Source organism: Alligator mississippiensis, chromosome 3, assembly GCF_030867095.1.
Source record: "Alligator mississippiensis isolate rAllMis1 chromosome 3, rAllMis1, whole genome shotgun sequence".
NCBI lineage: Eukaryota > Metazoa > Chordata > Crocodylia > Alligatoridae > Alligator > Alligator mississippiensis.
Window position 1 is genome coordinate 1,370,102 of NC_081826.1, and position 539,144 is coordinate 1,909,245.

At 62.0% G+C, this 539,144-nt stretch overlaps 31 protein-coding genes, 1 long non-coding RNA gene and 1 other non-coding gene across 60 annotated transcripts in view; 14 read left to right on the top strand and 19 right to left on the bottom strand.

The window, feature by feature from the left end:
• Nucleotides 1-2,760: 2,760 nt before the first annotated feature.
• On the top strand, nt 2,761-45,693 carry LOC102567583 (casein kinase II subunit alpha). 5 transcript variants are annotated; one of them, XM_059723633.1, is made up of 13 exons: nt 2,841-2,930; nt 30,018-30,153; nt 35,768-35,879; nt 36,768-36,869; nt 37,192-37,242; nt 38,452-38,511; nt 39,064-39,147; nt 41,172-41,282; nt 41,747-41,848; nt 42,613-42,713; nt 43,316-43,464; nt 43,910-43,999; nt 45,163-45,693. In XM_059723633.1, the coding sequence occupies exons 2-13, from the start codon at nt 30,053-30,055 to the stop codon at nt 45,276-45,278; spliced, it is 1,179 nt and encodes a 392-aa protein (XP_059579616.1). In that variant the 5' UTR covers nt 2,841-2,930; nt 30,018-30,052; the 3' UTR covers nt 45,279-45,693. The 5 variants fall into 5 exon arrangements, with proteins under 5 accessions (XP_059579614.1, XP_059579615.1, XP_059579616.1 ...); XM_059723635.1 differs by lacking the exon at nt 2,841-2,930 and adding an exon at nt 3,959-3,980; XM_059723634.1 differs by lacking the exon at nt 2,841-2,930 and adding an exon at nt 10,740-10,992.
• A 9,688-nt stretch (nt 45,694-55,381) lies between these two features.
• DGAT1 (diacylglycerol O-acyltransferase 1) lies at nt 55,382-67,540 on the bottom strand. The gene is made up of 17 exons (XM_059723636.1): nt 67,389-67,540; nt 67,183-67,270; nt 62,064-62,104; nt 61,653-61,738; nt 61,093-61,145; nt 60,519-60,624; nt 60,170-60,328; nt 59,960-60,034; nt 59,010-59,113; nt 58,634-58,672; nt 58,337-58,378; nt 58,132-58,176; nt 57,913-58,025; nt 57,074-57,139; nt 56,802-56,889; nt 56,462-56,524; nt 55,382-56,353 (listed from the first exon to the last, which is right to left on the bottom strand). The coding sequence occupies exons 1-17, from the start codon at nt 67,523-67,525 to the stop codon at nt 56,207-56,209; spliced, it is 1,452 nt and encodes a 483-aa protein (XP_059579619.1). The 5' UTR covers nt 67,526-67,540; the 3' UTR covers nt 55,382-56,206.
• Nucleotides 67,541-70,304: 2,764 nt separating this feature from the next.
• LOC132249209 (uncharacterized) lies at nt 70,305-73,009 on the bottom strand. The gene is made up of 2 exons (XR_009460602.1): nt 72,314-73,009; nt 70,305-70,789 (listed from the first exon to the last, which is right to left on the bottom strand). It is a non-coding gene; the product is annotated as an uncharacterized LOC132249209 (long non-coding RNA).
• Nucleotides 73,010-73,170: 161 nt separating this feature from the next.
• Nucleotides 73,171-76,524, top strand: LOC102575966 (TBC1 domain family member 20). Its single transcript, XM_059723639.1, has 8 exons — nt 73,171-73,249; nt 74,072-74,260; nt 74,341-74,421; nt 74,498-74,684; nt 75,131-75,232; nt 75,421-75,562; nt 75,656-75,840; nt 76,008-76,524. The coding sequence occupies exons 1-8, from the start codon at nt 73,195-73,197 to the stop codon at nt 76,249-76,251; spliced, it is 1,185 nt and encodes a 394-aa protein (XP_059579622.1). The 5' UTR covers nt 73,171-73,194; the 3' UTR covers nt 76,252-76,524.
• Nucleotides 76,525-76,720: 196 nt separating this feature from the next.
• Nucleotides 76,721-80,389, bottom strand: LOC106739827 (cytochrome P450 11B, mitochondrial). Its single transcript, XM_059723637.1, has 9 exons — nt 80,112-80,389; nt 79,691-79,846; nt 79,374-79,573; nt 78,968-79,171; nt 78,496-78,650; nt 78,051-78,217; nt 77,732-77,810; nt 77,266-77,457; nt 76,721-77,009 (listed from the first exon to the last, which is right to left on the bottom strand). The coding sequence occupies exons 1-9, from the start codon at nt 80,372-80,374 to the stop codon at nt 76,896-76,898; spliced, it is 1,530 nt and encodes a 509-aa protein (XP_059579620.1). The 5' UTR covers nt 80,375-80,389; the 3' UTR covers nt 76,721-76,895.
• A 1,308-nt stretch (nt 80,390-81,697) lies between these two features.
• On the top strand, nt 81,698-87,719 carry LOC109286224 (uncharacterized). 2 transcript variants are annotated; one of them, XR_009460603.1, is made up of 3 exons: nt 81,698-83,566; nt 85,687-85,762; nt 87,630-87,719. XR_009460603.1 is itself a non-coding variant. In XM_059723640.1 (3 exons), the coding sequence occupies exon 2, from the start codon at nt 84,462-84,464 to the stop codon at nt 85,575-85,577; it is 1,116 nt and encodes a 371-aa protein (XP_059579623.1). In that variant the 5' UTR covers nt 81,698-82,094; nt 83,443-84,461; the 3' UTR covers nt 85,578-85,762; nt 87,630-87,719. The 2 variants fall into 2 exon arrangements, 1 of the variants encoding a protein (XP_059579623.1); XM_059723640.1 differs by having other exon boundaries at nt 81,698-82,094; nt 83,443-85,762.
• A 1,489-nt stretch (nt 87,720-89,208) lies between these two features.
• On the bottom strand, nt 89,209-91,800 carry SCRT1 (scratch family transcriptional repressor 1). The gene is made up of 3 exons (XM_059723641.1): nt 91,608-91,800; nt 90,614-91,318; nt 89,209-89,689 (listed from the first exon to the last, which is right to left on the bottom strand). Exons 1-3 carry the CDS (start codon nt 91,720-91,722, stop codon nt 89,520-89,522), a joined length of 990 nt encoding a protein of 329 aa, XP_059579624.1. The 5' UTR covers nt 91,723-91,800; the 3' UTR covers nt 89,209-89,519.
• A 15,657-nt stretch (nt 91,801-107,457) lies between these two features.
• Nucleotides 107,458-108,946, bottom strand: TMEM249 (transmembrane protein 249). The gene is made up of 5 exons (XM_019499764.2): nt 108,832-108,946; nt 108,373-108,470; nt 108,077-108,269; nt 107,914-107,999; nt 107,458-107,640 (listed from the first exon to the last, which is right to left on the bottom strand). Exons 1-5 carry the CDS (start codon nt 108,944-108,946, stop codon nt 107,458-107,460), a joined length of 675 nt encoding a protein of 224 aa, XP_019355309.1.
• A 311-nt stretch (nt 108,947-109,257) lies between these two features.
• FBXL6 (F-box and leucine rich repeat protein 6) lies at nt 109,258-114,552 on the bottom strand. Its single transcript, XM_059723642.1, has 10 exons — nt 114,453-114,552; nt 113,177-113,554; nt 112,896-113,054; nt 112,746-112,809; nt 112,471-112,602; nt 112,065-112,172; nt 111,616-111,729; nt 111,243-111,474; nt 109,926-110,160; nt 109,258-109,592 (listed from the first exon to the last, which is right to left on the bottom strand). The coding sequence occupies exons 2-10, from the start codon at nt 113,536-113,538 to the stop codon at nt 109,421-109,423; spliced, it is 1,578 nt and encodes a 525-aa protein (XP_059579625.1). The 5' UTR covers nt 113,539-113,554; nt 114,453-114,552; the 3' UTR covers nt 109,258-109,420.
• SLC52A2 (solute carrier family 52 member 2) lies at nt 114,441-121,356 on the top strand. Of its 9 annotated transcripts, none has more exons than XM_059723647.1 (8): nt 114,441-114,531; nt 114,767-114,903; nt 115,912-116,060; nt 116,558-116,672; nt 117,134-117,279; nt 118,784-119,615; nt 120,010-120,133; nt 120,515-121,356. In XM_059723647.1, the coding sequence occupies exons 5-8, from the start codon at nt 117,150-117,152 to the stop codon at nt 120,725-120,727; spliced, it is 1,299 nt and encodes a 432-aa protein (XP_059579630.1). In that variant the 5' UTR covers nt 114,441-114,531; nt 114,767-114,903; nt 115,912-116,060; nt 116,558-116,672; nt 117,134-117,149; the 3' UTR covers nt 120,728-121,356. The 9 variants fall into 9 exon arrangements, with proteins under 9 accessions (XP_059579630.1, XP_059579632.1, XP_059579629.1 ...); XM_059723649.1 differs by having other exon boundaries at nt 115,932-116,060; XM_059723646.1 differs by lacking the exon at nt 115,912-116,060.
• Nucleotides 121,357-121,426: 70 nt separating this feature from the next.
• LOC109280179 (riboflavin transporter 2) lies at nt 121,427-126,241 on the top strand. Of its 2 annotated transcripts, XM_019478759.2 has the most exons (4): nt 121,427-122,754; nt 124,260-125,176; nt 125,296-125,419; nt 125,496-126,241. In XM_019478759.2, the coding sequence occupies exons 2-4, from the start codon at nt 124,275-124,277 to the stop codon at nt 125,706-125,708; spliced, it is 1,239 nt and encodes a 412-aa protein (XP_019334304.1). In that variant the 5' UTR covers nt 121,427-122,754; nt 124,260-124,274; the 3' UTR covers nt 125,709-126,241. The 2 variants fall into 2 exon arrangements, with proteins under 2 accessions (XP_019334304.1, XP_019334302.1); XM_019478757.2 differs by lacking the exon at nt 121,427-122,754 and having other exon boundaries at nt 122,787-125,176.
• A 466-nt stretch (nt 126,242-126,707) lies between these two features.
• On the top strand, nt 126,708-131,791 carry ADCK5 (aarF domain containing kinase 5). Its single transcript, XM_014596969.3, has 13 exons — nt 126,708-127,199; nt 127,281-127,356; nt 127,437-127,637; nt 127,712-127,852; nt 127,941-128,054; nt 128,139-128,270; nt 128,412-128,495; nt 129,332-129,413; nt 129,571-129,649; nt 129,773-129,864; nt 130,961-131,213; nt 131,363-131,479; nt 131,559-131,791. Exons 1-13 carry the CDS (start codon nt 126,820-126,822, stop codon nt 131,662-131,664), a joined length of 1,857 nt encoding a protein of 618 aa, XP_014452455.2. The 5' UTR covers nt 126,708-126,819; the 3' UTR covers nt 131,665-131,791.
• A 240-nt stretch (nt 131,792-132,031) lies between these two features.
• Nucleotides 132,032-159,442, bottom strand: CPSF1 (cleavage and polyadenylation specific factor 1). 2 transcript variants are annotated; one of them, XM_059723655.1, is made up of 38 exons: nt 159,338-159,442; nt 157,484-157,653; nt 156,199-156,226; nt 155,221-155,354; nt 154,603-154,683; nt 153,673-153,824; nt 152,560-152,706; nt 152,005-152,144; nt 150,906-151,016; nt 150,298-150,391; nt 149,536-149,623; nt 148,832-148,957; nt 148,015-148,066; nt 147,525-147,619; nt 146,951-147,025; nt 146,528-146,608; nt 144,876-144,965; nt 144,536-144,646; nt 144,265-144,406; nt 143,924-144,102; nt 143,615-143,751; nt 143,051-143,225; nt 141,983-142,189; nt 140,386-140,475; nt 139,826-139,969; nt 139,242-139,394; nt 138,895-139,011; nt 137,335-137,425; nt 136,953-137,037; nt 136,521-136,662; nt 135,329-135,481; nt 134,772-134,948; nt 134,549-134,615; nt 134,309-134,356; nt 133,652-133,807; nt 133,227-133,356; nt 132,716-132,854; nt 132,032-132,248 (listed from the first exon to the last, which is right to left on the bottom strand). In XM_059723655.1, the coding sequence occupies exons 2-38, from the start codon at nt 157,625-157,627 to the stop codon at nt 132,201-132,203; spliced, it is 4,329 nt and encodes a 1,442-aa protein (XP_059579638.1). In that variant the 5' UTR covers nt 157,628-157,653; nt 159,338-159,442; the 3' UTR covers nt 132,032-132,200. The 2 variants fall into 2 exon arrangements, with proteins under 2 accessions (XP_059579638.1, XP_059579637.1); XM_059723654.1 differs by having other exon boundaries at nt 147,525-147,622; nt 159,338-159,441.
• A 1,025-nt stretch (nt 159,443-160,467) lies between these two features.
• On the bottom strand, nt 160,468-173,333 carry SLC39A4 (solute carrier family 39 member 4). The gene is made up of 13 exons (XM_059723461.1): nt 173,308-173,333; nt 171,413-172,415; nt 166,577-166,861; nt 165,394-165,598; nt 164,800-165,173; nt 164,521-164,701; nt 164,133-164,305; nt 163,125-163,283; nt 162,805-162,909; nt 162,490-162,544; nt 161,920-162,072; nt 161,275-161,462; nt 160,468-161,037 (listed from the first exon to the last, which is right to left on the bottom strand). The coding sequence occupies exons 1-13, from the start codon at nt 173,331-173,333 to the stop codon at nt 160,909-160,911; spliced, it is 3,036 nt and encodes a 1,011-aa protein (XP_059579444.1). The 3' UTR covers nt 160,468-160,908.
• Nucleotides 173,334-175,830: 2,497 nt separating this feature from the next.
• On the top strand, nt 175,831-175,903 carry TRNAR-CCG (transfer RNA arginine (anticodon CCG)). The gene has a single exon. It is a non-coding gene; the product is annotated as a tRNA-Arg (tRNA).
• Nucleotides 175,904-190,968: 15,065 nt separating this feature from the next.
• Nucleotides 190,969-199,871, top strand: VPS28 (VPS28 subunit of ESCRT-I). Its single transcript, XM_006260615.4, has 10 exons — nt 190,969-191,076; nt 194,256-194,350; nt 196,615-196,643; nt 197,035-197,072; nt 197,469-197,558; nt 197,891-197,996; nt 198,279-198,380; nt 198,574-198,627; nt 199,001-199,092; nt 199,402-199,871. The coding sequence occupies exons 2-10, from the start codon at nt 194,317-194,319 to the stop codon at nt 199,517-199,519; spliced, it is 663 nt and encodes a 220-aa protein (XP_006260677.1). The 5' UTR covers nt 190,969-191,076; nt 194,256-194,316; the 3' UTR covers nt 199,520-199,871.
• Nucleotides 199,872-201,478: 1,607 nt separating this feature from the next.
• Nucleotides 201,479-221,047, bottom strand: TONSL (tonsoku like, DNA repair protein). Of its 3 annotated transcripts, none has more exons than XM_059723658.1 (26): nt 220,950-221,047; nt 220,420-220,515; nt 219,949-220,091; nt 219,670-219,853; nt 219,165-219,294; nt 217,282-217,453; nt 216,904-217,018; nt 216,338-216,483; nt 215,677-215,829; nt 215,182-215,307; nt 214,559-214,727; nt 214,300-214,364; nt 214,051-214,140; nt 213,034-213,106; nt 212,791-212,954; nt 212,582-212,705; nt 210,942-211,759; nt 210,696-210,769; nt 207,530-207,686; nt 207,181-207,259; nt 206,597-206,898; nt 204,396-204,567; nt 204,133-204,305; nt 203,837-203,910; nt 203,417-203,550; nt 201,479-202,432 (listed from the first exon to the last, which is right to left on the bottom strand). In XM_059723658.1, exons 1-26 carry the CDS (start codon nt 220,972-220,974, stop codon nt 202,155-202,157), a joined length of 4,236 nt encoding a protein of 1,411 aa, XP_059579641.1. In that variant the 5' UTR covers nt 220,975-221,047; the 3' UTR covers nt 201,479-202,154. The 3 variants fall into 3 exon arrangements, with proteins under 3 accessions (XP_059579641.1, XP_059579640.1, XP_059579639.1); XM_059723657.1 differs by having other exon boundaries at nt 210,957-211,759; nt 219,165-219,330; XM_059723656.1 differs by having other exon boundaries at nt 219,165-219,330.
• A 14,398-nt stretch (nt 221,048-235,445) lies between these two features.
• ZFTRAF1 (zinc finger TRAF-type containing 1) lies at nt 235,446-272,854 on the bottom strand. Of its 2 annotated transcripts, none has more exons than XM_059723663.1 (4): nt 272,469-272,854; nt 249,083-249,321; nt 246,196-246,407; nt 235,446-242,623 (listed from the first exon to the last, which is right to left on the bottom strand). In XM_059723663.1, the coding sequence occupies exons 1-4, from the start codon at nt 272,784-272,786 to the stop codon at nt 242,232-242,234; spliced, it is 1,161 nt and encodes a 386-aa protein (XP_059579646.1). In that variant the 5' UTR covers nt 272,787-272,854; the 3' UTR covers nt 235,446-242,231. The 2 variants fall into 2 exon arrangements, 1 of the variants encoding a protein (XP_059579646.1); XR_009460604.1 differs by lacking the exon at nt 235,446-242,623 and adding an exon at nt 243,571-244,063 and having other exon boundaries at nt 245,674-246,407; nt 272,469-272,849.
• A 5,976-nt stretch (nt 272,855-278,830) lies between these two features.
• On the bottom strand, nt 278,831-282,944 carry TMEM276 (transmembrane protein 276). Of its 2 annotated transcripts, none has more exons than XM_059723665.1 (5): nt 282,877-282,944; nt 282,219-282,493; nt 281,222-281,479; nt 280,523-280,634; nt 278,831-279,988 (listed from the first exon to the last, which is right to left on the bottom strand). In XM_059723665.1, the coding sequence occupies exons 4-5, from the start codon at nt 280,610-280,612 to the stop codon at nt 279,455-279,457; spliced, it is 624 nt and encodes a 207-aa protein (XP_059579648.1). In that variant the 5' UTR covers nt 280,613-280,634; nt 281,222-281,479; nt 282,219-282,493; nt 282,877-282,944; the 3' UTR covers nt 278,831-279,454. The 2 variants fall into 2 exon arrangements, with proteins under 2 accessions (XP_059579648.1, XP_019341395.1); XM_019485850.2 differs by lacking the exon at nt 282,877-282,944 and adding an exon at nt 282,680-282,768.
• A 103-nt stretch (nt 282,945-283,047) lies between these two features.
• LOC109286522 (flap endonuclease 1) lies at nt 283,048-285,300 on the top strand. The gene is made up of 7 exons (XM_059723664.1): nt 283,048-283,425; nt 283,529-283,619; nt 283,902-284,004; nt 284,161-284,206; nt 284,419-284,504; nt 284,720-284,856; nt 285,047-285,300. The coding sequence occupies exons 1-7, from the start codon at nt 283,344-283,346 to the stop codon at nt 285,288-285,290; spliced, it is 789 nt and encodes a 262-aa protein (XP_059579647.1). The 5' UTR covers nt 283,048-283,343; the 3' UTR covers nt 285,291-285,300.
• A 773-nt stretch (nt 285,301-286,073) lies between these two features.
• Nucleotides 286,074-301,103, top strand: KIFC2 (kinesin family member C2). Its single transcript, XM_059723462.1, has 20 exons — nt 286,074-286,372; nt 286,520-289,013; nt 290,022-290,115; nt 290,228-290,394; nt 290,622-290,877; nt 291,522-291,709; nt 291,991-292,056; nt 292,364-292,501; nt 292,894-293,091; nt 293,925-294,098; nt 295,001-295,148; nt 295,230-295,360; nt 295,468-295,579; nt 296,071-296,252; nt 298,132-298,236; nt 298,389-298,519; nt 299,307-299,430; nt 299,718-299,847; nt 300,032-300,261; nt 300,486-301,103. Exons 2-20 carry the CDS (start codon nt 288,339-288,341, stop codon nt 300,609-300,611), a joined length of 3,375 nt encoding a protein of 1,124 aa, XP_059579445.1. The 5' UTR covers nt 286,074-286,372; nt 286,520-288,338; the 3' UTR covers nt 300,612-301,103.
• A 129-nt stretch (nt 301,104-301,232) lies between these two features.
• On the bottom strand, nt 301,233-303,561 carry LOC109282099 (forkhead box protein H1). Its single transcript, XM_059723463.1, has 3 exons — nt 303,388-303,561; nt 302,467-302,571; nt 301,233-302,273 (listed from the first exon to the last, which is right to left on the bottom strand). Exons 1-3 carry the CDS (start codon nt 303,559-303,561, stop codon nt 301,515-301,517), a joined length of 1,038 nt encoding a protein of 345 aa, XP_059579446.1. The 3' UTR covers nt 301,233-301,514.
• Nucleotides 303,562-308,967: 5,406 nt separating this feature from the next.
• On the bottom strand, nt 308,968-312,218 carry LOC132249210 (forkhead box protein H1-like). Its single transcript, XM_059723662.1, has 3 exons — nt 311,586-312,218; nt 310,612-310,716; nt 308,968-310,416 (listed from the first exon to the last, which is right to left on the bottom strand). Exons 1-3 carry the CDS (start codon nt 311,817-311,819, stop codon nt 309,460-309,462), a joined length of 1,296 nt encoding a protein of 431 aa, XP_059579645.1. The 5' UTR covers nt 311,820-312,218; the 3' UTR covers nt 308,968-309,459.
• Nucleotides 312,219-315,950: 3,732 nt separating this feature from the next.
• Nucleotides 315,951-360,616, top strand: PPP1R16A (protein phosphatase 1 regulatory subunit 16A). 4 transcript variants are annotated; one of them, XM_006267337.4, is made up of 11 exons: nt 315,951-316,031; nt 323,986-325,844; nt 347,020-347,090; nt 351,528-351,673; nt 353,499-353,602; nt 354,558-354,682; nt 355,970-356,095; nt 356,627-356,702; nt 357,171-357,300; nt 357,888-358,050; nt 358,390-360,616. In XM_006267337.4, the coding sequence occupies exons 2-11, from the start codon at nt 325,592-325,594 to the stop codon at nt 358,837-358,839; spliced, it is 1,644 nt and encodes a 547-aa protein (XP_006267399.1). In that variant the 5' UTR covers nt 315,951-316,031; nt 323,986-325,591; the 3' UTR covers nt 358,840-360,616. The 4 variants fall into 4 exon arrangements, with proteins under 4 accessions (XP_006267399.1, XP_019345825.1, XP_019345824.1 ...); XM_019490280.2 differs by having other exon boundaries at nt 315,961-316,035; XM_019490279.2 differs by lacking the exon at nt 315,951-316,031 and adding an exon at nt 317,253-321,099.
• Nucleotides 360,617-362,708: 2,092 nt separating this feature from the next.
• Nucleotides 362,709-374,279, top strand: GPT (glutamic--pyruvic transaminase). 2 transcript variants are annotated; one of them, XM_059723660.1, is made up of 12 exons: nt 362,709-362,724; nt 368,155-368,380; nt 371,306-371,395; nt 371,491-371,599; nt 371,713-371,846; nt 372,128-372,371; nt 372,491-372,570; nt 372,645-372,781; nt 373,138-373,312; nt 373,398-373,553; nt 373,642-373,754; nt 373,912-374,279. In XM_059723660.1, the coding sequence occupies exons 2-12, from the start codon at nt 368,165-368,167 to the stop codon at nt 374,000-374,002; spliced, it is 1,545 nt and encodes a 514-aa protein (XP_059579643.1). In that variant the 5' UTR covers nt 362,709-362,724; nt 368,155-368,164; the 3' UTR covers nt 374,003-374,279. The 2 variants fall into 2 exon arrangements, with proteins under 2 accessions (XP_059579643.1, XP_059579642.1); XM_059723659.1 differs by lacking the exon at nt 362,709-362,724 and having other exon boundaries at nt 368,093-368,380.
• Nucleotides 374,280-381,813: 7,534 nt separating this feature from the next.
• Nucleotides 381,814-387,963, bottom strand: MFSD3 (major facilitator superfamily domain containing 3). Its single transcript, XM_006267342.4, has 6 exons — nt 387,739-387,963; nt 385,956-386,663; nt 384,477-384,624; nt 384,191-384,297; nt 382,330-382,439; nt 381,814-382,207 (listed from the first exon to the last, which is right to left on the bottom strand). The coding sequence occupies exons 2-6, from the start codon at nt 386,635-386,637 to the stop codon at nt 382,034-382,036; spliced, it is 1,221 nt and encodes a 406-aa protein (XP_006267404.3). The 5' UTR covers nt 386,638-386,663; nt 387,739-387,963; the 3' UTR covers nt 381,814-382,033.
• Nucleotides 387,964-389,108: 1,145 nt separating this feature from the next.
• RECQL4 (RecQ like helicase 4) lies at nt 389,109-416,272 on the bottom strand. Of its 3 annotated transcripts, none has more exons than XM_059723668.1 (24): nt 416,163-416,272; nt 410,698-410,731; nt 409,016-409,122; nt 408,624-408,767; nt 406,737-407,827; nt 405,997-406,096; nt 400,427-400,556; nt 399,282-399,404; nt 398,648-398,782; nt 398,183-398,275; nt 397,808-397,944; nt 397,147-397,230; nt 396,390-396,578; nt 395,903-396,085; nt 395,516-395,708; nt 394,773-395,047; nt 394,120-394,254; nt 393,791-393,917; nt 393,420-393,549; nt 392,484-392,656; nt 392,049-392,226; nt 391,463-391,637; nt 389,985-390,093; nt 389,109-389,353 (listed from the first exon to the last, which is right to left on the bottom strand). In XM_059723668.1, exons 1-24 carry the CDS (start codon nt 416,244-416,246, stop codon nt 389,232-389,234), a joined length of 4,251 nt encoding a protein of 1,416 aa, XP_059579651.1. In that variant the 5' UTR covers nt 416,247-416,272; the 3' UTR covers nt 389,109-389,231. The 3 variants fall into 3 exon arrangements, with proteins under 3 accessions (XP_059579651.1, XP_059579650.1, XP_059579652.1); XM_059723667.1 differs by having other exon boundaries at nt 398,648-398,785; XM_059723669.1 differs by lacking the exon at nt 409,016-409,122 and having other exon boundaries at nt 398,648-398,785; nt 416,163-416,212.
• A 323-nt stretch (nt 416,273-416,595) lies between these two features.
• Nucleotides 416,596-419,880, top strand: LRRC14 (leucine rich repeat containing 14). Its single transcript, XM_006267334.4, has 3 exons — nt 416,596-417,002; nt 417,878-418,519; nt 419,219-419,880. Exons 1-3 carry the CDS (start codon nt 416,680-416,682, stop codon nt 419,787-419,789), a joined length of 1,536 nt encoding a protein of 511 aa, XP_006267396.1. The 5' UTR covers nt 416,596-416,679; the 3' UTR covers nt 419,790-419,880.
• Nucleotides 419,881-423,971: 4,091 nt separating this feature from the next.
• LOC102566775 (uncharacterized) lies at nt 423,972-426,556 on the bottom strand. The gene is made up of 2 exons (XM_059723674.1): nt 426,499-426,556; nt 423,972-426,305 (listed from the first exon to the last, which is right to left on the bottom strand). Exon 2 carries the CDS (start codon nt 426,255-426,257, stop codon nt 425,115-425,117), a length of 1,143 nt encoding a protein of 380 aa, XP_059579657.1. The 5' UTR covers nt 426,258-426,305; nt 426,499-426,556; the 3' UTR covers nt 423,972-425,114.
• Nucleotides 426,557-426,558: 2 nt separating this feature from the next.
• On the top strand, nt 426,559-430,471 carry LOC132249211 (IQ domain-containing protein N-like). Its single transcript, XM_059723670.1, has one exon. The coding sequence runs from the start codon at nt 428,475-428,477 to the stop codon at nt 430,416-430,418; it is 1,944 nt and encodes a 647-aa protein (XP_059579653.1). The 5' UTR covers nt 426,559-428,474; the 3' UTR covers nt 430,419-430,471.
• A 344-nt stretch (nt 430,472-430,815) lies between these two features.
• On the bottom strand, nt 430,816-435,574 carry LRRC24 (leucine rich repeat containing 24). 2 transcript variants are annotated; one of them, XM_059723672.1, is made up of 5 exons: nt 434,596-435,574; nt 433,775-433,976; nt 433,330-433,608; nt 432,390-432,558; nt 430,816-432,110 (listed from the first exon to the last, which is right to left on the bottom strand). In XM_059723672.1, exons 2-5 carry the CDS (start codon nt 433,964-433,966, stop codon nt 431,104-431,106), a joined length of 1,647 nt encoding a protein of 548 aa, XP_059579655.1. In that variant the 5' UTR covers nt 433,967-433,976; nt 434,596-435,574; the 3' UTR covers nt 430,816-431,103. The 2 variants fall into 2 exon arrangements, with proteins under 2 accessions (XP_059579655.1, XP_059579654.1); XM_059723671.1 differs by lacking the exon at nt 434,596-435,574 and having other exon boundaries at nt 433,775-434,472.
• Nucleotides 435,575-435,662: 88 nt separating this feature from the next.
• C3H8orf82 (chromosome 3 C8orf82 homolog) lies at nt 435,663-443,880 on the bottom strand. Its single transcript, XM_059723675.1, has 3 exons — nt 443,689-443,880; nt 442,447-442,495; nt 435,663-436,484 (listed from the first exon to the last, which is right to left on the bottom strand). The coding sequence occupies exons 1-3, from the start codon at nt 443,797-443,799 to the stop codon at nt 436,051-436,053; spliced, it is 594 nt and encodes a 197-aa protein (XP_059579658.1). The 5' UTR covers nt 443,800-443,880; the 3' UTR covers nt 435,663-436,050.
• Nucleotides 443,881-447,636: 3,756 nt separating this feature from the next.
• ARHGAP39 (Rho GTPase activating protein 39) overlaps nt 447,637-539,144 on the bottom strand; it is a 167,303-nt gene continuing 75,795 nt past the window's right edge. For both annotated transcript variants that reach the window (XM_059723677.1, XM_059723676.1), the window contains 10 exons: nt 521,485-521,919; nt 496,279-496,362; nt 481,605-483,009; nt 478,239-478,800; nt 463,931-464,023; nt 460,055-460,128; nt 456,222-456,421; nt 455,849-455,940; nt 454,506-454,675; nt 447,637-454,113 (listed from right to left, as the gene is read on the bottom strand). In XM_059723677.1, the coding sequence (XP_059579660.1) occupies nt 453,919-454,113; nt 454,506-454,675; nt 455,849-455,940; nt 456,222-456,421; nt 460,055-460,128; nt 463,931-464,023; nt 478,239-478,800; nt 481,605-483,009; nt 496,279-496,362; nt 521,485-521,919 (3,310 nt within the window). In that variant the 3' untranslated portion in view covers nt 447,637-453,918. The remainder of the gene's footprint in view (nt 454,114-454,505; nt 454,676-455,848; nt 455,941-456,221; nt 456,422-460,054; nt 460,129-463,930; nt 464,024-478,238; nt 478,801-481,604; nt 483,010-496,278; nt 496,363-521,484; nt 521,920-539,144) is intronic.

Genomic DNA, 539,144 nt, shown 5'->3' on the forward strand with positions numbered 1-539,144 from the left:
CTGCACCCCATTAGGCAAGGGGGTATGAAGGCAGGGAGCCAGGCAGTGGCTTTAAATGGGGCCGGGGGGGGCACCAGGGCCAGGCCAGGCTGGCACAAGGAGCCGCCGTGCGTTCGTGCCGCTTGTACCTGAGGGCAAGAGGTGCTGAGGGCACCGGTGCAGTGCTACGGGGAGCCCCGGTTGGGCTCCTGCAGGGCCCGAGACCCCGGCCCCCCCCCCCCCTCCAGCTGCCTGGAGCCCCGCGGAGGCCACACACCAGGTCCCGTTTGGACAAGGCTGGTCCTGCCCTGGACTGGATGTGACCCCGCAGATCCCTGCCAGCCTGTGCTTAGCAGATCCAGGGCTGCCTGGGAGCTCCGTGGCACACAGGGACTGGAGGAGGGCAGGGAGGATTGGGGGAGAAACAGATCCCACGTTCCCTGCACCCTCCGCATGGGTCCCCAGGGACTCCCCGGCCGGGGCTGTAGAGGGTCGCTGCCCCGGCACAGTGGCCAGGACGGGTCTTGGTCTCTGTGTCTCCTGAGCTCCAGGGAACAGTTTTGCAACGACGCGTGTGCAGTTTGCCTGCACGCGGCCCAGCCAGAGCAGGGAGACCAGGACTTGGGCTCAGTGGACACCCGGTCCTGTCAGTCCGGACGAAGCAGGGCCAGGCCGGGCAGCACCTCGGAGGTCTCGGGAACCCCATGCCCCCTCCCCACCCATAGACTTACCTGCAGGGAGCTGCTCTCCACACTGCGGGGCTGTGTCCTCAGCCACATGCACATGTGTAGGCATGCACACTCACGTGGCACCCCCTGTGTCCCGCTTCCCCCAGCCCCAAGCAGCCCCTTGCAGGCTGGATCACTGCCCGCCTGCACGGAGAAACCCGCCGTTTCCCATGGATCCTGCACGATGCTGCAAATCTGGGACAAATGCTGTCCCGGAGCCGTGCAGCTCAGGACCGGGACTTGATGTTCCCATTCTGGGACTGTCCTGCCCAGTTAGGGACAGGGGGTCACCCTAACTCTTTGTGCTTCAATGATAAACCGACAAATCCATCTCGTGGCCCCTCACGTGTACAAGCGCCCCCGCAGAGTGGTAAAGCCCCTAGTTTCCTTTACCTGGAGGAAATGAAGCGCTGTCTTATGTGACGATTTGAGGCCATCTGCGCCGCCTTTGCAAGATCCTAGACCTGCCCATGTTAACGCGTGTTTCTAATTTGGCTCTCTAGGCTAACGAGAGGTCGCTGGGCACGCTAGGCTGAAAGCAGGGCAGAGATGCACCTTACAGACCCGCTCAATCAGGGGTGCTTAAGCTTTTGGTAGCCTGAGCTCATCTCATCAAAGGTATACAAAAAACTAGAACTCGTGGTTCCAAAATGAGACCTTTTATTAGATCAACTGGAAAATGGCAAGCAAATGATCCTTTTCTGCAAGCTTTCGGGATCAAAGTCCCTTCGTCAGGCTCTGGGAAAAGTGTAGATGGTACAAGGCGGTAAAAAGTCCCCGTAGGTAGGAAATAAACTTCATTTTTGCACAGAGGGAGTTGCAGATGGACGTCTGTCCCTCTGGGCCCACGAGAGGACACTCTACCTACGGGGACTTTTTACCATCTTGTACAACACCGCGTGTTTTTGGGAGTGACTTTTTCCATCTTCCGACAGGGCTCGCGGGTGCCCAGCCGTCGCCATTTCTTTCTGCATCCCGTTCTGTTTCAATGATAACTTTTAGAGATGGGATAACCAGTGCTGAACTGGGCATGAAGGCTCCCACTGGGGCTGGGAAGGGTCATGTCTCCTGGGCCAGGCTGGCACAGCCTTGTTTTTTCCTTCCTCTGCGGCCTGGTCCTTTCCTAGGCTATCCTAACCAACCCCTGTCCTGACGTTGCAGTGGCCAGGCCGTCGCAGGGCCCTCACATCCCCAGCTTTGACCTGTGGCACGTTGCAGGCTGTTTTGGGTTTTGTCCTTTGTAACCGAGCGGGAGAGTCCGTAGTTAGCCACATTCACGGCTTTAAGCGGTGCACTGCCGGCAGGCCCGTGTTTGCTGCCAAGGACGTTCAAACAAGACGGGCATTGCCAAAAAGGGGCTTGGGAACAACCTCTACCGTGCAATATGGGTTATTTTTTCAACATCTGATGTCTGGCTGCCAACCGGAGGGGGCTCTGGGGTGAGCTGGGGGGTTGCAGATGCCCTTGAGACGCCCCATTCCTACGGGCACCGGTGCCATTTACCCCTGACCCTGGGGGCCCGGGCACGGCCTGGAGGCCAGCCCTGAAACTGCAACAACGGGCTGGAGGGATCCAGTCCGCGCCGGGTGGGCCGTGACCGGGCATGTGCTTTCAAGATGACTTCAAAATGCGGCCAAAGTGATACAATGGGACCTTCCTGTGCGGGCGTTCCCGGATGGTCTGGTTGGGGGAGATCCCACCGCCTCTGGGATCCCCTCCCCTCCCCCCGCCCCATCTAGCTGCAACCGGGAGCGAGACAGGGCCTGCAGGCAACAGGGGCTGGTCCTCCTGGCATCTCTATGGTTCCCATGACACACCAGAGCGCCACTCCCCACTTCCCCCTTGACTCTATAGCAGCGGAACAGATGGTCCTCCTGTCCTCTATGGTTCCCATGACACACCAGAGCGTCACCTCCTCTCCACCCGCACTTCCCCTTGACTCTATGGTAGCGGAAGCGACCCCCGGCGGGAGCGCATCTCTATGCTTCCCGTGCCACACCAGAGCGCCCCGCGCTGCGCCGGCCTTCCACCCGCACTTCCCGCCGACTCTATGGTGCGCGGCGCCGGGATGCGGAAGTGGGGCGGGCGCGCCCCCTGCCGGCCCGGCGGCCCCTCCCCCCGTCCAGCGGCGCCGCCGCCAGGAGCCGCCGCCATATTGTCACCCCGCGGCCGGGGACAGGCCCCCGCCCCGACCCGCCCCCCGCCCGGAGCGGGACCGGCCCGGTGAGCGCGCGGGGAGGGGCCGGGGGCTGGCTGCGCCCCCGCGCTGGGCGGTTTGGGGGGGCCCCCTCGAGCTGGGGGGCGCTTGGGGTGTGTCCCCCGTGCTGGGGGATTGGGGGATGTCCTCCCCGGTGGGGGGAGGGGTGTCCCCCCTCGCTGGGCGGTTTAGGGGTGTATCCCCCCATGCTGGGGGTTGTGGGGGGGAGGGGTGTCCCCCTCGCTGGGCGGTTTGGGGGTGCCCCCCGTGCTGGGGGCTCTTGGGGTGTGCCCCCCCATGCTGGGGGTTGTGGGGGTGCCCCCCCGTGGGGGGTTGGGATGGGGGAGGTGCTAGAAGCATTCCTGTGCCCCCCCCCGTACGTCCGTGGTGGGGGCTCCCGTGGCTGCGGTGGTGTCCCCCCGCGTGGCAGGCCGGGGTGGGGCCGTGCACCCCCCGCGTGAGGATCGGGGTCCCGGAGCGGGGCTCTGGGGTCGTCTCGCCGCGGCTCTCCGGGGCTCTGCCCGCGCGGGTTGCGGGTTACGGGTTACAGGGCGTTTCTCCGGCGCTGGGCGCCCGCGCCGGCACGCCGCACGCGCGTCGTCTTCGGAGGAAGCGCGGGCGCCGACCTCGCGCTCCGGCCCCTGGCGCTCGGTCACGCCTGCGCCGCGCCATGCCGCACCACAAGGGGAGACCTCAGCTGCCGCCGCCGCGCCCCACCCCAGAGGTGGCTGCGTTTCGGTGCCACCCTGCTCCTGGGTCGGTGGCTGGCGAGCCCGCCTGGCTCTGCTCCCGCAAGGCACTACGGGAATGTGTGTTGTTGTTTTAGGGACAGGGCGGCGGCGTAAACGCCGGGCTCTCGGGCCTTCGCTTTTCTCCGTGCTGACGGACGGAAGCTGCGACCTGGAAGCGTGTTTCCTTTCCTCTTGAGCTGATTGCTGCCGCGAGCTCTGCCCGCAGGGTCCAGCTAGGCCTCCCCCCGCCCGCCCCGCCGGCCAGGAACGCACCCCTCGCCGTTCCCTGCCTGTCTCGGGACAGCTCAGGGCGGCATTTGGGCTACAGATTAACCAAGGTTCAAGGTAACGACCTTCTGCCGGTGGGAAATGAAACGGGCGTCAAGGGCCTGCGCTGAGTTCAGCGAAGGGACGACCTTTGCTAGGCAGCGTGGCCGTGCCAGGACGGGTCGGAGGCTAGGACCTGGCAAGCGGGGAAGGTCACGCAGGCAGGGAGCATCCCAAGGTGGGCAGCTCTCAGCACCGCTCCCTCCTGTCCCAGTCCCGGCTCCCCTCTTCCCCGCTCCCTGCCGCTTCTCTCCGTGCGGGGGAGCGGAGGACTTTGCAAGCCTCTCCTGTGCGGGAAGGGGGCGCGCAGGCCGAGGACCCCGCTGCTCCTGCCTGTCCTGGAGCCAAGCGGCTGCGGGCCTGGGTGGGACCTGGGAAGCCTGGTCCATCGCCTGCCTCGTTCCTGAAGCTGTGAACCGAGCCCGGGGGTGCGGTGATGGGCCCCGTACAGAACGGACTAGGAGGTAGATGGGGGTGGAGGGCTGCTGCGTGCGGGAGCAGTTTCTGTGGCACGTCTGTCCGTGGCCTTTGCAGCTTTGTTTCCCTGCAGAGCCAGCACAGCGACGGGTTACCTGCGGTAGCAGGAGCAGGGCTGCGAGGCCCAGGAGTCCCTGCCAGCCCCGCGTCCCCCTGGGAAGGGAGCGGCTGCTGCCTAATCAGGACGGTAGTTGCAAAGCCTCCTCGATAGGAGGACGCCTGCCCGTGGTTAGCCGTGCCCCGTGGGGCATTGTGGGGCAGGAAAGAGGCGTGAGAGAGAGAGCCCGAGTGTAAAGCACCTCCAGGACCTGGCTACACTGGGTTCCCGCGGTGATTGTTAGTATCCATACTTCTGTTTGTGTTCCTGCTCTATTGCGGCAAGCGGGCTGGACGTACGGGCTCTGTCCTGCAGGTGCGGAGAAGCTGGAGAGGGTTTTTAAGAATCTTTTTGCCCGAGAAACATCGGGTACGTGCAGGTCTGATCCCTAGCTCTTCAATGGGACTTGTGGGGCTGTTGGATCTGTACTAGAGCCACTGTTCAGGCATGAGCTTCTTAATCAGCGTTAGCATGGACAGACAGCAGCAATGAGTGAACCTCCTTTCCCAACCCCGGTTGAACTGTCCGAGTCTCTTACCAATTCCCTAGACTTTCTGGGAGAAAAAAAGATAGGTCCAAATGTCTACTTTAAGAAAAGCAGCAGGAAATGTTCACAAGGGACTTTGCTGCCTACTTGCTACCTCCTAAAATGGCAGAAAATCCTGTTTATTTTGTTGGTGGGTCACTTCTAAGTGGAGCCTGTGTTCGGGGCACTGTGACAGTCCTTTTATATTGCAGACTTGGGTGCCTTGATCTTTGGCTGAGGCTGTCGCTGTCACCGCAGCGAAGGTGCAAATCACAGCGGACAGCCCCGGCCACCCAAGGCTCTTGCACCATTCTAGAAACATCAGTTGTGACCCTCTAGAGCTCCCCTGTGAGAGAGGTCATTGTCCTTGTCCCCATTTTAGAGATGAAGGAACTGAGGTACAGGCGTGACCCTGTGACGGAGGCACGACTGCCCTTGACTCACCCCGCGTAGCCACTAATCAGCACTCCTCCCTGACCCAGGCTGGAGATCACAAGCTAATCTTTTCACTGTCACTTTTATCTGGGGAGGTAATTGAGGATTGTGTTACGTCTTGGACAAGGCTGGACCGCGGTGCCTAGCCTGGTGGAGGTGCCCGCAGGAGGCAGCGGTGCCGGTGTTGCAGCAAGCCATGCTTCCTTGTGTGAGCAGCAGTCCCTGGTGCCGCAGGAGGCCGCAGGGTCGGCTCGTGCACGTTCCCAAGCCCCAGGTTGCAGGCTCTGCTGTCAGCCACCGGTCTGATTTCCATCGCCCTGTAATCTCGCCCCACCAAACCCATGGCTTTCCTCAAGCGTCCAAGCCCTTGTGGTTCAGTCTCGTTGCTACCATGTGTTGAACTTAAAAAACGAATTTCAAACCTAGCGCTTTATGAATCGACACAACGCTCGGTTGAGGAACAGCAGAAAGGCTTGTTTTAATAACTACGAACACGTTATTAAACTAACTAAATGGCAGGAAAGGACTCTTTCCCAATATAAAATGAGCTATTAGTCCTTAGTGTTCTCTTAGCTGCACAGAGATCTGTACCCCGTGCAGGCAGGAAGCAGTTCTTGTATAGGCTCACAGCGTGGATCCTTCACTTGCGGCTGGGTGGTTTGGGGGGTTTTTTTGGAGGGGGGGTGGAAAAAGTGTGTGTGTGTGTATACACACAGCATCTAGCATAAACTTTCCACCACACACCTTAAAGCACATTAAGAAACCTTGCATCTGTTACAATAAATGCGCCTGCGCCGCCACCCCTTCCCGAACCCCACCACAATCTCTTAGTCCTAGCCCCGATTTGGGTTTACACGCTCAGTTCATTCGCTGATGGTGGGTGGTTCCGGATGGCTTCTTGATGACTTCTCTGGACTGCACACACCTGCTGGCAGCTGTCTTGCTTTGTATACTGCTTTAAAAGCATTCCTTCTTGAGAGTTGGGTAGTCAGAGTCCGAACAAAGCAGGCAAGGCCAGAATTAGCATACTACAGTGGTATCCTCTCTGTGTGTTTGTGAAGTTTGCAAGCTTTTGATCAGTTTGGAATGAAATAGGATGGGTATTGATTGCATGAGATGCCTTTAGGAAGTGGATCACAGAATCCTGTTTTTCAGTAGTTATTCTAGCAACGGAGCTGGATAAATAGGTGCATCAAATGGCTCGTGGAGATAGTGAAGATCAAGAGACCATTGGATACAGTCGGTGTGAGATTCAGGAGAATACACACTGGCCTAGCACAATCAACATTTAAAAGTTAACTGCCTGTTTGAGAAATGTGCCTTCATTAATGAATGCAAATGGGAGGTAGTGAGGATCAAAGGCCACTGGGGACAATACGTGTGAGTTGGGTTAGAGTTTGGATGCAGTCACGTAGACTGATTTCAGCATAAAACTTGAGACATATTGGATGTTTGCTTTGGGAGGTGGGTCTTTACCAAGGGGGCCTGTGCTCCCCGGGACGTATTTCCAGTCTTGTTTTCGGTGCTCCGTGGCTTTCCTTGTCTTTTTTACAGGCCTCGCTCTGAAGTGGATGTTTTAGTTCTTCTGCTTTCTTTCCTGACGCTTGGCTCAGTTGAGATGCGTATGTAGCTAGCAGGTTTTTCCCCAGGCCACCTGGCTTTCTGGCTTGCTTGCTGGGTCGTCTTATATACGTGTAATGAGTGCGTCAGGTCTCTGCCATTAATTTTAACCATCACTTTTATCTTTTTGTCTCAGATGTGGCAGAAGGTTGAGCGCTGTAATCATGACTGTTATTCCCTTATGGCATAGGTCTGGTATTGGGTACCTCAAGCACTCCCCTCTCTCTTCCGCCTAAGGAGTTGCAGCCGTTAGCAGAGTTTGATTTTCTTGTGGCAGGCTTGTTACCACAACCCAGTCTTGCCCCAGCCACTGCTTGCTTTTTTGTGCAAGAGACGCTGTCCCAGCCGCAGCCCCGTGCGTAGCTTCAGAAAATCGTGACTCAATTAGGTACTTCTTTGAGATGACTTCCCAATACCCCCTTTTCAGCCATGTGTAACTGCCTGCTGCTCCTTCCCGTTCCTCTGTCCGCCTAAGGAAATCACATTACACCCGGAGTTTTGAACCGTAGCAAGGTTTTGACGTTGGCTCTTGCGAGTGGGAAACAGCAACAGTAGATGTAAACGCCGATTATTTCTTTGCTATCTAAGCCAGGCTCGGTGCCGCTGAGGCCAGCGGGAGGAAATCGTGGCACCAGAGAATAGTTTTGTTGCGCGGCTCTCGGGGCTGTTTTCAAAGTGAAGGGTAACTCTGGTGTCAGGGACCTCTAGGCAGTCTTGGCCCTGCTCTGCTAGTCAAGGCGCATGGATTTGAGTCACAGATTGGCTGTTTTCTTACAGCAGTTTTAGGATTTTTGTCGTAGCAGAACCACTGGCACGGCTGTCTGGGCGCTCGGGGCAGGCCCCAGAGGACTGGAAAACGGCCAGTGCGGTCCCTATTTTCAAGAAGGGGAGGAAGGAGGATCCGAGTAATTACAGGCCAGTCAGTCTCACCTCCATCCTTGGAAAAGTCTTTGAAAAGATTATGACGGATCATATTTGTGGGAGTCCAGTGGGAAAAATAATGCAGCAGGGCAACTAGCATGGGTTCGTAGCAGGTGGATCACGCCTGACCAACCTGGTTTTGTTTTATGACAGGGTCACAAAACGCTTAGACACAGGAGTGGAGGTGGATGTTGTTTTCTTGGACTTTAGCAAGGCCTTTGATACAGTATCTCGTCCTATTCTCATCAATAAATGAAGAGGCTGTGACTTGGATGTTTACATGGTCCAGTGGGTGGTGAATTGGCTCGGGTCGCACCCAGAGCGTGGCAGGAGACGGGTCGGTGTCGACCTGGAAGGATGTGGGCAGTGGGGTCGTGCAGGACTCGGTCCTTGAACCTGTACTCTTCAATGTCTCCATCAGTGACTTGGATGTGGGTGTGACGTGTACTCAGTCCAAGTTTGCGGACGATACTAAATTGTGGGGTGAAGCGCACACTCCGGAGGGCAGGGAGCGATTGCAGGCAGACCTGGACTGGTTAGAAAAGTGGGCAGTGCACAACAGGATGCAGCGCAACAAGGACACATGCAGAGAGCTGCACCTAGGGCGCAAAAACGTCCAGCTCATCGACTGGCTGGGCAGTGACCCTCTCAGCAGCGCAGAAGCGGAAAGGGATCTCGGAGTCATCGTGGATCCAAGATGAACACGAGTCATCCGTGTGGCGACATCACCAGCAAAGCTAACCGCACGTTACCACGCACCAGCAGATGCACGACGGATAGATGCAAGGAGGTAACACTTCCCCTCTATGCGGCGCTGGTCAGACCGCAGGTCCAGTTCTAGGCACCACGCTTCAAGGGCATTGATAGACTCGAGAGGGTCCAGAGGAGCCCACTCGTATGGTCAAGGGCTTACAGGACAAGCCCAGCGCAGAGAGACTGAGGGACCTGGACCTCTTCAGCCTCCTCAAGAGAAGAAGGAGAGGGGACCTTGCGGCCACCTACAGATTCATCGGGGAGCGCAGCAAGGGATTGGAGATGCTCCATTCACCAGGCGCCTCTTGGGGTAACAAGGAGCAATGGTCACAGACTGACAGAGAGCAGATTTAGGCTAGATAGCAGGAAAAACTTCTTCACGGTGAGGTTCACCAAAATCTGGCCTGGGCTCCAAGGGAGGTGGTGCTCTCCCCTCCTCGGGGGTCTTTAAGAGGAGGTTGGATAGATACCTGGCTGGGTCGTCTGACCCCAGCACTCTTTCCTGCCCAGGCAGGGGGTTGGACTCGATGATCTGCTGAGGTCCCTGCCGACCCTCGCCTCTATGAAGCTATGATTTCCAGACGTGTGAGCGGACTGTGTTTCCAAGGGGAAGGTGGTGTGGTCAGGCCTCTGTCTGCTGTTTGTTTCTAATGCAGGCGACTTTCCCTGGAAAGTAGATTCCTGCTCCGACAGGGGCGAAAGTCTGGAGCTGACAGGAAGCGTGCTGGCTCGACGGGGTGATTTGTAGCCCAGGACGGTTGTGCTAATGCGCTAACCCTGGGTTTTGCCATCTCTGCTGCAGATGACGGGGGTCTGACCAGTTGTATTACAGCTGGCAACGGAGGAGAGAACCGTATCAAGTGTGTGTTTCACACTGCGCGGGAGTCCCGGCTCCGCTGGAGTCATGGCTGAGAAGCTCTTGCTTTGTAAAGAGTGACTCTTGAGCGCTCTGAAATTGTTACGCTCGCTCGTGTTTCTTGATGTTCGCTGCTGGCGAGCAGGTGGGGCTGGTTAGGGATCGAGATGGATTATTTCATCGGGGCTTCCTGAGCTGTCGGCACCCGCTTCTCCGTTTCCACCCCCAAAGCGGGATTTCCTAACACGAGCGCGCTCTGCCGACACTGCTTATACCTGAGCTCGAACTATGGCTTAGTCAGTGATTTCCAAGCAGGGTGCTGCAGCACCCCAGGGTGCCTGGAGAGCCCTTCAAGGGTGCTGCAGGGTGCCACACAATGTTAACGCTATTAGGGGTGCAGACATGATTCACAAGATAAACCCAGTGATTTAAAATAAGAATCCAGTGCTGAAGCTGTTCTGCCCTGTTGTCTTAGAGTCGTAGTCATCAAGAAGGGATCTCCAGAGGCCTAGTCCAGCCCCGCCGGGGCAGGATGCGTCCTGTCCCTGTTGTGATCCTTCTGAGTTCTCGGCAGCAGAGGACTTGCGCTGTTTTTCTCTCCATAGTTAAAAAATGAGTGAAAACTAAGAGCTGGCATTTCTGAGGGGTACCTTGGATCTGTGGAGGGGCCCTTGGAGTCTAACGAGGCGTGTTGAGAGTGTGACTCCATTGAGCTTCCCCCCCCCAGCCTGTTTGGGAGGTGATACAGAAATGTCATTATGAAGAGTTATATATATTATAAAGGCCCAAGCCCCCAAAGCTTGCAGGGGTCCTTGCACGGACAGACGAGCCAACAGGGTGTCTAATGGCCAGATTTCCCCAGAGCTCAAAGCGCGTGCTGTGACCGTGGCACCTGGGGCCTGCGCCGGCAGCGGACATTCAAGCCCTGTCCTTGGCAGCAGTTAGAGGGAGAGGCAGAGATGCTTTGCTCGGTGTGGGGGAGGAAGGGGGAAGGCATGGCTGCTCCAGGGAGCAGCTTAGGGCAGATCGTTCAGAAATGGGTGTTGAGAATTGTTACGCATTTGTATTCACCTGACACCTAGGAGCCCGTCGTGCTAGGCGCTGTACGCACAGGACCAGGAAACGGTTCCGTCGAAGAGTCAGCAAAGAGACCAGAGGTGGAGAGAGGTGAGAGTACCGTAGGAAAGACCCAGGGGACAGCACTGCCTAGCAGGAGGGCCGCGGGCTCAGCGTGCCGGCAGCCTGGTCGCTGTCCGATTTGGAAGATGGACCAGCCCAGCAGATTCTAGAGGAAGGCTCGGAGGCGGGCAGCAGCGAGTGCGAGCAGCGTGGGGAAACCTCCCAGGTATGGAGAAGAGAAGGGCAGGGTACACGTCTGGCTGGCACGCGCTCGCTGGGGAGAACACGGGGAGCTGCAGTCAGGAAGGGGCGATCGGGGATGGGAGGAGGGGGCTCACAGCAGGGGGACTGGGGGAAGGAGGGCATGGAGTCGACTGGACTGGCTGGGTCAGCCCCGGTTCTTGTCTCCCATGGATTGCCAGGAGCTGGGGCTCCAAGTGCTTCTCTCTCCTGGCTCTGGAGGGCCTTGCCCCTGCAAGATCCGAGCCCTCCTCCCTGCCCTGGGGCGCGCGGGGAGCAGGGGGGTCCACCTGAAAAGATCTCGACCTCCTTTCGCCCCGTGTGAGTCAGTATGTGGAGAAGCCCTGTCCTGCTGGCTGGGAGGCTGTGAACAGGCGTGCTGACAGGCGCGGGTGGCGAACGCGTGTGCCGGGTGCGGACGTGTATAGCAGGAGCTGTCAAATGCTGCCACCTGGGAGGGAGCCACGCATTCCCCAGATGAACGGCCCGGCGGAGCTGCTGTCACGCGGCTGTCAGTCAAGCCCGTCTCATTGAGATGGATGGACCTCTGCGGGCCTCGAGCCTGCTTGACCCCAGCAGGGCTCAGTCGTTGCCATTTGTCCCTTCGAGAGCCCGGGCAGCCCCTGCCCCCGGAAATACAATATTGCAGTTATTCGTCAAGGGAAGATGAGGCTGTCCATGTTAGCCTGGACAGGCTGCTTCTGTCCCAGCACATTGCAGTGCGCGTGTGCAGCACAGCTAGCCGACGTGACTTTTTTCCCATGGTCTGTTTGGGGGCATCAAGTGGCTCCCAGACCTGTGCTTTAGCCACTGCATCAGATCTTCACTTGGGCATGTTGTAGTGGAAGTCGGAGGATGAACCGAGGCCTTTGGAGAACATCCCCATGTCGAGGGATTTGTTATCGGGGAACATGTAGCAGAGCGCAGACCATTCAGCGGGTGCACAGAAGCCTTGTGAAAAGCAACAGCTTGCCCAGACAGGTGAACTGGGTTTGCTGCTGGGGGAATGGGGCGGTAAAAGTTCAGGGCTTGATGCGAGCGCACAGTGTGGGAAGGAAGAAGGGTTGCATGGCTCAAGTGAGGGGTGCGGCGGGGATTAGTGGGAGGGATGGGTGAGCAGGGGAGTGGGTGGGGTAGGAGGGGAGCTGCTAGCCCCATGTGTGAGGTAGGACTGGGGGCTTGCCCCTGCCCCTCCCCAGATGGGAGGCAGCATTGGCTGCCCCTGTGGGAGAGATCCAAGAGCTTCTCAGGAGCTGGGCCTGTCTCTCTTTGAGCTCGAGCCCCTCTCTCTGTCCCCTCTGAGAACCAGGACTGAGGGGAGATGGAGCTGCTCTCCCTGTCCCTACGTGGTAGGTAGGATCTGGGGGGACCTGGAGAAGAGAGACTGGGCTGGGAGGGATTTGATAGCAGCCTTCAGCTCCCTGCAGGGTGGATCCAAAGAGGATGGAGCTGGACTGGTCTCAGTGGGAGCAGATGGCAGGACAAGGAGCAATGGGCTCAAGCTGCAGCAAGGGAAGCTGAGGTTGGATATTAGGAAAAACTTTCTCCCTAGGAGGGCAGTAAAGCACTGGAATGGGTTACCCAGAGAGGTGGTGGGATCTCCATCCTTGGAGGTGTTTAAGACCCGGGTAGACAAAGCCTTGGCTTGGATGATGGAGTTGGGGCTGGTCCTGCTTGGAGCAGGGGGTCGGACTACATGTGACCTCCTGAGCTCCCTCCCAACCCTCATTGTCTGATTCCATGAAAATGTTCCCTTTGCCTCATCTCCTCATGTGGGCGAGGATCTGGGGGCAGGAGCCCCCCTGCATGATCCAGGGTCTGGGGAAGCCCTGCACTCCAGGGCAGGGGCTGAGAACTGGCTGGGAAACGCTTGCACCTTCTGCTGGCTGCAGTGGGCTCTGGGGGAACTGGGCCTGCCCCGGGTGCAGTGCAGCCTGTCTGCGCGGCTGCTGCGGGTTCCCTGTGGCACTGCTCTCTCTTGGCAGGACTTCTAGTGGCAGAAGCAGCAGGGTGTGAAAAAGGCCTGAAGTTTCTGCTGCCATCCTGTTCATAGATTCATAGATTGATAGATGTTAGGGTCAGAAGGGACCTCAATAGATCATCGAGTCCGACCCCCTGCATAGGCAGGAAAGAGTGCTGGGTCTAGATGACCCCAGCTAGATACTCATCTAACCTTCTCTTGAAGACCCCCAGGGTCGGGGAGAGCACCACCTCCCTTGGGAGCCCGTTCCAGACCTTGGCCACTCGAACTGTGAAGAAGTTCTTCCTAATGTCCAATCTAAATCTGCTCTCTGCTAGCTTGTGGCCATTGTTTCTTGTAACCCCCGGGGGTGCCTTGGTGAATAAATACCAATTCCCTTCTGTGCCCCCGTGATGAACTTATAGGCAGCCACAAGGTCGCCTCTCAACCTTCTCTTGCGGAGGCTGAAAAGGTCCAGTTTCTCTAGTCTCTCCTCGTAGGGCTTGGTCTGCAGGCCCTTGACCATACGAGTGGCCCTTCTCTGGACCCTCTCCAGGTTATCCGCATCCGTCTTGAAGTGTGGCGCCCAGAATTGCACGCAGTACTCCACCTGCGGTCTGACCAGCGCCCGATAGAGGGGAAGTATCACCTCCTTGGATCTGTTTGTCATGCATCTGCTGATGCACGATAAAGTGCCATTGGCTTTTCTGATGGCTTCGTCACACTGCCGACTCATGTTCATCTTGGAGTCTACTAGGACTCCAAGATCCCTTTCCACCTCTGTGCCACCCAGCAGGTCATTCCCTAGGCTGTAGGTGTGCTGGACATTTTTCCTCCCTAGGTGCAGCACTTTGCATTTCTCCTTGTTGAATTGCATTCTGTTCTCTTCTGCCCACTTGTCCAACCTGTCCAGGTCTGCTTGCAGCTGTTCCCTGCCCTCCGGCGTGTCTACTTCTCCCCATAGCTTTGTGTCATCCGCAAACTTGGACAGAGTACACTTCACTCCCTCGTCCAAGTCACTGATGAAGACATTGAAGAGTATCGGTCCAAGGACCGAGCCCTGCGGGACCCCACTGCCCACACCCTTCCAGGTCGAGACCGACCCATCCACCACGACTCTCTGGGTGCGACCCTCCAGCCAATTCGCCACCCACCGGACTGTGTAGTCATCCAAGTCACAGCCTCTTAACTTGTTCACCAGTATGGGGTGGGATACCGTATCGAAGGCCTTCCTGAAGTCTAAGTATACGACATCCACCCCTACTCCCACGTCCAGGCGTTTCGTAACCTGGTCATACAAAGAGACTAGATTGGTCAGGCAAGATCTACCTGCCACGAACCCGTGCTGGTTTCCCCTCAGCATAATTTGTCCTGCCGGGCTCTTGCAAATGTGAGCCTTGATAATTTTGTCGGCAGAAGAAAGTTGTCGGCAGAAGACGTGCAGGTGCTCCCAGGGTGTGTGAGAGAGGGACGGCAGCCCCCAGCAGAGACACCCCCCAGCTTGCACGTTGTGCTTTGATGGTATAGCTGCCTCCAGGAGCTGCCAGGACTGTGGGGATGCCTACGTGGGCTGGCTGGTGCTGCTGGCAGAGCTGAGGCCCCCGTGGAGAGCTGAGAACAGGCATGCTCAGCGCACAGCCCAGCCTGACGAACCCTGGCGCAGAGTTGGGGGAGGTTGCGGACCTGCACTGAGAGGAACGGAGCAGCGTCGGGCTGCTTTCTTCCTGCAGCTAGAGGAGCGAGCTGCTTCACACCTCTTCCAGCCTCTGCTGCCACCGAAGCCACAGCCAGCCCCGTGAACACGGTGGCAGCACATGCAGGTAGTTCCCACAGCCATGGCCAGCTGCAGGGGAAGGGCAGAGTTAAGGGTACATAGGCGACAGCTTTAATTCTGCACGTCCTGGTTCAGAGAAGCCGGTGGGTTGCTGAGCTGGGTGTCCTGGAAGGACCGGCAGCCACGGGGCAGCCCTGGCCTTGGGTCGCTGCCAGTTACAGGCAGCAGCAGACTCCTGTAGCAGCGTGTTTAGCACCTGGAGCAGGGCTGGGCAGTTACGTGAGTGCAGGGCCCCTTCAGGAGCTCTGGCGAGTGGTTGAGGGCCAGGGGTGCAAGGTGCTGACCTGGCCTTGGCTCCTGGCTGTTTCCACTGCCCAGCACAGTGCGGGGGAAATTCCAATTGATCCTACCTGGCCCCAAACCCATTTGCAGGGGCACCAGGTGGGCATAGTCTCCACGGAGACAGCCCGGGACCCTGTGGCCGGGCGGATGGGATGGGGCTGTGGACGAGTAGGGAGCGACGTCCAGGAGTGGGACGGGCACACAGGCCTGGGGCCAGGACCACCGGGCAACGACAGCACAGAACTGGCGTCCGTTGCAGGGACCGGATTGCGACTGCCCTGGCCCCGCGCTGTCACCGCCCCGTGATCCCAGCCCAACCTCAGCCCTGCCTGCTCGTTCTGCTCCCAGATACCACTCCCCACCCACCCGTGGCCCTGTCCCATCTGCCTGGCCAAGCGCGCCCTGCCCGCCTGCTGTCTGGTGCCCCCAGAGGTGGGTGCGGGGCACAGGGGCAGGGTGCCCAGGCAGCAGGGCCAGGTCTGGTGGTGGAGGCCCAGACACAGCCAGCAATAACCAGAAGTGTGAGGGCAGAGTTTCCTAGTAGCTAGAGTCAGGAGGGACCTGAACAGATCATCTAGCCTGACCCCCTGCCACAGGCAGGAATGGATGCTGGGCTCACAAGACCCCAGACAGGTGATCTTCCAGCCTCCTCTTGAATATGCCCAAGCTAGGGGCGAGGACCACCTACCTGGGAAGTTGGTTCCAGAGTGAGCTAACGCTGCGGAGGCCACTGGGAAGCTGAGTCCGGTTGCCGCGCTGGCCCCCATCCTGCTACCCCGTGCTGTAAACTGCAGCTGCCGGTGTGCCCGAGAGCCACGTGGGGCTAGGGCAGGCTGTGCTCCGCACTAGGCAACACCTCCATTGCCGGCAGTGGTGGGACTGGCTGCAAGCGCCGCAGCCTGGGCTGCCCCATGCACCTGGGCTGGATGGGGCTAGGGACCCGCTGTGGGCTGGATAGAATCGCTTGGTGGGCCGTATTTTGCCCACCCCTGCTCCTTGGTCCCAGGCGAGGGAGTGGGGGTGGTAAGCGTGATGTTTGGACATTGTTGAGGTATCGTCTTGGTGCCAGGCGTCTTCCAGGGTTGTGGTGGAAGAACTCCGGCCCCGTGGCTCTTTGCACCAGGTCACCAAGGGCCCTCACCTTCATTGGTCTCCAGGGTGAGGCCTTTTTGGGCTCGTGCAGGTATGGTCGCTCCTGTGGTCTCCCACCCCCAGGGCAGTCTGTGCCGTCCTTCCCAACAAAGGTGGGGGGTCAGGCTGGATGGTCGTGGCGGTGTTTCCTGCCTTGGCCTCTGCGAAGCCGACCTCTCCTGTTCATCCTCTTCCTGTGTGGGCACCAGGGCAGGGAGGGTTGCTGGCGTCGCCCCAAGCATGCTCCTAAAGCTCGCAGCTCGTGTTCAGACCTGACTTAGTCAGTCGCAGGCTGGGGTCAGACCCCCACAGCCCTTTTCCAGGTTTTCGGTACGGCCTGCCTGGGTGAAGCAGAACAGCCTGTGATCTGCCGGGGGTTCGATGGTCTGCGGCTTGGTCCTGGAGTCCAGCTTTGTGCAGCCGCGAGCCTAGACGCATGCAAATCTGACCAGCTCCTTTGTCCGGCCAGCCAGCTCCCCTCAGCCACGAGGAGCTGTACTTTCTGGTCCCCATCATGTGAGCTGCAAGGAGACTAGCCGATCGCTCTGGGGACGCGGGTTCAGTTCCCCGCTGCCCCATGGAGTTGCTTGAGCAAGACATCGAGTTGGCTTCCTTGCGGGTGTCGTGGGTCAGGCACGCTGCCACGGCAGGGCCCTGGGGGTACGTGAGAGGCGGATGCCTGCGAGGGCAGCCCCTGGCTGCACCCTGAGCCTGCGGACCCTCAGCATAACGAAACGGCAGCACTATTGCAGCCTTCCCCATGGCCCAGGCAAGACGGGGCCCCAAAAGAGCTTCCCCTCCAGGGTTTCCAGAGTGGTGCACGGAGAAGCTCCCTCGGGATGCTCGCGTGAGGAGCCTGCTTGTTGGGGTTACAGACCCAGCGTGTCCTGGGGCTGAGCCTGAGGGTGGGATGGGTCATCCTGTCCTGATGCACTGCCTGGACTTGACCCGCGAAGTCCAAGTCCCGTTCCCTTAGCACAGTAGTGCTCAGGGATGTGCCCCTGTGAGCCAGGTGAAAGGTGCAGGGCTGCTCTGCGGGCTGGATCAGGTCTCATGCCAGGTTTAGGCCTGGGGCCCTGCACCACCCCCACCCAGCCCCATTTGCAGGATTGAGCCCTGGGGCTCCTCAGTGCCCCTAGCCAGCCCCGCATGCTGGGATGGGGCACCAGGGCCCTGTGCCCTGGGATCAGGCCCTGTGCACCCAATCTAGCATGCAGATCCCAGGTCCATGGGGATGCCACGGCACCAGGGCTGGGATGCCTTAGCATGACCCCTGCAGAACCGCAGCGACGCCTGCCTTCCTCTGTGGGTTCTGGCTTTAGCACGTTTCATTTTGCTCATGATGGCGGGTTGGGGACAAAGTCAGGCGGTTCCAGGTGGCCTCGTGCCGTGCCGTGCCGTGCCCTGCCTGGGGCGCACACCTCTTCTGCCAGGAGATCGCTGTTCTGCCTGGCACATCTCGAGGCCGCGGGGTGGGAGTCTTCCGCGCTTAGACCTACATTTCCCTTCGTTCCATTTCCGTGTCTTTTCCCTCTCCTTGTGTCCCGAAGTAATGAGTGGCGAGGGGGAAGGACTGCAGGCGCAGCACATCGCGGCTACCGTCGTGTCAGGTGTTAATTACTTGGGAGTCGGGAGACTCCTGCAATGTTCCTGCCTCAGCCCTGGCACTGTCCCCTCGCCTGGGGGCCTTCACATGATTGCAGACTCCTGGTCCCCTGGGTGCAGCCCTTTCCTATTCTCTGCCACATGCCCGGCAGGCGAGGGTACAGCCGGCCTTGTCTGGACTCTTGGAATCGCATCTTTTCTCGGGCATCTCCCTCTGCTTGTGGGGGTCATCCTCCTAGCTCCGTGCTTTGACCTCAACTCGTCCCCTCCACTGGCTCTACCCGTTGCCCTCAGACCCAACACAAACGTCTGGTCTTGGCCCCCACGGCCCTGCCCAACTTGCCATTTCTCCAGTGCTGCCGGCATGCCATCTCCCACTGTCCCGCTGCCAGGGATTCAGCCTGCATCAGCCACTTGTTTTCACATCAGCCCTTTTATGCGCCCTGTCTTTGGGTGCAAGGAGCTCTCCGCACCCACTCACAGAGCTACCTCGGTGCCTCCTTCATCCCCTCTTTCCAACTCACCCCTCTTTCAAAGTTGTTGCATCCTCTTGCTTATTCTCCTCTTTTGTAGTGATTCTGCCCTCGTTTGTAAGCTGCCCCGAGCCCACCCGGTTTGGGGCCCCACTACCGAAAGGATGTGGCTGCGTTGGAGAGAGTCCAGCGGAGGGCAGTGGAAATGGTTGTGGGGCTGGGGCACATGACTGGTGAGGAGAGGCCGAGGGACCTGGGCTGACTGAGTCTGCAGAAGAGAAGACCGAGGGGATTGAATAGCAGCCTTCGGGCACTTAACACAAATGGGTCCTTGTCCCTGAAGGAGGTTCCCAGGCATGAATGCAACACAGATAATGACAGTGGATCGGAGGGGGGCGGGGGGGATGAAGCCTCGGGGGCTCCTGGATTCTCCCTCAGGTTGGTAGCATCACTGGCAAGCGATCAGTGCCTGCACTGCCCGCCGCGCACTCGGAAACGACGTCCCTTCTCCTGGGCCAGCGCAGAGATCCGTGCGTTGGTCTCCTCCCAGCTGGGCGGCGGAAGCTGAATGCAGGGGGTGGCACAGGCTCCAGCTGGTACAGAACGTACCCGTCTCTCCCATGGTCTTGACTGCCAAGAGCACCTTGGGCCTGTGCTCAGGTCCCATCACTGCCTCGTTGTCTGCTTTCATGCCAGCTTAAAGCTTTGGTCCTAATCTTCAAAGCAGGTTTTGGCTCGGACCCCAGCTATGAGCTGCCATGTCAGCTGTGCTCTGCTCTGGAGCCTTGCGGATTGCAACGCTCAGCATTGCGCATGGGTGCTGGGCACAAAGCGCTCTGGGCAAAGCGGGGCAGGTTGGGACTACCTCCTGAAGGGGCCGGGGAGCCCCGAGCGTGACCTTCTCTGGGCAGCACTGCAGAGTTGTCCGCTTTGAAAGCCCTTCCCCCAGAGTCGCATGTTGCCGCATTAATACCTCTCCTATGAAGGATCCCTGCAGGTTGCAATAAAACCAGTGCCAAGCAAATCAACCAACCCCCTCGCTATCTGAACACAAAGCACAGAATTGTAGAAAACGAGGGTTGGAGGGACCCCGGGGGGTCCCATCTAGTCCAACTCCCTGCTCCAAGCAGGACCAGCCCCAACTACATCATCCCAGCCAAGGCTTTGTCTACCCGGGTCTTCAAAACTTCCAGGGATGGAGAGTCCACCACCTCTGGTAACCTGTCCCAGTGTTTTACTGCCCCTCCTAGGTGAGAAAGGTTTTCCTAATATCCAACATCCACTTCCCTTGCTGCAGCTTGAGCCCATTGCTCCTTGTCCTGTATCTGCCCCCACTGAGACCAGCCCAGCTTCATCCTCTTTGCAGCCCCCCTGCAGGGAGGTGAAGGCTGCTGTTAAGTCCTCTTGGTCTTCTCTTCTGCAGTCTAAACCAACCCAGGTCCCTCAGCCTCTCTTCACCAGTCCTGTCCCCCAGCCACCAACCATTTTTGTTCCCCTCCATTGGTCTCTCTCCAACATGTCCACATCCTTTCTGTAGTGGGGCCCACAGCTGGACACAGGACTCCAGATGTGGCCTCCCCAATGCTGAATAGAGGGGAAGGATCACTGCCCTTGATCCACTGGCAACGCTCCTACCGATGCAAGCAGAGCTTATATGTCCAAGAGGGTAGTGCCAGTCACTTCGTGAAGCCCTCTGAAGAAGCTGGTGGACCCGACGGCGAGGGGCAGCCCAAAAGAGCTTGGAGGAGGTTTCAGACCAACCACTCCCAATCCTGTGATCTAGTGGCAATGCGTTAGGAAGGGGCAGGACGGGAAGCGCACGTGTACTTTGCTAACGTTAGTCAAAGGAGACTTTGAGAAGAGGCTTGGAGACATGCTCTCCTTCCAGCCAGGGCCCATCCAGCAGAAAGGAGCCTGCGTCCCTTCCAGAATCGTTCCCAGTCGCTGACCCGCTGAAGAGCGCGAGCCTGCAGAGACGTGGACTGTGCTCAGCGGCTCGGCCCGATGAGAGAGCACTTGTCCTTGGACTGGACACGTGCCTGACCCCCAGGTGAGGGAGGAGGCTGATTCGGGGGCACCAAGGAGCTGCACCAAGCCTCCAGGGAAGAGAGCGGGGCTGCACGTCTCAGCACTCGGCGTCTCGCTTGCTTGGGCTGCACTGCAGCTGGGAGCAAGGGTGTTCACAGACTTGGTGCGAGGTAACAGCAAGCAGCATCCGCTCTGTTTTTCCTGCCATAAAAGCCGCCAGTAAAGCCTGGTACCGCACCCTTCCAAGAAGGCAGTGCCGGGCCTGCCCTGGGCAGGTGGTGACCAGTCAGAGCGTGGGGCCTTGTGCTGCAGATGCAGAGATGGTGGAGAGCCCTGATGGATCCCATCCAGCCTGTCCCTGCCCAGCGCAGGGGTGTTGGAGAGAGCCCAGCTCTTCTGGGAAGAGCTGTAGGCAGCAGCCGCTTGCTGGAAACTCCTCCTGTCTTTTGGGAAAGGCTCCTCCACCCCCTGCCCCCTTCTCCTTTCATCCCGAGGGGTGGGCTGGCAGCTCCAGTGCTGGAGGTGCAGGCTGTCTTGGCAGTGCCGAGCTGGCTGAGCAGGCCTGCCGAGAGCCAGCGCTGGGGGCAGGCTTCCACCAGCCTCCTTTGAACCAGGCGCCGGCTTCCTTTCTGTTCAGAGCCCAGGCTTTGAAGTCGCAGGCGGAGCAGTTAATAAGCAGCTCCTGGCTTCTCTGCTTCCTGGATTTCATTTGCATCTGCTTGCCCCGTTTGTAATCTGCCTTGCCGGTTCGCTGTCTCGGGCCAGGACTGTGGGCGTGAAGCTCCTGGGCTCCACACCCACCCTCCAAGGGGCTTTTTGGGCGTTGTCACCTGAGCGGTCTTCACAAGCAGCTCTGGGGTTGCACGTTGAGATGGTGCCATAGGGGCACATTGCACTTCCCTGGCACTAGAAGGCAAGGGCCTGGCCAGAAAGAGCTTGCTTCCCTGCAGGGGCTCTGCTGCAGACCCAGTCTCGTGGGGATTCGGGAAGAGGCAGGTTTGAAAGTGGGCCGCAGCAGTGGCTTTGCTCAGGGCGACTGAAAGGAATGAAGACCCCTCTCCTATGTCTTCTCCCCTCCATCGCCACTGTCTAGGAAACCTCTCGCTGAGCCGCTTCCTGGTGTCCTGCCGCCGCTCCGAGGGAAGTGACCCGATCTCACGCCCTGGGTGTTGCAGGCTGATGGCTTCGCTGCGCCCCTCTGGCCACGATGCCAAGAAAGAGCCTGCGGGAGGGGTGGGTAGTGGGTGTAGGGGGCAGGAGGGGCTCCTCATGCCGGCACGCAGAGCACAGTCCTGGGGCCTCATTCAGCTGGCCCGGGCTTAGGACATGCTCACTCACGCTGAGAAGCAGGGGTCGTGCTAGTGCCTGTCTGCGGGCTGTGGCAGGGCGGAGGGGGCTCTCTACCCAGGCTCTGGGTAGCCGTCCAGAGGGAGGATGCTTGGCTGCAAGGAGCGCTGCAAAGACCCGGGGTTTCTGGAGCAGGTTGCTTGCTGCTGTTGAAGGTGCATGAATGTCACAGTGCAGGGAGAGGGGCCAAGTCGTGACCAGCCGACAGGCTTTGTTTGCCACCAGAGGAGACCAGGGACCTCGCTGGACTTGTGTGAAACGGGAGGGGTTTTAACTGCCTTCATCGTTCACTGGGAACAAAAGCCCACGGACACGGTGGATCCCAGTACAGAGCAAGGCTGGGCAGAGAGAAGCCGGGTGGAGGATTGCCACCCGGAACGATACCCACGGGCTGTACATCTGTTAGGGATGAGCACCTCTGTGCTTTCCTCCTGCCCCTTCTGGGTTTGGGACAGTTCTTCCTTGGAAGTGGAGGTGCATCCTGCACTCATGGTTGTGACTTGTTCGAGCCCCCAGACCTCCGTGTGCCTCACTCCCCCATCTGTAGAACGGGGATAGGGACCCCGCAAGGGGAACGACGTGTACCATTTGGTCGTCTGCACGGGGACGGGCGGGAAAGGTTTGCTCTGATCCCAAGGGCACGGAGACCTGATCTGAGGAGAGGAGAGGAGGCGTGCTGGGCCCAGCTGCCCAGCAAGTGAAGGCTGAGGGTGGGCTGTGCCGAGTGTGAGATGGTGAAGAGAAAGTTGCTAGGGATTTATTATTTGCCATCTCTTACAATGCAGGAACAGGGGTCACAGCATGGGGCGAGCAGGCCAGCAGTTTAAAATTACCACCAGGAAGGTTTTTTCCCCCCAGTGTGGCATTAAAGGGGGACTCGTGGCCCCAGGGGTGGTGGGAGCCGAGAGCTCAGCCACATGCGCCAGGGCTTGGACACGTGCGTGGAGGAAAGGGGCATCGGTGGCTCTGGGGCAGGGAGCGAGGGGCACGGTCTCGGCATCAGCCCTGCCTGGACCTCAGTGCTGGGGGCTGCAGGGAGAGGAGCAGAGGAGAACCCTGCTCGGACCAGGTTGCTCTCCCTCCAGCCTCCGCTCTCTGCCCCCGTGGGACACGGGATGGGCAGGACGGACCTGGGGTCTGCCCCAGCCTGTGGCAGTTGTGAGGAGGCTCAGGAAAGGAGAGGAGCTGTGGAAGCTAAGGGCTGTGTTGGCACCAGAACAAGCGGGGATGACCTGGGAATATCTGTGTGCTGGAAATGAGAAGGTGGTTGCCGGCGTCAGGGCAGGGAGGGCCTGGGACAGCCCCTGAGCAGGAGCAGCAGCACGAGGGTCTCAAGTGCTTTTAGGATGGAGCTTGCAGGGTTTGGGAAAGAGACTGTCCAGTGCAGGGCCCCCAGTAACTGGAGACAGGCCACAGAGGCGGGCAGGGATCCCTGCCGGTCCTGTGCTCCTTTGGGCCATCCGTGGGGCGGGGGGAGGGTTGGTGCAGTCGTGGCCCCAGGAGTGAAGGGCCCATCCTAAGGGGAGGTGAAGGCACCGGTGCCTCCCCCAGCCCCGTTGGATGGGGTCTCGCCAGCTCTCTGTGGAGCCATTGACTCCCTTGGACCCAGCACCCCGTTCCCCCTTCCTAGCAGGGGCATGTCGGGTGCGGAGACCAAACGCTGCAGCCCGCTCGTGTCTGTTAAGCTACTAATCAAACCCGCGGCAGGCTGGCCCTGCAGGTAGGAACGGAGGGCAAGACTGCCCACGGGCAGTGCCAAGAGCGCTGAGTTGCTGCCCAAGGATCAGCCTTTAATTTGGGCAGCCTTTGGGCACAGCGCACGTGGCACTGACATGCTTTCGGGAGGCCGCGTCCATTAAGGCCTTTAGAAGCAAGGGCAAAAATGCCGCTGTTAATGCAGGGGGGAGAAGGTGCTTTTTTTACCAAGCTCCTTAGGTTTAAAAAAAAAGCCAAACCTGAAACCCTGGGAAACGATGATGAGGTTTCTTACTTATTTCTCTAGATTTGCTTGTGAAATCCAAAGCGCTGGAGAACCCGCAGGAGGGAGTAAGGCTGCTGTGGCAGAGGTGGGGGTGTTAAATGGGATCAGGCCAGCAAAACACCCAGCCCGGTGTCGTGACTGCCAGCCGCCGGCCCCAGTGCTTCAGAGGAAGCTGGATGGTTATGGAGTAGCCCTCCTGGGGGAGTTTCCTCCTGAGCCCAGACAGGTAGAAGAAGGGGTCATATCCCTGCCGGTCGTGACTCCTGATAGAGCTGTGGGTTTTCCTGTGAGCCCCATGAATATCAGCAGTCTCGCGTGAGGGTGCACTAGGGTAGAAAAATATTTTGGAAGCCCGCCTGGCCATACAGCCATCGAAACTGGCCACAGGTCCCTGCCTTCATCCTGCCACGGTCTTGGCCTCGATCACATCACGTGGCAAGGAGCTCTTTAGGTGGACGGTGGCCTTTCCCTTTACCTGGCACTGCCTTTCAGTGTCATTGAGCATCGCCATTCATGTGTTAGGAGGGTAAAGAGGACCGCGCAGTTGGCCTTGTGTAGCCCAATCCTTGCTCTGTATAGGGCGATCGTTCCCTCTCCGACGCCCGTGCAGCCAGTCCCTGCTCTCCCCAGGCCTTCATTCGATTTTCTTTCCCATCTCAGTCTGCTCTGGCTGTGTTGCAGCCTTTCTGAGAGACAACTGGGTGCAAAAATTTGGACAAGGGCACCCCACTGATTTACAGAGCAGTGGGGGCTTCTGGGCTCCCAGGCCCATGCTTTGTGGTCCTTTCTGCCCTCTGCTGCACACCACTCGGAGCTTTTGTCTGCATTGTTCAGAGCAAGGCCCCCGTCTCTTCCCCGAGTCCTCACAGATGGACTCTAATAGGATTTGTGAGCTTTTGAATCTCTTTAATTAGCTGTAAAGTGCTTTGCAAAGATGAGAGGTGGCATGATCTCGTGGTCCGAGTGTGTCACAGCGAGCCGGGAGCTCTGACTCCAAGGCCGTGGCCACGTGAATAGGTAAGCCGTGAAAGGCCAAGCGTGAGGCCTGCAGCCCAGGCAAATCACATGGTAGCAACTGCGTGCAGAACAGCAGGCCAGGCGTGTTGGAGCGTGTGCTCGAGGTGGGGCTTGCCACAAGCTGCCAGGCGGGGAGGGCTGGGAGACCAGGGTCTCGGCACTACAGTGTGGGGTGCCTGGGGGAAGAGGGGCCCTGCAAGTCTCCAAGTTCAGCTTCCACCTCCCAAAATTCCCAGACCCGCCAGATAAATCCCCTCTGGGAGGAAGGTGCCGCTTTCAACGGTGTGGGCTGGGGCACGGACGCGGCCGTCTCGACCCCATTAACTCGCCTGGCTCCCACCCTCAGCGCAAAGTCCGTGCTGCCCCTCGGCCACGTCCGGGAGCGGCTGCGAGTCCTGCTGCGCCAGGCCCTGCCTTCTAGGGCTGAGACGGACGCTCTCACGCATCCTCCAGCAGACCGGCAGGACCCGCTCTCGCCGGGGGGCAGCAGCTTGGCCGAGGCCAAGGATGTCCAGGTAGTGAAGGAGGACGGCTGGCTCTGGGGCCATCTCCTGTCCCTGGCTCCACATGCAGGAAACGAGCTTGGCCTGGTGGGAGAGGGTTGTGCCCCGGACGCAGAGCGGGCTGGAGAACTGTGGAATAAGGAAGGCCCCTTCCATGGAACTCTGCGTGGAGCTGGGGTGGAGAGCCCGGTTGGCCCGGAGGCGCCCTGTGACTGCTGGGAAGTGAGTGGAAAGAGCTCCCCGAACTCTGGCCGTCCCCAACTGTCCCCATCTGTTTGAGCCACTTTGGCACGAGCAAGCCCAGCGTTGGGGCTGCCGTGCACGGCCACAGAACAGGCGATGGACGGGTTCGAGTGCACTGCCTTCCTCGCCGCGTTGGAGCCATGCATGGAGAGTGCGTTCCCATTCCCTGCCGCCCCCTCCCAGCGTTGGGCTCCCACCACGCTGCAGGGCCTGCTCAGGCCCGGGGGAGATTTAGGCAGCACAAGGGCCCAGATCAGGAGCCCTCAGCAGCTCCCCTTTGGTTCCCGGTGGGGAGAGGGAGGTTTGGTGCGTGGGCTCCAGTGGCACGGCCGTCCCCTGCGGGACCTAGGCGGTCCTTCCTGCCCGCTGCTCCCTTGTGCGGGGCGCCTGGATTGTGGGAGGCAGTGCGGGGTGGCAGTTAACCTTGCCTGTCCCGCTCCCCTCTCTAGAAGGGATGCGTTTATCAGCCTCCACGCTGGGCTGCGTGGGGTTAGCAGCGGGGCCGATGCACTGGGGCTGCCTGCCCTGGGCGGCAGTCGACCCGCTTGCACTGTTGCCGCCAGCCATGAAGCCTTTGAACCTCAAACGCGTCTTTTATTTGGGAGCTGGGGGAGACCTCTGACAGCGGGGTAGGGGCCAGCCCTGCCTGTAGGGTTGGGGAGGGCAGGCTTGCGGGGCTGAGGTCTTTGTGCAGCGTCGGGCCAAGGTGCCCGGATGACGCCGGGCAGATCCTGGGCTGGGGTGGCAGGACATCGGGCTGGCGGGGAGTTGGAAGGAGCAAAGCTTTCGTGAAGCGCCCTTCTGCTGCAGCAGAGCTGGGTGCAGGGTCCCCACGGCTCACGTACCACCGGTCCTAGCACGGGGGCAACGAGTGAAGCTCTGCCGGGGCCGGGTGACGCTGGCTGCGGGCATGGGGAGTCGGGGGTGCCGGAGGAGGCAGCGCGCTGGGCCTGGCCCCGGCTCAGCCGTCCAGACTGGGACGGTGCAGCACTGGCTGCTCTCGGGCTGGATGCTGCCCCCTGGCACAGCTGGTGTCTCCCTGGCAATACCCATGCTTTCACGTTCATAACTGGGTGGTCCTGGTCCTGGGCACCAGGGTGTCTTGGTGGCTGGCTGCCAGCTCCATGCCCACCCCTGGTGCCACTCCGTTCCCTCCTGCAGCCCTGGCTTGCTGGGCGGAGAGGTGGACTGGCTCACCCAACATCTCCACTTCTGGGCCCTCAAGACAGCAAGGTGCTCCTCCGCGGTTGTCATCTCCCCCCTTGAGGGCCAGGAGCCCAGAAGACAAGAAAGATAACAAGGGGCCTTGGTCCTGGGCTCAGTTTCTGTGGTCTCAACCTCCCCACAGTTTCTGGGGCGACACCCCCAGCCTCTCTTTCCCCATCTCGGGACCTGCTCCCGGCCCCCAAGGCTGGGAGTGTCACTCAAGCCAGCTTTGCAAAGCGCCCCTGTTGCTGCAAGGCCCAGCTCCTGTGCTGTGCCGGCTCCTGAGATGTCTGCCTCTCCTGTGTGGGCGGCTTGGGGCATGGCGCTATCGCACGGGCAGTGGGGGAGCGTGTCCGTGCTGTCTGCGAGAGAGACCCTGCCACTTCCACCACCACGCGGCTTCCCGCGGGCCTGCGGTAGTGGATGGGTGCAGGCATGCTCTGTATGGGGGGACGGGGCATGCACCAGCCTCCCCTGGCACCGCTACGGTGAGGCGGGGCCCTTCTTTCACTGCACGCGCAGGACTTGGCTGCACACGTGTCAGCTGGCGCTGCCAGGCCTGGCGCCTCTGCAGTTCTTGCTCTGGTGAGGGGAAATGTTTCTGGCTCTTTTCCTCGCCCTGGCACCCCCGGGGGCAGGTTGCTACATCGAGCCATTGGCCGCGACACAGAAATCTGCTCTGGAGTTCCCTGCACGCTGGGAGGGCGACGGGCAGAGAAACCCAGACAGCCCCAGCAGTTCGGATGCAGGTGGCAGGACGCGAGGACCCGAGGGGCACGGCCGAGTCTGTGAAACTCAGCAAGATGGACGGGGCACAGAGTGACCTGTGCCCGCAGCATGGTCCCCGGGCACAGCAGCTGAACACGTAGCTGCTGTGTCAGGGTTGACGGTAGTTTTATGAAGAGTTTAGATGAGGAGTGTGTCTGGGGTGGTTTCGACAGAGCTGATCCTGCCTCGGGCAGGGCTTGGACGGGAGGTGGTGGTCCTTTCCAGCCCCGCTGCTCTGTGATTCTGCAGCCAGAAGATCGCGTGTTGGCGTGCACACGCCGCCCGTCTCGAGAGGTACGCGTGCCTCACACTACCAGCCATGTTTGCTGCTGGTGGGGACGGCGTCGCCGGCTTGAGGCTGGCCAGGGCCTGTCTCTCCACAGGGCTAGAGCGGTGAGCGGCAGGCATCCCTGGTGATGCCAAGGGCACAGAGAAAGGTGGTGCACGTGGGCTTCCCAGGCCCTGAGGTGTCCAGCAGACAAGGATGGGGTCTGGCTACTCCCCTTTCTGGGGAGCAGAGACCCTGGGAGGAAAGACCCTGGAGCAGCAAAAGGTGCAGCCAGGTCAGAGAGGGCTGAAAGTAGCTGGAGCCAGGGAGGCTTTGCAAGGAAACAGCTTCCCGCAGTGTTTGAAAGCCCGAGACGCTTGTCCCTGATTTTCCTGCAGTGGATCTGCTGTGGGGGCAGCTTACGTCGCTTCTAGGGGCGCTTGACTTCCCACAGGTTCAGGATCCCTCCTCTGTCTCTCCGCGGCTGTGAACAACTGCCTTGGAGCGTGTGGACCTCGGTTCCCCCCCGTGCAGAGCGGGGGGCACCTGCCCCGCGGGGGGCTGGGGGCTGAGTGATGTCTGTGCAGCGCGTTGGAGAATCCAGCCCGCTCCCTGCGCGCTGAGTTGTCACTGGCGACCCTCTTTGTGTCCCCCTCTGCCCCTGCAGCGGGGCGTGCTGGAGAAGTGCCCAGGGTTGTGCGCCTGCCTGTCTGCATTCGATGCAGAGGCTGCAGCCTGGGCTGGGCTGTGCCAGTGCTCCTGCTGGCACCGACCCCGCAGGGTCCTGGCTGGAGGGTCTTGCCCCTGCACTGGGGCTCAGCCCCACGCTGCACTGGGGCAGGGAGGGACTTTCCCCCTTGGTCAGATTGGTCTGGATGGAGGAGTTGCCTCCCGCTGCAGTGCAGGGGGCATGGCCTCTGCCTGGGGTCTCTCAAGCGCATATTAACACCCTTGGCAGCGGCTGGATGTTGGCTGCCGTGTGCCCCCTGCTTTCCCTGTGGTGGGTCAGGTGTAACGTCTGGGCTTTTCCAGTTGCTGATAGTTTTGCTAAGGGGTTAGGTGATGGATCTAGGGTACTTGGAAGTGACTCCCTGGGCGGTGAATGATCCAAAGCCGCTCGTAGCACGGTGACGGTCTCGCCCTGCACTCCTCTCTGCTACAGCAGCCTGCGCTGGGCTTGGGGAGAGCGCGCTGCGCTGCCTGCCTGCTGGGAGCTGTAGTTCCTGTGGCGCATCATCCTTGTGCCTCGGTGGCGGCCAGCTTTTCTATTTCCTGCTGTTTACGAGCACTCCCGAGTTGCCTGGAGCGTTAGGTGCATCACGAGGCTGGGGGGGGTCCCATCCCGCTGCCTCTGGGCCTCGCTGTTAGCACTGTGGGAGCGCGGCCTTGTCTTCCCAGACAGCGGTTCTTCACCTGCACCCCTCCGGGAGCCAGTTAGGCCAGCACCCCTTGCCACGCGCCAGTGCTGCCTTCATTGCCCCCACATGCTTGCTGAAGGCTGCAAGATCTGCACGGGGAGCCTGGAGGGAGGTGGGTCGTGGCTGGAAGGAGTCGCCTGCCCTAAGGACGGGGTGCGACCTGCGCGGGCGTTGTCTGTCTGGAGGAGAGCGTCGCTCCTGCCTGGCACCGGAGGATGGAGCTGAGGTCCTTGGTGGCAGAGCCCTGGTGCCTAGGGGATAAGAGCGTGGTAGCTCTGGGCTGCCGGGATGCGTCTGCAGGCTCTTGGCTCGCAGGGAGGCGATGGCTGTGACCTCTCCAGTGCAGCCATGGCTGGTTTGCTGGACAGCAGGTCGCCAGGCTGGGATGGCGCCGATCCTTCCCAGCATTGACAGTTCTCAGCCCCATCCCTTGCGGGCCGGCAGCTTCCAGGCGGCAGCAACCGGCTCCGGGAGGCCTTGGCAATGCTGGCTCCTAATTGCTATGGAGCGCTTGAAACTGGAGACTGGCAGAGGGAGGGCCCTGTTCTCGAGTTAATTGGTCCCATGGGTGCCCAGTGCATGCAACCTGGAGCGGGCAGGGGCGGGCTGCACACTCATAGGCCGGAGAGGGCCGTCAGTTGTGCTGCTGAGCTGCCTTCAAGCAGAGGCCTGGCCTGAGGCCAGCAGCTGTCCTTCATTCCCCTGCACGCACACTGCAGTGCCGCTGACCCGCAGCCACGGGCAGAGGCCCGGGAGGCTCTGGGCAAAGGGGGCCACCGACAGGCGAGTGTGTCCGGCCTCCCCCCGGACCCTGCTGCCCGTTCCCCCCAGAGCCGTCTGTCTGCAGCCCCCTGCCCACTTGCGCTGGCTCCTTGCCCCCCACCCCTGCCTGGCTTCTCGCCCCAGTGCTGCAGTCTGACGCCAACTCCTCTGTATTTATGTTTTAGGGTGACTGAGGGACCGACCCTCCGGCCGTGGAAGCATGTCGGGGCCCGTGCCGAGCCGAGCCAGGGTCTATGCGGACGTGAACACTCAGAGACCCCGCGAGTACTGGGACTACGAGTCGCACGTCGTGGAATGGGGGTACGAGCGGGAGCCCGAGGGAAGTGGCGCGGGGGGCTGGTTCCCAGGGCTCCCCACGGCTTTGCTCGATGTCTAGCGCTCCGGCCCGTGGTACGTCAGCTGCAGCGTGGCATCCAGGTGCACGTACTGCCACGCAGGGGCCTAAGGTTGGAGACCTGCATCTGTATGGACGAATCTGTGTAATAAAGATACGTTGCTCTTGCCGAGGGCTGTTCGCCCGCAGGTCTCGGAAGGTTTTACGAAGGAGCTGAGTGCCATTACTGCCATGTGACAGACAGGGAAATTGAGTCACAGCAGCAGAGCAGGGGATAGAGGCCAGCGTGGTGTGTGCTAGGCCATCCTGCGAGTTGGCCGCCTCCGGAGGCGCGTAGCATTGGCCGGCTTTTAAGCACCTCAGAAAAAGGGGCTGCTTTTATTGAGGGGCTTTAGAGCTGGGTGTGGGCGCCTGCCTCGGGTCCACACCCGAGCGCCTCGTGCTCAGGCCAGGATTTGGGTTCTACAGTTGGAAAAAGGCAAAGACCTAGAGAGGGAAAGGACATGTTTTCCGGGCTGGCTGTGGAGGCCCCGAGCTGCAAGCCAGGCAGGGCGTTTCCCACAGCCGCTCTGGGATGGAGCTGTAGGACAGCCAGCCAGCTGCCTCGCTTGTCGTGGCCCCGGGGCAGGTGGCCCCGCGCCCATCGCATCTACCCGCCACGGGTGCTGGCAGCCAGCGGCTTGTCTGCGTGGGGCTTCCTCGGGCTGCCGGCGCCAGCAGAGCTAGTGATGGTCACGGCAGCAGGAGGCATGGGCATGCCCCGGGGTGGTTTAGGCCTCTCAAAGACGAACCCCCAAATCTTTGGCTCAGCTCCTGTGCCGCCCTGAAGGTCATGAAGGGTCTGAAGTGAACAAGCCACAGGAGAGAGCAGCTGGTCTGGTGGTGTGGGGTTGGGGGTGGGTTACGGGCAAAATAAACTCGGGTTGAATCGGCGTGAGCTGCTCCCCAGGCCCAGAGCAAGCCCCGCTGTGCCGCGAGCGACAGCTCCATGCTGTGGTGTCACAGCGCCGTAAGGGACAGGATGAGGCCCCCCACTCCGTCCACCCCCACAAACACACCCAGAACTTGCTTTGTGAGCCCTGGCGGGTCCCCGTGACCTGGAAAGGGACTTGAGCCGTTTCCCAATCCGCTGAGCCAGCCAGACCCCCGGGGAGCCTAATCCACGGTCCTGAATCTCTTCCGCGATGATAATTCTGCATCCTGCCTTGGCAGCCTGCTCCTCCCTCGTGCTGCTCTTGGAATTACTGACCCCGAGTTTTCCCACGCGGCGGGTCCCCCATGCCCTCCAGCACCCAGCCCACCCCGCTTGCCTCTCCCACTATTTGCTGAGCATAAAACTAGCAAACAGAAAGGAGCTGCCTGGCGCGGTGGGTCTGCGCAGCTCCTGCGGCCCCTCTGCCTGTCTCTGGGATTCAGCAGCTTGCCAAGCTGCACTTTCTCGCCTGCCGTTCCCTCCCCTCGTTTACCCGTCCCGGATCTGCGGGGGCTCTCCGCCTTCCTCCCCGACGTAGCAGAAATAATTGCCCATGCTTTTGCTGCTTCCCCTCGGCCTGTCAGGGGAATTTCATCAGGCCGCGGTGATCTGCGTGCGTGCACATTCTCCGGGTGATACTTATCCCACTCTTTCCGGATCTCCCCTCGTTAGGAAGATTATTTTTGCAGTGCCGCAGGTGCTTACGGCCCCTTCTAGACAAATGAAAACCGACAGGTCCCTGGCCGGAGGAGTGGGCTGTTTAAGCGTTAGATCAGCCTCTGCCTGGGGGAGGGCTGGACTTGCCATCGCTGGAGGGGTTCAAGAAGAGGCTGGACAGCCGCTGGGGCAGGGATGAGCTCGGGGCCGCGATGTCCGGAGTGCTCTGTAAAGAGCAGCCGGTGGAAGCCCAGGACTGCCCCCCGCGCCCTTATGGATGGCTGGGAGACCATGAGAAGAGCCCTGCAGCCCCGAGCAGGTGGATGTTGGAGGGGACCAGGCTCAGCAGCAGAAGGAAGCGGGGCTCCCTGACTGGCCTAGTTAGGAAGACGGTTAAAGGATGTGGGATAAGATTATGGAGGGGTACAGACGAGGGGGGTCCTGGCTGTCCCCTGAGGGGGGCTGCTGTGTGGCTGTCCCCAGGCTGCAGAGCAGAGTGGGGGGGATTTGGTTTTTCCCAGACCTCTGGGCCTTGCTGCATGGGGCCAGGAAGGAGTCCTTTCCCCTCCTCTTGCTACATGTCAGGGGTTTGGGGGGGTTTCCCCCCAACCTTTCTTAAGCAGCTCTGGGTGCTCCTGCAGCCAGGGCTGGGCTGTGCCACGGCTTCAGCTGGCACCAACCCTGCAGGGTCCTGGCTAGAGGGGCTTGCCCCCGCGCTCAGGGTCACACCAACACCATGTTTGGGGTCAGGAAGGAATGTCCCCCCTGCTCAGACTGGTCCGGACTGGGGGGGTTGCCTTCCTCTGTAGTGGGGGACACTGGGATCTCTGGAGTGCATTTTAACCCTCTCAGCAGCAGGACACTGACTGCCGTTGTCCCCCCGCTTTGCCGGGGGCAGGTCCGGGTGCCCTGCCTTGTGGTGGTGCGACAGGGTTCATCGCGTAGTATGCTAAGAGGTTGAACCACGGATTTGTTTCTGTGGGGCGGTTTGGACAGGGCTGCTCCTGCCTCAGGCCGGGGCTTGGACGAGATGCGACCTCCCGGCCAGCCCGATGTCTCCGATTCTGACTCCCCAGGCACATCCCTCTCCGCCGCTTGCAGCAGGGTGGGTAAAAATCAGTCATTTTTTAAAATTTAAATCAGATTTTTTTAATTTATTCCTATTTTTTGTTGGTTTGTTTTTTTTAAACAAACCTATATAAAGATTGTTTTAATTTAAGACATGTTAAAGCTCAAAGATATCATCATGGAATAGGGATTATTACTGCTAATTATATACCATATGAGGCAATATATTCATGTAAACTTTTTAGAAAAGTTTTATAAATAGGTCACAACAGGCCACGAACTATACTAGGGGCAAAATCTTATGGGGTTCCCAGAGGTTCCTCTAGAGATTAGTAAAGAGTAAAGAAAACTGCTCTCCCCAGTGGGACTCAGTGCTCAGTCTACTCGAGACGATCCCATTAAGCATCTCTGTGATGCTGAGTTGGTTTTAGAAAAGCTGGACGTGAACAAGTGCACGGGCTGGATGGGAGGCACCCGAGGGTGCTGAGGGAGTTGGCTGATGCCATTGCAGAGCCACTGGCCATCATCCTTGGAAACTCATGGCGATCAGGAGAGGTCCCGGATGGTTGGAAAAGGGCAAACATAGTGCCCATGGTTAAGAAAGGGAAAAAGGATCCAGGGAACGCCAGCCCAGGCAGCCTCACCTCAGTCCCTGGAGAAATCATGGAGCCGGTCTTCAGGGAATCCATTTCCAAGGACTTGGAGGGGAAGACAGTGATGAGGAAAAGTCAGCATGGATTCACCAGGGGCAAGTCCTGCCTGCCCAACCTGATGCCTTCTATGACAAGGTGACTGGCTCTGTGGATGCGGGGAGACCGGTGGATGTGATAAACCTTGATTTTAGCAAGGGTTTTGATGCGGTCTCCCACAACATTATTGCAGGCAAGCTGAGGAAGTACAGGCTGGATGAATGGACTGTAAAGTGGATCGAAAACAGGAGCATCAGGCTCAGAGAGTAGTGATCAATGGCTCCATGTCTAGTTGGCAGCTGGAGTCAAGTGGAGTGCCCCAAGGATTGGTCTTGGGACCACTTTTGTTCAGCATTTTCATCTACGACCTGGAGGATGGACTGGATGCACCCTCTGCAAGGTTGCAGATGACACCAAGCTGAGGGAGTAGATACGCTGGAGGTCGGGCTAGGACTCAGAGCGATCACGACACATTTGGGGATTGGGACAAAAGGAATCTCAGGAGGTTCAACAAGGACAAGTGCAAAGTCCTGCACTTGAGAGGGAGCAGTCCCCTGCACCAGGGCAGGCTGGGGGCGACGGGCTGGGCAGCAGCTCTGCAGAAAATGCCCTGGGGGAACGGGACAAGAAGGTGGAGATGATCTAGCAGTGTGCCCTTGGTGCCCAGAAGGCTACTGGCATCCTGGGTTGCATTGGTAGGAGCATTGCCGGCAGATCAAGGGCAGTGATTCTTCCCCCTATTCAGCGCTGGGGAGGTCACATCTGGAGTCCAGTGTCCAGCTGTGGGCCCCACTACAGAAAGGATGTGGACACACTGGAGAGAGTCCAGTGGAGGGCAGTGAAAATGGTTGTGGGGCTGGGGGACAGGACTGGTGAGGAGAGGCTGGGGGAAATGGGCTGATTTAGTCTGCAGAAGAGAAGACAGAGGGGGATTGACTAGCAGCCTTCACCTCCCTGCAGGGGGGCTGCGAAGAGGATGGAGCTGGGCTGGTCTCAGTGGGGGCAGATGGCAGGACAAGGAGCAATGGGCTCAAGCTGCAGCAAGGGAGGTTGAGGTTGGATATTAGGAAGAATTTTCTCACGAGGAGGGCAGTAAAACGCTGGAACAGGCTCCCCAGCAAGGTGGTGGAGTCTCCATCCTTGGAGATTTTGAAGACTAGTCTGGACAAAGCCTTGGCTGGGATGACATAGGTGGGACTGGTCCTGCTTGGAGCAGGGGTTGGACTAGATGTGACCTCCTGAAGTCCTTTACAACCCTCATTTTCTATGGATCTATGATTGTCAGACTGGATTTGTGTCTCCAGAGGTAACATCTGTGAGGTGAGAGATAACAGACCTGATGACCCACCCATCAGCCCTTTTGTCTCTCTGCAAGTTTGTGTGCCCAGAGTCAAGCCCTTGCCTCTCTCAAAAGAGTGCAAAGTTTCAGAAGTTAAATGAGTAAAGGATATCACACAAAAGGAATGCACTTTTTTGTAGAAAACAATGATTAAATTGAGGCTTCCTGGCCAGTGATTATATCATGATTTAAATCGATTTGGTATCAATCTAATCCACCCTGGCTTGGAGCGAATCGTCCTTTGCAACCTCCCAGAGCCGGGTTGGAGCTGGGGAAACAAGCACAGAGAGAGGGAGCGACTTGCCCAGAGCCCCCAGCAGTGCAGCTGGGGCAGAACTCGGCGTCCCGGCTTCACCCATTTCCCAAAGGCGAGCGCGCCGAGATTGTGAACTGCCAGCGGCGTTTTGCTCGGCGCAGAATGCATTTCCCCTCGGGGCTCTGGCCGGAGTCCAAATGTGTCACTGTTTTCTTCCTCCCTGAGATGGTCCTCGCATTTCATTACGGACACACGAGCGACCTTGCGAGCTGCCTGCAGACTCTCCCGTTCCAGAGCTGGCTTAATTTTGGTGACAGGGATGCATTCCCTGGTAGCTTGTGCGGTGATCTGCAAAGCTGTCTAGCTCTCCTGTAGGGAAGGAAGGGGTGCCCTGGCTGGTAGGGTTTCTTTGCCGTGCCAGCCAGCTCGTCGCCAGTCCTAGAGTATGGGGGTCAATTCCTGGAGCTCCGTAGGCTACATAACAGCCCCCCGAACCTCTTGACCTGCCCAGACGTTGGGAGAGCCGCTCTCTGGAAACGACACTGGGTTCTGACCCGGTCTCCCCCCCTTCACCTTCCCTTCTCTCCTCCTTGTGCAGCAACCAAGACGACTACCAGCTTGTGCGGAAGCTCGGGCGCGGCAAATACAGCGAAGTCTTTGAAGCCATTAACATCACCAACAATGAGAAAGTTGTGGTGAAAATCCTCAAGGTGGGTGCGTCGGGCTGTTCCCCGGGCCTTCGCGGGGTGCCGCTGACCACTGCGGGGCGGCTGCTGGGCTGGGGATGGGTGGAGTCGTGGGCAGCTTTTCGTTGCCTCTCCTCCCTCCCCCCAACCCTGGCAGAGACCTGCTGTGATGAGCGGAGCAGGCGGAAGGAGGTTCCATGCATTGAGACCCCGTGTGCCCTTGTCTGCGTCTCATTTACTCTGCACTCACTGCCATGGCTTTTGTAGCTGGGGGGGTCTGTTTCCACTCAGCTTCTGCCCTGCCAGGGGGTGTGGAGGGGCCGGTCCCTTGCACAGGGCTGCGTGTGCCATCCAAAGGCCAGGGCTCGGCTCCTGCTGAGATCCAGGGTGGGTGGCCGTGATACGCTTGGCCAGAGCGACTTCTGTTCTCCCCGTGGTGCTGCCCTCCGCTCTCACGCTTGCTGCCTCCCTCTGGTATCGCATGGGCGTTCGTGGGGACTTTGGGAGGTCAGAGACATTCCCCCTCCCGTCCCTCCATCCCTCAAGCAGTGCAGCAACCCCAGTAGTTGGGACCCAGGGGCTTGAAGCCCCTGGGCCAGTAGCAGTGCAGGGCCCCACCTCCAAGAGGAGCCTCAGCCACCCCCCAGGGTGAGCCAGCACAGCACCCAGCAGAGCAGTCTCATGTCCAGTCATTGCTCCCGTGGCCCCAGAAGGCATGAGTTACTGCAGCTGCCTTCCTAGGGGAGAGCGCAGACCGATCGGGGTGCCCCAGCTCTGAGCAACGCCTGGTTCACCATGAATCCTTGTGACCCATCTCCCTCCTTGGCTGAGTTCCCGTCCCCTGCCCAGGCCATGCGGGCAGGGGGCCAGAGAGGCCTGACTGCTGCTCACTCCTCCTCTTTCTCTCTGTAGCCAGTAAAGAAGAAGAAAATCAAGCGAGAAATCAAGATCCTGGAGAATCTGCGCGGAGGCCCCAATATCATCAGCTTGCTAGATATCGTCAAAGACCCCGTGGTGAGGCACAGGCACGGCTGAGGGCTGCAGCGGGTGGGCAGTGGCAGCAGCCCCGGGGAGCGATGGACCAAGCTAGGCCAGCGAAGTGGACGTGTGCATGCAGTGCACGCAGAGCCCAGCACGCGGGCCTAGACGGTTCCCCTCCAGTTTCCCGCCTGGTGAAACTCCCAGGGCCCCTTTGGGTGGGAAGCCCCAGAGGTGGGCGCTGGCTGTGGGGCGAGGAGCTGCTGCGTGGGGGCCTGTCACCGAGCCCCGGCGGCTCTGCGACCCGCCTGCAGGACTAACCTGCTTCCTTTCCTCCCCGTGCCTCGGCACCCTGCAGTCTCGCACGCCTGCCCTCGTCTTCGAGCACGTCAACAACACGGACTTCAAGGTGAGCGGCACCAGCCTGCTGCAGGTCGCCCTTGTGATTTCGGGTAGATGTGGAGAGCAGTCCCAGCACCCCCCAGCATGGGAGGGCATGTGCTGTGGAAACGGAAGCTTGTTGGGGGCTTCCCGCCCAGGATTCAACTTGTGTCCAGCCCCACGCAGCCTCGGGTAGGGATGGATGGGTCCTAGCCAGCCGGGGCCTAGCCCAGCCCAGAGCACGTGGTGACTGGGACCTTCCCACTGTCACCGGCTCCCTCGTGGGTCATTGCTGTGAACTGGGGGATGTTACATTTTGAGGGGCGATCTGTAGGATTCGCTGCCTCGTGGGGTCCCAGCAGCCCGGCCTGCCTGTCGCTCAGACGCCGGCCCAGCCAGGGTTGCGCCTGCGTCTGACGGTGGCCGTGTGCGCAAGCGTCACTGCAGATCTGCTGACACCTCAGCTGGTTGAGTGCTGCCTTGTGAGCCTCTGGTGGCCGAGTGCACGGGGAGGCTGTTAGCAGGGCTTGGTCGCTGGGCCTCTCCACCCTGGGTTCCTGGTGCTCCCCACGAGTTTTGTTTTCACTGTTGTTTGCACACTTGTCTCCTTGATGCTACCCTGAGACCTCCTCTCGTGAGGACTGTCCCAGCGGTGCCATCCTGCCCTCTCCGGGTCTGGCAGGAGTCGTCCTGTAGCTTTTTCCCATCCTCCCTCCACATCCTGGGTCTGATCCCACCCTATTCTGGGTCTGGGGCATTTTGGGCCATGTTCCATGGCCACTTCATGGTGGGGTGAGGAGGTGTGGCTGGCTTGTGGGTTCAGCTCCTCTTGTGGGTCACTGATGGTTCCTGGTCAGTCTCTCCTGGGGCACACAGCCGTCACTGTGGTCTTTTGGAGGGAGGATACAACCTTGCAGAGCCTGGACTGACCCGGATCTAGTCCTCTGAGAGAATATGTCTCTCCTTGGGACCCACCAGTGGATATCCCCAGTGGGCTGGGCAGTCCTAGAGGGCCGGGACCTGAGGTCTCACTACAGAAGCTGTGTGTGAGAGAGGGGGAGAGACTGCAATTACAGTGGGGGCTAGTGGGGCACCTGACTTTCCCGTGTGCCCGATGGGCCATGGTGCTGCTGTCCCTGGCTGTGACAGCAGGGCCCCGTCTCAACGAGCCAGTGTAGTGCCACACGCCGAGTGCCTGTAGCATTTCACTGACCGCCCCTGCGATCCCTCCCCACAGCAATTGTACCAGACGCTCTCGGACTTTGACATCCGGTTCTACATGTACGAAATCCTCAAGGTAAGCTCCCCTGGGGACAGGAGTCCTCGCCCACCCTCCTGGGACCTCCCTGCTCCTCACGTGAAGGCAGTGGGGTGGGAATGGCAGCTGCTTGACCCCCGAGCCCCTCCTTGCAGCAGCGGGGGAAGGCGCCGTCGAGCTCCATGCTCACATTGCGTAGGACATGCAGGTCCCAGAGTCGCTGCTTCCCTTTCCGCGCCCCTCGGTGCTGACCTGCTTGCTGGCTCCTCTTGGCTTTCCATGCAAGCAGCTGGCATGGGGAGCCGTGATGGAGCAGCGGGTCTTCTCAGACACTTGGAGGGGGAAATCAGTGCTAGCGCGAGGCATTGTCTGTCCAGCCATGGCTGGCCAGGGCCCCCTTCAGCACTCCCTGTCCCAGGGGCCACGGGTGGGGGCTTGTGCCCAACACGGGTGGGGAGAAGCGTGTAGAGCCCTCAGGCCTCACTGCAGTGGCTGATTCCCCCACGAGCTCTGGGTCTTTCCCCCTCCAGCCACCTCGTGCTTGGCTCCATGTGCAGCTGGGGTCTGACCGCGCCTCTGTCCTGTCCGCAGGCCCTGGATTACTGTCACAGTATGGGCGTCATGCATCGAGACGTCAAGCCACACAACGTCATGATCGACCACGAGCACAGAAAGGTACAGTGGGGGCTGCCCCCTCTGAGCGTCCCCAGCCGGATGCGCCCTCTCCTCCAGCCGGTGCCCACGGGTGCTGCTAGTCACGCTGCTGGGCAGCACCAGGGAACAACCACGGTTTAGATCCTTGCTGCTGAGCGGGTTGAGTTGGAGCGGAGGCAGCCCGCCCTCCTGCAACATCCATGAGAAGCAGCGGGGAGGCTTCCGCCCACACAGGACACGATCCAGCTACCAGCCAGGTCTGTTAGGGGCCCTCGTGGCTACTCCTGCACACTCGCTCACAAGAGCATTAGCAGGGCCACGCTGGGTCAGACCCGTGGTCCATCTCACCCAGTGTCCTGTCCCTGACCGTGGCAGGGGTGGATGCTATAGAGGGGGGGCACTGAACAGGATCTCGAGTGATCCGTCCCCTATTCGGTACCTTCTCTGGCATCCACCATCGTCGGGTTCTCAATGCCAGAGGAAACATCTCCCCCCCACAGGCTGTTCAACGGGCGCTGATGGGTCTATGAGCCATGGATTTATCCAGTCCCTTGTTGAGCCTGGCTCTGCTCCCTGCCTTCATCCCCGCCTGGACCAGTGAATCCCACACAGTCACTGCACGTTGCTTCACAAAAGTCCTGTCTCTTAGTGTTAAACCTGCCTCCTGCTCGTTTCAGTGGGTGCCCCGTGGGTCGAGTGCTCTGGGAACAGTTCCCTGTTCCCTTGATCCACGGCCTTCCTGATTATATAGAGCTCGGTCCTCTCCCGCCTCAGCCTTTTCCTTTTCAAATGGAAGTCTGAGCCTTTTCATTCTGCTACGTCCTTTTGGAGATGTGGGGACTGGCACCACTCACGTGTCTCCTCATCCGCCTGGGGCTTGTGCTCACCTCACCTGTCCTGATTATAAATGGAGCAGCCGCTTGGTCATCTGGGCTCCGCTAGCTCGGCTGCAAACCTGCACCTTGTTGCCTTAACGCCTCTCCAAGCCTCCCCATCCTCAAGGGGCTAGGAGGTTCACAGCCCTTTCTCCGGTACTGCCTTGGCACCTCCGTGTTCACATCAGGTCCCTCTTCCTCCCACAAGCGACACAGCCACAGTTGGAAGCTCCCAGGGCTGGTCTGACACAGGCAGCGAGCGCAGGGCCAGAAACAGCCCTGCCTTTGCTGGCGCGGGTTCCCCGCAGACGCCGGCCAGGGCGGGGGTGTGGATTTGCAGCTGTGCCCTGTTTGTTTGGGGATGCAGGTGCCCATAAAACCCACACCTGCCTCTCGTAAACCACCTTTTATTTGTCACCTGTTTGTTAGGAACCCCGGGCTTGTAAATGGAGCGTTAGATTGCTCTCAGGGCCTTTGTAGTGACCCGCCGCCTGGGACCCGAACGCACCGGACTTCAAAGCCCCCCTGGGCAGAGCCACTTCCAAGGGCTGTAGGCTGCCCCGGCAGGATTGGCGGGAGCGTTGACCCTGTCCTGGACCCCAGGCTTTCCGGCTCCTCCCCTCCCTCCTGCCGGGGCTGGGAAATTCACCCGCCCAGACTCACCACTTTTCTACCCGCTTCCTTCAGTGTCCACTGCCCCCAGCTGGCTGCATGGGCTTGGCCAGATCCTTTTCCCCACTGCCTGTATCTGTTCGCTGAGTGCTCCCCTGCATTGCAGGCTTGTCAGCACAGTTTACAGCGGTGGGGCTAGACGGGAACTCAGCTCATCCAGGCTGTCCCCTGCTCGGGGCAGGAACATCCCTGTCTGAACAAGCCCATACGTTGAGCGCGCTCGGGCGCAGTGGTCTGTCCTGACCCTGGCAGACGTCACCAACACGTGGTGGCTAAAGGTCCCTGCCCTGGGCTGAGAGCTAAAGCCCTCAGCTGTGACCAAGTGTTGCGAGCAGCGAAGTGATTAGGATTCTTAATGCAGACACTTTGTTGTCACCCTACCCCCAAAAATCACCAGATCTGGTGGCAATATCACTAAGCAAGCAGCAGCGCCGGGACCCCTGTGCTACAGTGGGCTGTAATGGTGCATGCCCTCACTCTCTCCTTCTGTCCCCGCAGCTCCGCCTGATAGACTGGGGGCTGGCTGAGTTTTACCACCCGGGGCAGGAGTACAACGTTCGGGTAGCCTCCAGATACTTCAAGGGACCAGAGCTCTTGGTAGACTACCAGGTACGTCACGCAGCAGAGCAGTCCTGTGCGTGCGAATGCAGATGACGCGCTTGCCAAAGGGAGACCAGACACCCAGCGAGGTGTTGAGACAGTCCAGCTGGGTGAGGCCCTGCCAAAGGCCTAAGTGAGGGGGAAGTGGAGCGTGTACGTGGGTGCAACACAGCTGGAAGGGCCCCCCCGGATGCAGGGATGGGAGGGCTGTGCAGCATGCCTGGCTGGCTGTCTCCTGCTCCTGGCAATCTGTGGGCTGTAGAAGGGCCCGTGAGACCCAGAGCCTGGATGCCCTGGGCCCGCGGCCCCTGGAACCAGAGCCATCGGCCAAGCTGCCGGGAATCTGCTGGGAGCAGGGCCCCGGGTCCCTGGAGCTGGAGATTGGGGCATGTTCTCTCATAGGCCCGTGCCCTCTGGCCCCCGGGGCTTGGAGCTGCTGCCACCTCCCGCCTCTCTCCCCCCGGCTTTTCCAGATGTACGACTACAGCTTGGACATGTGGAGCTTAGGCTGCATGCTGGCCAGCATGATCTTTCGGAAGGAGCCCTTCTTCCACGGCCACGATAACTACGACCAGGTGAGCCGCGGGCCTCGTCCTCTGCCTCCCTCGAAATCCCGGCTCCTGCAGCGCCGCACTCAGAGGCAGGCCTAGGACAGTGGCCAGCCGTCGCAGCCAGTCTACAGCCACTGCAGAGTGGGACAGTGGTGTCACACCCCAGACATACACTTGCTGTGGGCCGTACTCCTCCACCCCAGCCTCTCCCCTCTGCCAGGGGCTTTGTGTGCCCCTCCGCCCCTGCTTGGGAGGTTGGTCAGCCTGGATGTCCATCCACCTGGCTCAGCTGGGAGCACGGGCAGGGACCAGACAGGTGCATGCTGAACCTGCAGTCCTTACCAGGGACCCCATCCCGCAGACCTCTGCATTGCTGCTTGAACCTAAGACTCAGCCATGCAGAAGGGAAGGGCTCCCCGCATCCGTCCACCCCCTCCCATTTTCCAGTCCCCCGGATCAGGGCCGAGCCCACCAGGGATTGGGATGTTCTTGAACTCGGGGGGTTGGTGGGTGGCAGCATCCTGAAGATGTGGTATCACAGGCAGACACAGGCGAGGGAACCCATCAGCTTGGGCCGCACATGCCGGTGCCCTGAGCCCTGGGTTATCCTGCCCGCAAGGGCCTGGAGGAGCAAAGGTTTCTAGTACCCAGCAGGGAAGGCGGCTGGGGTCGGCCTGCAGCAGGGAGAGGCCTGGCCTGGAGCTCCGTGCTTCCCACTTGGCAGCTGGGTCACGGGTGCTGGGCCAGCCTGGTGGGACGCGCTCAGTGCTCTGCTCTCCGCCCCCCAGCTCGTGCGGATCGCGAAAGTGCTGGGCACGGAGGACCTGTACGACTACATTGACAAGTACAACATCGAGCTGGACCCCCGCTTCAATGACATCCTCGGCAGGTGGGTGCCGGCGTGGTCAGAGACCTGGCTCTCTTCCCGGGAGGCCCCTTGGGGTGCCCAGGCCTGGCTTCTCCCTGCCGTAGTCTGGCAGTCCCGGCCGTGTCCCAGCCCGTGTCTGTGCCTCCAGCCTCCTGGCTCTCGCTGCCTGGGGTGGAGCCGTTGAACCGTGGGGGTGTATTCGGCCCCGCACACAAGGGCCCTGGCTGCTGTGTCGCTGGGGGGGTGTTGTTTTTATGCCCAGCCCAGTACAGAGGTAGGGACCCTCCCCGCTACTCGCATGGGCTCCTGGAGGCGGCTGTGGGCAGACAGGGAGGCTCTAATACCCGGGGCTGGGCACTGTCTTCCCACCAGTTGAGCCAGCTCTCACCAGCGAGCACGCGGCCCCTTCAGCCATTCGGGTTCTTGCAGTGAATTTTAGCTGGTCCCTGGCCCTGGGCAGCCTCGGTGCTCCGAGGTAAGGAGCCCGTAGCCCTGCTGTGCAGGGAGCGTCCTCCTAGCCTGGCTTCAGAAAGCAGGCTCCTGATTTGGCCCGACAGGGTAGCGGGTGCATGTCATGGGGGGGACACAGGGACGGGGGCTCAGGTTGGCTCTGCCCCTCGTAGACACTCCCGCAAGCGATGGGAGCGCTTCGTGCACAGCGAGAACCAGCACCTGGTGAGCACGGAGGCACTCGACTTCCTGGACAAGCTGCTGCGCTATGACCACCAGACACGGCTCACTGCCCGGGAGGCCATGGAGCACCCCTACTTCTGTGAGTAGGCCACGTGCCCACAGCTCCCACACCCCCCCGTGGCTCGGTCGTGGCCTCCAGCGCCCCTCTCAGTCCCCGGGCCCAGTCCCTGCCCCATTCCCCAGCTGCCTGGACACCGATGGGCCCAGAGAGGTAGCGTGTCCCAGCCCACAGGCTCCTTGGGCCGTGCCGGGGACCCTCATCCTCCAGCAAGGCCTCATCCGTGCTGCTGGGGCCCAGCTCCCTGCCTCATGGAGCACTCTGGTCACGCAGGCCGTGTAGCTGTATGGCGCAGCCTGTGCCCGGGCTCCCAGCATCCCCCCAGCCTCTCCTCTGTCCTGGCTGCTGTCTCCACCAGGACCCTGCTCCGCTGGCTGCCTGGCTCTGGAGGCTGAGAGCTGTTGTGTCCTTCCGTGGACCGGGAGCCTTGCATTTGCTGACATTTCTCTCTGCTCTTTGCTGGCAGATCCCATAGCGAAAGACCCTGCACGGATGGGCCCCTCAGCTGGCCTGGCAGCCAGCAACACGCCCGTCAGCGCCTCCAGTATGTTGGCAGGTGGGTTCCCGCCTCCCGGACCGCCTCGGCGGGTAGCAAGGAGGGCTCCGGGCACCAGGCCCCCTTTACTAGCAGGGCCAAGGCATCAGTGCCAGACAGCTGGCCTGGTGCCCTCCCCCAGGAAGGGGGAATGAGATCATAGAGAAATGGGGCTGGAGGGGACCTTCAGAGGGCATCTGGGGAACCCCCGGCATCGCTCCAGCCAGGTGGCACCTCCTTGGCAGCCTGGGGGAGCATCGGCCTTCGCAGCAGGGCTTTAGCAGCCTCTTGGGCTGGGGAAGGGACTGGGAAGCTGTGGGCAGTGTTGCAGGGTTGGAGGTCACAGCCACGCAGCACTGGGCGCCTGGCTTCCACGCGGGGGACGTTCTGGTACTTCCATCCCCAGCGGCCTGCCCATCCTCGCTCTCCTGTATGGGCACCGGGCACAGGTCGCTAAAAACATCAGCTCAGCAGCCATCGAGCAGGCAGAGACCATGTCAGGGACAGCGAAGAGGATTGTAAACAAAGCGGAAAGTGTCGCAGTACACTTTTATAAGCCCACGGGGTGTCCACACCGTGGATCCCGTGCCCAGCTCTGCGCCCTGCACCTCCAGGAGATGGGAGACCTGGGGAAGATGCAGAGGAGGGCACAAGGATGATGAGCGACATGCTTGGGGAGAGACGAGTGAGGCCAGGCCTGGGCGGTCTAGAGAAGAGATGCCTGAGGGGGGCAGGAGGACAGTTCACAACCCACTCAATGGCGAAGAGAAAGTCCCTGGGATTTATTACTGACTCTGTCACCAGACAAGGATGAGAGGTCACACATGGACCGAGCAGGCGGCAGTTTAACGCTAACACCAGGGAGGTCTTTTCCCCCCAACATGGCACTAAAGGGGGTCTCGTGGCCCCAGGGGCGGAGGGAGCCGAGCGCCCAGCCACATTCACCAGGGCTTGGACACGTGCGTGGAGGAAAGGGGCATCGGTGGCTCTGGGGCAGGGAGCGAGGGGCACGGCCTCCGCATCGGCCCTGCCTGGACCTCAGTGCTGGAGGCTGCAGGGAGAGGAACGGGGGAAAACCCTGCTCAGCCCCAGTCCCCCTCCCTGCAGCTCCGTGGGACACGGGCTGGGGAAGGACGAACCCGGGGTCTGACCCAGTAAACCTCAGCTCTTACGTTCTTACGTAGGTATTACCTCGATGTCCGCGTCCCAGCCCATGGGCAGCCTGGCCGCTTCGCCCGTCATCTCCTCTCCGAACGCTCTGGGCTCGCCAGTCCCCGCAGCTGCCGGGGTGCAGCCCTGAACTCACGTCGCAACCTCCGGCTTCTCGCACCGCTGGGCTCGCACCTGCCTTGTGCCCTCCTGCCCCGTCCCTCCGGGAGCCGACGGCCCGTGCCGCCCGCCTGCCCGCCTGCGGCCGCTGCTCCCGGAGGCGGGAAGCAGGGGAGGGGCCCTCTCTGGAATTTTATTTTTATTTCTGTTGAGTAAGAAAGAAAAGAGAAAAGAGCAAAAACTGTAGGTCCCTTTTTTCTCCCCCCCTCCCTCCTCTGTGCAGTAACAATATCACACTCTCTGGCTACGGACAAAAGCTGATCTCTGTCGTGTCTGTGTCGGGGTGAGGCGTCAGCTGCGTTCTTCTCACGAGGATCATGGTTAGTGACGCAGCTACCGTGTAGAAATTTAAAATGGAGAATAAAATTTATTTTCTATGTCCCTAACGGGGCGGCTGGGGCAGTGCCTCGTTGCTGGAAGCCAAAGGCTCGAGGGGGTGCTGCGTGTCCGTGGGCTGCGGGCACCTTTGCTCCTGCTTGCGGGGCCGTCCTCACCCGGGTAGACTGGCATCCCCCGCGGGGAGGAGAGGCAGCTGCACGGGGCTCGTCGCTGCAGCTGCCTGGTCCCGGGGCAGGACGGCAGGCGCTCGTGCTTCTGCAAGGCGCAGCCTGGGCCCTGGTTTCCAGTCCTCCAGCCAAGGCCAGCGGGGATCGTTGCCTGGCCCATCGATCAGGCTCCAGGACTCCCACCAAAGACCCTCTGCCCCTGCAGTGTAAAGCGCAGGACCCTAGGGGAGTCGGGCAGAAGGGACCTCGCGAGGGCAGCCCCTGCTCCAGGCAGGATTCTCCGTGACTGAAAAACCCCGGTGAGTTCCTGTCCCCCCTGCTGTCGGCAGCGCTCAGGCCTGGAGGTTCCCCCATGTCTGCAGGGCCTGAACCCCCTCAGGCAGCACCTCCCTCATCTCCAGCCTCAGTGTCCCCGTAAGGCCATTGCTCCTTGTCCTGGCCCCAGCAGCCACAGAGAGAAGCCCGTCTCCATCTGTACCCGCCCTGCAGGCTTCTCTCCAGACCGGAGACCCCTCGCTCTCCCACCCCTCCTCAGCACTCGGCTCCCGGCCCCCTGCTCATTCTTGTTGCCCTGCTCTGGATTCGGGGTTTCCAATCTCCCCCATCCTTGATGCGCAGGACTCCAGGGGATTTTCCTGGGGGCGACACCTGCTTCCGCCATGTCCGTGTCCTTGCTGTGCGGGCTGGATTCATAGATGTTAGGGTCGGAAGGGACCTCAATAGATCATCGAGTCCGACCCCCTGCACAGGCAGGAAAGAGTGCTGGGTCTAGATGACCCCAGCTAGATGCTCATCTAACCTCCTCTTGAAGACCCCCAGGGTAGGGGAGAGCACCACCTCCCTTGGGAGCCCGTTCCAGACCTTGGCCACTCGAACTGTGAAGAAGTTCTTCCTAATGTCCAGTCTAAATCTGCTCTCTGCTAGCTTGTGGCCATTATTTCTTGTAACCCCCGGGGGCACCTTGGTGAATAAATCTCACCAATTCCCTTCTGTGCCCCCGTGATGAACTTATAGGCAGCCACAAGGTCACCTCTCACCCTTCTCTTGCGGAGGTTGAAGAGGTCCAGGTGCTGTAGTGTCTCCTCATAGGGCTTGGTCTGCAAGCTCTTAACCATACGAGTGGCCCTTCTCTGGACCCTCTCCAGGTTATCCACATCCCTCTTGAAGTGTGGCGCCCAGAATTGCACGCAGTACTCCAACTGCGGTCTGACCAGCGCCCGATAGAGGGGAAGTATCACCTCCTTGGACCTATTCGTCATGCATCTGCTGATGCACGATAAAGTGCCATTGGCTTTTCTGATGGCTTCGTCACACTGCCGGCTCATGTTCATCTTGGAGTCCACTAGGACTCCAAGATCCCTTTCCACCTCTGTGCCACCCAGCAGGTCATTCCCTAGGCTGTAGGTGTGCTGGACATTTTTCCTCCCTAGGTGCAGCACTTTGCATTTCTCCTTGTTGAACTGCATCCTGTTGTTTTCTGCCCACTTGTCCAACCTGTCCAGGTCTGCCTGCAGCTGTTCCCTGCCCTCCGGCGTGTCCACTTCTCCCCATAGCTTTGTGTCATCTGCAAACTTGGACAGAGTACACTTCACTCCCTCGTCCAAGTCACTGATGAAGACATTGAAGAGTATCGGTCCCAGGACCGAGCCCTGTGGGACCCCACTGCCCACACCCTTCCAGGTCAAGACCGACCCATCCACCACGACTCTCTGGGTGCGACCCTCCAGCCAATTCGCCACCCACCGGACTGTGCAGTCATCCAAGTCACAGCCTCTTAACTTGTTCACCAGTATGGGGTGGGATACTGTATCAAAGGCCTTCCTGAAGTCTAAGTATACGACATCCACCCCTCCTCCTGTGTCCAGGCGTTTCGTAACCTGGTCATAGAAAGAGACTAGGTTGGTCAGGCACGATCTGCCCGCCACAAACCCGTGCTGGTTTTCCCCCTCAGCATAATTTGCCCTGTCGGGCTCTCACAAATGTGAGCCTTAATAATCTTTTCAAAGACTTTGCCAAGGATGGAGGTGAGACTGACTGGCCTATAGTTGCCTGGATCCTCCTTCCTCCCCTTCTTGAAAATGGGGACCACGTTAGCCCTTTTCCAGTCCTCCGGGACTTGGCCCGTGCGCCACGAGCGTTCGAATATTCCCGCCAGTGGCTCTGCAATGACGTCGGCCAGTGCCTTCAGCACCCTGGGATGGAGCCCATCCGAGCCTGCCGACTTAAAGGCATCCAGTTCTTCCAAGTGACTCTGCACCATCTCAGGGTCTACGCATGGCAGTCTGGCGCCTTGCTGCTGCCTCTCTACAACCCCAGTGAGAGACTTGTCGTGCCCCTCGCTTAGGGACACTGAGGCAAAGAACTCGTTGAGGAGTTCAGCCTTGTCCCCCCATCCGTCACCAATTGCTTCTGCCCATTTAGCAGGGGTCCTATTCCTCCCTGGGCCTGCCTTTTACTCCCAATGTATCTAAAAAACAATTTCTTGTTGTCTTTACTTGGGTTGCCATCCTCAGCTCCATGGTAGCCTTGGCCCGCCTAACTGCCTCCCTACAAGCACGAGTAGAGAAGGTATACTCCTCTTTAGTAATCCCTCTGTTTCCGCTGCTTATAGCCCCCCTTTTTGCCCTTAGGCTGCTCTGGATTTCTCTGGCCCCTTTCCCCCTATTTCCCTGCATCGGGATCGTCTCCCTCTGTGCCCGAAGGATCACTTCCTTGAGGCACGACCACCCTTCCTGGGCTCCCGTCTCGCCAAATCTCTTCCTCTGCAGTGCGTCATCGACTACACGCCTGAGCTCGCTGAAGTCAGCCTTCCTGAAGTCCAGCACTTCCACCCTAGTAGTTGCCTTTCCCACTCGATGCCTTATGGTGAATTCTAGTATTTGGTGGTCACCGTCCCCCAGGTGACCGTTGATCTGTAGGTCCCCTACCATGTCATCCCCTGTTGCCAGTACCAGGTCCTACCTTCCCGTGTATCTGCTACCCCCCAGCTTGGTGTCACCTGCAGACTTGCTGAGGGTGCATCCATCCCATCTCCCAGGTCGTTGATGAAGATGTTGAACAAAACGCCCCAGGACCAACCCCAGGACACTGCACTCGATACCAGCTGCCAACGAGACATGGAGCCATGGATTACTACCCTGAGCCTTCTCTGCATCCTGTCACCACGTTGCCTCCCCCTCCAGTAAGGGACCGCACTTTCCCTGCTCCTCCCCTCGTTCACAACACACTTCTGGAAACCCTTCTTGTCACCCTTCGCCTCCCTTGGCACTGCAACTCCAGCTGCGCCTTGGCCTTCCTGACTGCATCCCTGCATGCCCGAGCAACGCTCCGATATCCTCCCTGGTTGCTTGTCCAAGTTTCCACTTACAAGCTTGTTTTTTTGTGAGTTGGCTCTCTGAAGAGCTCCCTGCTGAGCCAAGCTGGTCTGCTTTTCTGAAGTGCAGGGTCCTTAACTCTGCTGCTCTCCATCCCGCCTTCCCTCAGGATCCTGAACTCAGTCGTCTCGTGGTCGGTGCTGCCCGAGTCGCCATCCACAACTGCATTGCCCGGGTCCTTCCCCAGCCGGTATTTGCATGTGCCGTTCTGCCGTCGCGTGCGGGGCTTTGCTGCGGTCCTTGTCGGATTGCATCTCGCTGCTTGTGGCCCGTTTCTCCAGCAAAGCCGGGTCCCCTGGACCCCAGCCCTGCCCTCCACAGCATCTGCAACTCCACCCAGCCTGCAAGCTTGCTGGCCGTGCATTTGGCCCCATTGTCCAAATCATTCATGACGCTATTAATCAGGACAGAGCCCTGGGGAGTCCCCCACGTGCTTCATCCTCCCAGCTGGAAATAGCCATTGAGGAGTACCAGTTGAGCCCAGTGGTCCAACCAGTTGTGTATCCGGCTTACAGGACTTTCTGCGTTTCCTTCGCCGCGACATGGGATGTCCTGGGAGAGTGCCAGAAGCCGTGCTCGAGTCGAGGTGGAGCGCATGCCCTGCTCGCCCCCGCCCAGAGCTCGCATCCGAGGGGCCATCGGGTTGCTCAGGCTGGACTTGCTCTCGGTGAGTCCATGCCGGCTCCCCCTGCGACCAGCTTGGAGCGGAGCGGAGGCCCGCGCAGGCCCGGGGCTGTTCAGCATGCTCATTAATGATGCAGTTGTTGGAATTGAGAGCTGGAGCAAGTTTGCGGATGACACAAAGCAGGGAAGGGTTGTGTGCCCGCCGCTCAGCAGGATCCCAACGGGTTGGGGCTAACGGGATGACGTTGGATACGGACAAATGCACGGGGCCCCCTCGGGCAGAACAAGCAAACGTACAGATCTGAAGGGGGGAGTCCTGGCTGGAGGGCCGCAGAGCGGAGCAGGATCCGGTAGATCCAAGGCTCATCGGGAGTCTGCAGCACGACGCAGAGGGTGGCTGCGGGTTCGGGCTGCGACTAGACAAGTGTCGGGCGCAGAGACACGGCTCGGGCCTCACCCGGATCCAGGCGCGGCTCTGGGCTCCAGTTTAACAAGGACGCGGAGACGCAAGAGGGGCCGGACACAGCAAAGATGACCGAGGGCTTGAAGGGAAGTCACAGAGGAGAAGCTGGGCAGGTTCAGCTGATAGCAAAGGGGGGACATGACAGCAGACACCCGTCTGTTTGCATCGTCCAGTGGACATGGGCTCTAAGGCCCGCAGCAAACACCTGCCGGGAAGCGGGGAAGTGCCTCGTCTTGCTGCACAGGAGGGTGCGGAGCCACGGCTGGAAGCTGCAGCGAAGCCGGTCTAGGCTGGAGATCAGGAAACACTTCACTGCCGGAGCGGGGAGGCAGCGGGAGAGGCGCCAGGGGATGGGGGACTCCCCATTGCTGGAGCTAGTCAAGAAGGTGGATAACGATTGATTAGGGATGATCGAGGTGCTCTGCCTAGGTTCCACCCCGGGTATCTATAAGCCTTGGTGGGCACATGTGGCAGCTAGCAAAACCCAGAAACCTGGGAAAACCAGACCCCTCCGCTCTGCTCGCAGCCTGGGGACCCACCCGTCACCCCTGACCACGCAGCTGGAGCGGCCCCGCCGTCCCCCTCCCCAAACTTATCCCAGCCCCTCGCATCTTCTTTCCTAACCAAGCGGGTTGAGGAGCTCTGCTTCCTTCTGCTGGTGCTGAGCCCGGTCCCCTCCAGCACCCACCTGCTGTGGCCTGCGGGGCTCCTGTGGTCGTGGACTGATGCCCCGGAAAGTCGCCCCAGGTCCTTTTCTGCAGAGCCGCTGCCCAGCCCATTGCCACCAGCCTGGCCCGGTGCATGGGAGCGCTCCCTCCCAAGTGCAGGACTTTGCACTTGTCCTTGTTGAGCCTCATGAGCTCCCCTTTTGGCCCAATCCTCCAATGCGTCACGGTGTCTCCGAATCCCTGTCCCAGCCTCCAGTGCATCTACTGCTCCCCAGCTTGGTGTCAGCTGTGGCTTGCAGCGGGTGCGCTGCGTCCCGTCTCCCAGGTCGTCGATCACGGAGTCCTTCCCCTGCTGCGATGGAGAAGCTGTTCTCACGCTCCTCGCTGGCAGCTTTTCATGCTCTCTGCTCCCCCTTCACCGCCTTCCCGCAGGCTAACCGTGTCCCGCTGTCTCGCCCCGTCCTCGTACGGCTTTGCCTTCCTCACTGCCGTTCTCAATGCCTGCCTCTGGGCCCGCTGCACTGCGCCACGTCCTCCTTGAAGTGCAGAGCCCAGAAGGGCACGCGCATCTTGTCCTGGCCGGGTGGAGACACCGTCCTCTCGCTGTTACTCGAGCTGTAGGGCTCTACGGGAACGGGCCCCCAACCCCTGCATTTATTCTTGCCTGCCCCCATCTCACGCCAGCGCTTCTCTCCCCCTCTGCCGAGACGTTCGTGTGGGGCTCGCTCACCTGCACTTCAGTCCGTGCAAGCTCTTTCTTTTTATATTTGTCCTTGAACTTTTCACTGGCTGTTTTCATCCTCCCTTCGACGGCACTTTGCTCATTAGTGGGTTTTCAGATATTTTTCTTATGGGCTCACCCATTGGTCAGGATCCTGCACTGCTTTTCAGCACCGCAGCTGACTCCAGCGGAGCATAACGAGCCGGGCACGACCAGGATTCCTCCAGGGACGCCGAGTGAAGCAGGGATCTGGCGCCGAACCAGCGCTCCTGTCGACACAGCCCAAAACTGCATTGTTTTTTATCACAGTAGTTCACGCTGCTCACTCCCATTGCCGGGGCCCGCCCTGGCTCCAGCTTTGTTTAACAACTTCATTAAACAGGACTTTTGATACGGTCTCCCACAACATCCCTGCAAGGAACTTCAGGAAGTCCAAGTTGGATGAATGGACTGTAAGGGGGATAGAAACCTGGCTGGAGCACCAGGCTCAGAGGGTAGCAATCCAGGGCTCAATGTCTAGCTGGCAGCCAGGATCAAGTGCGGTGCCCTGGGGCGGTCCTGGGGCCGGTTTTGTTCAATATTTTCATCAACGACCTGGAAAATGGGATGGATGCACCCTCAGCAAGTCTGCAGATGACACCAACTGGGGGAGTAGATACGCTGGAGGTCGGGCTAGGACTCAGAGTGACCTCGACACATGGAGGATTGGGCCACAAGGAATCTCAGGAGGTTCAACAAGGACAAGTGCAAAGTCCTGCACTGAGGAGGAGCAATCCCCCGCACCGGGGCAGGCTGGGGATGATGGGCTGGGCAGCAGCTCTGCAGACAAGGACCTGGGGGGACAGGGGACCTTTGAAGCGGGGCTGGAAGGAAGCTGCAGAGTCACATCTAGTCCAACCCCTGCCTGAGGCAGGATCAGCCCTGCGCAAACCATCCTGTACAAGCTGGACAGGAGCCAGCAGTGTGCCCTTGGTGCCAAGAAGGCAACCAGCATCCTGGGCTGCATCGGCAGGAGCGTTGCAGCAGATGAAGGGCAGTGATTCTTCCCCCCTATTCAGCACTGGGGAGGCCACATCTGGAGTCCTGTGTCCAGCTGTGCCCCCCACTACAGAAAGGATGCAGACACATTGGAGAGAGTCCAGTGGAGGGCAATAGAAACGGCTGTGGGGCTGGGGGACAGGACTGGTGAGGAGGGGCTGAGGGAACTGGGATCACTGAGTCTGCAGAAGAGAAGATGGAGGTGGACTGAACAGCAGCCTTCACCTCCCTGCAGGGGGGCTGCAAAGAGGATGGAGCTGGGCTGGTCTCAGTGGGGGCAGATGGCAGGACAAGGAGCAATGGGCTCAGGCTGCAGCAAGGGAAGTTGAGGTTGGGTATTAGAACAATCCTTCTCACAAGGAGGGTGGGGAAGCATTGGGACAGGCTCCATCCTTGGAGGTGTTTAAGACCCCAGTCGACAAAGCCTTGGCTGGGATGATGTAGCTGGGGCTGGTCCTGCTTGGAGCAGGGGTTGCACTAGCTGTGACCTCCCTTCAACCTGATTTTCTACGATTGTAATGATTGGGGGGATCTGTGGCTGACACCAAGGGTGGCATTGCAGACACTGCAGAGGGCAGGGCCGGGATCCGGCGTGACCCAGGAACGCGGGCGAAACGGTGCACGAGCCACGAGCCGAGATTCAGCCAGGACAAGGCAGGGTCCTGCACGGGAAATGAGAGACTCGCCGCCACAAACCCAGGCTGGAGCGACCAGCATGGCTGCAGCGTTGCGCAGGAGCCAGCACCGCACGCTGGCTGCAGAACAAGACGGCGGCCTGCGGGGCCGTGTGAGGAGCGGCAGCCCCTGCACGCCAAGGGCAGCGCTTCTCCGCTCTGCCCAGCCCTGCGGAGGCCTCCCGGGCCCAGTGCTCGGCCCCCGCTTCAGGAAGGACATGGACAGGAGCCCAGCGCAGGGCAACGCGTGCACCCAGGGGTGCGGCGCGGTGTGGTCCTAACCCAGTGCAGGGGGGCACGGCCGGAGCTCAGGTGCTGCAGGTCCCCAGCTTCCTGCTGCTCAAGCAGGGCCGCGGCTTGGAGCTGGGCCTGCCCAGGCTGGACCGCGCGCTCCCGTAGCGTTGCTCCTCCCGTCTGCGTGCGCGGGACGTTGGCTGCTTTGGATGATACCCAAGAGCCTCAGCAAAGCCGGGACAGCCGTCAGGGCAGCGCCGAGGCCACGCGCCTGCAAGATAAGCGAATCCTTCCATGCATCGACCTGGGCCGTGCAGCGAGGACTCCCCCTGCCAGACCCTCCCTCCCGGCCGCGCCAGACCCGTGCGGGGTCTCTCCTGCAGGCCAAACCCAGGTGAGGGTGCCTGCAGCCTGCCAGGAGCAGGGGAGACCCCGAGACTTCAGCTGAAGGCACAGGCCTGGGGTGGGTCACGGGGCCCTGGCTGCAGCCCCCAGCCAGAGGACACCAGCCCCCGGGGAAGGCGGCTGCCCCAGGGCTCTGGGGGTGCTGAAGGAGCCCTGCCCTCCCCTCGCCCGGGCTCACCTGAGACAGCAGGACCCGCGAGCCCCTCTGCGGCTGGACGGAGGCCGGCACCGACACAGCTCCGCTCTTGGGACATCAACGGCGGGAGCAAGGACCGGAGCGCGGGGCACAGGCCAGCGCCCGCTGCCCCGTGGAGGCAGCGAAGGAGCCTGTGGACGCTGGGGGGCAAAAGCATGCAGGAGCGCTGGCTGCACGGCGCGGGGGCTCGAGGGTGCCGGCGCTGGGACGGAGGAACGGGGACTGTAGCTGCCAAGCGGCGATCCAAGCTGAAGCTCCAGGACGGCTACGAGATGGGGAAGCTCAGTCCTAGCCCTGGGGAGGGGACGAGAGCTCTGCACGGGCGCACGGCGAGGAAGCCAGGAAGGCCAAGTCGCTGTTCGAGCTGCGGCTGGGCAGCGGCGTAAAAGCAACGGCACGGGCTTCTACAGGTGTCAGGAAGAGCAGACACCAGAGAGCTCAGACGAGGTCCCGGCCGACCGGACGAGGGCAGAAGCAGGGGGAAGGGGAAAACTATAGCTCTGGGGAACTGCAGACCGGCCACCCCGACCGCCATCCCTGCAACGACCAAGAAGGGGCCTGTGCTGCACCGGACGAGACTCAGCGCGGACAAGTGCCAAGTCCTGCCCTGAAGATGGGACCACGCGTGCAAACGGAGCCTGGGCCTCGAGCGACCGGCCGTGGACAAGCCGGACCGGAGCGAGCAGCAGCTTCCCGGGCCCTATGAACAGCCCCGGCACCTGCGCGCGAGGGCGGTGATTCTCCGTCCTGTTCAGGTCCGGGTCAAGGACGCAGACGAGCCGCCCGGGACAGACTGGAAGAATTCATCCGGAGAAGAGGAGCCCAAGAGGGGATTTCATCACAGCTGGAAAATTCCCGAATATAGGAGACAGGCTTTTCTCTGGACAAGGAGCAACCGCCTCAAGCTGCAGCGGGGGAAACTGAGGCTGGGGAGGGAGGCCGGAGGGCTGGGCTGCCGACCCAGAGCAACTGGGCTCCCCGGGGCGCGGGGGACAGCCCCAGGTGACCCCGAGGGCCTCCCGAGTCGCCTGCCCAGATCCCACAAGCAGCTGGAAGCCCCTGGCCCGAGAAAGCAGCTCCCGCTCGGTCCTGCAGACCGGGCCAACGGGGCCTGCAAGGCCCAGCAAGGAAGCCCCCAGCCCCACGCGGCGCAGCATCGAGGCCCAGGGGCTTTGGAAAAAGATGCTTTAATCAGTGGGTGTTTGGCAGATACAGTCTGGAGAGTGAAAAAGAGACCCGAGGTCAGACAAAGCGCCAGGGCCATACCGTTACACCCACGGGGCCAGGGCAGCCCCCCTGCCCCTGGTGGGCACCAGCCCCAGGCCGGACCCCTGCACACCCCATGAGGGTGAAGCAGTCACCAGTGGGGCACAGGCCCCAGGGCAGCATGGCGTGGGCTGCGCCAGGACGGAGGGGGCAGGGGGGAAAACACACACGTGGGACACGGGCAGGACGGACGTGTCCTACAATGCCCTTGCCGTCGCACCTCGTACCAGAGGGATGCCCACGGCCCCGGGCAGAGGCAGCAGGATGCAGCGGGGTGGAGGGAAGAGGGGTCCCAGGGTCCTTTGGAGGTGCTGGGGAAGGGAGGGCTCTGCTCCCCGCTGGCCGTGGCTGCAGCCCCATGGGGCGGGGGCAGCAGGAGGGGCTGAGCCTTTTCTAGTCCTACTGGCCCAAGCTGGAGCTCGTCTGGGAGGAGGAGGCGCTACTGAGCCGAGGCCCACGGGCCCCTGGGGGATGCTGGTTGGGGGCTCTAATGCCACGTGGAGGAGGAGGAGGAGGAGGAGGAGGGGGGCCGTGGTGCCCGAGGCCCCTCCCCAGAGCAGTGCACTGATCTGACATTCGATGTGGGGGTGCGGTCACCCCCGGCGGCGACGCGCGCAGGACGGACGCGAGGCAACTTCCCGAGAGGGCAGCGCCGGAGCCGAGACAGAGTCCGGAGGCCGAGAGCAGCGGGAGCCAGCTCCCCCCGCCCCGGGGCAGGGCAGCCCCGCGCTCACTGGCTGCCTTCGTAGTTGAGCACGTAGTAGTCGTGGACGTACATGAGGACGGCGATCGGCTGCCCGATGATCAGCGAGATCCACACGGCCGCGTTGCCGTAGTTGCCCTGGAGGAACTTGCCCACGAACCAGGCCAGCGGGAGCTGGAGCGGGAGGGGAGCAGGGCCGTGAGCGAGGGGGCACCGGCTGCCCCTGCACCCCACGACCGGTGTAGGGAGGCCGGCCCCGCTCTCACCCCCCAGCCCGCTCACCTGAGCCATCATGCCCATGAAGGCCCAGAGCCGGAACATCCTCAGGGGCACGCTCACCAGGTACTGCGGGGACAGCCGGGGTGTCAGCTCTGCCCGTGGCCCCCAACACGTGCCCCCCCTCAAACGTGGTCCCAGCACCAGCTGGGGAGAGCTGTCAGCTGTGCCCCAAGCCAGAGCCAGCGCCGAGGGTCCGCTCCCACCCCCGGGCAAGCTCCTCCTGCCCCCATGGGGTGGTGTAGACAGGCAGGGCGCTGGAGACACCCCCAAACCCCCTGCAAGGCCACGACTACACCCTCCAGTACTGCCCCCGCACCCCGCGGGGAATAGGCCAGGCGCCCACCTCGTGGAAGAAGGCCGAGAGCAGGAAGACAGCGGTGCGGGCCATCCACCGCCTGCAGCCAGAGCGGATCATGGGGACGTAGAAGTGCCTGAGCACAGCAGAAGAAGGTGGGGGGGTTACTGCCAGGCTTATTGGACCCGGGCCCCCCCAGGGCAGGAGCCAGCACCTGGCTGAGCCACGGGCAGGTGAGGGGGTCTCTCCTCCTGCTCCGGGACATTGCAAGGGGTCCGAGCCGGGCTGGGCGGCTCCGTACCCCCCTGCACCCCACGTACCGGAGGCACCACTTGTGCACGGGGATGTTCCAGTTCTGCCAGAAGTAGGTCACCGACTCCGAGTTCCTGCGGGCACAGGGACCGTCAGCAGCCGGTGCCCGGGAAATGGTTCCTTCCTCCCGGTGCCGGCCGGACCCGCGATTGCCACGCGGCCGCTGGGGCAAGGGGGCCCTGCTGCCCGCTCCGCGCCCACTCAGGCGAGGCCCGCCCGTGGCAGAGGTGGGGACAGCCCCGGGGCTCAGCTTCCCGCCCAGGGACACTGCAGGGGGCTGAACATCAGCCCTGCCCCGGAGTGGGGTGGACCCCAGGTCCATCCTGCTAGTCTCCTGTGTCACGAGGGGGAGTGACCCGTCCGAGCAGGGTTTCCCCTGTTCCTCTCGCCCCTGCAGCCCCCAGCACTGAGGTCCAGGCAGGGCGATGCAGAGCCCGTGCCCCTCGCTCCCTGCCCCAGCGCCACCCATCGATCCCCTTTCCTTCCAGCACGTGTCTGAGCCCTGGTGAGCGTGGCCGAGCTCTCAGCTCCCATCACCCCTAGGGCCACGAGTCCACCGTTTCCCCCCCAGTGTGGCACGAAGAGACCTTGCTGGTGTTAGTGTTAAACTGCAACGTGCTCAGCCCGTGCGTGACCCTCGTTCCTTTCTGGTAAGAAACAGTCACTAATAAACCCCTACCGACTCGTCACCGGTGGGAGCGTAATGCCTCCGTGGGGGGCAGACAGACCCCCCGGACTGGTACCGGCTCCACAGAGCCGTGGTAGTGAAGGGGCTCCCCCATGGCTGGGCGCACCAGCCTGGACCCCCCCACCTCTCCCGGAGACCCCGAATGAGACCCACACTCACCACCAGTCCCGGTAAAACTCACGGTCCCCGAAGCGCAGCACCTCGGCCACCGCGTTCATGGAGGAGTGGAACAACCAGTAGAAGAAGATGAGCCAGATGAAGTGGTTGGGGACCTGTGGGGAGAGAGGCAAGACCGTGAGCAGGCTGGGGGCTGCGCTGGACCCCCCTCCCGGGAGCTGGCGCTGCCCAAACACGCAGCTGCTCCAGCCCAGCACTCACCGCCAGCTTCAGGAGGCGCTCGATGATCCTGGAGTAGTCCATGTCCTGCGAAGGGAGCTGCTGTCAGAGCTGCCCAGGCTCCGGGAGGGGCAGGGAAGTACCAGACCCCCGGGCAGCGCCAAGCAGAAGCCCCTGTGGCCAGGTTGGGGCGGGGGGGGAAAAGGGGGCTCTGCACGCCCGCCCCGTGCCAGGGCCGGTCACTCACCCGAAAAGGCTTCATAGAGTTCTGGATCGTGGGGACCATCCACTGCAAGAGACGGAGCAGGACGGTCTCAGGGCCCGGTGCAACCCCTCCAGAGCATGCCCTCCCCTCCACCAAGCCGTGGCCAGGCCAGAGCGGCCCCCGGGGCAGGGCAAGGCTTTGTGCCCCCCAGAGCACAGGTCCTACCATGTCCTGGGGCAGCCCCTCAGTCTGCCCTAGCCGCGTGGCCCCACTCGCTCCCACCCTGCAGGGGTCCGGGGTCTCAGGGTTCCCACCCGCAGGGGAAGCGCGGCCACCTACCTGCTGTATCAGCCCCACGATGAGCTGGGTGAAGAAGAGCTAGGACAGAGGGCAGCGTCAGCGCCCGGTTTGTGGACCCTCGCCCCCTCCAGCCCCCGGGGGCACAGCCCAGCAACCGGCTGAGAGGAGCCTTGAGCCCCCAGGCACCCTGCAAGGGGCCTAAGCCTCAGCCATGCCAGCCTGTGGGTCCAAACCGCTCAGCACACAGGTGTCGTGCTGGCTCAGACCAGCCTAGGCAAGAGCCCCCCTCTCCTGGGCTCCTCCCAGCCAGAGCCCAGGGGCTGCTCTGGCCTGCGCTGCCCCAGCCCCGGGGAGGGGACAGGAGGAGACCCTGGAGCAGGGGGAGCAGAGCTGGCCCCAGGCACAGCCACCTCACCATCTCAATGAGCCGCCGGAGCAGGAACCGCTTGCGTATCCGGGGGGAGCGCGGGAAGTTCAGCTCGTAGCACAGCGTGGGGGCCAGGAGGAAGTAGTACAGGTCTGCAGGGCAGCGGGCGCCAGGTGAGGCCCTGCCTGGCAGGGACTGGCTGTGCAGGGGTGGGGGCATGATGGTCCCCTGGGTGACAGCCTCCCGCCCTGCCCCCAGGTCTGCGCCCTGCTGGGCAAATTGGCGTCCCCAGGGGCTGGAGCTGGGGAGAGATCTGAGGATCCCAGAGCCATGGGGCTAGCAGGAAGCTGCAGGGTCACATCCAGTCCCGAGGCAGGATCAGCCCCCGTAGACAAACCCCCATGTCTGACATTGGAGCCTTGTGACAGTCACCCCGACAGCCCCCCGCCCCCAGGATACAGGGAGGCCATGGCCACCTATGTCCTACTGCTACTGGGGGGTCGTGGGCGCTGCAGAGAGCCCAGGCCCAGGCCGTGCCCCCGCTGCAGAGGAAGGCAAAACCCCCCAGTGCAACCAGTCTGTGCAGGGGGAAATCCCTTCCTGCCCCAGTGCAGCGGGGCTGAGCCTGAGCGCAGGGGCAAAACCCTCCAGCCAGGACCCTGCAGGGTTGGTGCCAGCAGGAGCATTGGCCCAGCCCAGCCCCATCCCCAGCCCGGACTGCAGCAGCACCCAACATCTCTGGGGGAGACTTAAACCTCCCGAGACGTGCTGGAATGGGCTGTCCCCAGGACCATGGTCTCCCTGGCAGGCCTGAACACCGTGGGTACAGACTCCCTCCCGCCGCAGCCAAGGGCCAGGCCTGCCCCATGGAAAAGCTTCGAGGCTCTGGCCCAGCCACCCCCAGCCCAGGGCAGAGGCCTGGCCACATGCACCCTCCATGCATGTGGATACCAGGTCTCCTGCTCACTGTGCAGGCAGGCAGGCCGGCCCCCTAGTACCTTTGTAGCTAAGGTTGGCCGGATAGGACACGCTGCTCTCCGCCACATCCCCGTTCGCCGTCTTCTGCCCAGGTGCTGCAAAAGGAGCTGCCGTGAGGCACAGGGGACCCTTTCCCAGTCCCGGGGTGGGTTTGGGGCAGCTGCTCCCCGACTGCTGGGGCCTCTGTGCTGCACTTCGCAGGCGCTGGGGGAGTGGAGTGCCCAACTCACCCGAGTTGCGCTTCGCAGGTGCTGGGGAAGTGCCCAACTCCCCCAAGCGGGCGCTCTCGTCCTTGGCCCGCCGCTCACGGCACCATCTGTTCACATCGCGGAAGGAGAAGAGCTTGAGGAAGACGATGGTGTAGGTCAGCAGCGCGAACAGGGCCCCCACTGGGGAGAGAAGAGCCGCGGCGGGGTGGGTGCCAGCTCACGACGTGCCCTTGCCCCTCACGCCCGCCCGAGCCAGGGACCTGGATGCAACTTGCACCTACACCCCAGGCAGCCGGGATCAGCTCTGCCAGGAGCTGGGAGCCAACACCAGCCTCCAGAGAACCCCCCCGGAGGTTGCCCCATGCCCTACCTGGAGTGGCCGAGGACACGGTGAGCACTACCAGGGCGGGGAAGCACAGGACAGTCAGCAGGTTGAGGCTGTGCAGGACAGAGCCGCTGCGCTCCGAGAGGGTGCCCTGCGGGGCGAGAAGATTCGCAGGCTCCTGAGGCTTCTGCCAGGCCCCCTCCAGACAGAGCAAGCCCTGCCCTGGCCCTGGAGCAGGCCCAGCTGCAGCCGTCGCAGTCACGTGGAGCTGGGCAACTAGCCTGGGACCCAGCTGAAGTGCCCACTGCTGCTAGAGCTGGGGGCCAGCACAGCAGACCCGTCCCAGCTCCAGCGAGCACCGACACCAGCCTTGCCATCCTGGGGCTGCCTGGCCCCTAAACCCCCGCCAAGGGGGTCCCCCACACCCTGGAGCCAGGCTCCCTCCTGCGGGAGCCACAGCAGCACCTGGCAGTCTGATGGCCCTTATGAAGGTGCTCCCCCTTGCTGAGGGGTCCCTGCCTTCCCCAGGAGAGGACGCAGGGCTATTACTGGGATACCACCCCCCACCAGCCCCAGCTCCGTCCCCGGGCAAGCACAGCATGGAAGCAGGCGGGCTCACCACTGCCAGGCGCTTCTCGATGTGCAGAGCAGTCAGCACAAACACGTTGGACACTGCGGAGAGACGGGCCGTGAGCACGTGCAGGCTCCCAGGCAGCTGGGCCCCTCCGCCTGCTGCCGTGGGCACTGCTGCCCCTCCCCAGCACCAAGACCCGGGGACAGCACCAGGCGCTGGGCAGAAGGAAGCGTCTGTCTGGGCCTCTGTGCACACAGTGCCCTGCTGCCAAGGGGGAGCTTGAAGGCCCTCATGCCCCTGGGGTCAGCTGGGGCCACAGCACCATGCCTGCAGTGCCACGGAGCAGGGCTGTAGCCAGGTCCCTGCACTGGGATGTGGCAGGTGGAGCCGGCCAGGGGGCCAAGCCGCCCAGGGCCCATGCCAGCCAGCAGCTGCAGCCAGAGGCTCCGACAGACCTGCGCGCTCCTGCCACAGAAGCCCCATCACCGGGTCGCACGCGACAGCCCCACAGGGACCAGCCCAGCCAGGGACTCCAGCTGCAAGCAGCCCCGTGTCAGCTCACCCTGCTACCCTCCCACCCCCCCCAGGGCTTGCCGGAGACTCACGGATGACCAGGCACAAGGAGGGCCAGCTGTAGGGGTCCTTCAGGAACAGGGAGACCACCTGGATCGGGTCCACCAGGATGCCGTACCTGGAGGGGAAGGAGCCTCGTGAATGGGGTGCCACAAGCCGGGTCCCCCTCCAGCCACAGTCGAGCCCCACTCTCCTCCCATCCCAGAGCGCAGGGAGCGACGGAGCCACCGGCTGCAGCGGTGCACTCGTGCCACGAGGTGGCGGCCTCCTCCCAGCCATGCCCGGCAGCCCGTACGGCCCGTCCCGGGACCGGGGCCAGAGCGCTGCTGGGCTCCAGCATGCAGACACACACCAGGCCAGCTCCAGAGGGACCCGGGCCGGTGACAGCAGCTCCAGCCCATGGGTCCAGGTGGAGGAGGGTGGGGGCGAGGCTCAGCACTCACTTGATGAGGTTTTCCAGGAAGAGCCGGGCGTTGCTCAGGACCTGCAGGAGAAGCAGCCGCAGCGTTACACCGACCTCACCCAGAGGGTCCACGGCACCATCTCGGTGTCTAGAGCCACCCCTTGCCCCGGCCACACCAGCCCCAGGGAGGGGAGCATCGTGGGCCGGTGTTTGGGTGTTCTCCAGGCACCCCTCACTCCTGAGGCGTGGAGACTCCCACTGCAGCCCCTCACGGCAGGAGCACTGGAGCAGGGACCCTCCATGCGAGACGGCCACAGAGAACCAGCGAGCCCAGGGGCTGGCAGGGAGCTGCAGGGTCGTGTCCAGGCCTGAGGCAGGATTGGCCCCAACTCCACAGACAAAGCCCGTGTCTGATCTCGGAGCCACGTGACAGCCCCAGGTATTGCCCCCGACCCCAGGAAAGCAAGGGGGCCGCAGCCACCGACGTCCTGCTGCTGCCAGGAGGCAGCACGGACGCTGCAGAGAGCCCAGGCTGAGGCCGTGCCCTGGCTGCAGAGGAAGGCAAACCCCCCAGTCTGGGCCAGCCCAAGCAGGGGGGGAAATCCCGTCCTGCCCCAGTGCAGCATGGGGCTGAGCCTGAGCGCAGGGGCAAGACCCTCCAGCCAGGACCCTGCGGGGTTGGTGCTAGAGGAGCACTGGCACAGCCCAGCCCCATCCCCAGCGCCTCGGGGGGAGGCTTCAAAACCCCCTGACATTTAGCAGGAGCTCCCCCCTGCCAGGTAACCAGGTGCCGCAGGGGAGCTGCAACCCCGGGCACCGCCAAGGCCTTACTGTGCAAGCCAGAGCCCTGCACCCTGCAGCTGGGCCGGGCTGCCGGCAGGAGCCCAAGATGTGGCTGTTGCCCTGCCCTGGGGGCTGGGATCTCCAGTCCAGGGCACGAGCCTTGCACAGCCACTGCCCTTGCTCTGCCCACCCCGCACCAGGTAAAACAACCCTGCTCCAGCCAAGAGATGCAAGGTGCGAAGGGCAGCAGCCTGGAGCCCAAGGGCAGACCCAGCTGTGACCCCACAGGAGAGGGTCTGGCCCCGGGGTCACCACGGGGCACAGCCCTGAGCCCCCGGCACCTCCAAGCGCCCCATCACCAGGGCACCACTGGGGCTGGCCAGGTCATCGGTTCATAGATGTAGGGTCAGAGGGCACCTGAGCATCAAGTTTAACCCCCTGCCCTGGGCATGAATGAATACGGCTCATACGACCCCTGCTAAGTTTAAGCTCATAAGACCCCAGCTAGGAATCAGCCAGCCTCCTTTTAAAGACCCCCAGGGTAGGAGCCAGCACCACTTCCCTTGGAAGTCGGTTCCAGATCCTAGCCGCCCTGACTGCAGCAACGCCTCCCGATGTCCAGCCTGAACCTGCCCTCAGTCAACTTATAGCCGTTATTCCTCAATACTCCGGAGGTGCTCAGGGGAACAGGGTCTCATCCTTTCCCTGTTGGTCCCCTCTGACCAGTTTATAGACGGCCACTAGATCCCTCTCAACCTTCTCTTGTGGGGGCTGAACAGGTTCAGGTCCCGTCGCCTCTCCTCGTAGGGTCTGCCCTGCTGCCCCTGACCATGCGGGTGGCCTCCTCTGGCCCCTCTCCATGCTGGCCACATCCCTCCTGAAGTGTGGTGCCCAGAACTGGACGCAGTACTCCAACTGTGGCCTGACCAGTGCCGCGTAGAGGGGGAGGATCACCTCCTCGACCTGCTCGAGATGCATCTGTGGATGCATGACAAGGTGCAGTTGGCCTTCCTGACCGCGTCCCCACACTGTCGGCCCATGTTCATCTTGGCATCAGTGATAACTCCAAGATCCTTTTCTGTCTCTGCACTGGCGAGAAGGGAGTTCCCAGCCTGTAGGTCTGCTGCTGGCTCTTCCTCCCCAGGTGCAGCACCTTGCACTTGTCAGTGTTGAACCCATCCTGTTCTCATCCGCCCACCCCTGTAACCTGCCCAGGTCCAGCTGTATCCTGTCCCTCCCTTCTAGCATGCCCACCTTGTCCCAAATCTTGGTGTCAACAGCAAATTTGAACAAGGTGCTTTTCACCCCCTCGTCCAAGTCCCTAATAGAGATTGAACAGTGCGAACCCAAGGACCAAGCCCTGGGGAACCCCACTGCCCACATCCCTCCAGGTCAAAAGAGACCACCACCACCACCCTCTGGGTGCGGCCCCTCAGCCAATTTGCCACCCATCTGACTGTGTAGGCATCGATGCCACAGTCACCTAGCTTTTTGATGAGAATGGGGTGGGAGACAGTGTCGAAGGCCTTCCTGAAGTCCAAAAAGACTACGTCCGCTGCGACACCTGCGTCCAAGGATTTTGTGACCTGGGTGTAGAAGGCCACCAGGCTGGTCTGACAGGACCTGCCTCGAATGAACCCCTGCTGGTTGCTCCTGAGCATAATCTCCCCTGCTGCCCCTCGCAGATGTGCTCCTGGATAATTCTCAAAGAACTTCCCCAGGATTGAAGTAAGACTAACTGGCCTGTAGTTGCCCAGGTCCTCCCTCTTCCCTTTTTAAAGATGGGGACCACATTGTCCTTTTTCCAGTCGCCCGACATCTGGCCAGAGCACCACGAGCGCTCGTAAAGCCGTGCCAGGGGTCCCGCGCTGACCCCTGCCAATTCCCTCAGCACCCTGGGGTGGAGGTCGTCTGGACCTGCTGATTTGAACACGTCCAGCCCCTCCAGAAGTTCCCTAACTCGGTCCTCCCCAACCCTAGCCCTGGCAGTGCCTCTCCCGAGTCCATCCTGAATCCCAGTGGGGGAGAAGTCCCAGCCTCACTCAGAAAAATGGAGGCAAAGAATTTGTTAAAAAGGTCTGTCTTTTCCTCTGGTGCTACCAGCAGACTGCCCAGCGTGTCCTGCAGGGGCCCCACGTTGCCCGGTGCCTTTCTTTTATTCCCCATGTATTTAAAGAAGGGCCTTTTGTTGTCCTTGATCCTTGTTGCTAGCCTTACTTCCGTCTCTGCCTTAGCCTTCCCGACAGCCTCGAGCAGCGGAGGTGTACTCCTCTCCTTGGTGATGGCTCCTCCCTTCCACCCGGTGAACGCCTCCTTTTTGGCTTTCAGACATTCGAGCGCCTTTGGTGAGCAAGGGGGGCTTTTGGGCACTCTTGCCCCCTTTGACTCGCGTTGGGACTGTCGCTCCTTGGGCTCGGAGGATCGTCTCCTTAAGGAACGACCACTTGTCTTGGGCACCCAGTTCCCCTGCCCTCCGGGACCGCAATGCCTCTCCTACCAATCTCCTCAGCTCATCGAAGTCGGCCCTCCCGAGGGCCCTCGCCACCCTGCGCTGGATGGTGAATCCCAGCAGGCGATGATCGCTATCGCCCAGGTGGTCGAGCACCTGCAGACCCAGGTTGTCGCCCGTGGCCAGCACCAGGCCCAGGAGGGCATTTCCCCTGGCGGGGCTGTGCACCTCCTGGGTTAGGTGGAGGTCTTGTATCGCAGTAAGGAACCTATGCGAGCGGTCCGACCCGGCTGACTGCTCCTCCCAGCAGATGTCCGGGTGGTTTAGGTCACCCATGACAACCACATCCCTTAATTGCCTCTGCGAGCTGACCGGAGAACTCCCTGTCCAGCTCTTCCCCCTGGTTGGGGGGGGTCTGTAGTAGACCCCCACCGTTAAGTCCCTTTCCCCCCCTGACCGCCCGGTATCCTGACCCAGAGCACTTCAGCCTGCCCCTCCTCCGACCCCATCCTGTTAGTTGAGGACGTGTATTGCTCTTTGACATCGCGCGCCACACCCCGCCTCTCCCCCAGCCGCACAGCCTGGGGAGCTGCCCCAGGGAACCCGTGCCCAGCACGCCCCGGCACGGGCCCACGGACAGTCCCTGCAGGCATCACCCCCCTCCCTGGGGCAGGAGCAAGGCCAGGCTCTGCTCGTGCACAGCAAGTCCAGTGGCCACGCAGGTCCGTGCACACACCACGCAATCCTCAAGTTCCTGCCGCACCAGACCACACATCCAGGAAGGAGTTTCACCACCAAAGCTTTTCAACAGCTGTTTCCTTCTCACGCTCTTTCCCAACCCGGGCAGCCCTGCTGCTACGAGCCGGTGCAAGGGTCGCTACAGCTCGCGTGGGGAGATAAGGCACGGCAGGCCCCGCGCTGCACCCGGGAGGGGTGCTGGCTCAGCCAGCGCACGGCTCCAAGGGCAGGGAGAGCCAGGTCCGCCCAGGTGCCACGATGGCACCCCGTGGGCACGGCATCTCCAGTGGGAGAAGCAGCAAAGCCAGCCGAACCCCTGGATGGGCTCCAGCTGGGTCGGCTCCGAGGAGGGCACCCCAGGGCGGCTGGCAAGGGCACCCTGGGGTCCTGCCGGCAAGATGCACACGCAGCTCCTTGAGCTGGAGTGAGCCGCAGCAGGAGCCTGCTGATGAGCGACAGAGGCAGGTTGGCCTCTGGGAGCTGGGCGATACCGGGGGCAGGCGATGCACACCAGTGCCCGAGCGGGTCAGCCAGCACCGCAGCAGACCAGGGCACAGCACGTGCCGGGCACCTGGCCTGGCAGGACCCCGAGCCGCGAACCAAGCAAGGGGTCGTGGCCCAGGACAAGCACACGGGGGCCCGGACAAGCCCTGCATACACGCGGGGAAGACTCAGCTGTGGTTTGCAGGCAGTAGCGGGTTGCCCACAGGGTCCGAGCCCTGCCCCAGGGCCGACTCAGGCCAGCGGGGTCGGGGTCGGGGCCAGGACACACCACGCACACCTGGAGCAGGAGGAGGATGCACCCAGGCCCCCGTCCACTGCCCCCAGACAGCAAGGCCTGGCTCTGTGCAGCTCTTGCTCAAGTGCTGGTGCCAGGTTGCACGCTTGGCCCTGCCGGACGCAGCAGGGACTTGTGCAACACCGGCGTGAGGAGAGGACCAGGGGCAGGCGGACGCATCCTGCACCCGGCATCCCGGCAGCCCCAGGGCCAGGTCCTGCCCGGGAACAGGGTGTCCTGCCCCGAGCACACCCGCACGTCGCTGCCTGCTGTCCTTCCACAGGCTCCGCGTGGCTCTCGCCTCCCGCGGCCGGCTGCCGTGGGCTCGGCAGTGCTCGAGGCGATCCGGGGCACCCGGTGCCGCCACATGACGTCACGGCGAGCCCCCGAGGCGGGCCGGGCGTCACTCACCAGCATGATGACGCACCAGTTGAGGACGCCGCGGTAGTTGCTGTAGCCGCTGGCGGAGCTGAGCAGCGACTCCTGCACCTTGTGACACCTGCGGGCAGAGCGGAGCGGTCAGGCCCCGGGGGCCGAGGGGCTGCAGGGCCGCGCACTCGCGAGGGGCCCGGCCCGGCCCGGCCACGTGCCCGGCACGCGCGCCCCCCGCCCCCTACCTGAACTCGCCGGCGCTGTCCGGGTCGCCCTCCGCCGCCTCGGCCGGGGGGTCCCGCTCCCGCTCCCGCTCCGGCCCCGCCCCGGGCCCGGCCCGCCGCCGCCGGGGCCCCGCCGCGCCGCGCTCGCGCTCGCCCATGCCCGGCGCCCGCGACCCCGCTTCGCGGCCACCGTCCCCGCCGCCCCGCGACCTCCGCCTCCCGGCCACCGTCCGCCCTGCCTGCTATGTAGCGCCCCGCGGGGCACGCCGGGAGCGGGAGTCCGCGCGCGGAGCATGCTGGGGGCGGTAGTTCTGCCGAGGAGGGCGGGGGGGGGAAAAGGAGCGGGTAACCCTTTCTTTGCCGGGGATGGGGGGCGGTAACCCTTTCCCTGCCGGGCTGGGGGAAGGGGGGTAACACTTTCTTTGCTAAACTGGGGGTGGAAGGGGGCAGTAACCCTTTCTCTGCTGGGCTGGGTGCCCAGGCTGGGGGCGGGGGCAGTAACCCTTTCCTCCCTGGGTTGGGTGCCAGGTGCCATCCCCGGCTGGGGGGAAGGGAGGCGGTTCCTGGCTTGGGCTCTGCTGCGGGCTTCCCGCCGGGGTGGCACGAGTGTCATTCGAGGGCGCCCTCTGGGCAGCGGGAATGCCTGCGCCCCCATCTCTGCAGGGCCCCCATTGCCCCGAGGTTTAGACGGGGGGCGTGGAAGCAGCGATGGGCACCGTGGGGCTGGCAGGTCCCGGCTGCCCCTGGCCAGACGGGCAGGAGCCCCCCATCCCCTCCGTGGCCAGCCGCACGGGCCCCCCCTGCCCCCCTCGCCCTCTCTGAGGCAGGGGACCAGGGCCCGGGCGGTGCAGCCGGGCCCCCCGGCCCCGGGCAGCGGGCGATGGCAGGGACGCGGAGAACCTGGACCCGTACCTGCCTCGCGGATTTCGGTGAAGGCTCTGGCCACAGCGCAACGGAGGACGGGGCTGTGAACGGGCTCCGGTACCCTCGCTGGATCCATTCTCGGCTGGCATTTCCCACCGAGGTCTTGGGTCCGACGAGCAGGCCTCGAGCCCAAGCCAGCTGGGCTGAGACCACGGCGGGAGCTAGTCGGCGGCTATGAGGCCGAGCGGGGCTGCCATCGCAACCCCATCTGCCGCCCCAGCCCTCCTGCCATGGGTGTTCCTGGGCATGGGCGAGCACGGGGGGATCCGTGCCCAGATTGCTCCACACGGGCCGGGACACGGCACTCCCCACGTGCTCTCGTGGCGCGGCGGGGGGCTGAAGGCACTGGCTACCCGTGACAGCCAGCGCCCGTGCTGCCGGGGGCCCACGGGGCTGGTTGCCACCTGACATGGGGCCAACGGGTTCCAGGCATGGACACGGCATTGCACCAGCTCCCGGCCGCACGGGATGTTCCTGCATCGGGCCTGCCCCGGCTGGGACTGGAAGTGCCCCAAGCTGCTGCCTTGCTCCGATTGCTGCATCTTGGGGCTGGGCCGGGCCAACGCTCCTGCTGCGCCAACCCCGCAGGGTCTTGACTGGAGGGTCTTGCCCCCGCGCTGATGCTGCACTGGGGCAGGAAGGGATTTCCCCCCCGCTCAGAGTGGTGTGCACTGTGGGGTTTGCCCTCCTCCGTAGCAGGGGCACGGCCTGGGCCTGGGCTCTCTGCAGTGTCCACGACCCCCGACAGCAGCAGGGCATTGGCGACTGCGCCCCCCTGTATCCCAGGGGCAGAAGCAAGGGCAATACCTGGGGCTGTGCCGGGGTGACTGTATCATGTGCTTCCGAGGTGGGACACAGGGTTTGTCTGGGCTGGTTGGGATGGGGCTGATCCTGCCTCAGGCCGGGACGTGACCCTGCAGCTCCCAGCCAGCCCCCCGGCCCTACGACAGGCCTGGGCTGACTCCCAGCAGAGGAAGAAGAGCTGGTCGGGACCCAGACCAGGGCCCTGGCTGGGACCCAGCGTCACTGTGCAGCTCCCCACGTGCTGCACGGTAGAAATGGCAAGGGGTGCAGCACCCCGCGGCTCCCAGGACCTGCACCCTGCCGGGGGGTCACTGCCCTGGGTTAACCTGGGACCAGGCCAGTGCATGGGGCACCAAGAACATCCCAGAGCTGCAGGGGCGTTAGGCCCAGGTCCCTGCACGGAGGCAGGACGCTGCTCCTCACCCACCCTCGCCAAAGCCAATCCAGCCTCCGCCGGCGCCCACCACGAGGGAGGTGCCCCCTGCCCCGGCCAGCCCTGGTCCTGCCTCACTGTCCTAATGGGAAGGAAGTTTTTCGTAAGATTGAATCTCCATCTGCTTTGCTGCGGTTTGAAGCCGTGGCGAGGAAGAGACGTTTCTCTCCCTGCTCTCTCTGGCAACCAGTTTGAAGATGCTGTCAGGGCTCCAGGCCTCCCCCGGGACCCGCCACCATCCTTGTCCCCAGCCTCTGCACCTCTCCAGCTTCTCCTCCCTCCTTGTCCTGCGGCTGAGGGAGAGAGCAACCCTATCCCCTCCCTGCCTGACACGTAAGACTGACCCACACAGCCCAATTTTGCATTTGCTTTGCAAGGACCGGGCTAGCACGTGCCCCTCCGTCCACCACAACCACCTCTCCGCCAGCGTTTGAAGGCGAGATGGTTCCCCAGCCCCTCACGCCCTGAGCCAGAGTCTCGCTCTAGGAGTGGGCGGCACTGGAAGACGGTCAAGAGCTAATTGCACCATGCCCCGTGCAAGCCGATTACACCATTTCCTGTGGACTCTCACCATGCTCCAGGATTTCTGCAAGCCGGGCCGCACCCTCCGTCCCACGTATTAATTTTTTCTTGCTGGTTTTCAAGATACGTGTTACAGCAGGGCGTGAAAGTCACATCCGGGCAGTGCCCTGTTGTGCAGGAGGCAAAAACCATGTTTGGCAACACCCAGCACGGGGCAATCCCCACGTTTGCAGCTGGTCCTGAGGCAGACACGGTTCCCTGGGTCAACGTGATCTCTTTTATAAGAGTTGGAAAAATTGTTCTTTACAAGCTTTGGGGCACAAACACCCTTTTTCAGGCATAAGGACATGGTTCTGGGGAGTCACGTCCCAAGCGGATGCAAAAGAGCTGCACAAAGGTCTCACCGAGCTCAGTGAGCGGACAAAACCTGGGCTGATGAACTTCACCATTGACGGGTGCAAGGGAATGCTCCCGGGAAAAATAACCCGTGCTTGACTTCCTCGGCGCTGGGTCCTGACCTGGCCATTATGACTCGGGAACATTAGAGCCAGTGTCAATAGCTCTCCAACCGCGGCAGCGCAGCGACCAGACGAGCCAATAAAATGTTGCACGTCATTAAGAAGGGAATTGAAAATGAAACAGGGAACATCCTCCAGCTGCTCTGCAAATCCATGGGGTGCCCACAGCTTGAATCCTGTGCGCCGCGCTGGCCCCACGTCTTCGATAGGACGTAGTCGACCTGGAAAGGGTTCAAAGAAGGGCGAGCTAAGGGATCGGGGCCCGGAGCGGTTGCCAGACCAGGAGGGACTGAACAGGCTCGGACTCTCATTTGGGCAGGAGAAAGCTGAGGGGGAGAGGACAGAGCTCTTTTTCGGTCCCATTTCTTAACATGTATGTACACAACACGTGCCGTGTACAAGCGCCCTACAGCACCAGACGGCTGCAGACCAAGGGACCAGGCCACGGGTAGCACCAAGTCCCACGGATGCATCGCTCTGGAGATGCGGGTCGCGGCTACCCCTGCTGCTGTCGGCAACAGGATTTTTGTATTTATTTGTTTAATCTTTCAAAATCAGCCAAATCAGTTCTGAAACCTCTCGACTGAGCAACACTCAGTCGTTCAAAACACCGCAGACCACTGCTAAGTGTCCTCCACCCGACACATCACCCGGGGCTTCAGATGCTCCCAAATCCATTGGTGGGCATCCAACGTGCAGGCCCAAACCCGGAGGGCTGGGAGTTTGGATCCCCCGAGTCTCACTTGCCCTTAGCCAGGGGTCACATACTGCAGCCTAAACGAGCCTTACCTCTGCCTGGCCCAGCACCCATGACTAATTAACGGCCCGCTAACAGTCCCTGGCCCCTCTGGAGACAAGGACAGGGAGCAGGGAAGGGGCAGCCAGGGGCTGAGAGCTGGGGACCCTGCTCTGACGTGGTGCAGCAACTCAGCTCTTGGTCTAAGGGCACCTGAGGTCTGGGTTCAAAGCCCCGGCCGTGACCTTGAGCAAACTGTGCCCGGGGCACGCTCCCCCCCAGCTCTGACGGGGCCAAATCCAGGATGCAGGCGGGAACAGGGCGGTGGAGGCAGGGCCTAGCATCAGCAATTACCGCACGTTACAGCCTGTTCCAGAGATGATGCATCACATGGACATGGGGGAGCATGGTGTCCCCCACTGGAAAGGTTGCGCTATAAACAGCCCGGGGCACATCCGGTCAGGGTTGGGAGAGATGAAGCAGGAGGCAAGAGAGGGAGCTGGACAACATGGAGCCTCGCGCCGACAGCGCTGGTGCACGCATTCCCTGCGGGCCGTGGCTCCCGGGCAATGGGTATGGGCTGTGCTGAGCACGGCAGGTTGGGGTCCGCGACTAGGGGCTGGAAGCCCGGGGGTCCGGCCAAGGCGGCTCCCAACAGAGCTGACCTCCGTGAATGCCCTGACTACCTCCTGTGGTAGGGAGTTCTCCAGGTTAACGGCGCTTGGGCCAACTTCCCCTGCTCCCTCGCCTTCCTGGGCTTGGAGGAGGCGTCTTGCCCCACGCCGAGGTTTGCTGCCGGGCACGCGCACGGCACGGCTCTGCTGGGGACCCACGCGCGTGCGACTCCCCTCCGTGCACGGCCAGCGGGACAGAGGCGGGCAGGGAAGTCGGGACCCCATGGCTTCGAGCGGGGAGGTGGGCGCTGGCGGGCGCTCTCCAGCCCTGCCACCCGCACAGCAGAACCGGGCGAGCTTCAGGTGTGTCTGCTCTGCACGGGTTGCACGCTCACCCCAGGCGTCAACAGCCAGCTCCTTGCACACGCAGACCTGCCCCTGGACCTGTACACGCACACGTGCACATCTATGTATGCACATGTACACACCACACTCCTGTACGTGTGCACACACACACCTACTACACATGCATGTACATGTGCCCGCACACCTACTACATACTCATGTACGTGTGCCACGTGCACCTACCTACACATTCGTGTACATGTGCACACACCCCCACCTGTGAACATGTACAGAAACACCTACACGCACACGTGCACGGACACACAGACCTGTGCATGCACACATGCATTTCCATGCACACGTCCACACATCCATACCCACGTGCATTCTCGCACATGTACACACATGCACACAATGTATATGTACGAACCGTGTGTCACATATGTATATGCACAAGTGCACACATATGGCATATCTACACACACACATGCACACTCCCACCTGCATGCACACATATGTATGCACAGACACGCGTGTACTTGCACACGTGCATACAGTATATCCACATGCGCACATGCATACTCCCACCTACGTGCACACACACGTATGCACACAGGCACGTGCACGTACACACACGTGTGCGCACATACTCTAGCTACATGCACGCGCATGTGCTCCCACTTACATGTACATGCACACACATGCATTTCCACGTACACGTGCACACCCCCACACAAGTACGTACGTGTCCGCACCACACGCATGCGCACACGCCCCGCCCGCCCCCGCCGACTACATTTCCCGGCGCCCCCTGCGCCCCAGCCCCGCCCCTTCCCCTGCCCTGAGCGGCGGCGCCCAATGAGCAGCGAGGCCGGCGGAGGTCGGGCCAATGGGAGAGGCGGGGCGGGGCGGGGCGGGGCCGGGCGGGGCGATGAGCGGCGGCGGCGGCCGGGGGCAGCGCGGGGGCTCGGGGGCGCGGCGCGGAGGTGAGAGCGGCCGGGCACGCGCGTGTGCACGCGCACACGGGCACGCGGACGCACGGCCAGGCACATGCATGCACACGCCGGCACGCGCGCGCACATGCCAGCACGCGCAGACCTGCTTGCGCACGCGGACACGCACGCAGACGTGCACACGCAGACACGTGTGCACCCGTAAATGCATGCGCAGGCACACCAGGCACGTGCACACGCAGACGTGCACTCAGGCATGTGCACACGCAGACACGTGTGCACCTGTAAATGCATGCTCGGGCACACGTGTGCACCCGTAAATGCATATGCTCAGGCACACGTGTGCACATGCAGACACGTGTGCATCCGTAAATGCATGCGCAGGCACGTGCACATGCAGACGTGCACTCAGGCACGTGCACACGCAGACACGTGTGCACCCGTAAATGCATATGCACAGGCACACGTGTGCACATGCAGACACGTGTGCACCCGTAAATGCTTGCACAGGCACACGCAGACGCTCACCCCCCTTAGCACAGGCAGACGTGTACATGCAGATACACACATGTGTCAGCACACGCTCACAGGCCTGGCAAGGCCACGGCCCCGTTGGGGCTGCGGCGGGCGGGCGGGCAGGCGGGGACTGCCGGGTGTCCCGGGGGGAGCCCTGACCCGAGCCGGGCGCTGGCAGCCTGACGGCGGCGGCAGCGGTGACGCATGCCTGTGTCGCGGCCTTGACGCGCCGGCCCTGGAGTGGTGACGCATGGACGGGGGGGCCGGCACCGGGGTCTTCCCCCTGGGGGGGGGGTGGTGAGGCCCCGGGGCTGGCACTGACGCTGTCCCCCCGGGCAGCGCCCCCGGGGCCGTGGAGGCAGCAGAAGCTGGTGCAGATCCACGAGGCGCTGAGCAGCGACCCGGTGGGCGTGGAGCGCCTGCGCGCCGCGGCCGCCAGCCCAGGGGGGCTGCTCACGGACGAGCTGCGCCGCCGCGTCTGGCCCAAGCTGCTGGGCGTCAACGCCTACGACCTGCCCCCCAAGCCAGGTAGGGCGCGGGGTCCCCAGGGTTGGGAGGGGCCGTCCCGCCCCACGGCCCCGGGAGCCCCTCACCCTGCCCTCCCCCAGGCCGGGCCGCGTGCCGGGACCACAAGGACTACGGGCAGGTGCTGCTGGACGTGAGACGCTCCACGTGCCGCTTCCCCGCTGGTGAGTGTGTGGCAGCCGTGGCTGGGGCGGGGGGGAGCAGGGGCGCCCGGCTCTGACCTCTGCCCTCTGGCCCCAGGCATGCGGGCTGAGCAGCGGCAGGTGCTGCAGGAGCAGCTGGTGGACGTGATCGTGGCGCTGCTGAGCGCCCACCCCGAGCTGCACTACTACCAGGGCTACCACGACGTGGCCGTCACCCTGCTGCTGACCGTGGGCGCGCGCATGGGCCTGGCGCTGCTGGAGCGTCTCTCCACCCACCACCTCCGGTACCACCCCTGCCCCCGGGATGCAGGGGGGCCGCGGCTGCCAACGTCCTACTGCTGCCGGGGGGTCACGGGTGCTGCAGGGAGCCCAAGCCAAGCCGTGCCCCTGCTGAAGGGGAAGGCAACCCCCCCCCCCCCCCATGCACCAGTCTGAGCAGGGGGGAAATCCCTTCCTGCCCCAGTGCAGCGTTGAGCCTCAGCACAGTGGACAAGACCCTGCGGGGTTGGTGCCAGGAGGAGCATTGGCACAACATGGCAGGGTTCCCCGGTCCCTTCTGCCGAGGCACAGCTGCGGCCCGTGGCGTCTGGTTCCACATGGCCCTGCCACGGCGCCGGGGGCTGCGTCCCGTGGGGCTGGGAGGGCTCGTGAGACGGGTGTCACTGTCCTGCTCCCAGCATGCACCTCTCCACCCACCGTTGGGCTTGACCCTTGACCTTCTCTTCCCCAGGGACTTCATGGACCCCACCATGGACAGCACCAAGCACATTCTGAACTATCTCATGCCCCTCCTGCAGCGCGAGAGCCCTCGGCTCCACGACTTCATGCTGAGGTAGCGGCCGGTGGCGTGGGACAAGGGCTAGCCCGCGTGACCCACTTCCCCTGGCACCTGCTGGTGGGGGTGTGGGTTGGACTGGGAGACGCTGGCAGAGCCGTGGGGTGCAGCCCAGGGGCTGTGGGTGGGGGGTGAAGGGCACCGGCAGGACGGGCGCTCAGCGGCCGCTGTCTCCCCATGGACAGGGCGGAGGTGGGCACCATCTTCGCGCTGAGCTGGCTCATCACCTGGTACGGCCACGTGCTCACCGACGTGCGCCACGTCCTGCGCCTCTACGACCTCTTCCTGGCCTCGCACCCGCTCATGCCCGTCTACCTGGCTGCCGCAGTAGGTCCCATGCGTGGCGGCGGGGCTGGCACCCCTGAGGGCACAGCCTCCCCTGGGACCTTCCCCCTGGCACTGCTGCTGCTGTCCCTGCAGATTGTCCTGCACCGCGAGGAGGAGGTGCTGACTTGCTCCTGCGACATGCCCAGCGTGCACCAGCTTCTGGCCCGGCTGCCCCCCGACCTGCCCTTCGAGCGCCTCGTTGCCCGGGCCCAGGACCTTTTCCGCTGCCACCCCCACGCCGAGCTGGCCAAGCAAGCGGCTCTGCAGCACCACAAAAGGTGAGGGGGGCGCAGGCGGGTCCTCCGGGCACCCTGCCGCCTGCAGTCCCAGCCGGGCGGGGGTCTCCGCAGTACAGGAGTGGGGGGCTCTGGGGGTCCCAGCAGGCAGCAGGGCACAGTGGACGTGGCACGAGCCTCCCCCTACCACCACCAGCTGCTTCCCGCAGCATCTCCATCGGCTCCTTCTCGGCGCTGCAGCTGGCCGCATCCTGCCAGCGCCCGGACACCGTGCTACGCCAGCTGCAGCAGGACAGCAGCACCGCGCCCGGTGTCCCCATGCCTGCCGGCAGGCACCACCCCCTGGTGAAGGCGGCCGTGTGGGGGCTCTCGGCCACGCTGGGCGCTGCGGCCCTGGCCGTCACCCAGACCGCGCTGGAGTGGGCGCCCGAGTTCCTGTTGCAGCTCTTCTAGTGCCCGACTTGCCCCCTGGGGTGACACCTTGGACTGCCCAGGGGAGCACGAGGCCTTTCCTGCCCCAGGGCTGTGGCCTGCCCACCATGGGAGCCCCCAGACCCTCCTTGGGGTGCCCGTGGTGCCGCCCTCCCTCAGGCTCCCTTGGGCACCCCGAGGAGGGGTCTGGGGGCACCTGTGATGCGGCCCTCCCTCAGGCTCCTGGCCTGTCTGGCACCGGTTCAGCCCCATTGCCGGCAGCTATGAAATAAAGACCGGGTGTTTTCTAGTTAATCTGCTCTGCTTCGTGCTGGGCGCTCGTGGCGTGGAGCCTGGCCCCCGTTGGCCTGGCAGGATCTGCCCGGGGTGGGTGGGCTGGGGTGCTCAGGCCTGCTTCTGGCTGCGCCCTGCTGTGTCCTGCCACGTGCATGCAGGAGGGCACTTGCACGCGCATGTGAGCCCCCCACCCCAGCACAAACACACCAGCTGCTGCACTCAAAGTCTCTTTTTATTGCATCTGGTCCCAGCACAGCCGTCCCCTGCGCCCAGGACCCTGGGGCGGGTGCACCAGGCAGCATCCCCAGCCCCTGCGACCGCATCACGGGCCCCGCACCAGCCGGCCCGGCCCGGCCGCGCAGCCCAGCGCCCTCCTGTCCTGGGACGGCTCAGTCGAGGGGCCGGAAGGTGAGCAGCGGGGGCTTTTCAGGCATGAGGGTGAAGCCGCAGACGGTGTTGATGTCGTCCTTGGACACTGTGTCCACCTTGAAGTTGCGCAGCATCTGGAGCCGTGCAGGTGCGGGGGGTGAGCCTCTACCCCTGCCCCTCTGTGCTGGGGGTCTGGTTTCCCCCGCTCCAGAAGGGAATCCCCCTGGGAAAAGCCCTGGAGCCCGCTGGATGCCCAGGCGGAGCATCGGGTCGGACCCTGGAGACCCCCCTGCACCCCGCTCAGCCCCAAGCTGAGGGTGCAGCACAGGGAGGAGCCCAGCTCGGGCTTGCCAGGGGGGACGCGGCCTGCCCGGCCCCCGCCACACTCACATGCATGAGGAAGAGCATCATCTCAGCCTCGGCGAAGCGGCGCCCGATGCACTGGCGGGCGCCGAAGCCGAAGGCCAGTGCCTTGAAGCTGTGGTCGTCCTTGCGCAGCCAGCGCTCGGGCGCGTAGCGCAGGGGCTGCACGAACACGGCCGGGCTGCGCCCCATGGCGTACAGAGCCACCTGGCACAGCGTCTGCAGGGCAGCAGCCAATGGCAGGCACCCGCGTTTGCATGCCGACAGCCGGTTGGCTCGTCCCCCTCCCCGCCGTTTTCCTCGGCAGCCAATGGGGCTTCGAGCTCAGGCAGAGCCCTGGTGCGCGTGCTGCCTGTGCACACCCGGTGCCATGCCTGGCAGGGAGCCCGGACGCTTGGGTTTTGCCCTTAGCCGGGAGCCCGGAGGCCTGGGTTCCCACCCTGAGCAGGGGGAGGAGTGTGGGTGAGCGGGTGGAGCCGGGGCAGGGACTCACCCCCGCCGGCACGCGGTAGTTCTGGAGCACCACGTCCTTGGTGGGGTAGCGCTGCACCGTGATGCCCACGGGGTACAGCCTGCCAAGCAAATGGTGCTGTCAGTCGGCGCCGTGCCCCAGGGGGGGCCAGGCCCTGCACGCCAGCTTGGGGCTCGCCCTCCAGAGCGTGACCTCCCGCTCAGCCTGCCCCAGCCCTCGGCTCCAGCCCTGCCGCGGAGCCGGGGCCCGTCTGTGCCACCCCCGGGCTGGAAGAGCCGGCTTCACGCTCTGGCATGCTCCCGCCTGTCCGGCCACCCGCTGCCCCTGGGTTGCCCCTCACCGGAGGGTCTCTTTGATGGCGGCCTTAAGCAGCGGCAGGGAGTTGAGCAGCTTGGGGAGCTCCCGGGGGCCTTGGGCCTCGGCCGCCACAATCTCGTCCCGGAGGGCAGCCTGCACACTGGGGTTGCGCGCCAGCTCGAAGAGGGTGAAGAGCAACGGCACGGCCGTCTGGGCGCACGGGGCAGGGAACCGGGGGCAGACACAGAATTAGAGCCGCAGGGACGTGCCAAGGTCACATCCAGTCCCAGCCCTGTCCGAACCAGCCCAGACAAACCCCACGTCCGACCTCGGAGCTGCGCGGCACAGCCGCCCCCGGGATCCAGAGCGGCCGCCAACATCCTGCTGCTGCCCGCGCCCCGGCCGTGCCCCCGCTGCAGAGGAAGGCAAGCAGCCCCCCGGTGCACACCAGTCTGAGCAGGGGGGAAATGGGGGAGCCGCGTCCTTACCGTGTCCACGCCGCCGGCGGTGAACTCGGTGATGTTGGCCTTGATGGAGTCGAGCGGGAGCTCGGCCTGCAGCAGCAGCTCAGCCATGATGCCCGAGTACTTGTGCGGCTGCCCCAGGCAGAACTCCTGGTAGATGTGCTGGATGCACTTGTCGGCTGCGGGGCAGGGGCACCGTGAGCGCCCCCGGCCCCTGCACCCCGAGCCCGGCACCGAACCCAGGCATCTGGGCCCCCGACCCCACTGCAACCCCCCACCCACACGCACGCCGCCCCGAAGCGAAGGGCAGCACCCGGGCATCCAGCCCCATCTCTGGGCTCTCTCCACCGGCCCCAGGGTGGGCGTGGGGCAGATGCCCCAGCCGCGGGGTGGACGTGCTGCATGGGAGGGGTGCAGCCACGCCACGCCACGCCACGCCACGCGTGCTGCAACCACCCGGCTTCCCCCCAGGGTCAGGGTCCGGGTCCTGGCTCACCGTGCTGGAAGATGGTGTCCCAGGCGTGGATGTGCTCGCGCCACAGGCGGTGGTTGGCCCAGCGCAGCAGGCGGGTGGGCAGGAAGAGCAGGGGCAGCGTGGTCTGCAGCATGGTCTTCACGGCGCTGATGAAGCGCTGCGACTCCGCGTTGGGGCTCTCCTCCAGCAGCCCCAGCCGCTCCCCGTACAGCGCGTGGGTGCTGGCTGCGGGCACGCCACGCCGGGGCCTCAGCCTGGGCCCTCGTCCCGAGCCCCCTTCCCCGCCCCTCGTGGCTGCGCCCAGCGGCTTCAGGCCTGGCATGTCCCCGAATGCTCCCGGCTCTAACCGCTGCCCCGCGCTGCCCCCAGCAAAGGGCAGGACCCAGCCATCCGGCCCCGGCCCTCCAGACCCCCCCGTGCCACGTACCCTCCAGGGTGAAGCGGAAGAGGTCGTGGTAGAGGTCAACGGTGAGCGAGCACCGCGGGCTGCGCTGGACGCGCCGGTGCATGAGGGCGGTGAAGTCGCGGGCCACGGTGTCGAGGAGGGGCAGGAACTTGCGGGCGCCCGCGGGGCTGATCACCTCCTTGTTCAGCACCAGCCGGTCCGCGCGCCACTCCTCCCCATTCCTGCGGGCACACGTGCACCCTGCCAGCCCGGCCCCAGCCCCCCGCCCGCCCCCAGGCTGCAAGACCGAGTCTCAGGGGCAGCAGTGCCCCTGCCCCCCGCGCCCCCAGGGCACTTACAGCAGGAAGAGGCCACACTTGTGGTTGCGCAGGTGGCGGTGCGCCACCCACGCCTCGACGCCCATGCGCCGCGGGAAGATCCCCTCGGCCTGGAAGAGCTGGGCCGCGTCCTGCGGCAGCAGCACGTTCACACAGTCGTAGGTGCCCACCGTCTCCCTGCGGGCACAGCGCCGGCCTCAGCTCCGGCCTGGGGGCTCTGCCAGGGTCCCCCATCCCTGCCTCACTGACCCACGGGCACCTCTGGGTGCGGGGCTTGGGTCCCCTGTTGTCTCCCCCGGCTCTGTGCCTTGAGCCTTGTCCAGCTGGAGCTGGAGCAGGGATGGGGACGGGGCGGGGGTGCCTGGAGCTCGTCCACACTGGGGTTGGGGGAGCTGGGTTGGGGGCAGAGGGTCCGGGGCTGGGTGGGGGGCGCGGAGCTGACCGGTAGATGGGCCCGTAGCGCTGGAAGTTGCCCTGCATGATGTGGTGGAAGCGGCGGAAGCCGTCGCTCCTCCAGACGCGGTACAGGTTGAGCCAGGCACTGCGCCCGCTGCGCGGGATGGCCTCGTAGGGCAGCGTGGGCTCGGGGGTCCCCGGCGGCTCGGGGGCCGTGGGCGCCGTCAGGCTCGGGGCCGCCGAGGACGAGAGGTGCCGGCAGAGCTGGCGGGCAGCAGGGCCCCCCCACAGCCGGCTGCACGGGCCCATGGCGGCCAGGCTGGCTCCGGCTGGACCGGACTCCTTATATCCCCACCGAGGGCTCGGCCCCCTCCTGCACGCCAAGGCCGAGGGGCTGTCAGCATGGCGATGCCTCCCCCCGCCAGCACGGCCTCAGCGATGTCCTGGCTGCGGGGCTGGATGGGCCGATGCACCCCAGGAGGGGAGCGGGGGGCCGGGGCAGGAGGCGCGGGGGGTGCTGGGCAGCGGGGTCTGGGGGCTGCTGTTCCCTCCGCTCCTGCCTCCGCGACGCGTCAGGGTCTTCCAGCCGGATCTGGATCTGGGGCCCCCGGGGAACCAGAGTAGGGGGCACGGGCAGCACAGCTGGGGAGGGTCTGGGAGCTGCTGGTCAGGCACTGGGGGGCACTGGCACAGCTGGTGGGCCCCGGATGGGGAGTGAGGGGCACTGTCGAGGCCGGGGGGCAGGGGCTGCAGGTCGGGAGCGAGGGGCACCGGCAGGGCTGGGGGTGCCCAGGGCCAGGTGGGGGGGCAGGCTGGCGGCAGGCCGAGCCGGGTGTGCGAGGCCGGCCCGGCCCCCCTGCCCCCCGCTCCGTGCTGCACTCTCGACCTCTCGTTTCCACAAAAGCTAAAAATACCGGCGGCGCTGGCAGGAGCTGGAGGCCGAGGCCGAGGCCGGACGGCTCCTCTCAGCTATTCATAGTCTCCGGAGACCAGCCCCTGCTCCCCCCCCGGCCCAGGCAGGGTGGGCAGGAGCCAGGGCTGGCCCCGGGCAGCGCCCAGGGGAGCAAGGGCAGGCAGGACCCGGCTCCCCATCCCATCTGCCCTCCCATGCATGTGCAGACACACACAGGCAGAGGTACACGCCTGCACATGCACACATACCAATGCACACACACACATGCACGCCACACGCTCTCACCCTCCCCCCCCCGGCTCAGCGCCGGGCAGAAGGCCTGGGCACTGCAGCTTGGGAGCGGTGCCCGCCGCCTGCCGCCTCCCAGGCCCTGCCAGAGGAGCCGGACGCCCCGAGCCCGAGTGCGGGGTGCAGGGAGAGCAGCTTGGCCCCAGGTCAGCTGCGGCGGGGGCCACGGGGCCGTCACCGCTGCGCCAGGCCAGGCCCCTGGGCGCGGGGATACGGGCGAGGCAGGCACGAGGGGGTTAACTTGGTGCACTGCACCCTTGAGCGCCAACGTCAAGGCCCCCGTCCCTGCGATGCAGCCGGAGATAAGAGGAGCCGGGTGAGGGCCGCGGCCCCCAGATAAGGGGCTAATTATAGCCTGGCTGCAGGCGCTGACGTGTGGGGGCAGCGTGGGTTGGGGGCACCGAGGGGGGGCGCTGCCCCTGCCCGTCACACTCAGGCGCCCAGTGCACACGGGGGAGCAAAGTCTCCGGGAGTGTGGGGGGAAGCCTGAGTGCCCCTGAGCTGCTGCTCTGCTTTCTGCTCCCTGCCCTGTTCTTCCTGCTCTACCGGCTGCTCTTTTTGCTCCCATCCTCTGCTCTTTCTGCCCTGTGCTCCCTGCCCGATCTGCTGCTCTGCTTTCCGCTCCCCTCCTGGTATGTCCCTGCCATGTCCCCTCCTCACAACAGGCTGCCGGAGGTACTTGTGCTAAAACCTTGGCCAGAGTTGGCTTGAGCAGCAAACCTGGCCGTGGCCTGAGCGAGCTCCTGGCTGGAGGCGGGAGGGGAGACGCTGCGCGCGGCGTGGGACAGCACAGGACCCGCGCGACAAGGCTGGAGCAGGAACACCCAGGTCAGCACATGGAACAAGTTCACGGCCCTGCATGCTTGAAGAGTTTCCAGACACAGGAGTAATGCAAGACACCTGCACCGGACCGTGGTCATGGCCTGGGGAAGCTGCCCGACGCGGTGCTGCCTGCCTCGTTAGCACCCAGCCTGATGGACCTGGGAGGCCGTGTCCTGGCCGGGCTTGCAGACAACAAACCTGCCTGAGTCTTTGTTACCGAGCCGAGCCCGGGGACGCTCCCTAAGACCAGGGTGGTGCCGGGGTCTCCTGGCTGTGACTCCTGCCAGCCCCCCGGTCCCTGAGGATTCGGCACTGACAATGCATGGGTAGCACCCGACACGAGGCAAACAGTGACAGCGACGCTTATGGGTGCTGGCACTGTCTGTGTGCATGGCAGTGTGTGCTAGTGTGGGCCACCTGTGTGTGTGTACAGGTGTGTAGGCATGCATGAACACTTGTGCACGTGCACGAGTATATGGTGTATGTGCCAGCATGGTGCACGCATGCATGATGTGTGTGTGTTGGGTTTGCAGGCCTGCTACACACGCTTGTGCATGTGCAGGCATGCTGTGTGTGTGCATATATGGTGCATGTGCCAGCATGATGTGTGCATCCATGATGTGTGTGTGTTGGGTTTGCAGGCCTGCTACACACACTTGTGCACACACGGGCATGCTGTGTATGCATGTATGGTGTGCATGCCAGCATGGTGCATGTACGCATGTTGGATATGCAGGTCTGCTGCACACATGCATGGTGTGTACACGACACTTGTATGCGTGTTAGATACGTAGGCATGGTGCATGCACAGCATGTGCATGCCTGTGCCCACACCCCCCGCACTCTCTCCTTCCTGCCGGGCTCTGGGTGATTCCAGGATACTGCTCCTGCCCCCTCCACCCCTGTGACCCCTTCCCATGCCCCCCCCCCACTGCTTCAGGCACCTCCGCAGCACCCGGAGCAGCCAGGTAGAGCCCCCCCAGCCAGGCCAGAGACATGCAGCAGGCCTGCATCCCCGACACGCATACACCATGCACGTCAGCTGGGCCTTTGGTATAAAAAGGGCAAGAAATTAAATGCATTCTTTGCACCTGGCTTCACTGTGGCGGGTGGTGAGGAGATTCCCCCACCAGACCGCTCCTCTCCAGGGACAAGCCGGGGGGGCTGACCCAGACGGAGGTTGGAGCAGGGTGCTGGGGGGCTACTGATAAACTCATTAGTCTCAAACAGTCAATGGCATTCGCCCATTCAGCTCCTAACTGCAGCGTGCAACCCATGCCCGAACACCCGCCTCAGTGCCAGGGGCCTGGTGGATCGGGGCGATCCGGCTGACACGGTGCATTTGGACTTCCAGAAAGCCTTTGCCCAGGTCCCCCAGCAGAGATGAATGAAGGTAGGTGGTCGTGAGACTGCAGGGAACGTCCACGCGCAGGTTAGAAACTGGCTCCAGGATAGAAAGCGAAGAGGAAGCATCAACGGTAGGTTTTCAGGAAGGAAAGACGTAAACGGGGGGTTGCTGGGGGTCTGCGTGGGGACCAGGGCTGCTTAACTTAGCAATGACCTGGACAAGGGGTGAGCAGCGAGGGGGCCAGATTTGCAGGTGGCACAAAATTATTCCAAGCGGTGAAGACCGAGGTGAACAGCAAGGAGCTACAGCAGGGTCTGGCCCCTGCACACCCACATACTCCCCAGCGCGCACACGCACATGCAGGCACACACCCACACGTGCACACAGCGCCCTGCCTGCCTGCCTGCGTTCCCTGGGCCGCTGGCCCCACCTGCCGGCCGGCCCCGTCGCTGCAGCTCCGCACCAATGACCTTGACAAGGCCCAGGACTGCGCTGGGCAGCGCCCAACAGGTCTGCCCTGGGGGGGAAACAGGCCACAGGGACCCAGGGCTGAGGGGGCAGATAGGCCTGGTGCCTTGCAACCCCCGCTGCTCCGCCAGTGCCCCTCACTCCCCTGCTCCCCCCATCCCTGCTGGTGCTCCTCATTCCCAACCTGCAGCCCCCTGCCCCCCTGCCAGTCCTGCCGATGCCCCTCACCACTGACCCGCAGCCCCTGCACACACCCCTGGGCCCCCAGGCATGCCCCTACTCCTGCCCTGCTGCCCCGGCACCCTCCTGCGTGTGCACAGGTGACTCCGTCCAGTCAGACCTCGCTGCCTCCTGCCTAGAGCTCAGGCTCGGTCCAGCTCCGGCCCCAGCCCTGGTACAGCCACTGCCACCTGCACCCAGGCTGCGGCCGGCTCCTGCCCTGGCTGCCCCTCCCGGCCCAGGGGGAGCAGGGGGGATCCAGGGTCCTGTGAGCCCATCTGTCCCTGCTCCCCCCAGCCCAGGCAGGGTGAAGTGCATGCAGTTAAACATGCGTGTACATGCACTGCACGCACACACATGCACCCGCAAACATGTGCGTGCACGAGCACCCACCAATGTGCACTTGCACACCTACAGCACCTGCCCCCCCCCAACTCAGCGCCTCCTGCTGGCCCCCCCGCCCCACCCTTGTGCTGCCCTGGGGTAACAGTGAGGCCTGGCTGCCGGCTGGGCACGAAGGCAAGGCCTGGGCTGAGGCATGCGAGGCAGGGAGCGGAGCCGGGCACCACCCGTGCACACAGGCCTGGCCAGGGGCTCTGGGCTCCTCTCCCAGCCCTCCCTTGCCCCGCGCAGCCCCCGTGCACGCTGCCTGCACCCCTGGCCTGCAGGAGTCCCTCCACACCCATTCCCCCGGCTCCCTGCCCCGCGGAGACCACACAGAGCCCTTGCCTTGCCCCTTGCAGGCCGTGCCCTGCCACCTGCCCACCCCACGGCGCTGCCCCCTGCCCAGCTCAGCAGGTCCCCAGGATCAGGACACCTTCGCCCCCTCCCACCATTGCTGCACCTTCCCCTGGGCCCGTTCCCCCCCAGAGCCAGGCTGGCAGCTCTCAGGGTGGGTTTCCCTTGCCCCCAACAGCACCCTCCTTGCCTCTCGGGGCAGGGATGCTCCATGCGGGCACCCCTGGGGTCTCTGGCCCTACAGCAGCAGCTTGGAGAGGTGCAGGGAGCCCACCCCCCTGAGCCCAGATGCGTTGGCTTCAAATGCCCTCAGGATTGGGGGAAAAAGCCCCTGGGGCTACCGGCACTGGGGCAGGGGGGACAGGGCCCCGGGGGCTGAGCTGGGGGGCAGTGAGACGGGAAGCAAAGCAGCTGCGTGGCTGAGATGGCTCCAGGCTTCCCAGGACAACCCCACAGGTGCCAGGGACAGCGGGGTCGTCTCTGCCGCAGAGCGGAGACCCCCACCCCGCTCCCCGCAGAGCAGGGGCACCGAGGCCTGCGCCCAGCTGCAGCAAGGAGCCGCTGCCACCCCCAGCCTCTGCAGCCCAGCCCCACGGAGCAGGGGCAGGCTGGGAGCGGGGCCAGGCCGGCGAGGGGGGGCCCTGCAGTCTGCCAGCCTGCCGCAGCACGGCGGGCGCCGGCGATTTCTGCCTGCGGTTGCATTCGGGGCGGGTTAGATGCAGTTGGCCCACGCGTGCGGCTCTGTGTGTGTGTGTGTGTGTGTGTGTGCATGGAGAGAGAGCCAGGCTGCTGCGAAGAACAGGATGTGCCGGCTTTTCCCTTCAGGGTTGGTTAAATCGATTGCAGGAGAAAGTGCTGAAGTAGCGGTCCCGGCTCCCTCCAATGCAGAGGCTGCGCCTGGGTGAGTCACGGAGCCTGGGATGCAGGACGGAGACTGCTGACTCCAGGCGTCAGGCAGACACTTAGATCATGAGGGGAAGGGGGTGCCGCAGCGCACATGCACCGCTCACCTTGAGCCTGCTGCAGAAGGCAGGGCCCGCGCCGCCGCCCGCGAAGGGGGCACCTGCTGCAGGCAGGGGGACCCTGCAAGGAGACCAGGGCATGCTCTGCTTGACCCTGGCATGTATTACACACCCCGTGCCTCAGTTTCCCCCACTGGTTCCGGGCCAGGGCCCTGCTGGGAGGATGCAGCCCCCTCTGCAACACTGCCATGGTTGTGGGGAGCCGGGGAGCTGCTGTGGGCTCCCCTGCCACAGAAGTCCAGGAGCCACTGGAGCAGGAGACCAGCCTGTGCCCACTGTGACGCTGCCCACGGCAGCACTTTACGTAAGAAGAGGCATTAACCCAGATTTGCTGGGCAGAGGCCAACCCGCACGGCATCTCCCTCTGCCAGCATCCCGGGGCCGGCTGCCCGGCCTGCGGGAGGCTTCGCCGCGGCCTCTGCTGAGCTCTGCCGCTGGCACCCACCCCAGAGGCCGCTGCATTTCGGGGCTGGTCAAGCCCTGGGCTCCTCGCCTTGCCTGGCTGCTAGGCCTGGAGCTGGGAGAGCCAGGGGGCAGCAGCCTGGAGCACAGTGAGGGGTCACAATGACTCTCCGGCAGTGTGCTCAGCGGGGGCAAGCCCTGTCCCCCTGCCCTCTCCAGCCCAGGGGTGCTGGAGCCAGGACACAACATGGGGCCCGGGCCAAGCATCCTCTGTCGGCGCCAGCTGCAGCCTCCTGGCCAGCTTTCAAGCCGGGCAGCTGCTCTCTGCCTCCCTTGCACAGGTATTTCCCAGCCCCGAAGCAGCCTCCTGCTCCACCCCAGAGGTGGCTGCATTGCAGCACTGGGCTGCTCAGTGCCTGGAGCGGAGCGGCAGCTGGGCCATGACCCCAGGAAGAGGGGACGGCAGAGGGGGGCTGCAGGCCATGGGAAGGGGGGTCTTTCCCCTGCTTCCTGCCGTCCAGCACCTGCTCCCTGCCCCACGCAGGATGCATGGAGATGCCCCTGAGCCCCTTCCCTTGCAGGCTGCCATGCACCCTCTCCCACGTGCGCACACGGGTGTGCCCCCCACCGCCACGTGCGCCCATGCCCGACCCCAGCCGCCTCACTCCCCTCCACGCCTGACCTGTGGAGCCTGCTTCCCTTCCCACCAAGGGGGCCAAGCCCCAGGCCTGGGGGCTCCCGTCCCCACTCCACCCACCCGCGAGTGCTGGGGTCGAGGAACAATGCCAGGGCCCTTCCCAGGATCGGGCAGGCAGTGCCAGGGGGCCTGCCCGGCCTCCCCGCACACGGGGTGGGGGCAGGGGAGCTCCTTTGGGGGGAAACAAAGACAGCAGCAGGCGACGCGGGGTCGTTGCATTTTGTCTCTTTTATTGTGAAGTGCGCCGAGGCCGGTGCCCTTGTGCTTACTGGAATATCATCCAAAGACTGGCTCCGAAAAAGGGGTCCCCGGGAAAAGGCTCCAGGAACAGGGTTTAGATTCTTTACAGCTTGTAAAAATCATGTAAATTGGGGTTTTTTTGTTTTTTTGTTTTTTCTCTCCAAACGGGTATTTACAAGGCAGCGGCCACCTACGGGCTCCTTTTTTTTTTTTTTCTTCTTTTTTTTCTTTTTTTTTTCTAGTCTTAAGTTATATGCTGCATCGTATTGGTATTGTTCGTTAGCTGAAGTACAAAAACCAGAGGTCTAGCTAATACAAGGCCCTTCTACCTGAATTCTAGTAAGGTTTATTTTTTGTGGTCTTTTTTTTTGTCTTTTTTGTCTTTTTTTTTTTTGTGCTGCTTTAAGTTATTCATAAAATGGAAAGACTAAAAGAGGAAGAGGAGGAGGAAGGAGAAGAAGGAGACGAGGAAGAAAAGGAAGAAGAGGAAGAAGAAGTGCTTCATAGGTTAAAAACAGCAGGAGCATCCACATGGCCTGAAGCCGGGCCGGACCCCACCGACCCCGACCCCGCCTGACCCGATCCAGGCAGGCAGGCGGAGGGGAGGGGGGGCTTGGGAGGCTGGGGGGGGTGTGTGTGTGACACAGAGAGAGTGTGAAAGAGTGTGTTTCTCTGTGTGTGAGAGACACAGAGTGTGTTCCCCTTGTGTGTGTGTGTGTGTGTGTGTGTGTGTGAGACAGAGTGCATGTTCCTCAGTGTGTGTGTTTGTGACACAGTGTGAAAGAGTGTTTCTGTGTGTGTGTAACACAGTGTGTGTGTGTTCCTCTGTGTGTGTGTGACACAGAGTGTGAAAGAGTGTGTCCCTGTGTGTGTGTGTGTGAGACAGAGAGAGAGTTGGTGTTCCTCTGTGTGTGTGTGTGTGTGTGTCTGTGAGAGAAACAGAGTATGAGAGACTGTGGGTTCCTCTGTGTGCGTGCATGTGAGTGTGTGTGTGTGTGTGTGCATGTGAGAGTGCGTGTGTGTTCCTATGTGTGTGTATGTGTGCAAGTGCTCCTCTACGCTTGCCTGAGTGTGTTTCCACGTCAGCGTGTGCCCCTGTGTGTATGTGCCCCGTGTGCGTTTGCAGGTGTGTTTCTGTGTCTGTCTGTGAGTGTGTTTCAGTGCGTGCAAGAGAGTGTTTAAGATTGTGTTAATCTACGTGTGGGTGTGAGTGTGTTTGTGTGTCTCTGCGTTTCTCTGTGTGTGTGTCCTTGTGTCTGTGACTGTGTCCTGGCGTGCCTGTGACAGCCGCTCTATGTTTGCCTGTGTACTTCTGCGCGTGTGACACACTCACACACACAGCGGTCCTGTCTCTGTGTCCCTGTATCCATGTCCGTGGGTGCGTGCCCATGTTTCCGCATACGTGTCTGTGCCTACACGTGTGTGACTGTGTCTCTGTGTGTGTGTGTGCGCACGTGCATGTGCATCCGTGTGTGTCCATGTGCAGGTGGGCAGCGAGGACAAATCTCCAGCGACTTGTCCAGGCAAAGCCCACGGGAGACCCAGCCCAGAGCCCATGGCCCCCCTGGCCGAGGTGGATGTCCCTAGCCGGTTGGCTAGAAAAATGTAACTAAACTGCAGGCAGGTCCCGGCCTGGGGCCGCCGGCCTATCATCCCCTAAAACTACTATGACGTCAAAAGGCAGGCAGTGCATACATCAGAAGAGAAGGAAGAATCGTCATATACTCTATTCCACTACATTGGCATAGTCCCTGATATTCGTTGCTATTAAGAATATTGGATTAAAATGTACCTGATTTCTCAGTAATACCTATTTGTCTTAAAAATAACATGCATTACCTTAATTATTGCTCTAGTCAGTTCAGTCTCGGGCTCCGAAGGAGACGTATTGCCTTCAAAGATCCTACGCTAGAAGTTTGGCAAAAGAAATCCCGTCAAACCCAGGCCTCCAAAGCGGCGGAGAGGTTGGCATAGATTGAAACGCTTCTGGTTGCTTCTGTTGCTTTGTTTTCATTTGTCTGGTTCTTTTTGCATGCAAAAAAAATATATATAAGAAAGAAAAGGAAAAGAAACCCAAGGGCTGGGAGAGGCAGGAAGGAAGCGCGGCTCCGTGCTCGAGGTGGCTGGGTTTTTTTTCTGTGTGTCTTTTTTTTTTCTCTCCAAAAAAAGTGACGAAGACTTTGGCATAGTAAGGAAGGAAACTTGGCAACGAACTTGCAGAGGCGGCTGGGGAGCAAGACGACCATGCAACAGCAGGGGCCGGAGCCGGGTCCCCCCCCGGCTCCCCCCGCGGGGAATCAATGCATCCTGGGGGGGCGGTCAAGGCCGCAGTCGCCCCCTGCCCTGCCCAGGCCGGTGGGCACGGGCTTGGGGCTGTCGAAGGAACAAAAGAAGCGGCGAAAGCAACCTCGGGCGGACTTGATGCAGGCGGGAGGGCAGCGGGGGGGCCCGGGCTGGCTGGGCCCCCCTGTGGGAGAGGGGTGCGGGGGTGCGGGGGGCGTCACGTGCTTGTTCTTCATGGGTAAAAAAAAAAGGCCGAGGCCGTGGCCGGTGGAAGCCCAGCGGGCGGGGGCCGAGCCCCGCGCCCCGTCCGCCCCGGGGGCCCAGGGGGCCAAGCCGGGCCGGGGCGGCTCTGAGTCTGTTCCCGGAGGGAGCAAGGGCGGGGGGTCAGGGGCTGTGCTCTGTTCTGGAGTGGGGGGGGTCCCCGGGGAGGGGCCCCCAGGGGGCAGAGGTAGGGAGGGGCCCCGGGAGGCGAGGGGCCCTGGGGGGTTGGGGATCCCCAAGGCGGGGCTGGAAGAGGGGATCCTCAGGGCAGGGGTTTCCTGGGGGGGGGCAGGGATCCCTGGGCAAGGGCTGGAGGGGGGATTCTCCAGGGCAAGAGGGGGCAGACATCCCTGGGGTTAGGCTGGGAGGGGGATCCTCAGGGAGGTGGGGGCAGGGCCAGGAGGGGGATCCTGGGGTAGGGGGGCAGGGGGGAAAGGGGATCCCCAGGAAGGGGGGGGCAGAGATCCCCAGTGCGGGGCTGGGAGGGGGATCCCAGGGTGCAGGGGCAGGGATCCCCAAGGCCAGGGGGAAGGTAGATCCCCAAGAGGGGGAGGGGAGGATCCCTGGTGCAGGGCTGGGAGGGGGGTCCCGGGGTGGGGAGGCAGTCATCCCCAAGGCCGGGGGGGAAGGTAAATCCCCAAGGCGGAGGGGCAGGGATCCCCGGTGCAAGGCTGGGAGGGGGTGCAGGGGCAGGGATCCCCAAGGCTGTGGGAAGAGGGATCCCCAGGGTGGGGAGGGCAGGGCCGGGAGAGGGTTCCCCGAGGCGGGGGCAGGAGGTCCCCGGGGCGAGGGCAGGGCCTCCCGGGCCGCACCGGGGGTCAGGTCTCGCTGGGGCTGAGCGGGGGGCCGGCGCCCTTGAAGCAGGCGGACTCGTAGTGCTTGTTGAGATAGGACTTGAGGGCGAAGGTCTTGCTGCAGCGCTTGCACTTGAAGTGCTTGAAGGCCGAGTGAGTCTGCATGTGGGCGCGCAGGTTGGAGCGGTCGGCGAAGGCCTTCCCGCAGTGGGCGCAGCCGAAGGGCTTCTCGCCCGTGTGCGACCGCATGTGGCCCTGCAGCAGCCAGGGCCGGCTGAAGGCCTTGCCGCACACCTCGCACTTGTGCTTGAGGTCGTGCGTGAGCAGGTGCATGGCCATGGCCGGCATGGACACGTAGACCTTCCCGCACGTGGGGCACTTCTTGGCCATCTTGCTGTCCAGGCTGCGGTGCGTCTGCTTGTGGCGGCTCAGGTTGGACGAGGTGGCGTAGGTCTTCCCGCAGTCCCCGCACGTGTGGCGCTGCAGGCTGCGGGCACCGCTCACCACCTTGCGCCGCGACCGCCCGTCCGTGATGAAGAAGGCGTCCACCGCGTAGCCCTCGCTCACCGCCGCGTCCCCGTTGATGTAGCCGCCCGCCAGCCCCGAGTGCGGGCTGTCGGGCTGGTCCGAGTCCGGCGCGCCGTAGTCGCCGTGGGCGCCCGGGTAGATGGGCTCGGGCGAAGGGACCTTGATGGCGCTCTCGCTCTCGCCCTCGTAGGCGCCGGGCGGGATGTAGTCGCCGATGTAGCCGCCCGCGGCTGCCGGAGACAAGCCAGCGTTAGATGCCTCCAAGCGGCCCCCTCCCCAGCCCACCAGGCCTCAAGGTCAGCCCTCCGCGGAGCTCCTCGCGCACCCGCGCTTATGCAACGCGCTGCAGACATATTGCCACGAACAAAAGCCGGCGGAGCCAGCCCAGCCCTCCCCGGAGCAGCCGGTGCCCTTGAACTCGGACAAAAGCGGCTCCCCCCGGCCCCCTCCCGGCGCAAGATGGCTGGGGGCGGCCGCATGCCAGGGGAGGCAGCGCAGGAATGCGCCGGCCCCGCTCACCCTTGTCATGCAGCCGGGAGCCGAAGTCGTTGCGGGACCTGCCGTACGAGCCCTCCAGCTCCGCCGGGGAGAAGTCATCGAGCTTGACCTTCTTGACCAGGAAGGACCTGGGCATGGTGCCTCCGGGTGGGCGCCGGGCCGGGGCTGCGGTGCCTCCGCTCCGGGCGCTGCCCCTGCGGCGGCGGGGCCCGGCGAGGACAAAGCCGGCGCTGGCTCATAAGCCCCGGCGGGGCCGGCGCAGCCCCGAGCCGGCGTTCAGCACCGGACAGCGCCCGCCCGCGCCCGCGCCGCCGCTGTCCAGGGTACTGACGGCGCCGATCAGCTGTGGGGCTTTATAAGGCGGCGATCAGGTGGCGACGGAAATGGAAATGCTTAATTTAATCCATCACCCGAGAAAAAAAAGCAGCAGCCGAGTCTCCCGAGAGCGGCGGGGAGCGGGGGGGGCTCACTGCGCTGTTGTCCGTCGCCTCCTGCTCTGCCGGCCCCCGCGCGCCCCGGCCCGCCTGGCCCGGCCCCCGCGCCGGCTGATGGATGGGCCGGCACCAGCCCCGCCGGCCTGGGGGAGGGACTCGGCCGCCCTGCTCTACCCACTAGCCTCCCCTCCCCTCCCCTGTCAGAGCCGGGGGGAGGGACTACAGCACCCTGCTCTACCCACTAGCCTGCCCTCCCTCCCGAGCTGGGGGAGGGACTAGGGCGCCCCTGCTCTACCCACTAGCCTGCCCTCCCTCCCCTCCCCTGTCAGACCTGGGGGTGGGAACTAGAGCACCCTGCTCTACCCACTAGCCTGCCCTCCCTCCCCTCCCCTGTCAGACCTGGGGGTGGGAACTAGAGCACCCTGCTCTACCCACTAGCCTGCCCTCCCTCCCCTCCCCTGTCAGACCTGGGGGTGGGAACTAGAGCACCCTGCTCTACCCACTAGCCTGCCCTCCCCTGCCCAGCTGGGGGGGAACTACAGCACCCTGCTCTACCCATTAGCCTGCCATCCCCTCCCCTCCCCTCCCGAGCTGGGGAGGGACTAGGGCGCCCCTGCTCTACCCACTAGCCTGCCCTCCCCTGCCCAGCTGGGGGGGAACTACAGCACCCTGCTCTACCCATTAGCCTGCCATCCCCTCCCCTCCCCTCCCGAGCTGGGGAGGGACTAGGGCGCCCCTGCTCTACCCACTAGCCTGCCCTCCCCTGCCGAGCTGGGGGAAGGACTACAACATCCTGCTCTACCCACTAGCCTGTTCTTCCCTCCCGAGCTGGGGGGGAACTACATCACCCTGCTCTACCCACTAGCCTGCCCTCCCCTGCGGAGCTGGGGGCCCAGAGCAGAGCAAAGCAGAGCTGGACCATCTCTTCTCCATAAGCACGTGGGAGAAGAGGGGGGACGAGGGGGCGAGGAAGGGCCACACTCTTGCATGAGGGCAGCGAGGAGCTGTGCCTGCTCCGGGGTAGTGGTTAGAGCAGCGCGGCGGGGCAGGGCAGGGCAGAGGGCTGGGTGCAAGGGGGCAGGGTGGGAGTGTGTCTCAGTGCTCCCCTGGGGGGGGCGAGCTAGGGGGGAGAGCAGGGATGCTCTGGGGACTCCCCCAGCTCTGGGAGGGGAGGGGAGGGGAGGGGAGGGTTAGCTAGTGGGTAGAGCAGGGATGCCCTGGGAGGGGAGCGGAGCAGGCGTGAGCAGCTGCCTCCCCAGCCAGGGAGGACCAAGCCAGGGCTGCACTCCTGGCTGCTCCCCAGGGCAGGTATCCGCCCCCTCCATGGTTCTCGACACCATAATGCCCACCCGTTGCCCACCTTGGCACTGGGAGGCCCAGCTTATCCATGCTGGTGCCCAGCAAGGGCAAGGCAGCCCCAGTCTCCAGTCCCACTTATGCCATGCCCATGTAGACACACCAAGGAGTGGGGTCCAGGCCTGGGGGCTTTTCTTGGGTACCACCAGCTCAGTCCTGGCTCGGGCAGGGTTCCCAGCACACAGAGCCCGAGGAGAGGCCTGGCCAGGCTCTGCCTATGCGCGCTGATAGCCAGGGCGGCACTTGTTCGGCTCCCTGCGACCATGGCCTCTTGCTGCATGGACACTTCAGGGCCGATCCTGGGGGCAGATCATAGCCCAGGGGACTGGACATCCTCCTTGGGCTGCCTCCTCTCTTGGCCCTGATCCTGAGCCCTTGGGACTGGGGCAGGCAGGCTGAGGGAGGCCCAGGGCTCTTGAGGCACCCTCCTCTGGGCTCTTACCTCCCCAGCCTGCCCCTGCCCCTGGTCCAGGCTGCTCCCGGGCCTGCCGGGCCTCTCTCACTGCCCCACGTCCCCCTTCCCCCAGCCCCTGAGCAGCCTGGCGGGGATCCTCCAGGCCCTGGCCCTGGCTCGGATTTTCCACCCTCCCTCCTTGCCGCAGCAGATGGATGCGCCTGCAACCAAGCGAACAATCTGCAGGCGCCTGAAGTTTACAAGTCACTCTCTGACATCACGCCGGCCCAGCCAATGGCGCGGGCCTCATGGTAATGAGCAGCGCTGGAGAGCAGAAGGTCCCCCCTTCCACAATGATTCCTTTAGGAGACATATGTCCCTAATTAACAAATATCTAGGAACAGGCCTGCGCGCTATTGTTTTACACCGTGTAGTTTTTGTTCACTTCTGCAGAGAGGAGCCCGGGAGCCAGCCGAGGTGACACGGGCAGCCACGCGGCCATGGCCTCCTCCCGGCCCCCGGCTCCCCCTGCAAGCACCCCACACCACGGCACCCCAAATCTGGACCTGGGTGTGCAGTCTGCCTGCCCGTCCCCTCCCCTTGGCCCCGCTTCCATGCATGTGTTCGCATCAGTGAACAGGTCTGGGTGGCTGCAGGCACCAGCATGCCCGGGTGTGCACGTGTGTTGGGGGAAAGACAGGAGCTCATCAGACTCCTGCAGAAAAGGCACACACATGTGTGTACGCACACACACACATGCATGCACATGGAGACGTGCACATGCAGACATGCACACTTGTGTAAAGATGTGTGCACAAATGCATGCGGACATGAGCACGCATGCACACGGCCATGTGCACACATGCATGCAGGGTGCAGGGGTTTCCCAGTGCAGGGGAAGCCGATTCTCAACCCCGAAAGGAACCGGAGCCACATGGCCTGCGCGATGTTTCCTTTCGGAAGGAGCTGGGGCTGGATCCGGCTTCCTCTGCCCTCTCCCAGGCAGGCCAAGAGGCAAGTGCGTGGCCTTCCAGCCTCGGGGCAGTCCCTGGAGTGGGAATCCCCAAGACCTGGGCAGATGCGCCTGTCCCTCTCTCGGGCCCTGAACCCCCCGAGCCCCACCGGTGCACACACGTGTCGCCCAGCCCTGCAACGTGGCCGCAGGCATCACGAGCCGAAGCTGAGGGCACCGCGGGGGCAGGGAGGCCGTGGGGATACCTCCGCCAGGGAGGGGAGGGCACAGCTGTGACGAGGCGCCCACGCCAGCCACCTCCCCTCCGCGGCCTCCAGCGGCGGCTCGATTTGATCTGATTACCAGATTAAGACTTCGCTGCACAAATGTCACCCGAACCCGCGCACCGGCGGAGAGCGTGCGACGGTCTCTGGGCTAATGAGGCCTTTTCAAGCCTGCCTGTAATACCTCCACACACCAGCGCCAGCCCCAGCCCAGCCCCGCCGCGCAGGCAGCTGCCTCTGGAGAGAAAGGGAGCCCGCGGCTTGGAAAGTTTCCAGGGGAAGGGGTTTGGAGGCGAAGGCAGGGGCTGGCGGCACCTGGTGCCAAGCGAGCGAGGAGGCCGGGGGCAGCGGGGGGGCAGGAGGGGGTCGAGCGGGATGGAGCCGGCGAGCACGCGCCTCTGTGGGGAGGACCACAAACACGTCGCACAGACACAATCAGCAACACGAGCCCCAGCACAACAGGCAGGCACGTGGTGGCACCCAGCTGGGTGAGCCACAGGCACACGCGTGTGCACACACACACACCAATCAGGCATGCCCCATCAGATAAGACCCCCCCAGAGGCAATCATCAGGCACGAAGGACCCCCCCCGACGTCTCTGAGCCAGTAGCAAATCCACACGCACACAGCCAGGCTCTCTGGCACGTATGCCCTGGCACAACAACACGCAAGCACACGGCCTGTTGGGGACACACATGCACGCACACACATGCAAACCAGTTGGGGCACACCCACATACACGCCATCAGATAGGACCCCCCCACCCCAGAGCCAAACATCAAATTCACATGTGCAAATTCAGGCTCTCTGCCATGTATGCCCTGGCACAAAGACACACAAGCACAGCCACAAGCACAGACACACACACATGCACACCACTTGGGTGTACCTGCATGTACACACCATCAGATAACCCACACCCCCGCCCCGAGAGCCAAGCATCAGGCATGAAGACCCCCCCCCCCCAGAGCCAAGCACCAAATCCACGTGCACAAAGCCAGGCTCTCTGACACGTATGCCCTGGCGCAACACACAAGCACACGTACACACATGCACACCAATTGGGCACACCCACGTGTAGACACTGCCAGATCAGACCCCCCCAGAGCTAAGCATCAAATCCATGCATACGCAGCCAGGCTCTCTGCCATGTACGCCCGGGCACAAAGACACACAGGCGCACACAGAGTCAGGGACATGCACACATGCACACCAATCAGGCACACTCGCACATACATGCCATCAGATAGGACCCCCCCAGAGCCAAGCATCCAATCCACATGCACACAACCAGACTCTCTGACACACCTGCGCTGGCACAAAGACATGCAAGCACACACAATTGCACACACACGGTCGGCAGGGGCACACGCACACGCAATCAGACACGACAGCCTCCCTGTCACCCACAGCCAGGCCCTCTCACCCGGGCTGACACACTCTCCAAGGCCCACGCAAGGCTGGGGCACACAGATGCACACGCATCCTGCGGCACCGGCTGTTCAGCCCCGCTGCCATCCCACGGATGCCCCAGTAACACGGGCACCCCCAGGCAGCCCTCCCCGCCGGGCACAGGGACGCGGGCCGGCACCGACCTGGCCCAGGGGGTGCCGGGAAGCGCGGTGGGTCCCTGCCGGCTGAGCCGAAGCGGGGCCTTGGCCTGATCATTACCCAGGTAAGTGCAGTAATTGAGCGCTGGATGTTGCCAAGAAGTGCTGATTTCAGCTAAATGGGGAAGAAAGATACAAGCTCCGTTCATTTGCATAATAATAGTCTATGAGGCAAAGCAACACTGAAACGTCTTGTCTGCTGCTAAATCAAAGAGCTTCATTAGCATTTAATTCTCACTCTTACAGCGCCGCTCGCGAGCCAAGAAGGCGAGCGCTTCGCAGCCCCGGGAGCCAGGAAGCCTCCGGCCCCCGAGGAGCCCAGCGCGGCCCAGCCTGCACCCCGGACACTGCGGCCGGCACCGCCGGGCCCTGAGACCACCCCTGCTCTGCCCAGCGGGTGCGGGGCAGCTCCGGGGCGCTGGCACAGGCCCTTGGGGGCGACGAGCTCTACCGCTCCCCCTCCCTCCCCAGGCCTGCGCTTCCCTCATTGTCTTTGTCTGGGGCTGCTTCTGCCCAGGCCTGCGGCTGCCGTGCAGAGCAGCCAGGATCCGGGCCTGCTGGTGGGCCTGTGGAGGGCAGCTCCACCCCGGTGGGGTTGCACCCTGTGCCCGGGCCGCCGGGAGCCCGGTCCCCCCGGGAGGCTGGAGTGAACTTTGTCACTGCTCTAATTGCCGGATCCTGCCCCTCTCGCGGCCCCTTCCCCAGCAGGGCCCCGGTGCTTGAATATGTTATTAACTTTATTGTCAGGTCCTGCCACCGGGGTTGATCTGCATGAGCAGCCCTGGCCCTGGGGCTTTGGCGGCTCAGGCAGAAGGTGCAGCTGGGGCCAATTCGCCCGCCACCCTCCCCTCCGCACCGCAATCAGCTGCACCAGCGGGGAGGGCTGCGAGTCGAGCTGGGGCATCCGGCTGCTTTCGGGAGCTGGCACCGGGGCTTCCAGCGCTGCAAGACCCGCCTGCAGCCCCGAGCCGGCGGTGACGGGGCTCTGGGAAGCTGGTGCATGTGATTCAGTTAGTCTAGGAGGTGCAACTCTACCCGCACAGGCTGGGGCAGGCCAGGCTCGTGGTCTGCTCTCTGCCCCTCCGCCTCTTGAGTCCAGGCACCGGAGCAGGTCCTGGCCGGTCACAGAAGGGGCTGGGGGCTCCCAGCCACGCGTAGGCAGGGCACAGGGAGAGAGCCGGCCTGGGGGAGCTCACTTTGGAGGTCCCTTTCGTCGGCACTTGGGAAAGCAAACGCAGAAGCCCTGTCTGAAGTGCGTTGCCACCTGCAGAGCTCAGCTCTGGGCAGGGAGGACAGGCCGGGACCCGGATGTCGGGTGGGCCTGGTCTGCCCCCCTGTGCCCAAAGGGAGGAGGCAGGCTGGGCCAGTGGTTACAGCCCACGCCTGGGAGACCTGGCTCTGCCACAGAGATCCCCTCGGACCTTGGCCAAGTCCTTTCTGCTGCCAGTGCCAGCTGCTGCGGCCCAGTGACACCAGCCTGGAGGTCCCTGCCACCTCCCCCGGCCATGGTGGCTTCCACCCCGGCCCGGCACGTGCTGCTCCCCTCTCTGGTCTCTGCATGGTGCCAGGCCCTGAGCCAGGGGGTCCTGGAGGGCACCAGGGGGGGAGGAGCTCCAGGGCACCCGCCTGCTCTGCACCACCTCGCACCCGCTGCCTCCCCTGATCAGCCCGGGGGGGCACTGAGCCCGCAGAGCCGGGAAAGCTGCGTGACCTGGTGGCCCTGCCTTGGTGTGAACCCCTCCAGGGACAGAGCAGGAACCTGGGCTCTGCCACTGCCCCCAGGCACGGCCCTGGTCATGTCACTTCACCTCTGATGCTCCCTACACGTTCCCGCTCAGCTTGGTCTCAGCGCCGTTGCCAGGACCCATGCTGGCTCGGGAGCGGAGGCAGGGGGGGCTCTGTGCCCTCGTTTGGCCCTGCCTTGCTCCGCAACTCAGGTTCCCCGCCAGCCCCGTGCCATCCCAGGAAGGCAATGGGCACAGATGCTGCTTCCTGACTCAGCTGGGCCCCCCCGGCCCGCTCTGCAGAGCCCAGCCCAAACCGTGCGCGGCTGCCGGGCCCTGCTCCCCGGCCCCGCAGGGCCTCTGGGCTGCGGGTGGGGGCCCTGACAGCGGCTCCCTGGGGTGCAGATGGAGATGGAGACCAGGGAGATGACCCCTCTCCCCCCCACCACAGGTAGCCCCATGCAAGCCTGTCGCACCCAGAGCATCAGGCTGGGGCCTGGCTGCGGGCTGGGGAGGGGGCTCCAGGGCAGGAGCCATCAGCCGCCAACTGGGGAAGAGGACGAGGGACCCGGGATCAGGGCCAGGCTGGTGTCCCATGGGAGCCGGGTCCCCGCGCTGCCAGGCTGAGATAAAGGGGTCCCGGCCCCGGCCGCCCCCGCCCCCACGGCCCCCGGGGACTGGCTGTGACAAGTAAGATGGATGGCGCCTGCCTCGCCGCATCCTGGGCACACAAAGGGAGCAGGGACACGGGGGAGAGCCTGGCCAGGCCCGGGCCGGGGCACTGAGGGGCCTGCGGGGTGCTCACAAGTGACTGGGTGAGCGAAGCCACGTGCGTGCAGCGTGCACACGTTGCACAGCTCCACGCTTCCCAGTGTGAGTCAGCTGGAGGCCCTCATGCGTGTGCGAGCTGCACGCGTGCGTGTGCACGGACAGACATGGTAGAGGGCCCCACGTGGGCCGGGTGTCCTCGGGGTTTGGTCCCCGTGCGTCACACCCGTCTCAAGATGGGGTTGTGCATGTGACGGGCGGGGCAGACATGTGTCTTCACAGGCCCGAACACGTCCCACGCGTGCTCCCGCCGGGCAGGGTGCACACGCCTGGATGCTTGCCCCGTGTCTCCCTCTGGCCCCACCGGACCATCATCCAGCTGCTCCGACCATTGCTGGCGCTCGAGTCCAGGGGCTTTCGGGTGCAGCGTGCAGGGTTGCAGCCCCTGCGCCGGGTGCTGCACGATCGCGGACAGGCCCTGCCTCTGGAGGCAGGAGGGGTGGAGGAAGGGCTTCTTCTGCCCATTTTACAGATGGGAAGCCAGGGGCCTGGAGCACTACCACCACCCCCTGCTCTCCTGAACCCCAGGCCAGGCCTTTGACCCCTTCAGGACCCTCCGGTGCTGCACTGGCTGCACCCAGAGCCAGGGGAGGGGAGGCACGAAGTGGGGCCTGGCCATGCTGCGATCGTGCCCCCCCAGGCAGAGCCACCCCAGACCAGCTCCGGCCCGTGCTCCATCACCTCCCGATTGTCCCCACCTCCTGCCACGCGCCCCCGTCTCCGGGCACGGGGGGCAGAAGCGCAGCCTGGGAGGAAGGGGAGCGAGATGGCCCCGGTGCCGCGGGGCGGGGGAGGGGTGGGGGGCTCAGACGGGCGTCGGGGGAATCAGCCAAATTAGCATTTTTATTAGCGAGGCGCCGAGCCCAATCAGGGATGGTTCCAGCAGGCTGCACCGCCGAGACGGCCTCATCTGGGCCAGGCCCGCCTCATTACGAATGCTTAACGAGTCAGGGAGAGCCGGGCCCCGGGCTGGGGGGGCTGGCAGCAGGGAGCCCCCCTCCGGCCTGCCTGGCCTGGCCCCTCCATGCCTGCGTGGGCACGGCTCTCTGGGCACCCCGGTCCACTTCCACCCCCTGCCCCGGGCACAGCCCCCGTGCTCCTGCCTGCCCGTCCCGGAGACCCCGTGCCCATGCCCGTGCAGGCACCCCTGGCACAGGTGCCCGTGGGCCTGAGAGGGGCTGGGAGCTGATGTCCTGCGGGCAGCCGGGCACCCCCGTCCAGCTGCAGGGTGCAGGGCTCTGGCTTGCGTGGCAAGGCCTTGGCGGTGCCCGGTGGTGCAGCTCCCCTGCTACAAGACAGGAGGGTTTAAGCCTCTCCCAAAGGTGCTGGCACCAGCCCCGCAGGGTCCTGGCTGGAGGGTCTTGCCCCTGCGCTCAGCCCGGAAACGCCAGGACAAGGCTGGCAGGCCTGTGTCGGGTCCGGCTGCGGTCCTCATCCTAGCAGTGACGCCGACCTGGCCGTGCTCCCGGGGCCAGCGGGTGTGAGCATGGGCGTGCGGGGACAGGGGAGCAGCGGGGCGAGAGGAGGTCTACTCTGGGCTCCGGGGAGCTGCGGGCACGGACGGGCCGAGGAGCTGCCGGACACGGGGCTTGCAGGGCCGAGGAACAGGTCCCCCAGGTCCCCAACCTGCCAGCCTGGCCGGCCCCGATCCCGCCAGGGGTGATTGATCGCCGTCCGCATGGAGCAGATGCGTTGCTGCCCACGCCATCAACGCTCGGGGCCGGGGAGGCGGCGCCCACATGCGGCCCCCGCCGCTAATTAGCCCCCAGCCACTGCCTCCCCCCCACCCCCCCACCGGGGCTCGCGGCCTCCACAGCTGGGGCTGGGTTGGGCTGGGGGAGGGGAGCGATGGGGCTGGGAGCTGCCCCCCCCACCTATGGCACAGAAGCTGGGAGTCCCTGGCCGAGGCTCCTGCGCTCTCCTCGGGCCGGGGACCGGGGCAGCCAGGCCAGCGGTGCAAGGTGCCAGGGAGCCAGTGGCCTGGTGGTGTCCGGTGGTCCCGCGCTGCAGGGTGCACGAGACCCCACAGGGGAGCCCCAGGCTGGCCCGCAGCCCCCTGTCCCCGACCATCCTGAGCCCGGGGGGGGGGGGGGGGGGGCACAGACCCCGCGGCTGCAGCCAGATCCAGACCCTGGTGGGGTCCGGGCAGCTCCGGCTCTGGGAGAGGCTGGGCAGGGCCAAGCTGGTGTCCCCGGGACGAGGCGGGAGTGCAGGGGCTCAGGCTGCCGCAGAGGCCCCGGCTCCATCCTGCTCAGGGAAGGGCAGGAAAGAGCCCCCAGGGGCTGCTGGGGCAGGCAGAGCCGCCCGGCTCCTGTTGCTCCGTGGCCCGAGGGAGCAGGGTGGTGGCAGTGCTGGACCCCGTGGCGTGAGGTCAAGCGGGCGCCAGCCCCATCGCCCTGCGCTGCAGGGCCCAGCACCGGCACTGGCTCGAGCTGCCCCGGGCCCCGGTGCATGGGTGCCGGCGGGCAGGGGCGGCGGTTGGCTGGCAGTGGCGGGGCCGGCCGGCAGCTGGCAGCGGGGCGGCTGGCGCGGGGCACAGATGCGGCTTGGCAGGCCGGGCTGACAGGCTGCGAGCGGCCTGAATGGAACACATGGAGCACGCGGCCGCGAGCTGACAGGCAATTAATTGCAGTCCCTGCAGGTGCCGCGTGCCCGCCTCGCGCCCCCGCCCTGGCGCCGTGTGCCCGGCCCGGCTGGCTCCGGGATGCGGGGCCGCGCAGGCCTGCCCTGCACCCCGAGCCTCGCACCTCTCCGGCCCCGGGGCTCGCTGGGAGCGTCCTGTCTTCTCCATGCCCCCCTCCCCAAGGCAGGAGGAGCAGGTCCGGGCCCTGAAGGGTTAACCCCTCGCTTCGGGGATCCCTGGTGCCCCTCACTCCCGACCCGCAGCCCCCGCAGCCCTGCCGGTGCCTCTCTCTCCGACCTGAACCCTGCACAACGCCCCTCATCTCAGCGCCGGTCCTCGGGGCTGGGCTGACTCCAGGGGACCAGGACAGTCCCCATTCCATCACGGGCAGCCCGGCCGCCCCAGGGCCCCGCGCCCAGGCCCCCCCGGCCCCCCACCCCTGGCCAGGAGCTGCTGCTGGATCTCGGTGCCACCCAGCCGCTCCCCGCACCCCGCCAGCCCCAGCAGGTGCCGGGGGGTGGGGGGGCCTTTCAATAGCCGCTGATTTGCTTGGAGAGGCTCATTGTGAGGCCGCCGCCTGCCCCACCTGCTCCCCGCACAAGCCCCTCATTAGCTCGAGTGCCGCCACGAGAGGCCCCTTTGTTGGCGTGGGTTGGGGGGGCCGGGCCGGATGCCGGAGCTGCCGGCGCGGGCTGGGGCAGGGAGGGGGCACGAGCTGGCCTAGCCGGGTTGGACCCCGTCCCGGACCCCCCCGAGTCCCCCTGGGAGCTGGAGACGAGAGGGCCTGGCCCTGGGGGGCAGCTCCCGGCTGCCAGGGGGACTGGCGCTGCGGCTGGGCGGGGGGCTCGGGCACCGGAGCCCCTATCAGCCGGGCCAGCCGGGCCTGCGGGGCCCTGATAAGGCACTTGCCGCCTGCCTAAGCCTGATTAGCTGGGCGGGAGGCGAGGGGCCAGGGGGGGCCGTGCGGTGGCAACGACAGGGCCCCGCGCCTGCGCCGGGCTGATAGCAGCCAGAGCTCCCCGGGGAGCCCCCAGTCATGGCCCCCATACTGCCGGCGGCTGGCGGGGAGTCTCCCGAGAGGCTGAGTCCCGGCTGCCGGAGCTGGGGGGGGTCCAGGCCTCGAGACAGCCCGACCTGGGGCGGCAGGCCTGGGTCAGGGGTCACTGGGGTCGGGGGTCGTGGAGCGGGGGAAGCCGGTGCCTGGCACGCAGGGGTTAAGGCAGGGGCAGGCACGTGCCAGGCAGGCGGGTGGGTCCAGGTGCCAGTAATTAGCTGCTTCTGCTAATTGGCCCCTCAGAAGTCTTCTGCGTTGGGTCAGCTGGTGGGGCCGCGGCTCCGGCGCCACTAATGAGCAGCCGCCGGGCCGGCGCGGGGGAGAGCGTGTGCATGCAGGCACATGCAATGCACATGCACAGTCGCACGTGACCCACACACGCATGTGCCAGCACCTGCACCATGTACCGCAGGTGCACAGGCCATGCCTAGTACACGCGGGCATACGTGACCTGCACGCACATGGATGTCCAGGCAGGTGCACACTCCACACATGCAGGTACACATAGGTATGGCCCACACACATGTGCATGCTTGCACACACACGTGCAAACAGGTGCACGAGCCATACAGGTGTGCACATGTGCACATGTATGCATGCAGTCAGATACACATGTACACGCAGGCACATTGGTGGATGTGCCACAAACATGCATGTGCACAGGCACACATGACATGGGCCACAAGTGCACACAACACACCTGCATGTGCACGCAGGTACCCACATGATGCATGCATGCACACACAAGCATGCATAACTCCCACGTGCAGGCAGGCCCACACAGCACATGTATGTACACACATGTGCGCACACATGGGCACACACACCACCTCCTCCCAGCTGTGAGCTGTGAACACGGAGGCCCTGTGCCACCACGATGCAGCCACCTCTGGGGTGGGACAGGTGCACTCTGACCCCTGACTCCCCTGGGGCCTGCACACTCTGTGCCCATTCCCTACACCCCACATGTGTGCTCCTTTGTCCCCTGCATGGACATGGCAGCTTGCACACTGCCCCTTACACACTGCCCCTTGCAGATTCACATGCTGGCCTGTGCATGCTTGTACACCAAACCTCACACGCTCTCTCACTGCCTCTTGCACATATGCATCTGGACTCTCACATGCTTACACACTGACCCTGGCATGCTTGCACCCTGACTCTCACATGTGTGCACAGACCCACACACACCTACAAGCTGATCCTTGCACGCTTGCCTGCTGACCCCACTCTGACCGCACATGCCTGGACCCTGACCCTCACATACTAACCTTGCATGCTTGTACCCTGACCCTCACATGCTCGCACACCAACCTCACACACCCACACGCTGACCCTCACATGCCAACCTTGAACACCTGCACACTGACCCTCACATGTCAACCTTGCATGCCTGCACCCTGACCCTTGCACGCCTGCACCTTGACCCTCACACACTTGCACCACCAGTTGGGCCAGCTCAGGCCAGCTGGGCAGGGGGGCATCGCGCGGCTCTGCACCCATGGGCTGAGGGGGCCCCTGCTCTCTCTAACGAGGCCTGGTGCTAATGAGGTGCCTGCAGGGATCGTGGCCAGGTGGCAGCGGCGGGCAGCGCTGGCGGGCGGCGCTGGCCCCCTCCTCCCCCCACGCTGGCAGGGGTGGCAGCTGCTCGCGCTGCTCGTTAGCAGCTCCCCTGCACCTGGCTGCCAGCTCCCATCTCCATCACCCCGCCCGCCCCCCAACCCGTGGGCATCGGGCTGCCCGGACTCCTGGACCTGGGACCAGAGGAGAGTCTGAAGCACGGGCCTGAGAATCCCTCCCCGGCTCTGGAGGGGAGTGGGGTCCAGTGGTTAGAGCTTGGGGGTGGAGAGGGGGCACTCGGACACCTGGCTTCTCTCCTTGGCTCCTTGGTGGCACAGGACAGAACCTGGCTGGTCCGAGCATTGAAGGGAGGCTGCAGCCAGAGTGGGACCCTGCCGTGTACGTGCACACTTGCACACACACGTGTCCACACGCCTGCCCACAAGGCTGGGCCTGTGGCAGGGCAGGGCCCTTCCCTGCTGAAAGCTTTCTCGCGGGAGGGCAGGCATGCATATGCATGCATCTACCCATGTGTGTGCATGTCACTGCGGCTGTGTGCTGCTTCCAGCCATGCTGCACCAACCCTGCCAGCCCAGCTCGCTCCCATGGCTCTGGCACTGTGCGCACATATCCTGACACGTCTGTGTGTGTGACCACAGCTGCAGTGGTGCCAGTGCTGTGTGCAGAGTCCTGCCCACGCGTGTGCCAGTGCAGGTCTGCAGTGGGGGTCTGTGCAGCTCATCACTGGATCCCCTGGAAAGTGCGTGTGTGTTCTTGTACACATGTGCGCATGTACACCACCATACATGTATATGCATGGTCAAACCTCTCCCCAGCCTGAGCACCCAGGCACCCAGTTACACCTGAGCAGAAGATCAAACCGCCCCTCTGCCATGCGTGTGCAGATGAGCACACCTGGCTTTGCGCGTTACCTATGTGCAACCGCGTGTAGGTATCTCAGCCCTCGTGGTCCTTGTAACAGGAGGGGAGGGGGCTTGGCTGGGTGTTGAGGGTCTGAGTGCACTGGTGCAGAGCCGTGGCAGGTGGGGCATGCGTGTGCTGGCGTGACAGCCCATAGCGGGCAGCATGCACGACGTGGGATGGTATGTGCATGTTGTTGAAGACATGCTGGTTGGTGAAGGTGTGCTGGGGAATGTGCTGTTAGTGTGCACACACACGTGTGCATGTGTGTGTGTGTGCTGTTGGTGCATGTGCTGGGGTGTGTCCTGTGCCCAGGACTCAGGGCATGTGCATGTGCATGTGTGTGTACATATGGGCATGTGTGGGTTGATCCTATTGATGCATGTCCCAATGTACGTGATTGTGCATCCACATCAGGACTGGGCATGGGAGGGTGCTGAGGCATGTTGGCGCACACACATCTCCATGACTGCACACATGCACTTGCGTGTGTGTGGGTGTGTGTGTGTGTAGCCACCTGTTCCCCGCCATGTATCTGTGCGCACCTGTATGACGTGTGCTCACACACTAATACGGGCACATGCAGGACCCTCCACGCATGCGTGCATGTGCAGTGGCACTGCCGGGAGTGCCCCTGTGCATGTGTGCACACGCGTGGGCATGCACCTTGCTGTGGGAGTGCACGGATGTGCATGCATGGGCGTATCTCAGTGCATACGTGTGCATGCACCATGGCACATGTGCAAGGACTAGTTTGCTCACGAATCCCCCCAGCTCCCAAAGGGAAGGGGCTGCGTGTCTGAACCCATACCCCCCACCCCAGCCTGGGCTGAACTGGGCCAGACTGGGACGGGTTGGGGGGGGGGTGCCGGGGCTGAGCGCTAGGACCCTGCTCCACTCTCCCTGCCATCTGGGCAGCTCCTTGCCCCCCTGAGCCGGGGGCTTTGTGCCCCCCCCGGCCGCCGTCAGCCGCACAAATGAAGCGGTAAATAAAGAAACAGATCGCGGGTCCTGGGGGAGCCGCGATGGAGTCCGGCCCATTGTGCACTCCATCAAAGCAGCCGCGGGGCCCCCCCGAAACCCAGGAGCCGGGGGATTGGCGCCACGCGCGCCTGGCTGGGCCGAGATAAGAGCCCCCTGCTGCTAGCGGTGGGCGCGGAGGGGGTCCCGGGCCGCCCCCACACCAGCAGGGTGGTGCTGGGTGCCTGGGCCAGCTGCGGGCGAGGGGCTGTGCCTGTGGGCTGGTGGCACCGAGAGTCCCGGCCAAGCTGCCCGGCTGGAACCGGGCAGCCGGGGAGACCCGACATGGTTGGTCTTTGCCGTGGGCAAGACGGGGGGGTTGGGGGGGGGGGGTGCCATGGCTGCATGTGTCCCACCGCAGGCTGCAGGCCCGAGCTGGGGGGGATTGGGGCTGCACGGCAGGCTGGGGCCCCTTCTGGCATGTGGGCTGGGGGGGGCAGGGTCACTGTGCCAGGTTGGGCTGGGCTGGCCTGGGCTATGCTGGGCCAGATTGGCTGAATTGGGTTGGACCAGGCCGGACTGGACTGTGCTGGGCTGGACTGGACTGAACTGAGCCAGACTGGGCTAAAATATGCTGGGCTGGACTGAGTCGGACTGGACTGGGCTAAACTGGTTGGACTGTGCTGGGCTGGACTGGACTAAACTGGGCAAGAGTGGGCCATGCTGGGCTGGACTGGCCTAGTCTGGGTTATGCTGGGCCAGACTGGGCTGAACTGGATTGGACCAGGCTGGATTGGACTGTGCTGGGCTGGACTGGGCTATGCTGGGTTGGACCAGGCTGGATTGGATTATGCTGGGCTGGACTGGACTGGACTGGGCCAGACTGGGCTGAGCATTTGGAGGGCGCCTGGCTCCCCCTAGTGGGGGCCAGCGGTGCAGCAGGGCAGCTGGACCTGCCCCGGGGCTGGCTCCAGCACCAGGCAGCCGGGCTCCGCGGGGCAGGCAGCCGCACCCAGGCACAGCCCGGGGCTGCTGGGCCGCAGCTCCCCCCAGCCGGCCCCCCCGCGAGGCAGGTCAGGCCCTGGGAGCCGGCCCAACCTGCCCAGGTTGGGGGTGCCGGAGCAGGGGCACGGAGCCGGAGGGAGCATCGGGGGCTGCGCTTTACTGAGCTCACACAGGCAGGCCCTCGGCCTCGTGCCGGTCAGTCTGGTCCGCGTCCTGGGGACAGGCCTTGTTGTCGTGCAGCAGGGGCGGGGGCCAGTGCCGCACCACGTGCCGGCCCGATGCCTCTTGGCAGTCAAAGTAGTTGAGGTACAGCTTGTGCGCCAGCCTGCGGCCCAGGGCTTGCATCTGCTGCTGGGGGGCACGGGGAGGGCAGCCTGAGCCCGGCGTGAGGGGCTCCCAGAGAGGTCCCTGAACGGGGCTTGGCCCCACGGCTCGGCCCCACGCCCAGGGCAGGGTGCAGCAAAGCCCTGGGATCCTGCGTGCACTGCCAGGGGGCCCAGCGCTCCCCCACTGCCACCCACCACCCCAGCTCAAAGGGCATCGACACAAGCAGCGTGGGGGGCCTGCATTCAGGTCGCTCCCCCCCCCCACGTGGCACCAGCCCCCCCAGCCGGGGCCCACCTCGTAGTCGGTCGAGAGCCGGGCCAGCACCAGCTCCTCCAGGCGGTAGCCGCTGACCACGAGGCTGTAGAAGCTCTTGCCGTAGGCTGCGGGCGGTGAGGCACGGTGAGCTGGCGGCAAGAGGCCGGGGGCAACGGGGGGGTCGGTGTGCGGGGGTCCGTACCGTCCTGCTGCGCCGTGAGCCGCACGTAGATCTGGTGCAGGGGGCCCTGATGCCACAGCCGCTCGCGGATGTAGAGGCGGTAGAAGCCGCGGCGGTGGTTGATCACCAGGCGCCGCTTGGACGCGGAGCACAGCACCAGCCACAGCCCGGTCAGGATCCCGAAGGCGAAGAAGCCGGCATAGTCCTGGTCGCCCTGTGGCGGGGGCAGGCGAGCTGGGGGCAGCCCCGTAGCCCCCAACATGGGGCAGGGTCCTGCTTGGGCAGCTGCGACCCCATCGGGGTGGGGGGGTCCCTACCTTCTCCGTCTGGAAGTAGAGGCCGCAGCCCACGGCGGAGAGCAGGAGGAGCAGGGCCCCCTTCCACAGCGTGTCCCGATAGTACTCCACCACAAAGACTGCGGGGCGGGGGGCTCAGGCGCTGCCGGGCACAGCCCCCAGTCCCGTGTGCCAGGGCAGCCCTGGGCAAGCCACGGACCCAGCCCAGCAGCCCCTGCCCGGGGCACACGCGTGGGCAAGGTGGGATGTGCCACCTGGGGAGGTGCGTGGGAGAGGCCAAGGGGGCATGTTCTAGAGCAGGGCGGGCTGAGCGGGTTCTAGAGCAAGCTGGAGCGGCCCGGAGCAGGACAGGGGCTCCCCCCACGTGCTGGGGCAGGAGCGTGCCCTCCCCACCCCATGGGTGCTGGGGGCCTCCCCAGCTGCCCCCCCGGGACCGGCGTCCACCCCCTGGGGGCTGCAGATGCCCCTGCCCGGCCTCACCTTTGGGCTGCTGCACCTCGAAGGGGAAGTGCACGTTGTCCTGCAGGCACTGCACCAGCTTCTGCTCCGAGCGGAAGGGGTTGAAGCCCCAGAGGATGAAGGGGCCTCTCAGCATGGCGGGGGCTGCAGGGTGGGGAGGGGGGCAGGGCAGCCAACTTGAGCCCCAGGGAGGTGGCCGCAGGGGCAATGGGGCAGCTGTACCCCCCCCGGCTCCAGCCCCGAGCCCATCTCTCCGGTGGCTCGTACCCGAAGGAGCGACGGACCGCAAGGGGGCTGCTGCCATGGCAACTGGCTCTGGCAGGTTCTAGAGCAGAGGCCAGCTCTAGAACCCCGATAGGAGCTGGCGCCAAGCACCCAGCTTGGCTGCTCGAGGGCACAAGGGACCCTCGGGCTCTGCGCGCCAGGGACAGAAGCACCAGGCTCCTGGCTGGAACAGCCCTTTATTGTGCCACGTTGGGCAGTAGAAACGCTATAAAAGACACAAGGAGGCATGTACAAAAAGTGGGGGCGGGAGGAAGACGAGGAGGGCACGGCCCCAACCCCATCGGCTCTAGCAGCCACGACTCCAGTGGCTGGGGCTGGTTGTGGGTCACCGCCCCGTGTCCTGGGCAGGCTCCAGCTCGTCGGAGTGGGTCAGGAGCCCCTGCAGGCACTGGCGGATGGCAGCCGGCCCCCGGTACGCCCTCTTTGTGCCACGGGGCAAGTGGCGGCAGGACGACAGGTTGAGGTAGCTCAGGCCGGGGCAGCTGAGGATGAGGGCGCTGCGGCGGAGCAGAGAGGCAGTTATTGGAGGAGGGGGCTCAGGCTGGTGTAACCCCCCCACCTATGGAGGGCTGGGGAGGCAGGTGCTGTGCAGACCCTCAGGTGAGAGTTGACCCAGTTGCTGAGGCCAGTGAGGCTGGCCAAAGGCTCTGGCTTGGCCCTAGAGTGGGCAACAGGGCTGTCCAGCCTGCAAGAGACACGGGTGCCTGGCCTGGCACCCGCAGGACAGCTCTGGCACCAGCCCGGGGGACCCGGTGAGTAGGCAGGGGCTTGAGGAGCAGAGCTGGGCCACGGCCCCTGCAGCACTGCTGCCCGGCTGTGCCCGCACTCACCTGACGGTGCTCAGGGTGACCTTGGTGCCAGTGAGGTTGAGGGCACGTAGTGGGGCTGGGCCGCGGGCAAAGGCAGCCAGGGCCTGCTCGAGGTCGCGCTCGCTGAAGCTCTGCCCAGCCAGGTCCAGCTCCTGCAGGCTGTGCTGCCACTTCCAGGTGAGCAGGGGGCTGCCCGTGGTGGGCAGCGGCAGGGCGCTCGGGCTGCAGTACAGCCCCAGGTGCAGCTGCTCCAGGTCTGTGGGGTGCAAGGTCAGGGGGCTCAGGCAGGGGGCAATGGGGCTCAGTGCCTGGCTGGGGCTTTGTAGGGCTCCATGGTGGCTCCCAGGCCACCCTGTAGCCCCCAGGCATCCCATGTAAGAGGACCTCAATGCTGCCATGGACTGGGTCACACCCCAGGTCTGTCCTGCCTCGTCCCGTGTCCCATGGGCAGGGAGCGGAGCTGCAGGGAGAGTGGCCAGAGCTAAGTAGGGTTTTCCCCTGTTTCTCTCCCTGCAGCCTCCAGCACTGGGGTCCAGACAGGGTGATGCAGAGGCCGTGCCCCTCGCTCCCTGCCCCAGAGCCACCGATCGATGCCCCTTTCCTCCACATGTGTCCGAGCCCTGGTGAATCCAATTCAGCTCTCAGCTCCCACCACCTCTGGGGCCACGAGTCCCCCCTTTAATGCCATGTTGGGGGGAAAAGACCTCCCTGGTGTTTGTGTTAAACTGCTGCCTGCTCGGTCTGCATGTGACCCTTGTTCCGCCTGGTGACAGACAGTCAGTAATAAATCCCAGGGACTTTCTCTTCCCCATTGCGTGTGTTGTGGACCCTTCTCCTGCCCCCTCCAGCACCTCTTCTGCAGACTGCCCAGGCCTGGCCTCGTTAGTCTCCCCCTAAGGAAGCCCCTCTGTGCCGCTCAATGTCCTTGTGCGCTTCCTTGCAACTTCCCTGCCTCGGGCTGCCTGGTCCTTCCCCTCCCAGCCTTGTCTCTGCCAGCCACGTGTGCCCCACGCCAGCCCCCAGCCAGGGGGACAGCTGGCCCCTGCAGCAGCTGCTGGGCAGGAGAGCTGCTGGAGCTCCACAGCCTCTCCACCTCCGTGTTGCCCTGCTTGTTCCCCATCTCTGCGTCTGCACCTGGCTGCAGCGCTGCACACACAAGGGCCTTGCCCCATGCTCCACTGGGGGTACTCAGACGGGAAGTCTGGGAGGCAACTCCAAGGCAGCTGGAAATGCAGCTGCATCTGGGGTGATGCATTGTGCACAGGAGCCCGAGCAGCATGGGGCTCTTGGGGCCTATGCGGTGCCCACCCCGGGCCTAGACGGCCACATGCAACTCACCAGGGCAGGGCAGCTCCTGCAGCCCCTTGGGCGTCACGCGGAAGCAGCCGCGCAGGTCGAGCATGCGGAGGCGGGCAGAGGCCCACAGAAGCTGGCGCAGGACGCCGTCGGTGACGAAGGACAGCACCGTGGTGGCCAGGCACAGCTCCTCCAGCTGGGGGAAGCCCAGGGTGGCGGGGGCTGCGCGGGGGCTTGGCTTCGGGGACCAGATCACATTGAGGAGACGCAGCACCTGGATCGGACACAGGCCAAGGGGAGCCGGGAGCAGGCAGACGCTTCTGAGGCAGAGCTGCCCGTGCCCAGAGGCAGCAGGGCTGGTCCCAAGTGTGGGCAGGGGTCAGGGGGTCCGGGCAGGACAGGGGAAGGCCGGTACCTGCAGCTCCGGGCTGGCTGCCTGCAGTTGCTCCACGGGAAGCTGGAAGCGCTGGCTGCTCTGCTTGATGTCCCTGTTCACCTCCAAGAGCCGCAGCCCCGGGCAGCTCCCGGCCTGCGGAGGTCACAGCGGGCTGTTCCTGCCTGGCACGTGCAGGGCCCGGGGCACGACCTCCCCCTCCGGCCTCTAAGCTGAGTCTCTGGGGACTGGGATTCTCGGTCTTGCAGCCGCAAGGAAAACCCTCAGCTCGAGCCGGCAGAGCCTGAAACCACCGCCCGGGAGGCCGAGCTGTCCCCAGCGTCACCACGGGGCACGGGTTTTGGGTGTGGCAGGGGCAGGACCTTGTTCATCTGCTCCTCCATGCCCACCACTCGCTCCTGCACCGCTGGCCACACAGGCAGCGCAGGACCTCCCACCCCATCCCTGGCCCGCGGTCTCTGCCAGCTTACCGCGAGCGTGGTGAGGATGGCGTTCATGCGGCTGCTGTACGTCAGCCAGAGCCGCTTGAGGCGGGAGCCGGCGACCTCCAGGAAGCTCAGCACGGCCAAGGAGTCCACCTGGGCACAGAGCGAGGGGGGCGTGGAGCCAGGTGAGCCGCTGGCTGCAGCAGAGGGGTCAGGCCAGGCCAGGGGCTCGCACTCCCGGTGCGGGAAGGGGCTGGGTACTACCCCTGGGCGTGGGGGCCGTGTCTCCGAGCGCGCGCCAGGCACCCAATGCCCATGAACGCTCCCTGCGGTGAGGGGGCAGACGTGGGCAGTGCGTCCCCAGCCCTTGCCCTGGCACGCGGCTGGCAGCCGTCACCCCCACCCCGCCTTGCTCCTGGAAGGGCACAAAGGGCCTCCGTCCTGCCCCTACCTGGGAGTGCTGCAAGTCCAGGCTCTCCAGCCGGGGACAGCGCTTGGCCAGCAGGCTCAGGGGCTCGGCCTGCACCCCGCTGCAGTGCGACAGCTTGAGGGAGGTGAGGAGGGGGCAGCACTCCCCCAGGGCCTGGGAAGAGAAGGGGGAGAAGCAACGGTCCCCCCAGGCCTCGGGCGCCGCTTGGGGCCAGGGGTCGGACAGCCCCGGGGCCGCGCCCCGACTCGGTGTCGCCGTCGCGCCGAGCACAGCCCGGGGCGGGGGGTCCTCCTCACCTTCAGGACGAAGGGCACGTGGCTCTTCCAGTGGCAGAGCGCGAAGTCCCGGAGGAGGGAGAACCTGCCAGGAGGGAGCGGGCCGGAGTGAGTCCAGCGCCGCCGGCCCCTGGGGCGGTCAGTCCCCTCTCCGCGCCCGGTGGCCCCTACCTGCTGGCGGTCAGCCACTCCACCGTGCCCAGCACCCTCTTCTCCGTGGCCGGAGGCTGCTTCCTGCCCGGCTCCACCCAGCAGAAGCCGACGGACACCTGCTGCCAGAGCGCGGGGCTGGCGGCCGCCCGGTACCACAGCCGGCACACACGGGCCACCCTGCGGGGCACAGGGGACCCTCGCACTCCAGGCACCCCTTCACGTACCCCCCCCACCCCGAGAGCCACGGCTCTCCGTGGCCCCCGATGCCCGGGGACGGGGAACAGGAGCCGGCCCCGCACCTGCACAGGAAGGGCACGGCCCCCTCGCACGCCACCGACACCCGGAAGACACGCTCCAGGATCTCCAGCGGCACACGCTCGCCCCAGGCGCTCTGCGGGGCGGCGCCGGCAGCGCCCGCCGCGCCCCCCTCGGCCGGGCTCCCGCCTCCATCATCCGCTCTCCTCCGGCCCCGCGCCCGGCGCCTCCTGCCGCCGCCCGCCCTCCGGGGCGCGGCCCCCGCGCCAGCGACGAGCAGCAGCACGTCGTCCTCCGTCGCGTGCAGCCAGTAGTCTGGGGCGGCGCCACGGCGCGCTGCCTTCCTGGGGGGGCCGCGTGCCACGCCGCGCGCTCGCCGCCGCCCCGTGCCCCCCACCGCCGCCATGGCGCCGCCGCTGCGTCTGCGGAGGAGCGCGCCCCCCCGTGAGCCGGGGCCGAGCCGGGCCCCCAACAGCTCCAGGGGCCCGCGCCCCCCCGCTTTCACCCCCACGCGCTGGGGGCATTCTGGGAAGGGCACCGGGAATGGGGCGGGGGTAGGGCACAGGCGGTCTGCTGCAAAGGACTGTGGGAAGGGGCAGGGGACCCTGCTGCAAAGCATTGTGGGAAGGGGCAGGGGTGTCTGGTGCAAAGGACTGTGGGAAGGGGCAGGGGACTCTGCTGCAGGGCATTGTGGGAAGAGGTAAGGGTGCCTGGTGCAAAGGACTGTGGGAAGGGGCAGGGGATTCTGCTGCAAGGCATTGTGGGAAGAGGTAAGAGTGTCTGGTGCAAAGGACTGTGGGAAGGGGCAGGGGACTCTGCTGCAAGGCATTGTGGGAAGAGGTAAGAGTGTCTGGTGCAAAGGACTGTGGGAAGGGGCAGGGGACCCTGCTGCAGGGCATTGTGGGAAGAGGTAAGAGTGCCTGGTGCAAAGGACTGTGGGAAGGGGCAGGGGACCCTGCTGCAGGGCATTGTGGGAAGAGGTAAGAGTGCCTGGTGCAAAGGACTGTGGGAAGGGGCAGGGGACCCTGCTGCAGGGCATTGTGGGAAGGGGCAGAGGTGTCTGGAGGGGCCGGGAGGGAGTGGGGGGGGTAGTGGGAAGGGGCAGGGTTGCCTGATGCAAAGGATTATGGGAAGAGGCAAGGCTGCGTGGTGCAAAGGATTGTGGGAAGGGACAGGGGACTCTGAAGGGCCCTGCCGCGGGGCATTGTGGGAAGGGGCAGCAGTGCCCGGCGCGGGGCAAGGGGAGGGGCGGCGCCAGGCCGGGCCGGGCCGGGGGCGCCGCGCGCGCGGGGGATGCCGGGAAGGGCCGGGCGGACTCACCTGCAGCGGGAGCGGGGCCCGGGGGCGGTGCCATCTTGTCCCGCCCCTTCCGGGGCGGGGCCTGCATCTCCCGCCAGGGGTGAGCTGAGCTGCTGCGGAGCGCGTGGGGGCGGGGCAGGGCGCGGGGTGTGTGGGGGTGGGGGTTCGTGGGGTGTATGGGGGTGGGGGCAGGGGGGCTCTGGAGGGGGCAGGGCGGGTCTGGAGGGTACTGAGGGGGGTCAGGGCGGGGGGGTGCCCTGGCGTGCCCAGGCCTGGCGTGGGGGTAAGGCCGCGGGTGTCGCGTGTCTCACGGAGCCGTGCTCTGGTGCTGCCAGGATGCCCGAGGGAGCGCGGTGCGGCGCGGCAGGAGGGGCCCCTGCCCGGCCCCCGCCCCCCCTGCCCCGAGGAAGGAGCCGGCGCGCAGCAGGGCGCGGAGGCTGCCTGGAGGTGAAGCCTGGCGTGAACAAATGAGGTCTGGCCTTTCCCATGCCCCGAGCCGCGCGGCGCTGGGAGACGCAGATTGGATTAGCGGGGGCTGGCCCCCCCGGGCCCTGGGGCAGGCGGCCGTGGGAAGCCGCGGTCACTGGCGCTGTTGCAGCAGCCGTCGACTCGCCCGGGGGTGCTGCTGAGATCCCTCGACCCCCGCCCCCCCTTCCCGAAATGCCCGTTGCGCAATGTCGATTGCCCAAGGGGCGCGCTTTGGCGCAGGGGAAGAGAAACCCTTCTTCCCTGAATCGGGCAGGGCTGGTGCGAGGCTGGGCACGCTGGTTCCCGCGCCGGAAGGGGACGTGGCGAGGCCTGGAGCGATGCGCGGCGCCGGCTGAGGCCGGGCGGAGACCTGCCGGGGCGGGTTCCTGGAGCCGGCTCCACGGGGGCGGGGGCGGGAGCTGCCCTCCGGCTCCTCGTCGCCACTCCTTCCGTGCGGCAGAGGCTGTCGGCAGCTCCTCGGTCCCTTCTTGCACCTTGCAGCAGGGCTCGGCGGAGCGGCCGGCTTCCCAAGGGAGGCGCCGGCTCAGGCCTGCAGGCATCGCGCGCCCGGCTCCGGAGGTGACCAGCTCGTCGCCTTGCCCTGGTCGCCCGGCTCTGTAAGGTGGAGGGCCCGGCTGGGTGCCGGGGCAGGAGCCTGCGCGGAGCACGCTGCGGCCCGGGCACCGGGGGGTGGGAGGACAACGGGCACGCTCCCAGCGGCCCTGGCAGTGCAGAGGGGTGGCTAAGGCCCGGGCAGGTGAGGCTGCCTGGCCCAGGGGGTCTGTGCCGCGCCGAGCTCGCCTTCCCCGGGAGGCTGCAGCCCAGTCGGGCGAACGGCGCTTGCAGAGCCCTCGTGTCCAGCCTGGCTACGGGGCTCCCTTCGTGACCGGAGGGGCCGGCACAGCCCGGGGTGGCGGAGATGCCTGTTGTGCGGGGGCTGGGGCTGGCTCTGCACGTTCCTTCCCTCCGTGCTGCTGCTCCCTGCCCCGGCTGCTTTATCTCTGCCTTTCAGCCTTTGCTCCTGGCTTTCAGCCTTTGCTCCGATGCCTGCTGCAACGCGGGCTCGTGGCTTCTCTGCTTCCTTCAGCTCGCGGCGGTGGGCCGAGGTGCTGGTGCCATTCCCACCACCCCCATCCCCTTCCCCACGGCTTGGGGCCACCAGTAAGGGGGGTGCACGGAGCCTGTTGGGTGGAATTGCCCCATCACCCAGGGAGGGGGTGCTGCAGGGTGCTTTCCCCTGCCCCGTGCCTGCTCTGAGCGGCACCTGTTGCCCTGCTCCTGTGGGAGATCTGTCTGGGGCTTAGCAAGCACTGGACACTAACGTGGGGTGAGAGGTGAGTGGCCTCGTGGGGTCTGCTCGGAGCCGCCCCCGGCCGCAGATAACGAGATACTTCCCACTCGCCAGTGTCCCCCAGCCCGACCCACAGCCCTCCCCAGCGTGGGGTTTCTCCTGAGAGGGACTAAAGCCTGACTGGGAGTTGCCCAGAGCCTGCGCTGGTCCCCAGCCAGCCTGCCTAAGCCTCTTCCTGCCCAGGCTTCGTGCAGCGTCTCATGGAGCCTCCCCCCGTGGGGCGCTGACCACCTGAGCCTGGCTTGGGCCCACATCGGCATCATCCCGGCTTGCAGGATAACCCGTTGTCTGTCTCCATCTCTCCCAGCGATGGCTGGCTGCAGGGGCCCTGTCACCAACAGCGCCCGGCTCCTCGTGTCTCTCTGCCGGCTGTAGCCCGGGCTGTGGGGAGCAACTCTGTCGTAGACGCACAAGATTATCAGGTACCAGACGTGCACCTTGTTCTCTCCTCTGCCCTCTGCTTGAGCAAGGGGCCTTGTAGGGGTAACTTCACAGCGCTGTAACATTTTCCCTCCCTTGATTGTGGATGAATCTAGGTCCAAACTGGTCGAGCTTGGTTTCGAGCGACCAGAGGCTCAGCTGGAGGGTGCCCTGGGCTTGGCATGAAAGATCCCTTGCTCTAAAGCAGGCAGAGGGCAGAGAGCCCCTCCAGGGCTCGGAGGAAACGGGCTGCACGGGCCAGGTGGGAAGTCTGCCCTGGCCGGTATCTGCCCCCTCCAGCCTGCTCCCAGGATCTTGTCACTCTTCACCCCCATACACAACCGTGGAGGGCTGCCAGGGCCCACGATGGTCCCCTCATGCCAGGTCGTGGGGGCCTCAGCTGGCCGTGCTGCAGCACACGCTCCAGCAGCCGCACTGACTCGCGCCCCACTCCTCTCTGCAGCGTCCGTGCCGACAGGATGGCTGCTTGTGAGCCACGCCAGGCTGCGCTCACCCACGTGCTGGTGGCCCTCTTCGGCATGGGCTCCTGGGTCGCCGTGAACTCCCTCTGGGTGGAGCTGCCCGTGGTGGTGAAGTCACTTCCAGAAGGTGAGGAGCTGAGGAAGCTCAGGGGTGGCAGGGTTTCTCCAGGGCACAGCGGCATGGGGCACGTGTTTGGCATCTCGGTGCTGTGCTGCAACTGCCACCGGGGCCTCCCGTGCTGCTGTTCCTGCCTGAGCTGCTCTCCTTGCTCCCAGCTGCTGCATGCCCCTCAGAGCTGGGGGAAGGAGGAAGGAAGGGCTTCCCAGGGTGACTGAACAGAAGGGGAGGGGAAGACACCATCTCCCTCTCAAGGAGCACAGCCAGGGGAAGAACAAGGCCTCGCCACGCACTGGGTCAGCTCTGGCCTTGGGATGGGGGCCCGGCTGGGACCTCGTGGAGCTGTGACAGCTCTGACCCCAGAGCAGCGAGTCTCAGCAGGGGCTGGGGCTGCCAGCGCCAGTCGTGCACCCAGCTCCGCGGAGGGCCCCCAGCTGCAGCGAACCCCGGCTGGCGCAGGACAAAGGCAGGAAGGGGCAGTCCCTTCCACCCACCGCGGGGGGCAGAGGAAGCAGATGTGAGGCAGCAGCAAAGGCAGTCCGGCCTCGGGTGGGGCCCCGGCTGCGAACCGCCCGTAGAGACACCCCCCCTTGCCCCTGCTCTCCTCGTTTGCTCCCTGCCTTGGCCCCCTGGCCCAAGCATGGCTGGTTGGAGGCTCGGGGAAGGCTGCTTCCCCTCCTTGCGTGCAGGGCTGCTGCTCCAGGCAGCGTGGAGGAGCTGGAATGCACCCCGTCCCCCCTCAGACCCGGCTGGGAACAGGAGCTGGCCCGTGAGCTGCGGAGGGCTGCCTGCCTGCTCGTGCTCCGTGGGTCCTGGGGCTCCCGGGGAGTCGTCCAGGCCACGTCTGGCTCCCCGCGGCAGTTGTCCTCTCCCGTCTGCCCCGTGCGGCGCCTGCTGTGGCGGGCACAGGCTGTTCCGAGCGCCGGTGCCCGGAGAGCAGGTCACGTTTCCTTCTGCGTGTGCTTGAGCCTGCATGACTCAGCGCCTGGAGCGGGCCTGCTCCTGGCTGGAATTCCCCCGCGCCCCTCCTCGCCGTGGCCGGCCAACCTGGCCCAGGCACGTGGGGCTCGCGGGGAGAGCTGGGTCCTTCTGCATCTCCCCTCCTTGGGCCAGCTGGGGGTCGCCCCCTTAGCCTGGCCTTCCTCTGGGCAGCCCTGTGCTGTTGGCGGGGGAGACCTAATCCCTCTGCTGCCCTTCAAGGAGGGCAAAGAGCCCAGAGCAAGGGGCCGGGCCAGGCTGTCTGCAGCTGTCGTCTCGGATCACGGCGGGGAGGGGATGCAGAGGCACGCGGCAGGGCCCAGGCCCTGCAGCCAGGAAGCTCGGCCCCCTCCACCCTTGCGATAGGATAGAGGGAGCTGGAGACTGCTCCAAAGCCTGGGAGACCCTCGGTCCTGGCCCCAGGACCCAGCCAGTGCTGTGGGGTTGGGCGACCTGCCATACTGGGAAGGGGGGGGGGGGGGGGGTCCAGGGAGGCTTCTCTCTCTGTGTCTCACCCTCTTTCCCCTCCCCGCAGGCTGGAACCTGCCCGCCTACCTCTCTGTCCTCATCGCCCTGGGCAATGTGGGCCCCCTGGCCTTGGCCCTGGTGCACAAGCTGGCCCCGGGCAGGCTGGAGGAGCGCTGGGTCATCCACGGCGTCCAGGGACTGGGCCTGATCGCTGCCGTCTTCCTGGCCCTGTTCTGGGAGCGCACGGTGCTGGTGGCAGGGCAGCCCCGCAGCCTGCCCTACCTGGTGCTGGCCCTGACCCTGGCCCTGGTGTGCTGCACATCCAATGTCACCTTCCTGCCCTTCATGTACCGGCTGCCGCAGCCCTTCGTGCGCACCTTCTTCATCGGCCAGGGCCTCAGCGCCCTGTTCCCTTGCGTGCTGGCGCTGGGGCAGGGCGTGGGGCAGCTGGAGTGCCGCAACGGCACCGGCCACAACGCCTCGCAGCCGCACTACCTGGAGGAGAGCTTCTCGGCCACCACCTACTTCTGGCTGCTCTTCGCCATGCTGGCTGTCTCGGCCCTCGCCTTCCTGGGGCTGAGGCCGGCCACGCCCAAGAGCCCCTCCAAGGACAGCGTGGGCACAGAGGAGTCCTTCCCACTTCAGGACGGCACCCCTAGCCCCGCCAGCACCCCCGCGGTACCAGCACCCACCACCCTGGCACCCTCCTTTTGGAGCAGGCGCACCATCTACCTGCTGGGACTGCTGGGGCTGTCCAACGCGCTGACCAACGGGGTGCTGCCCTCGGTGCAGAGCTACTCCTGCCTGCCCTACGGCAGCCTGGCCTACCACCTGGCCGTCGTGCTCAGCAACATCGCCAACCCCGTCGCCTGCTTCCTGGCCATGTTCGTGCTGTGCAGGTGAGTGCGGGCAGCTCCCCCGCCCCACCTCCGCAGGGCAGAGGTGTCGGGGCTGGTGCCCCACCGTTAGTGCTCAAAGACCCGTGTCCTGGTTTCACGAGAGCTGGTTCCTGTCCTGCGTGCCGGCCAGCTGGCTGGGTGGAGGGAACCCCTCTTGAACGGCCCCAGCCCCCCATGAGGTCCACGGGCCCATTCAAACTGTACCTTGCACTTGGGCAGGGCATGCTAGGAGCAGACACGGGACAAGTCGAGATCCTGGGCTGCTAACTCAGGGGAAGTGACTGCCCTTGGAGTGTGTGGGCACAGGCTCAGCCCACCCTGGACTCTGTTCCCGACCTCTGGGCCCGGGCGGAGCTCGCCCGCAGCATTGTGACCCCGTCCTCTCTGCCCACAGGTCGGCGGTGGGCTTGGGCATCATCTCCGCGCTGGGAGGTGTGTTCGGAGCCTACCTGATGGTGCTGGCAGCTCTGAGCCCTTGCCCTCCGCTGGTGGGGAGCGCCGCAGGGGTCATCCTCGTGGTGAGTACCGGGGGCTGCCAGCTCTCCTGGTGCCACGTGGCATGTGCTGGGGAGGGGGTGTCTGCCCCTGCCACCTCTCCTGGGTACCACCCGCCTGGCTCTAAATGGCAGGGACTTCTCCTGGGGTAGCAGGGCCGGCCCCTGCTCCTGGCTGTGCTGAGGTTGTCTCCTGCGGCCGGGTTGGGCATCGCGAGCACACTGCCAGCACCCCCGTTTCCAGATGTGGGGCCAGGCCCAGGCACCAACCCCTAGAAGGTGGATCCACGGGAGCTGCTGGCTCTAGTTCTCTGTCCCGAGTCTGCTCTGAGCTGGGCCAAGTCCCCCGTCCCCCTGAGGAAGCCTCGGCTCACAGGCAGGGGCTGATGCAGCCTCTCCCGGCAGGTGCTGTCGTGGATCCTGTTCCTGGGCCTCTTCTCCTACGTGAAGGTGGTGATCGGCAGCCTGCTGCACGAGGTGGGGCACACCGCGCTGCTCTGGTGCGGCGCCGTCATCCAGGCCGGCTCCCTGGTGGGCGCCTTGGCCATGTTCCCCCTCGTCAGCATCTACCACCTCTTCCACAGCGGGCAGGACTGTGTGGACAACTGCGGGGCTTGAGTCCCGCCGGGCCCAGCCCCCCGCCCGCGCGCCCAGCGGACCTCGGGGTGCTGCATCGTCCCCTGCATTGGCCAGTAGTGGATGCTTTAGAGGAAAGCCTGTAGCTTTGCTGGGGGGGCTGGCCCCCTCCTGCCGGGAACACGGGGGCATGTAGGCCAGTAACGTGCAGGGCAGGCCTGGCCGGGGGGAGCAGTGAAGTGGGCTGGCCAGTGTCTGGGCCAGGAGCCAGCTGTGTGGGACCCCCCTCCTCTACTGCCACTACAAGCTAGAGCCCACGTATCCCACTGCCTTGCGCTGGAGCCTGATGCTCCCAACTTGTGTTAGCCCCTGGGGAAAGGGGCCAGTGCAGCCGGAGTCCTTGGGTTTATGCCCCTGTCCTGAGGGAGGGGAAGGGGTAGCAACCCAATTGATACCCCATCCCCGCCGGAGTGCAGAGCCATGCACCCTGGCTGGGCAGGCAGTGAGCCCTGCCAGGGGGGCCTGGATGCCCCTGGCACAGAAGGGGTCTCGGCTCAGGACATGCTATGGTACCAAAGACACCTGCCCCCGGCTGCCTTGCGTGGCCCCTCTCTGCCCCGCTGCCATCTGTAGGCGCGCGGCTGGGCCGGGAATAAAGCCTCATCTCGTGACCGCTGTCGACTCCTTGCAGGCGCCGCTGGACGGGGAAGGAGCTGTCTTGAGGTGGGGAGAGGGCTGAGGCTGGGGGGCAGCCCCTTGGCTACCTCCAGCCGGGCACGTCTCCAAGCAGGGCTGGGGGGAGAGGGCAGGGGCCGGGTCAGCCAGGCCAGGCCCCGTGGGCTGCGTCTGCTCCCGACATCTGTACCCAGGTGGGGCAGGGGGGCAACTCCAGCTGGCATCGCTCTGTCACAGGCAGCCTCTGCCCCCCAAGCTGGAAGGTGGCCCGGCCCCCACCATGCAGGCACACCTCCCTCCTGGGCCCCGTCCAGCCCCCGGGCCCGCAGGCAGCATCACGGCCCGGCTGCATGACTCTCCCAGCACAGACCCGCCTTTGTGCCCCGTGCTGGGGCCCGGCAGCAAGGGGGGTTCACCCGGGAGCAAGACCGATCATCGGGGCCTGACCCCCTGCACGGCATGTGATGGGCGCGGGGCTGCACGGCTCCCCCAGCGCCTGGGGAGCAGCTCCGGTGCCTCTGATGCGCAGCCCCGAGCGCAGCCGGGGGACAGGCTTCCAGGACACGTGCAGCCTCCCCAGGAGGTAGCGGGGCAGCCATGTGCCCAGGCCCAGGGCAGACTGAAGCCACATGGGGTGGGAGCACACGTGTGTCGGGGGCAGAGACAGCAGCCCTGGCGCCTGCCCTGGGGGTGAACTGGCTCTGGGTCTGGGTCTGGGCAGACTCGGGGGCACGTGCAGCCGTGCGCTACCTGGATGCCCCAGGGATGGGTATGCGACCCCCGGCCCGGTCCCCTCCATCCTCGTGGCACTGGCCAAGGGATTTTGTAACCGGCCTCTTGGCACCTGAGAAGGGCTCAAGGGGCAAATGCAGCCTCCTGCCCTGGCTGGGGGCAGTGAGGGCTCAGCCAGGAGCCTGGGGGGGGCCAGGGCAGGGCAGGGCAGCCACCTGTGAGGGGAGGCCTGCTCCGTCCCTGCTGCAGGAGCCCCGTCTACACTAGAGTGTCCCGCAGCTGCCTGGGGCAGGGGTTCTGCTCACAGCCCCTGGTCCCGGAGGGCCTTGTCTGGGGGGTCCTGGGCCGGCAGCAAGGCGACTCTGTCCCCCCAGCAGGGAAGCCCCAGCTCTGGCGGCGCTGGGCTTACTTTGCAGTTAGGCCCCTGGGCTCCATCAGCCGCATCCCCCCCCTCCCAGCGCCACGGCCCCTCTGCCTGTGCCTCCCACGTGGCTGCAGTCCCGTCACGGGTCATCAGTGGAGGCGTGAAGCCTCCGGCCCATGCCAGGGGCTGACAGCTCGGTCATGTGGGGCCCGCCCTGCGCTATGGGTGAACCCCGGCGCCTCCCCGGGCAGCAGGGAGTCTGTGCCAGCCCTGGGCCAGGGCAGGAGGCAGCTGCGAGGTAGGATGGGTGCCTGGTCCCTGGCATGGCTGCCCAGGGCAGAGGGGCTCCTGGCATGTTGGGGGCCATGGGGAGCGGGTGGGATGGGCTCAAGGAGAGCCGGGGGCAGGGGGTGCCTCGAGCTCGGTGCTGTGCAAGGGGGGGCATCCGCCCGCAGAGCCTGGCCTGGCTGAGAAGGGGCTCAGCTGCGGTCTTTGCTCCTATGGGGTCTGCGTGGATGGAGAGCCGGGCCCGGCAGGGGCAGAGCCAGGCCCCAGGGCTGGGACCGGGGACCAGCCCCCTCCACTGGAGCCGGGGGGACAGGACCAGGCAAGGAGCTTGTGAGCCCAGGGGCCCCGATCCTGGACCACCAGGCCTGGGGCACCAGGAGGCTTTGCACTGCAGCCTGGAGGGATTGAGGGGTGCCAGGGCAGGGCAGGGGGCAAGAGCTGGTGCTGGGGCAGGGCAGGATTTTCAGCCATCTGGCTCCTTTGCACCAGTCTGGCTCTGCCCCACTGCTGCTTCCTGCTGGCTGCCTGCGCCTGCATTGTCCTGGGACCTCCCGCCCCCCCGGGCCCTGCTCCCAGCTCCTTATCAGCGCCGCCCGCTGCCTGGGCCTTGATGCAATCCCCTTTGAAGGCGCCGGCTCCCCCCTGCCCCAGGCGGGGCTGGCCCAGAGCCAGGCAGGCTCCCCTCCACGGGGCTTGAGCTGCAGGGCTGATGCGGCCACCTCTGGGGTGCAACACGAGGCCCAGCAGTGCAGGGCTGGGGGGAAGGTGCCTTCACCCTGAGTGTGGAGAGGTACGGGGCCTGGCACTGGGTGGGAACGGGCCGGGGTCGCAGAGCCCCAGGTTGGAGCTGCCCTGCAGCCCGGGGTAGCGGGTGGGGAGGCCGGAGCCGTCGCCTCCGAGCCAGGCCTGGACTTTGCCCTCCCTGCCCCACCCGGAGCAGGAGCCAGGGACCAACATGGCCCCCGGCACGCGTGGTTGCCTGTGCATGTGGGGGTGGGTGGGCGCGTGTATCTGCACGCTCATGTGAGTGTGCCTGTGTGCATGTGTATATGTGATGGCATGTGTGAGCCTGTGCCTGTACATGTGCACTCACGAGTGTGTCCACACACACATGTATGAGTGCACATGCCTACATATATGTATGTGTGCGTATCTGTGTGCACGTGAGCGTTTACATGTGCATGCACATATATGCATGAGTGCATATGTGTACGTTTGTGCCTACGTATGTGCACGCACATGGGAGTGCATGTGTGCATATGTGTGTGCACACAAGTGGACATATGGGGGGGTGTGCGTGTGTCCATCTGTATGCATGACCACATGTGTGAGCATGTGTTTGCACAAGCGTGTGTATGCAATGCATGTGCACACAAGTGTCAGGCCAGGCAGCCACGCTGTGGCAGGGACGTTTCATCCCAGGGCGGCCAGCCCAGGAATCGCCCCTCTGTCTGCTCCCGGCCGCCGTGTGCCAGGCCGGGCCACGCCAGCACTGACCTCCTTCTGCTGCCACAGGCGCGGGCCGTGGGGATGGCGCTGGCCGTGCACCTGCTGTCCTGCCTGCTGGGCACGGGCTCGTGGGTGGCCATCAACGGGCTCTGGGTGGAGCTGCCGCTCATCGTGCCCGAGGCGCCCGAGGGCTGGGACCTGCCGGCGCACCTCACCCTGCTCATCCAGCTGGCCAACGCGGGGCCGTTGGCCGTGGCCTTGCTGCACCGGCTCCGGCCCCAGTGGCTGCATGAGCCGGGTCTCATCGGCGGGCTGGCGGGGCTGGGGGCGCTGGCCTGCCTGCTGCTGGCCTTCCTCTGGAGGGCCAGGGTGGTCGTGGGCGGCTCGCCGCGCAGCCTGGCGCTGCTGGTGCTGCTCTTCTGCCTGGCACTGGTGGACTGCACCTCCTCCGTCACCTTCCTGCCCTACATGCGGCGCTTCCCGGCGCCCTTCCTCACCTCCTACTTCGTGGGCGAGGGGCTCAGCGGGCTGCTGCCCGGGCTGGTGGCGCTGGGGCAGGGCGCCGGGGCCGTGCGCTGCGTCAATGGCACGCAGCCTGAGTACTTGCCGCCGCGCTTCTCCGTCACCCTCTTCTTCCTCTTCCTCGCCGCCATGATGGGGCTGTGCCTGGCCGCCCTCATCGGGCTGCAGCAGCTCCCGGCCGCCCGCCGCGAGCGTGCCAAGGAGCAGAGCCAGGCCCGGGCGCCCGTGGAGGAGAGGCCCATGATGGGGTCCGTGCCCAGTGCCGGGCGCCTGTCGTGGGCACGGGCGGCCGCCGTGTTCGGGCTGCTGGGCTGGGCCAACGCGCTGAGCAACGCCGTGCTGCCGGCCGTGCAGTCCTACTCCTGCCTGCCCTACGGCCGCGCCGCCTACCACCTCGCCGCCACGCTGGCCGCCCTCGCCAACCCACTGGCCTGCTTCGTGGGCATGGCGCTGCCCAGCCGGTGAGCGCGGGCGCCCGGGGAGAGGCCATGTGGCCGCGCTGTCGGGGCAGGGGTGCAGCCGGCTGGGGGGCTCCAGAGTCCTGCCTCCGTGCCCGCTGCCACCCCCCTCTCTCCCACAGGTCCCTGCTGGCGCTGGGGCTGCTGACCGCGGTGGGCTCCGGGTGCGGCTGCTACATCATGGCCATGGCGGTGCTGAGTCCCTGCCCGCCCCTGCTGCACTCTGCGGCCGGCGCCACCTTCATCGTAAGTCGCGGGGCGGGTGCAGGGTTCGAGTCCCGCGTGCCCCATCCCCGGGGGGCCTGACGCTGCTGCCCTGCAGGTGCTGAGCTGGGTGCTGTGCGTGGGCCTGCTGTCCTACGTGAAGCTGATGATCGGGCTGATGCTGCGGGACGAGGGGCACGGCGCGCTGGTGTGGTGCGGGGCCGTGGTGCAGCTGGGCTCCATGCTGGGCGCCCTCACCATGTTCCCCCTGGTCAGCGTCTACCGCCTCTTCCACGCCGGGGACCCCTGCAGCACTCGCTGCCCGGCCTGACCCGCCGCACGGGCTCGGGGCGCCCCGCCTGTGTCCTGAGCCCTGTAGTGCGAAGGAGCCAGGGGGGATTTCCCGGCCTCCCCTGCAGCTGCATCTCGGGGTCCGGGCTGACGGCCTCGGTGGACACGGCCGGGCACTGGTACCGTGCCCGCTGCTGGGGACGTGGCCACCCCGCTCGGCTCCGGCCGCTCCCATCCCGCCAGCTCCATCGCACCGGGCAGGGTCAGGTGGGGGTGACGGGAACCAGGCGTCCTGCACCCCCGCCCGTGGCCCCTGACCCCGCAGAGCTCCCCCCCCCCCCGTGAAAGCCGCCGCTCCCGGCTGAGGCACGAGGTGGCAGCAGTGCCCAGGCGGACGCCAGCCCGCGGGAGCCCCGTGGGTGCTGTCGGGTCCCGGGTCCCACGCGGCCGGGGGGGGGGGGGGCGGCCGCCCCCGCGTCCAGCGCCGCCAGCTGCTGCAGGAGCGGGCAGCCCCGAGGCGCCTCTTCCCGCTCGGCTCGCGTTTTTGGTTGGCAATAAAGTGTCCCCGCGCTGCTCCGTGTCGCCCGCCCGTTTGTCCGCGACCCGCGGGGCCACAGCCAGACCGGGGCGCTGGGGGGGGGCTGGGGGCGCAGGCGCGCTGGGATCGGGCCCCGGGCTCCCCGGGACCGGCTCGCACGTGGCGCCGGGGCAGGGGGCGTGCCCACGCGGCGGCCCCGCCCGCTCTGCCCACTCGCCGCGCGGACCAATGGCGGCGCGCAGCGCGCAGGGACGGGGCGTGGCTTGCCTCCCCCGCTTCCCACCGTGCGCGGGCCAATGGCGGCGCGTGGGCGCGGCGCGGGGCGCGGCGCAGCCAATGGGCGCGCGGGGGCGGGGCGGGGCGCGCAGGCGGCCGGGCCGGGCGGCGGTCATGGAGCTGCGGCGGGCGGTGAGCGGCGGCGCGGGGCAGGGGGTCCCGCGTGGGGGCGGGGCGGGCCGCGCGTGGGGGCCCCGCTCACCCCCCGCCCCCCCGCCCCCGCAGGCGCCGCTCTGCCGCCGCCACGCGCCGCTGCTGCTGCGGGGCCGGAGTCTCGCGTGGGCGCCCCGGTAAGCACCCCGGCCTCGCCTGGGGCCCCGCTCCCCGCTGCCGCGGCATGGCGTGGGCCGGGGCCCCCAGCCCCGCCAGTGCTCCCACCACCAGGCCCCAGAGTCCCAGTGCCCCCAGTCCCAGCCCCGCAGTGCACCGTCCCACTACTGCCCTCAGTCCCACCAGTCCCACCCCCCAGTGCGCCCAGTCCCACCAGTGCCCCATCCCACCAGTGCCCCCAGTCCCACCAGTGCCCCCAGTGCAGCGCGGCCGGCTGACGGCATCTCCCCGCAGCGGTGTCGCGGGGCGGCGCGGTGGGCGCCGGCGGCTGGTGGCGGCGCTGGGGCTGGGGCTGTCGCTGGCGGCGGGCGCCTGGTACGCGCGGGCGGAGCGGCAGGAGCGGCGCCAGCTGCGGCTCCGGCTGGACGGCGTCGGGCGCTTCGTCAGGTGGGTGCCCCCGTCGCGTCCCGGCCCCGCGCGGCCCCCTGGGCGCTCCCGGGCTCCCCCGACACGGCCCTGTGCCCGCAGGTCGCTGGCGCTGGGGCTGCGCATCTCGCTGGACTACTGGTGGACGGCGCACGTGGAGCTGCGGCGCGTGGACGAGGTAGGCGCCCCGGGGCGGGGCGGGGCGGGTGGGGCGGGGCGGGGCGGGGGTCCCCGGCTGACGCCCGCGGCCGGTCGCAGGACAGCCCGGCGCACCGCGCGGCCATGTCGGAGTGCCACCAGCGAGCGGCCGACAGCCTGGTGGGTGGCGCCATCCGCAACGGCGGGCTCTACATCAAGCTGGGCCAGGGGCTGTGCGCCTTCAACCACCTGCTGCCGCCCGAGTACATCCGCACGCTGCGCACGCTGGAGGACCGTGCGCTGCAGCGCCGCTACGGCGAGGTGAGGGCGGCACCGGGCCGGGGGCGGCCCCCGGGAGAGCCGTCGGGGGTGCCCTGACCCCTTCCCCGCCGCAGGTGGACGAGCTGTTCCTGGAGGACTTCAAGGCCCCGCCTGACGCGCTCTTCCGGGAGTTCGACTACCAGCCGGTGGCCGCGGCCAGCCTGGCCCAGGTGCACCGGGCGCGGCTGCAGGATGGCACCCCCGTGGCCGTGAAGGTGGGTGGGGGCCGGTTGCAGCCCCGGGGGTGGCAGGGCCTGGGGGGCCCCCAGGAGCCGTGCGCTCAGCCTCGGCGCTCCCCCCCAGGTGCAGTACATCGACCTGCAGGATCGGTTCGACAGCGACATCCAGACGCTGGAGCTGCTCCTGCGCATCGTGGAGTTCATGCACCCCTCCTTCGGCTTCAGCTGGGTCCTCAAGGTACCGGTGGCAGCAGCCGGGGTCTCCGGCTCCCTCCGTTGGGCTGGGCGCTTCCCACAGCCTGACCCCCCCTCCCCACCCCAGGACCTGAAGGGGACGCTGGCGCAGGAGCTGGACTTCGAGAACGAGGGCCGCAACGCGGAGCGCTGCGCCCGGGACCTGCGGCGCTTCCCCTACGTCGTCGTGCCCAAGGTGCACTGGGACAGGTGCAGCAAGGTGCGGGGCCGGGACTGTGTGTGTCTGCCCCTGCACCCACGTGTGGGCCCAGCCCCTGCCCTTGCTCCGTGGTGGCTGCTCAAGGCCCCCACCCCAAGGGAAAGGGGCAGCCCCCCCCACCGACCCCGTGCCTCCCCACAGCGGGTGCTGACGGCTGATTTCTGCGAGGGCTGCAAGATCAACAGCGTGGAGGGCATCCGGAGCCAGGGCCTGCAGCTCAAGGACGTGAGTGCGGCACCGGATCTGGGGGTGCAGGGAGCCTGGCCGACCCAGGGATGCCAGTGGGTTGCGATTGTGGCCGCAGGCCCCATCAGGAAAAGCCCCTCTGCAAGCCCCCGGGCAGGGCAGGGCAGGGCAGGGCAGGGCAGGGCAGAGCTGGGCCTGGGACTTGCAGCCAAGCAGGTTCAGGTTGGAGATCAGGAAACCCTTCAGGGAGGGAGTGGGAGAGACACCGGGGAAGTGGGGGACTCTCTTCGTTGCTGGTGGCGTCGAGGAGAGGGCAGGCAGCCACTGGTGGGGGATGATCTGGGTGCAGCGATGCCTGTGCTCTGCTGTGGGGATGTCTGAGGCTTTTGGGTTGTGCTGCTCACCCCCTTCCCCCATTTTATCTCCATGGGGCAGGGGGTTTTGAACCTTCCCCAGAGGCACTGGGTGCTGCAGCCCGGATTGGGGATAGGGCTCTGCCCTGTGACTGCGCTGGGGCGACTGTAGCTTTCCAAAGACGTTGGGCAATGGATTTGCATGGGCTGGTGCCGTCAGGCCTGATTCTGTCTCATGCTTGGACTTGCCATGGACTCCCACGGGCCCTGCATGCCTGTCTGTGCTGAGACCAGCCCGGGCAGCATCCCACCTCTCTCCAGAGGCAGCTGCAGCGATGCCAAAGGGCCCAACCCTGGGGATCACCTTGTTCCCCCTCTTCCCCCCCCGGGGCACAGGCAGCCATGTCTGCACCAGTCCTGAGGCAAAGGAGGGCCGGGAGGTGGCAGCCCCTACCCTGCCCCCTGGTGCCCACAGGTGAGTGGCAGCATCAGGGCTCACAACGGCCCCCCCAACCATTGCAGGCTGCAGAGAAGCTAATCCAGGTGTTCGCCGAGCAGATCTTCTACACGGGCTTCATCCACGCGGACCCACACCCGGGCAATGGTAGGGGGGTGTTGGGGCTTGGCCTGGGCCTGGTGCTGCTGGCTTATCATAGGGGGGGCCTTCCTGCTCCAGAGCGAGACCACCGGGAGCGGGCAGGGGGTCCGTGCTGGGCATGGGCGGTTGCGGGGGCCACGGCTCTGAGTGCTCTGTGTTGCAGTGTTGGTGCGAAAGGGCCCGGACGGGAAGGCGCAGCTGGTGCTGCTGGACCACGGCCTCTACGAGTTCCTCAGTGAGGGGTACGGCCGTGGGGAAGGGGGCTGCCTTCGCTTCTGCTGCCTGCCGGGCAGGGCTGCCCAGGGGTGGAGATCACGGGAGGGTCCTGGAGCGGTGGGCACTGATGTGGGCTCCCTCACGGGCAGGGACCGAGCGGCGCTGTGCCAGCTGTGGCAAGCCATCATCCTGCGCAACGACGCGGCCATGAAGGTGCACTCGGCTGCGCTCGGCGTCAAGGGTGAGTGGGGCTGGGCTTCCCTGCTTCGCGGCTGCAGCAGGCTCGGGGCTGGTCCCTGCTGGCTCCCCCTGCCCTGCCTGGCTCTGCTCTTCCCAGGTCCTCAAGGTGACCTGGGCTCCCTGGTTGTGGCCCCAGCTGCTCCTGGCAGTGGCGGAGGGAGTGGGAAGCCCCCAAGCTCCACGCCGAGCCCTGGGAGATGATGGAGCCGGCGGGTGCTGGAGAGGTCTGGGCTTAGCTGCAGGGGAGCGATGCAGAGCTCACCCCCGACTTGACTGGGAAGGTGACAGGCTGGGATAGGGATGGCTGGGGGAGCTTGGCTGCCCCCAGGCTGCTGGGCTGTGCGGGCTGCCACGTGGGGATATTTCCCCTTCCTGTTGCTCCATGTGTCAGGGTTTTGGTGCCTCTGGGGGAGGCTTTGGGTGCTGGCTGCAACCTGGGCTGGGGCTGGGCTGTGCCAATGCTCCTGCTAGCACCAACCCCGCAGCGTCCTGGCTGGAGGGGCTTGCGCCCCTGCGTAGGCTCAGCCCTGCGCTGCACTGAGTAGGAAGGCATTTTCCCCCTGCTCAGACTGGTCCAGACTCTTGCCTGTGCAGCAGGGGCACAGCCTCAGCCCCAGCCCAGGCTCCCTCGAGTGCATTTTCATAGAAAGCAGGGAGCTGCAGGGTCACATCCAGTCCCAGCCCTGCTCAAGGCAGAAAAACCCCATCCAAACCAGTCCGGCCAAACACCCTTCACACAGCCCTGGCGTCGCCCCAAGGATACAGGGGGGCCATGGCCACCACAATCCTGCTGCTGCCAGGGGGATCACGGGCACTGCAGCGCCCAGGATGAGGCTCTGCCCCTGCTGCAGAGGAACCAACTCCTTGTCCCCACGCTCAGTGCACACACTGGGGGTGTAGTGGGCACCCGGGGGTGTGCCTGGGTGCAATGGGCACCGCAGCAGGGGGGCCTGGCTGTGATGGTTTGAACAGGGCTGATCCTGGCTCTGGGATTGAGCTGCGACTCAGAAGCTCCCTACCAGTCTCCTGGCTCCAGGATCGAGCCCCCCTGGCTGTGCTCCTGCTCCCTGAACCCCCCCACCGCCGGCTCCCCCCAGATTACTTCCTGTTCTGCGAGCTGCTGCTGCAGCGGCCCCTGCACCCGGGGCAGCTGGCGTTATCGAACCTGCTGACGCGGGAGGAGACGGCCTACATGCAGGCCATGGCTCAGCACCACTTCGACCGCATCATGGGGGTGCTCAAGGCCCTGCCGCGGCCCATGCTGCTCGTCTTCCGCAACATCAACACTGTGCGCAGCATCAACGTGGCCCTGGGTGCCCCCGCCGACCGCTACTTCCTCATGGCCAAGAGGTAGGTGGGTGCCGGGCTCGGGGCCAGAGCCAGCTGGCTGTTCCCCGACAGAGCCTGTAGCCAGTACCCCGCAGTCCCTGGCATGGGGAGAGGGTAGGATGCTGGAGGCTTCTCCTGCAGGCCTGTACTCACCCCCTTTGTCCCTCCAGTGCCGTACGCAGCTGGAGCAGGCTGGTGGGGCAGAAGTCCTCGGGCATCCGGGGCAGCACCCTCTTCCGCTGGCTGCGGGTGACTTGGGAGAGCCTCAAGTTTGAGGTGGCCCTCAGGTAAGGGGCAGCAGTTGGGGCAAGGGCTGGGTGCCGGGGCAGAGGGTTGCCTGCTCCCCCTGCCTCCTTCTCTCCCCAGGGTGGAGACACTGTCCATGAAGCTGACGGCCTCGTTCCTGCGCCTCCTCACCTCCCTGGGCTTCTTCCCCGAGAACGAGCAGATCTACCAGTACCTGCAAGCCTAGCCAGGCCTCTGCTGTGGACTGACAGCTGGGGCAGGACCCTGGGGGACAGGGCAGCTGCTGGGGGCTTTGTCCCCCTCCCTTTGGATACCAATAAAACTCCCTGGTGCCTATGGGCATGCAAGAGCCAGCACTTCTCCAGGACTGGGCGGCGGCGAGTGGCTGCAGGGAGCATGGGAGGGATGGTAGCACTGGGGGGGCCGGGGCCAGGCAAGCACTGCCCAGAGTGAAAATGGCTCTAGGCTTCCCCCCTCCATGATTCACAACCCCCCAGCACCGTTGAGGGACAGACCTGGCACCTAAAGCCCAGCCCCTGCTGTTGACAACGTGGGGGAGAAGGGACCCAACCCCAGAACAGAGGCAGCCAGGATGGGGTTTTGCCTTTTCTTTACAAATCCTGGTCCGTACAAAGTGAAGGTGGGAAGGGGTGGCACTGCGCCCCCCTGTAGAAAAGAGCGTCCATCTGAGCAGGGCTGGGGGCTGGTGTTGTCTGCCTGCCCCCCGGGCATGGGGGGCTCAGGGCAGCTGCACAGAGTCCATCAGAAGTGAGCTGTGACACGGTCAATCTCCAGCAAGTCCTCGAGGATCTGTGGGGAGAAGCAGGGTCAGGGTCAAAACCCCCTGCTCTGTCCTGCTCCATGCGTTAGGGGGCATTTAATCTCCCCCAGAGGTGCTGGGCATGGGGCTGGGCCGTGTCAATGCACCAACCCCGCAGGGTCCTGGCTGGAGGGTCTTGCCCTTGCGCTCAGACTCAGCCCCACACTGCGCTGGGCAGGAAGGGATTTCTGCCTGCTCAGACTGGTCCAGACTGGGGGGTTTTGCCTTCCTCTGCAACAGGGCCCCCTGGCAGCAGTAGGATGTTGGCGGCTGCCACCCCTCGCTTTCCCAGGGGCAGGGAAAATGTCAGGAGCGACTGTCATACAGCTCCGAGATCAGACACGGGGGCTGGTTTGGATGGGGCTGATCCTGCCTTAGGCTGGGCCTGGACTGGATGTGACCCCCACACCTGCCTACCAGCCCCACGGCTCAGATGCTAGGATCCCGCTGCACTCACAATGTCAGGCGTGGTGCCGATCTTCTTGGCCAGCTCGCCACGCTCCATGGTGCTCAGGTAGAGGTAGCGGTTGAGCAGTTCCCCGTCCAAGATGTTGCGCACAGCGTTTTGCAGGATGCGCCGGTCCATGTGCAGTAGCCTGTGGACGGGGGATGAGGGTCAGGGCCCTGAGCCTGCTTCCTGGGGTCAGCCTGGCAGTGCCCAGAGCTGGCTGGATCCCAGCTGGCTCCCATCTCCCTCACGCTGGCTCCGCTCCTCTCCCCCTAGCATTGCTTGTGGTACCTGCTGCCCACATGCTGCCACCAGTCCCCGGGGAAAGTCACTGACTCTCCCGCTACCTGCCAGCTTCGAGGCTCTTGTGGGGAGCCTTGCAGCAGGGAGATGCGACCAGCTTGGGGGTAGAACACATCAGCCAGGCTGGCAGGCAACGTGGGGGTCTCTGGCCACGGGCAACGGGGCCAAGTCCACCTGCTGTGGGCTCAGGGTTTGACTGCCATGTGGGCCAGACTACCTGAAGGCGCGGGGGTTGAGGCCGGCGTGGTGTGGCAGCATGGTGGTGAGGGCATTCTGCAACATCAGCAGGCGCCGGTACGTCTTCTCCTGCATGGGCAGCAGTAGCCCAATGCCGCCGTCCAGCGTGGCTGCAGGGGGGGGAGAGACGGGGGGTTGGAGAAGGGGCCCCCCAGCTCCATCATGGCACAGGGAGACCTTGGTGCCAGGTGCAAGGGCTGGAGCCTCCCCCGCCTTGCTGGGTGGGCCGACCCTGAGCACAGTGGTCTCAAGGCCACTCTTCTGGCCTTGCCAAACGGGACGGGGGCGGCTGCTCCAACGGGACTGTCCTCTTGACCCCCCTCTAGGCTGGTCCCTCCCACCCCATGCTGGGAGGGGGCTGCAGGCACAGCTGTCTCTGCCCCCGCCCACTGGGCCCCGGCTTACCAAACCAGGTGATGTGCTTGTTCTCCCAGACGATGGACTTCTTGGTGGGCCCCTCAGAGGTGCCGCGGCATGGCGTGCGCCAGAAGGTGTTAACGTGGGCGCCCACGTGGAAGTCAGCCCGGCGCAGCAGCCGCATCCCCCCAAAGCTCTCCTTGGCTGCCGGAGCAAGAGGGACAAGGTGCCGGGGGCTCAGACAGAGCCGTGGGCCCAGCTTTGGATGCTCCCCCCACCCGGCGCTCCAGCAGCAGCTGCCAGCAGGGCTGCGAGCCAGGCCACGGAGCCTTCCCTGGGCGCGTCGCCAGCGTGCAGCGAGCCCGGGCTGGGTTCAAGGCCCCTCGTGCCGCGGCGGCTGTTGTTGGTCCTGCCGGCTCTGTGCCGTTGTTGACAGCACAAAACTTAGCCCCGGGCTGGCAGGGCAGCACTGGCGTGGTGCCGGCGGGGAGGGAAGGAGGGGTGCTGTGGTCACGGCCAGCACTGGCTGTCCTGTGCACATGCATTTCTGGCTCCCAAATGGTTAAAATCCAGCAAGACTGGAGGCCCCCAGGGATACAGCACTCCCAAGGCTACTCAGCGAGTCAAGGGCAGGGCTCAGGCCCAGCCTGGGAGCCCCAGCCCCAGGCCAGCTGCAGGGTGGGAGTATTGGGGGGGGTGTCTTACCTTCGGGGAGGTACATGTACACCAGCAGGTTGCGATCCCGGTCAGACACTGCAAGGCAAAGCCAAGGTCAGCAGCAGCCCAGGGGAGAGGCAGCTCCCCCAGAGGCCCCTGACTGGGTGGTCACAGGCTGGCCCAGTCCACCCAGGAGCCCCCAAGAAGGGCTCCCCTTTCTCCACTCCCTAGGTCCCTCCAGACACTACACAGTAGCCAGGGTGCTTCGGGCCTGGCCTCACAACATACCCAGGAAGCCCAGCTGGCTGCTGTCCACCATGAAGTCCACGCTGTACACCTCCAGCGGCTTGGCATCCTGGGGGAGACGGGGGTGTCACAGGGGCACTGGGACACCAAGCACAAAACCCCCAGCCCCATGGGGCAGCAGGGGGATAACGAGGGACCCAAGCCAAGCTCTGCTGTCGGTCCTCGGTCGGACGTGCCCCCCCCAGCACCCCGTGCCCTGTCGCACCCGGCTGACAAGCGAGAGGGTCTTGCTCTCCTCCTGGTAGCGCAGCAGCGAGATGCTCTTCATGACGTCGGCGGCCAGGATGAAGTTCTTGACGCTGATCATCTGGTGGATGTAGAGCTGGGTGTCGATGAAGGCCATGCCCGTCAGGTCGTTGTCCTTCAGGCTCCACAGGAAGATCTGCAGCAGGGCAGCGGCTCAGATCCGGGAGGCCACACATGGCTCCTGGCCAAGCACCTGGGGGGGATGGGGGCAGCCAGACCCCCAGGCCTGTGGCCTGCAGGGGAGCACTAGAGCAGGCAGCCCTTGATCCCACCCTGAGCAGCTCATTCCCCTGCCCTGGGGCCCGAACCAGTGCCCAAAGCTCCTGCCCTGCAGAAACCACCCTCATCTTTCCGGGCAAGGACCCAAGCCCATGGCTCCTAGGCTGTGGGCAGTGGGTGAGACTGGCGAGCCTCGTTCCTTGCCCCCTGCAAGTCCCCCTGCACAGGGCTCCTGGCCATGGTCCCAACGGTGCCCTCAAAAGGGGCATCTGGTCCCCGCCGGGGCCGCGTCCTCACCTTCTGGCCAATGGCCGACACGAGGTAACCATTGCAGTGGCACAGGGCCGTCACGGGGCCCTTCTGCTCCTTCTCGTACAGCACCTTGAACTTGTTCTTGGTCAGCGGCTGCCCTGGTTCCGGCACCACCTCGATGATGTCCATGATCAGGATCTGTGGGGGCAGGGAGCTGTGTGAGGGGTGTCCACTACCCAGGCCTCTCACCCCAACCCAAAGGGTCTGCCCAGCTGGGCCTGGCCCCATGCTGGGGACATGTGACCCTGCAATGCAAGCTTCAGCTGGGAGACTAGATAGCTTGTCTCCTCTCTGCCCCACAAGATGGAGAGAGGGAGCCCTTAGAGGTGTCAGCTCTGTGGAGCAGGGACCATGTGACAGCAGGTTCCCACACCAGCACCGGGGCAGACCAGGGTCACTGGGAAGGAGGATGCAGACACTGGGCAGAGGGCCAGAGAGCAGGGAAGGGACGTGGTTGGGATATCAGAGCTGCCATGGACTGGGGCAGACCCAGGTCTGTCCTGCCCCATTTGTCACACGGGGCAGAGAGCGGAGCTGAAGGGAGAGTGACTAGGGCCGAGCAGGGTTTTCCCCTGTTCCTCTCTCCCTGCAGCCTCCAGCACTGAGGGTCCAGACAGGTCTGATGCGAAGGCCTTGCCCCGCACTCTGCTCAATAGCTCCCAATGCCCCTTTCCTCCAAGCGTATGTCCAAGCCCTGGTCAATCTGGCTGAGCTCTCAGCTCCCCCACTTCTGCAGGCCACGAGTCCCCCCACTTTAATGCCACGCTTGGGGGAAAAGAGCTTCCTGGTGTTAGCGTTAAACTGCTGCCTGCTTGGTCCACGTGTGACCCTCGTTCCTGTCTGGTGAGACAGTCAGTAATAAATCCCGAGGCACTTTCTCTTCCCCATTCAGTGTGTTGTAAACCCTTCTCCTGCCCCTCAAGTGTCTCATTTCTAACTTGACCAGGCCTGGATCACTAGTCTCCTCCTAAGGAAGCCCCTCGTCACCCTTGCTGCCCTTCTCTGCACCTCCTCTAGTTCTTTTATCTTCTTTTGGAGGTGCAGGGACCAGAGCTAGACACCATATTTACAGTGTGGATGTCCTGGGGGCTTACAAAGGGGCATCGTAATGCTTTCAGTTTTGCTCACAATCCCCCTTCTTCCCCCATCCCCAAGGCTCCAGCGGCCCCGCACTCACCCGGCCCCGACAGGTGACCTCCTCCCCCTGCATTAGGCAGGTGCCGACAGCAATGTAGCCCTTCAGGCCTGACACTGTCTCCTCGCTCTTGAGCGACACAGTCTTCATGCATGTTACGTGCTCCCACTCCTCCAGGTCGATCCTACAGTGATGGGGGCAGGTGTGGATCAGGGACAGCCGGATGCCCATTCTGTGCCAGCTGGGCAGGATGGCCATAGGCTTGGCTGGAGCAGCCAGGAGTGCAGCTGGGCCGGGGCCCCAGAGCTGGGACCATTAGCTCTTTGCTCACCTCCTTGCCCTGCACTGTGCTGCAGTGAAGGGAGCCAAGCCCAGCCAGCACCTGCCTCTTCCCAGGCCAGGCCGTGATGCACCCCTCAGGCCTAGCACTCCCTGGTCCAGCCCTCCATAGCAGGCCCAGCTCAGTGCCCTCACCTGGTATTGGGGATGGTCTCCCAGCTCACTGGGGAGATCAGCTGGATGGAGAAGGCCTCCTGCTGCGGGTGGATGTAGCGCTCATCTGGGGAGAAGCAGCAGCATCCATCACTGAGAGGGTGGGGGGTGAGGGCAGACCCACCCCCACACATCAGCCACCCCCCCACCCCACAAACAACCTGCGGGAGCTCCCCGTGCCTGTGCCCAAAGCTGAACAGCAGGCAGGCAGGGTACGCAGCCAAGAGCCCTGGGCTGTAGCTTGCAGCGGCAAAGGCCAAAGGGGTCCTGGTTGGCAAGAGGCTGGGAGCAGAGCCAGGGATGCCAGGGGCAACTAAGGCAGGGAGCCACAACTCGAACCCGGCCTGCAGCATGGTTCGCTCACCCCGCTCGATGGTCTCGAACTCCTTCTCCTCGCCTGTCATGCGGGGGATGCGGGTGCAGAGGTTGACGATGCTGGTGGCCACTGCGTAGACCTGCCGGGGACATGCAGCTGTGACAGGCTGGGGGCTTGTTGGGGAGCACAGCAGGAAGGACCCGGGGAATCAGAGCAATGCAGAGAGCTCCCTGGCCTCCCTCAGTCCTGCCACGACACCCGAGCAACAGGACCTGATGCACACAGCGCACTCACAGAGACGGTTGTCACCTGGGGCTCGCTCTCCCCACTCATTGGAGCCACGCAGCATGTGCAAGGGAGCTGGCAGGGCATGCAGCTGCTGGAGGCTGCCAGACAGGGGCAGGGGGCATGCAGGAGAGCCAGGCAAGGGGGAAAAGGTGCCAAGTCATATACCCAGTGTGTAAAAATGCCAGGATCCACTCTGGTGAGCTCCTGCATAGCAACTGAGCTGGTGAGGTCACTACCCGCTTAAAGCAGAGCAAGCAGCTAGGAGTTTGTCAGCCAACATTAGAACTGCCATAGACTGGGGCACCCCCCAGGTCTGTCCTGCCCCGTCTCTTGTCACATGGGGGCAGAGAGCAGAGGCTGGAGGGAGAGCGACTGGGGCTGAGCAGGGTTTTCCCCTGTTCCTCTCTCCTTGCAGCCTCCAGCGTTGAAGTCTAGGCAAGTCTGATGCAGAGGCCATGCCCCTTGCTCCCTGCTCTAGAGCCATGAGTCCCCACTTTAATGCCACGCTGAGGTGGTGTTAGTGTTAAACTGCTCGCTCTGTGTGCGACTCCTCATTCCTGTCCAGTGAGAGACAGTCAGTAATAAATCCTGAGGGACTCTCTCTTCTCCACTGAGTGTCTTGTAAACCCTTGTCCTGTGCCCCCATCCAGCATCTCTTCTCTAGACTGACCAGACCTGACCTTGTGTCTCCCCTCCTGGGGAAACCTCAAAGCATCAAGACTGTCACTCACAGTGGGCAGAACAATGTGCAGAGAGAGGATGTGTGAACTGATCAGAAAGGCATTTGGGGGCAGAAAGAAAGGGCGGTTTATGGCATGGGTGTCTCTTTGCCAGCCAGGTTTTAGGACAATGCCCAATATTAAGGACTCAATTATGTAAATGGTCTGTGAGCAGCCAGCAGTCGTGGTGAGTGTGGTAGTAAAAGCAGTGAACATGCAAAGAACAAGAGGTATAAAACATCTGGGGGACAAAGGGTCGTTGGGCAACCGAACTACCGGACTGCACCCTGACTTGTCAGTCCAAGCAACCAGGAGAGGGAGCAAGACTCGTTTACAAGGCAGGGAGTGTAAGCATGAGCTGTCTGGTGAACGCACCCACCTGAGTGGAGGGGAAAGTTCTATCTCTGGAGCATTTGTTCTCTCAGTAACCCACTGATTCCCTGATCCCTGGGGTTTTGGGGCAACCAGTATGGGTCTAGCCAGCCACCCCCTGGCTGGGGGAGGGAGGACTCAGTGCTGCCCTTGGCAGTGCTGGGCCTGCTGTGCGCGGCCCTGCAGCTTGGGAGTATACCCCCCGCAGCAGCGACAGTGGAGCTCATACCTTGGACTCCACGTGGTAGGCCACATAGTGCGTGGTGCAGCGAAGCGGGATCTTCCTCACAGGCCAGGGCGCGTCATAGGACAGGTAGGCAGGCAGGACGCTGATCCGCAGCTCGCCCTGTGGCCACAGCCAGGTCAGGACCCCTCAGCTCAGATGCACCCCCAGACCCTGCCTTCCCTCCCACGGGCCACGAGCTTGTGGCCAAAGTAGAGCACCCAGTGGAGCCGTGTCTGGCAGGGCCCCCAGTCCCTGTAAGCCAAACAGCTGCCATCTGTGGTGTCACGTGCCCCCGCAGAGCTCCCAGATCAGCAGGGACACCCCCTGCTCTCTGCACCCCCATGACCCACCTGCCGGTTGAAGTAGAGGAAGCCCTTGGGGCAGTTGACATTGTGGAAGGGAGCAAAGGACTCGATGGTGCCGTCGATGGTCATGGGGTGCAGGCGCAGGGCCCCCCGGGCTGTCACCAGCAGCCAGTGTGGGGACGGCCCACAGATGAACACCTGCCGGAAGAGACATGTCACACGTCCAGGCCGTCCCACGGGGAACCAGCCAGGACAAGGTGTTTGCGGGATCTCTGTCAAATCCAAGGTCAGCACCCCCTCTCAGAGTCAACCACCCTGCTGACTTGTGAGCCCCATGCACCCCAACCCATCTGGGAAGGTCTCCGTCTGGGAGCTCTGGCAGGGTCCCAAGTCCAAGGCCTGCCCCTTCCAGCAATGGACCCGTTCTTAGCACAGCGGCTGGAGCAGCAGGGCTCAAGGTCTGGCACATGCTAACCCACAGGAATGGTGAGGGGGTTCTAGCAGTCCCCTGGGCCAGTGGGAACCCCAAACCAGCAGCAGAGGAGTCTCCATGCTGCACCTGGGGTGACAGGCTCCACTGTCCTCCCAGCTTCAGCCAGGGACCAGCAGTGGGTCTGGGCCAGGCTCACCCCTGAGTAGCTGTAGATGTCCTCAAAGTAGCGAAAGCGGGCAACCCGACCCCGGGCACCGCCCGCCTCCTCGCCCCCTGCGCTCTCCGACTTCTTCTTGGACTGCTTCAGCTTCTTCTCCCGGAAGTTGATGTTGTGGGGGACCTGGCGGAGGAGACGGGTCATGGGACCGTGCCCAGGCTGGCAAGATGCTGCCAGGAAGCGACTGGCTTGGGCAGCCCATGCCCTGCACTGGGGACCACAGGGCACCAGGGAGTAACAAGGGCAGGGATGCTCCCCAGCCTCCTCACTGTCCCTAGCTGCCCTCCAACACAACAGGGAGGCAAAGAGGCTAGGCACAGACAAGCAACACCCATGCAGTTGCTGACGTGGGGCAGACTCTGGGCAGGCTGTGCCTTCTGGACCAGCTCTGGAAGGAAGGAGCTGGCAGAGCCTATAGCCTCTCCTGGGATGGAGCAGATGTGCTACAGGCTGAGACAGAGCCCCAACCTCCTTTCCAGACTGAAACAGGGCTGCATGGATGCCTGTTAGACACCCCCCTCCCCCAGCCCAGGTATTACCTTTTTGAACCGGACCTTCAGGTTGCTCTGGCCCAGCTGAGAGTCGTGGCCAAAGGCCTCGTAAATCAGCAGCTCTTGATCCACATGGACCTGCCAATGGGGAAAGAACCGAGACCTGAGCTGCTCTCAGGTCCCTTCTGGGGTCAGGTGCCAACTGGCTCCCAGAAGCGAGCAGGGGAAGAGCAGCGGAGTCAGTGCACACCAGCGAGGCAGGAGCCGCCCACCAGCAGGATGGGGGAGGCTGAGGGAAGAACCCCCAGCACAAGGCCTGGACCAGCTGGGACATCCCAGGCAGCTGGCCCAGCTCCCACTCTCCCATACGCTTGCTATGTTAGGGGGCTGCTCCAGAGCCCCCCTGAGCAGCAGACATGCAAATGAGGCTTCTGCTGCACCCACGGCTGGGCGTGCTGTGCCCCTGGGGCATCCTGCAGACATCTTGCCACTCAGGGAGCCCACCACTGCCCCCAACCCCTGAGCCCACTACTGCCCCCTGAGCGTCTGTGGCATTGAAAGGCCCTCAGCATTAAGTCTGTTTCCCTTTGCCCCACTGCCAGCCACAGCCTCACTCACCCCCCAGGACTGAGCCCACACAGAGTCACAGCCCTGCCAGCTCTCACCCTCCACTTCAGACATGGGGCAGCAGTTGCCAACCCGGAGGGTGCTCGTCAGCAATGCCTGGACCCAGCTGGGATCCCAGGGCCAACCCTGAATGGGCTCATGCCCACTCTGACATCCCGGGCAGTGACGGCCAGGCAGGAGCTGGCATCCTGACTCAAGTTGCCAGAGCTTGAGACACTTTCTTAGTGCCCCCAGTCTGCCCAAATGTCTCTGCTCAAGGCATGACTCTGCCGATGGTCTATTTGGGATTTCCCAGCCTTCTAGGCCTTGCTGGTTGCCCTCTTTCTACTACAGGTGTCAGGGGTGGGGAGTCTTAAGCCTCTCTCAGAGGCGCTGGGTGCTGGCTGCAGCCCAGGCTGGGGATGGGGCTGGGCTGTGCCAATGCTCCTGCTGGCACCAGCCCCGCAGGGTCCTGGCTGGAGGGTCTCACCCCTGCGCCAAGGTTCAGACTGATACTGCACTGGGGCAGGAAGGAATTTCCCCCGTGCTCAGATTGGTCTGGACTGGGGTGGGGTTTGCCTTCCTCTGCAGCGGGGGCACATTGGCAGCTGCTGCCTCTCTCTATCTTGGGGGCAGGGGTATTGCCTGGGGCTGTGTCAGGGGTAACTCTGTCGTGTGGCTCCAAGGTCAGACACGGGATTAGTCTGGGCTGGTTTGGATGGGGCTGATCCTGCCTCAGGGCTGGGACTGAATGTGACCCCATAGCTCCCTCCAGCACCACGGTTCTGTGATTCACTCTCGATTTTCTGATTTCTATGCTCCCCTCCCTGCACCAGGATAACGACGGTGGCTCTCCCTGCTCCCCCAAGCAAGCGGGGAGTTTGCCCACGTTTCTCCCCAGTGAAGCCAGGCCACCTCTGCCAGCTCAGCTTGGGGGCTCTGCCACAGCTCCCCTGCCTGCGCGTGCCCAGCCCAGGGGAGCCCCATCCTGGGTCCCAGCCCTGCGACAGCAACAGCCCCAGCCCACGTGCCAACTCACCAGAAGGTAGGGCCGGGTCTGACGGTTGCCCAGAGCCACCAGCAGCACCTCCTTCACCAGGGGCATCTCCCCCTGGCGCGTCACCTCCTCCTTCTTGGCATCGCCCTGGGCCGTGGGCTGCCCGAAGGAGCTGTCCACGAGCACCCGCTGCCCCATGGGGAAGTTCTTCACCAGGAAGACCAGGCGCCACTCAGGCAGCTGATAGATCTATGTGGGGAGGAACAGGCACTGACCTGGGATGTTGGGGGGGGGGGGGGGGGTGGAGGACAGCCAGGCCTGGTGACTAGCTCAGGGTCATGACCTCTGTCCTAATGGCACTCAGTGGTTCCTGCTGGCCACACCACTATTGAGGCCTTTCCAGGCTTTGGGGGGTGGTCTCAGGGCAGCGGGTCCCGTAGGGGAACCACAGTGGACATCAGCACCTCATCCAGGCTGCAGCTGCTGCCCCAGTGGTGAGTCAAGGCCCAGTGCCTGAGCTCCAAGACTCACAGCTGCAACCCCAGGTCCCCTGGGGATGGGCATAGCCCATGTCTGGGCTCCTCTCAGCAGCCCCATGGCAGCACAGGGTTGGGGTAAGGGGGCAGAGCCATGACGCCCAGCTATGTGTCCCATGTACCCTCACAGCCTCGGCCAGGACCACCCCAGCTGAGCTCACAGAGCCGCACCCACCAGCAGCATCCAGCCCCTTGGGGCTAGGACACAGCAGCTCCTGGCCAGGATGGGCAGCAGGGAAGGAAGCCCTTGCTCAGCTGACTTCATGGGGACTGGAGGTGCCAGGGATTCCCCTGCCTCAAGACATGCCTGGGAGTCTGGAGCTCCTGTGATGCCAGCCTGGGCTTCAGCCACACGCTGCTGCCTCCCAAAGGGGCATTGCAATGCCTCCCAGCCACTTGCCACCCCCATCTCGAGTGTGATACTGGGGGCAGCAGGAACTCCTGCAGAGCCCCCATGCCCTGCTCTACAGAGTCTCTTATCCAGGCCCTGCCTCTGCTTTGCTTTGCTTTGCTTTGCTCTGATGGGGGGGGGTGTGCTGGTGCGGTGGGGGGCAGTGGTGGTGGCGCACCTCACCTCCATGGCTCCGTTCTCCCGTACCAGCACACACCAGTGTGTGGGCTCCACCTTGTACTGGTGGGGGTCCCTGTCGGTCGAGGGCAGGCTGCTCCGCCGCGGTTCCTCCTTGGTGGGGCTGAAGAGCGAGCTCGAGTCCCCATACAGCATCTCCTCCTCATCATCCACGGTGTTGCTGCGCCGGGCGGGAGTGGGAAAGCCATTACAACTGGCCCAGGCACCCGTGCCAGACTCCTTGCCATGCAGCGGGAATGGCTGGGAGGGTGGCTCCTGGGGCCAGGACTGCCTTTGAGGGTGGGAGGAGCCTGGGCATCTGGGAAGCAGTGGTGCGGAGGGGCTGCTCTGAGCAGTGACGTCAGTGCAGCGAGCATCACTTACCCCCATGGCTCCCTCAACTGCAGGTTGAAGCCACCCCCTGGGGCAAAGCCTAGTCTGGCGGACAGCCCCCAGGGGTGGCTTCAACCTGCAGTCGGGAGCTAGGAGAGGTGGCAATAAAGCCAACCCATCAGGCCAGTTTGCAAGGAAAGCCCCTCCCGCATTTCCTCCCTACCTCCTCTCACACACCTGATGTCCTGGATGACCGTCTCGGCCTCTGAGTGGCTGCGAAGGGACAGGTCATCGCGGGAGCTGGCTGCCCGGCTCTCCGTGGTGAACATGCCGCTCACGTCTCGGTACACGCACAGCGCGATCACCTTTGATTGCTATGGGGACAGGCCAGTGGTCAGCCTGGGCGAGTAGGAGGGGATGTGCCAGCTGAGCCCCATCTGCAGGCCTGCCCCAGCCCGGCTGCCCCCTGGATGGACTGCGCCAGGGTCAAGCCAACAGGTGCAGAGAAGCCTGCCCTTCCCACCCCTTCCAGCCCCCAAGACTCACAAGGTGCAGCTGTGGCTTCTGCAGGGTGAGGCGGTGCGTGCGGCCGCCATACGTGTCGCTCTTCAGCACAAACATGGTCACCTGCCCCTCAGCACTCATGATCACCACGTACGGGTCGGCCACAGCGCAGTGTACAATGGGGGAGCCCAGGTCCACAGGGATGAAGTGCAGCTGGTTCACTGCAAGGCAGAGTCAACCAGCTGCAGCCACCAGCCCTAGGAACCGGGGGTGCCCGCTGCCTGCCAGCCCCCACCCAGCTGGGCTCAGACGCACACCACGCGCCAGCCGCAGTAGCTCAGGTACAGGCTGGTGACCAGGGATCCCTCCATCTGGAAACCCACCTCCTTCCAGCAGGCGGATGCCCAGGGGCGACACCTGGACTATGTAACGGTTCTCGCCAATGTTGCCAGCAAAGACGGTAGGGCCTTGCGTGGCAAAGCCGCTCGTGTCCAGCTCCATGATCTCCTGCCCAGTCTGCAGGATCTAGGGTCCAGGCCAGAGGGGAGTCAGCACAGAAAGGAACAACCCCCCTGCAACCCTTATCCAGCAGGAAGGGACGACCCAACCTCCTGGGACAGCCAGGAACCAGGCCCTGTCTAGGGAAAGCCCTACCATAGTGGAGTCTTCGCGGCTCAGGATGAGGAAACCGTGCCGCTTGCCGTCGTCCTCAGACTCTGGCGGGCTGGGCTCCTTCTCCGTGCTCTCCCCCTTGGTGGCCTCATCCTGCAGGGAGAGGGAGGATCTGTGAATGCAGTGCCTGCCCTGGGGCTCAGCATCAACCAGCCTGGGCAGGAGACCTGGTCTCAGAGCTGGGCACCGTGTCCTCCCTTCAATCACCAGCCCAGCCCCTGTGGAAGGCAGCAGAGGTCCTGGGAGCCAAGGGAGGGGCAGATCATGGCTGGACCGGAGCCTGCCCTTCACCCTGACCCCGGCCTGCCCCACAAGGACCCACCTCCTCTTTTTTTTGGGGCGAGATCACCGTCCACATGTCGTAGCAGCCTGGGAGCTCGAAGGTCGTCACCACTTGGGGCCGGATGCTTTTCTGTCAGGAAAGGCCAAGGTAAGAGCTGCAGCCTGTGGATACCCCCCAAGCCTGGCTGCAGCCATGCCAGGACTCCCACTCGCCTCTGCAAAGGCCACTGCCAGCCTCCAAGCAAACCCAGGCTCTGCCCTGCAAGGTGCCTGGCAGCCCAGACCCTCCCATGGCATGAGCCCCGGGGCAGCCTGCAGAGACCACGTCTGCATGGGCAGCACCCAGCTTCTCCCATCAGGCTGGGCTGGAGCTGCCCTCAGCCCAAGAGCAGGGAACCCCTGGGACGTTCCCTCTAACATATTCAGATGCTCTCCCATGAACAGTATAGAAGAAGGCAGCAGTCTCTGCCCCTGGTCCTGCCCCGGGGCTGGGGATTAGAATATAAGCGCTGCCACAGACTGGGGCAGACCCCGGGTCCATCTTGTCCAGTCTCCTGTGTCGCATGGGGGCAGAGAGCAAAAGCTGAAGGGAGAGTGACTGGGGCTGAGCAGGGTTTTCCCTTGTTCCTCTCTCCCTGCAGCCTCCAGTATTGAAGGTCCAGGCAGATTTGATACAGAGGCCGTGCCCCGCACTCCCTGCTTCATAGCCATGGATGCCCCTCTCCTTCAAGCACATGTCCAGTCCCTTGGTGGCTAAACTCTCAGCTCCCACCACCTCTGCTGGACACGTGTCCTCCACCTTTAATGCCAGGCTGGGGAAACAGAACTGCCTGGTGTTAAACTGCCAGCCTGCTCAGTCCATGTGTGACCCTCATTCCTGTCTGGTGAGAGAGAGTCAGTAATAAAACCCTAACTTTTTCTTCACCGTTTAGTGTTGTAAGCCCTTCTCCTGTCTCCCCTCCAGCGTCTCTTCTCTAGACTGCCCAGGCCTGGCCTCATTAGTCTACTCCTAGCGAAACCCCTCTGGGCCACTCATCATCCTTGTGCCCTTTCTTTGGACATTCTCTAGTTCTTCTAAATCCTTTTGGAGGCGTGAGGCCAGGAGAGAAGCATCATGCCCTCCCTTCGATTACCAGCCCAGCCCCAGCCAAGGTGCAGGACAGAGTGGGAGAAGGCACTGCTCAGCGCTGGAACCTTCTCCCCACCCCCATGCTAGGCGACCATCTTCTCCCCCACTTCCCCTGCTGGGTTCTGGGGAAGCTGGGAGAAGTCCCGGGAGCCGAGGGCGAGGCAGATTAGAGCCCTCCCTGGGGACCTGCCAGGACCACAGGGCTGCAGCACTCACCTGCCGCGGGGCTGGCAGTAGCCCCAAGGAGCACTCTGCCCCCCATGTCACCCAGCAGAGTCCCAGAGCCTGTTCTCTCCTTGAAAAAGCTGGAACCCAGGGCTACAGGGACAGAAGCCCAGCACTGTCCCCCCCAAACTTTGTGCCTAGGCGTTTACTGGCTGCTCCAGTGACCTCTGAGGCAGCGCTGGTATGCCTAGGAGATGCTCTAGCACCGGTACCTGACCTGCGACATTCACCTCCCCGACGCAGGCCTTCGACAGTGCGGAGATGACCCGCGGCACGACCCCCTTGTAGGCGCCTAGCTCAGCTGGAGCCCCATATGCGCCCTCCCCTGCCAGGCTCACCTGCAGGACAGACAGGGCCCCGTTCTTGCCGTAGCCCGAACACAGCACGATCTCCAGGTCTGGCTCAGGGCTGTTCTGGAACTGCAGGGGGGAGCAGAGTGAGCAGCAGGGTCAAGGCTTGTCCTCCCCATCCCCTTCCCCACAGCCAGGCTGCCCCAAGAAGCCGGGGCAGCAGGTTGATGGTCCCAGCACCCTGTGTGAACACTGACAGCTCTGCTCCTTGCTCCTGCCTCCTTCCCCAGCAGCTCTGGGCCCTACCCCCAGGCCCATTCCCAGTTCAAAGCCCAGAGGCCAGGCAGCCCAGCTTCTCCTGCACCTCCCAACTCCTCTCAGCATGCACTGCAGCCACCCCCACAGAGCGAGACAGCCCCAAATCCCACAAGACATGGAGCACAGCTGGAGAGTGAGGGCCCAGGTACACACCTCCTCGGAGAGGAACGCAGGCTCACCCATGGCAGCGTTGGCGCAGGGGCCAATGTTGAGGATGCTGTCACACACCTGCAAGACACATGGCTCCTGCTGAGTTCCCAGTGCCGGATGGAGCTGATGGGCACAGGCAGGGGTGGGGCACAGGAGCAGCAGTTCCAGTCCCCATGAGGGGAGATGAGGCCTTGTCCTCAGGGAAGTCAGCTCCAGCCTGGGCCTGGGCTCTGGAGCTGCTGGCTGCGGCTGAGTTTCAGCCTGGCTCTTAAGCGACAAAGGTCCATATCTCAATGGCCTGGGGCCTGGTCCCCCTGCCTGAGGGTGGGGTGGCTGGACACCATGCTCCCCTCCGCCAGGGGCAGTGGAATGGGCCCATCTGGACAAGGCATGTGACCCAGGCTGGAGACTCGAGGGACTCACCCCCATGAGTCTCATGCGGATGAGAAAGCAGCAGTGCAAGGCAAGGCCTGGCTGTGGCTGCCTCTGGCTGACCCCAGCTGCTCTGTGGAAAGCCAATGGCAGCGCTCCCCGAGCCACGAGGGCATGCAGGAGGGGGAGCTGAGAAAAGTCGCACCTCAAAGGAGTAGGTGGCGAGCTGTGTGCCGGACTGGGCCTCGCTGCCATACACCTCGATTTCATCCACCTCGTCCTGTGGCGCCGACTTCCCCCCTGCTGCACAACGTCAGAGTCAGTAAGAGAACCCAGCCTCAGGCCCCTGGTGCCCACCCTCACAGCCTGAGGATTTCATAGACATTAGGGCTGGAAGGGACCTCGGAAGATTGAGTCCAACCCCCCGCCCAAGGGGCAGGAAGTCAGCTGGGGTCAAAGGATCCCAGCAAGATAAGCATCCAAATTTGAAGGCGTTCAATGTGAGTGCTTGGGGGTGAGAGCAAGTCAGATGCAGCTGCTGCAGCTGCTCCTCCTGACAAAGCTCTGCAAGCTGGAGTGGCTCCTGCCAGGGCCTGCCAAGCCTCCTTCCCGGTGGGCTAGGCCCTGATACCCAGAGGTCCAGGTTGAGCCAACTCCCCTCATCCCAACCTTGTTCCAAAGAGACGCCCACCTACCAGCCCAGGTCCCAGATGACTCCGTTCGCTTCTTCTTCATGGGGGGCTCCTCCTGGGGGAGAGGGAAAGCAGCAGCTGAGAGCAAGGAGTCTGACTCAGGCACAGCCCTGACTCCAGGTCTTGGGATGGTGTTGGGGGATGTGTTCACTGCTGGGCTCTGACCAGTGAGCAGCCAGCCTCTAGCAGGATACCCCACCTGTAGCCTCCTAGGGCCAACCCAGGGACTCACCCCCCATGCCAAGGTCTTTCTTACATGCTGAAGGGGTTGGGAAGCCAGGTAGTCCCTCATCGATCCCCACAGTCAGGGCACAGCCCCTTCCTGCCTCTCCCCCCATGGCACAGTGGGCTGCACACATGGCTCCTGGAAGAGTCTAAGATGCGTCCCTCTGACCCATAACAAGGGCACCCTCAGCTGCCTGGCAGAAGGGCTGGGAGCTCCCAGGCAGCGCATAGGGGCAGGAAGCCACTAGCAGACACAACCTCAGGAGAACCTTATGGCTGAACAGAGACAGATACTTGGGTGGAAAGGCCAAAGGGACACATATCATGGTGCTACCAGGTCTGTACATGCTGAGGGCAAGGCTGGCAGCTGGCACCCTGCCAACCTCTCCTTGGCCTGGAGCACATGCTACCAACAGCACCAAGACACAGCAGTGCCAGGAAAACCCCCTGGCCCAAGCAACGCAGCAACCACTGTTCTCAGACCCAGGGCAGGGCCTGATTTGTGTCACCCTGTGTACAGATCCAGGCTGGCATGTTCTGCAGCTGAAGCCCAACAAGGGGCTGGGCTGAATGGGAAAGGCTCCAGCCACCTCACCTGCTTATCGGCAGGGTCCTTGGCCATGTTCATGGGTGTTTCCTGCAGCTTCTCTGTGTACTTGAGCAGGAGGGAGTTTCCAAGCCGCGAGCCCAGGAACAGGTAGCCTGGCTCCATCGTGATCATCTGGGGAAGCAGAGGAGTTGAGGCACCCTTAGACTGTATGGGACTCGAGGCATTGGGACGTCAAGGGCACCAGGGCTAGGTGCCACCAGCAACCAAAGCTTCAAGGACACCCGCAGGGAGACATACAGGTCACAGTAATGACCCTGGCAGCCCCAGGAAGCACGTGCAGCCAGGATCAGGCACAGCTCAAAGCTGTGCCAGCTCTGACCCAGGTTTATCCAGGACCAGACCCACTGGCTCCCTGCAGAGTTGGCTTCTCCCACAAGCCAAACCCACCCTGTCCTCTGGGGCCTTGCTGTCCTCTGAGCCAGGGGGAATGCCTTCTTACACCCCATCTGGCCCCCAAAGGCCCCGCCAGCACTACAGGGAGATGGACTCACTGGAGACACCAGCATCAGACCCATGGCTCCAGCGTGCTGCCAAAGGTCTTTGCCCAGTAGAGGGAATCGCAGCAGCCAGAACAGGAAGCAACGAGGGCAGGGATCCCACAGGGCCCTGGATCACCCCGCAGCCCCTCCCCCAAGCCAGCTCTGAACCTCCCCAAGCCTCAGGGTGCCCAGCCCCAGCCTGCAGCTTACACAGGTGGTGAGGACACTGGCGGCTGCCTTGTCGAAGTGGAAGGACCGGACACTTCTCATCCCATCTGTGATGAGGGTCAGGACGTAGCTGAGGAGAGAGCAGCAGCCTTGTGGCCGGGGGCCTCTCTGACCTCCAGGGCCATGAGTTCCAAGCCAGGTGGGGAACTCTGCAGGCTGGCACCCAGGGAAGAGCCAGGGGACTGGGAAGTGGATGAGCTGGGGGCCTGCAGCCTGGGCAGAGGGGCAAGCTCAGACCTTCCCTGGAGCTTGGGCTGTCCCAGCGTGTCAGGGCTGTGTTGGGAAGCAAGGGCCATGCCCTAGTATGTGGGAGGCTCAATGCAGAGCCATGACAGGGCAGGTGCTCGGAGGTAACGAGCCTCAGAGCCCTGCAGGCCACCTGGCTGGCTGCTCCTGCCACTTCCTGCTGCTTGAGGACAGCAGTCCCTCTCCTGTCTGCCCCGTGCCCTTCAGGTGCTCTCCAGCCGTAAAACAGAGCAGCCTCATGCCCTGACCTCACCAGAGTGCAGAAAGGGCTTGCCCTGGGCCCCCTGGTGAAGAAAACCCAAGAGGCCCAAGTCCCAGGCTTCCATACTAGCCACTAGGCCCCCCTGCCCCCCAAAACGTGGTTTGGGGAGGACACCTCTGCTGCAGGATATGCAGTGTCTCCATCACACCCGGACCCTTATGCTCTGTGCCCTCCTCCCTCAACTCACAGCCAAAAGGTGGGGGGCTGGGCCCTCCCCAGGCTGCCCCAAACCTTACATCTCTCCTCCCTTCAGTGAGATGACCATCTTGTCATAGGAGATGAATGTGGCCTGGGCACAGTCCAGCGTGATTTTCACACTCTCCTGGACCCCTGAACGAAGTGGAGAAGAAAGGAGAGTGCAGCTCAGCAGGGAGCGCAGCAGGGGAGCGACATCCCTGCTCAGCCCAGGCAGGCACTGGACCCAGTGTCCCCATTCGTTTCACACACACCTGCCAGCATAGCACGTGTGCGAGAGGGAACAAGAAGGCCCTGTGTTTAGGTACCAACACCCAGGCCCCAATTCAAGCCACATGCTCGGTACTCAGACGGACCCAGGCACCAGAAAGCAGTCACTAACATTGTGCATGGAACTGATACCTCAAACCCAGGCCCATCTCCCCACCCTAGTGCCAGGGACCTCTCTTTCCCTGAGCCCTGCCTGCTGAACTGGAACCAGCAGGTACAGAGCCCTCTCCCAGCACACACAGCAGCCCAGAACCACAGGGCTGAGGATCAGCTGCCTCCATGTGCCTTGGGCAAGCCAAGCTGGGCCCAAGGGCAGATGGAGTGCTTGGCAGCCAGGCTGCAGTAGCCCAGGGAGCAGTGGGCAGGCATGCCGGCTTACGGAGGGGGAAGACGGTGGTGCCATTGGTGAGGCTGTTGAGGGACACGCCATAGGGGGGGACGCTCTGGTTCAGGTACAGCAGAGAGTTCACCGCAAAGATCACCACACCACCTGGAGAGAGAAACAAGCACCGGTTGGCTCCAGAGGCAACTCAGCGCAGGCTGTAGCAGGATGTCCCCTACCCCTCACCTGTTTCCCCCCTGCTCTCTGGAGGCAAAAGAGGACCTTAGCCTGTGTGGCCCATTCAGACCTGCTGTTGCCCTGCCTGTAAGCTGCCAAGCCAACCTGTTCTTAGTGACGGGGTGGGGAAGGGAAGAGGGTCCTGCCCCAGGCTGCCGACCTGAAGTCCCCAGCTGGATTGGCACATTGGCCCGTTCCTAGAGAAGCCGTGTTGAGACCGGGGCTGCGGGTTTTACTGCCGCGAGCAGCTTGGCTTCCCCCAGAAACTGGACACCCCCAGCTGGGGATGGGGGAGAGTGCAGAACTCATGGGACCTGCAAGAGTGACACTGGCAGCACAAGCCCATGGGATCCCAGGCCTGCAGCCTCCCCAGCACCAAGGGAACCAGCCTGGGCCAGGTTCATGCAGGTCAGGAAGAGATCCCTGATCCCACTCCCAGGCTCCGTGTCAGGAAAGTCACTGAACCCATCCTATACACTGGGCTGGGCCTAACCCTGGGCCTGACCCACCAGAGCAGAGCTCCCTGCCTAGCACCTATGTCTCTACCCAGCAGACTCAGGGACAGCCAGTGCCTGACAGGAGGGAGTGGGAAGCAGTAGGACAGAGCCCCATGCAGAGGTCACTGCCAGTTGCATTCACAGGCCCTTCATGGCAACCCCCCACCCAAGTTCTAAGTGGGGTGCCCCATGCAGCAGGCTCACCCTGTACAAGCAGACATCAGTACCAGGCAGCTTTCAAGATGCTTAACAAAAGTCAGGGCGTAGCTATGTCTGCTGCATGGCCCCAGAGCCATAAAAACCCACCCTGCCTCCCCCCACACCCCCAAGAGAGTAGACTCCAAGGGCAGGGAGGGACATGGGGGCAGAGATGAAGAGCCGTGCCCAAGGTCCCCCCCAAGCTAGGGGCAGTAGGGACTCACCAATGGGCTTGGGCACAGCCAGGGCCTGCGTGCAATCAAAGGGTAGGTTGCTGAGGGACCAGATGACGGGATGCACCTTCTGCATGATGTTGAGCGAGATGGCTACGATGCTGCAGGTGTCCTGTCGCACTGCCACCCGCCTGCACAGGGTGCAAGGCAACATGGGCTCACAGCCTGCCTGGCCTGGAGAGCCCCACACAAGAGCAGGCCAGAGACACCAGGACCCCATACCCCACCCGCTTCCCCTCGTTCCTATGGGCCCAGTTCTACTGCTGGTGGACTGTCCCCCCACCCCAGCCCATCCCCTCAACCTCTGCCCACCCAAGATGCTCTGAACCCTGCCTCAAAGCCGCCAAGCCCTCTTCCTGGGGGAGCTGCCCCATCACTACACAGGACCACGTACCAGCCTGAACCACACCCCACTGCAGCCCTAACCCCTCCCCACAAGGCTCCCTGCAGGCCTGGCCTAGCTGGGACCGAAGCCGTGAGTGCCCAAGGCAGGGGAAGGTGGGGCTCTGGAAGGCGCTGGGCTGGGGACTTGCTGGCTGGACCTACCCCGGCCAGGTCTGGTTGGGCTCAAAGAGGATGAGCAGCGTGGGCTCATAGTAGCCGTACAGGAACTGCATGTCGATGATATTGAGCAACTTCTCATCCAGCTCCCGCACATCGATGATGTAGCTGGGCAGGAAGCTCGACCTCTGGCTGCAGTGATCAGTAGGGGGCAGATGTCAGGTGGGGTGGTCCGGACCACCGAGCCCAGCTGTCATGCCCCCCCCACAGCTGCCTGTTGGGCACCTTCCCCACAAGCCAGACAGCCTTGAAAAGCCACATGGTCAGTGGGGAGACACACATGTGGGTTGTGAGCTGAGGCCCACACTCCTGCATGGGCGACTGGTGCCACTTTAGTCAGGGGGGGCACATGCCCCCCCCCCCAGCAACCAGTCACTGATCCGGGGGGGGGTCCCCTCCACAGCCAATCTCAGTGACCCGTCGCCTAAGCAGGGAGTGCAGCCTATCAAGGAGTGCACCAGCACGTTCAGGGGGTGCACTTTCACCCCCCATGTACTGTCACCACTGCTCTCCTCGCGGGTGTGGGAGGCCATCTCCAGCCACAGGGCACGTGGGCAAAGCTCCCTCATTTTTAGCACCAAAGGGTAGTAGGTGGGGGCCCCGGCAGGCAGCACTGGAATGTCTGCATGTGCTCTGCCAGTCTCCAACTGCCACCTCGTGCCCACCTCAGGGTACAGTTGATGCCTAGCCCCTGCTGTGCCGCAGCACAAGCCATCTCTGTTTCCTTCAGCAGTCTGGAGAGCTCTGGCTTATTGGCGTTGGACCCCCCCAGAACAAAGCAGCCAGCGCTGCTCCCCCTCACCACAGCAGAGTCAGTGGTCTCTGTGGCAGCACATTCTCCCCACCCAGCAGGACAGCCCTGCATGGCAAAGCCCTGCTGCAGCACAAATCTCCAGAGCCCTGGCACTAAGATCGCCATCTTGCTTCAACCCCACAGACTGTGGAGTCACATGGCCCAGCCGGGACACGAGGTGGGTTGAGCAGGATCCTCAGGGCAAAGGCTTGGTGCAGCAGGGAGCTGGGCACGGCACGGCCTGGGGAGCTGGTATGCGATTAGCCTGGGCTGCCTGCAGGAAGAGCCGGCAGTGGGAGCCTCACCCCTCTCCCATGACGCCCTCATGCTCGTCAGTCAGCGTGTCTCTCCGGAAGGGCAGCACCACCAGACGTGTGCCGTAGATGAGCATGACGGCGCAGCGCCCGTCCGGGTCCACCCGCACCTTGGGGATGTGCACATTTTGCACAAAGCCGTCCTGCGGGCACATGAGGCAGAGGGAGCGCATCAGGTGGGTGTCAGTGACAACAGAGCAGCAGCGGGGGAAAGGCTGAGGGGTGGTGACACAGGAGGATGGGCAGCCCATCCCATGCGCACACAGTCCCTGGGGCAGCCCTGCAACTCAGAATGGGCAGAACTCTGGGAGGCAGGAGGGTTTCTGTGCCCCCTCCCCCCTACACGCACAGCTTAGCAGGGCTGGGCACTGCTTCAGGGACTGGCAGGATGAGAGGTCAGCTCCCCTCTAGCCAAAGGAAGTGCCAAGAGGCACATGTGGGCAGGTAGGGGGCATGGATGGGAGCTCAGCTTCAGACTGGAGCGCTAGCGCCTGTGGTGATAGTGTAGGTGGGGAGGTCAGGACACCTGACCCTGTATATGGAACTGGTCCATCACACGTGGCAGGTCCCCAAGGGGCACAGATGGCGACACTGGGCAGCTCTGGATGCTATTGTCCCTTCCTTCCACAGAGATGAGGCCCTGCTCAGGGGTAAGGATCTTCTCCTTCTCCCTCTGACCATGGCAGCATCTCAGCTGGGGACCCTGGAGACCAGCCTGAGTTGGAACCAGCCACCTGCCTTCCCTCTGCTGCAGTCTGCACCTCTGGCAGCAGCAGGGAGGGGCTGCTGGGTTGGGGGAAGCACAGATCTCACAACAAGGGGCAGGGACAGAAAACCAGGTCTGTACCCTGGCACCTGCTAGTAGCTGCCTCTGTGCAGCATGGGGAACAGGAAGGCGTCAGTACCCAAGCCATGACCTACCCTCAGCTCTGGCTCCTCGAAGTAATGGAGAGAGAGGGTCTTCAAGTCATGGGTGCCAGGGTCGTACTCCACCACCGACAGCTGTGCAGGGAAGGCAGGTTACAGGGGTGCTACCTACCCCAGCCAGGGCCCGAGCTCCCTCCCTTCAGCTGGGCAGTGTCAGCTCAAAGAATCTTGCCGGAGATGTGTGGGGATCAACCCAGGACACAATTGTGTCTGTGGAGAAGGCAGCATCTCTCCAGCAGCCCTGGGTGGGACGTACCCATCCGGGAGGGGGCAGAAAGCAATGCCCCATGCTGGACCTGTGCCATCCCCCAGGCTCAGGTCAGGTCTAGTAGTAGCAGCTCCTAAGAGAGTGCCTCCCAACAGCAGCCTGTGGCACAGAGGCCCCTAGCACCAAGCTGGGGCATTGGCTTGGCACAGACAGGCTAGAGACATTGCTCCACACAGTCCCCCCATGACTGTGTGCTCCTCACCCCTGCCCTGCAGCCCCCGCCCCAGCCTGCAGAACTGAGGAAGCTTGAGGATACCGAAGCCCCAGTGAAGGCCTGGGGGAGAAGCCCCGCTGTGATGCATCCTGCTGAGACAGCTGGTCCCTCCCCACCACCTGGGAGTCACCTTGGCATCCTTGAAGCTGAGCAGCAGGGCATCCCTCTTGGCTCCTGCTAGCTGCACACTGGCCATGGACATGACATTGCCGAAGAAGGAGAAGCACGCAACCAGTTCCAGCTTCTCCTTGTGGCCTTTGCCTTCTGCAGAGACAGAGAGGGGGAGGGCCTGAATGGGGGGCAGGGACCAGAGCCCAGGCAGGGCTGGCCTGATCCCAAGGGCCTCACGACCTCTCAGATGAAACAGTGAGAGGCTGAAGGCAACAATGGGAGCCCATGTTTCTCTCTCTCCACCCCAATCTACAGCCCTCCCCAGGCAGCATGACCACCCCACCCTGCCCTGCCTGTGGCTGACTCCCTTTGTGTCCCCACAGACTCTCCCCTGCCTGCTTTAGCTGGGGCCAAGCCAAGCCAGACATGGCTATCGGCTGGAGCCCGCACTTCTCCTCTTCCTATGCTCAGGACTGCCCAACAGGGCCAGCTCAAGAACCAGCAGAGGACAGGCCCTGGGCAGAGCACTGGGAACTGCTGCACGTCAGAGGGAAAGGGGATATAGCTAAGCTCAGCACAACACTGTCCCATGGGTAGTCCCTCTGGGGAGGTGCGGTAGCAGGAGTCCTGATTGCAGGACAGCAGGGAAACAGTAAACTGCCCTGAGCCAGGAGCCCTCTCAAGGGCTGGGAAGGAGAGGAAATGCCCTGATCAGGCTGTGTCAGGGGCGCCAGCCTGTAGGCCATCTGGCTTTCTAGTGCGGCTGCAACTAAGAGACCTCCCCACCTCAAACCGAGCCAGCTGGACTCCACCCTACGGGGCAGTGAGAACCTGGGCTTTGGGCTGGGGTGCTCCTGTCACTCTTGGGTTCCACACACAGGGCTCACGCTCACCCCGTTCTGGTACTGCATCCTCCCCCAGGGAGCAGAGACCCAGGAGGCCATGGTCCCCCCCTGCCGCTGCAGCATAGCCTGCCCTGTGTTCACCGCTCACCTACCTGTGTTCCTGTCGCCTTTACTCGAGGTCTGGAAAAGAAGGAAGAGCTGCATCAGGACCTACAGGCAGCACGGGGAGCTCTGTGGTATGCTCCCCACAGCCCAGGCAGCCAGCTTTCCCCCCGGGGCAAAAAGCGGGGAGTGAAACGTCCCCAGCATGAGGGCGACTAGTTTGACCACAGAGGAGAAGGAATAGGGCTGGCTGATGGCCTTGCCGCCCCCTTCACACCAGTCTGCCCCTCGACACTCATTCACAGCCTCCCCCTATCCCCCACCAGGGCTTCTCAGTCCCAACCTGCCCCCCCGCACCTGGCCCTGAAGCCTCATGGCCTCAGCTGAACCCCTCAGGTCTGACCCACGGCTCTGCCAACGCCCCTGCCCTCAGCCCCTTGGGAACACCAAGACGTGATGCAAGTACAATGCCAGCACCTGTGAAATATTATGTCAGTCAGAGCACAAGCATCAGCCGCAGGTTCAGAGAGGTAAGCACCCCCCATGCAGCCTCGTACCACTCCCCAGGTTCATTGCGGGTGAGAGGCATATTGCTTTCTCCTTCCCTTCCCTCTCAGCAAGAGCAGCAGCCACCACCCTGACAAAAGGGAACGATGCCCTGATGCCCACAGAGGGAGAGCTCAGCGCTCAAGGGGGGGACCGAAGTGCCAGGGCTGCAGCCCTGGAGCAGAAAAGCCTTTCAGCTGCAGCAGAAGCGAGGTCCTAGAGCAGAGCTGCAGCGCTCAGCCCTCCTCCTCCCAATGAGTCCCGTCCCCATCACAGCCAGGGAAACTGCCCATCTCAGGCAGCCACCGAGGCAGAACTAGACCCCAGCAGCTCCCCTGCAGAGACTGGCAGGCAACCACAAAGGAGAAGCGGGACCATGAGCCCAGAGGTCCAGGAGAGTCCTCCAAGAATGAGGGGGCTTCCTGCTGCAGGGCAGGGCATAGCTGGGTCTCTATCGACGCTTGAATTCCTGCAGCACTTTTCAGCGCAGGCTGCGTGCAGAGTTAAGGGCACGTCTCTGGGGAGCCAGGCAGAGCCGTTCCGAGGTCCTCGAGCCGGCTCCAGCACCAGAAGCAGTGCAGCAATTCAAGCACAGCGCTGCACCAGGCTAGCCGGCTCCATTGGGGTTATGAGCCACTGCCCCCACCTGCAGACTCAGCCCCTTCAGTGCTCAAAGGTGCCTAAAAGCCACCTGCCCTGAACTGCAGCAGAGGGCTGGGTGCCCAAACAGGGCACAGGGTTAGCGCCAGGCCTCCCTAGACCCAGGGCATGGCTGCAAGCAGGGGGTACCTCAGAGTCATGGTTGAGCCTGTAGACGTAGAGCTGCGACGTCCCCGCCACCACCAGGTTGCGCTCAGTGTTGGAGAAGAAGTTGCAGTACATGGAGAACTCCAGCCCCGTGGGGGGGTGCGCCTGCTTGTACACCGCATACATCCCCGCTGGCTCCCATGCACGCCGCCCTGCAACGACACGTGGCTGTCACCTCGGCAGGTCACATCCAGTCTGACCCCTGCTCCAGGCAGACTGTCCCCGACTCGACCAGCCCAGCAAGTGTCTGCCCAAGCGGCTCTTGAAAGCTCCCAAGGACGGAGATTCCCCCATGTCTTTGGGCAGCTGAACCACCCGCAGCATCAGCGCTTTCCTCATCCCCAGCCTGTTTCCCCTGCTGCAGCTTGAAGCCATTCTCCTAGTCCCGTCCCCAACGGCCACAGAGAGAAGCCCATCCCCACCCCCAGGTATCTGAAGGTTGTGATTAAATCCCCCTCCGAGGCTTCTCTTCTCCAGACTCAATGCCCCTCGCTCTCCCAGCCCCTTCTCAGCAGTCTCGTCTCCCTTGATCGTCTTTGCGGCCCTGCTCTGGACTCTTTCCAATCTGCCCACATCCTTCTTGAAGCGCAGGGGCCCAGACCTGGACAAAAAGGCTCCAGGGGAAGCCTCCCCAGGGCTGCACAGAGTGGAGAATCGCTGCCCTTGATGTTCAGGTGTCCGTGCAGCCCAGCAGGAGCCTTGTGCCGGCCTCGTCTCCGCAGCGCCACTCCCCAGCCCGCACCTGCGCGCACAGCTATCCCACCCCAAGTCACGGCTTATGATCGCCTCCTGGATTCCTGCTAATCTCTCTTCACGCCGCCAGCTCCTCCTGATGAAGAACATTTTGCATTTGAAAGCTTGCCTGACACTATCCCAACTACCCAGCTGGGGCAACCCAAGACATCGCCTGGAAAAACCCCCTGCCTCTCACATAACGTCTGGACCATCGCTGCTACAACATCGCTCTCACGCGATCATCCTTCCTCCCGCAGCGATGTCTGCTGGCTGCTCTCTGTAACGTCTCTCATGCATTTCGCAGCCCCGCAGGCTGCCTTCAGCTCTAGCTACAAACCTGAGCTCCCGGGAGCTCGCGTTAACGCCGGTGAGCAAACAACCGGCAGCAAAGCTGCGTCAAGGTGCTCGAGGAGGCAGATTTTGCGCTACACACCTGAAGAAGGCCCCTGTTAGGTTGCGTACATTATGCAGTTAGCGGGCGATCGCACAGTACATTTCGACCGGCCACGCGTGCAAAGTAATCATGACATAAAAATGGACGTCCAGCCACAAAGTGGGCGCTTGAAAATATGTAACAATTCCCGACACTGGTTTCTACGCAGCTTCTGTTGCACGCGTAGCAGGGCTACACGACGGCGATTAGCGAAGCGCATCCGTGGGGGTGTCAATCCCTAGGGCGCCGGATGCCACACCTGGGGGGCAGCCTGGCCACACGGCCCCCGGGCGGGGAAGAGTTAGGGCCCGGCCCAGCTGGATGGTGCTAGGGGGGCCCAATCCGCGGTCCGGCTAGTGGGGGCAGGGCAGGCGGCCAGATCTGTGGGAGGGGCCGGGATCCCAGGGGCGGGGGCACCCACATAGCACCACCCCCGAGACCAGCTGCTTCACCTCAGCACCCCCCGGATCCGACCCCTGCCAACACCAGCCCCTCCCCCTGCAGGCACCAGCACCGCCACCCCCAGACCAACCCCTCCCCCACTCCAAGACTTGCCCCTCCCCCCATAACTGCCCCGCCTTCTGCCCACACCAGCCCCCCACACCCCCTCCAGCTGCCTAAACCTGCCCCTCCCCCCCGCGCGGGCAGGCCCTCCCGGGAGCACCGACCTCCGCCTCATGCACCCGCCGGAAGCCTCCAACCGGCCGCCACCGACACCCGGAAGTACCCGGCTAGAGCGGCAGCGAGCGGGGCGCAAGCCGGGGTCATAGAGCGCGCTGCGGAAGGCGGTCCTCCAGGCCTAGCCACGCCTCCCCGAGCGAGGAACTGTAACCCGGAAGTGCTGGCTAGACGGGCCGCGCCGCGCGGGTAGCGAGAGATCATAGAGGAGGGGAGTCCGCCAGATCTAGCCGCGCCCCCTAGTGGGAGGGGGAGGAGCAAGGGGCGGGGCTGGAGTGTGACGCAGCCGGGCCGGGCGCTGGGGCTGCGCTCACGTGGGGTGTGAGGGGCAGGGCCGGGACGCGGGGGTGCTCTGCCCACGTGGGGTGTGGGGCCGGGCTAGGACACTGCGGGGCTGCGCCCACGTGGGGTGGGGGTGCTGCGCTGACATGGGCTGGGGGGTCTTTCCCAGGACACTGGGGTGCTGCACCCACGGGGGCTCTGGGGGTGCTGGGCTGGGACACTGCGGAGTTGCGCCCACGTGGGCTCCGGGGACGCGGGCCAGGACACGGGTGCTGCACCCATGTGGGCACTGGGGTGCTGAGCCCACGTGGGCCCTGTGGGGTTGGGACACGGGTGCTGTGCCCACGGGGGCTGGGGGGGCCGGGCCGGGACACGGGAGCTGTGCCCACGTGGGCTGGGGGGGCCGGGCCGGGACACTGGAGAGCTGTGCCCACGGGGGCTGGGGGGCCGGGCATGACACGGGTGCTGTGCCCACGGGGGCTCTCGGATGCCGGTCCCGGACGCCCGGGGTTTCAGTGGTGGACTGTTGTGTAACCGCCGTGAGACGGGATTTCAGGGGCAAAGTAGCTCCGACTGGATCTCCCCATGCAGCCCCCACGCGCCTCTGGACCCCCCGCCCAGCCCTGGGGCCCTTCACCCCTGCCCTGCCCTGCCCTGCCCTGCCCTGCCCCTTTCTTCCGTGTCCCTGCTGGGCGCTGCGTGTCTGTCTGCTCCACACTCGTGGCCCACAGCCCCCCGCATCCTGCCCCCCGGCTCCAAGCCCCCCACAGCCCCCCACACCTCCACCGACAACCCCCCGCCCCCCTCCGCACGCACACACTTCAAAAATAGCACCTCATGATTTACAGGTCGATCTATTTTTTAAGTTTGTCTCATGATCTCTGGCACGGCGGGGTTGGCAGTACTGGCTCTGTGCCCACGTGGGCTCTGGGGGTTGGGCCCGGACGCCCGGGTTCTCCACGACAGCGTTGAGTGAAAACTCTTCATTCTCCTCGGTCGCAGGACGTGCAGCCGGTGCCCCCGCCCGTCCCCGTCCCTGTCCCTGTGCCGCGAGCCGGGCAGGACAGTGCCCACAGGGGCCGGGCGGGAGAGAGGTGTCAGGGCGGTGCTGCCACTTGCAGTGGAATAAATTAAATAAATACAGCAGGTCCCATATGCTCCGTGCACACGTGCGTGCATGCACACACATGTGCGTGTTGTCCCCTGGGTCCTGCGACGGCTCCCAGCTTGCCCGTGGCCACCACGTGGCCGTGCCGCCCCCTGCTGCCCCCGCGGGGGCTCAGAGCGTGATGTTTTCCTCGTAGAGCGAGAGCAGCAGCAGCACGGCCCAGCCGCCCACGAGCCCCACGTTGTGCAGCACGAACAGCAGCCAGGGCCGCTCGTCCTGCACGTTCATCATGGCTGGCACCTGCGAAGGGGTAGAGAGGCGTGAGAGCTGCCCCTCGCTCCCAACCTGCAGCCCCTGCCCCCCAGCCCTGCTGGTGCCCCTCACTTCCAACCCACGTCCCCTTTCCCCCCAAGCCCTGCCAGTGCCTCTCCCGACCCATGGCCTCTTCCCTGTCCTGGGCTCTCGGCTCTAAGCAGCACCCCAGGACTGAGGCTCTGTCCCTCCCCGCTGAGCCCTGGGAGCCGGGCCGCTGCTCACCATGTCACACAGGGCCACGTAGAGGAAGAGCCCGGTGGCCACGGTGAAGATCCAGGCCTCGAACTCGGCACTGGCTGTGACCGAGAGCGCGATGTAGAGGCCCAGGAAGGCAGTGAGGGCGCTGCAGAAGTTCAGCAGCAGGGCCCGTTTCACGCTCAGCCCCGCGTGCAGCAGTGCCGCAAAGTCCCCTGCACGGGCGGGGACAGGAACAGGGTTAGGGTCAGGGCCTGGCTGTGCGGCACGGGGCTGGGCAGGGTCCCAGGGTTGGGGTCTCTCGGATGGCTGCCATGGGACTTGGCAGCATGCCCAGGTGGGCTCCTGGGCTGGGTCCCGTGGGGCTGGGCGGCGTCCCTGGGTGGGCTCCCTGAGCTGGGTCCCATGGGGCTGGGTGGCGTCCCTGGGTGGGCTCCTGGGCTGCTTCCCATAGGGATGGATGGTGTCCCCGGGTGGGCTTCTGGTCTGGGTCCCATGGGGCTGGGTGGCGTCCCTGGGTGGGCTCCTGGGCTGGGTCCCATAGGGATGGATGGTGTCCCCGGGTGGGCTCCTGGGCTGGGTCCCATAGGGATGGATGAAGCCCTTGACTGAGGCTGGGGTCTCTGGGTCTCTGTCCCCACCAGGCCCCAGGGTTTCTCCCTGGCCCCTTACCCAGCTCGTGGGGCAGCTCATGGCACACCACAGCCAGCGAGGTGGCCAGCCCGGTCTTCCAGGAGGTAGAGAAGGCGGCGCCCACGGCCAGCCCGTCCGCAAAGTTGTGGATGGCGTCGCCGATGGTGATCATGTAGGGGATCATGCGCAGCTCTGCAGGGCACCGGGGTGTCAGGGCAAGGCTGGGACGTGCTTGCCCCAGTGCCCCAGCAGCTCCGTCGTCCCCTGGGGCCTAGACCCATTGCACCAGGGGCTGGGCCTTGCAAATCGCTATGTCAGCAGCCTCCCCCGCAACAAATGTGTTGGTGCCTCTGTGCGCAAGCCTGTGTGTGTGTGTGCATGCGTGAGGGTGCATGTGTGGGCATAAGTGTACGTGTGTACATGTATGTGTATGTGCAGGAGGCAGATTACGTGCATGTATTTGTGTCCAGGTACATGTACACATGTGCAAGAACGCATGTGTGTACAAGCATGGATGTGCATGTGAACGCACGTGTGTGGGTGCACGCATGTCAGCGGGCACGCGTGACCCCGAGCTGCTGCCCTCCACTACCCGGGGCCCCCACTCACCCCGACTGTACTGTTCCTTGCTGGCCTTGCCCAGACAGGCCTCCTCCGCCCGCACCTACAGGATGGAAGCATGGACAGGTGTGACGCACAAGCTGGCTGCACACGTGTGTGCCACGCTCCAAACACCCTCTGGGCACAGGGGCATTGCCCCACGGCCAAACCCGAGGGGCCAAGTCCCAGGCAGGCATCACTGAATCCATGCCCCTCTATCCACGCCCCTGCTGGCCTGACCCTGGGAGGCTCAGACCATGTCCGTGGGGGCATGCCAGACTGGGGGGCAACCCGTGCCCCTGCTCCCACCCTCCAGGGCATTACCAGGTCGGTCTGCGAGGCGCCTCTGAGTTGCTTGCGCCGCCTCATCTCATCCTGGTAGAGCTGCAGCGACATGGCGTGGTCGCACGTGTGGCCCCCGGCCGACTCCTGCGTGCAACAAGCACCCATCACCCCTGCCCCGCGCCACCCCTGCTGTGCAGCCACCAGGGGGCCTGCGGGGCACAGGGGGCACCCCCTGCTGCACCCCACCCCACAGCACTGCGCCCCCTGCTGGACCCCCCAGCACAGCGGCCCCTGCTGCCCTGTGAGCCCCGAGTTGTAGGGCGAGCCCCCCCGCCCCCCGCCATGGCCCAGCCCCGCACCTGGTGCTCCGCCTGGACCAGGAAGCTGAAGAACTTCTCGAGCAGGAAGAAGGCGTAGATGCCGCCCAGCACGGCCAGCAGCTTCCAGGTGCTGCCTGCGACTGCCGCGCCGTGCTCGTGCCCGTGGCCATCGTCCGCATGCGAGTGCAGGCCCAGGAACTGCAAAGATGGGGCAGGGGCTGGCCTCAGCACCCCTTGCACACCTGATGTGTGCCATGCCCCTCCGTCACCCCCCCGGGCACATGCATCTGCCTTGCACGCGGGCCAAATGGCAGCAAACTTACGTGTACAGGCGTCCAATTGTGTGCACTCCTCCCCCCCCCATGCAGGCTCAGCCCACTTCACACGCTGCACACACACACACATGTACAGGCACACGCAGCCCTGGGTGCAGACAGGCAGCCACATACATGCGCACAGGCAAACAGATGCACCTTCTGCTGCTCTGCGCTCACCCTCAGTCCTGCCTTGCACACTGGGTGGCAGATCACATGCCCACGTGTACACATTCCCACAGCCATGTGCAAGCACACACACACCTACGCCTGCACATGTGCCATCCTACGCATACCCCTTCCCCAGCTAGCATGCACCATGCAGCCATGTGCATATACATGCAAGCATATGTACTGTCTCACACACATAACCCCTTCGCTAGCACGCACCACACAGCCACGTGCATACATACATACACATGTGCCTTCCCATACTCTACCCCCAATCCCTGGCACACAACACACAGTCATGTGTGTTTACATGTGTGCACACATGCCATCCCACACATACACCCCCCTTCCCCAGTACACACCACACAATCATGTGCCTAAACCTGTGCATATGTGCGCCATCCCATGCACCCCCTTCCCCAGCACACACCACACAACATATACATGCATACATACGTATCATCCCACACACACATACACCCCCCTCCTCCGGCACGCACCATGCAGCACGGTGCCTATACCTGCATGCACACGTGCCACCCCACGCCCGCCCCGCGCTCACCTGGGGCACGAGGTGCAGCAGCGCGTCGCCGGTGAGCGAGCCCACGGCCAGGCTGAGGAAGGTCTGGATGACGTACTGGTAGGTGCTGATGCAGGCCGTGCACAGCAGCACGCCGATGCCCATCAGGGCACAAAGGCAGATGACCAGCGTGGCCAGCGAGCCGTAGATGTACTCTGGGGACAGCGGGCGTCAGCCACGGGGGCTGCTCCTTCTCCCCTGCCCCTGCCCCTGCCCTGGTGGGGGGTCTCCTGCCTTGGCATCTGGCCGTGTGACCAGGGACATGCAGCAGCCCCCTAACTCAGGGGCCCAGAGCAGATCAGGCCACTAGAGGCTGGATCGGGGCCCGATCCCCACCCCCAACTCCCATGCCCGGGCTCCCTGCACTCACTCTCAGCCACGCTCAGGCGCCCGTCGCGGTTGCTGCCGGAGCCCGCGGGCAGGCCAGAGCAGGCCCCGCTCAGTTGCTGCTGGAGCAGAGCCGGGCTGAGCCGAGAGAAGTCCTGGCTGGAGATTCCCGTCTGTGCGTCCAAGCCGTAGACCTCCAGGAGGTCCTGGGCGCTCAGGCAGGCCTGGGGAACACAGCCGGGGTCAGCACCAGCTGGGCTGGGCACCGGGGCCCCGGGGTGGCTCCAGCCGGGCTGGGGAGGGCAGCGACCGCCCTGCTCACCGTGTCCCACACGTGGCTGCCGTTGTCCATGTGGTCCGGCTCCGTGGCGCTGAGCCGCAGCCACCCGGGTGCATGCGGCAGCCGGGGGTCCGTGTACTCGGCGTGGTCATGCCCTGTCTGAGCATCGTGATTGTGTCCCGCATGAGTGTCATGGTCGTGCCCCACATGAGCGTCGTGATCGTGCCCCGCATGAGTGTCATGGTCGTGCCCCTCATGAGCGTCGTGGTCGTGCCCCGCGTGAGCATCATGGTCGTGCCCCACGTGGCTGTGGTCCAGGCGGGCCTCGTGGTCCGTGTGGTTGTCGTGGGGGTGGTCGTGGTCCCCGTGCTGAGCTTCGGGCCCCAGCTTCAGCTGCTCCATCAGCGCGGCCAGGCCTGGTGCAAGCCCCGAGCTCATTACACACGGCCCCCACCTGCCTGGCACCCCGCTCCGTCCCACGGCCCCAAGCTGATAGCCTGGGAGTGCCCCTGACACCCCCCCCACCCTGCCACCCCCAACCCCACAGCCCTGCAGTGGTGGGGCCTGGCTCTCATGTGGACATGGGGGTGCCATTTCCGGTGCCCCCAGTTGTGCCGGCCAGTGCCCCTGACTCACCCTCCAATGTTAGGTTCCCCGACCCATTGCCGTAGCGCTGGAAGATGTAGTCCAGGAAGTAGCTGGGTGGGGGCAGCGCGTGGAGGCAGGTCCCCTTCAGCACGTGGTACCCGGCCACGGCCAGCACCCGCCCTGCCATGTTGCGCACCACCTGGGCCGAAAGCTTGGCGCTCTCTTCCAGGATGCGGGATGCGTCCACACACGGCTGGGGGAAGAGCAGCATGTGAGACCCCCCGCTTGAACCAGCCAGCCCCGGGGCCGCAGGGATGACTGCTCTCGGCTGCGGGGGTCTGGGGGCATCCTGTGCTGGGGACAGTGTTTGCTCCGTGACCCCCGGAGCCCATGAGCAAGGGGCAGGCTCTGGGCAATGCGACCTGCTGGGAACACAGCGGGAAAGGCGTGCACATCTATGCACACGCGTGAGCTAGCTGGACGCTGCCCAAAGCCCCCGTTGTCACCCTCCCCCCCGCCCCCACTGGCTCCGCATGGGGGTGTCCTCCCTCCCTTGGGGGCTGAGCAGCAAAGCCCCCGCCGGGGGCCACTGGCTGGCCCTGGGGGGCACGTGGGGCTGGGCAGGGCAACCAGAATGGGCAGGTCAGCTTCTCACCAGCAGGGGGCAGCACACGATATAGAGACACTCATGCACACACACATGGACATGCACATGTATGTGCATGTGCACTTGTACACTTGCAGGCATGCATGCATATACACATGCATATGTGTGTGCACACTAATATGCATACCCATATACACATATGCACGCTCACATGCAAGGACATATACACATGTGTGCACATATAAACACATGCATGCACGTGCAAATCTACACACACATGCATGCACACACATACACATGCACATATATGCATACATGTGTGCACGTCTGCACATGCGTGCATACACATGCAGACACAAACACAGTGCATGCATATACAAATATGCAAACATGCAAGGAAACATGCTTATACACACATGCACACACAAATCTATGCATGCAGGCACATATACATGCAAATGTATGCACATATATGTGCACATGCACGTGCAAGTGTGGACAGGCACCTGGACACATGCATACACATGCATGCACATACACACACATGCAAATATTCACACATATGCAAGCGCACAAACTTGTGCCTGCACACACACACACACATGCAGGAGCGCGGTCTCTCACCTCATGCGTGTCTTCGGGTCTGTAATTCCTCTGCACGCCCCGCAGCAGCTCCGCCACCTTCTCAGGCACCGGCCCTGCGGTGGGGTTCCCACTGGAGAAGGCGCTGAAGAAGGCCCTGACCTGGCCTGTCCAGCGGCCGTCCCGCAGGGCTGCGCAGGTCGCGGGAGGGTCCGTCAGGTACAGCAGTATGCTGGTACCCAGCCACGGGAGCTCCGAAGCCGTCAGGTTGGCGTTGTCCGTGGCCTTCTTGCCCACGAGCGCAAAGACATTCTGTGCGGAGAGGCACTGTAGGCAGAGGGCAGGTGTCACGGCACGGCACGGCACCAGCAGCTCCAGCCTGGGAGCACAGGGACTGCCGGAGGCCACATCTGCCCGTGGCTGCCATGGGGTGAGCACGGGGACACTCTGTCCCTAAGCAGCTCAACCCGGTGGTTGTGACCCCATGAAGCAGCAGGCACTTCCCCTCCCTGACCCCATCCCTCGCGCAGGGCTGGAGGCCGCGGCTCGCTCTGCGGTGGTTGAGCTGGGACAGCGGGTGCCAGGCCCTCCCGGGATGCTCACACCCTGCCCAAGCTGCTGGCATCCCTCATTTCTGTCCGGAGGCTGGGGCCTGGCATAGCTTAAGCCACGTCCAGGGCAGCACAGACCTGACCGCCACGTGGGCACAGGCTCCACGCATGGACAGTGCCCTATCCTGCACTCGTGCCCCCACCCTGTGCTGTGGCGATGCCCCGCGGGCAGTGATGGCTCCAGGGGCTGCCCCGGGGAAGAGGCACAGGGCAGGGTGTGACAGAGCCCATGGGTGAGGACAGTGGGGCCGGGAGATCTCAGCACTGTGGGCACACAGTTAGTGTGGGCGTGCACGCAGGGACGGCTGGCATGAATGCAGCGAAGCTTGTGGGATCTGCACAGAACTGCAGGACAGGGAGGGGGCAGTCCAGGCTGCCAGGCAGGGTACCAGGCCAGTTGGTCAATCATGCCAGCATCCTGGGCCTCAGTCCTGCCCTCGAGAGTGCATGGGACTGCCAAGACGTGCCCTCATGCCTCTCCAGCCTGTTCTTGCTGCTCCTCGCTGCCCAGTCTGGGCTGGCGTGGGGAGGCTGGCTCTCAGCACCCTTGGCTCCAGCTGGCAGGAGGACGGAGCAGAGAGCTCAGGCCCCCGGACTCAGCGTGAGGGGTTATCAGCCTCTGACTTTCTGGGTGCTGGAGCCAAGGGCACATGAGGCTGCACGGCTGGGGCTTCCCCATGCTTGTACCTCCGCTCCTCCAGTCCAGCGCAGGCCACGTGCCTACCGCGGGGGTGGTTGGGGTTTTCCAGGCCCCTCGGTTGAACTGATGCAATGGGAAAGCCCCCGGTGGGGGGAAGGGGCCGCGGGCAGGATGGAGATGCCGCAGCAGTAGTGGCCTTAGGGGAGGCAAACTCGGCGACTGCCCGGGGCCCCACACTTTAAGGGGCCCAAATGACACTGAATATGTGTATTATCCATATTGTATCCGGATACTGTCATTGCAGTTCCGTGCACAGGGCAATGTGAAAATGAAATAAAAAATGTCCGACTTGCTTATAGGTCATCAGAATTAAGCCCCTAAGGGCCCCCAAATGACTCGCAGCCCAGGGCCCCAGCAACGCTATGGCCACCTCTGCTACCAGTGCCGTCTCCTCGCCAAGGGGCTGGATGTCAGGGGAGCCCCGAAGGCAGCACTGCAGTGTCCCACACAGAGGCACACACCAGTGCTCGCACACTCACGCAGGCACGTGTGCACATGCACATTGCCTTGCATGCATACACACACACCTTGCATGCACACGCACACATGCATGCACACACATGCTCTTACATGCACACATATGCACGTGCGCATGCGCACAGATGTGTACTCATACATGCATACACACACCCATATATGTACATGCACATGCTCACACATGAATGCACAAATGTATACATACACACACATGCTTACGCACGTACATACCTATAGGGAGTCACACGCACACACACTCATGCTCAGACATACACATGTACATGCTCATATATGCACACACATTCTCATACACACACAACCTGATGCCTTCTATGATGAGGTGGCTCTGTGGATGTGGGGAGACCGGTGGATGTGATAAACCTTGATTTTACCAAGGCTTTTGATACAGTCTCCCACAGCATTATCGCAGGCAAGCTAAGGAAGTATGGGCTGGATGAATGGACTGTAAGGGGGGTAGAAAACTGGCTGGAGCATCAGGCTCAGAGGGCAGTAATCAATGGCTCCATGTCTAGTTGGCAGCTGGTCTCAAGTGCAGTGCCCTGGGGTCGGTCCTGGGGCTGGTTTTGTTCAATATCTTCATCAATGACCTGGAAAATGGCACAGAGTGCACCCTCAGCAAGTCTGCAGATGGCACCAAACTGGGGGTATAGCAGATACACTGGAGGGTCAGGCTAGGATTCAGAGAGACCGCGACACGTTGGAGGGTTGGGCCAGAAGAAATATCATGAGGTTCAACAAGGACACGTGCAAAGTCCTGCACTGAGGAGGAGCAATCCCCTGCACCAGGCAGGCTGGGGGCGACGGGCTGGGCAGCAGCTCTGCAGAAAAGGACCTGGGGGGACAGGGGACGAGAACCTGGACAGGAGCCAGCAGTGTGCCCTTGGTGCCAAGAAGTCTACCGGCATCCTGGGCTGCATCGGTAGGAGCGTTGCCAGCAGATCGAGGGCAGTGATTCTTCCCTCTCTTTGGCACTGGGGAGGCCACATCTGGAGTCCTGTGTCCAGCTGTGCCCTCCACTGCAGAAAGGCTGTGGACACACTGGAGAGAGTCCAGCGGAGGGCAATGGAAATGGTTGTGGGGCTGGGGGACAGGACTGGTGAGGAGAGGCTGGGGGAACTGGGCTGATTGAGTCTGCAGAAGAGAAGACGGAGGGGATTGAATAGCAGCCTTCACCTCCCTGCAGGGGGGCTGCAAAGAGGATGGAGCTGGGCTGGTCTCAGTGGGGGCAGACGACAGGACAAGGAGCAATGGGCTCAGGCTGCAGCAAGGGAAGTTGAGGTTGGATATTAGGAAAAATGCTCATGAGGAGAATGGCGAAGCACTGGAACAGGCTATCCGGAGAGGTGGTGGAGTCTCCATCCCTGGAGGTTTTTAAGACAAAGCCATGGCTGAGATGATGTAGCTGGGGCTGGTCCTGCTTTGAGGGGGTTGGACTAGAAGTGACCTCCTGAGCTCCCTTCACACCCTCGTTGTCTATGATTCTATGATTCTCTACACGTGCACACATGCTGAAAGGTCCACACACTCTTGCATGTTCTCATATGCACACTCATGCTCACACATGCCCACACATACTCATACACTGGTGGGACCCCAGGGCATCCGTCAGCCCTGTCTCATCCCCCCTGCCCCTGCGTCACAGTCTCTGACGGCAGCAGGTTTCCAGGCCGTGGGGCCTTGCAGATGCTGTGAACCCCTCCGGGCCCAGTGCTGCCCTTGACCCCTGGCTGGCAGAGTGGGGCTGCAGGAAATGCCTCCAGGGGGGCTGGAGGGGCCGTGCAGAGCCGTGACCCACAAGCAGGCAGCAGGGGTTGGGGGGCTCTCTGCTCAGCCCTGTACGGGGAGGGCAGCTGGGGACCCCTGCTGCCCCTCGGCCTGCATGGAGCCAGCCCAACCCTGTGGTGGCCCCGGCTCAGCTCTGCTGACGCACTTGGCGTCTCTCACCTGCCCCCACCTGCCTCCCAACCCTCCCTGCCTGCAGGGCAGACGGAAGGAGGCCAAACCAGTCTGCCTGGCCCCTGCTGCCGAACAACACAGCCCTGTGCGCTGGGGTGCACGTGCACGCCCTGGGCCCCCAGACTGCACTTGCACCTGGCCTGCGTACACAAACACACACTGAGCATATATCCGCTGTGCACTTCCATTAGGTATACCTATACCATGGACACATGCACTGGGCACATAGTACATGCACACCAGGCATACATACATGGTGCACATGCACTTGGCATACCGTACACACACACTGGGCATACCTACCCCAGCATACCTACTGCATATAGTGCACACGCACCCGGCACACACACACAGTGCACACACACTGGGCATACCTACTCTGTCCATACCTACTGCATACAGTGCACACACACCCGGCACACATACACAGCGCGCACACACTGGGCATACCTACCCCGTGCATACCTACTGCATACAGTGCACACACACCTGGCACACATACACAGGGCACACACACTGGTCATACCTACCCCGTGCATACCTACTGCATACAGTGCACACACACCCAGCACACATACACAGCGCGCACACACTGGGCATACCTACCCCATGCATACCTACTGCATACAGTGCACACATACCCAGCATGCATACACAGCGTGCACACACTGGGCATCTAGTGAACATGCACTGGGCATTTAGTACACACACCCCAGCATATATACCCCATGCACACATACAAGGGACATGTGTCCTGTGCACACCCACTGCATGCAGCGCACATGCAACAGGCATACTGGCACTGGGGACACACACTGGGAATAGAGCGCCCATAATTCACATGCCCCAGGCTTACAGGCATGGTGCACGCACACTGCATACGGTGCACACGTACCGAGCATGCCTGCACCGCGCGTGCACACTGAGCGTACCGTGGCATGCACACACATGCACACCAGGCACCCCGGGCACACCGTGCATGCACCCGGGGCGTAGAGCGCTCACGCCCGCCGTGCGGGCACACGCACCACGGGCTCCCGGGCTCAGTCCGCGCTGGAGTTTGGCCGGGCCGGGCCGGGCGCAGCCGGGGCGGGGGCGGGCGGCGGCCCTTACCTTTCCACACGGCCCGGCGGGGCAGTGCGCACGGGCCGCCGCGATATTTAACAGCTCGTCCAAGTCCGCGCGGCGCACGGAGCCTTCTCCCGACGGCAGCGCGGCCCCGGCCCCGGCCCCGGCCCGCGGCACCACGGCCAGCGCCAGCAGCAGCAGCAGCGCGGCCCGCGCCGGGGGGACCATGGCACCACCTGGGGATGGCGTCGAGCGGCGGCTCTCGGCGCAGGAGTCGGAGCCGGGCAGGGGCGAGATGGAGCGGGACGCGGGCGGGGGTCCCGGGGCAGGAGCCGGGCAGGGGCGCCGGGCGGCAGCCGGAGCCGGGCACCGGCGAGATGGAGCGGGAGCACGCGGGAGCGGGCCGCGGGGGGAGCCGGGCGGGGGTCCCGGGGCGGGAGCCGGGCAGGGGCGCCGGGCGGCAGCCGGAGCGGGGCAGGGGCGCAGGGAGCCGGGGCGCGGGGAGCCGGAGCCGGGCACCGGCGAGATGGAGCGGCAGCGGGAGCACGCGGGAGCGGGCCGCGGGGGGAGCCGGGCGGGGGTCCCGGGGCGGGAGCCGGGCGAGGGCGCGGGGGGCCGGGCAGGAGCCGGAGCGGGGCAGGGGAAGCTGGAGCCGGGCTGGAGCTCCGGGGCTCGGGGCTGGCGCTGCGCGGAGCAGGGCGGGGGTTTCTCCGCGCCGCGGTGTGAGGCTGCCGGGCCCAGGTCCCTCCCGCGGGGGCAGGGCCTGAGCGCAGCACGTGGCCGGGAGCGGGCCCGGCCTGGGGCGGGGGGGCACCCGGGGGGGTCGGTGCTGGGAAGAGCGCGCCGGACGTGAGTCAGGGCAGCGGGCAGCGGCGGACGGCTCTGCCCGCGAGCCCACGTCCGCGCGGCCCCGGGCAGGAAGGGGCAGCTGCGGGGCGGGGGCCACGGCTTCGCGGCTCCTGTGTCCGCGCCCGGCTGGCACCCCAGGACGGTGTTTGCCCCTCGGCAGCCCCCGCCCGGGCAGAGTGCGGCCTCCCCGCTCCCACCCCTCGTCCCCCCAGCCCAGGAGCCCCGGCAGAAAGGTCACCACGGGGCTGGGTCACAGGGGCACGGGGCGCCAGCTGGCGCCGGGAAGAGCTGGCCGGCCCGCGGCTGATAAGGAGCCCGGCCGTGTTTGCTCAGCTCAGGCAAAGAGGGACAGACGAGTGCCCTGGCCCCTCCGCAGCGCCCGAGCCGAGCTCCTCTCTCCCAGGCAGGATCCGGCCCCGGCCCCGGCCCCGGCCCCGGCCCCGGCCCCGGCCCCGGCCCCGGCCCCGGCCCCGGCCGCCCCGTGGACCCGCAGCAGCCGGCGGAGCGCCGGGCCCGGGGCCTGGCCCAGAGCTGGAGCCCGGGAGGTGCCGTCGCGTGCAAGGACTCACAGGCAGGTTGCACATGCACACAGGTGTGCACACACACAGGCACACCCGCACACGTGCCCCCGCGCACACTCGTCTGCATGCATACACACAAACGTGCACATGCAAGCGCACACATGCTCGCATGCACACACGACACACGTGCGCACGTGCACACACGGCACATGTGCATGCACATGCACACATGCACACACCAGCTCTCCCCTTGCCCCAGCCCCCCAGTCCTGCTGGGCGCAGGGGTCAGGAGCTCCCAGGCAAAGGGGGCAGCTCAGCCCTCCCCCCCCCACTGCCCTGGGGCAACCCCCAAAGAGCCCCCTGCAGGAGAGCACCCCCTGGTGGTTGCCCCTAGCACCACCTGCCCTGTACCACCCCACCAGGCTGCAGCTCTCTCCCCCTGCAGCTGCCCCCCAGCCTGCCCTTGGCTCCGGCTGGAGCTGAAGCCTTTGATCCTCTAGGGAACCTATCCTGAGTCACCCCCGGAGCTCCAGGCACTTTCTCATAGCCCGGCCCAGCTGTCTCCCTCACATCCTGCTTTTGTCTGGGTAGGACATTGCCCCTCCCCCCCGAGTGTACAAGGCACGCATATGCTTTTGCACACACACATGTGCAAGCACTGTAGACCAGGGCATGGGTGTGTGTAGGTGAGTGTGCAGGGAAGCCCATGCCGCATCCAGCTGTGGCCGGGAGCATGGGGCGAGCGCATCTGGGAACGGGCACAGTCGAGGCGGGGTACAGACGCATTGTGGTTGCCATGTGCAGGCGTCCACATGCTTGCGGCGGGGCGCAGCGCTGGCATGTGCGTGCATCGGCATGTCCTGTGTGTGGGGCAGCGCCTTTGGTAGCTGGGGGGCGGGGGCGGGCAACCGTGGCTTGTAACCCTTCACATGCTGGTTCCCTTCCCCCCCTTAAGCCTTTGGTTCCTCGGGGACTGCAGGGTGCCCATGCGGGGTGGGGGCTGGAGGCTGTGCCTGAGCCCTGGGGCTGGGGCTGTGTCTGTCCAAGGATCCCTGACTCCCAGGATGTGCTCTAACCACTACACCCCACTCCCTCCCCAGACCTGGGGCTGGAACCCAGGAATCCCAGTGCACAGGGCCTTCCTGCCCCCCCCCCCGCCAGCGGAGCCCACTCCTATCCCTGAACCAGGGAGAACCCCCCCCCCCCCCCCCCCGTGCTGCCCTGCCTCTGCTCAGCTCTGCCCGGTGCCACCCCCCAGCTCCGAGGCCGAGGGGCCCCAGGCCTCCACACGGGCTATTTGAGCGGGGATGACACAGCTGGCGGAGCCTGCGTGCACACCCGCTCACACACGCACACAAACACGCACAGCTATCAGGAAAGCGGGGGAGCTCCGGTGCCTGGGGAGTGAATCAACTTGACGACACCGGGGCCCACTTCCAGGGGCAGCGCGGTCTAGCAGTCACTGCCAGAGGGACTCCCCCTCCCGGCTCCTCCCGGAACTTGGCACATGCCCAGGCTGGCTTCCTGTACACAGTGTGTGCCCCCCACAACCTCCAGTGTTAAAGGGGCAGCTCCTGTGTGTCCAGACCCAGTCTGCATTGATGTGTGTGCACACCCCTCCCACGTATGTCTGCGCACACACCCACGCATACACACATGCCACCCCCGGACATGCCGCCCTCACACACACACACACCCACCCACACATGCAGACACACCAACACACCCACACATATGCATGTACACCCCCCCAACACACATCCTATGACCCCAGCTGATTTCCTGCCCCTGGGGCAGGGGGCTGGACCCGGTGATCTTCCGAGGGCCCTTCCAGCGCGAATGTCTACGAAATCTATAAAATCTACAAAACATGCATGTGCACACACACACGCACGCACATTCTTACACATGCATGCACATCCCTGTCCCCTTACACATGTATACATACACACACACATGCATGAACCCCCCGACATGTACTTGCACCCCCCAACACACACACATGCACACGCGCACACACACACACTCAGTGTTGTTGCTAGGCACAAGCTTTGAGTCTGAACCTGCCCCTGCAGCATCTCTGGGCTGGACCTTCATTAAGCCCCCGGACTCCTGGGCTCTCTTCCCCGCTTGGCCAGAGCGTCCCCCTGGCTGGCCTGGGGAAAGCCTTGGGCTCCTGTGGCAGGGCCTGAGAGGCATGAGTCCCCACCAGGCACCCAGCAGGCAGGGCAGGGGCCGGGCAAAGCCAGGCCAGACCTGGCGCTGTGCCGGGGAACGTCAATGCCGCGCCCGGGGCAGGGGGCCGCGTCCTTGGAGCCTGCAATGCCTTGCGCTCCCAAACAGCACCATAAACGGGCCCGATTGACACCTGCGTGACACTGCCCTCTGTGCCACGCTGTCCTCAGGTGCTCTCAGCCCCAGCTGAACCTCAGCCCTGGCATCGGCGGTCCCTGTGCCATGCCAGGCGCCCTGCCAGCCCGGCTGCCCTTCGCTCGGGCCCGTTCATCAGCAGGGGACTTTCCTCCGGGCTGATAGGGAGGCTCGTAAACCCGCTGGCGCTGCCATGGCTTTGGCACTGAGGGCATGGACCCCACTCCAGAGCCTGCTGCTGAGACGTTTAGCCCCTTAAATCAGGAGTTGGGGTCAGGGCCATGCAGGTCTCCTGGAGGGGACTGGGCTGGGGGAGCCCCGTGCCCTCACTGCAGAGCCCAGCAGGGTCTGGGCACTGCCCGTCCAAGGCTATGTGACCCGGGGTCGGTGCAATGGTCTAGCACGTGGCACCAGGTGCAAGGGGGGCTGGAGCAGCTGAGCCCGGCCTGGAGCTGGGGGCACCGGGGGAGTTGAGCTGGGAGATGTCATTGCCCCGGTTGGGGGTGGCAGCGGTATCCTGCCTGGGCTGTGCCCCCCCGGGGGGCTGGGTCCAGACCCCACAGCCCACCCAGCCCCAATTTGCAACCAAGTCCTGGTGGTGCTGGTGGCCGGGGCTGGGCCCGAGGGGTCCCTGCCTGCTCAGGGTCTTGCACCCCTGCCCTGGCAGGGACAGCCCTAGACACCCCCATTGCCAGACAGCTGGGAAGGAAAGCATGGCAGTCAGGCCCAGTGGCCTAATGGATAAGGCATCAGCCTCCGGAGCTGGGGATTGTGGGTTCAAGTCCCACCTGGGTCGACCAGCTGCTGTCTTTTTTTCCCTTTTATTTCCATGCATTACATGGGAGGCTGGCAGCCGGGGGCACGGGCCGGGTTTGCCCAGCACCGGGCCCGGGGCAGCCAGCTCCCCGCAGCATATCCAGGGGGGCCTCGCGCCTCTCGAGCCCCTGCCCTGAGCATCCCTTAGACCCGTGGGGCCGTGCCCAGCAGAGCAGCAGCGGCGATGACCCTGAAGCCTAATGATGACCCAGTGGGCTCCTTCCCTCCAGACTGAGCCTGCCTGCTCCAGCGGGGCCCAGGCCAGCTTGGGACAGGCACTCCCAGGCCTGGCCCCATCGCTGGCAATGATTAAAGAAGTGCTGAGTCCTCCTGGGGCAGCTTTATGGCCTGCTATAAACCCCTGTTGAGATAAGCCAGGGCAGGGCGAGGTTGGGGCAGGACTGGAGCGCGCCGGTTCCCTGCCCCAGGGTGGCTGGACGTCCCCGCTGGCTGCTGGCAGCTCTGCCGGGCCCAGCCCATGTGGGCGGCTCGCCCCTTGCTCGGGACATTGTGACCCAGTTGGCATCGCCCTGTGGGTCACAAACCTGCCAGTCACCAGCCGAAGCTGACCCTGGTGTCACGGCCTGCAATGTGGCTCCGTGGCCGAGCCAGCAGCAATCCAGGGAGCGGGTGTGGGAGCCCCCCGGGTGCAACCCCTGGTCTGTTGGGGGGTGAAGGCAGGGCTGGGGGGAGTCTTCCTGCTTGGGGGGGTTGTGGGGCTCCTGGGCTCAGCCCCTGGGGATGCTGGTGCTGGGGCAGGACCGGCAGCACCAGCTGGTGCTCCATGCACGATGCGTGGGGCACAGCCGTGGTGAGGGACGCTGCCTGCTCCAGGGGACAGGTCCAGAGCTGGGACAGGGACAGCCGTGCCGGCTCCGCGGAGGTGCCTGTTGTCCATGGGCAGTCAGGCGGTGCACATGCTGCAGCCAGCCCGGAGCTGGGCAGGATGTGGCTGGGGCCGAGGGAGTCCTCGACCTGGGGGGACTCGTCCCTGGTCTCCCCCCGAGTTGGTGGAGCCAGACCAGGCCAGGGGAAGGGGCTGGAGGGAATGACCCTCTGCCCCTCCTGCCTTGTTGCCCCTGAGCTAAGCCAGGTGGGGAAACTGAGGCAGGGGAAGGGGTGCATGCCAAGCCGGGCAGCGAGGCAGCAGCAGCAGAAGTGCCCCCCCACCGCATGCTGGAGCAAAGCAGACAGACAAGCCAGGGGGTAGACATGGGACAGGGAAGTAAGGGGGGAGGCAGAAGAGCTGCCCTCAGCTCCTCCCTTCCCTGGTACATGCCCCCTGTGCAGACACCAAGCAGCCCCGGGGCAGGGACAGACTGCGGGTGGGGGCTGGGGACTGCCAGAGGCCTGGGCCGGTGCACGGTGCTGTACGATGAGCTCAGCACCAGCTTCGCCCCTTGCTCTCCACTTGTGGGTGCCGCCCCCCCAACCCCTTATGCAAGAGGGGAGCGGAGCGCTGGCATGTCCCCAGGTATGTCCCCGTCCCGGCCCCGCTATCCAGGGGTCACTCGGTTCACACGGAGCCAAAAGCTGTGCCGGGCTGGTTTCCGCTGCTGCAGCAGGGTGCAACACAGGCACTCGTGTGCTGCATACATGCGTGTGCCTGTGAGCATGAGACCAGCGTGTGCGTGTCCTAGTTCCCCCTCTGCTCCTCAGCAGGAAGGAGGCTGTCTTTCTTCTCCAGGGCTGTGCAATGCAGGGGCGGTGTGGGGTGACGACAACAGACCCTCTGTGCCAGCCTTTTCCAGGCTTTACAGGCAGTGCCTGGCACCTGCCCAGCCCAGGTGCTTCCTGCTGGCACCCATCCTGGGACAGGGCTGGGGGGAGCTGCTCCAGGCCTCTTTTCCTGATGGAAAATCCCCCCTCCTGTCTAGCCACAGGCGCCGGCACAGGGCAGCGAGTGGCAGAGCTGCCGCGCTCCGCGTGGTGATGAAGGGGGGACCCATGGGTGGAAGTTGCAGGAAAGGTGGTTTATCTTGGGGAGCAGGAGACTTCTTCGCTGTGGGGGGAAGCGGGGGACCCTCCGTCACTGATGAGGTTGAAGTCGGTTGCTTATTCCCAGTTCCTTATTCCTGGTTCCCTATTCCTTATTCCCAGTTCTTTATTCCTTATTCCCAGTTCTTTATTCCCAGTTCTTTATTCCTTATTCCCGGTTCCTTCTTCAAAGCTAATCTAGACCCAATAAAAACGTGTTATTAATGAATTACACGCCCTAAAGAGGGAGAATTTCATTAGCTATGCATATGTATTGATTACTATGTAAAATAATATCCCACATCAAGTACAGAGCCCTAAATGAAGGTCAGATGAGGATGGGATTATGGGGCAAAATACTTCTTGGGGCACCCCAATTTTCCTGTTGATGCCACTGGGGGACTGTCCCAAAGACCGCTGACTCCAGTCCTGCCTGGCCAAAGCACGGTTTGGCCGTGCCAGGCTGCCAATTGACAGCACGCCAGCCACTGCGCTAAATACATGGACCTGAATAAGGAACTGGATTTTGGGCTGGGATTATAGCTAGAAATCCTTCTCGGGCCACCCCATAACACATCTCCGTGGCACCGGGGGACTCTCCTGGACATCTCTGACCAGAAACTTGCCTGGTGCAAAGCACAGTTTGGCCGTGCCAGGCTGACGACTGACAGCCCCCCATTCCCACTGCCCTAAGTGCATAGGCTTGAATAAGGCAGGCATGGTTCTTTGGGTGAATCTGATATCTTTTATTAGACCAACTTAAATAGCGGGGAAAAAATTTTGTAAGCGAGCTTTCAGGTTTAAAAACCCTTTGTCGGGCTGAGGAAGTTTCTGCAGTCAGTGCGTGCTCTTCCTGGATGGGATGAAAAGTAAAGCAGGCCGAGGCTGGGCGGGTCTGCACGCGAGACGGGCAGGCAGAGAAGATGTAGATTGAGGAGTCGATGGGTGAGAGACCGGCTGGGGGGAGAGAAGGGGGATGAAGAGTGGAGAGGTACCTGGGGAGTCAGGTGTCAGGCAGGTTGTAGTATGTCATCAATCCAATGTCTATGTTTAGTCCATGATTTTTAGTATCCCAGCCCAAAATCCAGTTCCTTATTCAGTCCCATGTACTTAGCACAGTGTCTGGGGGGTGGTGTCAGTCGGCAGCCTGGCGTGGCTAAACTGCGTTTTAGGCCGGGCAAGTCTCTGGTCAGAGATGTCCTGGAGCGTCCCCTGGTGCCACAGAGGCATGGCATGTGGTGGCCCAAGAAGGATTTCTAGCTATAATCCCAACCCCAAATCCAGTTCCTTATTCGGGTCCAGATACTTAGCACAGTGGCAAGGGTGGCGTCAGCTGGCAGCCTGGCATGGCCAAACCGCGCTTTGTGCCGGGCAGGACCGTGGTCAGGGGTCTTTCATAGATTTCATAGATTTCATAGACATTCGGGCTGGAAGGGACCTGGAGGATCGTCGAGTCCAGCCCCCGCCCCAGGGCGGGAAGTCAGCTGGGGTCATAGGATCCCAGCAAGATAAACGTCCCAATGTGTCTTGAAGGCGTTCAAAGTGGGTGCCTGAACCACCTCCGGCGGCAGGCTATTCCAGACCTCGGGGGCTCGGACAGTGAAGAAGTTCTTTCTTATGTCCAGCCTGAAACGGCCGCGGTGGAGTTTGTGACTGTTTGACCTTGTCATCCCTTGGGGTGCTCTGGTGAACAAACGTTCCCCCAGATACTGGTGATCACCCCTGATAAACTTGTAGGTGGCCACCAGATCACCCCTGAGCCTGCGCTTTTCCAGGCTAAAGAGCGCCAGGGCTCTCAGCCTGTCGTCGTAAGGTCTGTTTTCCTGACCTCTGATCATGCGCGTGGCTCTCCTCTGCACTCTCTCAAGCTTCTCCGCATCCTTTTTGAATTGTGGAGCCCAAAACTGGACGCAGTACTGCAGCTGCGGCCTCACCAAGGCCGAGTACAAGGGGAGAATGACGTCCCGGGATTTGCTTGAGAAGCATCTATGGATGCAAGCCAGCGTTTTGGTCGCTTTACTAGCCGCAGCATCGCACTGCAGGCTCATGTTCATCTTGTGGTCAGTGATGACCCCCGAGTCTCTTTCTTCCATAGTACTAGCCAGCGTACCACTGCCGAGCCTATAAGGATGCTGCAGGGTTTTCCTCCCAACATGGAGAACCTTGCATTTTTCGGTGTTAAACACCATCAGGGTCTCATCGGCCCATTTGCTGAGCTTGTCCAGGTCAGCCTGGATCACCCTCCTGCCCTCAGGTGTGGACACTTTACCCCAAAGTTTGGTGTTGTCGGTAAACCTGGCCAGTCCACTTCTGACTCCAATGTCCGCATCATTAATGAAGATGTTAAAAAGTAAGGGCCCTAGGACAGAGCCTTGGGGGACCCCACCGGTCACAGCACACCAAAGCAATTGGCTCCCGTTGAGCACCACCATCCGGGTCTGACCACGGAGCCAAATCCCCAGCCTGCAGATCGTGGTGAGGTTAAGGCCGCAGTTAGCCAGTTTAGCCAAGAGGTGATTGTGTCAGTCCCAATGCGCACCAAGGCGGGCAGGAGTGCTAAGAAGCCCCCTTGGCTCAGTAGAGGCATCCAGGGATGCCCGAGGGCAAAAAAGGAGTCGTACAAACAGTGGAAGCAAGGGGCTATCACCGAGGAGGATCACACCTCCGTTGCTCGGGACTGCAGGGAGGCGGCTAGGATGGCCAAGGCAGAGATGGAGCCAGGGCTGGCGACCAGAATTAGGGATAACAAAAGGTCCTTTTTCAAATACAAAGGGAGTAAGAAGAAGGCACCGGGTAACGTGGGGCCCCTGCAGGACAGGCTCGGCAACCTGGTGACTGCGGCAAAGGAGAAAGTTGACCTCTTTAACGAGTTCTTTGCCTCTATATCCCTGAGCAGGGACTGGGACGTCCCCCCGACACTAGGATTGCAGGCGGGCCCAGGGGAGGCACTGCCGTGCCTAGGGCCAGGGATGACCGAGTTAATGACCTTTTGGAGGGGCTGGACGTGTTTAAATCAGCAGGTCTGGATGCTCTTCACCCAAGGGTGCAGAGGGAATTGGTGGGGGTCATAGCGGGGTCCCTGGCACGGCTTTATGAGCACTCATGGGGCTCTGGCCAGGTACCAGAGGATTGGAAAAGGGCCAATGTGGTCCCCATTTACAAGAAGGGGAGAAAGGAGGACCCAGCAATTATAGACCAGTCAGTCTTACCTCGGTCCTTGGGAAGACCTTTGAGAAAATTATCCAGGAGCACATCTACACAGGCCCAGCACGGGAGGTAATGCTCAGGGGCAACCAGCATGGGTTCATTGAGGGCAGGTCCTGCCTGCCCAACCTGGTCTCTTTTTAAGATCAGGTCACAAAGTCCCTGGATGAGGGTGTCGAGGTGGATGTCATCTTCCTGGACTTTAAGAAGGCCTTTCACATGGTTTCCAACACATCCTTTAAAAAAACCTAGGCGACTGCAGCATCAATACCTACACGGTCAGATGGGTCGCTACCTGGCTGGAGGGCCGCACCCAGGAAGGGAACTCCCTCCTTGTCAACACGGCGCAGAAAGGGATCTTAGAGTCATTGTTGATCGTGGCAAAATCTGCATATGTAAATAAGATATGTAAAACAGTGTCCCATGGGCAGGGGGTCTTCAAGAGGAGGCTGGACAGATATTTGGCTGGGGTGATATGACCCCGGCGCCCCTCCCTGGGCTCCCTGGGCTCCAGGGTACCCATTTCCTCCTGCCCTCCTGCCTGCCACCTCCCTCATCCCACCGCTTCATCCCATCAGAGAACCGGTGAAGCTGGGTTAGCAGCTGACCGCAGTCAGGGCCAGGAGTCTGCAGCTGCTTCAGGGGCGAGCCAGACCCTGCTCATGGGACACTGATTGACATATCTCATTTACATATGCAGATTTTTGCCAGGATTAAGGGATTTTCCTTTATCCACCCCCTCCACTCGCTGCATCCATTGCTGCTCATGCTGTGGGGATCTATCAGCCAGATCCTGCAGGTGCGCTACCACGCGTTAGCTGTCTTGCAATCTCTATATAGGGACTATGCGCTGACCACTAAAAGGCCACAGAAACCTGCAGAGGAAGGAGGGTGGCTGCTTCCTATGCAAAGCAAGCTGGTTGCTCCACCATCAGGTCTGATGAGGCCAGATGCTTGGCGTATTGCTTGGGGGAATACTCATTAGGTATTATTAGGAGGGTGGGAGCAGCTGTGCTTGCAAAGGATGAGAAGAAAAGTGGGTCGGAGGGGTAGTAGCTTTAGGCCACAGTGTAACTGCATCGGGTAGGGGCTGCAGGCCACAGCATGGGCACGTGGGGCAGGGGGTGTGGGCCACGGCGTGACTATCTTCACTGATCCATTGCAAGAAGGGGGGAAATCCCCAGCTTGGGGGCTCAGTGCTGGAGCCTGCAGACCCCAAAGCCGGGCAGCGATCCAATAAGGCAGCCCAGAGAAAGCAGCAACGAGGGCAGGTGAAAATAATGACTGGTTCATAGAGCTGGGAAGTAATGGGATCCCTGGGAGGAAGCACCGGGAGCCGGAAGAACAGGAACAGGCTTGCAGAGCACGTCAACCGGGCGTGTTGCACAACGTGGCCCGCAGCCACCAGCCACAGAGCATTGGGGGGGGTGGGATCCATCTTGCTGGGGTCCAGGGCACCACAGCACTGGCAGGGACAGACAGGACCAAAGCCAGACAAAAACTGAGCAGGGGCCTAGGCATCGAAAGAGCTTTAAAACTCAGCCCGTAGCTTCATCCATGCTGCAGCTCAGGGATCGTCAAGCCGGGGTGTGAAGAGACCCTGCTACAGGGTCCTCCCCGCTCCTCCATAGTGCTGTTAGGCTGTCTCCTCTGAAAGCTTCTGCCTTTCTGTACATATTAGTCTCTAAGGTGCTTCAGTGTCTGGCTTCTTCCAAGTAATGACTTGCATGATAAGCCCAAGGATTTCCAGTAGGCATCCAGAGAGTCACGCACATCCTGCCCGCCGGGGGCTGGCTGAGCTCTTTGCAACAGAAGAATGAGCTCTCTGCTAGCTTCTCTTGCGGAGGCTGAAAAGGTCCAGTTTCTCTAGTCTCTCCTCGTAGGGCTTGGTCTGCAGGCCCTTGACCATACGAGTGGCCCTTCTCTGGACCCTCTCCAGGTTATCCGCATCCTTCTTGAAGTGTGGCGCCCAGAATTGCACGCAGTACTCCAACTGCGGTCTGACCAGTGCCCGATAGAGGGGAAGTATCACCTCCCTGGACCTATTCGTCATGCATCTGCTGATGCACGATAAAGTGCCATTGGCTTTTCTGATGGCTTCGTCACACTGCCGGCTCATGTTCATCTTGGAGTCCACTAGGACTCCCAGATCCCTTTCCACCTCCGTGCCACCCAGCAGGTCATTCCCTAGGCTGTAGGTGTGCTGGACATTTCTCCTCCCTAGGTGCAGCACTTTGCATTTCTCCTTGTTGAACTGCATCCTGTTGTTTTCTGCCCACTTGTCCAACCTGTCCAGGTCTGCCTGCAGCTGTTCCCTGCCCTCCGGCGTGTCCACTTCTCCCCATAGCTTTGTGTCATCTGCAAACTTGGACAGAGTACATTTGACTCCCTCGTCCAAGTCACTGATGAAGACATTAAAGAGTATCGGTCCCAGGACCGAGCCCTGCGGGACCCCACTGCCCACACCCTTCCAGGTCGAGACCGAACTATCCACTACGACTCTCTGGGTGCGACCCTCCAGCCAATTTGCCACCCCCCGGATTGTGTAGTCATCCAAGTCACAGCCTCTTAACTTGTTCACCAGTATGGGGTGGGATACCGTATCGAAGGCCTTCCTGAAGTCTAAGTATACGACATCCACCCCTCCTCCTGTGTCCAGGCATTTCGTAACCTGGTCATAAAAAGAGACTAGACTGGTCAGGCACGATCTGCCTGCTACGAACCCGTGCTGGTTTCCCCTCGGCATAATTTGTCCTGCCGGGCTCTCGCAAATGTGAGCCTTGATAATTTTTTCAATTATTGAAAAAAGAATTGTGTTGTGGACCCTTCTCCTGCCCCCTCCAGCGTGTCTTCTCCAGACTGCCCAGGCCTCCTAGGAAAGCCCCTCCGAGCCGCTCCTCGTCCTTGCTGCCCTTCCCCAGGTCTCCGACCCCCTTGTGCAGGTGCAGGGCTCAGAGCTGGGAGCAGGATTCATGGTGTGGACGCCCCGTGGGCTTATCAAGGGGCATCGCGATACTTCAGGATGTTGTAAACCCTTCTCCTGGCCCCCTTTCATGCATCTGTTTTCTAACCTGGGCAGACCTGCCCGTAGTCTCTCCTCGGATTGCTCTAGTGCCGTGCTATAGTCACAACAGGAGTAAAAGCTAGGAGTTGGTGTTTTCCGGGGGGGCTGTAGTCTAACGAGGTTGAGAACCAGCGCTCTGGGGGAGCAGCTGGGAATCTTGTGGTCAGTAATGGCTAACGAGAGGAAGCGGAGGGGGTAGCGAGATGCATGAGGCATGCAGAGGGGTTTCGGTCAGTGTCTGGCTTCTTCCAATAATGATTTACATGATAAGCCCAAGGGTTTCCAGTAGGCATCCAGAGAGTCACGCACATCACACAGACGTACGGCTGGAAGGGACCTCAAGAGCTCGTCAGGTCCAACATGGGATTGATTTCTCCGTGCAAAGCTGGAAAGCCCTGTCGGAGCCCGATCCAGCGGGCTGAGACCAGGTCCCCCCCGGGACCCTGCAGAAGTCTCCCCTTTCTCTTTGAACTTCTGAGCCAGAAGCACCCCCTGCCCCCATGCTGCTCCGGGGCTTGGGAGACAGCAAACCTGTTCTCAGTCCTTACTCCTTGCCAGCCAGCCACTGGCATCCACCGCATACTTGTGGTGGATTAAGGTAGATGGGAACCGGTGATGAATCAGGGCAAAGGCATGTTGCAACAGGTCTCCTGCTCCTCCCTGGCTGGATGCGGGGTCTGTTGCAATGCATTTCCTTCCCACCTGAAGCTTTCACCCCCCGCCTAGCTATCTCTGCTCGGGGGACCTGGCACATCCCGCCAGGAATAGTCCCTGCTGCCCTGTATGGCCATGCAAGGCACGCGGCCTCTGGACAGTCGGGGTCGCGTGTTATTTCCCTGCCCTGGAGGGTGGGAAGCCCAGAGCCTGCCTTTTATACATAGATCAAAGGACCTGAAAGGTGCGGCCTTTTCAAAGCTAATCTGGAATGGGCATGGGCACATCTAGGATTTAAAAAAGGGGGTGCAGAGGCCAAGATGCATCATCATCACACATAACATATAGTTTTCTCCAGTTAAAAATAATCAAGACTCTATAAGATGATGCCAGGGACCAAGGGCTGCATCATTCCCTTTAGGGCGGAAGCAAAAACAAATGTCACCCCATTGCAATGAGTTCAAAGCAGGCTGCAGGGCTGTGACAGGAGCTCACAGACAGCAGCATGGCAGAGCAAAGGTTAGCCTGACTGGTGCAACATCAAGGCCCTTAAAAAAGACAAGAGGGTCGTTAGCACCTGCGGGAGGAAGAAGGGGTCAGGTGGACTTTAACGAGCTGTGAACTCGGTGGTCACTCCCCAGGGCCAGGGGAGCTCTGGAGCGCGGCCACTGGACGGTCCAGGCCAGGGCTGCTGCTCAAGCCAGGCGTCACGGGGGGCTTTCTGGAGGGGTCCTTCACTTCGGCGTCTCTGAGCTGACCTCTCCTCTCCTCCCCTCCCCTCGCGGCCCTACAGCCCCTGGACTCTCCCACGCCCTGCTTTAAAATGTTCTCCCCGATCCCATTAATACAGAGCTCGCACCCTGAGCTGCCTTGAGATCCTTTCGAGGGTGCTGCGGGATGCCAGGCACCCTTAGGTGTGCCAACACGATTCACAAGATAACTCAAGAGATCACAAACAGGCATGAAAACCGTTCTGCCCCGTTTGGTCTTTCTGAGGTCTTTGCAACCGCTGGTACTTTTCTGTAGGAGTGAAACTAAGAGCTGGCTATTTCGGGGAAGCAAAGTTGAGACCTGCTGATAGAAACCAGGAAGGGGTCGACGTGTTACCCGCGGCCTCGGAGATCTGCCTGTTTATGACAAATGGACCCGACCTGCTTTCCATCACTGGATGTGACCTGAGCCGGGCCTGCGCACAACACTTCCAATACAAACTACTGAAGACAACTGCATAGCGCAAGAGGATGGACGCTTGTGGCCGGACCGTCTGACAAGAAATAACGAGGCGTCACTTCCAGCTGACCTTACTGTCCTTATTATGACTTTAAGCAGGCTCCTATGTCTGTGGGATGTAACTGTGAAGTGTCTATCCTTGATTAATTAGCACAGCAAATATTTCTTTGCAATTAACTCACGTTTATGTGCAGGAAGAGAGATTTTCCACGTGGGCTTTGCTAGGTGTTTCCTCCTGATTTACTCTTGTTTTGCCTCAGTGGGTCCCTCGATCTCCCAAGAACGACTCCTCAAAACTTTGGGTTTTCCCAGTTGTTAATTAATGTCTTGATATGTTCCAACTTAATAGAAATGGATAACCTCTTGTTACCGAGCAAGGTCATTCAATCAGAATTGGGACTTTCTAATAACCAGTAATGAACAGTTTGATTAACGGGATTTTCCTTTTAATTGATGCTTGTGTTTCTTGATTTACACAGCTACAAGCATGCTTTGAAGATGCTGAGCTAAAGAGTATAAAAGACGAACCAAGCCGTGAACGGGGCGCACTCCAAGGATAAGAAATAATTTTGTCAAGAATTGCTACCACGCCCAGCGGGTCTTCGGGGAGCAGATCCACGCTCGGGAAGCTGACACGACTGAGACCACCTCTTTGCCTGGACTGGTGAGATATTATTGCTTTTACAGCTAAATATACTGGATTTTGCTTTCGGCAAATTTAGCAGTGATTATCTGTAGTAAATAAAGCCTTCCTGTCATTCATCAAATGAGTTGTCGTGTCAGTCTTTTATACGCTAGTCCTGAATAAATCCCATTTCATCACTTAACAAGATGCAGGAAAAGCTTTTGATAGAAGTAAGAGGGGAGATGCACCTTACAGACCAACTGAACCAGACTTCTACACGGAGAAGGAGCTTTTGACGGTCAAGTGGCAGCTCTTAAAAAAAGCCTGAGATGCTTCTGCTTTCAAGAGGCACAAGTGAAAGGTGCCCACCTCACCCCTCCTCCCGGCTATGGAGCTACAAGCATTTGCCTAGGCAGTCAGAAATAACCGAGGGGTTAACACAGGCCAAAAGGAACAGAAACTAGCCTTCAACACTGCTGTTACTTAACACGAACCCAACGGGCGCACTGACCGGACTACAAAAGGACAGCGTACAATATGAGGAAGGATGACTGCACCTAAAAGCTTGCTAAAAACTTTTTTCCCAGCGACTCGGTTGGTCTAATACAGGATATCACATCTACCCGAAGAACCGTGCCCAAACATGAAGTCTGGTCCGTTCGGGACTCCAGATTCACAACGAGAAGGCAATGGGCTCTTAGTGAAAGAGCAGGTTTAGACTGGAGATGAGGAAACACGTCTTCCCCGCTGGAGCAGGGAGGGAGTGGGGGAGACGCCGGGGAAGGGGGGACTCCCCATCACTGGAGGTGTCAAGAAGGTGGATGCTGGGCGTGGAGGATCCAGGTGCGGCAACGCCCGTGCTCTGCTGTGGGGGTTTCCCAGGCTGGACTTTGCTGTTTGCACCTATCCTCCTTCCTGCTCCATGTGTCGGGGGGGGTTCAGCCTCCCGCAGAGGCTCTGGGTGCTGCAGCCCAGGCTGGGCATGGGGCTGGGCTGTGCCAATGCTCCTGCTGGCACCGACCCCGCAGGGGCCTGGCTGGGGGGTCTTGCCCGAGCACCGACGCTGCTCTGGGGCTGGAAGGGATTTCCCCCCTGCTCAGACTGGTGTGCACCGGGGGGGTTTGCCCTCCTCTGCAGCGGGGGCACGGCCTGGCCTGGGCTCTCTGGAGGTCCAGGCAGAGAAGGGCACAGGCAGCAAGATGCACCCCTGCTCACTCCCCTCGCACTCCCCCAGCCCCGCTCCCTGCGCTCTGCTTTCTGGAGGGGACGTGGCAGCAGTCTTCAAATACCCGAACGGCTGCCAGACTAAATCAGCCCAGTTTCCTCCACCTCGCCTCGTAAATCAGCGCCCCAGCCCCATAACCAGTATAGAAGCAGGACGCTGGCTGCCGTGGCCCCCCTGCTTTCCCCGTGGTGGGGCTGGGGGTGACGTCTGTGCTGTGCCAGAGCTGGTGGTCGTTTTGCTAAGAGACTGGACAATGGATTTGTCTGGGATGGTTTGAACAAGGATGATTCTTTAACTGGGCTGATTGAGTCTGCAGAAGAGAAGACAGAGGGGGATTGAATAGCAGCCTTCACCTCCCTGCAGGGGGGCTGCAAAGAGGATGGAGCTGGGCTGTTCTCAGCGGGGGCAGATGGCAGGACAAGGAGCAATGGGCTCAGGCTGCAGCAAGGGAAGTTGAGGCTGGAGATTAGGAAAAACTCTGTCATGAGGAGGGTGGTGAATCACTGGAACAAGTTACTCAGACCCGGTTAGACAAAGCCTTGGCTGGGATGATGTAGTTGAGGGTAGTCTTATGCCAAGTTTATGGTTGTATCAGATGGTTTGGACGGAGCTGATCCTGCCTCTGGAAGGGGCTTGGACTAGATGACCTCTGGAGATCTCTTCCAGCCCTGCTTCTCCACGACTCTAGGAATTGGGGCTGGGCCTGCTTGGAGCAGGCAGTTAGACTAGATGTGACCTCCCGAGCTCCCTTCCTACCTCCATGTCCTGTGATCCTGTGACTCTGCCTCAGGCAGGCAAGGGATGGGCTAGACGTGACCTCTGGAGTCTCTTCCAGCCCCACCACCCCAGGATCCTCCGATCCATTGTACGCACAAATCCAGTGCTTTGGGGCAGAGTGCCGAAAAAACCTGAAACCTTGATTTGTAAGATGTTGGCATGCCAGGGGCGGGCAGCGAGGAAGCCGCGCGGGGCCTGATCCTTGTTGTGGCAGCACAGCCCCGGCCCCTTCCCCGCCATCTGCCCAAGATGTGCATGCCAAGCAACATGCCTTTGCGTGCCACGCTGTGGCACCCGTGCTGGGGGTTGTCGACCCCTGGTGTAACCTATTAGCAAACACTAACAGCATACGAGCTGTGCTGGGAAAACCCCGATGGCCTTGAAACCCGGGGGCCGGACCACAGCACCGCAAAGAATCACGTCTTTGTGAACAACGTGGAATTTCCTACATTGGCACCTGGATATTTGTTTTGGCCCCCGCGAAGGCTTTTACTGAGATGCTTTAAGCACTTGGCCATCCCTCATGTCTGGAAAGGGCCTTGCTCAACGGTGCGGACGTTTGGCGTTGTCTCCTGTTTTGCAGCGAACGGTCTCTCTGCTCCGTGCTCTTCCAGCAGCACCTGTAAAGGCAGGCGCCACGCCGTGCCGTGCCGTCCGCCGGTTCCTTTCTCAAGGCTGTGAAAAGGTTTCTGAGAAGAGTGACTCACCTTCCTCGCACAGCTTCTCCTTTTTGGGGTCAATTCCATGGAATCCGGCGTGGCGACTGCCGGGCTGGCGTGGCGCTGACGTGGCACTTGTTCCATGTGTCGAGCCACGGGGACGAACCAGGGCTCGACCCCCACTTGGTGACAAGTGCAGCCAACGAGCTGAGCTCTTTACGGCACCCGTCAAAGAGCTGCTATCATCTCCTCTCCCATTAATCACCTGCGCTCCCAGCCAAGCCTACCTGGTGTCCCAGCTCCGTCCGCGGGGAACCCCAAAAGCCTCAAGGGTCCCCCTGCCGTGCCGTGCCGTGCTGTGCCGTGCCGTGCCGTGCCGCGACTTGTCTCAGGCAGCAGACCCAGATTTGTCCCCGGGGCATGGAAAAGAGCATGGGGGCCCTTGCGTGTCCTGGTGTGGAGCTGGAATATCAGACGAGGCGGGCAGCAGATGACCGACAGGAAAGGGAGAGAGCGAGAAATGGGGACGGAGGGACCATCACGGGGCAGCGTCTAGGGAAATCCCTGAGGGAGGCAGCCAGACAAATGGGATGAGCAAAGGATTTATGCTTCATTAAAAAATTCACCTCATTAACAACCTCTGCCCTCTCCAAGTGTCGCACGGGGACCTCTCGCTGGGTGAATCTCCCTGGTAGGAAGGACCTGATGTGCATGGGGGGAGCTCGGGTTTGAAAAAGGGGCATCATCCCGAACAGCACGCCTCTGCGGCACCCGGTTAAAACGGAACGACTGTGCTACGGGCGGCATTATTCAGTTTAAGACTGGAGCACACGCTGCATTGCAGGCCTGAAAGCCACCTTAGCAAAACGCTTACCATAAGCAACGTCCTTGTGCTATAACTCAAGACACTAGCGACAAGCAACGCAAGCGGGCCCGTTGTGGGTGGCTGTTTCATAGCCCGTTAGCAAGAGCATTACAAGTGGATGTGGTTTCGGTGTCAGGCAACGGGATGCAGACGGCAGCCTGGCAGGATGATGACTACTTTTACAGGAGATCGGTGAGTATTTATGGCCTAACCGTGCATGGGACTTAAAAAAAAAGTATACAAAACCTAGGAAAAAACTTCAAGTTGGCGGGAAAAGAACCAAAAACTGCTGGAAACCCAGTGCCGTGATGGACACCCGGGCAGCGGATCTCGCCGTCCCTGTCGGCAGGTTTGCATAAGATTATTTGCATACGTGTAACAACGGTCGGGGCTCGCTTAGAAGCTGGGTGCTGTATGCAATGGGCGCAGGCTGCAGCCAGGCAAGCTGAGGCTGGCTGTCAGGAAGTACCCTTGGGCAGGTCGGGGACGGGGCCAACAAACCCAGCACGCCCATAATGTGGACGTGGGCCCGACAGCGTCCCAGCCTGAGGACTGATGCAGGAGAGATGCTAAGCAGTATGCAAATAAGCCGTCTTCTTGACTTTCTATTGGTCAACGCAGGTAGTCAGCCCCGCCCCCAGTGGCAGCCGCCTGCGCTGGGCTCTACCGCCCCCTGGCGGCCGAAAGGGGCACGACAAGGCGGGAAGCCGGCACGTGACCCAGCTCCGGGGGGGGGAGCCGCGCGCTGGGGGCGGGGCCGCCGTGTTGCCGGAAGTGAGCGGCCCGGAAACAGGAAGTGAGCGGAGCTGGGGCCTACGGAGGCGCGGAGGTTTCGGGCTGGAAGGGGCCCCCCGCTTCACCCCCCCCGTTCCGGTAGGACAGGTTGCTGCGCTCAAATGACCCGGGGGGGCGGTCCGGTCCCTGCTCCCAGGTGGGGGAGGGGCGGGGGGCTTGGAGCCGCCCCCCAGTCTTGGGGGGGAGGGGCAAGGTGGGACAACCCCCCAGTGAGGGGAGGGGCGGGGCCCCAGTCGGGTTGGGGGAGGGGCAAGTAGTGCCCCCCCAGTCTGGAGGGAGGGGGAAACCCCCCAGTGAGGGGGGGGAGGGGCAGGTAGTGCCCCCCGCAGTGAGGGTGGGGGGGTCTATCCCCCACCCCAGTGTAGTACCCCTGTACTAATTCACATGGAAAATAATATCCCGCATCCAGTACAGAGACCTAAAGGGAGGGGGTCAGATTAGGATGGGATTAGGGGGCAAAATGCCTCTTGGCCCCCCCCCCCCCCCCGAGCGTCCCGTCAGTGCCCCAGGGGACCGTCCCACCCCCGGCGGGGGGAGGGGGGCGCTTTAATTAGACCAGCTCTGAGAGCCACTCTAATTGGATGTATTGAGATCAACGCCCCCTGGGGTGAGGGCAGGGGCATGCCCCCCCACACGCCCCTTCCCTCCCCCCGTTCTTCCCCCGGGGCAGACTTACCAGCTGGAGGCAGCTCCACGCTGCCCGGCTCTGCCCCTCAGCCAAAACACAGTGGCATTTACTGGCCCCGTCGGGCCGATACCTGATACAGCCAGTTTTCTTTATATTGGTACCAATCCGCTATCGCACCAGCGCCCCTCTCGTTTTGGGGTGATTCCAGGAGGGTTTTGCCCCACGATCCCAGCAGAAGGGCAGCTCCTAATCGGTAGCAGTGTAAATACAGTACGCGCCGAAGGAGAGTAAGTTGGAGCCTGGCTCGGTGAAAGTGCGCTTTGGACCAGGCAAGACTCTAGTCGCAGACGTCCAGGAGAGGCCCCGGTGCCACAGAGCCATGGTGCGGGGTGGCGCAAGGAGGATTTCCAGCCATAATCCCAGCCCAAATGCCAGTTCCTTATTCGAGCCCATATACTTAGTACTGTGGGCATGAGGCGCTGCCAGTTGGCAGCCTGGGACGAACAAACCACGCTTGGGGCTGGGCAAGACTGGTCAGCGGTGTCCAGGAGAGTCCCCCAGTGCCACAGGGGCATGTGGGGTGGCCCAAGAAGGATTTCCAGACATAATCCGAGCGTAAAACCAGTTCCTTATTTGAGCCCATAGATTTACTAGTGTCTGCGGTGGGGGTGTCAGCTGGCAGCCTGGCACTACCACGTTGTGTTTTGGGCTGGGCAGAACTCCGGGCAGAGATGTCCGGGAGAGTCCTGTGGTGGTACACAGGCATGGTGTCAGGTGGCCCAGAAAGGATTTCAGTCTGTAATCTCAGCCCAAATGCCAGTTCCTTATTCAAGCATCTACACTTAGCACAGTGGGAATGGGGGGCCGCCAGCTGGCAGCCTGGCACAGCCAAACTGTACTTTGGGCCAGGCAAGTTTCTGGTCGCAGATGTCCAGGAGAGTCCCCTGGTGCCACAGAGGTGTGGTGTGGGGTGTCCCAAGACAGGTTTGCAACCATAATCCCAGCCCAAGAGCCAGCTCCTTACTCAAACCTATATATTTAGTACCGTGGCTGGGGGAGCTGTCAGTTGGCATCCTGGCAGGGCCAAACCATGAGTTGGGCCGGGCAGGCTCTGCTCAGGGATGTCTGGGGGTGTCCACCGGTGCCAGAGTCATGGTGTGGCGTGGCCCAAGAAGAGTTTCCATCGTCAATCCTAGCCCAAAACCAGTTCCTTATTCAAGCCATTATAACAGTACAGTGGCTTGGGGGGCTGTCAGTTGGCACCGTGGCACGAGAGTCCCCCGGTAGCACAGGGGTACGCCAGGGGGGCCCAAGAAGGATTTCTAGCCATACTCCCAGCCCAAAATCCAGTTCCTTATTCGGGTCCATATACTTAGCACAGTGTCTGGGGTGCTGTCAGTTGATAGCCTGGCACAGCCAAGCTGCATTTTGGGCCAGTCAAGACTGGTCAGGAGTGTCCAGGAGAGTCCTCCGTTGGCACACAGGCTTGGTGTCAGGTGGCCCAAGAAAAGATTTCCAACCATAAACTCAGCCAAAACCAGTTCCTAATTCTAGCCCATACACGTAGTACCATGGGCATGGGGGGGACTGTCAGTTGGCAGCCTGGCATGCACAAACTGAGCTTTGGGCCAGGTGAGACTTGGCCTAGCCAGAGATGTCCACGAGAGTCCCTCACTGCCACAGAGGCATGATATGGGGTGGCCCAAAACGGATTTCCAGCCATAATCTCAGACCAAAAGCCAGGTCCTTATTCAAACCATTATACTTAGTACAGTGGGCACGGGGGGCTGCCAGTTAGCAGCCTGGCACAAACCAACTGCACTCTGGCCAGGGCAAGCCTCTGATCAGAGGTGTCCAGGAGAGTCCCCCGGTGCCACAGAGGTATTGCTGTTGGGTAGCCCAAAATGGATTTCCAGCCATAATCCCAGCCCAAAAGCCAGTTCCTTATTCAAGGAACTGAAGTATTGTGCAAGGGGCATGGGGGCTGTCAGCTGGCAGCCTGGCACGGCCAAACCGTGCTTTGGGCCCGGCAGGACTGTGGTCAGAGTCTTTGGGACAGTCCCCCAGTGGCACTGACAGAGGAAGTTTGGGGTGGCCAAGAGGTATTTTGCCCCATAATCCCATCCTAATCTGACCTCTCTTTAGGTCTCTGTACTTGATGTGGGATAATACTGTACATATTAAATATGCATAGCTAATGAAATTCTCTCTTTAGGATGTGTCATTCATGAATAACAAGCTTTTACTGGATCTAGATTAGCTTTGCAAAAGGAACCAGGAACTGGGAATAAGCAACCAAATTCAGCCTCATGGGGAGGGGAGGGGAGGTGCAGGGTAGGGCAGGGGTCTGACCCCCAGGTCGGGGTGGGAGAGGGGCGGGGGCTGGCAGTACCCCCAGGGCCTGTGTCTGGCATGCTGTGAGCTGGCCTGGCTCTTGCAGGTGCCTGCCCCACTGACTTCCCCGGGTTGGGGCCCCCCTCCGACAGGATGGGTGGCCTGACCTCAAGCACTGGTGGCTGCTGGCCGCAGCCCTCTGTTGGCATGGGGGTGTGCTGGGGCGGGGAGATGGTGTCTGGAATGGACCCGCTCTCATGGAGGCGCCGTCTTCATTTGTGTCGGTTCCTTTCAGTCGTCCCCACCGGCCCTGAGCTGCGTCTGACTGGTGGCCCCCCACGGTCCAGCCCACGAGGATGTTCCACGGGATCCCTGCTCCCGGGATGGGAGGTGAGTCTGTGTGTCCAGGATACCCCTGAATGCGCTCTAGCGCCAGCTTGGACCTCCCTGCTCCCTGGATGGCAAGGGCAGGTGGAGGTGCCCTGCTGTCTTGCAGTGACCTGCCAGGGAGGGGTGATGGTCTCTGCATTGGCACACATCTCTCCGCAACTGGTGGGAATCATAGACAAGAAGGGCTGGAAGGGATCTCAGGGGGTCACATCTAGTCCAACCCCTGCTCAAAGCAGGACCAGCCCCAACTACATCATCCCAACCAAAGCTTTGTCTACCCGGGTCTTAAACACCTCCAAGGATGGAGACTCCATGACTTCTCTGGGTAACCTGTTCCAGTGATTCACCACCCTCCTTGTGAGAGAGTTTTTCCTAATATCCAACCTCAACTTCCCTTGCTGCAGCCTGAGCCCATTGCTCCTTGTCCTGTCATCTGCCCCGGCTGAGACCAGTCCAGCTCCATCCTCTTTGCAGCCCACTTGAAGGGAGAGAGAGGCTGCAACTAGATTTAGACAAACTACAAAAGTGGGCAGACGAGAATAGGACGGGGTTCAACTTAGACAAGTGCAGGGTGCTGCACCTTGGGAGAGGGAATCCACAGCACACATACAGGCTGGGGAGCTCCCTTCTTGAAAGCACAGAGGCGGAACTGGATTTTGGAGTCGTTATTGACTCCGAGATGAACATGAGCCACCAATGCCAGACCACAGCCAGCAAGGCCAACCAGACCTTGTCATGCATCCAAAGGTGCATCGCAAGCCGGTCCAGAGAGGTGATCCTCCCCCTCTATGCGACTTTGGTCAGGCTGCAGTCGGAGTACTGCGTCCAGTTCTGGGCGCCGCACTTCAGGAGGGATGTGGCCAGCCTGGAGAGGGGTCAGAGGAGGCCACCCGCTTGGTGAGAGGGCAGCAGGACAGGCCCTACGAGGGGAGACTGAAGGACCTGAACCTGTTCAGCCTCAACAAGAGGAGGCTGAGGGGGACCTGGGGGCCGCCTACAAGCTCATCAAGGGGGATTAACAGCAAATAGGCAGAGCCCTTTTCTCCCCAGCATCACCTGGGGTGACGAGGAACAATGGTTATAAGCTGATGGAGAATAGGTTTAGGTTGGAGATCAGAAGGCAATATTTTACAGTTAGGGTGGCCAAAATCTGGAACCAGCTTCCCAGGGAAGTGGTCCTTGCCCCTACCTTGGGCAAACTCAAGAGGAGGTTGGATGATCACCTGTCTGGGGTCTTGTGAACCCAGCATTCATTCCTGCCCGTGGCAGGGGGTCAGGCGAGATGATCTGTTCAGGTCCTTCCTGACCCTAGCTACTAGGAAACTATGAAACCCCCCTGCAGGGAGGTGAATACTATTCAATTCCCCTCGGTCTCCTCTTTGCCAGACTCAATCAGCCCAGGTCCCTCAGCCTCTCCTCACCAGTCCTGTCCCCCAGCCCCACAACCATTTCCATTGCCCTCTACTGGACTCTCTCCAATGTGTCCACGTCCTTTCTGCAGTGGGGGCCCACAGCTGGACACAGGACTCCAGATGTGGCCTCCCCAGTGCTGAATAGAGGGGAAGAATCACTGCCCTCGATCTGCTGGCAACGCTCCTCCTGATGTAGCCCAGGATGCCGGTAGCCTTCCTGGCACCAAGGGCGCACTGCTGGGTACTGTCCAGCTTCTTGTCCCCTGTCCCCCCAGGGCCTTTTCTGCAGGGCTGCTGCACTAGCTCCTGTTGCGCCTGTCTAGGCAGCAGACGTACAGAGTAGTCATGGGGACAGCCTTCTTGTGGGCCTGGAAGGAGATTTCCTAGTTTTTGCCATGCAAAGGCTGTTGGTCTAGTGCAGCAATGCTCAGTTGGGTGCATTGAGTTTCTGGGGCGCCACACAGCACTGGTACTGTTAGGTATGCAAACGGGATACGCAACATAAACCCAGAGATTGCAGTTGGGGATCCATAGTGTTCAAAACCTGCCCTGCTGGGGGTTTCTGAGCTCTCTGCACCAAGAGACTTGCTTTGTTGTTTCTCCGTAGTCAGCACTGGAACAAGCTGGCAGTTTCCAGTGGGGCTGGAGTCTATAACTAGGAGGGTCTTGAGCCTAAAAAGGTTGCGAACCCCTGGCCTATGTCTCTGTGCAGAGCAGGGAGCGCTGCCCCCCTGGAGCCTTTTAAGCACATTCTAGCTGCTTGTTTTTGGTTGCTCTGAGGGCCGGGTTTGCCCAGACCTGATGCCGCAGGCTGCTGCCATGTCTGTTCACAGATATCCTCTTTCTTTTTAGCCCCAGGGAATAAGCCGGAACTGTACGAGGTGAGTGACAGCTCAGCCCTTCTCACGTCCCCAGCCTGTCCTGCCCGACTCGGTCAGAGGGCCCTGTGGCATGCATCCAGAGCAAGCCTGAAGCCAGGGGGTGTGATCTGGAAGCAGATTCGTTCTCCTCAGCCTGGGGGTGGGGGGCATTTGGGGGCACAGTATCCCAAGGGGACTCCCAGGCCCATGTCATTTGTGTCCCTATTTCGTGGCACCCCCATGAATCCACCTTCGCTGCCTCTTAGCGAGGTGGCCAGAGGAGCCCGTACATGTCTTCCTCAGTGTAACTGGTCTGACAGCCCAGCTTGCCCATGCCTGTCATGCCCAGCTCAGCAGCTGCCACCTGATGCTTTTTTCTCTCTCTCTCTTTTTTTCGCTGTTGCGCTGGCAGGAGGTGAAGCTGTACAAGAATGCGCGGGAGCGCGAGAAGTGAGTCCCTGCCTGGCTGAGCTCTTTTCTCCTACATCGTGTGCGTGACCCCATGGTTGGCAGTAGATGGGACTCAGGCAGCAGCTGCCTGCAGTCATATCCTGGCACAGAGTGCTGTGAGCCTCTTCCCCGGTGTCCTGCCAAGCCAGAACAGATCTGACATCCCCCGCACTGTCCTGTCTCTGCCTCTGGCCACTGTCGGGTGCTTGGGAAGGGAAAGGGATAAGCAGGAAGATTGTCTCCAAAAGACACCAGGACTTCCCCTAGGCTCTGAAACAAGAAGCGCTGGAGACTGCACCTCTTGTGGGAGGCAATTCTGGAGGTGTCTGGGGGCAGGCCGCGGGAGGGGTGCCTGGTGGCCGTGCCCCCTCACACGTATCCGCTCGCTGCTTTCAGGTACGATAACATGGCCGAGCTCTTTGCCGTGGTGAAGACGATGCAGGCGCTGGAGAAAGCCTACATCAAGGACTGCGTCTCTCCCAACGAGTGAGTTCCCCGGCCTGGCCTTGTGGGGATGGGGGAGTGGGGCGGAGGCTCTGTCTGCTGCCCACCTTTGCCTCTTGCAGGGCTGTGTTCAACAACAGCCTGCTGAGTCCCTGCTGTCTGAGCCCCCTTGTCTCCACTGCCTGGGGCCAGCGCAAAGCCTGCAGTCCAGCCGTGCACCTTCCCCTGGGGGCTTACGCACCAAAGCCTTGGTCTTCTCCTAGAGGGGCCTGGCCTGGTTTTATACCCTCGGCCCCAGGGTCCCCGCCCCCCACCCTTTGCCGTTCGCACTTTCTGCTGTTATCCAGCACTCTGGCCTCCCTCCCACCCCCCAGGTACACTGCGGCCTGCTCCCGGCTCCTGGTCCAGTACAAAGCTGCCTTCAAGCAGGTGCAGGGCTCCGAGATCAGCTCCATCGACGAGTTCTGCCGCAAATTCCGGGTGAGTTGGGCTTGTTGGTGCTACGCTTGGAGCGATGGGGTGAGAGGCACAGCAGGACCTCTGAGCAGGGGCGTCCTGGGCCCAGCTGTGCTGTTGCTGGGCTGGGTTAGAGACTGCATTTTGGAGAGGTGGGGGAGAGATCCTGTGCCGTTCCCTGTTCCTCTGCAAGGCAAGGTCTGTTACCAGGTTGCAGCTGGAGCCTACACATCCTCCGTGGCTTGGAGGTGGTTGTGGGGGGCACTGCTCCCCCACGGCTCTCACTAAGGGCCCAATATCCTGCAGCTCGACTGCCCGCTGGCCATGGAGCGGATCAAGGAAGATCGACCCATCACCATCAAGGATGACAAAGGCAACCTGAACCGCTGCATCGCCGACATCGTTTCCGTACGTGCCCTGGCTGGGGCGGGGGGAGGTGGGAGAGCCCTCTGTGCCTGACCCAGCCCCAGGGTCTTTTTGGGCTGGTGCCCTACACCCAGCAGAAGGTTGAGGGCTCTTGGGGACCGTTCCCCTGGTCCCTCCTTTCCAGAGGGCCGTAGGAAGAGGCCTCTGCTGAGATGACCCACCCCCTCTCTTGCAGCTTTTCATCACTGTGATGGATAAGCTGCGCCTGGAAATCCGAGCCATGGACGAGGTAAGAGCAGGAGGGCCCAGCCGTGAGGCAGTGTGTGTTGGAGTTGCATTGGCCCTCAGTCCCAGCACACTCCCAGCAGTGCAGAGCCTGAGCTATGGCTCGCTTCACTGGTGTCGGGTGAAGACCAGAGACCCCTGCCCAGCAGTACAGGGCAGGGCAGATGCCTCTGCTGCACTAATGTCTGGGCGCCAGAGGCTTTGTCACTGGGACTCCGGGGATTGCACTGGGCCAAGGAAGAAGTGTCTGAACTTTGAGGTGGGGCTGGGGTTACTCTGAGCCCCGGGACATGGGGCCCGTCCCAGCCTGTCCCCAGGGTCCAGCACAGGAGGGCTCAGGTTGGGGCTGGAAGCTGAGGCTGAGTGTGCACCCCCAGATCCAGCCGGACCTGCGGGAGCTGATGGAGACGATGAACCGCATGAGCCACCTGCCTCCGGACTTCGAGGGGCGACAGAAAGTGAACCAGTGGTGAGTGCCACCCCCAGCAGGGAGCCTGGGGCACAGCGAGCTCTCCAGCAGCAGCCTCCCCGGCTCTGCTCTGACGGGGGCACAGCCCTGCTGCTGGCCAGGGCTCAGAGCCCAGGAGCAGGGGACGGCTGGCTGCTGGTTGGGGCAGGGCGGGGAGGTGTTGGGGGAGCAGGAGCGGTGCTGTCCTTGGCATGCAGTGCCAGGAGAGGCCTGCAGGCCCTGGGTGCCGTGCCCAGGCAGGGGTGTTGGTCAGGGCAGCGCCCAGAGCCGCAGCAACAGCTGCCCTGCACTGCTGCCCCCTCCCGTCAGGTTGCAGACGCTGAGCGGGATGTCGGCCTCGGACGAGCTGGACGACTCCCAGGTGCGGCAGATGCTGTTTGACCTGGAGTCGGCCTACAACGCCTTCAATCGCTTCCTGCACTCCTGAGGCGCTCGGCCCTGCGCCCCCCACAGACTGCTCTCTGCCCACACCGGTCCCCCTCTGCAAACACCCCTGGCCGGACGTGGCAGCATCCACGTTTCCAGCCTCTGCTGGGTGGCACTCCCTCTGGATGGCAACAGCGGGGCACAGGGACTCCAGACGCTCCCCCCTTGCTCTCTCTGGGAACTGGTGTGTCTTCACCCCAACCTCTGCCAGCATTTATGCTGGGGCAGGCAGCTCCTTCTCCAGAGCAGCCACGGTGCCAGACCTCGCTGGTGGCAGGTGGCAGTTTGTCACCAACCGGGAGGCTTGTACAAAGGTGTGAATCTAGACGAATAAACCCCCTTTCTTGTGACCACCCCTTGCGCGGTATCCTGTGGGCTTGGGAGCTGACTCGGAGCACTGGATCGAAGCCTGCTTTGGCACATGGGGTTAGGGTAGGGGTGGGCAATTATCTGGGGGTGAGGGCCACGTAAAGGGTTTTGATGTGTTGTGGTGGGCTGGGTGAGCATCCTCCCCCCCAATGTCTCACCCAAACTCTGTTTGGGGCTTTGTGTGGGAGTGGGGCAGGCACGCCCTGCCCTGTGGAGGGGGTGGGCTGCCTGGGAGCCAGCTGGGGATGAAGGGAGGCAGGGGTGTGTGCAGCAGCACTCCACTTGGAGCCAAGCCCAGCCCATGCTGTGCTCCTGCCCACACCCACACCCCCAACCCCGGGCCAGCATGCAGCTTCTGGCTGGGCTGTGCCCACTGTGGCTGGCCAGGCTCACATTGGCACCCAGAAGCAAAAGGACCAGAACAGCCCCACCAGAGGCTGCCAGCACTGCCTGCTGCCCCAGCTGTTCTGCTCCCCTCGCCTCCAGCTGCTAAAGTGTGAATACCTCTGCAGCGGGAGTTATAACATGGCACACTGGGTAAAAAAAGGAACAGCTCATGGCTAATACAAGTGTCACAATAATCCCCAATGGCCCCTAAACGATTCCATTTAATATCAGGCCCTGGCAACGGCCCAGGCAACCTTAGCAGTGGCCGGAGCAAGTTCCTCAGCAGCCCTGGCTGTCTGCCTGACAAGCTGAGCAGTGTCCCATGCCTTGGCAGAGGTGATGGAGGCAGCCCAGGCATTCCTCCTTGCTCTAGCCTGGGTGGCTTTGGCAGCAGCCCTGACAGCTCTCCTCCAGGCAAGTCCCTCACATGCAGCAGCCTGGGCGGAGGGAAGCCCTGAGGGCCATGTTTGCAGGAGGCCCATCACCCTCAGTCATGGGACCAGCAGCAGCCCTGCGAACACAACTCTCAGCTCTCCTCACTAAGCGAGTGGTGATGTTGGCAAGCTCCCAGGTGTGGTTGGCCTTACAGGCATCAACAGCAGCACCCTGGGCAAAGTCAGCTTCTAAGTCCTGGGCGCAGCAGCCACTGGGAAGCAAAGACTGCGTGGCAAGGCCCGGTGCAGCTGGAGGCAAGGCGAGCAGAGCTGCACCACACTGGGAACAGCCCCAGCCCCAGCTCATGCTGTACTGGCAGCTGCCAGCGGGAGCATGGTGCAGGCTGCCCCAGTGGGAGTGGGTGAGGCTCAGCCCCATGTGGAGCACCGCAAGGGCAGCCACGAGCCAGATCCGGTCCACAGGCCATATTTTGTCTACTCTTGGGCTGGAGGGGCTCCAGGCAGTCATTCCCCACCAACACCCCTGATCAACGAGGCAGCAAGGCCTGATCCCTCCACTGCTGCTCCAGGCAAGAGGGAGTATGAGAAATGAGGTAGGTTGGGGCAGGGAGCGGAGCCCGTGAAGCTGCTCAGGCAGGAGCAGGGGACAGGAAGGGCAGCACAGCAAAGGGGGCCTTGGACGGAAACAGCTCCTGTGCTGCGGGGCCAGGACAGGCTGCCCCCAGCCAGGCCTTCCAGCAGCCACAGCCCCAGCGTGCACGCAGTGCCCACCCCAGACGGGTGAAAGCAGCCCACGCCGAGTGAGGTACTTCCAGTGCCACGAGCGAAGCTGCCTTTTATTTATGCACAGCTCAGCCTGGGCACTTTTTACAGCCCTGCGCTTCCTGCTGCTGCCACCGCGTTGTGGTCTCCCTCCAGCGCCCAGGCCCGGGGGCAGCAGGGCCTGGCGAGGCGGCGCAGTGCAGCTGTGCTACTTCCCATTTCCCCGGCGATCTCCATAAAGCGCTCGTACTCTATCACGACACCGTAGGGTCGGGTCCTACCGGGCACGGCTCTGTCTTGCTCAGGCTTTGGCCACAGCCCATTCTGCCTTTGCAACCCAGTTCCCACACTTACTCCGACTGGGGACTGCAGGCGCCCTGCGAGGGGCCTCAGCCTGGAGTGTCGCCATCATGGCAGCCACTCACGACCTGAGCCGCCTGCCTTGGGCAACGGCAGGGCAACAGTCTCTGTCGCCTTGTGTCACAGCAGCTGGCCCTGGATGCAGCCAAGTGTCCGACCAACTCCCGCAGGCGCACGAGGGTGCAAGGAACTCACCTCCCATCTCCCTCAGGCAGGGGAGGTGCTGGCCGCCGGGAAGCTAAAAAGGCCCCAAGGAGCCTGGGACATCCGAGCCTGGCCTGCACCTCCCTCCCTGCAGCCCGGTGCAGGCCCCATCCCACGACCTGGAGCGTGTCCGTTCCAGGAAGACCTGATGCCGGTGGTTCAGGAAGTGGAGCTTGTCCTTGCGGGTGCTTCACCGTGGCTCCGAAGCTCCGTGGCCGGGGCCCGAAGGGGGCCGGGTCCTCCCCACAGGCTCCGGCAGAAGAGCTTGCGGTGCCTCGTGACCGTGCGCAGCGAGGTGTCGGCTGGACTGCGCCACAGCTCGCCCACGTCCTGCTGGTCGCCTCGGCTCAGGAGCCGGCTGCAGAGCCGCAGATCGCGCACGGCCGCCGAGAGCCGGCTCCACGTTGTACAGTCCAGCGGGCCACGCACGCCGCAGCCTGCCGCCGAGGAGGGGGAAGAGGCCACGTCACTACAGGGAGCCTGAGACAGGCATCCGCAGCCCAGCCCAGCCCGCCCTGCGGCTCCCCAGCCCTTTCGTCCCCAAGACACGAGCTGGGGTGGTGCTGCTTCTGGGGGTCACACGACAGCCCTGAGGGTCGGTGCGGATAACCCACCCGTGGGCACAGCCCAGCCTCTCAGACACGGCCGGATCCCCGAGGGAGGCAGGCAGAGGGGTCACATCCAGCCTCCACATTTAAACTAGGGCTCTGCCTGTGTTTTACTAGGGGCCTTTCCAGACTTCTGTGCTCTGCTGGATGTCTCCACCCCTTTCCTGCTCCATGTGTCAGGGACTTTAAGCCTCCCCAAGAGGCGCTGGGTGCTGCAGCCCAGGCTGGGGATGGGGCTGGGCTGTGCCAATGCTCCTCTGGCACCAACCTGCAGAGTCCTGGCCGGAGGGTCTTGCCCCCGCGCTCAGGCTCAGCCCCATGCTGCACTGGGCAGGAAGGGATTTCCCCCCTGCTCAGACTGGTGCGGACTGGGGGGTTTCCCCTTCCTCCGCAGCGGGGCCACAGCCTCAGCTTGGGCTCTCTGCAGCGCCCACGACCCCCCCGGCCAGCTAGATGTTGGCGGCCACGGCCCCCTGTATCCTGGGGGCAGGGGTGACTGTGTCGTGTGGCTCCAGGTCATACACAGGGCTTGTCTGGGGGGTTTGGACGTGGCTGATCCTGCCTCGGCAGGGCTAGGACTGGATGCGACACTGCAGCTCCCTGCCAGCCCCGCGACTCTGGGATTTCTACGAAGAGGAAGTTGCAGACCAGAGAGCCGGAGCAGCGACTGCCGCCCCCACCCTGAAGTGCTGTCCCGGGGCGCTGGTCCCCTGCCAGGCCCAGCACAGACCTACAAGGAGACTGCCACTCTCCTCCCGCCCGGGACAGAAGCAGGCCCCTTTGCTGGTGGCCTCCGAGCCCGTTGCTCCTCACCTGCCAGGCCCAGGTAGCGCAGCTCCCGGTCCCTCTCCCCAGTGGCTGAGAGCAGTGTCCGCAGGCCCGTGATGCTGATGCTGGGGTTTGCAGACAAATCCAGCGAGGTCAGACTTGGACAAAGAGGGAGGCACCTGTAGCCGAAGGGGGTCAAAGTGAGGCCTGGCAGTGCGCCTCCCACTCCACAGTGGCTCGCTCTGGGTCAGCCAGCAACCTCCACCTCTAAGGGAAGGGGCTGGTGCACCGCAGCCCCTCAGGCTCCTGTGGCCACTTCCAGGAGGGGTGGGGGGCACAGGGTCGCTGGGCAACTCAGCCCTGACCACCCCCGGGGCCAGGTGGCAGGGCAATTTGGAGCCTAACCAAAGCAGATGCTTGGCCTCCCACCCCATGGGGACACGTGCCGTGAGCGGTGCTGGTTACCTGGCCAGTTCTGCGACCGCCTCATCGCCCAGGTGGTTCCCAGACAGACTCAGGTGCGTCAGCACGCACCCGTCCTGGAAGGAGATGGTGACTCGCTCAGGCAGGAAATCAGGGGGGGGTTCCTAACCAGCAAGGTCCTGCCCCGGCTCCTCCCCCAGCATGGGGGGCTGAAGCACAGACCTTGTCCCCTTCGGAGCTGCAAGGACAGCCCACAGCCCCACGAGCAGTGCTGCCTGCAAGCGTGCAAGGGGCTGCTGCAGGACACTCCCCGCCTGAGCTGCCCCGGGGCCTCTCACCTGCGTCAGGTACCGGGCCACGGGGTCCACGACAGGCTGCTCCTCCATCTTGGTGACCACGGAGCTGACGTCCAGGTGGCTGAGGGTGGTGCAGGGCAGGCTCTGCAGAAGCAGCTCCAGTCCGGCGGAGCCCAGGGTGTTGTGGGAGATGACGAGGGTCTTCAAGTGCACAGCTACCAGGGCAGGGAGCGGAGACGGAGACCGGTTAACACGGGCACCTGCAGCAGAGGCCCTGAGCCGCCCCCTGCCGCGAGGACACTCACCTCTCAAGGCAGTGGCCAGCAGGGAGCGGTAGGGCTGCAGGAACGCTCTCGTGAAGTCACAGCCCTGCAGCTTGAGAGTGGTCAGCAGCGGGCAGGCTTGGACCAGCGAGGCCAGGGCCCAGGTGCTGCCATTCCCCAGGGGGTTCAGGCTGAGATCCAGCTCCTCCAGGCTCTGGAACAACAGGGAAGGAGAGGGGAGAGGTGCTGGAGGGGAGAAGTCCCTGCAGCCTGTGCCAGCCACCCCGGCCTCCAGATAGGAAGGGTACCCTATAGCTCCCAAGTGGAGCCGTCAAGCACAAGCCTCCCCTCCGGACCGTCTCGCACGCCCACTGTTTCCTGGCAGCTCTGTGCTCCCGAGGGAGCCCGGGCACCTCGCTTGCTGGACTTACAAAGGACTTTTTCTTCCCCCTCGACCTCATCTAACCAGAACTAAGCAGAAGAAAAGTTTAACAGGCATCTCAGGCCGTACATTGCCCAGTCCCAGTATGAGAGGCCTATTTAAACTTGATCGACTAAAACTCGGTCGCCAGGTTAGGGAACGCTGAGGCAAGAGACCGAGTCCGAGCGGGTACGGGCAACAGCTGAACAGTGGTTCAGGGTTCATCACAGCGTCCAGCCTGTTGGAGGCCTGACCACAAGTGCGGTTATACTTTTCCCGGGACGACTGGTGGAAATCCTCCCCACAAAGTTTATGAACACTCCAATAATCCCCTTACGGCTGTTAAAAGACTACAGTAAAATCTAAGTCTGGCTAAGCGGAAGCTTATTCACAACTGGTAAAACACAAAACCCTGATGCTGCAAGCATGGCTAAGCCATCTGAGAAGAAACAAGGTAGTATCCCATCTAGTGTATCTTCTATTCATAGTAATTTCAAGCTGGCTCCTAGGTGTCTGGTAGCTCCTTAAAACTTAATGTTTTCCCTGGTTGTTCATCAGTTTCTTGAGATGTTCCAAACCAGACAACTCCTCCGCACTGAAAAAGGGAGTTCATTTAAATGTAAACTGTTTATACAACAGGATTTTCCCTGTCAGTTATGGCTTGGGACCCTCTTGATTTACACAATTAGAAGAATGCTTTGAAGAGGCTGGACGACAGGTACAAGAAAGCTGCAAAAGCAGCAAACAGTGTGCGTCAAGAGAGAGAAATCTCCCTCACGCCTCCTTCCGTCGCCTGTTTAACCTTCAACGATCGTGCTAAAAACGTTACCTGCCAGCAAACACCCCGAGTGCCTTGGCACGCTGAGATCCCAGCTCTCGCTCCCCCTCCTTCTCTCTAGGCATAGCTTTCTGAACCTGAATTGTATTAGTTAAGCTTGAGCTACGTTTCCCCAAATACTCAATGAAACCAGGGTAATATTGTAATCGTTTTGTTGGTTTTCCTCTGCACGGCTAGTACTACTAGTGCCATCATACATTTCATAGACTTAGCAATAAATCACTTTTATAGTCAAACTGGTGGTTACCGGGTGTATTTTTCCTTCTCTGCTTTCCTTCCCCACTTGCTCTGCAGCAACGCTTCTTTTACCTAAGCCAAAGATCCCGGTGAAGCCCGAATATACTGTGGGGTCCGCTCATCAAGAGGCGACCACTTCTAGGACAGTTAGGGCAAACGATTGGGACGTGCTGAGTTTGAGACACATACGGGGATCAGCTTGCACAGGCCGATTGACCCAGTTTGGCTCAGACGTGCCCTAATGCACTGAATGCTGGCCTGTGAGGGTGTCAGCTGGATGCCCAGCCGGATTCAGAGGTCCTCTGTTCACCTGTGTGCTTGTGTCTGACCGCATTGTATTGTTACCTTAATGCACTGATTCCTGGCATATGAGGGGGCCAGCCTCCAGCCCCCAGGCTCCCTGCAGCACCCCCGGAAGTAGAGGATGTCCCTGCCAGGCCCTGGGGGCAGGCTCCATGGCAAAAGGATAGTGACTACCATAGGATGGTGGCACGAGCTGGGTCTGGCCTGGGGCAAAGCCAGCTCATTCGTGACATGGGGCCCTGCTGTGCCCATGAGAGTCCCATTGAGGCAGGGTGCACATGGCTCCTGCATGCTCAGGCAGCTGGGGCTTGACCAGTGGCAAAAACCGGGGAGCTCCCTCCAGGGGTGACATTCCAGACCACAGACCCCTCCAGAAGCCTTCACAGGCAGGCTGAACGCCATCCCCGGCCTCCTCCCCACCCATGGAAGTGCCCCCCATGCTACCTGGAAGGCCGTGGGTCCAGATGGCTCCGGGACCAGCTTGCGGAGCCCCTCGGCACCCAGCTGGTTGTCCGAGAGGTCGAGGAGGGTTAGGTGGGGCAGGGTGCCCAGTGTGGCCAGCAGCTCACCGGCCACGCTGTCATCCAAGGTGTTCCCAGAGAGCCTCAGCTGCCGCAGTGGGGTCTGCAGTTTGAGGGCGCGCAGCAGCGGGGTGAGCTGGGTCTGGCGCAGCGCAAACCCGCAGGCACCCAGCGAGGGGCCCTGCTCCTGCTGCCCCAGGACCTTCACTAGCAGCGGGTGCTCCCCTGCAGGGGGGAGATGCATCAGGCTTGGGTCTGCCGAGCCTGGTGCCGGAGACCTGCTAGCTGCTGGCCTTCAGCCCACCTCCCCGAGGTTTGGCCAGAACAGTACTTAGAGCCCCCATGCCCCGCTCACACTGCCAGGCTGCAGACCATTGCAAACTGAGCAGGGTTCATGGCACGGGAAGGGCCCACTGTGCCTCCAGCCCATCCCTGCAGCCTCTAGAGTCTCCCAGGCAAACCCTTGCCCTCCTACAGCTCCCAGACTGGCCCGGCCACGACTCTTACCCACGTCCAGGCTCTGACAGGCCTTCCGGTACCGGTCCAGGAGCGGGGGAAGGTCCCAGGATTGCACCTCCGCGAGTACCTGCAAGAGCGGAGGCACCATTGGTGCAGGAGCTGCAGCCAGATCCACACAGCACTGGGTGGCTGGGACGAGACAGGAGAGACCTAGCCCAGCCGGACCAAGGAAAGGAACCCAGGAGTCCGGCTGCCCTGGCCTTGGCCCCAAGACGTGAGGCCCAAACTTCATGGCAGGAGGCGCCAATGCACCTGGGCAACCTCCCAGGGGCGAGAGGTAGGGCCTGGCCCCAGCAGGCCCCTGCCGACACCACAGAGCTGCCCCGCACCACCTCACCTCCTCGTTGCTCTGCAGGACGTCCATGATGAGGTCCTGGGGGGCCAGCAGAGCCCCCTCCTTCTTCAGGGTGAGCCGCGGCAGTAGCCCGCATGTCTGGTAGTAGCGCTCGGCCGCCTGCCCCGCCAGCCACGACACCGGGCGGCTCTCGCTGCCGCTGGGAGGGGGATGAGGAGTCACTGAGGGGACCGCGCCACGGATCCCAGGCACCACAGCACAGCCAGCCCCTCCACCACCAGCACCCACGGGACGCACGGCAGGGCCAGAGCCAGGAGGCAACTGTGGACCCTTCAGGCTGCTACAACTCAGCCTCTCTTGCAACCACAACCGCGGGTGTCTGCCCCCACGAGGGGCTGCCTGGCCACCCAGCTGGCTAAAGCCACCAAGTCATTTAAGCAATTTGGGCTGGTTTGGACAGGGCTGATCCTGCTCAGGCAGGGTTTGGACTCGACGTGACCTCCGGAGCTCCCTGCCAGCCCCACGGCGCCGGGCTGTGCGCCAGTGGGAAGAGGATGCTCAGGAAGAGAGGAAGCACGGTGAGAAAGGTCTTCCTGGCGAGGGGCATTTGTGCCTCCAGGGCCCTAGGAAAACACCCAAGCCTGGAAACTCAGCGATGGAAACCACCTCTCAACAGCAGCAGCCACGGTTTCATAGCTGGTCAGGTCGGAAGGGACCTGGGCAGATCATCAAGTTCACCCCCCTACCCTGGCAGGGAAGAGCACTGGGGTCAAACGACCCCGGCGAGGTGCTCATCCAGCCTCCTCTTGAAGCCCCCCAGGGCAGGAGCCAGCACCACTGCTCTTGGAAGTTGGTTCCAGATCCTAGCTACCCTGACAGCGATGTAGCGCCTCCTGATGTCTAGTCTGAATCTCCCCTCTGCCAGCTTGTGACCGGTATTTCTAGTTACTCCTGGCAGTGCTCGGGGGAACAGGGACTCCCCCAATGCCTGCTGGTCCCCCTGACTAGTTTGTAAATGGCCACCAGATCCCCCTCAGCCTTCTCTTGTGGAGCTGAACAGGTTCAGGTCCCATCGCCTCTCCTCGTAGGGCCTGCCCTGCTGCTCCCTGACCATGCGGGTGGCCTCCTCTGGCCCCTCTCCATGCTGTCCACATCCCTCCTGAAGTGCGGCGCCCAGAACTGGACGCAGTACTCCACCTGCGGCCTGACCAGTGCCGCATGGGGGGGGGGGGATCACCTCCTCGGACCTGCTCGAGATGCATCTGTGGATGCACCACAAGGTGTGGTTGGCCTTCCTGACCGCGTCCCCGCACTGTCGGCCCATGTTCATTGTGGCATCAATAATGACTCCAAGATCCTTTTCTGCCTCTGCGCTGATGAGAAGGGAGTTCCCAGCCTGTCGGTCTGCTGCTGGCTCTTCCTCCCCAGGTGCAGCACCTTGCACTTGTCAGTGTTGAACCCATCCTGTTCTCATCCGCCCACCCCTGCAACCTGTCCAGGTCTGATTGCAGCCATTCCTCCCTTCTAGCGTGCCCACCTCCCCCCACATCTTAGTGTCATCTGCAAATTTGAACAAGGTGCTTTTCAACCCCTCGCCCAAGTCGCTGATGAAGATGTTGAACAGCGCGGGCCCGAGGACCGAGCCCTGGGGGACCCCACTGCCCACAGCCCTCCAGGTCGGAAATGACCCGTGCACCACCACTCTCTGGGTGCAGCCCTCCAGCCAGTTAGCGACCCCTTTCACTGTGTAGGTGTCGATGCCACAGTCCCCGAGTTTTTTAATGAGGATGGGGTGAGAGACAATGTCGAAGGCCTTCCTGAAGTCCAGAAAGACTACGTCCACTGCTACCCCAGCCTCTAAGGCTTTTGTGCCCTGGGTGTAGAAGGCACCAGGTCGGTCTGACAGGACCTGCCTCGAATGAACCCGTGCTGGTTGCCCCTGAGCATCACCTCCCCTGCTCGCCCCTTGCGGACATGCGCCAGGATAACTGTCTCAAAAAGCTTCCCCAGGACCGAGGTAAGACTAACTGGCCTGTAGTTTCCTAGGTCCTCCTTCCTCCCTTTTTTGAAAATGGGAACCACATCGGCCCTTTTCTAGTCCTCCGGCACCACACCAGAGCACCACGAGCGCTCGTAAAGCCGTGCCAGAAGACACGGCTTGACCTCTGCTCATTCCCTCAGTGCTCGGGGGTGGAGATCGTCAGGACCTGCTGACTTAAATACATCCGGTTCCTCCACAAGTTCCCTGACTAGATCCTCGCTGACCCTGGGCCTGGCTGCGCCTCCCCAAGGGCCTACGGGGGTCCCGGTGGGGGGGATGTCCCTGTGCCTGCTCAGAAAAATGGAGGCAAAGAAATTGTTAGAGGTCAGCTTTGTTGTCTGGTGCAAGTACTAGATTTCCTAGCGTGTCTTGCAGAGGCCCCACGTTACCTGGTACCTTCTTTTTGCACCCCATGTATTTAAAGAAAGACTTCTTGTTGTCCTTGATCTGGGTCACTAGTCCCAGTCCCATCTCCGCCTTGGCCTTCCTGACCGCCCCCCTGCAGCCCCGAGCACCCGCGGTGTAGTCCTCCCTGGGGATGGCCCTCGCTGCCATCGGGTGTACGCCTCCCTTTAGCTAGGAGACGTTCCCGGTGCTTCTGGTGAGCCAGGGGGGCTTTGCAAGGGCGGCAGGGAATGTAAGCGAGGGGCAAGGAACAAAGGGGATAAAACAGTTTGGGGGAAAGGGGCACCGGGCAGCGAGACGGCCGGGCAACCAGGCTGCAACCGACTGTCCCAGCGAGACCCTGCACTGTCTGGTCACCAGGACCAGCAGGACTTGGCAGCAAGGGCACGTCTGGGTATCTCAGCGCATGCTGTCTGCTGAGGAAGCTGACGGCAGCACAGTAAAATCTCCTGTCCCTGGAGCAGCCTCTCTCAACCACCCACTGATCCCCTGATCCACGTGCCTGAGGTGCCCCCCTGGGCCCTCCAAGGGCAAGACTCCAGGCTGCAGACCACCCTTGAGGCCCCCGGTCTGCAAGCTGCCATCACCTCCAAGTGCCGGTGGCAGGTCCCAGGAGCACAGGGAAGCCCCAACCCCTTTGAGGGCACCGGCCTGGGCAGGGATGGACAGAGGCCCCGTCTCCCCACCTCCAGCCCAGGCCCCGAGATGGGCATGGCCCTGCCCTTGCTGGGACAGGGGCAAGGAGCTGAGCCTGGCTCTTACCTGTGGGGCACAGGGATAAGGAAGACGTTATCCTGGACACGCACCCGCACACGGATGGGGGGTGGTGGCGGGGGCTGGCGAGGGAAAGAGAGGTGTCAAGACCCATAGGAGACCCAGGGGAGGAGGAGGGGGGGTTGATGGGACCTCCCAGCACCCCGGGGCACCCTGTCCCCCTTCCACCCACACGCAGCCCAGATGCCCTGCACCTGCCCAGGCCGTTCCCCCACAGGCTCCCCCGTGCTTCACCTGTGTGACGGTCACCTGTGGGGGTGGGCTCTCTCCACTGCCCCCCATGTCATTGGCTCTGCTGCTGCTGTCAGTCAGCCTGGGGGTGGCGGGATGGGCGGCCCCCAGGGCGCTGCCCCCACGCGAGCGGCCCAGCAGGGTCCTCTCCACGATGCGGGTGAGGCGGCTCTGCCTGACCCTCCTGGGCCGGGGGGGCGTGGGTGGGCAGGGGCCCCCGCTGTCGCTCTCGGGTCCTGTACTGTCCCCCGAGTCCCAGCGCAGCTCAGCCAGGCCCCTGCGGCTCCGCTTGCGGCCCCTGCGGCTCGCCCCCACGTCATCCTCCAGCCAGTCGTCCCCCACATACTGGTCAGTCGGGATGAGGGCCGGCCGGGCCGTGGGCTCAGGCAGACCCCACTCTGGGCTCCGGGGGCGGAGGGACTGGGCGCTGCCCAGGTTGCGGATGGCTGCTTGGTATTCGGCCTGGCCGCTCCTGGGCACCCGCGGCTCCAGCTCCTCCTGCTCAAGGAACCCGGGGGTCCGGGTCTGCTCATCCTCCAGCACCCGCGGGGCCAGGAGCCGCTGCCTCTTCTTGATAGGCCTCAGCGGGGTCATGCAGGTGTCCTGCTCCTCACCGTGCTCCAGCCAGCTCCACTGAGGCCCACGGGGCTCTGGCCCGTCCCCCCCATGCTCGCTCGGGACCCTGGATGGTGCAGGCGGCTGCTTGGAGGTTCCCCCGCTCTGGGGCCGGGTGGCGGGAGCAGAGGAGCGGGGAGTCAAAGGCTCCGAGAGCTCTGGGTCGAAGAGCTGACTGTCCTGGGACGACTGCGGGGGCTGCGTCGCTGGAAGGAAGATGCGGGAGATGCTGAGCTGGGCCCACAGCCCCCAGAACCTCCCCAGAACAGGGCTACCGTGTGTTAAGCACTTCAGAGCTGCCACGTACTGGGTCAGACCCCAGGTCCGTCCTGCCCAGTCCTGTGTCACACAGAGCAGAGAGCAGAGCTGCAGCAGGAGTGACCGGGTCTGAGCAGGGTTTCCCCTGTTCCTCTCCCTGCAGCCTCCAGCACTGGGGTCCAGGCAGGGTGATGCAAAGACCGTGCCCCTCGCTCCCTGCCCCAGAGCCACCGATGCCCCTTTCCTCCACGCACGTGTCCAAGCCCTGGTGCATGTGGCCGAGCTCTCGGCTCCCACCGCCCCCGGGGCCACAAGCCCCCCTTTAATGCCGCACCGGGGAAAAACAACTGCCTGCTCGGTCAGTCCACGTGTGACCCTCGTTCCTGTCTGGTGAGAGACAGCAATGAATCCCTATCAAGTGTGCTATAAAACCCTTCTCCTGCTCCCCTCCAGCATCTCTTTTCTACGCTGCCCAGGCCTCGCCTCGTTAGCCTCCTCCTAGGGAAACCCCTACGAGCCGCTCAGCACCCTTGTGCTCTTCCCTGCACCTTCTCTCTGTGTCCCAGGGTGAAGACAACCAGACCCCCAGGGAGACAGAGAAAAGCCCCTTGGCAGGGACTACACAGGCTCTTCCCTGGACGATGGTGGAGGGGGGCGGGGGAAGGAAGCAGCACCAGGTTAAGGGCCCTCCTGCTGCTCTTCAGTGCCCCGTGCCTCAGGCTCAGCACAGGGAGCGCTCCAGAGACTGGGGCCAGGTAGGGCACGCTCACCTCGGCCTGCCATGGCGTCCCTGAGCAGGCGCTCCATGGCACGGCAGTTCATCCATGTCTCCTGGTCCAGGTCCCGGCCATACAGGCTCACCCAGTCCTTGAGGGTATCCAGCGGGTTCAGCCCCTGCAGGGGAGATGGGGACATGAACAGTCAGGGCCAGGGGAGGCCACGGAGCCCAATGGGCCCCCGCCGAGCCCGCTGTCTTCACCTTGGCGTTCCTCAGCACCACCGACGCTCCACTCTGGATCAGCAGCTCAGCCACGTCAAAGTGGCCACAGCTGAGGGCATCGTGCAGGGGGGTGATGCCCTCGCAGCCCGGCCCCCCCGGGTCGTCGATGGCGGCCCCGTGCTCCAGCAGCAGGCGGACGATCTCTGGGGGTGGAAGCCGGAAGTCAGACTTGGATGTCCCGGACAGGGGTGACCCTTGCCCCTCTCTGCGCCCAGCACTCACCCACGTGCCCGTGGTTGCAAGCCTCGTGCAGGGGGGTCCAGCCGCAGTAATCCCGTGGGTTCAGAGGGTGACCCTGGGGCGGAGAAGGAAGAGACGTGGGCAGGGCTCGGGGTCACGCTGGGACCAAGAACGGCACAGGCAGGGAGGGGAGAGATGCGACCTGCCCCCACCCCCGTCTCCTCAGTCTGATCCTATCGGCCCCACTCCTCCCCCTCAGCCCTCACCAGCCCCTGCAACCCAGTCCTTTACGTTTCCATCCCAAAAAACTTCCTGCGCTTGCAGAGCCGTGGGGCTGACAGGGAGCTCCAGGGTCATATCCAGTCCCAGTCCTGCCTGAGGCAGGATCAGCCCCATCCAAATGCGCCACACAAACCTGTTCCCAACCTCGGAGCCACACCATATAATAATTGCTCTTGACACAGCCCCAGGCATCACCCCCGCCCCTGCTCCCGGGATACAGGGGGGCCATGGCCACCAACTTCCTGCTGCTGCCAGGGGTCGTGGGCACTGCAGAGAGCCCAGGCCCAGGCCATGCCCCCGCTGCAGAGGAAGGCAAAACCCCGCCGTGCGACCAGTCTGAGCAAGGGGGAAATCCTGTCCTGCCCCAGCACAGCGTGGGGCTGAGCCTGAGTGCAGGGGCAAGACCTTCCAGCCGGGACCTTGTAGGGTTGGTGCAGCAGGAGCGCTGGCCCAGCCCAGCCCCATCCCCAGCCTGGGCTGCAGCACCCAGCACCTCTGGGGGAGGCTTAAATCTCCTGGCACATGGAGCAGAAAATGGGGGGGCTGGAATTCCCTTCCACCCCCATACAGCAGCCACACTAAACTTTCACCCGCTGAAATGCGCCCACTTCTGGGGGGGGAAGCCCAGCAGCAAAGCAGAACAAGAAAGCCTAGCTGCGCACCATCGCCCCTCCACCTCCATCCCAACGGGGGATCCCAGGGCATCACAGGAGACCCGAGAAATGGCTGCAGGTGAGGGAGCGCCCACAGGGCTCCGTGCCTGTCGCCGCCTCCTACCTGCCCCAGGAGGAGCTGGGCACGGCGCAGGTCCCCCTCGATGCAGGCGCGGTGCAGCGGGGTCTCGCCACGTTCGTTCCGCCGGTTCCACTGCAGGGCACGGGGAGGTGAGGCCCCCAGGGCAGGCAGAGACCCCACGGTGCCCCCACCCTGCAGTGTCCAGCCCCAGCCCCTCTCCCGACCGTGAGGCAGGGGATTTGGGGACCACAACCCACAGAGAAGGAGAGACAGCCCCCCATCCCCCCGCACCTTGTTGATCCTGCGGCGGCTGGGCACACTCTTGCTGTAGCCGTCCAGGTCGTCCTCCTCCCCCTCTGGAACACACGTCCCATCAGCAGCAGGCAACAGCTGCCGTCGGGCCTTGGCCAGCCCCAGCGCCCCTCAGGACTGGGGCAGGGCTCCATACGGCATCACCCTCCTGTCCTCTTCCACCCCCACTCCTGGCTTCGCCCGCCACCTGCGCTCCTTACCCCGCTGCACCCACGCACTGCCTGGGCCCACCGCTCACCGCTCTCTGACAGCTCCAGGTCACTCTCTTCCAGGGGCTCACTGCACTCTGGCTCCTCTTCCTCCTCGGTGCTGCCCCCAGCCACGGCCTCCAGCCTGGCCAGCGTGTCGGCAGCCTCGGCACTGCCCGCCTTCTGCTGCACCGCGAGCAGGTGCTGCAGGACTTGCCGCTGCAGGGAGAAGGGATGAATCGCAATGGGAAGGGACCTCAGGGCCAGCCCCCAGGCGCAGGCTGCCACGCTGTCCTGGAGCTCCCTGCTCCTCTTCCCCATCCCAGGGCCCAGCTCTGATGTAGGGGGTTCCACGCTTCCCCCCCTTTGGCCACTTGTCAGGCCTTGTGCCCTCAGAGCCGACCCCAGACAGCAGCAGATCCCAGCCTGCAGTGATGGGAAACCAGCGGCTCCGTGGCCAGGCTGTGGCTGCTCACGTGCCAGGACGCTAGGCACCGGCACGTGTGCATGCGAGGGGGCCGAGGGCACAATCAGTGCTCAGGAGGGCCAATGGAGTCGGGACTCCTGGGTTGCAGCTCGAAGCCCGAGGAGGACCTTGGGTACAGCCCAGTTTCCCAGCCTGTCCCCGGCTCAGCTCGGACCTTGGTGCCAGCCACATGCCCGCCCCCCTCACCTGCAGCCGGGGCTCGCCGGCCCTCTCGGCACAGTCCAGCGCGCTGCGGAGACAGGACTCCAGTGCCGGGTAGGCCTCCCCAGCCTCCTCCTTGGCCAGGGCGATGTTCAGCCACGTCTTCCCTTCCTGGGATGCAGAGGGTAGGTCAGGCCCCTGGGCGAGGCAATGGGGTAGGGGTTCCCTTGCTCCCTGCCCCCCCCCCCCCCCCCCCCCCAGGTCCAGGGTCATTCAGTTCCCCAGAGGGGCAGGGGCTCAGGGGACGCTGGGAGAGGTGCAGGAGTCTGCCTTGCTGGGGCTTCTTCCTGCCTTCAACCCCAATCCCTACCTCCTGTTCCCCAACCTCACCCCAGAGCAGAGCCTGGCAATGGGGACCTGCATGCTCAGGGGAGCCAGGAAAGGCCCCCGAACCGCCCTCCCCAGACCAGCTCTGGCCACGATCTGGCCTCAGCTGGGCGGCGAGTCCGAGCCACAGCTGAGCCCGAGGCTTCGTCTCACCTCCAGTGGGATGCCCTGACGTAGAGTCAGCTCGGCCTCGTAGTGCCGCACGGCTTGCACGTGCTCCTTCAGGTCCCCGAAGGTGGCAGCCAGCGAGACATGGATCACGGCCAGCTCCTGCTCCGGCCTCTGCAGGGTCTTAGCGTATCGGAGCTGCGGAGATCGGTGACAGCACACGTGGGCTGCAGGGAGGCTCCTGGCCAGTCTCAGCCTCCCCTGCAGCCAGCTCAGCCCCTTCACCTCCTCCCCACGGACCCCAAGTGCCTCAGGGGTGAAGAGCCCAGAGGTCTTGGGGGAGAGAACGTAGAACAGAGCTGCCGCAGGTCCGTCCTGCCCAGTCCCACGTTCCACAGGGCAGAGAGCGGAGCTGCAGGGAGAGCGACCGGGTCCGAACAGGGTCTTCCCCTGTTCCTCTCTCTGCAGCCCCCAGCACTGAGGTCCAGGCAGGGCTGATGCGGAGGCCGTGCCCCTCACTCCCTGCCCCAGAGCCACCGATGCCCCTGTCCTCCCAGCACGTGTCCAAGCCCCGGTCCCAACACCGAGCCCTGGGGGAGGGGAGGGCAGCACTTGCCCACACACGATACCTGCCAACACGGCCTGTGGCCCACAGGCCCCTGCCCTGCCTGCGCCCAGAGGCAGCGGGCATCAGCCCCTGACTCACCTGCCTCTCGTAGGCCTCCACGGCGCGCCGATAGTCCCCATGCTTGGAGAACAGGTCGCCCAGCTGCTCGCACAGGCCCAGAGCTGCCTGCGGATCGCTCGTCGCCGCCTCTTCCAGGGCCTCCTGCAGGCGGCTGGCCTTCGTGGCTGCCAGAGACCAGTGGCATCAGAGCAGAGCTGGGGGCTCAGGGTGCAGCCAAGCCCTGCCCAGGCCCCCCAGACCCCTCCTGTTGCCCTGCAGGGGCTCAGGGTACTCAGGTTTGCTAACCCCCTGCACAGGACCAGACCTCACATGTCCAGTGTTACCCCAGGGACGCACTGTGCATCCCCCCAGCCTGGCTGCAGCCTTTGGGCACTGCTGGGGGCCAAGGAGGGACCATGCTGCTCCTCAGGCACCTCCCCTAGCTGGGGGAGCAGGCAGCCAGCCTGCTCGATGGAGGGGACGAGACTGAGCCCCACGACTAGAGCCAGAAGGCCGAGGCAGGAGGCTGACTGCCCCAGTGCTGCCCTCTGCCCCAGCTCGCTTTGACCCCTGCAGCGAAGGGTTGACAGCCACCCTCAACTCACCGTAGCGCAGGCTCCGGAGGATGCTCTCTCGCTGCTGGGGCTGTTGCGAGCCCAGCTGGTGGGCCTTCCGCAGCGAGCGTTTGGCTGCCACAAAGTCCCCCAGGCCGAGGAGCACCTGCAAGGCACCGGAGGGCTTGCCAGTGGGGACTGAGGTTGGGAAGAGGGGTACAATAGCCTCCTGGTATCCTGCCCCGCTCTGGTGAGGGTCCCTGGCTGCCTGACCACAGGAAGAGAAGGGACAAGCCCACCCCACCCAGCCCAGAGTCAGGGGAGACAGCAGGGCAAAGCCCCCTGCTTCGAGGGCTGCTGCCAGCTCCAGGGGTTGAAGAGAGGTCCCCCAGTGGGGAGAGGCCGGGGGCCCTGCTGCCTCGGGCTCACCTGGGCGATGCTGGCGCAGCACTCGCTCTCCAGGCCCTTCTCCTTCATGGTGCGGGCGCACTCCCGTGCCCCCTCCAGGCACCGCATGGCCTTGGAGTGCTGCTCCTCGCGCAGGTGGATGTTGCCCAGGTTGAAGTAGGCGCGGTACAGGTCCTCGAAGAGACGGCTCTGTCTGCAGAGAGGCCGGGATCAGAGCTCACAACAGCCCCTGGAGCCCCCAGGAGGGTCCCCCACCTGCCATAGCACCCCCAATGCCCTCAGCTCTGCACTGTGGGATCCTGGTCACCCACCTCAGTGCAAGGGCTAAGCTTTAGAGCCAGCGTGAAACACAGTCCCAGAGCTGCGGGGTCACGTCCAGTCCAACCCTTCCCTGAGGCAGGATCAGACAAACCCTGAGAGCCCAGACAAACCCCGTGTGTGACCTCAGAGCCACACAACAGGAGCCCTGACACAGCCCCAGGCATCGCCCCCGCCCCTGCTCTCAGGATACTGTGGGGCTGCGGCTGTGAACATCCTGCTGCCGCTGGGGGGGGGAGGTCACGGGTGCTGCAGGGACCCCAGGTCGAGGAAAGCAAAACCTCCCAGTGCGCACCAGTCTGAGGAGGGGGGAAATCCCTTCCTGCACCAGTGCAGCGTGGGGCTGAGCCTGAGCATGTGGGCAACACCCTCCAGCCAGGACCCTGTGGGGTTGGTGCCAGCAGGAGCATTGGCACAGCCCAGCCCCATCCCCAGCCTGGGATGCAGCACCCAGCGCCTCTGGGGGAGGGTTAAAACCCCCCCGACACATGGAGCAGGAAGGTGGGAGAGGCAACCAGAGTATTGCTGCACTTTTGGGCTCCATGTTTTAAAAAGGCTGTGGAGAAGTGAGAAAGGGTCCAGAAGCGGCCACAACAATCCCTACAGCAGAGCACGGGCATCGCTGCGCCTAGATCACGCCCCACCAGTGCCTGTCCAAGCCTCTCCTGCACACCTCCAGCGACGCAGTCCCCCCTTCCCAGGAGTCTCTCGCGTGGCCCCTGCTCTGACTGAGAAGAGTTTCCTGATCTCTGATCTGAATGGATTTTGCTGCAACTTCAAGCCGTGGCTCTGTGCCCTCCTCTCTGCAGCCAGAGACAAGAGAGGGGACGCTCCTTCTCTGGCCGCCCATCAGGTGTTTGCAGGCTGCTGTCGTGGCCCCTCGAAAACGCTTTTTCCATAAGCTGAATCTGCCCGGCTCCTCCAGCCTCTCCTCGTGTGACTTCCCTTCCAAGCCCTTGATCGTTTGGTGGCCACCTCTGGCGCCTCTCACTTCTTCACTGCCTTTTTAAAACGTGGAGCCCAACGCTGCATGCAGCTGCCCCGGGCGCACGGGCACGACTCTCCACATTCACGTGCACATGCACACCCCACAGCCACCACCCCCTCCCTTATGCCACAACTACCAGCCCCCTCCTCCAGCAGCTCAGCAGCCAGGTGGGCAGGCAGCAGCAGCAGCAGCAGAATAGGACTTGGGCCCCTGGTACATGTTACATTTATCACGCATTTAACTGGTGAACTGTGCAATAAACACAGACCAGTCACAGGTGCAAAGCAACGAGAGCAGAGTAAAACGCCTCTTCTGCTATAAAAAGAGCCAGGCAGCTATCAAGTGCGTGCCTGAAAGCGTGCGACAGCTCTAAAGCCGGTTTCGCCCCAGCTTTCACTTGTACGTGTAGCAGGGCCAAGGCAACTCCCGCGCCAGCCGGCCGGGGACAGCAGCACCCAGATTAGACTGCAGCGCCCACAGCAAGGGGCTCCCCGCTCCACCTGGCTCGCACACCCCGGGAAGGGAGCCAGGCCCCAGGAGGAGAGGGCGGGGGAAGCTGCCACAAGCCCCAGGAAGGGGGCAGGTGCTTGGTTCTTACTCTGAGATGAAGATGCTCTTCCTGATGTACTGGCTGCACTGGCCCTGGTCCTTCAGGCTGTCGTAGACCAGCCCCAGGTTGAGATAGAGCCGTGCCCGCATCTCGCTCCGCTCCCGCGGCGGCACCTCCCCTGCGGCACATGCGAGCTGGCCCGTTACCGCGTTACCTGGTGGGGAGCGGCACGCGGGGCGCCTGGGCAGAGCCAGGGCACCAGGGCCAGGAGAGTGGGGTGGGCACAGGCTGGACGACCACGTCCCACAGGGTGGTTCTGCCCCAGGGAAGGGCCTGGCACGCGGGGCAGGGAAGCCAGGGGAACGGTGCTGATCCTGCCCCACATGGACCCCACAAGCTGACCAGGGCTGTGTATCCCATAAGCCCTTGCTGTCACCCATGGCAGGGCCTGGGCACCATCATCCAGCTGCTATCCTGGGCATAGGGCCGGCTGGGCAGCCCCCGGTGGGGGGGGACAGGACACAGGCCAGTGGAGCAGCCCAGGGGGCCTCACCTTCCAGCCTCTCGTCCACGATGGCCAGGCTCCTCGTGAAGGCCTGCTCGGCCTCCCGCAGCGCCTCGCCCGCCTGGCTGCTGTCGGCGATGAACATGTAGGTGCGGCCGATGGTGGCCCAGGCTCTCTGCTGCTCGGCGTGGTTGGCGAGGGAGCGGGCCAGCTCCAGGTGCTGGCGCTGGTGCTGCGGGACAGGGCGGGAGTCAGCCCAGCCCTCGACGCCCGCTCCCCCTGCTCAGCAGCTCCGCAACCCCCCGCTTCCCGCGGAGCCTGGCCCACCTTGAGCGCCGCGTCGTAGCTCTCCAGCTCGGCCAGGCGCTCCCCGATCTTCCGGTGAGCCACGGCGCAGCCCAGCACGTCCCCCGCGCTCTCCAGCAGGCGCAGCTCCTGCCGGTGCTCCTCCAGCGCCTCGTGGTACCGCCCTGCCGGGAGCGAGGGCAGGTGAGCGGGGGCAGCCCCGGCGGGGAGGCTCGCGGCGGCCCCTCTCCCTGCTGCCGAGGGCAGGACGCGGGAGCTGGAGCCGGGCGAGAGCCCGGGGAGGGGATCCCACGTCCGACGGGGGCGCAGGGCCGCTCCCCCACCCATGCTGCCACGCGGCGCGCCCGGCACGGCCCGCTACGATGCGCGGGGCAGCACGGACGGGGCTGGGGTCGGACTAACCCCGCGTCCGACCTACCGGGCACGCGAGCTCCGCCCCTCGCCCTGAGACCCCAGGGGCCCTCCCCTGCTGCTGCCCCCCCCCGCACTCACCATGTCGGGCCAGCGCCTCCCCCAGCTGGTTGCAGACGGCAGCTTCCTCCTGGGGGCGCCCCCCGCGCCGCGCCCGCGCCTGCGCCTTCTGCAGCTCTGGGGGCGCAGCGGGGGGTCAGCGCCGGGCCCCGGGGGCACCAGGCCTTGCTGACCCCCCTCTGCCTGGCACTGCACCCCTGGGCTGGGCCCCGCCCCCTCCAGCCCAGGCCCCGCCCCCTTCCCTTGTACCCCTCCCCTTGCCTGATCCCCCCTCTTGGTGTCGACCCCGCCTTTTGACCAGGCCCCGCCCCCTTGCGCTCGACCCCCTTGCCTGAGTCCCCTCTTGGTGTCCAGACTCCGCCCCCTCCTTCAAGGCCTCGCCCCCTTAGTATCTAGACCCCGCCCCTCCTGCCCAAGCCCCGCCCCTTAGCTTCCAGACCAGCCCCCCCGTTTACCGGCACCCCTCTCCGTGCCAGAGCCCCGCCCCTCGGTGTCCAGACCCCGGCCCTCGCGTAGCCCCCCGGCCGCCCCCGCCGGGCCCGGGCACTCACGCCGGATCTCCCGCTCGCCGCTCATGCCGCCGCCGCTCTACGCTCTCCCGCGCTGCCTCCGGGGCAGCCCTCGCCACCCGCCCATTGGCCGCGCGCGGGGCAGCCCCGCATCCTCATAGGCGAGCGCCGCCGCCACTCAAATCCCGCTGGGCCAATCGCAGCCGAGTTCGCACCCGGGAAGGGAGGGAAAGAACGCCCGTCCTCATTGGCCGGGGGAGACTCCGGCTGCAGGACTACGAGTCCCGGCATGCCGCGCGCCCGCCCCGCCGGCACCCTCATAGGCCACTCAACCCCGCCGCGACGTCTCCTTCTCCCTGGCCTCCAGCGGCGGCTGGAAGCGTCCCGGCATGCTGCGCGGCGCTGCCGGAAGCGGATGGAACACTGAAGTGGGGCGCCATGCTGCCCCACGAGGTCCATTGGAGCCCTCGAGGATCCCCGTCACGGTTCTCCTGCTCGCCGCCACCCGGCCCTTGTTTCTCCTCCTGCCCGGTTTGCAGCCCCCGTGCCCGGGGTCCCGGGACCGCAGACCCCTCCCTGGGCCTGACGGAGGGCGGCCGCGCCCGGATGCCTGCCCGCTGAGACTCCAACGACTGGACGGCAGGAACGGCCCCGCGCTCCTGGGACCGCCCGAAGCAACACGACCGCTCGCCCCGGCTCCCGCTCGGCTGCTCCGAGGCACCCCCGGCCTCGCTGACCCACCTGTGATAGCGGCGACCGCTGCGGCGCCTGCCTTCCAGCGCCCGGGCCAAGGGCCCCCTGCAAGCGACCGAGTCGGCACGCCCCGCTGCGGGGCACTGGGCTGGCGCCATCGAGCCGTGCAAATGATAAACCTCCGGAGCGATGGCGGGGTTTTGTGCACGTCAGGTTCACCCGCAGCCACCACGATGGATCCCACCGGCCGGCGTTGACCACAGGACGGTGACGCTGCCACCTTTGTCCAGACCTTGCCCTTCAACCCATCGTGAAAACTAGGCTGTGACGAAACGGTTTAGAGCAAGACAGCTGCCAGCAAGCGGGCGCGGCGCAGGGGAAGCCGTCCTGCTCCCAGGCGCTGGTGCGGGATCCTGCGAGACCCGCTCCCGGCCTGCACGGGGTGAAGATCTCTGCGGCGGCGATCGTACGAGGGCTGACGTCTCGCTTGATATTGGGAAAGAGTCTTAGTTTTGGAGCTTGTTGGCAGTTGTTAAAACAAGCCTTTCTGCTAGTCGTCAGCCGAGCATTGTGTCACTTCATAAGACACCAGGTTAAACGTTCGGTTTCTAAGTGGAACTGCGTCTCCCCCCGGCTTCTCGGTGCAGCAGCACTTTGGGGGCTCGCTGTCCTGTCCGCTCCCCGAGACCAGGCCGATGCTTCTCCCCTCGCTGGGCTTTCCCCCACGTCCTCTGGCTCTTTACCTGCGGCTGCTGCTGGGCTTCAGTCTCCATCCCCGGTGCCCCTAGTTGAAAGCCGGGTGAGGGTCCGGCTGCACTTCTCCCTGCAGCTCATGTGTCTGAGTCTGGGACCTCCTGTCACCCTGTCTGGGCTCCAGCCAAGGTCTCCGGAGCAAGGCGGTGCAGGCCGGGGCCACCGGGGTGACCTGCGTGGCTCCAAGCAGAGCTTGTGGGCAGCATCCACCGGCTCCACTGCCTCCACGGGGCAGTGAGTGCTGGCCAGAGCTCCCTCCTTGCCCTGGGTTCATCACTCGTGCCCTGTGCTCTGGTCCTTTCCCCCTCCATTGCTGACTGGGACGCCTCAGTTGTGCCTGCCTCTCCCTCCAGAAATCCTTCCACCTTATAAGGCTTTGTCCATTTTAGTCGCACCAACTTCCTGTGTTTCCCTCCCAGCTGCCAGGTCCCACGGCACCTTGAAGCCACCAGCGGTGGGTGGGGGACGCTGGTGGAGTGCAGCGGATACGGGTGCACGGATGAAGATTTTCTTGGCTGATAGCTGATGGTTAACCAGCCACGTCGGTAGATGCCGATCTGGTGACTGGTGTCTAGTAAGAGTGCAAGGCAGTTTAACATAAATCTTTTCTGGGGGTTTGTTTTTTGAGTTTGTTTTGCAAATCTTTGTTTTGACTCAAATCTTTTTTTGGGTGTGTTTTGCATTTATCTCACACGCACACTTTTTTCCTGCAAAAATAACTATATGTATATAACTCCACCTCCAACACTGCCAAGTGGCCACTTGGCAGCTCAAAGCACACTAAAATCCCATTACACAGTTCACTCCGTGCACCCATACCCATACCCACACCCACTTCCCTCCTGAGAGGGTCTGCTCCTGAAAAAGTCAGTGCCAGACCCCTCCACCAGATCAGCTCTGACACTTCCTTCCTGTCGTCCTCTTTCATCTGCTGGTAGTACCAGTACATTTCACCGAGTCCCATTTTAATGCAGTCCTCGACTGCGGGGTCTGGGTGTCTGTCTGTGAGCAGGTTCCTGGCTTTCCACAGGGCAGACCTGAAGCAGGAGATGAGCTGGTCGAGGGTGCTGTCGCAGCCCCTTGCTGCTTGCTGGTAGAGAACCACTTCCCTTGTCAGGTCTCTGATCCCTGTCACCAGCGGGAGGAGCGCACGGACTTTCCTTCACACCTCTGCGGCGTGTGGGCAGTCCCAGACATTGGCGATGCGTAGGGGGTGCACACGGGTGAACAAGCAGCCCCTGAGATTGGCCGTGCACCCCTGGAAGCGCCAGCCGTGAAAATGGAAGTGTCCTTCCTTTTTCGCCGGTGGTGGTTCCCCAGAGTAGGGAGGCACCAGTTGCCCGTGGTCCCAGAACAGGTGGTTGATCCTTTCTGCCTGTCTCAGGCAGTTCAATGGACCTCTCTGCCCTGCGCTGTGTCTCCGTGCCCGCACGGGGGCAACAGGTCCTCGATCTTACCCAGAACTAAGCAGGTGCTCTTGCTCACGTTGAGCTTGGCCCCTGCTGCTGCTCTGTATACTTGGGTACGTTGTAGTGCTCGTTCCACTGACCCTTTGTCCCTGCACGTGATGTCCAGGTCATCCATGTACAGGAGGACTTTTGTCTCCTCCCCATTTCTCCCAGGGATTTTCACTCCCTTGATCCTGCCTGAGTCGTGCTAATGGTCCTATTACACAAATAAAGGGATCGGGGAGAGCAGGCAGCCCTGCCTGATGCCCGGCTCTACCACAACGGGGGCTGTCGGGGACCCGTTCACCAGGACCCTGCTGCTCATCGCTGGTGCACAGTGCTTTAATCCAGGTAACAAAGGTTGCAAGGACTCCCATCTTTTCCAGTGTCTCTAGTAGGAAGCGATGGGATACCCGGTCGTAGGCCTTCTCCAAGTCGAGGTTCAGCACAGCCACGCTCTGTCCCTCTCCCGCTAGTACTGGAGCGCGTCACGCTGCTGCACCAGGGCATCGTGGATCTGTCGCCCTGGCACTGCGCACGCCTGGTCCTCGTGGACCACTGCACCTACAACAGACTTAAAGTGCTCAGCCAAGACTTGGGCAATTAGTTTGTAATCAAAGTTCAGGAGTGTAATTGGGTGCCAGTCTCTCAAGTCCCACCTCTCCTGCTTCTTGTACAGAAGGGTTATGAGGCCTCCCTCCATCCCCGCTCCCAGGTGGCCCTCCCGCAAGCACTCCCTATAGACCTCCAGCAGGTCTGGACCTGTCTGGTCCCAGAAAGCAACACAGAAGTCTTTGGGCAAGTCGTCTGTGCCCAGAGCCTTATTGTTCTGGAAGCTGCAGAGCATTGCATTTATCTCCTCCAGCCTCCGCTCCCTCACCAGCCTCTGTCCCTCGTCCTTCCCAAGGACCTGCGTGAGCCTTTCCAGTCAGTCTTGCATTGCCCCGGGGTCCTCCGGTCGTGCCACGTAGAGCTCTCGGTAGAAAGCTGCCGTCGTCTCCAGCATCCCCTCGTTCAACTGGTGCTCCACTCCGGTTCTGTCTACCAGGCTGGTCTTTGCGTCTTTCTTGGTTTCCTTTATTTTGCTAAAATAAGCAGGCCACTCCTCCCCATCCTCCACCCAGGACCTGTGTCCTCTTAGCCTGCGTCCACCAGGCTGTGTTCGCAGATGAGCTGCTGCAGCAGCCTGGAAGATTTGTCCAGTCCTTTCATTTGGCCTCCACTTATTCTGTCACCCACCTCAAGGGTGCAGTTCATGTCCCCCGTGATCATCACTGACCGGCCACTGGGCACTGCTACTGTCATGTTCTTGAGGAAGGCGTGTTTTGCTGTCCTATTTGCTGGTGCATATGCATTCAGAAGCTCAAAAGTCCTTTCAACTGTTTCCAGGTGTTCTTCCATATTCTTAAGATGTCTAAGATCACAGAAGAACAGATAAGAACGTCCAAAAACATATAAACACATTTTGTAACTGCGATGCTCTTGCATGTCCCTGTGTCGTTAGATCGTTCTAAGAAGATTTCATAGATTTCATAGACATTAGGGCTGGAAGGGACCTCGGAAGATCATCGAGTCCAGCCCCCTGCCCAAAGGGCAGGAAGTCAGCTGGGGTCATAGGATCCCAGCAAGATAAGCATCCAGTTTCATCTTGAAGGTGTTCAAATAAGGCGCTTGAACCACCTCCGGCGGCAGGCTGTTCCAGACCTTGGGGGCTCGGACAGTAAAGAAATTCTTCCTTATGTCCAGCCTGAAACGATCTTGTCGTAGTTTGTGACCATTCGTCCTCGTCATCCCTTGGGGCGCTCTGGTGAACAGACGTTCCCCCAGATACTGGTGATCACCCCTGATAAACTTGTAGGTGGCCATCAGATCACCCCTGAGCCTGCGCTTTTCCAGGCTAAAGAGCCCCAGGGCTCTCAGCCTGTCATCGTAGGGTCTGCTTCCCTGACCCCTGATCATGCGCATGGCTCTTCTCTGGACTCTCTCAAGCTTCTCCACATCCTTTTTGAATTGTGGAGCCCAAAACTGGACGCAGTACTCCAGCTGCGGCCTCACTAAGGCCGAGTACAGGGGGAGAATGACGTCCCGGGATTTGCTTGAGAAAAGATGGAAGAACCTTTGTTCTGAGAGCGTACAAGAACATAGAAACCTTTCTTGTATGTTCTTTCGTGTTCCTATATGTCCTTAGACATTCCTAGATGTTTTTCCCCATGTTTTTAGACAGTCTGAGAACATATAAAACGTTCTCATTTGTTTTTCCATATTCTTATATGTTCTTCGACATTCTTCGGGTGTGTGTAGATGACACGGGAGTTAATGTAGACCGCCCAAAAAATTTTATTCGGCTTTTTCTTGGTGCGGTGCATTTTTGTTCGCACGACACGGCCTTCGTATTTGCATGAACAGCGCTTTTGCGGGAGTTAAGCCCCCGTGTGTCATTCCCCAGAGATTTCAGTAGGGGGAGTCAAATACCAATTTACCCCCTCGAATGGCAGGCGGCGGCCCCTCGTGGCGAAGGGGATGAATTACAAGTCTTCGGAGTCTGGCTGTTCGCACGAACGAGATCCACAGTTGAAGCGGCGTAACAGGAAAGTGGCGCAAACAAAACGTCTCGGAGTAGTGTTACTTTAAGGCACTAAATGGACTTTAAAGTGAAGAGAAATCCCGCCACCCCAAGTGATGGAGCCCCCCGCCATCCACTCCGCCTGGCAACGGTTTCTTCACATCTTGGACCTGCTCCCGCGCTGACTCGGGCACAGACCCCGCCCCCTGCGCCATGCCCATTGGCCCTGCATAAGTGATCCCGCATCTTCATGCATGTCACGTGGACTGCAGCTCCCGGCATGCGATGCCATGCTGCCCTCCACGCTACGACTCCCAGCCGGCTACGTGCCTGCCCGGCAAGCCCTGCATGTGGCTGCATCCTGGGCTGGGGATGGGGCTGGGCTGTGCCAATGCTGCTGGCACCAGTGCCGCAGGGTCCCAGCTGGAGGGCCTTCCCCAGCACTTGGGCTCAGCCCCACGCTGCACTGGGGCAGGAAGGGATTTCCCCCCTGCTCAGACTGGTCTGCACTGGGGGGTTTTGCCTTCCTCTACAGCGGGGGCACGGCCTGGGCCTGGGCATCCATGACCCCCCTGGCAGCAGCAGGATGTTGGTGGCCACGGCTCCACTGTATCTTGGGGGCAGGGGCGGGGACGACGCCTGGGGCTGTTGGGGGTGACTGTCATGTGACAGCAAGCAGGGAACAGCGTTTCTGTGGCCAGAAGGTCACAGCTTCTCTGGATATTTCCTCTTGGCTGCGTTGGTTGCCAGAAAACTCTGGTGCTTCTGGATGTGACGGGCAACAGCCCCGCTGGCACCTGCGGTCGCTCTCTGTCAGCCAGATGTGGAAGAAACAGGCAGGGTGAATGTCCTGGGTCGGGCCACGATGCACTGAACGGCGTCGGCCACATGAGAGCCATGTCATTGCCGTGATGGTCCAGAAATGAGCTCTTTTGCTGGCCCAACCAGCAATGTAGGTAGGAGATAGTTTCATAGATTTCATAGACATTCGGGTTGGAAGGGACCTCATACGATCACAAGAGCGTTCGAGGTGACTGAAAGATGCCACGTGCCAAGGGGACGAAGGTTGTGTGTAACTGGACTATGCGCCTTGCTGCTGCGGGGTGGCAAGCTCAAAGGGCTGCCCAAAGCCTGCGTGTGTCGGTGGCCAACAAGGGGCACAGGTGCCACAAGCAGCAGATTGGGCAGAGAGCAGAGCAGTGGGCTGGACAGGGAGCAGAGAGCAGAGCCATGGATCGGGCAGGGAGCAGAGGGCATGGGAGCAGACAGCAGAGTAGTCTGGGAGCAGAGGGCATGGGAGCAGAAAGAGCAGTAGATTGGGCTGGGAGCACAGGGCAGGGAGCAGAAAGTAGAGCAGCGGATTGGGCAGAGAGCAGCAGTCGGAGCAATGGATCAGGCTGGGGGCGGAGGGCAGGGAGCAGAAAGCAAAGCAGCAGATAGGGCTGGGAAGGTGGATGGGGGTGGCACTTGGGGAAGGCACGGGGCTAATTTGGGGCATGCTGCCCAAAGGTCCCCCCCAGGCTACTGTGTCTGTGGGCAGTGGCCCATAGGGCAGCGCCGTGGCCAGCCGGGTGCCACGGGGCCAAGGACACGGGTATCCAAAACGGGACTGGGCCGTGTGACGGGTTGCAGCCACCTCACTTTGCAGCCACATCACCATGATGCCACGCGGAGAGCAAATCTCTGCCCGCTAGCGGCTGGGCTACGGCTTTCCCCAGGGGCAGCCTGCCCCGGCTCCCGTGCCGTGCTGGGGCTCTCACGTCTCCGAGGTCCCGGCCCTGGTGGCTTCCAGAGACAGGAACTCGGCTTTGAGCTGGGACAAAACTGGGGAATCCAGCGTGGCTAAAGCGTCCTGTAACTCAGCAGGGGCAAAGCCCCGTGCTGGCTGGGCACGCGCCGGCGGGTCTGCAATGGCTGGTCACAGCCAAGAGCGCTCTGCGAGCAGCGAGGGGCATGCACGTGCGGTCCGTCCTCCCCCTAGTCAATGGGATTTCCTCTGTAGGCCGAGCTGGACACATGCTGCCCCTGGTGCAATGACAGTCCCTGCCTGGGCAGCTCACAGCGAGATGACCGGGGCGTGGAGCCGGGAATGAGGCAGCTGGTCCCCCGTCCTGGGTGCACGACAGCCCACCAGCAGCCTCCACCTGTCCGGACAGGGGTCTGAGATGCTGGGCCCCGAGTCCACCCCTCCTCATGCCAAGGGCAGAGCAGACAGATGTGGGCTGAAACACTAACGATGTTTATAAGCCCCCGTGGCTCGTTACAAGAGGCACAAGCCAGCCGGGCTTCTGTAAAGGAAAATCACGCCTCACTAGTCTACTAGACTTCTGCGAGCAGCTGAAGAGAGGTGGCAAAACGTAGGACTTGCCAGACTGCACCAAGCCCGAGGGCCGTGAACTCAAGCGTGCTCTCCCGCTGCCCCGGAGGAAAGTCCTGCAGGCCGGGAGCCAGACCAAGAGCAGGAGGAGTTCAGCTCTAGGGTAAAGGTCTGGGGAAAGCACCAGAGCGCTGCAGGACACTTGGAGCCTGGGCCCGACCTGCCCTAGCGGGTAAGAAAGGCCTGCGGGATGGCAGGACACCCGGGACGTACCTGGGAGGGCGTGGAGGGGGCTGGGACGAGCCGCACTGATGCACCAGCACCGGGCACGAGTGGTTGCGATGGGCTCGGTGTAAAGTATAAAAAGAGCAGAACAGAAACGCACTTTGGCTTTGTGCTTCCCCCTGCACGGTCCGATCGCCCGGCTGCTAGCGTGAAGACAGGCTCTGCTGTTTCCAGCCGCTGGCTCATTCGACCCGCGTGGTCCTAGCAGGTCCTGGAGGGCACCGTGTGGGGGGGATTTGGGGGGCGTCTCCGGGGCTGAGCTCAGACCCGCACGCTGGCACAAGCTGCAGCCCCAGGCAGAGACCCAGCTATGGTTCTGGGCGGTGCTTGGTGCCCCCCAATGCTGTCCGAGGTCTGGGGGGCTTCAGGGAGGGCTCTTGGGGGGTTCCCCCCTCGCCGTGAAGGGGAGCGCAGGGGTTTAGCCCGCTTCCCCCAGTTACAGAGGAGAAGGGGTTGAAGTGAGCTGCTGCGAGCCGCAGAGCACCTAGCTACACCTGGCGGTAACGATTCCTAATTACGGCTTGGAAACCCCGGTTCTGTGCACTTGCAGGTAAAGCGAATGAGGTGTTGTGATGCACTACCGCGTTTCGCCCTACATTGAAAACACATGCAAGCCGCTTTAATTAAGGTGATTTCTGCCACTTTAAAACTGCCTTAAAGTTAGTCACTTGTATTAATTGATGACCTTAGTCCGCTTTGAGTGGCAAAAATCACCATGTGTATAAATAATGTGGCACGAGACAGTTGTTCACCGAGGCCTCGATGCGCTCCCCTGATGTAGCAGTAAGCCGCTACCGCGTCCCCTCTCAGCCCGCTCTCCTGGAGGCTGAAGAGGTCCAGGTCCCCCGGCCTCTCCTGGTAGGGCTTGTCTGGCAAGTCCCTGCTCACCCGGGTGGCCCTTCTCCGGACCCTCGCAAGTTTTCCCACGTGCTTGTTGAAGTGCGGTGCCCAGACCCGGACACGGTCCTCCAGCTACGGTCTCACCAGCGCGGAGCACAGCGGGAGTATCACTGCCTCGGTTTTACACGCTGATGCACGCCAGCGTGGTGTTTGCCCTGCTGACCACTGCATCGCGCTGATGGCTCATGTTCGTGCGAGGTCCCTTTCGGTCGTGGTGCAAGTCAAATTGTTGCCACCGAGCCTGTAGGTCTGGTGGGGGTTATTTGCCCCAGATGGAGCACCTTGCACTTCTGAGTGTTGGACGAGGTCTGGTTCCGGTCTGCACGGCGCTCCAGCCTGGCCAGGTCCGTCCGTATCTGCAACCTATCATCTGGCATGGCCACGCTGCCCCATAACTGGTGTTATCCACAAACTTGGCCAGCGAGCTTTTCACTCCCCCATCCCAGATGTTGAAAAACACGGGTCCAAGCACAGACCCCCGAGGGACCTCCTGCAGCCACACGACGTGATCCAGACCCACATTGGGCGTCAGTGTCACAGAGCCGTGGGGCTGGCAGAGAGCTGCAGGGTCACATCCAGTCAACCCCTCTTGAGGCAGGACCAGCCCTGTGCAAACCGGCCCGGACAAACCATCGTCTCAAGTCTTGGTAAAACTGCCGTCACCCCCGACACGGCCCCCGGCATCACACCCCCTGCCCCCGGGAAAGCCGGGGGGCCGCGGCTGCCAGCGTCCTGCTTCCACCAAACGTTGTCAGTGGACACTCGAGAGGTGGCAGCAACTGGACGTTGGTGGTTGTGCCGCGGGGTGCCTGCCCACTCCGACACCCAGGACAGGTTTCCTCGGCGCTCGTCTCCACGGGCTCTGCTGCAGGTTGAAGCCGCTCCGTCAGAGCAAGCCGCCGGCCTTCACCAGCCCCGGATGCCCCCCGGCGCTTGCCCCGCCACGGCACCTCTCACTTGCAGCAGGTGCCGTCTGCGGTGGCTCAGGCGCCGGCTGCCGCGCAGACGGGGAATAATAGCGTGGGCTGGGTCTTCGCTGGCCACGGCCGGGCAGTCTGGGACTCCAGCTCCCCGGAGACTTTGGAGAGGCCCAAAGATTTTGGGATTCTGGGCTCACGGTCTCTGCTCTTCCATCGGGAGCAACCCGCATAATAACATGGCTTTCACCGGGGCCGGTTGCCTTTCACGGCCCACCCCAGCTCACCTCCCCTGTCCCCGCTGGCCTGTTACATCCCTGCTTCTCCCGAACCTTTGCATTTCCCCTCCTCGTACAGGCCTCTCCTTGCGTCTCCACCACGGTGGCCTTCGCCTGGCCCTGCCTTACACGGGGGTCCCACCCGGGCGGGACGGGGCTGCCCGTCGGGTACAGAACAGCGCAACTGTGGACAAATGCCATCTGTTTCTTCCCGCTGTCTTCTACCAGGTTTTCCCTTGCCGTTGCCTTCTCACCTGTCCTGTGACCCCAACTGACTTCCTGCCTTTTGGGCGGGGGGCTGGACTCGATGATCTCCCGAGGTCCCTTCCAGCCCGAATGTCTATGAAATCTATGAAATCTGTCCGTCAGTCCGGTTGCCCCGGGGTCCCGTGGCGGTGGGGGACTTCAGGTAAGGGTGGGAACTTCACTTCTCGTGTCAGCCCTGACCTCATGGCACGGGGGCTTGAGCCCAGGTCACTCTCCTAGGTGACCAGTGATGCGTTTTTAATTGTTCAGCATCAAATAACACCGGGCCTTGCCTGGGTCTCGAAGGTGATGTCAAAGGGGTACCTAAGCTGAGAGCCCCCGGGCGGGGGGGAGCAGCCCTGGTACCCACCGCAGCAACTGGAACATCTGCAACGCCCGCCCTCCCTCCCTCCCTGGATGCTGAAGTGAGTAACTACGTGGGACCGATCGAGATGTGGCGTGCCGTGATGCAGAAGTGTGTCAAACAGCTACTAAGCTGACACGGTTTGCTCTGGGTTATTCTTTGGTGCTGCTCCATCCTGTACCCTTCCCCAAGCCTACCCTCTTTAACCAATAAAGCTCTCCACTATAACAGGCATGGTGGACTCGCCGGGACAGGGATTCACGGATTGTCGAGTCGGAAGGGACCACGAAGGATCATCGTGTCCGACCCCCTGCCCCGGCAGGAAAGAGGACCGAGGTCAGACGACCCCAGCCAGGTGACTGTCTAGCCTCCTCTTGAAGGCCTCCAAGCTAGGTGACTGCACCACCTCTCCTGGCAGCCTGGTCCAGATCCTGGCCACCCTTACTGTGAAAAATGTCTTCCTAACATCTAACTAACCTGAATCTACTCTCTGCTAGTTTGTACCCATTATTCCTAGTTGCTCCTAGGGGCGCCCTGGTAAGTAGTGCATGTCCAATTCTCCACTGTCCTCCCTTGATGAACTTATAGGTGGCTACAAGGTCGCCCCACAGCCGTCTCTTGTGAAGGCTGAAGAGATCCAGATCCCTCAACCTCCCCTCGTAGGGTCTTGCACAGAGACCACTAATCATGCGGGTGGCCTCCTCCGGACCCTCTCCAGATCCTGCGTGTCCCTCTTGAAGTGCGGCGCCCAGAACTGGACGCAGTACTCCAACCGCGGCCTGAGCAGTGCTGCATAGAGGGGGAGCAGCACCTCCCTCGAGCTGTTGGTCGTGCATCCGCTAATGCACGACAAGGTGTGATTGGCCTTGTTGATGGCCTCGTTGCACTGCCGGCTCATGTTCAACTATGACTCCAAGATCCCTCTCAGCCTCTGAGCTGCTGAGGAGGTCGTTCCCCAACCTGTAGGTGTGCTGGGGTTCCTCCTTCCCAGGTGGAGTACCTTACATTTATCTTTATTAAATTGCATCCTATTTCTCTCTGCCCATTGATCCAACCTGTCCAGGTCGGCCTGTATCTGCTCCCTGCCCTCCGGTGTACTAACTTTGCCCCATAATTTGGTATCATCTGTGAAGTTGGAGAGGGTGCTCTCCACGTCTTCGTCCAAATCGCTGATGAAGATATTAAATAATACTGGTCCAAGGACCGAACCCTGTGGGACCCCACTGCCCACCTCCCTCCAAGCCAAGACTCTGGTGCGGTCCCCGAGCCAGTTGCCACCCCCCGACTGTGCAGGCGTCCACTCCACGGCCCCTTAGCTTCCCAATGAGAATAGGATGCGAAACTGTGTCGAAAGCCTTCCTAAAATCCAGGTAGACGACATCGGCCTCCGCTCCTGTGTCCAGGCAGGGTGTGACCTGGTCATAAAGGGCTGTAAGGTTTGTCAGGCAGGACCTACCTGCGACAAACCCGTGCTGGTTTCCCCTCAGCATCGTTTCCCTTGCTGGGCCTGCACAAATGCGCTCTTTGATGATTTTTTCCAGTGTTTTCCCAGGGATAGAGGTAAGACTGACTGGCCTAAAATTACCCGGCTCCTCCCTTCTCCCCTTCTTAAAAATGGGCACCACGTTGGCCCTTTTCCAGTCCTCGGGGACCTGGCCGGAGCACCACGAGAGCTCAAACAGCCGTGCCGGCGGCTCAGCAATGCCGCTGGCCAACTCCTCCAGCACCCGTGGATGGAGGTCGTCCGGGCCGGCTGACTTGTGTCCATCCAGCCCCTCCAAGTGCTCCTTGACCAAGTCAGCACTAACCTTTGGTGGTCTGGTGCCTCCCAGACATCTAATTGGGGGGCTGTCTCGGTCAGCATTAAGGAATACGGAAGCGAAGAACTCATTGAAGAGCTCTGCCTTTTTCCCCGCGACAACCACCAAGTGTCCTGATTTGTCCCGCAGGGGCCCTGTGCTACTCTGCACTTTCCTGCTGCTCGCTGTGTATCTGTAGAAGGACTTTTTATTGTCCTGGATTGTTGAAGCCAGCCTGAGCTCCAGCCCCGCCTCGGCCTGCCTGCCTGCCTGCAATAGTGCGCCGGGGCGGTGCCCGCCTCCGTGGTGGCTGCCCGCTTCCACTGCCTGTACATCTCTCTTTGCCCCCAGGCTTTTCTGGTGCTCCCTGTTCAGCCAAGGGGCTCTTTTGTCTCCTTGCCCCCTTTCCTGTGTAAGGGGATAGTCTCCTTTTGTGCCCCAAGGATCACTCCCTTGAGAAACCACCACCCCTCCTGGACCCCCCGTTGCTTGATGCTCCCGAGTTCGGCCACCTCACTGACTAGTCTTCCAAGTTTAGTAAAACCAGCCCATCTGAAGTCTAACACTTTGGCCTCGCTGGTTATTTTCCCCACCCTTCACTGCATCGTGAACTCTACCAAGTGGTGGTCACCTCTCCCAGGTCGCTGTGCACCCGTGGGTCCCCCACGAGATCATCCCCCGTTGCTGGGACCAGGGCTAGCAGGGCACTACCCTGGTGGGACGGGACACCGCCTGGGCTAGGTGGAGGTCCTGCACACGGTTTAAACCTATGTGAGTGGTTTGATTTGGCTGTCTGCCAAATTGGACACCCCTTTTTCTAGTCCCTATGCTCGGCTGGCTAAGGGAGGCTACTTTCTGTGCTTCGGGCTTATGGAAGCACCCCAAGTTCTCGCAGTGTGTCAAGCACCCTCAAGGTCTACCTGGCCTGTATCACAGGCGGCACAGGGCCCGGATGCAGACCAGACCCCTGGGTGGTGGCAGTGGTTACCCCAAGCTCTCAGCTGTGCTCCAGGAAGGGGGTCAGCCTGACGGGGGGCGCCCCCAGGGACGCACTTGGAGCTTCGTACGTGGACGGGTGCAGTGAGGTGGGTGGCTCAGCGCAGGAGTGCCCCAAGTTGTGTTCCCGTGAACCCTAATCCGAATTGAACTCCATGACGGCACCTGGGGAGGACTTACCAAGAGCTGTGATGGCTTCTCCAGCGTGGCTGATCTGTACGCAGAGACGGGAGGCTCTACCCAAGGCAGCTCTGACAGACCTCCACACACCCAAGTCCCGAAGCAGCTGTTCCCAAACCAGGGGTTGTAACCCCGAAGGGGGGTTGTGGCGCTTTTGAGTAGGGTCATGAGCCCCAGGAAGTTCAGGGCTGGCACGGGAGGTGGGGTTGTTTGCGTGGAGCGGATGCAACCCCAGACAGGAGGTCGAGCTGGTACTTCTCAGCCTTAGCAGGTCGTTCTGTCCCATGGGCATGACCTGGTGTTTGTCAGCTCTGGGCTGTCCCCCTTGCTGCGGGTCCCTCCCTCCGTCCTGTCCTCCTAGATTTGGGCTGGGAACATGCACTGTGATTGGAGACTCAGCCGCGGGGCAGTGGAGTAGAGTGGGGTGGCAGGGGCATGTCACCACATCTGAGTGCCCAGGTAGAGCTGGTCTCCAGACCATGGGGCTTCCTCTCTGACCTGCCCGCAGGGCCTGGAAAGCAGTGGGCAAACCCGTGTCCGTAGCCACGGACAGTTTAGCCACCGGGATCTGCCAGCAGACACTCAAACCCGCTGCGGTGCCGTTGACCCGTTGGAGAGCCCCTGCTGCCACCAGCCCCGCCTGCCCTCCTGGCATCAGCTCCCTACGGAGGTGTAGTGCCGCCCGGCTCTGATCTCTTCAGCAGGATGCCAGGGGACTGGGCCGAGCCCCCTGCGGTGGCCAGCTCCTGGAGAGGGGCGAGGCGGATGCTGTGGTCAAGCAGACACGGACACAGAGAGGTTGGCTCTTTTTTTTTGTTCGTTCGTTTTTACTACAGTTACATACAGAAACTATTCCAACAGAACGCAGACCACGAAAGTAACAGAAGAAACCGCTCCCGACAGCCTCCAAACCCGCCCTCGCTGTTCGCTTGCATTTCCAAAATAAAATGAACCTAAAATCTCAGTTCCCGTGAAGCAGGAGGCGGCGGCTTGCCGTGGGGGGTGAAGGCCAGGGCTATGTGGGCTTGGGTGGGCCATGCGCCCCTGCCTCGGCCTGCTGCACTCCCTGCCAGCCTGGGCCTGGGGACGCAGCAATGTCACTGGCTGGAAACAAGCTCCCCCAGACAAGCCCCAGGGCCGCCGGCCCTGCTCCATGGGCCAGTGATAGCGAAAGAACGAATGGAACAGGAACAAGAGACTCAGCCCCTTAACAGAGAGGACACACGACCCTGCAGACAAACCGTTAGTGTTTAAATTAGTTTAATTCTACATTCACTAGTTAAATAAATTACCCACAGTGAATACTGCAAGGAGGTTTGTGGTCTGCCAGTCACCAGCCCTGGCATGAAGAGACATGCTACAATCTTTATTTGTCTAGCACAGTACTAGACAGGTAAGGCTCAGCTACTGTGTATGAATTTTACAACGTCCAAGAGGAACGGGGCGACCTATGGAAAGGAGTGGAGGGGACAGGGAGAGGGGGTGGGCGGAGAGGGAGAAGCGATGCAAAAATGTCATTATTTACAATTTTTTGACCATCATCTGCCTGGCAGAGGCCAGGGGCTCCCAGACACGCGCCATGATTCAGAAAGGGCCATTTAAAACATCCAACCCAGCAGGGGCCATGGTCGCTGCCCCTGGGACCCTAAAACAACCAGACTCTTAGGAGCTGCCACGCTGGAGCTGGCAGTCTGGGTACTCACCCCTCGCCACACCGCACCTTCTCCAGCCAACGTCTCCAGCCTCCCTCCTCTGCGTGCTACCATGGCCAGGACTTTTGTACTGCTGAAGAAGGCTCCTGCCTCTTGGCTTCCAAAGACATGACAGGCCATGATCTTAGTGGGGCCAGCCGCCGAGAGTAACCGCCAGGGGAGGCTGTGCGTCCTGTCCTGACACGCTAGAGTTGTGTCCCAGGCCATGGCTGGCCACAGAGCGGCGTGGGGCAGAGGGGAAAATCAGCCTTTAACCCATGGCCTTCGCCCCACAGCAGGAGTGCCTTTCAGACGTGGGCAAAACAGGTCTGCACTGGCCAACCCCCTGCGCCGACCCAAGTGAGGGATCTGGCAGCAGGAAGGGAATGGGAAATTTCAGTGGTGACCAAACCTCTCTGCCCTCCTCAAGCCATGCCCTCCAGCCATTTCAGGGCGCTTGCGGTGCCCTAGACTTTTCCAGACAACTACCGCTGGGAACGACTAGTTCTCCGCAAGGCCTGGGAGGTGGAGGGGACTATGGCCAGCTTCTATGGGAGATCGTCTCCCCTTCCGCACAGCCGTGCTGGGAGTGATGGCAGGTATCAAAGGCACATAGCAAAGGGTATCTAAGGACTCGCACGCAGTGGAGACAGTGACACGCACCTTGGAGACGGTCCCAGTACTGCACGGCTCCCTGCCTCAGCTGGAGTTGCTGTGTGCAGCCACCGCTACAGTATGCCGGCAATGCCCGTCCACAAGCTGCCCCCGTCACGGAGATGAGAACACCTGTGTCCATTCTGTAGCCGGTTCAGGCAGAGGACTCAGGCCCTGTGCATCGTGGCGCTCAGCTGGGCAGCATGGACCCACTGGCAGGAAGAGTCTGCTGGTGCCTGGCAACTCCGTCCTACACCATTGGTGATGCTACCCACCAGCAGAGCTCAGCTGGGCACAGCTGCTGCCTGTCCTGGGCTCCAGCTGCCTGGGAGAAGAGCTACTGAACAGAGACACTTGCCTTCAGAAACCCTCCGGCACTCACGCGACACTCAGGGGAGGGAGGAACAGTCAGAGGGGAACAACAGAGATTAAGCCACGAGCAGGGTTATACCAGCCTGAAAAATCCCAGGAAGGAAACGAGAGAGAGGACATCGTAAAACCATTCTACCCTGAAAAGGTCCCAGGCTGCCCCAGTGCCTCGTGGGGCAGCCCGTTGTGCTATACAACGGTTGAGTCAGCAAGCAACCGGCGGAGAGGAGAAGCTGTCCATGAATGATACCTGCAGCAAGTGCACTGTCATCCAGAGGACACTGCCGAGCTGTAGCTGAGACAGCAGAGATGGAGCGGTATGGAGGAGCTCCCTCCTTTGTACGGGCATGTTGGGCTGGAGCAGTTCCAGCGTCCCGTTGCTCCCAATACAGCTTTGTCGCTGTCCATCCCCTGAGTATGCTCTGATGAACTGGCCTGAAGTTCTCAAGCAGGATCCCGAGGAGTCCCTACCACGGGACGACATCTCTCTGCCCTCCCATGACATGTTCCCAAGCCCCCCAGCAAAGAGGCCTCTCTTCTACCAAGACGTGCGTTGCTTTGGGGCTGGGAAGGGGGCTTCTCAGGTACAGGGAGTTCTTCTGAGGATACTCCATTTGCTTTGGGAAGCTTCTACCCGTTAGCTTCTGCCTTGGTTTGAGGAGGGAACGATGGTGACTTCAAGAGATCAAACGAATACGGAGCTTGTTTGTACGGAGGTTCTGCACCTACACCAGTCCACTCCAGGTGGCTCTGGTTCCAAGAAGGTGGATGCCCTCTGATCGATACAAAACAGAAAGCACCACTAAGCTGAACATTAACCAACACCCTGGTAAATATTCACCCTTCTGCCCTTGTGGCCGAGGAAAGGGGCATGGGTGGAAGAGAAATACCCCTGCCTGGTGCTCTGCTTTGTTTGACTAGTGGCTTTAACTAAATCTCATCCTCAGCATCATGGGGACGAATGGTCTCAACTCTTTCCAAAGAGATGTCCACGGCAGAACGGGGTGTTTTACAGCTGTGCTAGATGGAAACCTTCCTCGAGGCAGATGAGGTCTTTGCATTCGACTGTGAACCTCTTAAAACATGGCAAGACAAGGCAAGTCTGTACTTCACCAATGCCAGGGCTGGCGGTCTTGGATTCCCAAAATTCACATGCAAGATGCTTCTAGATCACTTTCGATCACCTATACTACAATGGCACTGCCTCCCCAAATACCCCACAGTAACAGCGTACTCTGCACGAGGGGCATGTGTCCATGTCATGTGGCAAGGCGAGCACTTTCACATGGACACGTGACCCATCCACGTTCCTCTTCCAGAGTGTCTGCAGAACACGGGACCCGCGCTGACCGCACAGCAGTGTCAGGGGTTTCCAGTACTCCTGGGGCCGTCTAGTCCAGTTCAAACCAGTGAATAAGTAGTAACAAGGTTCAAATGACAGAGGAAATGGTGGCCTGCACCAGCCTGCAGTACAGTCCTTGCTCCTCACAGCAAAATCCACTTTGCTCGCAGCGCGCTGTCTGGGCCAGCCCATAACTGCACAATGTGCGAAGCTTTTCTTTGCTTGCTAAACCTCTGTGTGCTTGACACCCAGAAACAACCTGCACTAACCACAGGCTAGGAACAAGGGAAGCCAACTGCAATGCCAGCTTGCTCATTGTCCTTTTCTCTCCCCTGGGAGTCAGGCAAGAGACGCCACTCCAGACTGCACTAAGCCAGGGGCTCAGATCTCAGCTCAATTGTTCCACAATGCTTCAATCCGAGTGCACCGTCTTTCCTGATCTGGCCTCAGACAGAGCCTGCAACTCACTGGATCTCAGAAGCCCACCACCAAGGAAGCCAGTGGCAGCACAGGGTACTCTATCCAGCAGCGATCTGGTTGGTGCCATCGGTACACACGACAGGGAACCCCAAGATGGCCTGTTTGGGAAAACATTACATTCATCTTCAAGAAAGCTCATTAGGACTGGACTAGGGGCTCTGTCCTGCTCCACATTCAACGCAGCCTTGGGGTAACTCTTGCACATTGGAAACCCTTGCCCAGGACAAGCGCCGGTCCTCCTGTGTGCCAGGCGAGTATGCAACCTCTGACCACAACGAAGAAGGACTCAGTGAAGGGGGAAATGGCTCTTTGGTATTTCATCAGCAGAAAGCTAAAGGAGCTTTTACTCCTCCATGATGGATGTGCCTGTGTCAGCTGACAGCTCGCTACTGCAGCTAGCCAGCACCAGGCATTGCTCGCTCACATCTAGGGCCATGGGAGTGGAGGAGGGGGAGGAGGAAGGAAGGGCCAAGCCTTATGGGAACTGGCTCTGCCACCAGCCCTCGGCCTGGGGAGGAACACCAGCAGCTCTCGCGGAGCATTTCACAAAGCTCCTTTCTCCGTCCTGGCTGAGCAGTCTGAACGAGTGGCTTGCACGTGGCAGCAAGACCTTCCCTTGGCACCATTACACTCTACGACTCTTTAGAAGACAGCACTAAGAAACCATTAAGACTACTGACTAGGCTTCATGCTCAAACCATTCTCCTATTCCAGGGGGCACAGCAGACAGGCTCGGCAAATTACCAACAAAAGGGCTCTGACTCCCACAGGCCTTTGCCTTTCGAAAGGCCCATGACAGAAAGTAAAAAAGCTTGGCTGAAAAACTGACATGATCCTGAATGAAAACCTGGAGCGGAGAAGGTGGCATGACAGCAAGTGAAACCAAGACGGCTTTGCTGAGGGCAGTGTCCGCAAGAGACGTGCCTCAGTTACGTCAGGGGTTGGCAGCCGAGAGCCTGCAGGCCGGATCCGGCTCACGGAGCCATCATAGTTTCATAGTTGGTCGGGTTGGAAGGGACCTGAGCAGATCATCAAGTCCGACCCCCTGCCGTGGCAGGAAAAAGCACTGGGGTAAAACAACCCCAGCAAAGTGTTCATCTAACCTCCTCTTAAAGACCCCCAGGGTAGGAGCCAGCACCACTTCTCTTGGAAGTTGGTTCCAGATCCTAGCCGCCCTGACTGTGAAGTAGCGCCTCCTGATGTCTAGCCTGCCTCCTGATGTCAGATCTGCCCCGGGCAGCAGAGAAGCGGGGAGAGGGGGGGAGGTCTAGAGCCAGCCCACTTGTGACCCCAGCTGGGTCACACCACCAGAGTACGCTGCCAGCCCCTGAGTTGCATCAAATCTCGTCCAGTTACCCCCTTAAAAAACAAAAACCCCTACCGCTCAGCGTGACTTCTTTGATGGGCACATCAATGAGGTGGCTGACCTTGGACATACGGTATGAATGAGTTTGTGATGCAGTTCTCACCCACCCCCCTGTAGCACCCCACATTTAAAACGTCTTAAAAACAGCATCAAATGACACATCCCTGTAGATCTCTTCACAATTTGGTGAGTGGCTGCACTATCCCTGTCCATAAACATGCGGCATATAGTCAATATATAAAAAATATTTATCACACTGTAAAATTGCATAATTGCTAGAAGAGCCTGGAACTCTTTTTTTTTTTTCTTTTCCTGTTTTGCAAGAAAATCAAGTTTTGGCAAAACCGGAAAGGGACAGAATTTCACCCTGCATTCCGAAAGGGCTGAGCGAATTTAGATTCGGTTTCTACGGAGCTCCTCTGGTCTCAGGTAAAATGTCAGCCTGCACTATATGTTGCACGCAGCTGCGGAAAGAAATGAAATGGCCTCTCGGTTATTTCTCCGTGAAGGGCAATACAAAATGAATCTGAGAGACGGCGCTCTGTCTGTATCATCCCATGATGTCACTTGTGGGGGAAGAGGACTACGAACCGTTCTGATTCACTGGCCACCAGAACAGTCCAATAAACCCACTTCTACGTTCCTAGACAGTCAAGGTATCTTTGCTTGGGAATTACCAGGAAAGCCGGCTCAGTCCAGGAGGTCTGTGTCACAACTCCAGAGGAGATCGTGCAATGTCCAGTGTAGGCCTTTTGTCATCCTCACCGTGCCTCTCCGACTCTTCCACGACAAACCATTGCAACGGTTAACGGCTGGACCCCGTGGCCAGGGGAAGGAATACTGGAATGAAGGGTTAGTTTGTACAAACTATATACAATGGGGGGTTGGGTTCTTTGGAACTTTTTCAAACGTAATGCACTACAGTAACATTGCCTCTCCCTGCCTCCACCCCTTCCCACTGGAGGGTGGAACTTCAACCGCATGGGCAGAAGCTCCCCAAACCACTGGCTGGCACCTTCTGAAAGGAAAGAAAAATAGGACTGACTGAAAAATCCCCAGGTTTTTATTCTAACTAGTAAAACAGAGAGAGACCCCACGCTGCACATCCGGTAAGAAACTCCGTGCTCCCCAGCCCTGTCTTCCAGAGAGCTGCCCCAGCACTCCCCGCCCCATAACCGAAATGGGACGCTAACAGTTATCGGGGTTCGTTCACACCAAGGGGCTGCTGGAAGGAGGAGGAGATACAGGTAAAACCACGCCCTCCACAACCCCAACGCTGCAACACCATGGCCACACACTTAACCACAACACCATCCCTCTGCTCCTCCGTGGCACAGCAGAACGGGTCGGAGCCACGGCTCCCCGACTTGCGTTCCAGAGCGCTCTTCACTCAGCCGCAACCAGGGGGCACCCGGCTGCCAGTCCCCCCCATGCCAGCCCTCCAGGAGGGGTCTGGCTCCGTTCCTGGCTGTCCCTAGTGCAGATGGGGAAAGGGGAAGGAGGAGGGAGGCGGTGACTGCTTACGCTGTTGCATACACATGCAGACGCTTTGCTTTCGTTTCCTTTTTGTTTTTTTTCAAATGATCGAATTAGTGTGAGATCACAACTGGCACAGGCAGCCATACGAGGTAACTGTGGTTCAGTGGCGCTTTCTTGGTAACTTCCAGCATAACTAAGCCTTGCCTATTTCTGTATCTGGAATATAAAAAGCCGCAAGTTGATGTTCTTGGCCGCCAGCAGTTTGTTACATTCCACGGAGTCTATGATGGGGAGCGGCACGTAATCCGTCTCATTGTTCTCATTGGTAAAGACAAAGTGATAGATCACAGGGTTGATTTTCACATCGTCGTAGGGTCCCTTGAGGAGCAGGAAGGAGCACTCCATAGGGGAGTTGATCTTGCTTTTCAGAATGAGCTGGAAGGAGAGAGTGCGCTTGCAGGACAGGTTGGGGTTGCGCTCAGAGTCATTGACGCGGGCCTTGAGCACCCAGGTCTGGTTCAGCACGGTGAACCTGGGCGTCTCGTAGTAGAGGCGCGTGATGAAGTCGTCTGTTCTGTAGGGACGGAACTGAACTTCTGCAACAGAACAAAAGAGGGCGGGGGAGAAAACACAGACAATTAACCAGAGCCGCTGGCAGCCTGACCATCATGCTCGAATTACCTGTCGCTACAGTGCAGGACCCTTCTTGACATGACGGAAGGAGACAACTGGGAGTGGATGGGCCACTGAAAGCCAATTAGTGTCAGGAGAAACATGACTTCTGGGGGTGGAACTCAATGCACTTGAATACTCCAATGAAAACGTTAATACAGGAAGCACTTTCAAGATGCATAAGACTGAGGGAAGGGGAATGGAGGGGGTTGGGAATAGAAATACACACAGCATGAGTCAAATCAACTGCATACACAACCTTCTCAATGAGAGGAATTGGACCAACGGGGCATCCAGCCTCGAGGCCCATTTCCCCAAGCCCAGATGCTGACAAGGTAGTCTGAAGAAACCCCCTGAATGCACAGCTTCAGAACCCCCTGCCCGCCCGCCAGGAAGCCCCCTCCTCATCTCCGGTGCGCGAGGTGCATCTCTCATCGAAATCTGCGTGTGAAGGGGGAAGTCGATGTTCTTGCTAACGATCCATCTCATCTCTTTTCTCAGGCTTCCTACATTCCTGGCCACAGTCCTATCTTGTGGGTGCTGAGTTTCACAAGTTGCTTAGTGGTGTCACAGAGCACATCCTTGCATCTGAATTAGCAGCTACATATCAAACTCATGTCAGCTTCTGGAGTTGGGGTGCAGCACACAGCATACGGCTGTACCAAACTAGGCGGTGGTGGAAGCAGACCTGATAAAACGTGCCATCAAGAATGGCGAGACGGAGGTGACCTCCAAATCCCTCCTGATCTGTCAGACAATGCTCAGCATGAAGAGCCCCCGAGAGTGCAGTGAATTCAGCTTTTGGAGGGGCGGTGGGTGGTCCCACCCTGAGACAGGAGTGCTTAGAAACAAGTCGAACACACAGACAGGATGCAGTTCAGATAACAACGCACGTTTTATTGGGATTATGCATACAGATCTGTCAACAAGGTCGTAAGGCACAAGTATGCATCGCCACAGCGCAACACCGAAGAATAGGGCACGTGAAATACAGACCTCGAGGTTCGGTAAGGTACAGAGAATCCCGGGTTTCGATACATAAAGACGTACGATAAATACATTGGGTAGAGAAGTTCCAAGTACGATTTTGCCAGTGCACTGTGCAAATGTAAAAGCCAACCACACCTTCCCCGGTACAGTCCGCCATCAGTCCATTTACCCCTTTCCCACCAGGGTCCATCATGCAACAGAGTTTTTCCAAATCTAGCACCTTTGAACAAGCACATTGTTGCAAGTCTTTGCTGTACAAACCATGGACTCTCACAGCATCGCTACAGGTGCAATGAACCTTTAGGTGCATTTCAGACATAGTTACAGTCTTCACTGATTCCCGAAGAGAGTTAGAAGAGCACGGCAGGCAATACCTGGACAAAGGAGGTGATCAGTTATTCAAGCTACACAACATTTGTAACCCAGTGCTTTGAGGTACACCATCATTTTACTACCGGTTCCTACAGATAAGCTCCAGAGTCCAACCATACCTCCAGGCATCAAGAAGTTTTATTGCTAACACCCGTCTCCTCCGAAGGAGAACGTTCTACTGAGGGCAAAGGGCTTCTAAGGGCAGCTCCGGTCCCCCGGACACTGCTGCACTGTGTTTGGCAACACAAAATGGGGGTCAACTACAATGTCTGCTCTGCCCCATTCTCAAAAGTGCTCACCCTGAGCTAACTTATCCCGCAAGGGCTCAGCCCCCGTACCGCCGCCACGGCCCAGCTGAGGCCGTCTTGGTCACTAGGCAGCAACCGTGTTCTGCACCCGTGCGTGAGTTCAAAGCGTGGGCGCTACCATGGTGCGAAACGGAACTTCTCTTCTCGGAGCCAACTGCTCAGCCACGTCCGTTGGCACCGACCCACGCCGTGCTGGGGAATCAGAAACTGAAGGATGGGAATCGACTACCAAGACTGTCTGGTTTTCATGACCTGGGCTCCTAGCACGCTTCACGTGACACACGCTGGCCTAGGGAACGTTCCCAAAGGACTCCGCTTCAGCGCTACAAAGCAAAGAAATGGATGCAACGGATGGGCTAGAACAACAGCGGGACACCACCTGTCTACCTCCATGGTGATAGGCAAATGGACCTGGAACAGCCTTTCATCTCAAATGTTTCTGCTTGCAGCTTCCCTCTGCCGCAGCAGAACCTCCCCTGCCCCTCGGGGCTGAGGAAGGCAGGCCAAGCCTGGGAATCTTCTCTCCAGATCAGGGAAGTATTTTGGATGAGGGAAATGTGGTTTCCCCACCCCTGCACTTCTTTCTCCCTCCACACCCTCCTGACAGAGTCTCGTCCATGTAAACGACCTCCCAGGACTTACACCAAAAACAAGCCTTGAACAGCAGTTGTAGGATGGCCAGATTTTGACATTGATGTACCAAGAAAGTAGCGAGCTTACCTGGGTTAGCCATTCAACTCTGTGTCTTACTGCACCGCTGACCCACTGATTCCCTGGTCATCCCCTTTTCTCACCACCCCACCCATCCCTCAAAGCTACTGTGATTTTAGGCAGGCACTTGAGAGCTTTCCACTAGGTTTTTCCCAGCCCCAGGAAAAAGCTGGACCTGGAGGTGCTCGAGTAGGAGAAACAACAAATGTTACGATGCCACGAACTGCTCTCCAGACACAGAGGGCAGAACAAAGAGCATGGAGATGCCTAGTGAGAGATAACACCAGCCTGGCCAACGGCTCCACTGCACAGGAGGAGTCCAAGCAGAATGTGAGGAGCCGTCATTACCGCTCGCTGGGCATGGGAAGCCTAGCGCGTGGGTCACTTTGGCTGTTGCATGTCAAGTTATTACTACCCCGGGTTCCCGGGACAAGGATGCGGCAGATGAGAGACCAGGGCTCTGTCAGCAGGACGCTGTCCCATGTCCCTTTCACTCGCGGCAAAACACACAACCGTCACAGGCAACACTGCTTTGAGATGCTTATCATTCTGGGCTGGTCCGGCAATCGGTGGATGCAACTACGGCACCTTACCTGCAGCTAGGGAGGAGGTCTTCCTCCGCGCTCGGCACCCAGACCGCTCACTGGATGAGCCATCGGGGAAGCAGCTCCAGGAGAACTGAGGTCAGCTCCTGCCCAGAGCCCACGCACAGAACCTTTGAACCAGGTCCAGTCTTCACCAGTCCAAGAACCAGGGATCTTGCATTCGCCTCCTGAATCAAAATCCCGCCTGATGCCGGGACAGTGAAATTTGCTGCTTTCGAGCCAAGGCTCAACATGCTACGCACCCCTCCATCTCCGCCCAGCACCGCGAAGAGAGCAGGGACACGAGATGCGCCCCGCTGTCAAGCAGAGAGGGATGTTCCTTGGGCCACTACTGGGACAGAAGCACTGCTGTTACTGTCGGCTCAGCACAGCCCAGCTCTTCTGATCTACAGAAACAGCCACTGCACGTTACATAAGAAAAACAGGTGTCATCAGTATGTATGTGACATGAGGGCCAAAAGGAACACACTGAAAACATTGTGTGTCTGAGCCCCCTGCCTGTGTGATTACCTGTATAGCCAATCTTCTCAAAGCTCAGCAGGCTGAAGATGCTGTTATACAGCTGCATTTCTTTTTTATGCGTTTGGTCCATTTCATCCAGAATCTCCATCAGTTCGTTCCCGGTCTTTGTTGGGTGCGTACACTCGGCTTCGTGCACAGTCAGCTCATGGTATGGCCCCTGCCATGGGCACCCGATCCGTTTGTACTTGCACTGAGTCACCCTGTGAGGAAGAGGAGGACACAAAGGGGGGGTCAATGACTGAGATCAGGAAGGGTGTGGGCCAAGGGAACAGGGTCCCAACAGGGTCCCAGAACACTACAACTAGGGGCACCCACTGAAACTAGTAGGAGTTAGATTTAAAACTAATGAGAAAGTATTTTTTATGCAAGGCATAGTTAACTTGTGGGATTCACTGATGCAGGAGGTGGTGGAGGCAGAACCAGGCTCAACAAGGGTCTGGATAAATTCACGGATGATGGATCTATTCCTAGGTGCTGAACAGAACAGAACAGAACAGAACAGAACAGAACAGAACAGAACAGAACAGAACAGGTGAAGATGTTTCCTCTAAACCAATAATGGTGGAAGCCAGGGAGGGTACTAATAGGGGACAGATCAATCTCTAGATCTAGCCAGTTCAATGCTCTCCCTCTACCATCCACTCGTACAACTGTCGGCGACAGGATATTGGGCCAGATGGCTCACTGGTCTGACTCAGTATGGCCCTGCTGATGTTCTTAACCTGAGTCCCTGCCTGGCTTGTGTGCGGGTGCTGCGCCCAGGACGGGATGCACAAGTAGCAAATGAGGCTTTGGGAATGAGAATATTTAGGGCATGATCAGCTGAGGACCCTATGAAACAAATTAAACCAGCCAGAAAGAACAGCAAGTACAACCCAGGCTACCAAAACCCTCGCTGAACCTTGGGAATGCTGACAGCCAGGGCTGCTATCCCTGCTGAACAGCTTTGTGCTTTTGCAATCTCCCTGGTTTGGCTGTAGTTATTCAAGCAGAAGGCAGGGAAGATTTGTGCGTTATAGACTAATTAAAGTAGATACGTATTTATAGAACAAGCTTTTGTGGGCTAAAGCTCACTTCTTCTTATGTCTTTCAAAACAGGGACTAAAGCTAAACTGATGTTCACAGTGACTGGCTTAACAAACCCCGTTTGCTCGGGAGTTACTCAAGCACGAAGGAACCCTGGGGCTTCTTCAGCACCTGTTGTTTTATGAGATCCCAGAGAAGTTCATGGAGGGTTTGCAGGGATCTCTTCATCCCCTGCAGAGCTATGCAGACATGAGGACAGAGCAAAGCAGCAAGTCTCCTCTACCAGCAACATGACCGAGGTGATCTGGGCTGTCAGGACTATCTGTAATCAGGACCTTAAGATGGAAGAGTGCTGACAACAGCCAAGCCTGCATACGGAGTCATGGAGCCCAGCCTCTCCCATAGATAGCCATGGCTTTCTGGACAAGGGCTAAGGCTCAAGCGGCACAAGTTAGTATGACCACAGTGCTCACCAGGCTGCTGCTTACATCCAGCAACACTGTGCTACGAATTCTTCTGCACCAAAACAGCTGTTGAGGCCCAGCCAGTTTGCTTTGAGCTATTTTAGGCTGCTTACAAGATGCACCCTGCTGGCTTCCGGCTGCTCAGAGATGCACAGTGAGGGGAGATGCAGGCTGTAAGAACCTAACAAGCCTCCTCTGAGGCCATCACATGAGTATCTACAGCCCAGCGGAAGTCTCTCTTAGAGCCCTATGGAGAGGAGCACAGCATACTGCAGCCAAGCCCCGGAGCACACTGAAATGTCTGTATTTCACCTCTTTTACATACCGTGACCTGCAGCCCCAGTCCCTTGTGAATAACCAGCATTAAAGCTGGAGTGCTTGATTCTCGGCAGTCCCATCTGTGCCATCCCCACATCATGGACCTACTCCAACTTGGTGCCTTGTCCAATGCCTCAAGAACAGACCTACAGAGTCTGGAAAGCCACTCCATGGCCTCAAACCCCTCACTCGCCCTCAAACCCCTCAATTTTCCTTGAGATGAATCTCCTGTAATTGCCTGCCTGTCCATGCTTCTAATCTTCTTTGGTCTCAATTTTTCACCCTCCCTAGGTTTCTGCAACACCTAACAACTGAAGATAATCTGTATAGAGTGCACGTATGCTGCTGCATCAGTCAGGGTGGAACGGACACCATGCTTTGTGGCATGTGAAAATGGGTGTCAGCATTCAAGCTTCCCTTGGTCAGCTCCTCAGCACGGGTCTGTTTGGAAAATCACAAGCTACAAGAGAATAAGACCCAATGTTGCTCACAGGGGTCCTTTCTGCCTTGACACTGGTCACTCAAAGGTGTGGATTCCCCCAACCTGCAGCTTACAGGCAACATTTTTCCTGCAAGGTCACTTGACGCTGGACCTACCCCTGCGCATACCTTCATGCTATAGTTGCCCATGGGCCAGTGATGGTTGGGGGTCGCTGCCCGAGGGGTTCCGCAGCTCCCCACAAAGCCTGCTGGGACCCAGGCTGACTGTTTAGCAGGAGAGCCAATTTCATCACTCCTCTGCACTACCGTATGTCTGGAAGGTCTGGACATAAATACAAGTCAGCTCCTGAGGCCTGGAGCACAGCCAGGTCCACAGATAGATAAATCCAGCTGCCCACATTCCCAGCACCTGCTGCCAGCCACGCTAACGCACGCCAGAAGCTCACTTTGGATGCTCCCATTATGCACTCACATTTCGAAGGAGACTACAAGTCGCTGTGCTCTAACTAGCCTATTTTAGAGCATGCATTCCTCTCCCCAGGACTTGTCCTGGCCCCCAAGTGACAGGCACTGATCCCCAGCCCACTAACAGACGGCAGGAGGAGTGGCATGGTGGTTCTGCTCACCTGTCCTGGCACTCCTCCTTCTGGTGTCTCTCCAGCAAGGAGCGGGGGAACTGCCGCATGCAGAAGCCACACTCTGAGGGCAGCTCGCTCACTGCCTTCTCCACAGCCAGGTTTCGGCAACACAGGCTCTTGCTGATCTCACAGCGGCAGTTGGGACAGGTGGCCTGCTCCTCCTTCAGCCGGGCATCCGCCAGCAGGTGGATGAAGCAGCCGGCACACATGAGGTGCCCGTTGGTGCACTACGGAGGAAAGGAGAGGAGCATGAGGCCTCCCGTGTTATGCTGGAACAGACACAGCAGAGGGTCACCCACTCCTTCACACAGCTCGCATCCCAGGCTCACTTGTAATCAGGGGGGAGCACGGTCCTGCTTCAAAAGCAGGTGGGGTCAGCTGGGCCCATTCACACCCTTTCTGCAGGCACTGAGCCCAGCCCATACAGTTGGGGCTGCAGGACCCTGTGGAAGGATGGTTTTACACTGCAATGTACCACAGGTGTTGGATGGATCAGACGCACTGAACCACTTAGTTTATACTGCAGCACTTAGTCTTTAAATCCAGCACAGAGGCCTGGTTTGTTTCACTGTCATCTTGAGTGAGACCTGGAAACAGCAAGTCCTTACAATTGCGACCATCTTTAGCAGTAACTGCTGGGAGACCAGACTGCAAACCTGTCAAAGCCATGCTCTTCCCTCTTTATGAGACCTGCCCTGGGCTCTGCCCCTGGAAAAGGCCAGGAAGACTGACTAAGAAGACTTCCACCTCCAACTCATCTGCACCAGCTGACCTACAGGGCAAAACCACCGGGGCAGAAATGTGAGTGAATACCATGCTAAAGTACTCACGTGTAAGCCAGGGAGCTGTTGGCTTGCTTCTCCCTAGGTGTTTTAAGAGCCAGGGACATAATTAGCCATGTTAGTCGGAAGTCAATAACAGGCAGGGTAGATTTAAAACTTATAGACTAACCAAAAGAGGTACAGAAATACACACATCCATATTTCCATACATATCTATCTAGCTACACTCTCTGTGGTGGCGGATGACAGAACAAGTTGCAGCACGGGAAGCTGAGGTTAGATATTAGGAAAACTTTCTCACTAGGAGGGTGGTGAAGCACTGGAACAGGCTCCCCAGAGAGGCTGTGGACTCTCCATCCTTGGAGGTGTTTAAGACCTGGCTGGACAAAGCTTTGGTTGGGATGATGTAGTTGGGGCTGGTCCTACTTGGAGCAGGGGGTTGGACTAGATGTGACCTCCTGAGGTCCCTTCACACTCTCACTTTCTATGATTCTATGATGCTACCTACCTACCTATCTATTTTGGCTTGTCTGTAAGGTTTAAATTACCCTGCCTTCCACTTAAGAGCAAGGGTCAGACCTTCTGGGATGTAGCACCTCAGCCACAGGGATTCCTGCCCCACACTCATGGTCAGCCATGGGACTGACAGAAAGGACCACTGCTCTAGCTTGGTTTTAATATGGATGGATTTAGACAAATTGATGAGGCAGCCACAAGTCTGGTGATAGTCCCAAGCAGTGGCCTGCAAATGAACAAGCATCTTGGATCACAGTACCTAGGAATTTCATGGCCTTGTGGCACCATGCTCTTCTCTGCCCAACAAAAGAAAATGAATCGTCTTCCGCCCAACACCCGGCATTAACTAAAGAAGGAAGGGAGGGAGGAATGCCCTCCTCCACCACTGGGGAGGATGAAAACACACCATTTTCATAGTTTCATAGTTTCTAGAGTTGGAAGGGACCTGAACAGATTATCAAGTCTGACCCCCTGCCTTGGGGAGAACGAGTGCTGGGATCATAACACCCCAGCCAGATATCTATCCAACCTCCTCCTGAAGTCCGCCAAGGTAGGGGAGAGCACCACCTCCCTCAGGAGCCCATTCCAGAGCCTGGCAGCCCTAACCATAAAGTAATGCCTCCTGATATCAAGCCTGAACCTGCTCTCAATCAATCTGTGGCTGTTATTCCTTGTTATCCCAGGTGGTGCCCAGAGGAACAGAGCCTCACCTATTTTCTGCTGGTCCCCCCTGGTGAGTTTATAGACAGCCACCAGACCCCCTCTCTTGTGGAGGCTGAATAGATTCCAGCCCTTTAGTCTATCTTCGTAGGGCCTGGCCTGCTGCCCCTTGACCATGTGAGTGGCCCTCCTCTGGACCCTCTCAATGTTAGCCACATCCCTCTTGAAGTGCGTCGCCCAGAACTGGACGCAGCACTCCAACCGCGACCTGACCAGCGCCGCATGGAGGGGAAGGATCACTTCCCTGGACCTGCTTGTGATGCATCTGTAGATGCAAGACAAGGTGCGGTTAGCCTTACTGAGGTGCGGTTAGCCTTATTTTACTTTTCCTCTCCTCTAATTCAGACTTGCAATTCAGGCAGGGGCTGGCCCTGATGATCACACTGCCGGCATGCTTCGCTAGCAAGACTTCAGGAAGCTCATAAGCACATAGGAGGAGCTCTTGAAGATCTGTCTGCCAGAACCTATGTGCTATGAATGAACCTGCAGTTCTGGGCACTGTCAAAGCCAGATCTCAGCTCGTGTTTCTTTGGACTTGCCCTCGGGCATACTGCACCCCTGACTGCCCAAGCCCTGACTGAGTACAACCACTTCAGTGCCAGGTCCCTGAACACTGGAACTGGGGCTGAACGCAATTAAACTGCTAATGTAGGCAGGACAAAGCTGCTTTAACCCCCTTGACCTGTAAATAAAATGCTATGGGCTCCTATCCCAGCAGCCAAGGAGAAATCCCTTAGCTGTCAGCAGGGGGCCAGGGATGGGCAGCAGCTCCACAAGCCAGTATCCCACACACCACAAAGCATTTCCTCCTGCAATTAGTCCCCCAGGGCAATCAGCCTGAGTCAAAGCAAGTAGATTCAACACCAGAGGTTCTCAACTGCTTTAGACTCCCGGCATCCTTCAGCAAATGCCAGCTCCCAGGTTTCACTTGTTTTTGACTACTGAGGATTTAATAGCAACCTTCAACTCCATGCAGGGTAGAGCCAAAAAGGATGGACCTGGACTGTTTTCAGTGGTGGCAGATGACAGAACAAGGAGCAATGGGCTCAAGTTACAGCAAGGGAAGTTGAGGTTGGATATTAGGAAAAACTCTCTCACTAGGAGGGTGATGAAGCACTGGGCCAGGCTCCCCAGAGAGGTGGTGCAGTCTCCATCCTTGGAGGTTTTGAAGACCTGGGTAGACAAAGCCTTGGCTGGGATGATGTAGTTGGGGCTGGTCCTGCTTGGAGCAGGGGGTCGGACTAGATGTGACCTCCTGTGGTCCCATCCAGCCCTCATTGTCTGTGATTTTACAACTGCACCCCTTACAGCGCTAGCACTACATGGCACCCCGTTGCACCCTTGGAAGGCTCTCAAGACACCCCAGCGTGCTACAGCACCTGGGTTGACAATCACCGCTCTACACAGTTGAATCAGTCTATCTGGAGCGACGCGATATCCATCACGGTGCCATAAATCGCCCAATGGGACAAGTCAAGCGTGACCGAACAACGAAAAGGCAGGTATGGACAGAGCATAGGATGTGTGCCAGAGGCTGCAGCCGATGCAGCTCAGCCTGCCGGCACTTGTTAAGTCCTGTGTTGCCTGCTCGGTACTAGAATTTCAGTATATGATCACTAACACATTCAAAGATGCCTTTTACAGTGAAGTAAATCAGAGAGTCATAGAGCCACCAGGCTGGCAAGGCTCTCAGGTCACAGCTAGTCCAGGCTCCTGCTCCGGGCAGGATCAGCCCTAAGAAGTGCTTGCCTCGACTGTTCAAACTGCACAAGCAACCCTCCTCCACAGCCACCAGGCCCAAAAGCACCAAGAACACCCTCTGACCTGCTCCAGGTAAAGCAGGAGACAAGGACACTGGTAATGTCCTGCTGCTGCAAGACAGGAAGGAGTTTGTGAAGTCCATATGTCCTAAGGAAGCCGGTGTCTGAAAACCACTCATTCAGGCTTTGAAGAGGGCAATATCCTACTCTTCAGAAGTCTCTAAATCCTAGAACAGGGTACCGTCCTACAAGCCACAAATCCAGTCAGTCACCTCGCCTTACCCGCAGTCAATCTGTAGATCAAGCTGGTGCTGTTCTTTGCAAGAGAAAGCTACCGTGCCAAATGGGCATGTGAGATTCCAAACAAGATCAGCCTGCCCTGAGCAAAGTCCATGTAATTTAGACCGTTCTAGGACAACAAGCTTCACCCGTGCACCCTCCGTCAGAGGCCTGCCTTCCAGTGTTGAGGCTCTGCCTGGGTGTCGGAAAGGAGCAGAGAAATACTGGCAGGTACTGACAAAGGCAGGCTTTTCCTAAGAGACAAGCCATGGGCACACCAGCAGGCAGAGTGGCCTCAGGTTAATCTCTAGCCCTGAAAGCCCAACAGCAAGGAGAGGTCAACATCCTTGCAATAAGGAGGCTCCTGGACTTCTGAGCCAGCCACAGATGCCAAGCTGCTTCTATCCAGCCTTGGCCTTTTATTTGCAAATTCCTTTGGGCTCTTTGCTTCCTCTCTATCTTATCAGGAATTTCTCTAGCAGCTGCTGAGAATGCTCCTCTTTGTCTTTTGTCCTCGGAGCATACAAAGGCTTGTCTGGTGTGTTCATTCAGGCACCAACCTGTGCTTGCTGTGCTACTGTCTAGGGACCCTGGGTAGCAGGACTGAAGCCAGGGTGTTTCTCTCCCATCTTTCCACCAGCCCCAGCAGGCTAATTCAGGAGAGGGAATGAAGTGTACTACACATCTTGGCTCTTCCCGAATCCATGCTGTTCATTAACAGACATCAGAGAGAAGTGGCCCTCCTGGGGGATCCCATCTGATGCTAGGGAGCAGTCCATCTAGAGGGCCATTAGATGCCCCCAGCCATCAGCAAAACTGCTTTCCCTGAACAGTGGGCAGCTCAGAACACAGCCAGGCACACAACCCGTACACAAGCTCGCCTTTGAGGCCTATCACATGGAGGCTCCATCTCACTGGCCTTTTATTCTCCCTCCCTGCTGCGCATCCAGTTTTGCTTTGCTATTTCAGCCTTTTAACCCTATTCTCTGCATGACTGTTCCTTACGGTTTCTGGCCTCTGCCTCTTCACATGCAATTTCACGCTTCCTGGCTTAGATCACGCGCAACAAAAGCTCTGTAATTGTTTGCATAAAGCTTACATGTTGAAAGTGCCTGCCGGACCCAGGTTTCTTTGTGACACAACGACGTTAACGGGGCAAATACGGAACACGATTCAGAACTGGCGAAGCCGGAGGAAGAAATCAAATCCTCTCACTTGTGTTTCTCTTGGAACATGGAGAAAGGAATAATATTACTGCACCTCCCCGGGGGTCAATTCCCCCCCTTCCTGAGCTGTTTTTTGGAGAAGTATTATTGGCGCAAGGGAAAGCTCCTCACATTGGCTGCACCACGTTCAGTCGACCTCCAGCTCAGCCAGGAACTGAGGCGCTCTGGCTGAGAGCTGTCTGGTGCGGGAGGAACAAGGAAGAGTGGGAGCAATTCTGCTTCCGGCAAAGCTGCTGTCTAGGATCTTTGTAAACTTGCTGGGCTCTTGCAAGTCATACAAGTGAGCAGCAGAGCAGCAGCCTCTCCCCACCCGCCCGCACAGCTGCCATGTTCCAGTTTCAAGAGAAAAATTCCTTTTAGTTTCCAGTCTTCAGATGGGCATCTGACACTCAGCCCTACCGCTATGGGGGGATCTCCAGTGGCCTCCAGTTCAGGTGCAGGTTCACTCTGGGATCCCAGGCCTGTTACCTTAATCACTGCAGAAAGAAAAATGGGTCCAGTGGGCACTTGTAATTGGCTGAAAGACTTTGGGCCTAGCAATGAGCAGAGCAAGAGCTAATCAAAAATCAGGAAGAGGAAAGGGCTACCACCTACAAGCAGAACAAACATATTGGTGGCTCACTTTTTTAAATGAGCAGGTTTAATCTATCTTCCTTAACTGTTGTTATATCCATGCATGCATTACAAGGAGATGGGGAAAGACAGGAGGGCAGGGGGATTAGCTAAAGCAAGGAACAGGCGATGAGCAGGCAGGGAAGGCTGGAAGGGACCTTGGAGGACAAAAGGTGTGAGACTCAAGTGAAGGAACGTAGGGGGAGCAGGTGGAAGAGAAGATTGTCCCCAAGGGAATCGGCCCCTGCCGGAGTGAGCAGTGGAGGCAGGGACTCAGGAGCATGGACATGGACCCTGGAACCAGAGGACACAGTGTTTAATTCTTGTGGCGCGTGCCAGGGGAACCACACAAGCTGGCAGGACAAAGCCGTGACGGACAGAACCAATTTCTCCTGCCGGCATGTGGCACTTACTTCAAGCAGGGAGACAGGACTGTGTTCCAGGTCTGGATGTGATGGGGATTGAGTTTCAGGACCCCTGTATCCTTATCCACCCCACACCTCCAAGTCTTCCTATCAGAATGGGGGCTGACAGGGCCCCCAGAATTCATCTGGGGATGGTGGAGAAGGGCAGCTGGGTTGGCTGGCTTTATCAATATAGATTTTAGTCTATAAAGGTGAGTATCTGCGCTGCCTTCTGACTGAGGTCGGACTAACACCGCAAGTTACCTCTCAGAGGTACCTCAGCCTCACGAGGCCTTGCAGCAGAAGGAAGCAAGCTTTGCAGCTGTACCCATTTTCCTTTAGCGAGCGCAAGGAAAGGACTGCAGCACCTTGAACTTCACTGGGGTCACTGGGCCCTGGCAAGCTCCAATCCACCTCATCACTGGGCAAGCACAGAACGCAGGCGAGCAAAGGCATGACCCGACAGACAGTTCAGGCAGCGAAGCTTCACATCAAGCTGTCGAGCATGGCCGTGGCCTTTGCTCTGCAGAAACCAATGGCTTGGCCCCTCCCCTCACCCATCCACTCAAAGATCCCTGATTTCCAGCACCAAGGGGGAGGGTTGAACCTTGTCCCTCTCCTGGCTCTTCCATCTGCCCTAGGACAGAGGGTCCCCTCTCAGGAGACTGAGGAAATCTGACTGCAGAATTACTTCTGGGAGTTGCTCTTCCTCTCTGTCCCCCATTCCTTGGGAGCAGGACCCATCACCCACTCTCAACACATGTAGCTGGCTTGTTCTAGACCTTTGTCAAGCATTCGCTCATGCTCCAGGAGACAAGCGCGTGAGTGTAACTAGGCACAGGCACTAGAGCAGCCGCCCATGACGGCAGAGGCACCCACATGCCCGAGATCATTATCTGCAGCAGAAATATGGAGCCAGCTCTCCTAAGTTTCCACGGGAGCTAAAATCTCCATCCATTCCTCCCCTTTCAATGGCATCTCCCAAGACCCAATCTGCAAGCCAAGTCCCAGGGCAGGCCCGGTTAGTTCTGCACCCAGCTCAGTCTCACCTTCCTCGCAGGACTCATGCATAAGCCTCTGCACTTCACCAAGGTGCTTTTAAACACAGGGTCCACCCCCAAGAGCTGCCTACAAATATAGGTTGTGCTTGTGGCTTCTTTAGCATCAAGGCCTAACCCAAAGCTGTTCTGCCTGTTTCTGACATTAAAAAAATCCTTGTGCTCTCTAGTCTCCCACAAAGCCCTGCAAAATGGGATGGGAATGGTCTTAGAGGATGAGCCCATGGACAATGTACTGCAAAGGCAACTCAAGTAGAGTAGACCACCCAGCCTGAGATGCCTGAATGCACGTCCTTACCTTGGGGGATACCTGAGGAAGCTCCCCTCCTCCCAGCACAACCCCACATCTTTGCTTAGCTGAGGGTAACTCAGTTCTGTGCTGTCTTTGGGAAGGGAGGTGCCAAGGATGTTGGCAAAGCAAGCAAGGAATTGGCTGGGGGGTAAGAGAGAGAACAACTCAAAAAAGTGGGGTTTGGAAAAGGTAAGATGAGAGCTTTCGTTTTCCGTCTCATCGCACACAAACAGGGGGCAGCAAATGAAACTGGAAAGGGAGTTTAATCAGGCCCCAGGACAGAAAATCCTTTTTCCACTGAAGGTGTCACTGAACTGACAAAGGAGCAATGGTGCTCACCTACGGCAGGTGGTGAGAAGCCGGCACAAAGCACCGAGACACAAACTCCCCAGCCACAGAAATGCTCATTTGTCTCTCAGCTCTCATCAGAATAGCTTCTCTATATTTAATCCTGTCTCGCACTTGCATACCAAGGTGGTAAGCGCTTTGGGATTTCAGAAGCTCCAGACAATCACAGCCTGTCTTCTCAGGCAAGAGCGGGACAGAAATGTCACAGAAACAGAAGGGCTTTGGGAGAACGGAGACAAAACCAATGAAAAAGTCTTGACATGCCACGAGACTCTAGTCTGACAGGGCACTTCCAGCAGCTCACTCAACACATAGCACTTGTGCACCGGGATGTTTTGAAAGGGGGCTGAGGCTGGACTGATTCTGGACATTTGTTCTACCTACGAACTCACAAGAAAGAGTGGCTTTGGATTCCAGGCTGCAGAGCCCATTCACACATCATCTGGAGAGGTCTCTGCGAAAGTCTGCGAGCTTCAGACAGATCCAAGTTACTAGAGGTTGGGTAGTTTTTAAAGGATTGATCTCTACCTTAGCTGGTTTTAGTGCTGAGGACCAGCAACTATCAATAGGTGCAGTATGACAAGATGCAGGAGAACATTTCCGGGCAGCCTAGGAAGCACCAGCAGAGCTGAATTTCCCCGAAAGCTGTGCGGTTCAGTGAGCCAATCCTGTTTGCTCCGTGGTGCAGCAAAGACAGAGGTAAGAGCAGGGCAGCAGTGGCAGGACTCAGAGTGAGTCCAAGGAAACCACAACACCTTCGATTCCTACTGAGGAAAGCACAAGTTAGCATCTCACCACGAGAAGACCCAAACAAGCTTGCCATTTGCTAGAGGCAGCGGTTAATTGTCTAACTGCTGTCACGAGTTACCAGGGGGAGGTCTGAGGCTCAAAACTGCACTGCAATTAAAGTAATGCCACCACTGCCCTGACAAGGGAGGGAAAATCAGACACACGGCGCACTGCACTGCTAAGCACCCACAGGCGCCAGCCTCAGATACCTCCTGTCTTCCAAACAATTAGGCCTCCCTTCTTCCCTTATAGTTGCCCTAAAGACACAGATATTCTGCACCTGGTCTGAACATCTATGTCAGGCAGTGGGCTTCCTGAACAACTCCTCCAGCGCTGCCACAGGAAATGTAAGGACAGAGGGAATGAACGTGAACAACGCTCCCATGCTAAACTGCAGGCAGCGTCTTCACAATAAGGCTTACGATGGAGCGGGTCACGGGGACACAGGCCCTTAGACTAGACTGCATACCAGTAGAAATGGTTCCCCGATAAGCCCCCCCCCCCCCCCCCCCCCCCCCCCCCCCCGAAATGACAGCCCAGCCCTTAGAAGAGAGAATTCTACGATGCTTCCTACATGTTAGGTACAATTACAAGAACAGCTCCTGTGTTTGGGAGTGAAAGAAAACCAGGCTCTTCAGAGAGCTGGAATGGCCAGGGTCAGGCTGGTGACCAGCTTCCAGCAGATACTGGGTGTCTCATGGTGCTTATATGGGGAAGTGCTGAGAGTTGTGACAGCCAGGGAGGATCCACGGGGGGTGGGGACAGCAGTGCCGCTGCTCCCCCCCGACTTTAAAACCAACTTTCCACGGAGAGGCAGTAGTGGCATTTCTATTCAGGCAGGGCCGAGGGAGGCAATTGACTTCATGGCTCATTAGAAACCTACTGTACCTGCTAATTTAATCCATTCTCTCCTTTTTTAAAGGCCTTGATGTTGCCCTTCTCCAGCTATCCTTCCTTCTGCAATTTGCTGTCTGTTAGGCATTCCTGGAAATCTCTCTCCTCCATTTCACAGCTCCTTAGTGTTTTCAGCTCTAGCTAAAAACCTTAACATGGACATGGTAATAGTAACTCAGGTGTAGAAATGACTGAAGGATTAGAGGTGCTGTCAAGATGCTCAAGACGACTAGATTTAGTTTTGAGTCGGAATCAGAAAGGTACATTAAACTCTAATGACTGCAGGACTAACAAAACAATCTCTTTTGACTATTTTGTGGCCTAGTTTGTTGTGTTTTTTTAACAGGATCTATAATCTAGCAAATTAACGCACATTCCAATTAGATTTGTTTTTGATTTGGTGTTAAACTGAGTAATATGGTGCTTGGTCTCTGGCATATTAATAGTGCTTCTAGTTTCTCTTTAACTGGAGAAAAAAATATGTGCTGTGTTATACATGAAGATAACACCACACCACCTGCACCCCCCTTTTCTAAATCCTAGATCCAACCATGGGGACAGCACAGCAATATCCCATGCACACTGAAGACCTGTGCTGTGGGCTGGACCCAGGTCTCCCTTGCAACTACAGTACTGCACCTTCCCAACACAGCTACAAAGCATCTTAAGTTGCTGCAGCAAAATGTGGGTTGTTCCAGGAGAATCTGGCCTGGGCTGACATTCACGAGGCTGACGGTAGGGTAGATTTGCACCTTTACAGGTGAACTAAATCTGAGATGTAGAGCAGGAGCATTCATAAGTACAGGGTTGGCTACATCTGGAGTCCTGTGTCCAGCTGTGGGCCCCCACTACAGAAAGGCTGTGGACGCATTGGAGAGAGTCCAGCAGAGGACAATGAAAATGGTTGTGGGGCTGAGGGACAAGACTGGTGAGGAGAGGCTGAGGGAACTGGGCTGATTGAATCTGCAGAAGAGAAGACCGAGGGGATTGAATAGCAGCCTTCACCTCCCTGCAGGGGGGCTGCAAAGAGGATGGAGCTGGGCTGGTCTCAGTGGGGGCAGATGACAGGACAAGGAGCAATGGGCTCAAGTGCAAGGGACGTTTAGGTTAGAAATTAGGAAAAATTTTCTCACCAGGATGGTAGTAAAGCACTAGAACAGGTTACCCAGAAAGGCTGTGGGATCTCCATCCTTGGAGGCTTTGAAGACCTGGATAGACAAAGCCCTGGCAGGGATGATGTAGCTGGGGCTGGTCCTGCTTTGAGCAGGAGGTTGGACTAGATGTGACCTCCTGGGGTCCCTTCCAGCCTGAATTTTCTGATTCCATCAGATGCTGTGAAGAGACTGCTGAAAGCAGCAATTAGAATATAAAAGGTAGGGAAGGGTGATCTGCTTAGAGAGGCAAGGGGAATAAGAGAGAGAAAAGTAAATCAGTTAACCCACTGATGGACGCAGGGCTTTATAAAGGCTGATCCAGGTAATGGGATAAGAATCCATAGTCTCGGTGTAGACCGTTCTTGACACAACCCAATCTGTGGATGACTTCTTGCTCAATTTCTCATTCAAGTTCATTTTTAAAGTGTTGCTGTCTAGGAACAGCCAGTGATGCATCATCCAGGGAGGTTGAAGTGTTCAGCCACAAGCCTGGCTGCCTTTCTGGTATCGATGCGAGATTGGTGTTTATTCATTTTTACATGCCAGGAGTACCCCGTGTGTCCATGGCAGACAGCAGCGTGGCACTGTAAGGAGGTGATGGCATACATGACATTGGCAGGAGTGCAGGTGAATAAACCACGGATGTTACAGTCCGTGTTCTTTGGTTGAGTGATGAGGTCTGCATTGATGAGGGGGCACAGCTGCCATCTTGGTACACAACAGGGTCTGATGCCTTGGAGAGGAGTAAGGCAGCCTGGAAAGATGCTGTTTGAGACTAGGGGGCTGGCTGGCTGTCCCCATGGCCTGTCATTTTCCAGAAGGGATTGGGGAGCACTCATGATGTCTCTGAGGTGTTGACACTGGGGGCGGTAGGTGACAACCAGGGGGATTCTGCTGTAGCAGGTCAGAGTGGGGCTGGGGCTGGGGCTGGCTCTGGTGATTTGAGCAGCTACAGTTTTACAATTGTGTCAGGGTCTCTGCTCTGGATCCTCCAGGTGTGGACCCCGGTTGGTGGGCACGTGCCAGCTATGGGACCAGACCACAAGGCATGAACTGGTGGGGCCCAGCTGGCAAACAGATGGACACCAGGAGCCATGTAGGAAGGAACCCCACCATCTGTCATGACCCGGACCCACCACTGCAGGGGATGGCAATGATAGCTCCCGGCTCGGTGGGGGGGGAGAAAGGACACACACTGCTTTACACAACCTACACTAAGCAGCCCCCAGCTGTGCAGTGTACAGGGCAGCATTTAGTGCAGGAGCCACAAGCTATGGAGGTGACCACTAACAGACCCCAGGAGCTACAGCCCTGCCAGGCAGCACGTCTGGGCAAAGGACACTTTCCTATGCTTGGTTTTCATGCTCATGCAGTTGACATACAGGCAGGGACACAGCAACTTATTCTGGATTCAAATGAAGGTGAAGGGGGCATGTGGGAATTATTGTGAGCAGGGAGGACCTGGTCCCACAGATCACTTCTGGGGCATCAGGAGAAGTTGCAAGTGAGCAAGTTTGTTCTCTGCAGGGATATCCCTGGGTTCCTGCATGTGCTGAGTGAACTCCCGTTATTCAGCAGTCTCTCATTGTACAGCAGGAAGTTGCAGTGGATTGGGACTGGCTCGTGAGAGCTACGCTCGAGACGGCCACACAAAGGATGTGTCATAACAGCAGGGGGAGCTTACAGAGCGAGGTGCAGTCGTGCTGACACTGAACAGTAACGGCAAGGAGGGGAGCTTGTTTGCCACAGGGAACTTTATTCAAAGTGGGCACACAAGCCAGCCGGGCCAGCAAGGAACGCAACATGCATCTCAGCAGGTGCAAGAGAAATGCATGTTCCTCTCCATGCTCCAGCAGCAAGGGGGTTTGCCTGAAGAAGAGGGGCTGTGGCAGACAGGGCCTTGTTCTGACTGACTGAGGTTGGACTGTACTAACCCAAGGCACTGATCTCTGGGTGAAAGCAATGGGGCTCTCTATTTCTCAAAGACTTCCCCTGGGAACAGTCTCCCCACCCTGAGCATCTCCCTCCTCCTCCAACTGCTACGTGGCAGAGAGCTTCTCCTGGAAGTTGTTCCCCTCCCTCTTCTGTTATTTCTGCTTTTCCTCTCCCTGCTCCTCATTGTAAGTGCTCCAGAAACACCTCCCCATTTTGCCTAGCACACATGTATGGCAGGACAATCACCACTGAAAAACACGGCTCCCCCTTTTCTCCTCAGGATTGCTGGAGACCCTGAGAGGTGACAATCCCCATTCAGTCTTGGAATACAAGGCCAGCTTGGAAGTCACAGGCTAGAAACTGAGGACACAGGCTTCACCTGCACCTGTAAAGAGGTGGGTGCTATTTAATTGCCACATTGCTGTATCAAAGGAAGAAGGCCACTGCAGCAGACATGGCAATTCAACACAGCACAATGCTTCAATAGCCCTTGACCCTGCACACGCAGCATCACTGTAGGGGCTCTCATGTCACTTATGACGTTCCTTAGGTATTTTTCACATGGGGGAAGGGGGATGGTGCTTGTATGTTTGCAGCTGTTACATTACTCCTGCCATCAACCAGCAGTCTGGGGGCAGAGCCCAGGAATTTTTGCTCTTGCCGAAACAGGGATGGCATGGCTAGGGAGTCCTGGTGTTCCCTGAATTCCCAACAGGCCTACAAGAGAGGTAGGGGTAGGACTGGGAGAATGAGGGAAAGAGATGGCAACTTTGACCCTTTAACTGGGCAGTGGCAGCAAAACTAGACAGCTCTTCCTCCAGTGCTTGAACTTGTACAGCTATGGGCCGAGCAAAGCTGCACACCTGCTGGGGAAGCATTAGGCCTCCTCTGCCCCCATCAACTGCACTGACGCTGCTGCAAGGTGTCTGTGATGCATCCAGTGTCACACAGATACAGCGGGTAAGGGTCAGCTCCCAGTCCTTCCCCGCTGCAACGTGGCTCTTGGAGCCTCCACCACCACTGAGGTGCAAGGCATGCTGTGGTTGCACTGGCTTGCTTTGATTCTGACTCGATAGGAGACTATATAGCATTGTGCTCTAGTTTATTAACATTGCAGACCTCGATGATCCAAAACCAGCCCATCTCAGACTAACTGGGGAGCAAGGGAACAGTCATTCAGCTGCCCCCTGCAAACTTTATTAGATGTAATTTCTGACACACAAAGCGGTAGTGGCAGGGGCATGCATACTGAAGAGGATAGATCAGCTTGGTAGGTGAGCTTGGCATAAATAAAATGTGCGCGAGTGTACAGCCAAGTGTTCCAAGATGCAAGACTTGGAGGTTCCTACAGAACAAAATCACCCTCGTAGGGAGCAACACTTAAAAATGCAGCCCCGTGCACCCAGCCCCGGGGTTGCTGCTGATACTCAGCTGCCTACGAGGTTCTTACACCGCTGTGTCCAGAAGGACAATGAGAAGTTCACTTGCCTCGGCTGGGGAATACCCAGTACAAGCTGGGAGATGGCACGACTGCTCCATGAAGCACTGAAGCCACAAGGAAAGAGGGGTCAGGGAGGAGCTGTGAGAATTGACCCCACACCCACATAACTCAGGCTCTAGGTGCTCCACCCACTTAACTGCACCAAGAAAGGGGGTTGGGGGCAACAGCTAGCTAGCAGGCCCCACCATGTAGCAAAAAAAATGTGCAGCAAGATCCACTGGCTAGAAATCACAGCTGGACTTTCTTAATTATTATTTAAAACAATGAGGGGAACCAGCCACCAGAACATACCGACGGCTGTGATGGAATCTCCATTGCTGGGAATCTTTAAATCAAGCCCAAATGATCTGTTCAGGTCAAGCGAAGATCATCCTGAAGCAGCCCCAAAGCAGGAGGTCAGACTAGGTCAGCACAAGGGTCCCTTCTTGCCTCATGACCCAAGTATGAGGCTCAAAAGAACTGCCCACACCCTAAAGCTTCTTGTACCAGGAGCAGCTTTTCCATGGGCACAGCTGAGCTGCGGTATCAAGCCTCCTGCTAGGGGAGGAAGTCCATATATTCATTTCTTTACAGACCTGCTTGTCCCTCCTGGCAATGTCCATGCACTAGTTGTTGAGCAACGTAGCTGAGGGATGGGGTTTAGTCGGTCTCCAATCCCCTCTTCTCCCAAAATTAGTGCCAGAGTTTGCCTTGAAGCAGCTGGCTGTGTCCTCAAAGGACATCTCCAATAGTCAGTTCTGACAGACTGTGATGGCAGTTGCTGTGAAGCTAGGCAGGCAGTGCTCTTTGCAGCTTATCTGCTTCCTAAACTGGGCACTGGGGAACAAGGATTTGTGCCACTGGATCCATTACAGCAGTGATCTCCCAGCCCAATAGCCTCAGGGCAGACTGGCACAGCGAGGGACCTCAACATGCATCCGAAAGAAGGGCTGCAACACTTAGGGCCACTGGAGAGCTGTGTGGGTGCAGCATAACACGTGTGTGATGAAGGCACAAGATCCAGGCAGAGCCTGATCGCTTCAGGCTGATTTCTGGTAGGAATTTTGTGAGTGAGCCCTCCAAGCACCACAAGTTCAGATGTGGGCAAGACTGTCTAGATCAGTGGTTCTCAATCTTTTCTGTACCAGGACCCATTTGTAAACACTGATGGCCAGTCCTGACCCAGTAAATAGTTTAAATGATAGAAAACAGCCCCCTGGCCCTCCTGGTAGCCCTCACTCCCAACCTGCTGCTCCCCACCCCCACGCTGTGGGGTGGGGGGATCCCAAGAAGCACCTTGCAGGCTGGAACTTTGCCAGCCTGCAAGGGAAACCCAGGTTCCCACATTTTGTTCCATTAAAGGAGAATCCATTTTTAAAGTTTGTTTGTGACCCTTTCATATATTCTTGTGACATTTCTGGGTTGCAACTCACAGGTTGAGAAATACTGGTCTAAAGCACCCATCTTCACTGGGCAGCTGGACCATGAGATTTTTTTTGGAGGGATGGGGGTGGGGTGTATGTGGTTTTAAAGAAACCCCAAGCAAAGCTTGCTCCTGACTCAAGACAGAACATCAAACCCCAAGCTCAGGTGCCTACAGCAGTGCACGAACAGGTCACCCAAGCTAAAAGGTCACTTTGGGGGAAAAAGGTAGCAGCCATGTGCAGTGCAAGGCATAAGTACAGAAAAAGTAAAAAACTAAACTGCAAGCTTTCCTGCTCAAAGCTTAGAGATAGGCATGCCAAGGCTCCTTACAGGATGCAAGAAGAGTGAAGCACTCTCATATATGCATCTACGTGCAACTAATCTCAGGTACGATAGAGCACCTGGGACCATGAAGCATCAGCATCTCAGGTCACCCCTGCTCCTTCCTCCTATGGGCTCCCCCCCCAGTGAAACACTGCCTTGGACTGCTGCCCAGGTAATGATTCCAACACGCCCAACTCCACAAGCAGACACTGAAGTATTGAGGATCTGTAGCAACTCCCTAATCCAGACTGACCAGGTCAGCTGCGGAGCCATTTGCTCCGTCAATACCCTCTGCCAAAATTCCCCTTTCTTTCTCGAGTTCTAGGATGTGCACACAGTCTGAGCCCCAAGCACATATCCATCCCAGTGGGTGACGTCTGATCAGTTAACTGTACCATGATTCTCCCTGAGGATGGAAGAAATTAGACCAGCAGCACTGCTTAGGCTGCAGTCTCCTCAAGGGCTTAGGCTGCTGGAGGCTCTGGAGACGCTAGTGAAAATGTCCCAGAGCAATCATGCTTGGCTTAGCAACCCCTGGAGTCTCTCTGGATGCCCAGAAGGAGACACTGAGGCAGACAGCTTAGGGCAGCAGCAGCTCACACCCAAGAAGTGGCTCCAAGAAGTTTTAAGCTACAGACAGTGATCGCCCTACCCTTACACCTAGGACAGAGTGATGGATTCAGAGCCACACGTGCCCAGTCACAGGCCAAACCCGTCTCCCTCCCTCCAGGGACCAAAAGAAAAGGTATTTAGGGATTTAACTTTCTGGGCCTGCAGACCTCTTACAGGCTTCAGCTCCTATTCTGAAGAGCTGCTCCACAGCTTGCAGAGAAGCTGGATTGCTGCACAGAAGAGTAGTTATCTCACTACAGGTAATTTCCAAACACCAAATGCTACTACACAAGAATGAGACAGGTCGCGTTCAGAGCCGACTAGTGTCCCATGAGCCACCAGTTCCTCTCACCTGCTGGGGATGGTTCTGGACAGGAAAGGAAGAGGAAGTGATGAGAACAATGCCAGTCCCAAGCAGTGAGCCACAGACAGGCAAATGGACCAGCCAGCAGAACTATAATAAAAAACTGCTGCCACAGCACTCTGCCTCAGAAAGCGTTTAATCTTCCCCGCTGCAACAGAGACAGAGATTAGAAAGGCCTGCCCCCCTCACGGAGAAGATCAGTGACGTGTCTGCGTCAGACATTAATTGTTCCAATCCCGAAGTGGAAGGTTCTCCCTGCTAACCTAGGAGCAAGGTAGGAGAGCAGAGAGGAGTGTTGCAGAACTTCTGCTCCAAAGACACCACCCAGGAGAAAGACACCACTATACAGAAAGAGCCAAGCAACTTTCTTCTGCAAACCCTCTTCCTTCGAGGTGGAAATCCTTTAGCTGCTCTTTGGCCAGTAGAAGTTGTGCTTTACATTAGGGACTGGACTGTTGTTGTAGCCATGCTGGTCCAGGAAGTATGCGCAAAGCAAGTTCTTTTGGGCAATCTCTCTTTTTGGACCTAATGACAAGTTGGGAGAGATGCTAGGTAAGTTTTGGGGGCAAGATCCCCTTGTTCACGTTTCTTGCTTCTTGAGATGCTTTAATCCAGCCTGGAGCAGAGGGCTGGACTAGACAGCCTCATGATGTTCCTTGGAGCTCAACTTTCCTATAATATGAAGGACAAATTTACAGCTTAGAAAGGTTCTTTGTATTTTGACCAGCTAGAACTCAAAGTCTAAATGGTGACTTCCTTGATTATAGCTGTCTAAATTGCTTTCTAGGTGTTAAGCCACCTGTAAGACATCTACTTGCATCTGAACACGTTTAGACCCAGCTTCCGTTGGGCCCACATAGTTGGATAACCAATCAGTCTGCATCGGATGCAAAGCACAATGGGAAGAGTTCAGTTGAGCATATGCAGATCTCTCCTCCCCCCATTCCCCAAAAAGGGAGAGACTAGATGGGGTTGGTCCTGCTTGGAGCAGGGGGTTGGATTAGATGTGGCCTCCTGAGGTCCCTTCCCACCCTCATTTTCTAGGATTCTAAGAGCAAGAAGACTCAAGAATCTAGGAAATTTGGCAGCCTGAGAAGCCACTAGGGCTGATAGGGCTGACCTGCCAAGGTGGGGAAGTGAAGAACTGTAAGTCCTTGCAGTTGAGCTGGTTAGTGCTTACATGTTTAACTGGTTCAGCTCTGAGCTACAAAGCTTCTTCTTATGGGAGCGTAGAGCACCGTACCAAAGAGAGCTTTAAAACAAAGTTCTTTGTAAAAGGGAGAACATTCCCCTCAAAGATTAACAAAGTAGTCACTTAAGAGACTCTCACTAGAACTCACACGTAGCCAACCCACCGCAGGACCAGAGGTGTGTTAAAGAGATGTCTGTACTTTAGGGCTTAGCTTGTAACCAATCATTTCTACAGCTCATTATCTGTCACTGCTACTGGTCTAACTACTCCACCTCATGCCTTTTAGAGACCTGTTTATGAACTCCTTGCATCCACGTGACGACACCCAACTAAACAAAGAAATATGGTGCCATCAGGTTGAGCAGGTATTATACAAGATGACTTACGCAGAGAAATAAGAGAGAGGGAACAATGTCTGCAAGGTAGCACAGCAGCTATTTCCATCTCAAGTCAAAATACTCATATTCTGATCAAGCAGGCGGAGCTTCCCCTTAGCACTGGAGTAACTTTAGGCTCCCTGGGAATACAGTGCTCATAAATGCACAGTTTAAAAAAAAAAAGTTCCCAATCCTTTAGCTTTCACCTGCCAGTAGCGCACAGCAGACTGAAGAGTCTCCGGAGCTCAGCAGCGGATCGATCCCAGCCCCATTTAGCGTTTCCTTGCAGAGCGTCAGGGAAACAGACACAGACTGGAGGCCCAAGCTCCACTTACGACAGGCCGGTGCCAGAGTGCTGCAAAGGAGCACAACCTCAGCCAGCCCGCACAGCTTGCTTCTGTTGTACTAAAAATATGACAGGGGCTAGTCAGAGCCATTTGGCAACTGAACCAAGCAGGGGGGAGCGAGAAACACTCCAGCACCCGCTGAAAATTGCATTTTCTCCGAGGCACAAGTGTATAATTACAGCTGCTCCCACCGCCTTGGCTGTCTTTCAACCCTTTACTGGAGATTTTTGTTTTAGGCCTTGGTAAGTCATCCACTGTCAGGTGACTTTTGCAGGGGGAGGGGAAGGCCATAGGGAATCAGGAAGTAACCCAGAGATGCTGGAAAACAACCTAAGGCATGACGGACGCAGCCTACAAGCAGAGCAGGCGTTTCCTTCTGTGTTCGAGGATCAGGCAGGGGAAGCGTGGGCTCCACTGGCATGATGGCAGCACTTTGAATGCCACGACGAGTCACGAGATGGCCCACAACTTTCTCATGCAGTTATCTTGTTTCAAAGCAGCCTCGCTTCCTCTGGAAGATTTATCTCCTGTGCGGTCCCTGCATGAGCCACTTTTGGCCACTTTCTGACCCATCAGGGCCCGCCTCCTCCTAGCCTCATTAACTGTATGGTCTTACTGCTGTGGCTTTCTTCCTCAGCTGAAACCTCCCACCCCTGTTACTCCACTGTCAGGAACCGTCTTGAGTTGCATTAGGGCTGTGAGAGTTGTGACCAGTTTTTACAGAAGCATGATGCTGGCTGCTGTGGTCCCTCTGCTTTACCTGTGGCAGGTTCAGAAGTGATGTCTTGTGCTGCGTCAGGGTTGACTAAGATCAGACAACGGCTTTGTCTGGGATAGTTTGGACAGTTGGTCTAGATATGACCTCTGGAAGTCCACCCAGCTCTACTTTTCTATGATTTTTTTTGGCTGGCACAGCCAGAGCCTGCCCGTGTGTCTCCACTTCCCCAAGTGCCCATAAGTTAATCAAGAGGTATTCCTGCACAGGGAATGCTCAGGTACTATGACAGAGTTACCAGCAGCTGGAATACAAAGGATAATTGCTGTTGGGTCACTTATCCACCTCTTGATCATCAGGTTCTGCTGCATCTTTGTAAATGATCAAAGACTTGTACACATGGCAAAGAAGCTCCTGGCACAAAGGTATATTATGACTAAGAGAAAATGCAGGGTGTGCACTGGTATTATATGGTATTATATCTGAACTAAAATACAGGATTACTTTCTACAGTCAAGTTTACCAGCCTAGGCCCAGAGTTTGCTTGTTCCATCCCCACCCTCACAAATCACAACTAAGATGCAACTTCTTGAAGAGGTCAGGCCAGGCAAACAGATACTGGAATGGGTAGGAGGTGATTTTTCTCCATGCTTGTTGCAGTGTTTTGCAAAGTCAAACAGAGCAATGAAGTTTTTTAAGTTTTACACTGCCACGGGCTGGCCAAAACAATATACGGACTCTTAAGGCAGGAGATAGTGCTCTCCAGACGCATCTAATCACACCCCCCATCCAGGACTCCAAAGCTCTCCAGACCCCTGTCCTCAGTAGACACTACCACTTTACAGATGGTAAGACTGTGAAATAAGCAACTCTTTCTCCAAAGTATCACAGAGCAAGTCTGCAGCACAGCAGGGACCTGGGCCCAGTACCATACCTCCCAGCCCCCTGCCTGATGCACAAAATCATCCTCTCACTCAACTGGCTGCATCTTCACTAGAAAGGTGGGCCCACAGCACCCAGTTGAGAGGCCGTGTTTCTGTCTTAGCTTACCAGAGCCCTGCAGATCTTTGTGGGGCTGCAGCCTGTTCCCCCCAGCAAGCTGGAGTACAGGCCATATTTAGCACAGTGTGTCCAGGCCCATTTATGCTGGTATGACTTACATATCTTACTGGGGTGATCTGACCCCAGTCTACTTCCTGTCCCTGGGGCAGAAGACCGGACCCAATGATCTCGTGAGGTTCCTTCTAGCCCTAATGTCTATGACATCTGTGAAACATCAGTGTGCAAACACAACGCAAGAACAGACAGAAGCCGCTGCCGACAGTTATGGCTAGTACAGAGCCTTGCCACAAGGTGGGAGAGGAGGTGATAACTTACCTACCTGGGGTAGCAAGTGGGGAGCATGGCTGTTGCTCTGCTGGTCCAGGAAACGCACAAAAAGGAAGGTGACCTGAAGAGAGCACTCTGTACCCAAAAGCTGGTCTTGCATCTCCCAACTATACAGCCAGTCCAACAAAAGATATACCCCCCTTCCCACCCAAACTCTCCCTACTCTGCCACGGGTACACTGTTACTAAACTGCAGGCACAATGCTTATGCCAGCATACTTTATACCAGTAGTTTTAACCCATTACCCCCCCCCCACACACACACATAATGCTACGTCATAGGCCTGCCAGCAGAGATGAGTGGAAGGCCAGGCTTCATGTCACAGTGTTTACTCCCCGCCCCTCCCCAGCAGTACAAGATGTCCAAGCCCTTAAATGAGGTTCGGACATCTCACAAAAGCAGCTCTGACATTCCCCACGCATGTACAAACATGCAGCTCGAGCCTCTCAGAGGCTCTCAGGATGCTGAGACGTGTGTGTCAAGGAAGTATCCGACCCCCTGCTTTGCTTTGAGCAGCCTCAGCATGAAGACTGAGGGGCTGCAGCAAGTCTGCTGGGCTGGATGGGAGTAGACCCAGCCTGGCCTATCCACAAAACCAGGGGTGCTTGCCCCCCCCTCGCAGGGCAGACTTGGCCAGTAGAGCAATGTGATACAGCTTGCGGGGCTCCCCGAGGGTCTGGAAACTTAGCAGGGGGAAAGAGTGGCAGTTAATGTGTTGCCACTGCTCCCCCAAGCCCTGCAGCCCAGACGATACAACCCTGCGCGTGAGATTCCTCCAGCACGCAGAGCACCAGGGCTAGGAAGGCAGGGCCCGGTCCGGTGTGCGGGGCTGGGGTGTGACCACAACCGGGACCACAGATGTGATGCACGTCTGGGACCGATGCCCAATGTAGCGTGCGTCTGATCAGGCCCACAGACCCACCCCACCCTCACCTGGCCCGCGGGGCCAAGAGGCTGGGCACCACTGCACGAGACCCCGTCCCTCCAAATTTACCACGGTGCCAATCTCTGGCCAGGTAGCGGATGAGACGCCCCCGAGGTCCCGCACGCACAGAACAAACTGCACGCCACGCATCTCACCCCACCCTTCCCCAACCCGTGCAAAGCTGGCCCAGACTCAAAGAGGACTGAAGAAAAGATCCGCTGGCAAGTATGCTCTTTTCTGTGGGTCTGTGCAGATGCAGACAGGCCTCTTGCTGTTCACGGCTATTTAATCCGTCACGAGGCATTTTAAGGCTCCTAATTGAATCTGCCAGGGGAATTCCACTGCTCCCAAAGAGCTGCAGACTGGTTTAAACCAGCCTGGCCAAAAATCACAAGCCTGCCTGCTTCGCTAACTCGTGAAGGCAGCGGCGATTTCATGGCAATCCAAAACCTGAAGCGCCGTCACCAATAATGAGACCATTGTCCTCCGCTGCCAAAGTTCCCCAGCCGGGGAGTCGGCCGCAGCTCTCCCTCGAGGAGGAGGAGGAGGGAGCTGAATCACAAACCGTTTCCTCGGGAAGAGAGGAAAAATACACCTTGCGCACCGTAAAGGCCGATACGGGGCCTAGGAGGGAGAGGGGCAGCACCGGCAGCACGTGACACGTCTTCCCTCCCCGGGGCTTTCCTCCCAATGAAATCCCGGAGCCGCACAAAGATGGGGCGAGGAAGGTCGTGGTGCACAAGTCCCGGCGCGAGCACAAAGCCACGACCCGCCCCGCTCTCCTGCTCCGCAAACTTTCCCTGCCTCTCCCTGCAAGCAAGCAGCCATTTTACACGATCCCCGCATCTCCCCGAGCCCGGGAAGGGAGCGCGGGCGCAGACGTGGCGGCACCGCTCACAATAAACCTCCGCCGAGGCCGTCGCCCGCTGCCGTCACGTTTAACGTGTTATCAGTGCCTGGTCGGCGACCACCGAGGCAACGACCTTTGCGTTTCGGCCCTCGGCTAATGCGGCTCTCGAGGCTTCCCGCGCCGGGCGCCAGCCCCCCGCGGTCCTCCCGAGCCGGGTCGCCGCCGTGCCACAAAATGGATGCTGGCAGGACGGGCCCGCTCGCCGCCACGCCGCGGTGCCCGGCCCGGGGCTGCCCCCTTCCCTCCCTCCCCCGCCCGGCCGGCCGGCCAGGGGCACAGGGCAGTGCGCGCACGCTCATGTCGCAGGCCCGGCTCCGGGGGTCGTGGGAGCCGGCGGGCGGGGGGGAGGGAGGCAGGGAGGTGGAGGTAAGGGGGGGCGGGGGGGTGGTTTTCCCTCTTCTTCCCAGCCCTCCATCTTCCCCGGCGGGACGCAGCCCGTCCTCCTGCGCAGAGGCCTTGCTGCGCCGAGCCCCAGGCCCGGGGGGGGGGGGGGTGCAGGGCGCTGCATGCTGCCCCCCCACAAAGAGGGATGGGGGAGGGGGTACCTGGTAGACCGAGGCCTTGGGCAGGTCGAGGCAGACGGTGCAGCAGAGCACGGAGTAGAGCCGCTCCTCCAGCTTCACGCTGCCCGCCGCGCCCTCGGCCCCGCCGCCGCCGCCCGCCGCCTTCAGCCGCTTCTTGGGCGGCGCGTCCGGGTCGACGCCGGCCTCGGCGAGCGGCAGCGGCCGCGGCTCCTCGGCGCCCCCCGCCGCCTCCCCGCCCAGCCCCGCCGCCGACGGCGCCGCGGCCGCGGAGGAGACCGAGGAGGAGGAGGAGGCGGCGGCGGCCGCGCCCCCGGGCTCCCGCTCCTCCGCGCCCGACATGGCCTCGCCTCACGCCGCCACCATCTTGGCCCGCCTCACGGCGCCGCCGCCTCCATCTTGGCCGGCCCTCGCACCGCCCCCGCCGCCGGCCCCGCCCCGGCCAATCGCCGCGCCGCACGGGGTCGGAGGGGGCGGGCGCTGCGTCCGCATGGGCCAATCGACACAAAGGGGAGGGGAGGCCCCGCCCACGCCGCTATTTTTTTTTCGTTTTTTTTATTGAAAGAATTGAAAACTTTATTGACGGCCCGCTGGGGGGAGACAGTGCGGGGGGAGGGGCCGGGGACGAGAGCAGGGGCAAGGGGGAGGGGCTAGGGGGCAAGAGGGGCTATTGGGCGGGGCTAGGGATAAGGAGGGGCCTTGGGGCAAGATGGGGGGGCTAGGGAATAGGAGGGGCAGCCGGGGGAGGGGCTATGGGGCAAGAGGGGGATGGGCTAGGGGCAAGAGGGAGAGGAGCCGGAGTCAAGAGGCTGCAAGGGGGAGGGGATGGGCAAGAGGGGGTGGGGCTAGGGGGCAAGCAGGGGTGGGGCTGTGGTCAAGACGCAGCAAGGGGGAGGGGCTGGGGGCAAGGAGGGGAAGGCGGGGGGGGTGGGTCCAGGGGGCAAGGGGAGAGGGGCTGTGGTCAAGAGGCAGCAAGGGGGTGGAGTTAGGGGCAAGAGGGGCTGGGGGGCGGGGCCAGGGCAGGCAGGGCAGGGCCATGGAGCGCTGGTGCCCGCAGGTCAGTGGCCCGTGTGTGGCCCTCAGAGCCGTGGGGGCCGCTCGGGCCCCTCCAGGCTGCCCCTGCCCGACTGGGGCAGGAGGCGCTGGCAGTGGGGCGGGAGCCGAGGGGCGAGGCCCTGGCGGAGCTCAGCAGCCTCGAAGGCCATCAGCTCTCACCCCAGCTCTGTGGGGCCGCCATCGCTGCCCCGAGCCTGGGGCCCGGGAGCCTGGCAGCGCATTTGCAGGTCCTTTCTGCTTTGTGTTAAATGAAACCAAGCCCGTGTCGGCCAGGACCTTTGCCTGCCCATCCCGTCTGCACGGTGGAGGCAGAACAGCCGTGCAAGGGGGTGCAACGTGCCAGACGTCGCTCGCTGCTCTGGCCTGGCCCCGCCGTGCCCGGCTGCTCCTGGCCATCGCAGCAGGACTGCGTTTGCTACCGTGCGGTGACCTGGGATCCAGAGCCCAGCGCCCGGGGCCGTCAGCCGGATGTCACGGGGGAGTCACGCGCCACGCTCGTGCTCGGTCACCCGCTCCTATGAGGCACCGGGAGGCAGCTCGGGGATGAACCGGGCTGTGCCCTGGAAGGGAGCGAGGGACACGGCAGGGCAAGGTGCTCCTCGTCCTCCCCCTGGCTGGGCCCTAAATACACCCCCTGGTGCAGCAGATTCTCCTGCCGGGCCCGTGTCCATGTCTGTGCTCACGCTCCTCGCGTGCCTCCAGAGTGGATCGAGCCGCCCCGTGTTCAGGACCACTGGGGGGGGCGGAGGGGAAAGGGCCTGGAGAGGCTGCATCGTGGCCCCGGGGGCAGGTTGGACAAATCTTCCCCCCAGACGGGGTCAGCCTGGAGACAAGAGCTCCAACCCCCTCCACCAGCATGTGGACTGGAAGCCTCCACTAGGGGCTGCTGGGGGCCCGTGCCCAGGCTTAATGGCAAACCCCACATTTTCTCCAGGGTCTTGGTCCCCCGTGTCCTCCCGTTTGTGGGCCCGCAAAGACCCCTGTGCAGAACTGAGCTCAACCTGGTCCTTTCGGGTGCCACGGCCCCTCGCCAAGCTCTGCCAGGAAACGGAGGTTGAAAATCAGATGGAAAAGAGCCCCAAGGACAGTCCAGGGCTGGGATGGCTGCACAGGGGGGAAGGATTCACCCTGGGGTGCTGCGTGATGGGAGACCTCGGACCCAGGCCATGGGGGATGCTCCGTCTCCGGCTGCCCTGGCATCCCAGGGCTGGACCATGCGGGGAGATGCTGTGGCCAAACCAAGCCATTGGGCTGCACCCAGGGGAGGGGGGCAAGACCGGTCCCCAGACACTGCCGGCAAAGGGGAGCAGCTGGGGACTGTCCCGGGCCTGGGCTCTACAGGTGACCTGACCACCTTGGTTGCAGGGAAGCCCATGGGGGTGCTGGGGCTGGCCCTGCGGGTCCCCAGCCTGCCCCACTGCAGTGTGCACTGAACCCCCGTCCAGGATCAGGGCCATACCTTGGTTAGGCCAGGGGTAGTGCGTGGTCCCTGCTGCAGCTGGGTCACGTCAGTGCCTTCCCCCAGCCCCTGGGCCTGGCCTTCCCTGCTCTCGCGGCTCCTTGAATCCGTCCCACAGCATCCCCTAATGCTGCTCTGACGGTCCAGGCACCGGGAGGGCTTGGCTGAGGCAGGCCTCCTGTCCAGGCTGCTGCCGAGTGGGCTGGAAACCTTTCCCAATCCAGCAAGGAGGCTTATTTAAAGGATGTCAGAGCTGCCACAGACGGGGGCAGACCCAGGTCCATCCTGCCCAGTCCCCTGTGTCCCACGGGGCAGGGAGCGGAGCTGGAGGGAGCGTGACGGGGGCCGAGCAGGGTTTTCCCGTTCCTCTCCCCCTGCAGCCTCCAGCACTGAGGTCCAGGCAGGGCTGGTGCAGAGGCCGTGCCCCTCGCTCCCTGCTCCAGAGCCACCGATGCCCCTTTCCTCCACGCACGTGTCCAAGCCCTTTCTCCCAAGGAAGGAAAGCAGAGCCCAGCAGGCCCTGGAGCAAACTCCACCCCAGCCAGCGCGGGGGCCAGGCATTTCTACCCCCCACCAGTCCCTGGAGCGGGGGGTGACATTGCTGCGAGCTGCTGGGGCTCTCAGCGCCTGCCCCAGCCACGGAGCCCTTCTCTGGAGGTGCTATGGGCTCTGCTTCTGGGAAAGGTGCGTTCCACCATGCCTGGCACACACGTGTCCACTTTCTTTCCGGGTACACGCATGTTTTCACACGTTCACTCTCCTTTGGGGGCTCCATGCTTGTCCATAAGCACTGCCTTCATGCTTGTAACAGCCATGTAGGCAGGAGAGCCATGTTTTCATGCGTGTGTGTGTATGAGGGTCATGTGTGTCATGGCTCCGTACATAAGGGCCATATGTGTGCCGGTGCACGAGGGCTGTGCGTGTGCATGTGAGGGCTTTACGTACACTGATGTGTGTAAGCAGGCAAGTCACGTGTGTGCTGGCACGTGCATGTAGGTCTGTGTGTGCACCAGTGTGTGTGAAGGAGGGCTGCATCTGTGTACCAGTGTGTGCTGGTGCGTGTGTATAAGAGCTGTATCTGTGCTGGAGGGTATGCACAAGGGCCATGCATGTGTTGTGTGTGTAGGAGGGCTCTGTGTGCACCAGCGCGTGTGATGGCGTGTATAGGAGAGCTGGTAGGCGTGCTGCAATGCTCGTGCATGTGTGGCTGGTGCAGGGAATCATCCTTCCTCGCCGGGAACTGGACAAAGACCCCAGTGCTTGAGCCAAGAGCTGCGGCAGCCCTCCTGGGCCCTGCAAACCCGGCCTGGCTGGGCGGGAGCACCTGCCCCAGAAACAGCTGCATCTGGGTAGGGCAATGCCTCTGCTACAGGCTTGCTGGACAACCTTGGCCACATCCCTTCATCTCTCTGGGCCTGTTCGCTGCACAGACCAGTGTTCCCATGGGCCAGATTCCCCAGAGCCCTGGCCCAGGGCAAGGCGAGGGCTGCTGGGACCCTAGTGCCTGCGCCTGCCCCATGGGGGGCCGGCCATGCCGGGCAAACACAGAGCAGGAGGCGCCCAGGAAACAGGCATCACACGGGGGTCACTGCATCCAGGTCATACGTGCCCCTCCCGACTTCACCATCCAGGGTACTTCCTCCTGCCGTGACTCAGTCTGCCCACCTACACAATGGGGTCAGTGACACGTACCTGCCAGGCTGGCCCAAATGAGGGTGAGGAGGGCCGTCCGCAGAGGCTCAGGTCAGGAGTGGGTGGCACAGCCTAATTGCTATTTACCTGATAGCAGGGGAGGCTGCTCCCAGCCACAGCTTTGGCTCAGGCACACGGAGCCAGATGCCTGGAGGCACTGAGTGCCCTGCACCCTGTGGCTGTGGACCCTCTCCTCGACCAGTGATGGAGAGGCCCCCCTTCCCTCCCTGCTCCATTCTCCAAGCAGCTGCCCCCAGTGCGTTCTCCAGCCCCACGTTCAGCAGAGCCAGGCACGTCCCATCGCAGGCAGGCACGCCAGGCGCAGAGCAGCACCCGAACAGGAGCCAGCAGCCCCTGGGCTGCATGAACAGCGGGGTCTCCTGCACATCCAGGGTGGCAATTCCCAGCTCGGTCCAGGCCCGGGGAGGCCTCCCCTGGAGCCCTGGGTCTGGGCTGGGCCCTGCTCGTCACTGACATGGAGAGGCTGCAGAGTCCAGAACAGGGAGGCAAAAAGGATCAGGGGCCTGGGAGACGCGACTGATGAGGACAGGCTGGAAGAGCCAGGGTATTTCGTCTGGGGAAGAGAAGCCCGGGGGTGGGATTTGAGGGTCCTGGCTGGAGGGTCTCGGCCCTGCGCTCAGGCTCAGCCCTGGGGGGGAAGGGATTTCCCCCCTGCTAAGACTGCTTTGCACTGGGCGGGGGGTGCCTTCCTCTGCAGCGGGGGCACAGCCTATGGAGAAGCTGCCCAGGAACCTCAGGGGAACAACAGGCTGGAGCCAGAGCCTGGCAAGCAGCAGCCCAGGAGGGGGGTGGGGGGACAAGCAAAGGGGGTGCAGCAAGGGCAGGACGGGCCCCTCTGCCAGTGGGAGCAGGCCTGGGCAGGCGAGGGACTGCTCCATGCCCAACCCCTGGCTCCGTCACCCCCAGGCATGGAGCAAAGGGTGGATGTGGAGGGCCTGGAGCCCACCCAGGCACACCCGCAGCTCCTACCCCAGCCCCAGTGCCTGCTCACAAGTGTGGCTCCAGGCCTGTTTCCCTGGTGTGACAAAAGGGACAGCTTTGCCCAGCTGCCAGGGCCTGCCCCTGTCGAGGCTACCATGAAGGGAATGAATGAGGTGGGGGAAATGCGGGAGCTCTTCCACGGGTGAACTATCCTGACAGCCCCCTGAAAGAGCACAGGCCCGTCACACCACCCCATACCCTAGCACCTCCCTCACCCGCAGCCGAGCGGGTTCTGTCCAGAGCCAAACTGGTCTGGGAGCTGCACGACCTGGGAAAGCCCAGTTGGGGACTGGCCCAGCTCAGCACCCAGCAGCCGGAAAGGCCTCAGCCCCAGGGGAAGGAAGCAATCCTGCCTGATGCCCGGGGAAGCCTGTGGGAACCTAGCAGGGACGCCAGCCAGAGCAGAAGGGCTATGGGGACTGTTGGGGAACAGGCAGGTTATCCCACAAAAGAAGAGGGACAGGCCCTGCCTGCAGGCAGGCACTCCTGGCCTGATGAAGCTGTTGGATGAGGCTAGCACTGGAGGTGACATGCCAGGAAGGAACCAGCTGCGCACGGGGCTGGTGCCATCCGCGATCAGGACGAGGAGCAGGGCTCGGCCCCGACAGTGCCCAGGGAGAGAGGAGTCTTGCAGCTGCAAGGCCTGATGCTGATCCCTGCCAGACGCTGCCCCAGCTCCTCCACTATGGGGAAGGAGCAACAGCCTGATCCTGCTGGGGGCACCTGGGAGCAGATTTCTGCGCTCACATTGCTCCGGGCCCCTTGGCCTCACAGCTCTGGCCACTATGGGTTTTTCACAGCAGACCCAGCTTGCCAAGCCCCAACAGAGACACCGGAGAAAGGCTGGATACCCTGGCAGCTGCCTCCCAGGGGGCATCACCACAGTGCAGCAACCCAGACACGGACATGCCCTCCAGGTCCCCCCACGAGGGTCAGGGTCCCGTGGCTTGTTCCCCATGTCCAGGTGAAGGCATTAACTAGAAACCAATATTTCTGCAACAGCATCAATGGGCAGTCGGGGCACTACCACGAGGGCTAACGCAAGGCTGTGCCCCAGTGGGAGAGGCCACACAGGGCAGAGTCCCAGGGCCTGAAGTGCTGGGGAGGGCAAAGCTGCTGCGTGCCAGGTATGAAGGTGTTTTCAGACCAGCTGAGTTGGAGGCAGCTGGAAAAAAAATCATGGGAATCCTAAATTTAATGCCTGCAAACTCTCCAGGGACTGCACCCCCCCGCTTCAAGGGTGCTTTACATCTGGGGGAGACCTGCCGACCAGAACTGCTTGGCTTGGCTGCTCCGCCCCAGCAGGCACCAGGCTCCCCAGCATTGGGGTGTGTGGATGGACTGGAGCAGTCCCGTCTCTGTGGTGGCCCTGGCTAAGGGCTGCAGGCTCCTCCGGTTCCCTCGAGTCTGGCGCTGGCCAACAGCAGCAGGCAACGACCAGCAGGCCCAATGCCCAGGTTCTCCCTGGAAGGCTGGGTCTGCATGAGAGCTCCTGGAGTTGGCTCCACAGCCCCTGCGCTGAGCCCGGAGGCCCAGGGCGACAGTCAGCACCTTTCACAGGAGCAGTACAACAATCTCCTGCCCCCCCAGGGGCAGCTGCGGGCAATCACCAGGACCTGGTCTCCGGCATCCTCCCCCCAGCATGAAGCAGGACTCCCTGAGCTTCAACCCATCACACATTGGTCCCAAATCTCGCGAGCTGCGGGGATGCGCATGTTGTAACGCCACTGTCTGCCAGCCAGGACGCAGCCTTCCACTGAGCGGAGCAGGGCTTGGTCATGTCGCAGGATGACAGCTGTGACTACCAGGCAGAGAGCAGCCTCTGAGCCTCCTGCTCCAGGTCGCGGTGCTGGGTGCGGAGAGCCTGCTGCAGGGCCAGGCTGCCTGCTGCCAAGAGGTAGCAGACAGCATCTTCCTCCGCAAGCAGCGGCAGCCCGTCCAGCCCTGCCCCAGACAGCAGGCCAGCAGCGCCCAGCGCCAGGCTGCCCAGCACCCCGCAAGCATTGGTGGTGAACACGGAGAGGATGAGGATGGTGATGGCAGTCACCAAGGCGACGGACCGGGCCACCACGGCCCTGCCCTCCTCGGTGAGGTAGCCAGAGCCGGCGGCCAGCAGCAGTGCCCCGCCCAAGAGCAGGTTGGCCGTGGAGTGGTCGCCGTTCAGCCAGTGGAAGCCGAAGGCCATGAGAGGGAGGCCAACCACCGTGGAGACCCAGGAGTTGGGTGGGGAGTCTGCCTCCAAGCTAAGCCCCAGGGACGGCCAGAGGGCACCAGCTGCTCCCAGCAGCGCTGCCAGCGCCTGGAGGAGAAACCCAGCCGCAGCGCCACGGTTCACCTGTGGGCACATGGAGGAGAAGGCTCAGAAGCAACCCATGGTGACGGGGAAGAGAGACAGCTCCGGGTGAAGCAGGGGGGGCTCTATCCCGTGGACTGCAGCATGGAGGCAGCGCAGGTGCCAGCCCTCCCAGACACCTCCCCAGCCCTCTAAAAATGCCAGCCAGAGCAGGTTCGAGCCCAGGCATCTGCCTCTGTCCCAAGCACCAGCTGTGCTGCTGGCAGTGCTGCCCCACGCACCGTGCCACCACCTCCTTTCCCACACTTGTAAACAGGCCTTTTATTTACAGCAGCTGCTGCCAAGGGATCAATCAGGGGGCCTCGTCTTCAGGCAGCCCTGTGATCCCTGGCAAAGGACCGCTCTGAATGCAATATGGGGCCACCAGATGGGACCGAGGCCAGCTGGACAGTGGACCTGGGCCAGCTGCTTTTGTGCTGGCAATGCTTCTTTAATGAGGCTAGGAACAGCTGACAGGGTCATTCCAGAGCAAATAAACCCCAAACTGTCTGCGTGTGCCCGGGGGACTGCTCTCACCTCGCTAGTCCGTACAGCCGAGCTCAGAGAGACCGCGCACAGGACGGCGTTGGAAAGAACGGAGCTCCACTCGCTGGGCTTGCCAGCCATCGAGGCACGGGATGGATGGACCCTGCAAAGCAGAGGTGGTGGCTTGGGGGTGTTCTGTAGCCCAAGGGGGTCCCAGCACTCTCCAGGGTTTCCTGAGCCAGGCTGAACCTGCACGCACAGCTCCCAGGCACCGGATCTCACGTGTCAGGGTCCAAAGTCCAACACAGGGAAAACTCCCTGCTACCAGCCTACGACTCTGGTAACTTGGAAGCAGCTGCAGCGGGCTGCCCCCAGATCCCAGACAACATGGACTATCCACCTCTCCCCTACCCCGGCCCAGATTGATTCCTCAGGGCCTGGAACTGGCGGCATCTCAGGGAAGCACCTTGACAGGCACAGCTGGCAGAGGGGCGCTCCCCAGACCAGCAGTGCCTCCAGGAGAGCACTCGTACCCCCAACGGGTCTGGCAGGTAGGACATAGACCTCAGGCCCCAAACTGCATGAGCCACGTTGCCAGCACCTCATAGCACAGTGCACCCAGCAGGCTCAGAGCACAGGACTGTGGCGGAGGCTTGGAACAACTGCAGGGAGGTGCGTGCACCTGCTCCTTGGGCTCTACAGACAGAGCCTGTAGCAGCCTCCCCCACCCCATCCCAGACCATCACTCACCCTGATGCAGGGCTGGGCTCTCTTCACACCTCACTGGCGGGTGCTTCCCCTTAAGAATAGCTGTGTGTTGAGTCAAGCACAGTGGAAAAAGCTGCTTTGGGCACAACTTGCTAATGCCACCAATTCATCTCACCAGCCAGCACCCGATCCTGGGGCTGGCAGGAGCGTCCGGACAACAGGATGTTACAGTGCAGCAGATCTGTCTGGAGCTCACATGATGCCATCCACAGATTTTTATCATACTGCGGTTGCCTTGTTCTGCAAAAGAAACCATTCAAGAGGACAGCTCTGAGCAGAGGCTGCGGGGGCCACTGCCTGAGGAGATTAAGAACACAAGAACTGCTTTTCGTGGGCCAGACCCTAGGTCCGTCTTGCCCGGTCTCCTCTCACGCAGCGGTCATTAATCGCCCCTAGTACTAACAGGGGTTTATAGTTTCCGTGGCGGGTCTGGGACCGTGAAATCCCCTGATGTGTTCAAAGTCCTATCACATAGCAACAAAGAGTGGAGGCTGGAAGGGAGAGTGACCTGGGGATGACCAGGGTTTTCTGCTAGAATCATAGAAAACGAGGGCTGAAGGGAGCTCAGGAGGTCACATCTAGGCCAAACCCCTGCTCCAAGCGGGACCAGCCCCAACTCTGTCATCCCAGCCAGGGCTTTGTCCAGCCGGGTCTTAAACACCTCCAAGGATGGAGATCCCACCACCTCTCTGGGTAACCTGTCCCAGTGCTTCATCACCCTCCTGGTGAGAGTTTTTCCTAATCTCCAACCTCAACTCCCCTTGCTGCAGCTTGAGCCCATTGCTCCTTGTCCTGCCATCTGCCCCCACTGAGACCAGCCCAGCTCCGTCCTCTCTGGATGCAGCCGGCAGCGAGGTGAAGGCTGCTATTCAATCCCCCTCAGTAAATAAATCCCCCGACTTTCTTTTCATCACTATTTTGTAAACCCGTCTCACGTCTCCCCTCAAGTGTCTCTTTTCCTAAGCTGAATAGGCCTGACCTGTTTAGAGCAGGTCCGAGTAAATCAGACGGGCGCTGCGAAGGAGAGTGGAGTCGCAGAGCCGCGGGGCTGGCGGGGACGCGAGGAGGTCCCAGCTAGCCCAGCCCCAGCTCAAGGAAGGGCCAGCCCGTCCGAACCGTCCCAGACCGGCGTGCGTCCAGCTCTGCAGCGGAGATCCCACAACGTCACCTCCGCAATCGCTCCAGGGATTAAATCTCCGACGGGCTGCAGAGGGTCTTGCTGGTCGTTCCTCCCGTCCCGTCCCGTCCCGTCCCCTGAGGACACAGCGCACACATCTGCCCTGACGCCGCCTGCAGCGCTGCAGCCGCGGGCCCGCGGGCTTCCGATGACCCAGGCGGGAAGGACCCCCGAGGGCGTCTAGCGAGACCCTGGCTCGAGGCTGGACCAGCCCTGTCCAAACCACCTGGACAACCCCGCCGTCTCCTCTCCTCTGAACCCACCTCCTCCACGGGGACGAGGCCCGGCACCACCCCACGGCCAGCGCACGGGGGCAGCTCTCCCCCACGGACAGGCTGCCCCCTCCCCTCCCCCACCCAAGACAGGCTGCCCCCACCCCAGTCTGCTGCCCCCCGCCCCCCAAAAACAGGCTGCGCCCCAGGCCAGGCCAGGCTGCCCCCCTCCCCAGGGCCCGCCCGACCTGGCCTCAGCAGCCCCCCTGGAAGCCGCACTTCCGGCAACAAAGGGCGGGGCCACCGAGACGGCAGCTAGAGCGGCGCCGGGGAGACCCACCATCGAGCCGCTCGCGGGCTAGAGCGGCGGCGGAGCCGGGTCGGGACGCCAAGGAGCGGCGCGCGGGGCAGCAAGAGAGGCGCGGGCGGCGGCCCCTGGCGGCGGGAGGGCGCTCGGCAGCGCAGCGCTGCGCGGCGCAGCGCGGGGGCAGGGCGGCCCGCTTGGGGCAGCCCCCTTGCATCCCCGCTGCAGCCTCCTTGGAGCCCTTTGCAACCCCCCTTGGAGCCCATTGCAGCCTCATAACATCCCCGCTGCAGCCCCATTGAAACCTCATTAAAGCCCCATTGCATCCCCACTGCAGCCCCCTTGGAGCCCATTGCAGCCCCATAGCATCCCCGCTCCAGCCCCCTTGGACCTCACTGCAGCCCTGCACCCATGGGCATCGCCAGGCTGGCCGAGCTGGTGCGGGAGGAAGCCCCGGACGCCGTGAGCTTGTGGCCCTTGCAACAGTACCGGGGTGAGCCCCCCGTGCCCCAGCCCGGGGCAGCGCTGGGTGCTGCAGCGGGGCGCCTGGCAGGCCTGCGCCTAGCCTGGCATGACCCGCCTGCCCGGCTCCCCAGGCCGCGCCCTGGCCCTCGACGCCTCCATCGCCTTGTGCCAGTTCCGCTCAGCCATGCCACACATCCTCAACCGGCGCGGGGAGGAGATCAGGTGAGTGCCGCCTGCCTGGGGCCTGCCCCAGCCCCCCGCCCCGCGGCGGGTGCGGGAGCTCGTCCACCCGTTCCCCCAGAGGTGCTGAGTGCTGGGGCTGGGGCTGGGCTGTGCCAATGCTGCTGCCGGCACCAACCCCGCAGGGTCCTGGCTGGAGGGTCTTGCCCCCCTGCTTGGGCTCTGCCCCACGCTGCACTGGGGCAGGAAGGGCTTTCCCCCCTGCTCAGACTGGTTGCACTGGGGGGGAGCTGGGAGCTGCAGGCTGCTGCCTGCGTGTCGCAGTCCCTTGCAGGGGCTGTTCTACCGGACGCTGCATCTGCTGGAGAGCGGCATCAAGCCGGTGTTCGTGTTCGACGGGCAGGCGCCCGCCCTCAAGCAGCCCGTGGTGCGTACAGCCGGGGAGGGATCTAGCCACTTGCTGCACCCCAGCCACAGCTGCATGGCGGGGGGGCGGGGGCAGGGCTCTGCCCCAGCCAGCGGGGGTGCTGCAGGCCCTGGGGCAGGTGTGTCCGGGTCGTAACCACCGCCCCTCTCCCTGCAGCTGGCCCGGCGGGCCGAGGCGGCCGCAGCGAGGCGAGGTGCCTCAGGTAACCGTGCAACCGCAGGGTCTCTTGCTTACCTGCCCTTGCCTTGCCTGGCACCCCCGTGCCCACTGCAGAGCCAGCTCCCCCTGCCCCCGGGCCGGGTTCTTTCCTGGTGGGTGCTGCCTGCTTGCAGCAGCTGGGGGTGCTGGGGCTCAGCTTGGGGGCAGCAGGAGCCTCCCCCCCAGCCCAGCCCCAGGTCCCTCTGCTTTGCTCAGACCCTGGCACGGCTGAAACCCAGTGGAGGCGTTTGAGGGAGGACTGCAAGACCCTGCTGGGCTACCTGGGGGTCCCGTGCGTGCAGGTAACCCAGGGGGAAGGGGCTGGGATGGGTCTGCTCTAGGGGCCCCCCCCCCCCCCGGGCAGCTGCCGTGGCCACCGGTGTCATCCGTTGCCCAGGCCTGTGCCCTCGGGAGTGGGGACAGCCCTGGGGTCTCTGGCCAGGGGGCTCTGCTGGCCATGGCCCAGCGGCGGGGCTGTCCCGGGTGCAGGCAATGCCACGCTCTGTACCTGCGCCAGGCTCCATCGGAGGCAGAAGCCACGTGTGCGGCCCTGGCTAAGTCTGGCCTGGTCTGGGCCACAGCCACGGAGGACATGGACGCCCTGGCCTTCGGGAGCCCCCGGCTGCTCCGTCATCTGCGCGTCACTGGCAGTGGGTGAGTGGGGAGGGACTGGGGGGACCAGAGCCCAGGGTAGCACCAGGGTGGGTACAGGGGGAAGGACCAGGCTGGAAGGGGGCTCTGATTGCAGGGGAGAGCCAGGGTGGGCAGGGGCCATGGTGCAGATGAGGGGGATTTGGGGAATTGGGCATGGGACTGGGGGTCGGGCTTTGCTTGGCTCTTGCAGCGAGGTGGAGGAGATCTCCCTGCCCCACGTGCTGCAGCGGCTGGACATGACCCCCGAGCAGGTTTGTACGGGGCTGCACTGGGGACATGGGGCTGGGTGCTGCATGGACCCAACAGCATCCTGGAGACGGACGGATGCATGCACAGGGGACACGTGCACAGCAGAGTCAGCGTGGGGCTCCTTTACCACCTCTCTGTGCTGGGGGGGGCTGCAGCAAGGGGATGGGGGAGGTCTGTCCTCTTAACCCCGCGCTGCTCCTGGGGCAGTTCGTGGACCTGTGCATCCTGCTGGGCTGTGACTACTGTGGGAAGGTGCGGGGCCTGGGCCCCAAGAAGGCGCTGCGTCTGCTGCGGCAGCACGGCTCCATCGAGCAGCTGCTCCAGCACCTCGATCCCCAGGTACTGCCTGGGCGTGGGGCATGGGGGGGAGGCGGGGGGGCGCAGTAGTGACTCCCATCCCAGCTGCAGCTGCTTGGGGAGGGTGACGGGGGCTGGGGCTGGTCCTTGGCGCCCACAGTGACAGCTCTCTCCGTGGCTGCCCTGTGCCGCGGGGCCTGGCTGCAGTGCCCCTGGGGTGCTCTGCTGCCTGTGGGGTGCAGCCCAACCTGAGGCCCTGGCCCTGGGGTCATTGAAAGCCCCAGGGCTGCCAGGCCCCCTCCATGCTGCTCCAGCCTAGACGTGGCTGCAGCCCTGCTGTTCTTACCCTCATGGCTGTGTGCCCTCCCCCAGAGCTGGGCGCATTTTGGCCATGGGTGGAGCTCTCTGGGAGGGACGGGGTGCTGTCACGTGCGGCTGTTGCAGAAGCACCCGCTGCCCGAGCACTGGGACCTGGCAGGAGCTCGCCGCCTCTTCCTGCAGCCCACGGTGGCCGACGTGGCCCAAGTCACGCTGGAGTGGCGGGACCCCGAGCCCGAGGCGCTGGTGCAGTTCCTGGCCCATGAGAAGCACATGAGGCAGGTGTTGCTCTGTGGAGGAGGGCAGGGCAGCATGGGGGGCTCAGCTGCCCCGGCCCGTGGTTGCCCGTGAGCAGGCCCAGGTGGCCAGAGCAGGGGCTCCTGGGGCGGGGCTGGGCTTGGGGACCCCCTGCTGCAGCCTGGCCCCTTCTACCCCGTGAGTCTGCTCGGGGGGCACGTCAGGGTCTTCCCTGCTGCCCCCAAGGGTGCCCTCTTTCTCTCGCTGCAGCGAGGTGCGGGTGCGCCGGCGGCTGGACCGGTGGCTGGAGACGCAGCGCCAGGAGGCGGAGGAGCAGCCCGAGGCCCCAGCGTGCGAGCGGCAGCCACTGCTGGGGGAGTTCTTCCCCGCCAGCAAGCGTGGGCACCCGCGGGAGGTGAGGGGAACACGGGCATCCTGTGTGGGACAGCACCAGGGTCCTGGTGGCAGCTGGGGGGCGGCAGACCCGGTGCCCCTCTTGCTGGGTGCTGCCAGCTGGTACCTTCTCCTGCCCAGCCTGACCCTGGCTGCTTTGCCCTTGCAGGGGCCCTGCACCCGGTCCAGCACGAAGCGTCAAAAGGAGATGCTGGCGGAGGAGCCCTGACCCGCAGCCCCCTGCACCGGGCAGTCCCCGGCTGGTATCCCCGGGGTGCTGGGGCTCTGCCGCCTGCATGCGGCTCCTCCGTGGGACTGGCCGTGGCTGTGGGTGAAGCAGAGAGGACTTGGTCTGAGGAGGGGCCCCAGGCACAAGAGAGAGCTGCACCCCTGGCAGGGTGTTGCGGGATAGGAGGGCAGGGGGCAGGGCAGGCAGCAGAAGGGGGTCTTCACACCTTGTTCCTGGAGACCCTCCCCTTGTGCTGAGCGACCCAGCAGGGCTGGGGGGGCAGGAGGCAGAGCACGGGGTGGGGTGGGGTGAGCAGCAGGTGCCGGGGGGCTGGCCAGGCCCCAGCTGTGACTGCTCCCAGCAGCCAGACGAGGCCAGGCTCCACAGCAAGTGCTGCCCCCAGTAGGGTCCCTGCCCCGATGGGTCCCGGTCCCGGCTGTCAGGCACTGGGAGGGTCCATGCAAGCAGGGGAGCCACAGGACGAAGCCCAGCTGTGCCCCCACAGCCCCCTGTCCCACGAGGGTGGCACCTGCCTCTGGTGCAATAAAGTCCGTGGCACCCGCACGATGCAGCGTGGCCTGAGATTCCTTCGGCCGGCCGGGGTCTATCGCCCCTGCAGCCCGGGGGCTCAGCCCTGACCCTGTAGCTGCCCCCAAGGCCCACTGGGGCCTGCAGAGCCTGGGGCCGGCTGGGGGAGCAGCCCCGGCATGGCCACGGGCTCTCGGGGAGGGGGAGCTGGAGGCATCCATCCCCAAGCTCCGGGGAGCTAGCACTGAGGGGCACTGGACTGACTGGTGGCACTGGCTGGCACGCTGAGGACTGGGCATCGGGCTGGGCAGGGCACGAGGGGGTCTAACTCATGCCAGGAGCTAGCGCCGGCTGGGCAGAGCATCCACTCCTGCCCTAACGATCCTGGCTCATCAAGCACGAGGTTGGTCGATGTGTGCACAGCCCCGGGCAGCTGCTGCAGCTCCCAGCACTGCTCACGTCAGAGGCGGGCAGCTGTGGGGCAAGACCGTCCCCAAAACAGCTACACGTGATGCCCGCCGGGAAGAGCCTTCACCCCATGATGTTCCCTCCCAGGGGGCTACGACCCGCACCAAACCCCACGTCTTGCAGGGCTCGGCCTGGCACTGCACTGGGGACGGTCCATGTCAAATACCGAGGGGTCAAATCAGCAGGGCCCAGGGAGCATCGCATCCAGGCCACCCCCAGTTCAGGGCAGCGCCGGCCTGTCTGCACCAGCCTGGACACATGTCCGTCCAGTGCCGCCAAGGACAGAGACTCCTCCGCTGCTCTGGGCAGCCTCAGAGCGAGGGCATCTGAGCGGCCCATCCCCGTTTGCCCGGCAGAGGCAGAGGGCACTTAGCCTGACCAGTCTGAGCAGGGGGAAATCCCTTCCTGCCCCAGTGCAGCCTGAGTGCAGGGGCAAGACCCTCCCGCCAGGACCCTGCGGGGTTGGTGTGAGGGGTCGTGTCGACCCGTCTGGACAGCCCTGGGCTCTGGCTGGCAGATGTCCCAGCGGGGCTGGAGGTTTGGGACGCGGCGAGGGCTACGCTAACCCCCCTGCACAGTCTAGCTGGGAGCACAGGGACTGTCCCCACCTGCTAGCTTCTCCCTGGGGACGCGGCCCCCATGCGCAGCGTGCCCAGGGTCCCGGCGACTGCTCCTTTGGGGCGGATAGGAGGAAGCCGAGGGCAGCGGAGAAGCCGGTGGGTGTGCAGGGACCCCGGCTTGCAACAGGATATCGCACCTGCCCATGCAGCGAGCCTGGCCCTTGCACCCAGACTGGGCCAGGTGTGAGGAAAGGGGGATCCACACCCTTAACTCTGCCCTTTGCACTCGCCGCTTGGATCCAGACCCCAGGGTGGGGGTTCGAGGGCAGGAATCGGGGTGTTGGAGGCTGGGGAGATGGGTACGAGCTCCCAGGCCTGTGTCCTCCCCGGCTGCTGTGAATCTGCACAGCTCCTTCACCAGACTGCGCCTGCCCCCCCCAAGCCTATCTAGGTCCCTGGCCAAGGTCTGTCCTGGGGGAGCCGGTGCTTGGTGCAGGCTGCCCAGAGGCAGCCGGGGTGCTGGGTGCCAGCGAGGTCACAGGGACCCCTCCCCGCCGCCTCCCCCACCCCGCCAGCCCTCGGCATCCTTGCTACCGCAGTGCCAGGAGGAGGGGCGGCTGCACTGGGCATGCTCCCAGCCACTGCGGAGGGACCGGCTGGCAGGATGCTGCAGCGCTAGCGGGAGGCAGCTCGAGCCCCTCTGCCCCCCTGGGTGCCAGGCCTGGGGGCTGGCTGGCGGCGGGGTCCGGGCCCCCTGCCCCGCACGCGGGCACCCCATGTATGCCTTCTACTCCCTGCTGGTCTACATCTTCTACACCCTCTTCCGCAAGGAGCCCAGCCAGGATGACGGGCAGCTCCTGGAGCCGGAGCCCCCCCAGGTACGCAGGGCACGGGCGCTGGTGATGCTCTGGCCTGACCTCCAGTCCAGTCCGGTCATCCCCAGTTAACCCCAGTCTGCCCTGGGCAGGTGTCTATGGGGAGCCCCCCCCCAAGTGGGACTGAGACCCTGGCAGCACTTGGCCACCAGCTCTACCCCACGCAGCAGGATCGGGCCCTGCTTGTGCTACCGGCCATTGGTGTCCCAGGGACGGGGCTGGGAGAAGTGTATATATGTGTGTGTGTGTGTGCGCGTGTGTGCAAGGGGGGGGGTCACAGCTTCCCCTGCGCGCAGTGCTCTTAACTCCCGACCTGCAGCCCCCGCTGTCTCAGCCTTGCCCCCCAGCCCCCTCCCCGCGGTGCTGGAGCCGAGTGCTCCCAGCTCGTGACAGCAGTGCCGACTCCGCGCCCCACCGGGCTTCCCGACACCTGTATGCACCCCGGCCCCTGGTCCGTCCCCCCGGGCTCTGCTCATGACCCCCAGGCCGGAGCGAGTGGGGGGACCCCGCAGGAGGGGGCTCGGGCTGCATCCCCCTGCAATGGCCTTTCCAAACTGCCCGTTGCCATGGAAACCGTGCATCCGCCCGTCTCCCTGGCAGCCTGTTCCCAACCTGCTCCACCCGCACGCACACGCTGCACGCAGCTGGCAGTGCCCGTCCCTCCCCATGCCCTGCCTCATTAGAGGTCATTAGCAGGACCAGGCACGTGCCCGCGAGCAGTAGTTGCTCTCCTGTGTCCGTGCCGGTCGGGGGGAGTGTAACGTGTACGTGGCCTGTCCAGCCCGCACCCCCAGCTGGTCGCAGCCCCCGGGCCCTATGGCAGGAGCCAGACCGCCCCCAGCCCATGACCCCGGCAGCACCCCCTAGACTCCCACCATGGCACAGCCGCTGGGTGGGGTCTGGGGTCCCCCCGGCTCTGCAGGAGTGATCTGGGGGTACCGGCAGCCTCTTGGGGGTAGGGGGAAGACCCCCTGTCCGCCCTGCCTGATGGGTCCCCACCCCACCCCACAGGACCGTGATGCTGCCCCTGTGGAGCTGGCCCGGAGGCCGCAGGGCAGCCGGCCGCCACGTGAAGACCTGTGGCCAGAGCTGACGGATCTGGACAGTATGTACCCCCCCTCCCACGCCGCATCCTGCCCTGCACCTGCTGGTCACGGGGCACCGGGGTGCCACGGAGCAGGGCAGGGCACCCCCACGGGCTCCTCTCTGCTCTCCAGGCAGCTCAGAGAGCAGCAGCGCTGAGGACCAGGAGGAGGAGGAGGAGGAGGATGGGGACAGCCCGGATGGAGCCGCCACCTCCCCGCTCACCGAGTTCCTGGCCCTCAAGCAGAGGATGGGGGGTGAGCAGCTTGGCCCCCTGGGGAAGGAGGCTCCCGGCGGGCAGGTGAGTCCGGGCACGCCCCCATCAGACTCTCCCTTTCCAGTGCTGGCCCCGATCCTGGGGTGCTGCTGCCCTCAGGGCCAGGCCCTGGGTTCATACAGCCGGGGCAGGGGGCTGGCTCTGCTTGGCAAAAGGACTCCACCGGGGCCCTCTGGTGAGTCGGTGGCAGAGGGAGTCTCCCGGCGGTGCTTGGGGCCAGGCTCTGACTCCATCCCTTCTCATCCGGCCAGGCGCCCGAGTCGCCGCTGCTAGCGGTGCTGTCGCACCTGCTCTCCTTCCTGGAGCACTACGGGCACCTGCAGCGGCTGCAGGAGCAGGCGGGCGCATACCGGGCGCGGCTGCGGCGGGCAGAGAGCCGGCGGCGCCAGCAGCTGCGCTCGTTCCAGCGGGCGTCCCGGCAGCGGGAGCGGGATGCGCTCAGCCTCGTCGCCAGCCTGGAGGGCGTCATCAGCGAGCAGCAGAGCACCTTGGAGACGCTGCGCGGCGGTGAGTGCCTGCGGCCCCTGGTCCCCACGCAGCCACCGGCCTCCGGCCTCACCCGCCACCTCCTCACCCGCACGTGGGTGGCACGTCCTGCCCCCCAGCCAGCATGCCCCTCCGGCCATTGTCCCTCTGCCCCCACCGCATCCATCCCTCCATCCACCCAGCCGGCTGCTGGCCTCCTGCCCATCCACCCATCCGTCCATCCCCCCACCCCACCCCCAGCTGTGTGTATGTCCGTCTAGCCATCCATCCATCCATCCATCTATCCAGCACATCCATCTGTCCATCAGCCTGTCCATCCAACCTCCATGTATCCATCCACCCCCATCCAGCTGTCTGACTGTCCATCCATCCTTCCTTCCTTCCACCCAGCCATCTATTCATTCATCCATCTCCCCATCCACCCAACACAAACATCCACCCCACTCGTCCATCCATCCACCCTGTCTCCCAACACAGCCGTGCGTGTCTGTCCATGCTCACAGCCCTCCAGGCACCACCCCGTGCGCCCCCCAGTCCCTTGCTAAGGGGCAGGGGAATTTGGTCCCCAGCAGGCTCTGCCTCGGGCTGGGACTTCCTGCCCCTGGAGGAGGAGGGGGGCTGCTGTCCCGCCACAAATCACAGCGTGCGCCCCCTCCTCACCCCAGGCATGAAGCTGCCCTCGGCCTGCTCGCCGCCCCCCGCGCCCCCGGCCGGCCTGCACCAGCTGGTGGAGTCGATCAGCGCCCTGCAGGGCGATCGTGCCCGGCTGGCGGAGGAGATCCAGGGCCTGCGGCAGGAGCTGGATGAGCGCGAGAAGGACAAGCAGCAGCTGGCCGGCAGCTTCCACCTGCAGGCGAGGCTGGGGCTGGGGTCCTGCAGGGAGGGTCCCACCAGCTGGGGGAGCTTGGGGGTCCAGCTCAGGGCCCCAGGCTGGAGCAGGGAACTGGGGGGTACCGGGGACTCTGGGGGCCCCACACACACGGAGGGACAGAGCCTGGTCACCCCTCTATGGGCAGCAGGACGGGGACCCCCAACCCCGCAGCTCCCCTGGCACACTGGGGGTGAGGCTGGATGCTGCCCTGCCATGGGTCAGGGGGCACTGAATGGGGCTGATGCCCTGTCTCCTTCCTGCAGATCCAGGAGCTGAAGCAGCAGATCGAGGAGCGCGAGGACGAGCTGGCGCGGCTGCGCACGGGCATGGTGAGGACACCCCCCTGCCCGCACCCTGCACCCCAGCCTGGCTGGCGGCTCCCTGAGACCCCTCTGGGCTGGGTCTGGATGAGGCCGGAGGGGCAGCGGCACTGCCAGGGGCCTCCATGAGTGGTGATGGAGAGAGCGGGTCCAGGGGCCCTGGCAGGGCCCAGCTGCCATAAAGGGGGGCTGGGGCATGGGGCAGCCACAGGGACCCTGCACCCTCCAGCGATGCCCCCGTGGCCCTGGGACAGAGGGGCAGAGACGGGGGAAGCCCCAGGATCCCAGGAGCCACTGACCCCTGTTCCCTGCGCAGGGGGTGACGGACTCGGAGAAGCGGATCCACAACCTGACGGTGGAGAACGAGGGGCTGAAGCAGAGTCTTGGCGTCACCCAGGGGCTCCTGCAGCAGCTGGCGGCCGTGTCTGCCCAGCCCTCTGCCCTGCTGGCCAAGGTGAGCCCGGACCCTGCCCCAGGGCCGGCCCTGACCCCGCTCTGGGGTCTCCAGCTGGCCTGGCTGGTGCTGGACCCCAAACCCCTGGTCCCAACCTGGGCCCCTGGGCCCATCCTGCAGTCTTATCCCCTGGTCCCAGCCAGACCCCAGGCCCCTGGTTCCCCCTGGACACCTGCACCCTTACCCCCTTGTCCCATCCTGCACCCCCAGACCCTGCCTTTTTAGGGCTGGGCTCTGGCTCCTGGCACTGTTGGAGGCTCCAGGAGACATGGCCCTGATCCTGTTCCCTGATGCAGCCCAGTTGTGTGAGGTGGGCACACATGGAGCCTTGCAGAGCTGGGGGTGCTGCCCATGGACCACATGGCATGTGTTCCCCCCCACCCCATGCACAGGAGAACGAGGACCTGCGGGGCCAAGTGCAGCGCCTGGAGGCGTCGCTGCAGCAGAAGCTGGCACAGCTGGCACAGCTGGAGGGGCAGGTGGACGCGCTGCAGTGGTACAAGGAGGAGGAGGCGCGGCAGCTGGACGAGCGTCTCTGTGCGCTGCAACAGGCCTTGGATGCCCAGCTCAGCCGGGCCCCCGATGTGCAGGTCAGCTGGGTGTGGGGGGAGGAGGGTCATGCACACACACACACACATGCACGCACATGCGCACAGCCGGAGCCAGGCACATGCACAGTGAGTCTGACTCCCCAGCAGGGGTGAGGGCACAGACATGTGCCAATCCCATTCCTGCAGCTGGGTTTCTTTTACACACCCGCACACTCAGGGAGTCCCAGAGCTGTGGGTTTGGCAGGGGCCAGCGGGGTTGCATCCAGTCCCAGCCCCGTCCAAACCCCCCAGACAACCCGTGTCTGACCTCAGAGCTGCATGACACAGTCGCCCCTGCCCTCAGGATACAGCGGGGCCGCGGCTGCCAACATCCTGATACTGCCGGGGGGGTCATGGATGCTACATAGGCCATGTCCCCACTGCAAAGGAAGACAAACCCCCCCCAGTGCGGACCAGTCTGAGCAGGGGGAAATCCCTTCCTGCCCCAGTGCAGTGTGGGGCTGAGCCTGAGCGCAGGGGCGAGACCCTCCAGCCAGGACCCTGCAGGGTTGGTGCTACAAGAGCACTGGGCCAGCCCAGCCCCATCCATCCATCCATCCATCCAGAGCCAGCACTTCTGGGAGAGGCTTAAAAACCACAGTGCACACTCTCTCTTGTGCAAGTGCACACGCGTCAATTCTTCCCTGCCCTCCTTACACCCCCCCCAGCCCAGTTTCCTCCACCAGGGGGCGGTCTCTCTCATGCACACGCATGTGCACACACACACACATGAGCTCCCTCACCCCCCAGCGCACACACTTCCCCCATCTGGGGGCAACCTGCCCTCCACCTTCCCGCCTCCAGCCCCTCACCGCCCCTCCTGGCCTTTGCAGTACGTGACCCAGACGGTGGAGGTGGAGTCTCCCAGCACGCTGCGGTCCCTGGCCGAGGCGGAGGAGCGGAACCGGGTGCTGCAGGAGCAGCTCTCCAGCCAGGGTGAGAGGTGCCAGCGGCTGACGGAGCAGCTGCAGGGCTCCGAGGAGGTGGCTGCTGGGCTGCGGCATAAGGTGAGCGGCTGGGGAGGTGGGCTTCGAACCCACAGCCAGGTCCCCACAGCCTGCAGCCCCTTGCAGAGAGCGCCATCCCCCCACTTGGAGCCCCTTCCTCCAGAGCTGGCTCTAAATACATGGCCAGATCTCCAAGGCAGACACTGGGGTCGGGTGGAGCTCTCAGCGACTATGGGCAGGGGTGCAGATGGTGTGGGGCATCCTCCCATATCGCACAACACACATTTTTCTTTGGATAAAAAGCAACAAGAAGCTTTGCTACTATGCTAGGGGCCTCGGGCTGTATTCTTCACTTTGAGATTGAAGCAAAGGCACGTAAAACTTTATAGGAATGTGCATTGATTTGCTGTAGTGTACAGCGTGTGTAAAACAAACAAACATACAAAAAAAACCCCTCAAGCCACTAGTCAGAGATCATCTGGAGAGGTTTTTTCGTTCATCCTGGAGTCCTCGGACTCAGACGTATGCCTTCTCCTGATTCATAGACCAAAATCAAGCATTCCCAAGCTCCCCTGAAAGTCGTTTCCATCCACGTTTCCATGCTGGAGTTGACATTTCCAGTTAGAGCTACAGACATTGGCAGGGCAGCGACATAGGAGCTGCATTACTGGGGGCAGCTCGCAGGCAGCCAGGCTGCAGAAGAGAGGCTAGTGGCACTGGGGGGAACCACTGGTGGCTATTAAAAAAGACAGAGGGTCATTCACACCTGTGTAGTGAAGAGTTTAGCAGGAATCAGGGGTGATAAGCTGTGAAGTCAAGGGCTGCCTGAATAGAAATGCTCCTTCTGCTGCTAGGGAGTTGGTTTTCTATTTTGGGCATGGGGCAGGAGTCAGAAGGATGTGGGGGGGTGATTGCACTGCTCCCCCCCATCCACCCCTGCCCGTGACCACACATCCCCCCAGATTTCGGCCTATGAGCATGAGATGGCACAGCTGCGCGAGCAGCTGCTGCGGGAGATCAGCCACCTGGAGGCCCAGAAGGAGGAGGCCGTGAAGGAGGCGTCGGAGTGCTCCGAGCAGCACCTGGACCAGCTCCGCCAGCAATTTGCAGGTACTGGGGGGCAGGTGAGGGGCCAGGGCTGTGCAGTGGGGCCGGGCCACATCTGAGGCAGCCCGTGGGCTCTCCCTGCAGGCGTGCGCCAGCGCCTGGCTGTGCTGCAACCCCTGCTCCGCAGCATCAGGACCGACTATGGCAGCCTGCGTGGCCAGGTGCGCAGCTTCTCTGACTTCTATGAGGCCGCCCTCAAGGAGGCCAGGCAACAGGTGAGGCCCCGGGGGACCACGTGCCTTGGGGCGGGACAGGCTGGGGGCCAGGAGTGTGGCACCCCCCTGGCTTCTGCCCCTGATCTGAGCATCCCCACCCCCTCCAGATGTGCTCAGCCATCAGCGAGGTATCGGAGGCCAACCGGGACCTGCGGGAGAAGTACCAGCACGAGGTCTTGCTGCGCAGGAAGTACCACGACCAGCTGGTGGAGCTCAAAGGTACCCGGGGACTGGGGGCAACGAGGCAGGGCAGTGCATGGCATGCAGGAAAGGGTTAAGTAGCTGACTCCGCCTTTCAAGGCAACCAGGGAGCCAATGACCGCTTGGGAGGACTTTCCGTCTTGCATTTCATTGGTTGAGTGGCAGTGGGGGCGGGGCCGAGGCATCCTGGCTCCGCCCCAGTGCAGGTGGCATGGAGCTATGGGGGCTGGCATCCACCTCTGGTGGGAGGGGGCAGAGTGGGGGCTTCAGATGCCCCCACAAAGAGCCCCTGGGAATGAGGGCTGCCCCGTGGTGAGGTGTGGGCCAGAGACCCCACACCCACCCCATAGAGGGTAATGTCTCCCTGCCCCCCTATGCCCAATTCCGGGGGCAGGGCTTCCCAGGGGCCCCCACATGTCCCGCAGCCTGGGCTGGGCTGGGCGGGGAGCCCCAGCTGCATTGCACCCTCTGGGGTAGCCCTGGCCCCCGTGACGCGGTGCCTGCCCCAGGGAACATCCGGGTGCTGTGCCGCCTGAAGCCGGTGACGGAGGCCGAGCAGCAGGCCAGCGAGGCGAGCGTGGCTGTGAGCACGGAGCCCGGCAGCGAGAGCAGCGTCACGACCTCTTACAAGGGCAAGGAGCGCACCTTCGAGCTGGACAAGGTCTTCCTGCCCCAGGCCACCCAGGAGGAGGTGACGCCCGACCCTGACCCCCGCTGACCTGACCCTGGCCGGGGCAAGGGTGCTGGCCGCGGCCTCGCTGGGCATGAGCGTGGAGCCCTGGTGCCCACCCCGCAGTCCCAACCATGGGGTCTTTGCAGCAAAGGGGGGATCTGGGGGCTCTGGGCATTGCCTATCTGCCCCAGGGCTAGTGAGACCCACTGCGGACACCCGGCTCCAACCCCCCCCGTACCTCCTCCTGCCTGCATCAGTGCCCAACTCTGGGCTCTGGGTGGGCACGGCCCTGGGGGCTGTGGGGTGCGTGTGCTGCATGGGGAGCCCTGGGATCAGGTTGTGCCTTGGCTGCGGGGGCAGGGCTGGGGGGCACCGGCCACAGTCTCTGGCTTCTTATAGCAGGCAAGGAAGGGGGTAGAGCCTGGGGCAGGTGGCTTGGGCCCTGCCAGAGCATGGTGGGGGCAGCCAGGCCATCTAGAACAGGGGTCCAGATACAGGGGGAGCCACTGACGGCTATTGAAAAAGACAGAGGGTCATTCATACCCATGGAGTGAAAAGTTTAGCAGGAATCAGGGGTGTGATAATAAGCCATGAAGTCAAGGGCTGCCTGAATAGAAATGCCCCTGCTGCTGCCAGGGAGTTGCACCCCTGTCCTGGAGCCGGGGCAGTCTAGAACAGGCCGAGGGCGTTTCCAGGGGGTCCCAGAGCCGGGGAGGGAGCAGTCTGGAATGGGCTGGGGGGAGACGCAGTGTCTTCGCCACCAGGGGCACTGCCACGCGTGGGGCAGAGCCTGGCGCTCTAGAGTTGTGTGCTGGGCAGGTTCCAGAGCGCCGTCTGCCTGGGGTGACGTGGCCCGGGGTTCTGGATCAGCAGGGACAGATGGCACGTAGCAGCCTAGCCCGGCGTGGCCTGTGGGCTCTGGGTGGGCACCGCAAGGGTGGTGCGTGGGCTGATAGACATGGCGGTTTCTAGATTAGCGCGACAGTGGCCAGGACAGACGGGCTGGCGTGTTCCGGGAACACCTTTCCCTGGCATGTCCTAGGTCCTGGTGTCTGGGGGCATGTGTCCCTCCAGGGGTGACCGTACCTGGGGGCGGCCGGCTCATCGTGTGGGCCCAATGCCAGACTCGAGATCCCTGTCCATGGGCTGTTCTAACCCAGTCCGGAGCGACCTGCCCACATGCTAGCGCAGGGGTGCTCCACGCTGGCTGCAGGCCACATCCGGCTCACAGAGCCGCATCATCCAGCCCACGGGGGTCCAAAACTTTAGTGGTGGCGGAGCTGTACCGTCACTCCGCTGCTGCCCAGCCTCCAGACCCATGGGGAGACAACCCGGGATCCAGTCCGGGGGGGACGGGGATGGTGCTGGGCCTCGGGGCCTGATCCAGCCTGCAAGGCTGAGCACCACTGCTCTAGATAAATGCACACGTCAGGGCCACATCCTCAGCCGGCTGGAGAGGTGGTGCTCAGGCTGGCGGGTGCTCTGGACGAGCGCGCATGGAGCTGCTCGTTCTAGATCATCTGCAGCCTTCCAGACCCGTTCTAGACCCCTCGCCGTTGGTCCAGGGCCGGGTGCCCCCCGCGGCCTGCTCCCATGGGCAGCGGGTCCCTTTCCGCGCGGTGCTTCATGACCCCTTGATCTCCAGGTGCCCAGCGGGGAACGGGACCTGCCGCCCCTCCTAGACGCCTCCGCCACCCTGCCCAGGGCAGCAGGTAACTCGCTTCCCCAGCAATGCAGCCGCTGCCCCAGCCCACGGCTCCAACGCCCAGCCTCACTGCCCGGCCCAGGCACGCCCGCTCCGCGCCCCCCACGCCTCCCCCACGGCTCCGCTGGCCAGCACACGCACCGCCCCGAGCCCCCGACGGCCCCCGCTGACCCCCGTCTCTCTGCCACTCAGGTCTTCCTGGAGATCGAGCCGCTGGTCCTGTCCTGCCTCAACGGCTACAACGTCTGCATCTTCGCCTACGGGCAGACGGGCTCCGGCAAGACCTACACCATGGAGGTAGGAGGCAGTGGGGTGCTCTGGGCCTGGCCCCAGGGAGCGGGGGGTGCCCTGTGCACCCCTCCGGGGGGTCAGAGCCAGGGGATGGAGCCACGGCTGGTTGCAGAACTGGGCACCCCATCCCCTCTCCTGAGCCCCTCTCCCCATGGCAGGGTGTCCCCGATGACCCTGGGATCAACCAGCGGGCGCTGGAGGTGCTGTACCGGGAGATGGAGGCCAAGCAGGGGCTGTGCAAGTATGCCGTGAGCCTCAGCCTGGTGGAGATCTACAACGAGGTCATCCGGTAAGGGTGGGGGGGACCCCCAGCTGGAAGTTGGGGGGTGCCCCCTCCACCTTGGGGCCCAGTCAGTGTGAGATGCAGCCGCCAGGCCCCAAGCCCTGGCACTGGGAAGCAGCAGGGGTGCAGCGAGGCTGGGTTTGGAGAGGAGGACGGGACCCGGTGCCTGGACGTTTAGGTTGGAGGTCAGGGAGCACTGAGCCTGGGGTCTCTGTGGTGCCATGACCCCCCTGGCAGCAGCAGGACATTGGCGGCCGTGGCCCTGTGTACCCCAGGGGCAGGGGCAGGGGCAATGCCTGGGGCTGTTGGGGGCAACTGTTGTGTGGCTTCGATGTCAGAGACGGGGTTTGGACGGGGGGTTTGGACGGGGCTGATCCTGCCTCAGGCTGGACTGGGACTGGGTGTGACCCCCGCGGCTCTGTGGTTCTCTGATGAGGGTGAGGGTGGGGGCCGTGGGTGCAGCTGCAGGGAGCCACAGGGTGCTCTGCCACAGGGGCTTTGGGGGTCGCTGGGGGCTCCTGTACTCAGCTCTGACCCCAGTGTCACACCAGGCTGCAGCTGATGGATCCCCCTGCCCAGGTGCCTCCTTCCAGTCGGGTTCAGCAGGACATGAGCCGGTCCCCGGGGCCGTCCAGGGGCTGGTGCAGCCCCATCCCGCCCTGCAGGGACCTGTGCCTGGGCAGGGGGTGCTCAGAGGCAGCCCCCACCCCACCCCGTGCCGGGGTGGTGTCCCAGTCCAGCAGGGCCGTGAGCTGCCGGGGCCCGGCCTCAGCCCCCTGCTCTCTGCCCACAGGGACCTGCTGGGCAAGGACCCCCAGGAGAGGCTGGACATCAAGCTGAACCCCGATGGCAGTGGGCAGCTCCATGTGCCCGGCCTCACCTGTGTGGAGGTGCAGGGCTTCCGTGAGATCAAGAAGGTAGCCAGGGAGGTGGGGAGGGTTGCCCCCCAGACGGGTGGGATTAGAGGAGGCAGGGTTGGGGGCTTGGGGTCAGTGCCCCCGTAGGAGAAGCCTTGGACCCACAGCAGGGGCCGCGGTGCTCCAGTCTGGCACGAGGGGGCATTGTGTTGGGGGCAGGGGGGTCCATCTGGGGGTGCTCCTGCCCAGCCCAGCGGGTGCCTGGTGCTGCTCCCTCCAGGGGTGCCGGAAGGGGGTCCTGGGGCCACCCCCCCTCAGGCTCACACCCGGGCTGTGCTTGGTGGCAGATGCTGGCGCTGGGCAAGAGGAACCGGGCGACCCACTGCACCAACATGAACGAGCGCAGCTCCCGCTCGCACGCTCTGCTCACCATCACCATCACCGGCACCGACCTCGCCACTGGCACCAAGACCTCAGGTACCACGGAGCTGCCCTGCACATGGCACCCAGAGCCACGGCAGATCTGGGGTGCTGCAAACGGGGTGGGGGGGCAATGCCCCATCACATGGAGCTTTACAGGGCTGCCGGGCGGGGGTCGCGCCTGCGGGCAGCCAAGGGCGCTGCCCCGCGCCCGCTCCCGACTGCCACGCTCTGCGGGCAGGGAAGCTGAACCTGGTGGACTTGGCGGGCTCGGAGCGTGTGTGGAAGTCGGGGGCGCAGGGCGAGCGGCTGAAGGAGGCGCAGAGCATCAACAAGTCCCTGCTGGCGCTGGGCGAGGTGATCCAGGCGCTGCGCGCCAAGCAGCCCCACGTGCCTTTCCGCAACTCCAAGCTCACCTACCTGCTGCAGGACTCGCTGGGCCGCGGCAACAAGACCGTCATGATGGTGCAGGTAGGGGCAGCTGGGCCATGCCCCCGCCGGGCATCCCAGCCCAGACACCCCCCAGGCAAGCAGGATCCTGGCAGCGCCAGATCTTGCCTGAGGTGGGCTGCAGAGACCCCAGCCCTGGCGGGGTCTAACTATGGGCCCAAACTAGGGGGTCTTGGCCCTGGGGGCAGGAGGGGATTTCCCTGCCCCCCCAAGCTGTGACCTCTGTGCCATGCATGTGCCCCCAGATCTCACCTCTGCAGAGGGACGTGGGCGAGACCGTTTGCTCCCTCAAGTTTGCCCAGCGCGTCTGCAAGGTGGAGCTGGGCCCGGCCGCTCGCCGTGTCGACCCCTCGGGCCCTGGTGAGGCCTGAGCCCTGCGGCCATGAAGCCATCAGGTGCCCTCCTGCTGCCCCCTTGCCACCCCCAACCCCCAGATAGGGCGGAACCAGGGGCTGTAGGGCAGGTTGGCCCTGCTGCATCCAGGCCCCCAGAGCTGCAGGGCAGGGGCTGCTGCCCCATGTCCCTCCCACCAACTGGGGGAGAAGGGAGCCGGCTCTGCCCCCTGCTGCCTCCTGGGTGGGGGTGAGGTGCCTGCCCACCCCCAATCCTTGTAGCCCCCACCCCCCGCCTAGGGGAGCTCAGCATCCCCCTTTGCAGTGCTGGGACCTGTCCCCCATGGCTTGAGACCCCCCCCCAGCCCTCTGCCCAAGAGCCACGGGCCACCCCCCACATGTGCCTGAATGCACATGCAGCCTCATGTGTGCCCCCAAATGCCAAGGACCCAGCCCCCCACCCTCAGCAGCAGAGGGGGGCTCTGCTCTGTACCGCGTCAGGGAGAATAAAGAGGACCCTTTGCAACTGGACCTGGCACTGCTGCCTTCCTGGGGCCAGGGCTCCCCCCTCCCCGTGCCCCCAGACCTGCCCACTTGGACGGGGGTAAGAAGCTGGGCGGGGGGCAGGCACCACACACACAGCGGGGCGCACGTCTCCTTCACACCTTTATTAGCAATCACAGCTGAGCTGTCACAAGCCCCTAGCCCTCGCTGCTGGGGACCCCGAGACCTGGCGTCTGGGGGGACACCCCACGTGCAGCCCCACGCACGCTGCAGTGCGCACAGCCGTGGGGCCGGTGTCAGTCCTGCCCTGGAGTTGGGTCTGCCCCCCAGTGCTTGCTCCGGGCTCGTGGGCCGCAGCCTCGGCCACCCATGGCTCCAGCCAGGCTCCCGCTCGGGACCTGACCCCAGTGGGCCCCCAGTTTCGGTGCAGTCGAGGCCTCAGAAGCCGGTGTATTGTGCCAGCAGGGCCCCACTGGGCAGCATGTACCAGGGTGGAGGTACTGCCCAGGGGTTGCCGTGGTCCTTGGGGGGCTGGAAGAGGCCATCCAGGTCTGGGGATAGCCCCAGGGGTGGGGGCACGGGCAGGCAGCCCCAGAAGCTGGGGCTGTAGAGGTAGGGTGGGGGCTGCAGCATGCAGCAGGGCAGCCCAGGGAGGGGTGGCAAGGCCAGGCAGGGGCTGTAGGGCTCCCACCACGGCTCGGGCACCAGGAGCCCGGGAGACACGGAGCCCTCGGAGTCGGAGCTGCCGGCGTGGGGCGGCTGGGGAGGAGTGGGGGGCACCTGGCCCCCGTCTTCAGGGGGCAGGAGGGAGGTGCTGGAGGAGGAGGAGAGAGTCCGGGGCAGCCCGTGAGGGCTGGGGGCCAGGGGCCACAGTGGCTCCAGGCTCTCGCAGCTCCGGGGGTCCGGGCCGTCGGGCGCCGGGTTGGGCTCCCGCCGGGGCCGGTCTTGCAGCAGGGCCTGGATGGCGAAGGAGCTGTCCAGCCGGGCCTGGGCCTGGGCCTGGCCCTCGGGTGGGGGTGCGGAGCCGGGGTAGGGCCGGCCCTGCAGCACGTAGGGGCCCAGGTCGTGGGCGAAGGCGGCCGCGTCCTGCCGTGACAGGGCCGTGTTCTGCAGCTTGAGGGCGTCCGGGGGGATGCGGCTCACGTCCACCGTCCAGAAGTTGCCCTTGGCCGTGGGCTTGTCCGGGTCCTTCAGCATCTGCAGGAAGGGGGTTGAAACGGGGTGAGGCCAGGCAGGGAGACCCCTCTACCCCCCTTTGTGCTCTGGAGTCCAAGACCCCCCACCCCAGATGCTGGGCCTGGCACCAGCTGCCTCCAGTCACCCCCCAGGGCTGGTGCCCCTCACCCCCAGCCTGGCACCCCCCCCCCCCCGCCCCGCCCCAGGCCCCCACCTTGGTGAAGCAGGGGTTGGAGGAGAGGTTGTGGCGGATGGAGTCCTTCCAGCCCTGGTAGCCCTCCTTGAAGAAGGGGAAGAGGGCACCGATCTCCTTGATGATCTGGAAGCAGAGACCCCAGCGTGAACCCCAGGGATCAGGGTGGACAGTCACACCGCCCAGGGGGCTAATAGGGGCAGTTAACCCTTGCAACACCCGCGAGGAGGGCCGTCGCTGCCCTTGGCTCCAGGCTGCAGATGGGAATACCGAGGCACAGAGGCGGTGGGGCTGCTCCAAGGGTTGCGGTGCAGAGCTGAGCCCCGGGGGCCCCCAGCACCGAGCCGATGAGAGCTGAGCCGTGGGAGCCGGCCCGCTGTGGCCAGGGCTGTCACCGCCCCCGGCTAGTGCAGGACAAGGGGCCAGGGCCGCCTGGGTCCCCTCCTGGCACTCATCCTGCCTCCCTGGGGGACTTGAGTTTGGTCCCTGATCTGTGCCTCAGTTTCCCCCACACAACCAGGACCCTGCGGGGTCAGTGCCAGAAGCATTGGCCCAGCCCAGCCCCGGCACCTCTGCGGGAGGCAGTGGGGACCCCTGCAGCCCTCCCCCCGGCCAGGCCAGGCCAAGGCCCCCCACCCGGGAAATAGCCCTGCTCCGAGCCGCAGTGCCCCGGCTCTCCCCTCCAAGCCCCGTGTCCCGGGCAGCGCGGGGCTGCGTGGGGGGTCCGCAGCGCGGGGCTGGATGAGTTGTCCGCAGGCCGGGGCTGGGCGGGGGGTCCCCTGTTCGGGGCTGGGTGGGGGGTCCCTTGTCCGGGGCTGGGTGAGGGGGTCCGCAGGCCGGGGCTGGGTGGGGGGTCCCCTGTCCGGGGCTGGGTGAGGGGTCCGCAGCGCGGGCCGGGCGGGGAAGCGCACCTTTGCGCGGCGCGCGCGGGGCCGGGCTCACCTGGGCCAGCTTGAGGCGGCGGGCGGGCGCGGCGCGGATGACCAGGGCGATCATGGCCAGGTAGGAGTAGGGCGGCTTGCGGTGCCGGCTGTAGCGCTTCCTGGGCCGCCGCCGGCCCCGCTCCGGCTCCAGCTCCGGCTCCGGCTCCGGCTCCGGCTGCCCGCCCGGCTCCATGCGCTGCGGCTCGGCGGGCCGCCCCGGCCGCGGGCATTTGAAGGCAGGGGCGGGGGCGCCGCCGGGCACCGGCCTTTGTCATGCTGATGGCGGCTGGCGACAGCCCCGGCGGGGGGCCCGGCCGGCCGGACCTCCCCCCCGCCCCCCGGCAGCCAGGGTCGCGCGCGTGTGCATGTGTGCATGGGTGTGAGCGCACGTGTGTGCGGGCATGGGTGGGTCTGCGTCTGTGTGTACAGCTGCATGTGCGCACGTGTGTACACGGCCAGGCGTGCACCTGGCTGCAGGTCTGGGGGTGTGCACGTGCAGGTGTTTGCATGGGCAGGTGTGCATGTGTGCACGCACATAGGCAGTGTGTGTGCGTGGATCTGTGTGAGTACGTGTGTGTGCATAGACATGCATGTGTGCGTGTGTGTGTGTGTCTGTGGCGGGCACGGTTCTTTGGGTAGATGTGATATCTTTTATTACACCAACTGAGTAGCTGCAGAAAAGTTCTTGGCAAGCTTTGGGGCGCAGTCATCCTTCTTCAGGCATAGCTCCGTGGGTCTAATAAAAGATATCACGTCTATGCGAAGAACCTTGCCTGCCCGTGCGTCTGTGCATGCACGTCACAGTCACAGAGAAGCGGGCTGGCAGGGAGCTGCGGGGTCACATCCAGTCCAGCCCCTTGCCTAAGGCAGGACCAGCCCCGTCCAAAACACCCTGGACCGCAACATCTAAATTCTTTGTAAAACTGTCCTCAACCCTGACAGGACAGAGATCCAGCACCTGTCCCTGCCCCCGGGATACCGGGGGGCCGCGGCCGCCAATGTCCTGCTGCTGCCAGGGGGGTCGTGGGTGCTGCAGAGATCCCAAGCTGAGGCCATAAGGAAGGCACCCCCCACCCCACCCCAAGTCCAGACCAGTCTGAACAGGGGGGAAATCCCTTCCTGCCCCAGTGCAGTGCGGGGTGAGTCTGAGCATGTGGGCAGGACCCTGCGGGGTTGGCGCCAGCAGGAGCATTGGCACAGCTCAGCCCCATCCCCAGCCTGGGCTGCAGCACCCAGCACGTCGGGGGGGGGGGGGGGCTTAAACCCCCCCGACACATGGAGCAGAAGGGTGTGGGGACAACCAGCACAGCCCAGAAGCCTTGGACATCCCCATCGCTGCACCTAGATCATCCCCCGCTGGTGCTGGTCCAACATCTCCCTGACACCTCCAGTGATGGAGAGTCCCTCCTTCCCTGGCGTCTCTCCCACGGCCTCCCTGCTCCAACAGTGAAGACGAGTTTTTTGATCTCCAACCTAAATTTACTTTGCTGCAACTTCCAGCCATGGCTCCACAGCCTTGCCTCTGCAGCAGGAGAGACCAGGTGTTTCTCGTCCTCTCTGGCTGCCCTTCAGGCATCCGCACACTGCTGTTGTGGCCCCTCCGAAGTGCCTTTTCCCAAACTGAACTTGCCCAGCTCCTCCAGCCTCTCCTCTCTGACTTGTCTGCACTGAACTTCATCTCCTGAGCTCCCTTGCCAAAGCCGTGCGGGAGCCCAGATGCACGATACCCACTGCACGCCCCTGATTAGTCCTCAGTGAAGCCTTGCTGGCTGCCTGGGATCAGCTTCTCCTCCCCCAGATGCTTGCAAATGGCCTTCCCGGGGACACCTGCTCCTCTGGCTCCTCCGTTACCACGTACCTGTTCCTGTGTGTACGCGTTGCACACGTGTGCATGTTTGTGTGAGTGTGTGCGTGTGTGTGTGCATATGTGTCTGTGTGTATAGACACGTGCGTGTCACCTGCTGCTGCCAGGACTGGGAGCCGGGGCAGAGAGAGGGTCCAGGCTGGAAGGGGGGTGAGTGGAATGGGGTTGGTGGGAGACCAGAACCGTGGCCCCCCCATGCTGGGCTCCAGCAGCCTCTGCAGAGCCCCCAGACTCCCCCAGACTGAGCCGGGCTTTGCCCCCAAAGCCCCAGCTGTGCAGCCTCCCTGCCTTCCCCGTGGGCCAGGGGCAGCAGTCTGTGATGCCAGGCTGCGTGTGGGTGCCCAAAGCCTGGGAGAGACCCCTTCCTTCTGCCATGGGGTGCAGGCACAGGCTGGGGGGAGGCACGTGAGGACCCACCGGGCATTGGACTCTGGCTTCCAGCCTCCCTGGTGTCCATGACCCCCAAATGCTGTGAGACACCCCCCTCCCTCCCCAAAATCCTCTGCTGCAGGTGCATAGCAGAGCCCAGCCCAGCCTGCAACAGCTGGACAGTGGGGGGACGGGGACTGGGGCTCTGCAGGGCAGTTTCCTCCAAGCCCGTCGTTAGGCTCCAGAGTCAACACCCCATCGGGCGCAGCTGCAGGCCCGGTGCCTCCTTCCCATCTCAGAGGGGTGCAGCCCTGTGCCCCCCACACCTCTGAGCCCTGCCCAGCTCGGTGCCGCAGGTGGTGGGTGGGTTTTTCCCCCAGCACGCCTCTCCCCTCCTCAGCCCTTTCCCTGCAGGCTCCATGGAGATCAGCTCCCAGATAGGGAACAGGGATGGAAAAGGCCTATTAGGACTCGCCCTTCCCTGCCCCAGGCCAGGGCAGAGCCCCCTGCCCCGCACCCTGGGCATACCCCTCCCGCCCCATCCTGCCCAGGTCCCAGCCCGGTGCAGCTCCAGCCCCTTTGTTGTGCTAAGGCGGGGAGGATTATGCTAAGCACCCTCGATGGCCTTGCTAACGGGGCTGCTAATGCGGCCACTCACTGGTGCTGATTGCCTGGGCCAGGCCTGGCTCCAGCCCCAAGGTCACAGGGAGGTGAGGGGCAGGGGCTGGGTGGTGGGGCAGTGGGGACAGGGCATGGGGGGCTCAGAGGGGCTGCAGGGAGGAGTGGGGGGTCACTGGGCAGAGCTGGGGGGGCCCGGACTGGAGGGCAGGATTCAGTCCCATCACCTGCTCCCCGGCCTAGGGAGCGCTCAGTGCCCGCCGCCCGGTGCCCCCTGCCCTGTGGATCCCAGACAGGCTTTTGCTGATTGAATCTCCCAGATAAGCGCTGGCTCTGGGCAGGCAGATAGCAGAGGGCATGGGGCGGGCATCCTCCTTCATCCAGCTCAGCCTCCAGCACCTTGTAACGGCCCGCGAGAGGGCACCCCCAGCCCCCTGCACCAGGCAGGGTCAGGCCTGAGTGACCCCGCTCAGGCATGTCCCTGTCAACCCCCTTGCACGGCACCGGGGCCCAGCACCCAGACACACCGGGAGCCCCTGAACCTGCCCCAGGGGAAGCCAGGGCAAAGGCAGGCAGTGCCCTGCTGCTGCCAGGGGGTCACAGGCGCTGCCGAGAGCCCAGGCCCAGGCAGAGGAAGGCAAACCCCCCCAGTGCACACCAGTCTGAGCAGGGGGGAAATCCCTTCCTGCCCCAGTGCAGCGTCACCCCAGGGGCAAGACCCCCAGCCGGGACCCTGCGGGGTTGGTGCCAGCAGGAGCATTGGCCCAGCCCAGCACCATCCCCAGCCCCAGCTGCACCCAGCACTAGTGAGGAAGGGAAAACCCGCCCTGACACACGTAGCAACAGGAGGGGGAAATATCCCCTCGTGGGCCTGCGTGGCAGCCCACACAGCCTGGCAAACACCAGCCCCTCCGCTCCGCTCTGGGCCTGGGGACAGACAGCAAAGAGCTGCGCGTCCCCCAGCTGCATGGCAGAGCTGCCCGCTCCGTCTCCAGCCCAGCCCATCGCCTCCTTCCCAGCCGGGCCAGGGGTGGGCTCTGCCTCCTGCGGCCGAGACAAGTCCTCGCCAGCACCTCCCTGGCCCGGGCGGCCGGCTCCCCTGATCTCCGTGTGGGAGGAATCGCCCTTGCTGGAGGTTTGCAGCGAGGCTGGATAAGCGTGGAGCAGGGGTGACGATGCCCACAGCGGGCTGGGGAGAGCAGGGGCTGGCTGTGCCCCTGGTCACTCCGTTCATCCCGGACACCACCCCCCATGGTCTGCTCCTGCCTGGCCCTTGCTGGCCAGAGGCGCCCGGTCAGCTCCTGCGCCTTCCAGCCCTTGCCCCAAGTGCCGGGGTGAGGAGCCGTCAGCTCCAGCTCAGATAAAGCTGGTGGCCTTTGTTCTGGGGCCCCGAGCCTCCCTGGTGCCGTCCCAGTGTCCCCTGGCGGTAGGCAGCCAGCCACGACGCCGTGTGACTGGCCACGTCCACGCATGATCCAAGCCACGTCCCCATGTGACTGTGTCCCTGCATGACTGCCGCCGTGTGCCCGTGTGACCTCAGCCACAACCTTGTGTGGCCCCAGACATGTCCTCTTGTGACCCCAACCACATCCCTGTATGCCCCCTGCCACGTCCCCATGCGACCCCAGCAGCATCCCTGCGTAACTCCAGCCCTGTGCCCATGTGACCCCAGCTATGTCCCCACATAACCCCACCACATCCCTGTGTGACCCTAACCATGTCCAGACATGACCCCAGTCACATCCCCACGTGACCTTGGCCACGACCCCAGGTGACACCAGCCATGTTCCTGCGTTACCCCAGCCACTTCTCCACATGACCCCAAGTTACCCATAGGTGCTGGGGAGCCCGGGAATGCCCATGCTCCTCAGGTCCCCACAAATGCAGTGAATCGGGGGGTCTGGGGGTCTCAGCCCCACTGCTGTGGCTCAGTGGGGCGAGCATGAAGGGAGCTTCCCCCCTGCTCGCCTTCAGGGCTGCGCCCCAGCTGCATCCGTCCCAAGTACCTGGTCCTGGCAGGGTTGAGCCCACATCTGCCCCGGTGTGCAAAAGTGCATGCACTCACACGCATGTGCGCACACACAAGGCCACCCCTGTGCAGCACCCACGGGCTGCTCTGCCAGCTGCTCTGGGGTCTGCTCTGCTCCCCAGGCCCCATCGGGCACCCTCTGCCGGGCAGTCGGCTCCGGCCACCTTTGGGCTGGGCACTGCAGAGCCCGGGCACTTTCCAAAGAGGGGCGAGCTGGATGGTCCCCAGGGAGGACGCTCCAAGCCCAGGCCCAGGGGGGTCCTCTCACTGGGGCCATTAAATAAGTGACCCCTTACTCCAGGCTCATGGGGCCATCAGTGTCTGGGGGGCAGCAGGACTCCCCCCACTTCCCCGTGCACACTCGCAGCTCTTGCGTGTGCGTGGAGGCAGGAGCCAGAAGACCCGCAGGATGGAGCCTGGCTGGAGACACACGACATGTGTACCAGGGAGCCTGGCGATCTACACACGGTTCCAGCAGCAGGGGGCGACACGTACTTATGTATACAGGCAGATACCAATGTGAGTCTGCACACACACTTGCACGCATGTGCACACACGTGCATGCACACATGCATATGTACACATGGATGTGCACACACAAACATGTACACAGATGTGCATTCCTACGCATGCACATGCGTGCATGCACAAATATGCACGTCCATGCACATGCACGTGCATACACACACACATGCATGTGCACGCACCCATGTACACATACACATGTGCATGTACACCCACCTGCGGGTACACACACTTAAGCACCCCCATGCACCTGCACAAACATACACATGCAGGCACACTCACACATGCATGCACACACACACACACACACAGAGGTGCGGCAGAACTCAGTGCATTATTTCGCCTTTATTGTGCCCGCAGGAGGCTGCCATGCCCGGCGCTACGCCGGCCCCGAGTCTCTGAGGCCCCCTTCCAGTCCTGGGGCTGCCCCCAGCCACCACAGCCGGGACCCTGGGAAGCTCTTGGGACTGTGGCAGGGTCATGGGCAGTGGTGGCATCTGCTCCAGAGACAAACCCTGCCACTGTCTGCCAGGGGCTGGCTACCCCCGGGCACCCCCCACTCCTGCCAGCAGCTCCTACCTGGGACCCCTGGCCCCAGTGCCCGGTGAGGGGGCACACACCAGCCCCCCAGGAGCTGTGTCTGTAGGGACCCCTGGGCTCCGGCAGGGCCTGGCTTGGAGAGGGGGTCACAGGGGCTGGTAGGGGGCAAGCGTGGTGGTGCCAGGGCCTTGGCTGTAGAGCATGGGGTGCACGATGTCTGCCGGGTGGCTCATCCACACGTCATAGATGCTCTTGTTGGGGGGCATGCCCTGCTCTGCATGGTCCAGGTCCATGGGGGGCCCGGAGGGCGGGGGGTTCTGCTCAGGGGGGGCCTCCAGCCTGCCACCAGGCCCCGGCACCAGCCCCCAGCACATGGGGCCAACGTAGCCGCCCGGCCGGCAGCCGTAGCAGGGCACGGCCAGGAAGGGGGGCCCGCTGGGGGGGGCCACAGCATTGGGGGCCACACCCTGGCTGTAGGACGTGGGCAGCTGCCCCCAGCTCGCCGGCGGGGGTGAGGGCGCGGGGGTGCCACTCGCGGAGCCCTCCGAGTCGGAGCTGGAGACGCCGCGGGCGTGAAGCCGCGGGCGCTTGGCCGGGGGCCGGGGGCCACGGGGCCGTCGCCTGCCCGGGTCCGGCTCCTCCGAGGACGTGGAGCTGAGGCTGGAGGAAGACGACGAGGGGGAGCGCGGTGTGCCCGGCCCACGAGGGGGTCTCCAGGGCCGCGGCGGGTGTCCGGAGACGTGGAAGACGGGGCCCCAGCGGTCCGGGCCCTGCGGGACCATGGCACTGGGCACGGGCAGCGCGTGGCTCTCGCCCGCCCGGGCTCTGCCGCACAGGCCGACGTCCTGGAAGTCGCGGAGCAGGGAGTCGATGGTGAAGGAGCTGCCGGGCACGGGGCCGGCGGTGGGTGGGTGCCCGGGGGCCGCCGAGCCGGGGTAAGGCCGGCCCTGCAGCACGTAGGGGCCCAGGTCGTGGGCGAAGGCGGCTGCGTCCTGCCGTGACAGGGCCGTATTCTGCAGCTTGAGGGCATCCGGGGGGATGCGGCTCACGTCCACAGTCCAGAAGTTGCCCTTGGCCTTGGGCTTCGCCGGGTCCTTCAGCAGCTGGTGGGGGTTAAAATGGGGTGAGCCCCCCCCGGCGCTCTGGAGCCCAAGACCTGCCCCACCCCTGGCACTGGCCCCAGCCGCAGCTGCCCCGTCACCCCCAGAAGCCGGTGCACCCCCTCCCCATGGTCCCAACATCGCCAGGGGGGCCAGCTTGGCACCCCCCGTCTCTCCTGCCCCGCCCCAGGCCCCCACCTTGGTGAAGCAGGGGTTGGAGGAGAGGTTGTGGCGGATGGAGTCCTTCCAGCCCTGGTAGCCCTCCTTGAAGAAGGGGAAGAGGGCGCCGATCTCCTTGATGATCTGGAAGCAGAGACCCCAGCGTGAACCCCAGGGATCAGGGTGGACAGTCACAGCGCCCAGGGGGCTAATAGGGGCAGTTAACCCTTGCAACACCCTCGAGGAGGGCCGTCGCTGCCCTTGGCTCCAGGCTGCAGATGGGAATACTGAGGCACAGAGGCGGTGGGGCTGCTCCAAGGGTTGCGGTGCGGAGCTGAGCCCCGGGGGCCCCCAGCACCGAGCCAATGAAAGCTGAGCTGTGGGAGCCGGCCCGCTGTGGCCAGGGCTGTCACCGCCCCCGGTGAGCGCAGTATGGGGGGCTTGTCACAGGACACCTGGGTCCCCTCCTGGCACTCATCCTGCCTCCCTGGGGGACTTGAGATTGGTCCCTGATCTGTGCCTCAGTTTCCCCCACACAGCCAGGGCCCTGCAGGGTCGGTGCCAGCAGGAGCATTGGCCCAGCCCAGCCCCACGCCCAGCGCCTCTGGGGGCGGCTTCAGCCCCCGCTGAGATCTGTAGCAAGAGAGGGGGAAGATCCCTCTCCAGCCCCGGACGGCAAAGAGCTCCAGACATCCAAGGGACACTGGGCCCAGGCGCTGGCGGGCGCTGAGCTCCCCTGGGGCCCGGCAAGACTCCCCCCACCCCCAGCTCACCTCCTTGCTTCTCCTCATCTGACCCCTGACCTGGCTATTTGCATTGCATGCAGCAGGGCAGGGGGCATCCCCTACCCGCAGGGGGTGGCTCCTGCCTCGGCAGCCCTGATGCCTCCAGCTGTGCAGTGTGATACCTCCAGCTGTCCATGCAGCCCCTGCAGCTGCCAGCCCAGGGGATTGGGGTGATGCCTAGGCCGTCCCACTATGCTCCCCTGTGCCCGTCTCACCCCCGGTGCTCACCTGGGCCAGCTTGAGGCGGCGGCCGGGTGCGGCCTGGATGACCAGGGCGATCATGGCCAGGTAGGTGTAGGGCGGCTTGGCGTGGCGGCTGTACTTCTTCTTCCTCTTGCCCCCCCTCCTGCCGCCAGCCTGGCCCGGGCTCTGCCTGGCCCCATCCCCTGCCAGCTCCTGGGCTTCCTCCGCCGGGCACAGGCTGGTGCCCTCCTCCGGGCTGCTCTGGTCCAGGCTGGCCATGGGCAGGGAGCCGGTGCCCAGGGCCTCTGAAGGTGAAGGTCAGCCCCGACCCATCCAGTGGGGATCTTCCAGGTGTGGGGAAGCCTGTCCCCACCGACTGGCCCCCTCCATCCATCCACTCAGGGCTTTATCATGCTGATCAGAGCCTGGCCCGGCTGGAGACAGGCTGCTGGCACCAGGAGGAGGGGGCTAGCAAGCAAACAATTCGCAGGTTTCTGCTAATCTGGCTGCTGGGAGGGGGTCCTGACCTGGCTGGGGGGCGAGGGGGGCACTGCCCTGTCCGTGGCACTCCCACCGGCACACAGCCTGCTACCCATCTGCCCCTTCCCAGCTCCCCCAGGCCCCCGGCCGGGGCTGTGCGGGGAGCATGCCCAGCCTGGGTCCAGCCGGGACCCTCCCAGCCAGCACCCCCACCCCGACTGCTCAGCCAGGAGCCCCCCAGGGCAGGTCCCAGCTCCCACCCCCCACAATGGGGTACAGGACTGGCTCCAGGCCACCCTCCATCCCGTGATGCATGCATCGGTCGTGGCTCTGCGCTGGGGCACGAGAGGGGGGCTCCCAGGACGTGCTCCCGGCTGCTCCAGAGCCCTTGCAGCCACCCTGAGACCCATGATACGGACAGCTACATGCATGCACATGCATGGCACGTGTGGGGAGGGGAGGGGAGGGGAGGGACAGCCCATCCCCTATCACGGGCCCCCATGGCTGACACAGGTCTGGGTGCTTAGGCTTTATTGATGGGCCCTGCCCGTGCACAGCGCCGTGGTCCCCGGCTCTGGCCCCTGGCTCAGGTCCAGCGAGCCCGGGGCACCCAGAGGCTGCAGCATGAGGGTCCCGGTGTCCTTGCCTCCGACTTCCCTGGGGATGGGGGTTCCCCTCCGGCCTCCGCGGGACGTGCCCCTCCAAGCTCCGTCTGCTCCGGGCCGACGTCTGGGCACTGCTGCACCCCTGGCGCTGTTCCCGGGGCACCCTGCCCCGTCCCCGCGTGCCCGAGCTAGCGTGGGCCCCGGCGCCTCTCTGCGCCCCTCTGCACCGTTTCGCCCTTCTTCCGCGAGCTCCGGCTTCTCTCTTCACCTGGTGCAGTGCCCCCGTGTTCCCGTGGTGGCTCCGAGTGGCCCCGGGGCCGGTCCTGGCTGTGCTCTGCAGCCCCAGTGCCCCCCTCAGGTGCCCGCTGAGCTGGCACCTCCTCACCCCATCGTGCCGCCCGCCGCGAGCGCCGCTCGAAGACGGCCACGATGCGCTGGACGTGGTGCTCGACCTGCGGCTGTGGTGCCACATCCGGGGCTGAGGGGCCAGCTGCGGCCAGGGGCTGGGCGGCAACACCAGGGCTTGGTCTCCCCTGACGGCCACGCGGGTGGTCACAGAAGAGGCAGGAGCATGTAGCCACGGCCGGGGGCAACTCCTCGTCCCTGCGGGGGCTGGTGCCAGGCTGCGGCAGAGGAGGGTCCTGAGGATCAGAGAGCCGTGAGGCTGGCAGGGATCTGCGGGACCACATCCAGCCTTGAGGCAGGATCAGGCCCATCCAAACCCCATTTCCAACCTCAGAGCCACATGACAGTTGCTCCTGACACAGCCCTGGGCATCACCCCCACCCCCAGGATACAGGGGGGCTGCGGCCACCATCGCCTTGCTACTGCCAGGGGGGTTGTGGGCGCTGCAGAGAGCCGAGGCCAGGCCGTGCCCCCGCTGCAGAGGAAGGGGAAACCCCCCAGTGCGCACCAGTCTGAGCAGGGGGAAATCCCGTTCTGCCCCAGTGCAGTGGGGCTGAGCCTGAGCGCGGGGGCAAGACCCTCCAGCCGGGACCCTGCGGGGTTGGTGTCAGCAGGAGCATTGGCCCAGCCCCATCCCCAGCCTGGGCTGCAGCCAGTGCCCAGCTTCTGCCCCTCTGCCCCCCGGGGCCGCAGCTGCTACCCGAGACCCTGGCTGCAGCACCCGAGACCCCGAGGGCACCATCTCCCAGCCCTGCCCACAAACCAGCACGCACTGGGCTGGGCCCTGCACAGGTGTCCGAGCCCAAGGAGCTGCACCTGGCCCCACTGCCGGTGCCCCCTGGCACCCCCAGTCCCTGGGGCTGGCGAGAAGGGGTGCCCGGGGTGGGACATGGGGCCTCTGCATCCTGGGGCTGGAAAGGGTCCCTGAGCTCCCGTCCCCCTCACCTGGTGTCGCGCCGGGTGCTGCGTGCTGGACTTCCTTCTCCGCAGCCCCCTGCCCCCCGGGGCTGCAGCAGGCTGGGGGAGCTGGCCGCGGTGCCCGGCCTCGACCGGGTCAACTGGGCCAGAGGCATCGGGCCAGGCCCAGCTCGGGGCCCCGGGAGACTCCGGCTCCTCGTCCGCCATCTGCTCCAGCCAGCGCCGCACCTCCGAGAGCCTCTTCTGCAGCGGGCGCCGCGCGGGCGCCCTGCGGCTGGCACCGCTGTCCTCGTCCTGCTCCAGCACCCGCGGGGACCAGGCGTCCTTGGAGGGTCCCCCCGGCCCCGGCAGAGCCCCGCGGTGCTGGTTCAGGCGCTGGCAAGCCGGGCAGCTCTGCAGGTGGGCGAGCATGCAGCGGGGCAGGAGCCGGGGGCATGCCCCCACGCCCAGCTCACTGCTCCCTGCCCCTGGGGCCGGTGGTGCCGCCTGGGTGCCCGGGGCCTCCTGGGGCTCGCGCCAGCCCACGGGCTCCAGCCGACGCTCCCTCTGGCAGCAGTCGCAGGACGGGGCGTTGCTGCTGTGGCTGGTGCTGGGTGTTGGCTGGCCTGGCTCGGCCCCCCACCTGCCTGGCTGGGGCCACGGCCTCGTGCTGGAAGGGTCCCGGCCCCGTTGCCGGGCTCGTGCTCCTGCCCCAGAGGTCCCGATCCTGCCAGGTGCCTCGTCCAGGTTCTCGTAGGTGCCCGAGGCGCCTCCTGGGCTGGGCCCCGGCCCCTGCTCCCCGGCCTGGAGCTTGGCGTAGAAGAAGGAGTCGAGCTTCTCGGCCACGTTGCGCTCGAAGACGGAGACGCGCTCGATGGCGGTGTGGGCGGCACGGCCGGGCGGGGGCTCCGGGCCCCGGCTCCACGGCACGGCCCCGCTGGGGGGCACAGGCGCGTGCCCCCGTGTCCTGCTGCCCGGGCCGGGGGGGGTGCCAGGCTTCCCTGCCCCGCTGCAGGACAGCTCGCAGTCGCGCAGGGACCGGGACAGGTCTGGAGGGGCCGGAACGGGGATGCTTGGGAACGATCCCGCTCTGGCCCCGCTCCCCTGGCCCGTTGCACCCCCCCCTCACCAGGATCCCTGTGAAACCCGGCACAGCCGCTGCGGATGTACAGCTCCGAGCGCGGCATGGCCCCGGGCTCCTGGGGGAGCTGCAGGGATCACGGCCCTAGCAGCTCAGGCCCTTACCGGAGATGACGGAGGCCGCTGAGCGGTGGGAGCGGGGCCCCCCGCCTTCCCCCCAGCCCTCGTCCCTCCGAGGGGCGTCGGGGACGGAGTCGGGCTCCGTCTCCCAGTCCTCGTCCTCGCAGCCAGCCGGGAGCCAGGACCGGTCGATCCTCCCGTGGTGCCCCGCTCTCGGGCCGGCGCCGGGGGGGCCAGCCCAGGCCATGGCAGAGCGGGGCAGAGCGGGGCGCGGGGCTGCGGCTGCCAGGGTGGAGCTGCCCCATTGTGAGGTCAGCAGAATGCGGCGAGGCAGCTCGGGGAGGGGGCGCGCCCGGGGGCCGAGCGGGGCCGGCGGGCCGTGGACCCCAGCGGCCCCTGGCAGCGGGGGCTGGGGGCAGACCGAGCATCAGAACGGGGCGGGATGCGGGGGGCAAGCGGGTCTCAGCGCCGGGGACCCCAGGAGGGTCTCCCGCCTGGTGCTTGGCGCGCTCCACACTGCTGGCTGCGGGACGCTTGCCAGGCGCCGTGCCCCAAAAGGCTCTCAGGGGTCAGTGTGCCCCTGACCCCGACCCTGACGGGCCCAGTCCTCCCCAGGGCACTGCCCAGCGCTCCAGCAGAGGATGGCAGACCTTCAGGGGCACAAACCTGAACCCCCCTCCCCTTCCCTCCCCTATAATCTCCTGGGCCCCCACTGCTTTGGGGGCTGCCTGGCCCCGCCCCCAGCTGGGGGAGCCCCGCCCCCCTGGAGGGGCGCCGCTTCCGCCACACTCAACATGGCGCCGGCACTCGCTTCCGGCGGGCGTTCCGCCTCGGCCGGAAGTGTGAGCGGTTGCCATGGCGAGGGGCGGCGGAGGGGACCCGCCCCGGCGAGGGGAGCGGCCCGGTAGGTCCGTGCGCGGCGGCGGCGGCGGCGGGGCACGGGGTCCCATGGGGGTGCTGCGGGGTCGGGGCCGCGTGTGTGTTTGAGCTCTCCGGGCTCTTGTGAATGGTGTTTGCACACCTGACAGCGCTGGCTTTGCGTGGCGCCCTGCGGCACCCCTGCAAGGGTGTGCAGGACCCGGTCGAGACTCCCTGCGGGGCTGCGGGCCTGGACGCGCCGGCCCCCGCTGAGCACCGCGCTGCTGCGGCCCGCGGGCCGGTCGGGAGGCCGCACCCCCTCCCCCCCAGACGGGGGTCCGCCATGAGCCGGGCGAGCTGCCACCCCAGAGCCCGGGAGCGTCCGGCTTTGGCCGGGGTCAAGCGGCACGATCGCCACCCCCTCGCTCGCCCGTTTGCTCGCTGCTTTAGCCCTTATCGTCACGGCACGTGCTTGCGGCATGCGGCCGGGCGGATTACGGGTGGACGGCCCTCGCCGTGCCCGTGGCGAGCGAGGAGGCAGCGCGGCTCCGAGCAGCCGGATTATCTCTCTTAAGGCCGGCGGGGGCTCGGAGGAGGGTTTTGCAGCTGAGAGCCGCGAGGACTTTTGCTTCCCGGACTTTGAACTTGGCAGGCGGGGGTTGCGCGGTGCCTCCGCGTGCCGTTAGCGGGGTGTCTCCTGCAGCTGGGGGGCTCGGGGTAGGGGTCGCGCTCTTTGGCTGCCCCTCTGGCACCTCAGAGGGCACTGCCCCGGCCGGTGTCGGCCCCCCGTCTGAATGAGCTTGGTGCCTGTTTCCTGCTGAGTTGGACAGACTACTGCTGTGGGGCTCCTTGCAATGGCTGGGTTCAGAGAGGGCAGCAGCACGAGGGTATTTGATTTCAGGAAAACACACCCTGGGACATTAGGAGATGCGATGCAGGGCCTAATCGTGCACGCTGGGAGCAGAGCAGAGGAGCGTGCAGCACGCCGGAGCTGCTGCCGGCTGGGCGCGACGGCGGCGCTGCACGAGCAGGGAGCTCTGGTGCCACCAGCCCTGGACTCTTTCATTCAGCACGGGCGCCGCGCCGCCAGGAAGGTGCTGATAAATGGGGGGGCTCGGGGCAGAGCAACAGAAATCTGTCTGGGGCTGGAAGGACTGACCAAGCAGGGCAAATAAGAGGTCGGACTCAGCAGCTGCGTGGCAGGGGCATTCGGGGTGCTGCGGGGGGGAGCGGATGCAGGAGGGTAGACGGGGAGAAACCAGCAGTGTGGTGACCCTCAAGGGAAACTCCCCAGAAATCTGATCCTCGCATCCCCTGGAGGCGCTGGTCCTGGCCCCGCTCCTGTGGGGGGTCCTGCTCCCCTCCCAGCAGGAAGCTTTGTTGCTCTGGCGCTTGGGAGCAGCTGAAATCTGCTCCGTTCTACGCAGATGTTGTCACGCGCCAGACGTGCCATTGTGTCCCAGGCCGGGGCAGTGGAGGAAGGCCCCCCGGGACTTGGCTGGCGTGCAGTGTGTTGTCTCCAAGCGGCCTCTCTGCTCTGGCCTCGGCTTTGGCCGAGCGCCTTCTGTTCCCAGGTGGGTTGGGCCTCCAGGCTGCTGTTCCCCAGGGAGCTTCTCCCCCTTTTCAGTCTTCAGTTCTGCCTCGCTGGGCTGGGAGGTGGCCGTGAGGGACTCAGAAGCCCAAGGCTTCTTGCGTGATGATGACACGCATTTCCTGTCTGTGTTTCAGCCCCCCGTGCAATGGCGCTTTCAGGAGGAAAGGCAGATGAGCTGTCAGCGGAGTGCCTTTGCGTGGGTCACGAGAGGCTTGCCGGGCATGCTCCTGACACGGCAGGCAGGGAGTTCAGAGCACCCACCCTGCAGGCCCTTCTGCCCTTCATTTCAGTAGTTGGCCTGTGTGCATCGAACCTCGGCCGGGCGCGTCGCTATTGCCCAGCTGGGATGTGGTGCTCAGTCTGTTCAGGGCTGATCACCCGGAGGCGAAGGGCTGGTGTCTGGGCTGCAGCATCTCTCTGGAATTGTCATGCTGCTCAGAGGTCGGACGCGGGGTTTGCCTGGGATGGTTTGGACAGGGCTGATCTGGCCTAGACGTGGCCCCTACAGGACCCTGCCAGCCCCACAGCTCTGTGGTTGCTATGAATTCATCACGTTTTGTGCCAGGATCCTTTCCTGCAGCACACCGTACAGCTCCCTAGAGCCCTTTCAGGTGACTGACAGGATGCATTCCCACTCTTCCCCCTTGACAGACCGTTCCACAGACTACAGAGTTCAGTGCTGAGCAGTGTTTCCTGATCTCCGATCCCCGGTAAAAGATCTCGAGGCCCAGTCACTTCTGTTGCTCTTGTTTTTCTCCTGGTGTGGTGACGTTTTTGTCCTGGTATTGCGGTTCCCAGAACCGAGATGGCCCTCCCAGGGCCGAGAACCGCAGCGCTGCTCCTCGGACCGTCCAGCTCTTGCTTAGCGCAAAGCTGGGTCTAAACACTTTGTGAATGCTTGGACAAGGTGAAGCAGCAGAAAGCCCGGCTCTGGGGGCATTCCCTGTGTTGAGCTTGCATCTCAAATGGGGCAGGTCCCTGGTGTCCCTAAGTTTTCCACACTGCTGAAAGCCAGTCCCAAGCATTGGCCTTGTACCCCGGCCTCTGCACAGGTGCCAGGGACTCTGTGATGGCCCTGCTTGCAGGGGACACCTCACGTCTCCAGGTTTGGCGTGTGGGAATGTGGGCATGGCAGGCTCTGGGACGTCTCTCTGCAAGCACCAGGGATAAGCCCTGCTGAGAGGTGGAGGGTCAGGCAGGAGAAGGGTGGTGGGCCCTCCAGCGACTATCACACAAGCTCGCAGTTGGTGCAGTACAAGGACCCAAGGACTACTGTGGCTTTTGTCCAAACGGCTTGCTCTCACTCCTTGGCTCTTCCCAGCCCCCAGCTGAGCCAGTGTGGAAGTGGGGAAGGTAGATAGCTCAGCTTGATTATTTGCAGATGAAACAGGGCCTTGCTCTGCATAGCAAGAGAGCCTCCTGCCTTCAAAGGGGTCCCCCACCTTTGGCCTCACAGTGAGCCCAGCTGCGGAGACATGGAGCATTGGTGGGGGGTGAGCTAGAAGCAGCAGTCCGCGGAGACCAACAGCTGGAAGCCAAGGGGAAGCCCCTGCAACGTGTCACCGAGACCAGGAGAAGAGCCCGGTGGCCCAGAGGAGGTGGATGTCCGACAGGACCGTGGAGAAGGAAGCGAAGTTCACAGCCAGCTTGGTTAAGAAAGAAGATGAAAGTTGCCGGGATGAGTTGATGGAGGGGATGCAGACGGGAGCTCTGGCTGTCGGGGTAGGGGGTGCGATGGGGGGTTCTGCCTGCTGTCCCCAGGTAACAGCCCAGTGGAGGTGTCTGGTGTTTCTCAGGCCTCTGGGTTTTGCTGGTTGCTGCATGGGGCCAGGAAGGAACTTTTCCCCCCTCCTGTTGCTGCATGTGTCAAGGGTTTTTTCCACCCTTCTTGTTAGGTAGGGCTGGACATGAGTCACTTGGGCCTTGTAGGCAGCACGTGGCATTGCCTCCAGCATGGCTTAGCATTTCCTTCCTATAGCAACCTGGTTCCTGCACGGGCCACTGTATTCTGCACGGGCCACTGCTTCTGGTGTCGGTGTCCCCAGGTCTTGTGGGGCGAGTTGTGGTGCTACAGGGCATCTGGGTGCTGATGCTAGGGGTTGTGACAGGCGCTTGTCTTTTGCTGCGGAGGGCCCTAGAGTCAAGGTGCCTGGTGCGTGCCCTTATAGAGGAGAGGCAGGACCCTGCTGCTGTTGGGGGCTCTGGGAGGATGTGCTCGATGGCACTGAAGGCCAGGGGAGACGTTATCGGTAGAACCCCTGAATCCTGCAAGCTTGCGGCTAGCTCCTTCTCCCCCAGCTCGGGCCTCTGATGTTCTTGTGATGCCTTTGCTGATGAGGGATGCCCCAGGGGGACTCGCGTGTCGGCCTGTTCCAAGGAGCCAGACCAGTTTGCTCTCAGCCGGATCCCCGCGGGCTGCTTGGGCACGGCAGAGACTCTTGCTGTAACTCGGGCTGGCTCTTTGCTCTGGAGTAGAGGGTGCTGGCACTGCACCTGGCCTGGGCTGTACTGGAGCCAGACCTCCAGCGAGGACAGGTAGAGGTACAGGTGTCGCACACGGGGCTGCGTGGTGTGGAAATGGGCTGCTTTGTGCTGACCGGGCTCTGAGGGGTCACAGCTTGTGTGCACAGGAGAATGGAAACCTCTCCTGCTTCATGGCAGCCTTAACTCCTGCAGGTGCATGGAGGGGATTCCCCATCACCCCTCTTCCAGCTGCTGTTCCCCTTGCTCCTTCCCCCAGTGCCCATTCCCTTCCCCGCTGCACAGACCAGACGCAGCAGTGGGGAGGGAAGGTGACCTGGGAAATTGGGCTTTGGGGCCAGTTGAGCCATTTGGGTGGGGGTCTGCATGCTGATTTGAAGCACCTCATCAGGCAGGGCTGGACGGACGGCTTGGGCAGGACTGAGATGGCAGGGCTCGAGGCACTGGGGACTCTGCAGGGGTGTTGAGGACTGGAGTGGTGCCCAGGAGCTGTGGGTCATGCCCGAGAGGTTACATGAGGGTCCTGCACGCCGATCCTTGCTCCTTTGCAGCGTTTTGTCCAAACGGCACGATGGCAGAGGGGTGCGCTCTGCCTCACCCAGCCTGCCCAGAGCCGTTGGGGGAATGGCGATGGGGCTGCCCAGGCTGGCAGTGTCTCGGAGGGGAGCCTGTGGGCAGAGGGCAGCACTGTTTTGAAAATATATAATTATAGTTTGCATTGACTGTTCACCCACTGGCAGTTAATCTTCTTAAACAATGCAATAACAGGGAGAAAATGTGTTTAAACAGACACGAGATTACTGGCTTGCTTTGGTTGCTCCTTTGGATGGGAGAGCCAGTGTCCCGGGCCCTCTGCACAGTCTCCTAGCTTGGCCGGGCTGTGAGTCGGTCGGTCTCCTCAGCGGAGCCCATTAGGTCCCCACTTGGGTGGATGTCTTGGGACTGTGGGAAGCGATGGTGGTGATTCCAGAGGAAACATCTTTCTTCTCTCAAAATCGGGCTGTGATGTCCCAATAGTGACAGAGCTGGAGGTGCTGAGGTGAGTGGTGGGGGCTTCTAGTTCTGCAGAGCTGAGGGGTGAGATCTACTCTCCGGGTCCCTTCCCATTTGGAAACTGCCTCCCTGTGGGGTGGTGTCCTGCTGCCGTTGAACTGCTGCTGTGCTCCATCTCCGAGCCGGCTGCGTTTAAGCAGCGGGCAAAGTCGCTTCCGCGTCGAGAGCCTTCTGAAGGAGCAGCACGCTCGGAGGGTGAGTGCGCCGGGCCTGACTCCGGCTTCAGGAGTTACCCAGGGGAGATCCAGTGCAGAGGGTCTCAACCAGGGTGCCGCTGGGGTGTCTTGAGATCCGTTTTGAGGGCGCCATGCAGCGCTAGCACTGCAAGGTGTGCGAACACGATTCACAAGATGCCTCCAGAGACTGCAAATAGGAATCCGGAGTGTCAAAAGCATTCAGACCTGCTGGGGACTGTCTGAGTCCTTGGCAACAGGAGAATTGCTCTAGTATTTTTCCGTTGTCAAAATAGTATTTTTCTGTTGTCAAAAACTGAGCGAGAACTGAGATGGCATTTCCGGGGGGGGGGAGGAAGCCTAGAGTCTACAGAGGTTGAAAACCACTGCCCTAGTTGCACTGGGGCCAGCCTAGATGTAAATCCAGGGTAGTTTCTGCATCCCAGAGTTAAATGCTGGCACTGGTCATGTTCTTGCTGGGTGTTTCTGGGTAGCAAATCATCTGCGTGCCCTGCCTCCCGTCCGACGGCTGGGATCTGTGCTGCGGAGAGCTGCAGGAACGAGAGCAGCCTGCTCCTCTCGCTCTGCGAGCCGTAGGTTGTCATATGTATTCATGGAAAACTAAGGCTTGCCTCTTTGCATCTGCTTAGTGCATGTTCCCTGTCAGCAGAGCTCTGCTCCCTGCGCCAGGTGTTTCCATTAAACCTAAGAGTGTTTTAATGAAGCCCGGGGCTCTGGTGGACTCCTCTCTCCTTCCTCCCTAGCCCCAGTGGATCAGCCCTGTGGACAAGCTGAGCACATTCCTGGCTGTTTTTCCTCCGTGGTTTTGGAGGCGCGCTGGGTGTTGCAGGGATCTCTGTTTGTCGTGCTATATATGGCATTTCTCCTGGGCTGTTCGGATTCAGTCGCTCTGGTTTGCATGCAGTTTTCCTGGCCTCGGTCTATGCAGACAACACCGCTTCCCCTGGGCAACTCACTCGGAGCAACCCCGGGAGACAGATCCCCGGCTGGGATGTCCTGGTGCTGTCCCGGAGTGACAGACGGGGTCCTGGGGCCTGGCCTTTTGGAGGTTCCCTGCTCTCTGGCGGCACGGCCTCACCGGGGTGAGCCCCTCATCCCAAAAGGGGCTCGCCGAGCTAGGGGAGGCTCCCAGCACGGCTGCTTGAGGGGAGCTAGGGCGTGAGTTCCCAGCAAGGGTTGCCTGTGCACGTGCTCTTACCCTGTGATAAATGCCAAACCCCATTACACTTACCAGGGGGCAGATCGCGGCGTGCAGGCATCTTTGTGCCGTCGCTGGTCTGGCAGTAACCTGCTCCTATAACCAGGTCCTCAGAGAAGGGTGGTGGGAGGCTGGAGAACATCTCCTAAGGGAGAGCAAAACAGCTGGGCCTGTTGCCTTAGGGAGGGCGCAGAGAGTGAGAGGAGAAATTGCAAAGTGGGGCGCGGGCCTGAAGGTCTGTTAGCCGCGGTTCTCACTCATCACATAAGGTTGATGAAACTGGAGCCGGGGTAGGAAGCTCTTCCTCGCACCTCACTCGCTGCTGCAGGGAAGCACAGCTGCAAGGGTTCGGACCCGCGGAGGATCAGGCCGTTTTGCCCGTGTGCGTGTCCCAAGTTCTCTCTCCTCTTGTGGGGCTGAAGCCGGCTTGAAACACCTGGGATACAGGGCCATGAAGCAGTTACTGCGAGGTAGAGAAAGGTGGGGAATTAGTGATGACCTGATCCATGGCAGCTGCCTGCATATACACGTTTACCATGAGACCAGCTTGCAGCCACTGACCCCTTGCAGCTGCTTGTTAGCACGTTCATCCAAGTCCCCAAAGGTACAGACTTGTGCTGTAGCTTAGGCCCTGTCTGCCTGCGGCTGTCAGCTGGGCCAGTCTGACTGTGATCTTGGCTGCATTAGAAGCCTCTCCTGTGGGAACTGGCAAAAAGATGGAGTTGTGGTTGAAATACTGGACTAGCAGGTCCCAGGATGGCTAGAGATGTGCCCTGTGCTCTCGGACACCTTGGTGCTTCAGTTTGTTTGCCTTTTGCACCAGGATGCGAATTGCTGCTCAGCTTGTAGGAGACCTTGGGGGCTACATGCATGACTGAGATCCTGGAAGGCACCGTGGGTCCTGGGAGAATCGCTAGGACGTATAGTGGAGGGAAGAGTCCCCTGTTCCCCCAGGTGCAAATTAGCACACCTCTTCCCTTCTCTCATTCAATAAGAGGCCTCAGTCCCTTCTGGGAATGTGTTTCCTCAAGTTGGCAAGCCCCCTGGCAGGGAGCGGGGAAAGGCTTTGTTCTCACGTGGGCTGCAGGCAGGACCTGGGCGACGGAGGATGGCGGAGGTTGCCACCTTGAACTGGACCTCCTTGAACTGTGGGACTCTTAAAATAAAGTCAGGCGAGGCAATTGTGTGCTCGGGGATCAGCAGCTGCTGCCAGGGAAGGTGCACTCGGAGAGGTTGGCCCTGCATAACGCTTCAGCCAACTAGAGAAGCTTTCAGCTGTCACCCGCCAAGTTCGGGGTGGTTTGCTTCAACTTTGGTCACGGGTTAATCCTGGATTAGCAGAGGGGAAAGCAGCAGTGGAGGGTGTGGGGAAGGGATCAGGCTCTTGCCAGGAGGGTGGGCTCTGTGTGTGGCACCTCTCCCTGCTCCCCTTCTGCCTCAGGCTCCTCTCTGATCTGTTTCCTTGTTCCTTTCTTTGCAGGACTTGTGAAGTTCCTCCGGCAGGGCCCAGTCGGACAGCGCAGTCGCCCCACCTCCCGTTTGTCAGCGTGACTGGCTGCGGGGAGGGAGGAGTCCTGGCCTGAGCAGTCACTGCCAGGATGCATGCAGAGGAGGCTTAGAGACCCAGCAGCCTGGGGAGGGGCCGTGCAAACACTTGGCTTCCTCCTGGAAGACTTTGAAGCAGCTCCAGGCCTGTTGGGCTGAGCCAGGGCAGGAGGAGGTGTAGAGCGGGATTCCCTCGACGACAATGAGCTGCCTTGTTCTCCCAGTTTGCAGAGCGCCTGGAGGAAAGTAAGTGGCCCAGGCGGGAGATCCCAGGGGTTTCCAGTTACAGCAGGCAGCGGAGGGTGCCTGGCTGGAGGGTCCGGAGTCTACGCTGACACACAGGGAGGAGGGGGCATGCGAATTTCTGCCTCTGCCCTCGCTGCTGCTCAATAGTTCATTTCCCCTCGCTCCTGCCAGGGGCTGCCAGCTTGTGGTGGAAGCGCTCTGGCAGTTCCCAGCTGCATCTCTCCTCCTCTGGGCTGCTCTGAACTGTCTGCAGGGAGCACGTGGCTGTCTCAGGCGGCTCGCTGAGTACCCTGGTGCCAGGTGGAACCCCGCTTGGAGAGCGCTGCTTGGACTGGGGCAGCTGCAACCGGGCGATGAGGAAGACCTCCCTTCCTGTGCTACCCAGCTTGGCTTTGGCTTGCTGAGCACTGGGGGCAGAAAGCTGTATGTTACCTGGGGAATTGGATCCACTTGGGAAGAGACCAAGTAACTTTGCAATAATCCCGGCTGGGAGCGTGTCTGTGGATCCCTCCTGCATCCCTCTGCTCTCTGACATGCCGAGGGACGAAACTCAGTGACTTAATAATGCACTAAAGCAAGGTCTTGGCATGATGCTACCCAGCAGAAGAGGTGCAAATACCTGGCCCTGCCCTCCCAGCTCTTCTGCTTCCTTATAAATTGCTCTGTGGGTGTAGAATTACCAGGCCCAGCCCAGAGCTGCCGAGGGCTGGCGTGTCTCCGGAGCTGGTAGTGCGACTGTCCGCCTGCTGTGGGATAGCAACTGCTGGGAGTGCTGTGGGGGCACCAGTGAGACCACGCAGGTGGAAAGAGGCTGCTAAGAGCTGAATCCCAATGAACGAAGATTGTGTTGTCCCTTGCGCAGGCGTCTGCTGAGGGACGGAAGGCGGGAGTTCCTGGCACCGCCGCGTTGCACTTCGCTGCCTAGCACTTTTGCATGGGTCAGAGTTCCCAGGAAAGACCCCTCAGCTCCTGACTGACGTGGAAGGTCCTGGGTGCCTGAGACATGAGACTGCCGGAGCGAGGAGGGAAAGTCCCATAGAGGGACAAGGATGGAGCAGAGCCCTCTCTTGCGCATGTGGGTGGCAGAGCCCCAGCCCCCGGCCCACAGACGGCAGCTGTGAAGCAGGTTTGTGGCATTCAAGCGTTCTGGGACAGTGACCTGTTGCCAGACACTCAGGCAGGGCAGGTGATGCCCGCTGGGGACTGGAATCCCTGCAGCGCCCTTCCCTGCCCTCCCGGTCTTTGCCACAGGCCCCTGTGTCAGCCCTCTGAGGTGGTTGGGTACCGCAGCAGCCATGGCAGAGCACCTGGAGCTGCTGGCGGAGATGCCGGTGGTGGCCAGGATGGGCACCCAGGAGCGTCTGAAGCACGCGCAGAAGCGACGGACACAGCAGCTAAAGAAATGGGCGCAGTTTGAGAAGGAAGCTCAGAGCAAGAAGGCCAAAGCCGAGAGGAGGAGGAAGAGTGGCGTCAGCCGGGAGCAGCGCGTGGTGTTCCCGGACAGTGTCAGGTTGTTGGAGGCGGCAGCTCGCAATGATGTGGAGGAAGGTAGGTGGGGTAGTATCCCCTGGCTGGGTGGGAGCTGGGAGTGGAGGGGAGGACTTGGGGTGCTTGCTTTTAAGATGGCTTCAAGCAGAACCCCTTCAGGGTCTGGCTGCCTGGGTGGTAACTGCCTGGGCTCTGGATAGCACCTCGTCCTCCTGTGCCACAGCAAGTCAGTGGATCAGTGAAAGTAGTTTCCCCAGGGCTGGAGGGCTGATGAGCTCAGCCTCCATTAGCTGCCCACTTTCCCCTGGTAGGAAGGAGTCGCAAGGGCAGAGAGAGCAGTCCCTACACCCAGCCAGGCCCTGCAGCGTAGCTGGCCCAGGGCAGCTGTCTCTGAGCAAATCTGCCACGGAACAGCATTTCTCCTGGTATACCTGGGGACAAGAGGATAATTCTCCCTGTAGGAGGGTCAGGGGGGCAAGAGGGGGCCTGCAAAGGTCTCACCCCTCTGGAAAGGGGGCACCAGCCCCTCAGGCTTTGCTTGCGATGTGTGGCTTTCTGTGCCCGCTGAGAGGTAGGCTCCCTGGCAGAAATCTGGTCTCTGGGAACACGCCGTCCTGTTTACCTAGTCCCTGCTTTGAAGCCGCTGCATTATGAATGTGTCCTGTGACCCGCTGGGTGTCCTCGCCGAGGGCAGGACTGCAGAGGGGTCTTGATGCCACTGAGAGGTCAGCCCTCAGCATGGTTCCTAACTCGGGCCTCTCTGAATGGTGTGGGGTGGACAAGTGGCCAAGATGTGCCCAAGGCCAGCTGGGCAGTATCCTAAAACAGTGGTGACTTGGGAGCATCTGCACAGCTCCCCCCCAGAGTTGCTGGAAAGGAATGGTTCTGGGCCCTGTTCTCCATGGCAGTTTCTCTGCCCTAGGCTCACAGCCCCATGATCTTTCCCAGGGGGCTGCTTGTGTTGGAGCAAGTCTGGTGCCAGCCTCCTTCTCCTCTGACACTCCCTGGCATTGCACAGCGTGTGACAGCTTGCATGGCTCAGAGCCACCAAGAGAAGGGCCTGTCTTGGAGGGCACCTGGGGACGCCGTGGTTTGGTTTCCTCCGGTGCCGTGAAGTGCGAAGTCTCCAGGTGATAGCGGCTGCATGCAAATCAGCCAGTGACGCACCAAGGAGGCAGCGACCCGTGGAGGTGGCTCGGAAGGGCGAAGGGGCAGGTTGGAGGGACAGGGAACAGGTCCGAGGCCGTCTCAGGCTTGCGCTTCCCTGGCTGGTTGAGTCACACCTGGTTCAGCCCCTTCTGCTCAGGTAGGGCTATGCCAGGATGGTGCCAAAGGCACAAGGAGCTGCAGAAGCTAAGGCAGGCCGGGCTCCAGCAAACAGCTGGCTTGAAGGAGGCAGAACTATGTCCTGGGCAGTCGGGGAACAAGGGCCCGAGATGCTGCCATGTCACCAGGACCTCATGTGGCTTGCGTCCGGGCTGCCCAGCTGAGTACCTGCTGAGACAGACTGTCCTGGCTGCCTCCAGGACACCATGGTCTTTCCCCAACCCCTCGGAGCTCCTCTGACCCTCTCCTGTCCTACCAGCTCCGGTCGCACCTCATCGCTCTGGCTGTGGTTCTCTTTCTAAGAACCGCTTGCCTCGAGCTGGCGTGTTCTGTGGTTACTGGAGAATAACGGGCGGTTCTCCTAGCCTGTATCGCAATGAGATGCTAATCGCAATTAGATGTGAATAACGGCATAACTGCATACACAAATACAGACTGGAAAATGGGTGGCTGGGCTGCGGTACTGCAGAAAAGGACCTGAGGTAGATCGTATATGTGCTGTTGTTGCCAAAAAACAGACAAAATACAATAGCCCGCAGCCTCCTGGGCTGTATGAGCAGCAGTGTCACCTGGAGATCAAGGGCAGTGATTCCCTGCTCTTCAGCCCCGGGGAGGCCTCCCCTGGAGTCCTGGGTCCTGTTCTGGGCCTTGCATTTCAATAAGGACACACGCAGTTTGGGAAGAGTCCAGATCGGGGGCCTGGGAGGCAAGACTGACGAGGACAGGCTGGAAGAGCTGGGGCGATCGAGTCTGGAGAAGAGATGACTGAGGGGGGATTTGATTACAGTCTTCAAATCCCTGAAGGGCGATGACAGAGAGGAGGGAGATGGGCTTTTCTCTGTGGCTGGGAGCAATGCCGTCAAACTGCAAGAGAGGAAGTTGAGGTTGGAGACGAGGAGAAACGTTCCCAGTCTGAGGGCGGTCAGGCACTAGAGAAGCGGTACAACCTCTGTCCCTGGAAATGTCCAAGAGCAGCTTGGTCAGACGTGTGCTGGATTGGTTTAGTCAGGGCTGATCCTGCCTCGAGCAGGGGGGCTGCACTAGATTTCACGTTGCAAGGTCCCTTCCAGTGCGACCCTCCCATGGTCCTATGATTACTAAAGTGGTTGAGGGACACGTGCACCAGGTGAGAGATCTCGTGGCATCTCTGCAGCTGGTCCAATGAAAGACATCGCATGAAGCCCCTTGCCTCATGAAAACAACTAGAGTTCCCCTTGGTGGTAATGCCTTGGGCCCTGTTCTTGAGCCAGGCGCCCGCTGTGCCCGGTGCTGTACACACGGAACGAAACCTAGCTCCTGCCTCTGGCTCAGCAAGCCACAGCAGTTGGTGACCTCTGATTGCACCGGGTGCCAGCCAAGGGCGCGCTGGGGGCTGTAAATCAACCGTTGACAGTAATAAAGCCTATCTCTATGACCTCAGTGTGCTGCGGCACATCTAGGGCAGGGCTTGTCGGCACCTGATAACTGGCAGGCGGAAAACATGCCTTCCCCAGGCACCTCAGAGGCCCTGGCGGCTTCCCAGTGCCCCAGTCACCAAGGAGGAGGAAGGGTGTTGCCTGCTGGGCCATGCCGGGCGGCTCTTTCCCTTTTCCCCTTTCCAGCATTTGGAAAGGAGCAGCTTTCTCTTCCTTCCTAGGAGCCCACTGGGTGTGTGGGGGGCTGCCAGGGTCACTTCTCCACTGCTGTGCCTCTCTCCCAGGCTCCACTGTGATCCAGGAGGAGCAGGAGGGTCATTCCTCGACTTGGCTAGCGCTTCGTTGACCCAAGCAAAGCCCGAGCGGTGACTCTTGCGATCATGGGTAGCAGCGGGTCATGGACATGTCCGTCTGCGCTGGCAGGGGACGTGAGCAGCAGCAGAGGTGCTGACGTGGCGCTCCTGGGCAGAGAAGCAGCGCTGCCTCGGCGCCTGTGGCACTCGGGCTGAGGTGGTGACAGGCCCAGCCTCGCTCTGTGCTTGCCACTGAGACATGGGCACATATGTGGCTTTAGCTCTGTGCTCGCCACTGAGACACAGGTACACGTACGTGGCTTTAGCTCTGTGCTCGCCACTGAGACATGGGTACGCGTAGGTGGCTTTTACTCATTTTAAATAGTTGAATTAGCTAAAGGCAGCTTCTTGCAGGCTATAAGCACCCGGTAACCATATAACGGTGTGGTTCTGCCTTGCTAATTGAAAATAAACTAGCACGCTTTGAGTCAGCAATCATTTGGGCAGGCATGCCATGAATTAGTCCCACGCCCCCTCCAAGCGCCCCTCTGATTACCTTTCCCTGCCTGATCTGCTGCTCTGCTTTCTGCTCCTGACTCTGTGCTCCCTGCCTTGTCCTTGGGTCCTGTGTGAGATTGCCGATGGCCGGTATTTAGCCAAATTTGCAGATTTGCTAGAATCCGACAGGGCCGCGACGTGCTTCTGCTGTGGCCGTTATGGCATTTGGAACTGCCTGCTCTGCTTTCTGCTCCCTGCCCAATCTGTGCCACCTGTCCCCTTCCCAGTCTGCCGTGTGCCACACACAGACTGGCAGTGCCACTTCTGGCACGCATGCTGCAAGCTGGGTCTGCTTTGAATGATGACACAGAAACACGCGTGCCATGGAACTGCCTGTGCTGGTGTTTGTACCTTCCCACAGACGAGCTGATGTCTGACTGCGTTCAAATCATGTGCTTATATTTGGTACAGGTATTGCTGTGCGCCTGTGCAGTCCCTGCATACTTGCATTACCCTGCACGTGTCCCATTCTTGGGGCTTGGAGCAACACTGCTCTTCCCTCCAATGCTTCATGGCAGGAAACAGGGTGCTCACAGCCCTGTTATCCCCCCAGTTGTCCCCCTCTCAGTAAACTGGGCAGCAGCGCAGGCTCACGGACCAGGGGTTGAGGAGACCTGGGGTTTCTCTTGGCCTCTCCTTTGTTGTGGGTGTGGGACAAGACTCAGCCCCGGCAGAGCGTCCTGTTCCTCCTCTGAAAGTGGGAAAGAGCATTTTTGTGGCCTTCTGAATGGCCTTGGGGTGGTCAAGGACGAAAAACCTGCTGATGAAGTACTAGCTTTGCTGGGCCATTATCTGCTCCCCTAGCCCGCCAGCAGTGTAGGAGCATGGGCTGAGACGACTTGGCTAATCAAGTTTTGGTTTTGTTATAACTCACTTATCCTCTGATCAGATTAAGGTTGTGTGCAGCCTTGCATTTCTGCCTCTGCTCTGCATGGTCGTGCAGGGCAGCGATGGGGGAAGCCTGCAGGTGAGGCAGACTCCTCCTGTGGAGCCTGGGGCTGCTCTCCTCTCTAGGGCACGGGATCCAGGGGAGAGCAGGGGAGGTTCCTCAGCAGCCTGCTGGGATTTCTCACCTGCAGGTGTCCTGTGTTAAGCACCAGGGCAGCTGTCATCTGCTCTAGTTTATGGGCTGAGCCTTGGGCGCTTGGCAAGCTGACAGCGCTGCCCTGCTTTATTGCAAGGCGGCAGTAGCTGCAGAGGCAGGGGCTGCAGGCTGCTGCTGTCTGGGTGCAGTCGGGCTGTCTGGTGTGAGCACATGTCCCCTTAGTGCCAGTGTCCACGCCATGTCTCCAGTGTGCTGGGCACCCCCTGAAAGTGCAGCAAGGTAGCTGCTGTCGGGACCTGGCTCTGACGCCCTCAAGTACAGCCCAAGGGAAGCCCCGGAGCAGTTTTGGTGTCAAATCTCTGGCTTTGACTAATGTGGGTGGGAGCAGGTGGAGGGGCGCAGTTGGGACCATCCGTTCCCGGCCACCCTGGAGCCCAAGGGGCGATGTACCCCGAGGCCTTCATGTGTCAGACTTGCAGTGACAGGCCTACTATGGCTAGAGGGTCTATGGCTGATATTGCATTGGGGATCAGGAAGGAATTTTACCCCCTGGTCAGACTGGTCTGGATTGGGGAGTTTTGCTTTCCTTTGTAGCAGGGGCACAGCCTCTACCTGGGGTCTCTTGTGTGCATATAAACAACCTTTTACAGCAGCAGGGCATTGGCGGTTGCAGCTCCCCTGCTTTCCTTGGGCAGGGGCAATGCCTGGGGCTGTGTCGGGAGACTGTCGTGTTGCTCAGAAGTCAGACAGGGGGGTTGGACTAGGTGTGACCTCTGGAGCTCCCTTCCAGCCCCACGGCTCTGTGATTCTTCCCATTCCTCTTCCGGTTCCTAGGGAAGGAGAACAAGAGGGATGCATCTTCCAGCAAAGGCTTTGCTCCTGTTAGGGAGAGCACAGTGAGCTGTATCACTTAAACAGAGCTTGAGAGGCAACATATAGTGGTGGGGGGAAAGGGGGCTGGGATTCATCCTGCCCCTTTCCCATAGCAGCCCCTAAAGCCCCCGGCAAAAAAGCAGGAAGCACATTGACAAGCAGTGCCGCAGGTCCACGCACCAGGCCTCTGTGATGGCAGTCGTGGCAGTTTCTGCTCCTCTTCATCCAGGCAGGAATGGGACCAGGCTGTGCCCTTTTCATCCCAAAGTACCAGGGCATCTGTAGCATTCAGCTGAGATCACTCCAAGTCCTTCCAAGGGCAGTAGGAGGCTGCAGCTCCAAGGCTGATGTCAGGAGGCTTCTCCTTTGGGAGGTGGCCCTGTGGGCCAGGGAGTCTGGAGCACCCTGATTTCATCCTGCCCAGGTATGACTGTCCCCAAGTGCTGGCTCATGTGTGGGTCCAGCCCGGACTGTCACCCCTTTGCTCATTGGTGCCAGGATTGAAGCCTTGGCAGCTGCTCTTCCATGTGCAGCGAACATCTCATCACAAGGCACGAGCTGGGTCTAGCGTGGATCCTGGCTGCGAGGCCTCCCAGGAAGGCAGGGGGTGTAACAAGAGCGATAGGAGCACACTAGCCTGTGACTTGTGTTGCACCCCGTGGCACAGCCCTGTGGGGGTTGCCCAGCACGGTCTCTGGGTGGGGAAAGAGGGCTGTGAACTGTGCGAGGCGCTGCCTGGCTCTGCTTGCTCTCCCGTCTTGACCAGATAATGACACGGTCTGGCCCCAAAATGAGAGAGAGCTGCTAAAAATAGAGCTAATGGTAACCAGCTGTCTCCCGGGCGGCGTGCTGGGTCTGGGGGGGGAGCGGGAAGAGGGCTTGGTGGCTCGGAGCTGATGCAAAGCGCTGGCTCAGCATTTGTCCTCCCCTAGGATAGTGGTAGCTTTGTGCAGTGCTCTCTGTGGGGGGTGGTTTTGGGGGCTGCGGGCCCGTGGCTCCCCTGACCAAAGGCAGGTACAGGACTGAGAAGCACCAGATCCCTCTGCACAGGCCTCTACACGCAGCCTTCCCGTGGTAGCGGCATCTCGTGCAGCGCACAGCCGGGGGCCCTGTGGTGGTCCGGGGTTCCATATCCCGGGCATCCCATATCCATCCCATATCCATGCCCAGCTCTCCCGTTTGTTCAAGTCCTGCAGTAGCAAGGGGTCGTTCTCCATTCCCTCTAGCCAGTGCTAGCTCTTCTCTTCACACAGCTGAACCGGTCCAGATGAGACTGCTCCAGACTGAGGAAGCAACGCTGTCGCTTCCAAACAGGCTTGCAACCCGTGGGGTGGCGTCTGGGTCTACCTGAGCTCCAGCAAGGCCCCCGCTGTCTCCTGGGGGCCAGGAGGTTGGTGGTGGCAGTGTCAGGTCCCGCATTGTCCAGCACGGTAGATGCTGCAGCTGCTGAAGACTGAGCCCGTCACTTATCATCATGCTGGCATGCCGAGACCACACCAGCAGGACCTGGGCTCTGCCCTGCATGCCAGAAAGCCTCTTGGTGCCAATCAAAGTAATCTGTGAAGTCCAACATGGCTCAGTGTTGTGGCCTGAGCAGTGCTCATTTCCCTGGATGATTTGACAGAGCTGGGTTCAGTGAGCCCCTTGGCTCCTGCTGGGTGGAGGATAGACACCGAAGGAAGCTGGAGGTGTGAACGTTTGTGGTCACCCCTCAGCTGATTCGGTCTCATCAGTAGCCACAATGCTAATTGTTTGCAGGGCCCTGCACATGCCTGAGTCCCAGGGTTGCTGCTTCTCCTCCCTGCTCTCTGCAAAGCATCAGTAGCTCCAAACAATCGTGGAGGAAACGCACCTGAGAGGGCTGTGAGAGCCGAGCCAGTGTTGCCTGCCTGTGGGTGCAGAGAGCTGAGACGATGCCTTGGTTTATCCTGTTCACGCCCTGGACTCCACGGTTCTGGAGCAATGTAACTTGACATTCAAGAGCCTCTGTCTTAGGTTTTAAAACCCTTAGCTAGCTCAGCTGCCAGGGCAAGCCCTTTGAAGTGGGCTTGAGGCCTGACAGTTTGGGGCCTAATTCCCTTTGGTCTTCTTCAAAACTCCCATGGAGCCAGAAGACGCATCCTTCTGCTGTTTCTTGGAGAGCTTTCTGTGCAGAACGCTCAATCGCTGTTTAAACCAGTCGCTGCACTTCCTTTGCAGCGAACTATGCATATTCTTGTGCGGTTGCTCTTTGTGATCAGGTACCGTGGAGCAGCACTGGCCCGTGTGGCATGTTGTGCATCCGCGTGGGCAGGTTAGCGCAGCATCATAGACAATGAGTGAAGGGACCTCAGGAGGCCTCATCTAGTCCAACCCCCTGCTCCAAGCAGGACCAGTCCCAACCACATCATCCCAGCCAAGGCTTTTGTCCAGCTGAGTCTTCAAAACCTCCAGGGATGGAGAGTCCACCACCTCTCTGGGGAGCCGGTCCAGTGCTTTACTAGGAGTGGGAGGCGAAAGACTCTGCAATAGGCTGTGATCAGAAAGGGTGGCAATCCCGTAATTCAGTTAAAACGCATCCCCCTACCCTCCTAGACATTAGCACATCAGCTCTGCCACGCAGTAAAACCCAAGGAGCTGGGTCAGGTTTGGTGAAAGGAGCTTTTACAGTTTCACTTGCTGTATTATCGCGGGTCTCGTGGAAATAGCTGATGCTGAGCTGCTTGTCAGACACCCTGCTGCATCTGCCCCAGGACATGGAGGCTTGAGAGCAAAGCTGTTGCTGTCCATCCCCGAGGTAAGCACACCGCCGTTCGAGGCACCGTGCTCTGGGAGCGGGGTGCTGGCCGGGAGTGTTGGGTAACACACCTAGGGCAAGTCCCTTTACCTCTTGTTGCCCTCCCACCTTCTCCTGGCTCTGTCTAGACTGTAATCCCCTTGGGGCAGGGACTGTCTTATTTACATGTATGCAAAGTGCCGAGGGCTGATCCTGGTCAGGGCCTTTAGGTGCTACTGTGGCACAAACAATAGTCCCGCCCGATTGAGGATTTAATTGTTCTCTAATGAACTTTGGGGGCACGGGGCTGTTCAGTGCGACTCCGCACCTTGTCTCACGCTCTCAGGCGCTCCTTCAGTGGGATTCAGCTGGTCTCACAGCCCTTGTGCCTCTGTGCATCTGTCTCCTCCTCCTGTTCCTTGTCTTGGCTTCAGAAAAATGGCCAAATCCTTGATTTTCCTCCCTCTGTTCCCAGAGGAACCATGTTGCACCCTGGTCCTAGTATTGCAAGGTGAAACCAGGCTTGTGCCTTCAAAGGGGAGGAGGCAGCAGCAGTCTGAGGGTCAGTGCATCGATCACAGCCTGTCAAGGGGAAGGGCTCTCCCTAATCCCCCTTGCTACTGTACTGATACCTCCCGGCAGGCCCTCCGCTCGGGTGATGCAGACTAGCACAGGGACCCAGGTCTGGAATCCACAAACCTGTGGTCACACTTGCCCCTGGTTTTAGGGGTCTGGAAATGCTCCATTAATCATTTTCTCCTTCTCTGTGTTTTTCCAGTCGTCTTCCTTGTGCTGAGCCCATCAAGGTTCTTTGGGTAAATCCAGTATCTTTTATTCGACCAACTCAAATAGTTGGAAAAATTCTTCTTTGCAAGCTTTCGGGTGCAGATACCCTTCGTCAGGCTGAGGGAGCGTCTGCAGTTGGCCTGTGCTCTTCCTGGGTGGAGCGGTAAAGCAGCTAGAGGCCAGTAGGTATGCAAAAAAGCCTGTCAGTGAAAATGTAAATTGAGATAGTCGATGAGTGGGGGCTGGGGGGATGAATATAGCTGGTAAAAAGTGAAAAGGTTACCTGAGGAGTCAGATGTCGGGCAGGTTATAATGGGTCATAAATCCCATGTCTATATTTAGTCCAGGGGTGTACTTGGTAGCTGTGTTGGTCTGGGACAAGAAAACAGACAAAAAACTAGAACTCTTGCTTCCAAAACGATACCTTTTATTAGACCAACTGGGAGGTTTTACGTTTCTTGTCCCGGCGTGGTCTGGATCCATTTGGTACGTTTTGGGCGGTAGGGAGGTTGCTTCTGGTGATGAGGGTGGCGAGGTTCGGTCCTTGTTTAAAGGCTAGGATGGATGGTTCTGGGAAGACCTTTTAAAGAATTGGGTGGTCTTCTAGTGTGGGTTGCAGTTGTTTGAGGATTTTCCATGTAGGCTCCAGGGAGGGATGATGTGTCACAACCAGCGGTGTGCGATTCATGGGGGTTTTCCTTCTGTACTGCTGCAGATCTTCACAGGGTATCTGGGTGGCTCTTTCCAAAGTGCATTTCTCTCACTGAAGGAGTGTCCTTGTTGAGTGAAAGCCCTCTTGAGATTTGAGGTGATGATCATCTCAGTGCAAATTCAGTGCTACCTAAGAGTGGCTGTATATCACAGCTTTCTTGGTGTGTTGAGAGTGATTGCTGGTTCTGTGCAGATATGTATGATGGTCTGTGGGTTTCTTGTATATGGTGGTCTGCATTTTACCATTCTGGATAGTGATCATCATATCTGAAAAAGAAATGACGGTGCTGGAGTACTCAAGAGAGATTCTGATGGGAAGGGTGATGCTAGTTGAATTTCTGATGGAACTCAGTCAGAGATTGCAGGTTCTCAGTCCAAATGATGAAGATGTCATCGATATATCCTAAGTATAGCAAGGGTTTGATGGTGCAGTCCTTGAGGAATTCTTCTTCCAGGTGGCTCCTAAAAGGTTGGCATACCGTGGGGCCATGTTGGTGCCCATAGCGGTGCCCATGGTCTGGAGGAGGTGTTGGGTATTGAAAGTGAAGTTGTTGTGTGTGAGGATGAAGTGTATAAGGTCGGTAATATCTTTGGGTCTGTACTCTGAGTTGTCGTCTTGCTTTTGTAGGTATGTGGCAGGCTTGGCTGTCATCCTGGTGTGGGTTGTGGGTGTATAAGCTGGGAACGTCCATGGTGGCTAGGAGGGTGTTGCTGGGAAGGTGGTCCATGTTTGTAAGTTTTAAAGGAAGCCTGTAGTGTCTTGGACAAAACTCGGTCTTTGGGTGACGAGAGGTTTTAGGATGTATTCGATGAAACCTGATGTTTCCTCAGTGAGGATCCCATGGCTGGATATGATAGGTCTGCCGGGGGCCCTTGTTTGTGGATTTTAGGGAGCATGTAAAAAGTCCCTGGGATGGGTAGCAAGGCAACCAAGGTCTGTAGTTTTTCTTGTAGTTTTGATGGAGATGATTTGAAGGCAGTTTTGTGCTAAGCCCACACGTATAACTAGTGCAACGTCAGTGCTAGGGCTTCTCAGCGGGGTTCCTCCTCAAGCAAACCAGCTGTGCACATCCTGACTTGTGGCTTGCGGGCTCTGCAGCCGCTGATGCATCTTGGCCTGTCCTACCCCCCCCTTAAACCAAATCCTAGCTCCCAGTAAGAAACTGGTGGCTGTCTTTGACGGCACAGTGTCGTCACCAACTTCTTTCTACCATCTGTGGATCCACAGCCCTACCAGAACCAGCTCTGACCCCTGCCTGGACTGGTGTGCTTGCTGCCTGCCAAAGCCCTGGAAACCAGATATTGCCCTATGACAGTAATAATTTATTACCGGGCATCAATTTGTAATAGAAATGAAGTGTTGAGCGGTCTGCCGGGCCCCTGCTGTGTGCGGCACTGGCAGGCTTTGCAGGGGGGCAAGGCTGCGCCTTCAGGGTGCGTGGCCACAGGGAGCACTGCATAGAGACCTGCCCGAGCCAGCTACGGGGGGCACGCCTGACTGCTTTGGGAGCCCCCGATGCTCCCTGATGCCATCAGGGGCCCAAGGGCCTCAGTCTGGCTCTGTGCTGTGCTGAGAACAGCCAGACCAAGCTCCTTTCCTGCTCCCCTGATCGGCTCTTGCTCCCTTTACTTTGCTGCACTTTTGCACTGCTCTAAGCATCTGCTTTGAGCAGGCCAGCTCCTCTCTCTCTTTCTCTTGCAGGCACGTGGGATAAATCAACCCTTCTCTGCCTTTTTGGCACTTGGTCTCCGAAGCTGTGGCCGAGACCCCAGGGAGAGCCCAGCCTGATGGCTGGGGAGGGATCTCTGCAGGTCTCCTGGGATGGGGCTTTCAGCAGCACAGCGTCTCCTAGCGTCAGGCCCTGCTCCTGCTTTTCATGGCTTTTTTCCCTTGAAGGTGTCCTTTCCGAGCGCTGACCGCGCCGTGCAACAAGACGACAGGGCGTGCTGACCCTGGGAGCAGGCGTACTGTGCGCGCCGGGTCCGGCTGGCCAGGACTCTTGCTGCCTTGTTTGTTCAGCTTCCTCTCCAATTCTGACTCAAGTGGTTACAAAACTCCAGTTCCCATCAGGTCAGACCCGCCGCCTCCCTGGCTCTGGACGTGCCCTGCCGGAGAGTGCAGCGAGATCCCCGTCACTGCTTCCCCGGACCCCTTGGTGTGCAGGTGGGGACAAGCTGTTTACTGTTTCCACAGGCCGGGTCCTTTCCTTGTTTTCACCTGGCTCTTTCTGTCGGCCCCCAGCCGCCACTCCTTCACCCGTGTGTTGTGGCAACGGAGGCAGCTTCCTGGTCCTGACGGGCGAGGCCTGTGCCCTCGTCCCTGCACAAGGAGTGGCAAGATCCCCATCCCCGCTCCTGCCTGGGGCTGCTCGTGCAGCAGCAGGGGACGAGCGGCTTCCTTCCAGGAGCCGCGGACCGCACTCTCGTGGGGTCCCCCGAGAAGGAGGCAGCTGCGGGTCAAGACATGGGTCGGGGCTGCAATACCCATCTTTGTTCCAGAGGAAGCCCTTCTTGCCAGCCTCTGTAAAGAGGGGTCGGTTCCTGCTCACACTGAGCCAGGACTGCTGGCTTCTCCTCTTAGCTGTTGGTGGCTAGCTGCACAACCCTACAGGAGTCACTTTTGGCCTCTGTGCCACCTATTTCCAGCCTCCGTGATGGCTGTGGAGGCTAAGCTGCCCTGTCCCGTAGCGGCCGTAGCAGGGCCTGTACCTGCGGTACTGCTATCCAGCTCTGCCTGCCTGGAACAGGGCTGAAGGGGGAGATCACAGTAGCTGGGGCCTTCTTTCACCTGCCAGCAATGTGGCAGAGAAGCAGGGTCTCCACCTGGGTAGTTCTCTCTGGGGCTGCCCTGCCAGCTCTCCACATCGGGGTTGGAAACAGAAGGTCCTTTTCTATTTCCTCTGCATCACCTGCCTGCTAACAGACTTGGTGGATGTTGCTGTCAATTAATGACCAGTTAGCTTGTAGAGGAAACGGGGTCAGGTTATTATGGACTGGGGGGACGGGTGGTGCTTTCCTCTGTAGGGGGCACAGCCTCTTCTTTGGACCTCTCAAGCATAGTTTAACACCCTTTCCAGCAGCAGGAAGCTGACAGCTCTTGTCTCATTGCCTTCCCTGGGGCAACGTCAGGGCTGCCTGCGTAGTTTTACTAATCAGTTAGGCAGGGATTTGTCTGGAGTGGTTTGGATAGGGCTGATCCGGGGTTGGACTGGATGACTTCCAGAGGTCCCTTACAGCCCTGCTTTTCCATGAGTTTAGGATTGGCCTCGAAGGGGCCTCCTGGGCTGTTGTGCAGTCTCCTGCCCTAGTGACCACTTTGTAACCCCCCTCCCTAAACCTGTCACCTGCATAAATCCGCATCCCTCTTCCCCCCAGCTGGGTTTTTGGAACACCCTGAAGGCAATTAGTGCTTATCTAGCATCAGGGATGTGCTGGCACTTTATGGGTCTGTCTGCTTCTTACCCTGGGGGCCTGATAGTCAATGGCCTGGGAATGTGGTGAGCAAGCCCAGGGGATGGAGCGATAAGGAGCTGAGGGTAAACAACAGAGAACAATGCGGGAGAGAAACCACTTTGGGGGAAGATGCTAATTAACAGAGTGCAGGGCAATCCACATCCATTTGGTTAATGGGCGAAAGCAAGTGCCGGCAGTTTAAGGTAGATGGCAGGGTAGATTTGCACCTTGCAGAGTAACCCAATTGTGTGCATGTGCATGTGTGTATACATGCTCATACACATGCACACACCTGATGGCGTTGAAGGTGGTTCAGAGACCTGAGCCTGGCTATCAGTGCTCTGGGAGGAGAGGGGCTGTCCTGGCTCCTGGGGGAAGGGTGCGCAACTAGGAGTAGCGATGCAGCTACCCCATGGGCAGCAGCTTCAGTCAGCAAGAGACTCTCCCAAGGGGCAAGGGGAGAACCTGTCCTGGCATTGTCTGCCCCAGAGTGATGGTGGCAGAGCCCCTCAGCATCGGCTTTGCCACCTGCAGCAGGGTTTTCTGCCCCCAGAGTTACCCCAGCAGTGCGGGCTTCGGGGCACAGTCCCGTCACTTCCGGGGGTGGACCGTGCAATGGAGGCAAGGCCTGGGCACGGGGGTGTGCTGGGCAGGCTGGTTCCCTGGGGCTCTGCCATCTCCAGAGCTGCTTTGTGCTGCAGGTGTCAGAAAGGCGCTTCAGTGAGCTGTAAACAAAGTGCCCACGGAAGGGCCTTGCTGAAAGGCCTCACAATAGGCTTGTCAGGCCTCCAGCTCCAGGCTGTAAAGCGATCCCGAGGTTCCCTCCCGCAGCACGGCACAATTAGGTCAGGCCTGAGGATTTTCACCTTCCTATGAGACCTGCCCCGGGCCCCGGCTTGCATACGGAATAGGCGCTCCATAGCAGGGCGCTTCCTGTGCTGCCCGAGTCCAGGTCAGTCTGTCAAAGGGCAGAGGGATCCCACAGAACAAGCGCGAGGAAGCCCCAGGAGGAAGGGGCTTTCTTCTCCAGCTTCACGAGACTATGCAAAGCGTCCGCCTGGGCTTCCAGCTGCCGCCTCTTCCACTGCTGATATGCTGGTGAGCCCATTAACACCCCCTGAGGCTTAAACAAATCCTTAGCCTGTATTTATGTGCAAAGTTTACCTGTCCTTGCAGCCTCTTGTTGGTCGTTGAGGTGCCCTGGGCAGCTACAGTGCAAGAACATCCAAATGTTCCCCTCAGGCCGTGGTTCCCAACTCTTCACTCATGTATTTTTCTGTAGTCAAGACTAGACTAGAGCAAATCTTCTGTTGCAAAGACCTCAGACAGACCCCAGCGGGTCCAAATGCTTCTGACACTATAGAGTCCTCTTTGCAGTCTCTGGGTTTGTCTTCTGAATCATGTTTCCACACCCTTGAAAGGATCTCAAGGCATCCCCAGTTGAGAATCGCTGCCTAGGGGTGCCATAACAGCTGGGGATGGTCCCAGGTGCCACCCAGCCCCAGAGATGAGGAAGAGGGATTGTTTAATGGATGGAGCGCAGGATTGGTGTGAATCTTGGCCCTCTCAGGGCCTCGCTTCATTCATTTGGAGCTGGCCGTCCTTAGCCACGGTACTGCAGGGCCGTGAATGCAAGGGATGCATATAAAGCATGCAGAGGCCCCCAGGTGAGACGCCATATATATGCAGTTATCCCTAAGTCTGAACTCCAGGGCAGTTCAGTGCTCTGTCATTGGAGTGCCCCACGGCTCTGTTCGGTGGCTTTTCAGGAAAAGGGATCAGAGGCGGTCGGCTCTATTGTAAGCATCATGGGGGAGCGGGGCAGAGACGTAACCGGGAAGAGCACAACCTCCGCGGGTGGTGCTCAGGCATGTGAGAAGTGCACAGCTGAAATGAGTGTTAATGTAGATGTACAGGGCACAGGTTCATCCCAACCCATGGCCAGGCTGTGGCAGCAGATGGGCTGCATGGAGCCCGAAGGTTGGGTTCACTGGGTTCATGGTTTTGCCTGCAGCGCAAAACCTTCAGTAGAAACGAAGGGCTGGGTGGCAAGTTCGCAGTCAGGCTCTGTCCTCTTGTGGATCCCTTGGTTCCTCATCTCTGGGGCTGGGTGGCACTAGGGACCATCTTTGGCTGGTTATGGGGTCCCTAGGGCAGTGATTCTCAACTAGCAGTGATTGTTAGAGAGGCTAGATGGGCTTTTCTCCGTGGTCATGAGGGCCAGGTCTAGGAGCAATGGGAAACTGAGGCTGGAGATGAGGAGGAACGTTCTGGCTTGGGGTGATCAGGCATCGGAGCAGGCCCCGGGAGAAACTGAGGCATCTCCATCCCTGGAGCCTTCCAAGATGCTTGCTGGGATGGTTTCGTCAGGGATGGTCCTGCCTGGAGCAGGGGCTGGACTGGATGAGTGGCTCTCCTATGACCGTGGCATCGCCACCAAAGATGAATGCGACCATCTGCCCTAGCGAAGGGGCACTTGGTGTTCCTGGCTGGGGGAGAAGCTGGAAAGGGCCCTTTGCCAGCAGCCAGGTCTAGGACATCTTGGCCCCAAGCTGAAAACCCATCCGCTCTCACCTGCAAGGCTGACCTGGGCTGGCAGTATCGTAGGGACAGACTAAGCTCCAACTGATGCGATGGGAAACTCTGCAGGGAGCCGAGGGGAGTTGGAGGCAGCAGCGGCAAAATCACCCAATGGCCGTGGCTCTTGCCAGAGGCAACAGAAAGGCTGAGGTGGTCCCAAAAGCACAGACGGGGAAACAAGGGGTGGTTGGAGCAAGTGCAGGTGCTGGGACACGTGCATGCACCCAGCCAACTCTGTCTGCTGCCCAGCTGTGGGCAGGCTCTGTCTGGGAGCCAATGGCCGCATCCAGCTCTGGCCAAGGGAAGTAGGTGGACGCTGGCAGAAGGGACTTGCTGTCTCCGCTCCAGCAGGGTGGAAGTTGGGAGCTTCCCTGAGGAGACCCAGCATTGAATCCAGACAAGTGGCCCTTGTACCTGTCATAGCCCTCCCTCCCAAAGGGATCCTGGACCAGTCTGCCCTTTTCCCCTCTTGCTGCTCCATGCATCAGGGGGTTTTGAAGCCTCCCCCAGGGGCTCTGGGTGCTGCTGCAGCCCGGGCTGGGGCTGGGGACTGGGCTGTGCCAATGCTCCTGCTGGGACTCAAACCTGGAGGGTCCTGGCTAGAGGGTCTTGCCCCCGCGCTCAGGCTCAGACATGCTGCACTGGGGGCAATACCCTGGTCAGACTGGTATGGCCTAGGGGGTTGCCTTCCTCTGTAGCGAGGGCACGGCCTCGGCCTGGCGTCTCTCGAGCGTATGTTAACAACCTTTCAGAGAAGCAGGACGTTGGCCGCCGTGGTCCCCCTGCTTTCCCTGGGGCAGGTTCAGGTGCGATGTCTTGTGCTGTGTTGGACTGTCGTTTAACTAAGAGGTCGGACAGCGCGTTTGTCGGGGCTGGTTTGGCCAGGGCGGATCCTGCCTCGGGTGGGTTGGACTGGATGTGCCCTCTGGAGCTCCCTTCCAGTCTGACCTCTCTGACTGGTGGGGGTAAGCCACGAATAAAAGTCGGGTCTCCTCTGCTGAGGTCCGCGTGGTGATCTCCCAGCTTCAAAAGGATGTTTGTTGGGCACCCAATCCTCAGTCAGTACCGGGTTTTGGCAGAGTCTTCCCTGCACCTTAGCTCCTGTTATTTTGGGCACCGGTGTGGGAGGACGCCAGCCCAGCCTCCTGCTTTTGTTGCTCTTTGTGCTCAGGCTGCCCAGGTCTGCGCGCTCTCGGGGCTGTTGCCGGCCAGCAGCCTCCTGGAGCTGGGTGCGATGCAGAAAGAACGACTGGAATTTGGGTTCGGTGGTGAAAGCTCGGGGGGTCGATTGTCTCTGAGGACAGCAGCTAGCGAGTCTGGGCAGCCACTAGCCCGGCTCGTGAGATGGTAAGCTATGCCTTACGTGAAGCTGTTGGCCCCGAAGTCACTACACATATAAGTACCCCATGCTTATAGCTGGGGTGCCCCCACCCCGGTCCAATTCTTCTCTCTCTCCATTGAGATGTCCCCTTTTTTCTCCCGTCTCGACCAAGGCCGGACACCTTTAGCTGATCCCTCGCCAGCTGCAGCTGCCCCCTGCCACGGTGGGGCACCTAGGGCTCGCTCCCTGCTGCTTTCTGCTATCTCCAGCTCACTCCCCGCTGAGTCCAGCTGGCCTCTTGTTATCTTTACTACCAAGTTCTAACTTTTTCCTCCTCGGTCTGTTTAGCTCCTGTTTCTTGCATTGAATCAGCGTCCTTGCTCACCGCCTCTCTTATCAGGTCACCCAACGGTCAGGGAAGCCTGCTACCCCCAAGGTCTTTTGCGGTGCCTTAGCTTAACTATAGCTTAGCATGACTACGGCCTTGCTAGTGTGACCAACACTGCCACAGTTCCTGGGGGAAGATGGGAGAAGAGCGCTCAGTGTTTCAAGGATAATCCTTCTCTGCACCATGGATGTGCATTGCCGTGTTGTAATGGGCCTGGATGTTAGCACGGTGCAGGAAAACGTATCTGCACTGAGCTGAAAACGTCCTTTCGTGGAGCCCCAAATCAGGCCTAGTCTCGAGGCAAAGGCACCACCCAGAACTGAGATAGAGAGTGACATGTAGGGGCTAAGCGGGGCGGTGGGAGGCAGCATTTCCCTGGCTTTTCCTTGGAGAGTATTTAACACAGTCTGTAATTCAGGGAAACGGCAGGGGCTTCCCTGGAGAAACCTTCAATAGAGGGTCCTCCTGCCAGTGGCTGCCAGCTTGGTGCTGCCAACGGGTGAGGTAGCCAGCGTAACTCTGTGGACTTTGTTACTGGGAGGAAAGTTTCGGGGAAGCAGGGAGGACGGTCCCTGCCGCGGTTCCAGGGTTCCCGTTATGCTGGGTTATGCCGTGTAACTCGTTAGTCATCTGAGTCTTTCTGCTAACCACCCCCCGGGTGAGGGCAGCCAGTGACCCGAAAGACTGCGGAAATCCTGGCAGCATCGTGGACTCGGCATGTGACTTGCCAGGCCGCTCGGACAAGCACCTGTTTTAACCATCTGGAAAATGCGCTGGCAAACTCAGACCCAGGGGCTAAGCTGCTGGAGCCCAGGGTGCCAGAGCCCAGGCGTCTGCCCTTGGCTCTTTGCACCTACCCCACTTCTTGCTACATGTCAAGGGGGTTTTAAGCTTCCTGCAGAGGTGCTGGGTGCTGCTGCAGCCCGGGCTGGGGATGGGACTGGGCTGTGCCAATGCTCCTGCTGGCACCAACCCCGCGGGGTCTTGCCTGGTTAGAGGGTCAAACCGACGCTGCACTGGAGCAGGATTTTCCCCCTGCTCAGACTGGTGCAGAATGGGGGGGTGGGGGTTGCCTTCCTTTGCAGCAGAGGCACAGCCTCGGCCTGGGGTCTCTGGAGGGTACGTTAACAACCTTTTACAGCAGCAGGTCGTTGGCTGCTGCAGTCCGTGGCTTTACCCATAGCAGGTTTGGGGTGTTATATCTGGTGCTGCGTCACAGTTGGCGATAATCCTATGTAGGGTTTACATTTATGGACGTGTATGGGGTGGTCTGGACAGGGCTGGTCCTGCCGTGGGCAGGGGTTGGACTAGATGTGACCCCTGCAGGTCCCTGCCAGGCCCACGGCCGTCTGATCCCACGACCCCATGGCACCACAGCTCTCTGTTTTGAAGCACTTCCCCCTGCAGGCATGGGCACGGCTGGGCTGAGGAGAGGAGGAGCCTGCAGCTCACCTGGCGCTTCTCAGCCTCTGTGCAGCCTCCAGGGATCTGCATGTGTTTGTGCAACTGAGACAGTGATGAGCTGGAGAGAGGTGTGGGAAGGCTGTTGCAGGCCCCAGGACCTGTCCTGGAGATGGCAGTGGTCACACGGCCACCGCAGTGAGGGCTGGCTTTTAGGACGGCCATACCCAGAAGAGGGGAGGCCAGGCCCAGGATCCCAGGACAGACAGGAGGAGCTTTTCCAGGTTGTATTTGCTGACGGTGCCCACGAGGCCTGTGTGTACAGCTCATCGACGGTCTGGCTGAAGTGCCTGGGAGCGGGGCGGTGCAGGCAGGCTGGCTGGGCCCCAGGCAAACCTCACCTGAGCTCTCTCAGGTTGACTTTTGCTTCCCTTTCTTCTTGGCTGTAGTCCAAGCAGCTCCCGCCGACCACACGTGCAGACCCTCCTGGCACTGCCCAGTGGAACCAGTTCTGGAGGGTTGCCCCAGGAGCCAGAAATGTTTCCAAAACACAGCACGAGGAAATACCGCAGGCTGGGGCTGCCCAGCAGAGCAGCCTCAGAGCTCCCCTGTCCCTGGCACAGGCTCATCCCCGCCACCTACGGCAGATCTGGCGTGGAAGGAGGACTTGGGGAGTCGGACGGACGGATCAAGGGATGCATTTGCAGCATGCGCCTGCAATCCGGGAGATCTCAGCCCTCCTGGTCAACTCGGTTCTGGTCTGACCGTGAACACTGCCTTGCGTTTGGGTTTGTCACCTCTCAGTAACATTAGACTACTTGAAGTTCAAAGGTAGCAGCAGCTCTTAGCCCAGAAAGGGAGCTGGTGGCTGTGCACATAGCTCTTCCTGCCTCTGCTGGCTAGTGCTATGTGGCTCAAATGCTTCTGGAAGTGACTCGCTGAGCAAATGTAGCAGCTCCTGTGTCCGTAATGCTGCCTTTCCACGTGTGTTTGGTGCACGTGCCTGCCATAACATAGTGAGCAGGTTTCAAACAGGCTCGCAGACCCTGGGCCCTTCCTTCCCAATGCTACGTTCAGCCTTCGGTCGGGCGCCCACCCCGGGCTGGCTGCCGGCAGCACTTGCTGTGGATCTGTGATTGTTGGTGACACTGTGCTCTTGGTAAACTGGTCTTGTCTTTAAAGTGCTCCATTTCATCTTTCTCTGCTCATTGCTGACACTTGCTTTTAAATCCTGGCCTCACCCCCATTTTTACACCGCCCAGCTGGGCTTGGAGACTAAGTGAAGCTAGAGCCAGGCGCAGGGGCCTGCTTGCAGCATGGTTGGGTCAGGGCGGCCGTCAGCAAGGATGGGAGCTTAGCCTGCAGTTGGGTTAAAGCTTTGGATGGTCCCAAGTTTAACTGCCCTTCTTGAGGAGCCCTTGTCCCATGCAGGAGGAGCTGGGTGACCCCAATGGCCCCATTGGTGACATTCTGGGTGCAGCCAGCCCCTCCGAACCCAAAGGACACGGCCAACTCTCCTGCTGGGTGACACGACCTGTGAGTCCACGGGTTCCAGCTTGCAAAGTTCCTTTTACCTCCCCCTTTGCTTGAGGTGGGTCACAAATCTCCTGCCACCCTTTCTGGAGTCCAGCCTCATTCCCTGGATCTCGCGGCCTCTGGGACTTTGCTCCACAGGCTGGGTTTCTGCTGCAGAGCCCTGGGGCCTCTTGTTCGCTGGAAAGATCCAGTCCTTTAGTCTAGCAGGTTCTTACTAGTGAGAAGCAGGAAGGACCGACCGGTTCCTGTGATGTCCTTCCAGAAGCAGGAAGCATCTGTCCAGCTTTCTCTGTCTCTTCACTCTTCACTCTTCTGTCCTCTGTAACACTCCTCTTTGCCTTCTCCCATCGCATTTAAACACCACCACGATCCCTAACCACCCTGAACTTCTCTCTTGAGCTTCTCAGTCTCTACTCGGTCATTTCTGACGTGTACGACAATCGATCCCCATTCAATATAGGGCCCCTCTCCTGGTACCTTGGGGTAAATTCTGCATCTAGTTTGCCCTGGAGCAGGAGCAGGGAGCACCTGTGCAGTGCAAGGTATTTTACTCTCTCAGAGGAGGCTACTTGCTGCTGGGCTCTTCAGGACTGCGGGGAAGACTTCCAAAGGCACAAGCAACACCCAGGTGCATTAGCGCCCCTCGCAAGCCATGGAGGGTCAGGCCTGGGCCTCTCCATAGATAGCTGCAAGCAGTCAGGGCCCATCTGCAGCCCCTCTTGAGGTCTGGCGAGCCTAGGGCACTGCCAGGGATGGTGCTGAGCCTCCTGTCTAAAAGCTCTTTGTCTTTGCAGTGCGGCACGTCCTTCAGAGTGGCGTCAGCCCCAACCTGTGCAACGAAGACGGCCTCACAGCACTGCACCAGGTAAGCAGCCTGCCCGGCCCTGCAGCTGGTGCCCGTCCAGCTCGGAGCCTGCCCCCACAGCTCTTCCGTGTCAAACGCCCTTCGCTTTTCTTCCTGCTGAGCCTGCCCTTCTTGCTGCCTGTCCTGTCAGAGCTCCCTTCTTACCTTCTCTTCCTGCGTCTGGACCTGCGGCGCCCATGCAGGTACCAGCAGGGCAGGGCCCAGCCAGCCCATGGCAGCAGCATTCAAGAGTCTGCTTTTAGTCCTCTTCTCTCTCTCCCTCCCTCATACGCTTGCAAATTCTGGCCCTTTGCCATCTCTCTTGTCCCTGACCTGGAGAGTCCACCTCTCTTCTCCATCTCTTCCAAACCTTCTCAGACGTATTCATGGCCAGCTTATGCCCTCTCATCTCTGTGCTACAGCATCTTTCGTGTCAGCTGGTGACTGCTTCGGGGGGCCCAGAAGACTGGGTGCACCACGGGAAGGTGACTGGGCCAATGTTTCCCTGGTCTTGTGCTGGGGAGCTGGGCGGAGAGGGCCCCGCAGTCCTGCAGGAAGCTCTGGGGGGGCAGGGGGGAGCAGCCACAGATGTGTGCATATATAAAATAAGGGGGTTTCCTTCCCTTGAGGTGACCTCTCCTCCAGGGCTTCTCAGAGCGCTTTAAGCTTCATGCCTGCCCTGTGTGTGCTAGCAGAGTGTGAGGGTCCCACTGGTATTCAGCTTCTCTTATGGCACCAAGCCCCTCATCTGGGTTTGGCAATTAATTCCCTTCCTATTTTATCACTGGGGAAACTTGGGGACTGAGGAGCTGTGGCTTGTCCTCTGCATATTAGCTGTCGCCCTAGGAGTAGGACCCGGGAGTCCGGATGCTGGGTCTTGTGTCTTCATCCCAGACCCCTCCTTTCCCAGCTCCTTGGGGCAGGTTCCCTGATCTGATAAGGAGCTGCTCTGCCCTCATTTCAGACTCAGGGAGCAGGACTAACAGCTTGGTTGATGACTGCCCATTGAGAGCAGCTTGGCAATGAATAACGGAGCCAATGGTCAGTAAACCTCCTAACTGCCCTCCAGTCCAGGCCCTGATGACTCATTTACCCACCACAAATCATTCTCCCTTGCTGCAGTTACCAGCTAAGGAAATCACTCTCTCCATGTCCTTCAGGCAACAAAGAGGGAGCTAATTGAGCAATGACCCACATAGGAGCAGGCACTGCCCAGGGCTAAGGTCTGGCTCTGGGGAGCTGATGACCAGAGAGCAGTGGCGTTTCCTGGCTCAGGGGCATTCTCTGCATTCCCCTCTGCTCTGAGCCTCAGGACCAGACTGGCTGGTGCCATCTTCCCCCCATGACTTCGCTGGTCAGGGCTCTTTGGGCTCTACTTAGAGGACCGCTTGGCCTTGGCCCCCTCTCAGGCAGGGGCTGGACTAGCTGACCTCAGGAGGTCCCTTCCAGCCCTGCTTCTCCGCAATTTTATCATTTGTCAAAGGCAGCGCAGGCTACACCTTCCCAACCACCCCCTAGGAGCCTGCGGGCAGCAGCACAGCGTCGGGCTGACCTCAACCCCAGATTCAAAAAGGGATCGGATATGTTCTGGAGGAAAGAGGCATCGAGTGAGGGGCAGACCTGCCTGGACCCTCAATGCTGGAGCCTGCAAGGGGAGAGGAGCAGGGGAAAGCCCTGCTCAGCCCCAGTCACTCTCCCTTCAGCCTCCGCTTTCTGCCACCATGGGACACAGGAGACCAGGCGAGATGGACCTAGGTCTGACCCAGTCCACGGCAGCTCTAATGTTCTCACGCCCTTCTGCCAGTGACTTGAACTGCTCCAGAGAGAAACCAGGGCGGTAGAAACCTCTGCTGTGTGAGCTGTCCTAACCGTGTATTCAGGTCTGTGTGGAAGGGGCAGAGATCTCTGCCAGGGACGTGATGAAACTGGCTTAACAACCAGCCATCTCTGTGGGGATCCTGTGTTTAGCTCTGGCCGTTGCCTCCAGGTAGACAGAGCAGCGACTGAGGGGTGCAGAGAGACACGAGAGAAGGAAGTTCTGGGGACCGACTGGCTGGGCAGCAGCAGAAAAGGCCCTGGGGGGTCAGGGGACAGTAAGATGACTAGGAGCCAGCAGCGTGCCCTTAGTGCCAAGAAGGCGACCGGCATCCTGGGCTGCATCTGTAGGAGCGGTGCCAGCAGATGGAGGGCAGTGATCCTTCCCCTCTATTCAGCACTGGGGAGGCCACATCTGGAGTCTTGTACCCCACTACAGAAACGATGTGGACAAGGTGGAGAGGAGGAGGAGCTGGACTATTCTCAGTGGTGGCAGATGACAGCAAGCAGCAGTTTGCCAAGGTGGCAGGTGCAGCAAGGGAAGTTGAAGTTGGATATGAGGACAAACTCTCACTAGGAGGATGGTAAAACACGAACAGGTTACGCAGAGAGGTTGTGGGATCTCCATCCTTGGATGCTTTTAAGGCCTGGCTCAACAAAACCCTGGCTGGGATGATGTAGTTGGGGCTGGTCAACAGAGCAACTTGCAGCAAGGGAAGTTGAGGTTAGGTATTACGAAAATGTTCTCACTAGGAGGGTGGTGAAGCACTGAAATGGGTTACCCATGGAGGTGGTGGGATCTCCATCCTTGGGGGTGTTTAAGACCTGGCTGGACAAAGCCTTGGCTGGGATTTCATAGATTTCATAGACATTAGGGCTGGAAGGGATCTTGGAAGATCATCGAGTCCAGCTCCCTGCCCCAGGGGCAGGAAGTCAGCTGGGGTCAAAGGATCCCAGCAAGATAAACATCCAAATGTCTCTTAAAGGAGTCCAGAGTAGGTGCTTGCACCACCTCCGGCGGCAGTCTGCTCCAGACCTTGGGGGCTCGGACAGTAAAGAAGTTCTTCCTTATGTTCAGCCTGAAATGGTCTTGCAGGAGTTTGTGACCATTTGACCTTGGGGCGCTCTGGTGAACAAGCGTTCCCCCAGCTGGGGCTGGTCCTGCTTTGAGCAGGGGTTGGGCTAGATGTGATCTCTTGAGGTCCCTTCCAGCCCTCGTTGTCTGTGGTTCTATGAAGTCCTTTTCCCCTGGCAAGGCATTAAAGGGGGAGTTGTGGCCCCAGAGGTAGTGGGAGCCGAGAGCTCAGCCAGGGCTTGGACACGTGCATGGAGGAAAGGGGCGTCCATGGCTCTGGGGCAGGGAGCGAGGGGCACGGCCTCGGCATCAGCCCTGCCTGGACCTCAGTGCTGGAGGCTGCAGGGAGGAAGGAACAGGGGAAAACCCTGCTCCAACCCGGTCACTCTCCCTGCAGCCTCCGCTCTCTGCCCTGTGGGACACGGGACCAGGCAGGACGGACCTGGGTCTGCCCCAGCTTGCAGCAGTTCTGATGTGCTTATGCTCTTAAGTGGAGGTGGGAAGGCAGTCGTGTGAGCATTGCAAGGGCTGGAGAAAGGAGAAAGCAGAGAGGGTGTGACAGGCACTGCAGTGACGAATGGGTTAGAGAAGGGGACTAGGGCGAGGGGCTTGAAGGAGGACAAGAAGATGGTTTGTTAATTAAGAAGGGTAATAGCTTAAAGTGGAGACCGTTCTTGGTGCATAGACGCCTCGCAGCAGGCAGTGCTGGGGGTTATGAGCCCTTGGCTTCATTGGGCACCTGAGCGAGCACGGGGCATGTCGACAGTCACAGCAGACTGGCTGAAAACCCCAGCAGGGATGTTCGCTCTCCCGCGCCGAGGCCTGAGCCAGCCACCGGCTGCTGGGGTTCAGCAGAGGCCTTGTCCCCAGTAGCACTCGCCCTCCCCTGCCCGCTGCCCCCAGCTGGACCCGGCTCCCCGGGGTGGGGGCGGTGAGCGTGCTGCGTTCCTTTGTGCAGCGTGGCAGGGGCGAATGGGGTCATGGGCTCCCGCGCCGATCTCTGCGTGACTGCCCTGCAGTGCTGGAAGGTGCGCTGTCACACCATGCACGCTTTGCCTGGTGGGACACATGGCGTTTACCAGGTCTGGAGCAAATGCGCAGCTCCGTGTCCCAGAGGAGCCTGAGGGCCGTGGCTGGCCCAGTGCCCTTCCTCCTTCCTTTTTTGTCCGCATGAGCTGCACGTGTGGAACGGGCTCCTGAGGGCACCAGGGTAAGGGCAGCTAGATCGACACGGGGCTGTGAATGGTCCTGTGAGCAGGGCGGGGGCTTGTCTGTGCCCGTGAAGCTCCCAGCCCCGAGTCCTAGTCGGGCCTGCCCAGCTCTTGGCCCCTCCTGCTCAGAATTTACCTTCCAACCCTCTTTGCCCCCTTTGTTGATGCCTTTATTGGGGGTGGTGGGGGCAGGGACTGGCTGAATCATGGGCCCCAAACTGCTCTGTGTCTTTAGAGGAGCCTCCAGTCTTCACGTGCAGCTTGAGAGCAGAGCAGCTTGTCCTGTCCAGCTGTGGGGAAACCCAGAGGCTCCCGTGAATCATGCCCATGACCATGGCCTCCCCACTCTCCCTGCAGTGCTGCATTGATGACTACGGGGACGTCGTGAAGCTGCTCCTGGCTGCCGGCGCCAGCGTCAACGCCTGTGACAGTGAGCTCTGGACGCCGCTGCATGCCGCCGCCACCTGCGGGCACCTGCACCTGGTGGAGCTGCTCGTCCAACAGTACGTGGGGCACAGGGTGGGGGACCTGGCCGCAGCAGGCAAGGACGCCGTGAGCTAGCTCTGGCCAAGAAACCCCTTTGTGCTACAGCACCTGGGGAAGGAGGCCTTGCCAGGGCTGCTCAGGGGGTCTCCAGACCAGGAGGGGACGGTCCAGAAAGGGTGCAGTGAACACACTCCTGGGACTGCCCCAGCCCAGGTTCCTGGCCACGGGCCTTCCAGCCCGACACGAGGGCACCCCCTGCTGATCCAGCACCGGTACTGCCTCAAGCGGGACCCCTGGCTCGGGGATTACTCACAGCAGCGGTTGGCACCCTGTGGTCTGCAGAGATGAGGGGCGCAGGGGTGTTTTGGTGGTGGGAGGCTTCCCCTGAAGTAGTGAGATGCGGTGGCCCCCTTAGCAGCCTGCGTCCCTGCCCCACACCCAGTGGAGGATGCACCGTGGGGCTGTGTGATGACTTGTGGTGCTTCCTCGTGGAGCTGTGAATGTTTGATAGGGCCATGTTGACTGTGCAGCCTGAGCACTCGGGACCATCCTGTTGGCCCCAGCTGGGTCCTGCCCGCCGGACGGGCCAGACTGAACAAATAACACGTGGCGCTTACTGCTGTCACGGCTGTACCGCTGAATGGCTCGTTCTCCTTGCACCCTGGCAGTCAAACCATTTCCCAGGCCCTCGGGCTGGGGTTTGAATCCCTGCTGCAAACAAGCTGCAGCCCATCGGCCCCTCCAGGCTGTCGGCCCTCCCCTGCTGGTAGCAACTCCAGCGAGTCTCTTTGAAAGCTGGGGGCAAGGTTGGGATGCACTGGGGGGGTGGGGAGAGGGAGCAGGCCTGGCACGTGTGTGCAGGAACACAGAGCAGGGCCAACAGGACCTTCACTGTGACTTGTTTCACCTGATCTGCAGCACCTGGGACTGGCCGTGCACGCCAGCCCCCCACGGCCTCTGGGAAAGGAGTTTTCTCCAGGGCCCTGTGCTGCCTCCATCTCCTTCTAGCAACAGCTCCACATGAAGCAGGCTCCTCCCTGCCCCAGAGCTCAGCTCTGTGTGCAGCTGCGGCCCCCACCCCTCTGAAAGGATATAGAAGAGCCAGAAAAGGCACAGAGAAGAGCGAGAAGGATGATGAGGGGTAGGGAGGGGAGGGGGCTTCCATGGGAGGAGAGAGCAAATAGGCGGGGACTTTTCAGCTTCTCAGGTCTTTTCAGGAAGGAGATGCTGGAGGGGAGACCCCACAGAGTCTACAGGGTATAACTGGTGCAGTCTTCGGGGACTGGTCATGTACCACCTCCCAGCACTAGGGCCAGGGGATGTGCAGCAAAGCTGTTAGGCGGTAGGTTTGCCTCCCATCGGAGTGTGCAGTTCACGTGGGGAGCTTCTTGCCACAGACTGGTGGGGGCTGGGAACTTCACACAGCCCCACAGGGGATTGAACCAGTCCTCAACAGGGCGGGCTGGAAAGGCCCATCAGCAAATGGCAGCAGTGATGTCCTCCTGCCCTAGCTGGTGCCCCCGCAGCTCACGGTGCTGGAGAGGAGCTGCTGGCCAGATGGAGACCCCTGGCTTCTGCCCCAGCCCCAGCTGCCAGCCACGGGGGAGCAGCGATAGTGTTTCAGGCAGCATCCTTTGCTGGCAGACGAGGGGCAAGAAACCCAATCACCCTGGCAGAGGCGGGATCATGTCCATTGAGAACATTTTGCAGGTGCTGCCATGCGTCGCCTCCCAGGCTCTCTCGGTTGCTGCCCCCCCGGGCTTTGGGCATGGCAGGGGCTGCAGAGGCAGCCTCAAACACCAGCTCGTTCCCCCCTGCTAACTTGTCCCTGTGCCTCCACAGTGGTGCCAACCTGCTGGCAGTCAACGCGGACGGGAACATGCCGTACGACCTGTGTGAGGACGAGCTGACACTGGACTATATCGAGACGGCCATGGCGGAGCAGGGTGAGTGTCCCAGGCCCCGGGCTGTCATGCCCCCATACCCTGTCAACCCCCACTTCTAGAATTCAGGTGCCTCCGTTCTGAGATCCGGTGGCTGGCTGCTTCCTTCCTCAGCTGTCTCCTGGGCCTGGTGTCCCTCCCGTGCTCCCCTTTCCTGCAGCTGCTGAGATCTCTGGAGGGATATAAGCCCCTTGCCCATAGCCCCCTGAATCCTGCTTGCTGCTGCTCACACTGCACGACAGAGGTGCATGACGGCTGATGAACAAATAGCTTTGATTTGTCCCCTGAGACACGGCCGTCTGCGCGAGCCATGACAGGAGCCCAGGAGGGGCACCAGCAGGCTGGGCGCTGAGGGGCATGAGTGCCAGTTGAGGCAGGAGCTGCCTGTCTGCACCCCAGGTGCCAGCTGCATCATAAAACAGCTTTCAGCCCTTCCACTCCTGACCCGGCAGGAGCATGGGTCAGGAGTGGAAGGGCTGAAAGGTGCAGGTTGGGGAGGGAGCCCTGAAGGAATTGGGGGATGAGGGGAGGTCGGGTGGCACATGGGAGATGGCCAGGGAGGAAGATGAGGTCAGAAGGGCCCTGTGACGGACTGAGCTGCGCTGAGCGTTGGCAGTGAGCAGGTAAATGCGATGGGCCATAAGGGGGGAGAAGAAATGTGGCAATGGGGCAGAGCCAGGGGCTGGTGCAGAGGGTGGGACAGTTGGGAGAGAGGCCAGATACGTACAGACTTGGGGCAGAGCCGGGGGTAGGAGGGTATGTTTTATTGTCCCAGAGCAGAGCTGGCTGGGGCCAGGGCCACAGACGTGGCTGCCTGGGCACCCCCGGCAGGACCGGTCCCTGCCCCACCAGACCAGTGCAGCTCTGTAGAGACTGCTGTGCCCATCGGTGTGGAGGGCTATACCCAGGCCTGTCTGCCCCAGCCCCAGCCTCCTCATGATGCACCCCCTCCCGGCAGGGATCACCCAGGAGAAGATCGAGGAGGCCCGGGCTGCCACGGAGCAGAGCATGGTGGAGGACATCCGGAGGCTGCTCAAGGCCGGTGCCGACCTGAACGCCCCCCTCGACCACAGCGCCACGCTGGTACGGTGCCCGGGAGATCCAGGGAGGGAAGGGGTAGGGCAGTGCATGCGACCTGCACACCCATAGGCATCTTCTCATCCGGAGGCAGCTCCGTCCACAGCCTTCAGGGCCCTTGGACATCTCATGGCTGCAGAGGGCCAAACAGCCACAGCAGCAGCAACTGCCCCCTGTCCTCTGCCAGTGCCCAGACCAGGCTCCCTCTTGTGGGGTGGCAGCCTGGTTGCTCTACCATGACTGGCAGGCTCCATTGCTGACCTTGGCTTTGTTAGGAAAGGCTGCACCCACGCAGAGGCTGTGGCTGGGGTGTGTGGCCTGGCTTTCTGGGAGCGCACTGCCCAGGGCTCTACGCTCTGCAGCCAGTGCACAGGCCAGGCTGGGGACTCTGACTGAGACCCCAGGTCCTGTGTGGAGCTGGTCCTGGCAGCTGGGCAGCCCCGGCCCCCACCCTACTCACCGGTCTGCTTTGGGTCCTTCCAGCTGCCATGGCCAGTGGGGATCTGAGGTAGCCCCTGAGCACCGGGCTCCAGCCTGCCGGGTGTGGGTGTGACCGTGCGTGAGGCTGTGTCCCCGCCTGGGTGGGAGCTCTGTAGCTTTAGTGCCAGGTTACCTTTGAACCCAGGATTGCAGCAGGTGGAAAGGTCCCGTTCCTGTCCGTGCAGTAGCAGGGGGGGGTCAGGCAGAGCCGAGGGGCCTGGTCTGTGTCTGCGTCCTGTCTCACTGCCAGCTGCGGGGCTTTCATTTCTGACCGTGCTCCCATCGCTCCGTGAGCTTGGATAGAGAGGCACCCGGGGGTCCAGCTAGCACGGCTGGTTTCCTTTGGGAGCCATGCTGTGGAGGGCAGCCTCCTTGAAGGATCTCCATGCCCGGCATTGGCTACATGTAGGGGGTGCATGCAGGTGCACGTGCACCCCCTGAGACTGGCGGTTCACCCCCTGAAGGAAGCACTGTTGACGCTGCCAGCGGCACCTGCGGGCGGTCACCACTCCTTCCCCCCTTGCCACCAACACCGCCACTGGCATCTGCGGGCGGTCTCTGATCGCTACTGGTCACCGCTGTCGGTGGTGTCTGCAGGTGGTCACCAACTGCTGGCCGGCGCTCACTACCCTCTGCTTGCTGCCAACACCGCTGCAGCTGCCTGCAGAAGCTCCCTGCTTGTAGCTGCCATGTCCCTGCTGCCACTACCACCTGCGGGTGGTCACCGTCCCCCCCAGAGTCTGGGGGCTCACGTCATTCATGGTGCCTGGAGAAAGGTGTCAGGTCCCAGCGCTGATGTTCTCTGCCTTGCAGCTGCACATCGCCTCTGCCAACGGTTACCTGGAGGCTGCTGAGCTGCTTCTGGAGCACAAGGCCAGCATGAGCGCCAAGGACCACGATGGCTGGGAGCCTCTCCATGCTGCTGCTTGCTGGGGGCAGGTGAGACCCTGAACACTGCGGGGGGGGCAGGGGACCAGGGTGGGGAATCTCACCCCTGCTACAGTGGGGCCCAGCGCTTCCTGGTGGCTGCTGTCTTCACGCTGCCCGTCAGCAGGTGGGGGCCAGAGGGGTTTTGCCCTCCTGGCACCCCTGGGGCAGGAGCCCCCAGCAGCTCCCTCTCCTTTGCACCTGACATTCCTGCCAGCGCGTCCCAGTGTGTAGGGAAAAAGCACCCCTGCCTGGGAATGGGGGTGTGTGCTGGGGGAGGAAGGAGGCAGGCAGGGTGCTGGGAGCTCAGAGACGTTCCCTGCCAGGCATATGGAGCCGCGGCCCCCGCTGAGCATGCCTGGGGCCGTGGGAGCCAGCAGACTGAGGCCAGAGGCAATTCTGACCCGCAGCATGTCGGCTCCTAGCGCACGCATCCTGCGTGGTGTTGAGGTTGCAGAGGTTTGCCCCAGCTCGGGTGTAAGGTCACTTTGGGTGCCAGCTTTGTCCTGCATCACTACTGGTGCCTTCCTGTGCCACCCTCAGGTCCAGCTGGTGGAGCTGCTGGTGGCCCACGGAGCTGATCTCAACGGGAAGTCGGTGCTGGATGAGACGCCACTAGGTGAGCCGGGAGGGCAGACCTCTCTGCCGGCTGTGCTGCTCCCTGGGGTGGGCCGTGCTTTTTGTCTGCCGCCAGTGCCAACATCAGCCGCCTTCCTGGAAATCCCACAACATCCCAGAATGCCAAGCTCCCTGCTCCCCCCCAGCCCCGCTTGTGGGAGATTGGTGATGATGCTCTGGTCATGGCCGGTCCCTCCCCACACCTTCCTTCGCTGCCTCCCAGCCCTGGGCAGAGGAAAGACTCCTTACACCCTCCTAGTGACCTCAGGCTTGCCCTTGAGTACCTGGGTGATGGTTCAGCTTCAGGCTGCGGTGTCCAGGCCTTGCAACGGCAGCAACTTCCCTAGGAGACGCAGGGAGTGGCTGATCTCCGGGTGCTTCCCCCGCTGCTCAGCCCCTGCAGGGGGAGGCACCTGTTGGGCAGCCTGGGGCCGGGAGCCTTGACCGCGACCCCTGCCTCCCCTGGCAGACGTGTGTGGGGACGAGGAGGTGCGCGCCAAGCTCCTGGAGCTGAAGCACAAGCACGACGCCATCATGAAGTCTCACGACAAGCACAAGTCGCTGCTGCAGCGTCGGACCTCCAGTGCCGGCAGCCGTGGGTAAGGTCCAGGGTGGGGGGCTGGAAGCCGGGCGGGTGTCCCAAAGCCAGGATGCCATCCCTGCTCTGCTGGGCAGCCCAGCCACAAGTCTCAGCCTCTGAGCTCCAGGCTTCCTGCCATGCCGTCCCCAGCTCCCCCTGTGCCTGCTAACGAGCAGCTTGGCAGTCCCCTGAGAACGCCTGCCCAGTGCGTGAGGGAGGGGAGGAGGGTTGCTGCTTCTTGACCCCCTCTCCCACCCTCAGCCCTCGCCAGCACTGGCCATACAGCCCTCTGCCCCCACCAGGGAGCTGCCCGCAGGTCCTTTGAGCAGGCTGTCCTCTCCTGCCTGTTGCCCTACCAGCCACGGTGGTGCCTGAACGGTCTTGAGTGCGACCCCGAGCCTTTCACTCACATCACCTCGGCTTGGGGAGCGTGGCTTGGCTGTGGCAGGAGCCCCTGGGCCTGTCTGCAGTCTGGGAAGGCAAGAGCCAGGCATATGGGCCAGCCAGCTGGGAGCCCAGCAAGCCCAGCATCCTGCCCACTGGCCCTGAGAGAGGACCCTCTCCCCTTCCCCGCCACGTGGTGACCATGGCTCGCGGTGCCCCCAGGAAGGTGGTGCGGCGGGTGAGCGTGACGGAGCGCACCAACCTGTACCGCAAGGAGCACGAGAAGGAGGCCATTGTGTGGCAGCAGGGCGAGCCGCGGGACAGCGAAGCCGAGCTGGAGGATGAGGACAAGCAGACGGACACCGAGCTCCAGCGCCACCAGGCCGTGAGTAGGGGCCGCAGAGCCTGCACCCACTCCACTGCCTTCGTGAGGGGTTTGCCAGGTGGTGAGGGGCTGTTCCAGGGTCCCTGCCCCCAGCTGGGGTTGGGCATGTCAGTGGGCCTCCCTGCCCTCTCCTCACTTGGGGGGCAGAGGAGAAGGGGCTTCCTCCCTTCCCAGTGGGTTTCTTGCTCATCGTCCCTGCCTCAGGTGCCCTGTTGTCAGGTGCTCCTGCCCCTCCAGCAGCCCCTGCCTGGAGCCAGCACTAAGGGGAATCTCCTTCCCCCCACATCTGGCTGCCCGTGTCCTGGTGCTGAGCCCACCTTGCTTCTCTCTGCCCTGCAGGATCCCGAGCCGGTGGTGGGGAGTCCGGTGGGGGAGGAACAGCAGAAAACCCGGCTGACCCAGAGGAATGGAGCCGCTGGCTCCGCAGCCCCGGGCCCCTCCAAGCACCTGTTCTCCAAGCGGCTGGACCGCAGCGTGTCCTATCAGCTGCCTACCCAGGACGAGTCCACGGGCGACCTGTGCAAGGAGAAATCCCGCCACACGCTCGCGGACCTCAAGCGCCAGCGGGCAGCTGCCAAGCTCCAGCGGCACCACAGGGACGACCACCCCCTTAGCAAGGACCCTCCTGCACCTGGCTCAGCCGAGGTGCCCCAGGGCAGCCCGAGCCCGGACTTGGAGCAGAACTCAGTGTACTACACAGCAGCCAGCGGGGACCCTCCCCTGCTGAAGCTGACGGCCCCGGTCGAGGACACCCCCGCAGAGAAGAAGCCGTGCTGCAGGCTGATGTGAGGAACACGAGAGCAGGCATGAGGGCATCCTCCTGCCCCCATGGGCCCCTGGAGCTGCTCCAAGGCAGGTCTCTCCCCTGGCTTCTCTTCCAGGGACTTGTCCCTGCGGGGCTGTGGCTGCCCACAAGGGACTAAGTGACCACCACTGGGGCAGGCCAGGTTGGTGGGATGCCATTTACCTTGGTCACTGGCCATGGGCTGCATGTCCCACAGCAGTGGCAGCTCAGGCACTGCACAGAGCCCTGCCATAGGCTTAGAGCTGAGGCAGGCTGTGTCCACACATGATGGGAGCCATTCTGTAACATGCCAGCCAGAGCTCAAGCCTCCCTCCCTGGCTAAGTTGGGCAGCACCAGGAGGGGTGGAGCGTGCCAGGAGCCCCATGGGGGCCAGGCACACAGCACTTCGAGGTGAGGGCGTTCCAGTTCACACGCTGGCTGCAGCCCTGTAAGCCACCCCACCAGAGCCCAGGCTGCACCCGAGCGGTTCAGCTTACCTGCAATGGGTTTAAACCAGCTCAGAGCCCTGTGGAGGCATGTGCTTGGTTAGCAGCTGGCTCCTAACAGTCAAGAGGCTGGGACCAGCTAAGCCTGGCTGCAGTGCCCTCCCCGGAGGTCTGAGCTACATCATAATAGGATCCTGGGTTAAAGGGGCTAGTCAGACGGGCCCCGGGAGCAAGTCTCCTGTGGCCCCGTCCCCCGGGAGATGGCTGTCTTAGTACTGGCACATCCACACAGGGCCACACTTGCTGATTCAAGTCATTGAAAGCAGTTGCAGGCAAAGGAGGTCTGCGTCCCACGGGCTCTCAGCCCTGGGACCCCGGCCCAGCAGAATGCACCTGCCTGGGGCCATCCGGCCAGCGCTCCCCTAGTCACAGACCTAGGCAGGGTAAGGGGCCACTGTGGACCGTCCCTTGCCATCTGCCATCAGTGCCAGGGTGTCCAGCCTAGGTTCCAGTCCCAGGCTGAGCAAATTACAGGCTTCAAGCTTCCTCTCCACCTCTTCTAGCTACTGCTGGGGGGGCCTGTCCCCTCCGTGTCCCGTGCAAGGCAGCTGGAAGGAGTGCTTGCTGCAGCCACCCCCACCCACCCAGGCAGGCAGCTTCTCATGGGGGTTCAGATCAGTGCCAGGCTCGTGAAGACTGGCCCCGAGCAGCTGAGACCGCTCCTGTGGGCAGGGCCATTCATAGCACCCCTGAGGATGTCGGGCCAGGAGCTGGCTGGCATTGCTGCCACAGAGCCCCATCCTGTCCCGGCACAGCTCACCCGTGGAGCCCTGGGCACCACAGAACAGCTGCCACCTAGAAATGCTCTTACCCCCATGTCCATGGCAGGTGGCACCCTAGAGCCCTGTGCCAGGCAGAGGAGGAGTCTGGAGCCCCGGGGGGCTCTAGTGGGCTGTCGCACCTGCCCACCCCCCATCACCCGGTGTGGTCCCCCAGTGCTCGGCACCGGAGCAGCTGCAGACCCGTCCCTCCTGCTGCAGGTCCCTTCCTTCTAGGTGGAGCAGAAGCCCCCCCAGGAGTGACACTGGTTGTTGGGATAGAAAGCATGGGAGGGTGAGGAAGGGGCATCTCCATTCTTGCCCTGGTTTGGAAGCTGGGGCAGGGAAAGCTGCCCAATGCTTGCTGGAGCCGAGTGAGCCCCCCCAGGGCACTTCCAGCGGGCACCCCCTGGGTGCAGCACTCAGGCCCCAGCCCCCTTGTACTGTGCCTGCGCTGCCCCCATTCCCCCGGCCTCACACAATGGATCTTAAACTTGCAAGGTTTCCATGAAGCCCATCCATGTCTCAGCTCTTCTTTCCATGGGGGGTGGCAGGGGCAGGGCCCGGAGATCCCTGCGTCGGGGGTACTGCCCAAACCGCACCTGCTGTGCCTGTGCCCTGGACCGCTCCACCCCAGCCAGGAGCATTCCTCGTCCTGGGCTCCCCATGGGCAGGTTCCCCCCCGCTGGGCCGAGGCAGGGCCATTAGGGTTAGGTCGGTGGGTTGAGGCCTGGGGGGGGTGGGCTGTGGGGCTGAGCCAGGGCTGCGGGAAGGCTGGACACATGCCCCTCACGCCAGTCCTCTGCACTGAGGGCTCCCTTGGGTTGGCAAGCCCCTGCCCCTGCCCTTCGCTGGCTCAAACCAAGAGCAGCTTTTCCCAGGAGCTCTGGAGCTGGGGGTCAGGACTCTGCTCCCTCCAAGCCCTGAGCATGCCCTCTGCCTCCCATGCCCTGCTCCCACGGCCCCCCCCCGCGCTCCTCGCCCCAGGCAGGTCGCGCTGTCCCAGCCTGGTTTGACCTTGGCGATCGGGTTCCGGGCAGCGGCCGCGGCGTCACTCACGGGCCGGGGATCCGAGCCAGGATCTGGTTTCAGGCAGACCCAGGGGAGCATAGGACCCCCTCCCCCCATCTGCTGGACCCCCCAGCCCCCAGGGGAGCCAGGCCTGGCCCCATGGGGTTGTGGGGGCACCTTGTGTAGTCCATGCCCATCACCCCCCCCAGCCCAGCACATGCCTGACCCTGGGACCCTCCCGATTCCTGCGGGGCATGAGCAGCTTCTCCGCGGTCCAGCCCGGTCACCTGGTGCCTTGGCACGGGAGCTGGTCAGGAGGCCTGGGTCTGCTCCAGGGGTGGGGGGGTGACCGTGCCCAGCGATGGGTGGGCAGGGGCGCAGAGTCCAGCCCCGACACCCTGGGGATGGGCACGTGCTGGGCTGGGGAAGGCCCTGTCTGGCTTCAGGGGTCCCCAAGCTGTGCCCGGACCCTGCTGGCACCTGGAGCTCAGTTGCCCCCAGTGTCCCAGGGCAGGGAAGGGGCCCTGGGGTAGGCACGGACGGTGCAGATCGGCTCTCCCAGGGGGACGGGTCGAACTCTGCTGGGGGCCGGGGGGGGCAGAGCTCCAGGCTCCCAGGCTGTACCAGTTCTGGCTTGTTATTCGCTGGGACCTTCCTGCAGCCTTGGGCAGGGGGCTGCCTCTGTGCCCCCCACCCAGGGGAAAGACCCCTGTTGTTTAAAGGGGCTCCGAGCCAGATACCCGGGCAATACTGGGTGGGCAGGGAAGGGGTATGGGGCAAGGGGGGCTTGGCCAGCGCCTGCTGAGCTGGGGAGAGGGGCCTGCTGGGGTCGTGGGCGAGAAGGGACGAGGCCTGGGACAGTCGCAGGGAGTCTGGGCTCCTCACCCATGCGGGGGGGGGGGGGGGGGGAGGGTCTCCATCACCTGCTGACACCCGGGTCCAGAGGAAGCCACCTGGGTGTGGCTGGGCCTGACCCCAGGGCTTCCCCCAGGAGGGGGCAGGGGGGCTGGACTGGCTGTGCCTGCCACCTGGCCCTGGGGGAAACTGAGGCACGGAGCTGGGCTCCAGGGTCTGGGATCGCCCCACAGGACCCAGGCAGGGAGGACCCTGCAGAGCGGGGGGGCAGGTCAGGATTGAGGCTCCCCCAAGAGGTGCCCCCCCATCTCCAGGACACCCCCACCTGGGGCACAGGAGAGGCCTTGGAGGGGGCACCTGGTCCGGCCCCACCGCCTGGTCAGCCCCGAGGCAGGGAGTCTGGCCCTGGCAGCGCCCAGCCGGGGGAGCGCGGTGTGGGCATCTCCCCGGGCCACTGACCGCCGGGGAGCCCTGCCCCAGGTCGGGGGCTGGAGGGCAGTTTGCAGCCTGGACCCCCCGCCCAAGCACCTACTTGGGGGCTGCTCACCTCCGGGCCCTGGGGAGGGGCGGGCGCTGCCAGCTGCCGGCGGAGCCAGGGGCTGGGTTTTAAATTTAGTGCGGGCCGCGCGCAGGCAGCTGCTCGGGAAAGGTCACGCTCCCGGCAGAGGCAACACCCTCCTGCCCCGCCTGCCTCCACTTGCTGCAGCACCCAGGGGCTGGAGGTGGCTGCGGGCACCGGCAGGAGGGCGAGCCCCAGAGGTGAGTGCTGCTGGGGGGCAGAGACACCCCGTGCATGACACCCCGGAGGGACCCCTGCGGCAGGGGCACCCCTGAGCCAGCGGGCATGCAGCCAGCTCCGGGGAGCTGCAGGCCGGCCCCGTAGCACAGGCCTGGGGTCTGCCCCTGCCCCAGCCCCCCATGCACTATCCCAGGCCCGGCAGGCCGTGCCCCCCTGCATGGCCTGGGCAGGTCTCCTGCCTTGCTTCCCACCAGGGTCTGGGTTCAGGTCCTGCCTGGCTGTTCCCACCCCAGGACCCGGTGCTGGGAGCAAGAGGAGCCTCGCGGGGCTCTGGGGCAGGTACGGCAGGGCCCTGGCTGCTGACGTGGGGCCCCGAGGCGTGGGGCCCGCACCCTGCTCCGGGAGCAGCCTATCAGGGCTGATAGCTGCCGGGCGGCTCCTGGCTCCGGGAGGGTGTGTCTGCGCGGCTTTAACCCTCCCGCTGCTGCACCCTGGGGACCGGCACCCGCCCCCCCCAGCCCCCTGCAAGCCACAGGCCCCGGTGCCGCGGCTGGGGGGCCCAAGCCCCCTGGGAGTGGGGGGTGGGGGCTGGGACGTGTGGCGGGCTGGGTGCCAGCAGTGCCTGGCACGGGGACCTTTGCCCAGGTGGCCCCACGCGCTCTGGCAGGAGTTCAAGGACGATGTCGTGGGTGCGAACGCCACGGCTTTTTGGAGGGCACCTCAAGGGGGAAGGCAGCCTTGGCCCAGCTAGGCCCCCCCTGTGCCAGGGCTGGACTCGAACCCTTGTCACCGGTGCCCCTTGCCCGCTGCCCAGAGAGGGCTGCCACGTGCTTCAGACAGTGGGGGGCCAGCAGGGGGCGCTGTGCTGGGGGTGGGGTGGGGGTGCTGTGTTGGGGGGCAGGGGGTGCTGCACTGCTGGAAGTGCCCCCATTTGCACATGCCCTGGCCACAGCCCCTCACCCTAAGTGCAGGGTGCCCCCAGCTCTCTGCTGCACCCCCCAGAGGTGGCTGCACCCTGCGGTCCCCGCGGCAGTGTCTGCCAAGCAGGATGAGGCCCTCCCGGCTGTCACCTTGCAGCTTGTCCAGGCCCCTGCCCCTGCCCCTGCCTGCCCGAGCCCTCCTGCTCCGGGTGCCAGGGGCTCATCCTGCCCTCCCCCCTGGGCCAGCCGGCTCCCTGCATCCCAGGGCTGGGGCGTGGGGCAGCAGGAGGCCAGGCCCTGGCAGGGCTGGGGCGAGGGGCCTGGGCTCTGCAGGCAGCAGGGGCCCCGCAGGGCCCAGGATGGGGCGGGGCAGAGCAGGTGCTCCAGGGCACCCTGCAGGGACCGGCTTGGGTCTCAGGAAACATTTCTCCGCTGCTGGAGCAAGGAGGGGGGGAGACGCCAGGGGAGGGGGCTCTGCATTGCTGGAGGTGTCGGGGAGAGGCTGGACGGGCGCTGGTGGGGCAGGATGTGGGCGCAGGATGTCTGCGCTCTGCTGTGGGGGTTTCCCAGGCTGCTGGGCTGTGCTGGGTGCCCCCCCTCCATGTGTTGGGGGTTTAGGGCGCTGGGTGCTGCAGCCCAGGCTGGGGCTGGGGCTGGGCTGGGCCAGTGCTCCTGCTGCACCAACCCCACAGAGTCCTGGCTGGAGGGTCTTGCCCCTGGGCAGGAAGGGATTCCCCCCTGCTCAGACTGGTTCTCACTGGGGGGTTTGCTTTCCTCTGCAGCGGGGGGCACAGTCTCTGCAGCGCCCGCGACCCCCCGGCAGCAGCAGGACGTTGGTGGCTGCAGCCCCCTGTACCCCGGGGGCGGGGGCGATGCCCGGGGCTGTGTGGTGTGACTCCAAGGGCGGACACGGGGTTAGTCTGGGATCAGAGAACGGCAGACAATGAGGGTCAAAGGGCGCCGTGGACTCATCTCGTCCACCCCCTGCTCCAAGCAGGACCAGCCCCGACTGCGTCATCCCAGCCAGGCCTGTGTCTACCCAGGGCTTCAAACCCCGCAAGGAGGGAGATGCCCCCCCTCTCTGGGGAGCCTGCTCCAGTGCTTCCCCCCCATGAGAGGGTTGCTCCTGGTATCTAACCGCAGCTTCCTTTGCTGCAACTTGAGCCCGTTGCTCCTTGTAGGACAGGTCTGGTCCTGTCTGGGGCAGGGCTGGGACTGGATGTGCCCCCGCAGCTCCCTGCCCGCCCCGCGGCTCATGCTCTGATCGCGGGGGTGCAGCTTTGGGGCGCGGAGGGACCCTTGTGCCCCCCGGCCCCACAGCAGCAGGTGCCCACGGTGCCCAGGCCAGTCCCAGCGCTGCCCTGCCTGCTCCTGGCTGGATCCCAGCTCGGCCGCACGGCCGCCTCCCCCGGGGTGTCCGTTTCCTCTCGGCTGTCTCGGCACAAAGCTCCTTTGTCCCCATTCGGCGGTGCTGAGGAGACCCAGGGGCCCCGGCCCCCAGCGGCCCCGGGAGCCTTTGCGCTGGCTGTGGCACGGCAGGTCTGTCTCTGCCTCGGTGCCGCGCTCGGGGCTGCACACGTGAGGAGCAAAGAGACGGGCCCTGCCCCGAGGCAGCTGCAAGAGGCAGAGGCTGGCGGGGAGGGGGGGCTCTGGGATGAGCCTGGCCCAGGTCCAAGGGGTCTGCTCTGCAGGTCGGGGAAGGAGGCACTGGTGCACATTTGCCCCGGGCGGGCCAGGAGCTGGTAGGGCTGGAATCTCCCCGGACAGGCTCGCAGGCATCCTCTGCCCAGAAAAGCCGGTCCTGCCCCCGCGCCGTGGCAGGGCCCAGCCACCCCAGGGGCTAGTTCTGGCGGGTCCCGGCCTGATGCGAACGGGCTGGGTTTGCCCCTGGCTGGACTCCAACACCCCCGCTTGCCTTCCCGCCCCCCCACGGCCCTCTGTTCTCACGCTGGCACCCGGGCTTTGAAGCAGCCGCCTGCTGGCACCGTGGCCTGCCCAGCGTCGCATTTCACCCCCGGGAGCTCCCGAGCCACCGAGAACGGGGTCAGCTCCAGCCCGGCCCTGCATCCGCCTGCCAGGGGTGGGGCTCGGCACACGTGTGGGTCACGGGTGCATGCGTGCAGGGGGCCCCGTCGCCCGGGGGGTGTCTGCAGGCAGCTCCAGGCCTGCTCCTGCTCCATGCTTCTGCCCTCTAACCCGGTGAGGGGCTGGGCTGGGCTTGGAGCAGGACTACGCCCCGGGGCCGAGACCCGGGGTGCACGGGTCCCCCCAGGAGAGGTTCGGACAGTGGCACACGGCTGAGCTGGGGTATCGGGGCACCTGTTGCTCAGCGTCCCTTTCTGCGGGCTGCGATGCCTGGTTTGCTGCGGCGCTGAGCACACAGCACCAGCTGGCCCTGGGGCGGGGATCTCCCAGGGACCCGGACCCTGGACTTTTCCCTTCTTGGAGCGGGAGCTGAATGCCGGGCAAGCCTCACCCAGGAACCGAGATGCTCTTTGGCCTCCCGAGGGCAGCCGGGGGCCTGTGAAAGCTGCACACACTGCAGATGATAACGGCCCCGCTCACCTTCCCGCCTCCACCCCTGGCAGCTGAGGACGAAGCTCTGGCCAGGAGACAATGGAGCCAGGGTGCAGGGGGCTGCTCTCCATGCTCCCCAGGCAGGCATGCACCCAGGCAGGGACGGCTGGATCCTTTGCCGGCGGGGGGATGCTCTAGCCAGGCGGGGTCCATCTGACCAGCACCTGGCCGGATGAGGCCAAGCAGGTGACTGAGCTCCCCCGTGGTACTGATGGGAGACTTGCATTTCTTGGACATCCTCTGGAAGAACAAGGCTCCTCACCCGCGTGGAGGACGGCGCTGTGGTCCAGAAGGTGGATGCGACCAGCGGAGCATCCCTCCCGACCTGCAGGGAAGACCTGGCGCAGGACAGGAAGGCGACGGACGGGCAGCTCGGGAGGTCGCCGTCCCAATATGTGGCACGTCCTGCGATGGGCAAAGCACAAGGGTCGCCCCCGGGGCGCTGGGCTTCGTCGGCCTCCAGGGGCTCAGAGACACGGATCCAGGCGGGGGGTCAAGGTGCCCACGTGTCCCACCCGGGGGCTGCACAAGGCCCTGCTCGGGGGCCTCAAAGGCACGAGGACGCATGCAGGCCGGGCAGTCACTGAGGAAGCCCACCGGGACATGGGGCTGGCACGGGCCTGTGGAGCCACATCCAGTCCTGGGGCAGGATCAGGCCCGTCCTAATCAGCCCAGACAAACCCCGTGTCTGACCTCTGAGCAACACGGCGGTCACCCCGGCATGGCCCCCGCCCTGCGGGGTGGAGGGGACACTGGCGGCTGTCAGGGGTGACTGTCACGTGGCTCAGAGGGTGGACGGGCCTGATCCTGCCTCGGGCGTGGCGGTCCCTCCCAGCCCCATGGCTCCAGGCTCTGGCCAGAAAAGGTGGACGGGGGAAGCTGGCGGGCCAGGGGGCTCTTTGCCTCGCTCTGCGCACGTGAGCGATGGGTTGGGCTAAGGCAGGGGTAAGCCGAGGGCTCCGAGAAGGAGCTCGAGTCAGCCGGGCCCGTGGACTCTGGCCCCGGCGCTAGGAGCTGGCAGAGATCGCCCAGCCCTTGGCCGTGACCTTCATGAGGCCGCAGGGGATGGGCCATGGCCCCCAGGACTGGGGAGGGGCCGACGTAGAGCAGGAAGGTGACGGGGGGTCCAGAGCGCCAGGCGGGGGGCTGCACCTCCGGGCAGGTCGGGCAAGGCCGTGTCCTGGAAGGGTCGGATGGGGACACTGGGGCCCGGAGCAGAGGCCGGGCTCTAGGACCCACCCCCGGGGTGTGTCATACCCCCTGTACTGCTGGCCAAAGTGGAGACTCTCCTCTACGGACACAGGACTCTCACCTCCCCGCTGTGCAGGGGAGCAGGGAAACTGAGGCAGGCAGGCTGCGTGCGGGGGCCGGGTTCTGGTGGTGGTGACATCACCAACTGCCACGGCTGGGGGGAGGCACAGGGCGCGGGGTTCCCTCCCGCCTCTGCCACTGCCTCCCCGCGAGACCACGGTCATGACACTTCCCTCCCGAGGCAGCTCAGAGCAGCCTGCACAGGTGGCCTAGCCGGGCCCCTGTAGCGCGTGTCCTGAGCCCCGTACTGCCCCGCCTGCGGGAGTCTCCAGCTGCCCCAGCAGCAGCAGGCGCCGAGGCCTGGCCGAGGGGACATGCCCTCCTTCCTCCTCCTCCCCCGCGCCCCCGCGGGCGCTGCCCGGGGCTGCTGGCGGCGTCTGTCCCGGGCGCTGCCGGCTCTGCCCAGGTCCGTGTGTGCAGGGGGCTGCGCGCCTCGGCCTGGCACGGGGCAGGGGCACCTGGGGGCGGTGTCCCGGGGGCAGGGGGGGCAGCTGGGGGCGGTGTCCGGGGAGGGGCAGCTGGGGGCGGAGCGGCGGTGCGGGGTGTCCTGGCCCCGCTACTGCGGGCGGAGGGGAGTCTCCTCCCCGCGGGCGGGATGCGGGCGGCGGGGCTGAGGCGGGCGCTGGCGCTGTCGCCCCGCAGGGTGCCGGCGATGGAGCAGGACGGGCGGCGCGGGACGGCCACGGGGCCGGGGCCGGCCACCGCCACCGCCACCGCCACCGGGACAGGGGCCGGGGCCGGGGCCGGGGCCGGGCGCGGGCGGGTGCTGAGCTCCGCCACCATGAACCCGCGGATCCGGCGCGTGGAGTACGCGGTGCGCGGGGCCATCGTCACCCGCGCCCTGGAGCTGGAAGCGGAGCTGCAGCAGGTACGACCCGCGCCCCGCGGATCCCGCTCCCCGCGCACCCTGGGGATCCCCGCTTGTACCCCGGGATCCCCCCAACCCGGGTATCTTGCACCCCCGCGCGCACCCCGCGCACCCTGGGGATCCCCGCTTGCACCCCGGGATCCCCCCGCACCCCGGGTATCCTGCACCCCCGCGCGCACCCCGCGCACCCTGGGGATCCCTGCTTGCACCCCGGGATCCCCCTGCACCCCGGGATCCCCCCGCACCCCAGGCACCCCCAACCCGGGTATCTTGCACCCCCGCGCGCACCCCGCGCACCCTGGGGATCCCTGCTTGCACCCCGGGATCCCCCCGCACCCCGGGCACCCCCCCAACCCGGGTATCTTGCACCCCCGCGCGCACCCCGCGCACCCTGGGGATCCCTGCTTACACCCCGGGATCCCCCTGCACCCCGGGCACCCCCAGCCCGGGTATCCTGCACCCCCACACGCACCCCGCGCACCCTGGGGATCCCCGCTTGCACCCCGGGATCCCCCCAACCCGGGTATCTTGCACCCCTGCGCGCACCCCGCGCACCCTGGGGATCCCCGCTTGCACCCCGGGATCCCCCCAACCCGGGTATCTTGCACCCCCGCACGCACCCCGCGCACCCTGGGGATCCCTGCTTGCACCCCAGGATCCCCCCGCACCCCGGGATCCCCCCAACCCGGGTATCCTGCACCCCCGCGCGCACCCCGGGGATCTCTGCTTACACCCCGGGATCCCCCTGCACCCCGGGCACCCGCAACCCGGGTATCCTGCACCCCCACACGCACCCCGCGCACCCTGGGGATCCCCGCTTGCACCCCGGGATCCCCCCAACCCGGGTATCTTGCACCCCCGCGCGCACCCCGCGCACCCTGGGGATCCCCGCTTGCACCCCGGGATCCCCCCAACCCGGGTATCTTGCACCCCCGCACGCACCCCGCGCACCCTGGGGATCCCTGCTTGCACCCCGGGATCCCCCCGCACCCCGGGCACCCCCAACCCGGGTATCCTGCACCCCCACGCGCACCCCGGGGATCCCTGCTTACACCCCGGGATCCCCCTGCACCCCGGGCACCCGCAACCCGGGTATCCTGCACCCCCACACGCACCCCGCGCACCCTGGGGATCCCCGCTTGCACCCTGGGCTCCCCCTGCACCCCGGGCACCCCCCAACCCGGGTACCTGCACCCCCACGTGCACCCTGGGTATCCCACCCCCTGGGTATCCCACCCCCCGCACCCTGGGGATCCCTGCACACACCCTGGGCACCCCACCCTGCACACTACCCCCCGGGCACCCTCCCAGCCCCGTGCCCGGACCCCCCAAGCCCATACTGTCCCCCCCAGTGCCCCCAAACCAGACTCCCAGGGAAGCCCCCTCACTCCGGGTCCAGGTCCAATCCTGAGGCTGTCTGGGGGGGGCTGCACCCTGGGGCACCCCCTGCTGGTGCCCCCTGCCTGCCCTGGGGGGTCCCCGCCCCGCCCCCACTTCCTCCCGCCACCCCCGACTCCTGCCTGCGCCTGGGCACGCACCATCCCGACCCGCCCGGTGCGGTGCGCCGGGGCTGGAGGCCAAGGCTGTCCCGTCCTGGGTGGGGTTGCCCGTGCCCCGCCCCAGGAAGGGGCTGCGGGTCGGGAGTGAGGGGCGCCGCGGTGCCAGGCTGGGGGACAGGGGAGACGTTCTCACTGTGACCACGTGTCTGCACACACACCAAGACACGCCCAGGCCCGGGGCTGCGCACATGTGCCAGCGTGTGCACACACGACCTGCCCGCCACGCTCACACAGGTGGGGGCCCGTGCACACATGCAGGCACGTGAGCCCAAGTGTGTCAACCTTGCCGTTCAGGGGAGGAGCAAGTCGCAGCTCCAGGACCTTCCTGTGGCCACACCTGCCCCTGCCACGGGACTGGCACGCGTGCGTGTGTGCATGCATGCGTGTGCAGCCTTGCTCCCCCCGCTCCCGCCCTGCTGCTGCCTCCAGGCCTTGTCTCCCCGCCGGGCTGCGGGGAAGGGGGGTCTCCCCTGGCAGAGGCAGAGGTGGGTCTTGCCAGGCCAGACTTTCCCACGCCCGGTGCCGCTCCGCGTGGCACCGCGCCACCTGCCCCGACAATGGAGGAGTCTCTCCCCTGCGCCCACACGGAGTCCACCCCCCCCCCCCCCGGCCTGGGCCCTGCCAGGGGCGAGGGGCTGCCAGGGTCCCCCACGGGGTGCGGGGGGGGGGCATTCTTTCCCCTGCTGCCATGGAAACCGCCCGGTCCCAGCAATGCGTGGCAGGCTGCAGTGTGCCCGTGCCAGCCGCCGTGGGTGCAGGGACCTGATGCTCTCCCGGGCTGTCTGAGAGGTGCTGGGGGGTTGGCGCGGGCCTGGCAGGAGGCAGCTGGAGGCTTGAGCTGGGTGACATGGGGCCAGCACACACACACATGCACATGCACACGCACATACGTGACCCCCCCTGTCAGGGGGCACACGGCGGGGGCAGTGCCTCACCGTGTACACTGACAGATACACGTCTGTATGCACACACACACGCGCATGCACTCCTGCAAGGGCATGCATATGCAAACACATAGAGGCAAGCCTGTTGGCACACGTGTTCGCACACATGCACATGCAAACAGGTGCCTAGATGCAAGCACATAGGCACACATGCACGCATGCACACACCCCCTGTGCACCTACATGTGCACCACCCGTGTACCCAGACCTGCACACCTCCCCCGGGGGCCAGGCCGGGCCAGGCTGTGGCGGGGCCACAGAGCCCTGCCCGTCCCAGCTCTGGTCCCGGACGTGAGTTCAGGGCTGGGCACAGGGTCCAAAGTCCCGAGGCTGCTCTGGGCAGGGCTTAGGGTCAGGGTGTGCCAGGCAGCAGTTTGGGTTGGGGGTCCTGGGTCAGACCCCCCCACCTTGTTCTTTCCCAGGGGGTGAGGAAGCCCTTCACGGAGGTGATTAAAGCCAACATCGGGGATGCCCACGCCATGGGGCAGACGCCCATCACCTTCCTGCGCCAGGTACGGGGGCCAGGAGGACCCAGGAGTGCAGGGAAGGGCGGGCTGGGCCGGGGCTGCGAGGGGGCAGGCGGGTGACCCGTGCTCCTGCCCCGCAGGTCACGACCCTGTGCCTCTACCCCGAGCTGCTCCACGACGCCGCCTTCCCCGAGGATGCCAAGAAGCGGGCACAGCGGATCCTGGACGCGTGCGCCGGGCACAGCGCCGGTGAGTGGCCCCCGCGCCCCGGGACAGTCTCCCTGCGGCTGAGCTGCGGAGGCCGGACCCCCAGGACCCCCCCCCTGCCGCCCCTCTCGATTCAGCCACCTCTGTCCCACCAGGTGCCTACAGCGCCAGCCCGGGCATCCCCGTCATCCGGCAGGACGTGGCCCGCTACATCGAGCGGCGGGACGGGGGCATCCCCTCCAACCCCGACCACATCTTCCTGTCCACGGGCGCCAGCGATGCCATCGTGGTATGGAGTCAGGGGCAGGGGGCTGCGGGTCGGGAGCGAGGGGCACCGGCGGGGCTGGGGGTGCCCTCTGTGTCCCCGAGCTCTCCTGCGCTGCCCCGGGAAGGCCTCAGCCACTCCCTCCCCCTCGGCCCCCCCAGAGCCCCAGGCCTGGGGCCTGCTGCATCCCCTGGGCACTCACAAAGGTCCGTTGTGCCCTGCCTGGCACGGCCGCACGGCCCTGGCAGAGCTGGGGGCTTGGCAGGGGCAGGTCCCGTGCCCCAACCCGCCTTTCCTCCCCGCAGACGGTGCTGAAGCTGCTGGTGTGGGGCGAGGGCCGGGAGCGCACGGGGGTGCTGATCCCCATCCCCCAGTACCCGCTGTACTCGGCCGCCCTCGCCGAGCTGGGCGCCGTGCAGGTCAACTACTACCTGGACGAGGAGCGGTGCTGGGCGCTGGACCTGAACGAGCTGCGGCGGGCGCTGCGCCAGGCGCGGGAGCACTGCACCCCCCGCGTGCTCTGCATCATCAACCCAGGCAACCCCACCGGTACCAGCCCTGTGGGTCGGGAGCGAGGGGCACCGGCAGGGCTGGGGGTTACTCGCCCCGCGGGGGCAGCTGCCTGGGGGGGTCCAGGCACGGCCCCGATGCAATGCCCCCCCGCCCAGGCCAGGTGCAGAGCCGGCAGTGCATCGAGGACACGATCCGCTTCGCCTGGGACGAGCGGCTCTTCCTGATGGCCGACGAGGTGAGCCGGCCCCCCGCCCCCGCCCCCCGGCCTGGCTCTCGGCCCCGCTGACCCCCCCGCCCCCCCGGCCGCAGGTGTACCAGGACAACGTGTACGCGCCCGGGTCCCAGTTCCACTCGTTCAAGAAGGTGCTGACGGAGATGGGCCCCCCCTTCGCCGAGGGCGTCGAGCTGGCCTCCTTCCACTCCATCTCCAAGGGCTTCATGGGCGAGTGAGTGCCCCGGCGCCGTGCCCGCCCCCCGGCCCCGCCCAGCCAAGCCCACCCGTGGCACCAGGACGCTCCTTGGCCCCGGGCTCCGGGGGCAGCAGGGACTCGGGTGCTGGGTGCCCGGGCAGGCGTTACAAGGCACATAGAGGGGTGGTGGGTGGGGCTTGCTAGGCCCCACCCACTGGGAGAACAAGGGGCGGGGCTAGTTGGGCCACACCCACCACAGGTGTCGAAGAGTGAGGTTATGCTACGGGCCCAAGGGCAGGGGGCTCCGTGGCTCCACCCCCTGCAGATGGCAGAGGGCGGCGCCACGCTAGGGCGGGGCAGGGCGGGGCTAGCCTGGCTCCGCCCCCACGCAGGTGCGGCTTCCGGGGCGGCTACATGGAGGTGCTGAACATGGACCCGGAGGTGCGGCAGCAGCTGTCCAAGCTGGTGTCGGTGCGGCTGTGCCCGCCCGTGCCCGGCCAGATCCTGCTGGACGCCGTCATGGACCCGCCGCAGCCCGGCGAGCCCTCGCACCCGCGCTTCGCCGCCGTGAGTCCTGCCCCTTGGCCCCGTGCCCCGGCCCCCCGGCCCCGCCAGCCTCCCCCGGTCCCTCACCGCCGCGCTGTGCCCGCAGGAGAAGCACGCCGTGCTGAGCGCCCTGGCCGACAAGGCCCAGCTGACCCAGGAGATCCTCAACCGGGCGCCCGGCATCCGCTGCAACCCCGTGCAGGGCGCCATGTACGCCTTCCCCCGCATCGACCTGCCCGCCCGCGCCGTCCGCCAGGCCCAGGTGAGAGCGGGCCCCGGGCGGGCCGGGGGGCTCGGCCTGGCTCTTCCCCGCCCCGCCCCGCCTGAGCCCGCGTCCCTGTCGCCCGCAGGACCAGGGCATGGCCCCGGACATGTTCTTCTGCCTCAAGCTGCTGGAGGAGACGGGCATCTGCGTGGTGCCCGGCAGCGGGTTCGGGCAGCGGGAGGGCACCTACCACTTCAGGTGAGACCCCAGCTCCCCCCTGCACCCAGTGGGGAGGGGGCGGCTGTGGGCCCCCTCCCGCCCGCCTGCAGCTCTGCGGCCCCGGCCCCTGCCCCATCCCCAGGCTGGGGGGCGGGAGCGCTGGGCCGGGGCAGGACCGACGTGGTGTCCCCCCCAGGATGACCATCCTGCCGCCCACGGAGAAGCTGCAGACGCTGCTGGAGAAGCTGAGCTGGTTCCACTCCAAGTTCACCCAGGACTACTCCTAGTGGCCCCCGGCGCCGGGACCAGGACCGGCCCACCCCGCCTGCCCGACCCCCGGGGCTGTGCCCTACCCCGCGACACTCCAGCCCCCCCACCCCTGCCCCGGACCCCCACCCCGCTCAGTGCAGCCGAGAGTGCCTTAGACCCCCAGCCCGCGGGGAAGGAGGAGGCTGCGCCCACCCGGGCCCCACGGAGCTGCTGGGGCCCTGCCGGAGCCGTGCACACGGGGCCGGGGCCGGGGCAGGATCCCCCCTAGAGACTCAATAAACACCTTAGAGACCAGCTGTGGCTGCTCTGCCTGCTCCTCCCGGCCGGGCTCGGCTCCCTCTGGGCACTGCTGGACTGGGGACCGCTGCCAGGGGCCACCTGGCCCGGAGGGTCACGGGACAGGGGGCTGCAGGGCAGGGTCTGGGGCTGGGGAAGAGCCCCTTGTGCCCTGATGCTTCGGCTGGGGCACCTGAGCAGCCTGGTGACGTCCCCGTGTCATCGGGGTGGCAGTGCCCACGGGCCGGGGAGAGCTGTCCTGGGGCGCCGCACCAGAGAGCCGAGGAGCCGACTGCCCGGGCACGGGGATGCCGGAGAGGACCCGGCTCAGCCGCAGGAGCAGGAGGGGAGATGGAGAGGACCCCCTCCTGTTGCTCCAAGCGTTGGGGGCATTTCAGAGACTTTATAGTCTGCCGAAGACATTGGGGGCTGGAAGGGACCGCGCAAGATCACCGAGTCCAGCCGTGCTCAGTGCTCAGTGCTGGCTGCAGCTGAGGCTGGGGATAGGGCTGGGCTGGGCTGGGCCAATGCTCCTGCCGGCATCGACCCCGCAGGGTCCTGGCTGGAGGGTCTTGCCCCTGCGCCCACACTGCACTGGGCAGGAAGGGATTTCCCCCCTGCTCAGACTGGTCCGCACTGGGGGTGCCTTAGAAGCATATCAAATTCAGGGTTGAAGGGAGCTCAGGGGGTCACATCCAGTGCAAACCCCTGCCCCAAGCAGGACCAGCCCCAACTGCATCATCCCAGACAAGGCTTTGTCTACCCGGGTGTTAACCACCTCCGAGGGCGCTTGTACACATTATCGAAGACCGGAGGAAATTGTTGCTCCTCTTCGGGGCGCGGCGGTGGGGTGCTCGTTTTGCACCGGCCGCTAATCAGGAGTGCTGGGTGGGCACTGGAGCCCCACGTGCGAAGACCCGAAGGGCGAGCTGTCCTGGGATGCTTGCAGCCATCACCCTGGCAGCCCAGTTGCCTGTCCAGGGGACCTCGGGCACCGGGGCACAAACATGGGGTGCTGTTTTTGGGAAGCATGAAAGGCTGCCTGGGCCTCACCTCCGGCCTCGAGCGCAGCCCAAGGCTGCCAGCGTGAGCCGTACGGGAGGGGGGTGGATTTGGGCTGGGGCGACTCTCGGGGTTTGCCCATCGCTGCCTCCTTGGACGCTTGCAGCCATCACCCTGGGGAGAAAGCTGGTGCATTGCTGCTCGGGGCACAAAGCGGGGTGCTCTTTTTGGGCAACGCTGTCCCTGCCCCCACTAATCCGAGCCTGGCCCCAGCACATCCCCTGCCTGCCTGTCAATCCCGGCCTCCTGCATCCCCGGTGACCACGATCACGGTGACTAGATCCAGGTGCGCCTGGGGTTTGTAGGAAGAAACAATCAGGGCTGGGGGCAGAGGTGATATCTTTTATTAAACCAACAAGATCTCTGCAAAAAAAACAAAACCAAACCAACTTTAATTGCAAGCTTTTGGGCACAAACCCCCTTCCTCAGGCTTCGGAGACAAGATTGTAAAAGTTCTCCTGGGTGGAAATGAAAGCTCGTATCTCAGAGGAGCGGATCGATGGGAAACTGTCTGGGCAGTGTGGGCATGGCTGGTGTGGAGCCTCTCACCTCCCGGGAGGGCCTGGGAGGATGCAAATGACCTTGAGACAAAGGCAGGAGCGGGCGCTCGGGTTGCAGGCCCCCACAGCTGCTTCCTGCTTGGGAAAATACAAAGATTGCATTTAAAGAAACTGGCTAAAATATGCTCTCGTCCTTGTGTCAGGGAATCAGGTTGTAGCCGTGTTGGTCTAGAGGAAAAGCACACGCAGGGCTCCAAGTAGAGGCGATCGCTCTTATTAGACCAACAAGATCTTTGCAAAAAACCCAACCAACCAAACAAAACAATTAACTGCAGGCTTTCGGTCTGTAGGTGCACCTTACATGATAGCATGAACCCCCTTTTTTAGCTTTCTTTGTACTTTGCACTGTTTGCTTACAGACCCGTGCCGTTGCACTTGGGCTGCCTAGAGAGACAGACCCCTTTTTTCCCCCGCAGCGCGCGGTCGTCCCCTCCACACCTCCGCTTCTTCTCCAGGCGCCTGCAGGCCCCCTCACCCCCATGTCCTCTCCCGTCCCATAGCTCCTTAAAAGAGATGCTGGGCACATTTGCCTGCTGGCACTTGGCACCGCAGGTGTGCGGAGCAGACTCAGCCTTACCTGCAGAGTGAGCCCCGGGCACCCCTGGGCACCCTGCGCTGCCCGCAAGCCACAGCCGAGCGACCTGGGGGGGCACTTCGCCAAGGACCAGCTTTGCACGGAGCCAGACATGAGCGTCTCCTCTGCCGCCGTCTCCCCCATGTCTGGACACCGACACAAGGAGGAGCAGCCGCACGGGCCGAGAAAGGACTCGGTTCAGGAGGACGGAGCAAGCCCTGGCTCCACCAGGAGCTGTCGGGAGCAAGAGAGAGCGCTCGGTTTTGTGCACAAGGTGCCACGAGCCTCGCAGCCGGTGACTTGTACGTGGCACACAGCAACGGGAGGAGGCTTCAGGCTCAAAGATGTGGGCTTAAGCATCAGGGCTTATGGTAGAGGCCATTTCCTTTATTAGACTAACAAGATTTGGGGCAAATAATTGCAAGCTTTTGGGCACAAACACCCTTCATCAGGCATGGGAGAAAAGATTGTAAAAGTTCATCTGCTCGCACCTCAGTTTATGCAATCAGACTAGCCTCCTGGTCTCCTTAACATGAGATTTTAAGGGGAGAGGGGGTTTAGGAGCTGGGCAATTTATGATTAATTTTACTGCCTATCTGTTATTAACACTCTTACTATTGCTTTACCTCTTTTAATCGTGTTTGTGAAACTTTCACTAAAATAAAGGTCACGGACGGACTTTTGGAAGTGTGCAGAAGTGTTTGCTTGCAAACAAGGAATGTGTCAGCTCCCTTCTAACCCCACTGCCGTTCGTGGGCCAAAGACTCCCCAAGTCACATCACCCGGCAGGCAACGTCGTGTCTTGGTGTCCATCCTTGGGGCTTGCAAGTAGCAATCCAGCCATCGCGGCGCCCCCGCTCCCCGTCCTCCGCCCGCAGACGTTCCTGTGCTCGCCATCCGTCCCAGTTCCTGCCGGGACCCCCAACATCCACTGCTTTCCCAGGTGGGGGGTGCACAATACATCATCCTTCACCCTTTCTGGGGTGCTAGACTGGGGCTCACCCCTGTATTTCCCACATTGGCATCACAGCTCTCCCCGACACCGATCAACTCAGCCGATGCTGGTGCTTTCTCCTGATCTCTCCCAGTGCCAACCCAGGAGGGACCCCGGGCCCGGGCCCCCTCCTCCTCCCATGTCTGCACAGCTTTTTGGCAGGAAGGCGCCTTCCCGGGTCTTTTCCACTCCCAGCACCCTGCTTCTCTCCCCGCCACATTACACACACCTGCACAGTCTGCAAATGTAGGGGTGCCCGGGCCCCCCCGAGCTGGAGGCCGGCCAAGAAAGCCTTTCACATTTCCCTGCAAGCATCGCAAGTCACTTTGCCCAGCAGCCAACAACTTCTCTTGTTATTCAGACTAGGGGCTCCCCTGGCCACCCCAACACTGCCCCACGTCATGGATGGCACAGGTAGGCAGCCCAAGGGGTGCACCCTGCCTGCCACGGCTGGCCAGGAAACCTCTGCCCACCCGCCAGCCCTTCCCCTGCTCAATCCTGCCCTAGGTCGTGGGTCCAAGTCCCCGCTGGTGGCCCGGAGCATGCCTCTCGGCCTGCCTGAGAGGGGCCCGATCCAGCGCTAGATGAGCCATCAGGGGACTCCCCGCCGTGTGCTAGCAGTATGGGGCACAGGACACACAACACCCCCATGCTGACCGTCCACGAGAGGGCAGCAGAGCCACATCCCCCCCCCAACCAAGAAGGGGCTCTGGCATGCCTGCCCCCCCAGACTCCCCCCCACCCCTATGCTGTCTAGCACAGGTTAGGGGTGGGGGGAGAGGAGACCAGGTAACTGGGGGGGAGGAATCCCTCCTGAAGTGCGGCGCCCAGAACTGGACGCAGTACTCCAGCTGAGGCCTGACCAGTGCTGTACAGAGGGGGAGGATCACCTCCTTGGCCCTGCTCGAGGTGCATCTGTGGATGCACGACAGGGTGCAGTTGGCCTTCTTGAGCCAGCCGCAGACCCCGCACCAGGTCCTCGCCCGTGGCCAGGACCAGATGCAACAGGCATCTCCCCTGGTGGGGCTGTGCACCTCCTGCGTTAGGTGGAAGTCCTGTATGATGTGCCCTCACCTGCTCCCAGTCCCTCCCAGTGCAGGGTGGCCCAAGGACTGGGGCCAGTGGGGCCCCCAGTAGGGCAGGGCCCGGGGGTGGTGGGGCTGCCCCAGGCCCCCGGCAGCAGTCAGAGGGCTGCAGGCCTGGGCAGGGGGAGCCAGCATGGACCTTGCCCGGCAGCCTGGGGAGGGGGAGCTGAGCCCGGCCTGGCCCTGGCATCATCTTAAAGATTAACTCCAGCACCTGCTCCCTTGCTGCCCCCTGCCTTGCCAGGCCCTGTGTGCCAGGCTGGGCCATGGAGGTGCCCGGGGCCGCAGGGAAGGGGCTGACGCTGGATACAGTGAACCCCTGCAGCGTTTGGGGGCCTCGGCTTTGCCCGCGAGGGGGTGGAGAGGGCAAAGGTGCAGGGACAGGGATGAGGCCACTTGGAGTAGCAGTGGCAGAGCGGAGGGGGTCCCCAGGCTCGGGGTGCATGAGCCAGGTGCCTGGAGCAGGGCAGGCCGGGGCGCTGAGGGCAGCAATGCACCAGAGAGGTGGGGGCATCTCCATCCTCGGCTGGGACGATGTAGTCGGGGCTGGTCCTGCTTGGAGCAGGGGGTGGACTGGATGTGACTCCCGGGGTCCCATCCAGCCCTCGTTGTCTGATTCATGGATGCATGTAGATGGATGGATGGATGGATGGATGGAGGCAGAGAGCGGGGGTCCCGGCCATGGCTGACACCCGCCTGGTGCCCGGCAGGTGCTGGCAGCCTGCGCCTACCCCGCGCTGCCGCAGGCCGAGGCGATGCCCCCGGACGCGGGGCTGCGAGCCCGGCACGTCCTGCGGGAGCTGAACAGCGCCAGCGCAGGTACCAGCCCGGGGGGGGGGCAGCAAGGAGGGGAGGGGGTCAGCACTGGGGCTCCTTCCCCCAGGAGGTGTCTGGCGTGAGGAGCGTCGCCCCCAGCAGCCCTGTCCCCCCTGACCGGACCGGCGTGTCCCCAGGGGCCTACAACGTGGAGTACACGGAATAGGCCGTGCCCTGGTGCGTGGCCCAGTGGCGGGAGTGCCAGGACGGGGGCATCACCTGCGACCCCCGCAACATCATCCCATGCGGCAGCACCACCATGGCCATCACGGTGAGTGTGGCCCTGTGGCGGCAGGGGCTTGTCTATGCTAGAGCCTGGGCATGGCCAGGAGCATGGTGTGGCACGACCACGCGCCCCTCACCCCCGGTCCCCGCAGGGCACGTGCTGAGCTGCGGGCGGCTGCGGGAGCTGCTGCAGCTGGCGGCCGACGAGCGCCTGCTGCTGCTGGCCAACGAGGTGGGTGCAGGGCTGGGGCGGCAGTGGGGGGCACCGGCCCCCCCAGCCTGATGGCGCCGTGTGCCGCAGGCCCACCAGAACGGCTCCAGCGCCTTCGTCTCCTTCAAGCGGGCACTGGCCGAGCTGGGCCCCGCAGGTCTGGTGCCGTCCAGCTGGTCTCCTTCTAGTTGGCCTCCATGGGCTTCACTACTGAGCAAGTGCCCCCTCCCCGAGGCTGCCCTGGCCCCCTGCCCGCCGGGCTCTCCTGGCCTCTGCCCCCCGGCAGGGCTGGCTTCTTCGAGCTGGCGAACACGGACCGGGCGCTGCTCACGTGCTTCTACACGTGGGGCGCCTCCGTCTACCTGCCCGTGCTGGGCCAGGCGCTGCTGGACGTGCTGATGGAGCCGCCGCAGCCCGGGGACCCCTCCTACACCGCCGTGTGTGCCCCGCAGTGCCGGCAGGGTTGGGGGTCTCCGGGGTGGCAGAGCTGGCGCGAGGGACCGTGGAGCTGAGGGTGGGGGCCCCCAAGGCAGCTGGGAGGGGCGGGGAGGGCAGCGGGGTGCAGGAGTCGGAGCTGGGCTGGGTTCCCGCCAGGGTCCGCGCCTCCCCCAGGAGAAGCAGGCGGTGCTGAGCGCCCTGGCGCACACGGCGCAGCTGGCCCGCGAGATCCTCAACCAGGCGCCTGGCCTCTGCTGCCACCCCACCCAGGGCGCCGCGGCCGCCTTCCTCCGGCTCTGCACCCCCCAATGAGCCTGGGGTGCCAGGGGTGGTGGGTCCAGCCCTGCCCGAGCTGGACCCCCTGACTCCCGTCTCCCCTCAGGCACGAAGCCTGAAGCCCGATGCCTTCTTCTGCCGGGAGCTGCTGGAGGCGATGGGGATCGTGCTGGTGCCGGGCAGCGTGTTTGGGCAGCGCCCAGGCACCCACCACGTCAGGTACCAGGGGCCGCCTGGGGGAGAGGAAGGAACCCCAACCCTAACCCCCCCCCCCACTCACAGCGTGTCCCCCCCAGGCTGTCCCTGCTGCCCCCGGCCGAGATGCCGAGGACGGTGCTGGAGACGGTGGTGGACTTCCACGGCGCCTTCCTGCATGCCTACGCCTGACGGGGCCGGGGGGGAGGCCGTGTCCGGCTGTGCGCCCCCCTCCACCCAACACGCTGATAAAGACAATCGTGGCATGAAGGCTTCAGCCCTTTGCGACGTGGCACAAGGGGCCGGGGCTGCCAAGACTTGGCCCAGGGCAGCAGGGGGTGGAGGCTGGGGGTCGGGAGTGAGGGGCATTGGCAGGGCTGGGGGGGCAGGGGGCTGCAGGGTGGGAGCGAGGGGCATTGGCAGGGCTGGGGGGGCAGGGGGCTGTAGGGTGGGAGCGAGGGGCATTGGCAGGGCTGGGGGGGCAGGGGGCTGCAGGGTGGGAGTGAGGGGCATTGGCAGGGCTGGGGGGGCAGGGGGCTGCAGGGTGGGAGCGAGGGGCATTGGTAGGGCTGGGGGGGCAGGGGGCTGCAGGGTGGGAGCGAGGGGCACTGGCAGGGCAGACCCGGGCGGGTTGCGAGCAGGTGTCTGGGTGCCAAGGGAAGCTGGATGGGACCTTGGCCCTGGGTGGGTTAATAGGGAACTGGCGGGGGGCAGGCGGTGCCTGGGCCCTGACCCGTGAAAGGGACTTGCCCTCTGTTGGGGGGGGGCGTGCAGATTCGTTCCTGGCCTTAACCCTTCCCTGCCTGCAGCTGCCCCTGCCGCACCTGGGAGGGTGCTGGGCTCCTCCACAGCAGCTGGGTGCGGCCCTGTGCCCCTTCCCACCTGTGAGCACGACCAGGGTCCCCTGGCAGGGGGCAGGGGCATCACCGGCAGGAGGCGGGGCTGCAGCCAGAGCTCCTGGGAAAACAGCCCAGCCCTGCCCAAGCCATGCCCATGGGGCTCGCATCCGGCTGCAGCCCTGCCAGCCTCCGCGGCAGGCAGAGCATTGAGCCTGGGGCCAGGATAAGAGCCTCTGGCCGGCCCCGTGGAGGGGTGCAGGGCACCGGGAGCAAGGAATGAAGAACAGGCCGTTTAATGTCCGAGCTGGAGCATGAGGGGTCACGGAGCTGTGCAGGGCACCCGAGGGTCCTGGGCAGCCTGGTGTGGGCAGCGGCAGGGCAGGCCTGGCCCCTGGCTTGCCCCCTCTCTGTGCCTGTGTGAGTCCGGCCATGGCCCCGAGATGATGCCCAGTCCCAGAGTGGTCATGGGGAGGGCTGTCAGTGCCCGAGTACCCCCATCAGCTGCCAGCCGGCGGGGCACCGAGCACGTAGAGGAGGGCCCCCAGCGAGAGCAGGAGGAAGCCACCGAAGCTGAGCCCGAAGCCGAGCTGGTCCACGAGGCCACCAACGACCGTGCTGAAGGCCAACTTGCCCAGCACCTCCAGGGCGGCCAGGACGCTGTAGTGCGTGGCCTGCGGGGACAGATGGTGCCCGGTGCCGTGTTAGCCTGCAGTGCCGGGGCGGAGGCCAGGCCCCGAGGTGTCCGGTGCATCCCCAGGCCACACTCCTGGGGGTAGGGGCGGACGCAGGGTACCTGGATGCTGGTGTCGGCCCGCTGCGTGCACTGCATCATGGCGCTGAAGGTCAGGGTGGTGACGAGCCCCCCGAAGAGGTGCTGGACACAGAGGCTCAGAACGGCGGCCGCTGCAGAGGGGAGAGAGGCAGACACAGCTCAGTGTGTGAGAGGCACCCGCGTGTGCCCTGCTTCTGCCACCGATCTTCCCCGGGGCCTGGGGCAAGGCACTTCACCTCTCGGAGGAGGTGGGTGGAGAACGGGGCAGGGGCTGGGGGCATCCAGACACATTGCAAGGGGCAGAAGGTTGTTTTCAGCTACATTCTGCCTGCAGGAAATGCCGGTGTCTTGCTGAACGACCCTGGCCCCAGTGTGAAGCTTGACCATGCAGTCACTGTGTCCCCCCGGGGCGCAGAGTCCCCGAGCCATGGGGCTAGCAGGGAGCTGCGGGGTCACATCCAGTCCAGCCCTGCCTGAGGCAGGATCAGCCCCATCCAAACCCCCCAGACAAACCCCGTGGGTGACCTCAGAGCCACACGACACAGTCACCCCTGACACAGCCCCAGGCATCACCCCCACCCCCTGGATACAGGGGGCCATGGCCACCAACTTCCTGCTGCTGCCGGGGGGTCACGGGCGCTGCAGAGAGCCCAGGCCGCGGGCGTGCCCCCGCTGCACAGGAAGGCAAACCCCCCAGTGTGCACCAGTCTGAGCAGGGGGAAATCCCGTCCTGCCCCAGTGCAGCGCGGGGCTGAGCCTGAGTGCGGGGGCAAGACCCTCCAGCCGGGACCCTGCGGGTCGGTGCAGCAGGAGCACTGGCACAGCCCAGCCCCGTCCCTAACACCCAGCGCCTTTGGGGGAGGTTTCAAACCTCCCCCCACCCCGACACATGGAGCAGGAAGGGGCAAACATACACCCCACGGGGCAACCAGCACAGCCCAGAAGCTGGGACATCCCCACAGCAGAGCATGGGCATCGCTGCGCCCAGATCATCCCCACCCAGTGCCCGTCCAGCCTGTCCCTGAACCCCCCCAGTGCGGGAGAGCCCCCTTTCCTGCCGTCTACCCCACTCCCTCCCAGCTCCCACAGGGAAGCAGCTTTTCCTGGTCTCCAACTTAAACCTGCTTTGCTGCAACTTCAGGCCAGGGGTCCGTGTCCACCTCCGCAGCTAGAGACAAGGAGCTTCCCCTCTCTCCGGCAGCCCTCGAGGCATCCACAGAGCCCTGCTGTGTCCCCTCTGAAGCACCTTTTCCATCCTCTCCGCCTGTGATTTCCCTTCCAAGCCCCTGATCTTTGCTCCCTGCCCCGGCACCTGCCTCGCTTCTGGTTGAGGGGAGTTTTCCAAGGGTGTGGATGACGGATTTGTCCAGGCTGGCTGGGACGGGGCTGATCCTGCTTCAGAAGGGGTTGGACTGGATGCGACCCTGCGGGTCCCTGCCTGCCCCACGACTCTGGGACTCTAGGATCCTCCCCATCCTTTTTAAAACGCGGAGCCCAGAACTGCACAGGCCCCTCGGTGAGGCCTGACCAGCGCTGAGCACTGGGGCACGATCACATCCCACGCGACGCGACTCGTCCAAACCACGCCGAGCTCTGCCGCAGAACAACTGCTCCAGTCCTTTCCCAGACTCAGAGCTGAGTGCAAGCAAAGAGCCGGCATTTGCTGCAGGGGCCCCGAGTCCAATGCAAGGGCCTGGAGTCTGACAAGCTTGGGAACCAGAAAGCAGGGGGGAGGGAGCTTGGGGGCTCCCCCAGACCCACCGGCCAGGCTCCCCAGCTGGACCACAGCTCCCGGACGATGCCTTGGGGGGCACGGGGCAGCTGACTTGGAGCCCGTTGTCTATCGTGCTCCCAGCGAGAGACCCCGCGGGGCTCAGCTTACCTCCAAGGAGAGAGATGTGGGGGTCATACGCGAGCAGCAGCAGGGTCTGCAGGCTCAGGCCACAGAAGCGGAGCAGCAGCAGCGTCTTCAGCAGAGCCAGCGGCTGCCTGGAGGGGAGACAGGCTTGAGGCAGAGGCTGCCCGTGGAGTCGGGACTGGGCTGGGTGCCCCCCTCCCCACCTGGCCAAGGGGATCGTGACCTGGAGAGAGCAGTGAGGACAGAGGGCTCTCACCGCGCTCTCCCAGCCCGTCTGCACGTCCGCCCCGCGAGCCCCTGTCCGTGTTACCTCTGCCTGGACATCAGCTGCCCGCCCAGTGAGGAGCCCAGGATGGAGCAGGCCACGGCGACCATCCCGTTCCAGAGCCCCAGCTGCTGCGGCGTGAACCCGTGGTCCAGCAGGAACAGCGGGAACATGGTGGCGGCTCCCTGCTCCCCTGCAAGGGAAAGGGGTGCCGTCAGGTGAGTCTCGGCCCCCAGCTCCCCCCTGGGGGCTTTCTGCCCATGGCGGGTCATACAGCCCCACTGTATCGGCAGCCGCTACACCCGCCTGTGCCCTCACAGGGACTGGGAACGCCTGGCTGGGCTGCAGAGAAGGACCTGGGGGTTATAGCGGACCAGCAGCTGAACGGGAGCCAGCCGCACGCTCGGGTGCAAAACACGCCGAAGCCTCCCAGGCTTCTTCCAGCTCGGCTTTCCTGTGACAGATCAGGAACGGCTTCTTCGCTGTCGGAGCAGGGGGGCGGCGGGACAGCCGGCAGGGAAGGGGGGCACTCTTCTCACTCGAGCTGTGCAAGCACGAGTGGGGGATGATCTAGGTGTAGCGATGCCTGCGTTTTACTCTGGAGACTCCCCCGGCTCCTGGGCTTTGCTGGGTCCACATGGAGCCGGGAGGGACCTCCGCCCCCTTGCTGCCGTGCCTGTCAGCCTTGGGGTTTTTCTCCAGCTCTCCCCCAAGCGCTGGGTGCTGCAGCCCAGGCTGGGGATGGGGCTGGGCTGCGCCAATGCTCCTGCTGCACCAACCCCGCAGGATCCTGCCCAGGCGCTCAGGCTCACCCCACGCTGCACTGGGGCAGGATGGGATTTCCCCTTGCTCAGACTGGTGTGCACTGGGGGAGGGGGAGGGAGGGTTGCCTTCCTTTGCAGCAGGGGCACGGCCTCGGCCGGGGGTCTCTGGAGCATCCGTTTACCTTTTACAGCAGCAGGACGTGGGTGGCCGCGGCCCCCCGGGTTTCCCTGGGGCAGGTTCGGGTGTGATGCCTGGGGCTGTGTCGGGGTGACGGTCGTTTTACGAAGAGTTTAGATGATGGTTTGTTTGGACGGGGCTGATCCTGCCTCGGGCAGGGGGTTGGCCTGGGTGGGACTCGGCAGGTTCCTTCCAAACCGAACTCCCTGCGATGATTGCTATGATCTGGGACCCGCAGGGTGATGACAGAGAGGATGGAGACGGGCTTTGCCCTGTGGCTTTCGGAGTCAGGTCGAGGAGCAACGGCCTCAAGCTGCAGCAGGGGAAACTGAGGCTGGAGATGAGGAGAAAGGCTCCGACTGAGCGGGGTTCAGCACTGGAACAGGCTGCCCAGAGGAGCGCGGGATCTCCATCCTTGGAAACCTTCAAGAGCAGGTGTGTCCACACAGACACACTTGAATCAGGGCTAACCCTGCCCGGCGCGGGCGGCTGCACGAGATGTGGCCTCGTGAGGTCCCTCCCAGCTTGACTTTCCCACGACCCAGTGACGTGCCCCTGCGGGACCCTCCTTCCCCGACTCACCCAGCTTGTAGAGGAGGACGAATCCCGCGGTCCACGGGGTGCCCGGCACGCGCAGAACCTCCCGGACAATCCTCCGCGGCTCGAGGGTCCCGGCTGGGGCTTGGCTCTCCCAGCTGGGGGGCCGCGGCAGGAGCCGCAGCACCGGCGCCTTGCACACGTACAGCACGGCCACGAGGTAGACGGCGGCCAGGAGGCAGAAGAGAGTCCTCCAGCCCACGCGGTGCAGGACGGCGAGCATCCCGCCGCCCGCCAGCACCGAGCCCAGCTTATAGGCCACTACCTGGATGGCGTTGCCGTGGCCCACTTCGTCCCGCGCCAGGAGCTGCACGGCCACGCCGTCCACCGCCACGTCCTGCAGCGAGGCCAGGAGGTTCATGACCCCCAGCGCCAGCGCCAGGGGCAGGAAGTCGGTCTCCGGCGACAGGGCGGCACAGGCGAGGCAGGCCAGCGCCAACCCGGCCATGCTGAGCGCCAGCCAGGCCCGCAGGGCGCCGCACCGGTCCACGCAGGGCGCCCACAGCACCTTGAGCACCCAGGGCAGGTAGAGCGCCTTGGCCAGGCTGATGCGGGTGAGGGACAGGCCGGCGCTGCGCAGGAAGACGGGCAGCAGGCCGGACTGCAGCCCGTAGGGCAGCCCCTGCACGAAGTACAGCGTCCCCAGCAGCGCGTACTTGGCCTTCATCCTTCCTGCCCTCCGGGGGCGCGGGCCTGCGGGGAGAGGCAGAGCCGGGGGCTCAGGCGCGGCCGTGAAGGCCCGGCCCGGCCCCGGGGTCACAGGACACACGAGTGCATGTCACGGGACACACATGTGCGCGCACCCATGAGATGTGCGCACCCGTGCCACGGGACACCTGGGCACCGAGGCATGTGCACCCACACGGGACGTGTGTGCACCCACACTATGGGACACACGGGCACCCACGAGATGTGCGCACCCACGCTACGGGACACGTGCACCCATGAGGCCTGTGCAACCATCCCACAGGACACGTGTGCACCTGTGAGATGTGCACACCCATGCCACGGGACGTGTGCACCCACACTATGGGACACATGCACCCACAAGGCGTGTGCAACCATGGCACGGGACACACGTGCACCCACAAGGCGTGCGCACCCACGCTACGGGACACGTGCGCCCATGAGGCCTGTGCAACCATGCCATAGGACACGTGTGCACCTGTGAGATGTGCACACCCATGCCACGGGACGTGTGTGCACCCACACTATGGGACACATGCACCAACAAGGCGTGTGCAACCATGGCACGGGACACACGTGCACCCACGCTACGGGACACGTGCGCCCATGAGGCCTGTGCAACCATGCCACAGGACACGTGTGCACCCACGAGATGTGCGCACCCATGCTGTGAGACACCTGGGCACCGACAAGGTGCGTGCAACCATGCCACAGGACATGCGTGCACCCATGAGATGTGCGCACCCACGCCATGGGACGTGTGTAACCACACTATGGGACACACGCACCCACGAGGCGTGTGCACCCATGCCACAGGACACGTGTGCACCCACCCACGGTAACAGGCAACCTGTAGCCACGTGATGTGGCCAGGATACAGGCAGCCCCAACACTGCCCAGGCAACCGTTGCCAGGGTGCCCACCCCTCCTGCTGCCATGGCAACTGAGATACCGTGGTGACCCCCCGTGGTCTCGGCACCCCGCCTCCCCACGGCCACTAGGCGCCATGGCAACAGTCACCCTAGCAACAGGCGGCCACGCAATCCTGGAGACCCCGTGCTCCCCCAACCCCATAACCTACAGCAGCCCTCGGTCCTCCACGGCCATCGAGAACGCGGAAGCGCCGGCTAGAGCGGGGCCGCTTCCCGCTCGGCTCCTTAGCCACGCCCACCGCCCAGCCATTGGCTGCTCACGGGGCCCTCCTGGTTCCGCCGCTCGCTGCTCTCCCCGGCCCTTCTGGCCCGGCTCTCGTTCCTCTCTATGGCGGTGGAGGACCGAAGCGAGTCCCCAGCAGCAGCTGCCCCTGGCAGCGCCCGGCTGTGCCCGTCCCTGCACCGCCCCCCCAGGAAAGCCCCCGTGTCTGGGCACAGCGCCCCGCCCCGCCCCGCCCCGGGGGGGCACGGCTCGGCTTTAGCCAGCGGCAGGCGTTAGCTCAAGCGCTGCAGCCCCGAACCCTGGCACGCCGCGTTCCACACGGGGCAGTTTAAAGTGGCATAGAGCCGTGCACGTCTGTTAAGTCACAGCCATAAAGCACTTTAAATGGCAAAAAAAAAAAAAAAAAAAAAAAAAAGCCACTTCTGCACAGAGCCTAGGGCTCCATTACTGCTCGTCTGGCACCAGCCGGGGACCAGGGGCACGCGCGCACCGGGCATGCGGTGTTTAACACCAACACCGGGGAGGTCTTTTCCCCCCATTAAAGGGGGAAAAAGGGGGGCATTAAAGGGGGCTCGTGCCCCAGAGGCGGTGGGAGCCGAGAGCTCAGCCACATGCACCAGGGCTTGGACACGTGCGTGGAGGAAAGGGGATCGATCGGTGGCTCTGGGGCAGGAAGTGAGGGGCACGGCCTCCGCATGGCCCTGCCTGGACCTCAGTGCTGGGGGCTGCAGGGAGAGGAACGGGAAAACCCAGCTCAGACCTGCAGCTCCGGGACACGGGGTGGGCACAGGACGGACCTGGGATCTGCTGCAGTCCACGGCAGCTCTTACATTCTTGTGCCTGGCCCTGCTGGCCGCCCCGACCCCTCCCCTGGGCCCCGGTCCCTGCTGGCGCTGCCCACCCCGTCCTCCCCAGCACATGCAGAGCGGCCCCTCCGCCCCCTGCACCGTTAGGGCGCGTGGGGAGGCCGCCTGCAAAGACTGAGCCGGTCCAGAAGGACGGGGCAGGGTCAGAACTGCCCGGGTTGGAGGCTTCTTGCCCAGACACCCAGCACCCCCCTGCCCTTACACTGGGACCACAGCAGCGTTCCCCAGTCTGCCCCATTTCCCGGGGCGTGTTGGCTGTTGATGAAAACCACACGCCATGGTCTCAAGGACTGGCCCTGGGAGCAAGGCAGCCATTTCTTTACCCAGTGTGAAGTCACTCCACGTGCCCACGTCCCATCCTGCGCCACCCCACCCCCAGAGCCAGGCCACGGTGCCCACAGCACCGGGGCTGAGAAAAGAATTGGGACACTTTTAAAAAAAGCTGCTGTGGTTTATTAGTTCCCTGACAAAACCAAACTAAACACTGTACAAGAGGGCAGAGAGCTCCAGGAGGTGACGCCGTACGGCCCAGCCCGCGCCCGGCCCCTGGGGCTCACTTCCAGCCCAGGATCTCCTCGGTGGCCAGGCGCATGAGCCGGTGGAAGTCGAAATGCAGGTATCTCCTCCAGAACCGGCGATCTCGCCCGTAGACCTGCGCGGGGTAACACGGGCTCCCTGCGCAGAGGGGCCGAGCGTGAGCCCTTCTTCACCTAGTGCCGGGCCCAGGCAAAGGGGCCAAAGCTTTCAAGCGGCCGGAGCCGGGAGCACAGGCAGCTGCAGCCTAGTTGTGCCAAGCCCAGCACCAGGGCAAGGCAGGTATCGCCCCATCCCACTGGGGGCTCTAGCAGGCTGTAGTGATGGCCCTGGACTGATCGGATACAGGGGTGCTGAGCCTAGCAGCTCTGAAAGCCTGAGTCTCAGCTGCTGGAACCAGGGGGGGGCAGCAATGGGGGCGGCTGCTGTGGGAGACAGCTCCCAGGTTGTGGCTGGAGGCGCTGGGGAACGGGAGCTGCCCGCTGCACGTGCAATGACTCCTCCCCGACAGCGCCCTGCTTCTCTGGTGCACAGGTTAGACCTGAGTTGGGGGTGCTGAGGGCAGAGGGGAAGTGCACAGCTCCTTGAGGGGAGCTGCCCAAGACACGCATGAGTGCGGAGAACCAAAAACCTTTAAAGGAGTCGGGACCTGGAAACGAGGATGGGGTGCCACGGAGGCTGAAGCGGGGCAAAGGGGGCTGCCCGGGATGCTGGGGGAATTGTACTGGGCGAGCGGCCCAGGGAGGGAGACGGGGCCCCGGCCCCAACTCACCAATGCCGTGGAATATCCTGGCGACGGCTCGGCCGGAGAACTTCTCCTCGGGGCGGATGGACAGGAAATGCCGGATGTCTGCGCGGACCTGGGCTCCCAAGTCCTGCAGCTGTGGAGCAAATGCCGTGGTGCTGAGCATCGTAGGTGGGGGGAGCTTTGGGCACAATCCTGCTGCACCTGCAGAACTGCTCCCACCCCACAGATTTCCCTCCTTCTGCAGCTGCCCGGTGGGAAATGGGCCCCCAGCCCTCAACCTGCTGCTCTCAGGACGCAGGCAGCTGGGTCTGGTCTCTCCTCCACAAGCCCAACACAGCCAGGCTTGGGAATGAGGCGCTCTCCAGTTCAGGAGATGAAGGCGCCTCTGCCTCCGAGCACGGACGCGGCAAATAAACCCTCCACATGGCCCTCACAGGCTTCGTCAGCCCCCAGCAGCAGACCCAGGACACAATGCTGAGGGCTGGTCCCGGCCCTGACAGCAAGATCCCCCTCGACTTGGGGGCAGGCAGCAAGAACTCACAGAACCAGAGCCGTGGGGCTGGCAGGGAGCTGCAGGGTCACATCCAGTCCCAGCCCAGCTTGAGGCAGGCTCAGCCCCGTCCAAACCAGCCTGGCCAAATCCATGTCTGATCTTGGAGTGACGTGACAGTCACCCCTGACACAGCCCCAGGCATCGCCCCTGCCCCGGGGATACAGGGGGGCCGCGGCCGCCAACGTCCTGCTGCTGCCAGGGGGGCCGTGTACCCTCCAGAGAGCCCAGGTTGGGGCCGTGCCCCCACTGCAGAGGAAGGCAAAACCCCCCAGTCCAGACCAGTCTGAGCAGGGGGGGAAATCCCTTCTTGTGCCAGTGCAGCGCGGGGCTGAGCCTGAGTGTGGGGGCAAGACCCTCCAGCCAGGACCCAGCGTCTCTGGGGGAAGCTTAAAACCCCCACAATATATGTAGCAGAAGGGAGGGGGGGGCAGGATTCCTTCCCAACCCCATGCAGCAACCAGCACAGCCCAGAAGCCTGGGACATCCCCACAGCAGAGCACGGGCATCGCTGTGCCTAGATCCTCCCCGCCCAGTGCTCGTCCACCCTCTCCTTGACAGAGTCCCCCTTCCTTGGCGTCTCTCCCACGCCTTGCTGTTCGAACAGCCCTGCTCCCCTACAACACCCCCCCGCTCCCGCCTGCATGTGAGGAACTGGCTGAGAGTGCCACACAGCTAGTGTGGCCTGCCTCCCTGCAGAGAGGAGAGCATGGGCACCCAAGTGACCCATCCCTTGGGCAGAAAGAGGACCCAGGAGCTGGATCTGAGCATGGGTCCAGGCTGCCAGCGTCCATCTCTGATCAGGACAGCTACTGGCTGCTTTGGAGGAAGAGGATGAAAGCCAAGCAATGTAGAGTGACCTGTCCAGTCCTGCCCTGCAAAGCAGCCAGAGGAGCCTGGGGAGAGACGCCCCAAGGCCGAGGAAACCAAACTCCCTGCCTGCTGCCCTCACCTTCAGGTCACTGAGGTCGTCCTCATCCACCTCCTCCTCATCCCCTTTGCAGGCTGGCTCAGCCCCCTGGGTCACAGGCTCCTTCTCAAAGTAGTCCTTCAGCAAGGCCTTCAGCTGGGCGCTCCTCTCCTCGGCCCCGAGCTGCGAGGGCAGGTCCCAGGTCTGCAGAGCCACGCTGCCAGGGAAGAAGCGTGAGCTGGGCTGGGGGTTGGATAGGGGAGGGGACAGGTGCGCCTGCTCCCGTCTCCCCTGCTCCAGTCGTTCAGGACCCAGCTCAAAGATCCCTCCCCATGCTTCCCCGAGGTGCCCAGGAGTGCCCCCACCCCAGCAGCTCAGCTCCTGGCCCCTGCAGAGGATACAGGATCTGGGTGCACTGGGGGGGCTCTTGCCCTGACCTTCGCATTCCCCTCCCATGGGCACCCAGCAGACTCCAGTGCCCCATCCTGGCTCCCCAGTGCCATGCTCCACTGCATGATGTTACATCCCAGGGGTTGGAGCTGGGTGAGGCACCAGTGCCTGGCCCCATGCAGATGCCCTGAGAGAGGCAGCACGCATGGAGGGGCTCCGTGGCGTGGCCGGCGCTCACCGCTGGAAGGCGCGGAAGCAGGCTTGCAGCTGGTGCAGGGCGGCCGCCTCACGGGCACTCACACGGCGATGCAGGAAGTCACACATGGCATCCAGCTCTGTGGGTGTGAGGTCGCCAGGACAGCGCAGGTGGAAGGATGGTTCACTGAACTCCACCAGGACCCTGCTCCTGCCACGGCCTGGGGACACAGATGAGCACAGGTGACTTTGTGATGCGGGTGCAGCTGCAGCCCCAGCCCCATTGAGGGAGCTCAAGCAGCCAGGGCTCTGCACAGACCCACAGGAGCTACAGCCTCCGGCAGCTCAGCCCTGGGTACAGCTGCGCCCAGGCATGTGACAGCTGCAGGCCTGGCCCTTGCAGAGGACATGGGTCTGGGTGCAGTGGGGAGGGCTGAACGCCGCACTCTGCTCCCCCCAGGACCCGGCAGCCCCTCACCTGTCTGCAATGTAGGGCTCCACTGGAGCTGGCGCAGGGCTCGCTTCACGGGCACCACCTCCCAGCCCATGGAGTCGCTCAGCGCCACCACGTCAAACTCCACGGAGCTGGCCTGCACGTGGTCCCTCCCTGCCAGGCGCTCCTGGGCCAGGAACACGGCCACGGGTGGGCAGCTGGGGGCAACAAGGAAATTGGGGCGGGAAAACAGCAGAACCCAGAGCCGGCACCAGAGAGCAGGGGAGCGGCCATGGAGCCACAAACGCTGCATGACCTTTCGCCAGAGCTCCCAACCTCACTGGGGGAGGGGACAGAGGAGCTCACTTGTGCAAGGAGCTTTGCACATCTATGTACTTGCACAGGCTCTGCCTCCTGCCCCCACCCTATGGGCCCTGTGTCCCTCACCCGCCTGCCCCCGACACTCCAAAGGAAGGGCACGGGCAGCGCAACACGTGGGCAGCCGTGCACGGGCAATTCCTGCTGCATCTGAGCTCAGTGCTGCAGGCCCGGGGCCAATCCGGCAGCCGTGTCCCATGACCCCATGACCCCCTGAGGCAGCTGCTGGAGCCCAAACAGGGGCCAGGTAGGATCAAGCCGGTGATGTTCCCGGGCTGGCCGGCAGGGGGTGCTGCGAGACCACACAACGCCTCTGCTCTCACCTGGATGGGCTAAAATCCCACCCCCCCACCCCGGGTCCCACCAAGGAGCTGGGTCTCTACCCTGCTATCCTTTGCCTCTGGCACCAAGGACCTGCCCAGGCAGCTGCCAGGCCCCACACACAGTGAGGGGTGCAATCCATCCGGCTCTTTGGGTTCAACAATCCCCCCGGCGAGGTGGCACTGGGCAGCCAAGGCAGCAGCTCAGCCAGCGCCTCTGGGCCCAGCAGCCGAGAGCTGGGGGTGTCCCAGCGCCATTCCCCCAGCCCATGGCAGCACTCACCTCCTGGCAACGGTGCGGAGCTGCTGGGGGCCCCCATAGCACAGCAGGCGGCAGGAGGAGAGGGTGGGGTGCAGCACCTCCACCCAGCGCTGGGGGTGCAGCTCCAGGTAGCACAGCAGGGTCTCGATGGCTGCGAGGGGGGAAGAGGAGAGGAGAGGCAAAAGCTGGGACTTGCCTTGCCGGGGACCCCCCGGCCCTGGCCTGAGAGCAGGATGCGCTGTGGCCCTGGTGTGCCAAGGGGGACACTGGCTGCTCCAGCCACACTGCACCCGTGCCCCAACTGGCTCAGGACCCGATGCCCGAGACATCCAACCCCCCATGGTGCAGGGGTCCGGCCCAGCCTTCTCCCACCTGCCCAGCCCAAGCCTCACCCTCCTCTCGCATGTCCAGGGACTCTACCGTCTGCTGGATGGGGATGGCACGCAGGTGCCTGTAGCATACTCGGGGCTGCTCTAGCATCTCAAGCTCCAGCATCTCCACGTCAGACACCTCCTTGCCCTGCAGGGAACACCACAAGTCCTTCAGGGCATGGTGTACCAGGAAAGGGCAGGGACCTACAGCCTGGTGCCTGTGACGTGGCACCCTTATCTGCTCCCCCTCCACGACAGCACACATAGCCCCTGCACAGGACCACCCCTTGGCTGCCAGGGACCAGCAGGCCCGGCTTGGACTCCGCTGGCTGCTGGGGCCCAATCCTCACCTTGCTGAGGTCATGCTGCTGGTGGTGCTCCCGGCACCTGCAGGGAGGGAAAACTTTCTGCACAAGTTTCTTGATAGTGAAAAAATCAACTGTGTCGGCGTAGATGTGCCGCCGCAGCTCATGCAGGTCCCTGCCCTGCGGAGGAGAAGGGGGCAGGGGCCAGAGTGAACACAGGCAAGACCCCAACCCAAGCTGCCCTCTGGCGTGGTGTCACTGGCTCTGGGGGCCAGTCAGTCCCTAGGGACCAAGGGGCTGCAGGGGAGGGGCAGGCTTCAGGCCTTGGCTCCATGCAGTCTTGCTGGGTCCATTGCCAGGACCGGATTTAACCCACCCCATGAGACGTGGGGCCTCAGGCGGGTAGAGGGCAACGCCAGGCTAATGGCCTGGTCTCACCCCAGCTGTGGGCAGATGGGCTGGGCAGGGAGGAGCTGGCAGTGAACCTGCATTGCCTGCAGGTTTCCTGTGATCTCTAGGCTGGACCCACCCTGAGACGGGCTCCAGCAGCACAGGCCTCCTCAGCCCACGGTGGCACTGCCCTGCTCCCACTGGGCTCAAAGGGTGCAGGGGTAAGCTCCAGGGACCCCCCAAAACCACCCCCCTCCCAGCAGGGCCCAGTCAGGATGTGGGCAACCAGATGGCACTGCCCCCCTCACCTCGGGGTCCAAGAAGAGGTGGCAGTGGGCAGGCTGGCCATCCCGGCCTGCACGCCCGATCTCCTGCACGTAGCTCTCAAAGGTCTTGGGCATGTTGTAGTGCACCACGCCACGCACGTCGGGCTTGTCCAGCCCCATGCCGAAGGCCACCGTGGCCACCACGACCCGCAGCTCCCCGCGCATGAAGTTGTTCTGGACACGGCGGCGCTCGGCGGGTGACATGCCGCCATGATAGGAATCGGCCACCCACTTCAGCGGCCGCCGAGCATTCTTGGCTGTGGGGGAGAGCAGGAAAGGGGTGTTAGTAGCACTTCATTCCTGTCATTGCTAGTGCTGGGTGCTCCTGGCTCTGCATGGCACGGCTCGGGGAAGCCGCAGGGGGTGAGCAGGCTTCAGGCCTTGGCTCCATGGAGTCTTGCTGTGGCATAGCATAGAGCCCTAGGAGCTGGACTGGAGCAAGGATCTCCTGTCCCCTGTCCCCCATGGGTACCACAGAGCGGTCCCTGCAGAACGTGCTCACCTGTCCTCAACTGGGAAAAGCCTGAACGGTGCCAGGGTGCCCAGGGCTACAGCTGAAGGCCCAGGGGTCTGCAGAGTCACAAGGCCTCCCTCCAGCCAGGTGCTGGTAGCTTTTGCTCTACGACAGAGCTGCTCACACCACAGCCTTGCCTAGCTCCAGCAAGAGGGCTGTAATGTGGTCCTCCCACCCCCAGTGCTAGAGGCCCCAGCCACCCCTCCTTTACCCTTTGCGCCCTTCTTCGGCCTCGTGCCGTCCTCCTCCTGCTTCACCGTGGCCACAGACCCCCGCAGCACCGTGCCCTGGAGGCAGATGCGGAGCAGCGTGGCGACGCGGGCCGTCTCCTCGCGGCGTGTGCAGTACACAATAACTGAGTCCAGGCATGCGAATGGCTGCCCCTGCAGCAGGGAGACCAGAGCCTGAAAACAGAGGGTGGGTGGGGGTGAGCCTCTGGGTCAAGGTGCCTCATGGCAATGCACCCATTCCAGGGCTGTGAAACCCCAGTGCCTGTGTCAGCCCCCACAATATGGGGACGTTAGGCTGCCCTACGGATCAGATAGGCCTTATACGAGGGGGGAAGGAGTGGCCAACAGAGCCCCGGCCCTTGCCCTACCTGGTCCTTGTCCCTGTCCACGGAGACGGAGAGGTGCAGGTTTGGGGGCACAGCGGCCGAGCGCACGGCAATCCCCTCCTCCTCCTGGATGCCCAAGTGATGGGCCACGTCCCGTGCTGTGGCTAGCGTGGCCGTGGCGGTGAGGCCCAGCAGGCAGCGCACACCCAGGCGCTCCCGGAGAACCTGCCACAGGAGGAGGCGTTAGGTGCCGGTGGCTGGGTTGGGACTGGCACCCGTGATGCACCCTGTCCCCATCCCCATTAGCTTGTCCAGACAGCACCAGCCTGCCCACAGCTCATAGCCACCTGCCCACGTCTGGGCTTCATCCCCACACCCTGGAGACCCTGCCAGGAGCCTGTGACACCATCCCCTCTCCCCTGTGGCAGCTCTATGGCATGGTACCCCCCTGGCTAATCCAGTGGAGCAGGGTAGAGCCTCTGCAGCACAGGCATAAGCATCCTTCCCCCCCCTCGCCATCATCCTTCACCTTGCAGAGCCGCAGGTAGCAGGGGCGGAAGTTGTGGGACCACTCGGAGACGCAGTGGGCTTCGTCGATGCAGGCGAACGCCACCGGAGGCAGCTGGTCGGCTGAGGGCAGGCAGGTGGAGCCCGCCCCGCCTCCGCCCACCAGGGCCTCGGGGGAGAGTAGGAGGACGTGCACCTTCCCTGCCTTCACCTGCAAGCATACAGCACCCCGTGAACCCTGCGGCGGGCAGAAACCCACGTGGACACCCTCCCAAAGACACCTCTGGGGCTGGGGGGGCAAATAGAGGGGCTCAGAGCCTCTGGATACAAAGTCCTCTGCTCCCAAACATATACATGGGGCAGCGAGGCTCTCACACGTACAAACTCCCACCTGGAGCTCCTGGCCCTGTCTAAGTGAGCCCAGAACGGGACAGGGAGCGCTGTGAAAGCACAAAGGGCCCTCCTGGTACAGCTTCAGGCCCGCAGCCCCAGTCTGCAGTTGCTGCTGTAGACACAAGCTGCAAGCAAGGACGCAACAGCCCAGGGCCCAGGCAGCTGTGCATGAGTCCCCTTGGGCAGTGGGGGAGCGACTGATGCCCCCACAGTGAGATCCAGCATTGAGGGGAGCCCTCAATATGCTCAGCCAGCGCCAGGCTCAGAGCGGGCACTGCCCACAATCCCAGCCCTACAGCCCCAGGGTCCCGACACCCTTCAAGGGGGCAGAGGGGTCCGAAGGCAGACAGATGCACAGCCCAGAGGAAGGCTGCAGCCCTGCTCACCCGCTCCATCACAGCCTCTCTCTGGCTCTTGGACATGTTGGAGTGAATGCACACAGCCTTCAGGCATGCAGGAAGCCCCGAGACCTAAAAGCAAAGCTCGTTACGTGCGCGTCAAGTGAACTGAGGTCAGCAGCTTCCCGGTTTGGGGCCTGGCTGTAGAAGCAGCCAGTGCTCAGGTGCTCTGGTCCAGCCCTTGCTGGGTCAGAAAGGTCAGGGCTTGGGTGAAGGGGTGAAAGCCCAGCACTGTCCTCCCTCCCCTCCCTGCTGGGAACGTGACTTGGAGAAGAAGAGCAGCAGAGCCCAGGAGAGGCAAATCAGGGACTTGGCAGAGGAGAGAGGCACAGAGACGTGGGGGGAGCCAGGAGCCATGTCCCCCAGAACAGACTTGGGATGGGGTGATGCTTGGGGCTGTGTCACGGGACGACTGTATCGTGCGGCTGAGGTTGGACATAAGGTTTGTCTGGGCTTGTTTGGATGGGGCTGATCCTGCCTCAGGCAGGGCTGGGACTGGATGCGACCCTCCAGCTCCCTGCCAGCCCCATGGCTCTGGGATTGTAGACTCCAGGGTCCTGGCCCCGCAGGACTGTTCTGCAGGGCCTGGATATGGCAGGCTGCCTGGGGGAAGGCATCTGGGGTGGCAGGGCCCCACGTTCCCACTCACCTGGTCGTCCATGAGGGACACGAGTGGGGAGATGACCAAGGTGATGCTCCGAGACCGCTTGCCATACAGGTAGGCGGGAAGCTGGTAGCACAGAGACTTCCCCATGCCCGTGGACAGGACAACCAGCGTGGACAGGCCTGGGGTGGAGACAGCAGCAGGATCAGGGGCTGGGACCTGGGGACTCCGCGAGGGAACAAGGGCACAGAGACATGGGGAGAGCCGGGGGCTGTGTCACCCCTCTCCACCTGCTCCCAGTGTTTTCAAGCCCCATGTCTGCTAAGCTGTCGCAAGCCACCCGCTGCCATGAACAGCTCCTGGCTGGGATGGGCGTGAGGCGCAGGAGGGGCTCAGGGGAGGCCTTGAAAGACCGCTTACCAGAGAGGATCCTCATGACAGCCACCTCCTGGCCTGGGCGGAAGGAGCTGTAGCCGAACTCAGCTAGGGTTTCGAACACCTCTTGGGGGGTCTCTGCAGGACATGGGAACACCGTCAAGTCAGCACAGAGAAGGAGGCTGCGGGGGATGTGATGCATCTCAAGCAGAGATAGCAAGAGGGCCTGGAGTCGGACTCCTGGGTTCTCCTGCAGCTCTGGGAGGGACCAGAGCTCAAAACAGGGGTCTCCAAGTCAGCTCTTATGCCCAAAGGCAGGCAAGACAAGATCTAGAAGAGGCTGAGCTGTCCCCCCAATGCAGTCCGTAGCCCTTTACCCAGCAGATCTGACTCTGGGGGTGGCAGGACACCTGGCCAGGTGGGCACAATGGGCTCAGTAGAGAACGTGAGCTGGCAGGCGGTCAATCATTGCCAACCGGGACAGAAGCAAGTGCCTGCCTGGGCTCTTACCTCTCAGCTGCCCGTCCGGGCCCAGGCCGTAGAGAGGCTCCATGGCTGCAGGGGGAGCAGGTGGCTCGTACACCGGCCTGTGCACGTACAGCTCGGGCTCCTCTTCCCCAGGGCTCTGGGCTCCCCCCTGGCTCCCTGCTGGGATGAAGCAGAAGAGGTGTGTGGCGATGCAGCCCCGAGGAAAGCCCAGACACAGCGGGGCAGGGGTTGGACTGGATGAGACCTCTGCAGCTTCCTGCCAGCCGCACTGCTCTGCGAGTCTACTCCAGAGCTCCCACCAGGCTGGTTAAGGGGCAGCTCTAAGGACTAGCAAAGACATCTAGGGCTGTTCCCGGCATTCCTCTGGCAGGTCACATCGCCACCCAGGACTTTCCCTGCACCCATCCTGCTCAGACTGAGCAATCTCTGGGTTCCCTTTGCAAGAGATCCCCAGCCATGGATTGAGACCTCACCACGCAACAGCAATGCAGGCAAACAGAAATAAGCTACTGTCTCAGGTTTCTTTTCAGAGCCGCAGATGCAAAAACTACCCATAGTTATGCAGCCTTCAAGTCACCGATGGCCCTGGTGCCCACCACCAACCACAGGAGAGCAAGGCAGCCCGAGAGCAGCACAAGCATGCTGCTGGCCTCACCTGAGCTCTTGCTGTAGGCAGTGTTGGTCAGCCGGGCCACCTCCTCCAGGGTGGGCAACGGGGCCTCCTCTTCCATAGGGTCCTCATTCTCCTCCAGTGGCGGGGCAGCGAGGGAAGCTGGGCCTGTTGGCGAGGGAGGGTCACAGGCCTGCAGGGAGGGCAGTTCTAGAGCAGGGGGGTAAAAGACGGGGCCTCTCGGTCCCATCAGCTGCAGCCCCTCATGCTACCCGCAGCCCCCGCTGCAGACAGCTACACCGGCCTGACTGCTCCATGCACTGCAAAAGCACCCGCGCAGACTGCTGTTGATGGGCTGACAGGGCGCATCTGTCCCTGCCAATGGCACGGGCAAGGCCCAGGGCTGGCTCTCCTGACCCTGCACTCCAGGCTGCAAGGCTTAGGGACAATGCTCAGTGCCTTGTACATCTCCAAGGCTACAACCCAGGGGATGGAAGGGGAAAGGCCAGGTGGGCTGAGGACAGGAGGAGACTCTCAAGCCCAAGAGCTAGCCCCATGCCTGCACCGCGAGAGCCATGGACTGGGCTGTCTTCGGGCTCCGATAATCTTGCTTTGCCGAGTCAGGCAAGACAGGGCTGGAAAGGACCCAGAGATCATCCAGTCCAACCTCTGCCCCATGGCGGGATGGGCTGTATTTAGGCTACTCCTGCTGGTCTGGACAGGTCGGACTAATAGCTTTGTCTGAACTAGGTCCATGGGGCCAGCCAGCCCCGTCCTGTCCACCTGATGCCACAGAGGTAGTCAGATGAGAGGACCATTACTCTCAGCCCAGTCTTGCCCAGCTGGAGACTGGAAAGCACCAAGAAGCAGGTGGTTTTATATCCCTTCCTCCACTTTTCCTTTGACTGTTCCTAGCTTGGGGACCACTGCCCAGCCCTGTGCTGAGCTCTGTCACGGCCGTGGCTGTGCAGCACGGGGCTGAGATTCATCCTGCCTGACAAGGAAACGGGGCAGACCTGGACAACAAAACCTCTTTGCAGAAGGTACAACTCCAGGACCCCCTCTCTCCAGACAGCCCCTCACTCTCCCCCCATGCAGGGTCACCAAGGAGGTCTTCTGAACCTGATCCCTAGCCGTCCGCTTCCGCGAGCAAGTCCAGTACCCAGCAGGCTGAGGGCAGAGCACCTCACCTCTGCCTCTGCACTCCGAGGCCCAGTGCCCGGTCCCGCCGCATCTGAAGCAGGTGTCTGCGCTCTTGTCCAAGCCCCTGCTGCCTCCGCCAAATGCTTCTCCTTTCTTCTGCCACTTCTGCTTCCACACCTGCAAAGCAGCCAGCATGCCTGAGCCAGGGCCAGGGCTCTCGACACCACAAAGAGACAGCTGGGAAAGGCAATTCCCGCTGGGGTGGCAGGTGTCCAAGGGCGTGCACCCACACAACACGCTGCCAGGCCATGAAGACCACGGGCCCCCCTGAAACCACGATGTTAGGACAACAGAAAGTCCCCAGCCTTTTGATGAGTCACTTTGCAATGGGTGGAAAGGGACCTCCCCATCCTGCTCCCTGGGGTGAAGCAACCTCCCCCAGGCTTGTCTGACTCTGGGGCAAGCACTGCATCTCTGTCGTGATCCTTGTTGCCTCTCTGTGAGCAAGTCTTCCAAGTGCAGGGCACGGCCTAGGCACAGGAACCGCAGTGTGGTGCTAGGGGCTGCCCTGGGGAGCAGCACCCCCTCCCTTCATTTCCCTGGAGTCCCCTTCTCCTTCATGCCCGCACCAGGAAGGGGGCTGGAGAGCTAAAGTAAAGAGCGAGGCCCCAGGATCAGCACAGCAGGAAGGCAGTCGGGATATTTGCAGCGGCCTTCTCTGTTGCTCAGCCCTCCTGGCCTGTGATCGGGGCCTTGGCTTTGGACTGGGGAGAGGGCCATGCTCACGCTCACAGAACAGCTCTCCTCTCGGCAGCTGCTGCCCGTAGGCGATACAGGGACGATCGTCACTCACGCAGCTCAGCTCTTCCGGGGATTTGGTCACAGAGGCCAGTCCAGACAGAGGCTTGCCTAACCCACCGCTAACAACAGCCGAGGATGGAGCTGCGGATCCATTCCAGTCCTGAAAGTGCTTCCTAATCCTCAACCTCAATCTCTCTTGATGTAATTTAGGTGCATCGCTTCTTGTCCTGTTCCCGACTGGCACAGGGAACGGTCTATAGCCACCCTCTCTGCACTGGAGACTCGCCATAACCCCCCTCAGTCTTCCTTTCTTCAGAATAAATAACCCACGGTCTTCCAGCCGCTCCTCACATCGCCTTTTCCAGCCTCCCATCATTCTTAGGGTTCTCCCCTGGACTCTTTCCAACCTGTCTCTGTCTTCCCTGATGTGCTGTGACAGTGCTCCAGGGGAGGCCTCGCCTGTGCTGCATAGAGTGCAAGAATCCCTGCCCTGGGTTGCAAACCACAGTGCTTCTGGCACGGGGGAGTGCGGGCCGCCCCAGCCACACACCGTGCTATGCAAGCCCTGCACAGGCTCCCGACACATAACACGAGCCCCCGGCGCTGCACGGGCTCCTGACATGGCAGGTAAGTGTGCTGCAGCTCCCAGAGGCCCCCTGCATCGTGCGTTTCCCACCCCCGCTGCAGGGTGGGTGACTCCTGCTGCAGTGCATTGGCGTGGTCCCCAGGTCACAGTCTCCCGCAGCCCCTGGGGCTGCATTGCTCTGCCCTACCCCCAGATGCTTTCCTAATATGCCACAGGGGTATTCGGCATAAGATCAGAGCAGTATTATTCAGTGCGACATCAAAGCAAAAACACAGGGGTTGAGGGGAAAGGCGCGCAGCCCAGGGAAGCTGGAGGACTCTGAGCACAGGGCTAGCGGCACCCAGGCCAGGAGTCCAGGGGCTGCAGTTTAACCCCTCAGGGGCTGCATGGGCTGCCCTCCCGGCATGCTGTTGGCTTGCAATTCAGTCTGAACCCTGGGCCCATCCCTGCAGCCCAGCCAGTCATTCCCCAGCACACGCCTGCCCTGCCCTCAGTGCTGCATTCGCACTTATCTTTATGGAAACATAACCAATTTATTCCAGGCCGTTTTCCCAGCTGACCGAGGTTGCTCTGAATCCCACCTGTCCTTGCCTTCCAAGGGGCCTGCCCTCCCACCTAGCTCCGGATCTCATCCTCCGAGTGACTGATGGAGATACTGAGCCATGCTGGACCCAGGGGTCCCCACTTGATACCTCTTCCCCGTGCAACTTAAAGCACGACTCTGAACAAGCTGGTCCAAGCTGTGCATCCACCCAACAACCATTTTGCCAAGGCAGCACCCTAGGAGATGGCTTCTCAAGCCTCCCTAGAGCTGAGGCACATCACAGCACCGTCTCCCCACTTGCAGGACCCAGCACTGATGGTGTCAGAGCTCCCCTGTCAAGTGCCTTGAGAAGTACCTGATAACCAGGCTATTTTTATCCAGCTGGGTCCTGCTGGGTTGGGATCACCGAAGCTGCCTGCTTTCTGAATACACATGGTTTTCCTTCAGCTCAAAACAAAATGGATTTCCCTTCACTCAAGACACCGCTGCTCTGTTGCTCACACACAGCTGTTCAACCAGCATCTCAACAGATCCTCAGCAGAAGGCTAAAACTACATCTCTCTGGCACCTCTCGTCAGAGAAGTCCCCAGAGGATTTTGCTCATAAAAGCAGCAAAAGCCCCTGTTGATACTGCGCTGTCAAAATGAAGCAGAGCCAGGAAATGCAAATGCTTTAGCTATTGCAGTAGCTTTAGCTTGACTACGCTGCATGCTTTGCGTTGCGTTGCGTGGTACCCAGAGAGTCGGGAACGTTTCTGCGCTATGCAACGCAGCAGCATTGCACATGCGTACTAGCTGTGTTGGCCTCATTTCTAGGAATAGAAACCTTCACATCAAACATTCAAAGCGGCGTTGGTTTTCAAACAACGGATGGTGCGGGGCTGTAGAAACCCGGGGAAGGCGGCACCAGGGTGCAACTCGGGGATGCTGCTCTCGTGACACCCCTAGATAACCTCCATAGGGGCTGTAGAGCTGGGTTAATCAAACAGGATAGAGCAAAAGGATTTGGGGCTTCGAGAATGGCTCTCCTGAGAACGAGGGAGTGGGGCACGCAGGTCCAGTGCCTGCTCCCTGCCTGGCAGGGACCAACGACTGACAGGATTGCCGAATGGCAGGTCCCCAGTAGATGACCAGCCTGGGGTCCTGCCCCTGGATCCCACAAGGAGGTAAAACCTCAGGGGCAAGGAGAGCCAACTGGACATGGGGGCACTTAACACAGAGCAGGGGTGACCAACAGGTCCAGGAGCCCAACCCCCCCGTGCCTTCGATTGTGCCCCAAACCCTGGCTTTCACAGAAGGGGCTGTTGAAGACACCGGGCCACTTGGGAAAGGCTGAGGAGTGCAGGATCTGGTCTGAAGCTTCCCCCGTTTCTTTGAAGGGTGGAGGCACCCAGGGCAGCCCCATGCCTCGCTGTGCACACAGCAAGGAGGAGAAAAGCTTTGACTAGACCAAGCCAACTCCACGCTGGTCGGAGGAGAGAGTGCACCTTGGCATCGTAGCCACGCAGAAGGCCCCCGGCACCCTGCTCCACCACAGAGGCTGATGAGGGTGCTCCGGGCAGCTGGAAGGGCTGGGCAGAGTCTTTGCTTTTCCATGAGCTTCTTCAGCAGCTCCTAAAGCAGGAGTTGGTGAGGGAGAAAAGCTGCCATCCTGCGCACAGGCAGACACGGGAGCCTGCGAGGGCAGGCAGAGCTGAAGGGACACGGCCTCAAGAGCGTACGTGGGCCTTTCCCTCCCAGCGCTGCCCCTTCCCCCTTCTCTTCTGTACTCGAATTTCTCTTTCCTTCTTATGCTCCGCTGTTTGTGTGCCCCTTCGTCTGCTGAAAGCCTGTGCTTCAACTCCTTTGGTTAGGCTGAAAGGTGCCAGTCTGCCCTGTCTTTCCAAAAAGGCCCATAAAAGCTCCCGGACTCTCAAAAAAGCAGAGTACTCAGATACCCTGGTGCGTCTGCCTGATCCCCTCCACTTGGTGCCTCCAGAAGAGCTGAGCTGTAAACCAGCTGGCTCAGGCCTGGGAAAGGCTGAGCCTGAACTAAGTCTGAGGACAGGCAGCAGGACCCCAGGGTCCAGAGTGGACAGGTGCTAGAGAAAGGGCATCTCCCCTGAGAGAAGCCCTCACGACCCCAACACCAAAGGGCAGTGCCCAGGCTCATCTTCACACGCCTGGGGCTCCAGAAAGGAGATCCTGGGGGACAACACGACTCAGATGTGCTCCATCACCCCAACGTACAACCATGTTAGGGAAAGGGGCGTTTTAAGCACAGATCTCAAACACTGGGGAGGAGACTGGGAATGCACTGCCTCAGCCTAAGATGAGAAACTGTGGGTTCAATTTTGGATGGAACGGGGAGTTCGCTGCAGCCAATCCAAGCTTCAAGGGGGCAGTGAGAGGGAGCGCGGCAGAAAGCAGCACGTGTGATGGACTCCGGCCGCAACGTGGGGGTTCGTTCCACTACCCTCCTGCAAGAAACACCCTTGGAGCCCTAGTAACTGCACAGGCCCAATACCTAGGTCTGGCATCTCATGGGAGTAGCAGGGAATCTCTTAAGGATCCAGATGTTCATCTTTTAAATCATGGGATCCCAGAGCTGCAGGGCTGGCAGGGAGCTGCAGGGTCACATCCAGTCCTGAGAAAGAATCAGCCCTGCCCAAACCAGCCAAGACAAACCCAGGGTGCGACCTCAGAGCCACACGACAGTCACCCCTGACACAGCCCCAGGCATCACCCCCACCCCTGCCCCCAGGATGCAGGGGGCCGCAGCTGCCAACATCCTGCTGCTGCCTGATGACAGGACAAGGAGCAATGGGTTTAATTTGCAGCAAGGAAGGTTTAGGTTGAATATTAGGAAAAAAAACAAACCTCTCTCACGAGGAGGGTGGTGGAGCACTGGAACAGGTTATCTAGAGAGGTGGTGGACTCTCCGTCCTTGGAGGTGTTTAAGGCCTGTCTTGACAAAGCCTTGGCTGAGATGATGTAGCTGGGGCCGGTCCAACTCCATACTCAAAGCAGGACTAGATGTGACCTCCTGAGGTCCCGTCCAACCCTCATTTTCTATGATTTTATGTCACTCTCCTATTTCACAGCCCTGCAGACTGTTTTTAGCTCTAGCCAAAAACCTTACCGCGAGTGGTCATATTCACCTGAGTGTAGAAATGACTGACAGTGGAGTACGGGAGGCACTGTCTAGACACTCAAGGTGGATAGGTTTTGTTTTCTGAATCTGAATAAAAGACAGACATTTAACTGTAGTGACTACAGGACTACTGAAATATCGTCTTCAGACTCTTTTTGCCCACCTTCTTGTTTTTTAAACTTTATATATAACTAATAAATTATTGGAAGGTGTACCAGTTTGCATGTTTTTGCTTTGATCTCACACTGAATAATCCTGCTCTGATCTTACACTGAACACCCCTGTGGCATATGAGGAAAGCATCCAGTTTCTGTTTCACTGAAAAAAAATGTTCTATGTGAGGTATCTGCATCCCCCTTTTCAAAACCCTAGATCCACCCATGCCCAGATCCATCAGGAACTGTCTGCAGCACAAACCCAGACCCTGGCAGGGCTTGCAGCTCACACTCCAGGTCAGCGGAGACGGCACGGGGGGGAAGCAGCCTGGAGAGACGCCACGGCATGGGACACGTGCTACTCTGGGTCAGTGTGCCAGGCGGACAGCAGCAGCTTACCTGCTTGCGCAGATGGTTCCCCTTCAGTGCATAGCCCTTGACGTACGATTTCTTCTTCAGGTTCAGGCGCACGAAGTTGCCGCCCTTCCTTGGGGGTGGCCTGGAAAGTGAGCGTGTCGTGAGGAGAGGCCGCGTGCACGGGACTGACTGTACGATTCTATGACTGCACTGGCTACACCCAGGACAGGCCTCACTTCACTGCCCCCAGGACAGGAAAATGCCAGCAGCAAAGTAGGTTCTCAACCCTCCCTGCAGCCAGGGTCAGCTCACAGTCTCCTGGTGACATTTGGCATCACACCCCTTCACAGGCAGAAGCAAAGTGGCAGGGACCAGTAATTCACTGAGGGATCCTCAGGACCTCAAGCAACAGAAGAAGAAGAGCCAGCAGGGGAATGGGGGAGAAGCAATTACCCCTGCATGCTACCTTCCCTGAACCACCAGGCCCCCGTTTAGCGAACACACAGAGTGCTCCCTGCAAGCTGCTGTGAGCGGGGTTTGGAGGATGGAAGGGGACAGGGCAGCACTGATCTCAGCCTGCTGGCTCCAGCACATCCTGGGGGAAGTATCAAGGGCAGGGGGATTTGGTGTCATTCATGGCTACCGAGGGAGAATGGTGTGAAGGCAGGGGATGCTGGATGCTGAGGGTGGCTCTAGGCTCCCTGCCTAGGTCTGTGCCCAGGCCACCCTGCTGCAGACAGGAGGGCGAGGGGCGGGGTGGTGGGGGGGGGTGCACAACCCACCTTTTGCCACGGCCTCTGGTGCTGGTTCGGTGAATGCCCTCCCCTTCGATCTCCCCCAGCAGGTTCTCAGTGGGCACCGTGTTGTCTCGACCCTGCTCCGCTCCAGCATCCGCAGGCTGTCCGTCCTCGTCGGTGCTCAGCTCCGGCCTGCGGCTGGAGCCCCGCACTCTCCTCCTCACCGGGACAGGGTCATCCCCGGCTGCCACCTTGGCCCGCTTGCGCTTTGGGGCTGCAGCTTTGCCATCAGGGCTCACTGCATCCTGCGGCCTCTTCCTGCTAGTAGCTCTGACCTTCCGGGCCTGACTGGGCACGTCCTGTGGAGAAGGGGCTCTTTCCCCCTCTGCCAGGTCGGTGCCAGCTTCCTCTTTGTCTGCTCCCTGCCCAGCACCTGATTCACTGCCCTGCTCCTTGGGGAGCTGCCCCAGGTCCCTTTCAGAGGCAGCAGGGCCAGAGCCCACCTTGCTGCTCCCCTGGGGGTCGTGTGTGGTCTGCTCATCCTCTGTGCCTGCCCTGCAGCCGTCTCCCCTGCTGTGATCCATGCCAGACCCCCGGCTGCTCCGGATGTCTTGGGAAGGCTCACGCGGTTCCTGATGTTTTCTGCCCCCCTGCGAGAAGCCTCCAAGAGGTGGGATGTTCTCATTGTCCGGGGGCTGGCTGCTAGCCCCAGGGGCTTGGTGCGGGAAAGGGCTGTGCTGAGGCTGATCTCTGTTTTCACCCCCACGGCTGTGAGCACTGTCCTCTTTCAGCCTCTCCTGGATGCCCTGACACCGATCGAGCCAGCCGGGGTCCAGGGAGCCCAGTCGCTGGGCCACGGTCTGCTTCAGCTGCTGGAATTTGTTCACTTGGGAGCTCGGATTCAGCCCGGCGGAGAGGATGGCAGGGGCCAGCCGTGAAAGTGTTGGCGGGAGCAGGAGGGCTCCTGGCTCCCTAGGCTCAGAGCTGCTGCCACGGTCCCCGCTGCTCTCTGACACGGGTGTCCCAGTGGGCTGCGGGGAGGCCCCTGCAACGCTGACCCCCACGCTCTTCTCCGACTGGGGCACAGCTGGCTTCTGCCAGGGCGTCCAGGGCTTCCGCAAGGTCACAGGGCGCTCCTGGGGCCAGGAAGACATGGTGGTGAGTACTGTCCCTCACCCACCTGAGCACTGCTCTACCTGCCCCACTCCGGCACATGCAGCCTCCTCTGCCCCAAATGCAAGTGCCTCTTCTCAGGGCAGCTTCCCCTGCACCCAGAATTCAAGAAGCTGCTCCTTGCTGGCTATCAGCACTGCCAGCCAGCCAACCCGCCCCCTGGGACGAAGGCCAACCCCATCCAACACCCTGACACACTGTCAGCCTGCACAGGAGCCACGGTGGGGAAAGGAGCTGTTCACCCTTTGAAAGCTGCAGCCAGACGACAGCCATGCTGGCAGCTCTGGTCAGCACTGCTTTAGTGCACCCATGGCTCTCAGAGGGGCTGTTTGCTGTGGCAGCTCAGCTTTCAGTAGCTGCTCCCGGCAAGAGCAGAGCGTTTTTCCACAGCTGCCTGCCTCCAGCAACGATCAGCACCACCCAGCCACACTTCAAGCACCTGGCATGGGTGCAAGTCCTGGCAGAACCCAGCCATGGTGAATGAAGCACCCAGGGAGGGATCCTTTCTATGGGCACCAAGATGCAGCCACCTCTGAAGGGGAACACGGCCCTGTTTTAAGGCCACAGCTGGCATGCAATGCTTCCTCATCATGACCCATGACACCCCTGCCTCAGCAACCCCACAGCAGCTCACTTTAGCCACTTCTGCTTTCAGGGCCACTAACAGCCTACCTAACCCCCTTCAGAGCCTGCTAGAGCAGTCCCAGCTCTGTGACCCGCCACCTCTTCCCCAGACCCATAGCGGCGCAGCCCCCAGACCTTCAGGGCTGCTCCCAGGTTGGATTTGAGCTTCATCCCGAAGTACTGTGCTGATGCCTGCAGCGTGTTGCGGTCCTGGCGGCTCAGCGTGGGGGCCGTGCGGGCTCGGTTGAGGTGGGCACCCCAGCAGCCTGAGGAGGGGGGCTAGAACAAAGAGAGAGCAGCTAGTCCCTAGTGCCTCTTCCGGTCCAAGTCAGGGTAATGTGGACACGGGCCCAGTCACATCCAGAAATGACAGGGCTGAAGGACCAGAGGGCACCTGCACATGGACATGTCAAATCCCAATAGCCATCAGGTCTTCCCAGTAGGCAACGCAGCCCCATCTGCTCACAGATGGAGACTGACCCACGGCCAGAGGCTGGAGTCAGCCAAGCCGAGCATCCCTGGGTTACCTGCTCCACAGCAGAGGCCTCCTTTGCTGCTGGCGGGCAACCTGCATTGGGTTCGAGGCCTGGCTGCTTTCTGGCTTGCTTTAGGGCTCTGTACTCCCTGTACAACGCTGTGGGAAAACACATGTGGTTACAGCTGGGCTTCCAGAGGTAGCTGGGATAGGTACCACTGTCTCCAGAAAACCCAGGTAGGGATCTCAGCAGAGAACGGCTATATTCACCAACAACCCGTCCCTCTGAGTCGAACCACTTCTGATCCTGCAGTAACAGCAGGTCATCGAGAGAATCTTCCTAGTTATGCCCCCTACCTGGGATCTCCTGAGCGTATGTATATTAACAGCCTTTTACCGCAGCAGGATGTTGGCCTTTCCCCACGGCAGGTTCAGGCTCAATGTCTAGTGCTGTGTCAGGTAGTTTTACTAAGAGGTTAGATTATGGATCTGCCTGAGATGGTTTGGACAGGGCTGACCCTGACTAGATGCGACCTTTGCAGGTTCTTTCCAGTCCCGCTTCTCTATGACTTCATTATTCATCCATTATTTAATGACTGGAGATGCAGCTCAGAGCAGATGCAGAAATCAATGCAAAACCCTTAACGAGAATAGTTAAAGCTTCAAATTCTGAAGCCGTGCCTTTGTTTAACCTGACCCGTGACAAATGCTCCTAGGCCAGCAGTTCTCAACCTTTCCAGACTCATGGGTCTCTCAGGAAATGCCAACTCTTAGCTTTCAGTTGTTTTTTTTTGACTCCAGAACCATAATAGAGCAGTTTCTCTGTTGCAACGAACACAGGAAGACCCCAGTTATGGACACAGGAGTGAGGGGCATGGCCTCTGAATCAGAATCTGCATCTTAAATGCCCAGGGAAAACCCTGGGCATTTCCAGGTCGCTCTCCCTTTCGGCTTTTGCTCTTTGCCACCGTGTGACACAGGAGACTGACTGGGCAGGATGGAGCCCAAGCCATTGCAGCTCTTACATCGTATTTGAGTTCAGTGGACAACCTGTGTGCAGCGTTTGAGGTCTTAAGGATTTAGTCTGCCAGCAGGAAGCCATTTCCCTGCTCACACGTGCCCCGAATACACATCGTCCACATGCCTTAAGGGCTCTGTCCTGCAAGGTGCCCTCAACTCCCACATGCTTCAAGGGCAGGGCAGTGAAAGCCAGCTGGCAAACGTGCGGGTGATGGGAGCCCAGCCCCTTCCACAACAGGGTCCTTACCCCACCTCGTCCCACCATGCCCCAAGAGGATTCACGTCCGTTCCCCCTTGGCCTGCGAGCAAGCTCCCACCCTTTCTGCACATGCCACATGCGGGGACAAGCTCCAAACCAAGCATCTTAATAGTTTGGGATGGGGAAGTCCCTAAGCCACGAACCTTCCCCATTCCCAAACCCTCCCCAGCAAGGAGACAGATGAGCAAAGGCTGAACCAGCTCGAGCAGCAGATGAAAACCTATCGCCTTCTCTCCCCTTTCCAGATGCCCATAGTCTAAATGACTGTTTTGACCTTGTCAACACAGAGCAATGCACCACCCACCCGAGGATCCCAGAGCCTCGGGCATAAATTAACATGAGATTTCCTCTGCAGTACATGGCAAGTGGCCCTACAGGCAGACCCCATTAGTGACACCCCCCACCACCCCCGGCCTCAGGGCAGGGGTAGCTGGAGATGCAAAACTCACACTTACCCTTGGTCTCTGCTGGAGCCATTTCAATGTCCTCCTGCAACAGAAACAGAGAGACGTGAGGTCCAGGCAGAAGGGCATAGGCAGCAAGCTGCACCCCTGTGCTGGAGGGTCTTGCCTATGCACTCAGGCTCAGTCTCACGCTGCACTGGGGCAGGAAGGGAATTCCCCCCTGCTCAGACTGGTCCGGACTGGGGGGGTTTTGCCTTCCTCTGCACAGCCTTGGCCTTGACCCCCTGGCGGCAGCAGGACATTGGCAGCCGCGGCCCCCCTGTATGCCAGGGGCGATGCCTGGGGCTGTCAGGGGCGACTGTGTTGTGCGGCTCCGAGGTCGGACACAGGGTTTGTCTGGGGGGTTCGGGTGGGGATGATCCTGCCTCAAGCAGGGGCTGGGACTGGATGTGACCCCACAGCTCTCTGCCAGTCCCACTTCTGTGCTTTCTACATGCCCCAAGAGCCTTTCCACCCCACTGTGCCCAACTGCACTAAACCTGCTTCTCCCAGGGCAAGCGCTTTGCAATTGGGACTCACTCCAGCACGCACGGCCTAGGACAAAGCACCAAGCGTATTTCAACAGGTCATGATTCACCAACACTAGCCTATTTAGTGCTTCACACGGGGTCAGAGGTGCAGCAAGGGGCAGGACTTCAGGGGAAGTCACATTAGGGGCTCTCACCACACACAGCAGAGGGGGAAGCAGGGCGCAGAATGACCCATAGACTTGCTCTAGACCAAGGGAAGCAAGGGAGAGCAACATGGACACAACTCCAGTTGCCCCATGGTCTAGATCTGGCCTGCAAGGACCCCTGCAGCCCGGACTCAGCTCAGGGCACAGGGCGAGTTTGACACCCTCAGTTTAGATCACAGAGCGAGTCCATACAGGAGCGGAGATGAGCTCTCTGCCATTCCCGGTCCCCAGCCCCTGACTGCCGGGCAGCAGAGCTTCAGGGCCTCTCTCACTGGATGCAGTTCTACTTTCTCGGCCTTTTTAGTTTGCAAGGAAAATGGGACAGGCCAATTTGATGCCGCTTTTAATTAAGAAAGAGAGGACCCGACATAGATAGCAAACGAAAGTCCTGGCAGACGGATGCCCTTCAAGTCCCCAGTGGGCACCAGGAAGGTTAACAAAGCTGCTTGGATGCCGCAAGTGAAGCGTGTGCAAAAAAACGTCAAGTGCCAAGATGCGCACACCGTTCCTCCTAGCATCATGTGTCCGAACCACACTGTCTGTCCTGGGTATGCCCGAGAGCCCTGAGACAGAGCACAATGATGGCACCGAGCAAACCCTGCTAACAGCCATGGGAGTGGGGCCAAGCCCAGCCACTCAGTCCTCTGCTTTGTTCAGGCCAGTCATTAAATGAGAACTGCCCACAGGTCCCAAGCAGCCAGCAGACGGTAACAAAGAGGTTTCTATCCGGGCCAGCTCAGGCTGGGTTAGAACCGGCAGCCTCCAGGGGACAGGCTGCCCTGCCACCTCTCCCCGAGCCACGTCCTTCGAGGCCTTCCCCGTGCAGGAACAGCCCCACGTGCACAGACCGTCCAGGGGAAACTTCCTTCAAGCCACTCGCTGCCAAGCCTGGTTTCTTCCCCCTCCAGCCAGTCCGTGTCATCTCCAGCTCCCCACAAAGCCTTTGCAGCTTGTCAGGACAGAGACTGCTGCCCCCGTTCCCTCCCAGCCCGCAGAGCAGATCAGCCTCGCTTGCTACAAATCCTCCACAGCGTTTCTCAGCAGCGAGACACAGGACTGACCAGCTCACGGGTCACAGGAGCTGTCAGGGTGAGCCGGAGCCACGATACCGCAGGCACAAGGCGCGCTGCAGCCAGCAGCCTATGGGCCCAGACCGACGGCACAGCGCGCAGGGCACGGAGCAAGCTCCTAGCACAGCACCACTGAGGATGGGTTTTATATAGCATCATGCAGGCAGCTGAAACCAGGGGACAAGTTAGAGCCGCTTGCGGCCTGGGAACCGTGGTTGAAAGAAATTTCCAAAGAGGTGAAAACCTGCAGCAACGGCAGAGTCTTAATTGAGGGGGACCTCGTTCGCCACGTCAGGCCAAAGTCCGTAGAAGGCGGGGAGCTTCACACCTTACAGACCAGCATTTCTCAACCTGTGCGTCAGGACTCAAAAGTGGGGTGTAAGAATATATGAAAGGGTCACAAACAAACTTGAAAAATGCATCACATCTTGCACACATTTTTGGAAATAAAACAGATGTTGCTTGTGCCTCACCACATGCTAATGTTGTGCGTGCTAATAAACAGGGATCCGGGTTCTCCGTTTGCTGTGGAAAAACGTTGATTTTCTCCTTTAAAGAGCCGCAGCCTGGCGCGTGAGCAGCAGGAGGTGGCGAGGGCAGCGCAGCCGCCTCCATCCATTACTTGTTGCGCTGCTGGCGGCACAGCTGGTGTGGGAGTCCCAGGGGCAACAAGTCTCGCTGCCCTGCGCCGGGTCCTGCACACTGGCCGTGGAGGCAGCTCCTGCCCGTGCCAGTGCGGCCAAGCTGCAGCCCCGTGCCCACTGTGGGTGCGTGAATCTGGGGGGAGGGGGCAAACACATGCTCCCCCATGCTCCACACCCCCCACCCAGACACTGGGGGCTGAGGGATGTTTTCTACTGAAACTATTTACTGGGCCGGGACTGGCCATCACTGTTTGCAAGTGGGTCCTGGCACAAAAAAAGCTGAGAACTGCTGTTATAGACTAACCAGAGGAGATATATATGCAGATACATAGTGCAAGCTTTCATGTGAGGTTCTCGTCAGCTGTACCTGGTGAACCGAGCTTCAGCTTACAAAAGCTTGTACTATTTCTATAAGGTATACTTATATCTTACAGAAGTGTACACACACACAAACAGACAGACAAAATCTTTTCACACACACACACGCGCGCGCACAGAGTCGGAGAGATGCCAGGCTGGGAGAGATCTCCAGAGGTCACATCCAGTCCAACCCCTGCCTGAGGTAAGATCAGCCCTGTCCAAACCAGCCCAGACATATCCATCACGTAAACTCTTGGTAAAACTACTGTCACCCCTGACACGACACCAGACATCTCACCCAAACCTGCCACAAGGAAAGCCCAAGAGGTCAGAATGCTTTAAACACCCTGGACTTGAGATCTCTGGTTTTATCATATGAATCCTGTTTGCACACCTAACAGTACTACCAGCATGTTGCACCCTTGAAAGGCTCTTCAGGCACCCCAGGGTGCTGCAGCACCACGGTTGAGAATTGCTGGGATAAAACAATCGAAGGCACCAATACAGACCGGGGCCTCGGCAGGCCACAGGACTGCAGAAAGCAGCGTGGGGCTAGCACAGACTGCAAGCTGAATACAAGGCACCAGCATGGTATTGCTGCCCAACACACTGTGGCAGACGGGGCTGCACGAACAGGAGCATCTCCGGGAAGTCACAAGAAGTTTCTTCTGCTCTTCTCAGCACTGGTCAGCCCTCGCCTCACTGGCCCGCATCCAAATGCGGGGTCCAGCACCTCAAAGGAAGACGTGGGCAACTTGGTCCGAATCCAGTGCAGAGTAATAAAATGAAGAGAGGTCTACGAAACGGGACTTGGAAGGAAAGACTGAAAGAAATGGGAACACTCTGGAAAAAAGAAGACAGAGGATGAATTGAAAACATGTCTCCTAACACAGGATCTTGGAGAAGTTGCACTGGTATCTGTATACGTACAGAGGAGGGAGATCAATTGCTGTCTCTGCTCACAGGGAACAAGGCAAGAAGCTTGGGGGCTGGACTCGATGATCTTCCGAGGTCCCTTCCAGCCCTAATGTCTACGAAATCTATTAGCAATGAGCTCGAGTTGCAAGAAGAGATTTTGGTTGGAGACCGGGAACAACTCGGAGGGGCTCAGTGCTGGAAAAGATGGTGGGAGTCTCTGCCACGGGGGTTTGAAGTGCAGGTTGGACAGACGCTCATCTGGGTGGTTTAATTGGGGACGATCCTGCCTGGGCGAGCCACGACCCCCACGGCCCTGCCAGCCCGGCTCGTCTATGATCCTGTGCAAGATGCAACCGGGGCTGAGGCTTGTTCTGCTTCTCCTCAGCCACAGGCTGGGCCTTGTAGGCCGGTTTCTTTGAAAAGATGCATCTCATTTCAGTGGGTGGAGGAGAGAGAGCGATGGCACTCTCAGGCGGATCAAAGCTGTTTGTGACCCACGTGCGGAGGGACAAGTGTCCTTTGGGATCCGCACTGGACCACGACACCACACGACACGACACGACCTCCCTTAGCAGGTGGTGAGCAGAGCAGGGAGGGCGAGAGCAGTGTTTCCAAAGGGGTTTCTCCTCTCCAGCCCACCAGGCTAGCGTTCGCCCCCCCCGCCATCGACAGAGGAACCGACACGCCAGCCACCCGGTCCCTCCAGCTCACACACACACACACACACACGCACACACACACACGCCTAGTGCGGTGCCGCGTGTCCCCTCCGCCGACACAGGGCTGCTCCTAGCACGTGCCACACGCATAGACTTCTTGCCTAATACTTTTAATCTCATGCATTTTCACTTCTCAGCCTCTTGAAGCCTCAAATCAAGTGTTGTCTTGCTCTGTAGGCTCGACATAAGCCCTCGACATTTGTACGCTGTACGTGGAAGAGAACGGGCGAGAGCGTGTCTGTGGAAAAGGAAAACATCGGCTGGCGACTGGCTGACGAACGCAGACGGATGGATAAAAGACCGAAACAAGAAGAACCCGCCCCAAAACGGCGAGAGAACGGCGATCGACCTTCAAGGAGGAACACAGCGATAACCCAGCAAAAGCCCAGAGGACTTAAAAGCTATAAAAGGTGGGGCAGGACGTATCGATTTTGGGTTTTGTTCTGCACGGAGCACGGGTTCGTCTGACGAGATGGGAGCCCGGCTCCTACTCGCGATCAACTTGGCTGGCCGCTACGCTCATCCGAGCGCTGAGGCTGGCCACTAAGCTGATCCGAGCACTGATGAGAGTGGTAACGTATACCGGCGCAGGACAGAAATTGTGTGTGCACGTACAAATGCCTTATCCTCCCGTGTAAGGTCTCGCTCGTGATTTGAGCGACTGGCGACTTGTGTCGCACACGGATGGACGGACGGACGGACGAACTAGGCGACGGCCCCGCAGCCCTTTGCCAGCGCCAAGGCCCTCGCCCTGCGAGCGGAGCCAGGTGTCCTGTCCGGGCCCGCCGCGTCCAGCGGGGACCAACCCCGCGCTCCCGCCCCCAGCGCCCCCAGGCCCCGCGCGGCCCTTCGGCAGCGGGAAGCAGCGGCGAGGCGCGTGAAGCGAGAGCCCCGACCAGCGACACCGCGTTACCGGGGTCCCGGCCCGTGGGACCAGTGCGGCGACCCTGTCCGGGCCCCCGGGGGCAGCCAAGAGTGCCGGAGGAGCTGGCCGAGGCTCGGGGGGGGGGGGGTGCTGGGCCCCTGCCGCCGAGCGATGCCCGCGGGCGCGCGCCGCGCCGCACCGCACCTGGCTGGGCCTCCGGCCGCGCTGCCGGGCGAACGCCGCCTCCCAGCGCCGCAGCACGGCCCGCACCTCGGCGCGCCGCTCCATGGCCGCCCGCTGGCTGCGGGCCCGCCTCCCCGCCTCACGCACAGCCAATGGCCGCGCCTGCCCCGCGACGGGCGGCACCGCCCGCCAATGGCCGCCCGTGGCGGGCTCCCGCCTCCCGCCTCCCCGCCGGGCAGCGTCCTGCGTCACCGCGCCCACCCGGAAGTGCCGCGCGGGGCGGCGGAGCTGGGTGAGGCCTGGGCGTCCGCCGGGCGTCGAGCGCCCCGCACCCCCGACCTGAAGGGAGCCTTCAACTTAAAGGGAGGGGCGCGCCCCCCCCCCCCCCGCCCCGGGATACGCCGACGTCCTGCTGTTGGGGGCGGGGGGGTGATGGGAACCCCCCCAGTACGACCAGTCTGAGCAGGGACGCTGCGGGGCCGGTGGCGTGCGGACAGCGGTGTCTCACCCGCACTCCCCTTCTCTCGCAGCGCCGGCCATGCACTCCCTGGTGTTCCTCTGCGCCCAGAAGCTGGCGTCCCACCACGCCACGGCCCGCGGCGCCCTGGAGGTGCTCCCCACGGAGCTCTACCCCGTGCTCTTCAAGGCGGCCTTCCTGGACAAGCGCACGCTGGTGCTGCAGGACCTGGTGCAGACCTGGCCCTTCCCGGTGCTCAGCTTCCAGCGCCTGCTGCGCCGCTGCCAGCACTGCGACCGCGCCCCGCTGCAGGAGAAGCCCAGCAAGCTGTGCGTGCAGACCGTCATCCTGGGCGTCGTGGCCTACCTCGGCGCCGCGCTGGAGGGCCGGAGCCACGGCTCCGGGTACGTGGGTGGGGGGGCGGCAGGGCCTGGGCGCATCCCAAGGGCTGCGACGGGGCCGCTCGGCGCGTCGGGGAGGGGGAGAACCGTGGCCTGGGTGCGTCAGCCAGTCCAGGCCCCTTGCCTGGTGAAGCCAGAGACTCCTCTCCACAGGGTGTGGGGGAGTCCCACCTCGAAATGCCGCCTGCCTCCGTGGGGCGACACGTGCCAACCCGCCCCGGCTCCCGGAGCCGCGCTGTTCCTGCCGCCCGTCGGGTTTGCTACGCGGCGCCCCGGAGCCGGGCCTGTCCGACCGGGATCTCGGCAGCCCGGGAGCTAGGGAGGTTGGGGGAGTAGGGGGCTGGCACCTTGCAGCCGGGCACGGGAAGGTCCTACGAGTGTTTTATCCTGCTGAGGAGGAAGGCGAGATGGAGCCGGGGCTGGATGTCGCTCTCTGGGTGATACGGGCATCGCGACCCCAACAGGAAGGGCGAGAAGAGGCCTGGAGCGAGGGTGGGTCTCTAGGAGCCACTGAGACCCTTGTGGCTTTCCCTGCTGCAGACCGCGCGCTCCGTCTGGGGACCCTCAGGGACAGCAAATGGCACCACAGGGGCTTCCAGATCTGGCGGCAGCAGGTGGGGGAACGCCAGCGCCGCTCGCTGCCCTGCCAGACCGCCACTGGGAACGTGGTGGGGAAGGGGAGGGCGGCGTTCACCCCTGGGTGCTGGCGCAGCAGCTTTGGGACCCTCGGCGAGACCCCTGCGTGCCAGATCCCCGGGGGAGTCTGGCCAGAGAGAAGCCCCGTGGGCGAACGCCCCACCTCGGCAGGCCACATCCAGCCCCCCTGAACCTCTCGATCTTCCATCGCTCACGTCTCCGCTTGCTCTTGTCTCCCCCAGCCGGCGGCACTGCCTGCGGGTGCTGGACATGACGGGCCTGCAGGACGACGGCACCGACCAGGGCTCCGAGAGCATGAGCCTGTGGTCGCGGACGGTGACGCTAGCCAAGGCCTGCATCGACGTGTCCAAGCAGCAGAGCAAGTGCACCCAGCGCACCTCCAAGCGGAGGAAGGGCCCCTACAGCAGCCTGGCAGCGCTGCCCCCGCCACGCCTCGTCTCCGTGGAAGTCCGCGTGGACCTCTTCGTCAACAGCACCTCGTACGGGGTCCTCAAGGACGCCTTGCAGGCCAACGCCCACAGCGCCCTGCGGCTTCGGTGCCGGGACTTCCGGGCCGAGGAGCTGTCCATCGCCAGCACCGTGGGGCTCCTGGAGTTCCTGGACCCGGCCGGCGTCAGACAGGTGGACCTGCGCTTCAACAACCTGGGGCTGTCGGGGCTGCGCGTGGTGCTGCCTCACATGGCCAAGTTCACCAACCTGGTGAGCCTCAAGCTGCCCTACAGCAACATCGATGTGCGCCGGCTCTCGGCCGGCATGGAGGGCAGCCTCCACTACTTCGCCACCCAGCTCGGCCGCCTCTCTTGCCTCAAGGAGCTCAACCTGGGCTCCTCCCGCCTCTCGGGGAGGCTGAGACAGCTGCTGGGGTAAGTCGCTGGCCAGGTGGAGGGGGCGGAAAGGGGGCCACGTGCTGTCACACATGGCAGCCTCAGGGCATACTGGGACCCTCAGTTTCTTTGCACCCGAAAGCTTGGCCAGGTCCCAGCAGGGCTGTGCTGATCTCCTGGCCACAGCCAGAATGTTCCTCACCTCAATCAGGTGCTTAAACTTGGGTCCTTGCTTGGCCCCTGAGCTGTTTGTAGGTGGTTTTGCCTAATGGTTAGGCCCCTGGGGGGGATGGCTGGGGTCCGGGGGCTGGGCCAGCATTCAGGAGCCAAATGACCATGTCTGGAGGGGAAGTCGGGGTTGGAGTCCACAACAGAGTGGAGTGGGATCAGAGGCCAGGTTTCCTTCGCTGTAGGGAGTGGAGTCATGCTCTCAGGATCAGGGAAGTGGATGCACAGGGGACCCCTGAGCTGAAATCCAGGAGCAAGCGGGGATCAGGAGACTTGTCACAGCAGGCTGGGGCAGGGCTGATGGGGTAAGTGGGGAGCCTGAGCTCCCAGCAGCTGCTGACAGAGCTGCTGCAGGGCTTGTCAGCTAGAGACCAGGGCAGCTGTGGCAGCTAGGCACTTAGCCCCAGGTGGGCTGGGGTCCCCGACACATGGGTTGTCCTTGTACCCTGCGGTCAGCAGGAATGGCTCGGAGCATGCCTGACAGCTGCTGTCTCTCTCCCCTGTTTGCAGCAACCTGCAGGGCCCCTTGGAAAGCCTCGAGCTGGCCTTCTGCTACCTTCTGCCCAGCGACTTGGCTTACCTGTCGCAGAGCCTCCACACACCCGCCCTCAAGAAGCTGGACCTCAGCGGCAACAACCTGTCGGACACGCTGCTGCAGCCCTTCCAGCGCCTGCTGCGGGAGGCGGCGGGCTCCTTGCTGCACCTGGACATCATGGAGTGCCGCCTGGCGGACACCCACCTGGAGGCGCTGCTGCCCATCCTGTGCTGCTGTGCCCGGCTCCGCTACCTGGGCGTGTTTGGCAACCCGCTGTCCACACGTGGACTCAAGACCTTGCTGCTCCGCACAGCGGGACTCTCGGACCTGCGGCTCGTTATCTACCCCTACCCTGTGGACTGTTACGGCGAGGACCTGCCTTGGCCGCCATCCTCCTCCAGCCTGCTCAACGGCTCGGTGGACGAGGAGAAGTTCTCGCGGGTGAGCGCCGAGCTGCAGCAGATGCTGCTGAGCACGGACAGGAACGATGCCATCTGGACCACGAACCTCTGCCGCCACAACACCCTGGACTACTTCAACCTGTAGCACCTTGTGGCAGAGGGGCCGTGGTGTGATGGCCCCCGTGTCTGGCCATCCAGGACACGCAGCAATAACATGTTTTTATGCCATTTTCTAAGCGCTGCTGTCTCTCTCGTGCCTGATGCGCTGGGAGGTTCTTCTGGCCCCTGCTGTGGTGCATGGAGGGGAGGGCAGCCAGGCTTGTGGCCCCCTTGGCCTGTCCCATGGCAGGTGGCGCAGTTGCTGTCCCATCTGCCTCTGCCTCCTGTGTCCTCTCCGCTGCCCTCAGGGAGGCCCTCTAATCCCTCGCAAACTGACTAGCCCCGCTCCAGAGTCTGGCTTTGTAGTCACCATCTAACCACGCAGCATCCCCATGCCCCTGACAGCCTGCTTCTCTCTCCTGCCCGTGCTTTCCCCATCTCGGCCCCTCTGCTGCTGTCCTCATTCTCATTCCCCCAGGGCTGGAAGTCACTGTGCTCACCCAGTAACCAGCAACAAGGCCCTCTGGGCAGCTCAGCTGTCCCCTCTTCGCCTCCTGCATGTGAGGCATTCACACGGCTGTGCCCTGCCCCAGCCTTTGCCTCCCTGGCCCTTCTGTCTCCGACACCTCCTGCCTCCGCACAGAGCTGGCTGAGGGGAAGCAAAGTCCCTTGAGTGCTGCCAACGTTCATTGCCTGCGAGCAGGTGGGAAACTTCAGGGTGGGTGGATGCATCAGGCCAGGGCTTACAGGCTCCACAGAGGTGGATGCCTCTGCACAGCTCCCCGACATGCCCGGGGCTTCCTCCCTGCTCTGCTCTCCCTGGGGATGGCCATGTGTTCCTGCCGGCTCCCCTCTGCCCAGAGCCAGCAGCTGCCAGGATCCTTCTCCACTGCTTCCACCATCCAGAACCATCTCCTAGCCCCTCCTGGCAGGGCTCAGCTGATGGTTTCTCTGCGCTTGGAACTGGAGCAGGATCCAGGGGCTCCAGGCTGGACTCCCCCAAGAGCTGGGCAGCCGCATGGCAGAGCTGTGTACCCTTCATGCCTGAGCTCGCAAGCCAGGCTGATGGACCAAAGCAGTGGGGAGGAAGGCAAGATGAGCAGCTGAGTGCTGGGATTAGGGAGGCCGAGGTGATGGCTCCAGCTGTCCAACAGTGCAGGAGAGGCCGGGTGCAGAGTGTAACCACCACCAGGCTGGTTGGGATCCACCGTCCAGCCAGCCCAGGGCCTGGCTCTGACCGGCCGGCACCAGATGCATCCCTGGAAGCCGCCTACCCCCATGGAGAGCACAGCAGGATGTTCAGCTCTCAACCCAGCACCAGCCTTTGGAGAGTCAGATGTTAGGGTCAGAAGGGACCTCAACAGATCATCGAGTCTGACCCCCTGCCTAGGCAGGAAAAAGTGCTGGGGTCAGATGACTACTGTCATTCTCTGCAGGACAATGGGTCCCTCCGTTTGCTCCCTCTAAGCGGGGGCGCTTGGAGCAGAGATGGAGCCCCAGGGCCTGGGCTCTTTGTGCCTGCCTTTAAGTCCCTTCTTTGCGTGTGGCCTGGAGAAGGGTCCCCCTGGTGCAGCAGGGTCAGGGGAGGGCAGAGCCCAGGCTGGCTTTGGCCACTGGCAAGCACAAGAAAAAAGCACTTGGGCTCAAAAGCGATGGGCTGCCAGGCCTGCTCCACCCTTGTTGGGGTAGGGAGGGCACCTGGGACTGAAAAGTTGCCTCTGAGGGTACGTGGGCCCAGTGCGAGGTGTTGGTGTCAAGCCAGGCGCTCTGCAGGGTGGGTTAGCTGACAGGTGATGCTCTGCTTCTGGCTGGGCCATAGGGACACATCTTTGGCTTGGCCAGCTCACATCCCCTCGCCCTGCCTCACTCACCTCCATCCATCTCCCTTGCTGTCCGTGCTACCTCCGCTCCAGGCCCATACAAAGCTCCTCTGCTGTCCTTGGGCACCACTGGGTGTTCATCTTTGCCACTGTCCTGCTTCCCCCTGCTCTTATGAGATCAACCCAAGGGCTCTGGCCTAAGCCACCAGCCCGCTGCTTGCCCTGGGCTGTCCTTGCCGCATGTCTTTCCTGGAGTCCCAGAGCTGTGGGGCTGGAAGGGATCTACAGGGTCACATCTAGCTCAGCCCCTGCCTGTGGCAGGATCAGCCCTGTCCAAACCACCCCGGAGAAATCATCATCTAAATTTCATAAAACTACTGTCACCCGACAGCACCAGACATCACACCTGAACCTGCCACACAAAGCAGGGGGACGACGGCAGCTAACACCCTGCTTATATGTGGTTGTTAACACATGCTCCAGAGCCCAGGCAGAGGCCATGCCCCTGCTGCAGAGAAGGGCAAAGCCCCATCTATACCAAAAGTCTCTGGAGCTGGGAGCGCACAGGTAAGGGCCAAGGCATCAGGACCCCTCATGGCAGGACTGTAGGATGCTGCACTGGCAGCTGATGGTGTTGTCCTGCCAGTTCTGGGGACTTGCTCTGGGGACTTGCTCTGTGCTGCTGCAGCTGTGGGTGCCTGGGCCATGGCTTGTCCCATAGCTAGAGGTATCCTCTGGTCCACAGGCTCTGCCTGCACCCACCCAAGGGGCATGCCTCCTCCAGCCACCAGCTGGGTTCTGTGTTGCTGGCTGAGCCACCTTCACCCTGCTCTTTCCCAGAGCTGGTTCCAGTGCCACATAGCCAGGGGATGGCTAAGTGTCGGGCAGAGGGAGCAGCAATAGGCCAGCCCCCCGCATACAGCACGTTGGGCTGGACTCTGCTGAGCCCCAGCAAGCAGCTGCTTCCCACCAGCACCTCCTCCCCCAAGGCTATGAAGTGAAGTCTCTCCAGCCAAACCTCACTGAAGCAGTCGTGCCACCAGCTACGGGACACAGGGCATCCCTTGGCACCTCTTCAAGAGGCCATAGAAAGGCCACTATCCTGCTGAGCCCAGAATCATAGAATCACAACGAGGGTTGGAAGGGACCCCAGGTTACATCGAGTCCAACCCCTGCTCAAAGCAGTCCCAGCTACATCGTCCCAGCCAGGGCTTTGTCAGGCCAGGCCTACAAAACCCCCAAGGATGGAGACTACACCACCTCTCTGGGTAACATGTTCCAGTGCTTCACCACCTTCCTTGGGAGAAAGGTTTTCCTAATATCCAACCTCAACTTTCCTTGCTGCAGCTTGAGCCCATTGCTCCTTGTCCTGCCATCTGCCCCCACTGAGACCAGCCCAGCTCCATCCTCTTTGCAGCCCCCCTGCAGGGAGGTGAAGGCTGCTATTCAATCCCCCTCGGTCTTCTCTTCTCCAGACTCAATCAGCCCAGTTCTCTCAGCCTCTCCTCACCAGTCCTGTCCCCCAGCCCCCAACCAATTTCATTGCTCTCCACTGGACTCTGCAATGTGTTCACATCCTTTCTGTAGTGGGGCCCACAGCTGGACACAGGACTCCAGATGTGGCCTCCCCAGTGCTGAATAGAGGGGAAGGATCACTGCCCTCGATCTGCTGGCAGCACTCCTACCGATGCAGCCCAGGATGCTGGTAGCCTTCTTGGCACCAAGGGCACACTGCTGGCTTATATCCAGATTATTGTCCCCTGTCCTCCCAGGTCCTTCTCTGCCAGCACCTGCTCCCTTCCCCCTGCCCCTCTGGTTACCAGGCTTGCCCTCTCTAAACACAGAGACAGACAGACGGCTGATCTACCAGGGGCACCTGGCCAAGCCACAGAGCAACAGTCCACAGCCTCTACCCTTGTCCAGGCAGCCATTCGTGCCCAGGCCCATCTTTCTTCCAGCCAGGCAGGAAGACCAGCTATGCAGGCCCGCATCCCCTCCCAATGGCTCCCTGCACATGGGGTTTCTCTGCCATCTGTACCAGAGCCTGCCACTGCAGCAGGAACCCTTCCAGCCCTGGCTGTTCCCAAGGTGCAGACCCGGCTCCAGGACCAGTGTCTCCCCCAAGGTCGCTGAATGTCCACCTGCTTCTCCCACAGGGTTTCAACCCCCCGCCCACGCCCACCTGCTAGTCTCACCTAGTCCCACATCCTCCTCCCTTGCCCCTGCCCACAGACGATTCACAGCCTCAGAGCACTGCAGAGCTACTTCTCCTGCTGTGCCACTTCTCATAAGGCACCCCCCGCCACGATCAGGACCATGCATGTGCACCCTCCTGGCTTCGGAGAAGCCCTCAGGAAGCCAGAGCCCCCAGTCCAGTTCAGGGGAGAACAGAGATCGGAGACAGGGCACACCAGGGCAACTCTTTTTTATTTTCGCTGACTCAGCACCGCGGTCAGGTGAGCCAGTCCAGAGGCTGGGGTACCTCTTGCTGGACGGGGAGGGCGCAGGGCTCTGTCCCTCCCATGGCTAGCACCACTGCTTTTTTATAGCACCCGCATACAGGGGCCAAGGGCACAGTACTGTCAGGCCTCCTGGACTGCCAGGGGACAAGTCAGGCCTTCATTCCCATGTCAAGAGGGACCCCAGGATGCCTTGGTCCTGCCAGGCAGAGGTGCCAAACTCTTGCAGCCCATGAGGTGGCTCTGGTCCAGCACCCAGCTTGGAGGCTGCTTTTGCAAAAGAAAGAAGAGTCTTTGTAACCTGACCTGAATCAGAGCAGCTGGGACAGGACCTGGAGCCCTGGCTGCTAGGCCTCTGCCCCAGGGCTACAAACACGTCAGGCTGTGGTGTACAGGGCTGGCACTCAGCACCACGTCATTCTGCCTTAACCCTGGCATCTCTCCAGCCAGGCCGTGAGCCCACGCGGCTGCTTGCAGCCACAAATGCACTTGGGAGTTCACAGTGGACACGGCTGCGGGAACAGACCATTGATGTCTGCATAGAAACACACTACGCCGCTCTCTCCAAACACCCTCCAGTTGTACAGGACTCCCGCCTGGTGCAGACCCAGCACCAAGACAGTCTCCCCAAAATGAGCCTTGCCAGGCCCTGTGGGGGTGCCAAGAGGGACACCCTGGTCCCTCCTGAGGCCGGGGCTCTCAGGCCATAGGGGCTCTGCCAAGATGCTGTGCCCCACCTCACAGCACTCCTGAATGAAGAGACGTGGCCACAGCCCCGAATTGGCTGGGGGCTCCAGCTGGGGCTTGCAAGTGCATAGACCCTCTCCCTAGTGGGAAGCTCAGCTCATAGCAGCACCGGTGCCCTGTGGAGCTCCCCACCTAGGAGCGGCGGAGCTGCGACTGACTCCCTGCATCAGGAGTGAGGGCTGCACCTCGGGCTCATGGCAGAGGCCAGGCTGAGTGTCACAATGGAGGCTGCTTTGGAACCGGGCCAGGGAATCCCCAGCTGCGTGGTGCAGCCGGAGCAGAGCGCCAGGGAACCCCGTCCCTGCGCAAGATCCCAGAGGAGCTGGGCTGTCCCTCCCACGCCTGTCACAGGAGCCACGTGTCCGAGTGCTGAATGCAGTAGCAGGACTGCAGCAGCAGAGCATTCAGCTCCTCGTAGGCATGGTCCCGCCAGTGTGGCAGCAACGCCTTGTTGTTGAAGACGCGCAGGTTGGGCGTGCCGCTCCGCAGCAAGCCGTACAGGCAGGCCCAGCGGCTCTGCAGGGCCAGGCGCGTGCGCCGGTTCAGGATGATGCCCCGCACCGTCTTCTTGACCCGCAGGGCTCTCAGGGAAGGCAGGTCCAGGTGGCAGAACACGAGGCCGCGGCTCTGCGACACGTCCAAATACTCCAGGGACCTGGACTCCAGCGAATAGGAGACGCCCAAGTCCTTGACGGGAACCAGCACGTGAAAGATGAGGGTCCGCAGCTTGGGCAGGGCTTTGGTCAGCTCCTGCAGGATCTCAGGGCAAACCCCTTTCAAGCTCCAGAAGTACTTGAGCTCCAGTGTGTGCAGGTGCTGGAAGCGAGTCAGGACAGCGACCGAGTGGGCCGACCAGTCGAAGGGCAGCTTCATCTTGGCCAGCTTGGGCGCGCACCGCAGCAGCTTCTCCAGCAGGCTCTGGAAGTGGTTGATCTGGTCCATTTTGGCCAGGCTGACCTGAGTCATGCTGCAGGTGCCGGGCGGGTAGAAGTCCGGCGGCTCCAGGTGGGTCAGGGTCCAGTTGAGCTCCAGGTCTCGCAGCTCCCCGCAGCGCACGCTGTCCAGGAAGCGGGAGAGGAACTCGGCCCACTTGGCCTTGTGGTCGCCCAGGTCGAAGCTGGCGCGGAGGACCAGCAGGCTGGCGTTGCGGGAGGCCAGGTGGTAGGCGTACTGGTGCACCCACTCCTTCCAGCGCTCGAACTCCCGGGCCGAGACCTGCATCGCGTCCACGCCCGACTGCAGGGCCCCCAGCCTCATGAAGTCGGCCACGCGCCACAGCCCGGCCGTGCGGATCAGCTTGCTCCAGGCCTCGCACACCAGGGCCGCCGTGCACTTCTCCCCCTCCGACAGGAAGGAGAAGACGTGCAGCTGGCAGTCCACCGGCAGCCGGCCGAAGGGGAAGTGGGCCGGGGCTTTGGTCCTGCGGCCCGGCCTGGCCCGCCCCGGTGCCGCCGCCGCCGCCTGGCAGCGCCGCCTTCTGCGAGGCATCGCGCCCGCGCCCTCAGGTGCGCCCGGGGGGGCGCGGCGGGCCGCCACCTGCCACAGGACGACAGCTCGTCACCGCGGCTCCCCCCGCCCGTCCGCGCTGCGCCGCTCGGCGGGGGGGGGCTCGGCGCCCTGGCCTCCCCTCCCCCACGGCACGGGGCCCGGGCACCCCCCAGGACCCCTCCCAACTCCCCGCCCCGCCCCCATCAGGACCCCTCCCCGCGAAATCAGCCCCCACCATCACCTTCTTTCAACACCGGCTCCGCCATTGTTAAGGGCACTTCCGGGTACCAGCCCGTCGCCCGCTAACTACGTCATCACCCGGCGCCGCGTGCCAGGAGCAGCGGAACCGCCGGGCTAGAGCGTCCCCCAGCGGCGCCGCCCGCGCCCCCTGCCGGCTGGCGGCGTCTGGTGCGGCTCCAGTACGCGCTGCGCATGCCCAGGGCTGTTCCCGCCCCGCAGCCCTGCGCACGTGCTGCCCCAGGGCTCCTGGCGAGGCCTGGCCCCTCTGCCCCTGCCCCTGCCCTGGCTTAAGCGTCTGGCTCGAGGGCGCCCGTGGGCAATTGCCCCGGGCCTCCACCCCTGGGTGCCCAGCAGAGCCGGGTCGCCCCGTCGCTGCAGGGGCTGGCCGCAGTTATAGCCGTTGTCAGGCTTTGCTCGTTGCCCCCACCCGCTTTCTGCTCCACGTGTCGGGGGGTTTTAGGGCCGGCTGCAGCCGCGGCTGGGCTGGGCCAATGCTGCCGGCACCGACCCCGCAGCGTCCTGGCTCGAGGGTCTTGCCCTGGGCAGGAAGGGATTTCCCCCTGCTCAGACTGGTGCGCGGGGGGGGGGGTTCGCCTTCCTCTGCAGCGGGGCCGGCCGCGGCCTGGGTCTGTCAGCGCACACTGAGAACATGTCGTAGAAGCAGGGTGAGGACGGTGGTGGCACAGGCCTCCTGCCTTCCCCCGGCAGGGTCGGGTGTGAGGGCTGGCGTTGCTGGGGGTGGACGGGTCACCTTAAAGAGTTCAGCTGGGGGATTACTGGCTGTATGGACAGGGCTGATCCTGCCTCAGGCCGGGGCTGGGCTGGACGCGGCCCTGCAGCTCCTGCCAGGAGGCGGCTGCACGGGGTGCGGGACGGCGCAGGGGAGGCTGGGATAGCAACACCCACCTCCGCACAGGATGGTTTCAGGGAAGTTGCAAGGAAACACGTCATTTGTTTTGACCGATGCATAATGAAAGGAGAACTGGGCCGTGGCGCCGCGCCACCTGCCTCTGGTGGACTCGCGAGCCCGGGCTTGCAGACAACCAAGCAGGCTGAGTCTCTGCCCCTGCACCAAGCCTGGGGGCGTCCCCTAAGACCAGGGTCTCCTGCCAACGCCGCGGTCCCTGAGGCTTCAGCGCTGACAACGAATCGGTAGTGCCCGACCTGGGGACCCCGATAATGCGGGGCTCGTGGGCTCCAGCCGAGGCGTCACGTGGGCCGGGACACTTTCCCCGTCCCGGCCTTCATAGATTCATAGATGTTAGGGTCGGAAGGGACCTCAGTAGATCATCGAGTCCGACCCCCATCGACTCCGGCTGCCCCTGCCAGGTGTGGGGCTGGGGCACAGGCAAGGCCGGGGCTGGGGGGTCTCGGGGTGAGAATGGGAACGAGGTCTGCTGCAAGGGCTCCCCCTGCACATTGTCCGGGACCATGACAACGCGGTCACTATGACATCACGGTGACGTCATGGCTCCCAGGGCACTCCGAGCCGCGCAGCAGAGGGGGCAGGTTCCACGGCTCCCGCCTGCCACCTCCCAGCGCCGGGGGCCGATCTCCTCGGTGTTGCCCGTATTCCTCCCCGTGCCGCGACCCCCCAGGCGAGCTGTCCGGTCCCCCCGGGGCCGGCAGCCTGGGTGCCCTCCCGTGCCCCGCTCATCTCCGCAGGTAATGCCCAGAGCCAGGGCTCGGCCCCACGGAGCGTCCCCGAGGACGGAGAGCAGCCAAGCCGACATGGTCTCCTGGGACGAGGTGGGTGCACGTCCCCTCGCAGCCCCCGGCCCTCCAGGCCACACAACAGGGTGGGGGAGCTCACGGGACACCGGGGGCCAAGCCCCAGGATTGGGGCCCCTGTGCGAACAGGTCCCAAGGGACGCGAGGGCCCAGCCGGTGGCGGGGGCAGCTCAATGAGCGCTGGCCCTGGCACCCCGAGAAGAGGGTCCCAGTGTCCGGGACTGACCCAGGCTTTCCCCCGCCAGCATGGAGGCCGCTAGGGAGGGCCGCTCGTCCTCGCCCTCGTGCTCCGGGCGGCCGCGGCGCCAGCTGAGCCTGGTGGACCCGCAGCCAGGGGCGGCGCAGGACGGGCCGCGGCCTCGCATCCGCATCAGCCCCGGACGCCTTCGCACCCATCGCCGTGCCTCCTCCTTCGAGGACGTGCTGGTGGACGAGCTCGAGATGCTCCTGAACAACGCGGCCACCACCATCCAGGCCGCCTGGCGCGGGCACCGGGCCCGCCAGCAGCTCTGCGACCAGTACCACGCCGCCGTCACCATCCAGGTGGCCTGGAAGGACTTCCTCACCCGCCAGGGCCTGGTCCCGGGGGGCTACGGCGCCGGGCAGGAGCCCCGGGACGCCGCTCCTTTGCATGGGTACAGGATCCGGCACGAGCTCAGCTGGTCTCGGCTGCGGCCGGAGGAGGACGCCGCGTGGCGGGGGTACCGGGCCGGACAGGAGGTGACCTGGACTAGGCCAGAGCCTGAGCCGGCTGCCCCTTGGCAGGGCAGCCAGGCCAGGAAGCAGCCCGTCTCCGCTAAGCCTCGGCGGGGCTCCCCGTCCCGGCAGGAGCCGGCCCGCTGGCGGGAGTCCCAGGCTCAGGCCGGCCGCCAGTGGCCTGGGCCGAAGGCCGAGCCGGCCGCCCCGTGGCGGGGGCACTGGGCCAGGCCGCGGCCGGCGGAGAAGGAGGCGGCCGCGGCGGCGATCCAGGCCGGCTGGCGAGGCCACCAGGCGCGCAGCAAGATCCGCACCCGGCACCAGGCGGCCACCATCATCCAGGCCCACTGGTGGGGCTACCTGACGCGCCTGGCGCTGGCCGAGAAGCGCTGCGCCGCCCGCACCATCCAGGCGCACTGGCGCAGCTACCAGGCGCGCCGGGCGCTGGTCCGCTGGCACCGCGCCGCCACCATCCTGCAGGCCCACTGGCGGGGCTACCGGGCCAGGCAGGGCCGGTGGGGGCCGGCCCCGCTGCGAGGCCAGCCCCGGGCCCCGTCCTACCCCGGGGGCTACGCCAGCCACGTGCAGCGAGGCCGCCTCAGCTACGTGATGGGGGCCTCGGAGATGCCTCCCCCTGCCCGCCCCGTGCCCGGGGGGCACTCGTGCCCCCGGGCCCAGAGCCGGATGGACGCGTGGCCCAGCCGGCCCTGCAAGGGCTGCAAGGAGCGGCCGCTCAGGCAGCCAGGGCTGGTGCAGAGAGTGGACACGGAGCCGTCCGTGTGCAAGCGGTGCCCGTGGTGCGGCCGGCGCACCACCACCCGCGTGCTCCTGGGCACGGGCAAGGGGCCGGCCCGCGTCTCGGGCTCCAGCTCGGAGAGCAGCGACACAGGCGAGCAGTGGCCGCAGACCGCGGCATCCCTCCGCGGCAGCCGCAGGACCCCGGGCACTGGATACCTGGCGGGCTCCTGCAGAGCTTGGCAAGCCGGGCGCAGCGCCTGCCAGCGAACCCAGCTGGCCTCAGCATCCGCCTCCTCCCAGGGGAGCTACTGGAGCGCCGGCGCTCCCCCAGACGGCAGGGCAGTGCCCGGCGGCCGAGCCGACGCGTACCAGCAGGGCCGGACACATTACCGCCCCGGCCCGCAGGCGGCCGCCTGGTACGGGGGCCCGAGCACCGCCCCGTGCCACTCCTCGCCCCGGAGCGCGGGGCCGGCCTGCGGGTCAAGCAGCTGGCGGGCCGGCCAGGGCGAGCGGCGCGTGTTCAAGTCGCGGAAGCAGTACCAGGACCTGATGCGGGCGGCCACGTGCATCCAGGCCTTCTGGCGGGGCTGGCAGGCGCGGCGCGCGCTGTGCCAGCACCACCCCGCGGCCCTGCACATCCAGTCCACCTTCCGCAGCCGCTGCACCCGCGTCTGCCTGGAGGAGGCCGGGCGTCCGGACAGGGACGAGACGGACGAGGAGCCTGATGACCGCTGGGGCACCCCGCGGTACCGATAGGGTGGGGGCCGTGGGACTTGGGGACGCCCCATCTGTTCCCAATAAAGCCGAGGCGACTGCAGCTCTCTGTTATGTCGTGGGCGTGGAGGGGCCAGGATGTGCCCGCTGCCTGGCACGGCTACTACCCGCTCCTGGAGTCCCATCTCCTTCCACCCAGGTGGGGGGCACTGCACAGAGACCTCGCGGCTTACACCCGCTGCCCTTCCACCCCCAAAAGGGACACGGCCCCTCGCTAGAGTCAATCAGGGCCCTAGACCCTGGGGATGGGTTGCCCCAATACAGCACAGGACTGAAGCTAGCAGCCCCGGGCACTGCCACGGGTGAGTGTTTCTTGCCCTCGTGGGGCCTGGGCTGCCTCTGCCCCTGGGAGCAGGGGCCGCAGGGACGGGGCCCCCAGCCCGGGACAGCGATGTCGCTTTATTTCTTTACTTAAAAGGAACAAAGGACGGGACCCGCTGAGCGCAGCTCGGCCCCGGGGGCGTCTGCTGGGGGGAGTCACAGTGTCTCTCGCCGGCCGGGGCGGGAGTGGGTCCTGGAGGGGGGCTAGCTTTCCGGTCAGGGGGTCAGGAGCAAGCCCTCGGGCCGGGGGCTGCCCAGCACCCATTGCTGGTGATACCCGGGCTCGGCTGAAGTCAGGGAGGGGCAGAGCGCCCGGGACGGAGGCCAAAGGTCGGGGCTCGGGCCCTCAGCAGTGGATCTCGTAGGCGATCTGCGGCTGGAACACCAGCCCCTGATTGACGAAGAGCTCGCCGGGCTCCTGCTCGCCCTCCTCCTCCTCGGCCCCCTCCGGCGTCTGGGTGGCCTGATCCTGCACGGGCTCTGGCAGCCCCGGGAAGGGCCCGCTCAGCGCCTCGGGGTCCTTGTAGGTGGCGAAGAGCGGCTTGCTGCGGTCGATGACGAACATCTCGTGGCCCCGTGCGTCCCGGTACTCCTCCAGCTGGGCGAAGGTGGTGGGCCCGTCCGAGTAGTCGTTGACGTAGAGGATGTTCTCCTCCTTCTTGGCCCGTTTCCGCTTGCGGTGCTTGCGGCCGATCATGGCCAGCAGCAGCAGGGCGACCAGGGCCAGCAGCGCGATGCCCACGGCGATGGCCGTCTGCGTGGCCACGCTCAGCGCCTGGAAGTCCATGCTCTCCAGGTCGTAGAGGGGCTCCTGGCTCACGTCCGCGCCCGGGGCCCCGCGCTGCTGCTGCTGCTGGTGCAGGGACAGGTTGACGGTGAGCTGGAAGAGCACGCGGGCCGTGCCGCCGGGGTTGGAGGCCTCGCACTCATACGTGCCGGCGTGGGCCAGCGTGATGTTGCTGAGGAACAGCATCCCGCTGCCCGTGTCCGAGTCCAGCGCCTGGCCCAGGCTGCGCTCGCTCAGCTCCACGCCCCGTGGCCGAGCCCGCGCCGGCCCCGCTCGTGCCCGTGCCACCTTGCGCCAGCTCACCAGTGGCTGTGGGTAGCCCGAGGCCTGGCAGGACACGTGCAGGTCGTCGCCCAGCCGGGCCGTGGCCTCCGCCGGCTGCACGTGCACGGCGGGCGGGATGCAGATGAGGCTGTTGCCTGAGACGTCCAGCAGGCTCTGGTGTGCCAGGCGCGGCGGCTCCGCGCACGCGATCTTCTTGTCCAGCGGACTCAGCAGGCGCCGGCCCTCCTCCTTCACCCACGTGCCCAGCCAGTGCAGGGCGCAGTCGCAGCGCCACGGGTTCTCTGCCCGCAGGAAAGAGCCTCAGCCCCTTGCCACGGAGCCCCCTTCCCCACGCTGTCTTGGGGACCCCCCTTTCCAGTGACTGCAACCCCCAAGCTGGGCATGAAACCCCCCGAAGTCCTTCCAGGGTGCTGGGGGATAGGGCAGGGCTATCCTGGCGGAGCTTCCTCAGCCGCCCCCACCCCACGGAGCCACGGTGCCCGCCGTGCCAGGGTATTGGAGGCTTCGTGGAGCCGAGGGACTCACCCCCAGCCCGGTGGCAGGGAGAGCTCGGGAGTTACCTGTGAGGCGCAGCACCTGCAGGCTGAGCAGGGGGTGCAGGGTGGCGCGGGTGACGGTGCGCAGGTTGTTCTTGCTGAGGTCCAGCAGCGCCAGCGAGGAGAGCCCGGCCAGCGCCCGCTCCGCCAGCGTCTCGATGCTATTCTCCTGTAGGTGCAGCTCCTGCAGCCTCTGAGGGGGGTAGGGGAGGGCAGGTCAGCACACGTGCATGCGCACATGAGTATGTGACCACCTGCATGTGTGCACGTGCAAGTGCATGCCATCATGTGCGAGCACACGGGAGCAAATGCTGCAAAAGGTGCCAGCGCGGGCATGCAGCCATGCTCGGACAAGCCCTGGCAGGTGACTGCATGGGGTGGGCAAGCACATGCAAATGGTGGGAATGCACGGGAGCAAACACTGCAAAAGGCCCGTGTGCAGCCAGGCTCTGACACATGACTGCACACAGGTGCCCGCACGTACACCTGCCACGTGAGCCATTGCATCAAGATCCCCGTGCCACAGCCAAATACTTAGTGCATGATATGTGCAGGCACCTGGCACAGCTGACACGCTCCGGCCCCATGGCACACTTGCCCTCACAAGCACCTGTTACCTCCCCTCAAACCCTACCAGCCACGTCCTTCCCTGCAAAGAGCCAGGGCACCCCCTGCCCATGTCGCTGCACAGCCCCTAACACCCTGAGCCCTGGGACAGACGGGCAAGATGCAGCCAGGGGAAACTGAGGCACCAGACAGGCAGATGACTTTCCCAGCATCGCAGCTGGTCGTGGGAAGAAGCCAGGCGTCCAGCCTCACCTGCCCACCCCTTCCCTTCCCTTCCCTTCCCTTCCCTTCCCCAGGGGCAGGTGCCCGGACCCAGCGCAGGGGGCACCATTAGCACCCCCCTGGAGCCGGGGAGGTGAGGACGGGGCGCCCCGTTCCCCGCCAGCCCCGCGCTGACCTGCAGGTCGCAGAAGGTGCAGTCGAGGAGGCGCGTGATCTGGTTGCCGGCCAGGTAGAGCACGCGCAGGTGGTCGAGGCCCTGGAAGACGCTGGCCTGCAGCAGGTGGATGCGGTTGGCGTTGAGGGCCAGCTCCAGCAGGCGCTGCTGGGCGCGGAAGGCGCCGGGCTCCAGGGCCGAGACGCTGTTGTTCTGCAGGTAGAGGTACTGCAGCCCCCGCAGCCCCGCCAGGTCCTGCTGCCGGATCTGGGCCACGCCGTTGTCCTGCAGGAACACGGTCTGCGGGGCGGGGGGGCGTCAGGGCCGGGCCTGCCCCCCTCCAGCTCGGGGGGGGCCCTGAGCCAGCGCGCCCAAGCGCAGCCGCGACGCCTCGCAGCCGGCCCGAGCCCGCCACCCTGCCGTGCCTCAGTTTCCCTCTGCAGGACAGCCCCTCCCGCGGGCGTACCTGGGTGGCGGGGGGGATGCCGGCGGGGATCTCCCGGAGGCCGAGCGAGCCGCACTCCACGGTCATGCTGTAGCAGCGGCAGGCGGCGGGGCAGCCCCGGGTGCCCCGCGGCGCCAGGGCCAGGGCCAGGGCCAGGGCCAGGAGCGCGGGCAGGAGCAGCGCGGGGGCAGGCATGGGGGCTGCCGGCGCCATCCTACACCAGCTGCCGAGACAGAGACGGGGCGCTGAGCCGCGGCGGGGACGGCCCCATCCGCCCCCCGGGCGGGGCTGGGACCCTGGCTGGCCTCCCCCCCCCGCGTGGCTGGGAGCACGGAGGGCCACGTGTGACCACCTGCGGGGCGGGCATCGGTTCCAGCCAGCGAGTGGGTACGCGCGTGTGCGCGTGGGGATGTGCGCTGCCCGTGGTGGCAGGGAGGGGGCATGTGCAAGTACACCCGGGAGCATGCGTGACGTGGGGGGAGGGGGTGTGCGCGTGTGCCCAGGGAGCACCGACACACATGTGTGCAGGCACGCGTGTGCGCTGCCCGGGGGGGGGGTCGCAGGGGAGGGAAAGCACTTCGCGGGGAAACTGAGGCAGGGGCTCCTGGGGGGGGGGGCCCGGGGGGCACCCCGGCTGTGGCACGGCCGCCCGCGGTGACCTTGGGCACGTGTCGCGGGCGGCGGCGGCGCGGGGAGCTCAGCACCACGGACAGGGCCGGCCGCAGCCTCAGCCTCAGCCTCAGCCTCAGCCTCAGCCGGGCGCGGCCGCACGGCCCGCGAGGGGGTGGGGGGGGGGTGCGGGGCACGGGGGGGACCCACGCGTGACCCCCCCCCGCGCTCACCCTGTCGGCGGCGGCGGCGCGCGGCATGCTCCCGCGGGGCCGTGGCGGTGCAGCCCCTCGCGCCCGACCCCGCGTGGGCCCCGCCGGACTCGCCCCGCCGCCGTGACGTGCGCCCCGCCCCGGCCAACCGGCGCCCGCCGAGGTGACGTCAGCGCCCCCCCAGCCTTTAACCCTTGGCGCTCCAGGGGGCCGGCCCCAGGACCCACGCGCGGACAGGGACGCGCACACACACGCGCGCGTGTACGGGCCCCGGTTTGCTGCCCAACGCCCGGGCCGGGGTCTCCGCGGCCCCCGAGCCCGGGGCAGCTGGCACCTGGCTCCGGGGCTCCCCGCCACGTGCGGGGGCGCAGCAGGACCCGTCCCCTGCCCCGGCGCCCCCGTTTCCCCCCCGTGGCTCAGGCGCCCACGTGCCCCCGGGCTGCGGCTCCTGGAGGATGCCACCCCCTTGGCGGCTGGCTGCAGCGGTGGGGAGGGGATGGGGGTGCCGCCAGAACAGGCACCCGCGCCAACCCGCCCCCCCCTTACACCCGTCTGCTCCTGACCAGGTGCTGATGGAGAGATGCCCCGGGGCAGGCAGCAACCCTGGGGGCATCTGGGCGCTTGAGCTTCCCCTCAGCGCGTCGGGGTGGCCTGGTTCCCCTCCGGGTGCCCGTGGCACGGCCATCCTGAGCCAGGGCAGGACGGAGCAGGGCCCAGCCTCTTGCGAACACCTGCCCCCACACCAGCATGGGGCAAGGGGAACACGGCTGGGTGGCGTTGTGCCTCCCCGGCTAGGGGCAACTGCGGGGCAGGACGGGGCAGCAAGGGCGAGCGCCCGGATGGAGCCGTCAGGGTGCACCCTGGCCCCGACAAACAGGCCGAGGGGCTGCGGGCTGCTCGCGCCCAGCGGGGGAACAGCTCAGCAGCAGGGGAGACCAGCCCCGCTGGGCCTGGGCGGAGCAGCCGCAGCAGCAAACCAAGTCCCGCTACCTTGCGGGAGCCCCCCGCCACGAGCCTGGAGGGGCAGGACACTTCCCTGCGGCAATCTGGGTTATCCGGCGCGGCTACGATACGGCAGAGCTCAGCAATCTGTGTGGAAGGCACTTTAAGTCCCTGGGCTAATCCCAGGCCAGCGCAGGCAGAGATAATCGCCCCGATACAGACAGGAGCGCGGCCCTGCCTCAGCCCGGCTCACATGCATGCCACCCCCCCCGCCGAGAGCCCAGCAGGGGATGGCTCTCCCCCGGGGCCTGGGACACGAGCACAGCGCCCAGCAGCGAGTGCACGGGCATGGGGGAGAGTGGTGTGCCGGGACTCCCCCCTCTCCTGCCACAGCCAGTCACGACACCAGCCAGGAGCACACATCGCACCTGCTCCATGGATGGAGCTGGCAGTCCCTGCTCCAGGCCCAGGGCATGGCAGGCTGCCCCTTTCCAGCCAACACGGCCAGGGCAGTCTCCGGGCTCGCACCGGGCATCAGGCACGGAGGATGGGCAGCAGCTCGTTGGTGAGGGGGTGGCGCTCGCCCTGCCAGCAGAAGTGGGTGGGGGGCTGCCCAGGGCCCTCACCGTACTCAAAGCAGGAACTCAGCTCGAATGCCAGCCCCGACTTCACCAGCCCCACGCCACTGGCCTTGGGGGGTGCTGGGTGGTAGAGGCGGCCGTTCTCGGGGAGCATGGCCAGCTTGGTGGGCTCGAAGGCAACGGCCAGGCGGGGCCCGGCGCCGCAGTAGGAGAGCAGCTGGTGCCCACCCGTGTCCTGCAGGAGCTGAGTGAAGACGATGGGGCGGTCATCGCAGCGCACGTAGTTGTGCTCCCGGCCGCAGGGCGACAGGTAGGGGAAGGTGTCCTGGTACCGCCCGCTCCGGTTCACCTCCAGCTGCTTGAAGAAGAAGGCCAGGAACTGCTGGTCTGCAAGAGGGGGGAAGAGAGAGACCGGGGCTCAGTGCCAGGGAAGCAGCAGCCCCCTGAGCAGGGAGCGCTGGCCTAGCCTGGCCGCCCCTTTCTTCCCCGGGCAGCCAGGCTGGGCCGGGAGCCCAGTGAGCGAGGACGAACCCCATCTCATTCCCGACCCGAGTCTCGTCGTCTCCCCAGTGCCTGCTGGACTCTCCATGACCTCCGGCCTCGCGCCAGCCCTGCAGACAGGACCTCCAAGACAGGCCCTGCAGACGGGGGATGAGGGGTGCGCACAGGGGTCTGAACCCCTGGGCACTGCGGTGCCCCCAGCTCTGCTGGCAATGGGGCTCATAAATCAGCTCCGAGCTGCAGCCCCCCACTCTGGGCCTCGAGCCCCCCATCATCTGCCTTCTCTTTGCCCCATGACGCGATTCCGGCTGAACATCTCCCTGCCAGCCGGCCTCCGGCAGAGCTGCCTCTGCCACCAAGCAGGACACATCCTGGCTCACTCCAGGCCAGGGGTCCTTGGGGAGAGGGGCAGCGCTGCGGGGAAACCGGCTGTGATGCCTGGCTACTGGGGGCTGGGCAAGAACCTGCCCCCACAAGGAGCCCTTGGGTTGGCACAGAGACCCGTGCGAGGCCGGCTGGTAAAGAAGCCGGGGGCTCTCCTCTGGCACAGGACCCTGGCCCTTCACGAGCACAACGGCAGATAGTGGGCAGGGAAGGCTTGCCCACTCTGCTGTGTCAGGCAGCTTGGGCACAAAGGCACGTACCAGCTCCCTGCTCTTCCAAGGGCACCCACGCCTTGATGCCCACGCCAGTTATTTTTGCATTAAAAGCCTACCCGCCCCGGAGCTGCGGCTTCTGCTGGCAGGGAGAGTTTTGGCCCAGGGCAATGAAGCATGCGCAGAGCACTTTCCAAATGATTATATAAAGCAGCGATGCTGGGTCTGCCCGCTGGAGCCAACCCGTGCCAGGGGGTGCAGGGCAAACCTGCCTCTTGCCTTGACAAGAAAGCAGCTGGCGGTAGCGAATGACTACCAGCTTGTTCGTTTATCCCTCCCACCTGGGCTCCCTTCTTCATTAGCTAATGGGGGATTTCAGCCCTCCTTCATCAAGCTGCTTAGTGGCTCTGAGCAGTGGGAGCGCGAGTGGGTGCGCTGTGGCCCGGCAGTCACGTAGGCCACAGTGGAGGAGGTGCCCGGTCACCTGCCCGCAGCCCCCTCTGTCAGCCTGCAAGGAGAGCGCTAAGCAGACAGGAGGCTCGGTGCCATGAGCGGACGTGGAGCGGGCGAATACAAGTTATTAATAGCGAGAGCTGAAGCTACGTAATCGTGTGCATGAAATTAATATGCAAGAGGCGCTGCAGCTGCTGGGCCAGGGAGCTGGCAGCTAGGCACTGCAAATGGGTTTTAAAGGGGCACGGGCCAGGCTGGAGGGAGACGGCCTGGAGAGGCTGCCCATTACATCCACGGGCCTCGAGCGCTTGCGCAGTTGCGCCCTGGCCCGGTGCCTGAACAGGTCACAGCCTTGCACGGGTGGGAGGGGAGCACTTAGGGGCCACTGACTGTGGGTGCCAAGCAGGCAGCGCTGCTAGCCCCCTCCTACTACTTGCCTCAGTGAGAGCTGGTGCAAGCACCACTCCCAACGCTGACCGAGGGGCTGTAGTAAGAGCCCTGGGTGCATTAACGTGAGCTCTTCAGTGTTACCGGACAGGGAAGGTGAGGGGAAGACATTAAACAAGCCCTGCCTGGACCCCAGCACCCGTCTGGCAGGCTCCCGGTGCACGGGAAAGCTCCAGGCGCCGCAGCCCCAGCCCACAAGCTGTGCTCATGGGACGGTGGAGCTCAGCTGGGCCTGCGTCCGACCTGGACAGCTCGCCAGGCTCTCGGCCCCATTCAGCACATCCACCACCCCGCAGAAAGGTCGGGGGGCTGCTTCCACCTGATGGTGCCCTGCAATTCCTCCGAGGGCTCTGGGCTCCCCTAAACGGCAGCACAAAGCTGCATGGGCTAACAGTCAGGCTGCTGCACCGAGAGACCTGGAGTCGAGTCCCAGCTCTGCCACTGCCCTGTTGGGAGACCTCAGCCAAATCCTTTCCCCTCCCTGCGGCTGTTCCCCTGCCTTGCCCTCAGGGATAAGCCACTATTTCCTGCTATAAACGCTCGCATCCCCCAGCTGAGCTTTTTGGCAATATGGGAACGCAAGCAAGCACCAGAGATGAGCGCTGGATCTCCAGCATCTCAGAGCAAGCAGCAAAGGCCAGCGCTGGCAGGTGATGAACAGGCACTGGCAGATCTGGGTCACGAGCCGGGCCTCCAAGCTCCCATTCATACCCTGCTCCACGCAGAGACGCCGCCCTCCTCAGCCATACAGATGCCTCGTGCTTACCCGGGGCCTTGCAACCACCGAGGGGTGGGGGAAGGGTGTCTCCTCTCTGGGGGCTAAGGGATCAATCAGACACAGAGTCCCACAGACTGTGGGTGCTTGTGGCTCCCAGCCCTGTGCTGCCATTCCCTCGGGGAGCTCCGCTCACCCCTGCCCAGCCCCCGAGACACCAGGCACACATTGGCCACTGCTCTCTCAGCGGCTTTGTTTGAAGACCCTGCAGGTGCAAGCACCGTCTACCGCACGCGTCTTGCAGCAGCCTGCAGCCACCCCAGTGACGCACTGCCTGGGAACCCCAACAACGCTCCCTACAAACCAACTGCCGTGGACTGGCTCAGACCCTAGGTCCACCTGCCTAGTCTCCTGTGGCAGAGAGCAGAGGCTGGGAGAGTGACAGGGTCTGACCAGGGTTTCTCCCCCTGTTCCTCTCCTTTGCAGCCTTCAGCTCCGAAGGTCTGATGCAGAGACCGTGCCCCTCGCCCCCAGGCTCAATAGTGCCTGATGCCCCTTTCCTCCAAGCATGTGTCCCATCTCTCTTCTGAATGTGGCTGAACTCTCAGTTTCCACCACCTCTGGTGGCCACAAGTCCCACCCCGTAATGCCACACCGGGTAAAGAAGAACTTCCTGGTGTTCGTTTTAAACTGACAGCCAGCTCGCTTCATGTTGCGACCCCTTGTTCTCGTCTAGCGAGAGACAGTCAATAATCATAGAAAATGAGAGCGGGACGGGACCCCAGGTCACATCTAGTCCAAACCCTTGCTCAAAGCAGGACCAGCCCCAACTACGTCATCCCAGCCAGGGCTTTGTCTACCTGGGTCTTAAACACCTCCAAGGATGGAGTGTCCCCAATCCCTTTAGGTAGCTTTACTATCCTCCTCATGAGAAAGTTTTTCCTAATATCCAACCTCAACTTGCCTTGCTGCAGCTTGAGCCCATTGCTCCTTGTCCTGTCATCTGCCCCCACTGAGACCAGCCCAGCTCCATCCTCTTTGCAGCCCCCCTGCAGGGAGGTGAAGCTGCTATTCAATCCCCCCTCCAGGCTCAATCAGCCTAGTTCCCCCAGCCTCTCCTCATAATAAATCCCTAGTGACTTTCTCTTTCCCACTCCATACATGTTGTAAAGCCTTCTTCTGTCCCCCTCCAGCATCTCTTTTCTAAACTGGCCTGGCCTTATTAGTCTCCTCCTGGGGAAGCCCCCCCATGCTGCTCATCAACCTTGTTGCCCTTCTCTCTCCTTTTGAAGGTGTGGGGACCAGAGTTGGGCACAACATTCATGGTGTGGACGCCCCATGGGTTTATAAAGGGGCATCGTGATACTTTCTGCTTTGTTCACAATTCACTTCTTCGCCATCCCTGACCTTGTGTTTGCCTTTTTGACAGCAGCTGATCTGTTGTTTTTAGCGACCCGTCCGCAATGACTCCCAGATCTCTTCCCTGGGTGCCAACAGCTAACGTAGAGCCCACCAGCGTGTAGGTAGACCTAGGGTTATTTTTGCCCATGTGCATCACTTTACACTCATCCACGCTGAATTTTATCTGCTGTCTCCCTCAATGGCAAGGCCACTAGCACTCACCACGGCCCCTTGCAGGTGAAACACGTGCTGTTCAGGGACTGGGCACTTCAGACAATTGGCTCCTTTCCCCTCCCTACCAGACCCTGGCCCTCTGGAGGGGTCAGGGGTCTGCTGAGGGCTTAGCCACTGCCACAAATGCAGCTGTCTGCCTGGCAGTCTGCTGCAGAGCAACAGCGAAGAGTGCTGGGTCCCGGTATGAACAAGGCCTCTTATGGGGGGGACACGCCTCATGTCAGCAGCTCAAGCCCAAGCTAGCCCGTGCCCCCACCAGTGTGAAGGGGCAAAGTGAGGGCTGGCCAGAGCATGGCTCAGAGCCTCCCGATCCTAGCATGCGATGCTCCCTGAACGGAGCCTGAGCCTGGCTGGCAGCCAGAGTGATCACACACAGTGCTGGCAGGGTCTCGTGCACGGTGTAGGGAGAAGCTCCTGGGACTTAGCACCCAAGGCCTGTCTCTGGGTTCCTAGAAAACCTCGCCGAGCTCTGGGCTCCATTTAGAGTTTAGCTGCAATTTGCCGCAGGCTCTGCTCGCCCAGTGCGATTATCGGGGGTGGGACAGATTAGTGGCAGCTGCTTCAAGAGAATGGGCTCCCCCAGGCCTGCTTTGCAGTGGGATACCCGACTCCCCCACACCAAGCAACTACATGGGGGAGGTGGCACCTCAGTACCGAGCCATAGGAAAGCTCTCCCTCCCCACGAGCCCCAAACAGGTAAAGGGTTCCTGGCTTTGTCAGGGGCTGCTCCCATACTGCACCAGCTCAGCTGTCTGCAGTGATCCACCAGCCCTAATATAAAACCCCTGATTAAGGATTACCGCAGCAGATGTGGTTCTTTAAAGCCAACCTACAAAGAGGGGATGAGTGCAGATTGGGAGGAAGATAAAACACTGGCAAGAGGCTAAGTGAGGATTGTGGGCATCAGCTCCCAGCTTAGCCATACCAACCTGGACTTCTCTGAATGGCTTTCACTTAGAGGCCCCCGGCTGGGGGGGTGTATAAGAGCCCAGCCCGTCTGACCCTACAAAGACACGCACTTAGGAACAACCCAGCTCAGATGGCAGCAGAAAGTGCTGACAAGTCCAAGCAAGAGCCCTGCAGGTAGAGATTCCTGCCGAAAACCCGCCCCTGGGCAGCAGGGGACCTTGCATTTCTGCAGCTAGTGGGGGAGCTGGGGCAGCTGTGTCACCGTAGCTCAGAGCTGTCACTCTTCAAGCAGACAGAACGGGGTTGCCCCTTGCCAAGGGCGGGCAGCAGAGCACAGGCGTCGCTGTAGTCTCCTGGCAGATGCTTGCACTGTGCATCAACGCCAGGGCTGGCCACCTCCGCAGGCTGCAGCCGCTGGGGAGCAACAGCACTGCTCCCTCAAGCAGGCGTGACCTGCTCTAGCCGGCAGCGCGCAGCAGGGGCCATGGACACTGCAAGAGACCCGATGCCATGGGGGTCAGGGCGCCCCTGCCTCTCTTATTCCCAGGTGGGCTTTGGGGATGTGCAAGCTGCTCTTACAGCCGCTCAGGCGGCACGGTCGGACACAAGGCACCCTGGGTTCAGTGCGCTCGTCTCCAGGCCCCTCTCAGCCGCAGGAGGAGCCCCCTGCCCAGCACTGGGTAACAGTGCGCTGGGTCCATCGGGTCAAGAGCATCAGGGTAGATGCCTACCCCCACCCAGCTCTCTCCCACCCCGCTCAGGACCCCATCCATGGCACAGCACCATCCCAGGGCTCACTGGATCCATCTACAGCACAGCACCTGAGCCCTTCTCAGGGAAACAGGGCCCCTCCCTGCAGCCCGGCACCCCTCAGGATGAATGGGGCTCAGAGGAGACGCCCACGACGGCTCCGTGTCCTGCAGCACCCCACACGGTCCTGTCCCAGCAGCGGCCTGACCCAGCTCCTGCCCCGAGGCAGATGGTGGCGGCAGGGAGGCGGCGTTATGCCTCCTTCCAGGAAAAGGGACCCTGGCCACGGCAGAACCGGGAGGCAGACTGAAGGGCCCGGCTTGCAGAGAAGGAAGGACCTTACCTTTAAAGCAGGTGATGAAGTTCTTCACTTTGGCATCGTCCAGGAAAAGCTGCAAGGCAAGAGAGGGACGGTAAAGGTCAACAGGTCCTGCTTTCCCGTCTGCCTGGGCAGTCGGCGGGAGGCACAAAGGAGCCAAGCGTCTCCATCGAGAAGCCTGCAGCTGGGCGCCACCTCTGCACCACGGAGAGGAGGGGGCTGCCCCGCCACCCTCTCGCCCAGAGCCGGGCGCAGGATCAACTGGGGAGCAAGAGCCCCGCAACCCTGCTGCCTCTGACCAGGATCCGATGCCGCCCTCGCACCGACAGACGCCACGGTGCTTTACATACCCGCGGGGCTGCTGCAGATCGTTGCCAACCCGGAGCCCCAGGGAATGGGCAGCGCTCGCCAGAGCGAGGCCTAATTCCCAGCGGCACCGAGCACCCGCCCGGCTCCCCGCAGCTGGGAGAGGCCACGCTTCTCCCAGCCTGATAACGAGCCACGACCTCGATGCATCTCATCAAAGCCACCGCGCGGTTTGTCGCGGCAGAAATGTTGCCGCGGACGGTGGGACGACGACGCTCGGGAAGACAGCGAGCGCCACGAGAAAGGTCGGCCCGGCGGGGGGCGTTTGTGTCTCCACGGTTGTAGGAAAACCCCCAAACCCGGACAATGAACAGGGTGAACCACCGCCGAACGGCAACAGCCGCGGCAGGCGACACGGACGTGGCCCTTCGTTGTCAGCACGTTCCCGCCCGTAACATCTATGTTTCCCGACTTCCTTCTGCTTTACCGTATCAATGCCACGCGCCAGCTGGCGTTATTTTCCCCCCCGATTAGGCGTTATTCCAACCCAAAGCACTAAAAAAGGGACAGATCTCACGCCGACACTTCCACCCGCCCCCGGGAGGGAACCGAGCGCTGCTGGCAGGGGACGCGACGCACAAACGAGTCGCGGGTCCCGTCGGGGGTTGGTTCTGCTTTCGTGCGCGGTCCCGGAGGCCGTGCGAGCGGCAGCTCCGTTTCCACGCGACCGGCCCGCCAACGAGGCCCATTCCTAACGAACGGGGTTTTCGGTTTGGATTACGACGGGGGGGGGGGGGTGTTTACCCTCCTGCTCACACGTGGCATCCTGGGGGTCGGCCCCCCAAAAACCCTCCTTGTAAGGGGGAGACCTGCCTGGGAACCACCCCCAACACCCCTGCCCCCAGGTCCTCCCCCGAAATCTGCCCCCCACCGCGCCGGGCGGGGCGGGGCGGGGCGGACCTGGCCCTGGTGGTCCACGTAGTAGAAGTACTCGCGGGCGCGGGGCCCGGGCCGCTGCCCCTGCCTGTAGGCGGCGGCGCCGGCCCGCAGCAGCGCGCGCAGCACCCGCATGGCGCCGGGGGGCGGGGGACAGTTGCCAGGCACCGCGGTCCGGCACCGCTGCGTCCCCCCAGCCCCAGGGGGCGGGCACTTCCGCCCCGCCCCGCCCCGCCCCCAGCGGGCCCGGCTGCGCCCGGCGCTCGGCGCTGATAGGTTTCTGCCCGCCGCCAGCGCCAGGGTCCGTCACTTCCGCCTCGCCCCGCCCCGCCCCGCCCCCCGCGGGCCCGGCCTCCGGAGTGCCCGGCGGCCCGGCGCGAGCGTTCCTGGGAGCTGCGTGTGTTCCTCCCCCTCCCCCTCCCGCCGCGGGGCCCGCCGGGTCCTTGCCCTCAGCCCCCCCAGTGTGCTCCAGTGCCCCCCACAGCCCCCCAGTCCATCCTGTGTGCGCCAGTTGCCCCCATAACCTCCCCAGTGTGCTCCAGTTGCCCCCCATAACCCCCAATGTTCCCCAGTTGCCCCCCATGGCCCCCCCAATCCACCCTGTGTGCTCCAGTTGCCCCCCATAACCCCCAATGTTCCCCAGTTGCCCCCCAGAGCCCCCCAATCCACCCTGTGTGCTCCAGTTGCCCCCATAACCTCCCCAGTGTGCTCCAGTTGCCCCCCATGGCCCCCCCAATCCACCCTGTGTGCTCCAGTTGCCCCCCATAACCCCCCAATGTTCCCCAGTTGCCCCCATAGCCCCCCAGTCTGCCCTGTGTTGTCCAGTTGCCCCCCATAACCTCCCCCATGTGCTCCAGTTGCCCCCATAGCCCCCCAGTCAGCCCTGTGTTGTCCAGTTGCCCCCCATAGCCCCCCCAACTTGCCCTGTGTTGTCCAGCTGTCTGCCCCCCCCCCATCCTGCCTTACGCGGCCCAGCGGTCTCCCATACACTCCCTATCACGCCCCCCCCCCCGTATGGCTGCGCTGCCCCCCATCGACCCCCCAGCCTGCCCTGCGTGGTGCATGTGCTTCCCATACCGCCGGGGCCTGCCCTATACGGTCCAGCGATCACCCATATACCTCGCTCCAGCCTGCCCTGTATGGCCCAGCTGCTCCCAGTACACCCGCCCTGCCTGCCTAGCACCCCACGTGCTTCCCATAGAGGCCCAGCCTGTCCTATGTGGCCCAGCGGCCTCCCTACACCACCCCTCCCCTGTCATATATGGCCCACTCCAGCCCCACCTCCGTGTCCCATACATCCCCTGCTCTGGCCTGCCCAGGTCCCACACAGCACAATTTTTCCCCCTTACATTCACCCCTACTGGGACCTGCCCCATATGCATCCAGCTCTGGCCCTCCCAGTGCCCTGGAGCCCACCCTAGTCTTCCCTCGTCTCCCCCACCCAGGACTCCCTGTCGTTTTTCTGCCCCCTGCTCCAGCTCGCGGGGTCTCATAGAGGCCAGGGAGACCGGCACAGACTGGGAGGTGGCCACTGCCCGGCCAGCGTCCAGACACGCGAAGCAAGGGCAGAAGGCAGGGCACCCCCACAACTCGGGGACAGCTCCTTGCTTGCGGGAGGCTGGACGTCCCTGCCGCCCCTCCGGTCAGTAGATGGCACTCCAGCTCCGCGCCACGTTGGAAGCACCAGGCGCAGCTGGATAACACAGCCAAGGGGCGGCGGATGGCCTTGACCCCAGCCCTGGGCCACAGAAGGGGCCATCGCTGACCCCAGGTCCTGGGAGAGCCGAGGATGAGATGATCTGGCCTTTGCAAGCTCAGGTGCAAGAGGTCCCTCTTCTAGCCTGAGCCTTTTGGACGGGGCGAGACATAAATCTAATAAATGGCTAAAATAGGCCGAGCTGCCATCATTTCTCTCCCGGGGGCAGCTCCAGGTGGAGACGCGGGACGGGTGCGTAACCCCGCGGGGCAGGAGACAGGCGTGGGAGGTGGGCTTGCAGCTTCCAAACCAGCAGGCTGGGTGCTGGGAATCCGGGTGCGGACACACGTGACGCGGTTTAGATGCAGGGCGGACTCGAAACGTTCGGACGTGCAGGCCCATCAAACTGCCCTGCAGGCGCCCGGGGTGGCTCAAAGCAGCTCTCAGGTCCCACGGTGGATGTGGACACCAAGCAACACTGGTCTGGTTGGTCCTCCAGGCATCCCACACTGCATTGCTTCAGGCAGCCCACTCTCCACTGCATCCACACTGCATTGCTCCAGATATCCCACACTGCATTGCATCCATACTGCATCCCACACTGCATTGCTCCGAGCATCCCACCTTGTATTGCATCCACACACTGCATGGCATCCACACTGCATTGCTCCAGGCATCCCACACTGCATTGCTTCTCACCCCCTACCAACCACTGCTGCAACTGGCTGCTCTAGGACGCAGCCAGAACTCTACTGCCCCTTCCACCCCCTCCACCTTTTTTATCAATAAGCCCCTTTGCCCTGATCAATACAAGCAATACCTTTTCTAGCGAGCGGCTGTGCCACAGTCAACCACAGCCCCCACCAACCACAGCCCCCACCCCGACACCCCCAGCCCCTGGGCCCACAAAGCCCTTCTTCCCCTCGCCACGTCTGGGCACATGCAGCACAGACATCAGTCAAGCGCAGGCCATCCAAGTTTATTGAACTTGTGCTTAGAGAAGGGACAGCAGAAAGGGAGCAGGACCTCCCCAGGCGCAGGTCACCCACCCCAGGGACCCCCAAAGCATGGGGGCATGCTTCCCCCTCCAACTCACTGCCAAGCTCCCCTGCCTGCGGTGAACATCACACCCTTCCATGCCTGAAAAGGTGCTGTTCTCCCTGGAGCGCCAGGCGCTGTACGTGCGGGCACCTCTGTGGCTGGTTCCCCGTCAGGGACACAGGGGCGTGGTTTGACTGTGGGTAACTGCACCTTTCAAGGGCCAAGCGCCCTGTAGCCCGGTGTGTCCCCGTTGGCTTTCATCCTGGCCCCCCAGCACCGCGCCACGCCAGGCTGCAGGGCACGGGTGTCCCGAATGGACCGGTCCCAATCCAGGAAAAGGGATGGGAGGATGCGGCAGGGCTGGGCAGGAGGGAGGAGCACGGCTCGACCCCTGCCCTATGCGTGCCCTGCCAAGGAGGGGGCCAGGAGGCTTGCCCCAGCAGGGTCATGCTAGAAACCCTCCATCTGCCTGTGGGCACTGGGCAGGGTCCTGGCTCCATGCCCCCCTCCCCTCATGCCCCTGAGCCTGGGGCACGCAGGCTGTCTGCATTGATGGAAGAGACCGGGTGTCTCTTTGGCCCCTCCCAGCCTCCAGCCCTTGGGTGCCTTGGGCAGGATCATCCCCTTGGCCTGAGCAGGCAGGTGCTGAGACAGTGCCGGGGCACTGGGTCTGGCCAGCGGGCACTTGCATGTGTGGCTTCGGGCATGCATCGGGGGGTCTTACCCCTCAAATGCTCCCAAGACCCTGCCACAAATCCTTGCCCTTGGCCTGAGCTTTGTCAGCAGGGAACTGGGAGGGGAATGTGCTCCTGGCATCCCCGTGGGATCCTGGCATCTTGGACACGTGCCACGAGCCAGGAACAGGGGGCAAGACCCAGACCGGAGCCACTAGCCCAGGGGCCGTAAGGGACCGGGATGCGGGCAGTTCCCCATGTGAAGCCACATGCCAGGAGCCCCAAAGAGAGCATGGGGAGCTGGGCTGCAGCCCGGGGGTCTCTGGGAGGCTGGATCTGGGAGTTGGCAGGTGGGCACCAGGCACCCAAGGCTGGCGCCATCTCTCCTGGTAGCCCGACCCAGCTGGGGGCCACCCATCCCGGCTCCAGGCACCAGCTAGGTGAGCTCAGCTGGCCCAGGAGGGTGCTGTGGGCAGCGAGGGGGTGACAGGTGCCATGCCCAGGGCCACGCGGGCCGCGGGGAGGGGCAGCAGCTGGGGACGGAGACGCAGAGCCGGGGGGCAATGTCCGTATGGAGCTTTATTCACACAACATGGAGTCGCCTCTACATGTCCATGCTTCGTAATTACAGAGTTAGTCAGACAACGGTACGCAGTAGTTGCCCCCCGCTTCATCGCCTCCGAGGCCCGTGTCGCCGCAGGTCCCCGGCGCGGCTCTGCAACGTCCGTCTGCCGCCGCGAAGGCCAGCCCCAGCGCCCGAGATGATTGTCCGAGGAAGAGGAGGAGAAGGAGGGAGGGACGGTTGGACGTCCCCTTTTGCTTTGATGGGAAGGAAGGAAAATGAGATGGAAACCGGAGGCCACCCCGGGCATCCGGGGCCTGGGCCAGATCCTGGTCTCGGTTACGCTGGCCCAGACCTGGGGGAGCTTCCTGTGCTTGCTCCGCTGGTGCAGCCCCTCGGGATGGAGGGCTTCTTGGCGATGCCTGGTGCCCGCGCAGGATCGGGCCCTGCTGATTTACACCCGCACCCTGTTCCCGTGGCTGCGAATTGGCCGCAGATGGCATGTGTTGCCCCTGTCCGGACTCAGCCGGGTGCAGCGGCCCCAGCAGAGGAGAGCCCAGCCCCGTTTGTGGGGGGCTGGTTCTGCTCTGCCCGGGGCGGTCGAGGTGGCGAGCGACGCCAGGTCTAGTGCCCTGGAGCTGGGGGACCCCCGGGGCAGCTGACGGGGGAGCAGGGCTCTGCAGTGCCTCCAGCCCTGGCTCTCGGGAGCTGCTAGCAGCGGGTCCGTGGTTAGGGAGGACATTGGACTGAGGTGTTTGGCAAGTGGTCACGGCGTTTGCTTCCACAGATCCCTGACCGGGGGGTGGGCTGTAATGGGTTGGGTTGTACTGGGCTGTACTGGGCTAGCTCCCTGTCTGCCGTCTGCTCCTGGAGAACACGCTCCCAGTCACAACCCCCCCACCCACCCCGCGCGGCGCCGGCTATCGGCACGTCGGCTCCCGCCTTGTTTCATCCCATTAATAATAAATAAAAACGTTTCTAAAAAAAAAAAAAAAAAAATCGTCGATATAAAAACCAGGAGGAAAAGAAGAGTCCAGTTTGTACCAAGGAGAGAGAGAAAAAGACCGGGACTGGCCCCCGGGACAGCGCGGGGGGCCGGGGCTGGCGCGGGAGGTCTGGGCGCGATCACGAGGGCTGGGGGTGGTTTAAAAAAATTCTCTGTACAGGTCTTGTCGGTAAACGCAGGGGCAGGGAGGACGGGGCTGGGTCGCGCCTCCTGCCTGCCCCGTGCTGGAGTCCAGCTCATTCCCGCCGACGCTAGGCTCAGCCCCAGGCAGGTCGAGGGGAACGTTCCTGTCGGCTCCCGAGGCATCTGGACCTCCCCATCTTCCCCGGATCTCAGCTCTGGGGCACGTGCGACGGGACCCCGAGGCCGGCGGCACCCCCGGGGCCCTCCTGCCTATGGGAAACCTTCAGCTCCGTCTGGAACAGAGCTGGTTCCTGCCAGCGAAGGGGCGATGCAGAAGCAGATTAACGGCCTGCAGGCCTGGGCCCGCGGCCCCGGCAAGGGGCACTGCTCCCATGGGGCTGCACGGTGGGTAGGTGCTGGCGAGGTCTCCATGGATGTTGCAGGGAGAGGAGCCCTTGCCTGTGCCTGCGTCTTACAGCATGGACAGACATTCCATCTCCCAGGAGAGTGATTTAACCTAGGTTATTTTTCTCCTGGAGAGGCCATTTTTACTCTGGGAGAAAAAGCCCGAACATCTGGACGCTCGTGTTTTCTCCTGGGAGAGCAGCGACTCTCCCAGAAGAAACTGAACATCTGTACAAGGCCTGCAACAGAGGTGCTGCTCCCAGGCCCTCCAGCTCCCCACTGAGTGCCTCCCAGGCAGGGGCACGCATGTGCCAGCTGCTCCGTGGGGACCATGGAGGGAGCCGTGCTCACGTGCCCCCAGCTGTTGGCATGGGGCGGGATGTGAGCATGCCCGGGGTGCTGCTCCTCTCCATGCACCAGGAAGACAGGAGCAGAGAGGGGTCACTAAGCAAAGGCTGGGAGGTGGCTGCTGCCCAGGGAAGCCAGATGGGGGTCCCTGCCAGGGGGTCTGTGCCCGACCCCCCGAGGAATGGCTCCATCCCCACCAGGGAACAACGAGCATGGTGCAGGCGAGGGGATAGGGATGCACCAGCCTGGGGGAGGCAGGGGCAAGAGGCGAGCGGGTTTCTATTTTTGGTCAGAAGCCGTGAGGGGTCCCCGCGTGGGGCCCCAGGACATGAACGGGCGCGAGCGCGTGCAGCGGATGGACGACGGCGCGAGGGATAAGCAGCGTCTGGGCGGAAAGCGATGGCGGCGGTGAAGCAGACGATGCGTGCCTCTCTCTAGGTCTCCCGAGACGGCTGGACCGGCCTGGAAGGCGGCACTCACACCCGGGTCCGACAAACTCGGAGCTGGCGATGCTGCAGCTGGGGCTAGTCGAGGCCAAGCCAGGAGCTGGTGTCTCCCACCCTGCCGGGAAGCAGGGGCCGTGCGATGGGGCATGCAGTGAGCGAGGGGCTGGCTTGTTGGCAGTGACGTGGGTGACTTCAGCACCTCGTAGCCAGGGGCCCTCCGGGCTGGCTTCTGCCCGGTAGGACGCAGCTGCGGGTCCAGGGCACCGTGAGCAGACTGCGGATGGGCCTGGCCTCACGGGGTCGGACAGGGATGTCGCTGCTGAGATGGGGCTGACACGCTCTTCCTGCCCCGGGATGGCAGGAGGGGCCGTGTCTCTGCAACGCCGAGCCCTGTTTGGAAGATTTCTAGTGCTTGCCCTCCATCCTCCGTGGGTCACATCCTGCCCAGGGCCCGAAGGAGCCAGGGTGCCCCTGGTCCATGCTTTGGATGGGTGCTGTGGTGATGCAGTCTGGGCTGGCGGCTGAGATGCTCCCAGGCAAGTCCAGGAAGGAGCTGGGATCTGGCTGCTGTCTGGATGGATCTTGAGACGCGCTGAGGCCCCACATGCCGGAGTTGCTGGTGCCCTCCTCCACACGGCTGCCCCCCGAGGATCCTGCCCAGGTGCTGATGGGGTGTGTGCCTCCTGTGTGAGCCCGGGAACAAGGCCTGACCCGGCAGTGCCAGCCAGGCAAGGCTTCCTTGGGGCTGCCTGTGCCTTTCCTATGCTGCAGCGGGGAGAGGAGAGATCCAAGCCAGCGGCAGGTGCTCAAGCAATGCAGGACTGCTGTGGTTAGTCCGTCTGCCCCGGGCAGTCTGACCCATGGCACCGTGAACTCTCACTCCGCTCCAGGAAGGCTCCGGGGGCAGAAGCTGGGGCCACCACCGCTCCCCAGGGTCCCCATGGTGCTAACCGCGAGCTCATCACACCAGCAAACCAGGCTCCTTCCTGAGGTGGGTGCCTGCTCCGGGGGGGTGAAGGCACTTTCCCTGCCAGAGCACGATGTGACCTGCAAAGCTGGAGTGATGGGGGAAAGGGGAGCACCAGGAATCACACGTGCCAGCATGCTGCCGCTCTCCTCTCCTCCTCGCCCTGAGACTGAATGCTCCCTGCTCAGCTCCATGAATAGCTGGAAGGGGAACGGCAGTGGAGACCTGCCCTTGGCAGCCCCACACACACCCACAGGGCACAAAGCTATTTCAGAGCAAGCCCAAAGGTCATGCTCCGTGTCCAGGAGACACTGGCACGGGGCTGGGAGCTGAGCTAAGGAGTGGTGTGGCTGCCCGGGCCATCTCCACCGGTCGGTCTTTCCTGGCCTCGTATCGTCCCATGGTCGGTCTTTGCATTTTTGCAGGTAAAGCTTCTAACGTTTCGTTACTTCGATCCAATTTAAAACATGGCTACGGGATGCTGACCGTGCCACACGGTTCTCTCTCTAGGCACCTGCCTGTCTCACCAGACAATAGATTTGCACCGCGTCTTGCTGAATGTCAGCGCACGTGGCCGTAGAGCCCAATTCTTGAGTGATGGTCCCTTCTGCGCATGTGAAGTCGTGGGTGCTTAAGAGGGGACACGACAGCAGGCTGCAAGGAGCTGAGGGGCTGCCAGAGAGACGAGGGGCAGCGCCTGTGCTCTCCTGCTGCAGAGAGGAGGACGCGGAGCCATGGCTGGAAGTTGCAGCAAAGCAGGTTCAGGTTGGAGATGAGCAAACACTTCTTCACTGTCAGAGCAGGGGCCGCGGGAGAGACGCCAGGGAAGGGGGGATGCTCCATCCCTGGAGGTGTCAAGGAGAGGGTGAATGGGCATTGGGTGCGGAGGATCTAGGTGCAGCGATGCCCATGCTCTGCTATGGGGATTTCCCAGGTTTCTGGGCTGTGCTGGTTGCCCCCCACCACTACATGCAACAGGGGCTTTAAGCTTCCCCCCGAGGCGCTGGGTGCTGCTGCCCAGGCTGGGGATGGGGCTGGGCTGTGCCAATGCTCCTCCCGGCCCCAACCCCACAGGGTCCTGGCTGGAGGGTCTTGCCCCCACACTCAGGCTCAGCCCCGCTGCACTGGGCAGGAAGGGATTTCCCCCCGCTCAGACTGGTCTGCACTGGGGGGTTTCCCCTTCCCCTGCAGCGGGGGAACGGCCTCTGCCTTGGCTCCCTGGCCCGTAGATAAACACCCGTTTACAGAAGCAAGGCGTTGGCTGCCGCAGCCCCCCAACGTCCCCTGTGGCAGGTTGAGGTGGGATGCCTGGGGCTGTGCCAGGGTGACAGTAGTTTGACGAAGGGTTTAGATCAGGGGCGGGCAATTATTTTGGGTGGAGGGCCACTTACTGAGTTTTGGCAAGCCATCGAGGGCCGCGTGACAGGCGGTCGAGGCAGATAAATATTAATTTTCTAAACTGTTTAGGGGCCCTGCGGGCCAGACAGAATGGGCTGGGGGACTGCAAGCTGGCTGAGTTCAAGTTTTGCCTTGCTTGTGTAAAAGGTTGAGCACCACTAGGCGAGCTGGTCTTGGCCCCTGGCCCTGCTGGCTCGCAGTCCCCAGCAGCTGGTCTGACCCCGTCATGACGCAGAAGAGCCGGCTCCCTGCATGGCTGCTGACCTGGGTCAGGAAGGCTGGGGACCAGCTGGATGGTACCGACCTCCAGGGAAGGCAGCCTGGCGGGTGGAGAGCTCGCAGGGATCCCACTGCTGCCCAGGCTGGCATCTTCTGGAGCAGCTGGAGCCAGGGAGGCTCCCTGCAGCCTGCCCTGGGGAGGGACGTTGGAGAGGGAGGTGCAATAGCGGTGGTGAAGGCACCCAGGATGTGGGGTTGACTCTTCCAAGGGGTTGACTCTCTCTTGCTGGGGCATGAGCCGGGAGCTGGGGGAGCCCAGGAGGGGCCCAGCCGTGGTGGGGCAGGAGGGCAGAGCAGGACTGGGCGAATCCCACGCTGCAGCGGCACATCCAGCTGCTCTGCGAAGAGCCTGGAGTCCAGTCTGCGTCGCTCCGGGTGGTCCCACTGCATCTCCAGGGCTGCAGCAGTGGCTGGGAACCCCCGTCCATGGGCAGGGCCAGGCTGGGGGGACACGTCTCCTGGACGAAGCTGCAGCATCCCAGCCTGGCACGGAGCAGGGGCTGGGCGATGGGCACAGCTCTCCGGCTCCTGTCCCATGGGCACCGCTCTCTTTTCTGCAGGGCTGAGCTGAGGCCTGTGGCGATGGCAGGAGAAAGCGGAGGGCTCACAAGCAGCGAGAAGTCATCATGGAAGGCGGCGCCGGAGGGTGCCCAGAGCTGAGGCATGGGCCGAGCAGGGGATGAGACCTGAGCCCTCAGCTTTGATGGAAGGAAGAACCTGGAGCCTGGATGCTGCTGCTCTGGCCCCGATCTCATGGGGATGCGGCCAGGTGCACCGGGGCAGGCACAGCCCCCTGCAAGCCCTGCCCGTCCTCCTTCCCTCCTGTCCCTGGAGCTCAGGCAGGGACAGCCCTGCAGGACAGCAGCCTGTGGCCCAGCCCCGTCCCAGCTGTAGGCTCCAAACACCCCCCTGCCCTACACCATGGCCAGAACTGGGTCCCAGGCAGGCACCCTGGGCAGCTGGGCCCCCTTCCCCCCTCCTGTGTGGGCTCTGCTGGAGGTGGGTCCCCAAGGCACAGGGCTCCTAGGAGCTGACCAGAGCGCGGTGGTGAGCCCCAGCCTCCAGGAGCCCGGGCGGGAGTCTGAGCAGCCGGATGGGGAGACGGGCAGTGCCGTGGGCAGGGGTCCGGCTGGGAGGAGGAGGCATTGGGCAGAGCAGAGGCACTGGGCAGCACCCCCCGCCGGCGCAAGAGGTCAGGGGGCACTGGGGGGGCACCGTGCTGGGGACAGGCAGCCGTGCCCGGCACCTCCCCGAGAGTCACCTTCCCTGGGCAGGGCCGGGGCGCAGCTGGGGGTGCCCCTGCTCGCTGCTATAGGACGCCCTCCATGAAGCTGGTGTCCAGGTGCTGGATGAGCACGCGGAGGAAGGACATCTCCTTGCGGGTGTTCTCAAAGATGACGCGCGGGTCGTCGGACTGGCAGCGCAGGCAGTTGGGGGCCATCACCATGGCCAGGTTGTTGACGTCCATCTTGGTCACCGCCACGTTGGCCGGCTGCACGAACACCTGCCGGAGGGGCGGGCAGGGGTGAGTGTGGTCTCCCCAGGGCAGCTCAGACCCTCGGGCTGGCCCCCAGCCCTCGTCCTTGCCCTGGACATTTGTCCGGAGACCCAACCTGAGCCTGCTCTGCTGAGGTCTAAAGTCATGGCTTTGTGCCTCTGCAGTGACGGGGAGCAGCTCTCCCGACGGCAGCCCTGGCGGCCCGTTCTCCAGGCTGGACACGGCCGGCGCTGCAGTCGGTCGCCTGCCTCTGCACCCCTCCAACTTCCCCCTGGCCCTGAAGAGGCCTCTCCTCTATGGTGGCTTGGTGGTGCCCCCCGCACCTCCGTGCCCACCTGCCTGGGCTGGCTAGGGAGCTCCCAGACCCGCTGCCCCCTCTCCGGAGCCGCGGACCCCACCTGTAGGAAGCGGATGAGGTAGCAGAGCACCATCTTGTTGATGCGGGGCAGGGAGTGGACGACGGCGATGGCGGCCTCGGGGTTCTCGTAGTGGGTGATGCACTGTTCGTAGAAGTCGTGGGGGATCAGCGGCTCCTCCAGCTCCCGGTACCACAGCTTCAGCAGCGAGGCTGTGGAGAGCGGGCAGAGGGGCTCGTGGGTGGGCAGGCAGGCAGGGAGGGGCCGCGAACGGGAGCTCCCGCGTCCTGCCACTGCTACGTGCTGGACCAGGGCTCGGAGGGGAGCCACGAGAGGGACGCGCGTGCACACAGGGGCACACGCATGTAGGCAAATGCACACGTGCACGCACAAACATGCACACATGCGAGCATGTGCACACATGCATGAGCACGAATGCACACACATGCACGTGCACCCAGATACACGTATGTAGAAGTGTGCACACATGGATGCACATACACAAGCACACACCCAAACACGCACGCACCTGCAAATGCACATATGTGTACACGCATGAATGCACACACAAATGCACATGTGCACACATGAATGCATGCACACACAAGCTTATATACACAAATGCCCATATGCACACCTACACACACAAATGCACAAACACATGCACACACATGAACACACATATGCACAATCATACATGTGCACACATGAATGCATGCACACACAAACACCTCCACATACCCACGAATGCACATACACACACATAAACATGCACATATGCACATGCACACACACATGGATGTGCATATGCACACACGTGTACACACATGCATGCATGCACACGTGCACACACAATGGGCTGCTCATGTCTGTGGTTCCCAGCACGGCTGACAAGGGACTGAACCCGCCAAGCCCCCATGTGCTGACCGTGTCCTTCCTGGGCCTTGGCACCCCCTGCCTGGGCTTGGGCTGATCCCAGCAAGCCCCCGGGACCCAGGCCCTCCTGCCCCCGCTCCGGCTGGACAAGGGACCTGCTCCCCGCAGGCTCCCTGGCTCGGCCTCCTCCAACCAGGCCCTGCCCCATGCACAGCAGGGCTCGCTTGGCCAAAACCGGCTCCTGCCCCTGGCTGCAGCGGCGGGAGCCCCTCACCTGGGGCTGCAGGCTGGCACTAGCTCTGGCAGGGCCAGGGGGTGCTGGGTTGTGAGGCTAGGAAACAAGCACTGGGCACTGGTGTCCCTGCCACAGTGGAGCAGACCCAGGCCCCGGGGCGGCTCCCCCCAGCTGGTGGTGGCCGGTGTGGCCACAAGAGCCCAATCAAGGGCCAGGTTCCCCCCAGCCCTACTCACAGGCTGCAGGGGGGTGGATTAGGGGCGCTGGCCCTTACCAGGGACGTGGGGGTCTTCCAAGCCAGTGGGGATCTTCCACTGGTCGACCTGCAGCTTGAGGGCGTTGACCTCATCGATGTCTCCGGGGACCCTGCGCGGGAGAGGGACAGGACCCCGCCGGCGTGAGACGGGGCAGGGAGGCACCAGGTCTCTTGCCCCAGCCCCACAACCAGCCCAGCCGAGACAGGAACAGGAGGCCTCCTCCTCCGCTCCAGGGCTAAGCCAGCCTTGCAGGGAGGAAAGGCTTCCCAAGAGCCGAGCTGGATCTCCTTTGCTGCAGTGGAAGACCATTGCTCCTAGCTCGGTGCCCTGCAGCCCCGGAAAGAGCCGGTCTCCCCAGCGCCCCCAGGCCAGGCGCCCAGGCTGCCCTACCTGAAGATGCCCTCGGTCTGGTCTCCGTTGAGTGCCAGCACCTCCTCGGAGAGCCGGGTCTGCACCCAGGGCAGCTGGCGGTCGGGGTACCGCTCTTTCTGCATGTTGACGATCTCCTGCAGGGAGCTCCCGAACATGGAGGGGTTGAACACGGCGTTCTTGGCGTGCCGGATTTCCTCGATGTTTGGCTTCTTCAGGCCCTGCCGGAGACAGCACCGGCGTCACGGCACAGGCGAGCGGAGGGGGGCACGCGCAGCTCCCCACGGACAAGGAGTGCTCGGTGGGGACGGGCGCGGGGACACGTCATGCATGGCACAAGGCTCCGTGCTGGTCACGGGTGCTCCTGAACTGAGCACACGCGTGGCCCAACCCTGCACTGCCCACGAAGCCTCCTGCAAAGCCTTGGGTCCGTAGCAAGTCACAGCCCACCTGTGCCAGGCCTCACATGCCTCCTCTGTGACTGGGGGGGAGGCAACATGCCCCCAGTACTCATGAGAGCATCTCCTGCCTGCACTGGAGGTGAATCACCGGCTGCAATAGGGGGCTCATGACACACAGGTTGGATCCTGTCCAGCGGACCCCGTCTACAGGCCGCTTTGGTAGGTGTCATTTTCCCTCTCTAAAGGGGTTGTCTCCTCTACTGCCCCCACATAAGCTTCACCCAGCCCTGAAATGCGGCCACCTCTGGGGTGGAACATGGCAGTTCTCAGCACACTGCGGTGCACGCCGGCATATGGGATGACGAATAATCACTGCCCGGCTCTAGCCCAGCAAGGGGAGGGCCCCTCCAGCTCTGTGTCCCCAGCAAAGCCCCTTGCCCTGGCGGGGCGGACAACAGGCACGACTGTCCTGCTGGTGTTGGGCCGAGGCTGCCGGTATCGGGGAGCTGGGTCTCGGGCTGGCCAAACCCCCGGGCTCTGCACCTGTCCTCCACCCTGGGGCCAGGTCCCACTTCCCAATGTGCCCCCGGCTAACGAGCCAAATCTCTGGCTCTGTCCAGCCCTGGGGAGGCCTCCCCTGGAGTCCTGTGTCCAGGGCTGGGCCCCGCGCTTCGAGGACGTGGAGAGATTGTAAAGAGTCCAGAGCAGGGAGACAAAAAGGGTCGGGGCCTGGGAGATACGACTGATGGGGCTGGAAGAGCCGGGGTATTTAGTCTGGAGAAGAGGAGGTTGGGGGGGATTGGAGGGTCCTGGCTGGGGGGCCCTGTCCCTGCGCTCAGGCTCAATGCTGCACTGGGGCAGGAAGGGATTTCCCCCCTGCTCAGACTGGTGCAGACTGGGGGGTTTCCCCTTGCTCTGCAGCAGGGGCATGGCCTGGGCCTGGGCTCTCTGCAGCAGGATGGTGGTGGCCGCGGCCCCCCTGTATCCCGGGGGCAAGGGGTGGGGGTGATGCCTGGGTCTGTGTCAGGGGGGCTGCATCGTGTGGATCCGAGGTCGGACACGGGCTTGTCTGTGGGGTTTGGACAGGGCTGATCCTGCCTCAGGCAAGGGTTGGGCTGGATGTGACCCCACAGTTTTCAAATCCCCAAGGGGCGACAACAGAAAGGATGGAGACGGGCAGGCGGCTCGCTGCCTTTCTTTTGACATGGTGTCAGCAAACGTCAGGAACGCCCCCGTCCGCTCCCTCGCGGTTACCCTGTAGCTGGCGGTGCTCGGGGCTGGCCATAAAGCTCCAGGTCCTGGAGTCGTGGGATTTGCAGAGATTCCCGCTTGCACCAGAGGAAGCTGGTGGCCCTCACGGCTGCATGGGGAGAGCCCAGAAATATGGGGGGTAGGGAGCAGGCCAGCGAGCGCCTGGCTCATCGCAGTGTGCCTCTTGGTGGGGCGCGGGGCAGGGCTCTGGCTCCTGCGCCTGCCCCTTGTTTCTGGAAGGCGACCGGTGGGTGCACAGGTGGGTGTCCAGCGGGGCCTCAGCACCTCTGACCCCAGTCCCACTCGTGGTCACGGTGGGGAATAGCTGAGATCCAGCCCTTCCGTCCTCACCTCTTGGTCCACGTGATGCTCATTCCCAGCAATGGTGCAATGGGCCAGGCTGATGCTGACGGGTGCCTGCTAATCGAGAGGAGCTGTCGGCACGGAGAGCTGCAGCAGCAGGGGCACCAAGTGCTGTCTTAGTTTGCCGAGGGGGCTCTGTTTGGCCCGCAGCCTTGTGGCATGGGGAGGGCAGTCCAAGAAGCAGCTGGACCCATGCTCCATCATCCATCATGGCATTGGGAGCCCTGCAGAGGGGGCTGGGCAGGGTGTGGGGCGCTGCCATGCCTCTGGCATCAAGGTCTGCTCCCTGGCTCTTGGCAGCTTGTGGGTATTGCACGCTCCAGCCCTAGCCGCCCCAGTTCATAGGACCCCGTGACTTGCAGCCAGCAGCTGCCAGGGACATGCGGCCCTCCATGGCCCGGGGTGATGGCAGCCGGACTCCTAGCGAGCTCTTCCATATGCTGAATGCAAAGTCCTGGTCCGAGGAAAGTGCTGGCGGATGCTGCGGGCTGCTCCGCCGTGATGCTGAGGGCAACTGGGGCTGCGGTGGATGATCCATCCCTTGCCCCCGCACTCGAAAGGGTCTGTGCCGTTCTGGGCTGTATCCGGGATGCGTGCGAGGGAGTCTGGACTCTGGATCGGGAACAGCCTGAGCCGTGCTGAGGTCTGGATCGGAGGCAGGTGCTGACCCCTTGCAAGTCATCCAGGAGGTGGCTGGAAGGACTGGGAACATACCCGATGGTGTGGGGTGACCTCAGGGGAGCACTTGCGTTAGCTCACCCAGGCCCAGGCGCTGGAGCAGGGCGGCTGGGCTGCCTCGGGAAGCCGGCTCCCCGCCAGTCTGTCCTGGGGGCCCTTTGCGGTTTCCCCCTTCTCCGTTCTCCAGCTCTTGTATCATGTCTCCCGCCGGCGGTCGGAGGAGCCAAGGGACTCATCTCCCCCAGATCCAGGAAGGGGGATTTTCCATCTCTCGCCTGCCAGAGACGCTGGAGTCCCCTGCCCCTGCTGCACCGTCGACAGCTCCCGGGCCTGGGGAGCCCGGGGTCCCCTGGAAGCTGCCCTGCTTTTTGCAGCTTGCTCCAGGCTTTCTCAGCCGCCTGCCTCCAGCAGCGTTGCAGGGGAGAGCCTTGCCCAGCTCCTGAAGACGTCTCCTGGCCTCCGGCCTGGCCTGGTTGGTGCAGAGCGGAAGCCGCCCGAGCCCCTGGCTACCCCGGCGTGGGGCTGGGGGTGTAGCATGGTTGCCCTGGGCAGAGAGGGCCAGATCCTGCCCTTGCTGACTTGCTCCGGTGCCTTGGCTCTGACGGGGAGGGGGTGGCCTCTCCCCCACATTGTGCAGCCGGTGATGGATGCCACAGCCCTGCAGGGCACCCGAGGGAGCGCTGGGGAGAGACGCGGGGCTGGACACCCGGCTGGGTCTGGGGGGCTAGCTGGCAGCCTTGGGCAAGTCACTCTCCGCCCCCCTCCACCCGTGCTTCAGTTCCCCCGGGGCAGAGCCGGCGAGGCTGGGCTCCTGACATGGGAGCCGGAGAAGGGTCCTGCTTCTGCCAGCCCCTCCGTGCCACTGTGACGGCTCCAGGCTCCCAGGCGCCTCATGTGTCACCGAGCGCGGGGAGCGGGGCTGTGCTAGGGGCTGTACAATGCTACCATGCCGGCCGCAGCCCCAGTTTGTCCCAGCCAAAGGCCCCCCAGCACGCACCAGCAGCGCTCTGCCTCCTTCAACCCCCCGATGTGACGTGCCCTGGGCCCTCAGCCCTGGGGAGGCTGGGGGAGACTGCCCCACTCCCACCCAGGACCCGCTCCGGCCAGACGCTCGCTGACAGCACCTGGCGCGGAGCCGACGGCAGAGAAATGGGACGATACCTTCTTGGCGCCCGTCAAGGCTGCTTTCTGGAGCTTGTTGTAGCAGTACTTGGCATACGTGCTGATCGCCACCCCTGCAAGAGAGAGCAGAGCAGAGCGTCAGGCTGCGCAGTGGAGGAAGGCAGGGCCGGGGGTCCGGCCGGGAGGCTCCAGCCGGGCTTGGGGACCAGGCTTCAGAGCCGAGCACACGCAAAACCAGGCCCCGCCGGGGTGCCCGGGCCGCTCCGGACCCTCCAGGCTGGCGTGTGGGGCTTCCCCCAGGATCGCACGCGTGTGTCTGCACCTGGAGCTGGTGTCAGAGTCTGCCCGGGGGTGTTTGCTAGGACCGCCATGGCCTCGGCTGGTCTCTGACAGGACCCCCTAAAGCCAGCTCAGGATGGGTGAATACTGGCTTCTTCCCACACCAAGATCCCGACCTGCCCCGGTTCTCCGTGGCCCCGACTCAAGGAGCTGCACCCAGTTCCTCCTGCCGGGGAGACCCATTACAGCTTGAAGTCCCAAGCAGTGCAGGGTTTCCTGGGGCACTGGGGCCGTTCCAGCTCGCACAGCCCAGCGCCCTGTCCAGCCTGTCCGGTCTCGGGGCCCCAACACTGCAGACCTCACCCTCCTCTTCCCTCTGATGCCTCCCAGCCTCTCCTCCCAAGGACCGAGACTATTCAAGGATGCTGAAGACCCCTCTCGCCTTGTCCTGCTGCAGCCAGGCTTGGCACCGAACCCTGCATTCCCTGTGCCCAGGTGAAGGAGGGAAATAGGGGCACGCGACATTTCATAGCAATCCTAGAGAAGGATCAGCCCCGTCCAAACCAGCCCAGACAAACCCCATGTCTGACCTCTGAGCAACACAACACAGCCCTGACCCGGCACCTGTCCCTGCCCCAGGGAAAGCAGGGGGACTGCGGCTGCCAACGTCCTGCCGGTCTGAGCATGGCGTAGAGTTCCTTCCTGATCCCAAATTTCAACAGTGCAAATGCACGTAACAGCAAGATTGCAGCAAACGTTGGAGTCACAGAAAATGAGGTTGGAAGGGACCTCAGGAGGTCACATCTTATCTAACCCCCTGCTGCAAGCAGGACCGGCCCCAACTATATCATCCCAGCCAGAGCTTTGTCTACCCGGGTCTTCAAAACCACCAAGGATGGAGAGTCCATCATGGCTGGTGCCCGGGCCAGCTCTGATCCCAGCCATCCCTCCTGTAAGTGGACGTAGGTGTCAAAGTGCAATTCTGCTCCTCCTTGTCCAGGCTGTTGAACTGCCAGGAATGCACTGACCTCCAGGACACATGTTCCCTGGCCCTGCATCCTGGAGCAAGGAGGATCCTCACTCCAGACACAGCCGGCATCCATCCCTGCTCCAGACGCAGCTCAGCTCCGTCGCTGAGCTCAGGTGGAATACTTTAAAATCCCCGTTTGAATGGGAAAATGCAGAACAAGAAACCATCTGCAGGCTAGGTGGTGTTAAGTCCTCCACTGGAGGGTAGGGCTAGGATTCAGACCTTGACACACTGGAGGATTGGACCAAGAGATATCTCAGGAGGTTCAACAAGGACACGTGCAAAGTCCTGCACCGAGGAGGGAGCAATCCCATGCACCGGTGCAGGCTGGGGGTGACGGGCTGGGCAGCAGCTCTGCAGAAAAGGACCTGGGGGGACAGGGGACAAGAAGCTGAACAGTACCCAGCAGTGTGCCCTGGGTGCCAAGAAGGCGACCGGCATCCTGGGCTGCATCGGTAGGAGCGTTGCCAGCAGATCGAGGGCAGTGATTCTTCCCTCTATTCAGCACTGGGGAGGCCACATCTGGAGTCCTGTGTCCAGCTGTGGGCCCCATTACAGAAAGGCTGTGGACACATTGGAGAGTCCAGTGAAGGGCAATGGAAATGGTTGTGGGGCTGGGGACAGGACTGGTGAGGAGAGGCTGAGGGACCTGGGCTGATTGAGTCTGGAGAAGAGAAGACCAAGGGGGATTGAGTAGCAGCCTTCACCTCCCTGCAGGGGGGCTGCAAAGAGGATGGAGCTGGGCTGTTCTCAGCGGGGGCAGATGGCAGGACAAGGAGCAATGGGCTCACGCTGCAGCAAGGGAGGCTGAGGTTGGATATTAGGACAAACTCTGTCCCAAGGACGGTGGTGAAACACTGGGACAGGTTACTCAGAGAGGTGGTGGACTCTCCATCCTTGGAGGTGTCTAAGACCCAGGTAGACAAAGCCTTGGCTGGGATGATGTAGCTGGGGCTGGTCCTGCTTGGAGCAGGGGTTGGACTAGATGTGACCCCCTGAGCTCCCTTCAACCTCATTTTTATGATTCAGCGAGCATGGTTTAAACAGGAACTGCGGTTCTTACTCCTTTACCTGGATTAGCTTTTGTGACCCCTTTGCTCTGGGGGCTTCTTTGCTTGTCTGCCCCCTCCCCGTGCCTTCCCAGCTACCCAAGCACGCGCTCCACTCGATGCTCTGCTCCGTGCCATCCTTTCACAGCATCTGAAGTGAACTTGTTTTCATGAAAGCCTGTGATCTCTCCCTCTCCCCCTTATTTTGGGCTAGTCTAAAAAGGTGCTTATCGGCCCTGTCTTCCAGTTTAGGTCTTATCCACAGTTGCTGGGAGCTCTTGCAGGCATGCAGTTGCTACAGAGAGGATAGCGGATGCCATGTCCAGTCACTGATGGCATCTGCTGGGGATCCCACTAGCCTGTCCTGATGCTCAGTTCCAGCAGAGCTGGACCTGCCCCAAGCCTGGGGGGATTGTCCGCAGGCAGCGCCCCCCCACTCTGGCTGCTCCAAAGGCCCGGCCAGGGATCCAGATGGGGTGGCCACCAACGCTCCTAGATGCCCTGTCCCCTGCTGCCCCTTCTGCCCACCGCATGGACGCCGCTGCCCTGAAGGCAGCCCCAGACCAGGTGCTGGGGCAGCATCCTACAAGCCACCCCCCTGCAGATGGGACAGGAGGTGGGAGTTACCCCGTGTGCCTGGGCAGGGGTGTGGGGCTCAGGGGAGCACTGCCTCTGGGCCAGAGGGAAGGCGACCCGGGCTGGCAAGGCCTGTGGGTTGTGCAGGTACAGGGCACGGAGGAAACAGAGGCGAGTCTCCCCCACTTCGCACATGCACACAGAGAGGTGAACACAGAGATCCTCTCCCACTGCAGCAGCCCCACTGCCCGCTTGCTGGTGGCTCGGTGCAGCCCTCCCCGCGTCTCCCCGTTCAGGGGCCTCGCTGCATTTTCCCGAAGCTCCAACCTCTGTTTTCACGTTTCCCTTGTAGAGGGGTAGGTCCCAGAGCCAGGCTGGATGCGGCCAAGCCCAGCTCCCCCTTCCCTTGCCACTCAGGTCCTCCCCTAAGAGCCAACCACCACCCTGCAAACAACAAGCAAACTCCTTCTTTTACCTGGCTCTGGCTAATTACCTTGCCCCCGCCCCCCTCACTTCCACGCCTGCTAACGAGCCCGTGAACCCAATCCTCCTCATTGCAACAGGTGCGGGGCTGAGATCTCTGCCCCAGCTGGGCCGCGAGAACCATCCCTACTTCGTAGTCGCGGTGTGACTCCGCGCTGGGCCGGACCCCTCGGGGGCCCTGCTGCTGCTGCTCACCCCCTTTCCATTCACCGCCCCCAGCCGTGAGAGCAGCTGCACCAAGCACAGGCCCTGTCTGCATTGGGATGAGCCCGGATCGACCGCCGTTGGGTCTAACCCAGTGCATGGAGCAGCCCAGGGTGGGTCTAGCTCTCTCCGTCTCATCCCGTGTGCAGACGCAGACACAGACCCAGCGAGAGGTTAGGGGGACGAAGAGCCGTGAAGGAGGAGGAGGAGGGGTGGGGGGAGAGTGGTGAAAGGCTGGAGAGAAGCAGGTGGCAGGTGGCGAGAGCGGCAGCAGGAAGGCGAGGGGGACCCTACCATCGTGCTCCTCGATATAGGGCTTGGGTTTCTTTCTCAATTTGGATTTCTTCTTACTGTTCCTGTCCAGGAGCTCTTTAATGTGCTGGGTCACTGGGGAGCAAACACAACGATGAGGACAACAGAACGCAACGCAAACGAGAGCATGGCGGCGCGGGAGCCCCGGGGGCCAAGCCAGCGGCATGCGCAGGGGCCAGCGACTGGCCTTCGTATGGGCACGGGAGGAGGAGACGTGGCTTGTCGGGCGTTCACTTTAACCTGGGCCAACGGGATCCCAGCCAGGCCCCTCCGGCGCCTCGGGAAACGCCACCCTGGGATCCGCAGCCGTGGCAGGGGCCTAGCGGCGGGCACTCAGGGGCAAACGTTTCAGTCTGGGGTTCGGTTCCTCCCGCAGCATCACTTGTGTAGCCAGAGGCATCCTGCCAAGAGCAGGGGGCTGAGCTAGGAGCCAGATCCTATTGCACCCATTGGGCGTCTACTGGACGCAGGTGCCCGAGGCTGCCGGCAGACCTTAAGGCAATTGCGCAGCTGGGGGCTGAGGAGTCTTATGCCTGATGCGCGTGGCAGGTCAGCGAGTTTGGGGATGGGGCATAAAATTCTTCATGCCCATGTGGGCCATCACCAGCTGCTGGCATGGGGGGAGCCTGGCGTGGCCAGGCCTGGTCCTGCAGACTGCACTCGAGCTGCACGGGCAGCGGGGAGCTCTTGTCTGCCCAGCTGCTGCTCCCGTGGGCACTTCCACGGGTGCCCGGGTGTGCAGTTGGGAGCTCCCAGCATCACACTTGCTTTTTAAAGGTCTGAGCCAGAGACCTGGGGAGATTTTCCCTGATGTCAGGCTCCTGGCACACCAATATGTCTCTGAGGATAGGGCACTGGATCCAGCACCTGGGACTGCTCCCTGCCCAGTCCCACTGAGCCGGGAGGGGGCAGCTGTGTCCCAGACCCCAGGGGCTGCCCCATGCCGATTCCTGGCACACAGCTGAACGCTGGGATCCGTCATGGCTCACCCCGACCCATCACACGTTCCATTGATGGCGCGATACAAACAAGCCACAGAGATGTTCTACGTTATACGTGGACCATCTTTGTGGCTTGTCTGTGACATTACCATGCCATCAACTGGCTTTCTCGTGCGGCAGAGTGTCTATTTATGGCATATCTCACACCTGAATCATGCTCTAAAGGTAACATGTGCCAGGGCCCTTAGTGCGAGTCTATTCTGTCACATTCAGGTCCTGGAAAATCCAGACCGTGGGAACACGGTGGCACCTGACCCTTATGACCGAGTCATGCAAAGCAGCGAGGAGCCTACCCACCTTCTGCATTATCCCTTTCAGGGACTTGAGGGTGGGGACCAGAATCAGACACTTTTCGGGTGGAACAGAACCCAGAGGGCCCTGTCTGCCCCTTCTCTCTGCTCTTCTTGCCCTACACACCCAGGCCGTGCCCACTACGTGTAGTTAAACCTCTGCTGGGCCTGGTCCCACGATGCTTGGGGTCTGGGGTCTATTTCCAAGGCTCGACCCATCCCTGCTGCGTGACTCCAGGCAGCTCCCTTGGGCCCCTCTGCTCTGGCACCGCTGGCGCTCTCTGCCTGCTGACGGTGCCCTGCCTGGGCCGAATGGCTGCGTTTACGGGGCACTTCTGAGAAAGCTGGGAGATCTACTGACAGCGATCATTGCTGACAGGCTTCCCCAACCACTCTGTACAGCAGGAGAGACTGAAACCGTAGGGGACCTGAGACGGGAAAAAGGCAACCGTCCCATTCGGGATGGAGCTGAGTGACTGGCCCTTGCTGGAAAAGGCTGGAGGATTGTGAGTGACCCCGTAAGGTGCAGGCCCTCGAGCTCACGTCTCCTCAGAAGGCCCCGGTGCCAGCGGGTTGGAAACCAGGGCTCCCGCCAACAAAAAATGACATGGGGAAAAGTAACACAAACCAAACTCAATAGGGGAACCAAACAAAATCATAAAGTGTGCGGTGGAATGGGGGGGGGACAGCCGGTGCTCCTGGGGGCGGCGGGACAGAGGGGTGAGGCTGGACGCGGCCTTTTGGAGCTGGCCTGGCCACAACCTGAATCCAGCCAGGCGGAGAGACTGAAATGAGCTTCACGTGCCTGCCTCAGGCAGGTGAGGGGGAGACAGTGTGTGTGCATGCACACGTGTGTGTGTGTGTGTGTGTGCGTGTGTGTGCGACCCAATGGATGCAACAGCCGTGCGGATGTGTGTACCGTGTAGTCCAGCCTTCTGGCTGGGGCTCCTGCAGTACTGGGCACCCTCCAGGATACCCCGTTAATGCCCACCATGGCATGAGAAAGATACTACAGGTTCAATAGACTTCCCCGCTGCCCCCCAAGAGCTCCCTGCGCCCAGCTGGTGCCCCGCCGCTCCTGAGATCTTTCAACACATTGTTTGCAATGTCCCCAGGGGCACGGCTCCCCCAGGTAGAGGCTGCCTCTCCAGGGGACTGGCCCCGGGTGCCACCAGTCTTGACCCCCTTGGTTGGCTCTGGCGGGCAGCCAGAAGCTGAGGTTACCCTCCTCACCAGGCTTAGCCCAAGCTGGGGACAGAGACACTAATGCCGTGAGCACAGAGCTGGCAGGCAGCGCCTCAGCCCCGGCTCTGATGCCACCTTTCCGTGGCTCAGGGAAGGCCCTGTCCCTTTGAACCTCAGTTTCCCTATCTGAGAAGTGGGAAGAATGATGGAAGGAGGGCAAGGCCCTGGGTATCTCCATTCCCCCTGCTCTCTCTCCCTGAAGCTCATGGGCATTTGGGGGCCCTGTGGCACTCTAGCACCCCATGGCAGGGGGACGTCTTGCCCAGGACCATCTCAGGCCCCCTTTGCCATGGTATTGGGCCGCTCTACCACCAGCAGCATGTCAGCCTGAGCTCTGCCAATGCCCCCTGCCCACCACAGACAGATAGATGAGCAGGACAGGGCCTTGGCTGCTGCCGTGAGGCCTGCTGGACAGCCCCAAGGCTGACTCATTGGCATCTACTATCCGGGGCCAGAGGGTATGAAGCCATACGTGGGAGGTGTCACGAAGCTCCCACCCTTTTAGCCAGCACAAGAGCAACCCTGAGCCACCGTGGAGCCAGGAGAGGACCGGGCCCTGGATCCCACAGGCTGTCCAGGCTGCACCCCAGACAGACCCGATGGACGGACGCCTGTACGGACAGCACGACTGGGGCCTGGGCTTTAGAAGCAGCAGGAAGTTTGCAGCCAGGCCTCACTCATGCAGATACCATGCATTGGCAGGGGGCGGAGGAGCAGACACATGACAGGTACCCCAGGGTATAGTTACTTCTCCTTTTCTCCAGGGTAACTTTGCCCCGGAGTGGACTGGATTCACACTGGTGTGCAGCCGAGTACTGGGAACCTGCTTCGCTTCTATCCCAGAGTAAAGGGAACTTCCCCTGGGATAAGTGTGTTGTGTGTCTGCACCGAGGGCAATAATACCACGAGGTGACTGCAAGGCACAGGTCGTGGAGGGCAGTCTCTGGAGCAGCCAAAGGAGGGAGATTGCATGCACTGGACTAGCCGCCTGCGGGGTCTGCGTGCCGGGGAGACCTCTCAAATGCAGCCCTGCAGCTGCAGGACAGCGGCCCTCTGATCTGAGCCATGCACAAGCCAGGCAGGTCTGAAGCATCCCCTGTGCTCTGGCAGCCTGTCATCAATCCCCAAAGCCCTTTGCTGCCTTCTGAGCTCAGGAAAGCTCGTGCCTAATGAACGGCTGCAGTCAGGGACTTCGTAGGGAGCCAGCCTCACGGCCTGAGAAGCAGGAATCCAGGGGGAAGCCGCACCAAAATCCCAACAAAGCAGTGGCGAGAAACTCGGGCCACGAGCCGGACCAACTCTTCCCAGAACCCGTGTCTCTATCACGCAGTCCTCGTACTCATGCAAAACTGACCCAGGCCTTTCAAAGCCGGGAATAAAAATCCCTAACTTGACCAGACTCTAAAAACCAAGGACTAAACGCAGACAATAGCTGGGGGGTCCCTGCCAGCCACCCGCTCCCACACTGGGTTCATCTATTCCAACTGCTTCTTGCCTCTCTTGGGGCTACTTCTGCTAACTTCTCTCTCCATCATGGGTTGACTGACCTCTCTCCATCTATTTCCACTTATAAAATGGAGTTAAACTAAAGTCACAGTGCCGCTGCGACTTAGCTCAGGGTGTCTCTGCTCTGTTCCAACCCAAGGAAGAGCATTTTGTGCCTAAAAACTTGCCTAACATCTCTCCCACATCTGCACCTGGGCCAACAGAAGATATCATGACAAGGCCACCAATTGTTTAGATGCAGGAGTCAAGGTGGATGTTATCTATCTGGACTTCAAGAAGGCCTTTGACACGGTATCCCATACCATCCTTATTAATAAGCTGAGACTTGCCATGGATGATCATATGGTAGACTGGGTAGCAAACTGGCTCCGGGGTCGCACTCAGAGGATGGTGGTGGACGGGTCGGTGCCAAACTGGAAAGATGTGGGCCGTGGGGTCCCTCAGGGCTCAGGTCTGGGGCTGACGCTGTTCAACATCTTCATCAGTGATCTGGATGAGGGGGTGGGAAACACCCTGTCCAAATTCATGGATGACACTTAAATATGGGGTGCAGCTAACACTCTGGAGAGGAGGAAACAGGTCCAGGCTGACCTAGACAGGTTGGGGAAGCGGGCGGAGAGCAACAGGATGCAATTCAATAAGGACAAGTGCAAGGTGCTGCACCTAGGGAGGAAGAACTGCCATCGTACCTATAGGCTGGGGGGCGACCTTCTCAGCTCCACTGAGGCACAAAGAGATCTTGGGGTCACTGTAGACTCCAGGATGAACATGAGTCATCAATGAGATGGAGCAGTCGGCGGAGCCAGTCGCACCTTGTCGTGCATCCGTAGGTGCTTCACAAACAGGTCCAGGGAGGTGATCCTCCCGCTCTACGCGGCACTGGTCAGGCTGCAGCTGGAGTACTGTGTCCAGCTCTGGGCGCCGTGGTTCAAGCGGGATGCGGACAACATGGAGAGGGTCCAAAGAAGAGCCGCTTGCCTGATTAGAGGCCTGCAGGGAAGGCCCTACAAGGAAAGGCTAAGGGACATTAACTTCTTCAGCCTCTCCAAGAGAAGGCTGACGGGGGACCTTGTGGCGGCGTACAAATCCATAAGGGGGGAGCAACATGAAGTAGGCGACGATCTGTTCACCAGGGCACCCCCTGGAACGACAAGGAGCAATGGCCATAAGCTACCGGCGAGTAGGTTTAGACTGGACATTAGAAAAATGTTCTTCACAGTCAGGGTTGCCAGGATCTGGAACGGGCTCCCAAGGGAGGTGGTGCTCGCCCCATCCCTGGGGGTCTTCGAGAAGAGACTGGACAGGCACCTGGCTGGGATCACATGGTCCCAGGTTTGGTGACCCTTTTCTTGCCTGCCAGGGGCAGGGGGTCGGACTAGATGGCCCACTGAGGTCCCTTCTGACTCTATGAATCTATAAATCACCACACACATCTTGCTTCTAGCACGCTCCCCGGACCATCACAGCTACACCACCACAGGCACGTCTACACGTGTGCATTTACTGCGCAGTAACTGAAATCACTGCACGGTACAGGTGCGTATCTACATGTGCACACCTGTACTGTGCAGTTAATACAGAGACTTATGCTAACTTCAGTGTAAATTTGATACCTGCATCATGCAGGTATCAAATTTACACCTGGTTAGTTACTGCACAGTGATGTACATGTAGACGCCTTACTGCACAGTAACACTGTGTGTTTGGACTGACTTGGGACTAACTTTAGTCCCAAGTCAGTCCACACTCAGTGTTAATGTTCTTTAATGCCTGCACATGTAGAAGCCAGCCTGTTCTAGCTTACTGCGCAGTAACTTACTGCGCAGTAAATTTAAGTCGGTGTAAATGCATGTGTAGACACACCCCATGAGTATTATTCATACCAGCATCCTCCCATTGCTCATTGATTGCCTCCTGTATCAGCCTTTCTATAATTTTTCCAGGCAGAAATATTCGTTTTTTTTCCATTGGTCCAAGATGCATTAAATCTCGAGATGACTGGCTCAGACTGCTCCTCACCTAATATGCGTATTGCTCTTGGGCACAAGTTACCTGGACCTGACGATTTAAAAAAAATGCTTGATAGCAGCAGCTCCTGACAGAACAGAAGGTATTCCCCTCTCACCATCAGCAAGAAGTACGTCAGCCTGATGCTTTCCAACGGCAGGGGACAAATGACAGGGCTGTACAGGCAGGATAGAACAGGGAGGAAAGGCAGGGGTGTGGTGCTCTACATCAAGGAGCAATGCACATCCTCTGCAGCTGGAGTACTGCGTCCAGGTCTGGGCGCTGCACTTCAGGAGGGATGTGGCCAGCATGGAGAGGGGCCAGAGGAGGCCACCTGCATGGCCAGGGGGCAGCAGGGCAGACCCTATGAGGAGAGGCGACGGGACCTGGACCTGTTCAGCCTCCACAAGAGAAGGCTGAGGGGGGATCTGATGGCTGTCTATAAACTGTCCAAGGGGGACCAGCAGGCATTGGGGGAGTCCCTGTTCCCCCGAGCACTCCCAGGAGTGACTAGAAATACTGGTCACAAGCTGGCAGAGGGTAGATTCAGACTAGACATCAGGAAGCGCTGCTTCACTGTCAGGGCAGCTAGGATCTGGGACCAACTTCCAAGAGACGTGGTGCTGGCTCCTACCCTGGGGGTCTTTAAGAGGAGGCTGGATGAACATCTGGCTGGGGTCGTTTGACCCCAGCATCCTTTCCTGCCATGGCAGGGGGTTGGACTTGATGATCTGCTCAGGTCCCTTCCAACCCGACCAACTATGAAACCATGAACTATTTATTGAAAGAGCTGCCTTTTCTGCAGCGGGATTAGACGTTCGCTCTCCTCACCTTGTACAGTAGGTTCTACTTGATCACGTGTCAGGGGGTTTTGAAGCCTCCCCCAGAGGCACTGGGTGCTGCTGCAGCCCAGGCTGGGGATGGGGCCGGGCTGTGCAAGCTGGAGGGTCTTACCCCTGCGCTCAGGGTCAAACTGGTGCTGCATTGGGGTCAGGAAGGGATTTTCCCCTGGGGTCAGATTGGTCTGGACTGGGGGATTTGCCTTCCACTGCAGCAGGGGCACGGCCTCTGCCTGGGATCTCTCAAGTGTATACTGGCAACCTTTCATAAAAGCAAGAGGTTGGCTGCCATTATCCCCCCGCTTTCCCTGGGGCAGCGTCGGGTCCTGTGTCAGGGTCGACGGTTGTTTTATGTAGAGTGTAGGTGATGGTTGTCTGGGCTGTTTGGACAGGCCTGACCTCAGGCAGGGCTTGGACTAGAAGTGACCCCCGCAAGTCCCTTCCAGCCCCACTGCTTTAATGACGCTGGTTCCTTGCACATTATAGTTAATGGTTATTTTGGTATGGTGGTTATTCACGTGGTCAAGGGCAAGGTGCGAACGGGGCTATCTGGGATGGAACGGCAGGTGACAGAACTTGCTAAAGTGAGACTTTAAAGCCAGGTAAACCTGCGGCGAGTGCCTGGCCGTGCCTGTTCCTGCCCTCCCCCTATCGCCTTTGACTTTCTGGGCCAAGGCCTGCGTGCCGGGAACGCTCTAGGGGCAGCAGCACGGAAACCTCGAACCTCTTGCACAACCTGCCGGCACTTCCTGACCGCCCCAGCTGCCCCCTTCTCCCAGTCACAAATCCGGCGTGGTTACTTTGCACTGTGTAACAGGGTTCGTCTCCAGGGCTGGCCGTCATGCCCCTGGAGACCCCCGCAATCCTCGCCAACCTGGCCTGCTGTGGGCGATCTCCCCTTCCCCTCGCCTGCCACTCCTTGAGGAAATGACACTTGTAGGAAAGGGAGGCTGCCCCGCGGCTCCCCAGGTCACATCTCCCTTGAGCACTGGTGTGCATGCTCATTGCTGTAAGGGGCGTTTTACACCACCCCTTACACCATGCCCATGCCTTGCAGATGATACTTGTTCCTGCTGACACGCTCCGTTCCTGGGCTACAGGCTCCTGGCCCGGCTGGGACCTCCTCACCTCCCCTTCGCCCCTGCCACAAACCACCAGTTACTTCTCCCCAGCTCAGATGTGACCCAGAAGCTCCTCTCCCCACAGCTCTCAGGGCTGGACTGCCTGACCCGCTCAGGGCCCGGGCTTATATGCTTCAAGCTCCGCCCCCTTCTGGTCTGGTGATTCTTATTGGCCCCCTTGCCACACCTGCAGGCTGCTTCTCAGGCAGCCTCTTCCCCTCTTAAAGGGACAGGAGCGCTGAGCACCCTGTCGCACACTTCCTCTCTCACTTGGGAAGGGTCGTTACTCACATTTTCCCTCTGATTTGTTTTTGCTCCTGATCGTTAGTGGCTTTGGGAATTTGGCCCCTTGGAAGCCCCCAAAATGCCAGGACTAGATTCCTTTTGTCTGTGGAGGCAGGATGTGAGGGACCCAGGACTACAGCGAGCCCAGGCTCTGGGGCTGGGGCTCAGGTGCCAGGCAGGCATGGGGAGAAGGGCAGGGTGGCCTGTCTGCAATGGATCATGCTCAGCGTATCCCAGAGGGACCCATGCCCTGGAGCTGGCCCAGCAGACCTCTACCCCAGGCCATGGGCATGAAGCCCCTGTCCCGTGTGCTATCAGCTAGGTCAGGGACGCGGCACAAGCCAGGGACTGCGATCTCACCCTCCCCACCCAGAGGAAGGAGCTGAGCTGCAGGGAACAAGCAGCCCTGTGTGTCCGGCCCAGCTGTCCGGGGCCTGGCCCCCACACGCGGGCCCTGAGGCATGGGCTAGGGCCAGCTGGCCAGCAGAGAGGGGCTTTGTCTCTGGAGAAAGGGAGCTGCGACTGCGGGAACAACGGCGGGACACAGCCTCCATTGCCGTGCTGTCTGCCCTCGGAAAGACTTTTTTTGTTATTTTTAAAGACATTTTTCGTGTTCCAAGCCAAATCAAGTCCAAACCCATAAGTGGCCCTGCATCCAGCAAACATCCTCCACCCCCCGCCAAGGGCTTCTGCCCTCGAAAAGACGCCGCTGAACGCTTACTCCGGGGGAAATGCTGCATTGGCAGGTCTCTGCCTCCACTGCCATCTGCACTGGCTCTGCCCCAAACGCGGGGAGCGGGGCTGGGCCGGGCCTGGCCTTCACCCCATTTCAATTGCATCTCCACCTCTCCGGCTTCAGGGGAGAGCTCTGGAGTCCTTTCTCCATCACCTGCCCAGCTCCATCTGCTGACACTATTCCTACCCAGCTCCTCCAAATCCTACCCTATTCCTACCCTAGCCTCCAAATCCTTTAGGCCTCTTTTTGCCAACCTATTGGCTTGCAAACCCCCACCCTGCAGGCAGGAGGCTCATTAAACATCTGCATTAAACACCTCCTCTGCTCAGCCCCCAGCACCCCACGCCCCGAGGCTCCTCTGAGCATCGAGAGGAGCTTGGCCCCTTTTGCAGGTTGGTGCAGCATGGGAGAGACAAGCAGTGGGTGCAGGTCCTAGGGCCCTGCTGGAGTTTTTCCTGGTCCTTTTCTATGAACCAGTCCTCCCGCTACTTGTCTCCCTCTGTGCTACCCTGGGGTGACACCAATGAGACAGGAAGGCTTGCGTGGCTAGGGGTACAAGAAGAGATGCCTTAAAGTCGCCCCAAACCTGAGCCTGGGACATACCCAGGGGTGCCTAGACCTCAAGGCCAGACGGGATCCAGGTGGTCACATCATTGTACTCCACTTCTCACCGGATCACAGAGGATCCCAGAGCAGTGGGGCTGGCAGGGAGCTGTGGGGTGACATCCAGCCCAACCTGACGCAGGATTAGCCCTGTCCAAACCCCCCAAGCAAACCCATGTCTGACCTCAGAGCTGCACGACACAGTCGCCCCCGACACAGCCCCAGACATCGCCCCCACCCTGCCCCTGGGATACAGGGGGGCCGTGGCTGCCAATGTCCTGGCTGCAGAGGAAGGCAAAACCTCCCAGTCTGCACCAGTCTGAGCAGGGGGGAAATCCCTTCCTGCCCCAGTGCAGCATCAGGATGAACCTGAGCACGTGGGCAAGACCCTCCAGCCAGGATCCTGCGGGGTTGGTGTCAGCAGGAGCATTGGCCCAGCCCAGCCCCATCCCCAGCCCGGGATGCAGTACCCAGCACCTCTGGAGGAGGCTTAAAACCCCGACACATGGAGCAGGAAGGGGAGTACGGGATTCCCTCCCAGCCCCACATGGCAACCAGTAAAGCCCAGAAGACTGGGACATCCCCACAGCAGACCATGGGCATCGCTGCACCTAGATCCTCCCCGCCCAGTGCCTGTCACCCTCCCTGAGCCCCTCCAGCAACGGAGAGTCTGCCCTTCGCTGGCATCTCTCCTATTGCCTCCCTGCTTGGCCAGGGAAGCTTTTCCTAAGATCCAACCTAAACCTGCTTTCTTGCAACTTGTCTCTGTCTGCAAAATCTTCCCGTCTGCATCTTGGCAGACCATGGCTGCACAAGCCCAGCCCTTGCCAGGTGCCAACCCCAGCTGCCAGCAGGGAGAAGGGACCAGGGGCTGCACTGCCCTCAGGGCTACAGCTAAAGCAGTGGCCTGGTGGGTTCCCCCTTCTGCATTAATCCACGCCTGCGCCCTGTGCAGCCAAGCTGGGACTGTCCGGCTGGGGCCGAGGGGCCTTGTGACAGTGCTTCATAAAGAAGAGAGAGGCGGATGGAGCCGGCGAGAGCAGGGAGAAGGAGAGCTGTGGTGTGGGGAAGCCCTGGAGCAGGGGCAGCTGTGCAGGGTGTTGTGCACACACATGTGCAAGGGGCTGTACCTCTGACTGGGGAGAGACTCCACTCAACCTCTGCGAACAGAGCTGGCAGGTGCTTTCCTAGAGGGCCGCAGGTCGGACAAATGAACGAGCCAAAGAGCTGAAAGCAGGCAGGGGAGGTCCCAGCTGCCCGCTCCTACCCCAGGGTAAGCACTAGCAAAGCAGGGGGCAGCTTAGCCCACGCCGGCACCCTGCAGTGTAGCTCTCACTTCCCACAGGGTAAGCGCAGACACACGGGCAGCTACCACCCGCCAGCTGCCCTGGGGTAAGTCCCCACCCTGTGCCACTTGCTCCACTGGGCTGTTTCCCAAACGCCCCCGGCGCTGCTAATGCCAGGGCAGCTCACGGAGGAAATGCTTGTCTGTGCCGCTGGGAAAGCTGCTTGGGGACAAGCCAGGCTGGGAGCCCTGGGAGAGGAGCGCGGGGAGCTTTGCTGCCAGTTGCAGGGCAGGGTTTAAGAGCTTTAGGCTGCCAGGGGCAGTGCTGGGGCCTTGTGCTGAGCAGAGCCAGAATAGGGAAGAGGAAAAGGAAACAGTTGAATGAAGTTTCGCACCTCGTTAGAGCAATCCTATGCTCCAGCTAGGCTGTCGGATGGGAGCGGTTGGGAGCTGATATATGGCTTGCGGCTTAATGACCGAAAATAAAAGCCCTGAGCTAATGGTGTCTGCAATAACCAATTACCAGCAGTAATTGGACAGCGGGGCGGGCTCTGGGCTGATGACACAGGGGCTGCCATATGGCAGGTGGCACGTACAGGGAAGGATGCACCGAACGGGACAGGCGCTCCCGGCTCGGAGCCATGCAGGGATGTGCCGTGAGACGCTTTCCTCCTCTTCCTCCCTGGGCTGGGCTCCCCAGTTGGCTGTCAGGCCCGCAACGGCCCCCAGCCTCCATGCCACCTGCTCGCTGTGTACGTCCACACCTGCCTGGAGCCTTGCCTGGTGCAGTGTCTGGCTGCTCTGAGCGCCTTCGCCGAAACCTCCCCACCCCGCTGTTCATGTGCAAACTGCGTCAGAAAGCGCCTGTCCTTTCCCCAGTGCTTGACAGGCTGGGAGAGAGGCGTAAAGTTCTCCTGTGCATCCTCTGATCTGCTTTGTGCCTGGCTGCTGCCCCTTGTTCTCCCCCACGCGCTGTTCCAGCAGCCTGGGGGCTGCTCTAGCGTACGCTGAGCTCCAGGGATGCAGCTGGGGACCCGTGGGACACGGCCGCTGTTCCTGTGCAATTCCCCCTCAGCCGGTGAATGCGAGCTTACGGCTACATCACACTCGTGGGTGGAGGGGAGGCCCCCTCCGTCTGGAGAACCTGGCTCGGGGCACTTAGTGCTGCAGCGGGCACATGTGCTGGGAGCCGAGGAGATGCCTGCTCCCCTCATCAAGAGCATGCGGACCCCTCATCTCTGCTCCCCTCCTGCCGGCGGCACCACTCCGGAGCTTCGCAAGGGTTTACCCCAGGAGACTGCGGACTCAGGCCTGACCTCCCAGCACAGCAAATTGATCCCAGCCTCCTCTGGCTTGGTCCTGCTCTTAGTGAAGGCAAGGGAAGCTGCAGCGCTGATGGAGCCGTGGCCCCTGGAGCATGCTGCCGGGACGGAGCGGGGAGAGCTGAGCCCTACTCTTCCGTGATCCCACATTCAGCAGGTTCAGCGGAGGAAGCAAGCCCGTGGCCACACAGAACTGGGAGCTGATCTGGGGGGTCTGTGGCCCTGGTAGCATCTCCGGCAGGTGAAGATGCCACAGCTGAGCCAGACTCCCCCCTCACCGCAGGGCTGTCTGGCTCTAATCCTAATGCTGGCAGCTCTGACTCCTGCAAGGGGCTTATCACCCTCCTCTCCACAGCAGCTTCGTGGACACTCAAGGGCATATCATGCTCTGCCAGTTGCCTCTGCTCCCCCAGATGCTCTCCCATCACTTGGTGCAGCTGGAAACCAGTTGGCAAAGACCTCCTGCCTCTGTGCCGATGAGGACCCAGAGCCAAGGGTAGGGCTGGCTGGAGTCAGACCTGGGCAGGCTGGCAATAAATGGGGGCACGTGCACCTGAGGAGAGGAGGCTGCTTGGAGCATCCCCCTGCCCAAGGGTGCATGTGTCTTGCTCAGCACAGGAGCCGATGGATCTGGGGTGGGGACTGGAGACGTCGGGGCGTGAGGCCGGGCTGCTGTGGCTACAAGGCAGTGGGGAGCTGGCTCTCCACACTGCACTCTCACCGGAGAGGAGCCCAAGCCAGATCAGCTGCACCTGGGACAGCGGGACTGTCAGCCCTGCCGGAGGCACGAGGCCAGGCCGTGCGCAGGAGCTGAGTCGGACACAAAAGTTTGCGGTCCCAGCTTCGGGAATCACAGAGCAGCGCGGCAGGAAGGATCTCCAGAGGTCACATCCAGTCCAACCCCTGCCCGAGGCAGGACCAGCCCCGACACACCCATCATGTAAACTCTGTAAAACTACCATCACCCCTGATGGCACCAGACGTCACACCCAAACCTGCCCCCAGGAAAGCAGGGGGACCGCGGCACCCAGTGTCCTGCTGCTGCAAAGGCTGTTAATATGCTCCAGAGACCCCAGGCTGAGGCTGTGCCCCCACTACAGAGGAAGGCAACCCCCCCAGTCCGTACTAATCTGACTGGGGGGAAATCCTTTCCTGACCCCAAATTGCAGATAACACCCCTAATCGGAGAGGAATCATGCCAGATCCCTGGCCAGTGACCTAATGTTCCCCTTCCCCCACATTTGGGGTCAGGAAGGAGTTTCCCCCTGGTCAGACTGATACGGACGGACAGACGGACAGGGGGTTGGCTCTGTAGCTCCCTGCCAGCCCACGGCTCTGAGTCGACGGGTCTATTCCAAGAAATGCACCCTCTCCTCAGCTCCTGGTTTCCCCCACGTGCCTTCCAGGATGCCCTCAGACAAACCGATAGCCCCCAAGGTGCCGCAGACAAAATCACGGTGGGGCAGGGAAAGGGACCTGCTGGCTGTCATCATCCCACACTCAGCAGCTGGGTACCAGGCAGGCGGTTTCCTGGGTGCACGGCTGCTTTGGAAAGCGGAGCTGGGGAGATGGCTCCTCTCAGGGGATGGGACTCACACATGCAGGCCCCGGCCGAGCCGGGGAGATGGCAGGTCGGTCCCAGGCAACCTGCAAGAGAGGCACCGCATTCGAGAGCAGTGCAGCAGCTGGCTACAGAGCCTCCGCTACCCGAGGCGAGCGAAACGCGGCGTCATTCCCCCAACCACCCACCTCAGGGACCCCGCAGTACTGCAAGAGCCAGAGCCGAGGCACACGGAGACCTAGACACGCGTGTGTGTGGTGCGTGTATGCATGTGGTGCTTGGGGAGACATGTTAGTCGCCCCCGGTGCTGAGCGCAAGGCCCGTTCCAAGCTCATTTCAGGCGGGAGCTCATGCTGGATTCTGGGGCGGCCGGGTGGAGACGCCAGTGCTGCAGCCCCGCGGCACGCTCGCGAAAGCCTGTGGCCGGCTCGTCGCCACGCTCGGTCTGCAGACTCCCCCCGCGGGAGCTGGCGGCGGCTCCTCGCTTACCTTTGGTGTCGTTCACCGGGTCCATGTGCCGGTAAATATAGCCCTCCAGGTAGGAGTGGAATTTGGGGGTGGGCGGGAAGAAGGCCAAACAAATCGCCATGAGCTCCCAGCCCCGGGCCAGGCTCTCGTAGCGGAAGTTCTCGGTGGTCTGCCGGCACAGCTGTATGTACAGCTCGTCCCGCAGGCCCTGCACGCTCCAGCCCTTGGTGGCAATCTCCAAGGCCACGTTGAGCTGGTCCGTCTTGGCCCGCCGGTCCCCCATGTACATCTGAATCAGTTTGAAGATCTCGCAGGCCTCCTTCTTGACATTGCGGTCGTTGGTCATGATCATGGGCTTCTTGATGGACTCGCTGCTCCAGGCCAGCATGTTGGCGATGGAGACCTTCCTCCGGAAGAGCCCCTGAGTGTGCTTGTTGAAGTGCTTGGATGCCCAGTTCTCAATGTCCGTCTCCGAGGAGGGCTTGCGCAGGTTGAAGGTGGGGAAGACGCAGCTGGAGCTGGGCATCATGTTCCGGTTCTGCCGGCTGTTCTCAAACTGGGCACAAGCGCCGAGGTCCTCCGACTGCGAAACAACAGCCAAACAAGGCAGGGTTAGCGCGCGTGCCCACGCGGAGCACGACCGAGCAGCAAGAGCGGAGAGGCAGGGAGAGGTTGCTATTGAGCAGGGAGTGAGGGGCACGGCCTCCAAATCCAAATTTCCTAGACCCTCAATGCTGGAGGCTGCAGGGAGAGGAACAGGAGAAACCCTGCTCAGCCCCGGTCACTCTCCCTGCAGCTCCGCTCCCTGCCCGTGGGACACAGGGGACGGGGCAGGGCGGACCTGGGGTCTGATTCAGCCCATGGCAGCTCTGAAGTGTAGATGCCACGTCACAGGCTTCGCCAGCCAGGGAGCTCCCGGGGCCACGTGCGTATCGGGGCCTCCATGGATGAGCCAACAAGACTTCTTTCACTCCCCCCATGCCAGGGCTGCAGACACGAAGCCTGAGACAGGCTGTGGCATTGCAGAGAGCTTCCCTCCACGAGGAGACCCAACCTTGCAGCCCCGCGTCCTCATCCCCACCTGCCTGCCTGCAGAGGAAGCTCACCTGCCTCGGGCCAGGGCTGGGAAGGGGACACACTTCCCTCACCCTGGGCTCCCCTGGGTGGGACAGCCACACTCTTGGGGCCACAGGTCTTCAACCATCCCAGGCACCCTGGGATACAAGGGGGTGCAGCCTGGATGCTGGGGCCATGTGCTGGAATAGGACCAGGCAGGGCAGAAGCCCACGGTGGGTGTATCGTGTTGGTCCTGAACCACGAGTCAGGCGTGCACAGGACAACGAGCCCACCCGCCAGCCCCTGGGGCAGGACCAGCACACTGCTGAGCACGCTCAGGGCACCAGGCCACCTCTCAGCACCGGAGGGAGCCGCACTCCAAGCAAAGTCTGTCCTGTTTATGCTCTAGCTCCCCAAGGACTGGGGCAGGCATGGCTTTCTATCCGAGGAAGCAGCCTGAGACAAAACGTCCCCGACTGCCACCCAGAACCCGGCGTGGGCCGAAGTCTCAGGGGGCCCGCGTGTATTTCATAAAGCAGGCACTGTCTTCTCTCCAACATACTCCCCGCACAGAAGAGGAGCAGAATTTGTTCAATGCAATCTCCATAATCCTGGGCCAGAAGGATCTCTGCTACCAACTTACATACTGTGTGCTGTGTGCAGCCTACTTCACTCCCACCGATACTTTGCCTGGCTGGAAAACTTTTGTATTTAATAAAAGCTACATAAAAAAGGGCGTTTATAAAAATATAAAGTCGTGTAATCTGTAGAAAGCAACATGTGCCGTGATCACCTCTTGCAGTTACTATCTCTGCTCAGGTACAAGAGAGTTGGTTTTGGTTTCCAGCTGGCACTCTCCAATCGTGAAGCAATCTAGAAGATACTTGCCCTGATGTGTTAGCTTTGCCTGTATGGTATAGAGGCAAAGAGCAGCGGGGCTGCAAGGGGAGAGCTCAGAGAGGAAAGGGGCATCGGTGGTGCTGGAGCAGGGAGTGAAGGGCACGGCCTCGGCATCAGACCTCAGTGCTGGAGGCTGCAGGGAGAGAGGAACAGGGGGAAACCCTGCTCAGCCCTGGTCACTCTCCCTGCAGCTCCGCTCTCTGCCCCGGGGGACACGGGGGACCGGGCAGGACGGACCTGGGGTCTGCCCCAGTCCCTGGTGGGTTCGGGTCTCCTCCCCACACGACCATGCCCACACGTGGCTGTCTTTCTTTGCAGGGGCAGATGCTCCAGGCCGCGGGGAGAAGCAGCAGCCGCCCAACCTCCTATGTTATTCTCCAAGCTGTTGCTACTGCTGCCTGGTTTACCAGAAGAGGCTGCCTTTGAGCTCCCCAGTCACGCCTCGCCCCTTCCCCGTGCTGATGCCGCTGATTTAAAACCCCGCAAAGGGCATCCGGCATGGATGTCCCCCCAGCGCACAGCTCCAAGACCCCCGCCATTGCTCAGCAGGGGCATGGAGGATGCGAGTCTCCTGCTGGCTGTGAGCTCGAGTCCCCAGGGGAGGGCTGCGTAGGGTGCGGGCGGGCAGACGCACGCCCCACGGCTGTTCACGTTTGCCTGGGACTGGAAGTGGACAGACGTGCAGCTACTCCAGGGGATCTACTTCTGCCGGAGCTGTGCTGGAAGGGAGCAGGCCTGTTTTATTAAATGGTTTCCCTGCTCCACACCCTGCTGCAGTGCCCTTGTCTCCTTGGCCCGCACTGACTCCAGACATGGCACACCCCGGGGCACCCCTCCCATCCCACCATGTGCCTTGCAGCTCCCCTCCCTGCTGCAAAGTGCCCAGGGCTTTCTGACTGCTGCGCTACCCCTCGAGTTCCCAGAGGCATCGCGGGACGACTGGGAGTGGGGAGAGTCCCAACTCTGCTTGGAAAGAAAGCCCCCGGGCATCGAGAGCAGGGCACAGCGCTGCATGGGGAAGTAGAAGCCAAGGGCTTGGAGCAGCAGGGCCTCGAGGGACCTATGCAGTTCCCACTCCGCAGCAGCTACGGCTCTGGGGTGCCCTCTGGCTCAGGGCAGCGAGGTGACCCCTTCTCAGAAAGGAGGGAGTGCCCCACAGCAGTCCTTGGGGGATACGCTGCCCCCAACACGCGTGTAATCAAGACTTGAACAAAGACCGCTGCATAGGGCGGTGCCCCGTTATAGCGCAGGGTGAGTGCAGGCCACGCCAAGGAGCCCCGAAGGGCGCACGGCACCGTGACAGCAGGTAAGCACCGTATACCACGGGAGCACGGAGCTGCCTGCAGGCGCCTGATGAGGCCCCAGTGCCGTGGTGATGGGCTCCCTGGGTCCAGCTACCCCACGCCCCTTCCCCCCGGCCCAGTGTGTTACCTGGGAGGGGTGCAGGTAGGGCTCTGGGGAGGCCAGGTTGGTCTGCACGGACACGCTCTTCTCCAGGAGGATCTGGGGGAAGCCCAGCTTCTCGAAGGTGTTCCTCTTCCAGTGCTTGCTCTCCTGCTGCGCCAGTGCCTCGTCCTCGCTGAAGGCTCGCACCACCGGGCCAGGCATGGGCAGGGGCAGCGCCCCGTCGCTCTCGTAGCCCGAGCCGTCCTTCTGCGAGTCCCAGCTGCTGCGCTGCTTCATGTGGTAGTGGGCCTGCTGCGCCTCCCACGCCAGCCGTGCCTGGGCCAGAAAGGGCTCGGGGAAGCTGCGCCCCATGCCCTCGGCTTCGCCCGCCTTGCTCTCCGTGCGGTTCATCTGGGACCGGTTGGGGCCGGTGGGCGGCCTCTCCTCGGCCATCAGCTGCTCGGCCAGCGCGTCCCGGTCCCCCGAGCCGTCCGTGGAGGAGGTGTTGGGGTCATGGGACAGCGAGGGCTTCCGGCTTTTCCTCTTCCGTGTGCTGGGCGAGTAGCCGGTGGAAGACAGGGTGTCCTGCTGGCTGCACCACGACATGGAGTCCTCTCCCATGGAGACCTGGCCGGCGGGGGAGCCGTGCCGGAAGTCGGGCCCCTCCATGCTGCTGTAGTCTCCGGACTTGATCTCCAGGCGCTGGTCCCGCATCAGGCAGGGGCTGTGCTGCAGCGAGTAGGAGCCGCCGATGGGGTTGGGCGAGTACTTGTGCCGCAAGCCGGTCTTGAGCTTGGGGCTGGCGCCGGCTTGCTCCACGTAGACGAGCTGGCGCACGTACTCCTTGCCGGCGGGGCTGTACTCCAGGCTCATGAAGCGCTCGGGGCACTTCTGCCGGGTCAGCACCAGCTGCTGGTAGGGCGAGTTGGAGCCCTGCTTGGGCGACTGCAGGAACGGGTGGGGTTTCCGGATGGGCGACTTCTGCGGGGAGCCGGCCTTGTAGCTGCCGCTGGCTTCGTACTGCATGTCCACGGGCGGCTCGTCGTAGATGGGCGCCTGGTACTCCATGGGCGGCTCCTCGTAGAGCGGCGGCTCGTAGGCGTAGCGCGGCGAGGACGGCTGCGACTCGCTCGAGTGCTTGCGATGCTGGGCCTGGGAGCAGAAGGCGTCGGCGCGGCCCAGCAGCGGGGAGCAGCCGCCCGTGTGCTCGGCCCGCTTCAGGAAGGGCGACGCTTTCCTCTCGGGGAAGAAGACCGAGGTGTCAGCGTCGGGTGCGAAGGTTTGCAGGCCGGGCGAAGCCTGGCCGCCCGAGGGACGCCGTGCCCGCGTGCCCACCTGGCCCTCGGGGGTGTAGCCGTTGCCCTGGTGGGCGAGGAAGCTGGGCTCGCGGTCCGTCACCTTGATGAGCATGCGCTCCTTGGTGCCCGTGTTCCAGCGCAGCGACGACGTCCTGCGGGGCAGAGAACAGAGCCGCGGTCAGAGGCGGTCGGGGACGGGGAGGGGACAGGGCTTCTTGCACAGCCGAGTTATGGGGGGTGTTAGCTGCATGGGGCACCGTGAGTGTGCGTGAGCGGCCCCCCCCTGCACCCAACACTGACATCGCGGAGCCGTTAGCTCCCTCCTCGCTTGGCCTCGGCCCCAGTGCCCTGTGTCGGGCCGTTCCTCATCCCTGGGGCTTTCCGGCTGCTTTCATGGGATCACCTGGCCTGTGCGCAGAAGCGCTCTGCATCCCTGCATGGCTTCCCACTCACCTGCTGGTGGTTTCCCCACCATCTCCCCGCTCCTGCCCGGCCCTGCAGCCCCCTGCCTCCGTCCAGCACCTGCCACCTGCGTTGTTTCGGACCCCTGGGAGTTTTCCAACCCCGGCCTGATTCTCCCCTTGCTGCAGGTCTGTCCTGGCCCCAAACACACTGAGCACCTGATAAACCCACCTGCAAGGTCATGGTGTGAGTTAATAACCGGGCTACGCAGGCACCAGAGGGGTCTGAGAGCACCTGCAGCCTGGCCTCTGTGACTGTGATGCTCCGCTCACAGAGGGAAGTGTGTGCGTGCATGGATGTGTGTGCACACGTGCACACTCCTGCAACTGTGCTTAGTGCTAATGTGTGCACGGGTCTTTAGATGCAGAGAGGAGTTTGCACAAGTGACCGTGGCCCGCAGCCATTTTCGGTCGCCCCTCCTGAATCTGGGGACAAGGGTCCTGGTATTCGGCCAGTGCCAGTCCCCTGCCTTAACAATCATAGAAATCCCAGAGCCGTGGTATGGGCAGGGAGCTGCGGGGGCACATCCAGTCCTGGGGCAGGATCAGCCCCATCCGAACCAGCCCAGACAAACCCCGTGTCTGACCTCGGAGCCAGCAGCCCGGGACATCCCCATAGCCGAGCATGGGCATCGCTGCACCTACATCACCCCCACCCACTGCTCTCCTTGACACCCCCAGTGACGCAGAGTCCCCCCGTCCCTGCCATGGCCTCCCTGCTCCGACAGGGAAGATCCAGCCTGAGCCCCTCGCCCTGGCCGAGCATCCCAGGGTCCCCCAGGCGCGGCACATTGACATGCTGTCGACATCTCCGTGGGCTCTAATTGGGATTTGCTGGTTCCGCCTCGTTAATAATTCACAGGCAGAAATAATTACAGCAGTATTAACCCTTCGTGACCCTGCTGCCTGGAGGCACAGAGCCCTGGGGGTGCCTGTCATCCCCGGCTGGCCTGATCCGACCCCCTCTGCCTTTTGCAGTGCGGGGTCGGGCGCATGCAGATGGGAAACGACGGGTCGGGTAGACTGAGCTCACAAATGACGCAGGCCTCGGGGAGGAGCAGGACAGCCCAGGGCCAGCTCTCAGCCCATCAGCAGCGTACCTGGGTCCCAGTTAGCCATGTCCAGCTGGGGAGGTCACAGAGCCGTGGGGCTGGCAGGGAGCTGCGGGGTCACATCCAGTCCTGCGGCAGGATCAGCCTCGTCCAAACCAGCCCAGAGAAACCCCGTTTCTGACCTTGGAGCCGCATGACAGTCGCCCCTGACATTGCCCCCGCCCCTGGGATGCAGGGGGGCTGCGGCCGCCAACGTCCTGCTGCTGCCGGGGGGGTCGTGGACGCTGCAGAGCCCAGGCCGAGGCTGCTCTTACCATATTTCTTGCATACAATGCACACGAAAATTCCCAGCTGGCTTTGGAGGGGAAATGCATGTTGTACACAAGACAGTACGGTAGCCCTGGCACTATGCCGTTTGGATCGGTGCCCGCCTCTGGCATTAGCTAGCAACAGCTGCTTGTCTGACCAGATCCTCCTGGGCTAGAAAGGGAAGAGGCTGATGTCTCCAGTCCCAATCTTTACGCTCCTCTTGCAGCTCAGCCATTGCAGACGCCCTCCAGCAAGGGAGACCCAACCGGGTCCCTTCACAGGAAAGGGCAAGGGAATGTTAAACAGTCCCCCATCACTGCCTGCAACATAAACACGACCGTGGCATTGCTAATTAGTCCTTTAAAGACATCCCGCTGGGCGCAGGGAGACCTTTCATGTGAAATAATAAAGTCAGGAACAGCCGTGCTCACAGCTTGACGGCAGGCAACAAGGCAGGGAATCAAAGCCGGGCGGGGGGAGTGAACGTGTCTCTGCTTCCCCCTCTCCTGCACCCAATCTAACCAGGCCGGGCAGTGGTCCGGGACATGCTGGGCAGGGCAGGTTATGAGCACGGGGGGTTTTAAGCCCGGCTGGACATGGGGACGGCGTGGCCAGGCAGGGACAAGTGTCGCCAGAAGATCTTGACTCCGAAGCATCTGCAGATGCAAACGGCAAAGGCGCAGCAAGCCAAGGCTAATTGATTGTCACCGCAGCCTCCAGGCCTTGATTACTCCCGTCTGCCATAGAGAGGACCTGATGCGGGAGGTAGAGACCTGCCAGTGGGTGATGCCCAGGCTGCACCTAGGGCATGGCCGGCCCTCACCGCTTCGGGGGCTTCTAGTACGTGACTTGTCAGTCCCCCTTGCTGGAGGGGGAAGGTTTAACCCGGGGATGCTGGGTCTTCCCTGCGACCCTGGAAGGAGCTCAGCACCATTTCTATGGATCTGAGCCCCTGCAGAGACTGGCTGTGTACGAGCCTCGGGCACGAGGACTCACAAGCATCCGCTCCCTGGCACGGTCTCCTTCCCAGAGCGAAAGCAGTACCGTATATTAGCACATGCAACCGCAGCAGAATATAATACGCGCCTTGTTTACGAAAGGCAGAATGGAGATAAAAGAAGTATTTCCCCCCAAAGTCATGGCTGCACAGAGCAAGGACAGAGCTGCATCTTCTGCCAATCCACCTTCCTTTTCCAGCCTAGGGTCTGAAATAGCTTCACGGGGGCACAGAAACGTTGGACTGCAAGGGACTTCGGGAGGTCCCATCGAGTGCAGCCCCTGCTCGAGGCAGGGCCAGCCCCGACGAAACCACCCCAGCAAGTGTCTGTCCAAGCTGCTCTTGAAAACATCCAAGGATGGAGATTTCGCCGCTTCTCTAGGGGCCCGGCCACCCTCAGTCACAGCATTTCTCTTCATCTCCAGCCTCAGTTTCCCCTGCTGCAGCTTGAGGCAGCTGCTCCTAGCCCGGTCTCCTACAGCCACAGAGGAAAGCCCGTCTCCAACCCCTCTATGATCACCTTGCAGTTTGAAGACTGTCATCCAACCCCTCAGTCTTCTCCAGACTCAACGCCCCGCTCTTCCAGCCTTTCCTCATCACTCTTGCCTCTCAGGCCCCTGATCAAGTTTGCTGCCCTGCGCCGGACTCTTTCCCAACTGTCCACGTCCTGCTTGAAGCGCAGGGCCCAGACCTGGATGCAGGACTCGAGGGGAGGCCTCCCCAGAGCGGGAGCATCGCTGCCCTTGATGTGCGTGCAAGCAACACTGCTGACAATACAGCGAAGGAGGCTGCTGGCTTTTTTTGCAACAAGAGCACAAAAATAGAAGGAGAGAGACCAGAAGCAGTTCGTTTTAAGGAAAGTTAGCATGATTAGTGGCACATCACGACCATTAAAAAGAAAAGAGATGATCATTAACACCTATGGAGTGAAGAACAAGGACACTTTAAGTCAATTCACTCCCCCAGCTGCCTCAGTAGTACTAGCACAGCTGCTGTGCCGTGGAGCAAGAATCACAGCAGGTTGCTTCTATCCCAGGCCAAAAGTCAGCTTCCCTACATAATACCCCCCCCCCCCCCGATTTTGGGGGGGAGCTGCGTGTTGTACATGGGACGATACGGTAACCTGGTAGCACTGTGCTCTCGGTAGACCAGACGCCGGAGCAGCCTGCATTTGCCCACAGACCCCTCCTCCGGGCGATGGACGTCTGTCTTTCAAAATACAGCAACCGCACGTCCCTGCGTGCAAAGACCCCCTCGCACGGGAACCGAGCACACGAGACAGAGCCGCTGTTGCAATCCTTTCCCCTTCCTGCCCAGGCAAAAGCAGCAGCAAGAGCGCTGGAGGACTTGCGGCCAAAGCCGAAGGGTCACTCTTTTCCCCCGAGCCTCCTGGCAGCATGTCTGAGTGCGTGAGTGCTCAGGACAGTGATGCAGACGGGTCCCCTCAACAGCCCTTGGGGGTACAGTACTGCCCTAAGGGTGCCATGTCCAGTGCGGCGCGCAGACAGCTAGACTGGGGCTGGGAAGTGCCGTGTGACGGTGCCACGAGTGCTCGTCCAGAGCCGTGGCCTCCCTCCGACCCAGGTGTCCAGGCTGCAGCGGGCCTCTGCATGGCCATGGCACTGGTGAGTCCCCAGGGAGCTTCTTCGCCTCCCAACCTGCAGCCCTGGGGCAGGGGCATGGAGCAGGGGGAGTCGTGTGACAGGGGAGCGGGGCGGCTGGAGGGCACCGAGCTCTGCGGGATCGTGCCCATCGGGTGCAAGTTAGAGCAGCCCCGAGGGATGCCCAGATAAGAAGTACCTGGGGCCTCTTTCCTCACGAAGGTAGACCACCAGGGCATGGGGTCTGTGACCGTCTGGCTGTCGCTTTTGTGGGGGTCCCCTGAAATGTGCCTGCTGGCGGTAGCCCCAGAAAAGGGTCTGCAGTTTCCCCACCATCAGAGGATGCTCCAGGCAGCACCGACCCCACAAAGTTGGTGTTAGTTTTAAACTGCTGGCTTGCTCGTTCCATGTGTCTTGTCTGGTGAGAGACAGTCAGCGATCGATCCCCCTTGCTCTCTCTTCACCATTTACTATTTTATAAACCCTTCTCATACCTGGATCTGTGGCCTGTATTAATATGTCAGCCAGCAGCCTGCACCCGGTAACAGGCTGCCTGCCAAAAAAGCCCCTCGTCTGTGAGCTACACTGCAGACCTGCACACCAAACGAGCTGGGCTTTAAATCAGAAGATGAAGTGGCATCGCCCAAGACAGCCGAGAGAGCTCCATCACGCTGTCCCCGCTGTCAGCGACCGCAAGGATGCACGGCTGCAGGCACCGCTTCGTTCTCCGCTCAGACGGGCAACACTTGGCGATGCTCTCTGCAGCCTCTGGACCCAAGGGCAGGCCTGTCGCTGCAGTCAGCACGGCACGACCCTGCTAGGGAGAGACATCAAACCCGTGACGTACCGAGGTCCAAACCTTGATCTCCAAGTTGGGGTTCTGCGAGCTGCTTAAATGGGAAGAGAAGGTGGCTAGCAGGGAGAAAGAGAGAGAGCCATGACTGCCCCACGGCTTTATTTGCTGTTTGCAAAACTCTTTGACCGTGAAAACCGCTAGGTAATTGCTAGGCATCGTCACAGCCCAGAAACTTCACCATTGTCGAGCCACTCTGGACAGGGCCCTGCCCCTTGGCTTCCAAGCGTACGGACCCCGGCACGTGACGGAGCACAGATTTGCCCCTGGCTGTTTGCGTGACTGGGCTGAAGCCGAGGCGCTGTTTGCCCTGGGAGGGGAGGCTGACACACGGCCCCTTGAGATCCCAGAGGGCTGAGCATGAAACTCTCTTCCAGCATCCCCTGAGGTTTCATTGCAGAAATCAACCGGCTCGTGAATCTGCATCGCACAAAAGGACGAGACGTGCTCTTTACTTAGGACGAGGCGTTTTAAAAACCTCAAAACAGACGTGTGTCCTCCGGCCCTGCGGGCTCCTTTGAGGCATCCCCTCCTTGCCTTTGGAAAGGACAGGCAGACTTCGGTGCTGGGAAATTGTAACCACGCGGTGCTTTGAAAAATATCTCACGTACTGATGTAGTGATCCACCCCTTCGCGGCACATCCAACACCACCTCCCTCCCCGTCTTGCCGGAGCAGCCACCTTCACACGCGCACGGGCTTTGTTCTAATTACCCTCCTCGCAACGAGCTGAACAAACATTGTTACGGGCTGGATCTCTGCCGGGAAGAGCCGAGGGGCCTAGATATGTCTGGCATTCAAATAGCGCTGCTTTGATGGCAACAGGAATAAAAGCGCGGCCGCTCGTCAATCCAGGTGCCCGGACGCTGTTGCAAAACCCAACAAATTACGCTCTGGTAGAAACCGGGGACATGCGATGCTTTTAATGCCGTCAATTAGAGCCGCAGTTAATCATCGCCGTCAGGCGGGTAACAACAAACACGCACGTACCCCAAGCCCTATTTTAAACAAAGCAGTTGATAAGAAATGAATGCAATTCCAGCAGGGCACCGCAAATATGAAAAATCAGCCGTGTCCTTCAGATGGTCTCGAAATAGGACGAAGGGCACCGAAGGTCAAGAAGTGGAAGCGAGTCCTTCTGGATGGTCGTTAGCCATGCGACAAATCTCCCTTGCAGACGCATCCCGTCTTGATCTACAGCAAGGCCCCTCTCCCGCACGGGACGCTCTTGGAAACCTCGGTCGTTAACACGGGCACAAGCAGGAAGTTTAGTATCTGGAACGTGGCCGCCGCGGATGGGAAAGCTGTCGGCAGCAGAAGTAGGTCAGCGCCACAGAAACTACCTACCCAAACACACAAGGCTCCTGGGGCTGTCTTCACTTACGTCTGCTTTATCCAGACTTCACGAGCGCTCAAATTCTGCCTCTCGGGAAATGGCTGGATACGGCCCTTGAAATCTGGATTGCACGTTGGGATCGATCCTCTAACGCATCCACGTGGGTCCCCCGAGACGTTACCGTGGGAAATGGAAACCCCAAACAAGCCCCTTTTGCTCCGTGGCCTCCTAAGCGGGACTCCAGAGACGACGCGGGATCGCCCAGCTCATTGAAAACAACGGCAAGCTCCGCAATCCTCGCACGCTCTTCCATCCCGCGACAAAGCCGCCTCCACGCTGCCGCTGTATCCAGGGGATGAGAAAAAAAATCATGAAGCCACCTTTTCTGTCCATAAGAAACACTCGCCTTTGCCATGATCAGGACCACTGGAGTCACAGGATCACGGAGCCGCGGGGCTGGCAGGGAGCTGCAGCGCTCACATCTAGTCCAGCCCCTGCCCGAGGCAGGATCGGCCCCGTCCAAACCAGCCCGTAATCTGTGTCCATCTAGTCCAACCCCAAACCATCCTACGGAAATCCACTGTTGAACCTACCAGCGAAACTACCCTCGGCCCTGGCACGACACGAGACATTGCACCCAAACCCGCCGCGGGGAAAGCAGGGGGCTGTGGCAGCCAGTGTCCTGCTGCTGCAAGTGTTAATATACATTCAAGAGAGCCCAGGCCCAGGCCGTGCCCCTGCTGCAGGGGAAGGCAAATCCCCCCACTGCGCACCAGTCTGAGCAGGGGGGAAATCCCTTCCTGCCCCAGTGCAGTGTTGGGGGCAAGACCCTCCGGCCAGGACCCTGCGGGTTGGTGCCAGCAGGAGCATTGGCACAGCCCCGTCCCCATCTCCAGCCTGGGCTGCAGTGCCCAGCACCTCTTGGGGCAGCTGAAACCCTACCCCCACCCCCAAAAAAACCCCCCAAAAACAAAACCCCCCCTGACATAAATAGTGCATGTGTCACAGTGAACCCAAAGAGAGCCGGGCACCATCTTTTTGAACTGGGATGGTCCCCCCCACCCCTGCCTCCCTCTCCAAAAGGCAATTATTTGGCAGATCTGGAAATCTGCACTCATTTAGTTCAGAAGCGTCAAACATTCCCGCAGGCAGACCCGGCAGACAGGGGGGCGGCTTCCCCAGGGAGCGATAGGACTTGGACAGACCCAAGAGAAAAGGTCCCGTCCGAAAATGTATGGCCCGCTCCAGCGGCTGCGCCCACAGGCGCCTCCCGCAGAAAGAGACGCTTCACCAACCCGTAACTGGGCAAAGAGCATGAAGAGAGGATGTGCACGAACGGGAGAGAGTCCGGTGGATGGCAACGAAAATGGTTGAGGGCTGGGGCATGTGGAGTCTGAGGAGAAGCTGCAGGAACTGGGCTGATTGAGTCTGCAGAAGGGAAGACCGAGGGGGATTGAATAGCAGCCTTCACCTCCCTGCAGGGGGGCTGCAAAGAGGATGGAGCTGGGCTGGTCTCAGTGGGGGCAGATGGCAGGACAAGGTGCAATGGGCTCAAGCTGCAGCAAGGGAAGTTGAGGTTGGATATTAGGAAAAACTTTCTCGTTAGGAGGGTGATGAAGCACTGGGACAGATTACCCAGAGAGGTGGTGCAGTCTCCATCCCTGGAGGTGTTGAAGACCCGACTAGACAAAGCCTTGGCTGGGATGATGTAGTTCATGCCTTCGCGTGCTGGAGTGATGGTGGAGCTGGGACAATCCAGAAAACACCCGGCAGGGTAGGATTCTTGTGGGTGTCAGCTTTTATTGGACCAGTTTGGTACAGACTGGAGGTTTTTCCTTTCTCCATCGTGGGGGCATGGCCTGGGATCTCTCAAGCATATATTAACACCCCTTGCTGCAGCAGGATGTTGGCTGCCACGGTCCCCTGGCTTCACTTATGGCAGGGTCAGATGTGATGTCTTGTGTTGTGTCAGGGCTGATGGTAGTTTTAGGAAGAGTTTAGACAATGGTTGGTCTGGGCTGCTTTGGACAGACCTGATCCTGCTTCAGGCAGGGGCTGGACTAGATGTGATGCCCACAGGTCCCTTCCAGCCCCATGGCAATACGAGTCTATGAGTTGGGATGAACTTGGCCAAATTTGCAAAAGCCGTGGCTTCTTCTACAGAAGCATCCCCAAGCTGCAAAACTTCAGGGGCTGTCTGTCCCTATCCCTCCTATCTCCATGAGGAGAGGCAAGGCATTGGGCAAAGCATTATTTATGCAGGATTTGCAGGGGGAGAGAGGCTATGACTAAGGCTCCCTGTGCCGGTGAGATACAGGTGAGACCAGAAATGATCCGGGGTCGTTGGCTGCTTCCAGGAAGCCCATCCGTGACAGCCTGGAGACACGACCTCACGGCCTAGCCCTGCCCCTGGGGGTATGACGCAGGTCTGAAATAAATGGGGGGAACATTCAGAGCAGCTGGTGCATCTGAACCCGCGGTGACAGGGAAAGGGTGAAGGGACTGAGATCGGTGCACTCGCTCCCCCACTTCTGCAGCCACCGGCGGTGCCGCCAGCAGCTCCCACCCTGTGACTGCTGCTCCAGGCTCAGCTGTCTTGCGAGAGGCTGGACTTGAGCCCCGGGTGCAGGAGCCAACCAGTCAGCGTGGCCACGTACAGCTCCGTGCGCTGCCAGTGGGACTGCAACAGGGCAGGCGGCCAACACCGTCCTGCTTGCTGGGTCTGCACGAGCAAAAGCATCTGTCGGGAGACCTGTCTGCCTGCATGGCCACATCCGCTTTAACCTTGGCTCTGCCAGCAGGTCAGTGAAAAATCCTGCGTCCCCCTGACTGGGATGTACAGCCCCATGTGCTGGACCTGCATCCCCTTTCTGGCCTTCCTGTGCTGAGCAGAGAGCCACGGGCACCTTGACCTTGTCCTGATGCCGTCTGTTCACACGTGCGGAGCTGTCCGGAGTGGCGCCGGCTGCGGGGGGAGCAGGCGTCAGCAGCTGAGTCAGTGCATCAACAGCACTTTGCTTCTGGAGTGACCAGGATGCTGCCAAGATCGCAGCCACGGCCCGGAGCCCAGCTTCATCCCCCAGGACTGCCTTGGACAGGGGGTCGCTGGGGCCTTCTCAAGCACCGGGGCTGGGCACAACCAGATGGGCGCATCCACACTCTGGCAGCAGTGTAGGGCAGCTGGAACGCCCTCAGGCACGCACGGCCCAGGCACCGCCACTCACACGCTCCCCACACCCCTTCAATACCCGAACGGCTGCCAGAGGGAAAGAGCCTTGTCTCCTGCTGCAGAGAGGAGGACGCGGAGCCATGGCTGGAAGTTGCAGCAAAGCAGGTTTAGTTGGAGATCAGGAAACACTTCTTCACTGTCAGAGCAGGGAGACCGTGGGAGAGACACCAGGGAAGGGGCGGCTCCCCATCACTGGAGGTGTCAAGAAGAGGGTGGATGGGCGCTGGGCACAGCGGATCTAGGTGCAGCGATGCCCGTGCTCCGATATGGGGGTTTCCCAGCGTCTGGGCTGTGCCGTTCCCCCCCCCTACAACTACTGCTCCATGTGCCGGGGGGCTTGAAGCCTCCCCCAGAGGTGCTGGGTGTTAGGGATGGGGCTGGGCTGTGCCAATGCTCCTGCTGGCACCAACCCCACAGGGTCCTGGCTGGAGGGTCTTGCCCCTGCACCAACACTGCACTGGGGGGGGAAGGAATTTCCCCCCTGGTCCAGTTGGTATGGACTTGGGGTGTGGGGGTGCCTTCCACTGCAGCGGGGGCACAGCCTCTGCTTGGGATCTCGTGTGTGCACATTGACAACATTTCATGGAAGCCAGATGCTGGCAGCTGTGGTCCCCCTGCTTTCCCTTGGGCAGGTTTGGGTGCAATGTCGGGTGCAATGTTTGGGTGCAATGTCTAACGTTGTGTCATGGTTTATGGTAGTTTTACAAAGAGTTTAGATGATGGATTGAATAATTTGGATAGGGCTGATCCCGCCTCAGGCAGGGGCTGGACTAGATGTGACCTCTGGGGGTCCCTTCCAGCCCCATGGCTCTGCGATTTGATGAACACGGCGGTGCAGCAGGGAGGCTGCGATGCAGGACACGCAGATGCATGGTGTGGACAAATCCCAGGAGTCCCAGTATGCTCTGGTCTGAGCTTTGCTCCAAGAGCCCTGTATGCAAAGCCCTGGACACGTGCCCTAGAGGTCGGTGCCCACTGGGAATCAGCCTTGGAAGGCATTGGCTTGTGTCTACACTTGCTCCAGGGTCTGCCGGCCTCGGCCGTGTTTCCTAGCGCAGGCGAGCAGAGCATCGTTTCATGCTGCAGGATAAGGGGTCTGTGCAACGCTGGCCCAGGCCACGCTCCTGCCCTTGCCCTGCCGCCAGTCAGACCGCAGGGCACATGGCTGAGACGGAGCTGTAGTGCTCTGGCAGGCTCTCCTCTCTCTGGCCTTGTGGCAGGGTCACCACGGCCACACGGCCCTCGCGGGGCCTGCTGGGATGCCGGCAGCAGTCAATAGAGCTCTCTGCAAGGACGAAGCCACTGCCAACGTCTGCTGGATGGGATAGGGGAGCCCATGAGGCAGGGGGACACGTGCCTTCTGGGGACAGATTTCCCCTCCCCACACACACACACACGCACACACATGTGGGCACATATGCATGCACACAAACATACATACACAGATACAAACACACGCATGCACATATGAGCACATGTACACATGCTGACATACACACGGGCACAAACACACACGTGCATACATCCATGCATATCCACATACACATGGGCACACGTCACACATATGGAGACAAGCACACATGTACACATGCACACATGCACACGGACACCAGCACACATGCATGCACATACACATGGGCACACATCACACAGATGGACACAAGCACACATGCACACACACATACACAAACACACATGCATGCACGTACACACATGCACACACACATACATGCACACATATCCACATACACATGGGCACAAACACACGCACACATATGCGTGCACACACACATACACACATCATGGGCACACATCACACACATGGACACATGCACACATGCATGCGCACACATATACACATATGCAGGCATATCCACATACACATGGGCACACACGCGCACACACATGCAGACCCACAGATGCACACCCACATACACATGAATGCACATGCACACACACACATGCATGCATAGACACACGCATGTAAGCACTCTGGCAACAGCTGCTTTGGCTTTGCACGCAGCCCCCCATCCCTTGGGGGAGGCCCACCTGCTGCCTGTGGGAGCCTGCGGTTGCTGAGTGCGTCTGTACAGGGCCCAACCTGGGCACTGTCCTGAGGCCCCCGGCTTCTGCAGCCAGAGGTGAATGCAAACCCTGCTGCATGGAGCCCCTTCTCCCTATTCAGGTTTCCTCTCCCCTGCTGTTCGAGACCGGCCGAGGCCCAAAACTAGTCCAACTTCCCGCTGAGACAGCCAGCCGCAGTGAACACACAACACCGTTTCCAGGGAGGAGAAGCATCTCAGCGAGGAGCCAGGGAACACGGGTGTTCGGGGCCAAGGCTGTTCCTCCCAGGTACAAGCAAGTGGCGGGTTTGGTGACGGCCCCGGGGCAAGCAGCAGTGATGGGTGCAGCTCCCAGCTGCTGGTGCCCGCGTGGCTGCAGAGATGACGGGTCCTTGTTCCTGCCGCCCGCAGGGATGCCGTTAACCTGGCTGGGCTTGGCCCCTGCAAGCTGAAAGCGAGGACGTGGCGTTTCCTTTAGCGACTGTAGCACGAATGAGCACTAAGCAGCACTGGGGATTCGTGATGCAACCCCTGGACGGGGGCAACTGGGAAGGGTCCAAGCAACAAGGGAATGGCATTGAAAACAGCCGGCTGAGCAGACAGCCTCCGGCCTGACGTGAGGTTTTGATTGCTGCTAAAATGCCCATGGAATAGCTCCTCTCTCTGGTGGAGAGACCTATGACAGCCTCCGTGGAGGAGGTGGCTTTGGAGTCCTCGAAGACAGCGGGGGGCTGCAGGAGCTGTGGGATGGGAAACTTGGGAGCTCTGGGCCTAGGGCAGTGCTAATACTAATACACGAGGGGGACTAGAGCCTTGCATTATTTGGTGTAAGATCAATGCAAAAACCAGTATAACAACTGGAATGTGCATTAATTTACTGGATAATAGATTAAGTTTTAAAAAACCCAAGAAACTAGCCAAAAAAATAGTCCAACAAGGTTGTCACGAGCCCTGTAGTTAAATGTAGGCCTCTGACTCAGTTTTGTAAAACAAAATCTAGCCTTCCTGACAGTGCCTCCGATACTTCACTGCCAGCCATGTCTACACCTGAGTTCATAGGACCAACCTGAGCTCAGGTTTTTAGCTAGAGCTCAAAACAGTCTGTGGGGCTGTGAAATAGAAGAGACGTTTCCGGGAATGGCCAAGAGGCAGCAACATTGCAGAAGAAAGGGTTGCTTGAATAGTGGCACCTCGAGGCCATTAAAAAGGAGAGAGGGTGGTTAACACCTGCAGAGTGGAGAGAGATTAGCAGGAAGCTGGGAGAAGAAGTCAGCTGTGACTCCCCCGGTGCTGACTGATGCTGCTGCCCCTCCCAGGCAGTTGGCTTTAAAGTGAGGGTGAAGCAGGAATCAAAGAGGGGGGTGAGATGGCATCACTGCCCCCCCGGATCTGCCCCTGGGCATGCATGGTCCCCTGGGGTGGGAAGATCCAGCGCCCACCTCGCATTGGCAGAGAGTGTCCCCGGCAGGGCTGGCATCTCCCCCAGGCCCAGCCCCGTACGAGAAGGTGAGTCCCGGCTACCTGTAGTGGAGGAGCTGGCCTTCCGCGTTGTAATCTCGATAGATCTCACATTCCTTCTCCACGAAGGCTCCCGAAGGCGAGGAACTGAAACACAGCAACAGGGAACAAGGCTGTTACTGCCAGCGAGCGCCTGCCCCCGACCCCGGCTCGGCGAGGTAGCATCCCCTGGGCTCGTGGGGACTGCTCCCCCACCCCGACCCCACCTGGGGACCTGTATTCTCATCGCCAGCTTGGATGCCACCTCCGAGCCATGCCTCTGCTATGCAGGAGCTCTCCCTATCCCCAGTTCCCGCTGCCTCCAGACCGCTCGGGCAGCGTCATTTCCCATATAACAATGCCGAAAGTATCTGAGCAACGTGCCCCTTGCTCTCCTCCCACTTCTGTCTTTCCCAGCTGGCCCCATCCCTAGCACACCTTCTCCTTCCAGCAGTTTCAGCTCACGTCAGCTCCCCAGGGCCTCGGGCCCTGCGATGCATAATGTTTAGGATGAGGATAAACCCCCCTCATCCTCTTGCAGAACGGGCTCGCTGAGAGCTGGAGGCCCCGGGGTGCTGCTTCGTCTGCCCCTGCTCTGAGAGACGCTACGATACTTTGCTCTATGAGGGATCCTTGGCACACCTTTGCTTATGCAAAAGTGCCCCTTGCCTTCTTGTGTATCAGCCCCCTGGGATGAGCACTCGGTCCAACAGGTTACATCCGTGCCAGCCTGGGTTGGACCTGCCATGCAAAACATCCACAGCTGGCAGTGACGGGCAAGCAGGAGGGCACAGAGGTGGGTTTTGGGGAAGCTGCTGGAAAAGCAGCCTGGTAGGCTGAGCCTGTTTGAAGTGGAGCAGGGGAGAGGGTCACCCTCCAGACCAGGACGCCTGTGAGATCCCCCCAGATAAATGGAGGAGATCAAAGATGCTCTCCCATTCCCCACTGCCCGAGGGCTCGCGGGGCCGTGTCCCTGCGGGCGCATTTCTTTTGCTCTCCGTCGCAGCTGCCGCAGTGCTAGAGATGAGCGTGCAGAAGAGCCAGGGCTCCACGGTGGAGGGGGCTCCTTCCCAACCCCCTGGGCTGGTTTGCAGAGGTGCAGGGAGATTTGTGGGCTCTACCCCAGGCATTTCATCCATGCCAGGATCTAACAGCAGCCCAGCTGGAGAAGTTGCCTCCCCGGCTCGCATTCACAAATTCAGCTCAGGTGCCGGCTCCGGGAAAGCAAAGCAAAGCAAGCAACAAATCTCCCTAAGCGGCTCGAACCGGGAGATGTTATTCAGGAAAGTAGCAATAAAATTAAGCTTCTGTCACAGCTGATTTTAATGAGCCCAGGAATTACAGCTGGCGGAAGCGGTGTGCTGAGTCACCCTGTCTCTCGGCTCCCGGCACATGCACGCGCGCGCGATCTCCCTGCCGGCCTGGTCCAGAGCCCTCGGAGGCATCCGCTCTCGTGTTCTGCGTCTAAAGATGACAGCGGCTCCCCTTGAATCTCCTTTGGGGCTTTCTTGGGCCATGGAAACGGTGGGAAGCCACCAAAGAAAGAACAAGCCGCATGCACTGAAGGGAAAGGGACTCTTTCTCCCGACACGGGGACGGTGCCCGCTAGCTTCACTCCTGCTACTTCTCATGGGACTTGGCCACAACACGCCTGTGTGCGCTTCCCGACCTCTGCCTCTCCCCAGCCCTGCTCGCAGCCTCACCGCTGCGCCTGCCCTGCTGCGCTTGGCTCTCCCGACTCTGATCCATCATCCGCCCTGACGGCAAAACCGCCTCAACCCTCGGCCGGGCGACTCGGGCTGCAACGGGCACCTGGTGCAACCCGCGCCGGCAGCGCGGGGCCAGGTGCAGGGCTAGATTGGGCCCCACCTGCCAGGGTCAGGTCCCGTGCCACCTCGGCTGGACCTCACGTGCCAGGATCGGGCCCTGCCCTGCCCCCAGCCCAGCGTGAGGGGCAACACTATCCGGCCCATGGTGCTCCCCGGGAGTCTGGATATTTGGTGGCAGAAGGGGGTCAATGAACACTGCTCAACACAACGTTTTGGACCCGGGGGAGCCTGGCAGGGTGGCTGACATGGCTCCATAGGCTGGATCTGGCCCACAGGCCAGGCATTGAGCCCCCCGGTCTCAAACGTGCTCTGTGCTCTTCTGGCACGGGTCAGCCTTGCCCTGACTCCTGGCATGGAGGAGTACCCGGGGTGCTGGTGGTCAATGCCATCGACTTCACTGCCTTGCTGCAATGAGCTGTGCTCCACCGCCTCCCCCGGGCATCTCTGGGAAGCTTGGGGGACCATCACGGGCACTGCCAAAACCAGCGTGCCTGGGGGGCTCTGCTTGGTCCTGTTGGGCATGGTCCCCAGGGCACCGGTGCAGTCGAACCCTGCAGAGGAGATGCCATGGGGGCAGGCACAGGGCGCCACACGCGAAAGGCAGGGCAGGACCCGCTGAGCTCAGTGCACCGAGCAGCCCTGTCGCCCTCGACCCAAAGCCCATCGCACTCCTGCAGCCGCGCACGCCCATCCGCTGGCGCACGCTAACCCGATTCTCTGTAACCCTCTGGCAAAATGCAACTGGCTCCTCTGCTGTGGGAGGATGCTGTCCCAGCGGGGTGCAGAGCACGCAGGCCAAGGTATGAACCAGCTGCCTCCACCTCCCCATGGCTGGCAAAACTCCCGTCTCTGCGTCTGTCCAGGCGACACGGAGCTCCCTGGGCTTGCCGGGCTGGCACAAAGTGACCCAATGTCAGGTGGGTGTGCAGGGCAGCCGATGGGGAGCCCAGGGACGTGCCTGCACCCACCCAGCAGAAGGGGGATAATGGGGCATTCTCACCCAGGGAGCCCTGTGTCTCCCAGGGAAAGAGGGGCCAGGTGCCCCCAGGGGTCGAGCTCCTGCGGAGAGAGAGGCTGGGAGCTGAGCACGGCACGCAGGTTACACCCAGGACACACAAGGAAAGACACCGGGCTAATTCTGCTAAGCAAATCAATGCCCGCGGGGTCTCAGAGGACTGGCCGGAAACCCAGCCTCGGCCCCTCATGCCAGCACGTCGCGCCTGGGGGTTTTCTAAGCAGCAGCAGTGAAGTCTCCTGCAGAGCCAGAGCCCAGCAATCAGCCCTCATCCGATGGAGGCTGCACAAAGCCAGGCCCTGCAGCTGCAGGAGGCATTTGCACGCTGGGGACCAGTACCAAGGGGCTCTGGCGCTGGGCGAGGCTCTGCACCCAGAGCAAATCTGTTCTTGCTGAGCCTGGATCGTCCCAGCACGCATGGGGACGCAGCCTTTCCAGACGTCAGGTCTATGCACTAGGCAGGAACCTCTTTGCCCAAAGCCAGCATGCAGCCATGGCTGGGGAGGAACCCAGCAGCTTGCTTTAAAGCAGGACCCTGTGTGTCCAGTGGAGCTCCGCGCCCGCATCCCACACGTGGCTGGGCCTGGCCTGGACTACAGACCACGCTGGGGTTAGCACGGCGTCTTGCTCGACTGCTCGCAGCAGCATTCACCGCTGGTAAGACGGGGCCGTGAGGACAAGAGCCAGTGATTACCCAGACCGGACCTGGCAGCAGAGTCCCGACACGCTCATAGCAGCGTGGCCTGGGGCATGCGCCCTCGCAAGGCACACTGAAATGGTTCCTGGTGCCACAGGTCCTCAATGGGGCCCTCAGTACGCAGCTGGATCTCTCCAGGCCAACCCCTGCTCCCAGATCCACCACACCGGCCCCGGCTCTCCCCGGGCATCCCTGCCTTGGCTGCTGCAGAGAGACAAGGACTGCTGCTGTAGCAGCTCTGCTGCAGGACATCGCTGATCTAGGACCGGCGTCTGGACGAGCAATCATGGGGGGGTGCAGTGGTTACATGCCAAGCAAAGAGCAGCAGCCCCCAATTTGGAAGCAGGGCCCTTCCCTTTGCACGCTAGCAGCCAGATAGAGGAGGTCTTGTTCACATCCCAGCCCCCCCAGAGCAAGCCCCGCCTGCTCCCCACGTTCAGGTGTGACTCCTTCACCCAGAGCCGTGAGGCTGGCAGGGGCCTGCGGGGCATGGCCAGTCCTGCTCTGTCCAAACCAGCCCAGACAAACCCCGTGTGTGACCTCGGAGCCGCACGACACAGTTGCCCCCGACACAGCCCCAGGCATCGCCCCCGCCCCTGCCCCTGGGATACAGCGGGGCCACAGCCACCAATGTCCTGCTGCTGCCAGGGGGGTCATGGGCACTGCAAAGACCCCAGGCCGAGGCAGAGGAAAGCAACCCCCCGCCAGTGCGGACCAGTCTGAGCAGGGGGAAATCTCTTCCTGCCCCAGTGCAGCGTGGGGCTGAGCCTGAGCGCAGGGCAAGACCCTCCAGCCGGGACCCTGCAGGGTTGGTGCAGCAGGAGCATTGGCACAGCCCAGCCCCAGCCCCATCCCGGGCTGCAGCAGCACCCAGTACCTTCCACTTCAGCTCCCCGTTTACACCGGGGTGAGAAGTGGATCAGGTTAATCTCCCAGTCCCAGTTTGCAAAGCTGCTGCAGCTGCCTGGCTTCCTTAGGGGAGCGCTAGGCTGGAGACCACGCTTCGAATGCCCAGCCCCTGCCTGCCAGGCATGGGAGACCTCCGTGGAGAAGCAAACTATCCTCCTAGCCCCCTCCCATGCCATGCAGGCCTTGCCGGGCAGCCAAGAGGACTCATGCCGTGAGACATGGAGAAGTACAGATTTGCTGTCAGGGAAACATGTGATCCTTCCCTATCCCTGCAGCCCTGGTCATGGAAGTCCAACAGGCCTCCCCTGCCTCTGCCCACCAGCCTGCAGGCTGTGGTTACAGGGCTGGGGTCTCCCCAAGGTCACCTTCCCCCTTTCATGTCTGCAGGTAGGAACGTAGGGTCTGGGGCTTCGCTGGCCCGGCTGCGGGGGAGAGTGGGAGGGAAGTGGTCCCAGCCTGCAGCCTTTTGAGGGGAAGCCCCCAGAGACCCGTCTACACTAGGAAGCCTAGCACCGAGCTGCTGGCCGACTGCGGCCTGTGCCTGCAGCCAGCCTCCCAGAGCAGCGCAGCGGGACGGCGGCGCTTCTAGAGCTGAGTTGCCATCGGTGGCTGCTGGCAGGGTCAGCGTCCTCAGAGGCAGACTCCCCCAGGCGTCCATCCGCAGGGCGGCTGAGTGCTCCAGCTGCGGCCGAGGGTGCCTCTACCCCCAGGCGTGCCTATAGCCTCCATGCCAATTGCTATTGAGGGAAGGAAGCACGGGATGGGGCACGGCGCGTGCTCTGTGCGGTGGTTACAGCCCCCAGGAGAGAGAGCCGCAGGTCCCGCGTCGAGGTTTCATAGCCGAGATTTACGCGCCACAGGGAGAGAAGAGTGGCCGTAACAGGCTTGCTGGGTACTCAGAGCTGGCACATGCACATACGGGATCAGCCACATCCATATAATGCTATGTGCAGCCCGAACACGGCACTGTCCACACACTCCAGGAGGAGGCCTGGACCGCATGGAGGTGGACAGCCAGGACAGCAAGGCCACATGAGCTGGAAATGTGGGCTTGGCCCCTGCCCTGCTGTGTGAGGCCCAGGGGCCCAGGCCTTGGAAAGGCAGCGGTCAGAGGATAGAGATTTTTAGCTGCAGCAGCACTACAGCCGAAATGCAGCTTTCCCTCTCCGAAGCTGCGGGGCCAGCTCAGTTCAGCAAAACCCGTGCTTTCCCCTGGCCAGGGAAGGAGTGAGCTGGCTGCCTTGGGTGCCGTGAGATGCAGACGCAAAGCAGGTTTGTTGGGGATTAGCTCCAATTGACAGGAAATCCACTGGAGAGGCGCTGCGTTAAGCCACTCTCCCCGCCGTCGGAGTACGCCCAGGGCCCTGTTGCTTTGCCACGGGCTGATGCCAGTTCCGTCAGGGCAGCACCGGCTGCGGATGCTCAACAGCGGGGCAGGAAGCAGCTGAGCTGCACGGCCTGGGAGCCCCAGATGGACGTGACCGTGGCCAGGGCCCGGTTCTGAGCTGCAACGGCACCGAGAGTCTGATTTGCCCCTTGCAGGAGCTCGTGCCGGTCAACTAGAGGCTGGAAGTTGCAGCAAAGCAGGTTTAGGTTGGAGATCAGGAAACACTTCTTCACTGTCAGAGCAGGGAGAACATGGGATAGATGCCACCGAAGTGGGGACTTTCCATCCCTGGAGCAGTTCACGGAGAGTCCCCATTTACCCCATGCTCAGATCATTATGGACTGGGGGGTGGGGGTTGCCTTCCTCTGCAGCGGGGGCACAGCCTCTGCCTGGGGTCTCTGGAGGGTCTATGAACCACCGTGTAGAGCAGCAGGGCGTTGGCAGCTGCTCTCCCTGTGGCAGGTTTGGATGTCTTGTGCTTTGTGAGGGGAGTTTTGGTAAGAGGTTGGATAATGGGTTTGTGTGGGCTGGTTTGGACAGGACAGCGAGCCCTTCAGGGGAGAGGTGGTCAGAGCCCTATCCTCGCTGGTCCAGCCAGGGACACAGCGTTCTCCACCCCTGCGATCTGCCCTGTCCTCGAGGCAGCAGGTCTGAGCTCCGGAGGTAAGAGCCCTGCTTCATCTCAGCAGCAGCTTCCCCCAGACAAGAGCTATTAACAATCTTTAATATCATCAAACAGGGGTTGGTTCCTCCCCACCCCTTAGAAAGCATCTCCAGCTGCAGGGAAAGCAAAGAAAGGATGCTGTTAATATGAAAGTACTCAGCACTTTGCATGGCAAATGCTTTCACGGGTTTCCCAGAGAGGTTAGGAAGGAGCTTTAATGGCACATGCTGTTGCACGGCTGTCCAGCGCCAGCCCCTTTTGACTCTGGGCTACACTACACCCAACGACTCTTGTAAACTGAATTCAGGCTGCTTTGTTCTGAGCATCTCTATGCGCTTTGGGAGTGGAGCAAACTCATTCACATTGAGGGCACTACCTCTGAAAAAATGCAGTCTTCTTCTTTTGTATGGCTGATGTAGATGCAGAACAGCAACTATAATTTTACATTAAGGTGGTTGGGCCCAACAACTGCGTCAGGAGCAGCAAAGTGTGTTCCTGTGATACCTCCTTCATACCCGTGGATGGGGCATTGAGTCGTTATATGGTCCACGGTCTATTCTGGGTGACCGCAGTCACATGCTGGAGAGTTTTTAGTTTTCCATTTGTGCATCAGGTATCTGCATCTCCCATGGTTCGTGCAGATACCAGTTAGAGTTGCTCGTGAGCATCATGGGAGATCAAAGCCGGGGACCTTCTGCGTTGGATCTATGACAAGATGTTTATTTGGGACTACCTGTGAACTCCATTCAGCTTTCCAAGCTTCATCAGGGTTGAAGTTACATGGTTGAACGTCCAGCGTGTGGATCCAGATGGGCTTGCATGACTTTAGGCAATGGTGAGGGTCCCTGTTGAGGTCCTGGTGGGTGTGGAGATGCCTCTTTTCCTTAATTCGCTAGACTTCCCAGAGTTGCTGCTTTGCGACGGATGGATGGAGGAGCGATGTGCAACAGCCTGGGCAGCCAAGGTGTCGGGGCCGACTCGAGGGTTCCCATGATGCACCGCACTGCAGAGCTCAGGTGGAGGTCAACACGTTGAGTGTGACTGCTTCTGCTCTGTACCGGTGCACAGTATTCGGCTATGGAGTATACAAGGGCCAGCGCTGATTTTGAATGACGATGCTCTCCAGCTTGTGCTTGCCCATTTCTGGACCAAGTTGATCCTTACCTTCGCAGTAACAGCTACCTTCTTCAGGTGGTCGTAGAAGGTTAATGCAGTGCAAGTAATCCACTTTAAAATGACTTTGAGCTGGCTGGCAAGCATACTGATCTCAAAGCCTGGCCTCTCACCTGCTGTGAAACGCACATAGGGGTGCAGCTTGTCTCCACTGGAAAGTCACGTGAGACTGGGATACAGCATGGCTTCAAAGCAGAAGAGCTGTTCCTTAATAGCTCCAAGAGGTCACATCCAGTCCAGGCCCTGCCTGAGGCAGGATCAGCCCTGTGCAAACCAGCCCAGACATATCCATCATCTAGACTCTTAGTAAAGCTACCGTCAATCCTGACACCGCACCAGACATCACACTTGAACTTGCTGCAGAGAAAGCAGGGGGACCGCGGTGGGCAGTGTCCTCCTCCTGCAAAGGTTGTTGATATAGATTCATAGAAGTTAGGGTCGGAAGGGACCTCAATAGATCATCGAGTCCGACCCCCTGCATGGCAGGAAAGAGTGCTGGGTCTAGATGACCCCAGCTAGATGCATAACCAACCTCCTCTTGAAGACCCCCAGGGTAGAGGAGAGCACCACCTCCCTTGGGAGCCCGTTCCAGACCTTGGCCACTCGAACTGTGAAGAAGTTCTTCCTAATGTCCAGTCTAAATCTGCTCTCTGCTAGCTTGTGGCCATTGTTTCTTGTAACCCCCGGGGGCGCCTTGGGGAATAAATACTCACCAATTCCCTTCTGTGCCCCCGTGATGAACTTATAGGCAGCCACAAGGTCGCCTCTCACCCTTCTCTTGCGGAGGCTGAAAAGGTCCAGGTTCTCTAGTCTCTCCTCGTAGGGCTTGGTCTGCAAGCCCTTAACCATACGAGTGGCCCTTCTCTGGACCCGCTCCAGGTTATCCGCATCCTTCTTGAAGTGCGGCGCCCAGAATTGCACGCAGTACTCCAACTGCGGTCTGACCAGCGCCCGATAGAGGGGAAGTATCACCTCCTTGGACCTATTTGTCATGCATCTGCTGATGCACGATAAAGTGCCATTGGCTTTTCTGATGGCTTCGTCACACTGCCGGCTCATGTTCAACTTGGAGTCCACTAGGACTCCAAGATCCCTTTCCACCTCCGTGCCACCCAGCAGGTCATTCCCTAGGCTGTAGGTGTGCTGGACATTTTTCCTCCCTAGGTGCAGCACTTTGCATTTCATATATGCTTGAGAGACCCCAGGCTGCAGCTGTGCCCCCGCTGCAGAGGAAGGCAATCCCCCCCCAGTCTGCACCAGTTTGAACAGGAGGGAAATCCCCTCCTGCCCCAGTGTAGCATCAGTCTGAGCCTGAGCACAGGGCCAGACCCCCCAGCCAGGACCCTGCAGGGTTGGGGCCAGTAGGAGCATTGGCCCAGCCCAGCCCCATCCCCAGCCTGGGCTGCAGCACCCAGCGCCGTAACACCCTAGCAGAAAGGTGCAGGGGGCAACTGGCAGAGCCCAGCCTGCCTGGCTCCAGATGGTACCCAAGGAGATGGCATTAACAACGCAGCCCTCCTTGGTGAGCTGCAGTCACCACGCTCTGGTATGAAGCAAAACCGCTGGAGACTGGTTAACATCTGCACAAGGCAATACGGGAACATGCTCCAAAAGGGGGATGGCTCCGTGGCTGTAGAGGCAGCACTTGGGCTGCATTATCCACGTCTGCCAGGGACGCATCCCCCAGGCATGCCATGAAACCCCTGCCCTGGCAAGCAATCCCGCAGTAACCTGAAGAGCCGCCTGCGGCAACAGGAACCCAGGTGCTGCGGAGCGAGGGGGCCCATCAGCCTGGGGATTGCATGCATGAGGTTTTGCCCTGTCCCATGAAGCGGGTTACTAGAGGGAAAATAGACATCCAGGAGCATATAAGAACACAAGTCAGGCAGTAGGTCTGTCATGCCCAGTCCCCTGTGTCCCATGGGGCAGAGAGCGGAGCTGGAGGGAGAGTGACCGGGTTGGAGCAGGGTTTTCCCCCATTCCTCTCCCTGCAGCCTCCAGCACTGAGGTCCAGGCAGGGCTGATGCGGAGGCCGTGCCCCTCGCTCCCTGCTCCAGAGCCACCGATGCCCCTTTCCTCCACGCACATGTCCAAACTTTGGTGAATGTGGCTGAGCTCTCGGCTCCCACCACCCCTGGGGCCACGAGCCCCCCTTTAATGCCATGTTGAGGGGAAAAGACCTCCCTGGTGTCAGTGTTAAACTTCCTACCTGCTAGTTTCATGCTACGACCCCTCGTTCTTGTCTGGTGAGAGACAGGCACTAATAAATCCCTACTGACTTCTTCTTCACCCTTTTAGTGTGTTGTAAACCCTTCTCCTCCCCTCTCTTCTCCAGACTGCCCAGGCCTGGCCTTGCTAGTCTCCTCCTAGGGAAGCCCCTCCGTGCCGCTCAGCGTCCTTGTGCCCTTCCCCGCACCTTCTCTAGTTCTTCTCTGCCTTTTGGAGGTGCGGGGCCCAGAGCTGGGTGCTGGATTCACGGTGTGGTTTTATAAAGGGGCATTATGATACTATCAGCACCCAGTACGTGCCGATAGTATCAGCATATACGATCAGCACGTATAGTATATGATACTATACAAGCACCAAAAAAGAGCAGCCCCTGCCCTCCGTGCACGATCCAGCTGCCAGGCAGATGCAGGGGTGTCGGACAAGCTATGTGTGTGCACGATGGACCCCCTAAGCCTCCGGACCTTGACATCACAGCGCGGTGGATTGCTAATTGCCTAGCTGTCGGGAACCCATGTCACCCTCCTGTGGATACACTAATGGGACCACGCATTTTGGAGCCCAGCACAGCTGGTGCATGCTTTGGGTGGTCATTGAGAGCAGCACCTGTGCTGAGCGTTATCACATCAGAGGCCATTAAAAGCCTGAGATGAGTCACTTAGCACCGCCGGTGCGAGATGGGGATGTTTATAGCCTAACAACTGCGTGGCAGGTACCAGTGATAGCTCAATGCTCACCCTCACACCTCTGGTCCTCCAAGGGCCAGAGCTGGTCAGAGAGCGGGGAGGGAGGAAGCAGGGCTTTTCAGGGACAGGGAAGGAAGCTCTGAGCAGGCAGCAACACTATGAAGTCAGATGCAAGCGTGGTGGGAGCGAGAGGAGAGATGGAGAACGGCAGTGAGCTGGATGGTCGTGAGAGCAGGGTTGGGGAGGCCAGACAGCTTGAGAGCAGAGCAGAGGCTTGATGTGACAGCCCTTCGGCTGAGTGCCGTCTTTGGGGTGGTTCTGGAGTGCCAGCGCTGGGAGTGACGCTCCGAGGGCACGGGCACACAACACACTTACACACCTGCCTCTGCACCTGAGCACGCGTGCAACAGAGGCATGACTCCTCACAGAGCCAACCTGGTGCATGTCGCCTTGCTCCTGCCTCAAGCTGCCTCTTGGAGAGTCAGGGGTAGCCTCCCAGCTGCAAATCCACAGCTCTAGGTCTACTCCAGCAGTGCCAAACTCACCTGGTCCCGTGGGTCAGAGGAGCGGTGCGGGGCCGGTCCACAGGCTGGATGCAGTGGGCAGGGCCGGTCCGTGGGCCAGAACGCACCTGCAGACTGGCCCCAGCTGCCGGATCCGGCCGTGGACTGGCCTCGCAGGCCAGCCTGATGCAGCATGTGGGGTCACGTCATCCAGCCTGTGGGGCTCCCCGGCAGCCCGCAGATTTGGCAGCAGCCGAGATGTGTCAGCGTTAATTGACAATTCATAGGATCGGAATCAAAAGGGGGCTGGACACGTGCTGGGGGGAAAGAGGCATCAGTCACTACTGAGCAGAGGAGTGAGGGGCACAACCTCTGCATCAGACCGTCAGTACTGGAGGCTGCAAGGCAGAGAGAAACAGGGAAAACCTTGCTCAAACCCAGCCACTCTCCCTCCCCGCCGCCATACCTTTTCTTGGGCCAGCTCTCTAGCTGGAAGGGACACCGACATGCTTTGGGTACCACCATTCCCTTCCTCAGATTGCAGACACGGCCAAAACAGGCATGCGTCCTGCCCCAGCTGCCTAGGAGGAAAGACCAAGTTTCTGCCTCTAGTGGAAAACCACGGAGTACCTTGTGCTGGGGGGGGTTGGGCCGAAAGTGTTCTTGCATTGCGACAGCAGGCTCGATTTCTGCAGCGCCGTTCGGCTCACGGAGCCCCCACGCCTTGCAAATACACACGCGGCCTTTCATGAGAAGCATTCGGGCACCTCAGCTCCATTGCAACGGGGCTGTCTTGCGTCTCACGGAGGTGGCGAGTTAATTACCAAGACAAGATTTACGGTCGTGAGACCCCCTCAACAGGACACTGGGCAAGAAGGACCTATGGTCTGACCCAGCATGCTCTTATGCTCTTGGGTATCTTTCTTTCCTCCAGAGGTCATCTAATCCAAGCCCCTGCTGGGGGTGGGGGGCAACAGTTAATGTAGAATTAATCAAATAACACAGCAATTAGTGCTGGCACTGCTTCCCTGCCTCCAAATTTCCCGACTTGTGGGCTGCAAGACACCGCTTTGTGACCTGGATCCGGCCAAAACAGCTATAATGCCACTGCAGCGAGCTCCACACAATCTGCAGGGCTGGGAAACAGGAGCTTCGTGACCAGGAGCAGCCAACACACATCCGCGTGGCAGACCAAAGCCTAGCTTGGCTGGTGGAGCATCACGACCATTGCAAAGAAGAGGGTCGTTAACACCTGTGGACTGAAGAGGGGAGAAGGGATCAGGTAGATTATAAGGAGCCATGAAGTTAATTGACTCCCTCAGCCTGGCTTGACTCCAAGTGCTGCTGTCACTGCCGGGCAGCTGGTTTTAAACTTTGGGTGGACCAGGAAAAAAGGGGGGTGCTAGTGCACCCCCTGGATCCACTCCACACACAGGCCCTAACTTTTACAGTGACACCAGTGGTAAATGCTGTATTTTGGGGGGTACAACATGTACCTTCATTCCCCCAAACAGCTGCTCTGAAAGTTGGGGGGCACATTATAAGTGAGGAAATATGGTAAAAGCAGTCTGACCCTTAAGCTTCTGCCGGGCAAACATGCAAGTAACTCTGCACGCCACCCATGGGAAGGCAAAGCAAGGAGCAGGCCGGGCTCTCTCGCTGCTGCTGCTACTCGGTCACTTCCTACACGATCTTCTGGTTTTCATTCCACCTTCAACCCCACCGGTGCACCTTTTATTCTGAGGGGTGCTGGGCATGAGAAAATACGGTATTTTGCTTAGAGGGGAAACTAAGGCACCAAGAGGGGAGCCACATGACACGTGCTCGCAGTCACACGATGAGGCTGCAGCAGAGAGTGGAATTGAGCCCAGGAGTCCCAAAACCTGGCGGCCCTCCACTCCCTTTGCAGACCCCCATCTCCCCTGGAAGGGCGGCTCCGGTCTCAAGCCCAGCCTAAACGAACAAGCAAACCTTCTTCTCGTCCTGCCCGGTCTCAGGGAAAAAGGCACCGGGGTTTCACCACCCGCTGCTCCTCCTGCCGCTGCAACGCCTGATGGGAGAGACTGCGGAAAGAGCCTGGAAGCGATGAATAAAAGCCCGCTGCCCCGAAATCTGGTTCCAAGACCCCCTCTATTTCCTGTGCTCAGGTCAGAGGCAGCGAGGAGCACCCGACGGGGCGACTGCACGAGAAGGGGGCACGTAGAAACCGGCAGCTTACAAAGCTCCCCGGCAGGTCAATGCTCTCAGTCAAGCAGCCGCATTATGTCAAAAGCCTCACAGCCGGAGAGACACAATGGAGCAATTAGCACGGGGCCGCGCCGGGAATAGCAGGAACAGACGGTTAACAAGCCACAGGAGGAGCCACCCTGCACCGCTGAGGGCGACAGCCGCTCTCCGGCAATTTGCCGTGGGTCCAGGAGGATCTGGGGGGGTCAGCGGTGCAGTTGCACCCCCTTTGATTCCTGCTTCGCCCACCCTTTAAAACCAATGGTTTGGGAGAGGGAGCAGCATCACTCGGCACGGGGGGACTCAACTGACTTCATCTCCCCGATTCCTGCTAATCTCTCACCACTCCACAGGTGTTACCCACCCTCTCTCGGTTTTAATGGTCTTGATGTTCCACTTTTCAACCTATCCCTTCTCCAGCAGTGTTGCTGCCTCTCAGCCATTCCTGGTGATGTCTCTCTGCTATTTCACGGCCCCTGGCTAAAAGCCTTAATTCAGGTGTGGCCGCATGAACTCGGGTGTAGAAATGTCTGACAGTGAAGTACTGGAAGCCCTGTCAAGCAAGATGCTCAAGAAAGCTAGGTTTTGTTTTATGCATCTGAGTAAAAGATGATGAAATTATTTCATTATAACTATGAAATCTATGACTTAAATCTCTGAATAAGAGAATTACCTAATAAGAGATTTATTAGCCACGTACCGGGCTAATGACCTTTTCACTATTTTCCGCCTATTCTGTACTTCTATAATTAATATACAATCTTAATACATACGTACAAAGTACTGCACATCGCAATAGTTATAGCTGTTTTTGCTTTGTTCCTAAACCAACCAGTACAGAGCTCGCCTCCCAGCAGATTAGTACGGCTTCTGGTTTACCTGAAGGAAAAGGTGTGGTGTTCGATGTGAGGACGAACATGTCTTCTGCACCCCCCTTTTCAAAATCCTACAGCCGCCCATGCCTCCAGCCTCCCAAACCTGCCTGATGAACTCGCTCCTGCTGCATCCGTCACCTCATCTGGTTTTTACGACAGGCTTAAAAGCCTGTGGAGGAGCCCGGTGCTCAGAAGACAGTTTCCACTAAGCACTCGTTAGCCAGCCCTGTGTTAATCAGCTTGCTTTTGATGGCCTCCAGGGACTCATATGGCTGAGGGAAGGCCTCCAAACCTAGAAGGGAAAGCCCTGAGACGGAAGAGTGTGAATGATCGTTGGGTTCATTGAGGGCAGGTCCTGCCCGACTAACCTGGTTTCTTTTTATGATCAGTGTTGGGGTGGATGCTGTCCTCCTGGACTTGAAGAAGGCCTTTGACACAGTTTCCCACCACCGTCTCTTAAAAAAACTAGGTGACTGTGGCATTGATGCCCACACAGTCAGACGGGTCGCAAATTGGCTGAGGGACTGCACCCAGAGAGCGGTGGTGGACGGGTCATTTTCGACCTGGAGGGATATGGGCAGTGGGGCCTGGGGCCTGTGCTATTGAATATCTTTATCAGTGATCTGGACGTGAGTGTGGAAAGCACGCTGTCCAAATTCACTGACGACACCAGGTTGTGGGGCGAGGTGGACACGCTGGAGGGGAGGGACAGAATCCAGCCAGACCTAGACAAGTCGCAGGGGTGGGCGGATGAGAATAGGATGGAGTTCAATGCAGACAAGTGCAAGGTGCTGCATCCAGGGAGAAGGAACCAGCAACACACTTATGGGCTGGGAACACCCTTCTCGTCAACACGGCGGCAGAAAGGGATCTTGGAGTCATTGGTGACTCCAGGATGGACATGAGCTGCCAATGCGAGGAAGCGGTCAGGAAGGCTAAATGTACCTTGTTGTGCATCCACAGAGCAGGGCCAAGGAGGTGATCCTCCCCCTCTATGTGACACTGGTCAGGCCGCAGCTGGAGTACCGCGTCCAGTTCTGGGCGCCGCACTTCAGGAGGGATGTGGCCAGCATGGAGAGGGGCCAGAGGAGGCCACCCGCATGGTCAGGGGCAGCAGGGCAGGCCCTAGAGGAGAGGCGACGGGACCTGAACCTGTTCAGCCTCCACAAGAGAAGGCTGAGGGGGGACCTGGTGGCCGTCTATAAACTCTCCAGGGGGGACCAGCAGGAATTTGGGGAGGCTCTGTTCCCCTGGGCACCACCTGGGATAACAAGGAATAACGGGCACAAATTGATTGACAGCAGGTTCAGGCTGGACATCAGGAAACATTACTTTACGGTTAGGGCTGCCAGGCTCTGCAATGGGCTCCCGAGGGAGGTGGTGCTCTCCCCTACCTTGGGGGTCTTCAAGAGGAGGCTGGACAGATATCTGGCTGGGGTGATATGACCCCGGCACTCGTTCCTGCCCAGGCAGGGGGTTGGACCTGATGATCTGTTTAGGTCCCTTCCGACCCTAAGCGCTATGACACTGTGAATCGGGGAGGAGCTCCCTGCCCATCGCCGAGAGCCTGCAGCAGTCATTGAGAGCCTCCTATATCCTTGGTGGCCTGTGCTGGGAGCCCGCAAAAGACCCTAAGAGGTGCAGGTGGCCCAAGGCAGTGAGATCATCTGGCTCCTCTCCCTACAAGCTCTTGGTCCCTGTTCAGAGCCCCTGGCTGTCACTTTGGGAGGAGGGTGTGGGGTGCTTGCCGCTGTTGCAATCGGCTCTCGTGGCTTTTGGGCTTTTCAGAAGGAAGAGAAAGGACGAGGGGTCTCGGGGGCAATACTGAGATGCGCTGCCACGAACCAGACGGCAGGTGGTTGCTGAGTCTCTCGGCCACAGTGTCTTTGAGAGTCCCATCACCGGTAGAGGAAAGCTCCACCACTGAAATGAGGGACTGTGAAGCCAAGACACCGGCAGCGCCTGCACAGAGCCTGTCCCTCTCACCAGGGATTTGGCCTTTTACTGGCGATGCTTGTTCCCGGAGCAGACCAAGCTCCTGCATTAGGAGATGTCCTCCTGGGGAAACGCGGAGGCGATGCAGGCGGAGAAGACGTCCTTTGGGCAGGGGCGAAGGGACCCGAGCGGCTCCTGACTGTCCTCCCCCCACAGCAAAGCTCTGCCAAGCAACCAGCGATGCCCTGGTGCACGTCCCCCAGGAGCAAGCCAGCTGGTTTGCCGAGGGAGGACCCTGCCTCTGGCCGGGGGTTGGCCTGGAAGACCTTCCAGCCCTACTCTTCTCCCATTGTCGGGCTCTACTCCATGCCTCTTGCACGGGGGCCTTTCCGGAGGCAGCCATAATCCGGCATACGAGGCTGCCTCTCCCGCTGCACGGGCAAGCACCCAGCGTGGCGCATGCTCCCAGAAGCTGCTCAAAAGGGAAGGCCCTTTATCTGCCAGCACTCAAGGGGGGTGCAGAAAACACCGCAGAGGCTGCCGCGAGCATCTGGGTCGATGCGCGTGAGCGCTCTCCGGGGACCTGACGCCATATCGCTGCAGCCCGCAGCGACAGGTGTCCACGGAGGCCTGCCTCCCCCCTCCTTGCGTGCACCTTAACGAGCTGCAGGCAGCCTCACAGCTGCTCCACCTTCTCCGATTCTGCACCCACGACTCCCTCCCAGCTGCCGGGCGAGCGGCCGCCCAAGCGGGGGGGATGACAGAGTGCCGTCAGATGCGCCGGGAAGAACAAGGGAAGCCCAGTTCTCTCCTGGGCCGACCCGTCATCTGCTGGGAGCCTGGGACTGTGGCAGGGGCAACGGCACAGAAAGAGGCGTTGCAGCTTAGCTATTAGGAACAGAGATGGGGTCTGATGCCCGAATTCCTGGAGGTTATGGAGACGAGCACGGAGCTGGAGAGCCAGCATGTACCCCGGCGGCTCTCTAAATGTGCCCGCGGTGCAAATGGGAGGAGAGCTGTGGAAGATAAAGTGCGGCGAGGGCACAAACTGGCCAGGCCGCGGTTTCGAAGGCTGCTACTCAGAGGGGTGAGGGGTACGGACCCCTCCTAGTACGAGCCGAAGGTCCACAGGGGACTCGAATCACGGAGAAGTGGTGGGGCAGGGAGCTGCGGGGTCACATCCAGTCCAACCCCTGCCTGAGGCAGGATCAGCCCTGTCCAAACCAGCATGTAAACGCCTTGTAAGACCACTGTCAACCCTGAAACAGCACCGGACATCACACCTGAGCCTGCCCCAGGGAAAGCCGGGGGATCATGGGGCCAACGTCCTGCTGCTGCAAAGGGTCTTAATAGACACTCCAGAGACCCCGGGCAGAGGCCGTGCCCCCACCATAGAGGAAGGCAAACCCCCCCACCTGCACCAACCTGAGCACGGAGTAACATCCCATCCTGACCCTAAATATGGCATCGGTCTGACCCTGAGCAGAGGGCCAAGACCCTCTCGCCAGGACCCTCCAGGTTGAAGTCCCAGCAGGAGCTCAAAGGTCACCTACATCCTGTATCTCAAGTCCATTTCTGTAGCTAACCCCACGCCTGGGAGAGGTGCGACCGGCCTCACGTCCACTCCCAGTGACCAGGCGGCCACTTTCAGCTCCAGGATCTGATGCCAGGCCAAGGTGCGGCTCCGAAACCACAGCTGGGTGCCTTAACACCCCCTTGCCATGGCCTCGTCACGTAGGAGCATGGGCAGGAAGGGCATGAAGTGTGACGTTCTTGTAGCACAGGCTGAGATTGTTGCCCTGTCCCCTCCATTAGTCTGCAATTAGCTCCAACGGCTAATTACCTCGGGCCACTTATCAGCTCTTACATCTCACTCCTGCTTCCTTCCTTCACACCCTCCGATGTCTCACTTGGAGTGCCCCCCTGCAAACCAGGACCAGGACTAGGACCAGGACCAGGACCAGGACCAGGACCAGGACCTCTTTCATGCTAAATAGACCCATCAAGCGAGCTCGGCCCATAAAACAGCAGGCCGCTTTCGCCGGGGTGGGTGAAGCTACAAGCTACACTTAGCTGATGCTGAATCTATACAACATGAAGCAGGGTTAAAGTTAGACCGTGCTGTGAGCAGTGGCACATTAAGGGTTAATACCACAGCTTGCCCCTAGAGGGCAGGCGAGCAGGGGCGGTCAGGGTGCTGGAAGCCGTGCATCTTGGGATGCTGGAGGACTGCAAGTTGCTTGTTTTATCTCTGTGGGGGAGACTGAAGTTACCCTCACCGGAGGTAGGTAGCACGGCCTGGGGTTAACCCTCACCTGAAGTGGCAGAACTTTTGAGATGCTCAGAGGCCATTCAGCTGGGAGTTAACGAGCTTTCATGTGCAGACAACTTGCATTTTAAGTGCCCTTAGTCTGGTCTAGGTGCAACTCCACCCTGTAAACAGCCCAATTCAAATAGCCAATAGGCAATTCAGACACTGCAGCGCCTGGGTGGCACAGAGGAGAGCCAGCGCTTTGCTTTGCAACAGGCAAGGACCAGCCTCTTGCCTTGGGGCTGGAGAAAGCCGTGAGCTTGCAGGGTGAGTCCAAGCAAAAAGCCCCCCTGGTTGCTCATGCGGAAGAAGCTGCAGCCCCACAAAGAGGCCTGAAAACAGGAGAGAAGAGATCGAAGCTGCAGCGAGCTCTGCAACCCACCCGCCTTATTGGTGGCACAGGGGTCCCGGGCTGCCCAGATGGGATGTGCTTCCTCGGAGTGACAGCGAGGCAGCATTTGCAGCTGGCAGGGAGGTGGGGGAGCCCCCAGGCCCTAGGGGGGTGCTGGTGAGCGTGCAAGCTGCAGGCGCGTGAGCTGAACCACGGCACAAGGCTGTGCAGAGAAGCAGCTGCAGCGTCCGCCCCTCCCTGCCGGCTCCGTCACATGGCAAGAACCTGCTCGGCAGCGAGATTCATGCCCTTTGCATGTGGGAACCTGAGCCGCAATCCCTGCCAGCGCGTGGACATACCCAGAGAGGCCCTGCTCTTAAAGAGAAAGCACAGAAATGAGTTAGAAGAACAGGCGGCTTCTCCGTGCAGTCCACACCCCCCTCCACGTGTCCGGGGCAGTCCTCCAGAGAGCCGCAAGCTGGCCACCCCATGGCTTTCATTGCAGATGGGGCCTGTGCAGAGAGGGACGGCGCCGTGCTCTCCTCCCTCTGCCCCCCTGGGCTGGCCAAGGGAAAAAAGTCTGTGCATTAGCACCGCCGAGGATTGGGACGGGGCCCCACACGTCACCCACCCCGTTTGGGGCCAGGAACGAATTTCTCCCCATGTGCAGATCAGTATGGACTGGGGGTTTTGCCTTCCTCTGAAGCAGGGGCATCCAGGGCACTGCCAGCCCCCACCCCCCTGCTTTACCTGGGGCAGGTTGGGGTGTCCAGGGTGTTTCTGGGGCCCTGTGCCCGGCAGCTGCGTGACGGTGGTGGGGGGTGTAGTTTTAAGAAACCATCAGGCGAGCATTCCTGCAGGAGAGTCCAGATGGAGCTGATCCTGCCTGGAGCCTCCTCTCTGGGGGGTTTGGCAGGTTCTGCATCTCAAAGGTCCATATCGGTGGGCTGGCCCCGTGGTTCTCCGTGGCCAGCTGTCAGGGCACTGGGGGGTCACACACATGCACAGTCACAGAGCAGAGGGGACCTGTGGACGCCACGTCTAGTCCAACCCCTGCCGGAGCCAGGATCAGCCCTGTCCGCACCATCCCAGACAAACCCAGTGTCCCACCTCTGAGCAAAGCTACGCAGTCGCCCCGACACAGCCCCGCGCCAAAGCAGGGAGACCGCGGGGGCCAACATGCTGCGGCTGTAGGACATCTTTAGCATGTGCTCCAGAGATCGCAAGTAGAGGGATGGGGGCTGCGAAAGCTCAGGGGTCCCGAGCACCCTGGATCCTGAGGCCAGGCCAGGAAGCATGCATCACCCTAGCTGCTACCTCCGCCTGGGGGCATAGTCCATGCCGCAGCACCCAACCCCCTGCCCCCAAGCAGCACTTGGCTCCAGGACAGCGGTGTCCTAGAGGCAGCAGCCCAGCCCCTGGCCCTCCTCCGTGGGAGGTGGACACCCCTGCTCCAGGACAAAGGATGCAAGGCTTGAAGGTGCTCTCAGCTGACACCCCAGAAGACGAGCAGGGACCGAGCCCATGAACCAGGGGGTCTGAGCCCAGCTAGTGTCTCACAGCCATGACGGGAGATGTCAGAGCCCCTCTGCAGCAAGGGCTGGGCAGGGCTTTCACACTCCCCCGGCATCCTTCCCCCCCCACGCTGGCAGTGCCACCCATCCGCCCCAGCACAGGTCCCACTACAGCTCAGCGAAGACTGGGCGCCGTGCCCCCAGCCCAGCGCCCCTCTCCCCTCTCCAGATCCATGCGGCACTTCTGGGGTGTGCACACGGGATCAGGATCCAGGCCTCCTGCCTCAGCTGGCAGCAGCTGCTAACTCCCTCGTGGTCAGGGGCAGGTTTGGCTTTGCCGGAGCCAAGGGTCTCATCCAAGCACGGGGGATGTACTCGTGTCGGTGTCCTTTCACGTTCGTGCCTCAGTTCCCCCTGCCCCCCCGCACTTCCCCCAAGAGCTGCAGAGTCTCTGCACTTCTGGGGCCGGACCCTGCGACAGCTGTAGGTGCGCTGCACTTTGCTTCATGCCTGCAGCCTGGGCTGCTCGTGAGGGCTAGGGCTGCTCGTTTCCCATGCGACGCGAATGAAGACCTGGGGACAGGTTTACGGGGTGCAAGAGGGAGAACAAGGCTGTGTAGTCACAGAAGCCAGGATGAAAGCAGGGGCATAGGCCAGAAGACCCCAGTGGTGCTCAGGCCCGGCTGGACTCTGCCGCTGCTGGCGCTGCCAGCAGAAACCCCAGTGTATTGTGCAGGTCTCTTTGGACCCGATGCACGGTCCCTTGCAGAGGCACAATCGCAGTGCGCCGGCCGTGGGACCCTGCCCTCCCTCTTGTCCCCCCACAAGATCCCCCATATCAGTGCTGGGAAGAACATGTGCAAGCAGAGCGGGTCTCCTAGCTGCCTCCTGGGCCCTGCCAGATACATCCCATCCCGAGCAGCCCCCTACCCATTCCCCCCACCCCTGTTCCCAGCAAAAGCCTCCTCCTGAGCCAGAAGACTGGCTCCTTCCGCCTCTCCCACCCCCTCGCGGTGCCTTCACCTGCCGGGGCCACGCGGTCAGTCCCCAGGGAGACAGGAAGAACCGCGGGATCACGTCAGCTGCATTTTGGAGAGCTGCAGCTGGCGGCGCGGCTGCCTGCGAACTGCAACACTGGGGTACGTGTGTGTGCGTGTGTATGCATGTGTGTGAGTGTGCAAGTGTGTATGCACGTGCATGCATATGTGGGTGTGTGCATATGTATGTGTGTGCACGCGTGTGTGAGCAGCACCCCCCCCCCCCCCCCCCCCCGTATCTCTGCTGCCAGGCAACCGCCCCTGCAGCCCAGCACCCTCCGAAGACATCAAGCATTTCACTGCCATGCCCTGGGGGACGACATTCGCCTGCTGCCCACGTCCTGCTGATACAGCAAGTTCGGGCAGTAGCAGGCATGTGCTGGCAGCCAGGTCCCAAGGAAAAGATAGGCCCCAGGGCACCGGGAGACTCTCAGGCCATGGCCGAGGCAGAGGCAGCAGCTAAAGCGGGTGGAGCAGGGAGCTCCCACGCTCAAGCAGCACACGTGGGTGGAACAGCCCTGTTTCTGGTCCGAACAGCGGCCCACGGGTGCAGGGCAGTCGAGCTCCCTAGGCAGACGTGGTCTGGTCAGTCCACGGGAAGGGGAGGGTGCTGGAGGGTGCTTTCCCATCCACCGCCACTCCCATGGGGTCCTGCCGCAGCCCGGGGCAGGGGTAAGAGCAAGCAGAGCACCCAGTCCGCTGGGACAAAGAGGACGTCTGCCCTTGCTGCAGTCTGAGCCTGGCTCCTGGGATGTGAGCCAGACCCACAGCCCGCTACTGCATGACCTTGAGAGGGGGGCGGCTAGCGGGCCCCTATGAGAAGGGGCCTTGGAGTTCCCACCCCACCCAGGACAGGCCCTGCAACCCCCCGTTTGTGTCTCAGAGTCTCTGCCGCGCTGCACTAGGGTGATGACCCCAGCGATGAGCTTGTGGCCATGGCCCAGACTCAGCCACCCAGGATGGGGGCTGTGGACGCTAAACCCCGGTTCTCACAGGGGCAGGGAAGAAGCAGGACCCTGGGCTGGATCCCCAGGGAGCGTGTCCAGGGCTGGTTCCCCTGGGCAAGGGCGCTGTGGGGAGTGTCCACGTGCTGGTCACAAAGTGCAGGGCAGGGGAGAGGATGTTCTGCTCTCCCGTCTGCAGCAGCCTCCAGGCCACCCAGCTGCATCTGGCTACTGGGTAGCTGAAGCACAGGATGCATACGTGCATGTATGTGTGTCCATGCAGGGGGGTTGTGTGTGCTCACGTGCATGTGTGTGCTCCCGTGTATGTGTGTGCGTGCACAGGAGCAGTGTGTGTATGTGCGTGCATATATGCGGGTATTCGTCTGTGTGTGCGCACGTGTGCAGCATGTGTGCGTATATGCATGTATGTGTACATGCTTATGTGTGCATGCTATCATGCATCTGTGTGCCTCTGTGCATAAGCATGCATATGCACCCACGTGTGTACGTGCATACTCATGTGTATGTGTGTACAAGCATGCATACATGTGTACGTGCTCATGTGTACATGCTCTTCTGTGTGTGCGCCTGTGTGCATGATTATGCACATGCATGCACGCACACACGTGTGTGTGTGCACGTACAAGTGTGCTCATGTATGTGTGTATATATTCACATGCCCACACGCCTGGGCTCATGCCTTTGTGGTCCTGTGCATGTGTGTACCTGCATATGCGTGTATACATGCTCTTGGCTATGCGTCTACACACACAGGCATGTAGGCGTGCTCACGTGTCTAAGCATGCCTGCGCGTGTGCTCACAGTCACATGCCTGTGTGGGTGCACACCTGCGTGCGTGTGTGGCTTTGAGCCTGGCTCAGGCATGAGTGACAGCAGCAGCGGGTCTCGCAGCTGGAAGGGGCAGGGGCTGCGCTCCCAGCTCAGCTGTGCCGCCATCTGCACCAGCGCTGACACCCCCTTGCAGCTCCACTTAACTCCTTCTGCGCCAGCACGCCTGGCAAGGGCCACCCTGCTGCCCTGGAGAGGCACAAGCTGCAGGCCGAGCTCTCGGTGCTCCCCACCAAGGGAACAAGCTGAGGCCTTGGAAAGCTCCTGGCAGGGGAAGCAGGCTGGGCAGAGGCTGCCGCATTTCCAGAGGGGCATGGGGGTTGTGGCACAGTTCTGCATGAGAACGGGAGGGAAACCCGAGGAGGAGAAAGGCTGAGCCAGCAGCGAAGGCCTGGGGAGACTCAAGTTTGAGTCCTTGCCCTGCCACGGCCCCCCGGCACCCAGGCAAGGCTTCAGCCTCACTGCACTTCAGCCTTCTCTGTGAAATGGGAACAAGAGCACGCGCTCCTCCACTGGGGGGTGACCGAGGGCTCAGATGTGATGGGATGAGAGGGGCATATAAATGACCTGACCCCCGAGGCCTGGAAACCCTGCCTTCGTGCTAGCAATGATGTGTGTGGGACCGGGACCGTTAGCTGCAATGCAAGGTTAGCTGCAAGACATGGTGCTCCAGGGCTCTGTGCTGTGCATACCCCAGCTACACATGGAGCCAAGGGGCTGGGACCTGGAGCTCCACCATCTCCCAGCTCTGAGACACGGTGCAGGTTGCGAGCACCCTGCAGGGCACCGTGCCTCTAGCAGCACCTCCTGCCCAGGCGGCCTGTGCAGCTGGGTCTCTCTGGGGGCAGGGAGTCTCCTTCCCTCAGCCTCGGAGAAGCATGCAGCTTTCATAAGAACCGCCATGGACTGGGTCCATCCTGCCCCATTGCCTGCAACACCTGGGGGCAGAGCGCGGAGGCTGAAGGGAAAAGGACCTGGGTCTCTTTTTTCCCCACTCTTCCACTGGAGCAGAGGAGGGGGCAGCCTTAGGAAAGGGTCCACGGAGGATGCCTTATGCCCTAAACACGTGACATGGCCACTGCAGGTGCCACTGTAGTTGCAGGGGTAGGGATGTAGAGAGCAAGGGGCAGAGTGCAACGGGCCCCAGCGGGAAGGACTGGCAGGCAGCACGGGGCTGCCGAGGGATGCCAGGAGAGCAAGCCATGGAGAAGGCAAGACGCTGGCCCAGGGGCAAGCTGGGCTGAGCAGGCGGGAGAGGGCATGAGGGAGGGAGTCCAACAGGGAAAAGGCAGGAGCCAGAGGGGATGGGAGCCCCGGGGAGGGGGAACGATGGTGGCGGCAGCTGGGAGCACTGCAGGGGAGAAGCGTAAAGAAATGCTACGAGTCCTGGGGGGAAAGCAGTCCCTGCAATGGCGGGAATTCTCTCCACGGGTGCCGTACCGGGGGTTGTTCGGGAACAGAAGCCCCTGTCACATGTACCCAGCAGCAGAGCTGGCAGGCGGCACCCGCACACAGAGCAGGGGTGGGGAGGGTCTAACGCCCGGCCCTGCCTCTCATCACTGAAACCCGCAGCTTTTCCGGGGGCCTGGCTGCATCCCAGATCCCAGCAGACTTTGCAAGCCCTGGATGCCCGGGGAGTTCAGTTCACCCCCACAGGTGGATTTCCAAGGGGCGAAAACCAGGCAGCAGCGGAGCTGGGCACGTCGGACACTCGGCGACAGCATCTCCCAGCTTGGAGGGGCCCTGTTTTGGAAACGGGCATGGGCTTGTATTCACTGTTGGAAATTCCCAGAGAATCAGGGACCCCCATATACCCCAGCCACGGCTCCACTGCCCCCTGCGCATTTCCAAGCCTGAGATATGGCTTCTCCCCCCATGTCCCTTATAGGTCAGGGGCTCAGTTCTCCCAGCAAGGACATGCCCCTTCTGCCAGCCTGACATGGAGCGAGTGCCGTCGGGCTCAGCATGCAGGGCTTGGGAGAAAAGAGGCAGCCTCTAGCTCCAAAGCAGAGGGTGCATTTTAAAGCTGCATTTTAAAGCTTCTCCACCCCCAGTGCATAAGATGCATCCCACGATCAATCCTTCCAGCCCACCACAGCCTCCCCCGGCCCCACCTTACCTCTCCGTCTCCTCCTTCACCGGCGCGTACTGCGTGACCTGGCGGCTCGGGCGGACCTGCTCCGGGGGCTTCTCGCTGCCCTCCAGCTCCTGCTCCAGAGACGAGCTGGTGCTGCCTTCCCGGCTGACATTGCTGCTGCGGCCCGGGCTGTTCTCGGTGGAGGCCCGCGGCGACTCCGTGTTCTGCTTCAGGGTCTGCAGCTTGGCCAGCGGGATGATGTCGCAGTTCTGCGGGCGATGCCACACGGTGCGCTGCGTGGTGGCATTGTAGTAGTAGAAGCGCGAGGTGTTGGGGTCAAAGAGCTCCCACCACTGGTTCTCGTTGGTGCGCTTGATGCGCACGCCGGCGGGCGGGTCCCACACGCACTCCCCCGTGATGAGGTTGGCGTACATGCGCTCCCGCGTGCGAGGCTCTATGATTTCCACCCATTCCAGCCTGCGGGACGAGAACACACACAGATAGGGCTCGTGAGAAGCCGGTGGGCGCAAGGGGAGGGCAAACCAGGAGCAGGGATCGGGAGGAGCCGGCCCCGACCCTCGCCCCAGTGCAACGGGGAGCTGCTCCGTCGGGTCGTGGGCATTTAGCAAGGGCACTAACCAGAAACGAGGGGGCAGGCAGCATCAGATGGCCTTCGTGCTGCTTTCCCAGCTGCCAGCGGCACATCTTTTCTTTAGATACTAGGCTGTCCAGGGCAGAGACCCACTGGAAAGCATGGTCCCACAGCCGCGGGGCCGGCAGGGAGCCGTGGGCTCGCATCGAGTCCAACCCCTGCCTGAGACAGGATCAGCCCCATGCAAACCAGCCCAGACAAACCCCGTGTCCAACCTCGGAGCCACACGACACAGCCCCAGGCGTCGCCCCAGAACCTGCCCCCAGGAAAGCCGGGGGGCCACCGACCTGCAAAGGTTGGTAATAGGGGTATCGGTGTAGCTGTGTCGGTCTAAGGACGCTGGCAGGCAAGATTCTTTGTGTAAATCCGAGATCTTTTATTAGCCCAACTAAAATAGTTGGACACGAAGAATTTTTCCAACTATTTTAATTGGTCTAATAAAAGATACTGGATTTACCCAAAGAAAGTTGTTAATATACACTTGAGAGACCGTGCCCCCATTACAGAGGAAGGCAAAACCCCCCTAGTCTGGACCAGTCTGAGGGGGGGGCGGGGAATCCCTTCCTGCCCCAGTGCAGCATCAGTCTGAGCCTGAGCGCGGGGGCAAGACCCTCCCGCCAGGACCCTGCGGGGTTGGTGCCAGCAGGAGCATTGGTCCAGCCCAGCCTGGGCTGCAGCACCCAGCAGCTCTGGGGGAGGCTTAAAAACACCGTGAGCAATGAAGAAGTGCCCTGAAGAATGCTCCTTGTCCCAAAAGCTACCAGCCCTTGCTGGGAACAACTGACCAATGCCGAGGAGTGCCGGCACGGAGAAGGTGGAAACAGCACACACACAACCGCAGCTGCCAGCGATGCCCGACCGTGCCAGGACAACAGATCTAGTCTGGGGGAACGGCAGAGGAAACCCCTTGTAGGGGCATCTCACCTAATAGCTCTGCAAATGCACCCTCCAGCGCCCGCTTTGCCCCTCGACCCCTGCTCTGGACTGTGAGGACCCAGTCTGGGCTCCCAGGGCAGCTCTGGGAATGCCCACGCTCCATGTCGGCTCCCAGCCCCGTCATCATCACCGCAGCTACAGGGAATGGGTGCATCCATCCTCCCATGTCCTTCTGCAGCAACTTCACGTGCAGAGAACCTGGCGCTCCCCGGGCCAGTCTCCACCGTGCAGGGACTGCACATACGGAGGGGCTTGGCCCAGCCAGCCTTCCTCTACTGCAGCTCTTCAGTGTGGGACGTGCGACTTCTGACCCAGCACAGACCCCAGGATAGCAGGAAAGGGACCATCAGAACAGGAGTGGGGAAACCCCCCCTCCAAAGACCTAATACCATATTATCCAGCATGCAACACAGGCTGTTCCCCAAAAACCAGCTGCTGGGAGTTGGGGTGCACATGATACGTGGGGAAATACGCTAACAGCACTTTTTGCAGCTAAACCCAAGTAACTCCACATGTGACCCATGCAGCAAGCTCAGCCCCTCGCTACCGCTGATCTGTTACTTACTGCAAAGAAAGATCTTTTTTTGCACCACATTTGGCCTCTCAAAAAACCAAGGTGTGGATCTTATTCCGCAGCATGCAAGAAAAGACAGTATTTATGCAGTGCTAATTCCCTCCCCCCACCCGGGAAATGCGATCCCCGGGGCCAGGATCCTATTCCACCGATTAGGCTCCTATGTCGCCTTAGTGCAATCCTATTCCCTTCTGTTGAAGTCTCTGGAAATCCATTAGTGCGTCGCTGACGGCCACGTGCTCTCGGCCTCATGAATAAGTCACAGCGAGGAGGAGAGGACCCGCCCTCAGCTTGCGCGGTCTGAGCGCCGCGTGCAGGCTCTGAATAGATGGCACAGGACGAGGTCCCTGCCGTTCCCACCCGAGAACTAGAGGTGCCTGCTGAAATGAGGAGACAGGTGTAAAACCAACCTGAGAAAGAAGTTGAGGTGGTTTGCATTGCCACTGGAGGCTGTAGGGGCAGAGTGCAACAGATGTAAAAAGGGACTAGACAAATCAATGGGTGATAAATGCATTAACAGCTATTAAGTCAGGGATGTTTCCTCCGTCAGCTTAAAGACAACGATGGTGGAGATCAGGGAGGTACGGCAGCACTCGGATCATTTTAGATATAACCTGCTTGCATGCTTTCCTTCTAAAGCATCTATTTCCACCGTCGGAAACAGGCTGCTAATAGATGGACCGCGGGGCTGATCCAGCACGGCGCTGCTTACGTTATGTTCTTCTGCAGCCAACTGGCTAATACAGATGGAGCCACATTGGCCCTTGTTACTGGAGATGATCCACTGGGGATGGGGGGAGAGGTTTCACGTAGGATGGCTGGATTTTAAATATCAGCCAGCAGGAAACTTGGATTTAAATGACGGATCCTGTTCTGCATCTGTGCTTCAAACACTAAGCCGCAGAGACGTCCGCTTCCACAGCTGGGATCACCGGTGAAATCTCCCTGCAAACACGTACAACCTAGACAGCAAGTGTGGTGCCTTTCTGCCAGCCAGGAACACAAGCATGCATTCAAGCAAGGACGATACTTAAAATACATTTATTCCAAATCTTAATTTTCACATGTTTGTATGTTAGGAAACGGCAAACGACGCATTTATTAACGCCAAAATCACTCCTCGCTGGGGATTTGTGTCAGGCTGTGTTCAGACGGGAAGTGGAATTTAATTGAAAAGGTACGGAAACAGCTTTTTCCAATTTGCGCTTGATCAGATAGAGTGTCTTAAATGTGCTGGGTGAAGGGTAGGTTATCAAAATGCACGCGGCACGTAAACCCGATACACTGAACCCAAGCAGGTTTCTGACTGCAATCAGCCAATTGATGGGGCTGCTTCCGGTTCCAGGCGATGCAGCATGTAACAAGGTCTCGTTTAAAAGAAGCTGGAGGGCTCCCCAAAAATGCCCCAGCACTTCCAAAAAGCCCAGCAGGAAACTGCATGCACCTTGAGGCATGTCAACACCAAGGGAACTGGAGCCAGGCCTTCGAGTCTCCAGAACTGTGATTCTCAACCGGGTGCCATGACACCCTGGGGTGCCGTGAGAGCCTTCCAAGGGTGCTGCAGGGCGCTCTGTTGTACGCGTGATTCAAGGTCAGCGCTGTTGTATGTGTGACTCATGAGATCAACCCAGAGATTTCCAATAGAAATCCAGTGTTAAAAACCTGCCCTGCTGGCGTTCGTACCAGCATCGCTCTGGTATTTCTGTAGTCGAAAATGGAGTGAAAACAAGAGCTGACATTTTCCCAGGGGGGGGTCTAGAGCCCGTCGAATCTAAAAAGGGCGAGAGCTGCTGTTCAGTGAGCGGATGGCACTTCCCACCTAGGCTGATTCATTGAATGGGAGCTGGAAATCATGAAAGCCTCTCCCCCTTCTCCCCATCTTTTCCAGTGACCTTTTCCAACTTGGGCCGAACCAGTCCGCGTGAAGACAACATCCTGCCCACAATCAGCAAGGAACGCCAAGTACTTATGGTCAGAAAGACCCTCGCCACCTGCCATCGCTCTCCTGCAAGCCTAGGACAACACGGGCTCAATGCAGCACGTGACATAACATTGCATAGACGTCCTAGAGCCGTGGGGCTGGCAGGGACCTGAAGAGGTCACATCCAGTCCAGCCCCTGCCTCGGGCAGGATCAGCCCCATGCAAACCAGCCCAGATCAGCATAGTAGCACACGGGCATCGATCAGTCCCACCAGTGCCCGTCCCCCCTCTCCTTGACACCTCCAGGGATGGAGAGCCCCCCCTTCCCTGGCATCTCCCCCATGGCCTCCCTGCTCCGACAGCCGAGAAGTTTTCCCCGAGATGCAACCTACACCGACTTTGCTGCAATTCCAGCTATTGGTCTTTCAATGCCTTGAGCAGCGAGATATACAGGGGCTGGCAGGGGTCGTCTCCATTTAAACCTGATCTACTGCAGTCAAAGGCAGTGCTCGGACATCGGGGCTGGGCTGCACGGGGAATTTTACTGCAGCGTCGCAACCCGAGGTCCTGCAGAGACCACAAGCCCAGCCCGCCGGACACAGAGAAAGTCCCTCGGGATTTATTGCTAAGCCAGCAGGAACGAGGGTTGTGGGTGGATTGAGCAGGTGGCAGTTTAACACGAACACCGGGGCTTTTCCCCCCAATGTGGCATTAAAAGGGGGGCTTGTGGCCCCAGAGGTGGTGGGAGCCGAGAGCTCAGCCAGGGCTTGGACATGTGTGGAGGAAAGGGGCATCGATCGGTGGCGCTGGGGCAGGGAGCGAGGGGCACGGCCTCTGCATCCTCCTGCCTGGACCTCGATGCTGGAGGCTGCAGGGAGAGGCTCAGCCCCGGTCGCTCTCCCCCCAGCTCCGTGGGACACAGGGGACCGGGCAGGACGGACCTCCAGACCCAGCACCCGGCACCTCTGCTGCTCTCAACGCGTGTCTCGTCAAGGGCCGCGTCCCAGCTATGCACTCACCCAGGATCGAGCTGCCCCCGGACGGCATGTCCGACGCACGCACTCTGCCCCGCTTGCCTTCTCGAGCGGCGCTGGCTTGCAAAGGCGACGAGGCGGCTGCCGGGACCCGAATGCCGGCTCTGCCTCGTTGCTGTAGAAACGCTGCGGCGGGCGAGCAAGGCAGCTCTGCTCTCCAGCCGCTCGGACCCACCTTCCTAGGCCGTGCAGAGCAAATACCCTGCCGTTTTTAATTGTCACGGCACCGTTCCCTGCATCCAGGGTGCAAATGCACGGAGGCGTCTCCCTGGAAACGCACGCTTTTGTTACAGCCGCAGAACAGAGCATCAGGCAGCATCGCCCGGCGCGGCAAAAATACAGGGCCTCATTCTGCGCCCACGCGCGCACGGCAATTCGGCACTGAGGCCCTGCTCCTGGGCTTGCGGGGAGGATGCTGTACCCTCAGGCCGCGGTGCACGTGGAGGCGTGTTAAAGCCCCGCTGCTCCCGACAGGACAGATTCAGAACCGCTCCGCCGTGTTTCCTAGCCCCCGTGCTGCCCACAAAACACCTCCTGCTTTGGTAGCAGGGGGTATCTCTCCCCGCTGCTGCTGCTGGGCGATGCCAGACGAAGCCCACGGACCCTGGAAGATGCTAAAATGCCCCGGTGCTTTCGGCAGGGATGTGAGGTGGGGTGCCTGGATCTCGGGAGTGCTGCAATGAAGACTGGATTTAAGGAACAGAAACTGGGAGTGGAGAAAAAACCCTTAGTGCTACTATAGAGATGAGCCTTGGGGACTCTTTTTACCCAGAAAATCTCAAATTGTGCATGCCAAGGGAAGCTGGCAGGCCAAGCTGGCTACGACTTCAATCCACGGCCCAACTCCCCTGGCCAGGGGGCCAGCACGAACGTCCCCTTTCAGACCGATGCCAGAAAAAACCAGCCCCCAAACGCCTTCCCTCAGGCTTGCAGTTTCCCAGAAAAACGGTACTTTTCCAGACAATTTACCACCCGCCGCCCTCTGCTCCAGGAGGATCTTGTTGCCTTGTGCAACGTCCAAGTGCTAATTATTAGGGAAATGGAAAGAATTCCCCCAACGCTGCTGTAATTAGGAGCCGCGTCCGTTGTGGGGGTGAGGAGCTGGCACTCCGGAGCGTTTTGCAGTTAAAGGATCGGGGATTTACGAGTAACGGGAGAGGGGGAAAGAGCAGAGGAAGCATCTCTCTGTGTGTCGAGGCATCGCAGAGAGAAAAGGAGGCACGCGCGGGATGCACCGTTGCACCGCAGCGGCATGGGACAGGCACAGCCTGCGCGCACAAAACGGGGAGTGTCCCCAGGGCGGATCCAGGGGTGCAGTCGCTCGCACCCCCCTTTGATTCCTGCCCCATCCAAAGCTTAAAACCAACTGTGTGGTTTTAAGTGACAGCAGCTTTTCTATTCAGGAAGCAGTGACGGAGTCGCTTGACTTCGCAGCTCATTATCATCCACCCGATTCCTTCTAAACTCTTCACTCCACAGGTGTTAGCCACCCCCGGCCTTGTTTATGGTCTTTGATGGCTCCACCGCTCAAGCTAGTCTTTCTTCTGCCATGCTGCCGCCTGCGAGCCGCTCCTGGTAACGCCGCTCCTGTTTCACAGCCCTGCGCCTGCTTGTCAGCTCTAGCTACAAACATTCATTCACACGTGGAAATGTTAACTAGGGTGAACATCCGCCAGGGTGGACTCAAAGATAACTTTGAGTGAAGCATCGGAGGCACTGCCAAGATGCTCAAGAAGGCTAGGTTTTGTTGTATGAATCTGAAAAAAGAGAGACGTACCTTTATAATGACTAGATGTCTAACGAAACAACGACCTCTGATTCTTTTTGCCGTGTTTTTACATATGAGATAGCAAACGAATGCACTAGTCCAATAAAGGTTTTTTGGGTTCAGGTTTTTTTGCTTCAATCTTAAACTGAATAACATGGCCCTAGGCCCCTAGCTTATTGCTAAAGCTTCTAGTTTCTTTTTAACTGGAGACAAATGCGTGTTGGGTTGCATGTGAGGATGCACCGCACCATCTGCAGCCGCCCTTTCCAAAATCCTAAATCCATCCATCAGCTTCTGTGTCTGCCAGGGGCTGTGCCTCGACCAGAGAATGGCATTTCACCCTCCAGGAGAGGGCTGGGCACGGTGCCCTCTGCAATATGCTTTTGCCGGCCGCACAAAGCGACTCGCTCAGCACCAGGCAATATCCTAAGAGAGCCAGGGGCGCATTTGAGATAAGGTCGTTTTGCTTTTCCCCGGCGCCTTGGAGGATCTAGGTGGGCAGACGGCAGAAGCAAGCTGAGTGACAGCTGCTTGAGAGATGCAACGTGACGCTATCCTTGCAAAGAGGTAAAACAAGGAACCCCCGAGCAGCTCAGCCCACATCCTCGGGTGTGTTGTGATACTGGGAAAGAAATATATGTCTCATCGAGAGAGGCAAGGGTCCCAAACTGCCCTCGCCCAAGATGAACGGTGCTTCCAACGTGCCTTGTGCCACGTGCACAAAACAAGCGACAGCTTGTGGTTTAATTGCAAAGGTCCCATCCTGGCATAGAGCTGAGCCTCAAAACTGATGCAAAAAGGGATTACTGAAAGGTAGCCCTATAATTTTTGCCTAGAACCACCATCATTTTGATTGCATCTCCTTAGTTTCAGTACAGGCACTTGTGCATACACTGTTAAGGGGAAAAGATAGCTCGGACCCCTGGTTTTTAGTTACTTAATGTTATTCAAATGGTCGCACCAGTTAAGGAAGCTGCCAGGAGGGCTCTGCATCCTCTAGGCAAGGACAGGGCTGTGCCAGTGCTCCTGCTGGCACCAGGTCCTGGCTAGAGGGTCTTGCCCCTCTGCTCAGGGTCGGACCAATGCTGCATCGGGGCAGGAAGGGGTTTTCCCCCCCGGTCAGATTGATACAGACTGGGTGGGGGAGGCAGTTAAATCTCCTTTGTAGCAGGGGCACAGCCTCTGCCTGGTGTTGCCTGAGTGTATATTAATCACAGAATTGCAGAAAATGAAGGTTGAACGGACCAAATCCAACCTCCTGCTCCAAGCAGGACCAGCCCCAGCTACATCACCCCAGCAAAGGCTTTGTCTGTCCGGGGCTTCAAAACCTCCAAGGATGGAGACTCCACCACTTCTCCCGGGAACCCATTCCAGTGCTTTACTCCCCTCCTCAAGAGAAAGTTTTCCCTATTATCCAACCTCAACTTCCCTTGCCGCAGCTTGAGCCCATTGCTCCTTGTCCTGTATCTGCCCCCACTGAGACCAGCCCAGCTCCATCCTCTTTGCAGCCCCCCTGCAGGGAGGTGAAGGCTGCTATTCAATCCCCCTCCGTCAAATCTTTTCCAGACTCAATCAGCCCAGTTCCCTCAGCCTCTCCTCACCAGACCTGTCCCCCAGCCCCACAACCATTTGCATTGCCCTGCACTGGACTCTCTCCAATGTGTCCACAGCTTTTCTGTAGCGGGGCCCACAGCTGGACACAGGACTCCAGATGTGGCCTCCCCAGTGCTGAATAGAGGGGAAGAATCACTGCCCTCCATCTGCTGGCAACGCTCCTACCGATGCAGCCTGGGATGCCGGTCGCCTTCTTGGCACAAGGACACACTGCTGCCTCCTGTCCAGCTTCTTGTCCCCTGTCCCCCCAGGGCCTTTTCTGCAGAGCTGCTGCCCGGGCCGTCGCCCCCGGCCTGCACCGGTGCGGGGGATTGCTCCCTCCTCATAGATTTCATAGACATTAGGGCTGGAAGGGACCTCGGAAGATCATCGAGTCCAGCCCCCTGCCCAAAGGGCAGGAAGTCAGCTGGGGTCATAGGATCCCGGCAAGATAAGCATCCTCGGTGCAGGACTTTGCACTTGTCCTTGTTGAACCTCATGAGATTTCTTGTGGTCCAATCCTGCAATTTAGAGGATTGGGTCAAATATCTTTAGCCCAATTATTGGCCCAATTAACACCATTTATGGAAGCAGGATGTTGGCTGCTTTCCCTGTGGCAGGTTCAGGTGTGATGCCTTGTGGTACATCAGCGTTGACGGCAGTTTTATGAAGAGTTTAGATGATGGTTTGTCTGGGCTGGTTTAGACAGGGCTGGTCCTGTCTCAGGCAGGGGGTTCAACTAGATGCAACCTTTGGGGGTCCCTTCCAGCCCCGCTTCTCTAGGATTTCTATGGCAGGAACCAGATATCAAAACTGCAAACCATATCTTGAGTTTCTTGCCATTCGGGACAAAAGCAACATAACCAGACCTGGAGGATCTGGTGCTGTCGCTGCTTTGAAAGGCTCCCATCACAGTCCTGGATACCTTTACCCTTCAACCATGTCCAAGGCAGGGCCGTGTCAACATGCACATGGGGAAGAAAGGCCTGAAAAGGCTAAGCAACTGGCCCAAGGTCCCAAGGGAAAGGCAGTGGCAGAGCAGGAGCTTAGACTCTGGCACCCACAATCCTATGCTAGGTCCCTAAAGCCTGGACAGCCCCCGCTTCCTCCGCTTCCCGTGAAACGGTGCATGTAGATGCATTTCTGCCCCACGGCAAGGCAGAGGTAATGACGATGGCGGCAGTCGTTACGTACCCAAGCCTCTGCGAGGCAGGTGTCTTGTCCTACCCGCAACCGCGGAAAGCAGAGTACGTTCTGAATCAACCCCCTTTCCTCGCATCTCTCCGCCTTGCCCTCACCCTCCTACGCACGCTTATTCACATGCATCTCGTGCTCCCAGCGCTCGTCTCCCCGACACGCAAACTCCAGCAACGAGACAGCTAAGGCGACAGCAAGCAGCAGCCTCCCGGCTCAGCGCTGCATCTGCGGCTCGGGGCCAGCGCCGCGACTTGGGCAGCCGCGCCAAGATGGAGACGGCAAGAGGGAGCGGATTCCTGCTTTTCTTGCAATATCATTAATGGGATACTGAAATGCGATTAAATTGGCTTTTTTATTTTTCTCCTGTTAAACGCCAGATTGTTTAGACTACGAATTCCCAGGCAGGAGACCAACTAGGCACGGCGAACAGAGGAACACTTGGATTCAGTTTGAATGCTATATCCTTTCCTAGTCGTTCATCCGTGATGTCTTCTGATAACTGAACTGCTCTCCCTTTGGTTTCAGGGAATTCAGCGAGATCCCCGAGCTCAGACCAGACGCCTGAAATGGGCGGTCAGACAGGAGTCACCAGCCCTTCAGTTAAATCCATGGAGCCAGGACTCCCTGGTGATCTTACAACAACATTATTTGCTTCCCAGAGAGACGGCCGGCCATCTCTGCCGGGGACCCTTATGCCGACTGGTAGCAGCCCCCCTCAAACGTGCCGTGACCGGGGTGCGGGCTAGCCCAGAAGCAGCGTAATCGCATCCCCCTCGTGCCTCGTGCAGGCTAACAAGCCCCGCCATGCGATGCAGCCAGTTAGCCTGCCCGCCCACGCTAGTTAGCCTGCCCGCAGCGCTGTACTGTGCTATGTTGCTGCTGGTTTAGGAGACAGCAGGGACGGAGCAAGCTGGAGAGTCCCACCGCCACGCACGGAGGTTTCCTGCCCAGCCGTGGCCACCAGCACAGATCCACTCTCGAAAGGTGCAATCTCTGCGGAAAACCCTCCACCGCGAGACGTGTAGCGGAGGCTCACTCAAGTACCCATCCCATATTGCTTTTCTATTGTTTCCTCTCTCCCTTTAATAAAAGACTGCATCCCTCGCTGAGACTACGCTGCTTGCCTTCAGAGCCGGTAGTCTGCACAAGGATGCCACGTGACTGGAAAAGCAGGAGCGATAGCCCAGACCTGGCATTAACAGACCTGCAATTAAGATGTAGCCGACCACTTCTCGTCTCTCCACACCAGGCGCTCCCAGTCATTTGGTGCATCAAATAACTAGGTGCCCGACCTCTCACCAAACCTCACACCTGGAAATTATAGGTGCCATCCGTCGGTACTTCCTCAAGCCAAACAAGCCGCCCCGCAGCAAAGCACCACAGGCTGAAGCGTGTGGCCAGGCTGGGCCGAGCCCTTCTGTTAAATAGGAGGGTAGCTTCAAGGCAGACTTATGCAAGCTGCAAGTTTCCTAGATCTAACAGCTCCAAATAGCACAGCCCTCTTCTTTCCCCTGCTCCGGATTTTGGGGGATGTATGCTGTGTGGATGCGATTCAGCTGCCATTCGGTTTCTTACATGCTGGGTCAGGGGCTGCGAGCACTTCTGCAGACAAGGTACCATGCTTCAGCATTTCACGATCTCGCAGGGCCAGGATGGTTTTGCTTTCTTGCTTTCCCAGTGCTTGCTCTGCGCACACTTTAGCTACCAGGTTGCCTCCCATGGGAATCGCTCCATCATTGGACTGCTTTAATTTCTGCACCCAGGAGCTGGCACGTGGCCGGTGCCCTGTGCGAGTCCTGGGATCATGTATTTGGTCACTGCACCCCAACCCTTACACCTTCTCCAGTGGTTTTGGTGCTGCAGGGATAGCCCGTCACCAAGTGCAAATATCCCGTCCTCGCCGCTCCCCGCAGACCCCCGCAATCGCCTTCACACTTGCCTTGGGCAATGCCAGCCATGCCTGGTGCCCTGCTCCCACAGCCCAAGGGCTCTCTTGGGCTTACATTAAAAACCTCTGCAGCAGCAAGACGTGGGCTGCCGCGGTCCCCCTGCTTTCCGCAGGGCAGGTTCGGGTGCAATGTCTTGTGTCAGGGCTGACGGTAGTTTTACCAAGAGTTCAGATGATGGTTTGTCTGGGCTGGTTTGGACGGGGCCGAACCTGCCTCTAGCAGGGCTCGGACTAGATGCCACCCCGCAGCTCCCTGCCAGCCTCACTTCTCTGTGATTTTACGATTGCACGACTGGGTTTAGGCGGCTGCGCTCTTTAGGGCACGTTGTTCCATGCACCTCCTGGGAAAGGAAGAGGCGACTTGCAAGGACTCCTTGCTTGCAGAGCTAAACCCACCTGGGTTGAGAAAGAGAACTAGCCACGGAGCTCGGGCCACTGCAGCCACACGGTCACAGACCGGCTTCAAGGTGCTGGCGAACTCCCCCCTGACCTGCGCTTCTCTCTCCCAGGCCCGCGCAGGCTCCTACAGACCCAGCGGCAGAGCCAAACGGGCACCAGAGACCCACAGCCAAAAAAAATATAACCCTTCCCAGCCTGTGGGACCACGTTGCCTGGAGCGGGGCACCCCAAGTGTGCTGCAACCCTGCTCTGGGTCCCCATGCACCGTGGCCTCTACCCCAGGGCCATGGGGGTGGGCTTGGAGCAGAGGATGCTTCGGGTGCTTGAGCACAGCCAGGAAAGGTTGCTCCCCATACTGAGCGACCGGCTGGGCCACGGGCGGCTCTGTTTCCCCTCAGTTATAGTCTCTGCTGCTCATTAGCTGCCAAACGTGCTCTCAGCTGTCACCATTGATTAGATGCCTAGCTGCACTGCCTCAGACGCGCCGAGGGACCCGGCGTTTCCCGCGCGGTTCACAAGGACAAAGAAAGGGCTCGCGCCCGACGCCCCCCGGCTCTGGGAAAGTTTGGATTTGGGACTTTCGAGGATTTCCGTGGGGGGATTGCCTTTCACCGGACTGTCTGCATGGTCGGGAGAGACTTCGACGAGTGTTTCAGTGCAAGGCATTCGCCTTCATGTTGTGCCACCCTGCAGAATAACACCGCGGTGTTCAAACGCTTACCGAAGTCTCTCCCAGCCGCGCAGCCGGTCCAATGCAAGATATCACCCGCTGAAGTCCTTACCTCTCGTTTCCTGGACCGCCGTAGCTGCATCACTCTGACGTGGCCAGACTCAGATTTGCTGCCTAATTCATGGCTGACAAATTGAGACTGCAGCCTGTTTGCAAGTCAGCTGAGAACTAGGAGCATTAGGAACCACTGCTTCCTTTACACCCCGCTGGACCTCAGTCGATTTGTGGGCTGTCTACTGCCCCAGGTCCACGTCACGCAGACGTGGATTCCACCTTCACCTGCACCATCTGGGCTCGCCCAAGAGCCGGCAACTCCCGCCGTGGGGAACGGGCTCCCGTGTCCCCTTTCACCACGCCACCCATGCGCTCTCCCAGTCCAAGGTGCCTCGCATGCTTTGGCTCACCCCATCAGTGCTAGAACCATCAAATCCATAGAAAACGAGGGTGTGAAGGGAGCTCAGGGGGTAGCATCTAGTGCACCCCCTGCTCCAAGCAGGACCAGCCCCACCTACATCATCCCAGACAAGGCTTTGTCTACCCAGGGCTTCAAAACCTCCAAGGATGGAGACTCCACCACCTCTCTGGGGAGCCTGGCCCAGTGCTTCACCACCCTCCTAGCAAGAGAGATTTTCCAAATATCCAACCTCAACTTCCCTTGCTGCAGCTTGAGCCCATTGCTCCTTGTCCTGTATCTGTCCCCACTGAGACCAGCCCAGCTCCATCCTCTTTGCAGCCCCCCTGCAGGGAGGTGAAGCTGCTATTCAATCCCCCTCGGTCTTCTCTTCTCCAGACTCAACCAGCCCATTTCCCTTGGTCTCTCCTCCTCTGCCAGGGCAGTTCTTCTTCACGACAAACACTGGGGCCCTCTTGGTGAGAAGTGCCTTTGCTTCCCATACCTGTAAGCAAACCCTGGAAGCCGACAAACACATGCCAGCGGGGCCTGGCAGCCGGCGCCTCCGTCGAGCCGTCTGGCCAAGTCAATCGCTCCACAGACAAAAGTTTTGCTCCATTTCCATCACGCGACACCCATGAAGCGGCTCCGTGCTGGACCGTGGCCGCTCCTTCGCTCCTATTGACGCCGCGCTCGGCCCCCAAAACAATGCCCGCGCCTGCCTGACAGCCTCACAATACGCCCCGTGGCCTGAGACTCGTCTCGGTCGCTCGCAGCGCGATCACTACATAACGCCTAATCTTCACGGCAAAAGCCCCACAACCTTCTCCTGACATTGTAACAGGAAGTCAAATCCCTTTCCCATCAAAGGGACATGGCATTAATCCATCTACCAGGCGAGAGCCATCAGCGGGGGCTGGCCAGCTTCCTTGCTGCTTTTGATTTTAAAAGGCCGTGTAAAGACCCCGACCGAGATGCAGCTAAAATCCAATTTGATACACAAGTTCATTACTTCCTAGGGTGGGCTTAATGACATCCAGCTCTGGCTTTGTCAGCACTTTCAACCCAGCCTTTCCCCCCCGCTCCCCACTGCAGAAGCTCCTGCAGATCCCGACGCCAGAAGGGAGGCTCGGGTTTTTTTCTCCACTCCTCTGCCAGGCGATAGCCTTTTGGGGACAGTGCCGTAGCTGGACTCAATCCCAAGACATCTTTACGGGTCCCAAGGTGTTTGTTATCGCTGCAGCCTTGAGCATCAGTCTGTCAGGACGTCCCGTCTTTGCTCGGACACGTACAGCTGGGCTGTTTGCAGTGGGGGCAGACGACAGGACAAGGAGCAGTGGGCTCAGGCTGCAGCAAGGGAAGTTGAGGCTGGATATTAGGAAAGACTCCCTCACTCGGAGGGTGGTGAAGCACTGGAATGAGTACCCAGAGCGGTGGTGGAGTCTTCATCCTTGGAGGTGTTTAAGACCTGACTAGACAAAGCCTTGATGTAGCTGGGGCTGGTCCTGCTTGGAGCAGGGGTTGGACTAGATGTGACCCCCTGAGCTCCCTTCGACCCTCATTTTCAATGATCTTTCTATGGACCTGGAGAAACCACCTCACCTCTGCTCCAAGTTAAGATCCCCACTGGCGTGTGCATCTCACCACGTTGTTTTGAGCACCCAACCTAAGCCTAGACAACACTTTGGGCTCCGAGTCCATCGATGCTTCGTGCCATGCAGCGTCCAAGATGAGACCCTTGGAAAGCGGGGTGCCTAGCAGAAAACATCTCCCCCCTCCCGAACATCTCTATCAAAATGCAGCCAGAACCACTGCGTTTGCCAAGTCCGTGGTGGGGCGGGCAGGGAGGTCTGGGGTTTTGGTCGGAGACCCCCCCACCGCCTAATTAAGCCCTTCGCCATCAGCTGTTAAATGTCACAGCTGTAGCACACATCAGACTGAAACGCGATCTTCTTGGCCTGTTTGTCAGCGGAGATATAAAGATTTCCTAAAGAAAAGGAGAAATAAAAGGAAGGCAGGGATGCCACAGGCACAGGCCATGGCTCTGGGTCACACCGAACGGTTATACACCCCAAGACAACGAGACTTTTCCTTGCGCTCACGTGGGCATACCTGGGTGTTAAGGATTTATATTCCAGCCCCGCTGCGGTGGTGAGGGCTAAATCAAGCTAACTGCCACTCCAGCTCTGTGCCCCATGCCTCTTTGGATGAGAGTCAAAGCCCTGGAAAAATCAGACCCGGGATAAACCCATCTGATTTTAGTTGCAAGAGCTTCAGGGCGTGCGTTCGTAGAAGTCGTAGTGCAAGGGGGCCGCGACTAGCCGGAGTCGGTGCCCCCAGCCCACAACGGGTGGCGTTACGACGTGGAAGAAGCTCTTAACTTCTCCCACCGGCAGAATCACACGTGTATTTCTGCGGGGACCTTGTGTGGTGGACCTGGACCCTCCATTCTGCTCCCCTTTCACACGCGCGAGTTTGGGACATAACGGACAGGTGAAATTCGTGGCTAGTCGTGGAAACCAGTGCTGGGGATGAGCATCAGAGCTGCCACGTACCAGGGCAGACCCAGGTCCATCTTGTACTTCTATTGCAACCCTCGTAGCCAAAGCACAATACCTGGTTGGTATTGCCCCAGCTAGAGAGACCGTCCCTCTGAAGGGGCCTGCCTGAAAAACCAACGACCGATTCAGCAGCATAGGAGACTCAAGAAACATAACCCTGGGAACGTGACCTCCTGTATTTCCTTGCATACAACATGCAACTCCACCCCACCAAAAAAAATCCAGCGGTTGGAAATTGGAGTTGACATTATTTGTGATAAATACGGTAAGAGCAGGCTGCCAACCAGGCTGAAGCTGGAAGCGAAACTTGCAGGGATCCCCGGGGTCAGCACAGCTCAGCTCCCTGCTGCTAAAGAGAGGACCACGTCTTCTTGCAGAGACAAGGTGCGTGCTATATTCGGAGGGCGCGTTGTATGCGAGAGAACGCGGTACCACGTGCTTGGCCACTGATTTACAACTGGAGGTGGACTCTGGACCAGAACGGGGTCAAGGAAAGGGAACACACTAGGCCCTCCAGCTTTACATCCCACACACGGCGGTGAGCCCCGAGTCATCGTTTCCTGCCCTTCCTCGGCCACAGCGGTGTCTGCAATCAAAGAGCTGGAGGTGACGCCGCGCGTGTCCCCTGGATCTGGCTTGCACAGATGAAAAGAAGAACCCCCTAGACACCCCGATCCTTCGCGCAGCAAAAGGTATTAAGATCTAGGTCCAAAACTATCCCCATGCGCCTGGCTCTTCACTCTGAATACTTCTACCATGCCGAGGGCTGGTGGGCCCCCCTGCTAGTCGCTGGATGTCCTGTCAAGTCCAACCCCGGCCTGAGGCAGGATCAGCCCTGTTCAACCATCCCACGCAAACCCATCATCTCGACTCTACGAAGACTCCCATCAACCCTGACGCAACGCGGACATCCCAGTCTAACCTGCCACGGGGTGCCCCCCACCCCCTTGTTTCTGCTATATGTGTCAGGGGCGTTTTAAGCCTCCCCGGAAGCGCCGGGTGTTGGCTGCAATCAAGACTGGGGATTTAACCGGGATGTGCCCGTGCTCCTGATGGGAGCATCACTGGGGGTTCCCGGTTAGAGGGTCTTGCCCCTCTGCTCAGGGTCAGACTGATGCCTTATTTGAGGCCAAGGAGGAGTTTTACCCCATGGTCAGATTGGTATGGACTGGGGGGTTTGCCTGCTTCTGTAGCGGGGTGCGTGGCCCTGACCCGGCACCCCCGAGTGTATAGGGACAACTTTTTACAGAAGAGGGACATTGGTTGGCCCGGTCCCCCTGCTTTCCCTGCGGCAGGTCGGGGTGTCAGGTCTCTGGTGTGGGTAGTTTCATGCAGTTTAGATGATGGTTGTCCGGGCTGGTTTGGACGGGGCTGATCCTGCCTCAAGCAGGGGTTGGACTAGACGCGAGCTAGTCCGGCCCCACTTCTCTATGACACTGTCCTCACACTGCTTCAGCTCTGAGGACACTGGGATAACACACGCACGCATCAAATCCAGCTTCAAAAGAAGAGAGAAGATCCAACTTCTTCCCCTCTTATCAGCCTCCGCGGCTCCCGATCCCAACTTCACAGCCTGTTTGCTTGGGCATAATTGCCTTGAGACTCCCATCGTCTGCAAAGCAGCCGAGGAAACGATAACACAAGTGGGCTAAAGAGAGGCTAGTATCTGCAAGGAAGCAGTGGCTGGCCGGGCTGACCCTAGGCTGGCTCTGCATCTTCTTTCATGCCTCACGTCATCAAGACAGCGTGTCTTAGACAAGCACAAAGCCCAGCGAATGTACTGCCCTTGTGCCCGGTTCCCGAAACCGCTAGGACAGCACGAGCACTTTGAGGTCTTCTACAACTTCGTCCTTTAATAAACATGAATTCAAACGTAGCTTCGCTCTTTGTAACCCCCCCACGCCTTGAAAATAAGACGCCGACAGCAATTCAACCAGAAAGGACGTGGCCTTAAAAAGTCTTAGCACTGGTTTTTAAGCACTCGTGACCAAGTGCGTT

What these genes read in the sequence shown, in the direction of transcription:
- LOC102567583 (XM_059723631.1), top strand. Translation starts at nt 2,776, where the DNA reads ATGCGGAAGTGGGGCGGGCGCGCCCCCTGCCGGCCCGGCGGCCCCTCC. An exon ending in TTGTGGTGAAAATCCTCAAG is followed by an intron (nt 35,880 to 36,767) that starts GTGGGTGCGTCG and finishes TTCTCTCTGTAG; the next exon opens with CCAGTAAAGAAGAAGAAAAT. An exon ending in ACATGTACGAAATCCTCAAG is followed by an intron (nt 38,512 to 39,063) that starts GTAAGCTCCCCT and finishes TCCTGTCCGCAG; the next exon opens with GCCCTGGATTACTGTCACAG.
- DGAT1 (XM_059723636.1), bottom strand. Translation starts at nt 67,525, where the DNA reads ATGGGCGAGCGCGAGCGCGGCGCGGCGGGGCCCCGGCGGCGGCGGGCC. An exon ending in AGCGCCTCCTGAAGCTGGCG is followed by an intron (nt 58,026 to 58,131) that starts GTGAGTGCTGGG and finishes CTCTCCCCACAG; the next exon opens with GTCCCCAACCACTTCATCTG. An exon ending in TCTCGGCCTTCTTCCACGAG is followed by an intron (nt 56,525 to 56,801) that starts GTGGGCGCCTGG and finishes CTGTCCCCGCAG; the next exon opens with TACCTGGTGAGCGTGCCCCT.
- LOC102575966 (XM_059723639.1), top strand. Translation starts at nt 73,195, where the DNA reads ATGAGCGGCGGCGGCGGCCGGGGGCAGCGCGGGGGCTCGGGGGCGCGG. An exon ending in CACGTGCCGCTTCCCCGCTG is followed by an intron (nt 74,422 to 74,497) that starts GTGAGTGTGTGG and finishes CTCTGGCCCCAG; the next exon opens with GCATGCGGGCTGAGCAGCGG. An exon ending in GCTCTGCAGCACCACAAAAG is followed by an intron (nt 75,841 to 76,007) that starts GTGAGGGGGGCG and finishes TGCTTCCCGCAG; the next exon opens with CATCTCCATCGGCTCCTTCT.
- LOC106739827 (XM_059723637.1), bottom strand. Translation starts at nt 80,374, where the DNA reads ATGGGCCCGTGCAGCCGGCTGTGGGGGGGCCCTGCTGCCCGCCAGCTC. An exon ending in GCCATCAAAGAGACCCTCCG is followed by an intron (nt 77,811 to 78,050) that starts GTGAGGGGCAAC and finishes TTTGCTTGGCAG; the next exon opens with GCTGTACCCCGTGGGCATCA. An exon ending in TGATGCTCTTCCTCATGCAT is followed by an intron (nt 77,010 to 77,265) that starts GTGAGTGTGGCG and finishes GCACGGCTCCAG; the next exon opens with ATGCTGCGCAACTTCAAGGT.
- LOC109286224 (XM_059723640.1), top strand. Translation starts at nt 84,462, where the DNA reads ATGCACTGCACGCACACACATGCACCCGCAAACATGTGCGTGCACGAG.
- SCRT1 (XM_059723641.1), bottom strand. Translation starts at nt 91,722, where the DNA reads ATGCCCAGGTCCTTCCTGGTCAAGAAGGTCAAGCTCGATGACTTCTCC. An exon ending in CTCCCGGCTGCATGACAAGG is followed by an intron (nt 91,319 to 91,607) that starts GTGAGCGGGGCC and finishes TGTCTCCGGCAG; the next exon opens with CCGCGGGCGGCTACATCGGC. An exon ending in CGCCTGCTTCAAGGGCGCCG is followed by an intron (nt 89,690 to 90,613) that starts GCCCCCCGCTCA and finishes CCTCTCCCACAG; the next exon opens with GGGGGCCCAGCCAGCCCGGG.
- TMEM249 (XM_019499764.2), bottom strand. Translation starts at nt 108,946, where the DNA reads ATGCTGAGAGGCCCCTTCATCCTCTGGGGCTTCAACCCCTTCCGCTCG. An exon ending in GCTCACGGCGCAGCAGGACG is followed by an intron (nt 108,000 to 108,076) that starts GTACGGACCCCC and finishes CACCGCCCGCAG; the next exon opens with CCTACGGCAAGAGCTTCTAC. An exon ending in GGCTCTCGACCGACTACGAG is followed by an intron (nt 107,641 to 107,913) that starts GTGGGCCCCGGC and finishes GCCCCCCAGCAG; the next exon opens with CAGATGCAAGCCCTGGGCCG.
- FBXL6 (XM_059723642.1), bottom strand. Translation starts at nt 113,538, where the DNA reads ATGGCGGCGGTGGGGGGCACGGGGCGGCGGCGAGCGCGCGGCGTGGCA. An exon ending in GAGTGGCTGACCGCCAGCAG is followed by an intron (nt 112,810 to 112,895) that starts GTAGGGGCCACC and finishes CCCTCCTGGCAG; the next exon opens with GTTCTCCCTCCTCCGGGACT. An exon ending in ACGTGCCCTTCGTCCTGAAG is followed by an intron (nt 112,603 to 112,745) that starts GTGAGGAGGACC and finishes TTCTCTTCCCAG; the next exon opens with GCCCTGGGGGAGTGCTGCCC.
- SLC52A2 (XM_059723647.1), top strand. Translation starts at nt 117,150, where the DNA reads ATGGCTGCTTGTGAGCCACGCCAGGCTGCGCTCACCCACGTGCTGGTG. An exon ending in GGTGAAGTCACTTCCAGAAG is followed by an intron (nt 117,280 to 118,783) that starts GTGAGGAGCTGA and finishes CCCTCCCCGCAG; the next exon opens with GCTGGAACCTGCCCGCCTAC. An exon ending in CCGCAGGGGTCATCCTCGTG is followed by an intron (nt 120,134 to 120,514) that starts GTGAGTACCGGG and finishes CTCTCCCGGCAG; the next exon opens with GTGCTGTCGTGGATCCTGTT.
- LOC109280179 (XM_019478757.2), top strand. Translation starts at nt 123,936, where the DNA reads ATGCATGAGTGCATATGTGTACGTTTGTGCCTACGTATGTGCACGCAC. An exon ending in GGCATGGCGCTGCCCAGCCG is followed by an intron (nt 125,177 to 125,295) that starts GTGAGCGCGGGC and finishes TCTCTCCCACAG; the next exon opens with GTCCCTGCTGGCGCTGGGGC. An exon ending in CGGCCGGCGCCACCTTCATC is followed by an intron (nt 125,420 to 125,495) that starts GTAAGTCGCGGG and finishes GCTGCCCTGCAG; the next exon opens with GTGCTGAGCTGGGTGCTGTG.
- ADCK5 (XM_014596969.3), top strand. Translation starts at nt 126,820, where the DNA reads ATGGCGTGGGCCGGGGCCCCCAGCCCCGCCAGTGCTCCCACCACCAGG. An exon ending in GCACCCCCGTGGCCGTGAAG is followed by an intron (nt 127,853 to 127,940) that starts GTGGGTGGGGGC and finishes GCTCCCCCCCAG; the next exon opens with GTGCAGTACATCGACCTGCA. An exon ending in AAGTTTGAGGTGGCCCTCAG is followed by an intron (nt 131,480 to 131,558) that starts GTAAGGGGCAGC and finishes TTCTCTCCCCAG; the next exon opens with GGTGGAGACACTGTCCATGA.
- CPSF1 (XM_059723654.1), bottom strand. Translation starts at nt 157,627, where the DNA reads ATGTATGCGGTGTACAAGCAGGCGCACCCCCCCACGGGGCTGGAGTTC. An exon ending in TAAAGGCGACAGGAACACAG is followed by an intron (nt 155,355 to 156,198) that starts GTAGGTGAGCGG and finishes CTGTCTCTGCAG; the next exon opens with AAGGCAAAGGCCACAAGGAG. An exon ending in CCAGTGTCCTCACCACCTGT is followed by an intron (nt 148,958 to 149,535) that starts GTAAGCTGCAGG and finishes CTGCTTCCCCAG; the next exon opens with ATGATCACGATGGAGCCAGG.
- SLC39A4 (XM_059723461.1), bottom strand. Translation starts at nt 173,333, where the DNA reads ATGTCCTACCCAGACAAAAGCAGGAT. An exon ending in GCGCCTGAGCGTGGCTGAGA is followed by an intron (nt 164,306 to 164,520) that starts GTGAGTGCAGGG and finishes CGCTGTCCCCAG; the next exon opens with AGTACATCTACGGCTCGCTG. An exon ending in CAAGGAACAGTACAGTCGGG is followed by an intron (nt 162,073 to 162,489) that starts GTGAGTGGGGGC and finishes GGTGCCCTGCAG; the next exon opens with AGCTGCGCATGATCCCCTAC.
- VPS28 (XM_006260615.4), top strand. Translation starts at nt 194,317, where the DNA reads ATGTTCCACGGGATCCCTGCTCCCGGGATGGGAG. An exon ending in ATAAGCCGGAACTGTACGAG is followed by an intron (nt 196,644 to 197,034) that starts GTGAGTGACAGC and finishes TTGCGCTGGCAG; the next exon opens with GAGGTGAAGCTGTACAAGAA. An exon ending in GACTGCGTCTCTCCCAACGA is followed by an intron (nt 197,559 to 197,890) that starts GTGAGTTCCCCG and finishes CCCACCCCCCAG; the next exon opens with GTACACTGCGGCCTGCTCCC.
- TONSL (XM_059723656.1), bottom strand. Translation starts at nt 220,974, where the DNA reads ATGAGCGGCGAGCGGGAGATCCGGC. An exon ending in TGGAGGCCTACGAGAGGCAG is followed by an intron (nt 215,830 to 216,337) that starts GTGAGTCAGGGG and finishes CGATCTCCGCAG; the next exon opens with CTCCGATACGCTAAGACCCT. An exon ending in CCGGCGAGCCCCGGCTGCAG is followed by an intron (nt 214,728 to 215,181) that starts GTGAGGGGGGCG and finishes TTCTCCCTGCAG; the next exon opens with CGGCAAGTCCTGCAGCACCT.
- ZFTRAF1 (XM_059723663.1), bottom strand. Translation starts at nt 272,786, where the DNA reads ATGTCGGGCGCGGAGGAGCGGGAGCCCGGGGGCGCGGCCGCCGCCGCC. An exon ending in CCAAGGCCTCGGTCTACCAG is followed by an intron (nt 249,322 to 272,468) that starts GTACCCCCTCCC and finishes TTTCCTCCGTAG; the next exon opens with TGCACCAACGGGCACCTCAT. An exon ending in TGAGAAGATTGGCTATACAG is followed by an intron (nt 242,624 to 246,195) that starts GTAATCACACAG and finishes GTTCTGTTGCAG; the next exon opens with AAGTTCAGTTCCGTCCCTAC.
- TMEM276 (XM_059723665.1), bottom strand. Translation starts at nt 280,612, where the DNA reads ATGGCTGGCAAGCCCAGCGAGTGGAGCTCCGTTCTTTCCAACGCCGTC. An exon ending in CGGCTGTACGGACTAGCGAG is followed by an intron (nt 279,989 to 280,522) that starts GTGAGAGCAGTC and finishes ATGTGCCCACAG; the next exon opens with GTGAACCGTGGCGCTGCGGC.
- LOC109286522 (XM_059723664.1), top strand. Translation starts at nt 283,344, where the DNA reads ATGGGCATCGCCAGGCTGGCCGAGCTGGTGCGGGAGGAAGCCCCGGAC. An exon ending in GCCCTTGCAACAGTACCGGG is followed by an intron (nt 283,426 to 283,528) that starts GTGAGCCCCCCG and finishes CCGGCTCCCCAG; the next exon opens with GCCGCGCCCTGGCCCTCGAC. An exon ending in AGCGAGGCGAGGTGCCTCAG is followed by an intron (nt 284,207 to 284,418) that starts GTAACCGTGCAA and finishes TGCTTTGCTCAG; the next exon opens with ACCCTGGCACGGCTGAAACC.
- KIFC2 (XM_059723462.1), top strand. Translation starts at nt 288,339, where the DNA reads ATGCAGCGAGCCTGGCCCTTGCACCCAGACTGGGCCAGGTGTGAGGAA. An exon ending in CCTCTGCCCTGCTGGCCAAG is followed by an intron (nt 292,502 to 292,893) that starts GTGAGCCCGGAC and finishes CCCCATGCACAG; the next exon opens with GAGAACGAGGACCTGCGGGG. An exon ending in CCCAGGCCACCCAGGAGGAG is followed by an intron (nt 296,253 to 298,131) that starts GTGACGCCCGAC and finishes TCTGCCACTCAG; the next exon opens with GTCTTCCTGGAGATCGAGCC.
- LOC109282099 (XM_059723463.1), bottom strand. Translation starts at nt 303,561, where the DNA reads ATGGAGCCGGGCGGGCAGCCGGAGCCGGAGCCGGAGCCGGAGCTGGAG. An exon ending in GCCGCCTCAAGCTGGCCCAG is followed by an intron (nt 302,572 to 303,387) that starts GTGAGCCCGGCC and finishes CTCTGCTTCCAG; the next exon opens with ATCATCAAGGAGATCGGTGC. An exon ending in CCAACCCCTGCTTCACCAAG is followed by an intron (nt 302,274 to 302,466) that starts GTGGGGGCCTGG and finishes CCCTTCCTGCAG; the next exon opens with ATGCTGAAGGACCCGGACAA.
- LOC132249210 (XM_059723662.1), bottom strand. Translation starts at nt 311,819, where the DNA reads ATGGCCAGCCTGGACCAGAGCAGCCCGGAGGAGGGCACCAGCCTGTGC. An exon ending in GCCGCCTCAAGCTGGCCCAG is followed by an intron (nt 310,717 to 311,585) that starts GTGAGCACCGGG and finishes CTCTGCTTCCAG; the next exon opens with ATCATCAAGGAGATCGGCGC. An exon ending in CCAACCCCTGCTTCACCAAG is followed by an intron (nt 310,417 to 310,611) that starts GTGGGGGCCTGG and finishes AACCCCCACCAG; the next exon opens with CTGCTGAAGGACCCGGCGAA.
- PPP1R16A (XM_006267337.4), top strand. Translation starts at nt 325,592, where the DNA reads ATGGCAGAGCACCTGGAGCTGCTGGCGGAGATGCCGGTGGTGGCCAGG. An exon ending in TCGACCACAGCGCCACGCTG is followed by an intron (nt 354,683 to 355,969) that starts GTACGGTGCCCG and finishes TCTGCCTTGCAG; the next exon opens with CTGCACATCGCCTCTGCCAA. An exon ending in CTGCTGCTTGCTGGGGGCAG is followed by an intron (nt 356,096 to 356,626) that starts GTGAGACCCTGA and finishes TGCCACCCTCAG; the next exon opens with GTCCAGCTGGTGGAGCTGCT.
- GPT (XM_059723659.1), top strand. Translation starts at nt 368,108, where the DNA reads ATGCGGGCGGCGGGGCTGAGGCGGGCGCTGGCGCTGTCGCCCCGCAGG. An exon ending in GCGCCAGCGATGCCATCGTG is followed by an intron (nt 371,847 to 372,127) that starts GTATGGAGTCAG and finishes TCCTCCCCGCAG; the next exon opens with ACGGTGCTGAAGCTGCTGGT. An exon ending in CGCACCCGCGCTTCGCCGCC is followed by an intron (nt 373,313 to 373,397) that starts GTGAGTCCTGCC and finishes CTGTGCCCGCAG; the next exon opens with GAGAAGCACGCCGTGCTGAG.
- MFSD3 (XM_006267342.4), bottom strand. Translation starts at nt 386,637, where the DNA reads ATGAAGGCCAAGTACGCGCTGCTGGGGACGCTGTACTTCGTGCAGGGG. An exon ending in CAGCTGATGTCCAGGCAGAG is followed by an intron (nt 384,298 to 384,476) that starts GTAACACGGACA and finishes TCTCCCCTCCAG; the next exon opens with GCAGCCGCTGGCTCTGCTGA. An exon ending in GGGCCGACACCAGCATCCAG is followed by an intron (nt 382,208 to 382,329) that starts GTACCCTGCGTC and finishes CTGTCCCCGCAG; the next exon opens with GCCACGCACTACAGCGTCCT.
- RECQL4 (XM_059723667.1), bottom strand. Translation starts at nt 416,246, where the DNA reads ATGGAGCGGCGCGCCGAGGTGCGGGCCGTGCTGCGGCGCTGGGAGGCG. An exon ending in GCGGCCGGAGGCCCAGCCAG is followed by an intron (nt 410,732 to 416,162) that starts GTGCGGTGCGGC and finishes TTTCTGTTGCAG; the next exon opens with GAGGACATTGAAATGGCTCC. An exon ending in TGTCCCTCATGGACGACCAG is followed by an intron (nt 397,231 to 397,807) that starts GTGAGTGGGAAC and finishes CTTTGCTTTTAG; the next exon opens with GTCTCGGGGCTTCCTGCATG.
- LRRC14 (XM_006267334.4), top strand. Translation starts at nt 416,680, where the DNA reads ATGCACTCCCTGGTGTTCCTCTGCGCCCAGAAGCTGGCGTCCCACCAC. An exon ending in GGCCGGAGCCACGGCTCCGG is followed by an intron (nt 417,003 to 417,877) that starts GTACGTGGGTGG and finishes TGTCTCCCCCAG; the next exon opens with CCGGCGGCACTGCCTGCGGG. An exon ending in AGGCTGAGACAGCTGCTGGG is followed by an intron (nt 418,520 to 419,218) that starts GTAAGTCGCTGG and finishes CCCTGTTTGCAG; the next exon opens with CAACCTGCAGGGCCCCTTGG.
- LOC102566775 (XM_059723674.1), bottom strand. Translation starts at nt 426,257, where the DNA reads ATGCCTCGCAGAAGGCGGCGCTGCCAGGCGGCGGCGGCGGCACCGGGG.
- LOC132249211 (XM_059723670.1), top strand. Translation starts at nt 428,475, where the DNA reads ATGGAGGCCGCTAGGGAGGGCCGCTCGTCCTCGCCCTCGTGCTCCGGG.
- LRRC24 (XM_059723671.1), bottom strand. Translation starts at nt 434,218, where the DNA reads ATGCTCCCGGGTGTACTTGCACATGCCCCCTCCCTGCCACCACGGGCA. An exon ending in GCATCCCCCCCGCCACCCAG is followed by an intron (nt 433,609 to 433,774) that starts GTACGCCCGCGG and finishes CCCGCCCCGCAG; the next exon opens with ACCGTGTTCCTGCAGGACAA. An exon ending in GCAGGTGCTGCGCCTCACAG is followed by an intron (nt 432,111 to 432,389) that starts GTAACTCCCGAG and finishes TCCTGCGGGCAG; the next exon opens with AGAACCCGTGGCGCTGCGAC.
- C3H8orf82 (XM_059723675.1), bottom strand. Translation starts at nt 443,799, where the DNA reads ATGCGGGTGCTGCGCGCGCTGCTGCGGGCCGGCGCCGCCGCCTACAGG. An exon ending in ACGTGGACCACCAGGGCCAG is followed by an intron (nt 442,496 to 443,688) that starts GTCCGCCCCGCC and finishes CTTGCCTTGCAG; the next exon opens with CTTTTCCTGGACGATGCCAA. An exon ending in CTTCATCACCTGCTTTAAAG is followed by an intron (nt 436,485 to 442,446) that starts GTAAGGTCCTTC and finishes CCCCTCTTGCAG; the next exon opens with ACCAGCAGTTCCTGGCCTTC.